The sequence below is a fragment of the Pleurodeles waltl genome, chromosome 7 (assembly GCF_031143425.1).
Source record: "Pleurodeles waltl isolate 20211129_DDA chromosome 7, aPleWal1.hap1.20221129, whole genome shotgun sequence".
In the NCBI taxonomy this organism is placed as follows: Eukaryota; Metazoa; Chordata; class Amphibia; order Caudata; family Salamandridae; genus Pleurodeles; species Pleurodeles waltl.
The window spans coordinates 1,485,623,159-1,486,199,874 of NC_090446.1; the positions used below are offsets into that span (position 1 = coordinate 1,485,623,159).

Consider the following 576,716-nt stretch of genomic DNA (forward strand, 5'->3'; position numbering starts at 1 on the left):
GGGGCAGAATCTGTGTCCACAAGGCCCTGGATACCTAATAATTGAATGTTTGCTGCTTGTGATGCCCCAAGCACAACAGAGCAACACAAAAGGTGTATTGGACCTGGCTTTTTGACAGGGTCATCCCCAAACATTTTGCCTCCTTCCTCCTATTTTTTCTGACCGGTTGTTGTTGGCTTTTGACCTCTGGGCACTTTACCACTGCTAACCAGTGCTAAAGTGCATATGCTCTCTGTGTAAATTGTACTATTGATTGGTTTATCCAAGATTGGCTATTTAATTTACTTGTAAGTCCCTAGTAGAGTGCACTATATGTGCCTAGGGCCTGTAGATTAAATGCTACTAGTGGGCCTGCAGCACTGGTTGTGCCACCCACTTCAGTAGCCTGTTAACCTTGTCTCAGGCCTGCCATTGCAAGGCCTGTGTGTGCAGTTTCACTGCCACTTCAACTTGGCATTTAAAAGTACTTGCCAAGCCTAGAACTCCCCTTTTTCTACATATAAGTCACCCCTAATGTGTGCCCTAGGTAACCCCTAGAGCAGGGTGCTGTGTGGGTAAAAGGCAGGACATGTACCTGTGTAGTGATATGTCCTGGTAGTGTAAAACTCCTAAATTAGTTTTTACACTACTGTGAGGCCTGCTCCCTTCATAGGCTAACATTGGGGCTGCCCCCATACAATGTTGTAGTGGCAGCTGCTGATCTGAAAGGAGCAGGAAGGTCATATTTAGTATGGCCAGAATGGTAATACAAAATCCTGCTGACTGGTGAAGTCGGATTTAATATTACTATTCTGGAAATGCCACTTTTAGAAAGTGAGCATTTCTTTGCACTTAAATCTTTCTGTGCCCTTCAATCCACGTCTGGCTAGGTTTAGTTGACAGCTCCTTGTGCATTCACTCAGACACACCCCAAACACAAGGTACTCAGCCTTACTTGCATACATCTGCATTTTGAATGGGTCTTCCTGGGCTGGGAGGGTGGAGGACCTGCCCTCACACAAAGGACTGCCACACCCCCTACTGGGACCCTGGCAGACAGGATTGAACTGAAAGGGGACCTGGTGCATTTCTTAGACACTCTTTGAATTCACCCCCACTTCAAAGGCACAATTTAGTATAAAACAGGGCCTCTGCCATACCTCATCAGACACTTCTTGGAGAAGAATCCTGAACCAGAAACTACATCCTGCCAAGAAGAACTGCCTGGCTGCTCAAAAGACTCACCTGTCTGCTTTCTCCAAAGGACTGCTGCCTTGCTGTTGGCCTGCTGCCTTGTTGAACTCTTGTCTGGGTGTAAAAGGGCTTGGATAGAGCCTGCCTCCTGTTCCCTAAAGTCTCAGGACCAAAAAGACTTCTCTTTTTCATTTGGACGCTTTGTGCGCCCAAAATTTCGATGCACAGCTTGTTCCGCGGCGTGAAAAACGCTGCACACCAACGCTGATCGACGCGACGCCTTCGGGGCGACCGGAACTTCGACGCGCGGCCTCACAAGGACAACGCCGCCCGACTTCCAGACGGGAAAGTGACGCGGCGCCTGCCGTGAGAGCGAAACTTCGACGAACAGCCCCACGGAACGATGCGCAGCCGGAAAACAAGCAGGAGAATCCACGCACAGACCCGGGACATCTGGTAATCCCCACGACCCACAGAAAGAGACTGTCCACGCACCGGAAAACGATGCACGACTTCCCCGCGTGAAAAATAACGACGCAAGTCTGTGTGTGCTGGGGAGAAATCGACGCACACACCATTTATCCACGTATCTCTTCTTCTGCGGCCCTTTGCTGAGATTTTCCACTCCAAACCAGGTACTTTGTGCTTGAAAGAGACTTTGAGGGTCATTCTGACCCCGGCGGTCATGGACCGCCGGGGCCATGGTTGGCGGGAGCACCGCCAACAAGCTGGCGGTGCCCCGCAGGGCATTCTGACCGCGGCGGTTTTGCCGCGGTCAGAAGTGGAAAACCGGCGGTCTCCCGCCGGTTTTCCACTGCCCTAAAGAATCCGAGCTGCGCCGCCATGGGGATTCTGACACCCCATACCGCCATCCTGTTCCTGGCGGCTCTGCCGCCAGGAACAGGATGGCGGTATGGGGTGTCGTGGGGCCCCTGGGGGCCCCTGCAGTGCCCATGCCAATGGCATGGGCACTGCAGGGGCCCCCGTAAGAGGGCCCCACTTTGTATTTCAGTGTCTGCTTTGCAGACACTGAAATACGCGACGGGTGCCACTGCACCCGTCGCACCTTCCCACTCACCCCCTTTGTTTGCTTTTTAAAGACTTAAGACACTTTGGGGGTGATTCTCACTCCGCCGCCCGCCAGAGTTCCCCCCTCCAAAATACCGCTCCGCGGTCGAAAGACCGCTGAGGGTATTTTGGGTTTTGCACTGGGCTGGCGGGAGACCGCCAAAAGGCCGCCCGCCAGCCCAGTGCAAAACAGCCTTCCCACGAGGACGCCGGCTCAGAATTGAGCCGGCGGAGTGGGAAGGTGCGACGGGTGCAGTGGCACCCGTCGCGTATTTCAGTGTCTGCAAAGCAGACACTGAAATACAAAGTGGGGCCCTCTTACGGGGGCCCCTGCAGTGCCCATGCCATTGGCATGGGCACTGCAGGGGCCCCCAGGGTCCCCACGACACCCCATACCGCCATCCTGTTCCTGGCGCGGTATGGGGTGTCAGAATCCCCATGGCGGCGGAAAACCGGCGGGAGACTGACGGTTTTCCACTTCTGACCGCGGCAAAACCGCCGCGGTCAGAATGCCCTGCGGGGCACCGCCAGCTTGTTGGCGGTGCTCCCGCCAACCCTGGCCCCGGCGGTCCATGACCGCCGGGGTCAGAATGACCCCCTTTATATCACTTTTCAGTGATATCTTTACAAATTCATATTGCATCTTTGATCGTTTTGACCTGCATATACCCAGATAAATATTATATATTTTTCTAAACATTGTGTGGTGTATTTTTGTGGTGCTATATTATGGTATTGTATGATTTATTGCACAAATGCTTTACACATTGCCTTCTAAGTTAAGCCTGACTGCTCGTGCCAAGCGACCAGACGGTGGGCACAGGCTAATTTTGGATTGTGTGTGACTTACCCTGACTAGAGTGAGGGTTCTTGCTTGGACAGAGGGTAACATGACTGCCAACCAAAAACCCCATTTCTAACAAGGTGTATTTAACTTCTTGGTGCCAGGCAAGAGCAGCCTTGAGCCCCTTATAAACACCAGAAAATGCCAGAGAAGTAGCAACACCCTAGGGCATATAGGGTATTGCATTATTGAACCCAGGATACATCTTAGTTGCTTTGAGTCGTTAGGACTGACCTTCAGGATTTCCTTTGGAATGAATGGCACCCCACCAAATTTTAAATCTACAGAGATTGCTTAGCAGCCTGGTTCAGTGGTAGGAATGTGGTTTATAATGGAAATGAGCAATATTTTGCCATGAGTAGTTCTAATACTGTTTTAAATTCAATATGAATTAGGTTTTATACTGCAAGGAGAGATGTGCTCATAATAGTAGTGACATCTAGACACCTTCATGTGTATGGAAGTGGTCATATTGCATTGTAATTGATTTGTGAATGTCCTCCGACAAATCCAGTAAACCTGACTTTTTGTAACTGTGTTCCATGATTGCCAAAGCCTTATATGGGTGTACGGGGCATGCATGCACCTAGTTCCGCTGGAATATAAATGGTCAGATCTATGGCTCAGGAACGCATATAGGGGCATACTTAAGAGCCCCTAGTGACATTCCAATGCCACATTAGCATAATTTGTTTTTACACTAGTGTGGCATTAGAAGGCTAAAAAAGCAGCACCATAGTGCATGCATGGTGCCACTTTGTAACCCTTTGAGCTACATTATGCCTGCACCAGGTATAATGTATGTAAAGGGGGCGTTCCCCCGTTAGGGTGGGCTGAAAAAATGGCGCAAAGAAATTGAAGAGATATATTTGCGTCATTTTTTTTGGCACTTTTTTTTTTTTATAAAGAGATTTTTATTGTTTTAAGGAAATAAAACGTGACATCATGTACAACTGTCAACCAAGCGAAATACAATACTATATAATACAATAGTGTAGGATAAGGTAGGGTAAAATAAAATAAGATAAGGTCAAATAAGATAAAATAAAGTATATGCTCCTTATCAATGAGTGCTGAGTGGCATGTGTTATGGGTGCTTGAGTTATTCTGATGTTGATCGACTTGGTCTAACTGAGGGCCTGGTTCCTGGTATCTATATCTCTCGGTGGCAGGGATGTGGTTGCTTTGAGATCTCAGGCGAGTGCAGGAATGAGGATAGGAAACCGGTTTAGGCAAGGGCCCACCTGCAGGGCGAGTGTTCCCAATGCGTGTAAGCTCTACTTTGCTCTAGTCGCCTGCTGAGGCCTCCCATCTTCCCCAAATCTTATCATATTTACCCAGGATACCTCTGGCCTCATACACCAACCTCTCCTGCTGTGCACACCAGTCCATTCCCTGTCTCCACTTATTTAAGGATGGCGCCACTTTTCTCTTCCATTTAGTCATTATGTCCCTTTTAGCTACCAGGCATGCTATTCCCATAAAGGTCCCTTCTGCTCTTCTTAGGTCTGTATCCCCCATTACCCCTAGTAGGAACGGGAGTGGGTCCAGTGTTAAGTCGGTCTGTAGGGCTGTGGAGATCTGTAATGTAATTGCTCTCCAATATGCCTCTATGACTGGGCAGGACCATGTCATGTGGTAGAAGTCTGCCTCCGGCTGGGGACACCTCGGGCAGTCAGCTGTGGAGCGGAGGCCTGCCTCGTGCAGTCTCTTAGGCATCATGTATGCAGTATGTAGAAAGAAAGACTGCACGAGACGGAGTTTGGTAGATATTGTCAGGGCTCTGGGCGCCATTAGGGCCTCCTCCCATTCTACCTCTTCAATTTTTCCCACCCATCCCTCCCATCTGCGGCGAAGCTTATCCAGGGGGCCGGATGTGTTAGCTATTAACGAGCGGTATATCTGCGAGACTCCTCCTTTGCCGAGGTTACCCATTAGTACTTTTGCTTCCATGGGGGAGTGTTCTGGGACGTGCTCATCAGCTCGCATGTGTGTCGTCACGGCATGGCGGATCTGGAGGTATTTATAAAATTGCACTTTACTCAGTGAGAAGAGTCTTTGGAGATCTTTAGAGGACCTCATGTGGGATCCCTCCAAGACATCCCCCAGCATAGAGATCCCAATATCGTCCCATTTCTGGAACCCCTGCAATCCCGCAACTTCAGCGAGAAGATCACCATGCAACAGTGGGGTTTGTTGGGTAATTCGCTTCCACCATCCTGTGTTTCTCTGGACCTCTCTCCATCCCAGTAGCATCACCCTAGTCACCTCAGGAGTGGATCAGGGGATTGGGCACCCGTAAAGGGCATTGAATACTCCAGAGTAGTTCAGCGTGTGGAGTTCAAGTCGGTAAGCAGAGTCTGACCAACCGCCTCCAACCTAGTCATTGACGACAATCAATTGCATCGCGAGGTGGTAATAGTATAAGTTTGACATCCCCAGCCGTCCATCATTGACGCCTCTTTGGCATGTGGTGAGTGCCAGTCGGGACGGGTGCCCCTCCATAGGAATTGTCGGATCGTTGAATCAAGGTTTTTAAACCACCTCTTGGGGATTGGGTAGGGGAAGTTCTGTAGCAGGTAGAGGAGTCTCAAGAGGGCCATCATTTTGAAGAGCGCAATTCTCCCGAGCAAATTAAGAGGTAGGGTTTGCCAACGCTGGAGGTCGGCTTTGGCTTTGGCTATGAGTGGTGTGACATTAAGCTCCCACACCAACTCCCCCCCACACCATACTTCCACCCAAGAAGCATTTGTCGCCCTAGTGCCCATTTTAACCAATACTACTAACAAGGCTGGCTTTGGAGTGGAGTGGTGGACCCCTCCTGATGAACGGATTTTCTGCAAAACATGTTTGGAAAGTCAATGGAAGTATATCTTGTAATTATTGGGACCCTATTTCACAACAGGCGTTCAGTTTGCACCCGCTGCGTCAGACCCGGGCCCAGGCCATCAGAAATCTGGCAATGTGAAGCAAACCAAATGGCTCTTGTCAACCCAGTGGCGGGGACTGACTCAGTCTGTCATCTTTAGTTTCTTGCGTCGGGTCATTAGCGCTTGGAGCGGCTCCCAATGCCCCCCCAGAGCTGGTCTCTGGATTGCCCCCCTGGCTCTCGCTTGCTAGGTTTACGGGGTCCACCCGGCTCCCACGTCCGGACCTAGCGTGTCGTCAGCTCCTTCACCGCCGGTTCCCTGGGTCCCCTGTGGGGCTTCAGGCCTCTTCAGTCAGCCAGGTCCATGCCTCCTCTGGGGTGTCGAAGAAGTATGTCTTTCCAGCCATGGTTACTTTTAGGTGCGCAGGGAACAGTAGCATGTAGGAGAGCTGCATGGCCCTAAGCTTCTGTTTGACACGCTCGTAGGACCGGCGTCTGGCCTGCACCTCTCGGGTATAGTCAGGGAACACCAGGATTTTGTGATTGTCCCAAAGGAGGTCGGCCGAGCGTCTGGCCTCTCCAAGGACTCTGTCTCTGTCCTTGAAGTTGATGAAGCGAGCGATCATCGGTCTCCGCGGGCCTCCGGGGGGAGGTTGGGGGGCCATCTCTCTGTGTGCTCGTTCGATCGAGAACCAGGGTGACAATATCCGGTCAGGCATCCAGGACTTAATCCGGTAGGAATTCGGACGCTCTGTTCTCCTCCACTCCCTCCGGGAAGCCCATGAATTGCAGATTATTCCACCTAGAGCAATTTTTGGCATCTTCGGCCCGTCGGTGGAGCTCACCGGTCCGGGTTTGCAACTGGGCCACCTTGGTTTTTAGTTCAGCAAGGTCGTCCTCTGTTTGCAAGACTCGAGTCTCAACCGCCGTAATGCGGCCCACTGCATTTCTGAGGTCCTGTCTAATAAGGCCTATGTCCACATGCACTTCTCCTATTTTAGATTCTACTGCCAACTGTGAGGATTGGATAGCCAGGAGAATTGTGTTTACTCCATCTGGTGCAGAGGCTTCTGGTGGTGTGGTGGCATTCCCATGGGAGGTCATAGGGATGGTGTATTTCTCAATTTTCTACTGTGAGGCAGGGGGATGCTTGGCTGCTCTATCTTTTCCCATTGTGCTTCTGGGCCCCCCGGCACATCTCCGTGCCCACTGATTCCGAGAGGACCGTCCTCCGGTACGCCGGGGTTCTAATGTTGCGTCGCCTTGCGGTGGAGGATCAAAGAAAGGGGGGGCAGACTTTCATCTCAGTCTGGTATTCCTGCTCTGGACACACAATACATTGGAGCGTGATTGGTGAGTGTGGACCTGTGGGCCCCCCCAGTAGGGTCAGCGGCAGCCACCCCTCCAACTCCTGGGAGACTTTCCGATGGCTGGGTTTAACGTCCTTAGGTGCCCGTGGGGAGGATGTAGTAGGGCATCTCCGGTGTCCTTGTTTAGGTCACGGCTGTCGCACGGTGGCCCTCCTGGGCTCGCCCCTCCATGGGGCAGGAAACCCCAACAGCTGGTGGACAGACGTCTCCTCCGGCGGCCCACCAGATCGTTTACGCCCCACAGGAAGGGTCAAGAGTGGCGCCCCGGGCCACTAGGGTGGCACAGGCCTGGCTTCCCAATCTATGGCTCTCTCATGGGGGCCCACTGCCCCGGCGGTCCAAGGTGTCCCGCAGGGTCTTTTCGTCGGCCGCACTCGCCGCCTCCTCTCTAGGGTCCCCACGCACAGGCCCCGGGGTCGGTGAATTTCAGGATCAGCCCTCCTCCGGCTGCCGCTCCCACCCTGGCAGGCGGTCCGGTGCAGGGCACGTCGTCCCGGAGGCTTCCAGGTCAGGTTGCGGGGCCTCTCTCAGCCAGGACCTCGGTTCTTCTTCTGCCTCTCGACCTTGTCTTGACCCAGGCCAAGGCGGTGGAGCGGGCCCGAGGCAGGGCTTGTCCTCAAGGCCTTGCGGTCCACAACACTCCGGCCCAGGGCCTCCCAGGCTCAGCCCCGGCCGGGGGGCATCTAGTTAGGGCCAGTCACAGCGGCTCTCTCACGTTCCCGGCTACTCCGGGCTGAGGCCACGCTCCTCGCCGCAGGCATTTACTGCTGCACGGTGCAATGACCGCTCACCTCAGATTTGTCTGGGGAGCGGGTTCTTGCGTCTCAACCGCTCCCCCTTCCTCAAATCTCGTCAGAGCGCTCGCCGGTCCGTCCCGCCTCCCCGCAGGGCTGTGCCAGAGGAGCGCAGATCCCGTCCGCTCCACGGCTCCGGCTCCAGACAGCCTCGGGCCGCTCTTGGAATCAGATTTTCTCCAGCTCTTCGGCCCCAGGGTCTGCAGCGGGAGGAGGTCTCCCTAGGTTTGTTTAATCCGCGTCCCCAAATGCGGTAAGGTTTGGCTTTTCTGGCGGATGACGGAGGGGTCCAGAGCACTCTCAGAGTGCAACGCCATCTTGATGCCCGTAGCCACTCCCCCCCCTTTTTAGCACTTTTAATGCCTGCTCAGAGCAGGCGTGAAAAGGAGGCTTCCATTGCTTACAATGGTCCTCTGGGTGCTTTGCAGGATTAGCGTCAACATTGTGGATACTAATCCTGCAAAGCGCCGGACTAGCATAAAAAATTCATATGCTAGTCCCCTAACTACCACCATGGTGGGCCGTATTATTATAAATACGGCTCACACATGGAGGCATAAGGAAGCACTGAGGGGCACAACGGTGTCCAGCACCACTTTTCTTAAAAATGCCCCTTAGTCTATTAGGGGCATATTTATACTCTGTTTGCGCCGAATGTGCGTCAAAATTTTTGGCGCACATTCGGCGCAAACACTGCCCCATATTTATACTTTGACGTCCGACGCAGCGGGCGTCAAAGTTCCACCATGTGTGCCATTTTTTGGAAGGGGGAACCTGCCTTGCGTTAATTATATGCAAGGTAGGCGTTCCTTTCCAAAAAATGACTTTAAGGCCTGTGCGCCTTATTTATACTGTGACGTCATTTTGACGCACAGGAGGGGGCAGGCCTTAAACAATGGTGCCCAGCCTGATGGGCGCTGTTTTTTAACGCCTGGGTCAGGGCAGGCGTTAAGGGACCTGTGGGCTCAAAAGGAGCCCAGAGGTGCCCTCCCATGCCCCAAGGGACACCCCCTGCCACCCTTGCCCACCCCAGGAGGACACCCAAGGATGGAAGGACCCATCCCAGGGAAAGAAAGGTAAGTTCAGGTAGGTATTTTTTTTCGTATTTTTTTTGTGGCATAGGGGGGCCTGATTTGTGCCCCCCTACATGCCACTATGCCCAATGGCCATGCCCAGGGGACATAAGTTCCCTGGGCATGGCCATTGGGCAAGGGGGCATGACTCCTGTCTTTGTTAAGACAGGAGTCATTTCAATGGGGGTTGGGCGTCGAAAAAAATGGCGCAAATCGGGTTGAGGCCAAAATTTGGCCTCAGACCTGACTTGCCCCATTTTTTGACGCCCAATCTCCATTTTCCCCTACGCCGGCGCTGCCTGGTGTGAGTCATTTTTTTTTTACGCACACCAGTCCGCAGCGCCGGCTAACGTCATTTAATAAATACGGTACCCGCATGGCGCTTTGGAATGGTGTTAGCCGGCGGTAAAAATTTTGACGCACAACTGCGTTGGCGCAGTTGTGCGTCAAAAAGTATAAATATGGGCCTTAGTGTTCTCTCAGACCTTTCTTTTGTGCAGACTACCTGTAATTTGCAAGACACGTATTTTTCCACTTCTCATTTTTTATATACTTATCATTTTGCGCAAATTTAAATGTTTCCTTTTCAGAGAATAAACAGTAAATGGACATTCATTTATTGAGTGTTGTTAGTTTTGCTGCTGTATTCTCAGTTACTAGCCTACTGCACATCCCTTAGTAAGCCCTGAACTCTAACAGTCAAGTGCTTAAAGGGATATTTGGTCCCTAGTTTGAGAGTTTATCACATGGGGAAGTGGGCTAGTTGGACATGAGGTATTAAAACCCCTGTAACCCTTGTTGTCCTAGGACACTTCGAAAAAGTTTTCTCTGATTTATATCCGGTGAGAGATGAAGAGGCAGGTGAGAGGCATGACATACATAACATAGGATGGGTCAGAGGACAGATGGCAGAGAGGAAGGCCAATGGCCTAAAAAAGATTGATTTGCCCATTAGTTTGATAGATATGATCATGCTTGAAAAGACAGCTGTGTGAGGAGCAGAAGTTCACTATTGACCTAACTTGATCATGAGTTTTAAGATGACAGTGTCAGCTGCCTCGGACGAAGCCTGTGTGACATGAGTCAGGTGACCTTAACAAACTAGATCTATTCATTATGTCTAGTTCTGTCATTATTTTTAAAATTGTCAGCTTTTTCTTGCCACTCATCATGAGTACCATGCAGAATCATTTTTTTAAACTTTAATTTTTCAGGTTTTTTTTTATTTACCCTCTGCACCTCCTAACACCTGCCTTCAACCAACTTGAGCACCCCCTTCCTCCAAAGCCTGTTACATGGTCCCCAGCTCATTCACCTCTCCTGCTGCTAGAAGAAAACTCCTGGAGCATGTGCCTCATCTACCATGTACCTTCCCCTGTATGCCACCGTTTCTCACCTGTGACTCTCTGACATGTTCTGGGGAGGAGCAAGTGGGGGAGCGGTGAGAAGCAGAGAGCAACGAACAAAACAAAAGCTTGCAAAGTCTGGAATTATTTAAATCACCTGTAGGGTTCACTGGGCAGGACGGCCAGGAGAGGGAAGGAGCAGGTTTTCCTCCTGAAACTTTCCACAGAATCATTTGCAGCACTCCAGTGAGCAACAGCCATTGGGGAGTTAAACTGAAGGTGAGACCTGGACTACAGAACATGCCTGCAGTGAGTGAGGTGCACTGACATCCCACCAGCTTTGTGTCAGACTGCCACCAGGAGCTGTGTGCCAAGGAGACACTCTGAAAGGATTCTAGGCCTGTGGCCAGCCCACTGCTCTCTTTACATACAGTGGTATACATCCAGGGCACATGAACGACACTTGAACCCACACTTTTTTTGAACCACCCCGATTCCCCGTGTAACCCTATCCTGAGCAGCAGTATCAAGTATATGATTTGTGGATGCTCTATCAGCAGACAACTTTAGCTGGGCTGTTCCTTCTCTGCACAAAATTTCACAGTTCAAGCTGCTAGATTTATGCTTACTTCTACTTTCTTGAAATTAACTAGACTGCTGAAGCACATCCTGTCAGTCTTTGGGTGGTCTTCGCTTAGACTTTTTTTGCCTTCCTCCCTTTAATTTAGCTTATTTCGTTTTTGCTGGCCTTAGGACTCTGCAGACTTTGCCACTGCTAAACAGTGCTAAAATGCATGTGCTCACTCCTTAACATATGGTAACGATGGCGTATCCCAAACTGGCATATTTAGTTTACTTTTAAGACCCTAGTAAAGTGTTTTTATGTATACCCAGGGCCTGTAGATTAAATGCTACTTGTGGGCCTGCGGCACTGATTGTGCCACCCATTTAAGTAGCCCTTTAAACATGTCTCAGGTCTTCCATTGCAGCCTGTGTGTGCAGTTTTAAATTGTCATTTAGACTTGGCAATATAAACGTTTTCCAGGCACAAAACGTTTTATACATATATGTCGCCCCTAAGCTTGGACAACCCAGAGGACAGGTTGGACAACCCAGAGAACAGGGTGCAGAGTATTTGAAAAGTTGTGCATGCACTTCTAAGTTTCAGTTCATGTTTGGTGTCTTTGGAATTATGATGAAAAATCCACGCTTATGGTAAAGTCCGATTTTAAATTACAATTTTGAAAATGCCCCTTTTATAAAGGTGGCATTTTCCTGCCAATCAGAGCCTGTAGCCAGTCTCTGGATCACATGACTGGGTGTAGCTTTGAGTTGGCCTTTAGTCAGTAGTAGTCAATTTTATTAATGCGTAGTTAATTAAAACAGTAGCACAATAGATATACAAGATAAAAGAAAGTAAAAGAAAACAATAAAAATGTCACCATACTACAATACATTGTCACTGAAGCATATAGTTAAGGAGTTTAACTGATTGGGTTGATAGGAGATTAAAATATACTTTAATAACAAGAAATTCGGAACAGATTTTAAACAGAAAAACCAAATGTATTAGTGACCCAAGCCTAAAGAAATGAGGGAGCTCATCACTTAAAGCGCCAAGGGAAACAGAAGACGATTGTGATTGTTCAGAACCAGATCAGAAGGCCCTCCTATGTCTCGGCCAGTTGGGAGAGCATTTTTTTAACATACAAGAGGAACTTAGTAGCTATGGCTGCAAGCTGAGTGTTTTGCCCATCTAAGAGCGCCATCACCGCTGAACGACAAGTTCTAATTTTAGGTGCTTTCGGTGGGGGATGTAGCAGTTTCTTTCTCATTAACAGGACCGCCGGACAAACGCACCAGAAGCGTAAAATACTTTCGGTCAACAAGCCGCAGAGGCAGTAAGAAAGGTCTGCCCAAGATTGCTTCCAGGGTGGGGTCAAGTCCTTGGACGAGAAAATACCCTTATGGATTTGGAGAAGAGAGTGTTGTATGGAGCCGGCTAGATGGGTCATGACGTAAAGCTGGGGGTGCCATGGCAGGGCGGTCCAGCCGTGATAATAGGCTGCTACATCAGCTTTGTCAGTTGTCCAAGAATGAAGGTTGGAAGCCTTGTTGATGTTTTCGTTTGGCAAAGCGAGGGTGAGGTTGGAGTCCCAGGTGGCCTGTAGGTTTAAGTTAGTCAAGGCTTGCCTGAGTGCAGAAAACCAACTTGAGCTATCATCAGGTTGGAGCCCCATTTCCTTCCAGCATAGGGCGGCCAGTGAGTCGGCGGGGACAGCTCTTAGTTTTGAGCACATTTTTACCATTGCCCCCAGTGGATCAGAGCTTGATGGAACAGTCCAAATTCCAACCTCACCTGAGCTTGGGATAAATGCTTTGATAAATGAAAAAGGCGTTTGAACAAGACTGACTGTAGGCAGTTGAGAAGAGGGGCGTTACACCCTTTGGGGAGCTCCAGTCCGTAGGTTAGGGATGGAAGGAATTTTGCTCTGATTAACTGCAAAAGATAGCTCTACAATGTGCTGCCCAGCTTTTTTTGGAGCTGTGTGGAAGTAAAATGTAATTTGTGAGCCACCCTTGTATTTGCAATAAGTGGTCTTTGTAAGATAGAGATGAGTCCAATGTTACACCAAGGTATTTGTAGTGTTTGACCAGCGCTATGTGTTTGCCAGATGCCACCCATTTGAACTTAATATGATTGATGTTATGGGAGTCTGAGAAACAGATCACTTTGATCTTGTTTTGTTTTAGATCGAGACCCCACGTAGTCAGGTATTCCACCAGTTTGGTAATAGAGCGCTGGAGGCGCAACCGAGTCTGGCTGAAGAGGACGATGCCGTCTGCATATTGTATAACGCACACTTGTTCGTTTGCTAATTGTGGGGGGGTCTCTTGCCACTTCTTCTAAACTGGAGTCAAGATCTGCCAAATAGATTTGGAATAGAGCCGGGGTAAGCACACACCATTGTTTTAGACTGTTGTGCGTGGGAATCTTCTGAGTGATTCTGTTGCCATTTACAATTTTAACCTGGACCCAGGTATCTGTGTGTAGGTTTCTGATTTATATCTAGCAGGGTTGGTGGAATACCCAAGCTGGCCATTTTTTACCATAGTTTCTGGCGCAGCACCTTATCAAAGGCAGTCTTTAAGTCAATGAAGCAGGCGTAATGTCGCATGTGTTTTCTTTTGGATTTTCAGCAAAGAGTGAGACCGCTAAAAGATTGATTGTGGTGTTCATTCCTGCCCTGAAACCCGTCTGTGTTTTTGGGATGAGGTTGGAGGTGGAAGTCCATGCTTCCAGGTCCAATAGCTGTTTGGATGCAAAGAGCTTATCTTTCACATCTATCAAGGCAATTAAGCAGTAGTTTGTTGGGTGGGATCTCGAGCCCACTTTGTATATGGGATGCAAAATGCTGCCTCTCCATGGCGGTGGTATTCTGTTGGCAAGAAAAGCCTGATTGAACAGAGGTGTGAGGATCGAAGCCCAGAAGGGTTGGTCTTCCTTGAATAGATGGTTAGATAGTTCATTCAGGCCAGGAGCCCCATCTGATCTCAACTGAGTGAGGGTTAACTGCAATTGTGTCACGGGCAGCCAGTGAGTGTCCGATGGGGATTGAGATTGACAAGTTGAGTAGGTGTGTTTCACACTAGGTGGAGTGGGCGGCGTGTTCCCAACTTCCTGGTCCCTGAGAATGCTGCCTTAATAAAAGTGGACCATTCTGCTTTCGAGATTCCTGCATTATGATGGCTGGTTCTCTCTTTTACAAGGGAATTGATTTCAGCCCAAAAGCTGTGGCTATTCTGCATTTTGCATGTGTGAAGAAGCTTCAGCCAGACTTGGGTCTGGTAAGACGGCTTAGCAGACCAAATATTGTTCTTGTATTGTGATCTTAGGGGAACAATATGTTGTCTGGAATCAAAGCCGATGGATGGGTCTTCTTGCCGCAGTTTCATGATGGCTTTGTTTAGTTTTCTTTTTTCCAGCCGAAGGGCATAGGTAAACCATATAGCTCCCCCCTTGGTGGGTTTGTGATTTCCTGCCCGAGTTGCTGCTAAGCGATTCTGAAGTGTCGTAGTTAAGGACTCCCAGAGGTGTGTCAAATGTGGATTATAAAACGAGCAGTATTGTCATACGAAGTTGAGAATGAAGTGAATTAAAGTCTCAGTATCCGCTCCTTTCCATATCAAACGGCTAAGGTTGTAGGCACTTGGAGTAGTCAGAAGATCGATGGCATGAGGCTCTTTCGGGGGGTTCAACAGAAGTTTGATGTGTTGGCCGAAGTGGTCATTCTACTCTGTCGAGAATACTGTAGTGAGTGATCATTGGAAGTAACTCCAGGTCAACGAAAGTAGAGGTCTTGTTCATGATAAAGGCAGCTGGCTGGTCTTGAGGGAGTCGGCTTTTGAGGGAGAACAGAGCCCTGTGTTCCAAAGCCATGACACATTCTTTCTGAAGAAGGTCATTCTTGTTGTATGATGTTATTACTGGAGGTATTTTATAGATCATGCTCAACAGGGGGGATTGATTATGATTGATGTTACTTCCTAATAGGTGCATGTTGAAATCCCCCATAAGATCAGTCGTTGCGTGAGGGAACATGTGTTGTAGAGATTATACCAGTTCCTATAGAACTTCAAGTTTCCCCTTTTTGCCTTTTTTGTTTGGATGTATATAGACATTGCACAGTAAGAGGCAGGCTTTGTGGTCTAAAAGGGAGGTAGATGGAACAGTGAATTTGACACAGTGGGCCCAAGAGAGGGCTGAATCAATCTGAGCGTGTTGCCTTAATAGATGAGTTCCAACATTCGTTGACATTCCAGCTGCTGCTCTGCCAGCCTTTGTTTGTTTCTTGGCAGCCAGGTGATATTCCTTGAAGCCTGTGATGGGAGTCGGCCATTCCACCCATGTTTCCTGCAATAGCACAATGTCATATTTTGACTAAAGGTTGATCAAGTCTTCCTCTTCCGCCTTATAGCTTAGGCTATTAATATTCCAGGGGCACAGGGTTAATAAGCTGGGGTTGTGGCTGCTTGAGATCCACACCGCCGTCTTGTCCTCTCCCGAGGCACATGGGTGGCTAGCAAAAGACACTTGTCTCATATAACTAGGTGCCCCTGGAACTGTTTTGTTGAATCATAAAATACAGGGGGGGTCCCCTTAGCATGCCAGTGCTCTGGTTGTTACTCCTCATAAATGGGCTCTTTTTGGACACAGGGGGCTCAGATAGGGCTCAGATACAGACCTTATCAGTTCAATGCCCCATCTTAAGAAACTGTCCCTGTTTTGCTATACTAATGTGGCATTCCTGCTATCAGATCAGGTGACCACTGTTGTTTCTCTTCCTGGTGTTACTGAATTGACCTTAAATTGAATGAGCTCTATGTGATCAGATTGTAGGTGGTTGTGGTTGGCGTTGGCCCGGACCAGCTTTAGAATGGCTGCCCTTAATTAGAATGTTGTGCTCTCCTCTGGACTTGTTGTGGGGAATCATCTCAGTACTCAGTGTTTCTGACTCTGAACTAACTCTATAACGTTAATGGTCCTCCTGGAGGCTGAAAGTGGGATGCCCTGTAGGGTTATATGGGTGATAAGGAAGATGTTCCAGGCTGCTGTTAGCTGACAGGTCACGGGATGTTCGGAACTGGCATCCTTGGTTAGATGGCTTGTCGACACTGCATGGCGGAGGGAGTTTGTGAGGTACTGGACATAGCTGAGGTTAGAAAGCTGATCGTTGGCCATAGCAGAAGGCTGAACTATGCTTTGACCTGAGTGAAAATCTGGGGATACTGACATATACTATGGGTTGGCGGTTCTGCGCCTTTGTTTACCAATGGGACTCAGGTGAGTTCATGAGTGACTACTAGGAGGCCTACCATGGCTAAATGGCAAGGGGGCAGGCTGATGTTGAATTTGGTTGAGATTGTGGGTCTGAACAATGGCAGGGCCGAGTGGCTAGGTTATTACTTGAACCTGAACCTGAACCTTAGGGGGCCTACCACAGGATGGGGCCCATTTATTGGTGGCCACAGTCCTTTGAATTGTTATGAAGAGGCACCTTACCCTGATCCTCTGAATTTGCGACCTGGGGTGCTGATGGAACTCTCTGCTGAGCGATCTGTACTGTCTGTAGCTATGTGAGCCAGTTCAGACCTTTCCATTTGAGTGGGCTGTGAGATTGAGGGCTCTGTGGCTTGAGGGGGGTAGTGTGGTACTTTGTGTTGAAAGAGTGGGTAAAGTGGCTGTAACTTTGGCTCCTTTGAATGCTGAGGGCATCCAGGGGGTGAAGGTGTAGAAGCTATTTCTTTATTCTGTTTGGTGGTCCTGGCTTTCCTAAGGCGTTTGCACTCTCTCTTAGCCATAGGGGTTTTTGCTTTTTGGGTGATTCCATCCTGGGACCTCGAAAAGGGAGCTCTGTGGAGGGCTGTAGGCCATAAGATCTTGTGTGGTCACAATGTTTCCTTGCAGAGAGAGCCTGTCTTCTTTGATCCCTGCGTTCGGCACTGCACCGTAGCGGGGACCAAGAGTTAATTCCGAGTCAGATGTATCCAGCACCCTCCCAAGCGAACTTGCTCCATATTTTGCGTGCTTAAGGTACTCACTGTCGAATTTTGTGGCAGGATCTAGTGCCAACGAGGATTTTGGGAGGTTGACGGCGGGCAAGATTCCTGCCAGAATTAATGGCAGGGTTTTTAGATGGTCCAAAAAAGAAGAACATTGGCAAGAATGATAGGCTGTATCGGGGTCTTTCTGCATCCATTTGATGAGGTAATTAAGATCCTGCAATTTTTGGTCGATGCCAACGACATGTGTGGCCAGGGAGTTGAGGGTGCCGACTTGGAGTTCAAGCTTTCTGAATGATAAGAGAGGGCAGAGGAGATCACCTCCATTAAGTTTAACAAAGATACCCATAGAGGCGGTGGTACGAGTGCGTTATGCCCCATGACGTCTGTGGCCCCCTAGTCATTGGGCGACATCCTTGCGTGCTTCAAGGGGGATTGCTGAGGTGCTGAAAGCTGTGCAGGGGTCCCCAACCTGCTGCCAAATTCAAGGAGAGACACATCATTGCTATGGACCTTATGGGGGCATAAGACTGTAATAGGCTCTAGACTACTTTCGATTGGGCAGGTACCTTTGACCATTTGATCTTGATTGGAGAGAGCAGGATGTTGTAATTGTGTTTTGAACCTGAAAGTATAGTCATGTTCCCCTGCACGGTGGGGCCTTCGTGGCTGTCCTCGAATGGGCTCAGTAGGAGCTCTTGCCATAAAGCAGAAGAATCCAGAGATTTTCTTGTGGAGGAGTTTACTTGATGTGATTCACATGAGAGATTAAGGGGACTCTGTGGAGAGGCATTCTGGAGGATGGTGTTGTGTCCTTTGATGATGCTGGAGGAGGAACCCGTCAAGTGCAGGTCTTTGTCAGAAGCCTGCACATCGGTTAGGATCTCCAGTTGCTTTGACCTGTTTTGGATTGAGGGTGCCTTTCCTGGCGATGTAGGGCAAGTCTCAGCCAGCATGCTGACTGATGGGCAGTCGTGGGCAGGGGCAGGGACAGGAGGTCCTATAGAAGTTTTAAGGAAGTCAGTAATCTTCTCCTTCCTCAGTTTTGTAGGCACTGGACTGGAAGTGGCCGATGTGCACTTACTGGGGCCATCAGTAAGTGGGGGGTGACTTTTAGCATTGGCTCACGTTTTTTAGCGGGTTTCAATACACTGCACACCTTGCCAGACCTCATCGCACAGAGGTGCCGACACACCCCACCTACACCTTGGTGGGGGGCAGAAGCGCGCCACAGGTTTTTATTAAGGACGCCGCCTCACCTCACCTTTCATGAAGGTATGAAGTTTTGTGGTTTTGAAGAAGGAAGAAAGAATGAAATAGTGAGCAGGGCACTACAGGGCCCCTACAAGCCGCACCCGAACTAATCAGGCCCGGGCACGCACTCAGCAGTGGTCAGCTACGACCACTGCACTCGCACCAGAGGCACAGAGGCACAATTTGAAACTCCCTGAGGGCAGACAATCGGAGGGGGCAGAGGTGAAAATAGTACAGGGGCTGGGCATAAAGTCTCAGCAACAGAGGGCTGCCAAAAAGGAGAAAGAGTTTGCAGGAAGCTGGGGGCAGGTTGGAGCCTCCCGAGGGACCAGGGACGCCGAGGCTGGCGAGGGGAGACAGCCCTTCTCACCCTTATCACCTCCCCTCTTTGCCCGCTCCCCACACGCAGCGCTCCACCCCCACAGACGTCGCAGATTCTGGCAGTCCGGAGCTTGAGGCAGCTGAGGCCAGGCTGTGGTGGAGACGGAGGGCGGAGTTGCTGCGGGAGTAGGGTAGGAGTAGGGCAGTGCTCTGGTGTTCAGAGAAGGCGGGCGGTGTCCGGTAGTCTGCGAGGGTGCCTCAGTACTCGCACTTCATTGCCCTTCGTTGCCCTCGGAGCTCGCGTTGCCCTCCGGAGCTCGTGAGCGCCTCTCCCGACTGGCCTGCCCAACTTGCTAGATTGAGCAGTGCCTCCTCCTGGCGAGCTTTGGAACAAGATCTGCGTCCTCCCGACGTTCCCTGCGGCTGCGACAACTCCTCCTTCTCCTTGTCAGCGTCAGTGCAGACTGTCATAGGGCGTAGCGGAATTAGATTAATAACGGCAGTTGCGGACCCTGTGTATTCCTATGTATTCCTCCTAACAGCCACATCCCCAAAGGGGGGCTTAGGTTTGCCTGGATTGGTTATTAATGGCAAGATGGAAGGGTGGAGCTGGGCACAGCCCCACCTACACTTGAATAGTCTGTGTCCTGCCTCCACACAGAGGACTGCATACCCCCTGTAGTTAGTCTGGAGCCAGGCCGGGGAAGGCAGGAAACCTGTGCACTTCAAAGAGAATTTCTAAAAGTTCTCCCACCTTCCAGAGCAAGGGAATGAGGTATAGATATTTGACATCTGACACAACCTCTTCAGTACATTTCTGTACATGTGGATATTCAGCAAGGTAGAAGGACTGCTGTGCTGCTGAAAGGATTTCTGGTCTGCTGGTTTGCAACTCTGAAGGAACTACTGCCCTTCTGTGCTGAGCTGCTGCCTTCTGCCCTCCTGCCTGGGTGAGAAGGGCTGGACCTGTCCGTTCTCCGGTTCTAATAATTGGATTTCTGTGGTTTTGGTCTTACTTTATTTATTAGAAATTACACTATTTTTGGGAAATGGTTTGGGATCCCTTTGTGGTGTGTTTTTACTGTGTTACTGTTTGAAGTTTTGCACACATATTTTACACATTGCCTCTGTTAATGCTGACTGATCTGAGCCAAGCTACCAGGGGGTAAAGCACTGGTTAATTGGGTGTTGATTGTATCTTCATCCTGGCAAGGAATGTGGTTTGCGTAACCAGCAACCCAATGTATTACAAGAGGGAAGAGGCCACCTGTGCTTGATAAAATTGAGAGAATATTCTCCCTATGTGCCTGGTCACTTAACAAATGTTCTGCTCCTTGAACCACTATACACTGCTAATGAAGCTCAAAAGAGTTTCATACATTAGGAGTAGAAATTTTCTAATAGCAATTATGCAAAAAAATCACAATTAGATCATCACTATTCCTACTTTGGTACATGCGGCCCTAAGGCCTAAACGTACAAATAGTAATAGCGATATCCAAATAGTGATTTTTTGCATATCACTATTTTGTAATTGCTATTACTAATGTACAAAGGGGTTATTTATCCCCTATTCCTTAAATAGCAATTCCTAGTGGGTCGGAAACGGACCTACCTCATGAATATTAATAAGGTAAGTCACCATTTGTGGCCCACTACGATTCAATGCCATCAGAGGGATGGTGTCCTACTAGGGTCATCTGACCACCATGTCAGTGAATGTTTTTAAATGCAGCAATTTTTTTTCAAATGCAGCTCCTTTTCCTTAAAGATAAACAGGATGTGTTTAAAAAGAAAAAAATACAATATTTACATTTCAATTTCTAAGAGTAGGCAGTGGTCCCTTGGACCACCGTCTGCTCTTAAAGCATCATTTTTCATTCATTCTCAAATGGGAAGGGATCTCTTTGGGATTCCTTCCCATTTCCGAATGGGTTACCGCCAATTTAGTGAAGGTGCTAATGTGCGAATGTTTTGCTATCGCGTTTCGGTCACAAAATATTTGTATATACCAATGCGAATCGGAATTTTGAAGGGACACCCTAAACATATGATTCCCAAATATTGATTCACAAATCAAAATTGTGATTCAGTAACAGGTTACCAAATCGTAATTTGGGCTTGTAGCCTTGGAAATGCCTTTATGTAGCCCTAAGTCCTTTAGAGACAGCGTTGTCAGTGCTTGATACAATTTCATCATTTTTAATTAGTGTATTTCTTTTGTGTTTTTGTAGTGATTATAAATTTTACAAACATAATTTTACTGCTTACCCAGTGTAATTGCATGGAACACTTGACCTGGGTAAGAAGGGCATGCTTTTTTAAAAAGTATCTACAGTGGTTATCACTAGGAGATTAAAATGGGTTAGGATGTAATTATTATGAAGGGTTGCCAAATTGTCATGCTGCGTATGTGTCATATTTCAAGCCTTATGTGTGACTTTATTGAATGTAATCACCGGCCAAAGGAAGGGAATTACCACTAGTAGGCAGCATGAATCTTCCCTGGCAGCATAATCAGTGAACCAATGCATGTCAATTGCCATCATGAGTAGATGAACTCTGGCAATGGGGACACCTATCATCCTGACATGCCATAACAGCACATTCATGGCTATCAAAGTGAAGGCAGGAATGTCAAATAGAAGAGTGCTGGTTTTGTCTTCAGCTGAGAACTCGCTGACCTTAGCTGAGTTCCCTGACAAATATAGATCCCTGCTGGGAATACAGGGCTAGATGTATGAAGCATTTTTGGGATCACAAATGGCCAGATTCACAGAATCAGGCAGTCTGCCGCTGCAAGAAATGCATTTTGGTATATTGAATTGCAATTTGGAATTGTAAACATGTACCCATTGATATTTAGAAGGACCATGTTTAGGGCGTCCCTTTCAAATACAGAATCAGAATGGGATGTAAGAATGTTTGGAACCGAAATGCAGCCGCAAAACATTCACACTTTACCACCAACTCAAAGTTGGAGGTAACCCATTCACAAATGGTAAGGGGTCCCAATGGGCCAGATATAACTTGGATACATTGGTAATGGTGATTACTGTATAGTGATTCGAAAAAATTTGCTCTTCGGTAATCGCTAATACTAATCTTCGTACATCTAGTTCACAGTTATTTATGAAAAACTTTTTAGTCACTCAACAGAACGGAAGCATAACTACCACATTTATATGTCTCCTAACAGTATACTGGGGACTTTACATAGGTTTATGGGTTGACAATATAAGCTTACAGATGTAAATAACTTTTTTATGCCTTACAGAAATTCACAATGACATAGAAGGCATAGATTAATTTACTAATGCAGATTTCTCCTCCTATAGAGTGAAGAAATCGTCAGTAGTAAATCCCTGTTTGGAAAATCCAACAATCTCTCACCTGAAGTCTTGCCTGACTCTGTTCAGCACTGGAAATAGATGGTGATTTACTCCCACCAAGGTCTATAGTAACTTCCCTTTCAGGATGTAAAGTCGAAACCGATCACCTCTCAGATTTGCTGGGGTGGAGAAGAAGAGCTTTTATTATTAAAAAAATTGTTTCCCCACAAAGAAAAACACAAAGGCCCAGTTTTATGAAAAAGTGACAGAGCGCAACACAGCGTCACCCTGCTGTATTGCTTTGAATCACAGGGAAGGGGCAGGAATGTGCTGTATTTAATCAATACACCACATTCCTGTCCTTTCCCCCAGCGCTGGTGCCATTTTGGCAGCCGAGCGCCAACTCAGGCACCCTTCAACCATGGTTCTGCATGCAGGATTGTTTTTGTGCAAGAAGGGGCGCCTTCCTGCACAAAAGCAATCATGAGAGGCTTTTTCCTTTTTCTATGTGTGCTGCAAAATGCAACACACATACAAAGAGGAGAAACAAGCAGAAATAAAGATATTTCTCCTTGTTACACCTCACGTGGAGATGGGTAGGATTTGGAGTGTTGCAATTTTTAGTAAATACAAGGTTTAATAAATCTGGGAATGTGTTAAAAACCATAGGGTTTGCCAGGGGACACCCATGCAACACCCCTGGAACACCTCCCCAGTGCTGAGTAAGGCGACACAGTGATTTGAGCTGCCTTGCCTTACTCTATATTTATGAAGCCATTCAAAGCCGTTTTTGTTGGCTTCATAAATATGACTTAGTGGTTTATATCACACGTATCACGTTGCGTGGTGCAAGCATTGCACATACCCCTCATAAATCTGGTGCTAATTATGCATTTGCACAAGAGGTTCCAGTTACCCCTGTGGAGTTTTAGGCCATGTAGAACTTTGTATAGTGTAGTCACATGAAAATCCTAAACAAATTCCTAGAATGCTAAGCAAAGCGCTGTTCTGGAGGCATACTGGGCCAGATGTATGATGCACTGGTTGCTAAATACTGGTAGCAAATTGCAATTAGTGTCTTAATTTGTGACCCGGCCTATGTAATAAATGGTCAGGTTTGCTAATGGTCAATTCCTGGTGGGTTGTAATTCAACCTACCTCATGAATATTAATGAGGTTAGAAATTGCGACACACTAGGACTCTCAGCCTTTACAGAGATGATGGCTCTCTGACCACCATCTTTGTGATTTTGTTAACTAAAGTGTTTTATTTAAATTTAACTAATTTCCCTTAAAGATAATATGGAAAGCATTAAAAAATATAAAATGTAGGTTTCATTTTTAAAGGTAGACTTTTTTCCGTGGGACCACTGACTACACTTTCAAAATGTTTTGTCAAGACAGGGGAACCGTCACTGTTTGGGAATGGCTTACCACCTCCTTTGAGGATGTGATAAAAGATGAATGCTTTGTGACCGAAATTCGGTTACAAAACATTAATGTATGCCAATGTCAATCAGTATTTGGAAAGGATGCTCTAATCATGTCCCTTCCAAATGGCGAATGGGTATTTGGTCTCAAACCTAAATTGTGATTCAGTAATGTACTGCCAAATCACAATGTGTGATTTTGTAAATGAGAAAAGGCGTTTTGTGGTTGCAAACGGTCCGGTTTGCAAATCGTACACTTTGCAACTACAAAATGATTATGTATATCTGACCCACTATTTAGAATGTTTTTTATTAGCAAAAAAAAGTAAAAGTACCTTCTCACTAACATTTATGTGTTTTTGGTGGATATGGCCCATTGTTCTCACTTTCATTAGAAGTCAGCAAATGTCTGCTGGATTTGTGTTACTAGTGTTCAGTGCAATCAGACTGGTTGCAAAGCCTTGTACAAGAGGAGCTGACATGGCCATTGTGAATCTCACTCGCTGAGCTTAGCGGCTGTTTTGCAATACATAAGACATCATGTTTTAAGTTTAGAAAATAAATCCCCAGCTGCATATTAGTGATCCTCCATGGTGTGGTACAAGACGAAAATAGGTCTGCCTTTCAGTAAAGCTGATCAGTTTTAAATGGTTCATGGTTTTCTAGGTATCACTAAACTGTAAAATCCTGGATGTTATTTCGGATCCCAAAGCAATGCTTAGATGTATTCCGGGCTACTCTGTAGGTGAGACCTACCAACTTCGAGGTGCTGTCTTAAAGTATTATTCTTGCTCTGTATTTGGACCTCATTGCTGGTTCTTCTTTCCCACATTTGATGCCTGTAACTCATTAGCATGATCATACCTGTCCTTCTGTCTTTTCTTCAATAACAAGTCCCTTTAGCACTCTTTTTGGTATGCTGTTGCCACCCTGTAGAGGCAAACAAATAACTATTGGAACCTCTTCTTTTCCAGAGTCCTTCAGTACCTCTTCTTCACAAGGAGTCTCTACAGGCGCCATCATAGGAATAGCGGTTGCCATTACACTGCTTTTCATGCTACTGGCAGGGATGTCTCTTTGTATCACCAGAAAAATCAGAAAGAAGGGCAACTCAGGTAAGAGGCGCTGAGGAGTCAGATTACTGGGGCTCTCTCCATAGCAGGTGTCCAGACTGTGAGTATTAGGGTGCTAGGGAGTAATGCCACAGTGTTTATCAGAGCTGTGAGTGAGCTCCTTGGTACATAGGTGTAGTTGGCAAGAGATTCTTAAGAAATGTATGGGACTAGTCCTTACAAACACAAACACCAATGTGGTTAAGAAAAGTAAAACTTAACAAGACAAATGTTATAAACACGAAAAATAGAATAAAAATAACCCCCTCACTTGCCCTCCATTTGAGATGGCATGGTAAAAATTCTCAAACTGTCAAGATATTGCCCAGGCAATTGACCAGGTACCCTTTGTAGCCACCCTGTGACAGACCATGCAGGGATGCAACATTTTCAATTTGCTTATGCATGACTTTACTAGGTTTGCGTATACGTACATGTGGCATTTGCATGTCTTATGTGTGCTACTTTGAGTGACACTTTATCATGAGCTAAGTGAGGCAATTTGATCTATATTTCTCTGTTAATGCCATAAATAACTGTGTACTGTGAATGCACATATGCCTGCTCACCATGTACCTCAAACAGCACACTGTGTCCTCAAACCTCAGCCCCACCCAGTTCTCACAAAGAACAATACTCGGGTGGATTCTTTGTGGTTCGAACCTTTGAAGGTAGTGAACCCTGTAAAGACATGCAGGACAAAGGTGTTTTTTTTCAGATGCACACCATGTTTTTTTTAATGAACAGTACATAATCAGCTGTGAAGGCTGTTCTATAACACACTGCCCATAAGTCAGCTGCTAGATCAGTGCTGGAGCATTTAATGAAGCAGCAGGGTAGACACCATTGTTATCTCGTGCAAAGGATGATGTACTTTGTCCCCTTCAACCAAACAACCCCATGCCTTGTGAGAACCAAAGCCAGTTCTGTTTTGTTTTTGGCTGCAACACTTTCTATGCTGATATTTTAAGAACATACCGTTGTCAAAGTGAAACCACAAGTCCCACAATGCAATGTGTTGAAAGCTAAAAAGAAAGCAGTACTTGTTGAAAGTGTCTCAAAAGACATGGAGCTACTGGGCAGATATTTATGCAGCAGAAATTAGTCCTTGAAGGACCCTCGGTCTTAATTTCAGTAGTGCCTCATCCTACTACACCATGGGCATTATTAACATAATTTTGTAGTACCTTTTCAGTGTGTAGCCTGGATTCCTGAGTAAGTTTGCTTTATTGACAATCAAAGCACTTCATTCACCGTTGTGGAAGGACATAATAGGCTGCTACACAAAACTCTTCTTGAAAGAGAAATAAAGTAGAATTAAAGTTGTCATGTTTTATTCTATTTCCATATTCATACCCTTTCCAGGCAATTGTAACCTCATGTTGTAGACACCTAGGCAAATGAGTGAACAAGCATGAACTGTGTGGACAGGGTGTCTGCAAGATGAGTTACAGCTGCCGTAAAAGAGTGTAATTATGAATGACAATGAATATGCTCTAAGATAAGGTTTTGTGCAGCAGCCCCCCTTTCACTTCAACAGTGATGAGTGAAATGTGTTGATTATGGCAAGGCATTTTAGGGTTCATTTGCCACAGGGAAGTGTAATAAAGACGGATCCTGATGATGCTGGAAGCAGGTTCTTTAATAGGAGTATCTTAGCCACATACAGGAGAAGGTACAACCAACAGTCAGCTCATCAACAGCTCCCTGAGAATCTCCTCTCTCAACACTCCACTCTGATGTCAAGCATGACATCAGTGCTAGAGATGAGATCCCTCATATTCTAAATGCTACATTCTATTATTACACTCTACCACACACCTTCCCCGTTTTAAAACAATTATAACCCTTGAGAACAAAAGAAACTATGTACAGAAAGGAAACTATAATACGAAAACGAACAGACTGTAATTGTAATAGAATTAGATTACAATTTCTTTGAAACAACCACACGGTTGAGATTCCAGACTCTGCCATCTTTAATTCTCACTGCATTCCTGAAAAGTTTGACGACTTCAAATGGACCCATAAACTTACTTCCCAACTTGCTAAATCTAGGATTTCTAATTAGAATCTTATCACCCACTTTCACCTCAACCTTGCATGTATTTTTCCTCCTATCATAGTCTTCCTTTCTTTTCTCTAAGCACTTTTCCTCTCTCGCCCTTTCCTCCTTATTTCTGTCACACCACGTTACATACTCATCCTTACCCCAACGCACCCAACTGGGTGCCAAACAAGTGTTAGCTTTCCGTCCCCTGAAGACTTCAAATGGTACCTTCCCTGTAGTGACGTGAGGAGAAAATCTATATGCATAGAGAAAATTCTTAAGACCATCCTTCCAATTCCTGCCAGCTGCAGCTTCTAAATGTATACATTCCTTTATGCACTTGTTAAATCTTTCTACTGTCCCATTACCCTCAGGATGATACAAGGAACATTTTTTATGCATGATACCCCTGGATTTACAGTACTCTTGCATCCCATTAGAAACAAATTGGGACCCATTGTCCGTGAGAATGGTGTTCGGCAAACCCTCACGGCTAAATATTTCATTAAAGAAATTAATTACTTTAGTAATCTCCATGCTACCACCTATTGCTATTTCTGCCCACCTCGAAAATTGGTCCACTAAGACTATAATATAGTTACAGCCACCTTTACCAAATACAGGCCCTACTACATCCACCACCACAACATCCCACGGCTTAGTGGGACATTCCCGAGTACACATCGGTGGCACCCTGGTTTTATAAACCTTGTCACTGTTATAACAATCATAACATTCTCTTACCCTCCTTTCAATCAAAAGATCCATTTCCGGCCACCAATAATTGAGACAAATTCTTGCTTTAATCTTACTCATCCCTTGATGACCCTCATGTGCTAGTTCTATAATTTTTTCTCTCAAGGATACAGGGACAACCAATCTAGTTCCTCGCAGCAAAATATGATTCTCCATGGATAATTCCTCTCTCACCTTCCAAAACCCGCCTAACTCTTTATCCCCTTTGACAAATGAACTCCATCCCTTACTATGTTCCACACACACGTTGTAGCACAGCATCCTCCGCAACTGCTCTCAACCACTCATCCCGTTCAACAATACCTCTTGTCACATTACACACTCTAATGACATCTTTATGACTTTCCTCTGAATTGCTTTCTACTTCAGTACCCAATCTCGATAGACAATCAGCAATCTTATTCCTCGGACCTGGGACATAAAACACCTTAAAAGCAAAATCTTGTAAACCAACAATCCACTTACTGATTCTTCCAGAGATCATATCCAGACCCTTCTTCATGAACACTTCCACCATGGGTTTGTGATCAGTGAAAATCTGAAACTCCTTTCCCCACAGGAAATTTTTCAATTTATTGATCGCCCAAAACACACTTAAAGCTTCCTTCTCTATTGTTGAATAATTCACTTCTGCTCCTCGCAGAGTTCTAGAGCAGTAGACCACAAGTCTTAAATCATACTCTCCCAGGTCTTGTAACAGTACCGCTCCTAACCCTTTCACACTCGCATCAGTCATGATCAGACACAATTTCTTGGGATCAAATGAGCTTAAACTTCCAACTGATGTCAATTCTTTCTTTATACTCTCAAATTCCCTTCTGCACTCATCATCCCACACAAATGCTTTCCCCTTTTTTAACAATTTCCTCATGTTTGTGGTTTTGGATGCTAGATTTGGCAAAAACTTTGCTTGAAATTCAATCATTCCCAAGAATGTCAACAGTTCCTCCTTTTTATCAGGTTCACGTAAACCTAAAATGTTCTTAATAAGCTCTTCCTTAGGAAACACCCATTGGGAGTTATTCTATGAGATAAATATTCTACCTCTGGCCTACTAAAAGAACTTTTCTTAATTTTAAGAGTCAAACCATGTTCTCTTAAGATTCCCAAAACTTTCCTGATTATTCTCTCATGTTCCTCTTCAGTCTGAGCATGTATTAAGATTTCATCCTGAAAACATTTAACGCCTGGTTCTGAGCCAAACATATTGTACATCAAACGCTGGAAAACCGCTGCAGCTGACACTAGACCAAAGGGCATCCTTTTAAACCTAAAAGTCCCAAAAGGTGTGACAAAGGTGGTGTAGTCCCTTGAGTCTTCATGTAGCATGACTTGATGGTAGGCTGATGTGACATCCAGTTTACTGAAATACCTGGACCCATGTAGCAAAGTCACCATCTCCGTTATATTGGGTAGAACTGGTCACTTACTACACATTTATTGAGATTCCTCAAATCAACACACAGTCTAATGTCACCAGATTGTTTTCGTGCGACCACAATCGGTGACACCCATTCTTATGACTCCACAGGCTCAATGATTCCATCTTTGCATAGTCTTTGTATTTCTCCTTCTACATCATCTTTCATGGCATTTGAAGTAGGACGTACTTTGGAAATTACTGGAACTGATCCTTCCTTTATTCTAATGCAATGGACATATTTCTTAAGACAACCAAACTTGTCACTAAATACATCCTCATAGTCCTTAATATACTTTGGGCAGACATTTTCTTTGATTTCCTGCTCCGGAAATTCACCACCCTCCTGCACTTTTTTGATGAATTCAGCTCTCAACATTATCAGAGAAGTTGAATTAGGATCTAATATGACTTTCAAGTCTTGTTGGTGCGGCCAACTTAAGACACTGTCCCCTTTTACTGGAACATAAATCTTCCTGAAAATAGTATTTCCTTTGAATGGGATTTCTGATTCAAAATAGCCCCTCAGTTGAATGGTTTGGCCACCATACCCTCCTGGAACGACATCTGTCTCTTTTAGATGGATCATGTGACTTAATTTTTCATCAAAAATCTTATTTGAAATCAGAGTCAACCATGCTCCAGAATCAAATAGCACTTCCACCTCTTCATTTAAAATCAAAACTGTGTCTCTCTGGTGATTTTTCTTTCTGAGTATTAACAGAGATCGACAAAATACAATCTTCCACAACTTTCACTGATGTTACACTTTTGCTTGACTTACAACATTTAGCAAAATGCCCCTTTTTATTACACAACTTACATGTGCTGTTGATTGCTGGACATTTCTTATAGGAAGCAAAGTGACCTGTATTCCCACAGCGGAAACATTTCAAATCCTTAGATCTTAACCATTGACTATGAGTCACTTTGTCATCTGCTATGTCACCCGACACTTCTTTACTATGATCTTCTTTCTTTTCATATACTTTATTTACTGAATTATTCTTTCCTTTTACTAGCTCTTCCACACAAGCTAAATTGTGCTTGACACTCTTTGCTAATACTATGACTTCTTGTAAAGAAGGATCGTCCTTGCTCCACAGTTCCTGAAAAACTTTATCACTCGAGCATCTGAGCATAAATTGATCTCTTATACGTTCTTGATGGTTACTCCAAACTTACAAGTAGATGCAAGTTTCCTCAAAGCTGTGATATAATCTTCAACACTTTCTCCTGGTTGTTGCTCTCTCATGCCAAAGTGATACTGTTCCAAAATAGTACTGACTTTTGGTAAATAATGCAGATCCAATTTTTTCAGACAAATTTCAAATTCATTCAAATCTGTTCCATCATCACCAGTGTCAGGTAAATTCTCAAAAATCTCCTGTCCTTCGCACCCTAGACAATGCATCAGGAGAGCTGTTTTCCTTTCATTGGAAAGATTTGTTCCACACACCCTGGAGTAATGTAGGAAAGTTTTTTTCCATTTTGACCATTTAATAGGAGGTTCTCCTGGTGTTGTCAGGAAAAATGGTGGCGGAGAGATGTTCTGCATACTTTCTTGTTACTTGTTCCAAATCAATTTTAAAGTTGAAATATATACGTTCAATATGCTCTTATCATAAAACTTCCAAAACGGATTTTTTTATTTTTATTTATTTTCCTATTTATCTTGTTGTATGATATCATAAACTAGCAAGTCGTTTTCTAAAGGAATTTGGAGTCAAGCACTTTTCACAGTAAATATATTACAGACGAGGTAGAATCAACTGAAGAAGAGACACAGCACGTTTCCCCATAAAGTATGTAATTTTAAAGTTTATTTTACGATGTCAAACTCCGTTTGCACCTCGAAATGCTGTTTAAAACAAGTAGCGCGCTGTAAGCTGCAAAGAGTTCTTAAAAGAATGATGAGCACGGTCAGGTGCACGTGCAGTTACTGTTGGAGTGCGCGCGTAGCAGAAACTTGAGTAAAAATAAATACGGGCACATTTAACAAGTACATCCATTTTCAGGCAAACATGGAAAGCGTATTGGTGTATAAACCAGACGCGTTGAGAAAGAGTGTTCTCTAATAAACATTACGAGCGCGTGCAGATACAGCTCGTATGCGCGCGTAGAACAGATTCATGTGTAATTGTAGAAGCAATCTAAAAATTAACACAGGCGCATTTAAAAGATAAATGAATTTCCTTGAAAAATTGAAGAGCGCTTTAACCCAGACGCGCTATCCTCCTTGAAAACAGATGTCTCAGCCACTGAAAGTAAACGCGTGTAACATTGTAGATGGAACAACAAAGTGTTTCAAATACTGGGTTTTGCAGGATAAATAATTATTCAGTAGCCCCAACAGGGGTGTTATTCCTCACCGTCTTGAATAATATATCACAACTGCCTCAGGTGTAGAAATCCTCACCTTCTTGAAAGGTTTTGAAAATTCTGAAGCGATGAATTGCCAGATAGAAAAGTCCAGAATATATTGTGTTAAGATACTCCTGTACCCTCGTCGCCAAGTGTAACAAAGACATATCCTAATGATGCTGGAAGCAGGTTCTTTAATAGGAGTATCTTAGCCACATACAGGAGAAGGTACAACCAACAGTCAGCTCATCAACAGCTCCCTGAGAATCTCCGCTCTCAACACTCCACTCTGATGTCAAGCATGACATCAGTGCCAGAGATGAGATCCCTCACATTCTAAATGCTACATTCTATTATTACACTCTACCACAGGAGGCTGCTGGCATCGGTTTATGAAAGCACCCGCTTAGAGGAGGGAAGTGGAATACTTCGGCATAGTGAAACGACCTTTGTGCAACTACCTGTAACTTCTGAATACATGATGTGCACAATGAAAATATATAAGTAAAACAATTCAAAAGAATTGATTGAACTAAAAAGAATCAGTTTCTTACCTCTCCCGCGCTGCATTTTCTGGCTTTTACCTACCTTTCTGTGTGATGCGCAGTTGAGCTCTTCCCTTCTCCTTAACGTTTCCATACTGGACTCCTGGAAAAAGACTTTCCTCCAACCACTAAAACAAGGTACTGTAAAATTACATTTCTTCTACTACCTCTCTCCAGCTTCCGAGCAGCTGCTTCTCGCACTGCCCAAATTCACCAGATGTCTACAATTAAAATATAGCAAGAAAATCTACTTTTGGTAACCCCCTTTGTTCCTCACCTTCCTACGCTCTGGATACTCTCTAGCTCCTTGTTGAGTGAAGGCTCTTGGAGTTCGTCTCTCCTCAGAGATTAATGTAGGACCTCCGGACTCATCCGTGATCCTTGTCAGCATTGTATTCCTCCTTAATTTCTACCATCTAGTACACAGACTCTCACAGTATAATGCTGACAACTCGTGACACGCACACCAGAGCATTTTATTCAGGAAACCTGCATGTCCTGAAGAGCTTTATTCAGTGACACGCACACTATAAAAAAAAAGCCCAGGTTTTCCTCATTTTCATGTATTCATTGCTAATTTAACTACTGCATGCCCTAAAACAGAATTTCCTCATTTAACGTTGTGATAATCTATTTCAAGCTAATCTTTAATGAAAACACATTATATAACGTATAAGTTTGTATTGCCACCTGGTGGCTATTGTTAGTATTTATTTTCCTTATGTCAACAAGTCTAAATACATTATCGATTTGTTGGCCACATGTAAGTATATTAGTTCTGCAGATGTATTAAGGATATAATACACAGAATTCTCCAGTGTAGCAGGAGCTACTGGAACTTTAAGCTAATCTGTATGGGACACTTAAAAAATAGTGTGCAAATTTCTACATTTAATAATTTAGATCTTTCACAAGTACATTCCTATTAATATTCCTATTGTTACTATGGCAGCTGCCAGCATGTCACAGCCCCCACCTTTTTTTAAACAAAGTAGGGGAACCTAATGAAACATGGAATGAGTGGTTAAACATTTTTGAATCTTACCTGATAGCCATTGGAGGAGAGAAATTCAGCCCTATACGGAAACAATATATTTTATGACATAATTTAGGCACACATGGCAGAAAACCTTTCAAAACACTTCGAGAACCTGAGACCACACAAGATGACAATGGGGAAGAAATAGACGAATATGGAATTACTTTAATAAAATAAAAAAATCATTTTGGAGAAAAAACTAACATTGTTCTTGAACACCATAAATTCTTCAGCCGTGTCCAGGGCAAACAGGAAAGCGTAACCAATGTGATAGCAGTATTGCAAGGGTTAAGCAAGTTATGTCAATTTCAAGAATTGAATGATTCTCTAATTAGAGATCAACTGGTGTGATACACAACAATCCAAAAATACAAGAACAATTACTACAAAAGCAGCCTAATTTACAGGAAGCTGTAGAAATAGCTAAGTCAAAATAACACACATGTTTGTGCATGAAGGAAATAAAAACACCTGCTTCAACTGAGCATATATCAGAAATACTGTAAGAAGAAGAACCCAACATATGTAAAGTAAAAGTTAAGAATGACACAAAGAATGAGCACCGTCAAAAAATTTAATATGACAATAACAAACATAAATGTTATCGCTGTGGCAGCAGCAACCGTTTGGCCAGTTACTCCAACTGTTATGCAAGATCCGCCACTTGCAGGAAATTAAACAAAAAACGCCAATTCGCTAGAATATGTAGGGACACAAGTAGAAATAAGAAAAGCAGTGACAGATACACATCTGAAGAAAAAATCACAAGAAATAAAGAAAATAATCCTCCAAGGAAAAGATGAAGGATCTATCAATAAAAAATATCCTGTATGCAGTGTTTATTTAGATGGTAAATCCATAAAAAAATCTGTAGACTCATGTTTCCCTTTTACACTTATCAACATAAAGGGGGTCATTCTGACCCTGGCGATAAAATCCGCCAGGGCCAACGACCGCGGGAGCACCGCCAACAGGCTGGCGGTGCTCCCTTGGGCATTCTGACCGTGGCGGTACAGCCGCGGTCAGAAACGGAAAACCGGCGGTGTACCGCCGGTTTTCCGCTGCCCTTGGGAATCCTCATTGGCGGCGCAGCTTGCTTCGCCGCCATGGGGATTCCGACCCCCATACCGCCATCCTGTTCCCGGTGGTTTTGGCCGCCAGGAACAGGATGGCGGTATGGGGTGTCGTGGGGCCCCTGGGGGCCCCTGCAGTGCCCATGCCAATGGCATGGGCACTGCAGGGCCCCCCGTAACAGGGCCCCACCATGATTTTCAGTGTCTGCCATGCAGACACTGAAAATCGCGACGGGTGCAACTGCACCCGTCGCACCCCTTCCACTCCGCCGGCTCCATTCGGAGCCGGCATCCTCATGGAAGGGTGTTTCCCGCTGGGCTGGCGCGCGGCCTTCTGGCGGTCGCCCGCCAGCCCAGCCCATCGGGAAACCCAGAATACCCGCGGCAGTCTTTTGACCGCTCAGCGGTATTCTGGTGGTCCCAGCCAGGCCGGCGGCTTCCGCCGCCGGCCGGGGTCAGAATGACCCCCAAAGTCTCTGACAAATATTGAAAAAGTACTCCTTCAGACTCCTGAAATATCACATATAGGGGGTCATTCTGACCCCGGCCGGCGGCGGAAGCTGCCGGCCTGGCTGGGACCGCCAGAATACCGCTGCGCCGTCAAAAGACCGCCACGGGTATTCTGGGTTTCCCGCTGGGCTGGCGGGCGACCGCCAGAAGGCCGCCCGCCAGCCCAGCGGGAAACACCCTTCCATGAGGATGCCGGCTCCGAATGGAGCCGGCGGAGTGGAAGGGGTGCGACGGGTGCAGTTGCACCCGTCGCGATTTTCAGTGTCTGCATGGCAGACACTGAAAATCATGGTGGGGCCCTGTTACGGGGGGCCCTGCAGTGCCCATGCCGTTGGCATGGGCACTGCAGGGGCCCCACGACACCCCATACCGCCATCCCGTTCCTGGTGGCCAAAACCGCCAGGAACAGGATGGCGGTATGGGGGTCGGAACCCCCATGGCGGCGCAGCAAGCTGCACCGCCATGGAGGATTCCCAAGGGCAGCGGAAAACCGGCGGTACACCGCCGGTTTTCGTTTCTGACCGCGGCGGTCAGAATGGCCGAGGGAGCACCGCCAGCCTGTTGCCGGTGCTCCCGCGGTCGTTGGCCCTGGCGGATTTTACCGCCTGGGTCAGAATGACCCCCATAGTGTACACTAAAGATCCTATTCCCATCAAGTATATGGTGAAAAAACGCATTACATTAAAAAACCGTTCAACTATTGGCAATGTGTATGTTGTAGAGGAGGTGTCCAACCTTCTTCGATGGCAACACCAAAAAGAGTTAAGGATAAGATTAGATCCCAACAACCCAGAACAGGTATTATATAAATAAATAAATCCATCATGGGAGAAACAAATTGAATGAATTTCTAGAAGTATTTTCAGAAAATCTTGGACTCCTAAAACAATTCCAACATACAATCAAGCTTAAAGAAAATGGAAAACCCGTAGTACACAAAACTAGACCAATACAACACCTAATGTGGGAACCCTTAAAAAAGGAACTTACCAAATTACAGAATTTAGGGGTGATACAACCCATAGATTTCTCAGACTGGTTAGCCCGGGTTGTGATAGTGAAAAGGGTGCATAGTGATGAGATCAGGCTAAGTGTAGATCTACGTGACGTAAAGGACAATATATGAGTTGAAAGACATCCTTTACCCTGCATTGATGAAATGTTAAGCACCATGGGGGAAGGTACTTGTTTTACTGCTCTTGACTTATCCATGGACTATCATCAAGTCAAGTTACACCCAGACTCTAGATGTTTGACTGCTTTTACCACCCCTATAGGCACATACATGTTCTCCAGAATGCCATTTGGCCTGGCGTCAGCAGCAGCTGTGTTCCAAAAAATAATGCAACACATTTTAGCAAGAATCCCTAAAACGTTATGCTTTCAAGATGACATACTCATATATGGTGCTACAGAGGAAAAGCACGGCAAATCATTATGTAGGGTACTCACTAAACTTAGAGATGCAGCTCTGACATTAAAAAAAGATAAATGCCAAATTGGGGTTAGCTCTGTGGACTACCTAGGTCACATGATTTACAAGGAAGGATTTAAACCCAAAATGTGTTTACTAGAAGTGGTAAAGGGAGTTCATGCCCCCGAAAACAAGGAAGAACTCAAATCCTTTTAAGGGCTTGCAGGATATATGGCCAAGTATGTTAAGAATTTCTCTAATCCCGCACATAACTTGAGGGAACTTTTGAAAAACCATGTGCATTACATGGGTCAGAAGAGCATCAAAAATCGTTTGAAAAACTGAAAAAAGCTATTCTATCAGCCCCTTATTTGTACATTTCCAATCCTAACATAAAATCTATACTAACCACTGACACCAGCAACTATGGCATTGGAGCCACACTGTCCCAAATAATTGATAGTAAAGAGAGAATTGTGTCCTTTGCTTCGTGTGCCCTTACAAAGTCGGAAAATAATTACTCTGTAGTTGAAAAGGAAGCTCTAGCATGTTTCTGGTCTGTGAAACACTTCAAATTCTTTTTATGGGGATTGCAATTCAAAATACGTACAGATCACAAACACCTCACATATATTTTTACCCCTAAAGGAGCTTCCAACAGCACAACTCGTATAGCCAAATGGGTATCAGGTTTAGAGAGTTTCTATTTTAATATAGAATATGTCCCTGGAAATTTAAACACAGCTGCAGATTTCCTATTGAGACCCTCTAAAAAAAAAGAAGAAGAATATGAAACACCAGAGTATCCCATTTTGGAAATTAATTCCACAGCCATTACTACCAAAGAATGGGAGGAGTGCACTGAAAAGGGTAAAACACTACAGTATCTCAAAGCATTCATTATTAAAAAAAAAATAAGTAAATGAAGAAATTCAAAAGTTCTAGGAAGTGCCACATGAAATCAACATTAAAAAGCAGTTGATAATGAGAAATGATAAGAGTATAGCCCCAGAAGAACTAGGAAATAAAGCTATTGACTTGGTATACGAAGGACATTTAGTGAGGAGTCTTACCAAGTCTAGACTTAGAGAACATTATTGGTTCCCTAACATGGATTCAGCAGTTGAATCAAAAGTAAAAAACTGCACCATATGCACAAATAGTGATAAATCCAAAACTATTCGAGATACCCCCTTATCACCAGTAACAGTTCCTGACAAACCATGGGAAAAGCTAGCATTAGACATTATTGGTCCCATTACCCATAAAGAACTAATGAAACGTTTTGCATTTGTTTTAGTGGACTATCAATCCCATTGGGTAGTTAAAGATACATCTTTACCACCGAAAGCATACTATCCACAATCATAACTGAGAATGGGGTACAATTGACATCCTTGGCTATGACTGAATTCTTATCCAAGTTAAATATAACACATCAAAAACTGCTTTTTACTGCCCTAGGGCCAATGGTCTTGTTGAGAGAATCAATAAAATGATAAAAGAATGCATTCAACTAGCTTGTACCAACCACATCCAAATAGAAAGAGCCATACAAGACATGCTCTGGGCATATCATACCACTCCTAAGCAAGTTACTGCTATATCACCATTCTCCTCTAAAAAGAGGAAAACCATGTGCCAAGTTTTTCCCCTCTTGGTTGGGGGGGGGGGAGGTTGAATGCAATATACACGTGAGAAGAGAGAAAATGTTGTCACATAAAATAAAAAAAATACAAGGAATATTATGACTATAAACATAGTACCAAATCAAAAAAGTGGGAAGTTGGAGACTGGGCATGTGTTAAAAAAACCTATTAACAGAGACAACCGGGAATCCAAATTTCATAAACTTAGACGCATTGCTGACATAAAACGAAATACGCCCATGATGGACAACAGTCAGAAATGGAGCATGGACAGACTATCGAAACACTATCTGGTGGTGGACAGCACAGATAAAAACAATTGTTACCTACCCAGACACCAACACTCGGACACTAACAAAAGAACAAAAAATCCTCTGGCTTGGCACAAGGATTATATTATGGAAAAAATGACTCACTCTTTTTTAACGCCATAGGGAAATTCTTTAGCAGATTTTGTGGGAGGAGGTGTATTATGATGTACCACTTATATGTATTAAGCACAGTATGTACTCTTATTATTTTCTTAACATCAAAAACATATGAGTTAATATTTTGTTTTATACTGGTTCATTCCCTTTGTGCATTCCCCACCTGTTACCACAAGTGGTACATTCCTTCTTTTGAGGAATGCAGCCTACCTTAGAATGTTGAGTGTGAGGCTGTGAAGAATGCGGACAGGGAGTTGTTGGAAGTGGAAAGTGGAGACTCTGAATATAGACTACTACACTCTACTTCTTCTACCTTTCATCTTTATAACACTCTACATCAGAGTGAAAAGAGTTTAAAAAGAGTAACTGGTACAGACGAACGTAATCAGGGCACGAATCCTAAAAAAAGAAGTGGGGTGACTAACCAAGTTAGACAGTATGCATATGACATCCAGGGGCCTAACAACAGAGTGCTGACATCACATGTGGCTTACACGAAGTGGCATCACAACCCAGGACCTCACAGGACGCGACATTACAAGAAGTGACATCAGATCTTAAGACCTCACATATGTTTAGAGGGTCTTTCATGAGTACATTTAAGCATATTACGAGATTTAACAAGTGAGATTTTGCATCTGTGTTGTGACAAATAAGTGATGCAACCTGGACCCAAAATCTGGGCCTCAGCTTATAGCATTTATTTTTTTTAACTCTGCCACAAAGAAATTGGTAACAATGGCAAACATGGCACTAAATCTGTTCTGTTCAAATGGTTGCAAAGACAGAATTTTTAAAATATCTTATGGGATAAAAGCACCCGCTACAGAGATCTTTGGTTGCCCAGCAAATATGAGGGAATAACAATAATGGTAAAATAACTCAGAAAGTTTACACATTTGCTGAAGAGATCTGTTTTGTCTAGTCCTAGATTTGAATCAAAGTAGCAAAGAGGGTTAATGTGTCTCTTGGTAAAAACATCATGTAACATTCAGATAAAGATTTTTATTTTATGAAGCTAGGTAAGTGGGTTTATGCGTTTAATACAGATACTTTTGTTACTTCATACATTTTGATCTTCAGGCCCATCTGGAATTTACAATTAAAAAGCTCCTTCGTCTGCATGTTGGTGCTTGGAACAAAAGCAGACAACTTGCATAAGCTACTGCATGCATCCCAGTGTACGAAACTTACACCAGGACAAGTTCAGCATATTTCAGTGGAGCCCAACTTCCTGGCAGGGGAGATGGCGCTCATCCCGGGAATTATTGCCTGCATGTATCCCTAACTTGTGCCCTGTGCATTATCAAAAGGTGCCCTGCTTCACAGGTTTGGGGTCTTGGTTCACTGTTTGCATGATGGTGCAGGCACCTTCCAGACATGAAGCAGTGTCACATGTCAGCACTCAGGAGCTAAGTTTAGCTGATCCCTTGCAGTACAGTGAGCCAGTGCTGGGAGTTCAAGCATGAGCTATGACTGCATGAACGTCAATTCACCAAAATGTCAGGAGTAGCGGAAGTGACATTGCACACCCTTTAACCTTCAATTTCACTTCTGCACACAATAGTTACATACACACACATTCATACTTACACACACTCCCTCTTGCGTAAACACACACCGCAAGCCTGCACACAACATACATTTACAAGCATATTTTTCACTTACCTCAGCTGCTCAGCTACAAAGGAGGGTCACATTCCAGCTAATAGAAATATTATTCACTATTAGTATAATAAAAACATTAAGAGAAAACTAAGAAAGTGGAGCCCCCACCGACATCCTTCAGGATGAGCTGCCACTGTGTTCCTGGCACTGATTTTGCTACTCCTGAGGCCAGGAGTTGTAAGGCAGTACTAGGGGTCGCATGAAGTAAGGCATGTGGTACTGCGACTCCTGGTGACCCCTAAATAACATCCATGCATGACAGTTGTCTTGAATATATGAACGTCTGTGTATTTGGCCTTCCCTACTATGGTTGTGTTAAGGACTCATGTAAATGGAAAAGATGGAAACATTTAATTACAAAAACAATGTTACAGTGGTAAGAGTGTTAATTGTTGTTCGATTATTCCTTGTCTGTACATCTTAAAATCCTTGTTCAACCTTATGTCACTGTTGTAAATACCTTGTCAGCAATCTATACACCCTAGAATCACCATCTGAACATTGCTTCATGGCCTGAAGTATCTAGTAAACTCTTCCAGTGCTCATTTGCCAGAAGCGACTTCCAGGCAAAGCCTGGCAGTCCCAGGCACCTCCCAGTGACCATGGTTCCTGTTTTTGTACCTTGCAGCCCATTTGGCCAGCAGTCACATTTTTGCTATGTAGGCTACAGCACCTTTGGTATAAGTTCAGAGTGATACAGCAGGGAACCCTGACGTTTTCAGGTGGGATATCACCACGTAGATGGTGGCGGGCTTCCACTGAGGAACTGGCTTGGCTGAGTCTCTACAAACATTAAATGAGGCCATATGCTATTTGGGTGATAATAAACATTTGACCAAAGGAGGAATAACCACATTTATTTTTGTTAAAGGTAGTGGAACCATAAATGAGGCATCGAATGGCACCACAGTGGATTCTACTTATCAAGTGAGTACTGCTGTTTTGGCGTTTAAAATACACATACTGTGAGAAAGGTGCATTAACAAGGTAGAAAAAATGTGGAATCATGGACTACACAATGAATATTTCAATTATTTTCTTGTTGTTTGTAGTTTATGTTCTAAGCTTTGCATCATTTATCTCTCCAGTGGCAGCCGTACATTATCAAATACATAGCAACAATGTTCAAAAACAAATGAATGTAATACATTCTTAAATAACTGCTTTACATTTCCCTGTAGCAAAACACCATGAGTACTATAGAAGTTCAGAAAATAAAATAATTATTTGAAATTAACCTCAAAACATGATTTTAAATTGAAATTTGCGGAGTGGTGATTGAGAGGCCTGAGCAGTAAGCCTCAGCTAGGATGGCAAATGAATCAACATTCAAAAGTTACAGTGCAACTATTGAAAAATAACACTTTTGAGATGCATACAAAGGGATGAGTTACAGGCGGAAGTCATAAACTTGCCAAACTAGAGCGCATTGATTCTGATAGACTGAAACAAAATGAGAGGAAGGGAGTAGAAGCACACACATGCTTATAAACTATAACTATGAAGAGAAACTATGCAAAAATGAATATTTATTTGAATGGTAGCTGTGGCACAGAGCAAGCAGGCTTAACTTAGAAAACGTGTAAAGCATGTAGACGTGAAAAACTGTTAAAACAATCAAAGACATAGCATAGTAAAATTCCATTCTAATTTATTTATAAAAATAGAGAAAGTTTCATAAGCTAAATGATATTCAAATGAAAAAAAAAATCAATAAGGGGCAATGAAGGTATGAATTTTTAAAGACGTAAGTAAAAATTGCACTAAATGGTGCAAAGTGCAATGGTAGTCAATTGGTAGTGTACACTGGCACCCAGGCATGGTTCGCGACTGAGCACAATGGAGCCTGCATCAAATACACCAAGTGGATTGGTCTCAGTGAAAGTATGGAAATCAGATAGTTTGAAAACGTCCCAATCCAAAAACATCTGTGTTCATGAGAGAAACCAGAAAGTCAATCTGACACCCTGGAACAACAAGTCAGTATGTTTCACATCAATCCCCCTTGAAGCACTGGAGTAAAGTTTTTTAGAAGTTTCTAAACTTTTTTCAGTGTCTCAATAATTAAACAAGTACAGTTCTAAGGGCCCAGTTACCTAATGGAGGGGGCACTGAGAGTCTCTCAGGGTGTCAGCTGGAGGGCACCAGCAAAGTTCAGTCCAAGTTCCACTAGCCACTCCTTAGCTGAATTTCCAGGAGATGGCCTCTTGTAGTTTGTAATGTCCCCATTGCCACAGAGTAGTTCAGCTAACTGATACTTGGAGTCCTATTCTTTCTCCTGGGTGCACGGAGAGCAGGTCAAGTCCGTCAGTGCTCTACTCAGGTGATAGACATCGGATGCAAACCCCTTCTGTTTTTTCACAAATCCAGAAAGTGTTCTGTGGAGATACATTAGGATGCCATATTTTTACCAAGCAGCAGTCAGTAGGTGGGGTGACTCCTGGGCGACTCCAAATCAAAGGAGTACTTGTGTGTGTGGGCAACACTGAACATGGTCTCTGAAGGATGTGGTTGAGTTGGGGAGAGGCCTATAGAAAATATTAGTGTCCACCCACAACTAGCATGCGGTTTGAAGCAGGCCCTATACCCACAAGACAGAGGTTTGATAAGACAAAGCAAAGTCCCTCAGCATTAGGCAGAAAATACAGAAATACAAAAGTATTGTCCTGGAATCCTGTTTGCTCCCTTTCAAGTGCACCAAAGTATTTCAGGTGGCTCCAACAGACCTGTGTGGCAGACTTTGACATATTTGTGTCAACAGGTGGCAGGACTCACCCTTCAGCTGGGCTCAAAGAAGTTATCCCTGTGATCTATTTTGTAGCTCCAGAGCGGAATTTCACACTTTAGTCACATCTCATTCAGGCCATCTACATGTGCGGAGTTGCTGGAGAGTTAATGCACTTTAACTTCCAGGAACCTCAGGCAAGGGAAAAGTGACTTTTTAAAAGGTACTTTTCCATAATATTCATTAAAAAGCTAACTTCACCATGGAATCATACTTCAGCATTAAACTGGATTTTAAGTAACTCTTGAAAATTGTTGTTTCATTTCTTTTCTAGCTGGTCCCATTTCTGAGATACAATATTAGTATTTTAATCAGTACTCCAATTTCCTACATAGGACGGATAGGACTGACAAAGTAAACTATCTTTTCTGGCTTGTCACATGTGGGATATAGTATCATTCATTCTCTATACCATACACCCTACCTTTTGGGCTACAAGGCACACATAAGTGCAACTTACTAATATTTAAAGTGAAGGTGTTTACTGTCAAATAGGGTCATTTTAACTGTCTGCATTGCAGGTTTAAACTGTAGCAGTCAAGCTATAATTGTAGCTTGAAGTCTTGTTCTCCTTGTCACAGTAGTAGATGGCACAATAAAAGCTGCAATCGATAAGTGACATTTAACTTTCCATGCCATGGATGCAGTTTTAGACCATACGCTGTGGCTTATAGAAGAGTTATATAAGCCAGTCAGGAATTTGTACAATTTCTACATTTTAAGGGGTCAAAGCACATACACTGGGCACTGGACCACAGTGCCCTAGTCTTCAGAATATAAAACCAGCAATATAATAAGCAAATAAAGGCATGACCACTTGAAAAGGGGCATTATCTCACAGAAATTTTAAAAATGGTGTACCAAGGCAAAGGAAGTTCACATTGAAGCACTTTGGCTGCATTATCCCACTCATTCATAGCTAGCTGTGTCATTCATATTTTTGATCTCCTCCCAATAGAGATATTGATAATTTTAACCATCAAGCTGGACATGCATAGTGTTTTGATTTGAACCCATTCAGCAATCTCATTAGCAAATATTTTGTACCAGTTTAAATGAGCGAAAAGGGTAAATATGTGAGTTTCTCAGTCATGACCCCCATGTGCACTAGCCCTCCAAGGAGCTGGTGTGTTTGACAAGTAGTGAGAGCAAAGATACCAGCACTGATGATGCTCTCAACAGGCTCCTTAAGAGCAGACACACTTTAATGGCAAAAAGTGTATGGTTCTCACACAGCCCCAGTGTCAGAAACCCACCCCAGTAATTTTAGAGTTGCACTGTACTTTAATCTATGACTTTTGGTTTTATTGTACCTCCTCAGTTTGGGGGAATGCGTCAATAAGCATTCTTCCATCCATAAGTAAGTCGAAGCAAAATCCCAGTAGGAGTTGTCCTGTATTTTAATCTACAATATAAGACCTTCTTAAAAGTTGCCTGTTACTTTATGCAAAGATACCAAAGGAGGAGGAATGATTCTCAGGTACGGTTAAGTATTGATGCTTCAAATAAGAAGCATCATAAGTTATTGCTCAATAATGGGCAATAATATGTGGATCCTGAAAGCAGGTTCTTCTCAGCATGTACTCTTTTCCTTAACAAAATGGCTGTTGTACTCCAAAATTTACTAATCAGTCAATCAATCAATCATTTGTTAAGCGCGCTACCCGATAGGGTCTCAACGCGCCCGGGGTGGGAGGGGGTGATACTGCTCAAACAGCCAGCTCTTGAGACGCTTCCTGAAGGTCAGGAGGTCCTGGGTCAGACATGGGTTGGCGGTGAGGGAGTTCCAGGTTTTGGCGGTGAGGTGGGAAAAGGATCTGCTGCCAGTAGTGGTACAGTGGATGTGGGGGGCGGTGGCGAGGGTGAGGTTGGCAGAACGGAGCACACACTAATAATGTGTTAAATGGTGGTGGATGGAGACCTGGGGTCAGGAAGGATTGGGGGAACTGTACATCAAAGCATTGCAATGCTGGAGGCACCATTAGCTCCTCCCTCAGCAGTGCATCAGGGAGGCAGGTGGGGGTTTACATTGGCAGGTGAAGGAGAGGAAAAATGAGTGAAGGAAGCAAATATACTTTAAAATATATTAGGAAAAAAACAAATTGAACAAAGACTTAGGGCCTGATTACAACTTTGGAGGAGGTGTTAATCCGTCCCAAAAGTGACTGTAAAGTGACGGATTTACCACCAGCCGTATTACAAGTCCATTATATCCTATGGAACTCGTAATACGGCTGGTGGTATATCCGTCACATTTGGGACAGATTAACACCTCCTCCAAAGTTGTAATCAGGCCCTTAGAATCTCACTAATAATAAATACTGTAGAACTCATTAACTCTCCTTTTCCTTACTATGGACCACACAGATTTGGAGAGCAGGAGCTGAATCCAAAGGTAAAGAATGCACACAAATACAGGTAGCTCCTGGACTTTAAGATTCAGACCCAATACCCGATTATTAGCCCAAGCAGTTCCTGCCAATTGTTGTTGGTGGTTGCAAAGAATCAGGTGATGAAACATGCTGCAAAACATGGAATACAAGTTGGAAAAAACCTGCATTGAAACTGTAGATGATCTGTGCACAAGAGTAAAATCATTGGGTCATACAGAAAATGGAAATAGGTCAGAATGCTTTTCATACACTGAAAGAATACCATTATCTTTCCTTTTCCCATTAATATACAATGGACCAATATTTTACACACCAGCTTTCCCTTTCAGACAAATAATTAGACTGATGTTGAGTCTCTCATCTTTTTTCAGGAACTTCAAAGGCGTCAATCTGACATTTACAGTGAACTGAAGAGAGATGGAAAGTGAAGATTTGTGTGATTCCAAACTTCCAAGAGAGCACCGGCCGATAGACATACAGAGGCAGAGAGTCTTATTCATATTTCCAGTCCCGAAAGGAAATGCATCAATGGTTTGTGACCACAATTGCAGTCGCAAACCACTGATAGGTTGGGGTGGGTTGCCGTGGTAACTGAAAGGGGAAAGTTTCCGCACTGGGAATTGTGACTTGTGTCTGCAGCAACGAGGGAGGGAAGTAGGTCCTGTTTTCTAAATGTGAAACTGTTTTAAAAAGCAACACCCATTCTTTTAAGGAACATGAGTGGTTTTAAAAAAGATTATTGTTTGGGAACACAAATACAGTAATAGAGGTCTGTTATTCCTTGCAGACTACCATTCCTGTTTTTCTAGCCAATTGCAGGAATAGCAGAGAAAAAACTGTCTACTTTATGCTCATTCTTCAATTAGCTTGCAAACTTCAACTGGAGATTGTGTGATGATGCTTGCTAGAGATGTATGTGTTGAAGGGGTCAGACTTAGGAGGATCCTAGTAGAACTCCGCAGATGAGGTTGTAGACATCCGAGGTGTTCAGTGCGAGTAGTGCATGTCTTTGGTTTCAAATGTCATGTAGGTGTTGGAGGAGGAGGGGGTGAGAAACTGTATTAACGCTGCTGAGAGGCTTCAGAAAGATGAGAGCTGCCATGTCTCCTCTGTCCAGAGATATGTCAATGACACCTGTGGTGGCAATCAGAGCAGTTTCTATGCGGTTGTTGGGTCTTCATACAAATTGCAAAATCAGAATCAATTTGCCAAAGCCAGTGGTGAATTTGTGACCACTATTTGCCACCTTTCTCTTATACATCTTGTTTCTTGAAAACTATTACAATTGATTATTACTATCTGCAAACCTTACTGGCAATGCTCTGTCTGGAATCTCACAAAATGTCTGAAACATTTCTGTTTTATTTCTGTAGTCATTTCCATGCCACTGGTTTGCAAAACTAGACAAAAGACTGCAATGTAGCACACCATTTCTTCTACGCCTTTTGTAAAATCAGACTTGATATTTTCTATAAATTTACTGCCTTACAGTGCAACTGCTATGGCTGGTTTCCAATATGGACAGCCAGTGCACACGGAACGCCTTGTCTCTGTTTATAATTTGCTATTTAGTCCCATCACTCAAACTTAGACCCAGATTTAAGAGGGCCTAGCGCCTCCTTGCACCACATTAGCATCATTTTTTTATGCTAATGTGGCCCAACGAGCCAAAATCGCTACGCCAGATTTACAAAGTGGTGCAATGCATGTAACCAACCTACAATCAATAGCACATAACCATGTTTTGTTTCAAATAAAATACATTTACTGCAGACCTGGGCCTGTTTTGTGTGAGTGATGAGTATATTATTTGTCACAATGTATGAAATATTCTGTCCAGAAGCCGTAGCCCATCGTTGAATATAACCTCTCTTCTGCTCCTTGGGTATTTCCAAGATCTTGAATTTAAGCACAAGGACATCTACATATCTCACCACTATTCACTTGCCAAGACTCATCTTGTTACCACCAATTCCCCAGCTTTCTTAGCAAATAAGTCAACACATAACAAGCCTGGTTCTTTTCCACATCACAGTCCTTATAGCATGAGGGCAAATCACATCTGATAAACAGGCACCTGCACTTAATAGTAAACTTGTATGGACTCTCCTTGCTATGAGGCATAGCTGCCTCACTTTTGAACTAGAAGTCCGCTGTTGTCTGTTTCCCTGACAGAGACTCTGCAGTGGACACAGAATGCTGCCAGAAGCCTGTCTAACTCCCCTTTCTTTGTTTAATTGTAATATTTTTTTATGGATGTGTCAGTGTCTACCTTGGTTTTTGGTGTCACTGGCTCCCTGTTTTTGTTTTTTCTGTTACTTGAGATAAGTAAGTTTAACAAACTGTGTCTGTGCTTGATCCCTGGCAGCAAGTAGTCCAAATACATTTGCACTTGGTTTAGATGTCTCCCCTCCTGGTCTGTGTGCAAAGTTTGGCCATAATCACTCCTAGATTTTGTAAAAATGAATTAACGAGAAAAGTTTGAATATATTTATTCAATAATGATTCCTCACAGAATGCTGTTAAATTTAACAGTACATGGGGCCTGCACCCGCACACCTACACACACACACACACACACACACACACACACATACACACACACACACACTAACACACACACACACACACACACACACAAAGAAGGACTGGTCAGGCATGATGGAGAAAGTTGATAAATAAACACAACACAGAGATTGCAGTTAGTCAACATATTACAAAAATGTATTCCAGTACATAGTCTTTGAATCAAAGGAGGAGAGCTGCATTTCGTTTAGCTTGTGCATAGTCAGCAGAATTGCTCTTTTCATTGGGTGAGGAAATGTTGATGGAAATATTGCCATTAGATCTTTTACCGTACAATCCCTTGTAAACACCACTCGCATCCTTATTAACTACCTCAGTCGTTCCATCTTGTTCAAACACAGATCCACCCATAGAGGGTTTAATAACCACAATATGTGACTCATTTCACCATTGACAATTAATCATTATCTAGCAAGACTGCTGAGCCTTTAATTTTGTATACCCCCCTGGGTTCACCATATTTACTTATATTAATTATTTTCCTGTGGTAATTCACTCTTAATTGGTCACCACTTTCCACTGACATTTTCTTCACAGAATACCTAGTTGCTATGCATTTTAAATTGCTGTTCAGACACAGTCTTCGGTATTTGGATGTTTGTCTATGGTACATTTACACCTTCCATTTATTTCAATGCTAATGACCTGTAAACTTGCAATTGAGTAATGGCCAGTCTAACCCTAAGTAATTGAAATTGAGTTCTGCCTATGGCGTGGAGGTGGTGCTGTATGACTAAAGTCTTGTTATAAAGGCTGCTTGAATTGCAATATGTCACTTTAACACCATTTGATTGGTTTCTTTGATCAAGCAATTAGCTCTTTCCACCTGGCTACTGCTCTAGGGATGACAGAATGAAGACTTATGTTCTACCTCATTCAGCTTCAATAGATTCACCATCTTTTGAGACACAAACCATACCCCATTATCACCAAACAATCGCCTCAGGAATCCTTCATGGCAGAATAATTCCTTCAAGAGCTTAATTACCTCAGAGGTAGTAGGTTGGGGCACACATTTCACCTCAAACCATTTGCTATAAAAAAGACATTTATACCAATGGCATAGCACATACCAAGGGGCAAGTCATTCATGGGTCCTATGAAGTTGATACAGACTTTTGGCCAAAGACCTTCTGGTAACCCAACAGAAGTCATAGGGCATTTATTTACCAACAAGGTTTTATCAGCACTGCTACAAATGGAGCATTGACTGACATAGACATCAAAATCATGGTCCATTGATTTTTTTTTGTCCAGTCATTCCTACGTGACTCTCAAGAGCCAAAGCTAGCAGTTTTCCTTTCGAAGATGACGGAGCAACTAGAGCATCACCACGTAAAACAACTTCATCTGCCACAGTGAAATCATCCTTTATCATATGACTTCATCTAACACCCCTTCACAATACCCTTAACAATGTGCTCTTTCACCATCATTAAGGTGTTGTCATACCTAACAGTTGTCAACCATTCGTTGCTTGTGATTACACTATTTGAGTCACCAAAGATACTATCATGGTCTTAGGGCTGTCATTTTTGCTGATCTCATTTTAGCTGGCCTAAGGACTTTGTGCACTTTACCACTGCTAACCAGTCCTAAAGTGCTTGAGCCCTCTCCTTAAAATGTGGTGGAACTGGCTTATATCCAATTAGCACATTTAATTTACTTGTAAGTCAGTGGAAGAATGCTACCATTTGTTCCCAGGGCCTGTAAATTAATGCTACTAGTGGGCCTACATTACTAAATGTGCCACTCACTTAAGTAGCCCTTCTCTAATATGTCTCAGGCCTGCCACTGTGGCCTGCATGTGCAGTTTTAGACTGTCATTTTGACTGGGCAAAATAAACCTCTTGCTAGCTCGAAACCTTCCTTTTTAGAACATATAAGCCCCCTAAAGTAGGCCCTACACAGCCTCTGAGGCAGGGTGCAGTGTATTTAAATGTTGGTAATATAGGCCCTCATTATAACTTTGGCAGTAACTGCCACCTACCGCCATGGCGACGGCAGCCACCATAACGCCGCCGTGGCTACCAGCCGTCCACGCTTATTATGACCGTCTACGGTATTCCCCCAGAAGGCTGGCGGAATACCGCCAACGGTCATGGCGGCGGATGGCTGTAAGGTGGAGCTGCTGACAGCACCGCCACGCCAGCAAAACACCGTCGACCGTATCATGAACAATGATACAGCCTGGCGGTGTTTTGCTGGTGGACGCTGCTGCTGCTGACAGCAGCGCTGCGTCCTGTCTCCAGCCGGAGGACCCCCTGCAAGCAGGTAAGTCAGGTTCTCCTACAGGAGAGGGGGGTGGGGGGTGTTGTGTGCGTGTGTGGGGGCATTGTGTGGGGGGGTGTATGTTTTGGTATGCATGCATGCAGGTGTGATTCGCGTTGAATGAGTGTGTGAATGACTAAATGTGGGTGTGTTGTGAATGTGTGTGTGTGACAAAGTATGTTGGTGTGTGTTGCAGTGTGTATGTGTGCATACATGGGGGGACGTGGGTATGCGTGTGTGTGGGTGTGTATATGTGCGGGAGGCAGGAGAGGGAGGGGGTGGTGGGGGATGATTCTGGGGAGGGGGTTGGGGGAGACTCCTATCAGTGCCAGGGAAGGTATTCCCTGGCACTGATAGTGCTTATTGCCATGGTTTTCATGGCGCTATGATTGGCACGAAAACCCTGGTAGTCGGTGTGTTAAAGTGGCTGTCTGTGTTGGCAGTTACCGCCAGGGTCATAATCCCATTTTTTTTTACCGCCGGCCTGTTGGCGGTATTACCGCCACTTTAACACCTCGAAACCTTCCTTTTTAGAACATATAAGCCCCCTAAAGTAGGCCCTACACAGCCTCTGAGGCAGGGTGCAGTGTATTTAAATGTTGGTAATATAGGCCCTCATTATAACTTTGGCCATAGTTTTTTTGATTTATATGTCCTCATAGGGACAAAGCCCTAAATTCATTTTTCACTATGGCAAAGCCTATCTCTCCCATAGGATAACATTGGAGTTACTTATTTACATTTAATAAGTGATAATGTTCAATTGGGAGCAGGTAGACAAATGACTTTGGTGTCTAATGAATTGTAATTAAAGTCTTCTTAAATGGTAAAGTCAGATTTATAATCCTAATTCTAAAAATTCCACTTTTAGGAAGAAGGCATTTTATTGTCCCAATTACTTGGTGACTGCTCTCTATTCTAGGTCACACGACTAGGTGTAGTTAGCAGTCAGTTATTTGTGCATTGCTTCCAGACAGTGCGACAAAGGGAAGCTAGATGTTGGCTTGATGGGACACTCTCAGGAAACAAGGGAAATTAACTGTCACATACCACACCTTCACATCACAAAGGCCCTGCCTGAGCACTCTCACCAGGGGGTCTGACACTAAGCTATTGTGAGCCCAGACAATCAGGGGCTAGGGCAGGAAGGCCGAAAATTACAAGCATTTCTGGGAGGTGGAATCCCCTGGAAGCTTCCCCCACTTCAAAGTGGCCAACACGTACAGGGAGTGCAGAATTATTAGGCAAGTTGTATTTTTGAGGACTAATTTTATTATTGAACAACAACCATGTTCTCAATGAACCCAAAAAACTCATTAATATCAAAACTGAATATTTTTGGAAGTAGTTTTTAGTTTGTTTTTAGTTGTAGCTATGTTAGGGGGATATCTGTGTGTGCAGGTGACTATCACTGTGCATAATTATTAGGCAACTTAACAAAAAAAAATATATACCCATTTCAATTATTTATCATTACCAGTGAAACCAATATAACATCTCAACATTCACAAATATACATTTCTGACATTCAAAAACAAATCAGTGACCAATATAGCCACCTTTCTTTGCAAGGACACTCAAAAGCCTGCCATCCATGGATTCTGTCAGTGTTTTGATCTGTTCACCATCAACATTGCGTGCAGCAGCAACCACAGCCTCCCAGACACTGTTCAGAGAGGTGTACTGTTTTCCCTCCTTGTAAATCTCACATTTGATGATGGACCACAGGTTCTCAATGGGGTTCAGATCAGGTGAACAAGGAGGCCATGTCATTAGATTTCCTTCTTTTATACCATTTCTTGCCAGCCACGCTGTGGAGTACTTGGACGCGTGTGATGGAGCATTGTCCTGCATGAAAATCATGTTTTTCTTGAAGGATGCAGACTTCTTCCTGTACCACTGCTTGAAGAATGTGTCTTCCAGGAACTGGCAGTAGGACTGGGAGTTGAGCTTGACTCCATCCTCAACCCGAAAAGGCCCCACAAGCTCATCTTTGATGATACCAGCCCAAACCAGTACTCCACCTCCACCTTGCTGGTGTCTGAGTCGGACTGGAGCTCTCTGCCCTTTACCAATCCAGCCACGGGCCCATCCATCTGGCCCATCAAGACTCACTCTCATTTCATCAGTCCATAAAACCTTAGAAAAATCAGTCTTGAGATATTTCTTGGCCCAGTCTTGACGTTTCAGCTTGTGTGTCTTGTTCAGTGGTAGTCGTCTTTCAGCCTTTCTTACGTTGGCCATGTCTCTGAGTATTGCACACCTTGTGCTTTTGGGCACTCCAGTGATGTTGCAGCTCTGAAATATGGCCAAACTGGTGGCAAGTGGCATCGTGGCAGCTGCACGCTTGACTTTTCTCAGTTCATGGGCAGTTATTTTGCGCCTTGGTTTTTCCACACGCTTCTTGCGACCCTGTTGACTATTTTGAATGAAACGCTTGATTGTTCGATGATCACGCTTCAGAAGCTTTGCAATTTTAAGAGTGCTGCATCCCTCTGCAAGATATCTCACTATTTTTTACTTTTCTGAGCCTGTCAAGTCCTTCTTTTGACCCATTTTGCCAAAGGAAAGGAAGTTGCCTAATAATTATGCACACCTGATATAGGGTGTTTGTGAGAAACTGGGGCTGATTGCAAGGGCCCCATAACTTTTTGCCCCCATTTTCCACTTTATGCTGGTGTTTTCCTGACTCTGATGGTGCCCTGGGTACTGCTAACCAGTCCCAGGGCCTGTGCTCTGTGTAAAATGGATATGCAAATTAGGCTAATTATAATTGGCTAAGTTAACCTACCTATAAGTCCCTAGTATATGGTAGGGCATGTAGGTTTAGGGACCACAGCATAGGTGGTGCACACCTAGGTGCATTGCTGAGGTGCCCAGTGTCATTTTAAAAGCAAGCCTGCCTTGCTGGCTGCTTTTAAATTAAAGTTATATGCAAATTCGACTTTGGAATTAAAGGTACTTCCAAAGTCTTAAACTACCTTATTTTTACATATAAGTCACCCCTAAGGTGTGCCCTATGTGCCCCTAGGGCTGGGTGCCATGTAACTATAAGCAGGGACTTTATAAAAATAGATTTATAAGCCCTGGTGAGGTAAAAACAGCCAAATTTGTTTTTCCCTCATTGAAGTAAATGGCCTTCATAGGCTAGAATGGGCAGACTTTATTTTAAATTTTAAAGTCTCCTTAAATGTTACATACCAAGAATTTGGTATCAAATTGATTGTTATAATAAATCCCACAACTTCCAGTTGTTGGATTTAATATAACTAGTGCAGGTAAAAAGTTTAGACTTTACCTAAAAAGTTGCCAATTTCAGCTCTGCATTGTTTTTGCTCCTGTGCTCTGATTGGCCAGCCTGCAGCAGCTTCTGCCAGGCTACTTTAATGAGGTGTGAAGTGGCCTGACTTCACACAAAGGAATGTGCTTGGGGGAGAGAATCTCCCCTCAGCAGATGGGGAAGCAGGAAGGGGGAGGGCTGCCAAACTGGTCTTCAAAGGCAGAGAAGGACATCTGGAGCACCCAGCAACACCCCCACATCCTGCAACCCCAGACAGCTAGGTGCCCCCTTGATTAGATTAGGAGAGGGCAGGAGAGGGGTGTGTTTATGATTTTTAGCCACACCAGTGGGTGGGCTCAGCCAGATCTCTCCTCCAAAAATCAGATTCATCCATTTTGGATTTTTAGAGACTATTGCCTTCTGGGATGGATTTTTGCCACACTTCCCAGGAAGTGGTCATCACAGGGGGACGACCCTGTCCCTGATTGGAGGACCAGGGCCCCCCTGCTTTTCACCCAGGAGCAAGGATAAAACTGGCAGACCTGCACCCACGCCTCAGATCCCCACCAAATTTCAAGAAGAAAGAACTACAAGGAGAAGAAGGACTGCCCTGCTGGACCCCTGGCCTGCACCTGGACCCTGCACTCAGAAAGACTGCACCAGCTGCACACTTGGGCTTCACCACAAGAAGGACTTTGCCTGGCTTCCACTGGTTCAAGGAGGGACTCCCTGTTTGCTACAGGTGAAAAATTGCTAACCAGAGTCCCCTGCACCAACTCCTGAAAAAGTGACCAGCTGACCACTGTCCAGTGGCCAAAAAGGAGTTTGCGCCAGGTGCATTCTGGGAGTTGAAGTCCGCACTTCCCAAGGACCATCACAGAACTTCTGGACCCTTGGGGTGAGCTGTGGACCCCAAAAGAACCTTAAAAGAACATCTGGGTGAAGCCCCAGAAGTTTGGAAAAGATTGGAGAAATTTTAGAAAAAAGCTCCATAAAGTGACCGACTCGACGCGGAAATTCTAGCCGGCTTGCCTCAACCGCGACCCGGCCTGACTTCGTGGTTCGTCCCGGTCAAGAAAAACATCCGAAAAAGAGACTAAGTCCGAACGTAAAAAGTTGACCGGGACCTTCCAGCCATCGTATCCGAGAAGGGCTCCACGGACGTCGGATCAAGATCCAGGTTTACCCCGGTCGAAGGATTTTCATCTCGAAAAAACGACTAAGTCCGAAGGTAGAAATCACCACCGAGGAAACCGACTTCGCGTATCCGGACAAGGGCTCCAGGAGGTCGGATCCAACTGGCAGGTTCGTCCCGGTGAAGAAAAACTTCAAAATAAAGACTAAGTCAGAAGGTAACTTTTTAACCGAGGCCTCCCGCGACCTGTAGCCGAGCAGGGCCCCATCGCGGTCGGCCTGAAAGTTTGACTTTGTCCCGGTCCTGGTGCAACCAGATGACCCGATTGGCGCTTTTTGTTTCTATGCGCTAGAAAATAATAATACTTTAAAAATTCATATCTCCGGTTCCCCTGAACCGATTTTAATCGTTTTTGTGTCATTTTAAAGATAAAAATATAAGCTATTTTTATAAATTGGTTTTGGATTTTTAAACTGTTTCCTGTGTTTTATTTAATTACTGTTTTGTGATATTTGAATGCATTACACTTTGTCTCCTAAGTTAAGCCTTGACGCTCGATGCCAAGCTACCAAGGGTAGAGCTGGGATTAATTTACTGAGACCTAACTGTACTTTTGTGGAGGTTTGTGGCTTGTTGCTAGGTGTAGGTACCTACCTGCCCTACCAATAACCCATTTTCCAACAGTGTTGATGTCATTAGACCACACCCCTTCTCATTACAGAGATGCACATCACCTAATATGCTTAATTGGTAGTAGGCTTTCGAGCCTATACAGCTTGGAGTAAGACAACATGCATAAAGAGGATGATGTGGTCAAAATACTAATTTGCCTAATAATTCTGCACTCCCTGTATAAATATTGGACCTCAGACACCAATTCTTCTGTGCGCATCTGGGTCTATGGCCTTTCCCAAGAAGGACTGCTGTTGAGCTGTCCTCCGGTCTGGGTGAGAAGGGCTGGGTCTAAATCTCTAAACCCAGATCCACAAAGTAACTCCAAGGGCTAGTTGGCTGGCTTCCTGATATGAAGCCTCAGGTACATAACATGCTTCCAACTATCTTGAACCCAGCACCTTGATCCTGCCATCTTTACATCCTATATTGCTCAGTGGTGCCACCCCCGTCCTGAAACCTTAGAATTGGGCCTGAAGATTCTCTGCCAGCCGCAGTTGACACTTTGCACTTTTTAGCCCTATATTCACTTACATCTTTAAAATTCAATATCTCCGGTTGGTCTTAAATTATTAATTAAAATGATAATAATTTTTTTGGTATGGTATCTTTCTTGTGTTGTGTTTCAATTTATTGCACAAATACTTTACACATTGCCTTTGAGTTAAGCTTGACTGCTCTGGACCAACCGAAGGTTGAACACAGGTTAATTTAGGGATTGCTTGTGACTTCACCCTGAGAAAATTGTAGTTGCTGCTTGAGAAGGGTTTCACTTCCCTGCAACCAGTAGACCAATTTCTTACACACACCTCTCAACCAGTAACCCCGTTTCTTACAATCCCTATTTTGTTCTTTATCACAAGTGGCTTGCCACATATAATCTGCAAAGACATCAATTCTACTTGAAATATGTTCTCTTTTGAATGATAGTCCTGTAGTTTACATGCCAATTTGGCTATTCCACACTCTAAGATACTAACAAGTTACTCATGGTCAGTTCTGATTACAACTTATTTCCTCAAAGGAAGCCCTTACTGCCCATACACATTCCAGTATCTCATGTTCGATTACTGAGTGCTTGCTTTCTACCCCTCTTAATTTACCTGAGGTGAAAGCAATGGTATTTTCAACCTTATCTGTTTTCTTGACTGATTACTGCTCCCAGTTCTATTGGGCTTGTATCAGTGGTCACAATGACAATGCATTGTAATAGTTTCATCAAATGATTGCAGTGAAGGGTTGTCCGATGGAATATTGATGTTAAGAATATCATGTGGACAGAATATTGTGTAAACAATATTGAGGACCAAAATATCGAGAAGGTAAGTGCATAAATAGTTAAGTAAAGATTTACTATTCTTAACTTCACATCTATATTCCTTGAAGGTATGTGTTGTGAAGGTAAATATATGTGGAATTAAGTATAGTAAAACTTTGCTCATTGTTCATGAACAATTTTGCTATAAATCAACACGTCATCCAGAAAGGCTATTACATCATGCAAGTCTGAAAACAGCTTATTCATGACATCTTGAAAGACAGTAGAAGCTGAACACAATCCAAAAGGTAATCTACAAAATTGGAATGCTGCACTGGAGTGACAAATGCAAAATATTTCATGGATTTTTGTCCAGTTGTGACTGATAAATGGCCTCACTGAACTCCATGGTTGTGAAGATTTTGGCTTGATTCAATCTCTTTGACTTTTCTTCTATTAATGGTAGTGTTTGGTAAAGATCTTTGCTTAAATGGATCAAACTATCTTTCTTTCTCTATATGCTAAATGCTAAATATTTCTTTGCATTGTTCAGGAATGGTATGGACACTGTCTTCCATGATGCTGAACAGATGGGTTTATTTTCGTTCTAATCTTCTGGTGTTCTAGACATTTTATGAGCCATAAGTTCTTGGAATGATTCTGCTGTGCTCCAGTGATGCTCTCTTATCCAGAGTATTATAAGTATCTTTTATGATTATGGTAATTACTGAGCCAGCGTTGACTAAAATGTCAACATTGTTTCCATTCACTTGTACATAACATTTTGTTTGATTATGACCTTCTTCATTGTTGATGATGGCTACTAGTTACACTAAGGGGCATATTTATGATGCCCCTAGCACCACCTTGTGCCATATTTGCATCATTGTTTTACACAAATGTGGCATTAAAATGGCATTTCCCAAGCGCTGTATTTACAAGCATTGCACCACTTTGTAAACCCTTGTGCCACATTATGCCTGAGACAGACATAATGCATTCAAGGGGAGGTGTTCCCATGTAGGGAGGCCCAGAAAATGGTACAGTGAAATTTACTAGATTTAACTGCACCGTTTCTAGTGTCATTATTACCTCCTGTCTAAGGCAGGCATTAGGATGATGCTACTAATAAAATCAATGGGCCTCCCTGTGCTTTGCTGCATTAGAAGCATAATTTATGATGCAAAACCAGCAAAGGTCCACATTAGCACCATAAATTATGATGCTAATATGGACACGACCACCATGGTGCGTTGTAGTGTAAATACGGTGCACAAATGGTGTTGGGGCACTAGAAAAGTGGCACATCATGAATGATGTGCCACTTTTCCACAAATATGCTGCTATGTTTTCCATCAAATCATTTTCATCTTAGTCTTTTTCTGAATCACATTCCTTCACAGCAAATACTCTTTTTGTCATACTTTGTAAAACTGTCCTTTTTTTCCCAACCTTTGCACAACTTACTCAGTGCTGAGCAATTTTGGTAGATGGTAAATTAAAATTTGACCCACAACAGTAACACACCAGTTTATCATTGAGAGGCATGGACTCTTTGGTCTTGTTGATTTTATTTGCCATGTACTTAGGTACTTTCCTTTCTTAATGAATGACATTGACATCAGAGTGATGGCTGTCAGGCCTATGTAGCATCTTAACTCCCTTGGAGAATCTTACTGTACTTTTGATAGTAGAAAATACCTTATCAAAGATTTTTTTCTGTAATATAAGAGTTTCTCTTGTGCCCTCTCACTAATGTGGTATGCATGACCACATGGTCCTGAATCATTGTGTGCATATCCCTAAACGACCATGTTTTGACTAATATCCACCAGGGGGACAACATAAAATTTAGTTGATTCATCTTATACTTGATAGTGTTAATAGAAATGTTATCTTTTTATGATCACACCCAAAGTTGTATTGCGTTCTACTATTTGCTTCTATAAAAGTGTCCCACCTTTCACCCACAAACAATTGTTCATCAAGGCTTGCTTCCTGGCTGATTCATAAATAGTCCTGTGGATTGCCTTTAGTTTTTTTTAAAAACATCTACTTCGCTGGGTCCAGCTGGTGGTCCTGGGATTTCCAAGAAGGTAGAAAGCAAAGCCACCACTTCATTGCTCCTAACATTATGCAGTCTCCACCAATTTAATAAATAAGTTATACCAGTGATACACTTTTGTCAAATCAGCTTGAGAAGAACAGCTAAAGTCAATGCACGGCGAAAATGATGGATGATATGTAAATGGTGTATGCATCATTTATGTCAAAGAAATGACTTCACCTGGTGGTCAAAATGAATAAAGCCTTCCTCTGGTGTCATGAAAATGGCGAATTCTAATCACAGTAAGAGATTCCCTCTAACCCGTTTGGTCTGTGTGCAACCTTTGAAGCAATGTATGTTTATCACAAACAGGACTTACTGGCCACAGGTTAGTTATTTATGCCCTCATTTGATGAAAAGGAGAGGGACTCAAATGTGTTTGTAAATTTTGAAGGGCTAGCTTTGTTATCTGTTTTCAGATATGTTGGCCCAACCATATACTATAAGGACAATGACAACAAAGAGTAGGACTTGCCATAAAAAGAACTATAAATTAGTAATAAGGCAATTGGTAAATGTCAGAAATAATAACTATGTCTGTCCCTGTTTTCATTTCTTGCTGTCTTCTTCTCTGCCTTTCTGCAAATGTATGGTCTCCTACTGTTTACTGGTGAAGCTTGCCAGCAAATGTTCGTTGTCATCATCCCTCACCAATTTTCAATGTGTGTATGTATGTACATATGTATCTATGTGTATGGTATCTGTTAGAAATTGGGGTCCTGTTTGACTGGGGTTCAGGCCCTGGTCAGCAGCACCCTTAATCATAGTAACCATAACCCAAAAACACAAATAATCACATTTAATCCAAATATATCTTTCAATGGAAATAAGTCCAAAGTAGGCAGACCCATACTCTTTACAAAAAAATCTTTCATTTTTTTTTTTTTGTTCTCAGCTTTCACAAAAGTCGTATTACATTGTATTTTAATTTTGTTTATTTAATTTAATTATTACATTGTATCAAACAACATTGTGACATATACAGTATATGTACAATGGTTTCCTTATTTTAAAAAATCTTATACAAAGAAATAATTACAAACAAAACTGTACAGTATCCAGATTGTTAAAATATCTCACCACTGTCACACACTCATACATGCTGACCCATTCATACCCCACCTCACACATACTACAAGACCCCCAGTCCAGCAATACCCGTATACCAATAAAACTGAATCTGTTATTCTACTGCCTTCTGTAGTGGTGTCCCAAAATTGGTTAGTTCATTAAAATTGTCAACACACATTTTGGTGGGTTTTCATGCTTTGGACCACCTTCTTCAGGACCAAGCACACATGTAGATTACTTCTATCCACCTACAAAACCCACAAAACTTTTCACTGTCTGCACAGCAGACAATGAAAAGCGCAACGGGTGCAACTGCACCTGTCGCACGGCCAAAGCACCGCCGCATCCATTTGGAGCCGGCTCCCACGTTGCGGCCGACATCCCCGCTGGGCAAGCGGGCAGCAACTTGGTTTCCGGCTGCCGGCCCACCGGGGATGTCATAATGGCCACCGTGGGAGTGCGGCCACATTGGCGGCCGCACAGGAGTTACAACTTGGTGGTTGTAATGAGGGCCAAAGTCTATTCAGGTGTAAATATGAGGCTGTGCCCAGCTTCTCCCTCCCATAATGACCCATCAAATCACACCTGCGATCCCTTTGTATGTGGCTTTCTAGAGAGAACACACAAAGCATAGATGTCACCCAACCCAGGCATGCACTCAAAGACAGACTGCAGGCTCAAAAGCAGGAAAATGACAACTTTCTAAAAGTGGCATTTTCCAAATTGGTATGATAAATTCAACTTTGTCATTAAATAGAATTTATCATTACAATTCTATAGGTACCTAACATGATCCACCGCCTGTCAATTAGGAATTACAGGTTATTAAAGGTAATAAGGAATCCCAAATGTTATTCTATGAGAGGGTAGGCCTTACAGTAGTGAAAAGAAATATGGGAGTTTGTCACTACCAGGACATGCCAAACTTAAAAGTGCATGTCCTACCTTTTACTTACACAGCACCCTGCCCTATGGACTTCCTATGGCCTACCTTATGGGTGTCATATGTAATTAGAGGGGAGTGAAAGGCTTGGCAAAGGGTTTTAAATGCCAAGTCGACATGGCAGTGTAACACTGCATTCAGGCTGCAATGGCAGGCCTGGGACAAGTTTCAGAGTGCTACTTAGGTGGGTGGCACAACAAGTTCTGCAGGCCCACCGGTAACATATATTTTACATGGCTTGGGTGTGAAATATCACTCTACAAGGGACTTACGAGTAAATTAATTATGAAAATTAGGTATATGTCAATCAAACCATTTTAGAGGAGTGAGCACAAGCACTTTAGCAATGTCTTAAGGCCAACAAAAACAAGGTCAAAAAAGTGAAGCAGAAAGACAAAACGTTTGAGGGTGATCCTTCAGAGAGGGTCATCTTTGAACAGTATTTCTATAGTGCAAAGCTAGCCAAAAGGCAGCGACACTGTACATGGTTAACAATAAGTATGTCCTCAATGAGTAAGAGGAGAGTACGTTTGGTTGTGGATGGTTAATGCATTGTGATGTAGTGTTGTTTAAAGAGGTGATCCTTCAAATTTTTCCTCCAAGTGATTCGGTGGTTCTGATGGATACAGGATGTCTTTCCAGATACTGGATGACCTCTTATTTAATGTTTTAACACTTCTTAGTCTGCAGGATAAGCAAGGGTTCTGGTCATGTAAATGATGCAGCTGGCTTTGAAGATGTGCAGCAGGCCCACAACAGGATCCAACAGAGTTCCATTATGATATAGCCTTGGATGAGCCATGTTGCAGTGTGTATGATGCTCTAAATGGTTCTCTAAATGGTGCCGGGGGTACATGGAGTATGGCATTGCTAACATCCAGATGTAAGAGTATGAAGGTTTGAAAAACTGTTCTGGAAGAAACTATTTGACTTTCTTTAGGAGAGAGAGATAGTACCAGGCCTTTTTACCTTTTTTTGGCAATGTGTTCCTGGAGGGTGAAGTTGGTGTCTAAAGACAATACTAGTGACTTGGCATTCGATGAGAGTTATGGTTCAAATCCATCAAGGCAGGGCTGGCTCCTCCATTCGTCTACCCGTCGCCCAACCGAAATGCCCATAGAGTTGAAAAATAAAATGGTAATGCAGTTAATTCATTACCATTTTTTCCCTCAACCCATCCCGAACCAAGTGTCAGGAGTGGGCGGGGCCTGCTGAGCGGCAGCAGCAGCAAGGAGGAGTGATGAGCTGCTTGTGAACTATTTTAAAGTGTGACAGCTGGATTAGAGAAAGCACAGGCCTCCAGTGCTCTTAAGAGCACTGTGAGAGGCCACTCCCTCCAATCCTAGCGCTGCTTTCATGCTGGTCACCAGCATGAAAGCAGTTCTAGGATTGGTTAGGGGTATTTGCTGGAGCCTGGGAGACAGAGCAGAACACAGACCTGAGCGAGGACGTCTTGCAGCAAGCTAGGTAAGTGGCTATTTCTTTTTTATTTACTGTCTCCACTCACAGGGCATACATGCACCCACCCACCACCCATTTCCTGCTCCACACTCTAAGTACTTGCCAACTGCTGCTGGATCAAGGTTTATGTCATTGAGCCTCATTTGGATTGTATCTTGTTTGTTGCACATGATCCCTGCCTTGGTTGGGCTAAGCTTCAGGTAGTTGCTGGACATCCAGGTCTGGATGATGCGCAACCAGTGTTTGAGGGATTGAGTATCAGAGGAATAGGAACCTTTCAAGTAGTATGTTTCTCACCTTTCTTTTCCTTAAGCTACTGGCTGTGTATCTGTTCTGTTATTGTGCCTCTTTCTTTTATTTTCACCTCAACAGATCTCCTCCAGACATTTGTATGTTGCATTTAGTCATATTACTTTGTCATGTTGTGTGTTTTCTAGCAAAACACAGTCTTGACTAGTCTCTTGCTCAGTAGCCCTATCCACAGCTAGTAATGCAGTCGCTTGACAACACTCTGTTTTGCACAGAACAGTCTCCATTGTGACCCCTGTCTCTGAGTCTCACATTTCTGCTGTCTTACTGGACCCTCAGAAACAGTGGGCTATATTTATTAAGTAACTGTGTTCATATATGCAAAATGCTCAGTGTAGCATCACCAAGTACCCACACCATTTGTTCCATCCACCTTCCACCTGCTAATTTATGCAATTAGGGAATATCTGGGGCAGGCCAGCACAAAAACCTAGGTTTTGGTGCAAAGTCAGAGTTACTAGGATGCTTTCTGCAATCTCATGAATTTTATTTCAGAGAGATGAAGACCTTTAGGGGCATAGTTCTACTCTGTTTGCGCTGAATTAGTATATATTGTTTTTACACTAATTCAGCACAAACTTAACTCCATTTATATTTTGGAGTTAAATACTTTTTTTGCCTGCAGAAAACTGCCTTGCATCAATGAGATGCAAGGTAGGCGTTCCTGGGCAAAAAATTACTCTAAGGCCCTAGTGCCTTATTAATCCTCCTGTACATAAATGGTGCACAGGAGGGAGGTGGGCCTAAATAATGGCTTGCTTAGCACCATTATTTAACACCTGGCTCAGGTCAGGCGTTAGGGGACCTGTGGACATATTTCCATGGTGGAACCACAAATGTGACTGGAAACACTCATCACAATATTGCAGAATGAACTGTGCTTATGTGCGTATGGGAGAAAGTGAATCACATATTGAATAAATCTTAAGAGGCAGGCATTCAAAGAAGCTCATTTTACAAAGTGAATGATAATTTCACCCTATGGACTTTTGGAGGCCCAGAGCCACAGCTGAGTCGTTTGTTACTTTCTCCAGCTCACCAAGTTTAGTCATATTTTTTTGACCTACAGTAGTAACATTTTCCTGTATACTGCTCCTTCAAATAATATGTTCTCTATTGTGTTTTATCCTCCGAACAACCCTACTGAATAAATATGTGTTTAGAAAAGGAAATAGATAATTTATTTCCCTCAAGTTTTGCATGCTGCCATTTTGAATCGATTTGCTATCTCACAAACGCTCATAAAATCCCATGAACATTTTGTAAAAAAACACCTTCATAGTGAAATGTGGCCGTGTCGCTTTTTTATGCACACCTCCTGCACAAACCTCTTGCTTGTGCAGTCTTTCTAATATGTCAATAGAATTTCTTGTGCAAGGTGAGTATTCGGGCGAAAATGTTTAGCAAAATCTTAAAATGTGAAATTTCAAGGATTTTTATGAAATTTGATTAAAATAATGTATTGCAATTTCGTTAATTTCACCAGCATAATTTACTCTTACCTAGAAATTACCTTCCCTCTCCATGTGGCCATAAATACTTCCCCTGGTAGCATGATTTCAAGTGAATCATTAATCAAAAAAACTACTGTGTGAAATTCTGCAAGTTCTGTTTATCAGTAAGCACATGCCCCTACACTGTACATCAAACCATTAGGGAAGTATTTGTGTATGCTCATATAGGGAGTGCCAATACATGACACAGTTCATCACTGTGTCTCCTTTACACCCTTAAAAATAAGTGCAGGCTTTTCCTAGTTCAAAATCTCTCCATTTTGGAGCATCTGAATAACCTCTTTGTCTACTGGCGGTAGAAGGTATTTTATGCTGCACAAAGTGAGTATGTTTCCCACTGTCGTTTAAGGTGACTCTAAGTGGCAGATGATTACTTTCATCCCAATCCAAAACCTCATTAGTTATTGCATATTTTACTATCTCTCAAAGATCCATAAACCTATAGTTGAGTAGCATGGCCTACCCTGGCACCATGAGGCAATGCTAGGGGAGAGCTCCCAGCCGGCTACAAAAATAACGTAAACATGCTCCACGCATTCACCAGCTCACTAACTCCCCAGGGTGAGAAGGGTATCTAGAGGCAGTGCGATCACCTCAACCGATCTGTCACAATAGAAGAGCAAGATTGTCATTGTATCTGTGGCCATCTTGGATCCATGGACTGGGCAGGAGGCACGTGCAAAGCATACAGTGCACTTAATACCTAAATCAACCTACCACAGGGTTGGGGACTAGAGTCTCCCCAGAAGATCGGGAGAATAACTGCTGCCAGCTGAATTTGTCATTCCCCCGATGATGGGACAGGGTGCAAAGAGACACTCAGATAGCAATTGACCAGGAATGTTAGAGCAACCTCGCATCGCCCATTCGATTGATTGGACCTGCCAGCTCAGATGGGTTAGCGCCTTCAGTTCCCTCAGTGGGTGACAATTTCATGTTGGAACAAGTGAAAAGCAAGAGCCACTGATGTGAAGCAGTTCTTGGCCTCTCCCTCTGGGGTGAGTGGAACCCCGACCCAAGGGAGGGGAGCCAGCATCCTAAACGTAAAATGAGCATGGGCATCGCAGCTAGGATATTCAGGTCATCCCTATCAGACTGAGTGAGGACACACTGCCATTGGGTTGCCCACTGGGATTTATTGCAGAAACAACATCCAGAGCAAAGGATGCCCCTTCTAACCATGGAGACACCACCATGAGAGGGGAAGCCAAGCATAGTGAAAGGCAACAGTGATGACCTACTAGAAGGAAGAGCATCCCATGGTGTGATCTTCCAGCATGGGTGAACTGCGAGTGATCCCACATAGTGCACCCATAACCCATGCAGGGTATAAGTGACTTCCACAGAAGGGGGGAACTTGGGCTTATGGATCCACAAGTGACGCCATAGATGGTGAGCAGAATTTGCGGTGCCGCCAAATATTCATAATTTTTTCAAACAAGAAGCAGTTATCTACCTGATGACACATTTAAGAAATCACTGGCGACCAATAGCCAGGGATACCTTAAATTGTTTTTGGTAAGCGATTGCCTCAAACATCCACCCATGATACACTCAATATATGCTTCAGGAGATGACCCCCGGCATGGTGTTATCAAAGAAAAAAACACAGATCAACAAGCTGTTGCCAAAGGAGATCTCCAATCCTGCTTAGCAGAGCACTAGCAGTAACTCACTAAGAACCTATCAGAACAACTCCAAACTGTTAAATCAGAACTGCATGAAACATTGAGTGAACTGGCAAAGGATGCCTAGATAATCGGATCTATAGTGAATGTCATTGAGAACTCCATCTCCTTTCTGCAGGCCGGCACCAGTGAAAATCAGACAACTATTGCCAAACTGTTTGAAGAACTGGGAGCTGTTGAAAGGAAAAGCGAGGATCTAGAGGACAGGTCGCATAGGGATAATGTGAGAAGCTGCATCACTAGCGAACACATGGAGGGATTGGATCCCATAGATTTTTGTCCTAGACATTTCTCCCATATTATAGGTCCCAAGGCCTCAACAAACACTTGAATAGTTAGAGGCCATAGGGTGTTGCACTTGCTGGCAGGACCAAGCCTACCACAAAGGATTTGAATATCAAACTAGTTACATTGGATATGAAGGACCTTATCCTGAGAGCAGGTCAGCAAGATTACTCAATAGAGTTTAAGGAATGTATGATTCAGCTATATCAGGGGATACTTCAAGACACTACAGAGGTGGGGGCCTTCCTTGAAATCACAATGAAACTTCTAAATTAACAAATCAAGTACAGATGGGCCTTCCCCTATGCAATGATTTATGAAATAGGCGGAAAAGCTAGATTAATTAGGTCTTTGGAGGAGTGAGGAGGAATCTTGGAACTGCAGGATCACCAGCAGTTTCAGAGGCATACATCACATCAGGGAACAGTGCAGAATATCCTAGCAATGTTTGGAAAGAACAAGCAAATCCAACAAGCACTGGAGAGAAAAGTATTTGATGAAATGAAAATGCTGTTGGGCAAGCGGGGCAATTCCAATACTCAGGGGAATCACTTGAGGCAAGAAAAGATATCCGAAGAGGATTGAGCAATGGAGGCATCAGCACTGGGTCAGTGGACCCATGGTGCGGTTCCCTGACATACCTCAACTGTGATGCCCACATGTTGTCAGTTATATGGTATATGTTTAGTTTATAGGTTCAAATCAAGAAGGGGTTGCAAGTTCAAAGGGTAGGGAACACTATCCACATGACACACCCAGCAAGCATTGCCTACTCAGAGACAAATGATGCAAGGAGATTGACATGGACCTGGGGTTGTCAGGGGCCTAGCAGGCCTACTAGACTGAGACATGAGTAGACTCATACCATGGAGTGCGCTATGTATCAATACTCCAGTCAGGTGCCAAAAATATGGAGGGCCATCTGAAATGAGTCACCTGCTATTGTATGTCTCCAAGAAACACACTTGCTGTGCAAGGGCACATGGCTCATGGCAAATATGCTCTACCCTATGCAGTTCTTTGCATCCCCAAATACCACATAATCTGGAGGTGTCATGATAGCAATCCACATACCCCCAACCTAAAAAAAAGTCTTCACCGACTCAATAGTCATAGTCACTATGGGGGTCATTCTGACTCCCGCTGGCCGCGGTAACCGCAGGGCCAGCGGGAGCCGCTGAATGACCGCACCGCGTTCAAATGACCGCTGCGGCCATTCTGGCTTGCCCGCTGGGCTGGCGGGCGACCGCCAGAAGGCCGCCCGCCAGCCCAGTGGGAAAGCGCCTTCAACGAGGAAGCCGGCTCCGAATGGAGCCGGCGGAGTTGAAGGCGTGCGACGGGTGCAGTGGCACCCGTCGCGATTTTCAGTGAAAATCTTAGTGGGGCCCTGTTAGGGGGCCCCTGCAGTGCCCATGCCATTGGCATGGGCACTGCAGGCACTGCAGGGGCCACCAGGGGCCCCACGACACCCGTTACCGCCATCCTGATCCTGGCGGTGAAAACCGCCAGGAACAGGATGGCGGTAAGGGGGTCGGAATCCCCATGGCGGCACAGCGCCGCTGTGGAGGATTCCCTGGGGCAGCGGGAAACCGGCGGGACACCGCTTCCTGTACTGCCGCGGTCAGAATGCCCATGGATGCACCGCCAGCCTGTTGGCGGTGCATCCGCGGTCCCCGGCCCTGGCGGTCCATGACCGCCAGTGTCGGAATGACCCCCTATGTCATTATCAAAGGTCTGCTGAGAGGATGGGACATTACAGTGGAAGGCTTGTAAGCCACCATTAGCAATCAGGAAGGCTACATCTCACATACATCAAAAAAGATAATCGTGAGTTAGAAGGGAGAAATAATTTGGGTGGGTGACTTCAACATAGTTTTACACCCTTCCTGTAGCAAGCACCCAACTGATGAATATAAGGAAGGAATGTCATAAGCGCTTTTGGACAGCTTAAACACTTCAGCTGTGTGAGCTATGGAGAGAGCGAGAGACACCCAGGGGAGGGAGAGTACACAGTTTTTCCCTGCAGTCGTAAAACCTTTTCTTGAATTGACTAGATATGGGGTACTATTCTGCTGCTTTTTCAATCTGTCAAGATAGACAAAGGCCTTATAGCTATCAGACCACGCTGTGGTTATGTGTATTTTTGTGCAAAGGGAGTAGACAATAGATTAAGCCTTGGTGGTTAGATGCTAGTGTCCTGAAACAACCCAAAAGAGCTCAAACTGAAGACTACTTCACAATCCACAGGGAGCCCTGATGGCAGTAGTCTGGGATGACTTCAGGGCGGTTATCAGGGAAAAGCTATAGCAATCAGGTATGAACAAAAATTGAGATGTTCATTGAATAAAGGCAAATTAGAACTAGAGTTAAGATAGTGAACCACAATATAATGAATAAAAATGTATCACACTTCTGAAGGAAATGAAAAAATAAGACAGTAGTCACCTGACTGATAATTTTTTTTTAAAAATGTTATTGAACGGAAAATAAAAATTATATGAAAAAGCTAACAAGACAGACAAGCTCTGGCATCCAGACTGCAACTGATGAGTGGCGCAACACACATCAAAATGTCAGAAGAATGAATGAGAATGCGACAGAGACAGAACAAGAAAAGGAAGATGCATTTCTTGGCTTTTATAAGCAACTGTTGCAAGGCCATCCTCAAATAGCAGTGAGCACAGACTTCCTCCAACCCATCCTGTCCTTCCTGGAGCCAGTATGTTAGAACATGAAAATGAGATTACGCTGCAGGAGGTAGGAAGGATTATCAAACACTTATTGTCCCTAATGCCCCAAGCCTGGATGGCCTAAAGTTAATTCATTTGCAGATGACTTGATGCCTTATTTGATTAACTTGTTTAACTTACTGCAGGAAACAGGAGAGGAGATGCGTGCTGTGAAAGATGCAGTCATTACCCTGATACATAAACCTAGCAGGGTCAATGAGCAATTCATGACATACAGACTGATCTCACTTCTTATCTCAGAGTTTACACAAAAATGTGTCCATAAATTGATCAAGTATCTGGAAATTCTCTTGACCCCAGCACTGACCGACATGCCGCTGATCCCAAAAAACAAGCAGCCATAGTGAGGTGGGGATCACTCTTTGTATCTTGAATAGGTTTGGTGGAATGGCTGCATTAAAGATTAGCATACTCCTACACCTTCTCTAAACCAAGCCCTCCCAGTAACCCCTCCAACACAGTTTTGCAGTTTTATTCACCTTGCTCTAAATTGATATGGAAAAATGATAAATTCAGAATAAATAAGAAGGCCATGCAGAGTTCTAAAGAGATCAGGGGACTGGGAGCGCCTGCCTTATTTTATTTCTTTATTGGCATTTATAACTTCTGTAATTAACATACATAAAAGTATGATACATAAGCACTGAAACACGTACAGTGTAATAGGAAAAATAGTAATAATTACAGTCGAGCTTCCCAACCAACTATGAATGAAGCAAAGAATCTTGATGCATTCAGTCACTACAGGCACAAGAGGGTAGTCGTGTGTGGTTAAACAAGCTTGAATTTTAGTCAGGAAGCCTTAGGAGGAGCCTGATAGTACACAATACAATATAGGAAATCAATAAAATAACATTGTGTTAACCAAAAGAACAAGAAAAGAAGAGAGCAGAAAGAAAGAACAAAGCTGTCTGGATAGTGCACACAGTCGCTATGTCTGGGTACCATCAAGAGCCAGTGAGGGGAGGTGAGTGGAAGAGAAGAGGGGCAGCAATGAGATTCCTAGGTGTGGCAGTCACCTTATGGAAAGCAAAATATGTCGTCCCACTCCTTAGGACCCATAGATGGAAAGTGGAGATTACATCAAAGATATATGGCACAGCAGTTTAGGCCAGCGGAATAGTCAATTCAAGCGTAGAGTAGTTTGTCAGGTGTGATCATGTGTCCTGTGCAGGATTCCATTTGTTAAATCTGGGGCAACTGTATAGTGTCCCGGTAAACATTTTACTCAGCTGGAATGGAGTGGGGTAGGCGTGGTGGACATAATCGAACTGTGTATATTTTAGGCGTGCATTGCAAGAAACTTGTTTGATGTGCTCTAGAGCCATTGACCCATTGTTTGGGGGTGACTTGCATATTAAAGCAGTAATTCCAGCAACATTTACTTCAATTTTGGGGGGCCACCCAATCATGCTGCAGTGCCGCATAAAGGTTAGATGCAGCCCTACGGCCCAGACCACATGTGAGGAAGCATTGCAATCCTGGGTGTATTGGTGGTAGTATGGTGCCTGGGGGCCAGATAGCTGCAATCGTTGGTCAAGAGTCACCCCGTGGGGGATTATAATTTTTTTTAATTACTTTTGGCCATTTTCTGCCCCTTGGAGGGCACATCTGCTCTATTTGGAGGCCCACCTGCCTCAGGGGGCAGAAAAGCCCCTAGCACCAGGGATTTCTTCATATTATGTTTCAGTGCAGCACCTTGGTCAAGGTTTGACCCTACAGGGGATTATAATTGTTTTCAATTACTTTTGCCTGTTTTCTACCACCCCCTCTGGGAATATCAGCCCTATTTGGAGGACCATCTGCTCCTGGGGTGGCAGAAAATCCACTAGCACCAGGAATGTCTTTATATTATGTTTGGGGGTAGCCCCTTGGGCAAGGGTCCCCCTATGGGGGATGATATGTTTGAAATTACTTTTGCCAGTTTTCTGCCCCCCTGGGGCAGATCATCTCTATTTGGAGGACCATCTGCCCCTGGCAAGAGGGGGGGGGGGCAGAAAACCCGCTAGCACCAGGGGATTTTTTTATTTTATGTTTGGGGGCAGCCCCTTGGGCAAAGTTTGTCCCTATGGGGCATAATAATATTTGAAATTACTGATGGCTGTTGTCTACCCCCCCGGGGGCAGACTGGCCCCTATTTGGAGGCCTATCTTCTCCCAGAGGGCAGAAACCCCATTAGCACCAGATTTTCTTTATATTATATTTGGGGGTTACCCCTTGGGCAAGGGTCGCCCCTATTTGGCTGCCCATCTGTTCCCAGGGGTAGAAAACCCAGTAACACCAGAGATTTCTTTATATTATGTTTGGGTGCGGCCCATGGGCAAGGGTCGCCCTTATGGCGTATAACAATGTTTGAAATAGCTTTTGGCTGTTTTCTGCCCAGGCTGAGGGCATATCACCCCTATTTGGAGGGCCATCCACCCCAGGTGGGCAGAAAACCTACTAACACCAGGGACTTTTTTGTATTATTTTTGGGGGCAGCCCCTTGGGCAAGGCCAGCCCATATTGCGGATAATAATGTTTAAAATTTCTTTTGCCCATTTTCTGCCCCCCTCAGGGGCAGATTGATCCTATTTGAAGGTCCATCTTCTCCTGGGGTGGTGCAAGAAACCTACTAGCACCAGGGATTTCTTTATATTATGTTTGGGGACTGCGTCTTGGTCAAGGGTCACTCCTGAGGGGAATTATCATTTTTTTAAATTACTTTTGGCCATTTTCTGCCCCCCTTGGGGACATATCAGCCCTATCTGGAGACTCATCTGCCCACAGGGGGGCTGAAAACCTACTAACATCAGGGATATGTATTTATTTATGCTTTGGGCTGGCCCCCTGGGCAAGGGTTGTCCCAATTGGGGGGGCTATGTGATTTTATTTACTGTCCCCCTCGGTGGCATATTGGCCATATTTTTAGGGGACAGAAAACCACTAGACACCAGAGGACGTTTTCGTGTGAGCCTGGAGATTGGCTGGCGGTGTGTGTGTATTATCGCTTGGCTGTCAGTGTGTGTGGACTGGCATTTCAGTAGTGAAATAGCTTTTTATAATAACAACTGTTTTATTTCTTGTCTTTTGCATTTGTGATTGCAATGTTTTAATTATCTGTTTTATTCTAGTGCAAAGCTTTTGATTTCCTTTGCTGTGATTCCTGCTTGTGGGTTTCTCACCTGTAGATCTGCAGTTTGAGTAGTTGCATGTGTTAAGTAAGAAAACGTTTTTTTGTACTGTTTACTCTAAATGAGTATCATTTCCCTACATGAATATGTTTTTGTAAATGATGTAATAATAGCAGCATCTTTAGCTTCTGTTTTATTGTGCGTGAAACTCTCCTTGCATTTGTGCAGGATGTGTATTGTGTTGTCCCGTAAATATTTTTTTTTGTTTTCATTTTTAGTCGGATATCATTGGTGCTTGCAGAGTCTGTGCAGAGTTGGTTCTGGTGAGTCTAGTTGTTTCATGTGAGTGGTATTGTGGTATAGGTGATAAAGCCACACTTTGGCCCATATTTATACTTTTTTAGCACCGCATTTGAGTCATTTTTTGACGTAAAAGCGGTGCAAACTTACAGATACAAGTGTATTTTGTAAGTTTGCGCCGTTTTTGCATCAAAAAGCGGCGCAAATGCAGCGCTTAAAAAGTATAAATATGGGCCTTTGTTTACTACTTTATCAGTAAGGATTATGCCTAGCCGCAAGACGACCACTCAACAGGTTGTTGGTATGCTTTTTGAATCTTGACCATGAATATGAGACTGACTCTACATCAGAGGAAGTGCAAGATTCTGGCAGTGAATTATCTGTCTGAGAGGACTCATCTAAAGTACAGTGTGGACTAAGTGCCTCATTTAAAAGGGGACACTGATGTGCTTAGAAACCTTAAATTCTTTTGTTATATTTAAGGACTGTCCTCCAGAGTTGAAGATGACATTTCAGTTTCTGGAGTCTATGATAGTAGCCTTGTTGTAATGGAACAGGCAAGTGTTCTTAGAGATGGGGTGGTGGAGGATGTGGCTGGAATGACAGATCACCACTTTCCTGATTACATTCCTTCCATGACCAAAAAAGGACTTTCACAGTAGGAGATGTAGAGTCTGTATGCAAAGAGGTGCATGGAAGGAGAGTCCTATGTACTGCCCCAACTGTCTGCGATGTGTGTGCCCACTTGTTTTAGATTGTACTACATGTAAAATAATTTTTGGGAGCTACCATGAGCGTAAAATACAACTACTCCAAATAAGAGATCGAGACCAAACTTATCACAGTTGGACTTATCACGGTCCCGGTACAAGCCTTGACTCACCACCAAGGGGTACCGCTGAATATAGATTTATCCATATATGTGAAAAGCAATTTCTACTGTGAATAATATAAGATGGTTATATTGGAGACTGACCAAGTAATTTACAGTGTATTAATAACCCTTGAAAAAGTCGTTGTAACGACTAAACACATGTCGGCTGTATGTACATGGAACGGTATAGCGATTTCTGTACTCAATGAATACCCAGGAAGAATAAAGGACTAATATTCGGAATGCTTGGATGTGCCGTGGTTCTTTCAACTTTATTCATACATTGTGGACCTTTGGGATCACAATCTACACACCTTGTGGATGGGTGTGGAGCCACTGTGGCACTCCGTATACATTATATGTTGAACTGTCAATAACATTTACTGTTTTGGATTCTAATACCAGCAAAGATGAAAACTATACTTGGAAGTGCGCAGCATCTCAGTACACAGCCACCAACTATCTTTTACTATGAGCGTAAAAGTAAACTGCCTGCTCTATGTTGTTTTATATTTTTCTTCAGTTTCACAGTTGGCATTAGTGTTGTTTAGTTAGAGGTTTGGTGTTTATGGTTATGTGTTTACTTGCAGTTAGTTTTTTTTTTTTTTTTTTATGTGATGGAGTTGTGTTTGGACTAGCGCTTTGCTGACAGTGTGCGTTGACTGGTGCTTGGCTGGTGATGTGCGTGCACTGGCACTTGGCTAGTAGTGTGCATGGGCAGGTGCTTGGTTGGTAATGTGCGTGGACTGGCGCTTGGCAGGAGGTGTGCGTATACTGGTGCTTGGCTGGTGTGTGTGGATGGACGCTTGGCTTGGCTTGGGTGAGCTGGTCCTTGGCTGGCAGTGTGAGTAGTGACTTGCTGCTGGTCACTACACACACTGATAGCCAAATGCAAGTCCACACGCTCTGTCAGCCAGGGTGTTAGGCATGCGGGAGTATGAAAACGATGGGCCCTTGAGCTGCGCTGTCTGTTGCTGTAGGGTGTTGTAATGTCCTGGGGCCATGGCTGGCAGCGTGAATGGTCTTGTGTGTGTCATGTATGAAAGGTGTGTGAATGGACTGTAAAGCAGTTGGACCCTTGACACGACTTTACAGCTCATTTTTTTTGACCTTTCAATTATTTATAGTGCATTTCATTTTTGTGAAATCTCTTGTTAATGAAATTTTATATATTGAACTATCACTCACCCTTGTGTCAAATTCAACCAGGATGTATGTGTGCCAAGAACAGAGGGTAGCCACAAAACCTTTTAAATGCACCTTTCAGAACTTTCATTCACAGAAATGTTTGGACAATCTGTTGTTTTAGTAATCTTTTGAGTTCTGTAAGAGGTTTTGGGTAAATAATTGTGGTGAGAACCATACAAGTCATCCCTAGGATTCACCTAGGTGTCTAAAAATTTACAGGTTCGCTAAGTTCCCCTAGGTGCCCGCTTAGATAGAGCCCAAAATTCACAGCTAGGCACATTGAAAAACACCAGTCATTTTTCAGTGGAAAAACGTGATGTGTCCATGTTGCGTTTTAGGCTGCTTCCTGTCGTGGGCACTAGGCCTATCCACACACGTGAGGTACCATTTTCATCTGGGGGAATGCTAAGAGGAAGGAAGTTTGTGACTCCCCTCAGATTCAAGAACTTTCCATCACATAAATGTGAGGAAATGTGTTGTTTAGACACATTTGGAGGTGTGCAAGGGATTCAGGGTAGACAAATGTGGTAGGAGCCACACAAGTCACCCGATCCTGGATTCCTCCAGGTGTCTAGTTTTCAAAGGAGTACAGGTTTGATAGGTTTCTTAGGTGCGGCTGAGCTAGAGCTCAAAATCCACAGCTAGTCACATTGCATAAAAAGGGTCAGTTTTCAGTGGAAAAATGTGATGACTTGGTCTGCCTATACAAGTTAAATATAATTTTTATTGGGAGACGTGAGGTAACACAGAATAGTAGAAAAAGTGTTACTACCTAATGCCTTTCCCTGCATTTGTGCCTTCCAAATTTAAGACAGTGTGTAAAAAAGAAGTAATTTTGAGAAATACTATCTAATTCACATGCTAGTATGGGTACACACAAATGCAGAGATGTGCAATTAACCAATGATTCAAAACTATATCTTGTGCTCATTTTGGAAATACATAGGTTTCCTTGATTCCTATTTTTCAACCTTTATATTTTACCAAATGAATTGCTGTATACCTGGTACACAATGAAAACTCACTGTAAGGTGTAGTTCAGTTATTGGCTCTGGGTACCTCCAGTTCTTGGTGAACCTACAAGCCCTAGATATCCCTGCAACCAGAAGGATCCAGCAGATGTCACAGTATGTTGCTTTACAAAATCTTCCATGCCTGAAAAACATTACAGATGAAAACGTGGACGGAAATTGCAGGGTTTTTTTTAACTCAATTTTAATATTTTTTTATTTCAACTGTTACTTTCTACAGAAAAACCTTAAAGAATTCAGAATTGTATCTGCTTTTCAGGAAGGTATAGCTTTTTTGGGATTCACCATTGGCTTTACACTCATATCTGTCACTAATTGGTGGTTGAAAGCACAAAAAAAAAAAATAATGGGGTATGTCCCACTAAAATGCCAAAGCTGTGTTAAAAAATGTGGATTTCTGATTCTAGTCTACCTAGTTTTGAAAGCTGGGAATATGGTAATTTTAGCACTGCAAACCCTTCATTGATGCCATTTGCAGGCAAAAAAAACAGATGTTTTCATCTGCAGTACTTTTTTCCCATTCTCCCCCCCCCAAAAAAAAAACCCACCAATTTAGCTGTATGTTAGCTTATTTCTTGGTCTTCTCCTGGTAGAATACTTTTAAAATCCCCCAGACGTTGGACAAAAAGGATGCAAATTTGGCACGGATAGCTGACGTGGAAAAAATGTTATGGGAGCCTAAGTGCAAACTACCCCAAAGAGCCAAAAAAAGGCTTAGCACAGGGGGGGAAAGGCGAAGCAACAAAGTGGTTAATAAGTGATCTATTTCTTCTGATTATTCTGGGAATCTGTGGCAACTGTGTTAAGTCTACTTTTTCTTTAATGCTTGCAATGTCACGTCCCATTTTAGAATACAGAGGTTTGGTAAAGTCTCTTATGTCTTTTTCTTTTATTGGCCAAAAGCCATCTTGTTTTATTTTGTCAGTGCAGCTCTTTGACTGAGACTTCTTGTGCTAAAATAACTCCTACCTTGTTACCATGCTCAGAGTAGAACTGTCCTGCTTTTCTAAGATCTTCATTTTGGCTATATTAGTGTGAAGACTAAATTGCTACAGAATTCCTGTCTTTTTATGTCTGGATCCTATTTTGGATTGTATATTTTCTTGTAATTAAATTTGCATAAGCTTGACTATTTTGTTCTTTCAATTTTGCCTCAGGCTCCAACCTAGCTTTCACTGAGATCACCATTCCTCTAACAACTTTAAAAGAGTCCCACAGTATGTGCAGAGTAGTAACACCTAGTGTACTGCAAACAAAATATTCTGCAATAGCTTGTAAAATCTTGGCCCTATTTACTGGGTCTCTCAGTATTGTGGGACTGCTTTTCCAGGTAGTTTTATCATATGGCTTAGTTCAGGAATTCCACACAATTTCAAAATGAGCATGATTAGAAATTGAAATATGTGGTATTATAGACCAATGCAGACCATGTAGAAACACTTGTACAGTGATTAAAAAAATATCCTGAAATACATTGTGTTTACATGGGAATAGAAGGAGTAATCCTTCACCTATGGTTGGATGTATTTTCAATCATCACAGAAATCCCATTCCTTTTGAGTCCCAGTGGCTGCTGTCCTTGCCCCCCCCCTTTCAATCGAGCTGATCTGTCCCATTATGGGTCCCATGCCATTTAAAGAGTGTAAGGGTGGTGAAGTAACAAAACTAGATTCTCACTATTTCAGAAAAGCTAAAAATTGCATCTTGATACAGAGACTCAGGTCCTTATTAGGAGTTTGGTGGGCGGAAAAGGCCACCCGCCAAACTCCCACAGGATAGGGGACTGCCAGTGCGCCCTCCTTCCCACTAGACCTATTATGTGTTTCCCACAGACCCAGCGGGAAAGGCACAACAACATTGTTGCTGGCTCATAATACAGCTGGCAGCAATGCTGTTGTGCATCAGGTGCACCAGCACCCTTCACGCAAATAACTGTCTGCAAAGTAGACACTGATTTGCACGATGGGGCTGGGTAGGGGACCCCCACTCTGCCCATGCCAAGTGCATGGGCAGTACAGGGGCCCCAAGGGGCCCAGGCACCCTGTCTCTGGCAGCATTCACATGGCAGTGAAACCGTCATGGTAGCGCCGACGGAGAGAGGGGTCGTAATCCCAAGGGCCTTGGCGGATTGGGACTGCTGGCACCACCAGGCCGTCTGGTGGATGAAATGTAGTGGTGCTGGCGGGCAGACCATGGCACTATCTATGCAAATGCCATTGGATTTGGATCATTTATTGTGCTGGATGTGGGGGCTAACATAGCAATGAGAGGATCATTTATTGTGCTGGATGTGGGGGCTAACATAGCAATGAGAGGGACGGACAACACAAAGGGAAGAAGCAATCAGATGATCAGAGCCAGCTACAAAACGTGCTCTCTGTAGAGTGGTTCAACAAAAAGAAGAAAATAGCTCTGAAAATTGTGAGCAGTGTCAGGACACAATTACAAGGCACATGCAAGAAGAGGGAAGTGTTGATGGCAGAGCTGACCAACAGGAAGCAAACAATTGAGAGAGGCTTTGAACCAACGATATGTAGTGGGTGGCACTCAACCCCATTAAGAGTAAACAACATCTCGAAGAAATAGACCTAAAAATAGGCCTCAAAACTGCAAGCAGTGTATGGACACAATTACTTCAGCCATGCTCTAGGGGAGAGACACATGCAAGAAGAGGGAAGTGCCAAACACAGAGCTGGCACACAGAAAGCAAGCCATCAAATGTCATTGAAGCCCACCAACTTTACGCAATGGGAGGCTTCCAAACCCACTAACAGCAAACAAAGGAATATATTTACAAGCCCCTTGCAAGTCCTTGAGCCACATTAGCATAATTTTTATTACGCTTATGTGGTGTTAAGGAGCCATTTTCCCAGCACCATATTTACAAAGTAGTGCAATGCTTTCATTGCACCACTTTCCAACCCCTTGCATCACATTATGCCTGCGTCAGGCATAATGTATGTAAGCGGGGCATTCCGAAGCTGGGACACCCAAAGAAATAGCTCAGTGAAACTTACAAGATTTCACAGCACCATTTCTTCCATCATTTATAATGCCTACTCAGATAGGCGTTAAAATGACACACTTATTTTATTCAAAGGGCCTCTCTGCACTTTGCTGCACAAGAAAAGTGGCACCTCATAGCTGATGCACTGCTTTCTTGGAAAAACACCACAAAATGTCTCAAAGAGACAGCTGATGCACTGTTTATACAAGACCTAAAAAAGTGGTCAGTCTTCTAATAAGTCACCCCCTTCGAAGCCTCCAGCATCCACCCGTCACAGGACCTCTGTGACAAATTTGCCTCCTTTTTCCACCACAAGATCCAGGACATCTACAACAGCTCCTGAAAAATCACCGGAACCTGTGACTGACCCATACCCCCAGAACCCACCCAGACCATCCACATCTGGTCCACACTCACCACAGAGGAAACAGTCAACATCTTGAACAGCACCCACTACAGAACCCCCTTGGACCTCTGCCTGCACCACATATACATCACAGCCAGCTCATCCATTGCCCCAGAACTCCGAAACACAATCAACTGCTCCATCAACACAGGCACCTTCACCGAGGACTGGAAACACAATGAAAACCACCCTCTCCTAAAGAAACCTTCGGCCGACTCATCAGAACTAAAGAATTTCCGTCCCATCTCGCTGCTACCCTACCCTGTCAAAATACTGGAAAGAAATCAATGCACAACTAAAGAATTTAATCGAGGACACCAACTCCCTGGACAGCTCCCAGTCCAGCTTCCACAGCAACCACAGCATGGAGGCAGCCCTCCTAGCAGCCACCGATGATATCAGATTATTCCTAGACTGAGGCCACACCTAGCACTTATCTCCTCGACCTCTCAGCAGCATTTGACACAGTCTCCATACCACTTAACGCACCAGACTCCACGACATAGGAATCCCCAGAAGAACCCTGTAATGGATCCACTCTTTCCTCTCTGGCAGGACGCAGAGGGTCAGACTCCTGTCCTACACTTCCAAACCCACAGGAGTCAACTGCGGAGTCACCCAAGGTTCCTAACTGAGTCCCACACTGTTCATCGAATACATGGCCACTCTCGATGCCGTCATCAGAAGCCACGGTATGAACATCGTGTTATATGCCGATGACACTCAACTCATCATTTCCCTCAACGAAGGGCCGGACATGACTGAAAGGAACTTCAGGAATGGAAGTCGTCGCCACCTGGATGAGAGAAAGCTGCCTCAAGCTCAACTCTGACAAGGCTGAGCATATCATCTTCGGAAACGCCACATCATCTTGGGATGACTCCTGTTGGCCCACATCCCTCAGCGTCCCCCCTGCACCGGCTGAGCACACCCCCAACTTAGGAATCATCCTCGAATCGTCCCTATCCATTACCCGCCAGGTAAACTCTGTTGCCTCCTCCTGCTGACATACACTCCGCATACTTCAGAAGATCTTCAGACGGATTCCAGCAGACTGTCGCAGGACAGTCACCTACACCTTAGTCAATAGCAAGCTTGACTACGTCAACGCCCTCTACGCTGGCACCTCAACGAAGAACATCCAAAAACTACAACTCATCCAGAATGCCACCGCCAGACTCATTCTGGACCTCCCTCGCCGAGAACACATCTCCCAACATCTGAGGACCCTCCACTGGCTGCTGGTCGAGAAGCTAATCACCTTCAAGCTTCGCAACCACACATACAAGGCCATACACAATGCAAGACCAGCCTACCTGAACCACTGTGCCTCCTTCCACACCCCCACCAGATCTCTCCGCTCTGCCCAGATGGCCTTGGCCACTATCCCTGACATCCACAAAACCACCGCCAGAGGACGATCCTTCACCTACACTGCAGCGAAGAGCTGGAACAACCTCCCCCTGCACCTCAGACAAAGCCCATCGCTCACCATCTTCAGGAAGAACCTCAAGATGTGGCTCTTTGGATGAGGTCCCTCCCCACCGCCTTGAGACCCTCATGGGTGAGCCGATTGATTAAGTATGACAGAACTCAGGCCCATATTTATACTTTTTGACGCAAAACTGCGCTAACGCAGTTTTGCGCCAAAAAAATTAGCGCCGGCTAACGCCATTCTGAAGCACCATGCGGGCGCCGTATTTATTGAATGGCGTTAGCCGGCGTTAGTCGACCGGCGCTGCCTGGTGTGCGTGAAAAAAAAAACACGTACACCAGGCAGCGCCGGCGTAGGGAAAAATGGCGTTTGGGCGTCCAAAAATGGGGCAAGTCAGGCTGAGGCAAAAAAATCGTCTTAACCCGATTTGCGCCATTTTTTTTGGGCGCCCAGACGCCATTAACATGACTCCTGTCTTAGCAAAGACAGGAGTCATGCCCTCTTGCCCAATGGCCATGCCCAGGGGACTTCTGTCCCCTGGGCATGGTCATTGGGCATAGTGGCATGTAGGGGGGCACAAATCAGGCCCCCCTATGCCACCAATTTTTTTTTTTTTTTTTAAACTTACCACAACTTACCTTTTCTTCCCTGGGATGGGTCCCTCCAGCCTTGGGTGTCCTCCTGGGGTGGGCAAGGGTGGCAGGGGGTGTCCCTGGGGGCTTGGGAGGGCACCTCTGGGCTCATTCTGAGCCCACAGGTCCCTTAACGCCTGCCCTGACCCAGGCGCTAAAATCCGGCGCAAATGTGGGTTTTTTAGTCCCGCCCACTCCCTGGCGTCATTTTTGCCCGGGAGTATAAATCCGACGCAATAGCATCGGAGTCATTTTTTAAGACGGGAACGCCTACCTTGCATATCATTAACGCAAGGAAGGTGTTCACGCAAAAAAATGATGCTAACTCCATGAACTTTGGCGCTAGACGCGTCTAACGTCAAAGTATAAATATGGAGTTAGTTTTGCGTCGAATTTGCGTCGAAAAAAAATATGCCCCCTAGTGTTTGAAGGGACTGATATGTTTGTAATTTTCAAGAAAACAAGAAACCTATGAGACCATGATACATGTAGTCTGTATGGAAGGAGTAATGGCAGGTGGAGGAGAAGGTCACGTTCCACCTTCGAACTTTGCCAGCAGATTGCACTGCATCTTGGTGTACACTAGAAAATATAGACTGTGGCCCGTGCAGGACAGAATCCTCATGAATGCCTTTGGCATGACTGAGAGAATACAGAAATCATAACCTTTCTCCACCACCTCTAAAAATAAAAACCTACAGTGACATTTGAAAGCCTAAACATGTCTTTAACATACTATAATGTGTTGAATCTTATATTTTTGTCTTGGAATCAGAATTGTTGCAGTTGTTACCTTGGCTATTTTCTACACAGCAAAACAGACCGCAATGAATGGCGATGAACACCACCTACAGCAGAATTTCTACTAATGGATGAAAGGTCCTTGTAAAACTGCTTGATGTGTCCAGTGGTCGAACATACCATACTTTATAGAGATCCCTTGTCAGACTTGTAACTGTTCTGTAAAATTCTGAAAGATTTAAGACTTGGGCATTCAACGTTGCAGGTTGTGGTTGGCATCAGCCATTTCTTGGGAGATGGTAGATAAGAGTTGCAGCTAATTTGTAGACTTTTGAACTCGCAGACCTGTATTGTCTACCCAACTTCTTCAAATTGATCAAGTTGTGTGCTATTGGGCATGCCAAATTTTGTCACTGCATTGTCTCTGCTACTTTGTTTTTTTATCTTTGGAAAACTGAGAATGCCTTAAATAAATAATGCTTCCAGTGTGCCTCATATTTCATTCGTTAAAAAAAAAGCTGTGTAGTTAACATTCGCAAGGTCTGCTCAAGCATTCAGATTTCATTAAAATGCTCTAGACTATCGTGAAAGGAGGAACTGCAAAACTTTGCATATTTCACATTAGCAAAATTGAGAAATGACTCATGCTGGTGTACATTTGTTACTCCCTAGAAAGGCTTAGATAAATGCAACATCAACAGGATTCATTTTTTCTGGTTTAGTGTTGGAGGGATGCTTGACCCAGGGACAGAAAAAATGGCAGTTTCTAGTCTATTGCTCTTATAAAAAGCTATCCATTGATGGGCATTATGTCCAAGCACATTATTTAAAAATGCATTATTATGCTGACACAGTATTTTTGATTGCCATCCTTTCCAGAGGTTCACTGTTTAACACATTGTGCAGCACAAATATATTTGGCTGCTTTGCCCACAGTAGTTTGTATCAAATATTCAATATCCTTATAGACAATTGCAGGAGCTGAGACAATGACTAAACATCTCTCTATCGCTGTGTCACATCCTGAAGCATTTTAATATTTCATTATTTGCCCTTCCTACCTCGTTGTTTGCCACTTTTCTGCACAAAATTGGGCTGTAAAATACAAATGTGACAGCTGCCAATGGCACTGCCAACACAACTACTAACCCATCAGAGTCCTACAAGTGGGAAGATTCAGACCATTCAAGGCTCCCAAAGCTACAAGAATGGCTTGAGTGACAGAAGACTGTAGTCCCCTGGGCATGGCCATTGGGCAGGGGGGGCATGACTCCTGTCATTCCATAAATAAGGCGCCCGGCTGGCGCTGTAGAATGGAGGTAGTCTGCGTTAAACTTTTTGACCAAAATCTGCGCTAGCACAGGTTTGCGCCAAAAAGTGTAAATATGGGCCTGCAAGTGCAAGTGGCTTCCATAATCAATGGCGCTTTAACCTCTGCTTATTGGCCATTAGCAGAACTGGGGAAGCAAAGACAGATTTTTGCTCAGTTCATTTGAGCCATGTCAGTTGCCTCACATTGGCATGACTAACTTCAAGTATTTCAGTGATGCTGAGATATCTAGATTACTAAAGGCCAACATTTTTGGCAATCTGACTGCCCAATTTAAATGGTGGAGGTCGGACCGCCACAAGACCACCGCCAACTCCTGTCCTACCACAGTGGCGGCAGTAGGGAGAGCTGCAGAAAATGGAGGTGGGCCGGCAGTGGCACCGCTGTCCATATATTGACCTGGCTTTCCACTGAACTTTTCATGGTGGGAACACTGCCATGAAAAGGTTGGGATAAAGGCAGGGAAGGGGCCACTGGGGGACCCATGCAGTTGGCACTGCACAGGTGGCCCTGTCAGCACAGCCAGTGTGTAAATGGTGCAATGCAACAGTGCGCCCGACTTGCTGGCTGTGCAGTCAGTGCAACCGGCATTGGTATTGGCAAGTCTTACAGCCGAAGCCAATGCCGGCTGCACTGACTGCGCCGCCAGCCCCGCGGGGATGTCCTACTACTGCAGTTGTGAGGCTCTGACTTGGTGGTGTCCTCCCATTAGCCCCCACGGCAGTCTGGTGGCCCGACTCCCAAAGTCAAAATCAGGGCCTAAATCTAGCACAAGATGCATGTTAGGGCTGCAGAGAGAGAGAGAGTGCCGACTGATAATTATTATCCAGCTGTTGTTTATATTCACTCCCACCACTTCTTACTGGGACAAACCAAATAGGGGGTCATTACAACATTGGCAGTAAAAGCCGCTTACCACCGCGCAGAAGACCGCCAACTCACTGCCGCGGCCACGGTCATTATGACCCACAGCTCGGAATCCGCCAAAATCCAAACACCCACACAAGTCCGCCACACCAAAGGTCAGTGATAAACTGACGATAACAAAACCTCCACCGTCACACCAACAGGAATACGCCCACACTATCACGACCCACGAATCCATGCGGCGGTCTTTCAACCGCGGTATTCCATTGGCGGTTCACACCGCCGCGCTCAAAATACACACGCATTTACAAAACACAACCACATTGGACAATTCTAAATACAGTCACCTGATACACATACACAGACCACTCCCACACACCCAATACAATATAAAACACACACCCACATCACCCACAAACACTTACGACCAAAATTGTGACAGAAGGCCAGAGACAGACACCACCTGAAAGAACAATAGCATCCACAGGCACCCTACACCATCACTCACACAACATCGACGCACCTCACACAACACACCTCTAAATATCACCCCACACATCACAACACACACCACCCCACACATCACCCACACCACCCCATAGCCCCGCAAAGACACCCCAGGTTCTCTGAGGAGGAGCTCAGGGTCATGGTGGAGGAAATCATCCGGGTAGAGCCACAGCTATTCGGATTACAGGTGCAGCACACCACCAAGCTAGGAAGATGGAGCTACGGCGCAGAATCGTTGACACGGTCAACACAGTGGGACAGCACCCAAGAACTAGGGATGACATCAGGAAGAGGTGGAACGACCTATGGGGGAAGGTGCGTTCTGTGGTCTCAAGACACCACATCGCGGTACAGAGGACTGGCGATGGACCTCCACCTCCTCCGCCAGAACTAACAACATGGGAGGAGCAGGTCTTGGCTATACTGCATCCTGAGGGCCTCGCAGGAGTAGCTGGAGGAATGGACTCTGGGAAGTCAAACCTTTCATTACTTCATCCCCCACCCACCTGCATGCCATCACATACCCCCACCCTCGCCCTCACCCCCTCACTCCAACTCCTCATGTATTTTCCAATATCACAAACCACACATCCCAAACCCAAGCCCTGCATGTCACACCAAGGCATGGACATCCATCACCAAAGCATGGCCACTGCACGTACCCATACACCCCCCTAAACCATTATCACACAAGGTCCTACACAGGAAGGCAAGCACTGGGGTACCGGGTCACCCACCCATTGCACACCATGGCACACACCAATGCAATAATTATGCCTTTACACCCCTGCAGGACCCCTAGCCAACGTCACTGGACAGGAGGGTCCAGACATGGCCACTCCACCCACAGAATAGGCCCACAGTCATAACAGCAGCTCTGTCCAACTGGATCTAGATGACGAGCCTGGCCCATCTGGGACCTCCGGACAGTCAGTTCCCCTCACACTGGAACAGGCCAACACAGAGCCTCCCCCCTCTGGAAACACCAGCACAGCACCCACCCAGCGGGCCCATACCTCTGTCCCCAGGACACCTCAAGCAGCAGTGTGTCCACCACTACAGGGAACCCAGGCTAACCCACCACCCCAACAACACCAGGGACCTGGGGGCAGTGGCAGTGGGCACACGGTTCAGGGGACAGAGGCCCAGGGAAACAGGGGAACTGGGAGGGCTGCTGTGCAACAGGGGGAGGACAGGCCCAGGGAATCCACTCTCCACGAGGCCCTCTCCAACATCATGGGAGCCTACCACCATTCCCAGGAGACGATGGCAACGGTACTGGCCAAGTTTCAGGAGACCCAGCGGCTGCAGGAGGAACAGTATTTGGGGTTCAGGGAGGAACTCAAATCCATCAATTCTACCCTGGGCACTATTGTAGGGGTGCTGAAGGAACTCATCAACACCAGGAGGGACACTGTGGCACAACAAGGGGCCCCTGACACTAACCTGGACGATGAACTGCCTACCACCTCCTCCGGCGCTAGTGGACAGGAGGCACCGCCACAGGACCACCACACAAGCACCCCACCCCCTGCAGATGGAGAACCACCCGGCAAGCGGTCCCTGAGATCCAGGACAAAGACAGAGAAGAATGCCAAGACCCCCGCCAAGAAATGAGACCACCCTGATTGTCATCCTTCTGCCCCACTTTGTCACCCTGTCCATACTTAAACTGCCCCAGCTCCACTTCCTATGCCCCTTTGGACAATGCACCTGTGAGACTAATAGACTGGACTCTACCATGGACATTCCTCCACCATCACCCCTGCCCATTTTACAACCCCCTCCACTATTTAGCACTTAAATAAACACCCTTAAATCACAAAACTATCTGGAGTCAGTCTGTGCTTTCGAAAATGTGTAATTGCAATAACTGTGGAAAAATGCTATATCCATTGTATTGTCAACATACCTATGTCACACAGCTCTAGTCCATGAGGAAACAAAGCAGATGTCACACAGTGGGACCCGCATCTGTGAAATCGAAAGGGAAAGTGACAACTCAGGGTCCATAAACTATGTGAAAATGACAGACAGATGAGAGGTAGAAGGATCAAACAGATGTAGCAGGCAGTGTTGTTTTCTTACCTGTGTCTCACTGGAAGTCTTGTTGGATCACTGTGTTCCTATTGTCTATGTCTTCTTCTTCTGCTTCCTAGTCTTCACTGTCCACAGGCTCCACAGCTGCCACAACACCTCCATCTGGACCATCCTCCTGCAGAAAAGGCACCTGTCGTCGCAAAGCCGAGTTGTGAAGCATACAGCAGGCCACGATGATCTGGCACACCTTCTTTGGTGAGTAGAATAGATAACCACCTATGGTATGAAGGCACCTGAACCTGGCCTTCAGGAGGCCGAAGGCCCTCTCTATAATCCTCCTAGTTCGACCATGTGCCTCATTGTAGCGTTCCTCTGCCCTTTTCCTGGGATTCCTCACTGGGGTCAGTAGCCATGACAGGTTGGGGTAACCAGAGTCACCTGCAAATATCGAGGGACAACTGTTAGACACACACTAACTCTTAGGGACATCCCCAGACCCAGACACCTAGTCACACTGTATTGGGTCCATGTCCTCACCTAATAGCCACACACGGTGCCTCTGGAGTTGCCCCATCACATAAGGGATGCTGCTATTCCTCAGAATGTAAGCATCATGCACTGAGCCTGGAAATTTGGCATTCACATGGGAGATGTACTGGTCTGCCAAACACACCATCTGCACATTTATCGAATGGTAACTCGTCACGGTTTCTGTACACCTGTTCACTCCTGCTTGGGGGGACCAAGGCCACATGTGTCCCATCAATGGCACCTATGATGTTGGGGATATGTCCCAGGGCATAGAAGTCAACTTTCACTGCAGGCAAATCCTCCACCTGAGGGAAAACGATGTAGCTCTGCATGTGTTTCAGAAGGGCAGACAACACTCTGGCCAACACGTTGGAAAACATAGGCTGGGACATCCCTGATGCTATGGCCACTGTTGTTTGAAAAGACACACTTTTGCCAGGAAATGGAGTACTGACAGCACCTGCACTAGAGGATTCCTGTGGGATGGCGGATAGCTGTCATCAGGTCTGGCTCCAACTGGGCACACAGTTCCTGGATTGTGGCACGATCAAGTCTGTAGGTGATGATCACATGTCGCTCCTCCATTGTCGACAGGTCCACCAGCGGTCTGCACACCGGAGGATGATGCCATCTTCTCACCTGCCCCAGCGGACGTGCTCTATGGAGGAGAACAGTGAGCAAAGAGTCAACCAACACTGAGGAACGTAAACACAACTTTATATGAAAAAATTTAAAAATCGACATATGGCTGTCTTAGTGTATAATCAAGGCCTATATATGTGTGAGGCATTTTAAATTAATGCCATGAAGCCCCCTGAAATGGCGGCTGCCTGACCTGTAAGGTGGGACAAGGGGATATGAGGTAATTGCGCTGGCGTCGCAGTAGGCGGTTGAAGACCGCGGCACAAACCTGCATTGGTTAACATTGGACCCTATGGGTCCCAGGAGCCAATGACGATGTACGCCGGCGGTGACGGTACACACCGCCGCGGACGTGACCTTCATTTTCTCTCTGTTCAATCACTTGATACCTGATCTTCGACAGGAGAGGACCTACACGGCAAGTGCTGCGTTGACCTCAGTCTGGAAGAGGCAATGGCTCGTGTGTCTGGAGAAAGGGGGAAAGGGCCCCTGCCTTCAGCACGGAGGAAACTAGCGGATGGGGTCCTCCCCGAGTACACAGTACTCTACGGTCCTCCAGACAAACAGGTTAGTACACTCTGAGCATGCTGTATGGGCAATGGCTGTTTGGAGTGGTGTGGATGAAAAATGGAGGGGAGAATGAGGCGTGCTTGAAACGACGATGAGTGTATGTGCGACATGGCAAGGGTAGGGATGCGGGCCAATAACTGTGACGTGCGGGCGCTTATATCTTCTCCTTTTCCCCTGGACTATTTGTGTAGGTCAGCGCCCGCCAGAAGAAGGATATTTGGCGTGCCATCGCCAAGGAAGTCCGGACCCTGGGGGTCTACCACAGACGGAGCACCCACTGCCGGAAAAGATGGGAGGACATTCGCCGCTGGAGCAAGAAGCCAGTGGAGGCCCAGCTGGGGATGGCCTCCCAACGTGGGAGGGGTGCCCGTCGCACCATGACCCCCCTGATGTTCCGGATCCTGGCGGTGGCGTACCCGGAGTTGGATGGGCGCTTGAGGGCATCACAGCAGCCACAAGGGGGTGAGTACACTTTCATTCAGCTGATTCAGGGCGCAGTGGAGGTGGCTGGGTTGGGGAGTTCCCCTAGGCCTGGGTGAGTTTAGTAGGCAGGGTCCCTTCTTAAGGCAGGTCCTGTGGCACCCCACCCCACCTGTGTACAGAGCCAACTACACCTAGTCAGGCTCCTGTGGCATCTATGTGTGCAGCAATCGGGCATAGCCTTGTAAACCATGTCCCTGGGATTGATTAGGGAACTCCAAATGCACGGCGTAGTGTAGGGGGCTTCTGTGTCTGTAGTGTCCGCCAACGGTAGCGGTATTGCATGCACTAAGCATGTCTTTCTTCTGTTTCCCCCCCTTTTTGTGGTCTCCCTGTGCTTGTGTGCATTAGCATCATCAGGCGGAGGAGCAATGGCACGGAGCAGGAGGGAGCTGCATCCCACATGGCCCTGGAGGGCGAGACAACGGAGTCAGAAGCCACCAGTGGGACGGAGGGCGAGGGGAGCTCCACGGCGGGGACAGGAGCGGTGGCGGGCCCCTCTGTGCCTCCCGCATCTACAGGTACAGCTGCCAACCCCCCTACCAGTGCCGCCCTCCCAGCAGCCTCTCAGCGTTTGCCCGTGGCCGCTCACCCAGGATGGTGGGCATCTGCTTTGCCCCAGGCACCTCAGCCCCTGCCCCTGTCAACACTGCTGCCCTCAGTGAGGAGGCCATCGACGTCCTCAGGTCCCCACTGTTGAGCAGTCTACCATTTTGAATGCCATCCAGGGTGTAGAGAGGCAGTTGCAACAAACCAATGCATACCTGGTGGGCATTCATTCTGGTCAGGCAGCACATCAGTGTGCTTTTCAGACTCTGGCCTCTGCACTGATGGCAGCCATTGTCCCTGTCTCTAGCCTCGCCCCTCCAACTTCCTCCACCCAGACCCAAACCCAAACCCCTGTACCTCAGCCTATCCCAAGCACACCCTCAGACCAGCATGCACACACCTCAACACACAAGGGAAGCTCAGGCAAACATAAGCACCACAGGCACTCATGCAAGCATCATACACATGCAGACATACCAACAGCCACTGCCTCCACTGTGTCCCCCTCCTCCTCGTCTCCCTCCTCCCTCCCAGTCTTGTCTCCACTCGCACCTGCACGCACTACATCGTCAGCCACTACCTCCATCACCAGCACACCCACCACCACACCCCGCTCACGTGTAGTCACCACCCCCACTACCATTCACACATCCCCTGTGTCCTCTCCGAGTGTGTCTGTGAGCCCACCTCACAAGGTACACAAACACAGCCACGCACCCACCCAACAGCCATCAACCTCACGACAGCCTCCAGCCCATGCACCTTCACCCAACGTCACCAAACGTACACCTCCTACAACCACAACCTCTTCCTCCACTCCCAAACCCCCTCCATCTACCTGTTCCAGTGTGTCCAAAAATCTTTTCCAGTCCAACCTTGACCTCTTCCCCTCACCTCCCCACCCCTTCAGTCTCGTAGGGCCCGCCTCTCCAGGTCCCAAACCAGCGCCTCAGCCACAACATCAACGGGAGCAGTAGTGCTCATAGTGACCGGCTTCTGGAGTACACCAGGCAGCAGGGCAGCCAGTGTGCCAAGGAGCCAGAGCACGGACAGTCCCCCACCTCAAAAACACCAAAAGTTGGCCAGTGCCCGGCGGAAGAGAGGAAAATAATCTTCAAACAAAGCCTCTCCCAGGGGTACAGGTGGGAGTGTGGATCCAGCTGCGCCACCATCCAGGGTAGGGAAGGGGCACACTAAAACTGGCAAGACTGGGAAAACCTGCATGGCGGACAAGACCGCCACAAGCACTGCTGCCAAGGACACCGCCGCCACCAGCACCGCTGCCAAGGACACCGCTGCCACCAACACCGCTGCCAAGGACACCTCCGCCACCAGCACCGCTGCCAAGGACACCACCAGCACCGCTGAACAGGACACCGCCGCCACCAGCACCGCTAAACAGGACACCGGCACCACCAGCATTGCTGCCAAGGACACCGCCGCCACCAGCACCGCTGCCAAGGACACCGCTGTCACCAGCACCTGTGAACAGGACACCGCCGCCACCAGCACCGCTGAACAGGACACCGCTGCCACCAGCACCGCAGGCCACTGAGCGCCAAAGATTCTGACGCTACTGAGGCCGCCACAAGCAGGGGGCCACAAAGCACCCTCCAGAACCAGTGGAGAACGACATCCACTACCTCTGTCCTTGGCAGGATGAAGCACTCTGGGCACAAAGCCCCCTCCAGAACCAGTGGAGAATGACATCCACTACCTCAGTCCTTGGCAGGATGAAGCACTCTGGGCACAAAGCCCCCTCCAGAACCAGTGGAGAATGACATCCACTACCTCAGTCCTTGGCAGGATGAAGCACTCTGGGTCCAAAGCCCCCTCCAGAACCAGTGGAGAGATACATCCACTACCTCTGTCCTTGGCAGGATGAAGCACTCTGGGCACAAAGTCCCCTCCAGAACCAGTGGGGAATGACATCCACTACCTCAGTCCTTGGCAGGATGAAGCACTCTGGCACAAAGCCCCCTCCAGTACCAGTGGAGAATGTTATCCACTTGACAGACTGTGGCTTTTCACTCCCCAGGATGAAGCAGTGGGCAACCCACCCACTGTAGAGACCTGAGAGACTGTGGCTTTGCACTCCCCAGGATGCAGCAGTGGGCAAACCACCCACTGTAGAGACTTGAATGACTGTGGCTTTGCACTCCCCAGGAGGCAGCAGTGGGCAAACCACCCACTGTAGAGACTTGAGAGACTGTGGCTTTGCACTCCCCAGGATGCAGCAGTGGGCAAACCACATACTGTAGAGACTTGAGAGACTGTGGCTTTGCACTCCCCAGGATAAAGCAGTGGGCAACCCACCCACTGTAGAGACTTGAGAGACTGTGGCTTTGCACTCCCCCTGATACATCAATGGGCATGGAGCCCCCTCGTGGATCTGGCGTTGTGCACTCATCCGGCTGAGGTGCCACCCCTTCCCTTCCCCCTGAGGTGCCTGTTTTATTTCTATCTGATGCCCCAGCAGTGTTCTCTCCGTCTTGTTCGGGTATCTTGTGTGGGCCTCGTCCATGCATTTTGGGCCCAGTGGTCCATGGACTATGATGGTGGAATCCCTTGGACTTGTATTCTTGGTGTATATATTTGTTTATAATGTGAATATCTTTATATATGTATACATTTTTGATTCATGTCTTTGAATATATTACAATAATTCGACTCATTTCCTTTTGTCTTGCATTCTTCTAGGGGGGCTGAGGGGTGAAACTGTAATGTATCATGATGTATTAGTGTGTGTGTTGTAGTGGGTGAGGGTGGGGGTGTTGCGTGTTGCGTGTGAGTGTCACTCTCTTTTCCCTCCCCCCTCCCCTGTGTCGTAGGTGCAGTACTCACTGTGGTCTTCGCCGCCGGCATTTGTGCTCCTGGTAGAGGAGCAGGAAGACAAAGGCAGGGAGAATCTGAAGTTCCGGCTCCATGGCGTCCTGGTTCCTCGTGTGGTGAGTAGAGGTGAGCGTTTTCCCTTCCAAGTCCTGTTTCAGCCGTGTTTTTGTTCGCGGTGAATACGCCCCGGAAAAGGTGGCGAATTGAACTGTTGTAATTCTGTGGGCGATCCATTGTCCTCCGCCTGTTGGCGGTTACTGCCGCGGTGTTTGTTTGTACCTCCTTGGCGGTCGGAGTGTTAAAGTGGCTGTCTATGTTGGCAGTTTCCGCCACGGTCCTGATTCCAATTTTTTTCCGCCGGCCTCTTGGTGGTTTTACCGCCGTTTCAACACCGACCGCCAGGGTTGTAATGACCACCATAGTCTGCCCAGAGACACTCACAGACCGAAGTCAGCTTGATTGATGGAAGAAGCCCCAGCCCACCTTTGAAATAATACTTATCTGTTAAAAAAAAAGAATCCAAAGTCCTGCTCACCCCTTCCTGCCTGTGAGTGAATGTGAGACAATTGTCAGTGGCGCTGGGCAGTGGCTGCAGCTCCACTACTGCCAGGGCAAACACATTTTAGCACACTGGCTGCTTTTGTTAAACGTAGCCTTGCAGGTTGTGCCTTGTCGTACTAGCGTGGTCCCAGACTCTAACATGCCTAGAGTCATTTTCTGATGCTAAGCCATCCATACCACATGACTCCTCTCTTAGCAAAGACAGGAGTCATGCCCACCACCCCAATGGCCAGCACAGGAGACCAGGGCCCCCTGGGCATGGCCATTGCACCCAGTGCCATGTAGGGGGTCGATTTCATTTACCTATACTTAACTTAACCACTTGTCCCTGGGGCCTGGGGAGGGCACCTGTGGGCTTATTTCCATGGTGTCTCACCATGGAAATAGGCCCACAGGTCCTCTAACTCCTGCCTCGACCCAGGCCTTAAAAAAGGGTGCAAAGCTAGCTTTGCACCAATTTTTGACCTCTCCTCCCCCGTGCGTGATTTTTGCACGTGAGGATGAATAAGGCGCTATGGTCTTAAAGTCATTTTTTGCCCGGGAACGCCTATCTTGCATCTCATTGACGCAAGGTAGTTTTCTGAAGGCAAAAAATGACTTTAACTCCATTATTTTGGTGCTAGACGTGCCTAGTGCCAAAATATAAATATGGAGTTAAGTTTGTGTCGGATTTGCATTAAAGAAATTACTCAAATCCAGTGCAAACAGAGTATAAACATGCCCCCATATCTGCCCCTGGCTGATGCTGGAACTGTGACACACAACGATAACCAGGGTTCAGGCAGCCAAGCTTCTGGGCCCTATTGCCACTGCACTTCCTGCACCAATGGAATCTACCCCCTGGCCCACAAGACAATTTTACTTCCAAATTTACCACTCGTCTAGTCCAGGAGAGTTGTGAGGTATCAGTCTTGATCAACTTCAAACACATTAACAATAGTAGTTGTCAATGTATTTGGCCCTAATTGTAGTTGCAAACTAATAAAGTTCCTGTTATTGTCTTAAGGAAATCTGGTCACTTTCCTTTAAGTATGTTTCTGAATAAAATTGTGACCCCATTGGTTTGGTGGTTGATGCCCAATATTGTTATGGGTGAGATTTATGTTTCATTATACAGTGATCTGGTGAGGAAATGTGTGTATGAATATTATGTATGGTTCATTCTGAATTATGTAATGGCATACTTTTCTTCTGTTCTTAGGAGCATTACGCCCTTCAACATTTAATAATAATAACTGGAATAGAAATTGTTAATATTCATGTACAGAGGCTAGTAAACCCCGCACGACTATCAACATAAACTAGAATCCCCTTACACCTTTGACCAACTGGACAACCTGCTAAGATCGCTGCTTACCTTCTGCAGTCACTTGCATTTGCTAAGGATTACTGTAGTAAATCTGCCTTTCTTCAATTGTCAACCCACAGTTTTCACTTTTTTAACCCTAGCTGTGCTGGCCTTATGACTCTGTGACCTTCACCATTACTAAACAGTGATACAGTGCCTGTGTTTCCCCTCAGAAACATGTGCTGTACATTGAAACTCCCTATTCCACCAACTCAACTTCACTCTCCATTGTATATGTTGCCTAAAGTGCCCCTATGGTAAAGAAAGCTAAATGTCAATGTCATATGATGGCTGCAATGTATATTTACAAGACACAAATGACAGAAATATATGGCTACCTGAGTATGACTCTGCTCTGGTTGGGCTGCAGTCTAAATGCACTTACTGATACGTAGCAGGGGAACCTTCCTTTGTCATATAGAAAACATCTATTTTTGCATACTTGTAAGTCACCCTTATAGTGTATCTTGTTAGCCAACCGAGCGGGGCACCAATAAATTAAAAGAGGCCACACTGGGATTGGTGTGCCTTCACAGTGAAACAAAAAACAAAAGCTGGTTCACTGTGTAGACGTTTCTAGGCAATTCCCTACGTAATCCGAAAGAGGATTCAAATCTCAATTCTTCAAAAATACTTACAAATGATTTCAGACCAATGAGTTACACTCATGATGATGTGTTTATTTGAAATTGGACATATGGTACACAAATTGAAACAACACAAAAGGACAATTGAAACTTCAGGTATTGGTATTGCATCATGCAAGTAGACTGAAAAGTTCTCATCTACATATGTGAAAGTTGATACGGTAAGACAGTCCAGGGTAGTGTGCCCCTGCATTGCATAACTCATCAGGAGTCACACAAAGCAGCACACATAGCTTACTTTGCTTACACAGTGTCAGGTAGCCAAAACATGGATAGGGATTGGTTATATATCTCCTGCAAAACATTACTGGCATACATTTCACCAATTTAGCCTCAGGCACATGCACTGACTTAACATATTTTGGGAAACACTCATGCTCTCAGGGTTGCATTGGTCTGTGCACATTTTACATACAACAATGCATTTCAGTATTATGTGTATGCATGCTGTAGTACTAATTTACACAAGAACTTTGTAGCATATAAAGCAGGGACCCTTGCACAGTGCTGCAGGTTGACTATGTTGGTGCCTGCCTTCTAAGTTAGTCCACCAGTATGTAAATTGCTGCATGTGAAGTTTTACATAGTGCAGCAACATTACTGTATACCTAGCATTGAATGAATACCTCCCAGAAATGGAAGACATTCCAATCCATGTGTAGACTAGTGTGCTTGTCCAGCTAGCCACGCCATGCCACTAAGACTGAATGCATACTTTGAGGCCTACCAACACTCCATGAGTTTTATAGAAATTGTAATAGCACAATGTACTTACAAACTACACATTGCACAGAGCTCTGAAGGCTGGCATCTAGTTGAGACCTGCAAAACATTATGACCAAAACCCTGCCATGTGTACATCCACACTCACAACGTGCATCAGTCAGACATCTGGTAATGTTGACCCCAGACTAGCAGACCTACAACCTTACATCCTTCAGTGCATCCTTTTAAATGCCGCTTTGTCACCCCATTTCACATAGTGATAATATGGCTACTCTGAGGGAGGCTCAGGTATTCCTTAGGCTGGATTAAAACAGTCACACCTTGGGTTAGGTTGAGAAATGTATTTTATTTCAATTCGTAGGGTAATGTACTAACACCCTTACAGAAACACATGTTGCAATATTTTTTATTTTCTCTCATGGCTCAGATCCATGATTTAGAAAACCTTACCCCTATCACAACAACATTCACAACATCTACCATAGTCAGATTGATAGATTGTGATGGCTACCCTGCTGACACTGTCTTACATGATTTTTCAATTTAGGTTTTGATTTGACACACAGCTATGCCAACAGGTATGTGTCTACAAACATTTTCAGTGTTCCAAATTAGGTATATTTAGCCACACCTATGGTCGGTCACACTGGAATTAAGTTGCAGGAGAGGTCAAATGAATGCAGCATATATGAGCGTAGTATGCTGCATGATGAAGGAATACATGTGGCATACTGACACACTTTTTTGATACTTTGATTTTGTGATACCTTCCTGTTCAAACTTGGTAACAGTGCCTTTGTATTATTATTACACATCATAAGCACCTGTGTCATACACAAATGTAGACAACCTGCCCAGTCACGCTTATCAACGTTCAATTAAGTATTGAAACATGTTATAATATATTTGTGTCATTTGTGGTATGGCCAAATTTGTGTGTGTTGAACTCCTGCAGATTATGTACCAGATGATGGTTCTTGTGCCAATGTATCAAGACTATAGATATGCTAATGCCCCCACAGATGTAAACATGCTTATATCCTGTGTGCCCACTTACATTGTGCCTACATTCACAATGACATGACTCCTTGTTCATTCCAAATAAACCTGTGGCCAAGTTCTGTTGTGTTGGCTCCCTGATTTTAAATTGCTTATGGGTGATTGATACCTCCCAAAAAAATGTTACAAATCACATATATCACACATGTCACACGTCATCAGACATCAAAAAACTACTTCCATGTACTTATTACGCTTACTGGTTGCACAGGGTTCTCGGAAGCTGTCTACCTCACCCTGGTTTTATGGGAGATGTCCACCTGAAAGACAAAGATTTGGACATTGCATTGTAAATTGTGCAGTGGTACACAATCAAAATTATATATTAAATACTATGTCATCCCAGTATTTCAGATATATTCAATACTCTTGATACACATATGTATACACTGAATTAATATGGGATGCAGCTAGTCAGCTTGCAGGGCTGACTTGGCTGGGTGTTGAAGGTCAGAGGTATCTATCATCACATGCCTGAAGCATGTGATGATAGGCCCCATTGTTCCATGACATATGGGTGACACTATTAGCCCTAGGCCGAAAGAAGTAGTGCTGTGATGTGAAAGGACCGGTATTCACCATATGTGACATTGTAAAAGCCATATCAGAGCTTTAAAGGCACTGGTACACATGGTACTGACTAGCATCAAAACATGTTACCTTGCAACTTGGTGCAAGGTGCATGCCTTTTAAACTTGTTTGTTTTGTGTTGTCCTATAAGGCCCACATTCCTGTACATTTACATTTGTCTTTTAATTAATATATAAATATTAATATGTGTACATGTGCATCACAATGGAGCCCCTTGTGCCAGGGTATGGCAATGAAGCTATTGCCTTTGCATTGCTCTACACTGGCTTAATGTAGCCACACTGAGTCACACAACATGCCCTTCAGTAGCTTAATTTTTTTCAGTCTATTCATTGCAATGCACATGTTGGTCATTGCATGATGCAATATGAAACTACAATTCAAACTGAGTCCCTTAAGTGTTTATGCTTTACATGACTGCAATAGCTACAGTAGTAGATGTAGATGGTACATACGTACAGATCTACTGGATCTCCGATCTCCAGTCCAAGCAGGTCCACAAGATCAGTCTCCTATGCCACCATGTCAGACCAAATATGTTTGATCTGGCTGACAGTGCGATCCAGTCCAAAGTACTTGTTTATATACCAGATGACAAGCTCCCAACTGTCCTTCCTGTCCTTTTGTGGACACCCTTGGCTCAGAGACCTTCATCCTGAGCAGGTAAAGGACAGTGAGCTATAGGAAGCCATGCAACTCTCTCTCTGAAAAAAGTTACCCTTACCCCTTCCAGACATTTCCCTATTCCTCCCTGACATGCAAAACCTCAAAGAAACACCCCTTAAAACTAAACCTACAGTTTTTTATAGAACCCCTAAAAAGATGTTCAGCCAACAATACAAAGACAAATATTTATACAATACAATACTAAAAGATACAAAATGTATACAAAGCACACAAGATAGGCACAGATCAGACATGGACAAGATCAAAATGCTCTCAAAACCACAGGACTCTCCAAAACACCTCCAATACCCTGCACAAACTAACACACTGTACAAGAAGCTGAAACTAACATGTACAATTCCTAGTATGCATCCTGCCACACCCATTGTGTAATTTCCTGAGTGTGTCCTGCACGCTTCTGACAATTACTTTGATTTTTTGCTGTGAAATGGACGGTGGGTGATGGATATACCATGCAGTAGCACTTCTGCAGCACAATTAGTTGCACTTAATGGGGACAATGTGCAGATTCAGACCTGCGCAACATGGACGATGCATGGGTGTGGATCTGTGCAACAGGGAGAATGCACTAAATCTTCAATAGAAGAATGGCTTCCGCTGGACCATACACCTTAGAACTACTTCCATAGTTTCTGGACTGGACAGATGGCTGTGTCCATGTGCTGAAGCAGGGTGGTTTGTAGTCATGTCCCTGACACTTAGGAGCCTATTTATAAGCGAATCAGCACTGTGCTTTGTTAGAAATGGGGTCTTTGGTTGGAAGTCAGGTTACCCCCATCCAAGCAAGGACCCTCACTCTAGTCAGGGTGAAGGAGAATCACCATCAGTTAACCCCCGCTCACCCCCTTGGTAGCTTGGCACAAGCAGGCAGGCTTAACTTCAGGGTCTAGGTGCAAAGTATTTGTACCAACACACACAGTAACTGAGTGAAAACATTACAAAATGACAAAACACAAGTTTTGAAAAATAGAAAATATTTATCGAAACAAAACAAGACCAAAACGATAAAAATTCACCATACACAAGTCAAGTTATTAATTTTAAAAGAAAAAGAGTCTTAAATCCTTTAGTAAACAGTAAAAACACTGTTAGCAATGAAAAGTACATGGGTAGCATCAAAATAACACTCACGGGCGAGTGTGCGTCAAAATAGGTTAGCGATGCATCAATACCCGCAAGCGAGACCGTGTGTCGTTTCTCCTTTTCTGGTCAGGTCGGCGTGCGCTGTTTTTCCCCTCCGCAGGAGAACGATGCGTCGATCCAGGCAAGCACTCAGGTCCGGGCAGGTTTTGCATCGTTTTTACATGCCCAGCAAGGTTTGCATTGAAAATCAACAAAACCGCGCCATGTGGGTTGCGACGTCATCAGCCTCCGTCATCTGGTGTTGAGCATCGTTTCTCCAGATGCCTGCTTCGATCTCCCAGCCGCGATGCCAGGGGATTTCTGCTGTCTATCTGCTCCCAAAGGGAATCTACGCTTTAATCATTTTTAGAGGCAGCCTCCATGTGAACCTAGGAGAGAGACAGGCCTTGCAACACTGAAAACCGAATTTGGCAGTATTTGACTGCTAGGACAGTTAAAAAAAAATGTGATTTGTCCTACCTTAAACATACACTGCACCCTGCCCATGGGGCTACCGAAGGGCCTAACTTAGGGTTGTCTTACATGTAAGAAAAGGGAAGGTTTAGGCCTGGCAAGTATGTACACTTGCCAAGTCGAATTTGTAAATACAATCTACAAACAAACACTGCAGTGGCAAGTCTGAGCCATGTTTACAGGGCTACTAATGTGGGTGGCACAACCACTGCGGCAGGCCCACTAGTAGTATTTGCTTTACAGGCCCTGGGCACCTCTAGTGCACTGTACTAGGGACTTACCAGTAAATCAAATATGCCAATCATGGAAATCCAATTACACATACATTTTACATAGGAGCACTTGCACTTTAGCACTGGATAGCAGTAGTAAAGTGCCCAGAGTAAGAGAAACAGCAAAAACAGAGTCCAGCACACATCAACAATCTGGGAAACAGAGGCAAAAAGTTAGGGGAGACCACGCCAAGGATTCCAAGCCTAACACTCTTGCACCACACAAGGTGGTGCAATACCAATGCAAGACCTATGAAAGATTTATAAAGGCATGCAAGGCCACATTGCAAGGCCTTGAGTGGCGCCATAAATCAGCAGTAAAGCAATACATATAAAATCACAGCACTGACTTACTCTGCCCTGCGGAGGCGTTTCATGGGTGATGCGTAGGTGTTCTTTGGACACATTCCCAGATTTCCCAGAACTGGTAGACCTGGTAACGTGCAGAAACAATGTGCCTTTCCAGGAGAGGCTTAGCAGGGAGCATTGTGCAAGGGTGTCTGGGTTGGTACTAGGCATCTATAACCGCACCTGCACAGGGAAAAAGTGGAATAGACAATATTAATTCAAAAACAGCACATTTATGCCATTGCCTTATCACGCAGTACAGCGCAACAGGGTGACTTGCCCACATTTTAGTTTGACACTACCTTTTAAAGTATGCCACACACAACACAAAGTACCATTAGACATGTGCACACTGTTTAATATTTCTATGTTTGTGTATGTCTTGCAAAGGCACATGCATCCTGCACATGGTTTTGTCATGCTAACAGTTCCTAAACAACCTGCTGTTGTGCAGGGGTAACACACAGTACCAGACATTTTGAGGGAATTGTGATCCAGTAGGCCTCACTGAAGATAACTAGGGTTGAATGCTAATTTACACTACTATTGTTCACTACGCAACATTCGGCCATCCCCACTTTACTCTGGCTAAATCCTGGCAAAGGCAGTAGAGTACATCTGTTATGAGAGCAGGATTTTTTGTCACCATCATGGTCCAAGCAGACTGCAATCCTTAAAACAGGCCTATGTCATGGGACACGAGCAAATTTCCAGAGTTGGTGTGCCAGACAACTATGTAGTTCTACCCTCTGGGCACAGGTGGAATAATCTTAACATGCTGGGGTAATTTCATAACCTACATCTAAATTCCACCATATTAATTGTGGTTGTGTATGTACACGTACATTTGAGCTTAACCTTTGACATGGACGCTTCACAAAAATCTCACTTGTCTTATTTATCTGGTGAATGTCACACCTTGCTAATTCATCTGGTTATTGAGTTCTGGTTCAGGCCTTTGAGTCTGCCTGCATAGCTGTGCAAAGCATGGTAAATGTGTATTTTGTCGACTATGGTCATGTAACGTGTAGTTTTTAGTGGATCTCAAGCCATGCATGTATGACTTCTTTACATATGGAATTCTAACATCCACACCTGGGACTAGGTCTTTGGCCATGACAGATGTCTCCCATTGTCGGTGATGGTGTCCAGTGCAACATGGGTACCAGCACATTACACTCTTTGATACACCAAACACGCCTAGATAGTTGACTTGCTGCATAGATTTGTATATAGCTGAAGATATGGCCTTATGTTTTTATATACAGTTAAGAAATAAAATGGCCACATTTTGAGGCCTGCATCTAGTTAACAAGATGAGTTGACCAAATAGTTGGAGTGACATTCACATGTACACCACACAATGGCTGATTTGATTAGTAAAGGTGGTTTAGAAATGTCAGATATCTTTTTTAATTTGATTCAGTCAAAAATATTGACAACAATTTGGTCTCTTCTCTGGTGACCAGCCATTGTATGTACATTGTCTCTCTCAGAGGCTTCTGCCTGTTCAGCCTCATGTGGGATTGAGCCCTCATGGTCCCATGGGACATTGGTCCATACACAGATATTGTGCAGCATGGCAAAAACTAGAATGATTTTACACACCATGGCAGGTGAATAGAGCAATCGGCCTTCAGATTCGTCAAGGCATCAGAAGCACGACTTCAGTACTCCAAACATGCGCCTTCTTCCAATCTGTACATAGATTTTTGTACGGTCTCATCAGCCATGGCTACCAACCATATCCCTGGTATCCCAAAAATAGACAAAATAAAAACTTAGGCGGTCATTATGACCGCGCCGCTCGCCATGCGGTCACCGCCATATGGCCGCTCCGCGGTCAAAAGACCGCGGAGGCCATTCAGACTTTCCCGCTGGCCCGGCGGGCACCCGCCAAGGGAGCGCCCGCCGGCCCAGCGGGAAAGGCCCTGCAACACAGAAGCCGGCTCCGAATGGAGCCAGCAGTGTTGCAGGGGTGCGACGGGTGCAGTTGCACCCGTCGCAAAATCATGCTGGGGCCCTGTTAGGGGGCCCCTGCACTGCCCATGCCAGTGGCATGGGCAGTGCAGGGGCCCCCAGGGGCCCCACGACACCCGTTCCCGCCATCCTGTTCCTGGCGGTAAAAACCGCTTTACCGCCGCAGTCAGAAGGGCCAAGAAACACCGCCAGCCTGTTGGCGGTGCTTCCGTTGCCCGCGGCAGGTCGGAATGAGGGCCTTAATGTATTCGTTGTACTTTAACATAACTACCTTTGTAACATTTGTCTGCAGGCATTATGATACACATTTTAATTTCATTGATACAGATATTCATATGTTTACGTTACTGTGGTAACTTACTTTACACATGTTTGTTGCTATATTTTAGATACCTTTAACATTTTGCAGAGCATGTAAGGGATACAACACATTAGTATGAGAGTTCATGTGTCTCGATAGAAAATTGGCCAAAAAATCTAATTAGATTATTTGTATCTGCTAAGGGTAAATTATGAACTATGTGTATGAATTGACTACAAATTTAGTAGGAAGTGGCTTGTAACCATTCTGACATCTATTGGATGGAGTAGTGACAGTAAGTTTCCCACTCACTAATTCATTTGTCATGCTTTCAACTATGATGTGCTTGGTTGCCTACATGGTATGTGTTACAAATGGGGTTTTTGGTTGGCAGTCAGGTTGCCCTCTGTCCAAGCAAGAACCCTCACTCTAGTCAGGGTAAGTCACACACAATCCAAAATCAGCCTGTGCCCACCCTCTGGTAGCTTGGCACGAGCAGTCAGGCTTAACTTAGAAGGCAATGTGTAAAGCATTTGTGCAATAAATCATACAATACCATAATATAACACCACAAAAATACACCACACAGTGTTTAGAAAAATATATAATATTTATCTGGGTATTTGCAGGTCAAAACGATCAAAGATGCAATATGAACTTGTAAAGATATCACTGAAAAGTGATATAAAGTGTCTTAAGTCTTTAAAAAGCAAACAAAGTCTCTTTCAAGCACAAAGTACCTGGTTTCTGGTGGGAAATCTCCGCAGAGGGCCGCAGAAGAGGAGATGCGTGGAAAAATGGTGTGTGTGTCGGTTACGCCCCTTCACACACAGACTTGCGTCGTTATTTTTCACGTGGGGAGACGTGCGTCGTTCTACAGGAGGAAAAATGGTGTGTGCGTCGGTTGCGCCCCTTCACACACTGACTTGCGTCGTTATTTTTCACTCGGGGGAAAACGTGCGTCGTTTTCCGGCATGCGGACCGTCTCCTTCTATGGTTCACGGGGATTACCAGATGTCCCGGGTCTGTGCGTGGATTCTCCTGCTTATTTTCCGGCTGCGCGTCGTTCCGCGGGGCTGTGCGTCGAAATTTCGCTCTCACGGCAGGCGGCGCGTCGATTTCTCCTTGGAAGTCGGGCGGCGTTGTCCTTGCGAGGCCGTGCATCGAAGTTCCGGTCGTCCTGAAGGCGTCGAACCGATCAGCATCGGTGTGCAGCGTTTTTCTCGCCGCGGAACAAGCTGTGCGTCGAAAATTTGGCGCACGAAGCGTCCAAGCGAAAGAGAGAAGTCTTTTTGGTCCTAAGACTTCAGTAACAGGAGGCAAGCTCTATCCAAGCCCTTGGAGAGCACTCTTACAGCCAGACAAGAGTTCAGCAAGGCAGCAGGCCAACAGCAAGGCAGCAGTCCTTTGTAGAAAAGCAGACAGGTGAGTCCTTTGAGCAGCCAGGCAGTTCTTCTTGGCAGGATGTAGTTTCTGGTTCAGGTTTCTTCTCCAGCAAGTGTCTGATGAGGTAGGGCAGAGGCCCTGTTTTATACTAAGTTGTGCCTTTGAAGTGGGGGTGACTTCAAAGAGTGTCTAAGAAATGCACCAAGCCCCCTTACAGTTCAATCCTGTCTGCCAGAGTCCCAGTAGGAGGTGCGGCAGTCCTTTGTGTGAGGGCAGGCCCTCCACCCTCCCAGCCCAGGAAGACCCATTCAAAATGCAGATGTATGCAAGTGAGGCTGAGTACCCTGTGTTTTGGGTGTGTCTGAGTGAATGCACAAGGAGCTGTCAACTAAACCTAGCCAGACGTGGATTGAAGGGCACAGAAAGATTTAAGTGCAAAGAAATGCTCACTTTCTAAAAGTGGCATTTCTAAAATAGTAATATTAAATCCGACTTCACCAGTCAGCAGGATTTTGTATTACCATTCTGGCCATACTAAATATGACCTTCCTGACCCTTTCAGATCAGCAGATGCCACTTCAACAATGTATGAGGGCGGCCCCAATGTTAGCCTATGACGGGAGCAGGCCTCACAGTAGTGTAAAAACGAATTTAGGAGTTTTACACTACCAGGACATATAACTACACAGGTACATGTCCTGCCTTTTACCCACACAGCACCCTGCTCTAGGGGTTACCTAGGGCACACATTAGGGGTGACCTATATGTAGAAAAAGGGGAGTTCTAGGCTTGGCAAGTACTTTTAAATGTCAAGTCGAAGTGGCAGTGAAACTGCACACACAGGCCTTGCAATGGCAGGCCTGAGACAAGGTTAAGGGGCTACTGAAGTGGGTGGCACAACCAGTGCTGCAGGCCCACTAGTAGCATTTAATCTACATGCCCTAGGCACATGTAGTGCACTCTACTAGGGACTTAAAAGTAAATTAAATAGCCAATCATGGATAAACCAATCAATAGTACAATTTACACAGAGACCATATGCACTTTAGCACTGGTTAGCAGTGGTAAAGTGCCCAGAGGTCAAAAGCCAACAACAACAGGTCAGAAAAAATAGGAGGAAGGAGGCAAAAAGTTTGGGGATGAGCCTGTCAAAAAGCCAGGTACAACATGACCCCCTACCAGCCTAAAGCCAGGGGAGAACAATCACTATCCTGATGTACTTCCCTGTTTGAGGCGACAGAACAAGGACCCAGGCCCACAACAGCAGGGGCATGCTCCAGTTCTTCGCCTTCCTGACTCCAATTGGATCCCTCTGTCCATACTCTCAGGGCCCACTAAGTCCATCCATGGGGAACCTTTCTCCTTACCTGCGGATCCCATCTGTGCAGCACCTAACCTTACTTTGCTCACAGATGTATCCCAGGAGCAGGATAGTACCACCAGGACTAACACAGTGGTGTTGCCCACTCTAGCCTTTGGGGTGTGACACTTGTCCCCTCCCCAGGGATAACTCTGTCCACCTGGACAGCAAGCCACAGTGGTTACTGACAGCTGCCAGGGATGAGAGCCAGGCCCCAGGCCTCTCAAATCTCTCCCACCACTGTGGTTGTGAAGAGTGGGGGGCGGTAGCCCCAGGTGCTGGGCACCCTTTAACCACTCTCCCTTTCACCAGGTCAGGGATGACAGCCTGAACCTGGTCCTTCCCTCTGGGGCTCTGTACCCTCCCTCCTGGAGCGGTACCCCCAGAGTCTAACATGGTCAGGGTGCTTATAGAAGTCGCCCTGTACCATTCCTCCACCAGTGCAGGGCTGTTAACCTGCAACTGGCCCTCCAACCTGGGGTCTGTACCTTCAGGTTGGACTAGGGCCCGGGGTGAGGCTTCCCTCCCCCTGCCCTCCCTTCTAGTGTCCAGCACCCTCCAACTAGGAGTGGCCTCCTCAGAAGACAACATGGTAGGGGCACTGTTATCAGTAGCCCCTCCCTCCAGGTCCGGGGGGACACCCTGAACCTGGTCTTCCAGCCCAGGGTCTGTACCCTCAGACTGGATCACTGCCTGGCAAACCAGGACTTTCTGGGGGGCACGTCTACCCCCCACCAGGTCAGAGTTTAACCTCTGAACTTGGCCATCCAACTCAGAGTCACCACCCTGAAGTTGAACAATTGCCTGGCACGCCAGGACTTCCTGGAGGGCACACTGACCCTCCACCAGGTCAGAGTTTAACATTTGAACCTGGCCATCCAACCCAGGGTCACCACCCTGAGGTTGAACAATTGCCTGGCATGCCAGGACTTTCTGGGGGGCACACCTACCCCCCACCGGGTCAGAGTTTAACCTCTGAACCTGGTTCTCCAACCCAGGGTCACCACCCTGAGGTTGGGCAATTGCCTGGCACACCAGGACTTTCTGGGAGGCACACCTACCTCTCACCAGGTCAGAGTTTAACCTCTGAACCTGGTTCTCCAATCCAGGGTCACCACCCTGAGGTTGGGCAATTGCCTGGCACACCAGGACTTTCTGGGAGGCACACCTACCTCCCACCAGGTCGGAGTTTAACCTCTGAACCTGGTTCTCCAACCCAGGGTCACCACCCTGAGGTTGGGCAGTTGCCTGGCACACCAGGGCTTTCTGGGGGGCACACCTACCCCCACCAGGTCAAAGTTTAACCTCTGAACCTGGTAAGCCAACCTAGAGTCACCACCCTGAGGTTGAACCATTGCCTGGCATGCCAGGACTTCCTGGGGGGCACTCTCACCCCCCACAAGGGACACACCGTCCCCAAGGGCCACACAAGAGTCTGGTTGGCGCAGGTCTCCCGACCTCTGCCCATCCTGCAGAGTCTGGGTTTCCGCCAAACCAGAAATGGTTTCACCTGGGTCATTCCTGGGGGGCTCTGCTCTCAGAGCTGACCCCTGACTCTCAAGGTCCTCCACTGGGGTCTGCAACCCCCTCTCAACCCTATGTCTGGACTTCTGCACCCCCTCACTAGGAGTGGTACTGCCAGACACCAGAACTGTTGGTATGCTGGCAACAGTCACCCCCCCCAAGTTCTTCTGACACTGCGGGGCTTCCCTCAAAAGGTGGCTCTACGGTACAGGCTAGGCTTCCCTCCTGGTGTTCCCTCATGGAACCCTCTAGGACCTGGGACCTACCTGGGACACTACAATCCTCTCCCACCTCACTTGGTTGGGAACCACCTAGACCACTACCTTCAGGAGCACCCCCAAATGCCTCTTCAGACTCTCTGGTACTCACCCAGAAGTCTGCCTCCATTGTAAGTTCCCTGGGGTCAGAGAACTCACACTCCACCTGGTGTTCGCGTAGCTCTGGAAAATAAGGACCAGACATATGCTCTCCAGCAATTACATCACTCTGCCCTTCACATGTATTAACCACAGTACCCTTCACCCAACCACCCAGTAACTCAGCCTTGGAAAAGCACTCTACATCACCCTCCTGAGACTGGTGAGACAATATCTGCCTGTCCCTGACACTCAACCCATACTCTTCTGGGATGTCTCTACACTCTATATCCAGGACGTCCACCATGGGGGAACCCTTTTCTCTGTCCCTCTCTGCTAGAGTCAGTAAAGTGTCCCTCCCCCCAGTAGGAATATGACTCCCTGTGCCAGTTCCCCAATCCTTCTCAGGGACCCTGTGCATAACGGGAACTACCTCATACCCTTGAACCACCTGGGGTGTGTCCACTCCCTTCTTCAAGTGGGGCACCACATCTCTGGGATTGTGCCCTTCCTCAGCAGTACTGGATGCAAGATTTTTGCTGCCACCATCTGAACTGGACTCAGCCCTTCCGGCCTCCAGTTTCAGCTCTTCACAGCTTAGCTCTTGAGCTGCAGTCCTTTCTTCTTCTAGGGCTAAGAGTCTTGCTGCCTCAGCCGTTTCAAGCTGCTCATCTAGCTCTTCCATCCACCGCTCTTGAGCTAGGAGCCATTCATCTCTCACTGGTTCTCTTTCCTCATCTGAGTAGTCTTCCTCCTCATCTGAGGGGTACTTAGTCATTTGGTTTTTTTCTGCCTCTCTCTCTGCCCATCTTTCTTCCCCCCAGACTATATAGGCATGTAGCATTTCCATCTTAGTAGATCTCCTTGATACAGGAAGGCCCCATTTTCTGCAAAGCCTCCTTAGGTCAGCCTTAGTGAGGTGGTCAGTAGGCACAAAGAGTGAGTAGGTAAGCAATCTCATTGCTGATAAGGTCTTACCCACAAAAAACAAAATCCAAAGTCCAAAATATCAATAGTATATCCAGGAGGTAATCAGAGAACCAAAAGCAAAAAAGATGAAAAATCAAGTTGACCTTCAACTGTGGGTAGGTAGTGAAATACTTAGCTACTGTATGTCAGTGCACAAACACAAGTCCTATCCCACCATTGCCACCAATGTTAGAAATTGGGTTTTTGGTTGGCAGTCAGGTTGCCCTCTGTCCAAGCAAGAACCCTCACTCTAGTCAGGGAAAGTCACACACAATCCAAAATCAGCCCGTGCCCACCCTCTGGTAGCTTGGCACGAGCAGTCAGGCTTAACTTAGAAGGCAATGTGTAAAGCATTTGTGCAATAAATCATACAATGCCATAATATAAAACCACAAAAATACACCACACAGTGTTTAGAAAAATATATAATATTTATCTGGGTATTTGCAGGTCAAAACGATCAAAGATGCAATTTGAATTTGTAAAGATATCACTGAAAAGTGATATAAAGTGTCTTAAGTCTTTAAAAAGCAAACAAAGGCCCTCATTCTGACCTTGGCGGTCTTTTCGCAGGACCGCCGAGTTACCGCCGCGGTGAAGACCGCCGACCGCGGCGGTATGCCGCTGTGCGCATTCTGACCGCTGGGAGCGTTCCGCCGGAAAACCGCCAGCAGCCACACTGGCGGTCGGCGGGAAAGTGGAGACTGGTCAACCTCCACCGCCACGCCAGCAGAACACCGCCTACAGAATTACGACCCACATTTCTGTGTGGCGGTCTTCTGTTGGCGGTCACCTCCCCATGGCTCCTGTCACCTCCCGGAGGACCAACGCACAAGGTAAGTTGATCGTCCGTGAGGGGAGGGGGTGGGGGGGTGTTGTGTGATGTGTGCGTGCATGGGGGTGTGCGTGGGAGTGTGTAGAGGGGGTGTGTGAGTGCGTGCATGCGGGCGGGGAGTGCTGCTGTGCCTATGGGCAATGTGTGTAGTTCGGCGGGTGCGCATGTCGGCATGTATGTGTGCGGGTATGTGTCCCCGTTGTGTATGTGTGTGTGTAGGGGGTGTGTATACAGTATGTGCATGTAGGGGGTGTGTGCATGTCGGGGTGCGTGTATGTGCATGTCGGGGTGGGGGTGGGGAGGGGGTTCGTACCACCTCTGGGGGTGGCAGGGGGGTGGAGGGTGTGGGGGGAGGACTCGGGGGGGCAGTGGGGGGTGGGGGAGACCCCTATCAGTGCCAGGGAAGGAATTCCCTGGCCCCGATAGTGCCTACCGCCATGGTTCGCATGGCGGTTCCCGACCGCCAGAAACCGCGGCGGTAAGCAGGGTCATGATACCGTTGGCGGTCTTGGGTCGACCGCCGGACCGGAGTGCGCAGACTCCAGCCCGTCGGTCATGACCGCCGTGGCTGTCGGAGTGGGGAAGTGGCGGTCGGTCGCGGCGGTGACCGCCGCGGTCAGAATGCCATTTTTAATACCGCCGGTCTGTTCGCGGTCCGACCGCCGTCTCTCCGCCGACCGCCAAGGTCAGAATGAGGGCCAAAGTCTCTTTCAAGCACAAAGTACCTGGTTTCTGGTGGGAAATCACTGCAGAGGGCCGCAGAAGAGGAGATGCGTGGAAAAATGGTGTGTGTGTCGGATACGCCCCTTCACACACGGACTTGCGTCGTTATTTTTCACGCGGGGAGACGTGCGTCGTTCTACAGGAGAAAAGTGGTGTGTGCGTCGGTTGTGCCCCTTCACACACGGACTTGCGTCGTTATTTTTCACTCGGGGAAGACGTGCGTCGTTTTGCGGCACGCGGACAGTCTCCTTCTATGGTTCACGGGGATTACCAGATGTCCCGGGTCTGTGCGTGGATTCTCCTGCTTGTTTTCCGGCTGCGCGTCGTTCCGCGGGGCTGTGCGTCGAAATTTCGCTCTCACGGCAGGCGTTGCGTCGATTTCTCCTTGGAAGTCGGGTGCCGTTGTCCTTGCGAGGCCGTGCGTCGAAGTTCCGGTCGTCCCAAAGGCGTTGCGTCGATCAGCGTCGGTGTGCGGCGTTTTTCTCGCCACGGAACAAGCTGTGCGTCGAAAATTTCGGGGCACGAAGCATCCAAGCGAAAGAGAGAAGTCTTTTTGGTCCTGAGACTTCAGGGAACAGGAGGCAAGCTCTATCCAAGCCCTTGGAGAGCACTCTTACAGCCAGACAAGAGTTCAGCAAGGCAGCAGGCCAACAGCAAGGCAGCAGTCCTTTGTAGAAAAGCAGACAGGTGAGTCCTTTGAGCAGCCAGGCAGTTCTTCTTGGCAGGATGTAGTTTCCGGTTCAGGTTTCTTCTCCAGCAAGTGTCTGATGAGGTAGGGCAGAGGCCCTGTTTTATACTTAGTTGTGCCTTTGAAGTGGGGGTGACTTCAAAGAGTGTCTAAGAAATGCACCAAGCCCCCTTTCAGTTCAATCCTGTCTGCCAGAGTCCCAGTAGGGGGTGTGGCAGTCCTTTGTGTGAGGGCAGGCCCTCCACCCTCCCAGCCCAGGAAGACCCATTCAAAATGCAGATGTATGCAAGTGAGGCTGAGTACCCTGTGTTTTGGGTGTGTCTGAGTGAATGCACAAGGAGCTGTCAACTAAACCTAGCCAGACGTGGATTGAAGGGCACAGAAAGATTTAAGTGCAAAGAAATGCTCACTTTCTAAAAGTGGCATTTCTAGAATAGTAATATTAAATCCGACTTCACCAGTCATCAGGATTTTGTATTACCATTCTGGCCATACTAAATATGACCTTCCTGCTCCTTTCAGGTCAGCAGTTGCCACTTCAACAATGTATGAGGGCAGCCCCAATGTTAGCCTATGACGGGAGCAGGCCTCACAGTAGTGTAAAAACGAATTTAGGAGTTTTAATCTACCAGGACATATAACTACACAGGTACATGTCATGCCTTTTACCCACACAGCACCCTGCTCTAGGGGTTACCTAGGGCACACATTAGGGGTGACTTATATGTAGAAAAAGGGGAGTTCTAGGCTTGGCAAGTAATTTTAAATGCCAAGTCGAAGTGGCAGTGAAACTGCACACACAGGCCTTGCAATGGCAGGCCTGAGACAAGGTTAAGGGGCTACTGAAGTGGGTGGCACAACCAGTGCTGCAGGCCCACTAGTAGCATTTAATCTACATGCCCTAGGCACATGTAGTGCACTCTACTAGGGACTTAAAAGTAAATTAAATAGCCAATCATGGATAAACCAATCAATAGTACAATTTACACAGAGAGCATATGCACTTTAGCACTGGTTAGCAGTGGTAAAGTGCCCAGAGGTCAAAAGCCAACAACAACAGGTCAGAAAAAATAGGAGGAAGGAGGCAAAAGGTTTGGGGATGACCCTGTCAAAAAGCCAGGTACAACAGTATGCCAGGCCCTTACATTGTGTGTTATAAATTTGCATGTGCAGTTGCTTATTACAAGTTACCATTATATGCCATCTGAAATGGGTGGATTAGTTTTAAATGATCATTTTAGACCTGGTATCCTTGGGCATGGTTTCTCCTAACTTTTTGCCTTCTGACCTCCTGTTTTTCTGACTTCATTTTAGCTGGCGTTAGGATTCTGGGCATTTTACCACTGTTGACCAGTGCTAAAGTGATAATTCTCTATACTCTAAACTTGGTAATATTGGCTAAAGCACAATTGGCATATTTAATGTACTTGTAAGTCCCTAGTAAAGTTAATTATAGGTGCCCAGGGCATGTAAATTAAATGCTACTAGTGGGCCTGCAGTGCTGATTGTGCCACCTGCTACATTAGCCCTGTAAACAGGTCTCAGGGCTGCCACTGCAGAGCCTGTGCAGCAGTTGTAAACTGCCATTTCGCCCCCTGACAAGTGCAGACACTTACCAGGACCAAACCTTCTATTTTATTACATAGAAGTCACCCCTAAATTAGGCCCTAGTTAGCCCCAAAGGAAGAGTGCAGTGTATTTAAAAAGTTGGACATGTACTTTTAGGTTTAACATGTCCAGATTGAAAAAAACTATTAAATCTGTTTTCACCATTGCTAGGCCTATCTCTTCCATGGGTCAACATTGGAGTTACCTTAAAAAAAAAATTAAGTGTAGCTTCCAATTGGGAATAGATAGAAATTTGGACGTTGGTGTATCTGGACTCACAACTTAAAATCAAAATCACAACTTATGGTGACAGATTTTAAACTGTGCGTCTGAAAATGCCACTTTTACAAAGTTGGTATTTTCTTAGTTTAACCATTCTGTGCCACTGTCTGTCTCTGAATACACATCTGGGGTGGATAAAAGCTTGGCTTTATGCATTCCCTCTAGACAGTCCCACACAAACGGAGATGGGGTGTGACATTTGCATCCTGATGGCCTATCACCACGCTGATGAGTCTTCCTGGGCTAGATGGGAGGGAGGAGATGACACAGATGAATAGGGTTGTGCCGCTCCTCAAACAAAGGGCTGCATACTGCCCTGGAGAGTGTCTGGACCCAGGGAAGGAAGAGCAGGGACCTTGTGATCTTCAAAGGCCTGTTTGAAGTCTCCTCCACTTTAAAGTTTTTGATTTGAAAGGCACATTTGGGTATAAGTATTGAACCCCAAACCTCATCAAATCTGCCAGAAAGTACTGCTGTGCTGCTAAGAGGGACTACCACTCTGCTAACTGCATTGCTTTTTAGGCCTACTGGTTGTTGTGTACTGTGCTGTAGAACGGACTGCCACTTTGCTACTTGCTTTGCTGTGTTGGCCTGCTGCTTCTTGCCTGGAGTGAGAAGGACTGAACCTGTTCTCTACATCCTTGAACCCAAGATTCTTCAATGGCTTGTTGTCTTGTTCCCTGTTCTCCTGCAGTCTCAGGGACCTAAAAGACTGCTTTCAACTTTTGCTGGTGCTACTGGACTCTGCCATCTGCGAGTCCTACCCCTGCCTGATGTGCCCTTCCCAATCCTAGGCATCAGAAGTGATTACTGCAAAAACCAGCACATAGACCTGACTACGTGAGAAAAATCAGCGCATCACTCCACTGATGCAGACGCAGAGGCTGGTCAGCTTGATTAAAGCATCCAAGACATATGGGAGATAGGCAGCTAATGCTCCCTGTGATATACCTGCCAACTTGTGGCTGTGGTTTGGAATGATCCAGAGGCCGAGACATATAGCACAGTCATCAATTTGACATGTGCAGGAATGGTACGGCTTCTTGTAGCTGCCGTCTGAAGACTTGGTGTTATCTTATGCAGCAAGTCCATGATGAACACCCTCTTCAACCTGTAGAACTGTATTATCTCCTTCTCCCTGAGGTCAATGAGGGATATGCGCTACCTAAACACACATTTCTGCCTCCTTCGCTGTCTACAAGGCGGTCTCCTCACTACTCCTAGATGCAGAATGATGACCTCTATGGTGTAGTTGAGCTTGCCAAAGTGTTTTGTGACGTTCAGGTTTTTAAACCACGGGCACTGTGTCATCTCCTATGTCTGGTTTGCCAATGCACAGCAATTCTGGTGCATTTCAGGCTGTGTGTTGTGCTTCCTGGAGATGTGTGATGCAGTGGTAACCCATAAACACCACTTGTAGGACCTGGCCCTTTTTGCAGGGCTAGCCCCAACCTTTTTGCCCTCCTCCTCCTGTTTTTCTGACCTCTTTATGTTGGCTTTAGGACTCTGGGCAACTTATCCCTGCTGATTAGTGCTAAAGTGCATGTGCTCTCCCCTGTAAACTTGGTATGATTGGCTTACACCTGATTGGTACATTTAATTTACCTGTAAGTCCCTTATACAGTGGTATGCCTTACACCCAGGGCCTGTAAATTAAATGCTACTAGTGGGCTTGCAGTGCAGTTTGTGCCACCCACAGAAGCAGCCTTTCAAACCTGTCTCAGACCTGCCACCACAGGGTCTCTGTGCGCAGTTTACTGCCGCAGTGACTTGGTATTTAAATTTACTTGCCAGGCTTGGAACCCCCCGTATACTACATATAAGTCACCATTAAGGATAGGCTCTAGGTAGCCCTATGGACAGGTTGCTCTTTAGGTAAAAGATAGGACATGTGCCTTATTGGGTTTTCTGTACTAGTAGTGACAAAAAGCCTATTTTCGTTCTCACTGTTGTGAGTGGTGCCTTGCTCATGGAGTTGCATTAGGAATGCCCTTGCATATGGCAAAGTGGTATTTTCTGAACCATGAGGAGCAGCGTGGGCATATTTGGTATGGTTGGAATGGTAGTAAGAAATGCTGCTTCTTTGTGTAAGTGGATTTTTGATTACCATTGTAGAAATGCCACTTCTAGAAAGTGGGCACTTCTCTGTGCTTATTATTCTTGTGCTTTGCAGCCTGACTCCAATCCGCATCTGTGGTAGAGTGACAGCTGGGCTTTGTGCATACTTTCCAGACAGCCCTCACACAGGGACAATGGAGGTGTAATAACATTACATCTTCATATTGAATGGTCTTCCCGGGCTGGTAGAGTTGGAGGCAGGGAGCACTTACCTTTATAAAGGCTATGCCCTGCCCTCACACAAAGGGCTTGTTTACCCCCTACTGATGTCTGGAGCCAGGGCTTAGGTTGAAGGGGGGTGTTGTGCACTTATGGTGTGCCTTTGAAGTGCCCCCCGAGATCAATGAGAAAATGAATATGAGTATAGGGGTTGTTCCCCATGTTGTTAGACACTGCATGGACCTGCCATAGGAGACTGTTATGCTGTTATGAGGAACCGCCATCAGAACTGACCTGCTTGTTGCACTGCCCTGTGGCCTGCTAGGTCATAGGAAGGATTGTTGCTTTGCCCCAAGGACCCTGAAGTGCTGGCCCACTGCTCACCTGAAGTTATTTTTTCCTTTGTCCTTTCCTCAGTGGTCTCCAGGTGCAGGGTGATGTGCTTCCCCTCCCCCTGTCCTGCTAAGACGTGAACTTGCCAGCATGTGCTTCACCCGGTCATCAGTGTGTGATGTGCACTGTGTTCTGCCCAAGAGGGGCTTGGTGGGGGAGCTTTCCTGAAAAAGAAGTCACCAAAAATCCACCTGGGCTAACCTGTGTTTTGGTGCCCAGAGCACAACAGTGTCAAGCGTGGACGAAGCGTGCACTAGTGGGTGCCCCTGGGGCACAGGCAGGAACTTCAGGGGTGTGGAATTTATTAAAATATCTACTTGTCCAGGGGACAGGTTGCTTCTCAAATCTACTTGTCCTGTAAAAAGATCTACTTGTCCCTTTGGTGCCATGTAGTGTGGCGACAAATTATGGCAGCAATTAATAGCCTCTCTGATTATGCCAGGGCTACTACCATAGTAGGGCTTGAATACTTGGAGTTTCAATCCCTACTGTAGCAATTTCCTTATTTTGCCACCTTTCTGCAGATCTGCATACTGGGGCTGAAGGAAGCAGTAAGCAATAGTTTCAGGGCTGGAATGCCTTTGAGTCCGCAAACCTACTAACCTGCATGTTTTAAAGATTTTTACCAGCTTCTCTCTAATATTTTCCCATAATAAGAAAGGTTGGACATTTACTCCTGATAATGGCAGAATTAGAACTTCTTCCAGGGTTGGGAAGAAAGTGGCTGGAGGGAAAATGAACTTGCAAATGCTCAATAGATTTTCACATGAGCAAATCTACACATCGTATTTACCCATGCTAAAATACAGTTCACAAATATTTTATAGGGGTACGACATATACCATGGGTGCACTTTTGTGACTTTCTTTAAGAATTTGGGGCCACATGTAGGTAGGTTCAGATTTGTGACCTGCAAATTGCGAGTCGCAAATCCGAATGTAGGATGGTGTCCTTGACACCATCTGTGATTCGCAAGGGCTTCGCAAATGCCCACCTCATGAATAATCATGAGGTGGGTCGCAATTTGCGACCTCCTCGCGAATGGTGGCCTGCTGGAGACAGCAGACCACCATGTCTGTGACTGCTTTTCAATAAAGCAGTTTTTTTGTTTTGTTTTTGTAATGCAGCCCGTTTTCCTTAAAGGAAAACGAGATGCATAACAAAAACGAAAAATGAAACGTTTTCGTTTCATTTTTTCAGAGCAGGCAGTGGTCCGCAGGACCACTGCCTGCTCTGAAAAAATGTTTACAGTGACATTCACAATGGGGAAGGGGTCCCATGGGGATCCCTTCCCTTTTGCGAAAGTGTTAGCACCCATTTGAAATGGGTGCAAACTGCGATTGGTTTGCGTTCGCGGTCACAAAACAATCCTGCATTGCACTGCGAGTTGCAATTAGGAAGGGAACACCCCTTACTAATTGCGAGTCGCAAACCCGTTTTGTGATTCGGTAACCAGGTTACTGAATCGCAAAACTGGGTTTGTGCATCGCAATGTGCTTTTTGCATGTCGCAAACAGCGAAAGTCGCTGTTTGCGACATGCAAAAAGCTACCTACATGTGGGTCTTGGTCCCTAATTAGGTCTGGTGTTAACAAAGACATTTTGTTTTTATTAAACTTCTATTTCTCTCTCTTTCGGCTGGCTTTACTGTGAGCGATCCCATTCTGCTCTTCCACAAGGAGCATATTGCCACACAAAGTAGTTTTGTTCAGTGTCAGGAAATACAGTGGCAATGAGTGACGTAACGAAACTGGAGGGTGCCCCTTTGCAAAGAACATGGAGGAGACCCCTCTCCAGACTCACTCAGGGCAGGTGCTGTGCTGGAGGGGCACCCCGGAGGGTGGCTGCGGGGCCTTTGTTATGCCGCTGGTGGCAACGTGTGCTTTAAGAGTTCAAAAACGTTTTGGGGGGGTTTTGCCAATGTTTGTTACAATGTTGAGGGCCTGGTAGCTCCCACAACAATAAAGTGTTACAAAAGCCATGTCAAAACAAGACACGCATTGATGAAACTAAAAGACTTATAAAAATATGTCAGATCAGTTGGCTTTGTCAGTGTTTGTTTATTTTCATGCTTCCCATAATCGTGTTGAAAATGGTTACACTGATTTTCCATTAGAAATATTTTTGGGAAATACTAGCATGCATCAACACATTTTACTAAATGACACTTCATTTGCATATAATCAGAGAGCATTCTGGGAGCATTATACTTAGCCTCTTAGCCTAAACTTTTCAAACATGTGTGTACACTTTTTTTTTTTTTTGTACTGGAACCAACGTCACTAGTGAAGTGTGACCTTAAAACATGTATTTACAGCACTCACCCTAATAATGAAGGCTTTCAAATAATGAACCATAAATACAAGTTCGAACAGCATTATCTTTTGGAAACCCATTACCTCAACTGCAGAGAATTCCACTCTCTGTAAACAGGCAGCCAAAAGGGTTTGTAGGTTGGGCCTACTTGTCCCAAGGACAAAGTAAACATAAAAACTTGTTGCCCTTGACCCCAAACAAGATGTCCCGGGCGTCGGGCGATAGGAATTCCACATCCCTGAACTTACTTAGGAAGATTTACCGCCGAGACCAGGGCAAGAGCATCAGAGGAGCTGGCTCCCTGCTCAAGACGCAGGGAGGCTTTCCCTGGCTCAGTGGGCTCCCGAAGAGTAAGGTATCAGTTCAGGTGCCATGGAGGGCTCTGGATTCACTCCTGGGACCCGTGTAAGGTGGAGAGTGAGCATCCTGTGAAAGTCAGCTGCAGTGCGTGTTCCTGGGCAGCTGCACTGGACTGCTACCTACGCTGGGCCCAGGAGAGGCCTCCCCCTCCAACAAGAGAGGTGTGTGGGCTTTCTCTCAGCCCCCCCCCACAGTGGGATTACCTGGGGACGCAGTGGCCCTGTTTGTGTGAAGGATCACCACAGAAGCATATCTGGGGACCCTGGTTTGCCACAGCCTCATGGGGGAAGATCTTAATGGAGGCTTGACCAGGGTTACAAGTTTATATCTAAAAGGCACGCAGCGCCATCTGCTCTCAGATGAGGAGGGCCTTTCAAGATCTGATGACCATATTTTAGCTGTCATAGATATGACCCTAGTGATTACCTAAGGTTCTACCATTCCCTGATATTTCTCATGCCCTCGTAGCCCTGGTATGCTATGTGACCTGGAGCATTTATTGTGCCCTTTTGTGGTGTGGTAATTATGGCCAGTTCAGGGTCTACCAGCCACGGTCCGTCCTTTAGGGCGGAGGGGCCACCCCCCACCCCACCTTTTGCCCCTCGTGAAGAATGCCTGTTAGGCGGAGCAAAGCTCAGCCTGACAGACAATCTTCCTTTTCAGATTCGGCAGCCAGGAGCGAGACATGTGCGATTTGCTCAGACTCCTGGCTGCCTGAGCTGAACTTTGCTGGGCTGAAGAAGTCACAGCTCCTATTGGCGTGACCTCTTCAGCTCAACAAAGGTGACTCGAGGCCCTTCCCCTCGATGACGAGGGGAAGCGTCACCTTATTGACTCCAACCTGGGTGCTTCAGGTTTAAGCCCTGAAGCGTCCAAATCGAGTGTCAATCAGTGACACCTTGTCACAGAGTGGGGTGTGGTCAGCAGTCTCACTGACCCCCATCCCACTCTGTCACGAGTTGGGACTGCTGCCTTCCCTCACTGGCAGCAGTCCCAACCCTCCTGGGATCTCCGAGGCAGAGCTGAAGGTAAGTGTGTGTGTGTGTTTTTAAATTAATGTTTGGTGCATGCGTGTATGTTTGAATATTTGATGAGTGTTGTGAATAGATGTGCGTGTGCGTGTATGTGTGAATGAATGAATGAGTGTGAGTGTGCTTCCCGCCCGCCACTTCCCTCCTAAAATTACCAGCCGCCACTGTGGTCTACAGCACATACACTGGGAGGAAGGATTTTATGATGACAAAGGCAGTGGGAGGGTATAGTTCTGTTTAAGATCAATGCAATATTAAAATGTTTTTCCTGATGTTTGCATTTATATTGATGATGATCTGACCACTGCTTGCTTTGCAGGGTATTACTGATTTATTACGTTTTTGGTTTAATTATGTTTTCTGCAATACAGTTTATTTTTGTATAACTGCCTGTAAAGTTTTCTTTGTGGTGTATTTATTGTGCCACAGGATTGTGTGTGTTGTGCAAACACTTTACACATTGCTTCTGGGAGAATCCTGACCGCTCGTGTCCAGCTACCAAGGGGCTGAGCAGAGGTTATCTTAGGTGTGCGACTGATTGGAGTTGTGATTAATGCCTGGCTGAGGTGCCTACCCTAGCCAACCAGGAACCCCATTTCTAATACCACTGCATTACATTTGCATCAGATTTTGTAGGGAGACGCATGCATTGCATTTATCACATATTGCATGATGCAGCTGCTTTCAGCGCACCTTTTGCCCCACCCAACACACAATGCATTCTTGCAAATGCGTTGTTTCAAAAATATAACTTTAAGCTTGAGCCACCATTGTGTCACAATTCGTGGCAAAATGACGGGACAAGCCTCTCATAAACATGCCCCTCAGTTGTAAAGCTTATATTTGTGCCTTCACCCTGTGGTCCACCTTCTTCTTGTATGTGCTATACATTTGACAGGAATACTTTCAAGTGCTATTCATGGCAGGAAGAAGACTCAAGGATAAAAATAACACATATTTGTTTTTGTTGTTCATCTACACATTTTTGAGAACTGTAGGTACAATATACCAACAAATAAAATCTGAACTCCAGGGAGTAACTGACTAGCAAAAGAAGAAGATGTACCAAGTTCTTCACTATAGCTATCACCATGCATAGTGTTGTCACCAATGATGACATTTCAGATGTAGTCAGTGGTGTTATCAATAAAGTGATAGAGCATTTTATGAATGATGTAATAAGAGAGGTCAGAAGCAGTGAATGCAGGGGTGCAAGCTATAGTTATTTTATTTAACTAACACTGGTGAATTTCTGGGAATTTTAGAATTTTAAAATAAAGTTGTTTTAACTGACATCTAACTATAATTTAACTTTAACCTTTTTCTGTGAATTTCTTATGTTTGTTAATGAGAAGTAAAATATAACGGGGGTGTCATTTGATGTAAGGCAAAGGATGGGCGACACATGGGTGGTGCATGGCCTTTCCCATGCATCCGCACAAGTATTTTGTTGCTCATGTAAACGTACCTTTGTGATCAGGATTTTCAAAGACTTTTAAACCTGGGTTTGAATCAAAATGGTGCGCCTATTTGACAGAGCCGTAACAAGAGACATATCTTCATAGCTCCGTGAAGTATGCTGAACTCTGCAGCAGACATAGAAAGAAGAATATGCCTCTAAGGATTGCTCTTGTGCATTAATTTATCCCTTCATGCACAAAACAATCCTGCCCATCATGATGGCGCCCTTGCAATGTGAGCAAAGGATCCCTCTGTTGGTGCTAGGTAGTACCCACTGTGACAGCCCTAGAAGAGCAGAAGTCCACCATAAAGTGCACCATAAAGTGCACCATATCTTTTATGACAGATTTCCGTTCTCCCCTTTCATGCAACGCGATACAGCAAATTGACGTGCTGCGTTGCCTTGCGTGAAATGACAAACTTAACTTCCGTCATGTGTAGTGTATCCAATATATGGGCTGCTTTTAAGTGATGGTACTTGCTTGCACTAATGATGACATGCTTACTGCATGACTACATATCACTGCATGCATAAGTTTGGAAAATAAGTAAAGTTAATTAATTTTAACTTTTACTTTTTCTCTTCATGAAAAATATGTTCCCTTTCATTCTATTAATTCTATATACATCATATGAACATCAGCCATTTTGATGCCCTATTTAAGCTTTCAGCACCACTTCCAAATGGATACTTCAGAGTAGGATAAATTGAGTCATGGGTATGGCCATTAACAAAACTCGTGGTAGAAAGGACAGCTGCATCGTTTCCTGGGTGTTCAGTTTGTTTCAGGGCAGTTAACTCTCAAGTACTCGACTACAGCGTGGAGAGGCTGCAACCCTTGGTGAAATCTCTGAGTGGTCATATGTGTGCCTGGCATCTACACATGTTGCTCATCTCGATGTGACATCAGAGGAGTATTGAAATACTCAAGGCAGTAACACCCTTCAAATGAAGGCAGGTGAAGGACCAACCCTGCGGTTCTTAACCTTTTGTCTTCTGTGGACCCTCAAGGCACCACTACAGTGAGAAAATCCTCTGTTTTAAATGCAATAAATTGAAATTTTAAATTTAATTGGAAGGTTGTAGCTTTTAAGAAGATTTTATGTATTTCTAAAAGTCAAGGTGATACGCTGACTCAGGCATACAACTGTCTTTGTTGCTCCTAGTGAAGTCTGCCTGTTTATCATCTCACACCAGTGCTTCAGGTAAGGCCGCCCATTATCAATACTAGATCCTGTAGGTTGTACCCGCTGCTCCCACGAACCGAGCTAAGGATTAAAATTAAGTTTTTAGCCTTCACATCCATATTCGTTCATCTTTACAATTTAAAATTTGCAGTTTTGCAAACTTTCTATTTATGCCACACCAATGTACTAATAATATTTATTTTTCTGAAAAGTTGTAGAGGCCCTAAAAATGCATCACAGATTGCTTCTGAGGAATTAGCATAATGCGGAACGGTCTAGTGAGCCGGTTCCACATCAGGATGCAGATGGTCACCTCGTGGTATCGGTGGCAAGAGGAAGCGGTCAACTGTGTTCTCCTCAACAATACTTGTTGAATTTAAGAAAGATGATGGAGGGTGAAGTTGTACATCAAAAGACAGAGGCCATGATTCACATAGGAAAACTTACAGTTGTGTGTAATTTTACAAATTCTTTGCTGCTCACCAAGGGACTTACAAGTAGTACCTTTAGGAGAGTGGAGTCTCCTCACATAAAAAAGAAAGTTCTTTTCATGAGCGCAGACTCCTACTCCTAAAGATGCTACTCCCTTTGTGGATAGCAAACAATCGTAAACTTACACCAAGTTTAAGTTTATCTTTGTGAATCAGGCCCTTCGTTTTCTCAGCAGCGGGTGGAATCTGCCATCGAGTGTTGTGAGATAAAGCTCAAAAAAGGGAAGTTAAAGAGACAGAGTTTTCTATTTTAAGCTACAGGGAGAGTGTAAAGAACTACAGACCTCTTGCTGGTTTCCTGCAGCAATCCGCCATTGCTTCCCTCAGGCTGGGAGCTCCTCTTGCACAGAACCATCGGCAAGTCCTCTGTAACCAAGGCCTGCAGGAGGTAAGTGCATCCATAGTCTACATTTAATTGGTAATATTTGTCCTAACCCAGAGCTGAAATGAACAGGATGCCAGCCCTTCTGCTGCTGCCAGAGAGTCTCTGCCCACGATCCGCACAGTTTCAGTGCCCTCTGTGTGCAGCGCATCAGCATGGTTTCTACTGTGGAGTGACAAGTATCTTTCTGTATTATGAGCACAATAGGATATTGTCGAATGAAAACAAGTGTCTGTTACAAACTTCACGTTACATATAATTGTAACTGCTAGATGTTACTATGGTGAGACACTAGTATTCTTATTACCAGCGTGAAGTATGAATGGCTCGGTAGGGGTGCTGGGAGTTGAGCCACCAAACTGCAGATCTCAGAAAGAAAGCTAAGATTGATGTTCCTGGGCTTCTTTTGAGGTTGCTACCTAAAAACAGCTTTAGTTATCTGTTGTCAAAGACCTAATGAACCCCATTCTCAAGAGGCATTCTGAAGCTCTTGTGGTGCTCCAGAAGTACTACTTCATGTACCACACAATGCAAGTCACAAACCTATGGTCTTGGCCTCTTCTATCTTTTCCTTATGGAGAGCGCCCCCCTGGTGGTGGACGTCTTCAAACGCACAAATATACATTTTGGTTGTCAGTGTGATAGAGATGGAAGAAAGTTGTGGGAAAATGGGCAATAATAATTTCAAAATTGGTGATGTTATTGTGTATTTGAATGAAGTGTTTAGAGAGGGACATGCTAATACAAAACACACATTCACACAAACAAACACACAAACGTGTTACCATCCTTGTGGGGACTATGTGTGGATACCTGCTCTGTGGGTATTAACCTTTCCCACTGCTCTTAAAATCTAATAATTAAAGAAAAATCTGAAGGAATTCAGGATCTCGCTTCAAATATGCAAAAAATGTGTTTATTTGATCACATGTACAGAACCATCCTTATGGGGACTTGAACAGGTGATGCTAACCTTGTGAAGATTTGCTCTAAACTTGTCATTTGTGATTGAATACATCAACCAATGGTTAAATGATATTTTTCAATTGCATATCTAAATTACATAATAGTATAGTGATATATGACTCGTTCCTTGTAACTTAGGAGCACACAGAAATGTATTTTGATGATAATACATTTCCGCAGCAGAAAACTATAGCATACCATGTCCATGGAAAGGGATTCCCAGATAGTCAGCCTATTGCTGAGTGCTCACAACCATTAATGAATAAGGAAACAACACATAGTTGAATAATTTAGAGGCCAAAGATCCTGCAATGTGGTCAGCTGGGAAAAGCCAAGTTTAAATTAACTGGCTCTTTTTCATCTACTTCAACACTAGGAATCATCTTCGTCACATGGCTATACAAAAGTATTGCCCAAAGATATGTCATGTGATTATTTAAATGTTCTATGGCTGACAGAGGATGTGTGATGATAGTCATTTTCGAGTCCCCACAGAAATGGTGTGTGATTATAGTCATATTCAAATGCCTCAAAAGATAGTATCTGATCATAGCCATGCCTAGGTCACCACAGATAAAGTGTTTGGTCATATTCACGTTCAGGTCCCCCAGGGATAGTGTTCAATGATTGGCATGCTGCAGTCCATGCTGAAATAGTGTGTTACTACAGTAACGAGCAGGTCCTCACAGAGATGGTGTGTGATTATAGTAATTTTCAAGTCCCCACAAATATGGTGTGTTATAACAGTCATGTTCAAACCCCCCAAAAGATAGTGTCAGATTATAGCCATGCCCAGGGCACCACAGATAAAGTGTTTGGTTATAGTCATGTTCATGTCCCCGTAAGGGATAGTGTTCAATGGTTGTCAAGCTGCAGCCCATGCAGAAATAGTGTGCTACTTCAGTAACAACCATGTCCTCACAGAGATGGTGTGTGATTATAGTCATTTTCAAGTCCTCTCAGAAATGTTGTGTGATTATAGTCTTGTTCAAATCCCCCAAAATATATTATCTGATTATAGCCATGCCCAGGTCCTCATAGATTTCTTGCTTAGTTATATTCATGTTCAAGTCCTCATAGAGATTGTATATGATGATATTCATGCAGAAATATTGTGTTACAATAATGCCCAGATTCCTACAAATAAAGAGTTTAATTATAGTCACTTTGAAGTCCCCATAGAGGTAATGTGTTATTATGTTCATGTTTAAGTCCCCGCTGAGATAGTCTGTGATTATAGTTATGTTCACTTCCACTCAAGTATAGTGTGTGATTACAATCATGTTCAAGCCCTCACATAAAGTGTTACACATAACACATAAAGGGGGTGATTCTGAGACTGGCGGGCGGCGGAGGCCGCCCGCCAGTCTACCCCCGACAAAATACCGCTCCGCGGTCGCAAGACCGCGGAGGGTATTTCGAGATTTGCCCTGGGCAGGCGGGCGGCCGCCAAAAGGCCGCCTGCCAGCCCAGGGCAAATCTACCTTCCCACGAGGACGCCGGCTCCGAATGGAGCCGGCGTAGTGGGAAGGTGCGACGGGTGCTGTTGCACCCGTCGCGTATTTCAGTGTCTGCTTTGCAGACACTGAAATACTTTGTGGGGCCCTCTTACGGGGGCCCCTGCAGTGCCCATGCCAATGGCATGGGCACTGCAGGGGCCCCCAGGGGCCCCGCGGCACCCCCTACCGCCATCCTGTTCCTGGCGGGAGACCCGCCAGGAACAGGATGGCGGTAGGGGGTGTCAGAATCGTGAGACCGCCGACTTTCCGTTTCTGACCGCGGCTGAACCGCCGCGGTCAGAATGCTCGACGGGGCACCGCCAGCCTGTTGGCGGTGCTCCCGTGGTCGGTGACCCTGGCGGTCACCGGCCGCCAGGGTCAGAATGACCCCCAAAGTGTTGTAATAGTCATGTTCAAGTTCCCAGAGAGATGGCGTATTATAATAGCCATGCTCAGGTACCCACAGAAATAGCAGGTGATCATATTAATGCCCAGGTGTCTGCACAGAATGCTTGATTATAATCATGTTCGAACCTGGTGAGACATTATGCAATAATAGTTAAACCCAGGTCAGCAGGAACATAATGTGTGATAGTAGGGTTGCCCCATCCCCATAGAGAGAGTGATTATATATCTGCAGAGAAAGTGTGTTGACTGTGAAGTTCAAAGACAGTCTTTATGATACACATATTTATTCCCCTGTAGCAGTAGTGTGTGATGATGGTCCTGTTCAATTCCCCACAAAGTTAATATGAACTTATATTAATGCTCATGTCCCCTCCGAAATTGTTTGTGATTATAGACATGCCCAGGTCACCACAGTGAAAGTGTGTGATGACAGACATTTTCAAATCCCTCAAAGAGAGTGTGTGATTGATTATATTGATGTCAGGGTCCCCACATACATAGGGGGTCATTCCAACCCTGGCGGTCGGTGATAAAGCGGCGGCCAACCCGCCAACAGGCTGGCGGTCCACAAAATGGAATTCCGACCCTGGCGGGAACCACCAACAGAGCCCACCACTTTAACACTCCGACCGCCACGGCGGAACAAACAAACAGCGCGGCGGTCACCGCCAACAGACAGGCGGCAGACAATGTACCGCCCACACTATCACGACCCACCAATTCGCCACCTTTTCCGGGGCGGTTGCCCCGCCGATAAAAGCACAGCGGAAACAGACTTTTCGAACGGAAAACGCTCACCTCTACACACTCCACGAGGAATCTGGACAGCATGGAACTGGAACTACACATCCTCCCAGCCATTGTCTTCCTGCTCCTCTACCAGGAGCACGAACGCCGGCGCAGATGACAACGGTGAGTACTGCACCTACGACACAGGGGAGGGGGAGGCAAAAAATGACGGCGACACACATACGCCACACACCCACACCCACCCTCACCCACCACAACACACACATCAATGTAGAGCAACAACTCAGAGTGACACCCCCCAAACCCCCCGGAAGAATGCAAAGACAAAATAAAATGATAATTAAAATTGAAGTATATTATAGCAAATTTTAAGTTAAGTGAAATATGAAATATATTAATAAAATATATTACATCATGAACAATATATACAAAGGTCAAAAGTCCGGCCCATATTGACTATCAGCCATTGTCCGTGGGCCAATGGGCCTAAACACATGGGCAAAGCCCACACACGAGACCCGATTCCATTGGAGAGAACACTGCAGGGGCATCAGATAGTAAATCTACAGGCACCTCAGGGGGAAGGGAAGGGGGGGCACCTCAGCCAGTTGAGTCCACGATGCCAGATCCACGAGGGGCCTCCATGCCCACTGTACCATCCTGGGGAGTGCAAAGCCACAGTCTCTCAAGTCCCTACAGTGGGTGGATTGCCCACTGTTCCATCCTGGGGAGTGCAAAGCCACAGTCTCACAAGTCTCTACACTGGGTGGATTGCCCACTGTTCCATCCTGGGGAGTGCAAAGCCACAGTCTCACAAGTCTCTACAGTGGGTGGATTCCCACTGTTCCATCCTGGGGAGTGCAAAGCCACAGTCTCACAAGTCTCTACAGTGGGTGGATTGCCCACTGTTCCATCCTGGGGAGTGCAAAGCCACAGTCCATCAAGTGGATTACAGACTCCCCTGGTTCTGGAGGAGGCATGTTGCCCAGAGTGCTACGTGAATCCCTGCCCGACACAGATCCGGCCCTGCCAATGGGCCATCAGTGCTTGACAGGAAGGGCCCAGCGGAGCTTGAGATGAAGGGCCCAGAGGAGCGGTGCTTGACAGGAAGGGCCCAGCGGAGCAGTTCAGAGACGGCGGTGCCCAGCGGAGCGGTGCTTGAGATGAAGGGCCCAGCGGAGCGGTGCTTGACAGGAAGGGCCCAGCGGAGCGGTGCTTGAGATGAAGGGCCCAGCGGAGCGGTGCTTGACAGGAAGGGCCCAGCGGAGCAGTTCAGAGACGGCGGTGCCCAGCGGAGCGGTGCTTGAGATGAAGGGCCCAGCGGAGCGGTGCTTGAGATGAAGGGCCCAGCGGAGCGGTGCTTGACAGGAAGGACCCAGCAGAGCGGTGCTTGACAGGAAGGGCCCAGCGGAGCAGTTCAGAGACGGCGGTGCCCAGCGGAGCGGTGCTTGACAGGAAGGGCCCAGCGGAGCGGTGCTTGACAGGAAGGGCCCAGCGGAGCGGTGCTTGAGATGAAGGGCCCAGCGGAGCGGTGCTTGACAGGAAGGGCCCAGCGGAGCGGTGCTTAACAGGAAGGGCCCAGCGGAGCGGTGCTTGTCTTGAAGGGCCCTGTTCAGCGGTGCTTGTCTTGAAGGGCCCTGTTCAGCGGTGCTTGTCACGGCGGGGCCCTGTTCAGCGGTGCTTGTCACGGCGGGGCCCTGTTCAGCGGTGCTTGTCTTGAAGGGACCTGTTCAGCGGTGCTTGTCACGGCGGGGCCCTGTTCAGCGGTGCTTGTCACGACGGGGCCCTGTTCAGCGGTGCTTGTCACGGCGGGGCCCTGTTCAGCGGTGCTTGTCTTGAAGGGCCCTGTTAAGCGGTGCTTGTCACGGCAGGGCCCTGTTCAGCGGTGCTTGTCACGGCGGGGCCCTGTTCAGCGGTGCTTGTCTTGAAGGGCCCTGTTCAGTGGGGCTTGTCACGGCGGGGCCCTGTTCAGCGGTGCTTGTCTTGAAGGGCCCTGTTCAGCGGTGCTTGTCACGGCGGGCCCTGTTCAGCGGTGCTTGTCGCGGCAGGCCCTGTTCAGCGGTGCTTGTCTTGAAGGGCCCTGTTCAGCAGTGCTTGTCACGGCGGGCCCTGTTCAGCGGTGCTTGTCTTGAAGGGCCCTGTTCAGCGGTGCTTGTCACGGCGGGGCCCTGTTCAGCGGTGCTTGTCACGGCGGGGCCCTGTTCAGCGGTGCTTGTCTTGAAGGGCCCTGTTCAGCGCTGCTTGTCACGGCGGGGCCCTGTTCAGCGGTGCTTGTCTTGAAGGTCCCTGTTCAGCGGTACTTGTCACGGCGAGGCCCTGTTCAGCGGTGCTTGTCACGGCAGGGCCCTGTTCAGCGGTGCTTGTCATGGCAGGGCCCTGTTCAGCGGTGCTTGACATGTGTTCCCAGGGAACACGATCAGGCCAATATTTACCGCTCAGTCGCCATCTGACCTTTCACTTGCGGGGCCCTCCTGTGCTGGAGTCCTGGGCCCGTGGGTGTCCTCCCTCACACCCGATATGTGTCTGGTGGGGCCCTCCTGGCAGCTCGCCTGCTGCCGGACTTGTCCGCCCTGCTGCCCTTGCCCTCCTTCGCCGATTCGCTGGGGCCCTTGCCTCCCTTTGTGGATGTGCCAGGTGACGGTGCCAAGGTAGTGTCTTTGGGGGCTGCCTTATCTGGCCTCTCGCGCCGGCCCTTCCCTTTTTTAGTTTTTTTCCCAGGGGGTGGGCTGGCTGTCCCCTTGCTGCTGGCCGATGTTGCTGCCCTAGAAGCTGATGGACTCCAATAGCCCTGCACTATGGTCCTTGTAGGTGCAGGGCTTGTGGTGGCTGAGGTGCTCTTTGGACTCTTACGAGATGGAGGGGGTGGGTCAGGTGATGCAAAGAGGTTAATTTTGGAGAGGAAAAACTTTTTAGGAGCAGTGGGAAGGGTAGGTGCAGTGGGTATGAGAGTGGAGGAAGAGGATGTGGTTGTAGGAGAGTCAAGTGTGCTGTGTTTGGGTGCAGGTGCTTGTGACGGAGGCTGTCGTGAGGTGGATGGCTGTAGGGTGGGTGTCTGCCTGTGTTTGTGTGGTTTGGAAGAGGGGGTGACAGACACACTGGGCGAGGACACAGGGGACGTGTAAATGGCAGTGGGGGTGGTGTCTGCACGTGTGCGGAGTGTTCTGGTGGGTGTGCTGGTGATGGATGTACTGGCTGATGGTGGTGTGCATGCAGGTGTGAGTGGAGATGTCACAGGGAGGGAGGAGGGAGACGACGAGCAGGGGGACACAGAGGAGGCAGTGGCTGTTGGCATGTCTGCATGTGGATGTTGCATGTGTGAATGCTTGTGTGATCTGTGGTGCTTATGTCTGGATGAGCTTGCCTTGGGTGTTTAGGTGTGTGCAGGCTGGTCTGATGGTGTGTCTGGGATAGGCAGAGGAACAGGGGAGTGGGACTGGGTGGAGGGAGTTGGAGGAGGGAGGCTGGAGACAGGGACAATGGCTGCCGTCAGTGCTGAGGAAAGAGCGTTGAACGATCGCTGATGGGCAGCCTGACCCGAATGAATGCCCTCCAGGTATGCATTGCTCCGGTGCACCTCCCTTTCTACACCCTGGATGGCATTCAAAAGGATAGAGTGCCCAACAATGAGCGTCTGGAGGAGGTCAATGATCTCCTCACTGAGGGCAGCAGGGGTAACTGAGGCAGGGCCTGAGGTGCCTGGGGCAAAGGAGATGCCCGCCTTCCTGGCTGAGCTGGCACGGGGCAAACGCTGAGGGGCTGCTGGGAGGGCGGAGCTGGTGCGTTGGGTGGCGGCTGTACCTGTTGTATCGGGGGGCACGGATGTTGCCGCCACCACAAGGGAGCTCCCTTCCGAGGACGTGTCTGTGTCGCTGATGTCTCCACGGGTCCCCGTTGTGGAGCTCCCCTCGCCCTCCGTCTCACTGGTGAACTCGGAGTCGGTTGCATGGCCCTCCGGGGCCATGTGAGATGCAGCTCCCTCGTGCTCCGATGCCACTTCTCCTCCGCCTGATGATGCTAATGCACACATGAACAGGAAGACCACAACAAAAGGGGGGGGAGAAACAAAGACATGTTGAGTGCATGCATTGGCGACACCGTTGGCGGAGAGGACAGACACAGAAGCCCCCTGCACTACGCCGCGCACTCGGTGTACACTACTCAATTATTGTGACTTGGCCTACAAGCCTATGGACGACAAATGCACACATAGGTGACCCAGGGCCATGGATAGCTGTACTTAGCATCCTACAGAGGTGGGGGGTGGGGTCACAGGGCCATGGATAGCTGTACTTAGCACCCTACAGAGGTGGGAGGCGGGGGCACAGGGCCATGCCTTACGGAGGGGCCTAGCCTACAGAAATCGCCCTGGCCTAGAGATACCCACAGCCCTCCTCCCCCACCCAGATACCTCCACTGTGCACTAATATAGCAGAATGTGCTGGTACTCACCCCCTTGTGTCTGCTGTGATGTCCTCACGCGCCCATCCAAATCGGGGTAGGCCACCGCCAGGATCCGGGACATCAGGGGGGTCAATTGTCGACTGGCACCCCTCCTAGGTTGGGAGGCCATCCCCAGCAGTGCCTCCGCGGTCTTTCTGCTCCCGCGGCGGATGTCCTCCCACCTCTTTCGGCAGTGGGTGCCCCGTCTGTTGTGGACCCCCAGGGTCCGGACGTCCTTGGCGATGGCACGCCAAATGTCGATCTTCTGATGGCCGCTGACCTATGTGACATGTACAGGGTGGGAAAATAAATATCATCACTTTTCTGCAGTGCTTGTCATGCTGTCGATGTGAGTGGCCCCCCCTCCCCACCCTTGCCATATGGCTCATGCTCTCATCTGTCGTTTGATGCATGCCTCAATTGCTCCCCTCCCCACCATCTTTCATCCACCCCACTCAACCCAGGCATTGGCCACAAAGCATGCTCCCAGTGGACTTACCTGTTGGTCTGGAGGACCGTAGAGTAGCGCATACTGGGGGAGGACCCCATCCACTAGTTTGTCCAATTCTTCAGAAGTGAAGGCAGGGGCCCTTTCCCCAGTCGCAGCAGCCATTTTCTCTTCCAGACCGAGGTCACAGCAGCAATTGCAGTATAGGTCCTCTCCTCTGGATGATCAGGTATCGAGTGATTAAGCAGATAGAAAATGGCGGTCATGCCCCAGGAGGAGCGTACCGCCGCGGTGCGTACCGCGACCGCCGGCACACATCGTCATTGGCTCCTGAAACCCATAGGGTTCAATGTTAACCAATGCGGCTTTGCGCCACGGTCTTCGACCGCCTACCGTCATGGTGTGCCACGCCAGCGCATTGACCTCACATCCCATTGTCACACTTCACAGGTCAGGCAGCCGCCATTTCAAGGGCCCACATGGCTTAAATTCTACTGCGTCACACAGGCCTAGGCCTTGCATTGCCACTCATACAAGCCATTCAATGCATATAGAATCGTGTACTGTGCAAGCTGTGGGAACGTACCTGTGGGTTGCTTGACTCTGTGCTCCATGTTGTCCTTCCTAGGCACCGTCCGCTGGGACTTGCGAGGAGATGGAGGAATCCTCCCGTGTACAGACCGCTGGTGGACCTGTCGACAATGGAAGAAAGACATGTCATACTGACATACAGACTTGACTGTGCCACTATACAGGAACTGTGTGCCCAGCTGGAGCCAGACCTGATGTCACCCATCCGCCAACCCACAGGGATTCCCCCTCTAGTGCAGGTTCTATCAGTGCTCCATTTTTTGGCAAGTGGGTCATTTCAATCTACAGTGGCCATTTCATCAGGGATGTCCCAGCCTATGTTTTCAAAGGTGTTGTCCAGAGTGTTGTCTGCCCTGATGAAATACATGCGGAGCTACATTGTTTTCCCTGAGGTGGGCGATTTGGCTACAGTGAAGGGTGATTTCTATGCCCTTGGACATATTCTCAACATCATTGGTGCCATTGATGGGACCCATGTGGCTTTGGTACCCCCCAGAGAAAGTGAACAGGTGTACAGGAACCGAAAAAATTATCATTCGATGAATGTCCAGGTGGTCTGTTTGGCTGACCAGTACATCTCCCATGTAAATGCCAAGTTCCCTGGGTCAGTGCATGACGCGTACATCATGCGAAATAGCAGCATCCCTTATGTAATGGAACAGCTACAGAGACACCGTGTGTGGCTAATAGGTGACTCTGGTTGCCCCAACCTGTCCTGCCTACTGACCCCAGTAAGGAATCCCAGGACAAGGGCAGAGGAACTGTACAATGAGGCCCATGGACGTACTAGGAGGGTGATCGAGCGGACCTTCGGCCTCCTGAAGGCCAGGTTTAGGTGCCTGCATATGACAGGTGGATCCCTAATGTACTCACCGAAGAAGGTGTGTCATATCATCGCGGCCTGCTGTATGCTTCACAACCTGGCTTTGCGACGCCAGGTGCCTTTCCTGCAGGAGGATGGTCCAGATGGTGGTATTGTGGCAGCGGTGGAACCTGTGGAGAGTGAAGAGGAGGAAGACGACGGGGACGACACAGACAACAGGGACAGAGTGATACTACAGTATTTTCAATAACACACAGGTAAGATTTAACACCGGCATTTTACAATTACTTACAGTCTCCTGCCTCTCTACTGTCTGGCCTATTCCCCCAATGTATGTTAACTGAGTTGTGACTTTCCCTTCAAATTTCAGAGATGTGGCCCCCACTGCGTGACCTCTACTTTGTTTACCCATGGACTACAGCTGTGTGACAGAGGTATGTTCTCATCACTGTGTAACTGGACATTTTGGCAGCGTTATGTTTAATACTTTTGTTCACAATAAAGGCAGACTCAAGATTGTTTTTGTGCAATAAGTGTTTTTATTAAAGTGCTGAATTTAGGGACATTGATGAAAAATCGGTAATGGGTGATGGTGGAGGAATGTCCATGGCAGAGTCCAGCTTTTCAGTCTCACAGGTGCATTGTCCATATGCCTGTTGAAGGTGGAGCTGGGGCAGTTTCAGGTTGGACAGGGTGACAATGTGGGACAGTGGGATGACATTAGGGGGTATCCTTTGCTGGCGGCTGTCTTGGCATCCTACTCTGTCTTTTTCCGAGATCTCAGGCCCCGCTTGCGGGGTGGTTCTTCTTCTGCAGGGGGTGGGGTTCTGGTGGCCTGTTGTTGTGTGGGGGCCTCCTGTCCACTAGAACCAGCGGAGGTGGTAGCCTGTTCTTGGTCCATGCTAGTGACAGGGGCCCTTTGTGGTGCAACATGGTCCCGCAATGTGGTGACAATCTGGTTGAGTGCCCCGACGATGGTGCCCATTGCGGAACTGATGTTTCAAAGTTCTTCCCTGAACCCCATGTACTGTTGCCATTGTCTCCTGGGAGTGGTGGTATGCTCCCATGATGGAGGAGAGGGCCTCGTGGAGAGTGGGTTCCCTGGGCCTGTCCCCCCCGTCGCACAGCAGCCCTCCCAGTTCCCCTGTTTCCCTGTGCCTCTGTCTCCTGGACAGTGTGCCCACTACCACTGCCCCCAGGTCCCTGTTGTTGTTGGGGTGGTGGGTTAACCTGGGTGCCCTGTAGTGGTGGACACACCGCTGATTGACGTGTCCTGGAGACAGAGGCATGGGCCCGCTGGGTTGGAGCTGTGCTGGTGTTCCTAGAGGGGGTTAGGTCTGCTGTGGCCTGTGGCTGTGTGAGGGGAACCGACTGTCCCGAGGTCCTCGATGGGCCGGGCTGGTCATCTGGGTCCATGGAGACAGAGCTGCTGTCATCACTGGTGGCCTCTTCTGGGGGTGGGATGGACATTTCTAGACCTTCCTCGGCGATGTGGTGGCGTTCGGGTCCTGCAGGGGTATAGAGGTATGGTTATTGCTGTGTGTGTGCCATTTCGTGCAATGGGTGGGTGCCCGTGTACCCCAGGGCTGGCATTCCTGTGTGGGGGCTTTTGTGAGGATGGCTTGTGGGGGAGATGTGTATGTGCAGTGGGCATGCTTTGGTGATGGGTGTCCATGCTTTGTGGACGCATGCAGGGCTAGGTGTTGGGATGGGTGGGTTGTGATGGTGAGACATTTGCAGGGAGCAGGTGGGGGTGAGGGTGGGGGTTTGATTTGGGATGCAGGTGGGGTGGGGGGGGATGAAGTAGTTAAGATTTGACTTACCAGAGTCCATTCCTCCAGCTACTCCTGCGAGGCCATCAGGATGCAGAATGTGCAAGACTTACTCCTCCCATGCTGTAAATTCTGGGGGTGTAGGTGGGGGTCCGCCGCCAGTCTTCTGCACCGGGATGTTGTGCCTTGATACCATGGAACGCACCTTCCCCCGTAGGTCGTTCCACTGCTTCCTTATGTCATCCCGATTTCGTGGATGCTGTCCCACAGCGTTGACCCTGTCCACTATTCGTTGCCATAGCTCCATCTTCCTGGCAATGCTGGTGTGCTGCACCTTTGTCCTGAAGAGCTGGGGCTCTACCCGAACTATTTCCTCCACCATGACCCGGAGTTCGGAGTCTGAAAACCGGGGATGTCTTTGGGGTGCCATGGGGTGGTGTGGATGAGGTGTGGGGTGGTGTATGTGTTGTAGAGTGTGGTTAGTGTGGTGATGTGTGGTGTTTTGTGCGTGGATATTGTGTGGGTGATGGTGTGGTTTGCCTCTGTGTGATGGTGTTCTCTATTCTGTGCTGTATGTCTCTGGCTTTCTGTCGGATTTTTTGGTCGTGAGGGTTTGTGGGTGATGTGGGTGTGTGTTTTATATTTAATTGGGTGTGTGGGAGTGTTGTTTGTATGTGTATCAGGTGTGTGTATTTGGAATTGTCCAATGTGGTTGTGTTTTGTAAGAGTGTGTGTATTTTGACCGCGGCGGTGTGTACCGCCAATGGAATACCGCGGTTAAAAGACCGCTGCGTGGATTCGTGGGTCGTAATGGCATGGGCGTATTTCTGTTGGCGTGACGGTGGAGGTTTGGTCATCGCCAGTTTCCCGCTGACCTTTGGTGTGGCGGACTTTTGTGGATGTCGGGTTTTTGGCGGTTTGCCAGTTGCGGGTCAGAATGACCGTGGCGGTTTACCACGGCCACGGCAGTGTTATGGCGGTCTTCTGACCGGCGGTAAGCGCCTTTTACCGCCGAGGTCAGAATGACCCCCATAGTGTGTAATAATATGGATGTCTGGGTCTCTACAGAGGTGGTGTGGGATTATAGACATGGGCAGGTCCCCACAAAGATAGTGTGTGAGTATAGTCCTATTCAAATCTCCACAGTGATGTGTGCAATTACAGTTATGTTGAAGACCCAAAATAGATAGTGTTCATCTGGTGGCTTAGTAAACTGATGTATCCACTTAAGCAGTGCATGGATATATCCACTTGAAGGCTCTGTGTTTGACCTCCCACTCACATGTTTGATTTATGGTGCTTCTTCTCAGCAGTTAATCCTCCCAAGATTGATAAAATAAGCACCATTGACGTGGTTAACAATAAACCTCTGTTATTCAGCACCAAGATACCCCCAGGACTGAATGTGCACTATATATATATATATGAGATGCTGTGATAATAGTGCACTATATATGTATATATATATATATGAGATGCTGTGATAATAGTGGTATTCAAGGCGCTACTGGAGCTAGACTGGAATTATCCCATTGATCTATTAAACTCACTTCAAATGGAGCATTTACTGATTTAAACTATGGTCATCCAAGAAAGTCCACACTTCCATCACAATCTAAACTCTGTAGAAACCAACTCGATAGCCACACTACATTAACTATAACTTGTGCTTATCCATGCACTGCTTATACTGTTTTATATTATCTCACCTAGATCATGTACTATAATAATTTTTATGACATCGCAAATCACATTTTTTGTGAGAACAGCGTGTATGGTAGAGTGTCGAGATATAGTTAATGTAGTGTGGCTACCAAGTTGAATATACTGTGTCTGAAGTTGCACAAGTTATACAAATTTGAAGGTGGTGCATATATATAAATTAAAGTTTTATGATTTGTAATTTACATTTGTCTGTACTTTAACTTGTGTTTGTAGCTAAAGAATAGATACAGTTATATTAATTTAAAAGTAGTGTGTGAATCATAAATTTACCATATAACTATAACTTAAGAATTTCTAATGTTTGTGTATTTTAAGTTTGATATGGAAAGAAAAAATGCAGTTTTCCTATCTATAACAAAGTTTTAACCTTTGTTTTTTCATTGAATTTCAATAGTTTTTATTTTTAATATTTATTTTTTTAAATTGTAGAGTTTACTGTGGTTGAGTGGAGTGTTAATGATTGGAATGTGGTACCGTAGACTGGAGTTGAGTGTCTTAAAGTGTACTGTCATAGAGTATAGTGTTGTAGAGTGGCATAGAGTGGAGTGAAGAAGAGTGCAATGTGGTACAATAGAGTGGCATACTGTTATGTTATTTTATGTTTTATTGATTTGTATAGCGCACCTGAGGAGGTATCCAGATGCTTGTGGAATAGTGTACAGTGGAGTGACTTACAGTGGACTGTTGTAGAGTGAAGTGGCGTAGAGTATAATAGCATTGAGTGGAGTGTTGTAGAGTGGAGTGGCATACAGTACAATAGTGTACAGTGGAATGGTGAAGTGTAGAGTGGTGTAGTGTGGTAGAGTGTTATAGTGTACAGTGATGTTGTGTAGAATGCAGTGGGGTAGAGTGGAGCAACCTACAGTAGTGAGATATAGTGTAGTGGCATACAGTACAATAGAATAGAGTGGACTTTTATAGAGTGGAGTGGTGGTGTAGGGTAGAATAGCTTATAGTGGAGTATTGTAAAGTGCAGTGTTGTAGAGTGGAGTGGCATAGAGTGGAAAAGCATAGATTGTAGTGGTGAGAGTGGAGTTGCGTACAGTGAAATAGAATAGAGTGGAATAGCATAGAGGGGACTAGTGTAGAGTGCAGTGGCATAGCCCAGAGTGGCATAGAGTGGAGTATTCTAGACTGAAGGGACCTAGAGTGGAGTTGTGTAGAGTAGAGTAGGGTAGAGTGGTGTAGAGTACAGTTCGGTACAGTGGAGTGGCATAGAGTGGAATACCATATATTACAGTAGCGTACAGTAGAGTCACATACAGTGTAGTGGCATATTATGGAATAGCATGGAGTAGAGTGCCGTACAGTGGAACAGTATAAAGTGGCTTGGCATACAGTGTAGTGGTGTATAGTGCAGTGGCATACAGTGGGGTGTGTTAAGAGTGGACTGGCATAGAGTGGAATAGCATAGAGTGCAGTGGCGTTCAGTGTAGTAGTATAGAGTGGAGTGACATAAAGTACGTTGCTTTAGAGTTGACTGGCTTAGAGTGAAGTGAGGTACAGTGTAGTGGCATACAGTGGAATAGCGTAGAGTGTAGTGGAATATAGTGGAGTGGCATACACTGGAGGTGCATACAGTTGAATAGCCTACACTGCAGTGGGGTAGATCGGAGTGGTGTAGAGTAGAGAGGCATAGAGTGTAATAGTGTGGAGCAGAGTGGTGTACAGCAGAGTAGGGCACAGCAGAGTGGCATAGAGTGCAGTGAGGTAAAGTTTAGCGTAGACTGGAGTGTACTAGAGAACAGTGACATACAGTGTAGCAGCATAGAGTGGAATGTTGTGCAGTGGAATACTGTACAGCAGAGTGCTATAGAGTGTAGTTGGGTAGACAGGAGTAGCATGCAGTATAATAGTGTACTACTGGAGTGTTCTAGAATGGCACACAGTGGAATAGCATAGAGTGAAGTAGCATAGAGTGGAGTGGAGTAGAGTGGGATGACATACAGTGGAGTAGTATGCAGTGGGGTGAAGTAGACTGAAAAACCATTGTGTTACTGGCATACAGTTTAGTGACAGAGTGGAGTGGCATTTAGTTGTATAGCATACAGTATAGTGGTGTAGAATGGAGTGTTGTAAAGTGGGGTAGGGTATAGTAAGACAGAGTGGATTGAAATATAGTGGAGTGGCATATAGTGGAGTGGTGAACAATGGGGTGATATGCAGTGAAACAGCATACAGTGCAGTGTTGTAGAGTGAAGTGGTGCTTAGTGGAGTGCTGTACAGTGCAGTGATATAGACTGACGTGGTATAGAGTGGAATGGTGTAGACTGGAGTGGCATAGAGGGGAGTGGAATAGAGTGGAGCGACGTGTACTGCAGTGGTGTACAGTAAAATGGCATAGAGTGGAATAGCATACATTAGAGTGGTGTAGAGCAGAGGGATATACAGGGAGTGCAGAATTATTAGGCAAGTTGTATTTTTGAGGATTAATTTTATTATTGAACAACAACCATGTTCTCAATGAACCCAAAAAACTCATTAATATCAAAGCTGAATATTTTTGGAAGTAGTTTTTAGTTTGTTTTTAGTTTTAGCTATGTTAGGGGGATATCTGTGTGTGCAGGTGACTATTACTGTGCATAATTATTAGGCAACTTAACAAAAAAAAATATATACCCATTTCAATTATTTATTATTACCAGTGAAACCAATATAACATCTCAACATTCACAAATATACATTTCTGACATTCAAAAACAAAACAAAAACAAATCAGTGACCAATATAGCCACCTTTCTTTGCAAGGACACTCAAAAGCCTGCCATCCATGGATTCTGTCAGTGTTTTGATCTGTTCACCATCAACATTGCGTGCAGCAGCAACCACAGCCTCCCAGACACTGTTCAGAGAGGTGTACTGTTTTCCCTCCTTGTAAATCTCACATTTGATGATGGACCACAGGTCCTCAATGGGGTTCAGATCAGGTGAACAAGGAGGCCATGTCATTAGATTTCCTTCTTTTATACCCTTTCTTGCCAGCCACGCTGTGGAGTACTTGGACGCGTGTGATGGAGCATTGTCCTGCATGAAAATCATGTTTTTCTTGAAGGATGCAGACTTCTTCCTGTACCACTGCTTGAAGAAGGTGTCTTCCAGGAACTGGCAGTAGGACTGGGAGTTGAGCTTGACTCCATCCTCAACCCGAAAAGGCCCCACAAGCTCACCTTTGATGATACCAGCCCAAACCAGTACTCCACCTCCACCTTGCTGGCGTCTGAGTCGGACTGGAGCTCTCTGCCCTTTACCAATCCAGCCACGGGCCCATCCATCTGGCCCATCAAGACTCACTCTCATTTCATCAGTCCATAAAACCTTAGAAAAATCAGTCTTGAGATATTTCTTGGCCCAGTCTTGACGTTTCAGCTTGTGTGTCTTGTTCAGTGGTGGTCGTCTTTCAGCCTTTCTTACCTTGGCCATGTCTCTGAGTATTGCACACCTTGTGCTTTTGGGCACTCCAGTGATGTTGCAGCTCTGAAATATGGCCAAACTGGTGGCAAGTGGCATCGTGGCAGCTGCACGCTTGACTTTTCTCAGTTCATGGGCAGTTATTTTGCGCCTTGGTTTTTCCACACGCTTCTTGCGACCCTGTTGACTATTTTGAATGAAACGCTTGATTGTTCGATGATCACGCTTCAGAAGCTTTGCAATTTTAAGAGTGCTGCATCCCTCTGCAAGATATCTCACTATTTTTTACTTTTCTGAGCCTGTCAAGTCCGTCTTTTGACCCATTTTGCCAAAGGAAAGGAAGTTGCCTAATAATTATGCACACCTGATATAGGGTGTTGATGTCATTAGACCACACCCCTTCTCATTACAGAGATGCACATCACCTAATATGCTTAATTGGTAGTAGGCTTTCGAGCCTATACAGCTTGGAGTAAGACAACATGCATAAAGAGGATGATGTGGTCAAAATACTCATTTGCCTAATAATTCTGCACTCCCTGTAGAGTGGAAAAGCATAGAGAGGAATGTCTTACAGTGGAGCTGAGTACAGTGGAATAATGTAGAGCATATTGTCGTAATTGGACTCTGGCTCCCAAGCGAGACTGCTGGTTTAGGGGAGCCAGCACTTTTGTTTGTAGGCAACTAAGCCACTCCTATTACAAGTCACAACTGTTGGCCCAACCCTCCTGGCTCACAAGCAGTACCTCCCCAAAACTCAGAAAGCAAAGGTGATTTCTGCCAGCCCTATGCCTGGACTCTAGATAAGACCTCTCAGGGACGTCGTGGTGAAACAGAAGTTACCTTTTTCTCTCATTGGCAACAAGTCTCAGTCACACACAGGCAATGAAGGAGATGCAGGAGAGTTTTCAATATATTCATTGAAATGACTGTAATCTAAGATAAAATGCATGTGCTGCTTTGATTAGGAAAATAAAAAGTAAAAGAAACATAATTGTGAAGAGGAGAGTTGTGAGTATAAAAATCCCCAACATCTTACAATAAACATGAGATACAAAATTCCTAGCAAAGAGAACATAGGTGGTCATTATGACCCTGGCGGTATTACAACCGCAGGGGCAAAACGACAGGAGCACCGCCAACAGGCTGGCAGTGCCTCCCGGCATATTCTGACCGCGGCGGTAGCGCCGCGGTCGCACTGCCGGGGCCGGCGGTTTTCCGCCACAATGGCCCCGGCGGATGTAATCCGCCAGGGTAGCGTTGCTTGCAGCGCTGCCCAAGGGATTACGAGTCCCCGACCGCCAGCCTTTTTCTGGCGGTCTGAACCGCCAGGAAAAGGCTGGCGGTACGGGGAGTCATGGGGCCCCTGGGGGCCCCTGCACTGCCCATGCCACTGCCGCTAACCAGTGCTAAAGTGCATATGCTCTCTCCCTTTAAACATGGTAACCTTGGATCACACCAAATTGGACTATTTAATTTACTTGTAAGACCCTAGTAGAGTGCACTATATGTGCCCAGGGCCTGTAGGTTAAATGCTACTAGTGGGCCGCAGCACTGGTTGTGCCACCCACTTTAGTAGCCCCTTTTTACCTTGTCTCAGGCCTGCCATTGCAAGGCCTGTGTGTGCAGTTTCACTACCACTTCGACTTGGCATTTAAAAGTACTTGCCAAGCGTAAACCTCCCTTTTCTCTACATATAAGTCACCTCTAATGTGTGTCCTATGTAACCCCTAGAGCAGGGTGCTGTGTGGGTAAAAGGAAGGACATGTACTTGTGTAGTTTACATGTCCTAGTAGTGTAAAACTCCTAAATTTGTTTTTACACTACTGTGAGGCCTGCTCCCTTCATAGGCTAACATTGGGGCTGCCCTCATACATTGTTGAAGTGGCAGCTGCTCATCTGAAAGGAGTAGGAAGGTCATATTTAGTATGGCCAGAATGGTAATACAAAATCCTGCTGACTGGTGAAGTTGGATTTAATATTACTATTCTAGAAATGCCACTTTTAGAAAGTGAGCATTTCTTTGCACTTAAATCTTTCTGTGCCTTACAATCCATGTCTGGCTGGGTTTAGTTGACAGCTCCTTGTGCATTCACTCAGACACATCCCAAACACAGGGTACTCAACCTCACTTGCATACATCTGCATTTTGAATGGTTCTTCCTGGGCTGGAAGGGTGGAGGGCCTGCTCTCACACAAAGGACTGCCACACCCCCTACTGGGACCCTGGCAGACAGGATTGAACTGAAAGGGGACCTGGTGCACTTCTTAGCCACTCTCTGAAGTCTCCCCCACTTCAAAGGCACATTTGGGTATAAAACAGGGCCTCTGCCCTACCTCATCAGACACTTGCTGGAGAAGAAACCTGAACCAGAACCTGCATCCTGCCAAGAAGAACTGCCTGGCTGCCCAAAGGACTCACCTGACTGCTTTCTACAAAGGACTGCTGCCTTGCTGTTGCTCTGCTGCCTTGCTGAACTCTTGTCTGGCTGTAAAAGTGCTCCTCAAGGGCTTGGATAGAGCTTGCCTCCTGTTCCCTGAAGTCTCAGGACCAAAAAGACTTCTCTTTTTCATTTAGACTCTTTGTGCAGTGAAAATTTAAACGCACAGCTTGTTCTGCGGTGAGAAAAACGCCGCACACCGACGCTGAACGACGCAACGCCTTTAGGGCGACCGGAACTTCGACGCATGCCATCGCAAGGACAACGCCGCCCGACTCCTAGAGGGGAAATCGATTTGACGCCTGCCGTGAGAGCAAAACTTCGAAGCACAGCCCTGCGGAACGGCGTGCAGCCGGAAAACAAGCAGGAGAATCCACACACAGACCCGGGGCATCTGGTAGTCCCCGCGACCCACAGAAAGAGACTGTCCGCGCGCTGGAAAACGACACACGACTTCCCAGCGTGAAATATAACGACGCAAGTCTGTGTGTGCTGGGGAGAAATCGACACACACACTTTTTTCCACGTATCTCCTCTTCTGCGGCCCTTTGCAGAGATTTTCCACTCCAAACCAGGTACTTTGTGCTTGAAAGAGACTTTGTTTGCTTTTTAAAGACTTAAGACACTTTATATCACTTTCCAGTGATATCTCTACAATTTCACATTGCATCTTCATTCGTTTTTGACCTACAATTATCCTGATAAATATTATATATTTTTCTAAACACTGTGTGGTGTATTTTTATGGTGCTATATGGTGTTATTGAATGATTTATTGCACAAATACTTTACACATTGCCTTCTAAGTTAAGCCTTACTGCTCGTGCCAAACTACCAGAGGGTGGGCACAGGATAATTTTGGATTGTGTGTGACTTACCCTGACTAGAGTGAGGGTTCTTGCTTGGACAGAGGGTAACCTGAAGGCCAACCAAAAATCCCATTTCTAACATGGGTACACACAAAACAGTTCTTCGCATCCATTGTCTCAACATATTTACTCAGCAAGCGATAGAAAAAGTTAGAGGAAAGTTCCCAATTTGCATTAGTACCCTCATGTAAATATTTCTCATCCCGTTCAAACTTCTGTATAGCTGTTAATGTGGTAGTTGTTTCAAAAGGGGAAGCATTATTAATTTTTCTTTTGTCCATTATTGTCATACCCACAATCAGCACCACAAACAATATCACGCACACAATTGCTAAGCCAAGACTCAAATATCTACAGCATCTATATTTCCTACACTGCCTGCTAACGTTAGTCATGATCTGTAAAGAATCAGAAAGCAGAAGATGGTTAAAAACAACAGAGAATAGTTTCCAAAATTTGCAGCAAAATAAAAAATAAACAAAATCTTCTTTCAGCAGTTATTTACAGCTTTTCATTCTCTCTTCCAGGATCTTTTGTCAAAATTGGTATAGCAGCTTTATCAAAACCGGTTTTAAAAGTCAAATAAGATTATCAAAGCCTCATCCGGATAATTTTCTCAGTCTTTTATTCTTCACTTCAGCTCTTTCTCAGATTGTTTTACCAGTTCAGTTAATTTAGCTTACTTCAAGTGCCAAAATATTGACCTGGGATTTCTCGATCAAGACAGAAAGACAAAAATTCTTGCTGCCAATCACTTACAGTTGCATACGCCCTTTCAGGACCTGCGTTATCTTCGACGTGCTATTCTCTTTCTTTTCAACTTTTGATCTCTATGTAACTCTCCTTCACTCAGATCTTCTGTTCTTGTTGTGTCTGCTTCTTCTTCTATTGTGGTCTCGACAACCACCTCCTTTTTCCTTGCTCATGATTCTGGCCAATTATCTCCTTTCAATGTTTCTTTGGTCTTTGATCTTTTCAATTTCAAGCCTGCGTCCTCTTGCTCTCTGGTGTTTTTGCTTGATGGACCTGCAACCTGTTCAGGAGGACTTAGAACACCTTGACTTTGCTCTACCTCAACTCCTTCACCTTCGGGGTCTAGCAATTGCTCTGTTTGTCTCTCAGAGTCATCTGCTTCTGGGAAAGCCTTCCTCTGACTAGGCTCTCCCGCTGATGCTTCAATTGAGATAGGCTCACCATCACCCCCTTGGATATTTTCTCCTTCGTCTCTCGCAGGAGTGATTGAGCCGTCCTCAATGGGCCCAGATTCAGTATCAGTTTCCCTTCAATCTTTCTCCTGCCCTGAGACTTGTCTGTCAGTTGTTGGTACTTTCAACAACTCTACTTCTTCATCAGCTGGACACGTCACCTTTTTTGAGTGACTGGCATGGATCCAGTTTCGTATTCCAGCACACTTCACAGCTGTGGTAGTCGTCAGTATCACCTGGTATGGTCCTTTCCAACGAGGCTCCAAGCACATCTTCCTTACGTGCTTCCTGACAACAACCCAGTCTCCGGCCTTCAGGTTGTGTCCTGGATCATGGATTTGTGGCAGGGTGGTAGCTTCCACCTGGTGAGAGAAAGAACGGACCACATCAGCCAGACCTTTACAGTAGTCCAACACCATGTCATCTGCTATATTCACAAGAGCATTTGCAGGCACTGCTGGTAGTCTCATGGCTCGACCCATGAGTATCTCATGTGGAGACAGTCCTGTCTTCCTGTCAGGTGTGTTTCTCATTGTCATTAAGACCAAAGGCAATGCGTCAGGCCATTTCAAGTTTGTGGACGCACACATCTTTGCAACTCTCGACTTCAGTGTGCCATTCATTTGTTCCACTAGTCCTGATGCTTCAGTGCGGTAACTACAATGCAGCTTTTGCTCAATGTCCAATGCTGCGCACAGTAATTTTATTACTTCATTGTTGAAGGGACTTCTCCTATCTGATTCTAAAGAGATCGGAAACGCGAAATGTGGTATCAGTTCCCCAAACAGTAATTTCGCTACTGTGAGGCTGTCATTTCTATGTGTAGGGTATGCTTCAATCCAGTGACTAAAAATTCACACAATCACCAACACAAATCTTAAACCTCCACACACAGGCATCTCAATGAAATCCAATTGCATTCTGCTGAATGGACCTCCTGCTCTTCCAATGTGGCTCAAGTTAACCACAGTCCCTTTTCCCGCATTCATTTGGTGGCAAATGAGGCAACAATGGCAAACTGTTTCAGAACTTTGGATTGAACCAATCATGTTTGAACAATCGGATAATGGTATACCTCCCAATGTGTGCTTGTCCGAGATAGAATCTAGCAAATTGAGATAAAAGACTATTTGGCAGAAGCATTTTTCCTTCCTTTGAAACCCACAAGTCATCCTGTCTTTGTACACATTGCATTCTAATCCAAGAACGCTGTTCATCTTTGCTAACGTGACTCTGCAATATCTTTACTTCTCCTAATGTGTCAATCACTCTTAATGCATAACCTGTACATGTCTCATTTTCCCCTTCAAGTAATAATTCCCATTTGTCCTTGAACAATATACAGTTCAATGCGCACAACCTTGCGACTTGATCCGCACATCCATTACCCGTTGAGACGAAGTCCTGCGACTTCAGATGTGCACTGAATTTCACCATGGCATTTTCTTCAGGCAATTGGATAGCATGCAACAATTCCTTAATTATTTCACCATTCTCTACTGGCGAACCTGAAGAGGTCATGTTACCTGTCTGTGACCACAGTTGACCAAAATCATGAACAATTCCAAATCCGTACTGACTATCGGTGTAGACAGTAACTTTCATCTGGGCAGAAACGTGACATGCCCTAGTAAGAGCTACCAGGTCTGCTACTTGTGCAGAAAATACTCCTTGAAGCAAAGACCCTTCCAGAATACCAGAAATTGTGCATACAGTGTATCCTGCTCTTAACACACCTACAGAATCTCTTAAACATGAACCATCAACAAAAACAATTTGGTCATTTTCTTCTAATCGGGTTTCTCTAATGTCAGGTCTCGGTTTTGTACACAATTCAGTCACCTCGAGACAATCATGCTCAATATACTCCAAATTTTAAATTTGAGCATTTTCATTTGGAAGTAAAGTTGCCGGGTTCAACACTGTACACCTTTTTAATGATACATTAGGCGACCCTAAAATGCTTGTCTTTTATCTGGTCAATCTTGCACCAGTCATATGTTGTGTATTAGTTCGGGTCAGGAGAATTTAGTCATGTAACCTGTCTGTGACCACAGTTGACCAAAATCATGAACAATTCCAAATCCGTACAATACTTGACCCTAAAATGTTTGTCTCGTATCTGGTCAATCTTGCACCAGTCATATGTAGTGTCTTAGTACAGGTCAGGAGAATTTAAACTGAGTGAGGGACCATAACTGTTAAAGGATGTCCCATCACGATACCTTCACACTGAGTGAGGCTTTGTCCAACTGCTGCTACTGCACGCAAACAACCTGGTAAGGCTGCTGCAACTCGGTCCAAAGTAGCTGAAAAATATGCTAGTGGTCGGTTCACAACTCCATGGACCTGTGTCAAGACAGACAAAGAACATGCATCACGTTCATGACAAAACAAAGTGAAAGGTTTTGTGTTATCAGGCATACCTAAAGCTGGAGCCCTGCACATACATTCTCTTAATTCAGTAAATGCTCTCATTTCATCTGGTCCTAACAGTATTATCTCTTGGGCCTCTTTGTGTGTCAGTTTCTGCAATGGCTTTGAAATGGTTGAAAAATTTGGAATCCACTGATGGCAGTAACCTACCATCCCTAGAAACATTCTGACATCTCTCCGTGATGTCGGGGGATTCATCTGTATATTTTCCTTATCCCCTTTTCAGTTTGATGACCCAGATATTTTACTTCTTTTTGGCAGTACTGTGTGGACCCTTTATGTCCATGTTTTTCCAAATGATTCAGTAGAGCAATCAAGTCATACTTACACTTGTCCCTTGTTTTGGAAGCAATCAGCAAATCATCAATGTACTGTACCAAGGTCGATTGGAAAGGTAATTCCAACGATTCCAAATTCTTTTTCAAGATCTGGTTGAATATGGAAGGTGATTCCGAAAATCCTTGAGGAATTCGACACCAACAATAAACTCTATCCAATAATTTGAAACAGAAGAGAAACTGGCTATCCTCATGAAGAGGCACAGAAAAGAATGCTTGTGACAAATCTATGACAATGAACCATTCTTCATCGCATGGAATCTGAAACATTACCACAGCTGGTTTTGGCACAATGGGACAACATTTAATCACTATGCCATTTATGTTTCTCAAATCCTGAACTATCTGAACTTTCCCAGAATGCTTTTTCAATCTCATTATTGGTGAATTACACGGGCTGCTCAATACTTCTTTTAAAACTCCTTGATTCACGAAATCTGCAATAATTTGTGCAACCTTCATAAGGACATCTTGTGGCATATTGTACTGTCGAAGTTGAGGGAAAACTGCATTGCGTTTCACACTGACTTTAATTGGCTCAACTCCCTTTATTATTCCTACCTCCTTTCCTGTCAGGTCTCACACTTTCTCTTTAACTGTCCCTTGCAAATCAGAGGGAAGCTCTGTCACCGTGAACATTGGGAAAAAATTAAAGAGAGGATATTCCTCATTTACAGTCTCAAATTCGCTCTCTGCATTTTGCTCTTCTTCATCATCACTATTTGTTTGGATCTCGATTCCGTCATTCGAACAAGTAATCAAGCACCTTGTTTTGCACAACAAGTCCCTTCCCAGTGGGGATAATGGACTGGAATCACAGACCACGAATCAGTGTAATCCCTGGAAATTGCCAATTTCAACCAGGCACTAAATCTGTGATCGGGTTAGCCAGAAATGTGCTACTCCTACAACTTGGACTGTTTTCCCTGAAAGGGGCAAATTAGGGACTTTAGCACTCCTAACTGTTGAATGTGTAGCTCCTGTATCTACCTAGAATGAAACTTTGTGACCCATAACCTTTCCTTCCACATAGGGTTCTCTCTGATCTACCTCTAGAGAAGCTGCAAGCATACACTCCTCTTCTTCTGAACTTTCACTTGCCTAATCATCATTTATTCCACTCTCACTGTGTAATGGGAATTGGCGCACTGTGCTATTTTGATTTACTTTTTGACCTGCGACCTGTTGAGGAAGCATCACCTGCTGCTACTCCATTGGGGCTTGAGGTAATTACATTTGCTGTATAGGTACCATGGGAACCTGCTGTTGTACTGGCTGTGTCTGTGTCATCTGTACATGTGGCATTTTTACCTGTTGCATGGGTTGAAAACCTTGCATCTGATTCACATTATTCTGAAAATTTGGGTTTGGACCTCTCATTCTCGGTCCTCTCATATTCTGAAATTAATTAACATCATTATTTTGCTGAACAGTACCTTCCTGCATCAACATCGGACCGTTTCCAATGTCCGACGGCCCGCAAGCATGACAAGGAAACAACTTCTTCATTCCCTGTATGTCATTTTGAAGTACTATAGTACCTAAATCTGGACCGCGATTCGTAACACCTCCGCTTTCTCTACCTCTCATTTGTGGTTGAAACATCATGTTTCCCTGTGGCTACTGCTGCAAAATCTGCTGTGGAAAGTTTCCCTGAATTCCTGTCTGAGCTCCTTTCATTTGCATTGCCGTCGCCTTCTCTTTCAGCTTTTCCTGATTCAACTCAATCTCATCAGTACAGTATTTTGCACATTGCAACACTTCATCAATCGGCTTTTCTTGCCAGCAAATCAAATGATTCTTTATCACCTGGCTAATCTCGGTTCTCAATCCTTCCGCAGATCTGAACACAAAATCATTCATATCCTTAGCCTCAATAGTTTCAGTGCCACTATAATGCTTGAATGCCTTCAACAACCTCTCATAGTACGCATGTATTGACTCTTTAGTTTAATGGGCTTTCCTATCAATTCTCTGCCAATCGATATTCTTGGGCGAAACTCTCGTCTTCAGAAATTCAATCACCTTATAGTAATATTTCATTACTTCAGGAGACGGTGCACCTGTGCGTTTATCTCTCTCTGGTTCATTCGTTGGCCAGTTTATATCTCTTTTGCATTAATTGCATAAATCAGCAGGAACCACTATTTCAGAGAGAGTGTTCAGGTCTTCCCAAAGGCATTTTGCAAGTTTCACGAACCTGTCTGTCTGCTGATACCATTCTATTGGCTTTTCTCTCAATCTGGGATAGTCATTCGTAAATGACAAAATGTCACCTCTGCTCCAAGGTACATGAACAAAATTCCCTCCTGGGGTTTCCCTCATTAGTAACATCCTTATAGGATTGTTATCTTGTTGCCCTTTATTAATTTGATCTACAGGATCTTCTTTCTTCTTATCTCTTTTCTTTGCCCATCTGCCTTCCCACTTGTCTAATGCTCCCCAAACCTTGGCACTCTGAAGTATCTCTTTAAGGTGGTCTTTCATTCCAGCGGTTCTCATGTGTTCAAAATCTTTTGCTTCGAAATGCAATCTGTAACTTCTCTTCAAATGCTTGGTCCTTTCTATTTCTATGCTGTGTTTATCGGCCAGGTTTGCTAATCTCTGGTGTACTTTGCTCACCTCCCTTGTTATCTTTGGACACAGATATCTCAATTCTGATTCAGTGTATGATTCTAACCTATTCTCGCCAATAGTTCCTTCAATGATCTCACCTGCTTCCATGCCTAATCTGGAGTAATTCTAATAATCCTCTCCTCCAGGAGCGGTCTGTGGGGTATTCAATTTTTCTAACCAATCGGTCAACTGCAGCACAGTCAACCCTTGCAATTAAATGTTATTAGCCTGGGCTGATGGCACCTGCGATGCATCTGCATTCGAGGTCTGCGGTGTTAGCAACTTCGAACTCGATTCCCTCATAGCATTTGGAAGAACCCCAATTGGACTAAAATCTAACAAGGACCTGGACCATTAAAGTTCGGTCCCACAGGAGTCATTCCTTGAACGTTTTCAGTAAAGCCTCCTCTTGTCATATCTTGTGTCATTACACCTTGATCACACACATTAGGTCGTGTCTGTGCATATAGTGGTACGGGTGGACCAACAGTAGTAGGCAAAGATATGGCATCTGGAGTCGGTCTGCTACCTAAACTCCGTGGGAGATTAATTCCCATATTCTGGTTCATCATTGATGATATGTCTGACTGTGTTCCTGTTACCGGGTTATTTCTCAGCATCACTTGCGGCTGCACTTGGGACAGTAAAAGAGGAGTCGGCTCAGTCTGAACCAACATTGGTCTTGGGTAAGTCTGCTATGTTGGCACCATCAGATTGGTGGTGGTCTCTAAAATGGGTGCATCAGGGTAAATTCTCTGAATCTGTGGCCGTTGCATCTGTGTTTGCATCACTTGTGTGGTAGGCACACTAGGAATACACTGCATCGGAACCTGTGTCCGAACGGGATTAACCTGTGCCGAACTCGTGGTTGTCTTATCTTGTATCAAGCCAGAAATATTAGCAATGGTACTTGGAACATCTTCATTTGCCACATATGGTGGTGAACGATCGTTCAATAGCTGTGTAAGGAACTCATCATCGTCTGACTATTCTACCCCTACTGAGGACTTTCTAGCCTCCCTATCTCTGGAAGGGCTTCTGTTTGACTTACGGGTAGCTTTCCTTCCTTCCTTTTCAACTTCTTGTGTTATTGCTGGAAACAGCTTAACTCCTTTCAATGTCTCTCTTCTCCAAACATTCTGTACACAATCCCATCTAGCTTCTGCTAATGTCTTTTCTGCTCTTCTCATTCTCTTCTCAAATTTCTGTTGCTGTTGCTGTCTTGCTATTAGCTCCCAGATCGCTAATGCTTCAAACTGTGCTGGTCTTGGAGGTGGCTTCAGATCAAATAGCACCCTCCGTAAATGCTCTAAAATTCTTAAATTGAAAGTTCCATTGACAGGAAGCGCTAAACTCCCACCTATCTCTGTCACTTTGCACCATTGCTTTAGCCAAAGACATGGCGCAACACCCTTTTCTTCCATTATGATGTAAGCTGGTATACCTTCAGGCAGTGTAACTTCCCCTGTACTCACTGTAATATATGTATCTCCCCTCAAGGCACTCTTTAAAGCCTTGAAAAATGTCAACTTTTTGCCCTTTATTTTGTTCACAAAATCAAATCAGGAAGTGACTTTTATTCCCAGAATTCTCTTCACCTGCCTTCTCAACCAATTGCCTCTCATGGACGGCTGCCAATCCATGCGCAACCCTTCTCACTAACCAACCTATCCCAGCATGGCTCCAATTACGTACTGCCGCTGACAAAGTCTTGCGGCTTGTCTTCCCCAACCCAAATCCACATACTAATGCGATATATTGGGAGCACTAATCAAAAATCAAAACTCCAGTTTGCCGGTTTACTACAGGTAAAGGTATCACAATTGCTTCAGAACTTTACGGAGGTTACACTTAGCCTCAGCAGCTACTCTCTCATTCTCAGATTCCCAGATTCACAAGCAAAATTCGACCCCCAAATTTTTGCTATTTGTCTGTCCTGGTGCACATAGGACTTGCCAAATCTCAGTAAAAATTTTCTTTCACTCACTTTAACTCAGACTTGTCGACCACGCCCGATCAACCTATTAAACTGAACAAATCACAACGTAAACCAAGTGTCTCATACACTTATCAATATATACCGGAGTCTTAGACCACGCAGGGTCCGTACTTCATCAACAACCACGTGGGCAATTTTTTAGCACAAAGAGCCACAATCACATGAAGTTCAACGACTTCCCTACTCTCATATTGCAGAGTACGCACACTCTTTCTAAAACTTCATTTGGAGTACGGAAACTCCCTAAAATCCTCACAAACCTCACAATTCACCTGCAATTTGCAAACGCTGTGCAAGCGCAAAACCTACTTCATTCACACTATCACTAGAACACCGAGAACATACTCAAACAACCATTGGCAAGCTCCGAGATTCCAGGAAAGTCATTTTGTGACTTAGGGACACATCTTCTCTCCAATTTGTATCATTGAAAAATAAAACCAACCTACTCTAAAAGTTTCTGTGAGGGGGCCACTAAGGGCCAAACCATCAAATCTGCTACCAAAACTGATGGTGCGTCGAACCTTAATAAGTATACTTACTAGGAGACACAACGAGGTTGATTAATCTTTTGACCTAAACGTTTGAGGACTTCCCACCACAGAAGCCTTGAACCATCACGAATCGATAATCAATAAACATTGACCAAAAATAATCAATAACATCAGTAATCAATAGGAGTCAGTAATTGAACACACCATGACCTTTCAGTTATGAATAACCACACCAATTTAATTAAAATTAGAACATTTATTTTCCTATATTAACAATGCTAAGATCACGTAGATAATCTCAAAATCAAATGATAAACATACAGAAACAATACTGGCTGTCCAAAGCTTCTAAAGATTCGCAATCTAATCAAAGCTTGGATTACAACGCACTCCGATATTATTATGCAAATTAATAACAAAAGTATCTGTGACAAGGCTATATAGTACATTAGTTCAGCAAAGGAAGATTTCAATCATTAGTTCGGTTTGCGAGTCTTCAGTAGTGAATACCTCAACAAGCATCAGATTAGGACCGGCTTGTTGGGCTTCATGCAAAACAATTTATGAACACAAATTTAGAAAACATCTATCTAAGGCTCTATCAAAACAAGCAGTTGGTGCCTAGAAAGAAATAGCAAATAGACAATACAGTCAACATTTCAGTGAGTTAGCTATCCTCAGTATGGATCAGCAAGCGGAGTCAGTCTTCGTCCTCAGGTCATCAGCTTTGTCAGCATCGGGCAAAGTTCAGGAAAGGGCAAAGTCTACTGCATTTAGAATTAAGCAAATCTAATGGGCAAACGGAAGATGGTTTAAGAGTCTCTAATGAATTGCTCGAAAAGTGGCATAAAATGGCTGGTCAAGAATGGCTTCTTCGAAGTCATGAGCTAATAAGTGAGCATCTTCATCCAGTGCAGTCCGGTTAAGTTAAATCTACTAAACTACTCCCCAAATTCCCTATTGGTCGATCTATCGCATGTTCACACTTTTGTCCAATAATCCGCGGTCACTCCATTAGTGAATTGTAAATTTTCACAGTTCTCATAGTGAGGATTGGTCCAGTTTGTAATGTCATCATCATCCGGCTCTTTAGATAACACATTTTCTGAACTTCGTACTCTGGTCAGTATCTCCATTGTCTTCACCTGGGAAGGTCAGTCTAGTACATTTTACAATTACACTGTTGCATTCAACAGGAACATCGTCTTTTAGTAAACAGTCTTCATGAGAAAGTCTGCAGTCACAAGCACATTATTTCATAGCAATAGTTTTTAGTTCTTTCTGAGTAAGCAATTTAACAAATGCGCTAGAAAATACAGTTCATCATGAGATCAGACAACTAGGCCAAGACCTCTGCTAAGTTAAAGCTTTCAATTAACAAAGCTAACACTAAATGCATAACCCTAAATATGATGTATTACTAAATTTTAAAATTAAGATGCCCAATATGTCATATTATTTATGGCATTAGTTTCACACTTCGTGTACATTGGCAACCACTTCACGTGAGCACATTTCAAATGCGTGCATCAATTTTCTATCTTCTATGTTATTACATTTTCTATGCAAATTCATCACACCGTGTACATTAATTTTCCATTAGTAAATGTTGTTAAACTTCTGCACTAACACTACTGTCTCGGGTTTATCATAAAGTTGTTTAAGATTTGTGCTGCTGGGATAGTCCATTAAGAAAGAGGACAGCTCGATGATAGTGGACACATCCCTCATTTTAATACCAGAGGAGGTCTATCTTCTCTTGCCCCCCTGGACCCTCTTCTGGGGGGGGTCATGCAGGGAGTTAGTCTCACAGGTGCCTTATCCTATTTCAGCAAGGGAGTGGGAAGGCTTGGCGCAAAATCGACACTGTCTGTGGTGGAGTTCCCCCTTAATATTCTAGGGAACTACTCAATAGTTTTAATTTTCAGGTTGCCCCTCAACTTCTCCCTTTGTTTGTCAGCTGTAGATAAGGATAGTTTGACTGGTCCCTCTGATCACCCTCATCTGTATTTCATGGAATTTCTCCTAGGCTCCCACAAATCTCGTCTGAGTGCTCTGAATGGTCTATGTGGCTTCTCATCTCCCAAGCCTTTGATCCCCCCCCCTTTGCTCATTCTTTCTTAATTTGAAATTCCGCTTGTTCCCTTTTGCCATAGCCACTAACCTCCTTTGGACATATATAGTATGGGCGAATTTACAGCTGTTTGCATAGCTGGAACTTAGCTTGGCATACTTGTATGCAGGTTTGCATTTGTGAGCCCCCAGAAACTCTTCTGGGTCACCCACGTATTTCATTGGCCCATCCTGGTGATCGTAGGTGTTGACAGATGAAGGCAGGTTGTTCTACTGGTGGACATGCAAGTAACAGGTGTCAGCCTTTGCAAATGCGGTCACTGGGGCATGTGCACAAGCTGCACCAGCCTCACGCCAGCTGTTTCCATGGAACAAGCGTTGCCTAAGCCTAGTGCATGCAGCCAGGTGTCTGCCACCTCCCACTGCCCCTGCTTGCTCTGCCGTCACTCCCGCTGTAGTCCCTTTCTGCGCTGTCCCTTCTGCACCGTCTACCCCTTTCTACCGCTTCACGGCACTCACTGGCTCATTCTCTGTATCTCTAGCTCATCTACATATCTCTGGCTCCTTTGGCTGCTGTTTATGCTTATGCTTTTGAGTTTCCACACCCCCCACCACTCGCCTTACCTCCTCTTTTAGGCGTAGTGCTGTGTTGCTGGATCTCCTCCTCACACAGCAGTGGGCTTCTTCTCTGACTTCGGCACTTCATGTGGGGGAGCACGGGTCCTGCGAGGCAGTTGTGCGACCTCCAGGAAGGTTAAGTCAGGACAGGGGCTCTTGGGCCCCCTACCCAGGCTGCACGGGCTTCAGGCCTAAACCAGGCCTCACTACGAGCGGCCCCTCAGTCTTCTAGCTTGTGGCATAGCAGGGTCCCTGAACGGTAGCCCAGGGGCAGGCAGCAGAGAGCGGGCATTGACAGGCCATTGAAATGCCAACATTACCCGGACTCCTGCGGTCCAACCAAACAGCCGAACCTTGACACGGAACCCACACATTCACACTAGCACTAGTGTCTGTGTTCTTCGTCACAGATCTCTATTTTCTGCCTCATTTTCCTACTGGAGACTGTATTCTGATTGACAGGCTCTCCATGTGTATGATAGGCTTTGAATACCACAGTCAAATTGTGGCTGATATTTGGTTTTGTCAATCTGTCTGAAGAGAGAACTGTGTCAGCACCACCCATGGGTTTTGAGTCCTACTGCCTCCAGCAAAAACAACCAGGACTTTTTCAGCTAGAAGCTGGGTGCTTGAAACCTCTCATGGAATCCAATACGTTTGAGAAAACTTTCTACAACCTTGAGTCAAGGACCCTGGACATTCAGCCGGTGCCTCTGTACCTCAATCTTATTGGCTATAGCTATCATTCTCTCATTGCAGATAAATGCTCCAGCTACTTTCGGTCCATTACATGAATCACAAGTTAGGTCATTAGTTGATTGCCTCTCATTGTTGGTTTCTTCTTTCTGCAAGGAACCTCTTACAGTTTGAATTTAAGTGAAGATGTCTAAGCAGAAGAAAATAAAAGATTTGTGTGTGTTGTGTGAAGTAACAACATAAAAGAGTATAGGACTGCTAACGTTTCGTTTAAGTCTAATTTTACCTTCTGGAGAGCAGAAGGCTAAACTCAAAGGCATTATCTAATTACACTTCTGCAAGTGCAAGTGAATTTAGCAATTGTGAAGGTACAGAACAAAAAGCAGAAAAAGAGGCAAGAAAAGTATGCTCATGCTGATTGTACAGCATTGATGTATGGTTGCCTAAAGTGTTTTTACTGTACTCTTTTGTCAAAGATTACCTCTCCTGGCAGAAAGAGTGCACCTTACCACTAGAAGGGTCCTGCTCGAAAGGATCAACAAGCACCTGTCATTCTTTCTGTGGGAGCACCAGGTACCCATAATCTTGCTCTCTCTCTTGCTCCCCAACATCCTTTATACATGGTTGGAGCAAATCATCGCTTCTGATACTAAGGATGAACCTCAGAGGGAAGTGTTGGAGCATTCTCTCTCCTGCAGAAGTCCTGGGAATTCAGGTGAGTGGTCCTTGGTGTGACAGTGGCAGGATGGGCTGGATGTGGAGCATTTCATACATATAAGCTCTGCAAGGGCAACTGGGGAGGTTCCAGGAACTTCCTCAACTTGAAAAAGGCAGAGGTGAGGCCTACCCATTCATAGCTTAGAGTAACGGGAGGCCTACAGGTCCGCTTGAGCTTGGCAGAATTCCAGTCACCACTTGGCTACCTGGCATCCTGTGTCGTGGTCACTGCAAAATCCTTCCTTGGATAGTAGCTTGCCTTCTGTGTGACCAAGCTGCATTTCAAATTACTATTCCAGGTCCAGCAGACTTGGGTACAATTTTTTAGCATCAGTTCCTGGTCCCTGGTGCTGCATGACAGTGAGGAGAAACGATCCAGTAATCTAGGTTACCACAACTATCAAGCTTCTTCAGTTGCTGTGTCCCTGTGCTGGGAACAGGCCATTCCATTGATCCTTGGGGTCTCTGGCTCCAGTTGGGCCCAGGATGTAGGAAGCTGGCTCTGTATTTACTATATTAAAATGAGATATAGTGTGCACAGAGTCCAGTGGACCCCCAGAGACTTCACAGAGGCTAAAGTAGATAATACCAATTCTCTCTTTTGTGGTAGTCTGGTCAAGCAGTTAGGCTTATCAGAGGGTAGTTTAAAACATTTGTTGTATACACACAGTCAAGAAATGAGGCACACACTCAACGACTAACTCCAGGCCAATGTATTTATATGGAAAACATACACTTTGCTACTTTACTTTCAGAACCAAAAGGATCTTGTTGCAGGTAAGTACAGTTGCAAGTATGTATCAAGCATATGTATCATTTTTACTTAGCTTAGATTATGCAGGTAAAACAGTTTACAAGTAAGTAACACTTTTCAATTTCAAAACTAGACAGTGCAATTATTTATAGGAAGCAATGCTGTCCTAGGGGAGGAAAAGTGTTAGCACAGTTTACTGGTAAGTACTCTACTTACAGTCCCAGTCTTCGGGATAGGATGTCCACCTGTGGGGCTCCATGTTGACCCAAAAGTGCACCACCAGCAACACAGGGCTGGCCGGGTGCAGAGGTCAAAGTAGGTGCCGGGTTTTCAATGGAATCCTATGGAGACTGGGGGCATTAGGAAACAAACAACTGGCAGGTAAGTACCCATGACTTCAGGGCACAGACCTGGGGGGTTTAGGTCAGCTCCAGGGAGCCACAGGTTGCCAAAAACACACCCTCAGCAGCACAGGGGTATCTGAGTGCAGGGTGCAAGCACAGTGCTGGGCTCTCAATGCTTTCCAGTGGGAGAGCCACAGTGGTCACAAAGATCCTGCAGGCTGGGTCCAGGGGGTCGGTTGTGAAAAACCAAAGGCTGGACATTGCTAGACCATCGGTTGGATTCCCCAAGGCCTGGGGGCTGCAGGTGCAGGGGTACGTTTAGGCGTCAGGAATCTCCGTCGGAGCCGGTCGGGGGGGATCCTCTGGATTTATGCTGCAGGCATCGCCGTGTTGGCCGGGTGGGGTCAACTCAAGGTGTCCCCTCAGCCGGAATAGCATGGGGACATTCTCTGGACTGGTGGGCCACCTGGACACAGGCCAGGGGCATTGGGTACAGAGTGGGCAAGACTCGCTGATCCGGGGAGGCTCTGGAGTCCTGGGTTGTAGCTTCTTCTGGACAGGGCCACTGTCCTCGGGAGATATTCATCCTCTAGTGGGCAGGCAGTCCTTTGGGGGTTTGTAGAGGTCGCCGGTCCTACATGATGCATTGCCTTTGTGTATCAGGAGTCTTGAAGCTGCAGACAGGCTGGTAGGGCTGGGGCCAAGACAGTTGTCATCCGAAGTCTTCACTGCTGGGGGGGTCGGCTCTTCAGTCCTTCTTCTTTGTTCTCTTCTTGAGGTCACCAGGAATATGGAGATCAAGGCTCAGGGGTGCCCCTAAATACTAGATTTAGGGGTGTTACAGGGGTCAGAAGGCAGTAGCCAAATGGCTACTGACACTGAGGGAGGCTATACCCTTCTTGTGCCCCCTTCCTTTGGGGAGGAGGTCACATCCCTATCCCTGTTGGCTACTATCCTCCAAAACAAGATGGACGATTTTGCAAGGAGAGGGTCACTTCAGCTCTGAACACCTTGGGGATGGTCCTAACTGCAGTGTTCACTTCTGCATGTTTTTTCTAATTTTCCAACCAAACCTGCCACCAAAAGTGGGGCTTGGTCCGGGGGGAGGCATCTCCACTATCTGGAGTGACCTGGGGCACTGTAACAGGAGGCATGAGCCATTGAGGTCCACCGCCAAGTGTTGCAGGTCCTGCAGGGGTAAGGTGTGAAGCATCTCCACCCAGAGCAGGCTTTGTTCCTGACCCCAGAGAGCACAAAGGCTCTCACCCCTTGGGGTCAGAAACTTGTCTGTTAGTGGCAAGCTGGCAAAGACTGGTCAGCTTTACACTAAAGGTTTGGGTAAAATACAGGGGGCATCACTAAGATGTCCTTGTGTGCATTTTACAATAAATCCAACACAGGTATCAGTGTGGGTTTATTGTACTGAGAAGTTTGATACCAAACTTCCCAGTCTTCAGTGAAGCCATCATGGAGCTGTGGAGTAAATGACAAACTCCCAGCCCATGTACTTAATATTGCCACACTGCACTTACAGTGTCTAAAAATAGACTTAGACACTGAAGGGGCATGGTGCTCATGCAGCTATGCCTACTCCTGTGGTATAGTGCACCCTTCCTTCGGGCTGTAAGGCCTGCCAGAGGGGTGACTTACCTATGCCACAGGCAGTGGATTGTCGGCATGGCACCCTGGGAAGGATGCCATGCCAACTTCACCTTTTTCTCCTCACTAAAACACACAATCTGTGATGGCAGTGTGCATGTGCTTGGTGAGGGGTCCCTTGGGGTGGCACAATACATTCTGCAGCCCTTAGGGACCCTTCCTGACCACAGAGCCTTTGATACCACAAGTACCTTTTATAAGGGACTTAGCTGTATGCCAGGGGTGTGCCATTTTTTTAAACAATGGTAGAGTTTAGGGAACGAACACTGGTACTGGTACTGGTGCCTGATTAGCAGGATTCCAGCACACACTCAGTCAAGTTAGCATCAACATCAGGCAAATAGTGGGGGGTAACCACTTTACTACGCAAGAAAAAACTTCTCTATGGGCAGAACACAGCAGGCACAGTCCCTTCTCCTTTGATAGCCTCCAGGTGTAGAAGGTACAGCCTCTGTTCCCCCGAAACTTGGTGCAGCGAGGCAGTCCTTCTTCTAGTCCATTCTAAAACCTGGATGCCAGAGTACCATTTTTATGCCCAGAAAATCCCTCAGGGTTGGATGTGGTTGGTAGCCAATGGAATACTTGGTTCAATCCCAATGACCATTTCCCTCAAAGTGTGGCATCTGGTTATCCCAGGATGCACCATTCTGCCCAGTTCCAGCATGGCAGAATCCTCCTCTTAACATCCAGGGCTCCCTAGCCCAACTCAGAGGTGTGGTTACAATGGGAGCTACATGCCCCTGGAAAACCAAATTGACAACTAGCTTCTCTTTCCCTGTCTCTGGTACCAGCTTATTTGCCTAAACAATAGAGCAGCCCCTCTCTCAGGTATTGCCCATTTGCCCTTCAAAGGCGTTTACTCTTTTAAATCTTGTCTTTTGGGCTACACCTGTGTGGCTTCCTGTAAGAGAGAGATAGCACCTCTCTTCATTGCAGGCTCCTTTTGGATCCTTTCCTGGAAGTCATTAGCACGTCTCCCCTGTAGGGCAGAAAGCTTTCTTGGGGCTAGACCTCATGGTTAAGGGCATAGGAGACTAAGGGCCATATTTATACTTTTTGACGCACAACTGCGCCAACGCAGTTGTGCGTCAAAAATTTTAACGCCAGCTAACGCCATTCCAAAGTGCCATGCGGGCGCCTTATTTATGGAATGATGTTAGCCGGCGGAGCTGACTGGTGTGCGTCAAAAAAATGACTTACACCAGGCAGCGCCGGCGTAGGGGAAAATGGAGCTTGGGTGTCAAAAAATGGGGCAAGTCAGGCTGAGGCAAAATTTTGGCCTCAACCCGATTTGCACCATTTTTTTTGACTCCCAACCCCCATTGAAATGACTCCTGTCTTAGCACAGACAGGAGTCATGCCCCCTTGCCCAATGGCCATGCCCAGGGGACTTATGTCCCCTGGGCATGGTAATTGGGCATAGTGGCATGTAGGGGGGCACAAATCAGGCCCCCCATGCCACAAAAAAAAAAATAAATACTTACCTGAACTTACCTTATGTTCCCTGGGATGGGTGCCTCCATCCTTGGGCGTCCTCCTGGGGTGGGCAAGGGTGGCAGGTGGTGTCCCTGGGGGCATGGGAGGGCACCTCTGGGCTCCTTCCGAGCCCACAGGTCCCTTAACGCCTGCCCTGAGCAGGCGTTAAAAAATGACGCAAACGCGGCTGGACGTAATTTTTTTTGACCCGCCCACTCCCGTGAGTCATTTTTGCACGGGAGTTTAAATAAGGCGCACAGGCCTGGGAGTCATTTTTTAGATGGGAACGCCTACCTTGCATATAACTAACGCAAGGTAGGTGTCCACGCTAAAAAATTACGCAAACTCCAAGAACTTTGGCGCTAGATGCGCCTAACGCCAAAGTATAAATATGGAGTTAGCTTTGCGTCGGATTTGGGTAAAAAAAAACGACGCAAATCCGGTGCAAACAGAGTATAAATATGCCCCTAAAGTTGCACACAGCAACACATTACATTAATTTTGACTAGGGTTTCAAGTCAGCTCTAATGTAACGAGGTGTTAGCTACCTTGCAGAAACTATTTTCGTCACACTGTTCCTGAGCTAGCACAGCTGAGGTGTCAGTGTGCAACTCTGCACTTGCCCATTGACTGACCAAACCTTTCCACATTAAAAATGCCAGTTTTGAGATTTTACTGCCAGGCCATGTAAAATACATGTTCTGCCCCTGAAATATCCTAGACCCTGCCTTTGGGCTCAGTCGGCTTGCCAGAGGGATGACTTACACATACTGCGGGGGAGGCTTGGCTTTGCAATTACTTTGAATGGCAAAGTCGGGCTAACAGGTACAACTGCTCCCCAAGCCTGGGTGGCACAACCAGTGCTGGAATCCCTGGGGTGTCTCTCTAACTTACATGCCACGGGTATCCTGGGTATCACATACTAGGGACTAATAGTCAGATTATGCCAATTAGGTGTAGTCTAATCCAATATACATGTCTTAGGGTCAGAGCACTGGCACTGAGGTCTGGATAGCAGGCGCCAGTTCTCTCTCAGAGTCCAAAAACCAGCAGCATCAGTTCAAAAACATGGAGATGACCATACAAAAAGAGGCATTTCCTTACTATAGGAACGTGGATTATGATGTGGTGATGCTGGCTAGGCCTCACCATGTAATACTAGCATAATACCGCAAAGATGGTATGTGGATGCACACTAATAAATCCTTAGCTCAGTCCTAGTAGAGTGGCAAAAAGCAGTAAGGCTTTACTAGAGGCACACGTGTTGAGGGGCATATTTATACTCCGTTTGCGCCGAATTTGCGTCGTTTTTTTCGACGCAAAACTAACTCCATATTTATACTTTGGCGTTAGACGCGTCTAGCGCCAAAGTTCATGGAGTTTGCGTCATTTTTTTGCGTGAACACCTTCCTTGCGTTAATGAGATGCAAGGTAGGCGTTCCCGTCTAAAAAAATGACTCCGATGCATATGCGTCGTATTTATACTCCCGGGCAAAAATGACGCCCGGGAGTGGGCGGGTTAAAAAAACCCGCGTTAGCGCAGGATTTTAACGCCTGGGTCAGGGCAGACGTTAAGGGACCTGTGGGCTCAGAATGAGCCCAGAGGTGCCCTCCCATGCCCCCAGGGACACCCCCTGCCACCCTTGCCCACCCCAGGAGGACACCCAAGGATGGAGGGACGCACCCCAGGGACATTAAGGTAAGTTCAGGTAAGTATTTTGTTATTTTTTTTATTTTTTTGTGGCATAGGGGGCCTGATTTGTGCCCCCCTACATGCCACTATGCCCAATGACCATGCCCAGGGGACATAAGTCCCCTGGGCATGGCCATTGGGCAAGGGGACATGACTCCTGTCTTTGCTAAGACAGGAGTCATTTCAATGGGGGTTGGGCGTCGTAAAAAAATGATGCAAATCGGGTTGAGGCAATAATTTTGCCTCAGCCTGACTTGCCCCATTTTTGGACGCCCAAACGCCATTTTCCCCTACGCCGGCGCTGCCTGGTGTACGTCGTTTTTTTTCACGCACACCAGGCAGTGCCGGCGGCTTACGCCGGCTAACGTCATTGAATAAATACGGCGCCCGCATGGCGCTTCAGAATGGCGTTAGCCGGCGCTAATTTTTTTGACGCAAAACTGCGTTAGTGCAGTTTTGCGTCAAAAAGTATAAATACGGGCCTAAGCGTTTTAGCAGATTGCAGTGGGGCAGATTGTTTTGGATTGGGGCAGATTGGAGTGGGCATATTGTTTTGGATTGAAATGGGGCATATTGTTCTGGATTGGAATGGGACATATTGTTTGGATTGGAGTGGGGCAGACTGTAGTGGGGCAGATTGGAATGGGGCAGATTGTTTTGACTGTAGTGGGCAGATTGCTTTCGAGTGGAGTTTTTGATTAGAGGGGTGAACTGGATTGGGGTAGATTCAATTGGGGTGGTTTGGGAGGACTGAAGTGGGGAGGGTTGGAGTGGACTGGACTGGATTGGGGTGGGGTGGATTCTGTGGGGTAAAGTGGGTTGAATTGGGGTGGATAGTAGTAGGGCAGATTTGAGTGGGGTGTATTGGAGTGTACTGCATGAGTATGTGCTAAAGCATAATTTCAGAGAATACACATAATAAAGAAACACTGTCCCTTTGCAATATTTCGAACAAGTTAATTGTCATCTTTTAAGAAGAGTGCCCATGAGAAAAAAAACAAAAGTAAACATGAGTTGAAAGTGAGAAAAGATGATTTGGCAAAAAAAGAAAGCTAGCTTTAAAAAATAAAACTTTGCAATTTTGTTTGTCCTGCTGGGTATGTTTTTGCCACTCACAAGCCTTGTGTTTGCCGGGCACTAGAAGTTAAAAAGAACAAAATAGTACCTTGATCACATCAGGAGCAGCAGGCAGGCACTAATTAGGTTGAATTAATTAGTGCTTGATTCCTGCTCCACACAGAGGAACTGAAATGATGCCAGGCCTGCCTTTACACATTTCAAGGCTGTAAAGAAGACTGCCATGCAAACCAACAAATGGTGAGCAACAGACGGGCTCCAAGCCCTTTACTGAACACAACAGTCTTGCAAGCAAGACACATGCACTAGCGCATGCACTCGCAAGCAAGACCCTGAAAAATAGTGGTCATTCTTTCTGCAAAAGAAGTGACTTGTCAGATACATTTTCTGAATAATGTTTGTGAACTAATCCGTTAATCAAACTTAAAAGCTCTTATACATTTTTAAAAATAATCAATATGACAATGAATGCTGGAGTTGTTGACACTGAGATTCATAATATTCTATAAAACATGATAATTAAGGTCTACTGTCAGGCTACAAAACCTGTTCAATACAGATACACCCTTAACAGTTTCTTAGGGTAGCACTCAGCAAACTCCAGTAAACGTATGCCTATTGAATTGCGGAGAGTTACAGAACAATGCAGTAACTACAAATCTTCAAAAGCAATTGAACATTTGATATTCTGCAATTTTTTTTATAGGAATTAAATATCCATACACAAATACCAAGACATTGAAGTTTCAAACCCAAGGGATATATCTCAGGGTCTGCACTAGAACAAATCATAGTTCACTGGATTATAACCACAAATCAAATCAAATCAAATCAAGGGATTAAAGAGTATCCCAGATAGTAAAAAAGATGGATGGCAGGGGTCCAGCTAATTCAGCACCTCCAATAAGGAACTTGAAAAAGGCAGAAAATCCAGGAAAGGAAGGACTCACAACTGGGAATACATCTGAACAACCACATTACTGTCACTATTCCCGGCATTTAAGAGGGCCTGATTACGAGTGGTATAGTTAATTCCGGCCTATGTGTAAACCCCTGTTAGCACAGGCCGAATTATGACTTAAAAAGTATTGAAACATATAAAAAATTATCAGATGTGTTAAATACCACAAGCTTTATTACATTTTAGCTTGTCAAACCTGTTAAAATCTAGCAAGGGAAATGTGCATGGTAATGTACGTGTAAGAAAATGTCCTTTTTGCATGGCCACCCCCCACACATTTTCCCCAACGCTAATGACTCTGAAAGTGCACTGGAGCCTGCTGCCTAGGACCCAGTGTCAGCACTCTCTACCTAAACATGATGAAGCAAATTGGTGCACCATGGGTATGATAATGGGACTCCCTGAAAAACTCAGAAGGAGATGGCAAATCCCATTACTCTGTTTCTTGTTTGCCTACAGGGAGGTGCCACAGAAGGGAGTTTGCTTTGAACTTCTATTTGGCCTTCCTGTAAGGGTTCAGTCTAGTGAGAGAAGGCTGGTAGAGACCTCTCAAAGAGCCCAAGGAAAACATAGTGGACTATGTACTTGGCCTGCATTGAGGAATGGCTGAATACATGAACAGGGCAAGCTAAATTCTGGAGGCCAGCCAATAGCTTCTCAAGCTCTGGTATGACTATGGGTGAGTACCAACCAGGTCAGTTGGTGTGGGTGTTGGAGCCCGTGGCTCCCAGGGTGCCCGAGGACAAGTGGACTGGGCCCTACCCTATTTTGGAAAAGAAAGGGTAAATCACTTACTTGGTAGACTTAGGCACCCCTTGGATCCCTCACAGGGTACACTATGTCAATGTCCTAAAACCACACCAAGACAGGGATGACCTGACCATGCTGATGGACACTGCTGGTGGTCAGGAGAATAAAAGTGAGCCCCTCCCTGATTTACTGTCAAACAACCCTCAAGTTGGTTCTGCGGAGGGTGTTTTCTTGTCAGACTCCCTCACTCACCAACAGCAGACTGACTGCAGGCAAGTCCTAAATCAGTTTTCTGAGCTCTTCTGTTAGACCCCTGGATAGGCAACATGCTGTGTACATGATGTGGACCCTGGTGAAAGCCTCCCTGTTAAAACCAAGTAAAGAGTTGCATTAAGGTTGCCTTAAGCAAGGTGCTAGAGCTAGGGGTGATAGAACCTTCTGACAGTCCCTGGACCAGCCCAGTAGTACTGTTCCCTAAACTTCACTCAAAGGGTGAAAAACCAGAGATGAGGTCCGCGTAGATTAAATAGGGTTGAATGCAGCAATTAAAACTGATGCACCCCCCATCTCAAAAGCTGATGATCTCATCAATCGACTGGGTACAGCCAACTTCCTAAGTATTTTTGACTTAACATCAGGGTACTGGCAGATTGGACTCACCCAAGGACCAAAGGAGAGGTGAGCATTTTCGACCCCTGAGGACCACTTTCAGTGTAAAGTGATGACCTTTGTTCTGAAAAATGCGCCTTCCACTTTCCAAAGGTTGGTGAATTGAGTTCTTTCAGGACTGGACAACTTTAGTACAGCATGTTTGGATTATATTGCTGAATATAGTTCCACCTAGGAGGATCACATGGTCCACCTGAGGATAGTTTTACCGGCTGTGCAGCAGTCAGGCCTAACTATCAATTAATCAATCAATCAGGAATTTGTAAATTGCACTACTCACCCGTGAGAGTCTCAAGGCGCTGAGGAGGGGAGGGAGAAGAAGGGTGGAGGAGGTGCTGCTACTGCTCGAACAACCAGGTCTTCAGAAGTTTCCTGACTGCAAGGAGGTCCTTGGTCTGGCACAGGTGCTTGGAAGAGTGTTCTACGTTTTGGCGGCGAGGTATGAGAATGATCTACCGCCGATTGTAGTTATGAGGACGTGTAGAACGGTTGCGAGGGCAAGGTTGGAGGAGCAGAGTTTCCAGGTTGGGGTGTAGAAGGAGAGTCGTCTTTGAGGTATTCTGGCCCGGTGTTGTGCAGTGCTTTTTGAGCATGGGTGAGGAGTTTGAAGGTGATTCTCTTATTGACTGGGAGTCAGTGCAGGTTTTTCAGGTGGTATGTGATGTGGCAGTGGAAGGGGATGTCCAGGATGAGGTGTGCAAAGGTGTTCTGGATGCGTTGCAGTCTCCTCTGAGTTTGGCCGTGGTTCCTGCATAGAGGCCATTGCCGTAGTCCAGTTTGCTGCTTACGAGGGCTTGGGTGACTGTTCTTCTGGTTTCGGTGGGTATCCATTTGTAGAACTTTCAGAGCATGCGGAGGGTTTTGAAGCAGGAGGAGGAGATGGCGTTGACTTGCTGGGTCATGGATAGTGAGGGGTCCAAGATGAATCCTAGGTTGTGTGTGTGGTCGGTGGGAGTTGGAGCGGTTCCAAGAGTGGCAGGCCACCAGGAGTCATCCCATGCGGAGGGGGTGGAGCCGAAGATGAGGACTTCCGTCTTGTTGGAATTGAGTTTGAGGCGCCTGCTCTTCATGCATTTGGCGATGGCCTTCATTCCTTCGTGGAGGTTGGTCTTGGCGGAGTCCTTGGTGAGGGAGCGGATCAGCTGGGTGTCGTTGGCGTATGAGATGATGTTGAGGTTGTTGGATTGGGTGATGTTAGCGAGCTGGCCCATGTAGATGTTGAAGAGGGTCGGTCCGAGGGACAAACCCTCGGGTACGCCGCAGATGATTTCGGTGGCCTCCGAGCGGAATGGGGGAGACGAACTCTGGGTTCTGCCGGTGAGAAAGGAGGTGACCCAGTCCAGGGCTCTGTCTCGGATTCCAGCATTGCAGAGGCGTGAGCGTAGTATGTGGTGGCAGACAGTTTCAAATGCAGCTGAGAGGTCCAGGAGGATGAGGGCCGCGGTTTCGCCGCTGTCCAGTATGGTTCTGATGTCGTCGGTGGCGGCGATGAGGGTTTCGATGCTGTGGTTGCTGCCGAATCCGGATTGGGAAAGGTCCAGGGTGCGGTTCTCCTCAAGGAAGCGGGTTAGTTGTCTGTTGACAGCCTTCTTGATGAGTTTTGCCGGGAAGGGGAGCAGGGACATAGGCCGGAAGTTCTTGCCGTCCTTTGGGGCCGCCTTGAGTTTTCCGAGGAGGGCGTTGATCTTGGCGTGTTTCCAGCTCTCCGAGAAGGTGGCGGACTCGAAGGAGCTGTTGATGATCTTCCGTAGTTGGGGTGCGATGACAGAGCTTGCTTTGTTGAGGATGTGGTGAGGGCAGGGGTCAGATGGCAAGTGGGAGTGGATGGTGCTCATGATTTCTATGGTGTTGTTGTCGTTGACGTGGGTCCAGGAGAGCAGGAGGTTGGTCAGAGGTGAATCTGTGGTGTTGGTGGTTGCCAGGGGGGTCTGGGTGCTGAAGCTGTCATAGATGTCTGCAATCTTGCGGTGGAAGTAAGAGGCTAGGGAGTCGCAGAGGTCTTGCGATAGTGGGATGTCGTTGGCGTTGGAGCTGGGGTTGGAGAGTTCCTTCACGACGTTGAAGAACTCCTTGTGGCTGTGTGCATTGTTGTTGATTCGGTCTTTGAAGTCGGTTCTCTTGGCGGCTCGGATGAGTTGGTGGTGTCTGTGGATGGCATTTTTGAAGGCTGTGAGGTTGTCCAGAGTCTGATCTTGGTGCCACTTTCTTTCGAGTCTTCGGCAGATCTGCTTGGATTCATGGAGGTCAGCGGTAAACCAGAAGGCCTTTCTGTCGGTGCGTCTGTTGGAGGGATTCTTGATTGGGGTGAGAGTATTGGCACAGGTGTTGGCCCATTGCCTGAAGCTGCGGGCAGCTGCATCAGTGTCGATGGTGTCGATGGGTGGGCTCTGGGAGAGAGTCGCGATAAGTTGGTCTTCGGTGACCTTGTTCCAACTGCAGTGGGGAATCTGTTGTGGGTGATGGTGTGTTGTGGGTTTCTTGAAAGAGAAGTGGATGCAGCGGTGGTCTGTCCAGTGGAGTTTCGGTGGTGTGGCTGGAAAAGACGTCATTGATAGCGGAGAAAATAGGGTCGAGTGTGTGTCCTGCGGAATGGGTTGGTGTTGTAACGAGCTGTTTGAGGCCGAAGTTGGAGAGGCTGTTGAGCAGGGTGGCGGTGTTATTGTCATTGGTGTTTTTGAGGTAGAAGTTTAAGTTCCCGAGGAGTATGTAATCAGTGGATGTGAGAGCATTTGTACCGTAATGGAGTCGCTGAACTGCTGTTGTGGGCTGGAGGCCTGTAGACGAGGGTCCCTCGGAGGGTGGTATTTGGGTCAGTGTTGATTTGGAAGTGCAGGTGTTCGGCGGTGCTGAGGGTGTCTTTGGTGTTGGTCATGATTTTGAGGGTGTTCTTGTGGATGATAGCGATTCCTCCTCCTGGTTTGTTGGAGCTGTCCCTGCGGGTGATCTTGTAGCTGTCCGGGATGGCCATGGCGATGTCAGGAGCTGAGGAGGGGTTCATCCAGGTCTAGGTCAGGAAGGCGACGTCTGGGGAGGCTAAGGCGAGTAGATTTCAAAGCTCTACTGCGTACTTGTGGACGAAGCTGGTGTTGAGGAGGATACATCTGAGATGGTTGCGTCCTGCCTTGGTGGGTGGGTCATTGGTGTGGAGGCTGGTGAAGGTGCAGTTCCGGCAAGAGAAGGGTCAGCCAGTGTTGAGGGCACGCAGGGAGGTGGCGTTGTCGTGAAGGCGTACATGGCGGGGGTGGGGAGGACGAGAGCCAGGGTTTCTTGCGCTGGGCACGGTACAGGCACAGATGGGCTTGCCTTTGGCGCGCCTGCTGTGTGCGTCTACTGTGCGGCCACACAGCGGCCACCATTAAGTAGGGAGGTGGGGGGAGGAGAGGACAGATGGGAGGCAGGAGGGGGATGAAAAACAGCTCATAAAAGGGGCAGAGTCTGAAAAGGGGCGGGCCGAAAAGGGGGCGGAGGCATGGGGCAGCAGCGGGAGTGCATGCGGGAGAGAGAGGAGGATGCGGGCCGCAGGGGCAGCAGCAGAGAGAGAGAGGGGGAGAGTGAAAGTGAGAGAGAGAGAGCGGAGTCAGAGAGAAACGAGGAAGAGTGTAGCCCAAAGCAAAAGGAGCACTAAGGGACGCTAGTGAAGCAGAGCAGAGAGCAAAGCAAAAGAAGGAGAGAGGCAGAAGGTAGCCTAGTAGGAAAGCAGAGCTCTCCCACTAGACACCAGGGATGAGGCGCAGGCAGAAGCCTGAGGGTGGAGGAGGGCCTCGAACTCCTGACAGGGGTCAGGAGTTCAGAGGATTCAGGGACAGGGCTCTACTTACAGGGTGGAGCCACAGGAGGCAGAGCAGTGCACTGACCAGGTCAGTGGCATTGCTCCTCATACTCAAGGCCAGTGAGTGCAAGATTCTGTTGTCTACTTGGGCCATCTTGTAAGTAGGGGCCAAGTACAACATCTTCGACCCAAGATCCAGACCATTCTGGAGTGGGAGGCTCCCAACACCCAGACCCAAGTCAGAGCTTTCCTTGGCTTGACTGTGTACTACAAGAGGTTTGTGAAGGGGTATGGTAGAATTGTGGCACCACTCACTGAGATTACCTCCAGAAAGTGGCCTAGGAAGGTCACCTGGATCTCAGGATGCTGAAAAAGCCTTTGAAACACTGAAAAAGGCTATGTGCTCAGCACCTGCCCTGAAGGCATGTGACTGTGGAAGGGAGTTCATTTTCCAAACAGACCTTTTCTGAACATGGGATTGGGGCACTGTTGTCACAAACAAATTATGAGGGCCAGTATCAGCCAGTTGCCTCTATTAACAGGCTATCTCCCTAGAGAGCAGAGTTAGGAGTGACATTGAGAGGGAAGACTCCGCTGTCCTTTTGTCCCTGCAGAAGCTGAGACCCTACCTGTTTGGGACTCACTTCAAGGTTTAAACCCATAGCAGGCCTCTTACTTGGCTGGTAGATGAGAGAAGAGAATCCCAAATTGTTGAGGTGGTCAATCTGCTGCACTCCAATCCAAAACATTCTTCCCCACTCCAATCTGCCCCACTGCAATCCAGAACAATCTGCCTCACTGCAATCCAAAACAATCTGCCCCACCCCAATCCGCAGCACTCTCATCTACCCCACTCAAATCCAAATCAATCTGTCCCACTCAAATCCACCCCACTCCAATCTGCCCCACTCCAATCCAAAACAAGCCGCCCCAATCCAATGTGCCACACTCCAGTCTGCCCCACTACAATCAAAAACAGTCCATCTCACTCCAATCCAAAACATTATGCCCCACTTCAATCTAATCCACCTCACCGAAATCCAATCCATCCCACTCCACCCCAATTCATCCCACTCCAATCCACCCCACTCCCACCCAATCAACCCCACACCAACCTAATTCACCCCACTCCAATCCACCCTGATACAATCTGCCCCACTCTAATCCAAAAAACTCTTTACCACTCGAATCTGACCCATTCCAATCTGTCCCAATCCAATCCAAAACAATCTGCCCCACTCCAATCTGCCCCACTCCAATCCAAAACAATCTGCCTCACTGCAGTCTCCCCACACTCCATTCAAAAGCAAATTGCGTCACTCCAATCTGCCCCACTCCACTAAAAAAACATCTGCCCCAATTTGATCAAAAACAACCTGCCCTACTTCAATCCATTTTATCTTGCCCCACTCCAATCTGTTCCACTTTAATCCAAAACAACCTGCCCCATTTCAACCTGCCCAACTACAATGCCAAACAACCCACTCCAATCCAAAACAATCTGCCCCACTCCAATCCAATCCACCTCACCCCAATCTAACCCACTCCATCCCAATTCACTCCACTCCAATCCACCCCACTACAACCCAGTCCACCCCACACCACTCTACCCCATACCAACCCAATCCTCCCTGATCCAGCCCAGTCCAATCTTCCCTGCTCCAATCCAATCCACCTCTTACCCCAGTCCACCGCACCCCAATCCACTCCAGTCTATCCCAATTCACCTCACTCAATCCAGCCCACTACAACCCAGTCCACTCCACACCAATCCACCTGCGCCAATCCAGTACACCCCAAACCAGCCCAGTCCAATCTACCCCACTCCAATCCAATACACCTCACCCCAATCCAATCCACTCCAGTCCAATAAACCCCACTCCAGTCCAATCCACCCCACTGCAGTCCAACCCACTCTATTCCAGTCCACTCCACCGTAGTCCAATCCACCCCAGCCCACTCCAATCCAACCCACCACACTCAAATCATCCCACCCACTCCAGTCATCCCACTCCACTTCAATATACCGTACTCCAATCCAACCCACCCCACTCAAACCCACCCCACTCCAACCCAATCCACCCAACTCCAATCAAGTTCACCGCTACCCAAACCACCTCACTCCAAAACAATCCACCCCACTCCAATACAATCCACTTTAATTTACCCTACGCAGTCCAATCCAGCCCACATTAATCCACCCTACTCTAAACTACCTTAATCTATCCCACTTCAATCCAGGACACCACTCTCTAATCTATCCACCCCACACCAACCCAATCCACCCCACTCCAATCCAATCCACACCACTCCAGTCCAATCCACCACAATCCACTCCACTCCAATCCACCCCAACCCAACCCAACCCAACCCAATTCAATCCACCCCACCCAAATCCAGAGCTCCTCACCCCCATCCAAACCACCCCAATCCACCAAACTCATTCCAATCCGCCAATCCCACCCTAACCCACCCCATTCTGTCCAATCCACCTAAATCCACTCAACTCTAAACCACCCAAATCATATACCCCGCCACTGCAGTCTACCCGAGTGCAGTCCAATTCACACCATGACAATCCAATCTACCTCACCTCAATGCAATCCACCCAGTCCAATCCATCCCAGTCCAGTCCAGTCCACCCCACACTAATCCAATCCACCCCATCCCAATCCAATCCACCTCCTTCAGTCCTACCCACCCCACCCATTCAATCCACTCCACCCCACTCCGATCCATCTCACTCTACTCCAATCCCCCACACTCTACCCCAGTCCATACCACCCGATCCCAGTTCAGTCTGCCCCACTCCAATCCAATCCATCCAGACTACCCCACTCCAATCCACCCCACTCCAAAAACAATCCTTCCGCCCCAACCCAGTCCAATCCACCCCACCTCTATGCAATCCACCCTACTCCAATCCACTCCAATCCACCCCAATCCAATCCACCACAATCCAATCCAACACACCCCACCCAACCCAATCTCCTACACCCATATCCACCCCACTCATATCCAATTGACCCCACCTCTATCACTCCAATCCAAACCACCCACCCAATCCAGTCTGATCCACTCCACTCTAATCCATTCCAATCTCATCCTCCTCACTTAATTTTAATCCACTCCTACTCAATCCACCCCACACCAATCCACCTCACTATAATTAAGCTACCACAATCCAATTCACCCCAATCATCTTCAATCCTGTTAACTCAATCCACTCCAACCCACTCCACCCTATTCCACCCCACTCTGCTCCAATCTATGAAGCTCTCTGCCACTAAATCCTACTCCCCTCTACTCAACTCTATGACACTCTAATCCTCCTACTCCACTCTACAACATTCAGACAAAGGTACTCGATGACACTCTACTCCCCCACTCCACTCCACTAACCTTTAGCCATGCTGAACAGGAACCCCACTGGTGTACAACATGGAAAAACAAAGCCAATAGGCCTTGCTTATGCGAGACCTATTGGCTTTGCCAATGTTTGTTTAGGGTAGCCTTCTGATGCAGATTGTCCATGCTGGGGCCTGCTATGTGAAGCATGCAAGGTACGTGCAGAAAAATTCAGCAGTGGCCCCCATATTCAGGAAACAATGGACTTGATTCAAGAATGTGTTTATGCAAAACAAAAATATGCATTGACCCTTGGCAAAATGCTCCTTATGTAATCATTTGTTATCTACATTTCTCCTGACTTATCCAGTGCATAAGGAGCTGGACGCCCAATAAGAATCACATTGTACGATATCTGCCTGGTGTAAAAAAATAAATCATCAAATCTATTGTTACGTGTTGGATATATTGCTATGTGTATTATTGTCATCAAGATAATATATCACTAATTAACAATTTTCTAATATTTCTGTCCTCAGATTGACCCTTTAGAATACATTGGATATGCCACAACAGAAACAAGGCGTGTCACTACCCCACTCATAGCAGTTTTGTGCCCTGTAGAAACGCAAGAACCATCTTGGAATTATTACTGTTGAAAATATCTCACTAAAATATGCACTTCCAAATATGGTCTGTGTTAGCCTTCTTGTGATGTCCTTTCTGTGTAATGGTAAGTGTGATGTCTCATGCCAATCTAAAATAAGCTTTAACAGCCTTTCTGAAATAAGCATGTATGACATTTAAACTGATTTAGTAGGTAACGTTTTTGCTGATGTTTTAATGCATAATGGCATTGGCCCATTCTGTGCCAGACACGGGAACACTGCAATTGTTTATTCTCTTTCCACCCACCACATGAATATGTTATTCTATAGCTGAGTGCAGCATCATCTTTTAACTTTTACTTTATTACATGCATCCCGTGGCTTTTGGTACTTATGAATCATTTACACATAGGAATTTGATTCAATATGGAATGTTGTGAAATTATTGCATTGTTGGTGGGCACCTTTTACCACAATTTATCATCTTACCAAGGCATAATAACTCCTGTCAAATATAAACCCAATCAAGGCCCCAAAGCAACCAATAAGTGGTTTAATAGAGAACCTGCTATACAGAAACACACTAACCATAACACAGGGCAGGAGTGGAGCAAGTCAGCAACCTACCACAATAAAGTTTCTCTACAAGACACTCAGGAGTGGTTACCTTGCTAAAGTATCACTAAGGGCACCCAGCTGTACAAAGGAAACCTTGAAGATCTATAAAGAATAGGATACTTACAGTGCTTTAAAAACAATGTACACCCATCTAAATGACACTGCGAAGCCCTACCTTAATTTATTGAATTCAAAGTTCCCAAAATATATGAGTTACCTGTTGCAGACACTAGGCCTATCCACACAAGTGAGGCACCATTTTTATCGGGAGACATGTGGGAATTCAGAATAGTAGAACATTTGAAAAATACCTTCTGAATCACTTCCTTGTATGGGTATCCACAAATTCAGATGTGTACAAATAGCCACTACTCCTTCACTCAGTACCTGGTGTCCATTTGTTTTTAAATACATAGGTTTCCTTGATATCCATGTTTCACTCTTTATATTTTATTAAATGAATTGCTCTAAACTCGATACACAATGAAAAACCATTGTAAGCAGAGTTATTGACGCTGTGTACCTTGGGTTGTTGGACAACCTATAACATATATGCATTCTTGCAACCAGACAAGTCTATCGAACATAATGGTTATATTGCTTTTGTAAATCAGACATCATGACAAGAAGTTACAGATGAAAACGTTGTCACAAATGGACATTTTTTCCTACTCATTTTCACATTTGTTTTTATTTCAATAGTTAGTTTCTATGGAAAAACCTCGCGGGACCTACAGAAATTATCCCTTCCAGGATCACCCATGGTTTTCACACTGGTTTCCACCACAAACTAGAAGTAGGTTGAAGGCACTAAAACTAGGAGAATTAGGCTAACTTTTTGAAAATGCCAAAAGTGTGATAAAAAATTAAATGTTTTTTTTTTAAATTCAGCTCTGCATGTTCCTGCAAGCTGGGTAAATTGTGATGTTAGCACAGCAAACCTTTTGTTGATGCCATTTTTTAAAACAAGTATTGGCAAAGCCAGTAGGTCTCGCTTATACAAGAGCTATTGGCTTTGGCTGTGTGTTTTGCCATGTTGTACACCAGTGTGGCTGCTGTTCAGCATGGCTAAAATTATGTGGCTTTGAGTGTCAGAGTGGGGTGGGGTGAAGAGTGATGTAGAGTGGATTTGCTGGAATGTCGTGGAGTGGAGTAGGAGGAGTAGAGTGTCGTTGAGTAGAGGGGAGTAGAGTTCAGTAGTTCAGTGACAGAGAGTGGAGTGGCGTGGAATAAGGTGGAGAGGGTTGGAGTGGATTGAGGTAGTGAGTTGGAGTGGATTGAGATAGTGGGGCGGATTGGATTGTACCCAAATGGGGTGGATTGAGTGGAGGGGGTTGGGATGAATTAGGGTAGATTGAAATGGGGTGAGGTGTGTGGGGTTGGGGTGGATTCAAATGGGGTGGATTAGATTTGATTGGGGAACGTGGTTTGGATTAGAGTGATAGGGCTGGGGTGTGGTGGACTGGATTGGGGTGGGGTGGATTGGGCTGAAGTGGGGTGGATGAGATTGGACTAGAGTGGAGTGGGGTTGGGTGGACTGAATTACAGTGGGGTGGATTGGGGTGGATTTAATTGGGTTGGGTGGATTGGATTGGGGCATACTGGATGGATTGGAGTAAGGTGGGGTGGACTGAACTGGGATGGGCTGGGGTCGATTGGAGTAGAGTATTGTAGATTGGAGTGAGTGTGGATTGGAGTGGCATGGGATTGATTAAAATGTGGGGTGAATTGGTTTGGGGTGTGGTGGGGTAAAGTGAGGTGGATTGGATTCGGGAGGTGTGGATTAGATTGGGGTGGGGTGTGTTGGATTGGATTGGATTAGATTGGGGTGAATTGGAGTGGGGTGGATTGCATTGAGGTTGGAGTGTGGTGCGGTGGATGGATTGGATTGGAGTGGGTGTGGACTGAATTGATTGGGGCGGGGTGGAATGTAGTGTGGTTGATTGGAATGGAGTGGATTGGATTGGAGTGGGGGGATTGGGGTGGGGTAGGCTGGATGGATTGGATTGGAGTGTGGTGGACTGAACTGGGATGGGGTTGGGTGGAGTAGATTGAGGAAGAGTGGGGTGGGCTGTCAGGGATGCATTGGATTGGGGTGGGTTGGATTGGAGTGAGTTGGGGCTGGATTGACTGAGGTGAGGTGGATTTGATTGGATTGGATTGGCATAGGGTTAATTGGACTGGAGTGCGGTGGATGAGATTGCTGCATATCGGATTGGGGTGGGGTGTAGTTGAGTGGATTAGAGTGCGGTGGATTGGAATTAGTCAGTTGGAATAGATTCAGTGGAGTGGATTAGGGTGGGTGGGGTGTAATATTCTGAGTGTGGTGGATTGGATTGGGGTGGATTGGAGTGGAGTGGGGTGGATTGGATTGATGTGGAGTGGATTGGGTGGGATGTGGGTTTGATTTGACTGAAGATGGCTGTACTTGATTGAGGTGGGGTAGATTGCAATGGTTTGGAGTGGGGTAGATTGGGCTGGATTGTGTGGATTATTTTGGAATGGATTGGGTTGGAGTAAGGTGGAATAAAGTGGATTGTATTGGAGAGGGTGGGGTGGATTGGAGTGGAGTGAGGTGGGATGAAGTGGAGTGAAGTGGCATGGATTGGACTGGGGTGAGATGGATTGGAGTGGAGTGGGGTGGATTAGACTGCAGTGAGGTGGATTCATGTGGACTGGATTGGACTGGAGTGGGGTGAATTAAAGTGGATTGTATTGGAGAGGGGTGGATTGGACTGGAGTGAGCTGGATTGGGTAGCAGTGGACTTGATTGGAGTGGATTGGATTGGATTGAACTGGATTTAGAGTTGGAGGGATTGGACAGGACTGGGATGGGTTAGATTGGAGGAGGGTGGGTTTGATTGGAGTGGGGTGGTTTGGATTTGAGTGGGGTGGAATGGATTGGAGTAGGTTGGGATGGGTTAGACTGGAGTCGGGTGGATTGGACTGGAGTGGATTGGATTTGAGTCAGTGAATTGGACTGGACTGGAGTGGACTGGGGTGGGGTGGGTGGATAGGACTGGAGTGGGGTGTAATGTATTGGAGTGGGGTAGATTGGACTGCACTGGATTGGGGAGGGTTTGATTGGTGTGGGATGGACTGTGTTGGTATGGGATTGAAGTAGGGTGGATAGTGGTGAATTGGAGTGGGGTGAATTGGGATGGAGTGGTTTGGATTGGATTGGGTGAAGTGCATTTGACTGGAGTAGGGCAGATTATTTTGGGTTGCAGTGGGCGGCTTGGGATTGAAGTGGGGCAGGTTGTTTTGGATTAAAGTGGGGCAGATTGGAGTGTGGCAGACTGAAATGGATTGGAGTGAGAAGGTTGTTTTGGATTGAAGTGGGGCAGAGTGGAGTGTGGCAGATTGTTCTGGATTGGAGTAGGGCAGATTGGAGTGAAGCAGATTGTTTTGGACTGGAGTCAGGCACACTGGAGTGGAGCATATTGTCTTAGATTGGAGTGGGGCAGACTGGAGTGGGGCATATTGTATTGGATTGGAGCAGATTGAAATGGGGTGGATTTTTTTAGATTGGAATGGGGCAGATTGGAGTGGGGAGGATTGGAGTATGGCAGATTGTTTTGGATTGGAGTGGGCAGATTGTTTTGGATTGGAGTGAGGCAGATTGTATTAGGGTGAATTGGAGTGGGGTGAATTGGATTGGTGTGGGGTCGATTGGATGGGAGAGGGGTGTATTGGGGTGGGGTGAATTGAGATGGAGTGGGGTAGATTGTATTGGGGTGAGGTGGATTTGATTGGAGTGGGGTGCATTAAAGTGGTACAGATTGTTTTTGATTGGTGTGGGGCAGACTGGAGTTGGTCAGATTGGAGTGGGGCAGATTGTTTTGGATTGAAGTTGGGCAGATTGGAGTGGGGTGAGTGGGACAGATTGTTTTGGATTGAGGTGGGGTAGATGGGAGAGGGGCAGATTGCTTTGGATAAAAGTGGGACAGATTTGCGTGAGGTGAACTGGAGTGGGGCAGATTTTTTGTATTGGAGTACAACAGATTGTTTTGGATTGCAGTGGGGCAGATTGTTGTGGATTGGATTGCAGCAGATTGCAGTGGGGCAGATTGCTTTGGATTGGAGTGGGATAGTGTGAGAAAACAGGGCTGATTGCAGAGGCCCCATAACTTTTTGCCCCCATTTTCCTCTTTTTGCTGGTGTTTTCCTGACTTTGATGGTGCCCTGGGTACTGCTAACCAGTCCCAGGGCCTGTGCTCTGTGTAAAATGGATATGCAAATTAGGCTAATTATAATTGGCTAAGTTAACCTACCTATAAGTCCCTAGTATATGGTAGGGCATGTAGGTTTAGGGACCACAGCATAGGTGGTGCACACCTAGGTGCACTCCTGAGGTGCCCAGTGTCATTTTAAAAGCAAGCCTGCCTTGCTGGCTGCTTTTAAATTAAAGTTATATGCAAATTCGACTTTGGAATTAAAGGTACTTCCAAAGTCTTAAACTACCTTATTTTTACATATAAGTCACCCCTAAGATGTGCCCTATGTGCCCCTAGGGCTGGGTGCCATGTAACTATAAGCAGGGACTTTATAAAAATAGATTTATAAGCCCTGGTGAGGTAAAAACAGCCAAATTCGTTTTTCCCTCATTGAAGTAAATGGCCTTCATAGGCTAGAATGGGCAGACTTTATTTAAAATTTTAAAGTCTCCTTAAATGTTACATACCAAGAATTTGGTATCAAATTGATTGTTATAATAAATCCCACAACTTCCAGTTGTTGGATTTAATATAACTAGTTCAGGTAAAAAGTTTAGACTTTACCTAAAAAGTTGCCAATTTCAGCTCTGCATTGTTTTTGCTGCTGTGCTCTGATTGGCCAGCCTGCAGCAGCTTCTGCCAGGCTACCTTGATGAGGTGTGAAGTGGCCTGACTTCACACAAAGGAATGTGCTTGGGGGAGAGAATCTCCCCTCAGCAGATGGTGAGGCAGGAAGGGGGAGGGCTGCCAAACTGGTCTTCAAAGGCAGAGAAGGACATTTGCAGCACCCAACAACACCCCCACATCCTGCAACCCCAGACAATTAGGTGCCTCCTTGATTAGATTAGGAGAGGGCAGGAGAGGGGTGTGTTTATGATTTTTAGCCACACCAGTGGGTGGGCTCAGCCAGATGTAACCTCCAAAAATCAGATTCATCCATGTTGGATTTTTGGAGACTGTTGCCTTCTGGGATGGATTTTTGCCACACTTCCCAGTGGTCATCACAGGGGGACGACCCTGTACCTGATTGGAGGATCAGGACCCCCCTGCTTTTCACCCAGGAGCAAGGATAAAACTGGCAGACCTGACCCCACACCTCAGATCCCCACCAAATTTCAAGAAGAAAGAACTTAAGGAGAAGAAGGACTGCCCTGCTGGACCCCTGGCCTGCACCTGGAACCTGCACTCAGAAGGACTGCACCAGCTGCACACTTGGGCTTCACCACAAGAAGGACTTTGCCTGGCTTCAACTGGTTCAAGGAGGGACTCCCTGTTTGCTACAGGTGAAAAATTGCTAACCAGAGTCCCCTGCACCAACTCCTGAAGAAAGCGACCCGCTGACCACTGTCCAGTGGCCAAAAAGGAGTTTGCGCCAGGTGCATTCTGGGAGTTGAAGTCCGCACCCCCCAAGGACCATCACAGAACTTCTGGACCCTTGGGGTGAGCTGTGGACCCCAAAAGAACCTTAACAGAACATCTGGGTGAAGCCCCAGAAGTTTGGAAAAGATTTGAGAATTTTTGGAAAAAAGCTCCAGAGAGGGACCGACCCGCCGCGGAAATTCTAGCCGGCTTGCCTCAACCGCGACCCGGCCTGACTTCGTGGTTCGTCCCGGTAAAGAAAAACATCCAAAAAAGAGACTAAGGGCCTGATTACGATTCCGGCGGGCGGCGGAGGCCGCCCGCCAGAATTCCGCCCTCCATAATACCGCTCCGCGGTCAGAAGACCACGGAGGGTATTATGAGTTTTTCCCTGGGCTGGCGGGCGGTCTCCAAAAGACCGCCCACCAGCCCAGGGAAAAACTCCCTTCCCACGAGGATGCCGGCTCGTAATAGAGCCGGCGGAGTGGGAAGGTGCGACGGGTGCTGTTGCACCCGTCGCGTATTTCACTGTCTGCAAGGCAGACAGTGAAATACATTTTGGGGCCCTCTTACGGGGGACCTGCAGTGCCCATGGGCACTGCAGGGGCCCCCAGGGGCCCCGCGACTCCCCCTCCCGCCATCCGGTTCCCGGCGGGAGAACCGCCAGGAACTGGATGGCGGGAGGGGGAGTCGGAATCCCCAAGCCGGCGCAGCAAGCTGCGCCGGCTTGGAGGATTCCTTGGGGGCAGCGGGAAACCGGCGGGAGACCGCCGGTTTCCCTTCTCTGACCGCGGCTAAGCCGCCGCAGTCAGAATGCCCCGCGGGGCACTGCCGGCCTGTCGGCAGTGCCACCGCGTCCCGCGGCCCTGGCGGAAGTAATCCGCCAGGGTCGTAATGACCACCTAAGTCCGAACGTAAAAAGTTGACCGGGACCTCCCAGCCATCGTATCCGAGAAGGGCTCCATGGACGTCGGATCAAGATCCAGGTTTACCCCGGTCGAAGGATTTTCATCTCGTAAAAACGACTAAGTCCGAAGGTAAAAGTCTCCACCGAGGAAACCCACATCGCGTATCCGGACAAGGGCTCCAGGAGGTCGGATTCAACTGGCAGGTTCGTCCCGGTGAAGAAAAACTTCAAAATAAAGACTAAGTCAGAAGGTAACTTTTTAACCGAGGCCTCCCGCGACCTGTAGCCGAGCAGGGCTCCATCGCGGTCGGCCTGAAAGTTTGACTTTGCCCCGGTCGAGGTGCAACCAGATGACCCGATTGGCGCTTTTTGTTTCTAAGCGCTAGAAAAGTAATAATTCTTTACAAATTCATATCTCCGGTTCCCCTGAACCGATTTTAATCGTTTTTGTGTCATTTTAAAGATAAAAATATAAACTATTTTTATAAATTGGTTTTGGATTTTTAAACTGTTTCCTGTGTTTTATTTAATTACTGTTTTGTGATATTTGAATGCTTTACACTTTGTCTCCTAAGTTAAGCCTTGACGCTCGTTGCCAAGCTACCAAGGGTTGAGCTGGGATTAATTTACTGAGACCTAACTGTACCTATGTGGAGGTTAGTGGCTTGTTGCTAGGTGTAGGTACCTACCTGCCCTACCAATAACCCATTTTCCAACATAATTGGAAGCAGCGACGGGATCCTGTACTTGTGTTCAATATCACGTTACAGTTTTAGGTAAAACAAATTTAAAATCCTTTAAATTGTCCTAGTGCAAAAATTGTTTTTAATTTTTAATTTGGATTAATTTCAATTATTGAATTTTTGGAATTTTTCTAAATTCTTGTTTCCAATTTTTGCAAAAAGTTTTTGTTGACACAAAACTAGGGAACCATGGAGCTTGATCTGGCTAGCCTACCCACACTGACAGTAGTCCAGCTTAGGGGGTTGTGTATTGAAAGAGGGTTGCCTGCAACCACTGATCTCAGGAAGCAAATCCTGATCACATCCCTGACAGCATGGGCTGAGGCCCAAGAGGTAGAGTCAGAAGAAGCTCCAGAGGAGGGAGAAAGAAGGGAGGATGCAAGCTCTAACCACTCAGGGGAGGGAAGGCATCTGAGCCTAAGTGAGGATGAGGAAGAACGGTCCTCAGTAAACACAGTCACTAGGGGCAGATCCAAAGCTAGTGGTGGGAAGGGGGTCCTTTCAGGAGGAGAGAACCCATCCATCAGAGAAAGAGAGCTGGAGGCCCAGCTAGCATACATAGCTTTGGAAGCAGAGAAGCTGGCCCTAGAAAAGAAAAAGTGGGCATACAAAGAGAAAAGAGATGGAAGCAGCGATAAAGAAGCTGAGGTGTCCATGGGTGGGGGAGTTTGCCCCAGATTACCCAAGGGGGTAGTTCCTGCTTATGTAGAGGGGGATGACATAGATAAGTGGCTGGGGGCCTTTGAGAGGGCACTCCAAATGAGAAGGGTTAGGCCTCAATACTGGGGTTCCCTTTTGTGGGAGTTGGTCCCCAACTCAGGGAGGGATAGGCTTCTGACCTTAAGGGGGGAGGAGGCAGATTCATACCCTAGTATGAAGAGGTGCTTAGCCAAGAAGTTTGGTCTGACCCCAGAGTAATATAGAATGAAGTTCAGGGACACCCAGAAGGTCAGTACCCAGTCTTGGGTTGACTTTGTGGACATTTCACTAAAGGCACTAGAGGGCTGGATTATTGGTAACAAAGTAAATACTTATGAGGGGTTATACAATCTGATCATGAGAGAGCACATCTTGACCAATTGTACCCAAGAAAGGTTACGCCAGCATCTAGTGGACTCTAAGCAGACCAACCCTAGAGAGCTAGGGGAGGCAGCTGATGAGTGGTTGAGAACCAGGGTGGTTGTCAAGTCCCAGGGGGGAGACTCCAAGAAGGGGGGGACAGGTCCCCGAAAACCTAAGGAGGGAGGTGGTAAGCCCACCACAGAGACTCCCTCTGTACCCCAGAACCCTAAGAAGGAGGAGAGTAAATCCCACTCCCACTCTGACCAGCAGAGACAGTTAGACCCTGGGTTAAAAAAACTCTTGGACAGTAGGGCTTGCTTTGACTGTCAGCAGGCAGGTCACTTCAGAGGAGATGCAGCCTGTCCAAAGAAGGTGGTTAGCATTGGGCTGTCCAGTGTAGCCATGGAGGAGGATTCCTCAGATGATGAAGTCCTCTTAGCATTAAGCTGGGAGACAGGACCAGATGGTAAGCTGGTGATCCCTGAGGGTGGAAGTAGGCACTTCCACCACATTCAAGTGAATGGGATCCCTACCACTGGCCTGAGAGACACCTGTGCCAGTCACACTATAGTGAGTGACCGGTTAGTGACCCCAGACATGTATGTCCCAGGAAAGACAAAGAAAGTCAGGATAGCCACAGGGGAGGTCACCTCCAAACTTGTAGCCATAGTGCCCCTAGAGAGGGAGGGTATCCTTGACTGGATTAGGGTGGTAGTCAGTGCTGACCTTCCCCTAGATTGTATCCTGGGCAATGACCTCCCAGAGGTGAGTCTGGTCACAGATGGGGTGGTCGCCCAGGGCGCCCCCCCAACCCAAAGTCCTGGGGAGTCAGTCCCTACAGTTAGGAGACAGGGGTCCCCAAGAAAAGGAAAGAAGAAAAGGAAGGGTAGGCCACTCTTAAAGAGAGTTCCAGGGAGCCAAGGGCCTTCTGCCCCAGTAGGGGGGGAGCCCAGAGTTGGCACTGGTGAGGCCTCACCTGACCCCAAGGAAGTCCTGAGTAGTCAGGCAGCTGTCCAGATGCAAGGTGTTGCCCCTGCACTGACAGAAGGGAGAGTGGAAGGAGGGTGTCTGCCACAGGAGGTGGTAGCCCCCCACTCTAGACAGCTAGAGGGGTGCCAGGACCCCAAAGATGCCCCTAAAGCAGCTCAGCCACCTGTCAGTGGAGAGCTTAGGGTGTGGTTCTGGGTACTGACAGCTGTCAGTAGCCTCTGCTGGGTGCTAGCCTTCCTGGCAGCACTGTACTTGGCCTGGGAGGCAGACCCCAGGGCCAATAGCAAAGTAGGCCCCCTGACCCTATTGGTCATGGTGGGGTTGCTCAAGTGTTGGGTGACCTCTTTGGGTAAGCTAGGTGTTGCCCTAGCAAAGTTTGGAGTAGGGGAGGTGGGCACCTCACTACCCAAGTTGGCAGAGAGAAAGGAGGAAGACCCCCCTAGAGGGAAGTTTCAGTTTGAGTTGGGTCCTTTTACTGTTGGGATGGCTTCACTACCCATAGGGAGTGACCCTGACAGGAGGATATAAGGCAGAGTAGGCCCTGCAAAGGGACAGCCAGTTTTCTTCACTGTCTTCCTCGCTAACAAGCCAGGAAGACTCTCCCAGGGTTGGGCTGAGTCTCCTGGGCGTGTGGGCTGGGGGGGGTTGTGTGAGAAAACAGGGCTGATTGCAGAGGCCCCATAACTTTTTGCCCCCATTTTCCTCTTTTTGCTGGTGTTTTCCTGACTTTGATGGTGCCCTGGGTACTGCTAACCAGTCCCAGGGCCTGTGCTCTGTGTAAAATGGATATGCAAATTAGGCTAATTATAATTGGCTAAGTTAACCTACCTATAAGTCCCTAGTATATGGTAGGGCATGTAGGTTTAGGGACCACAGCATAGGTGGTGCACACCTAGGTGCACTGCTGAGGTGCCCAGTGTCATTTTAAAAGCAAGCCTGCCTTGCTGGCTGCTTTTAAATTAAAGTTATATGCAAATTCGACTTTGGAATTAAAGGTACTTCCAAAGTCTTAAACTACCTTATTTTTACATATAAGTCACCCCTAAGGTGTGCCCTATGTGCCCCTAGGGCTGGGTGCCATGTAACTATAAGCAGGGACTTTATAAAAATAGATTTATAAGCCCTGGTGAGGTAAAAACAGCCAAATTCGTTTTTCCCTCATTGAAGTAAATGGCCTTCATAGGCTAGAATGGGCAGACTTTATTTTAAATTTTAAAGTCTCCTTAAATGTTACATACCAAGAATTTGGTATCAAATTGATTGTTATAATAAATCCCACAACTTCCAGTTGTTGGATTTAATATAACTAGTTCAGGTAAAAAGTTTAGACTTTACCTAAAAAGTTGCCAATTTCAGCTCTGCATTGTTTTTGCTGCTGTGCTCTGATTGGCCAGCCTGCAGCAGCTTCTGCCAGGCTACCTTGATGAGGTGTGAAGTGGCCTGACTTCACACAAAGGAATGTGCTTGGGGGAGAGAATCTCCCCTCAGCAGATGGTGAGGCAGGAAGGGGGAGGGCTGCCAAACTGGTCTTCAAAGGCAGAGAAGGACATTTGCAGCACCCAACAACACCCCCACATCCTGCAACCCCAGACAATTAGGTGCCCCCTTGATTAGATTAGGAGAGGGCAGGAGAGGGGTGTGTTTATGATTTTTAGCCACACCAGTGGGTGGGCTCAGCCAGATGTAACCTCCAAAAATCAGATTCATCCATGTTGGATTTTTGGAGACTGTTGCCTTCTGGGATGGATTTTTGCCACACTTCCCAGGAAGTGGTCATCACAGGGGGACGACCCTGTACCTGATTGGAGGATCAGGACCCCCCTGCTTTTCACCCAGGAGCAAGGATAAAACTGGCAGACCTGACCCCACACCTCAGATCCCCACCAAATTTCAAGAAGAAAGAACTTAAGGAGAAGAAGGACTGCCCTGCTGGACCCCTGGCCTGCACCTGGAACCTGCACTCAGAAGGACTGCACCAGCTGCACACTTGGGCTTCACCACAAGAAGGACTTTGCCTGGCTTCAACTGGTTCAAGGAGGGACTCCCTGTTTGCTACAGGTGAAAAATTGCTAACCAGAGTCCCCTGCACCAACTCCTGAAGAAAGCGACCCGCTGACCACTGTCCAGTGGCCAAAAAGGAGTTTGCGCCAGGTGCATTCTGGGAGTTGAAGTCCGCACCCCCCAAGGACCATCACAGAACTTCTGGACCCTTGGGGTGAGCTGTGGACCCTAAAAGAACCTTAAAAGAACATCTGGGTGAAGCCCCAGAAGTTTGGAAAAGATTTGAGAATTTTTGGAAAAAAGCTCCAGAGAGGGACCGACCCGCCGCGGAAATTCTAGCCGGCTTGCCTCAACCGCGACCCGGCCTGACTTCGTGGTTCGTCCCGGTAAAGAAAAACATCCAAAAAAGAGACTAAGTCCGAACGTAAAAAGTTGACCGGGACCTCCCAGCCATCGTATCCGAGAAGGGCTCCATGGACGTCGGATCAAGATCCAGGTTTACCCCGGTCGAAGGATTTTCATCTCGAAAAAACGACTAAGTCCGAAGGTAAAAGTCTCCACCGAGGAAACCCACATCGCGTATCCGGACAAGGGCTCCAGGAGGTCGGATTCAACTGGCAGGTTCGTCCCGGTGAAGAAAAACTTCAAAATAAAGACTAAGTCAGAAGGTAACTTTTTAACCGAGGCCTCCCGCGACCTGTAGCCGAGCAGGGCTCCATCGCGGTCGGCCTGAAAGTTTGACTTTGCCCCGGTCGAGGTGCAACCAGATGACCCGATTGGCGCTTTTTGTTTCTAAGCGCTAGAAAAGTAATAATTCTTTAAAAATTCATATCTCCGGTACCCCTGAACCGATTTTAATCGTTTTTGTGTCATTTTAAAGATAAAAATATAAACTATTTTTATAAATTGGTTTTGGATTTTTAAACTGTTTCCTGTGTTTTATTTAATTACTGTTTTGTGATATTTGAATGCTTTACACTTTGTCTCCTAAATTAAGCCTTGACATTCGTTGCCAAGCTACCAAGGGTTGAGCTGGGATTAATTTACTGAGACCTAACTGTACCTATGTGGAGGTTAGTGGCTTGTTGCTAGGTGTAGGTACCTACCTGCCCTACCAATAACCCATTTTCCAACAGATAGTTTGAAGTATGGTAGTTGGGAGTGGGGCAAATTGTTTTGGATTGGAGTGGGGCATATTGTTTTGTATTGGACTGGGGCAGATTGTTTTGGATTGGAGTGGGGTAGATTGTTTTGGTTTGGAGTAGGGCAGATTGTTTTTGATTAGAGTGGGGTGAGTTAGAGTGAGCAGATTAGATTGGGCCGATTGGGAGGATTGGAGTGGTGTGGATTGGAGTGGATTGGATTGGGGTGAGTGGTCTGGAATGGGGTGAGTGGTTTGAATTGGAGTGGGTGGATTGGGGTGTACTGTACGATTATGTGTAAAAGCATCATTTCATAAATTACACATAATAAGGAAACAATGTCGCAAGAACAAGTTGTCATCATTTGAAAAGAACGCCCAGGAGCAAAAGCTGAAGAAAACATGAGTAGAAATTGAGAAGAGACAACTTGGCAAAATAAAAGAAAGTTAGGCTTTAAAAATAAAATGTTTCAAGACTGTCTGCTAGGGACAATTTTGCCAGTCACTTTGCTAGAAGTTAAAAAGAACAAAATAGTCCTCGAAAACATCGGGAGCAGCGGATGGGCACTAATTAGGTGGTATCAATCAGTGCTTGATCCCTGCTCCACTCCGAGAAACGGAAATGATGACAGGCCTAACTTGATTAATTACGAGGCTGGAAAGAAGAATGCCACACTAACCATCAAATGGTGAGCAACAGATGGGTCCCGAGCACTTAACTGTTCACAACAGAGTCTCACAAGTAAGACGCATGCATTAGCGTATGCACTCACAGCCTTGACCCTAAAAAACTAGTCACATTTTTTGTGGAGCATTGTTTTCCTATTCTTTCAAGAAAAAACTCAACATTTTGCTATATTTTGGAAACTTTTCAGTTCCCTCCACAAACCCTGGCTACCTAAAATGGAAAAAACTATATGCAGGCCTAATCAAAAAGTACTCCAAATAGCCAGAAAAGTGCTCAGCACTGGGGTCAAAAAGCCTCAGCAGTTAAGTTGTTAATGGTTGAGTTACCTCATCTTCTATGGCCAGAGATGTCACCTATACATATTTTAAAGGGCTTAAAAATGCACAAATTATGCCCTGTAATTCTTGGGAAGGGTGAACCTATATAGTGAGGGTCAGGCTTGCATGGCACATAATTTAAGTATTTTGACAATCCATTTGCACCCCACAGCTTTCTGGCCTCCATAGCTAAACATAATGCATCAACATTCAACATATGTATGGCTCCATTTTGACAAAGGTTTCTCAGGAACACCCTTTCCAGGGAGCAATTCTGCTCCATCACTTTGCTCCCTCACTGCTTGTGATTCACATTGGGTATGCTCGCCCCATCTAGTTTGAAAACTTAAAGCTTAGAGTGATCATAGTGCCCCTTGTAGAACATTTTTACCTCAATTTAGGTACAAAGAGCATGACTCAATTTTTGCAGTTTCCTCAGGGTAGAGCCCATCCAACTAATTAGATCAATCATGGCTCACATGCTCACTGTCTGAAGTTTGAGTTGGGTATCAAGCCCCACCACTGTTAGACTTCACCAGCTGCTGCTGTTCACAGCTGCACTTTACATCCTTTCCTCCGTTTTGAACGTTTAAGAGTCACAAGGGACCATGGGCCTTTCGGGGAATCCCAACTTCCTCCTCCAAAACAAAAAAAACAGGCCTCTGACACTGAATATGCCTTTGTTTCTTCTTCTTACATTGGAAACTGTTTTCCCTCTAAGGCACCTATAATCGAAAGAAAAATGGCCTGATTTAGAATTTGTCGGACGGGTTAAAACATAGCTGCCAAGTTTCCCAGGTCCATGAGTGATGTGCTGCTCCAGTTCAGGTTTTTTTTCTTTGAATTGTGGGACTTGTAGTCCTGTTTTATAATGCAATAAACACTGGTTACTTTATCTCCAATGTGACGGATATCCCTCCCGCTGTAATATGATTCTCAAAGCTTATAATGGGATCGGTCCGCTTCCCTTTTTTTACAGCTGCGACTATTAGTTTGTGGGAATGTTTTAAAGTTTTCATATGATTAGAGGGTTTTAGACTGACATACAGACAAATGTGTTGAGTCCAATGCAAATTGCATTGTTTCTAGGCACGCTGTGCAACAGGTCATGGAAAGTTTCCATCAGCTGCTGCACAGCATGCATAGAGACTATGCTTTTTGCAGTGAACTCTTGACACATTTTTTGGAAACCACAGTCATGAATAATAGGGAATAAATTTACATTTCTGCTCATGTGAGGGGGAGATGGTAAGATAATGAAGCATTAGAGAGTCAGCCTATGGCTTGGCCGGGTAGTGAAGGAGAGAGGTTTGTTATCATATACAGAGATGCCACCCTCCTTTGAGCAAGGGGGCAAACCTGGCAGCTTTGATGCAGAAATACAACAACCTTTTCAACCCCTTAAAGTTCATGACGTGAGGGGTGGAAAGACAGAGAGCCAGCAAATTACAGTTTTGCTGCAGAACACCTGTGAGCCAAAATTCCAACAAAAAAGTTTCTGGAAAACACTTTGCAGCAGAATCACTAACATTTTACTCTAGATTTGTGTAGCAAAAGTTATGCACACTAGTTCAAAGTGTAGAATTAGAAAAAGTAGCTGTAAGGCAAAGCAGTTCTTAATTTGTGCTTGTTTCCGGTGCAGAGCACCAGCACTTATGTTTCTGTCTTGCGAGCAAAAGACACATGTGGGAAATTAAGGTGACCCTTTCAATGAAAAGGACAAGGCACACGTGCCCGCGGCCAGTTACCAGAACCCAAGTAATGAGTCTGCGTCACCTCATTTAGTAGCATGAGGGCCTAGGGCCACCAACACAACAATGGCAATGAGTGGGTACAACGACCCCACGTGGGCACCAGCAGCTGTTCTGCTGTTGGTCGTGAGGGGAGAGTAGTGCCTAAGGCACGAAGATCACCGGTGCGCCAGGATGGTCACCCGGTGCAGAGACCAGCGTCTCCGTCGAGGTGCTCACCGCGACCCCTGAAAGGATGGAGGCGAACGGGAGCACTATCTGGCATGAGGTGAGCCCGGGGTATGAGGAAAGCCCCCTCTGGCATTGCGTGCCTCCAGAGGATGTGCAGCTCCACACAGTCCGCGGGTACAGAGACTGCCCTGACGAGGGAGCACTAAGGAAGAATCCAGAGAGAAATGCCCAGGGCCGCCCCCACTCAGCAACATGGCCCGCAGCACCAGGGAAGGCTGCAGGCACAACGACAGGCACGCAATGGTGCTGTCATGCACCAAAGAAGAAATGAAGCGCCCAGAGGCAACCCCCCCACCCTACAACTGACTGGACATGTGATTGACCGCAATGTGTCCCATTGAGACTGCTGACCCTCAAAGCAAGTGCCTGCCTCTTCCCACGAGGCTGTGTCTTTTGTTTGAATAAAAAAAAAGAAGAACAGAAGAGAAGAAGACAAAGAGAGGTAAAATGGCGCTTACCTGTAGCTGCGGAGCCCCCACCAGCCTGACGACCTTCTTCCAACCAGCATGGCTCCTCAGCAGCATCTCTTTGGAACATCGTCGGTAGGAGGAAAGGCAGTTTCTGAGCTGAAAAACAGTGCCAAAATGACATCTAGTGGCCAAAGAAAGGTACTGTATCCTTTTTCTGTGTTAAAAAGGAAACAAGCATTGGTGAAGAAAAACTGACAGCAGCACCCCCAGATAGTGACTGTGCAAGAGAAGCACCCGCAGACTGAAATGGCACAGAAGAGAGGAAGTGACATGTGCAACCGCTGCACAGCATAGGAGAAGACTGCAGCTGCCCCAGCTAAGCTGCAAAAAGTAGGAAATGGACGCAAGTACTATGTGAGGCAGTGAGAGAGCATGCAAGGCCTGCGCAGCCCCTAGCGGCTGTCTGCCGCTACCACCGAAAGAGCGTCACATGCCCCCAACAGTGATGGACATCACCGCAAGACAGAAGATGGGCACGCCAGCCGTCAGCAAAGGACACACAGAAGGAAAAGAGACAATGTCAGAGGTGCACAGAGCAGGAGCCCAAGAAGACGGACAGAGTCCCCGAGAGCGTGACGGAACGCCCGGGAGATGAGGCCGTGCCAGCCAGCCACATCACAACACAAGATGGCCACCGTTGGCCCATCATACAGCAGGTCGGGAGAATCGACCACCCTGCAAAGCACAACCAGGCTCAAGCAGGACTTAGTGCCGCAACGGCGCCGCCTTGAGGCGCAAGCACTGCACCCTCAAGTGAAGAAGAGGTGGAAAAGGAAGTGACCCACCTCCCCCACAGTGCCTCAAGACAGAGTCAGCAGTGACTCACAACAGGCAAGAGGAGAGTTGCACACCCTGAGTGGCAAACTGCCACCACCGCAACAGTGAGAAGATGCCTAGCTCTTGGACAGACATGACCTTCGAAAGGTCCACACAAAAGAAGGATAGGTAGCCAGACACCACAGCAAAGGAGAAGAAGGCGTGGCATGACACCACGCCGTGAAGAAGGAAGAGAGGAGACTGTGTGACAACACCTGGCACACTGCAACACCTGACGACCATAGAAGTACAAGAATGGAAGATCACAGGGTGGAAAGAAGGAGGACTAATGCCAAAAGGGAAGAGTGTACCCACAGACAAGACAGCCACCGGGGTGCAGCGACGCACTGGAGACAGGTCAGCAGGAGTACCAAATATAAGATGCCTGCATGCCCAAACCTCGTACTTGCCCCACGCTTCACAGTGTGACTGTCCAGACACCTGTCACCAGATGCTTGAAGCAGATGGCATCACTGCTAGCATCTGCACATGAGGAAAAGAAAGACTGCACTAGCTATGGTGAAGTCCCTCCAGTCACCCTTACTCCAGCAACATCAACACTCGTCATCCAGGTCACCGAATGGCAAGCACCATCATTGCCAGGTGCATCATGGTATCCATCAAAGGAGCAGTCAAGCACCAAGGTGGATCATCACCTCCACAAAACAACACCACCAACAAGACACCATGCTGGCAAAGGGAGAGACAATTTACCTGAGACCATACGAGAGTCCACCTGCACCTGGTCCATGTTGGCAAGCGCACTGACTACAAAATATCCACCCTTGCAGTTGTACGAATGACTTGATCGTGGCTCCTGTCGGAGAGCCTGCAGTGGCCCGGAGATTGCCCAAACACAGCCCAGCACAGTCCACGCCAGTCCCGTGGCAGTCCACTGAAAGGGCCTCAAGGAAGTTACAGAGAGAAGAATCCACAAACGAGAGGTGGTCTGTGTCTCCACCGACAAAGTATCAGGATGTGCCAAGGCTTCATAGAAGGACTTTACACCATCACTGATGCCATCAGTCTTCAAGGGATTGGCCTTCGTGAAACCAGGATATCTCAAGAAGTATATTTGCAGCAGACTCCACCAACGCTCCTGATGCACCCAATTTGAACAACGTGAACTGTATCCACCCACAGCCTCGCCACGAGTGCCGTAGGACTGACACACAGTGCATGAGTGGACACTGAACCAACCATCTGACTATCACAGATTCCAGTCTTCATCCACACAGTGTTCATGCCCAGCTGTACTTGGTTAAATCATGGACTCGTGCGGAGGTGCCCAGGTGCTCCCAGCTGCACTGCAATACTGCGGCCTGCCTTTTCGAGGCCGAGAGACTGATGGTGGTGTTTAGTTATTGTGCTTTCTTTTGACAGGTTAGACTTTGTTTTGTTCTTCAATAAAGTTTGGTAGGAATGTAGTGTCCTGCTGGACACGTTCTAGTGTTTCCACCAGCCGCTCTGTTGAGGGCTGGCTTTAGACACACACCCCACTCCCAACCAACACAGGCGTCACCAGTCAGGTGACCCTTCAAATAAAAAGGCCAGGGTGCACGTGCCTGAGGCCAGTTACCAGAACCCAAGTGATGAGCCTAGGTTCCCCAACACTACAGGAAAGACGGAAGAAGAGAAAAAAGAAAAAGCGTGACAATGGAAGAAAGCAGAAAGCTGCAGGGGTGAGCTGAAGGGACAGAGAGTGGCTTTAAATAGATTGAAGAGGCCCGAAAAGGCTTCAGCATTACGCAGCATTCCATGTTCGCACACTTAATTGCAGCAGCCGTGTGTGTAAGAGGAGGGCTTTGGGCACCGGTACGTTTTTATTTGCAAATTAATCACTGAGGTAAAGTAGAGCTATGCACTACTTTGTACTACTTTACTCCAATCTGCTATACCACGGATGGTACGTGGTGATGTTATGCAACCACACATGGATTTTGATGCAAAGCCCTTACTGCTAACATTTGTAGAACGGGCTTGGCAACAAAAAAATGAGACTTGTTTGAGGGTGTTGTCAATCAGGAGAATGTATTTTATTTCTCCAAACCTTTCAGACTGCGTGTGTGCTGCACTGTACATCACACAGACAAAGTTAGGAAAGTTAAACTATCTGGAAGTATAGTATTCTGTAAAGGGAGGGTACCATTCTGGCATAGAACCTATAGTGAACATCACACGCACATAGTGCATTCCTGAAGTGCCTAGTAGATATAGTGCTGTGCTATACTCTCCCTTACAGATCACAGCACCAAAACTTCGGCAGGTGCATTGGATTGTGTGAACCTTAATAAATCTGTCCCTTCAGTTGCAAGAAAATACTGACACTAAAAGCTGGTTTGTGCAGGATTCCTACTAAGCAACAACAAACTGATCAGCCTTCAATGAGTTTTCATTTTGTAGCTTTTCACTGTAAAATTGTAGTGATCATTGCTAAAAAGCACCCTAATGAGAAGCAGCCATTTTTCATCTTGCCTCACGTGTCCCTATCCTACAACTGGGGCTGCGCACTCTGTTCCCATTAGGTTTCTATATAATAAACCACTTGCAGCTCTCATTCTGTGTTTCTTCCTTCTCCCCTCCCCTTCAGTTCCCACCATTACTTCATATAGCTATAAATCTCTGACCCGCTACTCTTGTCTCCACAGGAGTCCTCTGTGCCCACAAAGCTAAGGATTATTACTATACCGTGACCATGCCTAGTAATGTCACAGCTCAGGAGGGCCTGTGTGTCCTCATTCCCTGCACCTTCACCTACGAGAAGACGCTGGAGGCAGCTGCGAGGCCCCACGGATACTGGTTCATTAAAGGTGACAAACTTCACAACAAGGCTGTGGCTTCCACCAATATGCACATACAGATCTTAGAGGAAGCCAGAGACCGCTTCAAACTGGTGGGAAATCTACTGCAAAGGGACTGTTCTCTGAGCATCAATGACGTCAAGAGCTTGGATGCAAGAAGCTACTTCTTCAGATATGAACACAGTTGGTCCTCAACAATCAAATATTCTTATACAGAGTATCCGCTGCGAGTTATGGTTGTAGGTGAGTCACATCTGACAGTCACACTAGTTCTAAATTGATTTTACTATTGGTGCATGGCGAAGATCAACGTTTGGCATATATGAAGGGCAATGGTCGGCAACATAGCAGCAGGGGCGGCTCTTCCGCAATGGGGGAGGAGCATAGCCCCACTGACTAAGAGCCAGCATGTAAAGGGAGGGGTGGGGCTGGGCCATAGGAGGTGGGATGAGGAATCAAGTGCACCTAAGTGTGCATGTATGTTTGCCTGGCTGTCTCAGGCCGGCCAAACACACATGCACACTTAGGTTTCTACAGCCCGGCTGTGTACACAGACAGGCTGGAGAAACTTCACAAGCCCTAGGGTTGTGTCTGAGCCGCTCAGACCAATCCTGATGCTGCTTTCATGCTAGCTTTAGCATGAAAGCAGCGCCAGGATTGCTGGGGAGCCTGTTCTGGTGTCCCAGTGAATGCTGGGACACCAGAACAGGAAGGGAGGATGAGCAAGGCGGCAGGAGTCAACAGTGATGGCAAACAGTAAGTTTTTTTTTTTACATGTATTTGTCCCCCTCACACCCACCCCATCCCTGTTGTCCCCCTGCCCCTCCCCTTGATTTTTGGTGCAGCCGCCATTGCATAGCAGGTCAAAAATATTGAATGATCTTTTTGTGTCTAATGTAAGTCACAAAGAAAAAGATACTACTGTTGATTAAGCGCTATCAATATATAAAGATGACCTCATTAGGAGTAGAGGTGAGGCACAGTATACTTGTGGGGTAAATGCATGATAATTGTATTACTTCACACTGAAAGTAACATGGCCATCCTACATTATAAACTTGGTGACGACAAATCTCTCCTCCGTCCATTGTGTGTATTAACACAAACCGCAGGTGCTAAATCTGGTCTCCTAAATATGGAGATGTATGCAAACCACTGCTTGCACGTTATCCTGCACCAAAGGATTTATTCTGCGGGAGTAAGCAGAATATTGGATGGAAGATTTACTAACAATTTTTGCTAGGTTTACATCATAAAAGTGATGAAAACTCTTAATTTGGGATTTACTTTCAAGCACCAAACTTCATTTTGTTGGAAAGTAGCACTAGAGTAATGCAATGTTTCTTTGCGTCAAGGTGGGGAGGGGGTATCCCATGGATGTTACATGGGCATTCCTGTGCATCCACTGATGGCTTTTGATGCAAAGCTCTATCAATTATCATTTGGAGATAGCACTTTGCACCAAAAACAACCCCTTTATGAGGCTTAACTCGGGGAAATGTTTTTATTTCTTCAAAACTATATCAGATCTTCCAGACAAACTCTATGGTTGACATCACGCATACACCCTTGCATTATGGTGCAGGGGTATGTGTGCTGGTGCATGACAGCCTAAAGTGCAGTTACACATATTTGGCCTGAAGCCAGGCCCTGCATTCAAACCCTGTGGAACTGCATGGCTGACTCTGTGATGTAACAATAAAAAAGGATACCTACTGACTTTGTCAAAGGGTCAGAACATTAAAATAGAAAACGCTGGTCTATTGGTTTTATCAAGGGATCAGCACATCAACTTATATAAAGATGACCTTTTGTTATTGTTAAAAAGTCAACAATAATTGTCATCAAATGTTATGTTTTAGAAATTCAAACATTTCAATTTATAAAAAAAAAAAAACAGCAACCACAATCCTAGTCAGGGTAAGGGTCAGACAACCCTAAATTAACCTGTGTACACCCGCTGGTATAGTTGCACAGCGCAGTCATGCTTAATGTAGAGGCAGAGTGTAAAGTATTTGTGCAAGACTTTACACAGTTAAACAGTAAAAACACCACACAATAAGAACCCACACCGGTTTAGAAAAATAGAACTTCATTTAATAAATAGAACTACCAAAATGACAAAAATCCAATGAATAGAAGATATGATTTTTTTAAAGAATAAATGTAAACATAGCACTTAGAAGCAGTAAGTGCTTAAATCGGATGTCTGGTTGCAGTGGACCAGGGCAAAGTCAAGAGTTCAGGCTGACCGCGATGAAGCGTGGACTGGATACCGGGACTCAGTGATCTTTGGTTTGCGTCCATGAAGATGTGGGGTCAGCTGAGCAATACGTCGTTGCTCCACATGCAGTTAGGGTGATGCGCCAAAGTTCTCCACGCAACAGGGGTGATGCAAGAGTTCTGAAAGTGATGCACTGTTTCCAAGATGCAGCAGTTCCGAGGGTGATGCACCACATTTCTGCACACCGTAGAGGTGATGCGTCGATCTTCTCCACTCAGTGGGCCAGATGCAATTTTGCATTTCTTAAATAGCAACTTCATAGAAATCGCTATTTAAGAAATGCAAAATGCAATGTACAAAGATACCGATTTCCTAATAGTGATTCCAACAAAGAAGGAATCGCTATTAGGAAATCGCTATTAGGAAATCGCTATTAAGAGATTCCATTGCATTTGAGTCAATGGGACAGTTTTGCATTTCCCAAATAGCAAATCTCTATTTAGGAAATGCAAAACCAAGTATGTGTGTGCTCTTTTACAATTGAAAAATGCACTTTGGTGTGCTTTTTTAAAATTGCGCCTAATTACCACCGACTTAGAGTCGACGGTGATTGCACCTCCTAAATGCCTAAGTCGCATTTAAGAAATGCATGGTACATCAGAATAGGAATCATAAATAGTAAATCCCTATCTGCGATTTCCTTTTCTGGGAATCATAAATTGCAATTTCTACAAGGTAGAAATCACAATTTAAAAAATCCTTAAAGGACTTTGTACATGAGAAAAGCCCATTTTGCATTTCTTATCAGCCTGAAATAGCGATTCGGATAATTAAGAAATGCAAAGTGGCTTTGTACATCTGGCCCAGTGTCGGCTATGCGTTGGTTGTGAAGCAGCAGTTCCAGTGATGATGCACTGGTTCTGAGGGCGATACACTGATCCTGTTCCCGCAATAGCGGCAATGCATCGATTTTGCTCTTGCAGCAGAGGACACGTCGGTTCCGTTGGAGACAACACCTAGGCACACTTCCAAAGGTTCAGGACTGAGGTGACACCACTTGGCAGGGCCAACTCACAGGCAGTAGAGTCCCAGTGTTGGTGCAGGTGGGTTGGAAGAATTTTGTCTCCCTTAGACTTCAGATCAGGATGCAAGCCAGCACTGCCTTGGAATCATTCTGCGTTCAAGTGATGCAGGTCCAGTCCTTCTCACCCAGCCAAGAGAGAGGTGCAGTCAGCAGGGTAACACAGCAAGGTAAGAGTCCAGCAAACAGCACTCCAGCAGAGTGGCAGTCCTTCAGCAGTACAGCAGGTCTTCTTCCTGGCAGAGTGGTCGCAGGTCCACAAGTGTACTGCAGTCATGGTGTCAGAGGTGCGGTACTTATTCTCAGTTATGAATTGCGGTTGTGAAGGTCCAACCTTCATGTTTTTGAGTAAGCTGACAACAGAAAAACCAGAAGCCTACCGCACATTCCTATATTTTAGAGTGTTGTTGGGGTGCTCAAACATTCAAAACATGTCCGTTGTCAAGCATGTGTATTGGAACAAGAAACCTTGTACCAGCAAGTTAGTTCTATTTAAAGAAAGAATGGAGCACACAGATAGTAATGTTATTCTATGAGTGATGTTCAGATGGTTATGGCTCATTGAGTATGTGAAAGAAACATGGTGTTCAATCCCATCAAGGTGGTATCAGTGTGATGAGTATTCATTTAAAAATTGCAGAAGAGAATCATAGTTGAGTAATTGAATAGTTCATAAACATAGGATTTAATGTGGACATAGAAAATTGTCATACAATGATTTCTAAAAAAGTCTCGAACAATATTACTCTAATTCCATAACACAAAGCCTATTTGTAAATGAAATAGATGCACCAACAAAAATAAATGTCACATCAACCATCGGGTGATTATCCCCTAAAAAGAGAACATATACAGTCCCATAGATTGATGAAATGAATGAAATTGTCCACTTGGAAGATTGAAAAACTGAAAGATAATGTCTTCATCCAATTGAGGAAGGATAGTTCAGTTCATCCGAGTTCAGCCAACACGTGTTTCGTCCTCTAAGGGACTTTATCAAGGCTTAAGGTTTCCAATGGTTTTTCAATGTCTTAGTTACCTTCATAATTTGAGGTAGAGAATGTAGGTCAAAGGTTGTTGAGAAATCACTGAGAATCTGTGATAAAATTCTCTTAAGTTGAGAGTCATATGGTAAGGTTTCAAGGTAGTCCCGGCATCCTAGAATGTGGTGCCTCTGAAATTGGTGCGCTGTCCTGCAGTCAGTCCTTCGGTGGCAGTCCAACCTTCATGCCCTGGCTCAAAACGCACTGCACAGGGGTATACAGCCCTTTGTGTTTGTACGTTTTTCAGTTTATTTTGGATATAAAATGCATAAAACCACATTAAAACGAATCATGCATTAGCCAAACAGGCTGAAATAGCAAGCAAGATTAAAAAAAAATATGGTAAATAGAGCATATTTGCACTAAAGCGCTATCAATCACATTGAAAACTGCAAATGCAAATGCTCAGTAAGAGGTACAACAATCAAAATTGCACAAGTCATTTCCAAGCACTAAGGTAAATTCCATATGGAATCTGATCTTTGCTAGGACTCTGGTTGCCTACCACAATTCTGTATGATAAAAATCTTTAAAAGGATATTTACATTTGGATATCATCAATCAAACATAAAAGTGCAGGTGCTCAATTAGAAGGGAGGACTGAACAGTCAATTTTTAGAGCTAGCAATCCAATGGCAATGTGGTGGTTCTCGAAATGTATCCAAAGCAGTAGACAGCATCTAAGAGGTGGCTAGACCCCGCTAAACCACCAGAAAACTGGCCCATTGCTATTAGGATAGAGCCCTTTCAGGGTGCATGGTTACAGTGTATGAAGAGGTCGTAACATAATCAAGGAGTCCTAGTAGGATCCTGACGCTCATTCATTAGGTAAATGGTGTGATTACGAATGAGCCAAGCCACTTAAAAAAAAAGGAAAATGCTTACCTGGACTTACCGTAGATGGGTCCCCCTATCCATGGGTGGCCTCCAGGGGTGGATGGGGGTGTCAGGGGTGTCCCTGGGTGCAGGGAAGGGCACCTGTGGACTGCTTCCATAGTCAGAGACCATGGAAATGAGCCCACAGGTCCCCTAACGCCTGCCCTGACCCAGGCATTAAAAAATGGCGCTAGACATGCTTAGAGCCAATTTTTAAGGCCCGCCTCCTCCCATGTGTCATTTTTGGGCGGGAGGATAAATAAGGCGCAAATGCCTTAGAGTAATTTTTTGCACGGGAACGCCTACCTTGCATCTCATTAACGCAACGTAGGTTTCCACATCCAAAAAATGACACAAACTCCATAACTTTGACGCTAGACGGGTCTAGCTCCAAAGTATAAATATGGAGTTAAGTTTGCGCCAGATTTGCGTAAAAAAAAAAAATGCTAATCTGGTGCAAACAGACTATAAATATGCCCCTTGATGTGACTGCATATTGGCTAAAACCCAGCAGTGTACATACTGACTTGAGCCATTTTTCATGTGTGCAAGCAAAGGCTATGCAGAAGAAAGCAAAGCAACGGAGGGTTTCATCTTCTGAGGTGCAAGAGGGGCACTTGCTTGAGCTGTAATACTTCTCCCTCAGTTTGATTCAGACCCTATTTATAGGCAAAATGCCATGCCTCCATTTTAAATAGAGTTGCTTTGCTAAGCACCCCGGAACAATGTTTGCAATGTTTACAATGTTTGCCCCCTGCTTTATAGAGGTTTAAAACCATGCAATTAATTTTGTAAATGTTTGGTTCAAGATATCTATCACTAGAAAAAATTAAGAAATGATCTACTATCGCCTGCAGACAACACAGAGGCCCTCATTACAACCCTGGCGCTTGGTGTTAAAGCGGCGGTAATACCGCAAAGAGGCCGGCGGAAAAAAATGGAATCATGACCATGGCGGAAACCGCCAACATAGACAGCCACTTTAACACTCCGACCGCCATGGGGGTACAAACAAACAGCGCAGCGGTAACCGCCAACAGACAGGCGGAAGACAATGTACCCCCCACCCTATCACAAGATGCCTATCCGCCACCTTTTCTAGGGCGGAACCAACGCAATCAAAAGCACGGCGGATACAGTACACAGAAGGGAAACCACTCACCTCTCCACACCCCACAAGGAACCAGGACGCCATGGAGCCCGAATTGCAGATACTGCCAATGCTGGTCTTCCTTCTCTTCTATCAGGAGCACCAACGACAGCCGCGAAGACCACAGTGAATAATGCACCTACAACACAGGGTAGGGGGGAGGGAAAAGAGAGTGACACACACGCAACATGCAACACCGCTGCCCACACCCACAACACCATACACACAAATACATGTAGCAACAGTTAACATACACCCCCCACCCCCTGGAAGAACGCAAGGACAAAAGGAATTGATTTGAACAGATGTAATCATGTGAAATCTCATTATCAAAGTTCAAAATCCAGTAAACACAATTATGTACACCAACTACACAAGTCCGGATAGTGCATCAATCATTGTCCATGGACCACTGGGCCCAAAATGCATGGGCCAAGCCCACACATGATTCCTGACTGGAAATGAAGCGAACACTGGAGGGGCATCAGATCGAAATGAAACAGGCACCTCAGGGGGAGTGGGAGGGGGGCACCTCAGCCAGATGAACGCACTACGCCACTGCTGCACGAGGGGGCTCCATGCCCATTGATGTATCCTGGGGAGTGCAAAGCCACAGTCTCTCAAGTCTCTCCAGTGGGTGGTTTGCCCACTGCTTTATCCTGGGGAGTGCAAAGCCACAGTCTCTCAAGTCTCTCCAGTGGGTGGTTTGCCCACTGCTTTATCCTGGGGAGTGCAAAGCTACAGTCTCTCAAGTGGATGTATCTCTCCACTGGTTCTGGAGGGGGGCTGGTGCCCAGAGTGCTTCATCCTGCCAAGGACTGAGGTAGTGGATGTATCTCTCCACTGGTTCTGGAGGGGGCCTGGTGCCCAGAGTGACTCATCCTGCCAAGGACTGAAGTAGTGGATGTGATACTCCACTGGATCTGGAAGGGGCCTGGTACCCAGAGTGCTTCATCCTGCCAAGGACTGAGGTAGTGGATGTATCTCTCCACTGGTTCTGGAGAGGGCCTGGTGCCCAGAGTACTTCATGTGCAGTGTGGCCGGTACAACTCCCTCACCTGGGTGTGTGTGCCACGAGATTGCAGAGGTACAGGTAGCATGATACACCATGGAGGCAGCGACATACCCCTCACTGCTGCGGCTTCGCATTCCAACTGCAGGTGACAAAAGTGATGACAGTAATGCTTCATGGAAGCTGCCCAGGGTCCTGGAACTCACCACCAGCCTCGGAGGACCGACCACTGGGGATGGTAGGCATGTCAGCAGTAGTGCCACTGTCCGAAGATGTCGCGGGCCGCTGCCGGTGCTTGCAGCGGTGTCTGTCGTGGTGGTGCTTGCGACGGTGTCTGTCGTGGCGGTGCTGGCGGCAGTGTCTGTCGTGGCAGTGCTGGCGGCGTGGTCTGTGCCGGCGGTGCTGGCTGCGGGGTCTGTGGCAACGATGCTGACTGTGGGGTCTTTGCCAGCAATGTGGGCGGCGGGGTCTGTGGTGGCGGGGCATGTGTCAGCACCTGCTGAGGGAGAAAGCAGGATGTCTCCTGCAGCCTCTGACAGCTGCCCACCGATGAAGAAGCTGGGGACTGTCGCAGCGGCTGTAGACGTGCAGGAGGCGTTGCAGGTGGTGGTGTTCGCCGCCGTGCAGGTTGGCGTGGACGTGGACAGAAGATGTGACACTGGTCCCTCAGTCTGTGCCACCATGCCCTCTCCTGACCTTCCCTTCTGTTTTTGGCCCTTCCCCAACTTTGATGGTGGAGCAGTTGTCTTGCCACTATCCCCTTTTGTATTCGCTGACCCCTTGGTGGCTGGTGTTTCCAGCTTCTCCCTCTGGGATGTGGGCGCCTTTTTCACCTTGGCAGGTGGCGGAATGTCCTTGCCCTCGCTACACAGGCAGCCCTGATGGTTGGCGCACTCCATGACCCACCCAGTTGCTGGCACCGCTGTGCCTGGGGATGTGGTGGCTGAGGTCCCGAGCTGGGACCTGGAAAGCCTGGCCCTAGGGGAAGGATGGGGGGGGAGGTGAAGGAAAGAGGTCAAGGTTTGCCAGGAAAAGTTTTTTAGACACACTGGGAAGGGTAGATGGAGGTGGTTTGGGAGTGGAGGAAGAGGTAGTGGTTGTAGGAGGTGTACGTCTGCTGAATTTGGGTGAAGGTGCAAGGGCTGGAGGCTGTTGTGAGGTGGATGGCTGTTGGGTGGGTGTGTGCCTGTGTTTGTGTACTTTGGGAGGAGTGCTCACAGACACACTGGTAGAGGACACTGGGGATGTATGAAAGGTAGTGGGGTGGTGAGTGCACCTGAGCAGTGTGTGGTGATGGGCATGCTGGTGATGGAGGTAGTGGCTGAGGATGTAGTGCATGCAGGTGTGAGTGGAAACGAGACTGGGAGGGAGGAGGGAGACGTGGAGGAGGGGGACACAGTGGAGGAAGTGGATGATGGTATGTGTGCATGGGTATGGTGTTTGTGTGAGTGCCTGTGGGATGTGTGGTGCTTATGTTTGCTTGAGCCACTCTTGTGTGTTGATGTGTGTGCATGCTGGTCTGATGGTGTGCTTGGGATAGGCTGAGGCACAGGGGATTGGGTCTGGGTGGAGGAGTTTGGAGGGGGGAGGCTAGACACAGGGACAATGGCTGCTATCAGTGCTGAGGCCAGAGCCTGAAATGCTCTCAGTTGGGCTGCCTGGCCAGAATGAATGCCCTCCAGGTATGCATTTGTTTGTTGCAAATGCCTCTCAACACCCTGGATGGCATTCAGAATGGTAAACTGCCCAACAGTGACGGATCTCAGGAGGTCAATAGCCTCCTCACTGAGGGCAGCAGGGCTGACTCAGGCAGGGCCTGAAGTATCTGGGGAGAAGGAGATGCCCACCCTCCTGGGTGAGCGGGCACGGGACAGACACTGAGGGGCTTCTGGGAGGGCGGTGCTGGTTGGGGGGGTGGCAGCTGTACCTGTTGATGCGGTAGGCACAGAGGGGCCCGCCACCACAAGGGAGCTCCTATTAGAGGAGGAGTCGCTGTCGCTGGTCTCTGCTCCTGTCCCCGCTGTGGAGCTCCCCTCGCCCTCCGTCCCACTGGTTCCTTCAGACTCTGTTGCTTCACCCTTCAGGGCCAAGTGGGATGCAGCTCCCTCCTGCACCTCTGCCTGATGATGCTATTGCACACAAGAACAGGGAGACCACAAAAAGGAGAGGGAAAGACAGAAGAAAGACATGTTCAGTGCAAGCAACACCACTACCGTTGGCGGACACAACAGACAGTGAGCAGCCCCCTGTACTACGCCCTGCACTTATAGTTCCTAGAGTTATCACATGCCCATGGGGTATGAAGCCTAAGCCCAGTTGCTGTACACCTGGAAGTCACAGGATCCTGACTAGGTGTAGATGGCTCTAACCACTAGTGGGGTTGGGGTGCCACATAGCCTGCCTCACAAGGGACTTTGCCTACCAAGATCGCCCTGGCCTAGGGGAACCCACTGCCCAACTCCCCCGCCGAGACTCCTCTTAATGCGCGCAAAGTCATCTGAATGAGAGTGCACTCACCCTTTTGTGGCTGCTGTGATGCCCTCAAGCGCCCATCCAACTCCGTATAGGCCACAGCCAGGATCCGGAACACCCCTCCCACGTTGGGAAGCCATCCCCAGCTGGGCCTCCGCCTTCTTCTCGCTCCAGCGGTGCAGGTCCTCCCATCTTTTACGGCAGTGGGTGCTCCGACTGTGGTAGACCCCCAGGGTCCAGACGTCCTTGGCGATGGCACGTCAAATAGCCTTCTTCTGGTGGGCGCTTACCTAGACGAATGGTACAGGGGGAAAGGACATTACTCACCCGTCCGGACCGTCATACTCATTGCCCACCAGTTCACACTAATGCCAGGACGCACACAAACTCCCCATCCGCACATGTAGGCCTCAGCCCCCCCATGTATCTTCCAGCCACACCACTCAAAGTAGGCATTGCCCATTCAGCATGCTTACAGTGCACTCACCTGTTTGTCTGGAGGACTGTAGAGTTGCGTGTACTGGGGAGGACCCCATCCACTAGTTTCTCCAACTCCTCCGAAGTGAAGGCAGGGGCCCTTGACCCAGACACATGAGCCATTGTCGCTTCCACACACAGGTCACAGCAGCACTTGCAGTGTAGGTCCTCTCTTGTTGAAGGTCAGGTATCAAGTGAGTGAACAGACAGAAAATGGCGGTCACGTCCGCAGCAGTGCGTACCGTCACCTCCGGTGTACATCGTCATTGGCTCCTCGGACCCATAGGGCCCAATGTTAACCAATGCAGAATTGCACCGCGGTCTTTGACCGCCCACCGCGACGGTGTACAACACCAGAGCAGTTACCTCATATCCCCTTGTCACACCTTACAGGTCAGGCAGCCACCATTACAGGGGGGCACATCGCATTAATAATAACTGTGTCACACCTATCTAGGCCTGGAATACACACAGTTACAGGCAAATTGAGGATTTTAAAATTTTCAGCAAATACCTCAGTGTTGGTTGACGCTCTGCTCGCTGTTCTCCTCCATTGGGCACGACTGCTGGGGCAGGTAATGAGATGGCGGAATCCTCCGGTGTACAGACCCCTGGTGGACCTGTCGACAATGGAAGAGAGACACATCCTGGTCACATACAGTCTTGATTGTGCAACAATCCAGGAACTGTGTGCCCAGTTGTAGCCCGACCTGATGTCAGCTATCCGCCATCCCACAGGGATACACCCTCTAGTGCAGGTCCTTGTCGGTACTCCATTTCCTGGCAAGTGGTTCCTTTCAAGCAACAGTGTCCATTGCATCAGTGATGTCCCAGCCAATGTTCTCTAAAGTGTCGTCCACAGTGTTGTCTGCCCTGCTGAAACACATGCGCAGCTACATTATGTTCCCTCAGGTGGAGGATTTGCCCACAGTGAAAGGTTATTTTTATGTCCTGGGACATATCCCCAACATCATTGGTGCCATTAATGGGACACATGTGGCATTAGTACCCCCAGGCAGGAGTGAACAGGTGTACAGAGACCGGAAGAGCTACCATTCGATGAATGTGCAGATGGTGTGTTTGGCAGACTAGTACATCTCCCATGTGAATGTCAAGTTTCCTGGCTCAGTTCATGACGCTTACATTTTGAGGAATAGAGGCATCCCTTATGTGATGGGGCAACTCCAGATGCACCATGTGTGGCTAATAGGTGAGGCCAAGGACCCAAATACAGTGTGAATAGGTGTCTGGGTATGGGGTTGTCCCTAAGGGTTGGAGGATGTATAACTGTTGTCCCTCTATATTTGCAGGTGACTCTGGTTACCCCACCCTTTCATGGCTACTGACCCCAGTGAGGAATCCCTGGACAAAGGCAGAAGAACGCTATAATGAGGCACATGGGCGATCTAGGAGGGTGATTGAACGCACCTTTGGCCTCCTAAAGGCCAGATCCCGGTGTCTCCATATGACAGGTGGTTCCCTCTACTACTCACCAAAGAAGGTCTGCCAGATCATCGTGGCCTACTGTATGCTGCACAACCTGGCTTTGGGACGGCAGGTCCCTTTTCTGCAGGAGGATGGGCCAGATGGTGGTCTTGTGGCAGCTGTGGAGCCTGTGGACAGTGAAGAAGAGGAGGCAGAAGAAAAGGATATCGACAACCGAATCAACATAATCATGCAATACTTCCAGTGAGACACAGGTAAGAAGATGTCACTGCCTCCCACATCTCTTACTATTGTTGGAGCTAGCATAAGTCTGTCATTTTCACTCAGTGTATAGACCCTGACTTTTCACTTTGCCTTTCCATTTCACAGATGTGGGTCCCACTTTGTGCCCTCTGCCATGTTTCCTGCTGGCCTACAATTACATTGGTATATGCACAAGTAAATTGACATTGACATATTCCATGGTTATTGCAATTACACATTTGTGAAAGCACAAACTGACTCCAGATTGTTTTGTGATTGAAGTGTGTTTATTAGCGTGCAAATAAGTGGAGGGGAATGTAAAATGGCCTGGGGTGATGGTGGAGGAATGTCCATGGCAGAGTCCAGTCTATTTTTTTCACAGGTGCATTGTCCAAAGGGCCATAGGAATTGGAGCAATGGCAGTTTAAGGATGGACAGGGTAACAGAGTGGGACAGAAGGGTGACATTCAGGGGGGTCTCATTTCCTGGCGGGGGTCTTGGCAATGTTCTCTGTCTTGTTCCTGGATCTCAGGGTTCTCCATCTGCAGGGGGTGGGGTGCTGGTGTCGTGTTTCTGTGGCAGTGCCTCCTGTCCACTAGTGCTTGGGGAGGTGGTGGGCTGTTCATCGTCCAGGCTAGTATCAGGGGGCCCTTGTTGTGCCACTGTGTCCATCCTGGTGTTGACAAGGTCTTGCAGCACCCCTGCAATGGTGACCAGGGTGTTGTTAATGGACTTCAAGTCCTCCCTGATCCCAAGGTAGTGTTCCTCCTGCAGCCGCTGGGTCTCCTGAAACTTGGCCGTACCGTAGCCATCGTCTCCTGGGAATGATGGTAAGCTCCCATGATTTTGGAGAGGGCCTCGTGAAGAGTGGGTTCCCTGGGCCTGTCCTCCCCCTGTCGCACAGCAGTCCTCCCAGCTTTCCTATTGTCCTGTGCCTCTGTCCCCTGAACCGTGTGCCCACTGCCACTGCCCCAGGTCCCTGATTTTCTTGGGTTGATGGGTTTGCCTGGGTTCCCTGTAGTGGAGGACACACTGCTGATTGACGTGTCCTGGGGACAGAGGGATGGCCCCGCTGGGTGGGGGCTGTGCTGGTGTTTCCTGAGGGGGGTGGCTCTGTGGTGGCTTGTGACAGTGTCAGGGGAACCGACTGTCCCGAGGTCCCAGATGGGCCGGGCTGGTCATCTTGATCCAGTTGTGCAGAGCTGCTGTCATCACTGTGGTCTCTTCTGTGGGGGGACTGGATATGTCTGGCACCTCCTGTCCGGTGACATTGAGTAGGGGTCATGTAGGGGTATAAAAGCATAATTATTATATCTGTGTGTGCCATCTTGTGCAATGGGTGAGTTACCCTCTACTCCTGTGCTTGCATTATTTCCTTGGCCCTTGTGTGATTGGTGATTTTGTGGCATGGGTGAGTTTTTGTACTGGACATGCTTTGGTGATGGGTGTCCATGCATTGGTGTTTCGTGCAGGGCCTTGGCATTGGGATGTGTGGGTTGTGTTGGTGGGGTATCTGTGGGTTGTTGGGGTGATGGGTGTGAGGGTAAGGGTGGGATATGTGATGGCATGCAGGTAGGGTGGGGGATAAAGTAGTAAATATATGTCTTACCAGAGTCCAGTCCTCCTGCTACTCCTGCGAGGCCCTCAGGATGCAGTATTGCCAAGACTTGCTCCTCCCATGTTGTTAGTTGTGGGGGAGGAGGTTGGGGTCCACCGCCAATCCTCTGTATATCAATCTGGCATCTGGAGACCACGGAACGCACCTTCCCCCGTAGGTCATTCCACCTCTTCCTGATGTCATCCTGTGTCCTTGGATGCTGTCCCACTGTGTTGACCCTATCGACAATTCTCCTCCATAGCTCCATCTTCCTTGCAATGGAGGTGTGCTGCACCTGTGATCTGAATAGCTGTGGCTCTACCCGGACGATTTCCTCCACCATGACCCTGACCCTGAGCTCCTCGTCAGAGAACCTGGGATGTCGTTGAGGTGCCATGATGTGGTGTGGGTGATGTGTGGGGTGGTGTGTGTTGTGATGTGTGAGGGGATGTGTTTGTGTGTGTTGTTTGAGGTGCGTGAATGTTGTGTAAGTGGTGGAGTTGTGTGCCTGTGGATGCTGCTGTTGTTTAAGGTGGTGTATCTCTCTGGCCTGCTTTCAATTTCTGGTAGTAAGGGTTTGTGGGTGATGTGGGTGTGTGTTTTATATTGGATTGGGTATGGTGTGTGTATGTGTATCAGGTGTGTATTTCGAATTGTCCAATGTGGTTGTTTTTTGTAAATGTGTGTGTATTTTGAGCGTGGCGGTGTGTACCGCCAATGGATTACCGTGGTTGAAAGACCACCACGTTGATTCGTGAGTCGTGATAGTGTGGGCGTATTCCTGTTTGCGTGACAGTGTCGGTTTTGGTATCGCCAGTTTATCACTGACCTTTGGTGTGGCGGACTGTGTGTGGGTGTCCGTATTGTGGCAGATTCTGAGCTGTGGGTCGCAATACCTGTAGCGGAATTCCACGTCCGCAGTGGTATGTTGGCGGTCTTCTGCACAGCGGTAAGCAGGATTTACCACCAGGGTTGTAATGAGGGCCAGAGTTTTGGAAATTAAACGTGTTTCATCTGCAAAGAGCAGTGTAGAGATTTTGGAGAGACCCAATTTTAGGGCATTATTGCCAGGAAAATCAAGTGCCTTTGCCAAGTCATTAATATAAAGTGTAAACAAGGTTGGTGTCAAGACACACCCCTGGCAAGCACCTATCTTAATCTTAAAAAAGTCAGTGAGCTTTCCTTTGCTTCAATATCTTGCCTTTGCTTTCATATCTTACCTTTGCAGTGTTAATGGCATGCAAATTAATTAGGACTGTCAGAAGATTGTCAGGGACCACCATCTGCTTCAAATGAAGACTTCCCATAATTTTGCCATAGGCTTTGAGTCAAATGCTGATCTTAGATCAACAAAAAACACATACAGGTGGCCTCTATCTAACATTTCTCTTTTTCAATAGATGCTGCAGAAGAGTAGGAATTGGTCTATTATACTAATGTTTTTCCTAAAGCCCACCTGCGATTCTGAAAGTATGGAATTCACATGGAACCACCCCAACGATTCCCCCAAATTGAGATGGCAAAATATTTTCCGGGATGCATCAATTAGAATGATTGGTCTGTTTGAGCTCTTTTTAATTATCGACACAATCTCTGCCAGGATCTGGGTATCAGGCCACTTTCTGGGATAGAATGAAAAAGCAGATAATAATCGGGGGTCCAAACAAGGTTTTATAATAGGAACAAGTCTCCAGGGACAAAGTCAGGGCCAGGTGCGTTTTGGGGTGGAATTGTCTTTATTGTCTCTAGATTACCTTTGAGTGAGAAGGCCAGCAGAGTGACTTCCCTGTCAAGTGAGGCAGACCCTGCTGGTATAGCTCTGAAAGTGAGAACGGTCTTAGGTGTATATACCCTCTTAAAATGTTCCATGCATCTCTCTGGTTTCAGGTGATAGTAGAAAATCATGATGGCTACCATGATGTCTCTTCTCCTGGGTTCTTCTACCAGATCCTCCCACCTACCCATTCCCAGGCAGTTTTGACTCTGTTAAATGTGTCTTTATAGTTATTTCTGGTCCAAGGTATTTCAGTTCTATTTCCTGCTTTACTTAACTTGATGAGGTTGGCCCTGGACAATCTTAGTGGATGTTGACACATAGGCATTGCAGTTGGGATTTGCTGGCCTTGCTGCCACCCTTGCTAACAATGCCTGTAATCTATTAAATAGCTCTTCATGAGAGTTGAGTACAAACACAGGGTCGATCTTTGCCAATGTATTCATGTTCCTACAGACAGACCTGCCTGCCTATTATTCATGAGGGTCAGTTTTCCCAGTACCTTGGAGGTACACACAATTGGTCTCCCAGGTCTGTTAAGGGTCAACTTAAGAGAGATGTGGTCACTGTCATGGCAATTGACAAGCACCATCTCTACAAGCAAGGGCCATATTTGTAACGATAGAAATATATAATCAATACAACTCATTTGTAAGAGCCTCTTAAAAGTATGGGCACCTCTGCGGTCAGATATAGCCCTCCCGTCGCATGCTCTTAGACCCAAGTGAAGGGATAAACTCACCAACTTGTTGGCAACCGATGTAGTCTTTTCATTGATTTCAAGTCTAGCTGTGCGACACGCCACGCTACATCTTACTTTTCTGTTAAGTTGAGAGACAAGGGGCTGAAGGGTTCAAAAGTTACATTGGAGTCACCTGCAGCAGATACCGGGTCATTGGAGGGTAAAGCATCAATAGCTTCCTCAAAGATGGTAAGGAGACTGGATGGCCTATTCATCTTATTAGTCCTGTTACAGACATTATAGATGTAATAATGGGACCCACCCCTAGAAAGAGACAGCCCCATAATATCCAGCAAGTTTCACTTCAGCCTCCTGATTGTACAGGCTACAGTGTACTTTACCCAGCTTATTAACCCACCAGCAAGCCAACCTCTATCTTGTGAGACAGCTGGACAGTAGAAGGTTATGGACCCTGTTCTATATAAGGGCTCCATGAACCAGGTTTCCTGCAGAGAACACAGATCAAATGAATCAATAAAAAAATAACATCTGGGTCATTCAATTTAGATTTAAGGCTGGCAGCATTTCAGGTAAGTACATTACAGACTTCAGATTGCACCCTTGTAGTAGCAGGCACTGAAGATGGGGCCACTGAGGGCGCTGGGAGTTAAATCTCCATTGATTCAGTACCCCTGAGCGGACGTGCTCGGGTCAGCTTCATCCATAACGCTGGGCACATTGAGCTTTAGACAAATGTTTGTTGGCATGCAGCTAGAGAAATGCACCTCCAAAGCAATGACATTGTCAGTAATATTGCGGGAAGCCAGGTTAATTTCAACATAATCTAAATCTCCCCCCCATAAGGATCTGAGTTTCACTCCAACAAAGTCCTGATGGATAACTGATAACATTTCAGGACATTATGCATCCAATGGATCACTTTATTTGATCAATGAGTCTTGGTCTTCACTCACCCCTTTTGGCAGCCTAAAAACATGCATGAAGATGGTACCACCATTCTCGGGCTTTCACTTCCATGAGAAAGAAGGCAAAGGGCTATTACTTGGAGCACCATAAAAGTGAGCAGATGCTAGCTTTGTTATCCCTCTCCCAGTGCACGAGCCATATGTTGAATTTCCAGGCCGTAAGCATTCTGGGTCAGATCTCATATACTGTTGAAAGGCTGGAAGGAAGTTGTTACGAGATTTGCCCACCTTATCCAGATCTTCCATCCTCTGCCCAGGCCTCTGAAAGTTCCTAGGTAGACTATGCTCATGGTATATACAAGTGAATGACCCAGGATATGGCAAAGAGGATGTTCTAACATGGTGAAAGACCTGGCGTGCTGTGCCAAATGGTTGTGGGTTGCCCAATGGCAGATGGGGTGCGGAGTTGTATGTAGATGTATGTAGCTCCATTAAGGAGTTGATACGGGCTCTCAGATCTTTTACCTCGTCCTTAAACTCAGCAACAGACTTTATCAGTAGTTGAATCAGATCTGGCAAGGAACTAGCTCAATTTTCTGCAGCCCCCAGCCCATCAACAAGGGCTAACTCACCATCATCATCAGGCTTCATAAAGTCAGAGAGGCCTCAGGAGCAAGAGCGATGTCCGGGGATTCCACTGCAATATTGCTGTTCCTTGCTCCAATGGGGTCATGGGACTGCGTCCAAGAGGCTTTAACCCTTTTTCCTGCATTTTTTGTGAATATTTCCACAAGTGATTTCCCAGTCCCCTTAGCACCAAGGACTGACATAGGTCGAGGATCAGATGAACATTTCAACAGGGATTTATATTTCAACATTGTTTCCACTTCCTAAATTAGAGTATCAATCTCTACTAAGGTATTTCTGCTAGCTGCCACACTGGTCCTTTTCTCAGATGTGGAGACCTTCATGGAAGTTTTCAACAACTCCCTTTCCCCATATTAAATAACACCAATGGCCAACATCAGGGACAACTGCTATGGTGGAACTTTCTCTATCCAACTTGGCATATGCAATAGAAATAAAGTTTGTACCTTAAGGCCATGCAGCTGTCAGTGGGGTGGGCACAGCCCGAATGCGTCCCCAACCACAGGAGTTGGGGAAGAGCTATGAGTGCAGCGGTGAAGGAGTACAGGCGAGAGCCAATCCACTCTGGGCTGTGCAGTGCTTCCTGGGACAGCAAGTCCCCTTCTGGCCTCCAACAAAGATTAAGAGCACAAAAACAGAATTGGGGTAGTAATGGTGAGAGGTGCCGCACATCTGGAAAGTAAAACACAGTACAGTTGACGAGTGTAAGTACAGTAAGAGTCTGGTGCCAAATGGTCAAGTGCCTTACTATCCAGTAGGCACAAACTAGAGTACCAATGTACACAGTAACAACAATTGCAATGTGACCACAGCACACAGATGTAAATAGTCCAATAACGTAGCAAGGATATATATCCCTGGTAGAACGGTTAAAGTTGGAGAAAGAATACGTGAAGATCCCAAACTTGTTGGAGAAAATGTCTTTAATTAAAGGCACAGTCTGCCTCAAGATTGCGCGTTCTTCAAAATACAGCTAACACGTATTTCGTCACTCAGGTGACTTCATCAAGGCCAGGCCGACCGGCCAGCTAGACAATCTTGGAGAGCCTGCCAGGGAGCAGAGCTCTAGCAAAGTAGAAGGTTAATGTGAGGTAGCAACTTCAGAGCATCGGGTGCTATAGGTCCGAGTGATGACCAAGTAAAATGAGGAAGGCCCTGATAAGCCTAATATCAAGGAACCTAGGGCGAAGAGCCGAAGCAGTTGTGCGTTCGTTGGGTGACAAGTAATCGAGATTAAGGGCATCCTGCACCACAGGAGATGAGGAAGCACTATACGCACGGCAGCGCGGGACTGCATATGAAAGCCCCTACACTCTGGGCTGGGCAGTGCTTCCAAGGACAGGGAGTCCCTCCCTGGCCAACATCTAAGATTAAGGACATTCCCTTTGCATGTGAGCTGGACATAGCCTATTCAGGTATATGTGTGAGGCTGTGCCCAGCTCCTCCCTCCCAAACTCCCAGGATCCATCAAATGACACCTAATTTCCCTTTGTGTGTGGCTGTCTAGAGGAAATACACAAAGTCCAGCTGTCACCCCACTCAGAATGAGCAAAAACAGGCAAATGGCTAAAGTAAGAACGTGGCAACTTTCTAAAAGTGGCATCTTCAGAATTGCACTTTAAAATCCGACTTCACCATAAGTTGTGATTTTAAATTGTGATTGAGTGCCCCCCGCAGCTACAGGGACCACCACCTCCCTGGGGCATTTCTCAAAATATGTGCAGGGGGCCAATTGGCCCTCCCGCAGCCCTGGGGACCCCCACCACCCCAGGGTGTTTCTGTGATTATGTGCAGGGTGGCTGTGCGCCCCCCCTGCAGCCTGAGGACCACCACCTCCCTGTGGCAAATATTATAAAAAGAAAAGGGGGTCTGTTTCAGACACCCGCAGCCCCGGGGACCATCACCTCCCCGTGGCAAATATTAAAAAAAGAAAAGGGGGTCTGTTTCAGACCCCTGCAGACCCAGGGACCACCACCTCCCTGAGGCTCAATAGATTTTTGGAGGGGGCCCCCCCTCTAGGAGCCAATGACGGCCCTGGGAACCGCCACAAACCAGGGCCGGTTTCTGTTATGTCCTGGGGTGCCCACCCCCCAACACACAGCCGTTTGCTGTGGATTGGCTGTAGCTTTACAGCTGCCTCAAAGTTACAGCATGCGCCCCCCCAAAAAATTAATTTTTACACTGGGCCATGGGGGATAGGGTCCCCGGGGCCAAGATCAGCCTGGGGAGGGTGGCCATGCGGGTTGGGTTGTTATAGGGGTGACCAACCCCTGCTGCACAGGGCCGAAAGCCATGCGGAGCGCAGTATTGGATGGTTATAGGGGTTGGCCGCAGGGACTGGCTGCAGGCCAGGCCCCGCAGCCAACGTGCGTTGTGGTGGTTGGATTAACGCATGGTAATGAACATTACTTTACATTAAAAAAAGATCATAGAAATTTACTGAAAAAACTAAAGGTTACAGGGAGGTTAAGCTAGGAAATAGAATTTAAAAAAAACATAGAAATTCACTTAATAAACCAAACGTTATAGGGACATTATGGTTAAACTCACATTTTAAACATACAAAACCATAGAAATTGATCTGTTATAGTTAGAGTAATCTCAAGTAACTATAACTCATGCCGTAAGGTAACTATAACTCGTGCCCTCACAATGCACTGATAATTACTCCAAAAATTACAGCACTCATGACATTTTTGATAACATCATTGATAATATCAATGTAATATTTGTAGTAACATTTTTGATGAAGAAATACTGTGTATGGCGGGGACGCGAGTCCCTGTACCCTTTAGTTTTTTGAGTGAATATATATATATATATATTAATGGGATGATCTCATCAGTGATGTCATTACTGATGTCATTTGAGATGTCACCAGTGATGTCATCAGTGATGTAATTTGAGATGTCATCAGTGATGTCACTGACCATGTCATGACTGATGTAATCTAGGATGTCATAAGCAGTGCATTACGGGGGCGCAAGTTATAGTTAGCTGAGGTAACTATAACTGCTGAATTTCTTAGGTTTGGTACGATTGAGTTGTGAACCTAACTATAATGTTCCGGTAACCTTTGTTTTTTTCCAGTCAATGTTTTCAATTTTTAAAATATTTTTCCTAAATATACTGTTACTATAACCTTTAATTTTTTTTAAAGAATTGAGATTTTTTAAATATTTTTATTTAAAAAGTATCAAACGATCATAACATATGGTTGTATTAGGTGTTTTAAAAATAAAGCCATTTATTTACAGTTAAAATTCTACCAACTATTAAGATTCTATGTAATTAGTTGACAGAATAAAAAGTCCTTAAGTATGTCCAATATATTCTACTTACAATATATTTTTCTATTATATATATATATTTTTTAATAAAACCTTTGCAGTCGTGTACCTCTCGCGAACCTCCGCGATGGGTACTCGACTCAGGCGCAGTCTTAGTAGCATAGAAAAATATACATAGACTGAATGTACACTTTAATTTTTTAATTAAAACCATAAAAATGAGGAATCGCGACTCCACCGCATCAGTTAGCAGCACGTATTTCCGGAATTACAGGGGTACGTGACTCCAGCGCTTTTAAAAAAACAATAAAAATAGTGAAATGCTGACTTCTATAATTTAATTTAAATTAAGAGGCTTATTAATAAACCACAAAAAATCCAATTAAAAAGGAAACTATTGACTTATAAACTCATTTTAATATAGTTTATGGAATCGCAACCCCTACGCGATGAGAAGCATAGCAGTCACACACCCCATGAGATTTGAAAAAGATGCTTCTGATTGGTGGAACATAATTCTATCAAAAATATAGAAAGGTCCCACCTTTTTTTCCCATCATTTTGGGTCTGGCAGCACATGTGCACACTTGTGCTAGAGAAGTTGGAGATTGCTTTTCTGTTCCTTGGTCTCTATTGGGAAAAAATGGCAGGAGCTCAGGAGAATGTTGTTGATGACAACCAGAACATCATGGAAGTACCAGAGGAAATTGAAGAACCACCAAGACAATGGAAAGAAAGTGCTGTATGGGTTAAAGCCCGCAAGGTGACTTACAACATCTGCCAGAAAGTGCTTTCGAGGGGGAGTGAGAAAAAGTACAGCTGCGATACATCTAGCATGTACAAGCACTTAAACACCATGCACTCAACTCGTCTGGCGAGATAAGAGGTGAGACGTTTGGAGATTTACAGTTTGGACAGGTCATATTTTGGTCACTCTTTTTTATTAATTTATCAAAAAACATGCCATTATAATCTGGCAGAGTTAAGTACAAAAATCGCTCAGATGGGATTTCAGTGGTAGGTGAGAAGGAACAATCTTCACACTCATGGTTCCATGTATAACTGAGTCCAAATATATCATAAATAAATATTCACATTTTCTTCTTCTAAAATTCCAAGGATCACCATAATAAACTCCTGTGCATCTTGAGCTTTAGAGTAAATAGAACAGATCCACTAAACTTGTCTACTAGTTCTCAAATTCCTGAAACAGACTGTGTTGCAGTTCTATTACGAGATAAGCGTTGAAGGAAATTATATTGTGCTGTGCACTTTGTTACATGTTTTTTTCTGGATTACATTTACAACATGTGGCAGATGGAAGAGAACATTGAGAACGACATTAGCATAGCAGTTAACACCCCTAGTGTTATCCAACTGGTAACCAACAATATCTCCATCTTTTTCCACTTCTCGTATCTTCACACATTCTTTTTAAACTGTGCATTCTGCCTTTTGTGTAATCTTTTTTGATTGTTTTGTCAATTTCTGCTTAGGACGTAATACTTTTTTTCATAAACAGGATACTGTCCTGAATAAGGAGCATATTTACTTCTTAGTCTGTTGTACTCTCTCGCACAATTTGCACCTGCACTAAGCTTCTTCTCATAAAAATCAATCAGAAACAAAACAGATAGGCCCTCATTACAGCCCTGGCGGTCGGTAGCATAGTGGAGGTATTACCGTCAACAGGCTGGCGGTACCTACCCCCACTTTTATGACATTCTGCAAAGTCATCACACCGACTGCCAGGTCTGTAACGACCGCCGGGCTGGAGACTTCAGTCTCCAGCCCGGCAGCCATCACCAGGCCGCCCATGGTATTACGACCCCACCCACCACCATGGTTTCCGTGGTTTCAGTTCCGCCACGGAAACCATGGCGGTAGGCACTATCAGTGCCAGGGAATTCCTTCCCTGGCACTGATAGGGGTCTCCTCTGCCCCCCTCCCCCTTCCCAGAGTCCTCCTCCACCATCCCCGTCGCTCTCCCACCCCCTGCACATTTACACACCCACACACGCACACATACACACATGCATACTCACAGTCACCCACGCATGCACAAGTATACACACACAACGCAACACACACTAACATACATTTTCGCATTCACGATACACAACACACACATACACTCACATTCACCAATTCATGCACGCATTCCACATGACTCACACTCACACCTGCATGCACGCATACACTTACAGACACCCCCCACACACAACACCCCCACACATGCACACACCACTCCCCACCGCCCTCTACTGTCTGAGAACCCGACTTACCTGCTTGCAGGGGTCCTCCGGCAGGAGACGGGACGCGGCGCTGCTGCCAGCGGCAGCGTCCACCAGCAAAACACTGCAGGCCGTATCATTGCTCATGATACGGTCAGTGGTGTTTTGCTGGCGTGGCCGTGCTGCTGGCAGCAGTGCCACCTTACCGCCGACCGCCGCTATGACCGTCAATGGTATTCCGCCAGATTTCTGGTGGAATTCCGGCTATGGTCATAATGCAGGTAGATGGCTGGTAGCCACGGCAATGGTCTTTTGAGGGCCGTCACGATGGCGGTAGGCGGGATTTACCACCATTATCATAATGAGGGCCTTAATATCTAAAATCATAACACTGCTATATATGACATTCCCTTCCGATATTTATGAATGCAGCATCAACACTTAACCCTTGAGACCTGTGGATCGCTACTGCGAATGCAAGCCAAACTGGAAACTGTTTTCATCACACATACAAATCTTTTACAAGCAAAAAGCATACAACTCATCATACAATTTGCTTCATGTCATCGACCTCATCAAACTCTATAACTAAGAATTCAACCTGATCATGGTTAGGACAATTAATGAATTCAACATCTTTAGCCATGACACCATTTACCAAGCCTTTTTTCATATTAATTCCTCATTAAATGCAGCACACTCTTCAATGGTAGGCATCAAAGAAACTATTTGTTTCCCCGCTGCACAAAAGTTATACATGAACTCTGCTGCTGTCTTTTTTGAGGAAAACAGTTTTTGTATAAGTCGATTTTGAACACAAGTTTTCCCTCTTGTGTGGGTACTACTACTCCAATGTTCTTTAGAATGCTTCCATAACCCATGTCAAAGGCTTGACGCATATTTTTGACAAGTTTTCGGCATTAAAAATATTGCCAAATGTTGACATCACCAATACTTCCCAATGACTTTTGAGTCTCTTCATGTAAAAGAGTTTTGAAAACAGGCTGTTACTGGAGTAAGTTGAAATAGGTCTCCAAAAACAATCAAATGCTTTCCTCCAAAGATGATGTCACATTCAGTTTCTCAAACCTTTTGCATTTGAAGGTAGACAAAGGCAAGCATTAGATATGAAACCATGCATACCTCATCAATAATCAAAAGCATCATTCTCTTCAAAACTTTTGCTACCTCATGACAAGCTTCACCTGATAACTTCTGGTATTCAAGTTTATTGTCATGTTCAACTGGTAGCATTTGTATTCTATGAAAAGTTATTCCTTTGATATTGTGTGCAGCTAATCCAGTAGGTGCTGTTACCACACATGATAAGTTAGAATCTGTATTCTTCTGTAGATAAGTAGAGATAACTTTAATTAAGAAGCTTTTTCCGGTGGCAGCTTACCCACTAATATATAATAATAATATGGGCTTGAAAGATGAGCAATTGCATTCCTTCTTTTCATGTTGTAATCCATGTTCTATTTTAGCTTTTACTTCAATAAAAATCTAATTCTGCTCGTTGTTGAGTTAGTTGGCTAACTAACTGTTCCAGATCTACTGATTTTTGCCTAGTTTGTTCCATTGCAGTTTCCACTTCATTCCTAGCTCAATGGATGCACTCCCTTATGACAGGGATTTTCAATTTTCAATAGCAAGCTTTTGGGCTTTCCCTTAAACCAAGAATAATCTGGAATATGCTGTCACCAGCATCAGACTAACAAGTATGAAACATGCTAACCAACTCACTTTTATACGCTCACTCTCAGTCTCATTCACACTCACTCTCTGTCTCATTCTCTTTCTGTTCACTCTCACATTTTTTCACTTACTGATTCTGATTCACGTTCACTTCACTCACTGTCACACACACAGTATACCCATACACTCACACTCACTCATGCTCACTCTCACACACACTGAGACACACACACACACAAACACACACACAAATTCTTCCACAATCACTGACCCTCACTCACAATTACTGGTGCACAGGGACTCTGGCTTGAAGTACTGTGACACAGGTGCTCTGCTTTAATGAATAGGTCTCAGGAGGTTCCTCAGGCTCTGGTGCAACTGCATCTGCTGCACCATTTATAGTGATATACAGTGGATTGTTTCCATTGGACCAGGATCATGACTGATTTGCATATGACTGGGTCAACACTGAGGAGCAATGGTATATGAAATAACAATGAACTGGGATGTAGATTGAGTAATTACCTATGGTTGAGATTAATTCAAGCATTCTGTCCATTACTCATTTATTCTCATATTATACTGTTTCACTCTCATTGATACTTAAACATGTTATTGCCTCCTGCACTCACACTCAATTTCATTCTCTTTCAATCACTCACAAACACACTGTCACTGACACATGGACAAAGAAACAGCACTGTATTTTTTTTTTACTTAGCTTTCTTATTTTTCTGGTAACTCAAAGTATCCATGCTGCATCACAGCAGGAATCTGATGTTAGACGTTGGAATCAGCAAGCCATGATGCCCAATAAAGAGCAAAACAGAGTAGCAGGGCCAGGATTAAAGGCAGGTCTACCCTAATCCATCTCCTAGCTTCTTGAACATAGCCCTATAAAAAGCTGGGACAGTGCTGAAGCTCCTGCCCCTACTGCTATCTATGACTCCAAAGTGGCCTCACAGATGTACTGATATGGATCCAGCCAGCCCCGTTTTAGCAGATATACTGTGCAGCCTGAGGCGTGCTGTTTGTCTGCTAAATAAAGAGGATTGTGCCTGTATGAGGGTATCATAGTTGAAGTATGCCCCTCACACACACACACACACACAGTACCTTAGTAATATGTGTCCACCTGCACATCACACGACACAATACACGATATACACACCATTATCCATTGCCATTCCAACACTACACAACACATTGCCAAACATCCATGACACTGCACCCACATGACACAATCACAACCAACACAACTACACACTCATCTCCACTAACACACACACATGCAAGCACAACTATACACATCCCAACAATGACCACCACACACAACAACACTCACCTGAATGTTGCACACACCAACACAACACACAACCAAACATACACAACATCAGACCCATATGCAAATTGCACACATAGTGACACAAACACATCATCCACTCCAGCTCCCTCCATCTCAACCAATCAATCGCATCGCACACATATACATGTACTGACTCACATGCACAACTGGAAGCACAACATTACTGGTAAAGGTCCCCTTCTAATGTGCACACATGGACACAGTTGACAAGTGTAATTGTACCATTATTGTGATGCCAGCATTCATTTGGCAATGAATAATGACACCAAAATGACAGTTGTGTCTGTGTGCGATATGTGTCTTGTACCAGTGTGTCTCCATCAATATCTGACCCAATCTTGCTCCCGACAAATGCATGTCACAGTAATTTTAAAAAATTACTGTGACATGTATATGACTGCAGTCGTCCTGAGCTCATATGTGATGACCAAACAAAGTACACAGCCAATGCGGGATCCCTACCTTCGAGTCTGGCGATGGGGGGATCGCGTTTAGTCCGTGGTTCGGTGGCAGCATCGACGGAAGGTCTTGTCCAGTTGAAAACAGAAGCGGATTGGGAGAAAAGTTATGTATTTACCTCATTTCCCCCACCCCCCAATCTGCCAACTCGGGTGTGGAGGTTGGACTGCTATAGTTGGCCTGGTGGTAAGGCACATCCAAAGCTACTTGGTGGTAAAGGTGGCTGGAATCCCACCGCCAGCCACTATTTCCTATGGTGCTGTCGAAGCAGGTGGAGTTTCTTTGCGGAGACTGCAGGACTAATGTGGTCTTTCACCTACGGGACCGTTCACATCTAAATCAGGCGGGCGGACCGCCAAGGCGGCAGTTAGGTCTTCAGTCGGAAAACCAGCGGTGACACCATCACCGCCAAGATCTAAATCAGGCCCTTAGTATTTTGGTCAGAAAAATGAGGAAGGGTATGTAGAAACACCATTAGCATATGCTTTTACACATATTTACTTCATCATTTACCTCCCGTATTTGCAAGTCATACCAATCAATACAGTTGCTAAGTCTTGCCTCAACTGTGCATGCACTGTCTCCTTAAGACATTTTGTAGACACATGGCAGGCATACAGCCCATCCTTAGTTTACCATTGGTAAGCTTCAGCGTCACTCTCATTTGCTTTGTTCTCATTTGTCATGGCATGCCTGCATCATATCCTCTTCTTGTGTTTGGCCCTCCCTTAACGTAGGGACCAAGTACTTGAGTTCTTCTACTGCTCTGTGTTTTCAGGCCATTTCCCTTATTGGCTTCTTAAGCATATGCTTCTTCTACCTCCCAGCTGCCCATGTTGCCTCCCTGCACACTGTCCCTATCCATGTATCTTCTTTTTACCAACTCCCCACTTCATCCATGTTGTTTCTTTTAATGTTCCCCCACCCATGTTGTTTTTTTTTTTTTACTACCACTGCCGCGTCCATGTGGGATCACCCTACCTGCCACCATCTATGTTGCTTCTTTTCCCTCCCTTCCCTTTGTCCCTTCCATTTCTTCTCCCACACCCACATGCCACATCCCTGTTTCAGCTCCCTTACACCTTCCCCAACACTATTTCTTCTCTAACATTCATTTCTTCTTCCTCCTTTCCACAGACAAAAGAAAAAAAGTGCTATGATGTGGTTAGCTCGGGGTTTATCGCTTTTTTTTTTTAAACATCTTGCCCTCTGACCACACCCACCCTCCGTTTCACCACCACCCCCCTCCCATTCACAACCCCTGCCCTCCTGACAAAGACAATAGCTTTCCCATAGGTAGGACCTATTGGCTTTGCCAATGCATGCTTAAAGGGTTGTTGAGGTGGCAAAAGCGTATCATTCAAATGGCTTTTCCATTAAACTTCTGATTTATGCAAAGATGAATATGAACATATATTCTGACTCTGCACACATTCCATCACTCTATTTGAGTTGTAATAAGTTTAATGAAAGTATAGTGAATGTTGGTTTTTCAATTGTGTTAATAGTAATGTGAAACCGGACATAATAAAATGGTGATATAAAAATGAAAGCAATTTTAGCCTTATAACAAATGTAATTTGTCTGTTTATTTTGAGCCTATTTAAACCTTTTTCCAATCTCACTTCATGATTATGAGTCCTATGTTTATCATGCATCTAGGATACTTAAAAACCTGTGTAAATTCTGTTTTTTTATCAGAAATGGCTTAATTTACATCTGTGTTAAAAAAAAGGCTGTCTTGCTAGTGCCTTGTTTCATACCCACCAGCACCCCACCAATGGTGTCAGAGAGGACCTAGCTTGGCTGTTTGGGCTCCATTGGAGCAGGGTCAAGATGGATTTGCATATAGCCGGGTCCAAACTGAGGTGGCATGGTATGCAAAATAATGATAGATTGGTATGCGGTCAGAGTAATTACCAGTGGCTGAGATTAATTCAAGCATTTCATCCATCACTTTTTTTGTTCACTTTGATGTGTCACCCCACATGGGACAGGTATGCCCAGATGTAGATCCAATGGACACTGTGCCACTGGAACCAAGCTGTACCTGGCTTATGTGCCCATAATTAGGTCAAAACTGGTCCTGAGTTGCTTGTGTTCCAGTTCAGGAAGGACCTAGCTTAGATGTTTGGGCTGAAGTGCTCCCATTGGAGCAGGGTCAAGAATGATTTGCATATAGCTTGATCCAAACTGAGGTGGCATTGTGTGCAAAATAACAATGGATTGGGATGCAGTTCTTAGTAATTACCAGTGGTTGAGATTAATTGACCATTCAATCCATCATTTTTGAATGGGAAGTTTTAAACAGCTCACAAGCTGCAACGGCAGGCCTGAGAATTGCCCAAAGGGTTACTTTAAGTGGGTGCCATATTAAGTGCTGCAGGCCCACTAGTTGCATTTAATGTACCAGCCCTGGGCATATGGTACACCATTTTACTAAAGGCTTATAAGCAAATTAAATGCGCTATTCGGAGAGAAATCAATTTTAGAAGGTTTTAGGGAGTGAGCACAAGGACTTTAGTACTGGTTAACAGTGATAACGTGCTGAGTCCTAAGGCCAACAAAAATGAATTCAGCAAAACAGGAGAGGAGCAGGCAAAATGTTTGGGGGTAAGATCACCCTAAGGATAACAGGTCTAACATGGAGGCACGACAAACACTTCCCTCCAAGAGTTTCTCATTTCAGCTAAGAGCATAATGTTTCTTTTACTATCTCAACAAGGTGTCTAAAATTCCTGTATTGGCCTTTGGTTGAAGGCAAAAAATCATTGCAGAGAACAAGAGACTAGACTCGCGGATGGCGGTCTGAGCATCACATTACAACTCTGGCAGTCGAGCTGCCAGGGAACCAACAGCTCCTCCAGGATCAGAGATCCCAGCGGTCTGGAGGTGGTGGCGGTCCTAATCTGCCAGGGCAGAGCTGCCCTGGGGACTACGACCCCCTTCCCAGTCACCGGTTTCATGGCAGTACCACCACCTTGAAAATGCTGGCAGAGAACGGGTGCAGGGGGGCCCCTCCATTGACCATGCACTTGGCATAGGCAGTGTAGGGCCCCCCTGGCCAGCATCATTGCAATGTTCCCTGTCTGCTTTGCAGACAGTGAAAAGTGCAAGGGTGCTGGTGCTTCTCTCTAGGCTATCCCTACTCTGTTATGTTTGCATTATTAGCTGCTTTTGAACCCTTGTCCAATGTATTAATGATATTCCAAAACCATTTTGAGTCAGATGTTTTGGACGCAAATTGTAGTTTGGCCCAAAGGGCCTCCTGCTTGTGTTTTTTAAGGGTCCGTAGATCCCTTTTAAACAGTTTACTTTGCTCTCCCAATGCGGCCAATATTGATCCACTGTCTGGGGATTTATGCAGTTCCCTTAGTAGTTTACCTGCAGCTGCTTTCCTTCTGTGCACTGGTTGTGGTAAATGTGAACACTGGTGATGTTTCAATTGTGCTCCCTTTCTTGTGTTGCCTAAAGAGACTTAGACCCATATTTATACTTTTGTAGCGCCGCATTTACGTCATTTTCTGACGCAGAAACGGCGCAAACCTGCAAAATACAATTGTGTTTTGTAAGTTTGTGCCGCTTTTGCGTCAAAAAACGACGCAAATGCGGTGCAAAAAAAGTATAAATATGGGCCTTTGTTTATAAGATCTGAGGCGAAGTTCTCCCGGACCATTGTCAATTTTTCCCCGCTTGCGGCCAATGATTCTAGCTTTTGTAGAGCCTCTTCTGCTTGGCTTTCAATAGTGTCGGAGGACCATTTGAGTCATTTTAAGTTTTCGGTGCCCATCGCCCCGTTTAAGGCTACCGCTTCCTCTGGCTTATGTGGTGATGAGCAAATCCCAAATACCTGCGGCTTGTGATCACTTTCCGCACAGTCCATAATGCTGAAAGCATTTACTAACGTATATAGAGCAGGGGACACCAATGTTTAGTCCAGGTGGGAGACCATTTTCCCAGAGGATCTTGTCCATGCAGGGGGGATGTCGGGCGATTTCCGCCCATTTAGCACAGAGAGGCCTACCGATTCACAAGTGTGTATAAAACTCTCCCCTAACTTGTCTTTCCTGTGTTTTTTTGGGAGGGTTTGGCTGGGCATCCTTGCCACTGTTTAAATGTGATCTTCACCAGGGTTGTGGAATAGGTAGAGATTGAAGTCACCCAAGATTAGCCAATATGCCGATTTTACTGTGCTTTTTATCTTTATCAGTTGATTTAATAAGTTGTTTGCTTTATTTTTTTTATTTTTTGGATTAATGTATATATTGGCTAAGATCAATGGTTCCTGTATATTTTTTCTCTATTCATCAAGCCTGAGTAGTTGGAAGGGTAGATCTTCCTCTTTGTGCTCTGAGATTTTTACTAAGATACTCGTGCTAACATAGATTGCTAGGCCTCCCTTCGACCTACCAGGCCTATTGGTTTTTGTGGCTGGACTGAGATATTCCGTGAATCCAATTTTTGGGATTGTTTCCATTTCCCAGGATTCCTGTAGACGTAAAATATCAAATGAACTAAAAAAAAATGTTACTGCACGGTCCTCAAACTTTGCCCGTAGGCCACCTACGTTCCATGAACAAATGGTTGATACGCCTTGTGCAGTTGGATCTTTAACTATTCAGCTGTTGCTCATCGGTCCTGGGGGTGATGCCGTTGCTGCCCATTCCGTTTCCGGATGTAGTTGCTGACCCAAAATCACTCTTTTCCTCCATACACACAAGTAAAAGAGGCTTTTCTGGCATAACTTTTCATGGATTTGTATCATTAGACTATTCTGCAGGATGTTGTTTTATTGTAGACTCCCCAACTCATGGTTCACTATCAGATGTTTGAGTTTTACATATTGTGCTACAAAAGTAATTGTTCCCATAATATAGACTACAAAATGATTGTGAAGATGATTATATCTTGGTAATTGTAGGTTTACTCCACATATACGTACCTTGATACTTGACATTATATATATATATATATATATATATATATATATATATATATTCAAGGTACCCAATGTGGAGTTAAGAATAGTAAAGATCAACTGCACTAAAAATATTTACCTTCACAATATTTTGGTAATCAATATTCTAGATGTGATAGTTTTATAACACAATATTTGTGTGCTACATTTATTAACATTCAGCGGCACATCAAGGCTGACTGTCCAAAATTCACATATATGACTTATGAAATGTACTTATTCATGAGAGTATTTGTTAAAGAGTCCATGAATGTGAAAGCAACTATTTTCCCATCATCCTTTTACCCATCCAGCACACCATCCAATTTGGTATTCTTACATCCTGTCTGGCGCTGTCTCATCTGTGCTCTCTTTAATCCACACTATCCCATCTAGTGATTTCATAACCTGTTGACCCCCACTTTGTCCATTTTTCATGCACAAATGACGAGAACGGCATCTATATGAGAAGAGGGGGAGTACTGTGCCCGTTAGTGGTGGGTGACACGTAACTGTATGAGTTCGGGGTGAGCAGTGTGTTGATGTCAGATCATTGGGAATGCAGGATCAGAGGTGTGTCAGTATGAGTGCAAGGGGAGATATGTTCCTCTAGGGCAATGTGAGGTATGTGCCTGTCTGACAGCAGAGTGAGAGTTGTGCCTGTGGGAGGATAGGGAAAAGGTTATAACTGCATGATTGCATGGCAAAAGTTGTGCCCATGATAACAGGTTGACAGGCAGGCATCTGTGAGTGCAGAGTAAGCTATGTTTCTCTGTAGGTGCAGACTCAGAGGAAGTAGTGTGCCTGCATGAGTCGAGGGGATGGGCGTGCCCATATCATTACAGAGTGTGCACTGTTCCTGCCTGAGTATAGGGAGAGAATTGTGCTTTGTGATTGCAAAGGTTGAGAGGTGTGCCCATTTGCAGGTTGAGAACAGTGCTGACGTGAGTGCAGATGAGAGGTGTGTCTGTTTGAGCACAGGGTAAGCAGTATATTCTATATTCTCAGTACAGGTTTGGCAAGGGTCGCTCCCCGGGGGGGGGGGAATATTTTTAGGCCTTTTCTGCCACCCCTGGAGGCAGATTGACCTAATATAATTAGGCGGATCTGCCCCGGGTGGCAGACACCTCTAGACACCAGGGATATATATATTTTTTATTTACTTTATGTTTTTATGTATGGGTAGCGACCCTTTAGACAAGGATCAGCCTATTTTTGTTAGGCACTCTAGACATCATGGATTGGTGTGTGTGTATGTGTGTGTTTTGTTTGGATGGGGAAGCCCCTTGGGAAAGGGTCTCTCCCCATGGGGGCACATTACTGTTGGCCAAAACTGCCCCCCTTGGGGACAGATTGGCCTATTTTGGAAGGAACATCGGTCCCCAAAGGGGGTAGAAAGCCCACCAGAGACCAGGGAACTTTTTTATTTTCAAAATAAGAGGTTGGGGGTATGGCCATACCCCCACCCCAAATAAATGGGGCCAAAGTTGTTCTGCCCACCAGTGGGCAGATTGGGCAATTACCCCCGATCCACACCCCGGGGGGACAGAAAGTCTACTAGATGCCAGGGAATAAAAAAAATAAAAGAAAATAGTGGGGTGGTGGCTACCAACCAGTATTGGCCTGGTTATGCCCCCACCCGAACTGAAGGGGCTTACAGTCTTTCAGCTCTCCCCCGCACACTAAAACATCTTATCCCATGGCAAGCAAAAGGACATTTGATTATTTTCGGGTTTTGTTTTACATTTGGGCCATGAGAGCTTGGTAACTCTCAAAATCGTCCCACTTGGAATGGTGAGGGCTGCACTTTTTTTTTTACTTTGGGATTCTGCCATGTACAAAAATCCACAAGACCTAGGCACAACTGAAAACTAAACATCTAGTTGATTCCAGGGTGGTGTGCTTCACATGCACCAAGCACCATTTCCTTACCCCCAATGCCCTGCAAACCTGCAACTTTGCTGGAAAGCACACATTTTTCCCACATTTTTGTGATGGAACCTTCTGGAATCTGCAGGTATCCACAAAATTCCTACCACCCAGCATTGTCTCATCTATACCATTAAAGCTTCTGCTGCACTTGTCAGCCTAAAAGTGTTTTTTTTTTTTCAAACTGCCCTTTTGGACCCACTTTGGTTCCCCCTCAATTTGGCTCTTCCCTGTCACAAACACTTGCCCCACCTAAACAAGTGAGGTATCATTTTTACCGGGAGACTGAGGGGAACGTTGGGTGGTAGGAAATTTGTCCCGGTGCAGTGATCCCACACAAAAATGTGAGAAACATGTGATGTTTTAGCTAAATTTGAGGTTTGCTGAGGATTCTGGGTAAGAAAATATTGGGGGATCCACGCAAGTCACACCTCGCTTGACTCCCTTGGGTGTCTAGTTTTCAGAAATATCTGTGTTTGGTAGCTTTCCCTAGATGGCTGCTGAGCCAAGGACCAAAAAAAAAGGTTCCCCCGCAAAAACAGGTAGTTTTCTATTTGATCATTTTGATGTGTCCAGATAGTGTTTTGGGGCATTTCCTGTTGCAAGCACAAGGCCTACCCACATAAGTGAGGTACCATTGTTATCGGGAGACTTGGGGGAACACTGTGTGGAAATAAATTTGTGGCTCCTCTCAGATTCCAGAACTTTCTGTCACCAAAATATGAGGAAAAAGTGTTTTTAGCCAAATTTTGAGGTTTGCAAAGGATTCTGGGTAACAGAACCTGGTGAGAGTCCCACAAGTCACCCCGTCTTGGATTCCCCTAGGTCTCTAGTTTTAAAAAATGCATAGGTTTGGTAGGTTTCCCTAGGTGCCGGCAGAGCTAGAGACCTAAATCTACAGGTAGGCACCTTGCAAAAAGCACCTCATTTTTCTTTGAGAAAATGTGGTGTCCACTTTGTGTTTTGGGGTATTTCCTGTCCCGGGCACTAGGCCTACCCACACAAGTGAGGTACCATTTTTATCGGGAGACTTGAGGAAACGCTGGGTGGAAGGAAATTTGTGGCTGCTCTCAGATTCCAAAACTTTCTGTCACCAAAATGTGAGGAAAAAGTGTTTTTTTTAAGCCACATTTTGAGGTTTGTAAAGGATTCTGGGTAACAGAACCTGGTAAGAGCACCACAAGTCACCCGTCTTGGATTCCCCTCAGTCTCTAGTTTTAAAAAATGCACAGGTTTGGTAGGTTTCCCTAGGTGCCGGCAGAGCTAGAGGCCAAAATCCACAGGTAGGCACTTTGTAAAAAACATCTCTGTTTTCTTTGAGAAAATATGAGGTGTCCACTTTGTGTTTTGGGGCATTTCCTGTCCCGGGCACTAGGCCTACCCACACAAGTGAGGTACCATTTTTATAGGGAGACTTGGGGGAACGCTGGGTGGCAGGAAATTTCTGGTTGCTCTCAGATTCCAGAACTTTCTGTCACTGAAATGTGAGGAAAAAGTGTTTTTTTAGCCACATTTTGAGGTTTGCAAAGTATTCTGGGTATTAAAACCTGGTGAGAGCCCCACAACTCACCCCGTCTTGGGTTCCCCTAGGTCTCTTGTTTTCTGAAATGCACAGGTTTGGTAGGTTTCCCTAGGTGCCGGCTGAGCTAGAGGCCAAAATCCACAGATAGGCACTTTGCAAAAAACACCTCTGTTTTCTTTGGGAAAATTTGATGTGTCCACGTTGTGTTTTGGGGCATTTCCTGTCACGGGCACTAGGCATACCCACACAAGTGAGGTACCATTTGTATCGGGAGACTTGGGGGAATATAGAATAGCAAAACAAGTGTTATTGCCCCTTGTCTTTCTCTACATGTTTTCCTTCCAAATATAAGACAGTGTGTAAAAAAGATGTCTATTTGAGAAATGCCCTGTAATTCACATGCTAGTATGGGCACCCCAGAATTCAGAGATGTGCAAATAACCACTGCTCCTCAGCACCTTATCTTGTGCCCATTTTGGAAATACAAAGGTTTTCTTGATACCTATTTTTCACTCTTTATATTTCAGCAAATGAATTGCTGTATACCCGGTAAAGAATGACAAACCACTGCAAGGTGCAGCTCATTTATTGGCTCTGGGTACCTAGGGTTCTTGATGAACCTACAAGCCCAATATATCCCCGCAACCAGAAGAGTCCAGCAGACGTAACGGTATATTGCTTTAAAAAATCTGACATTGTAAGAAAAAGTTACAGAGTAAGAAGTAGAGAAAAATTGCTGTTTTTTTCACCTCAATTTCAATATTTTTTTATTTCAGTTTTTATTTTCTGTAGGAAACTCTTGTATGAGCTACACAAATTACCCATTGCTGAATTCAGAATTTTGTCTAGGTTTCAGAAATGTTTAGGTTTCTGGGATCCATCATTGGTTTCACACCCATTTCTGTCACTGACTGGAAGTAGGCTGAAAGCACAAAAAATCGTAAACAAGGGGTATGTCCCAGTAAAATGCCAAAAGTTTGTTGAAAAATTGGGTTTTATGATTCAAGTCTGCCTGTTCCTGAGAGCTGGGAAGCTGGTGATTTTAGCACCGCAAACCCTTTGTTGATGCCAATTTTAGGGAAAAAACCACAAGCCTTCTTCTGCAGCCCTTTTTTACCATTTTTTTTAAAAACATGACATTTTCACTGTATTTTGGCTAATGTCTTTGTCTCTTTCAGGGAAACCCACAAAGTCTGGGTACCTTTAGAATTCCTAGGATGTTGGAAAAAAAGGATGCAAATTTGGCGTGGGTAGCTTATGTGGACAAAAAGTTATGAGGGCCTAAGCACGCCCTGCCCCAAATAGCCAAAAAAAGGCCAGGCACCTGAGGGGGAAAAGGCCTGGCAGCGAAGGGGTTAAATGTGAATTTGGTTTGAATATTGATATATATTTACGTGATCAATTGGTTTTCAATTGTTATTACAAAAAGATTCAGGAACGAATATCGACATGTAAGAATCCGTCGTTACGTGAAGCCATGGACATAGCGAATAGTATAGAACGCTCTATCATTTCTTCCAAAATTTTAACAGAGAATATTAAGTCTTCTGTTCATGTTATTGGCGTGTCGCAGACAGATGAGTTGGAAATTAGTGCTGTATCCAATAAGGGTAAAACAAGCAAAAATATTGAAAGAAAAAATTCAGGTTACTGTTTTAGATGTGGTTCAAAGACACATATAGGGAATATTCCATCATGGCCAGCTCATGGAAACAGATGTAATTTTTGCAAAAAAGTGGGACGTTTTCAAAGTGTATGCCGTTTAGCTAAGACAAAAACAGATATCTCAAATTGAAGTTGTTGATGATAATCTTTGTGAAACGTTTAACAATGTATTGTTAACAGTATACGTTGATACTATTGATCTTTCTCAAAACAAATGTAAATGTCCTATTTGTTCTGTCAACATAGGCTCTGTCAGTTTGATGGTAATGGCAGATTCTGGTTCCCCTATTACAATATTATCTGATGTAACATTTGAGAAAATCCGGCCCGGAAAATTACTGAAACATACTGATGGTAACCCTAATGCTTTTGGTGAATTTGATGTTACAATAAAGGGTTTCTTTATGGATATATTGGATTTTAAGGTTAGAAGCATAAGTACTAAACTGTATGCTGCTGAACATGGTAGAGATATCTTGAGGTGGCAAGATCAAGCCAAGTTGGCTATAGTGTTGAAACCAGGTCAGAGTGTACCTGTAGTACTAGGAGATCTGCCTGTTCCTACTGTATCAGATGGAAATTTGCAGACTGATTATTGTTCTTAGGAAAGTTTGTTTGAAAGATTTGACAAAGTGTTTAACAGTGATAATGGTCTAGTAAAAGGGTTTGAATATCAAATCAAGTTGAAAAAAGGTGCCAGGCCAGTTACGCAGAAACTTAGACCTGTGACATTTTCTGTTAGACAGGATCTTAAAAAGTTACTTGACAAAATGTGTGAACAGAGTATTATCACATCAGTAGACTCTTCCGAATAGGTTTCTGCTATAGTTCTGGCTAAAAAAAATCTGGTGGTATCCGTTTGTGTGCCGACTTGCATGCACTTAACCGCAACATTCTGGTGGATTCCCATCCTTTGTCAAGGATTAATTATTTGTTAGAGAATTTAGAGAAAAGCAGGCATTTTTCAACTATAGATCAAATTCCCTTTGGAACTTATATGTATTTGCGTATGCCTCTTGAGTTAGCGTCCACAGCTAGCGTCTTTCAAAGATTTATGGCCGCATTGTTCGGTGAAGAACAATGTATTCAAGCTTTTCAAGATGATATTCTTATTCATACAGAAAGCAAAGAAAAACATATTGAGCTGCTATATCTAGTATTTAAAACATTGGAGAAACATGGTGTTACGGGCAACAAAGATAAATGCAAGGTTTTATCAAACCAAGGCAATTATTTAGGACATAACATTTCAGATAAGGGTATCGCACTAAAGTCATCTCTAGTTAAAGCCATCGTACCAAAAGACAAATATTCTCTTAGATCTTTTCTAGGTCTGAGTGAATATTACTCCATGTTTGTTTGTGGCTATGCTATGGTGGTACAACCTTTGTGGGCACTTTTAAAAAAAACATATCAAATTTGTTTGGACTGAGGAAGTGCATCTGTCTTTGGTAAACTGAAAGATTTAATGGTGGATGCCCCTGCTATTAAGCCTTTCACTCTTGGTGTTAAAAGTATCATTACTTTAGTTTTAGGTGCTGCGTTGAGTCAATTTGTAGATGGACTTGAGAATACTGTTGCTTTCACATCAAGAATGTTGAGTTCAGCTGAACAAAAGTATATCACAATTGAACGAGAAGCGCTTGCTTGTTCTTGGGCAGCAGAAAAGTTCAAAATGTATATTTGGGGTACTAAATTTGACTTGTATATGGATCTCAAGCCATTGATATATATGTTGGGTGACAGTTGTTCTAACAAAGCATCTTCCAAATTTGTAAGGTTAATTTCTAAAGCACTTGAATTTAATTTTGATATTAAGTATATCCCAGGCGGTAAGAATATAAGAGCACACTGTCTTTCACGTTTGCCAGTTGTTGAAGATGAGAGCGAACATTATGTTGAGGAAGAGTGTGTGATGACCGTGTCAGATGCTACTTGTGATTTCAAGATATCTGAGGAAGAGTGGAATGAGAGCTGCATTAATGAGGATTGTTTATCCAAGGTTTAAGGAGTATCTCATTTCTGGTTGGCCTTCCGACAGGAACTTGGACAAGGATTCGAAATCCTTTGCTCAAGTAGGACCTGAATTGTCAGTGGTCAATAGTATTGCGATGAGACATAGTATGTTCGTGCCACCTTTAGCTTTAAGATATGGTAATATTTCAATGGCACATCAAGGACATTTGGGCATTTCAGCCACTGTGAAGAATATTAAACAACATTACTGATGGCCTGGAATAGACTCTCAAGTTAAATGTCATGTTGATAAGTGTGCTGAATGTTTATGTTCAGGTAAACATTGAAAAGTGAACACTAATCCTTTGTGTTTTACGGAATGGCCCAATAATGCATGGGAAATTATTGATTTCGATTTTGCTGGACCATTTAACATGTTGAAGAATGAGAACAGATATATGATAGTAGCCATTCATTGTTTTTCCAATTGGTTGTATTTTGCTTTTGTCAAGTCTGCTGATTCCAGTACTGCCACAAAGTGTTTGAAATGTTTGTTTCAAGTTGAGGTCCATCTAAGAAAGTTGTTAGGGATAATGGGACACATTTTGTGTCTGTTGAAATGACAGATTTTCTTTTAAGACATTCTGTGAAACATTATAAAGTACCCCTTTACAGTCCTTCTTTGAATGGACTAGTTGAAAGAGCCAACCGTATGTTGAAAGAAGGACTGCAGACAGCCACTGGTAATAATCTTAATGTTTCTGAGTATTTACAGCAAAATGTTTGGTCTTATAATACCATACCCCATAGTACTACTGGGGTTGCACCTTTTGTCCTGTTAAGGGAAAGAAAATCTGTTACAGCTCTATTGCCCACATGGTTGGATGATATAAGAGGACGTAATGATGATTGTGTTGATTTGGAACAAGTTTGTAAACTTGTGAGGAGCAAACAGGAAAGTTGCAAGAAATATTTTGACAGAATGAAACATGTAAGGGATCTAGAGGTGAAACCTGGTGAATGGGTTTTAGCTAAAAAACCTATGAGAATAAACAAAGGTGAATCAACATTTTCAGAACTTGTCAAAGTTGAGAAGGTTGCCTGTAAGTGAAGCATGTGAGTGTGACTGTGTGAGAGCAGAGTGCAAGGCATGTTTGGTGAGAGGTGTGCTATATGAGTGCAGGATGCAGCACATTCAATTAGACCTAATGGCATTGTCAATGCTTGTTTTTGAGACTGCGTTCTCTGTTCCCTAAAAGCATATTTATAGGTCTATCTAGAAACCACTTTGACTATCTAATTCCTCCAAAATTCGTTATCTATCTGCCCACATCCACATTTAAATATTCACCCATCAACCAAGAATGATTTACACCTAGGATCCTCCACCCACCGAGGCAACTGCAAAAGCCATGCGTTTCTGCACTGCTCACACAGCCATCCTTCCACCTGCATTACTGCTCTTGCATTCACCATCCACAACAGCGAGCATGCATGGCTGTGTGGTGTCTTTTAGGTGCGTTTGCATCTTGTGTGTGACCCGCATGTAGATCTCGCGTCTGATTGTTTGTGAGCTGTCTGTGTGTGCAACAAACAAACCCATATCGTACTGTGACAACACCGGCCATTATACAATAAATCAAACATTTTGTCTTCGTTAGAGCTTCTTTATAAGTCCAGCTACCTAGATTGTGCATTTTATAAAAAATGACGTTATATATTTTTATGCTATTACTTAGGTCTTCACGACGAGCCAGAAATCAATCTCCCTGATCGACTGATCGAGGGTGAACTGGTAACTGTGGAGTGTGCGGCGCCCGGGAGATGCTCAGGCACCGCCCCGAAGATTACATGGAGCCCAAAGTTACACTTTAACTATCCTAAAACATCTTCTGTTTCTCATATTATTGGCACCAAAACCTATAAATCTACTATCACCTTCACTGCCTCGAGGCACCATAACAACACACGTCTGCATTGCACCGCCTACTTCCGAGCCGTGAAGGCATCCAGCTCTAGAAGCGTCTTGTTGAATGTTGAATGTAAGTACAACTTTCATCCAATTTCACAAAATAACACTTTACATGATATGTCCATGTGATACATGTACCAGTAGATTCCTGACGGTTTCAGTCACAGTACGTTGTGCAAACATCGGTGTGATGCAGTTTGAACAGGAGCAACAGATAAGCCCGAGACTTAGATACCTTAGGTACTTTTTATCAACTTCAGGACATGTGCTTTTAAATCTACGTCAATATGAGGAATTTGGCAAACCTTTTAAAAAATAAATAGTAGAAAAATAATGCTGTAAAGTAGGATTTGATAGAAAAACAAAAAAAAACAATTTTATTTAGGAAAATTCCTCGTGCCAATACTCACTAGGGGCCAGATGTAGCAAAACTTGGTTTTGCGACTCTGAAATTGCAACTCCGAGCGACTCGCAATTTACGAGTCTCAAAACCATATGCAGCACGGTGTCTCAGACACCGTCTGCGAGTCGCTATGGGGTCGCAAAGACCCACCTCATTAATATTAATGAGGTGGGTCGCAATTTGCGACCCCATAGCGACTATGGGCACTCGCTAACATGGAGGCCTGCTGTAGTCAGTAGACCTCCATGTCCGTGATTGCTTGTCAATAAAGGAAAACGAGCTGCACTTAAAAAAAAATCCGAAACCTTTAGTTTCGGAATTTTTTCAGGGCAGGTAGTGGTCCTTTGGACCACTACCGCCCTGAAAAAATATTTTGGGGTCCATTCACAAAGGGAAAGGGGTCCCATGGGGACCCCTTCCAATTTGCAAGTGGGTTACCATCCACTTCAAGTGGATGGTAACTGCGACTCCATTTGCGTCCGCGTACGCGGTCGCAAATGGAATTGCATCCCACTGCGAGTCGCAAATAGGAAGGGAACACCCCTTCCTATTTGTGAGTCGGAAATGCATTTTGCGAGTCGGTTCCGACTCGCATAATGCATTTCTGCATTGGAAACTCCGGTTTGCGACTCGCAAACGGCAATTTTTGACGTTTGCGAGTCACAAACTGTTTCCTACATCTGGCCCTAGATGAGGTGTGTTCACTTCCTACTAGACACCACATGTCCTACCAAAGATTTGGCCTTTTGACCATCCTTTGGATTGCCTTACTCGTGTTAGGAAAATATTGTATTTCTTTTTTTTTATGCACTCCATGATAGTGCAGGTGATTTCTTACTGTCTCTTGTGAGCTGCTTACCCCCATCAAATACTGGCCCCTTCCGTTCACCTGCCCCTCACCCACTTCTCTCTTGCTCTCCAATCTTCTGAGATCTTTTGAAAATATACATCTAATTTTACTGTCTTTCCAAAAGCCCAGCAGGTGCATTTTGTTGCTGGCTCTAAGACAACCACCTCTATGTCTCTTGCATCATTGAATACATGATCCCATGAGACCTTTTAATTATTTATAAAGGTCTAGGACCTGGTGTTGTATGCTCTTTTGCTGGAGTGCAGAGACCCCCTGTGGTTGATATTGTGCCTGCATTATATGTTTTGAAAACTCAAACAGGTTTATGGATGTTTTGATTAAGTGCTTTATTTAAAAATTATTTTAGTGAGAATTACTATTGATCATTGTAATGTGTATCTTTATAATGAATGCATTGGATTATGGCTAATGATTCCATTGGTTTCAGTCGTAAATTATGGTATGTGCTGATTTAATAACATAGTGACTGTTTGACAAAGCCAGTAGGTCTGCTTTATATATGTTGATGTGGTGAACCCTTGACAAAGCCGTAGGCCTGCATTTTATATATTGATGTTTGGATCCCTTGACAAAGGCCGTAGGCCTGTCCTATTTCAAATTACAACATTTTGCATTATATTGTTGCATATAATATTAATATTAATAACAATAACAACAATAATAACAACAATAATATTAATAACTTTATTATGCATGATTAATAAAAACCTTTGCATATACAAAACATAGTACATATCCATAAAACTGAGTTAGAAGAAGGGTTAAAATATAGATCAAGACAGGTTACAGACTGTGAGGGCATTGACATAGGGAGTGTAAAGTGCAAACAACGAGCTAATATGTGCACAAAGCCACTGGTGCCCTCAGAGAGTTTTACAGGACTGTGACATTGTGCCATGATGCACAAACACAAAATGGCCTGAGATGTTGGCCAGGTACCCAATTCTTGGGATCAGGGGGCATTAAAGTTGTCAAATTGTGGAAGGAATGCCAAATAAAGTGCATAGTGCAGTTTGTAGCAACCTGTTAAAATAGAAGTATTTTGACAATGTTCATGTTCCTGATCAGTTGAGCCCAAAAAAAGTCATGTTTAGTGCAATTCATACCAGCCCGCTAGGTTAGAAATCTTTTGTCAGTGGGGCCTGCCACTATCCTTTCTTTTTCACCCCTGAAATGATTTCGCAGTGCAGCACATCAGTGAACCACACCACCGAATCACACTGGACAGACCACAGATGCGTCCACTTCACCTTCAGAAAACCCACCACTGCACCCAACAGCTACCATGCCGCTGCTGGGGCAAGGTCACCGAGGACCAACTGACTACCGCCCTCGCCCTGAGACCACCCACCGACCCAGACACCGCCGCGACCAACCTCACACAGTGGATCAACGACTGCTCCAACACCCTTGTCCCTCTCAAGACCTTTACAACCAACCACACCAACAAGAAAGCCGCCTGGTTCACCGAGGACCTCCGGATCTCCAAGCACACCTGTCGGAAGCTGGAGAAGAAATGGCTCCACGACCGAACACCAGACAACCACACAGCCCTCAAGAGCGCCATCCGCAGACATCACCAACTCATCAGGACCGCCAAGAAGACCGCCTTCAAGGACCGCCTAGACAACAACGCACACAACACCAAAGAGCTCTTCAGCATCGTGAAAGAACTCTCCAACCCCAGCTCCATCACCAACGACATCCCACCATCTCAAGACCTGTGCGACTCCCTGGCCACCTTCTTCCACCGCAAGATCACCGACATCCATGACAGCTTCAACCCCGACCCTCCGCACCCACCACCGAGTCCACCACCCCTGCGACTACCACTCGCACCAGTCGCCTGACCGTCTGGTCCAGCGTCAGCGACGAAGACACCATCAAAATCATGAACTCCATCCACTCTCGATCCCCATTGGACCCCTGCCCTCACCACGTCTTCAACAAAGCCAGCGCAGCCATCGCGCCCCACCTCCGGAAAACAATCAACTGTTCCTTCGAGACAGCAACCTTCCCAGAAAGCGGAAGCATGCCGAGATCAACGCCCGTCTGAAGAAGCCTAAGGTGGACCCCAAGGACCTCAAGAACTTCCGGCCCATCTCCCTGCTCCCTTTCCCGGCAAAAGTGACAGAGAAGATTGTCAACAAACAGCTGACCCGCTACCTCGAAGTCAACAACATCCTGGATCCTTCCCAATCTGGTTTTCGCAGTAACCACAGCACCGAGACCGCCCTCATCGTCGCCACTGACGACATCCGGACCCTGATGGACAAAGGAGAAACAGCTGCCCTCATCCTCCTGGACCTATCAGCAGCCTTTGACACGGTCTGCCACCGCACCCTATCAGCACGCTTCCATGACGCCGGTATCCAAGAGAAGGCCCTGGCCTGGACCACATCCTTCCTCTCCGGCAAAACCCAGAGTGTCCGCCTCCCACCCTTCCGCTCTAAAACCACCAAGATCATCTGCGGCGTCCCACAGGGATCCTCCCTCAGCCCAACACTGTTCAATATCCACATGGCCCCCCTCGCCCACGTCACACGACAACACAACCTCAACATCATCTCCTACGCCGACGACACCCAGCTGATCATATCCATCACCGAAGATCCTTACACCGCCAAAGCTAACCTCCACCGAGGAATGAAGGCCGTAGCCGACTGGATGAAGGACAGCAGACTGAAGCTGAACTCAGACAAGACGGAGGTCCTCATTCTCGGACCCACCCCATCAGCCTGGGATGACTCTTGTTGGCCCACGTCACTAGGCACAGCCCCGGAACCCACGGACCACGCACGCATCCTGGGGGTCATCCTCGACTCCACTCTCTCCATGATCAGGCAAGTCAACGCCGTCTCCGTGTCCTGTTTCAACACCCTCTGTATGCTCCGCAGGATCTTCAAATGGATCCCCCTCGACACAAGAAAAACTGTGACCCAGGCCCTCATCACCAACAGACTCGACTAAGGGAACACCCTCTACTCAGGAATTACAAACAAGCTCCTGAGACGACTCCAACGCATCCAGAACGCCTCGGCCCGACTCATCCTCAATGTCCCCCGCCGCAGCCACATCACACTCCACCTGAGAGACCTGCACTGGCTCCCCGTCAACAAAAGGATCACCTTCAAGCTCCTGATCCACGCACACAAAGCACTGCACAACACCGGTCCCACCTACCTCAACAACCGCAACAGTCTCCCGCATCCGAAAAACCACCGCCGGCAGCAGATCCTTCTCCTACCTCGCCACCAAGACCTGGAACACTCTCCCCACCATCCTACGACAGACCCAGGACCTGCTGGCCTTCAGAAGACTCCTCAAGACCTGGCTCTTCGACCAGTAGCACCCCCCTTCCCCAGCGCCTTGAGACCCTCGCGGGTATGTAGCGCGCTTTACAAATGCTGTGATTGATTGATTGATTGATTGGATCTGCCGAGCTAAGACAGGTGATTATTGCGTGTCTGCTGGAGCGAAGGCCCTTTTGGTTTCAAACTGGGAAAACCAAGGATCAATGGAGGCTAAGCGTCCCTTTAAAGATACACAGGACATACATTATGCCCTCTGTTACATGGCCCAACAGCTGCCTGTGCCATCCTTTCTTATCGATGGAGGCAAATGCAAAATTGATGTTAGGAAGCCCAGTTGGTGTTTCCCAAATATGTTTGTTTTTTCAAGGACTTGTAGCTCTTCAGAACCGTCCATGCATGCTGTATTTGGGCTAATCTTACTTCCTCATCCAGTAGTGATTGTTTTTTGTTGTTGTTTTGTTTGCCATTTTTTCTGAAGTCGTAGCTGGCAGAGGAGTCACAGATTTCTTCTAGACTAAAGATGGAGATTTTTGTATTGATATATTTTCTGGTAGGTGGATGTAATCTGTCTTTCATCTCCAGCGATATGTTATAATTTATAATGTTTTTATCAGGCGTTTTGAATTTACAGCAACAGATGGTATTAGCAGCTGTCCTGGCTAGAGTCTGTTTGACTAGGCTGAGTTCTAATCTGATCTGTGCTGGTGATGTGTGACTGGGTGTGAGAAAACAGGGCTGATTGCAGAGGCCCCCTAACTTTTTGCCCCCATTTTTTAAATTTTGCTGGTGTTTTCCTGGTGTTTTCCTGACTCTGAGGGTGGCCTGGGTATTGCTAACCAGTCACAGGGCCTGTGCTCTGTGTAAAATCAGTCTAATTAAAATTGGTTATGTCAACCTACCTATACGTCCCTAGTATATGTTAGGGCATGTAGGTTTAGGGACCCCAGAATAGGTGGTCCACCCGTAGGTGCACTGCTGAGGTACCAAGGGTCATTTTAAAGGCAGGCCTGCCTTGCTGGCCACTAAAAGGACTTTGCCTGTCTTCTACTGCTTCAAGGAGAGTCTTCCTGTTTGCTACAGGAACAAAGGAGCTGCCCAGAGTACCCTGTATCAAGTCCTGCAAGCAAAGTCCAGCTGACCAGTGTCCAATGTCCATTTGAGGATTCTGACCAGGTGCATTCTGGGAATTGTAGTCCCAACTCCCAAGGGGCAACTCAGAGCTTCGGGAACCTTGAATCAAGTTGTGAACCTTTCAAGGAACCAAAAAGGACCTCTGGAAGATGATCCGGAAGTTTAGAGATGTTTGGAGCAACTCCATAAGTTGAAAGGGTGCATTGTGGGAGTTGTAGTCCCAGACCCCAAGAGGCAAACCAGAGCCTCTGAACCTTTGGCTGGTGGAGTGGACCACTTTCCTGAATCAAGAAACACTTCTGAAAGTAAGCGTAATAGTGTTACCGCGTGGGTGGCCTGAACTCTGGACTTTGTCCCTGGCCAGTGTACCCTTTTTTAAACCCTTTGAGTGCGAGTTCCTTCTATGTACTAGAAAACATCACTGCTTTAAAAAAATCATATCTCAGGTTCCCCTTATCTGATTTTAATCATTTTGGTGTCATTTTAAAGATAATAATATAATCTATTGTTATAAATTGGTGTTTGGATTTTTTATTGTGTTTTGTGTTTTACTTATTTAGTGTTTTGTGATTTTTAAATGCTTTATACACTTGTCTCCTAAGTAGAGCCTTTCGTTCGTTGCCAAGCTACCAAAGGTTGAGCTGGGTTTAATTTATTGAGACCTAACTGGACCTATGTGGAGGTTAGAGGCCTGCTGCTAAGTGTAGGTACTTACCAATAATCCACTTTCCAACACTGGGTAACTGTAAAATGTACCTAAAAAAATACTCAGAATACACTCAAAAAGGTATATTAAAAAATCTCACAAAAAATACTAGATTGGCACAATAAAATGTGGCAAACTATACAAGATTCCAACAAGTGAGAGACTAAGCTGATTAGAGTAAAACAATATGCTTTGCCAGAGCAAGACAGTGGGCCGACAACACAGGAAGTGCAAGTGCTTGAAGAGCACTTGATGATCAATGCAGTGGGGCAGTTGGGAGGGAAAAACAGCATGAAACATTGAGGAGAACAGTGGGAAACAAGCAAGGCAGCTGACCTGAGGTGAGGCAGCAGCAGGAGGTAGCACAGGAACCAGTGCAAACACCAATACTACCTGTCAGAAAAAAAGGATGTGATCACACAGAAGAGGGATGTTCACACATGTGCCTTGTCAAAGATAGCCCGACTACCCTTTAAAACTATGAGATGGTCTTAGGATTTCAGTTTGGTGGTGATATTATGAGTATCTGGCTGTTTTGTGAAAGTGTTTGGCTGTTAAAGAATGGGGCTGAGGGTATGGTATGTTTTTACTTCTAGAAGTAAGTGTAAAAGTGTTACATTGCAGACGACTGGAACTCCTGACTGTGTTCCGGTCCAGTGCAACGCTTTTTGTTTCAACCATTTGAGTGCTATTTGCTTCTAAGCAAAACGTCTCCTTTTAATCTTTAAAAAAATCATTTCTCTGGGTCCCTATATTGGATTTTTGTCATGTTTGTGTTGTTTTCAAGACAAAAATGTTTCCTATTTGTATAAATTGGTGGGGGATTTTTATTGTGTATTGTGTCTTATTTACTGCATTGGTGTATTTAAATGCTTTACATACCTGTCTCCTAAGTTAAGCCTGCCTGCTCATTGCCAAGCTACCAGGGGTTGCGCTAGTGGCTGATGTTTTGAGACCCCGACTGGACCTAACATTGGCTTGAGGGCATTATTGCTAGTGATTGGTGTGTACCTATACCTACTAATAACCCGCCTTCCAATATTACTGGCTTTTGTAAAGAAACACAAACATGGCTATTACCGTAATGTTTGGGAGTATTTATTAAAATTATTTGTTACCGGTACAACATAACGGTACTAGTCCCCAACTCCTGCCACATTACATACATTGGTACAGTAGTGAAATGTAACTCACGTCATCAGTACTTAGCCAATATATTTGACATTTCTCATATTGGGTGCAAAAAGGTTAAGCAGCCAACCCGGATCTAGGTTTTAATAAGGCCTCGTGCCACTGCTCCATTCTTGGGATAATTCTATGTTAAAAAACAATTTTTCAGCCGGTCCCATATATCATTTGCACTTTGAGTCAGTGGGAGCATGGCATGAGGGATGTCCAATATGTCATTACAATAGAATAGATCATCTACCCACATTTTCAGGGTTGGCATGGTCACTCCCCCATATTCAGGCCACTGATGCTTTGCCATCAACAGGGTCACTGAGATGAAGCCCCTTACATCTACATGCACCTCCAAGTATGGCCTAGATAAGCCATTTTGGGATATGGGGGCTCCTCTACCATCTCAGAGAGCAAAGTGAAGCCCCCAATCCAGAATCCAACAAAGCGAGACACACAAAGGCGGTCATTCTGACCGCGGCGGGCGGCGGTCGCCGCCCGCCATGCGGTCACCGCCAAATGGCCGCTCCGCGGTCTGATGCCATTCTGGCTTTCCCGCTGGGCTGGCGGGCGACCGCCAAAAGGGTGCCCGCCGGCCCAGCGGGAAAGGCCCTGCAACGAGGAAGCCGGCTCCGAATGGAGCCAGCGGAGTTGCAGGGGTGCGACGGGTGCAGTTGCACTCGTCGCGATTTTCACTGTCTGCAAAGCAGACAGTGAAAATCTTCATGGGGCCCTGTTAGGGGGCCCCACGACACCCGTTCCCGCCATCCTGTTCCTGGCGGTAAGAACCGCCAGAAACAGGGTGGCGGGAAGGGTGTCGGAATCCCCATGGCGGCGCTGCTTGAGGATTCCCTGGGCCAGGGGAAAACTGGCGGGAAACCGCCAGTTCCCCTTTTCTGACCGCGTCTTTACCGCCGCGGTCAGAATGGCCCTGGAAGCACCGCCAGCCTGTTGGCGGTGCTTCCGTGGTCCCCTGCCCTGGCGGTCATGGACCGCCAGGGTCGGAATGACCCCCAAAGTCTGCTACAGAATTGTAGCTTTTTAAGTAAGTTTAATCGTCACATACTGGATCTTGCATACATTACAAAAGGTGAGATAGGATTGGTGTTGGAATTTAAAGTAGATCAAACTCAGGCACCCACCTGGGCGAAGGCAATAAAGTTACTTACAAGAATAACTACATTCCTTATCAGTGATCAAAATCCCCAAGTCAAACTTCCATGCATGTCTACCATTGAAGGCCTTGTAAGGGCATTCAGTTTGTGTCATGCATTAGAGCTTGGAGAGCAGACCATGAGTTTGTTGGAAGTGTTAGTGGGTCAGTGTTCTACAGTGGTTGGGCTCTTTCAGAATTGAGGGGGAATAATGTTTACATAAGGCACTGAGGAAGTAATTTGTAAACATGTCAACTGTGGTAACCTCTCCCTCAGCCATTTGATGTGGGCCCTCCAGAAAGTCCTCTTTTAGGGGAATATCCACAGTTCACTGGATCCCCCATTTTCATAATGTCTGCATGGATAGACTCTCTTTAGTGAGCTCTATTATTGGGTAATGCTTTATCGGGGGAGTAGAGCATTGGGCTTGGAATTTGGGAATCCAATTCCAGGCTAGCTGGGTACTTGAGACTGTGTTTATCAAAGTGTGCTTACGCTTGGGCATCTGTCCGATTATAGCAGGCAGGGAGAATGGGTGAGCGGTATCATACTCCTCTGTTATGTGAGTTATATATGTTGGAGGATCAACCAGTAGTTGGCGAAGTGGTTTGGGCACAATATTAGTAAAGCTTAAATTCTGGAGCTCCCAGTCCTCCTCGATCGTACAGTTATGTCAGTACATCCCACCATACTCTGGACTGTCTCCCCAACCAGCCCAGGGAGACCATGTATGATTTGAGAATCTTAAATAATTCTTTATTTAGTGTTCCTGGACAATTATAGAAAAGGTAGAGGAGTGTGGGCAAGAATATCATTTTCATGAGGGCTAACCTGCACATTAGTGACTAGGGAATGTGGACCAATCTTCACACCGGTTCCTCTATTTTTGCCATAGCTGCTCCATAGTTTTCAGTAATGACCACTTCTCTGTCTCGACATTTTGAACCATTGAAGGGGAAGTCTAGCTCCCTGACAAGTATAAGTGGGAATACTGTAGACTTATTGCAATGAATCCTTATTCCCACCTGCGCTTGAACAAGAAAAATGTGTGCTTGACTGGACTGAAACTTTGAGCCAGACACCAAAGGCATAGAGTGATATCTTTGGCATCAGTTAAGATTATGAGATTCCTTGTGGAAAGGTTTCGTTCCCTTCAGCTGTGTTATTGAAGAATCACACATGCCAGTAGTTTTGTTGCCAAGGCATAGAGCAGTGGTGAAAGAGGGCATCCCTGCCGGGTGCCGATCCCCATTGGGGGGGGGCAGATAGTAGGAAATTAAGATGAGCTCAGGTAGTAGGACCAATATACAGAAATCTGATCCCTTTTACAAAGCTCTCCGGCATATGTATTCTATTCAGCACAGCAAATAGGAAGACTCATTCTAGACGATTGAACACCTTATTGTCATCTAGGAAGACAGCTGCTGCTTCCATGTCCTGGTTTAGTTGGTGAAGAAGAGCAAAGAGTTTATGAGCAGTGGACCTACCACATACAAAGCCTGCTTGGTCTCGAAGGACTAGATTTGGGAGAAAAAGGAGCAATTGATTGGCTAATACTTTAGCCAGTATTCTGGGATTCATGTCAAAGATAGATAAGGGGCAGTACGATTTGCAGTGTTCTGGGGATTTGTCCGGTTTCAAGAGTGTACTGAGTATGGTCTCCCTAAATGAGTGTTTATGGGTCCCGGTATCCATTGCCTTGTTGTATACTTGCAAAAATTTGAGCAGCAATTACCCTGAGTATAACCTAGAAAATTAAGTTTGGAAGACTTTGACCAGGGATCTTGAATGTGGGAATGATATAGATCACCAAGGTAATTCCATCCAGAGTCATGGGTGGCTCTAGAAGCTGTCTGTGAGGTCTGCCCAACCAAGTGTGTGCTATATAGTTATTCTAGGTAATATTTTAATCCATGGGATGAGTATTGGTCTATATAATACGTGACAAACTCAGTGAATATGAACTCCACATCATGCATCCTTTCTCCATCACTTCCTACAACAAGAGTAATGTCTTTTGGTGATTGTGAGGGGTGAATAATGAGGCTAAGATTCTGCCTGGTCTCTATGGCTCCTTATTGCTATGTGCTATAGCATATAAATACATATGTTTTATCTCCTGGTCAGCAGTTTCAATAAATTCAGTAAGCATTGCTCTGATCCTAGCAAGCGAATGCGCCATCTGCTGGCATCTGGGTTTACCTTCAAGCTTCCCCAATTTGCTTTCCAGATTATCTAGTTGTTTTCTCAGAGCTCTGCGACTCTATATTGCCTGGCCGGGCAAATCACCCACATATGAGCCTTGAAGGATTTCCATAGTGTTCCTATGGATGAGACTGATTGTTCATTTACTTGAAAAAAGGATTTAATTTCCACCCTTAACGTCTCACTGAAGACCTCATATAATAAGGCTGATGGGGATAAAAGCCTTGTGGTTACCCTGTGCCTTGGTCCAGTGATCATTGTGGTCAGGCTAATTGGTGAATTATCCAATAGTATATGTGGTAGATGGTTTATCGCAGTGGTCCAGCTACAAATGTCTCATGTGCCAATCCAACAGTTCAAGCGTGCTCAGTTCCCTTGTGCTGTGCAAATGTATATGCCTTCCTTTCTGTCGGGGTATGTATGCCTCCATATATCCACTAGGTTACCATCTCTCATTATGTTTCAGTGCTGAGGCTGCTCCATGGTGTGTGCATGTGTCAGCATTGAAGCAGTCAGTCTGTCTATCCAGTCCAAATTTTAAGTCTTCTACTCACAGTATCATTTGGGAGGACAAGACCATGCATTTGGAACAAAGTGGTTGCAGTAATGCAGGATCATCTATGATAGGGCCATCAGTATTAAATAGGATTAGAGGTTTTCTGCCTATCAAGACTTGCATAATGGTGTATCAGCTTTGTGTGCCATTTGCATCATGGAGGAGGTAGAATGGTACGGCATGGTTACTCAGTGTTGGAAAATGGGTTATTGGTAAGGGCAGAACACAAAACAGTAATTAAATAAAACACAGGAAACAGTTTAAAAATCCAAAATTTATAAAAATAGCTTATATTTTTATCTTTAAAATGACACAAAACGAATAAAATCGGATAAGGGGAACCAGAGATATTAATTTTGAAAGAATTATTGCTTTCTAGTGCATAGAAACAAAAAGCGCCAATCTGGTCATCTGGTCTCACCTCGACAGGGGCAAAGTCAAAGTTTAAGGCCGACCGTGATGGAGCCCGGCTCGGCTACAGCCCGCGGGAGGCCTCGGTCAAAAGTTTACCTTAGGACTTAGTCGTTTTTCTGAAGATTTTCTTCAGCGGGACGAGCCTGCCAGTCCAATATGACCTCCTGGAACTCTTCCTCGGACACGCGTTTAGGGAGACTCAGTGGATATTTTTACCTTCGGACGTAGTCATTTTTTTAGGTGAAAATCCTTCGACCGGGGTAAACCTGGATCTTGATCCGACGTTCTTGGAGCCCTCCTCGGATATGCTGGCTGGCAGGTCCCGGTCAACTTCCTACGTTTGGACTTAGGTGGCCATTACAACCCTGGTGGTCGGTGTAAAAGCGGCGGTAAAACTGCCAACAGGCCGGCGATAAAAAAATGGAATCATGACCGTGGCGGAAACCACCAACATAGACAGCCACTTTAAAACTCCGACCGCCAAGGCGGTAAAAACAAACACAGCAGCAGTTACCGCCAACAGACAGGCGGAGTACAATGTACCGCCCACAGAATTACAACAGTCCAATCCACCACCTGTTCCGGGGCGGATTCACCGCAAACAAAAACACTGCGGAAACAGGACTTGGAAGGGAAAATGCTCACCTCTACACACCCCACGAGGAACCAGGACGCCATGGGACCGGAACTTCAGATACTCTCAGACTTTATCTTCCTGCTCCTCTACAAGGACCACGAACGCTGGCGGCGAAGACCACGGTGAGTACTGCACCTATGACACAGGGGAGGGGGGAGGGAAAAAACAGTGACACATACGCAATACGCAACAACCCCACCTCCACCCTCACCCACTACAACACACACACAAATGCAGCATGATACATTACAGTTACACCCCCAACCCCCCCTGGAAGAATGCAAGGACAAAAGGAAATGAGTCGAATAATTGTAATATATTCAATTACATAAATCAAAAATATTTACATATATATACATTTACACTATAAACAATTATATACACCAAGTCCAAGGGATTCCACCATCATAGTCAGTAGACCACTGGGCCCAAAAGGCATGGGCGAGGCCCACACTCAATACCTGAACAAGACGGAGAGAACACTGCTGGGGCGTCAGATAGAAATAAAACAGGCACCTCAGGGGGAAGGGAAAGGGGGGCACCTCAGCCGGATGAGTGCACGACGCCAGATCCACAAGGGGTTTCCATGCCTACTGTTCAATCTTGGGGAGTGCAAAGCCACAGTCTCTCAAGTCTCTACAGTGGGTGGGTTGCCCACTGTTCAATCCTGGGGAGTGCAAAGCCACAGTCTCTCAAATGGATAACAGTCTCCACTGGTTCTAGAGGGGGCTTGGTGCCCAGAGTGCTTCATCCTGCCAAGGACAGAGGTAGTGGATGCCTTTCTCCACTGGTTCTGGAGGGGGCTTCGTGCCCTGAGTGATAGAACAGCTGTCAGGGCACTCATGAATCAAGGATCAATTCCTTAAAGCTATTTTGAGTTCAAATCTTCAGTATATAGTAACAATAACAACACAATGAATTTCACTATAGGACCGGGATTCATGAAACAAATATGTATAGAGCCAGTGCTTTAAATGGAAAAATAGAAGTGCAGGTACTCTGTACCAGAGTACCTGCTTGTTTCTGAGAAGTGCTGGTACTCTCCAATTAAAAGTGTTACGTTTTTCTTGAGATGTGCCGGTACTCAGCAAAGGTTTTTACAAATGTGGACATTGCGGTATGCGCAGATGGGCTAAATCAGATATCTCTACTTTCACGAGTTCTACCGGAGTACAGTTTAGCATTAACCATAATATCACATGCAACAGTAACTTTGTCATTTATATGATCATTTGCAAATGTGGCCTTTACTATGTAGGCAGTACCATTAGACCACTCAGGGTAAGGGCGAGTGAACATTTTAGAGCCCTAAGACAAGAAGATGAGAGATATCCTATAATAAATCATATGCAACAATGTCCTAAACAAAATAATACATGTGGCTTCGAATTCTTTGGATTTGATCACATAAGCAGGGACCCCAGAGGTGGCAATAGGGAGCTAGCCCTCAGGAAGAGGGGATGCTATTGGATCCTAAAACTCAGAGCGTTGGAGGAGGGACTTAATACCAATTTTGAAATGGAATACATATTTGTTTCATGAATCCCGGTCCTATAGTGAAATTCTTTGTGTCGTTATTGTTACTATATACTCAAGATTTGAACTCAAAATAGCTTTAAGGAATTGATCCTTGATTCATGAGTGCCCTGACAGCTATCACTGTTTAGTTTCCCTGGAAACACTAGAGGAGTAAGGAAGATCCTCTTGCCAGGAGCACCGTGCCAAGATTAGGATTCATATGTTACTATGTGGATTTACTGTGAGCGCTCAAGTCCTATGATTGTCTTCCTGATTGCTAATGTTTTGGTCTTTTTGTGCCCTGAGTGCTTTATCCTGCCAAGGACAGAGGTAGTGGATGTAACTCTCCACTGGTTCTGGAGGGGGCTTGGTGCCCAGAGTGCTTCATCCTGCCCGTGGTGGCCTCAGTAGCGTTGTAATCATTGGCGCTCACTGTCCTGCGGTGGTGCTGGCGGTCTTGTCCTGGGCAGCGGTGCTGCTGGCGGTCTTGTCCTAGGCAGAGATGCTGCTGGTGGCGGTCTTGTCCTGGGCAGCGGTGCTGCTGGTGGCGGGGTCCTGGGCAGCAGGGCTTGTGGCGGTGGGTTCCTGGGCAGAGGTGCTGCTGGCGGTCTTGTCCTGGGCAGCGGTGTTGCTGGCGGTCTTATCCTGGGCAGCGGTGCTGCTGGCGGCGGTCTTGTCCTGGGCAGCGGTGTTGCTGGCGGTCTTGTCCTGGGCAGCAGTGCTGCTGGTGGCTGTCTTGTCCTGGGCAGCGGTGCTGCTGGCGGTGGAGACCTGGGCAGCGGGGCTGGTGGCGGTCTTGTCCTGCCGTGCTGATTTTCCCAGACTTGCCGGTTTTACTGTGCCCCCTCCACACCTTGGATTGTGCACTCCACAATCCGGTGACTACTGGCACCACTGTTCCCGCCGATGTTGTGGCTCAGGTGCTAGGTTGGGACCTGGAGAGTGGGGCCCTAGGAGACTGAAGGGGTGGGGGAGGTGAGGGAAAGAGGTCAAGGTTGGCCAGGAAAAGTTTCTTAGGAACACTAGGATGGGCAGCGGGAGGGGGTTTGGGAATGGAGGAAGAGGTAGTGGTTGTAGGAGGTGTTCGTTTGGTGACTTTGGGTGAAGGTGCGTGGGCTGGAGGCTGTCGTGAGGTGGATGGCTGTTGGGTGGGTGTGTGGCTGCGTTTGTGTACCTTGGGAGTTGGCCTCACAGACACACTGGGAGAGGACACAGGGGACGTGTAAATGGTAGTGGGGGTGGTGACTGCACGTGAGCGGGGTGTGGTGATGGGTGTGCTGGTGATGGCCGTAGTGGCTAAGGATGTAGTGCATGCAGGTGTGAGTGGAAACGAGACAGGGAGGGAGGAGGGAGACACAGTGGAGGCAGTAGATATTGGTATGTCTGCATGTGTCTAATGCATGCGTGATTGCCTTCGGGATGTGTGGTGCTTCTGTTTGCCAGAGCTTCCCTTGTGTGTTGAGATGTGTGCATGCTGGTCTGATGGTGTACTTGGGATAGGCTGAGGTACAGGGGTGTGTGTCTGGGTGGAGGAAGCTGGAGGGGGAGGCTAGAGACAGGGAAAATGGCTGCCATCAGTGCTGAGGCCAGAGTCTGAAAAGTTTGCTGAAGGGCTGCCTGACCAGAGTGAATGCCCTCCAGGTATGCATTGGTTTGTTGCAACTGCCTCTCTACACCCTGGATGGCATTCAAAGTGGTAGACTGCCCAACAGTGAGGGACCTGAGGAGGTCAATGGCCTCCTCAATGAGGGCAGCAGGGGTGACTGGGGCAGGAGCTGAGGTGCCTGGGGCGAAGGTGATGCCAACTCTCCTGGGTGAGCGGGCATGGGGCAAACGCTGAGGGGCTGCTGCTAGGGTGGTGCTGATAGGGGGGGTGGCGGCTGTACCTGTAGATGCGGGGGGCACAGATTGGCCCACCACCGCAAGGGAGCTCCCATCAGAGGACGAGTCCGTATCGCTGGTGTCAGCTCCTGTCCCCGCCATGGAGCTCCCCTCGTCCTCCGTCCCACTGGTGATTTCAGACTCCGTAGTGTCGCCCTCCAGGGCCATGTGGGATGCAGCTCCCTCCTGCTCCGGTGCCACTGCACAGGGAGACCACAAAAAGTGGGGGGAAGACAGAAGAAAAACATGTTGAGTGCATGCAATACCTCTACCACTGGTCGACACGATAGACACAGAAGCTCCCTGCACTACGCCCCGCACTTGGAGTCCACTATTCAATCCCAGGGACATTGGTTACAAGGCTATGCCCGATTTCTGCACACATGGATGTCACAGGAGCCTGACTAGGTGTAGTTGGCACAGTACACAGGTGGGGTGCCACAGGGCCTGCCTTAAGAAGGGTCCTTGCCTACTAAACTCGCCCTGGCCTAGGGGAACCCACAGCCCACCTCCCCCACCCACAGCCCACCTCCCCCACCCACACACCTACAATGCGAGCTGAATCAGCAGAATGAGAGTGTACTCACCCCCTTGTGACTGCTGTGATGCCCTCAAGCGTCCATCCAACTCCGGGTATGCCACCACCAGGATTCTGAACATCAGGGGGGTACTGGTGTGATGGGCACCCCTCCCACGTTGGGAGGCCATCCCCAGCTGGGCCTCCACCGTCTTCTTGCTCCAGCAGTGAATGTCCTCCCATCTTTTCCGGCAGTGGGTGCTCCGTCTGTGGTAGACACCCACAGTCCGGACTTCCTTGGCGATGGCACGACAAATATTTTTTTTTCTGGTGGGCATGAATTGTACAGGGGGAAGAGAAACTTATTACCAACTGCACCGTCACAGTCATTGGCCCCCATCCCTACCCTTGGCATGTGGCACATGCACTCACCGTCCTTTCATGCACGCCTCAATCCCCCCCCATCTTTCATCCATCCCACTCCACACAGGCATAGCCCATACAGCAGTACTTACCTGTTTGTCTGGAGGACCGTAGAGTAGCGTGTACTGGGGAAGGACCCCATCCACAAGTTTATCCAACTCCTCCAATGTGAAGGCAGGGGCCCTTTCCCCAGACACTCGAGCCATTGTCTCTTCCAGACCGAGGTCACAGCAGCACTTGCAGTGTAGGTCCTCTCCTGTCGAAGATCAGGTATCGAGTGATTGAACAGATAGAAAATGGCGGTCACGTCCGCGGCAGTGCGTACCGTCACCGCCGGCGTACATCGTCATTGGTTCTTGGGACCCATAGGGTCCAATGTTAGCCAACCCAGCATTGCGCCACGGTCTTCGACCGTCTACCGCAACGGTGTACAACACCAGCGCAGTTACCTCACATCCCATTGTCCCACTTTACAGGTCAAGCAGCCGCCATTTCAAGGGCCCACGTGGCTTCATTTTCAACTGCGTCACACATACCTAGGCCTAGACTCAGCACACATATAGGCCACTTTTTAGATTATGATTGGTGTTCTGTGTAAGCTGTGTGTACGTACCTCTGCGTTGTTTGATTCTGTGCTCGCTGTTGTCCTTCATAGGTACCGTCCGCTGGGACATGTGAGGAGATGGCAGCATCCTCCGGTGTACCGACCGTTGGTGGACCTGTTGACAATGGAGGAAAGACATGTGATCATCACATACAGGCTTGACAGTGCCACAATCCAGGAACTGTGTACCCAGTTGTAGCCAGACCTGATGTCAGCTATCCGCCATCCCACAGGAATCCCTCCTCAAGTGCAGGTGCTGCCAGTGCTCCATTTCCTTGCAAGTGGGTCATTTCAAACTACAGTGGCCATAGCATCAGGGATGTCCCAGCCTATGTTTTCCAACGTGTTGTCAAGTGTTGTCTGCCCTGCTGAAACACATGCAGAGCTACATCGTTTTCCCTCAGGTGGAGGATTTGCCTACAGTGAAAGGTGATTTCTATGCCCTGGGACATATCCCCAACATCATAGGTGCCATTGATGGGACACCTGTGGCTTTGGTACCCCCCCCAAAGGAGTGAACATGTGTACAGAAACCAGAAGAGTTATCATTCAATGAATATACAGATGGTATGTTTGGCAGACCAGTACATCTCCTATGTGAATGCCAAGTTCCCTTGCTCAGTGCATGACGCTTACATCCTGCGGAATGGCAGCATCCCTTATGTGATGGGTCAACTCCAGAGGTACCGTGTGTGGCTATTAGGTGAGCACCTGGAAGGTAGTCAGTGGGAATGGTTGTCTGGCTCTGGGGAAATCCCTACAGGTTAGTATGTGTGTAACAGTTGTCCCTCGCCATTTGCAGGTGACTCTGGTTACCCCAACCTGTCATGGCTACTGACCCCAGTGAGGAATCCCAGGACAAGGGCAGAGGAACGCTACAATGAGGCCCATGGGCGAACTAGGAGGGTGATCGAGTGGACCTTCGGCCTCCTGAAGGCCAGGTTCAGGTGCCTCCATATGACAGGTGGATCCCTATTCTACTCACCAAAGAAGGTGTGATAGATCATTGTGGCCTGCTGTATGCTTCAAAACTTGGCTTTGCGACGACAGGTGCCTTTTCTGCAGGAGGATGGTCCAGATGGCGATGTTGTTGCAGCTGTGGAGCCTGTGGACAGTGAAGACAAGGAAGCAGAAGAAGAAGACATGGACAACAGGGACTCAGTGATCCAGCAATATTTCCAGTGAAACACAGGTAAGAATACAAACCTGTCCACTACATGTACTTCAACACTACTACCTCTCTACTGTCTGTCGTTTTCACCCAGTGTATGGTCACTGAGTTGTCACTTTCCCTTACGATTTCACAGATGTGGGTCCCACAGTGTGACATCTGCTTTGATTCCTGATGGACTAGAGCTGTGTGACATAAGTATGTTGACATTACAAATGAAAAAGCTTTTTTCCACAGTAATTGCTAATACAGTATTCCGAAATCACAGACTGACTCCAGATTGTTTTGTGCTTTAAGGGTGTTTATTTTAGTGCTCAAAATTGGAGGGGGTAGCACAATGGTGAGGGGTGATGGCGGAGGAATGTCCATGGCAGAGTCCAGTCTATTAGTCTCACAGGTGCATTGCCCAAATGGGCATAGGAAGTGGAGCTGGGGCAGTTTATGGATGGACATGGTGACAAAGTGGGACAATAGGATGACATTCAGGGTGGTCTCATATCTTGGCGGGGGTCTTGGCATTGTTCTCTTTGTCCTGGATCTCAGGGACCGTTTGCGAGGTGGTTCTCCCTCTGCAGGGGGTGGGGTGCTGGTGTGGTGGTCCTGTGGCGGTGCCTCCTGTCCACTAGCGCCGGCAGAGGTGGTGGGCAGTTCATAATCCAGGCTAGTGTCAGGGGCCCCTTGTGGTGCCATAGTGTCCCTCCTGGTGTTGAGTACTGATCTGCTTTCCTGCCCTTATCTCGTAACCGAGCTTACAGAACCTCTCTGGAATGCACTTCTGAGTTTAAAGAATATATTTATTGTTATTAATTTTCTACCACAAGGTTCTTGAGAGACGAAATTAGTAGATTGGAAGCACACGTTCAAAAGTAGTCGCAGCAATGAAAGCAAAATACATCAAAGTACTTCTCAGTTGCAATGTACACAGCAAATAGATGTGATTATATTATAGCATAACTTCAAAGCAAAGCATAAAAGTCAAAATTCATCACCGTATGGGCAAGGCTGTAGGGCCTATATTCAGCTTCATCTTTCTGGGGTCTGCAAGTTTATGACTCCGGTCAACTGCGAGAAAGAGATTTTCTACCCAAACGGGAGACAGGCAACTGACGTCTACCTCCTGTCTGAAGTCAAAGCAGATTCAATCTACCCCTGCTGTAGCCCAGAGTCATCCTTAAAAGCAAACTCAGTGTGAGAACCGAAGAACCCTGGAGAGTAGCCAATTCTCCTGAGCTCCATGTTCTCAGACTGGATTGCGAGGTAAACACAAAATCTACGTGCTCTTATCAGCTAAGGTCTGGTGTGAAGAAAACAGCTTTGTCTACCATGTGGAAAAACACAGCTTGGAAAAACACAGCACATCTGCAATGTCTCAACTGCAAAGTCTAACCCCACGTGAAAGCCAATAGGCAGCTAACCTAAATATCAAATGTGATGTCTAATGTCATGTCAAAGCCAATAGGCAGCTAAACTGAATACAGAATGTAATGGCTAATGCCATGTCAAAGCCAAAAGGCAGCTAAACTGAACAAAACATATAGGCCCTCATTACAACATTGGTGGTAAAAGCCGCTTACCGCCGTGCAGAAGACCGCCAATACACCACAGCGGAAAACCGCTACAGCTATTATGACCCAAAGCACGGAATCCGCCAAAATACAGACACCTACACAAGTCCGCCACACCAAAGGTCAGTGCTAAAATGGCGAAAACAAAACCGACACCATCACGCCAACAGAAATACGCCCACACAATCACGACACACGAATCCATGCGGCGGGCTTTCAACCGCGGTATTCCATTGGCGGTACATACCGCCGTGCTCAAAATACACACACACATACAAAACACATCCACATTGCACAATTCGAAGTACACACACCTGATACACATACACACACCACTCCCACACACCCATTACAATATTAAACACACACCCACATCACCCACAAACCCCCACGACAAAAAAATCCGAAAGAAGGCCAGAGAGAGACACCACCAGCAAGAACAACAGCATCCACAGGCACACAACACCATCACCCACATAACTTCCATGCACCTCACACAACACACCACTACATATCAGCATACTTATCACCACACAATCCACCCCACACATCACCTACACCACCCCATGGCATGGCAAAGACACCCCAGGTTCTCGGAGGAGGAGCTCAGGGTCATGGTGGAGGAAATCGTCCGGGTAGAGCCACAGCTATTCGGATCACAGGTGCAGCACACCTCAATAGCAAGGAAGATGGAGCTATGGCAAAGAATAGTGGACAGGGTCAACGCAGTGGGACAGCACCCAAGAAATCGGGAGGACATCAGGAAGAGGTGGAACGACCTACGGGGGAAGGTGCATTTTGTGGTCTCAAGACACCACCAGGCAGTTCAGCGGACTGGCGGCGGACCCCCACCTCCTCACCCACAACTAACAACATGGGAGGAGCAAGTCTTGGTGATTCTGCATCCTGAGGGCCTCACAGGAGTAGGTGGATGAATGGACTCTGGTAAGTCAAATCTTAACTATTACATCCCCCACCCTACCTGCATGCTATCACATACCCCCACCCTCACCCCCAGCACCCCAACTCCTCACATATGTCACAACATCACAAACCACACATCCCAACACCAAGCACTGCATGCAACTACAAAGCATGGACACCCATCACTAAAGCATTCCCACTGCACATACCCATACAACACCCTAAACCACTATCACACAAGCTCCCACACAGGAATGCAAGCACTGGGGTACCCGGTCACCCACCCATTGCACACCATGCCACATACAGATATAATAACCATCCTTTTATACCCCTGCAGGACCCCTACCCAACGTCACTGGACAGGATGGTCCACACATGTCCACACTACCAACAGAAGAGTCCCACAGTGATGACAGCACCTCTGTCCAACTGGATCTAGATGACCAGCCCGGCCCATTGGGGACCTCGGGACAGTCGGTTCCCCTCACACTGGCACAGGCCATCACAGACCTTTCCCCCTCTGGAAACTTCAGCACAGTACCCAACCAGCGGGCCCATACCTCCGTCCCCAGGACACGTCAATCAGCAGTGTGTCCACCACTACAGGGAACCCAGGATAACCCACCACCCCAAAAACAACAGGGCCCTGGGGGCAGTGGTAGTGGGCACACGGTCCAGGGGACGGAGGCCCAGGAACACAGGGGAACTGGGAGGGCTGCTGTGTGACAGGGGGCGGACAGGCCAAGGGAACCCACTCTCCACGAGGCCCTCTCCTCCATCATGGGAGCCTACCACCACTCCCAGGAGACGATGGCAACGGTACTGGCCAAGTTTCAGGAGACCCAGCGCCTGCAGGAGGAACAGTATATGGGCTTCAGGGAGGAACTCAGAACCATCAGCTACACCCTGGGCACCATTGTAGGGGTGCTGAAGGAACTACTCAACACCAGGAGGGACACTGTGGCACTACAAGGGGCCCCTGACACTAGCATGGACAATGAACTGCCCACCACCTCCGCCTGCGCTAGTGGACAGGACGCCCCGCCACAGGAACACCACACCAGCACCCCACCCCTGCAGAGGGAGAACCACCCCGCAAACGGTCCCTGAGATCCAGGAACAAGACAGAGCACGATGCCAAGACCCCCATCAAGAAATGAGACCACCCTGTGAGACTAATAGACTGGACTCTGCCATGGAAATTCCTCCGCCATCACCCCTCACCATTTCACTACCCCCTCCACTATTGAGAACTTAAATAAACACACGAAAAACACAAAACAATCTGGAGTCTGTCTGTGAATTCAAAATAGTGTATTAGCAATTACAGTGACAAAATGCTCTTTCAATTGTAATGTCAACATACCTATGTCACACAGCTCAAGTCCATGAGGAATCAAAGCAGATGTCACACAGTGGGACCCAGATCTGTGAAATCGTAAGGGAAAGTGACAACTCAGTGACCATACACTGGGTGAAAACGACAGACAGTAAAGAGGTAGTAGTGTTTAAGTACATGTAGTAGGCAGGTACTCTTACCTGTGTCTCACTGGAAATATTGCTGGATCACTGAGTCCCTGTTGTTCATGTCTTCTTCCTCTGCTTCCTCATCTTCACTATCCTCAGGCTCCACAGCTGCAACAACACCGCCATCTGGACCATCCTCCTGCAGAAAAGGCCCCTGTCGTCGCAATGCCAAGGTATGAGGCATACAGCAGGCCACGATGATCTGGCACACCTTCTTTGGTGAGTAGAATAGGGATCCACCTGTCATATGGAGGCACCGGAACCTGGCCTTCAGGAGGCCGAAGGTCCGCTGGATCACCCTCCTAGTTCACCCATGGGCCTCATTGTAGCGTTCCTCTGCCCTTGTCATGGTATTCCTCACTGGGGTCAGTAGACATTACAGGTTGGGGTAACCAGAGTCACCTTCAAATGGCGAGGGACAAGTATTAGACACACACTAACCTGTAGGGTAACCCCAGACCCAGACAACCATTCCCACTGACTTGCCTCCAGGTGCTCACCTAATAGCCACACACGGTGCCTCTGGAGTTTACCCATCACATAAGGGATGCTGCTATTCCGCAGGATGTAGGCGTCATGCACTAAGCCAGGGAAATTGGCATTCACATGGGAGATGTACTGGTCTGCCAAACATACCATCTGTACATTAATAGAATGATAACTCTTCCGGTTCATGTCTTCTTCCTCTGCTTCCTCATCTTCACTATCCACAGGCTCCACAGCTGCAACAACACCGCCATCTGGACCATCCTCCTGCAGAAAAGGCCCCTGTCATCGCAATGCCAAGTTATGAAGCATACAGCAGGCCACGATGATCTGGCACACCTTCTTTGGTGAGTAGAATAGGGATCAACCTGTCATATGGAGGCACCGGAACCTGGCCTTCAGGAGGCCGAAGGTCCGCTCGATCACACTCCTAGTTCACCCATGGGCCTCATTGTAGCGTTCCTCTGCCCTTGTCCTGGGATTCCTCACTGGGGGCAGTAGACATTACAGGTTGGGGTAACCAGAGTCACCTTCAAATGGCGAGGGACAAGTATTAGACACAAACTAACCTGTAGGGTAGCCCCAGACCCAGACAACCATTCCCACTGACTTGCCTCCAGGTGCTCACCTAATAGGCACACACAGTGCCTCTGGAGTTGACCCATCACATAAGGGATGCTGCTACTCTGCAGGATGTAGGCGTCATGCACTGAGCCAGGGAAATTGGCATTCACATGGGAGATGTACTGGTCTGCCAAACATACCATATGTACATTCATAGAATGATAACTCTTCCGGTTTCTGTACACCTGTTCACTCCTGTGGGGGGGGGACCAAAGCCACATGGGTCCCATCAATGGCACCTATGATGTTCGGGATATGTCCTAGGGCATAGAAATCACCTTTCACTGTAGGCAAATCCTCCACCTGAGGGAAAACGATGTAGCTCTGCATGTGTTTCAGAAGGGCAGACAACGCTCTGGACAATACGTTGGAAAACATAGGCTGGGACATCACTGATGCTATGGCCACTGTTGTTTGAAAAGACCCACTTGCAAGGAAATGGAGTACAGACAGCACCTGCACTTGAAGGGGGATTCCTGTGGGATGGCGGATTGCTGACATCAGGTCTGGCTCCAACTGGGTACACAGTTCCTGGATTGTGGCAAGGTCAAGCCTCTATGTGATTATGACATGTCGCTCCTCTATTGTCGACAGGTCCACCAACGGTCGGTACACCGGAGGATGCCGCCATCTCCTCACATGTCCCAGCGGACGGTGCCTTTGAAGGACAACAGCGAGCACAGAGTCAACCAACTCAGAGGTACGTACCCACAGTTTACCCAGAACACTAATCATACACAAAAGGTGGCCTGTATGTGTGTTGAGTCTAGGCCTAGGTATGTGTGACGCAGTTGGAAATGAAGCCATGTGGGCCCCTGAAATGGCGGCTGTCTGACCTCTAAAGTGGGACAATGGGATGTGAGGTAACTGCGCTGGCGTTGTACACCGTCGCGGTAGGCGGTCGAAGACCACGGCGCAATGCTGCATTGGTTAACATGCAGACCCTATGGGTCCCAGGAGCCAATGATGATGTGTGCCGGCGGTGACGGTAGGCACCGCCGCGGACGTGACCGCCATTTTCCATCTGTTCAATCACTCGATACCTGATCTTTGACAGGAGAGGTCCTACACTGCAAGTGCTGCTGTGACCTCGGTCTAGAAAATACAATGGCTCGAGTGTCTGGGGAAAGGGCCCCTGCCTTCAGATCGGAGGAGTTGGAGAAGCTCGTGGATGGGGTCCTCCCCCAGTACACGCTACTCTACGGTCCTCCAGACAAACAGGTATGTACACAGGGAGCATGTTGTATGGGCTATGCCTGTGTGGAGAGGGCTGGTTGTAAGAAGGAAGGGGGGAGAGTACTGCATGCATGAAAGACGGTGAATGCATGTGCCACATGGCAAGGGTAGGGATGGGGGCCAATCACTTTGATGGTGCAGTTTGTAATAACCTCTCTTTTTCCCCTGTACATTTCATACAGGGCAGCGCCCACAAGAAAAAAGATATTTGGAGTGCCATCGCCAAGGATGTCCGGACCCTGGGGGTCTACCACAGACGGAGCACCCACTGCCGTAAAAGATGGGAGGACCTTCGCCGCTGGAGCAAGAAGACGGCGGAGGCTCAGCTGGGGATGGCCTCCCAACGTGGGAGGGGTGCCCGTCGCACCATGACCCCCCTCATGTTCCGGATCCTGGCGGTGGCCTACCCAGAGTTGGATGAGCGCTTGAGGGCATCACAGAAGACACAAGGGGGTGAGTACACTCTCATTCTGCTGACTTTGCGCGCAGTGGAGGTGTCTGGGTGGGGGAGGTGGGCTGTGGGTTTCCCTAGGCCAGGGCGAGTTCCGTAGACAAGGCCCCTCCATAAGGCAGGCCATGTGGCACCCCAGCCCACCTCTGTAGAGTGCCAAGTACACCTAGTCATGCCCCTGTGTCATCTATGTGTGCAGATGTCGTCCATAGCCTTGTAGGCCATTTCCCAGGAATTGAACAGTGGAGCCCAAGAGCGCAGCATAGTGCAGGGTGCTTCTGTGTCTGTCGTGTCCGCCAACGGTAGCGGTAATGCATGCACTCAACATGTCTCTCTTCTGTCTTCCCTCCCCTTTTTGTGGTCTCCCTGTTCTTGTGTGCATTAGCATCATCAGGCAGAGGAGCAGTGGCACCGGAGCACGAGGGAGCTGCATCCCACATGGCCCTGGAGGGCGACACTACGGAGTCTGAATTCACCAGTGGGACGGAGGGCGAGGGGAGCTCCACGGCGGGGACAGGAGCTGACACCAGCGACACAGACTCGTCCTCTGATGGGAGCTCCCTTGTGGTGGCGGCAACATCTGTGCCCCCCGCATCTACAGGTACAGCCGCCACCCCCCTACCAGCACCGCCCTCCCAGCAGCCCCTCAGCATTTGCCCCGTACCCGCTCACCCAGGAGGGTGGGCATCACCTTCGCCCCAGGCACCTCAGGCCCTGCCCCAGTCACCCCTGCTGCCCTCAGTGAGGAGGCCATTGACCTCCTCAGGTCCCTCACTGTAGGGCAGTCCACCATTTTGAATGCCATCCAGGGTGTAGAGGGGCAGTTGCAACAAACTAATGCATTCCTAGAGTGCATTCATTCTGGTCAGGCGGCCCTTCAGCAAGCTTTTCAGACTCTGGCCTCAACACTGATGGCAGCCATTGTCCCTGTGTCTAGCCCCACCTCCAACTTCCTCCACCCCGACCCAATCCCCTCTACCTCAGCGTATCCCAAGCACACCCACAGACCAACATGCACACACGTCAACACCCAAGGGTAGCTCAGGCACACATAAGCACCACACATCCTACAGGCATTCACGCAAGCATCACACACATGCAGACACAGCAACATCCACTGCCTCCACTGTGTCCCCCTCCTCCTCGTCTCCCTCCTCCCTCCCAGTCTTGTCTACACTCACACCTGCATGCACTTCATCTACAGCCACAACGTCCCTCTCCATGACAACCACCACCACACCCCGCTCACGTGCAGTCACCACCCCCACTACCATTCACACGTCCCCTGTGTCCTCTCCCAGTGTGTCTGTGACGCCCCCTCCCAAGATACAAAAACGCAGGCACACACCCACCCAACAGCCATCCACCTCACGACAGCCTCCAGCGCATGCACCTTCACCGAAAGTCACCAAACGTACACCTCCTACAACCACCACCTCTTCCTCCACTCCCAAACCCCCTCCAGCTACCCATCCCAGTGTGTCCCAAAAACTTTTCCTGTCTACCCTTGACCTCTTTCCCACTCCTCCCCCACCCTGTCTATCTCATAGGTCCTGAACTAGCACCTCAGCCACAACATCTCCGGGAACATTGGTGCCTGTAGTCACCGGAATCTGGAGTGCACCGGCCACCAGGGCATCCAGTGTGGCACGGAGCCACAGCACAGGCAGGCCCCCACCTGTGAAGCATCAGAAGTTGGCCAGTGCCCGGCGGGAGAGGGGGAAGACTCCAGCCACCAAAGCCGCTCCCAGGGGTACAGGTGGGAGTGTGGAGTCAGCTGTGACACCTTCCAAGTTGGGAAAGGGCCACACGAAACCTGGCAAGTCTGGGAAGAGCAGCACGGCAGAGAAGACCGCCATCATCCCCGCTGCCCAGGAGGCCACCACCAGCACCAGCCCAGCTGGCCAGGAGGCCACTGCCAGCACCATCCCAGCTGCCAAGGAGGCCACCGCCAGCACCATCCCAGCTGCCCAGGAGGCCACCACCAGCACCAGCCCCGCTTGGCCATGAAGGACCGCCAGCAAAAGCCCCGTTGGGCCATGAAGGACCGCCAGCAAAAGCCACGTTGGGCCATGAAGGACCACCAGCAAAAGCCCCGTTGGGCCATGAAGGACTGCCAGCAGCTGAGACCCTGCAATGGAGACCGCCATTTCAAGCACCGCTGAACAGGGCACTGCCATCTCAAGCACCGCTGAACAGGGCACCGCCATCTCAAGCACCGCTGAACAGGGCACCGCCATCTCAAGCACCACTGGCCTATGAGCGGCAAGGGCACTGACGCAACTGAGTCCGTCACGGGGTGAATGATGCATTCTGGGCACCATGCCCCCTCCAGAACCAGTGGAGAGATACATCCACTTCCTCTGTCCTTAGCAGGATGAAGCACTCTGGGCACAAAGCCCCTTCCAGAACCAGTGGAGAGATACATACACTACCTTTGTCCTTAGCAGGAGGAAGCACTCTGGGCACAAAGCCCCCTCCAGAACCAGTGGAGTAAGGCATCCACTACCTCTGTCCTTATCAGGATGAAGCACTCTGGGCACAAAGCCCCCTCCAGAACCAGTGGAGTAAGGCATCCAATACCTCTGTCCTTAGCAGGATGAAGCACTCTGGGCACAAAGCCCCCTCCAGAACCAGTGGAGTAAGGCATCCACTTGTGAGACTGTGGCTTTGCACTCCCCAGGATTGAACAGTGGGCAAGCCACCCACTGTAGAGACTAGAGAGACTGTGGCTTTGCACTCCCCAGGATTGAACAGTGGGCAACCCACCCACTGTAGAGACTTGTGAGACTGTGGCTTTGCACTCCCCAGGATTGAACAGTGGGCAACCCACCCACTGTAGAGACTTGAGAGACTGTGGCTTTGCACTCCCCAATATGTAACAGTGGGCATGTGGCCCCCTCGTTGATTTGGCGTCGTGCACTCAAGTGGCTGAGGTGCCCACCCTTTCCCTCCCCCTGAGGTGCCTGTTTAGTTGCTCTCTGATGCCCCTGCAATGTTCTCTCCATCATGGTCGGGGATCTTGTGTGGGCCTCGCCCATACCGTGTGGTCCCAGTGTTCCACGGACTTTCTTGGAACACTACCTGGACTACTATGCTTGGTATATATTATGTGCATGGTGTGTATATATATATATTTCTGCCTACTTGCTTTTAATATATTACAATGGTTACACTCATTTTCTATTGTCTTTGCATTCTTCCGGGGGGTTGGGGGATGTAACTATAATGTATAGATATTTATTAGTGTGTGTGTTGTAGTGGGTGAGGGTGGGGGTGTTGCGTGTGTGTCCCTGTTTTTTGCCTCCCCCCTCCCCTGTGTCATAGGTGCAGTACTCACGTGGTCTTCGCCGTCGGCGTTCGTGCTCCTGGTAGAGGGGCAGGAAGACTATTGCAGGTAGAATTTGGAGTTCCGGGTCCATGGCATCCTCGTTCCTCGTGGGGTGTGTAGAGGTGAGAGTTTTCCCTTCGGGATTCCTGTTTCCGCCGTATTGTTATCCAGGGTGAATCCGCCCCGGAAAAGGTGGCGGACTGGCCTGTCATAATAGTGTGGGCGGTACATTGTCTCCCGCTTGTCTGTTGGCGGTGACCTCCGCGCTGTTTGTTTGTACCGCCGTGGCGGTCGGAGTGTTAAAGTGGCTGTCTTTGTTGGCAGTTTCCGCCACGGTCGTGATTCCACCGATTTTTTACCGCCGGCCTGTTGGCGGTCTTACCGCCGCTTTAACACGGACCGACTGGGTTGTAATGACCACCATAATGTGCTACTGGTGAACATTGAGCAACTAATATGCGCAGTGGTGAAACACAAAGTCATTGGTCAAACACTATTAATAGCATCACAAGTACTTCCTTTAGCACCCCTACGATCGTGCCCAGGGTGGAATTGATGGTTTTGAGTTCCTCCCTGAAGCCCAAATACTGTTCCTCCTGCAGGCGTTGGGTCTCCTGAAACTTGGCCAGTGCTGTTGCCATTGTCTCCGGGAGTGGTGGTAGGCTCCCATGATGTTGGAGAGGGCCTCGTGGAGAGTGGGTTCCCTGGGCCTGTCTGCCCCCTGTCGCACAGCAGCCCTCCCTGTTCCCCTGTGTTCCTGGGCCTCCGTCCCCTGGACCGTGTGCCCACTACCACCTGCCCCCAGGTCCCTGTTGTTGTTGGGGTGGTGGGTTAGCCTGGGTTCCCTGTAGTGGTGGACACACTGCTGATTGACGTGTCCTGGGGATGGAGGTATGGGCCCGCTGGGTGGGTACTGTGCTGCTGTTTCCAGAGGGGGGAAGCTCTGTGGTGGCCTGTGACTGGGTGAGGGGAACCGACTGTCCTGAGGTCCCCGATGGGCCGGGCTGGTCATCTAGATCCAGTTGGACAGAGGTGCTGTCATCACTGTGGGCCTCTTCTGTTGGTGGTGTGGACATATGTGGACCATCCTGTCCAGTGACGTTGGGTAGGGGTCCTGCAGGGGTATAAAAGGATGTTTATTACATCTGTGTGTGCCATGGTGTGCAATGGGTGGGTGACCGTGTACCCCAGTGCTTGCATTCCTGTGTGAGACCTTGTGTGATGATGGTTTAGGGGGGTGTATGGGTATGTGCAGTGGCCATGCTTTAGTGATGGGTGTCCATGCTTTGTTGTTGCATGCAGGGCTTGGGGTTAGGATGTGTGGTTTGTGATGTTGGGACATTTGTGAGGAGTTGGAGTGATGGGGGTGAGGGTGGGGGTATGTGCTGGCATGCAGGTAGGGTGGGGCATGTAATAGTTAAGATTTGACTTACCAGAGTCCATTCCTCCACATACTCCTGCGAGGCCCTCAGGAAGCAGAATCGCCAAGCCCTGCTCCTCCCATGCTGTTACTTGTGGGGGAAGGGGTGGGGTTCCGCCGCCAGTCTCCTGAACCGCAAGGTGGTGTCTTGAGACCATGGAACGCACCTTCCCCCATAGGTCATTCCACCTCTTCCTGATGTCCTCCCGATTTCTTGGGTGCTGTCTCACATCGTTGACCCTGTCCACTATTCTTTGCCATAGCTCCATCTTCCTTGCAATTGAGGTGTGCTGCACCTGTGATCCGAATAGCTGTGGCTCTACCTGGAGGATTTCCTCCACCATGACCCTGAGCTCCTCCTCCGAGAACCTGGGGTGTCTTTGCCGTGCCATCGGGTGGTGTAGGTGATGTGTGGTGATAAGTGTGCTGATATGTAGTGGTGTGTAGTGTGAGGTGCATGGAAGTTATGTGGGTGATGGTGTTGTGTGCCTGTGGATGCTAGTATTGTTGATGGTGGTGTCTCTCTCTAGCCTTCGTTAGTGATTTTTGGTCGTGGGGGTTTGTGGGTGATGTGGGTGTGTGTTTTATATTGTGTTGGGTGTGTGGGAGTGGTGTGTGTATGTGTATCAGGTTTGTGTATTTCAAACTGTCCCATGTGGTAGTGTTTTGTATATGTGTGTGTATTTTGAGCGCAGTGGTGTGTACGCCAATGGAATACGGCGGTTGAAAGACCGCTGCGTGGATTCGTGGGTCGTGATAGTGTAGGCGTATTTCTGTTGGCGTGACGGTGGAGGATTTGTTTTCGCCATTTTATCGCTGACCTTTGGTGTGGAGGACTTGTGTGGGTGTCTGAATTTTGGCGGATTCCGTTCTTTGGGTCATAATAGCTGTGGCAGTTTTCCGCGGCGGTGTGTTGGCGGACTTCTGCACGGCGGTATGCGGCTTTTACCACCAATGTTGTAATGACCGCCTGAGTCTGAATGCAGGAAGTTGACCGGGACCTCCCAGCCAGCGTATCCGAGGAGGGCTCCAAGGACGTCGGATCAAGACCCAGGTTTGCCCCGGTCGAAGGATTTTCACCTCGAAAAAACGACTACGTCCGAAATCTCCACTGAGGGCTCCCACAACGCGTATATGGAGAAGAGTTCCAGGACGCCAGATTGGACTGGCAGGTTCGTCCCTCTGAAGAAAATCTTCAGAAAAACGAGTAAGCCCGAAGGTGAACTTTTGACCGAGGCCTCCCGCGGGCTGTAGCCGAGCTGGGCTCCTTCGCGGTCGACCATAAACTTTGACTTTGCCCCGGTCGAGGTGCAACCAGATGACCAGATTGTCGCTTTTTGTTTCAAGGCGCTATAAAACAATAATTGTTTAAAAATATCTCCGGTTCCCCTATTCGATTTTATTCATTTTTGTGTCATTTTAAAGATAAGAATATAATCTATTGTTATAAATTGGTTTCGGATTTTTAAACCGTTTCTTGTGTTTTATTAAATTACTGTTTTATGATATTTGAATGCTTTACAATCTGTCTCCTAAGTTAAGCGTTGTATCTTGTTGCCAAGCTACCAAGGGTTGAGCTGGGTTTAATTTACTGAGACCTAACTGGACCTAAGTGGAGGTTAGTAGCCTATTCCTAAGTGTAGGTATCTACCTGCCCTTACCAATAACCCATTTTCCAACAAATACTATATTTCTATCATACTGTAATGTTTGTGTTCTTGTGACAGTCTCAGTACAGCATCCTGGTCTTTAAAATTGAGTAGCCTATCAATGCTCAGGTGCGCCACCCCAACTGGAGGATGAGGCCCCAGAGACAGGTGTACTCTCTCTACAATCAATAGTGGGGTAGATGTGGTGTGGCCCAGTTAGGGATTTGAGGAGGGTCTCAACATTCTCATTAATGGTGCTGGTATTTGTTGGTTCTGGGATGCTCACCAGATAAAGTTATTGACCTTATATGTAATGAGATAAAATAAGAATAGCTTATATGAATGAAGCTCAAACACTTAGAAACAGACAAAGGGAGGGAAAAATTAAAATATAATAAATAACCTGTTTTCTCCAATATATATTTTAAAATTACTGCATACCATTTAGTACTGACTTATAATTTCAAAAAAGTATAAGAATGTTTTATACTAAAATAGAGAGATTATAAGTAATTACGGAGGCTAGGAAACACTTTTCAAGCATTTCCTTAAAGGTAAGACTAAAAACATTTAAGAAAATCTGTAATCGATGACCACAGTAACATTCTCATATTAAATGTGAGACTAGAGTAAAACATTCTGAGTCCAATCTACTATTATGCCGGAACCATGCATCCCTTAAAAACGCTGTCGGAACCACAACGTTTTTTCCACGCATACCTTTACCACGCATGCCTTCACAACAAATTGAATTGTAAAAGCATGCTTAGTAAAGGCATATGTGGAAACAACTTGCGTGGTTGTGTCATACATCCCCCCTTAACATAAAAAGGTACTCGCCCTGAGTCCCAAAACTACCCCCACCCCTGATAAGTAAACTACCCAGACACCCGCCACTCGCCCTGAGCACTAAAACCTTCCCTATCCCTACAACTAAACTACACCAACCCCCCACCCACCCTAAGCCCTAAAAAAAAAACTATCCCCAACCCCCCACCCCACCGCTAAAACCTCAACTACCCCAACACCCGCCACCCACCCTGAGCCCTAAAACCTTCCCTTATACCTAATAACTAAACTACCCCAACCCCCACCCACCCTAAGCCCTAATAAAAAAAAACTACCCCAACCCCCACCTCTGCCCCTAAAAACTAAACTACCTTGACACCCCCACCTGCCCTGAGCTCTAAAACCTTCCCCACCCCTAATAACTAAACTACCCTGATCCCCCACCCACCGTAAGCCCTAAAATATAAACTACCTCAACTCCTTCCACTCCCACCCCTAATAAATAAACTGTCCCAACCCCTCACCCACCGTAAGCCCTAAATCCACCCCACCACTAAAAACTACCCCCACACACTGCCTTAACCTCACTTACCTCACCGTGCCCTCTCTCCCGATCCTTTCTTCTCTTCTCTCCTCCCACCTCCCACACTTCCTTAAACCTTCCCCACCCCTACAAATTGAACTACCATGCCTCCCCACCCCACCCCTAAACAATAAAATAACCCACCCACCTTAAGCCCTAAAAAATAAACTTCCCTAACCCCCAACCCTGCCCCTAAAAAAAAAACTACTCCAACTCAGAATGGGGTATACGAGACCTTCAAAGTTTGGTGTTGCTTAACAATGGCTTTTGTCCCTGTAACTTCAAAATAAAATACTCAGTAATGTACATGTTGTTATATTGCCAATTATTTTTTGGAGAAAGGTCATCATGTGTCCTCACTTTCTGAGGAATAGCCTGAGGTCATCCACAGCAAGGTATTGGCAACTGTGCTGGGGATGATGAGATTAGATTGTGCCATTGCCATTGCAAAATATATTCTGCTTCTCTAAAAAAGGATTTTAAATTGTACAGGTAAGATTTTATTAGTTTAATGTAATGGAGCACTTATGAAATGATGCATTCCAATATTTAAATGATGTGTTGTAAATGTGTTTCGAGCAAGTTATTTATGACTGAAAAATTACCAGTTTTATTCCATCAAGATTTAAAAGCATAATGAAGATGTCTGAATTATACCATGTAATGTTCTTTTTTAGCCAACGTGTTTCTGTAATCAAAGTATTCTTTTTAGGAAATGATCTGCATGAATTGTATGAATAGTTGTATAATCATGAATCTTGTGAGTTAATTTCTGTAAGATGTTTGTCTGGAAATAATTAAAAATAGATAAATGCTATAAATGCTTTAATAATGCAGCTTAGCATTGCAATGAGGACAATTGTTGCTTCTTTCTGTTTTGAAGGTGGCTCTGATCACCGGATGGTGCTAACTGCATTCAACTACTGGTGGCATCTTTTAATGTTATCTTGTGTTCATGTTATCATCCACGAACAGCATTTAGAGAGTTGTGTTGTGTCAAGAGGATTGCAATCATCCATGTTGTTTTTTACATTATGAACAGCAGGGATCATTCTCAGGGAGCAATCAGGACATTTTTTTGTGTGCACGTTAGGTGCCCTGTTTACAAATACCCTTCTCTGTGTTACTTTCCTGCATATTCATTTCTCATAGATTTATGCTTATGTATTCTGAATGATTAGTGAAGTATTGTTCATTAGAATAAAATATCAACCACGGAGGGACTTTCACATCTTTATTTCAACAGTGATAATTATGTTGTACTATAACTTGGCACAACCTTGACTGCTGAACCAAGCTAACTGTCAAGGATTCTTTGTCTCCCAGTCATCAATCTTGCCTTAAATATTTCTAGGTAATCCTGTGGTCAAGCATTGGTGAAAAAGACTGACGTTTCCACTGTGCTATTTAACCCATAATGGCAGCATCATAAATATCCACTGTCCACATGTTCATGGATAAATCAATCTTCATTTGATTATATATGTATAATCATAAAAGAGCACAAGCCAGATTATTGATTCCCAATAATAACTTATATCACATGATAAGAATTTCTCCAGTAAGGTATAGCAACTTAAAATGAATAACAAATGTCATATGATCAAATCATTACATTGTTTACAGACTCAAAATAACTTTGATGTCTAATGATTAAAAACAAAAGCCCACTCTAAAGCATACCTCTGGACAATTTAAAAGCTGTAATAAGAGCAGTGTTGGTGTCCACCACTTAAAATGTAACTTTTTCAGAAGGGACACAAGGAACTTATGATATCATGGCTTATAAAAGTTACAGAAAAAAAAACTGAAGGAGGGACGGGGCGAAACATCATCACAGGGAGAGCAGCAAATAACCGGAGCTGTAATATTGCCCCAAGGAAAAACATAGCTGCCATCTAACATAACCTAGTCTCAATTCAGTCCAAAGCACACGCTCCTAAGAGTTTGTTACCAGGCCCAGATAGAGCTCAACACCCACGGAAGATTTCATCAGAGCATAATTGCGCATTTATGATGTAGAAAGCTTGGCACATTCTCTAGAGCATTGCCTTGTGTCCTAAAGTTTGCAGTCATCCTTTGCCCAGCTGCTTCCAGAATTTCTTGTGGGGAGAAGAAAAAAGAAATGAATATTCTAGACTTAGTGAGGAATCCCTAATGTATTTAAGCCAGGGAATTGCTCCTCCTTAGTAGAAGGGTAGACAGTTTTCAATAACCTCTTTGTTGAGCTGGGCATGTTCATTATTATGCCATAAGGAGACTCAGAGTAGCAGGGACACATGTTTGATCCAATACTTGACATTCTCCAGGCCCTTTTCCTGGTGTGCGGTGTAGTTGGGACAAGACACCAGGATCCCAAACAGTGAACATGGCTCCTTACTTTAGTATATGTCACTATTAAGAATGTTCTACCAGGTGACTTTGCATTCCCTGCAATGGGAAGAAATTCAAATTGCCATCCTGAAAGAAGCAAATAGTTGGGTGCAGACTTTTGAGCTGGCCTTGTTTAGAGGCAAATGAATTATGGGAATTGACACTGCTGCATGACCTCTTTAAAACATCTATCTCTAAACAAACAAATAAAGAGGATCTCATGGAACAGGGAATAGAAAGATCTTATTAAAAGAAGCCATGAATGGATGATCATTGGTTCTTATAAACAACGCTGTTCACAGTCATACTTAACAGTTTTACTTTTCTTTTAGAAAATCAAGTTCCTCCACCTGTACTTTGGCTTGTGTCGAACTACAGACTGCCTTCCAAAAATGTCTTAGAAGCCTCTTTCCTCCAAGTGCAGACTTTGTCACCAATGTAAGGAAAGTTTGACTCATATTGTATCAACTCGCCCTAAACTTCTAATTGAAAACAAAACCTTTGATGCAAAGGTTTTTTAATTAGAATGGCATCAGAACATGCCGTCATGTGCTACTCTTTTGTTTAAAGGGAGTAAGCCCCTAAGTGATTGCAGATTTTGAAAAATGTATTACAAAACCAGACAGGTTACTGACAGACAAAGATCCTATAACTGCAGCAGCAATGTGATGGAGGTATGAATACATCTCCCACTCTGATGTTGTTCAATTTAATCTTGCATGTTATAGCAAATTTTGCACCTTTACATCTGCACTTTATATTTGGTAACATGTAAGAGGCAACATAAGACATGACGAGAAACAATTCCCTATGTAACCAAAAAGGGAATAAGATGTGATACTATTTCCTATGTAAGGAGAAAGGGAATATGAATTCCATCTACTGCAGAGCATGACTCTATTCACATTGAATAGCTCACTTTTACACAAGCAGAGACCTTTAGGCAATATAAATGTCGTGCAGTCTTATGGCCGGCAGAGCCAGTCCCTCATGACTGTTTGCTCTGTGCACTTTACATGAGAACTTTATATGAACAGTTTGCATCATTTCTTTTGTACTGTTTCAGAGGAAAACCAGGAGTTTTGGGGTGTATGGGCAACAGTACAATAAAATTCAGAAAAGTGGCAATGTCCATTGTCTTAATTTCCCGTGGTTTTTATGTTAATGTTTCGGTTTATAATGAGCCTCTGGTCAATGTAGCCCATCATTTTTTTGATCTCTTTTTTTAGAACGATTTAATATATTGTTCTGTGATGTATAAAGTTATGGTTTTAAGTAACCGAAATAAACATACTTACTTACCAGAATCCCCATAAACCTCCTGCAGACCCTGTTCTCCTCAAGTTGCAGGAGGTCCCTGAAGACTCAGGCTCAAATACCTGCCCCATAAGTCCAAACTGGGCTATATATTTCCTTTTCAGTGGAAGTATTGTTTTTTCCCCAGTTTTGTTGCAGAGTTAAATATGACCCCTACTGCTTGGCAAAATCGAGTTTTCCCATGAGAAATACTGGGGGCCCAGAAACTACAGTTGTCATAGGTGGCCCAACGATATGGAAACTGGCTTACTCTCTGTAGAGTTTTCCCCTTCATATCTAGCCATTGTATTTTCAGGTTTTTTGGGCTTCCAGTCATTAACGTATAACAGAAACAAAATGGAAGCAAGGACACCTCTTAAGAACACCCAGGTTAAGTGAGAAAGAGTCAATAAACTCAACCCCTTCCCTGTGGCAAACAAAGGCAGAAATGTCAAAGTGGAGAGCATGGAGGAAATCCACCAACCTGGCCTCCACACCTATTTGGATATAATATCCCATTGCTTGGACTGATTAACACTATTGAAAGTGCAAGAAAAGTTTATAATCACCAAATAAATACATTTGGCTGCACTTAGCAACAGTGTATTTAGTGACCGGCAAATGCAGATTACAGCACTGGTCCAGAGTGCCCAGCCCAGTCCTTAAACCTTGCTGGACTTCCAAGATAATGGTAGAAGCCTTTCTAGAATGACTTGCCTGAATATATATTACGGTGGAGTCAATTAGGGAAATGGGTCTGTAGCATTTAAGGTTTTGGCAGTTCCCCTTTTTAAAAATTGGCAAATTCACTGCTGACCTCCATGACTTAGGGAGGCCTAACTTGCAAGATACATTAATGGAGTTGGTCAAAAGGGGCCCTCAAAACTTTGTGTTGTGGGGCTTTTAATGAGATGGAAATATTAAGAGGCTAAGTAGGCAACCTAATGATAGGGACCATCCTGGACAGGGAATAGGTCTCCAAGAAATGAGAGACTTAATCATCAGGCCAAATATTGAATCCTACAACCTTTGCTGGCATATTATATAACATATTGGCATTTACTACTTGCCAAAATTCTCTGATGAGCCTTTCCACGGGTTATCAAGACATGTTGTGCTTCTCTCTGTAGGTCTGATCTCCTCTTTTCACAGCCAGTTTGTAATCCCTTCTGCAAGAGGCTACTTCTTCCCTTTCCCCTAGGAAAGTCTACAAGTCACATAAAATCAAGCTCCCTCACTCCTGTTTGAAGCCCTCTCTGGTTTCATTAATAGAGACCTTGTCATCACACTCAAAGACACAAAACGCTAAACAATAGTGGGGAGACAACCATTGTCCATCGAAAGATAGGTGAAAAGAAACTGTATAACACTACTGCTCATGTGCACCTTTCTCCAAACTAGCCTACACCTCTTATTTTTTTGGTTGTTATAGAGGCGTTTGTCACCCTCTGCTTACTGTGACTCCTAAGTGGACTGACAAGCGAGACTTTGAGTGAGTTATGGATGCTGGACACACAACTATTTAAGTGTCAAAAGACAAATAAAATAAACCTAAGTCTCTACCAAAGAAGGGGGCACCATTGTGAAAGGTTTTGCCCTTCCTTCTGCACCTACCCCTGTCCCCCTAAACGCTAAGGCATGGTGCATGACTGAAGGGAACATGTCTGCAGACTACTATTAAGAAGCAAGAAAAATTAAAAGTACCTCTAAACAGTTGATATTGTGTATTTATTAGATTTTTAGCATTTATTGCTGTCTCAGATCATTGGCAGGGCACTATTGCAGGAAAGGGGGAGAGGATGTAAAGGACGCATGATGTCTTTAAATGGATTTGCTAAAAAGCTAACAAACTGTGTCTAACCAGGCCAATGAAGTGGCAATGCAGTACAGAAAACTTTTCATCCCTCTTAGGTATTTTAAATTTCCAGATAATGTTAGAGGAATTTCCAAATTAGAGCCTTGCAAAAATGTGCCTGTATGTATGTATGTATGTGTTTTTCTTATAGCACAAGAGTAGCTGATAGGTGGTGAAGTTCTTTTAAGCATGAAAGATACAGTGAATGAATAAAAGGAGGAGAAGATGGATTTAGACAGAAGTGGACTGTTACACATTGTAGTGTAGTGTTTTTAATGGGTACATCTTTATCTCTAAATTGAAAATTTGATTTATTTTCCTTGGAGTGTAGTCAGCGAAGACCTCTTACCTTGTCTGTCCTTTCAGGACTTTTTTGTGAGCTTATTGTAAAAAGTAATGGTAAGACCTACGATGAACAACAAGATTTACAGGGGCATATTTATACTCCATTTATGCTGAATTTGCATCATTTTGTTTTACGCAAATTTGGTACAAACATTGACATTAGACAAGAATGTCAAAATATTGCAGGAGGAGAAGATGGGTTTAGACAGAAGTGGACTGTTACACATTGTGGTGTAGTGTTTTTAACGGGTACATCTTTATCTCTAATTTGAAAATTTGATTTATTTTCCTTGGAGTGTAGTCAGAGAAGACCTCTTACCTTGTATGTCCTTTCAGGACTTTTTTGTGAGATTATTGTAAAAAGTAATGGTAAAACCTACGATGAACAACAAGATTTACAGGGGCATATTTATACTCCATTTGTGCTGAATTTGCATAATTTTGTTTTACGCAAGTTCGGTGCAAACATTGACATTAGACAAGAACGTCAAAATTTTGCAGTTTGCACCATTTTTTGGATGCAGGAACCTACCTTGCGTCAATGAAATGCAAGGTAGGCGTTCCCATCTAAAAAATGGTGCTATCCACATAGCCCGATATTTATCCCCTTGTGCTAAAATGATGCATGGGTGGGAGGAGGGGCCAAATAATGGGGCAAAGCTTGCTTTGCACTATTATTTAACGCCTGGTTCAGACCAGGCGTTAGGGGACCTCTGGACCCATTTCCATTGGTAAACACCACAGGTGCCCTATCCAAGCCACAGTAACACCCCCACCCACACCAGAGGGTCACCAGAGGATGGGGGACGCCATCCCAGGTAAGTAGGGTAAGTATAGGTGAGTATTTTTGTTAACTTTAAGTGCAGTTGGGGGCCCTGAAATGGGCCGTCCTGCATGGCACAGGGTGCAATAGCCATGCCCTGGGACACTGAGTGGTGGGCATGACTCGTGTCTTTTATTAGAAAAGAGGCATGTGGTGTGGATGGTTTTGCGTCAGGAAATGACTCTAGTCTGTTTAACAGCATTTTTCTTGCCTCCAACCAGCCTAACATCATTTTTCAAGGCAAAACCCACTTTGCCAGTACCCACACCCAGCTAATGTAATTTTTTCTGATGCTAGCCCAACCTTAGCGCCGGCTTGCGGGATTCCATTAATTTGGTGCCCGGCTGGCGCTTTGGAATGACGCAAGCTATACTTTTTGCCGCAAAACTGCTTTTGCGCAGTCTGGTGGCAAAAAGTGCTAAAAAAGTATAAGTATGGGCCACAGTCCTTTGTGCAGTTCTCAGGATTACCTCTTAGGTTGCAGTACCTTTAGCTGAAAATATTGTGGAAGGGTAGCAAAGAAATATTTGCAGAAAAATCTAATAAATATTAGCTTAATTTTGGTTCAAGTCAATGCAATTACTTTTACTACAAGATTCAATTGTATATGAAGATCCCTAGCCCAAGCAGGTTGCTTCCCACTTTCTAATTTTCACAGCAATCATATCAACATACTTTTTGTATTCTGTTTCAGACCCACCTGCTGCACCAGCGATTACCCATTTTGAAACAGAAGGTAAGGTACTGGCTTGACTCTGTGTTTATTGCCCTCTGCATAATACCTATTTGTATTCCTAAATTGAGCAACACTAGTCATAATATCAATTTGCTTTTTAATTGGTAGATCAACAGTTGAAGGTACAATTCTTTTCAGCTGCCTATAGAATATGAAGAGACCCCTTGCACACAATTTTGTGAAGCTAGACAGAATACAAGACATCTGACTCTATGACCTTCATTAACCATGGGCCAGAGGAGGGTGCAATATTTATTGCACTCAAAGAAATCCAACAACACAGGGATTGGACGTCATCAGATGTCATAAGAAGTACCTTTATAAACATTTTACCCCACTAATTGTGGATTATGGTGCATTCCTTATTTCCATGTAATTACTAACCCTTTTTACCTTGTTCAATTCCAGCAGGTTTGACCTGATAGAATTAAAAAAGGTAGAGTATTTTTCGCACCTACTAATTAGTGGGTGGGATAGGTTTGCCAACATTACCTCTATTGTTGAATGATAGGGATTGAATTTTCATTTCTGGTAAATTAATAAGGGCCTAAGACCTGACTTTGTTATCTTCTCAACTTACAAATATATCTGCATTAGCCTATTTATAATACCAGGTATATATTTATAATATGCTATTGATAAACATGAGTACTCTTTTGCAGATATCATTCTACACAATGCATTATTGATTCACTCTTTGTGGGACAAAATTAAGTCACTTTTACTGCATTTTTACACAATCGGTGTGGGGAAGATGACACACCTTGAGGCAAGTTGGTGCTCACATAGATGACGGCCGCCATGCCCCACCCACAACAGACGCCGCAGTCACGGAGCAGCAGCAGCCGGGGTAGACGAAGTGGAAGTATTTCGCGTGCGGCTGGTTATTTTTGGGGGCGGTCTTTTTTCCCCCTTCTTGTTGTAGTGAGGGGCCCCTGGATCGGTGTCCCCCTCCCGCTGCACTTCCCAAGGTCACTGCAGCAAGTATAGAGGGCAGAGAAAGTAGCGCGAGCGCGAGCAGACTGACCGGAGCGTCCTGTTTCATTGGAACGCGGCATGGATTTCGGTCGGCAGTGAATGCAGTGGACGCCGATAGCTTTGGAGTCGCACCACGCGATGTGGCCCCCTCTCTTCTGTCTTAATTCGTAGAGCCTTGCCTGGTTATTAAAAGGACACAGGGAAGCGTGGAGAATCGAGGTGAGGTGCCGTATCTGCCAAAATGTGACATTTCTGCGAGTAGCAAGGCGTTTATTTAACAGATGGTGAATACTTTATGAACATATACAGGTTTTGAACCAGGATAATATTAATTGGACATGTATGGCCAGGCCTTCCTGAAGCTAGTGAACTTTCGTCTCACAAGTACTTTTCGATTGTTTGCATGGAGTGCAGATTTTTGGTTAATGAGATTTGGTGAATTTTGCGACAAATTTCCCAGCAATTTTAGCACAATTATGGCACCAAAAAATAGTCGAAACCTTGGCAAGAAGGGGGAGGGAGCCCGAACAGCACGGATTAAGAAACTTAATGGGGAACTGATCCCCGGAAGTAGACGTCCACCCTCAACATTAGGGAAATTGAGTGGGAAATTCTCATCAGGAGCAATTAAGGATGTCAAGAGCAGCATTCCCCCATCACCTTCCCCAGTGGAAATTAAGACACAACCTACAATTATGTGCTATTTGAAGGGGCCCCACGAGAGAACAATCCTGAGCACATTGTGCCCCTTCTAGTCGACACCCAATTGACACTAAACGGGAAACGTGTCGGACAGTGGGGAGAAGGTGCATCCTGAAGGTACAAGTGAAATAGCCAAGGAAAGGGACTCTCTCGTAACTAGGATGCATACCCCTGAAGTTCCTGAGGTCGAGTTGTTCGAGGGCGGTAAGGATCATCCGGCATCGTTAAAGTATAAGGAAATACATATACCCCTAGGTGAAAATAGGCAACCAGGCTTTGCTGAGCAAGAAACTTCTGATGCCCTTCAAGCCAGCCAAGGCAAAGCCACCAGCCCGCCTGCAGGAGAAGCAGGGAATTCAAGTCATACGGCCCAAACACCTGAGGTAGGAGTTGAAGTGACTGGGACAAAGAAGAAAGTCCCTGACTGGCATAAAGATGGGGGCAATACATTCTATTCTTTGTCTGAGGATTCAGGCTCTACCAACAGTGACCAAAGCTCGAGTAAAACTGGAGCTAGTATATCCTCCGAATCAGGGAGTTTTTCATCACTAGCGGAGTCCACAGTGCGACAGTGACGATGAGAAAGTAAGGGGTTAAAGGCGCGGGCTTGAAGTAATATTGATGCAGGAAACTGGGAAGACAGTAATCCATATTTATTTAAGAATAATTCTCAAGGAAGAAAAGGAAACTCCAGCCACTCCTGCTCTGCTCCTTCACCAACTGTCAGTCCAACATTCCAAGCAGTCCCATTGATGGAGCAGGGGCGGCCGGAAGAAACCATGTAACATGTTACCAGTAAACAAAGATCAAGAACAACAAAATACAATTACACAAATAATATGATACATTTTAAATACATTAAAGTTTTTTTTTTCTTTTTTTTTTCTTACTTATTCTCAACACAATACCACACCACCTTCCTCTTCCAGAAAAGTAAATATGTGCACATTTACATTACTTGACTTTGACAATTCTATTGAGATTCCACACATGACCATCATCTAATTTAACAGCACCACTGTAAACTTCAATAACCTTAAAAACTCTACTTAAGTGAGATTGCCCTCCTGTAATTTTCCCAGGTAACTTGACCTTTACCAAATCACCCACTCCAATATGTAACTCTTTTACAGATTTCCTCAAGTCATACACCTGTTTTCTTTTCTCCTGACAAGACAAATGTTTGCTCCTTGCTGAATCTCTCCTACCTTCATAATTGAGTTGTTCCTTAGTATAAACTTTAACCCACGGAGGATACACCATAGTATGTGGTATACGTTTCTTGAACATGACAAAAGGGGATTGGCCCGTGCTATTGTGTGTCGTGAACCTATATTCCTCAACCTTCTTCTTAATCATGAATTCCCAATCACACCCTAATTGATTTGCCAACTGAATGGTCTCCTTTAATGTCCTGTTGAAGCGTTCCACCATCCCATTTGTCTCAGGATGGTACTACGCACTCTTTCTATGCAGAATCCCTCTTTTACTCAAAAACTCACACATAAGTTTAGAAGTGAACTGAACCCCATTATCAGTCAAAATGGACCTTGGATTACCTTCTTTACTAAAAACGTCTGTGAGAAATTCTACCACAGTCAAAGAGGACACCTCTGAAGAGATCATGATCTCTGGCCACCTAGAAAACTCATCCATAAGAACTACAACAAATTTGGAATGCGACTTATAGTTCAACGGTCCTAAGATATCAATAGATACTGAGTCCCACACTTCGTTAGGAGCTTTTTTGAGTATCATAGGCTGAGTTCTAACTTTCAATGACTTATCTGCAACATTACACTCCACACAATCACGTACTTTTCATTCAATATTTAAGTCCATGCCCGGCCACCAGTATACTCCTCTCAGTCTTTCTTTAGTTTTACAAATCCCATGATGACCACTATGGGCAAGATCCATGATGCGCTCACGCAAGTTACACGGGGGAATTAACCTTTCTCCTCTCAATACTATTCCATTCTGAATGGACAATTCATGCCAAATTTTACTATAATTCTCACTTATTTTCTCATTTTTATTTAAGGACCGTTGTTGGACCTGGCTTTTTGACGGGGACATCCCCAAACTTTTTGCCTCCTTCCTCCTATTTTTTCTGACCTGTTGTTGTTGGCTTTTGACCTCTGGGCACTTTACCACTGCTAACCAGTGCTAAAGTGCATATGCTCTCTGGGTAAATTGTACTACTGATTGGTTTATCCATGATTGACTATTTAATTTACTTGTAAGTCCCTGGTAGAGTGCACTACATGTGCCTAGGGCAGGTAGATTAAATGCTACTAGTGGGCCTGCAGCACTGGTTGTGCCACCCACCTCAGTAGCCCCTTAAACCTGTCTCAGGCCTGCCATTGCAAGGCCTGTGTGTGCAGTTTCACTGCCACTTCGACTTGGCATTTAAAAGTACTTGCCAAGCCTAGAACTCCCCTTTTACTACATATAAGTCATCCCTAATGTGTGCCCTAGGTAACCCCTAGAGCAGGGTGCTGTGTAGGTAAAAGACAGGACATGTACCTGTGTAGTTATATGTCCTGGTAGTGTGAAACTCCTAAATTCGTTTTTACACTACTGTGAGGCCTGCTCCTTTCATAGGCTAACATTGGGGCTGCCCTCATACACTGTTGAAGTGGCAGCTGCTGATCTAAAAGGAGCAGGAAGGTCATACTTAGTATGGCCAGAATGGTAATACAAAATCCTGCTGACTGGTGAAGTCGGATTTAATATTACTATTCTAGAAATGCCACTTTTAGAAAGTGAGCATTCCTTTGCACTAAAAACTTGTTGTGCCCTTCAATCCACGTCTGGCTAGGTTTAGTTGACAGCTCCTTGTGCATTCACTCAGACACACCCCAAACACAGGGTACTCAGCCTCACTTGCATACATCTGCATTTTGAATGGGTCTTCCTGGGCTGGGAGGGTGGAGGGCCTGCCCTCACACAAAGGACTGCCACACCCCCTACTGGGACTCTGGCAGACAGGATTGAGCTGAAAGGGAACTTGGTGCATTTCTTAGAGACTCTTTGAAGTAACCCCCACTTCAAAGGCACAACTTAGTATAAAACAGGGCCTCTGCCCTACCTCATCAGACACTTGCTGGAGAAGAAACCTGAACCAGAAACTACATCCTGCCAAGAAGAACTGCCTGGCTGCTCAAAGAACTCACCTGTCTGCTTTTCTACAAAGGACTGCTGCCTTGCTGTTGGCCTGCTGCCTTGCTGAACTCTTGCCTGGCTGTAAAAGTGCTCTCCAAGGGCTTGGATAGAGCTTGCCTCCTGTTCCCTGAAGTCTCAGGACCAAAAAGACTTCACTCTTCCTCTTGGACGCTCCGTGCGCCGAACTTTTCGACGCACAGCTTGTTCCGCGGCAAGAAAAACGCCGCACACCGACGCTGATCAACGCGACGCCTTCGGGACGACCTAAACTTTGACGCACGGCCTCGCAAGGACAACGCCGCCCGACTTCCCGGGAGAAATCGACGCGACGCCTGCCGTGAGATCAAAACTTTGACGCACGGCCTCGCAAGGACAACGCCGCCCGACTCCGCAGGAGAAATCGACGCGACGCCTGCCGGGCGATCAAAACTTTGACGCACGGCCTCGCAAGGACAACGCCGCCCGACTCCGCAGGAGAAATCGACACGACACCTGCCGTGAGATCAAAACTTTGACGCATGGCCTCGCAAGGACAACGCCGCCCGACTCCGCAGGAGAAATCGACGCGACGCCTGCCGTGAGATCGAAACTTCGACGCGCAGCCCCGCAGAACGACGCGCAGCCGGAAAACAAGCAGGAAAATCCACGCACAGACCCGGGACAACTGGTAATCCCCGCGACCCACAGAAAGAGACTGTCCGCGCGCCGGAAAACGACGCCCGACTTCCCCGCGTGGAAAATAATGACGCAAGTCCGTGTGTGCTGGGGAGAAATCGACGCACACACCCTTTTTCCACGCACCTCTTCCTTTGTGGCCCTCTGAGGAGATTTTCCACCAGAAACCAGGTACTTTGTGTTTGAAAGAGACTCTGTTTACTTTCTAAAGACTTAAGACACTTTATATCACTTTTCAGTGATATCTTTACAAATTCATATTGCATCTTTGATCGTTTTGACCTGAAGATACCCAGATAAATATTATATATTTTTCTAAATACTGTGTGGTGTATTTTTGTGGTGTTATGCTATGGTGTGGTGTTATGCTATGGTGTTGCGAGTGAGGGTTCTTGCTTGGACAGAGGGCAACCTAACTGCCAACCAAAAACCCCATTTCTAACAACCGTCCATCCAAAAGTAAATTTCTGACACGGGAAAGATTAACATCATCCTCCATTCCTTGTAACCATTCATCCTCTGTAACACACCCATCAGTGACAGCACATACCTTAACATTCTCGTCAACCCACCAGGAATCATCAGAGTCATCTCCATCCCAATCAATATTCTTCATTCTTGATAAACAGTCTGCTGCTTTGTTCTCACACCCCGGAACATACTTCACATCAAAATGGTTATCCTGTAATCCAACAATCCACTTACAAATGCGACCCGAAACATTGTCCAACCCCTTCTTCCCAAAGATCTCGCGTAGAGGTTTGTGATCAGTGCATACTTCAAACTTGACTCCCCACAGAAATTGTTTACATTTTCTTACAGCCCAGAAAATTGCTAAAGCTTCTTTTTCGATAGTCGAATATTTACACTCTGCCCCACGTAGACTACGTGACGCGAATGCAATAGTATTAATTTTGTCCTCATTAAACTGTCTTAAGACACAGCCTAATCCTTTCTCAGATGCATCCGTGGTAATTGAGCAAGGTAGACCTGGTTGAAAGCTATTAAGAGATTGAGCCGAAGACAAACCCAACTTTAAGTCTTCAAATTCTCTCTGACACTCAGAGTCCCAGCTAAATTCAGATCGGTTCTTAAGTAAATTCCTAATAGCACAAGACCTTTTAGCCAAATCAGGAATGAAGTTAGCAAAAAATTCTACCATACCCAAGAAGGACTGTACATCGGATTTACTTTCAGGTGCTGCTAGCTTTATAATGGTATGAACTAACTTCTCTTTCGGCTTTACTCCTTCCGCAGAAATCATGTGACCCAGATAGGAGATTTCTGTTCTAAAAAACTTACACTTCTCTTTTTTTAAAGTCATCCCCTTGTTTCGGAAAATATTAAGCACACTCCTGACAGATGTTCTATGTTGTTCAAGAGTATCTGAAAAAACAAGAACATCGTCCTGAAAATTTTTCACAAAAGGCAAATCACCTAGTAACTCATTTATCAGTCTTTGAAAGACGGATGCCGCCGAACATAATCCAAACGGCATCCTGTTGAATTTAAAAACACCAAAAGGAGTGATAAATGAAGTCAACAATTTGGATTCTTTGCACAGTGAAACCTGGTGATAAGCCGAGCTGAGATCCAAAGTAGTGAAGAAACGGGCATTGCCCAAAGAACTTATCATTTCTGTAATGTTAGGTAAGGGAAATCTGTCCTCAACTACTTCTTTATTCAAATTTCGCAAGTCTATGCATAGCCTTATATCTCCATTGGCTTTAGATGCAACTACAATTGGGGCCACCCGTTCTGCAGCTTCCACCTTCTCAATAATATTTTCCGATTCTAATCTCTGAAGTTCCACCTTAACTTTGTCCCTTAAACTAAAAGGTATGTTCCTAACTTTACATGCTATGGGAATAGCATCTTTTTTCAACACAATGCGGTGCTTGTATCCTTTCACACACCCAATCTTATCGGAAAAAATGTCAGGAAAATCATTCATAGGATCATCATCCCCAGTACAGACCTTTTGAACTTGAACTTGTGTACCTGCATTAGGGTTCAATACAATATTAAGTAATTTCTGATGAGGCCAACCCAAAATAGTATTCCCTACTACAGGAATATAAATCTTCCCTTCAATGGTATTCCCTTTGAACATGATCTTAGCTTTAAAATATCATCTCAACTCAATAGGTTTTCCCCCATATCTAAAAGGCAAAACATCTGGAGGTTGAAGAGTAACCTTGTTGGCAAAATGTTTTAAATAGTCTGACTCTGAAATCAGAGTCAATTTTGCACCTGAATCCATCATCATGGAAACCTTGACCCCATTTACATCAACCACATCAATAGGATATTCACATCGTACATTAGTAATACAATTTACATCATTTCAACTTGTAAAATAAATGATCTTTCTTCATCTTCATCATCACTGCACCCATCACCAACTTCATTCACCTTCACCACCCCTTTCTCTCCAGACTTACAACACCTAGCAAAGTGTCCTTTTTTACCACATTTTTTACATAACACCTTAAAAGCTGGGCAATCTTTGCTATTGGCTAAGTGTGATGATGAATTACATCTATAACATAACAGTTTAGTTTTCGACAGTCCAGGGTGTTTTTTTGTTGGCAACTTTGCTTCAACAATTTGAACAGTCTTTAACGTATTCTTGGATTTTCTTAAGTCTCCTATGCAGAGTTCTGAATGTTCAATTTGTTTTGCGAGCATTAAAACCTCTTCCAAATTTGGCGCCTTTGGACCACAAGGCCTCTTTTATCTTGTCGCTTCTGCACTCCAACATAAATTGGTCTCTAATACGTTCCTCCACAGAGTCGCCAAACTTACACTGGGCCGCTAATTTGCGAAGATTTGTTACGAAATCTTCTACTGTCTCAGTTTCACCCTGTTTACATTTTCCAAAGTAAAATCTCTGTAATATAATTGACACTTTTGGTAGAAAGTGCCTATCTAATCTGAGTAATGTTAACTCAAACTCATTCAAGTTTGTGTCCCCTTCTCCACCATCTGACGGATTGATAACAGGTAAATTCTCCAAAATCTCCTGTCCTTCAGCCCCAAGACAGTGTTGAAGAACAGAAGTCTTCTGGTCTGCAGACAAATTACTTCCACAAACACGAATGTACGTCAGAAAAACCTTCTTCCACTTACTCCATGATATAGATGGTTCACCAGGTAAAGGCAAAAAAAATGGAGGTGGTGTAATGTTCTGCATGTTTTCTTCTTCAAACAATAATATAAACTTTATATAAAAAACCTCCAACTCTTTCAAAACATGTCTGCCTCTTTACAAATAGTTCTACTAAAATGTATAAAAAAATATATATATATATATATATTTCGTAGTAGACCAGGGCTTGATTTCTTAAAAATGTTTAAAATGCTTAAATAAACAATTAAGCAAAGAAAAACTGCAGATTATGTAGAAAAATCAATCCTTCAAAACATCACTCGGTAAGGAAACGAAAAGGCTCAATAGTTGCCTAGCAACAGGTTGAAAGACGCTGTGAGCTAAATGTTGGCAAGCAGCCAAACTAAATACACAGGGAAATCCTCTTCTGTGCCGGAGAAACTTTGGCAAGCAGCCAGGAGAAACACAAGCGTTGGCAAGCAGCCAAACTAAATACACTCGGACATCCTCGTTCTGTGCCGGAGAAGCTTTGGCAAGCAGCCAGGAGAAACACAAAGTGTTGCCTAGCAACGTTAGTGTTGACGCTGAGAGTCAAGCGTTGGCAAGCAGCCAAAGCAGGCCTCTATTAGATCTCTTCCTTCAATGCCAGCTGCTTTGGCAGAAGAAAAATCGATTATCCCCACAGGGTTTCCAATTCCTTTTCCTTGCGCAAGCGATTTGCACACACAGAGCATGAATAAAGCCAATAATGCTCAGTGCTGGAGTTTCCGTGTACCGGTAGAAGAAAATCTGGTGCGTGGTCCACCAAAATGAAAGTCTTACCGCTCGTTGCCAAAAATGAAGTAATATTGATGCAGGAAACCGGGAAGACAGTAATCCATATTTATTTAAGAATAATTCTCAAGGAAGAAAAGGAAACTCCAGCCACTCCTGTTCTGCTCCTTCACCACCTGTCAGTCCAACATTCCAAGCAGTCCCATTGATGGAGCAGGGGCGGCCGGAAGAAACCATGTAACATGTTACCAGTAAACAAAGATCAAGAACAGCAAAATACAATTACACAAATAATATGATACATTTTAAATACATGAAAGTTTTTTTTTTTTTTCTTACTTATTCTTAACACAATACCACAGGGCTCCCATGAGAGATGGTGTGGAGCTCTCCGCCCAAAGCAGAAAGACACTTAAATGGGACTACTCAGGAACTAATCTGATGAGTACAGCGGAGGTGCATTTCCCTGAGGCTCAGGCCAAGGCTGAGAAGAGGGCCGATGCACCGGTGTGTAGCTCGGATATTAGTATTGGCACCAGGAATACAGACTCAGAAATGCTACAGTCTATATACGACTCGATTAAGGAGCTGCAAACTGAGACAAGGGCAGAGAGCTGTCGGGCGAAGATGGCCACGAAACGTTTACAAGGAACTGTTCGCAAGGTGTTAAAGTCATGTATAGAAATTGAAGAGAAATTAAGCACAATGGAGGAGAGAACAGTGGCAGTGGAGGCTGACGTTGTGGCTCTGAGAGAACAAACTACAGCACATGATGGACAATTGAGTGATATATTATGTGGAATCTGGAAGATCAGGAGAATAGGCAGAGGAGGAATAATCAACGGTTCTTAGGCATTGGAGAAGGGGCAGAGGGCAATGACATCAGGGCATACATGATTAAAATGCTGCGAGATCCATTTCCAGAGCTTACCAACTGGGACTGGGAGTCTGTGGTCCAAAGGGTGCATAGATTTTCAGCAGTACGACGAGAGGGTCGTATACAGGAGCCTAAACATCCTAGAGCTGTATTAGTTTCTTTTGGTAATTATCTCTTGAGACAGGCCATATTTGAAAAAGCCCATCCTGATGCCCCACGCAGTGGAGAGGGGGTAACCTTTTTTACTCGACCCAACTATTGCCATGTCACTGTAGAGTGAAGATGGCGGCTGCGACAGCTGATCAAATCATTTCAGGACAAAGGTGGAGAGGCTTATTTGCTTGCACCCGCTCGCTTAAAGACAGTGGTCAATGGGAAAGTTACACTGTTTAATTCAGAGGTTCAGTCAAAAGAATATTTATTGGGGCTCAAAGCGGCATAATGAGGGGAGGGGAGGGAAAGGGGGGAAAGGGAAAGTAAAAAGGGTGACAAAAAAAATTGTGGTCTTTGAAGTTTTAAGGGAATATTGACTAATAAAGTTGGGTGTTCTTGAGGGAGAAAAGTCAGGCAGTCTGGGTTGGGTCAGCAGTCTGCACCTGGGTGACACCAATATCCAGGCCAAAGTTGGTCTGATTGCCTCTAAGGGGGGGTTAGGGGGGGGAGGCTTCATCAAGGTGGGGTGGTGAGGGGGTAGGAGGGGGGCCAAGTGGTTGGAGGCGCGGAGGGGGCAGATGAGGATGGGAGGGGTAGATGTGGGTGGAGGTGGGGGGGAGGGGGCAAGTCACCACTTTGGGGAGTAAAAGGAAAAACTTTGTACCTAAAGAAATGCAGTCAAAGATTTGATCAGTATGTACAAACCGCTTTGTTGCTAGGAACTTGTGCTACGAAAATGGAAACAAAGGGGAAGATATGTAGAACCAAGTATTTTCGTATAAATTGCAAGTTGAATATGGATAATGGTGAGTTAATTATGCAAAATCAATTGGAGTTATCTATATGTCGGTTATCCGGATCGCATCTATAAATATATGTGGACTAAATAATCCCCGTAAGACAGTGGTTCCCAATCTGTGCGCCGCGGCTCGCTGGTGCGCCATCAAAACTAGCCAGGGGCGCCGCACACAGTTTGGGAACCACTGAGCTATTTATAGCCCTTGGGCCAGTTCGTACAAAATAAAACTACTCAGTTGTAGCAGCTCTTTTGTAATTTTGTCCTTGAGCGCCCTCTGGTGGTTAAACACAACTAAAGGGATTCTACATTTCACAATATTTAAACAGTTATGTTATAACTACATAAAAATGAGACCTGCCCATTTTACTAGGGTTACCGTCAACCAATATTTTCCCCTTACTAAAAAACCCTATGCATGCTGTAATTAAACTACTGTTACATTTTTATTTTTTACAGTTATATATAGAATTACAATACCTTAATTGGCGTCATCCCAATTCTTTTCAGGGAGAAAAATGGATGTACTCCCTAGGCCAGGCTTACATCCCCCACCCGCCAACAAAAAGTAACATAATGGGGAGCCGCAGCCAGTGGCCAATAGATCAAGGGAGCCGTGGGTCGAAAATGTTTGGGAACCACTGCCGTAAGAGGAAGAAAACTGCAGGTGACCTGAGGATGTTAAAATCAGACTTTTATTGTTTGCAAGAAACGCACATAGAAAAGACAGATAGAAATCTGTTGGAGACCTTGGGCTTGCGTCTGTTAGGGTGTACCGAGCATATGTCTAAAACAAAGGGGGTTGCTATTCTGACAAGTAATACTAAGGGCCATATGTCCGAACACATTTTCCCATAGACACAGAATGGGTAAAACCCTTTGATGAATCTGTCCCTAAGTGTGTTGTTACCCGGAGGAAAGCGGATTTGATTGGGAGATGGGTATTGATTGAGTGTCTAAAGGGCAATGCTAGATTCACGTTATGCTGATTATATGGTTCAGTGGATGACGACCCCTCCTTATTTGATTTCATATCTGCAGAATTAGCAGTATGGCCCGCTCCGTACATCGTATGTGGTGATTTGAATTTTAAAGGGGCATGGGATGGAGCACAGAACTTAAGAGATGTTAGGAAGGAAAGATACCTGGGGCGGAAGCCTAGAGTCTTTCAGGCCATTAAGAATATGTAAAGGGAAATCGGATTGATCAATGTATGGCCAACTTTGGAGAGGTCAAACCCTGGCTATACCTATTTTTCTGCGCCTCATAGGAAATTTGCACGACTAGATTATTTTCTTGTTTCAACTATATTTCTAGATAAATTACCCTCGTTTTATGGCAGATCATAATCCATTAGTACTGGAGGTTATGATAAAAGACTGTCAGAGATTTAGGAAGGGTTGGACATTTGAGAGTGCTTTGCTGAACGACCCTTTGTATGTACAGCATATGAGCATGCGGTTTAAGGAATTTCTGGATTTTAATATGGGAACCGCCCCAATAGAGATAGTTTGGGACACATTAAAGGCAGCTATAAGGGGGGGGAAACCCTTGGATTCAGCGTAAGGTGACAAAAACAAGCAGCACCCCAGTTTCAGGTACTCATGGGGAAATTACAGGTAGCAGATGAGCAACTTATCGGGGTGATCAAAAATGATGTAGGGGTCGAGGACGCTTTGCACCAGGTATCGATAGCTCCGATCCCACGGCCTCAACATCGTCTCCTACGCAGACGACTCTCAACTCATCCTCTCTCTCACGAAGGACACTGCAACCGCTAAGAACAACCTTCACATCGGACTGCACGCCATCGCCAACTGGATGAAAGAAATTTGCCTCAAGCTGAACTCGGAGAAGACTGAGATCATCATCTTCGGCCCCAACAGATCAGCATGGGAGGACTCCTGGTAGCCTGCCACCCTGGGGTCGGCTCCAAATCCCACCACCCATGCATGCAACCTCGGCTTCATACTGTGCTCTTCGCTCTCCAGGACCCAGCAAGTCAACACCATCTCTTCCTTATGCTACAACACCCTTTGCATGCTCCGCAAGACCTTCAGATGGATCCCCGTGAAAATCAGAGGAACGGTCACCCACGCCCTTGTCAGCAGCAGACTGGACTATGGCAATGCTCTCTACGCAGGAACAACGGGCAAGCTCCTGAAGAAACTCCAGCGCATCCGGAACGCCTCAGCATGACTCATCCCCAATCTCCCTCACCACAAACACATCTCAGCTCACCTCAGAGACCTCCACTGGCTCCTCGTCAACAAAAGGATCATCTTCAAGCTCCTGATGCACACTCACAAAGCTCTCCACGACGCCGGACCGGCCTACCTCAACGAGCGTCTCAACTTCCACATCCCTACATGCCAGCTCCGCTCCGCCAACCTCGCCCTCCCAACCATCCCCCTTATTCACCGTACCACATCCGGCGGTAGATCCTTCTCCCACCTTGCCGCCAAAACCTGGAACTCACTCCCCATCAACCTACGTCTGTCCCAGGACCTCCTGACTTTCAGGAAGCACCTCAAGACCTGGCTCTTCGAGCAGCAGCACCCCCACCCCTGCCCCTTGAGACCCTTCCAGGTGAGTAGCATGCTTAACAAATCACTGATTGATTGATTGACTATTAGAGTGGGTGAGGGTCAACATCAAGAAAAATTATTGTTTTTGTTATTGAAGTGAAGCAAGATATAGGCCCTCATTACAACTTTGGCGGGCGGAAACCGCCGCCCACCAAGTTGTAACCGCTGCGCGGCCGCCAATGCAGCCGCACTCCCGCGAGGGCTATTTCAACATCCCACCGGGCCGGCGGGCGGAAATAAAATTATTGCCTGCCAGCCCAGCGGGGATGACAGCTTCAACATGGGAGCCGGCTCCAAATGGAGCCGGCGGTGTTGCCGCTGTGCGACGGGTGCAGTTGCACCCGTCGCACTTTTCACTCTCTGCTATGCAGAGAGTGAAAAGATTCATGGGGCTGTACCAGGGGGCCCCGCGTCTCCACTTTCCGCCATCCTTTCCATGGCTGTTCCTACCGCCATGAAAAGGCTGGTGGGAAGGGGACTCGTAATCCCCTAGGCAGTGCTGCAAACAGCGCTGCCCTGGAGGATTAAATCCTCCAGGACTGCAGCGCTTCCGCCATGGTCGTAATACCCGAGATTGCACTGCCAGCCTGTTGGCGGTGCAACCTCCAAACAGCCCTGCCAGTCTTTGACCACCAGGGTTGTAATGAGGGCCCTAGTGTTATGGGTCCTTGAACCTAGCCCATTGGTATAGCTTGGACTAGTAATACCTTATAGTTATGATTATGCTGCACAAGCATCTCTAGGAAGATAAGCTATTAAAAGTAAAGATTACAATAATGTTCCAGATAATGAAACCAAGCTCCATATTACCAATACAATATGATCAAGACATTTAAAAGAGCATCTAACATTCTAATCTGGAAGAAGAATAATAGATGGGGACTGAAAAATGAATTTCAAACCTGTGTAGGTGAGGAAAATTCAACTATTTATTAGTCCAGCAATGTTTCACAAGGCTGTTTGAAATCTTAGAAATAATCAGGCCCTGATTGAATCATAGCATATATTGGATATAGATCCCTTTCACTGCTACTTTTTGAGCAGATTTACCATCACGTTCTGCTGGGTATGTGTAACTTTCACACAAAGAGTTGTGGTATTTACTTTTCAAACACAATTCAAGATTTTCAGTGGAAAGTTGGCCAAAGAAACACATTTGACACATTTATGCACATATTAAGATTCTGAATTGTACTGCACACTTACAGTGAGAAACATATTAAAGCATAGTGATGGATTGCTATGCGCTATGAGTGTTACCAGTTTGGGCTCCCGAAGGGAGATCCCAAGTGCCCCAAGAGAGCACAGCTCCCCACTGTTGGGCATACCTAAGGGTTGGTCAGTGTAGGGCTTGGGAAGCAGGTTGCCCACATTAGTATGGAGGGCAGCTGAGGTTACCCTAATGTCCCAGGGTAACAAGAAGATGGTTCCCAAAGCCTACAAGCCTTCCAATACTTAAAGGTAGAGTTTGTGGGTATGTGAATGCTATGAGTGACACTGGAACCAGTATGATTACAGTAAGGTGTCATCTGGTGTCCACAGATCAGGTGATACCCAATAAATCAAAAGGGTTGTAGTAGCAGATACTCATTGGAGCCACTACTTAGTAGCTCTGGTTCCCTTTGAATGGTGTGGGGTCCCAGGTTCTTTTAAGGTAGCTGTGAGCCCTGGCATGCATGTGGATTGTTCGGTAGGTATTGGCTTAATGCACACTGCATGGAAGTAAGTGGAGCTCAGGTCACACCCAGAGATGTTGGGATTACCAGAGTGGGTCTGCATTGCCATACTGCCCACGAGGGGAGTCAAGAAAGCCTGGAGCCTGAAAAAATTATCCAGGCAGCTGCCAAGAAGGGTAATGGCAGGGGACATGGGAAACCAGCCTCTAAAACTCTCACAGCAGAGATGGATGGGGCCTGGGAGTACTCCTTACTCCTCCCCATAGCCTACCTGCAAAGACATTGCAACTCTGGGAGGCCTGCCTGAGTTGTTGAATGGAAAATTGTAGATGGGCCCACCAGGGAGAAGTTCTGAAAGGCACAGAAAGAGTTACCAACCATAGTGAGCCTGGTACAGCTGGTGAGACCTCTGAAGATTACCTCAACTGTATGGAGAGCATAAGGTACATATACACAGGGCAATATGTGTGTGTTGGTGGTCCCGTATTGCTACAGAGCCCTCCTACTGAGGCTGGCTCATGATATATCACCGGCTGGACATATGGGGCAGGATAAGACCTTTACAAGGCTTGTCTGCCACTTTGGTTGACCCCAGATGAAGACATCCACAAATACATTAAGTCAGACATATCCCACCTGCTAGAGTAGTGGGAAAATAGTAAAAATACTTAAGGCTTCCCTGAATCCATTACCTGTCACTGACACCCCCTTTAGAATGGTGGGCCTTGGCATTGTTGTACCTTTGACCCCCACAACTGTCCTGGTTTTGGTGGACCACGCCACAAGGTACAGAGAAGGAATGCCTTTGAGGACGGTCACTTCACCTGCAGTGACCAACACCCTGATAGGGATTTTCATCTGAGTGGTGTTGTCCAAGAAAGTGGTATCTGACAGGGGCATGAAATTCATGTCATCCTACGCGAAGTCCATGTGGGAAAAATGTGGGGTATTATAAAGGTTCTCATATAGCAATGGGCTTGTTGAAAGGTTCAACAATACCCTGAAAGGTATGGTTATCAGCATGTCTGAGTCCATGATGTGGAAGTGAGACGTACTCTTATCATGCCTGCTCTTTCTCTACAAGAAGGTACCACAGAAGAGAGTTGAATGTAGCCCATTTGAGCTCCTCTATAGTCACCCTGTTAGAAGACCTCTCAGTTTGGTTGAGGAAGGGTGGTAGCAAGCTCCCAAAAAGCCCCCCAAAGATGTAGTTAGCTAGATGCTATGCTTCAGGAACCAGATAAAAATTTCTGGAAAAAGGCTTCTGAGGACTTGGAAGCCAGACAGGCACATGGATGCCACTCTGATAGAGTTTTAACCTGGCCAGAAAGTGTGGGTGATGGAGCCAGTGGAGCCCAGGGCCACTCAAGACCTCTTGGTGGACCTCAAGACCCCTAGGAACCCATTAAGTGTATTCCATATCAATTGCCTCAAACCACACTATGAGAGGTCTGAGGTCACCATGCTCCTTATGACACATGATGGAGTGAAGGTACAAAATGATCCATTCCCTGACCTCCTATCCTCCAAAGAGAAAGATGCATTAGTGGAACGTGTCAACCCTGGCCACTGAAGAGCCTAACCCCAGAACAGCAGAGGAACTGTTACCAGTTGTTGGGCAGTTTGCTTCTCTCTTCTCCATCACCCTTTGGGTTACAGAACAGTTTACCCATGATATAGACACTGGAGAGAGCCCGCCTACTAAGAACAAAATGTACAGACTGTCGAATAAATTGAGGGCAAGCATTAAGAAGGAAGTCTCCAATATGCTTGAGTTGGGTGTGATTAAGCACTCCTTTAGTCCCTGGTCCAGCCCAGTGGTGCTGGTCTCCAAAGCTGCCCCACTATGCATTGCCCAGAACCCAGGTTCTGTGTGGACTACAGGGGGCTCAACTCAGTCACTAAGACTAATGCACTCCCCATCCCTCATGGTGATGAGCTCATTGACAGGTTGAGGGCTAAAAGGTTTCTGAGCACTTTTTACTTTACTTCAGACTACTCACAGATTACCCTAACTGAGAAGGGGCAAAGAGAGGTCAGTAATCTCTATCCCAAAGGGCCACTTCTAGTTTAGGGTAATTCCCTTTGAACTCAAGAAGGCCTATGTTTCCACCCCGAGGTTGCTGAACAGAGTTCTAGCCGGGATGAAGGCCTTCAGTACTGCTTACTTTGATGACATAACTGCCTATAATACTGGTTGGGAGAACAACCTCTTTCACCTACAGGAAGTACTACAGACCTTACAACAGGCAGGCCCGACTATCAGGGCCAGCAAGTGCCAGATATGACAGGGTTTTGGGTAGGGGGGCAGAACCAACAGAGTTTCACTCTGTAGAATTCTGCGGAGTTACATCAAAACTCTGTAAGATTCTGCAGAGTTCTGCAAAAGGCAAAAATCAGCATGTCACACAGCTCTCTCTCATTTTTAGCGGTAGGAGCTTGTTCTGCGCTGAACAATCATCATGAATGGTACCATGCAGTACGCAAGAGCCAGTTAAAAGAGAGGGATTCCTGGGTATCACTGGATATTACAGGTCGTTTGTTAAGGGCTATGGCACCACTGTTGTTCCCTTAGCTGAGCTGATATCTTAGAAGCAGACCATGAAGGTGATCTGAATGTAGACCTGCCAGAAAACCTTTGACCCCCTCAAGCAGGGCATGTGCACAGCGCCAACACTTAAGGCCCCTGGCTTTTCCCAAGAATTTACTATACAAGCTGATGACTCAGGGAATGGCATAGGGGCTGTGCTATCACAGCTGCATGAGGAGAGCCTAGACCAACCTGTACAGCCTTGAACAGTAGAAGAATACTTCCCAGTAAACAGAGGTGGAGTGCTGTTAAAAGGGAAGTGTTTGCTCTGGTCTGGTCACAGAAGAACTTGAGATCATACCTGTTTGGGACTCACTTCGAGGTTCAGACCGACCACAAGCCACTCAGATGGTTCATGCGAATGAAGGATGAGAATCCCATATTGTGAAGGAGGTCCATCTCCCTATAGGGAGTGGACTTTAAGATGGAAAACCATCCTTATTCAGACCACTTCAGTGCTGATGGTCTATCCAGGTTATTCTGCCTTATTGATGAGACCTCCCAGGCGGTTGAGTAGCTCTCCCCACTTTCAGGTGGGGGACACATGTTCCCCCAGAGTAGACAGAGTAGTACAAGAGGTTCATGATGGTAAAGGGGATGCATGGGGCATTTGATTACCAATAAATGTGATTCTGATGTACCATGTAATGCCTCTCGAATGTGTGTAATAAACTGCGACCTTTTTTAATCCCAGCAATGGCGCACTGGTGATTTGTGGGCTAAAGGCTTGGAAAACATGGTGGTTGTTGGTCGGGCAGGAGTCCTCACACAGATGGGAGGGGTTACAAATTAGCAGCCTTTCAATATAAAGTTTAACAACCTTTCTCCAGCACAAATGCTTCCGCCAAATGAACTGCTGTAGATCTAAGAACGTTTATAACATTGTCTGAGACCTGACAACCCCCTTAAAAAAAAATACCAGAGAAGACTCTGCACCCCAGGAGTGACTGTGTATACAGTCAACAGACTTTAATTTAATCTATATTACATGGCTATACGTGTAAAACTAGATCAGAAGCACTCCCCTCAGGGTGTCCTAGCCAATCACTTTGGCCCTCATTACAACCTCGATGGTCTTCAGAGAGACTGAAGTTCCCCTTACTGCCAGCCTTTCCATGGCGGTGTTTACTGCCATGGCCAGGCTGGTGGTCGGGGACTCATATACCTGGGGATTATGACCACCAGGCAGAAGCCTGGCGGTATAGTGGAGCGGTCGGCGGTATGGCCGTGGCTATAGCACCACGGTCGGAATAGCTGGCAGAACACCACCAGCCTGTTGGTGGTGTTACCGCCAGGTTACCACCGGCTGCAAGGGTCGTAATGAGGCCCTTTGCCTTCCTTGATGTTTATTTCGAATTTTCACCACCAGTTTATTTGGACAAGTTATTCCAGCTTTTAAAGGAAAACATACATAAAGTTAATGAGCTCTAAAGTGGCACGTGCCAAAAGTGCTTGCCTCACTTTTCAGCGCCTCCTCTCTAGTGCCTTTACATTGAGCTGATTTGTAATTAGATAGCTTATGCTGCAGTCACCCAATCATAAAACATCACGTCTCATTACAAGCAACCAGACTACCGCCGAAGTGAAGGATCTCAGAAATGAATCCACAAAGCAAACCATTGCTCCTCCTTAATGCCTGCCTGCGGGGGTCTGTTTCCCTACCTGCCCTTACCTCTCCCTCCCAGCTTCTGCCCCGTGGGTAGAAATAGAGAGACCCTGGTGCCGGCCGGGCATGAGAAAAAAATATATGAGCAGGCAACCAGTGAAATAAATGCAGCCAAAGCAGGCAAGGTTAGCCTCCATCTGCTGGAGCCCGGTGACAATGTACCTGCTGCACCACTGACAGCTATGCCCCTGATTGTGTATCTTCCACTGCTTCTGAGCAGTCCTGATCCTATTGCTGGTGTTGCAGACATCCTCCAGCCCCATGCAGCTCTCTGCTACATCGCCCCTCTCAGATGAGCAGTGCTCTGTGTAGGACGCTCTATGAGGCGGGCCCTATTCACTCTTGCAAGGGCCTGTCAGGCTGCGACTGAAGAGAAACAAATGTGTTATCATTTTGTTTCGCTTCAATTCGGGGCGGTCAGTGCGGTGTCAGCTCAGAACAGGTTGCACAATGCAGCTCCTGAAAGTGGCACACAGCAGTGCACAGACAAGCAGAGCTACCCCGTTCATCTACAGAAAGACTGCCCCACCCCCACACAACGGTGGTCACAGGGTCTCAATTACGCCCTTTTCTTTAGCATGCATGTTTTTTTATTACACAAGTTTGCTTTTTCATTACATATATTTAATATATATAATGCAATTTTGTAAATAGGTTGACCGGGCCTCAAGAGGTCTTTTGGTATGTATCACTATAGTATGATTTAAAAAACACAGTAGTTTAGATGAATGTGCAGTGGAAATTCACATGCGCCTTTTCCACATCTGACATCATAAACCACGAGGTCTAGATTTGTTATAATAATATTAGGAACAGTATTTAAGCCCATGCTGGACATTTTAATGGAGAGAGCATCTCCTGATTCTTGAGAGAGAATCCAGGCTGCAGCCTATTTGCTGCTGAAGGTTAAGCACTGATGATGTTATCTGTATGATTCCAGGCAACAAACTGTGTAACATAGATGCTGTCCTAATCTGCATAGCCAGGTTGCAATAGAAATACGTTGGCTAAGTAATGAGAGAAAGGTATGTGCGTTAACAGGCCAGCTGCTACCTTTGATGCTAATGCCTATATTAACTAGTGAGTATGGAAAAAGGGATTCTATGATACCACCAAAAGCTTGGTTTAATTACTGATTTGATCTGAGGATGACACTTAAAATGTTTTCAATTTTCAGAATACATTTCTGTTTTGCATTTTTCATTTTCACCATTAGTTCTATTTCGACAATAGTTTCATAATCTGCACTTAAGCACTTGTGTTACAGTTAATATAGCATTTAAAAATAACCACTGTGGCACCTGTGGATGTTCTTTTATCGGGCAAAGAGGTCCCTGAACTCATTAGAAAGGGATAATCATTTCCTAATACACATTGGTTCATATTTACAGAGTTGTCATAGGACAGCGCCGCAAGTCTTCTTGACGGGCTGCCCTACGCCATTGTGAAATGGCAGGAATGCACCATATTTATGAAACATGTTGTATTCCTGTCATTTCCTTCTGCCCTGGTGTACAAGTCGCTGTCTAGAGCCAACGGGGGTACCCTTGCACCGTGGCACAAGAGAGACTGCATTGATTGCAGGATTGCTTTTCTGCAGGAAGGGGCACCTTCCTGCACAAAAAATATTCCAAGTGGTGTTTTCCCCCTCCTATATGTGCTGCACACATAGAAAGAGAAAGAAAGTGTGAAGAAATGAAAATATTTCTCTTTGTTCATTTCTCCTCATTTTGCCTGCTATGGGGAGGCGTGACGTTTTGGAGCTGCCCCATGTTTACATGATTAAGTAAATCTGGGGCAGCGTCAAAGTCCACGCATGTTGTGTTTGAAAACCCACCACAACGCCCAAGTAGTGCCTTCCTGGTGCAGAGTAAGACGATACAGTGACTTTCACTCCTTTGTCTTACTCAATATCTATGAGGCCCTGCAAAGCCACACAAAGTGGCTTCATGCTGAGTCATACATGTGTTAATAGGCTTGCTCCGTCACAGCATCAAAAAAGTGACGCTCTGGTGGAGCAAGCCTCCCCTAAATATGCCCCACAGGGTAAAAAAACAAAGACGACCTGGTTTCAGTTCTCTGCTAAAGAAAGTGAAACTATTTCTCACAGAAAACGACTTCAGACCTCCTGTTCAAGCCCTCAAACTCTTACATTTGGTTGGTGGCAATGTCCTGCTCCACGACCTCCCAGACTCCACACTGGCAGAATTTAAGAGCATCCTACATGCTCAGAACTCATGCTCCAGAGCTCATGCAAGAACTTTAGAAATATCATCCCATCACTCCAAGCCTGATGGCACACTATTGACTCTCCTTACCAGCCTGCACCATCTCAAAACTAGATGCATCATTAAGAAAATACATCACAACCAACACTCACAGGCAAGCTCACCATCTCTGGTAATTCTCTGCACACCTACAGTCAGGACAGCAAAAGACTGCAGACTAAGGTGTAAAAAAAAAAAGACAAGATGACAGGTCTTTCCCATTTATGCTCCCAAGATCTAGTGAAACATCGCCATACCCATAAGGACTCCTATAACACAGCTTCAATTTATGAAACAGTTAAAGACATACCTCTTTAAAGGACACTAAATCACAATTGCTTCACCATCCATAAACCAGCTACCTCTTCAATCACTTGTCGACTTTATGCTTCTCTTTCACTCTGTACAAGTTCTGCTGCCTTTTGGCTAGGTTTGAGTTACAGAAATATACATACATACAAATATACATCAAACATATAGATTTGCACCATACTTCAAAATAACCTTTTGAAATGTTATCAGACATATATTGAATTCATTTATACTATGTAAAGATAGTAAATAGAAACATAAACCCAGTGCATTATGTTGTTACATGTTTTACAGATGGAACACAAACACCTATTGTGTCTCTTATGGTAATGCAAGAAGGCTTTGATTATACTCTGTACTGCACTGTGGACAGTAACCCCTTTTCCAGTTTCACCTGGAAGAAGAGTGAGAACATCCTGAAGAAATCTGCTGACTCTTCTCGTACTCTACAACTGACTCTCCTTAATGTAACTTCCAGTGATGATGGTGACTACTATTGTGTGGCAAGAAATATCCATGGATCTAACAGTAGCTTGGTCAATGTCCTTGTGGAGTGTAAGTATGAATCATTTCCAAATAACACATTCAATGCCAGGTTTTCTAGTGAGCATGTCCTTTCATGAATGTTCTACACTGTTTGTTATACCATGATAATGTAGTATTATTTTATTAGTGGGTATTGTCAAACTTGACTGTGGAGTCTGGACATATCACTCTCTTTTGCTGCTTCCCGTGGTATCTATATTGGTCTTTAGCATGGAGCACATGTGTGGGGTGATGACAGGCCTCCCCAAGTCAAAAATGAAGATCTTCCTGGAGTCATTTTCAAGTCATCTGATGACTTCAGCTCGGCTATTCCTGTCATTATCATGTGAAGTCGTCCAAAGAACATCCTGAAGTATGCCTCAAGGGCAAAATATTTAAACAAGATGACTACCAGTCATCACAGTAACTACTTCAGGATGGCAATCCGATTACTTCCTTGAAAAATGTGTGTTTATCTTTAAAGACTACGGGATGATTCCATGACAGCTAGGGGATGAGTGCAGATTACTTCACGATGACTCCATGACAACTAGGGGATGACGGCAGATTACTTAAAGATGGCTCAATGACAGCTAGGGGATGACTGCAGATTACTTCATGATGACTCCATGACAACTAGGGGAAGAGTGCAGATTAATTTATGATGATTGCCTGACACCTAGGAATGGGGTTGGATTCATGATTACTTCAGGATTTCTTTGTATTACTTCACAATGACTTTATGACCACTTCTGTATGTCACTGTATTACCTTACTATAGCACCGCCAACGCTTCTGAATAGGTTACTATGACATGATTCCATGAAGATTGAGTCACCGTCACTTTCTGTGATTGATAGGTCTCCTTCCCTTGGTAGTTCCTGTAGACTTGAATAACACTGGAGTGTACTATTAAGCAAAAAGGGGCCCTCAATTAGTGAACATCAAACATCTTCCAGACACAATTGTGTGGTAATACCACAATTCTGGTAATTGTTTACAGCAACTACTACCTGTGATACTATACATTTGGAATTAAATAGGGAATAACACATAAAGGTGACATTTTCATACATCATTCCCAATTTAAAGATACTTGCAGCAGCGTTCAGTTATGCATAGTATCATTTTTTTCTCTAAATTGAAACTATCATGTTAATTTTACAGATGCGTAGAGCAGCAGTGAGGAGCTATGGGTGAGACAGAGTTGCTAAGTATTGTGTGTGGACTTCATGTGAGTTCCGAGTCAGGTGAGTGGGCAATATACTCAGTGCAGTAGGGTGACTGCTGAGAGTTTTATTGTGAATGACTTTGGTGGGTATGGGCTTGCACTTTTATGATGTTGTGTGGGTGAATGGTACACAGTGAGTGGTGAGTGGGAGTGAGCAGCTGAGGAAAATGATGGTATTTACAATGGCTGTTTGGTGTGAAGGGTGATACGTTGTTATGGATAATGAGGTTTGAATAAGTGACATAAATTGTAGAGTACAGGGTGTACCACACCAACCCCAGTGCGGTACGACCACTGAACACAGAGGTAGCCACCTACAGGCAGGCGGAAGACATGGAACCGTCCACTATATTATGAGATAGCACACCAGCAGGATTTCCGGGGCTGTAGCAATGACATCAAAAGCCTGGCGGAAACACATGATATAAAAGGAGACACTCACCTCCAGGGACACAGAGGAGTCCGTGGCCGCCATGGAACCAGAACTGCAAGTCTTCTCGATGCTGTACCACGCAATGGCCATCCTGGAGCACCAACGGTGATGAAGATGACAACGGTGAGTACAGCCGCCTAGCTCACAAAGGAGGGAGAAGGGGGGAGAGTTACACAGACACTCACAACACACGCCATACACACACACCACACACCCAGAACCAGCTGCAGAGTAAATTGACAGTAACAGGACCCACGAGCAAAGAAGGCTAGGACACATACCTTGGTTCCAACCACTGTAATCATGTTGGATGAAAAATCAAATTCAAAGAACATACAACTGCATATATACATGCAGGCCCAAAGGCCAGTTCAAAGTCACAAATACCCACAGGGCAAAGCCCAAGCCCCAACTTGACTCCTGACAATATCGGGACTCCACTGTTCAGGGGCATCATGCTGGAATTGGGCAGGCACCTCAGGGGTTGGGGGTGGGGGAGTGGGGTGGGTGCGGGGTTGCAACTCATTGTGAGGGGGCTCTTACTCCACTGGTTCTGGAGGGGCTCCTTGCCCACTAGATACTGAGGGGACTCCTAGCCCACTAGTTCTGGAGGGGACCCTTGCCCACTGGTTACTGAGGGCTGTCCTTGGCCACTGTTTCATGACGACTGTCCTTGGCCACTGGATCATAAGGGGTGTCCTTAGCCACTGGTTCTTAAGGGGTGTCCTTGGCCACAAGTTCATGAGGGTTGTCCTTGCCCACTGGATCTTGAAGGCTGTCCTTGGCCACTGGTTCTGGAGGGCTGTCCTTGGCCACTGGTTCTTTAGGGGTGTACTTAGCCACTGGTTCTAGAGGGATGTCCTTGGCCACTGGTTCTGGAGGGCAGTCCTTGGCCACTGGTTCATGAGGGCTGTCCTTGGCCACTGGTTCTTGAGGGCTATCCTTGGCCACTAGTTCTGGAGGGATGTCCTTGGCCACTGGTTCTGGAGGGACTTCCTTGGGCTTTGTCTTTGTTGGGGCCTCCTTGAGCTTTGTCTTTGTTGGGGTCTCCTTGGGCTTTGTCTTCGTTGGTGCCTCCTTGGGCTTTGTTTTAGTTGGGGCCTCCTTGGGCTTTGTTTTTGTTGGGGGCCTCCTTGCCCTTGATCTTGGGAGGTGTCTTCTTGGCCCTAGGTTTTGGAGATGGCTCCATGCTCTTGATGTCTGTTTGGGAGGTGACGGCACTTTAGCTCTCCATTTTGTGAGTGGAGGAGTGTCCTTGGTGCGGGGCGCCGGCGTCGCACTCATGTGCCCCTTTCTGGCTGCTGGAGACTTTGGGGGTGGCACAATGTCAGACTGTGTGCTTGAGGTACTGTCCTGGGAGTTGGGACCTTCCTCTTATGGGCAGGATATGGGGAGGGGGAGGGAAGAGGTCAAGGCAGGCAAGGAAAAGCTTCTTAGGGTCAATGGGGCAGGATGTGGGAGGATGGATGGGAGTGGAGGTGGAGGGAGTGGTTGGAGGAGGAGGAGGAGTGCTGGACTTGGGTGCAGGTGCATGGACAGTGTGCATGTGTGAGCTGGATGGCTATTGGGGGTCTGAGTCTGAGTGTTTGTGTGTCTTTGAAGGGGGCAGACAGAGTGGGGGAGGACAAACAGGATGTGTGGATGGGTGTTGTGGTGGTGTCTGCGAGTGAGGTGGGTGTGCTGCATGATGTGGAGATGGTTGTGGTGGTCACTGTGCATGTCGTCTGCGGGTCTGCTGTTGTGGTGACTGTGGGCAAGGCTGTCTAGGTGGCAGGTTCAGGGACTGTTGATGCAGTGCATGCAGGTGAGGGAGTGCAGATGTGACTGTGAGGGAGGAGGAGGAGGGGGAGATAGTGGAGGCAGTGGAGGCAGTGGGTGATGTGTGTGCATCTGTCGGTTGGCTGTGTGAGTGCATGTGGACTGAAGTGTGCTGCCTGTGTTTGTCTGTGCGAGTCTTGTGTGATGTTCTGTGTGCATGCTAGTCTGAATGTGTGCATGGGATGGGTTGGGGGTGAGGAGAATGGGACTTGGAAGTGGTAGTTGGAGGCGGGACAGAAGAAACAGGGACTCCGGCTGCCATCAGTGAAGAGGCCAGAGCCTGAAAGGATCTCTGTAGGGCCACCAAGACACAATGAATGCCCTCCAGGAAGGCATTGCATTGCTGCATCTGGGATATACCAGCCCCTGGATGGCATTCACTATGGTTGACTGCCCTACAGAGATGGATCTCAGGAGGTCAATCGCCCCCTCACTGAGGGCAGCAGGGCTGACTGGGGCAGGGCCTGAGGTGCCTGGGGTGAAGGAGATGCCCACCTTCCTGGGTGAGCGGGCACGGGTGACTCAGTGGGGGGCTACTGGGAGACGGTGCTGGTATGTGGTGGCGGTAGAACCTGTAGCTGAGGTAGTCCAAGAGGGGTACATCACCACCGGGGAGCTCCCATTGGAGGAGGAATCAGAGTCAGTGGTATCATCTCCTGTCCTCGCCGTGGTGCTACCCTCGCCCTCTGTCCCACTGGTCCCCTTGGTGTCAGTGGATTCTGCCTCTGGGGTCCCGTGTGCTGCAGCTCCCTCACTCACCAGTGCCCCTGCTCCTTTGACAGATTATGCTAATGCACACATGGACAGGATGGCAAAAGGAGAAGGGGGGGAGAAATACAGGGAGCATAGGGTCAATCACAGCACCAACAGCACACACTGTCACACACTGAAACTGAGAATGGGCAGTATGGACCACATTGACTTTCTATTGGCTAAGTACCACAGCAGGTAGGAGCCAAACACTGCCAGCTACACACCCACTGGGTCCAACTAAGCCCTGTCTGACATGGAAAGCCATCTACCTAGCTATCAATAACATGCATATTACCCTATTGACCTAAGCTGGACCACGCAGCAATGTCTAAACTGGCATATTGGGGCATCCACTGACTAGACCCCTGCATCCAAATCCCTTGCCAGGCAACAGAGATGGTTTTCAAACATACTGTACTCACCCCCTTGTGGCTGCTGTAATGCCCTCAGGCCCATCCAACTCAGGATTCGCCCCTGGCAGTATGAGGGCCATCAGGGGGGGTCAGGTTCCATTGGGAGGCCGTCCCCAGCTGGGCCTCTGCGGTCTTCCAGGCTTAGCATCTCAGGTCCTCCCACTGTTTCCTGCAGTGGGTGTTCTGCCTGCTTTAGACCCCCAGGGTCCGCACTTCCTTGGCGATGGCACGCCACAACCATACTGCTGATGGACGCTGACCTGCAGAAGAAACACACAGTGGGACACCATAAACAAGACAATCCACCCTGTTGGTCTGCAAACTGCATTAGCCCCTCATCAGGCACACACATGACCCGTGCCACTGTATTAACACTGCCACCAGGCATACCCCCCCCAATGACACACTGCTGGCACTTACATCTCCATGCATCCATGTCGCATTCACCGTACCCATGATGAACTCACCTGTTGGTCTGGAGGCCCATACACCTGCCCATACAGGGGTAGGACCCAATCCACGAGCCTCTCCAACTCTTCTGACGTGAAGGCTGGGGCCCTTTCCCCTGTCGCATGTGCCATGGCAGGTTCCAGACACAGGTCACAGCAGCACACGCAGTGGAGATGTTGTCTTGTGGAAAGTTAGGAATCAAGTGAAGTGGTAGAAAGAAAATGGCGGTCACGTCTGCGGCAGTGAACACCATCACCGCTAGCATTGATCATCACTGGTTCCCATACTCCATAGAGGGTCATGTTAGCCAATGAGGAATTGCACGGCGGTGCAGACCGCCTCCATCCATGAGGCGAACGCTGGCGGAGTGAGGTCACTTGCACCTGTCCCTGCATACAGGACAGGCGGATGCCATTTTCTTATGCTAGTACACATGTACAGATTTAAACGTGCGTCATTTTAGTCTAATGTATTCACCTATTCAATTTCAGTGTCCAACATACAAGCATGCTCTGTATACACTGCTGTAGTGAGTTCATGGTTCCTGTTGTCACTCCCTTCTTACTTTTGGGTCCCTTAGGTACCAACCACTGAGAGGACTAGGATGAGGAGGCAAGCACCCGTGTACAGACCCCTTGTGGACTTGGCTACACAGGGAGGACTATGGAGCCTGATATGCAACCTGCTATCCGTTGCACCACAGTAATACCCCCTCTTGTGCAGGAACTGTCAGTGCTCCATTTCCTGGCAACTGGCTCTTTCCGGGTGACAGTGGGCTTGGCTGCAGGAATGTCACAGCCAATGTTCTCAATTGCGCTTGCAAGGGTTTTGTCTGCCATGCTCAAACACATGTGCAGCTACATCTCATTCCCCCAGGTAGATGATTTACCAACTGTGAAGGCTCGATTCTATGTGATGGGATATATACCACATGCAACTGGGGCCATTGACGGGACCCATATTGCCATAGGGCCAATGAACAGGTGTAAAGGAATCAGAAGAATTTCTACTCACTCAATGTCCAGATGGTGTGCCTTGCTGACTAGTACATCTCCTATGTCACTGCCAAGAATCCTGGGGTGGTGCATGATACCTTTGTCCTGAGGAATAGCAGCGTCCCACAGCTGATGGCACAACTACAAAGGCACAGAGTGTGGTGTATAGGTGGCCCTAAGGGCCCACTTAATGTATGTCAGTGTATGCTTTCTGGAGTCATACCCCATGCCATTGTGCAGGACTAATGTGTATCCCTTGTGGGATTGTTAGTTCTCCATGCTGTGCATGCATTGGTGGTGGGTGTACATGCAGGGCTGTAAGGGATGTGCATGCAGTGGGTATTGCATGCAGGGATTGGCATTTAGGTTTGTTAATTGTGGTGGTGCACTGTGTGGGATGGGGTGGGGTGAAGGGAGTCAGGGTGAGGGGTCGAGATGGCGTGCGTGCATGGGTGGGTGATAGGTTGTAAATGTTGACTCACCAGTGTCCCGTCCTCTGGCTACTCCAGTGAGTTCCTAATGATTCATGATTGCCAAGACTTGATCCTCCCATGCTGTCAGCTGTGGGGGAGGAGGTAGGGGTCCACTGCCAGTCCTCTGGATGACGAGCTGGTGCCTTACTGCAATGGAACGCACCTTTTCCTGTAGGTCGTTCCACCTCTTTCTTATGTCGTCCCTTGTGCGTGGATGTAGTCCCACAGCGTTCACCCTGTCCACGATCTTCCGACATAGCTCCATCTTTCTGGCAGTGGATATCTGGTGGGCCTGCGCGCCAAACAGCTGTGGCTCTACCCTGACTATTTCCTCAACCATGACCCGCAGTTCCTCATCAGTGAAACGGGGGTGTCTTTGTGGGGACATTGGTGTTGTGTGGTGTGTGTAGGTTGTGCAGAGGGTGATATGTGACGTGGTTTAGTGTGTGGTGTGTGGTGCATGTGGGATGAATAGGTAGTTGTGATATGTGTGTGCAGCTCTGTTTTTTGTTAGCGTCACTAAGTCTATCCGTCTTGTTGTGTTAGCAAAAGATTGTGGGTGATCTGGGTGTGTGTTTTATAGTGCTGTTGGTTGGTGTGTGGGGTGTGTGTATTAGTGTCAGGTCTGGGTTTTTTATTCTGGTCAATGTTGTCTTGGTTTGTATTTGGGTGGCCTTCTTCACCTTTGTGGTGATCACAGCAATGGTTTCCCACCGTCGAATGTCATCTGTGGTGATTCGTGGGTCATTATTTGGAGGGCGTATAATTGGTAGCGTAACGGTATGGGTGGTAGTTCCGACAGTTTATCACGTTCAGTGTGTCTGGTGGATTTGTGATTGTGGCTGTTTTCTGTCGGTTTTGCCTGTATGTATCATATTCTGTTGGATAGATGTTTGCCTCCGCTGCGGTATGTTGGCAGCAGTCACCGTGGCGGTATTCGTTATTTACCGCCAATGTCATAATGAGGGCCTATGTAGATAGCAGAGGCTAACTGTGGAGAGGAGATATTAACATTTAGTGGGGGGAAAAGCATGGGACTGTAGGCATGTAAGTGTCATGTTAAGGCCAAATATGTCTAGAGTTCAGTCCTGTTTAAGGATTGTAGAACAGTGCAGCACAGGACCGAACAGTAAGGATAGATTTGGATAGGAGATGTGAAGAGTTCTTGTACAGAACCCAGCGCATAGTGGATGTTGAGAGTGGATATGAAGCATAACTGAAGGATCGATCTGAAGTGGGGGGGTAGCAGTTGTACAGCAGTTTCAAGAGATAATTAGAGAGTGATTTTGGAAGCTATAGATGAGCAGAAGTGGAGTGTCAATGGGAGTTTAGTGGCGATGGAAAGCTGATATTGTGGGAAAGAGTGAATGTAGAAGATGCATTTGAAGGCTAGAAAGTTCACAAAGAGGAAACTAAAATGGTATCACTAGCAGTTGTAAAGGGGACACTGAATGAAAATGGCTGGGAGTCGGTGAGTGTAGTATTTAGCAGATAAGGTGGTGAAGAGGTGGATGTAGTGCATAGAGAGGAGAAGTGGTTTTTGAAGTGGTTCTTTGAGAACAGATGTACAGGGTTCAAAGAGGATATGAAACTTGGACAGTGGATGCAGAAGGCTTAGATCAGACATGTGAGGTGAACAACAGATGTACGTAGTGGATACACTGGGTGAACAATGTATATAAACTAGCAGTGCAATTGCTGGGTAGAATACACATGTGGATAGTTGAGATTAAGCATGCAAACAAAGAGTAAGTGTGCATGTACATAGTGTAGCATGCATGTGGAGGAGAGATATGTGGAGATATCGGATGGAGAGTGGATGATCAGGTATACCTGATGGAGAGTGAATGAGAGGTATGAAAGCTGAAAGCTCTAATACAGTGTTCAATAAGGTAGTCTGATGTGCAGATATGAATAGTGGCAGTGGAACATAGATGGCTGATATAGATTGAAGGGTGTGACTCATGGACGGTACAGGAGGAGGGTGAAGAGAGAACTATTGGGTTGCAAGAATGTAAATGGTGAAGATAGCAACTAATGGCTGGAAAGAGAACAAGGAGAGTAGAAGACTTATTTGGAAGGTAAAGAGTATGTACAGGGCAGGGAGTGGATATACAGGGCAGAGTGGTTGTACACAGCAGGGAGCAAAAATTTAAAAGAGAGCAAATATGAATCTGAGGAATGTGGTGGCCATATACAAAGGTAGGCATGCAGATACTGGAGGGAAGAGTACAGAATGTGGAGGGCAGAGCACAAGTACTGGATGATGAGCACTCTGAGAGGGCAAATACAGAGGCTGAGGACCAGACGTGACAGTAAAAGTGTATATATGGATGGGCAATCCAATGTAAGAAGCAACTGTATAGAGTGGAGATTTAATGTAGTGCATGAGGAGAGGAAGGATTGGATGAAGATAGGGGCAGTGCATGGAGAGTTGAGGTGGGACTTGGAGAGTGGATGCAGAGGGCTTTGAAAGGATGTAAAGGTTGGAGAACAGATTTAAAGATCAGACAATCAATGTATTGTTGAAAGTACATGCAAAGTGAAAGTTTGGAAAGTAGATATTCAGCATAGTGAGCATAAGTATAGGGCTGACACCAAGGGTACAAGGTGAAACAGATAATGAGAATAAAAACAGCTATATAACCTGATGAGATGGTTAGGAGAGTGGATGCGCAATGTAGAGAAAGGATGTGGACCACTGAGAGTGGATGTACAGGGTAGTCCCTGCACTGCATTTGTTGTGTGGGGTTTGAAGAATACAAGAGTGTGGATAATAGAAAATGAAAATACAGAGTGGAGAGTGGATACACAGGGTGTGCATGGATAGGGTGGAGAGTGCATCTTGCGGATGGAGAGTACACAAAGGGTGGACAATTTATGTCAAACTCAGGGAGTGTATGTATATTTTGAAGAGTGGATGTGGAGGACATACGTACAGGGTAGAGAGTGGATGCACACAGTGGACAGCAAGTGTGAACAGTGTAGTGCATATGTAGCTATCGTCCTTCCATACAAATTTAATGCACTCCCCTGTTTTGCTTCCACCTCGATCCCCCTGTGTTCCTCAGCTCCGGTGTTGCTTCCTCCCCCCAATTAAGCTCCCCACCCTAACTCTGCCTTCTACTCCTCCTTTCTCCATTGCTTTGGTTCCCCCATTGGTTGTCCTTTCCCTTCCCAATACTTAAAAAAACATGTTTGATTGATTTTGTCTTTTTAATAATGCAACACAGACCAGTAACTAAAAAGAAAAAAAGTGGCTGAGTTATTTTGTTGGTGCACACACGCATGGCTCACCTGCCTACAAAATGATGCAGTTGATACAAAGTTCCTTTGAAGTCTTTTATATGAACTTTACCACAGCTTTCAAGCTATACATTTTACTGGTGCCTGGTCTCTTAAAGTAATACTACGTAGATGCTTATGGAGCTAATTATTATGGGGGTCGGTTGATATCTAGATCATGCAAAAAATAAATGAAAGTAATGCATGCAGTGGTGGTTCACTTCTGCAAACAGGCCCTTTCCTGTGCACATCTAGCATGAGAGTAGAGCCCTTGACCTCCACTTTCTTACCTCCATACTCTGGTGCTGCACCACACAGAGTTCACTAAAGTCGGCTGTGTTTAGAAGCATAACATGCAGGCACGACACAAACTCATACTCTGCATCACCCCAATACCGATCCCAGCTGCATCAATTTATATGAGGCAAGGAGATTAATATTTCAATTGGGGTTTAATATCTTCATGTCTCAAGATCCTCCAGTGATCACCCTGCCTCTCCTTGCTGTTTTTTTACAGTACATTTCCACTGTTTCTCCCTGCCACTATTTCTCTCTCCATGCCTCCTGTGCCTCCCTGGCACACCTGTACCCACCATACCTCCAGCTCACCACTATGCAATGGACGTTGATTCACCAAAATGCCAGGGGTAATGGAAGCAGTATTCAACATCTTTTTGATCTCAGTGACATCACAGAAAAATATGTTATGACCTTTTACCCTGATCCTGCCAGGCAGTGAATTCATAATGCCATAACCCTTTTTTCGTCACAATAACTGACTTTGCTGAAGTTCCAGAGAACTGCATTGTTATTAAAACAACACAACACAAATAAATGCTGATTGTGTATATTACCAATGCTGAGTTTATATATTACCAATCAGGGTGCTGACATGATACACCAAGGGAACATCACTCACATCTCTTTGTCTTCAATGAAAAATGATGTGTTCCCTTAAAGAGGATAGAATGCTACTGGGAACCTAAATTATTACCAAATAACTGGCATAATGTAATGGTTCCTCAAGTGTCAACGAGAAATGCATTGATAAATCATAAAGAGTTGAAAACAAATTGAAAAAAAAATAAAAATCATTAACAGTTATGTCCAGCTGCAGAAGTGGCTACATCAAATGGACTAAGCTGCAGTACATAAACCTGATGGCCTGAGTGAAAACGGGTGGTTTCAATTCTGTTATGCAGTTGGTAGGAGCTGCCAGCTCTCACCTGTGTTATTTGTCATAGAACTATGACCACGGGCCGATGTCCTGGGTCAGTGCGCCCACTGTTACGAGCTTGTGATTAATGGCACTGCCCCCACCTATTACTATATGATGCTATAGATGAGATTCATGACGGAAGATGTGCAGGTGGCTTTTAGAGCTTTGGAGCAGTTTAGTGCAGTCTCAGGTCCACTGGTCACTGGAGGAAGTCCCTGTGTGTATCCTGTCACTATAGAGGTGGCCAAACCTGTTGCATTAGGGCACTCACTGCATCGTGAATTGGTCACAATTAAGGGCCAGATGTAGGAAAAAAACAAATTGCGACTTGCAATTTGCGAGTCCGTGCGAGACCTTCTGCAACTCGCAATGGGGTTGCAAAGACCCACTTCATTAATATTAATGAGTTGGGTCGCAGTTTGCGACCCCATTGCGAGTATGGGCACTCACGGGGATGGTGGCCTGCTGGAGTCAGCAGACCACCATGTCCGTGACTGCTTTTTAATAAAGCAGTTTTTTGTTTCCATCTGCAGCCCGTTTTCCTTAAAGGAAAATGAGCTGCATTTGGAAAAAAAAAACGAAACCTTTAGTTTCGTTTTTTTGGGAATGGGTCCCATGGGGACCCCTTCCCATTTGGGACTGGGTTACCATCCACTTCAAGTGGATGGTAACTGCGATTTCATTTGCGACCGCTTTTGCGGTCGCAAATTAAATTGAAAAGCATTGCGAGTCGCAAATAGGAAGGGAACACCCCGACTCGCAAAATGCATTTCTGCATAGCAGAGGGGCATTTGCGCCTGGCAAATGGCGTTCTTCGCCGTTTGCGACACGCAAACACTTTGCTACATCTGGCCCTAAGTACTTAGAGGTCCGCATTTAGCGAACAGAAGAATTACTATTAGACAGTACCTGTCAGGATCCACGGCAGGACGAAGACTCGAAGCCCAGGAGGAAGAAGAAGGAGGAGCTAAACACTACAAAGCAATGAAACAAAAATGATGTGGTAGCCAGCCAATGGTAATTAAAGGTAAGTTATAGGCGGGCTCTAACCTTTTTTCTTTACATACAAGAGATTTAACGAGCAGAGAGGTAGCACTGTGCAGGTGAAAACATGACTACAATTTCTCACAATTCAAAACAATTGCCTCACATAGATGTGAAAAACGTAGAGCACTGCTGATACATGGTGCATTCAGTAGGCCAGAACAACTGTGATCATCCACTTTCTACTGTTACCATTTTCATCGATAAACACTATGGAAGGTGACCATGAAATGTTTGTGATTTGCTACAAGTAATATTTGCCTTGCCATTTCTCCCTCTTATCCTTTTATTATCACCTGTCCAAGATGTGCTATAAAAACACCATTCACAAATCTTTTCTGTGCCATTATTCCAGCGCTAGACAGGAGTTTTCAGTGCTGAAATAGTTAACGTGTATGCTAGCACAGGATAAAAATGTATGTAATCTGAACTGCAAACTTTATGGAATTTAAGAGCAAGGCTGGAGACAACAGCTTGGTGGATGTATGTAGCTGACTTGGAAGTGTGGATTTTGTGTCTATTCAATGCTGAAGGGAAGTGTACAGACGTTTGGGACACAGTTGTGCATGTGTGAGAGTTTGTACTTATGTCAATATGTGTGTTCTACTGCTGTTGATAATAGAAAACAGTACATACAGTGTCAGAAGTTTCATGGGCTTATCTATTCATGTGAGCCTGTACATTTCAAAACATACTATTCCCTGGGCCACTGGAATTATGTGGCAGGAAGTACAAAATTATGCGACAAGAAAATTCAAGTTATGCTGCATAATGCAGCACATTTTGTAATATTGTTATCTCATTATTTTGTCACTTTATAAATGGTAGCACTATCTGAGCAAAGGTTTCAGCGTATTAGTACTAATCTGTTGTCAAATGCAGCAATCAGCAGCAGAAAAGTGAACGTTAGTCTTTGCATAGGGTTTTTCATTATGTGGCAACAGAACTGACTATGTTCTTAGTAACATTTGAACCGTTCAAACTAGAAGAACGTTTTTTGTTAAAAATCTACAAACCGTGCGAAAGATGATGGATTATGTGGCAAATCCATAATTATGCAGCAAACAAAGTAGTAGGGAAATAAATTACTAAATTCCAGTGACCTCAACTATATCTTTAAAACAAGTTGCTTAAGAGACATGAACAGAAAGCACAATCCAAATGTGAAGATGTGGAACAGCAAGTTGAGACCCCACAGGTGGAAAGGATCTATAAACTGTGTACAAGTCTAAAAATATTGCAACACTTTTTTTTAAACCACTGGAACATTCACGTAAATGTTTAACTGAAGGTATTTTGGCACACATCTGCATTTTAAATACTTCATGGCAGAGATGAGGAGGTACAAACAGCTGTCCGGTTTATTTTGTGAAAACGGATCAGGGGATGCGGCAAGAGCCAGGATCTGGTAACTGGCGCCTCACCCACCCTACCGGCCCCGGCAAGACTGAAAAATAGCATGTTTTTGAGATAAAGGTCTCAAGTATGGAGCAAGGTCCTAAATCCTTTCTGTAATTTATTACATCTGTTCGATAAAAGGGCTGCAAGCAGCTCACTAAACATTGAGATAGCAGCATAAACCGAATGAATGGAAAATCCTATACTGTTTTGCCACCATTGCTCACCAGATTAATTTGTTGTTTGTAATGCTGAGACCACAATCCAGGAGTAGGAGCTTTGCTGAGGGCACAGCAGGTGCCAGTTGAGAAACAGGCCGCTACTAAAAGGTTGTGCTGCAAATAAGCGACTGCAAGACAGGACCTGGGAAAAGCCAGATCACTCCATTCCGAAGATCATTTGTGCGGGGAAGTACATTGCTGCCTATTAAACTGGTAGCAAGGGCAATCAATCAATCAGGAATGTGTAAAGCGCACTACTCACCCGTGAAGGTCTCAAGGCGCTGAGTTTGCCCTATGTAAGCACTGCTACTTACCACACAATCTCCTTTGGACAACTGTTTTCAGAAAATAAAGGTCGAAAAAGTGAAGGATGCACAATACTTTGTTAACCATGGACAAATACGGACACCAGTCAACAGTTGTTCAAGAGTTTGTAATAGCCAGATGTTATGAATCGTGGGCGACCAAGTAATTATGAACCGCTCAAGCTTTAATGGGTCCTTTTTTAAAGACCAACTGCACCACCCGACTTTTCAGGAAGTTAACCATTTATTGAGCTTGTAAAAGTATGTTCCCAAGCTAGGCTCTAATTACTTTGTAAACAATATTAAACCACGCACGAGAATGCTTTAGGTTTTAAACAGTATTTTGCAACTAGAACGCAATCCCAAAAACAAAGAAATCTACAGTGCCCCACAAACACATTACCGGATATGCTCAACGAGAAAACAATTTGGCGCTTATGATTTTACCTCGCAGAAACTCACACAACAAGCACTGATGAGACTAGAGGGGTCATTACAACCCTGGCGGACGGTGTTAAAGGTGCGGTAATACCGCAAACAGGCCGGCGGACAAAAAAAGGGAATTATGACCGTGGCGGAAACCGCCAACAAAGACAGCCACTTTAACACTCCGACCGCCACGGCGGTACAGACAAGCAGCGCGGCGGTCACCGCCAACAGACAGGCGGAAGAAAATGTACCGCCCATAGTATCACAACCCGCCAATCCGCCACCTTTTCCGGGGCGGATTCACCGTGGATAAAAACACGGCAGAAACAGTTTCTGCAATGGGAAAACGCTCACCTTAACACATCCCACGAGGAAGGAGGACACCATGGAGCCGGACTTACAAATCCTACCTGCCCTTCTCTTCCTACTCATCTACGAAGACCAGCGCCGGCGGCGGTGAAGACAACGGTACTGCACCTACGACATAGGGGAGGCAAAAGTCAGGGGGACACACACGCAACACCCCCACCCCCACCCCCACCCTCGCATATTACAACACACACACCAATGCATTTACAAACATCACAGTAACAACCCCCAGGCCCCCCGGAAGAATGCAAAGACAAAACTAAATCAGTTCAAACATTGCAATGTATCAATATACATGTGTCAGTTATATACAGATATATATAAACTCATACAAAGGTATATACAGTACGAGAAGTAGTGCAGATATGCACATCTCAATCACAAGTCTCTACAGTGGGTGGTTTGCCCGCTGTTCCATCCTGGGGAGTGCAAAGCCACAGTCTCACAAGTCTCTACAGTGGGTGGGTTGCCCACTGTTCCATCCTGGGGAGTGCAAAGCCACAGTCTCACAAGTACATAACAGCCTCCACTGGTTCTGGAGGGGGACTGGTGCCGAGAGTGCTTCATCCTGTGAAGGACTGAGGTAGTGGATGGATCTCTCCACTGGTTCTGGAGAGGGACTGGTGCCCAGAGTGTTTCATCCTGTGAAGGACAGAGGGTAGTGGATGGATCTCTCCACTGGTTCTGGAGGGGGAATGGTGCCCAGACTGGATTAGTCTCCCTGTGACAGTTCCTGTCCCGTCGCAGTCCTAGCTGCACATGTGATAACGATGCTTGATGTGGTGGTCTTTTCCTTCTTCTGCAGTGCATGCCCTGTTCAGCGGTGCACGCCGTGTTCAGCGGTGCTTTGCCATGGCGGTCTCTGGACTGTTCAGCGGTGCTTTGCCATGGCGGGCTCTGGACTGGGCATTGGTGTGTGGCATGACGGTCCCTCATTGCCCAGCGGGCTGTGGCTGCCGTGGCCCTCCTGGGCAATGCCTATGGCGGTGGTCTCATGACCAGTGACGATACTTGTGCCCTCCTGGGCAATGCCTATGGCGGTGGTCTCCTGACCAGTGACGATACTTGGGCCCTCCTGGGCAATGCCTATGGCAGTGGTCTCCTAACCAGTGATGATACTTGTGCCCTCCTGGGCAATGACTCTGGTGGTGGTCTACTGACCAGTGACAATACTTGTGCCCTCCTGGACAATGCCTATGGCGGTGGTCTCCTGACCAGTGACGATACTTGGGCCCTCCTGGGCAATGCCTATGGCGGTGGTCTCCTGACCAGTGACGATACTTGTGCCCTCCTGGGCAATGACTCTGGCGGTGGTCTCCTGACCAGTGACGATACTTGCTCCCTCCTGGGCAATGACTCTGGCAGTGGTCTCCTGACCAGTGACGATACTTGGGCCCTCCTGGGCAATGCCTATGGCAGTGGTCTCCTGACCAGTCAGGACGGTGCTGGCGGTGGCGTCCCGGCCGTCGGGAAGGATGCCTTCCTTCTCCGCCGTGATGCTCACACCAGGCTGTGCAGACTTCTTCTTGCCCTTCCCCACCTTTGGAAGAGTCACAGCTGACTCTGCAATCCCCCTGGGACCCCTGTGAGTTGTTTTGCCTCCAGGAGTCTTCAGCCGGTCCCGTCGGCCACTTTCCAACTTCAGAGCCTTTACAGGGGGTGGACTGGCAGTGCCTTGGCTCTGTGTCACACTGCCTGCCCTGGTGGCCGGTGCACTCCACACACCTTGAATACGCACCACTGGTACTGGAGGCTTTTTGGATGAGGTGCTATGACGGGACTGATGAATTGGAGGGGTGAGGGTGGGGGCAAAAAGGTCAACTTTGCAGAGGGACAGTTTCTGACGAACACTGGGATGGGTAGCTGGAGGGGATCTGGGAGTAGAGGAAGAGGAGGTGGTTGTAGGAGGTGTCACTTTAGGTGTTTTGGGTGCAGGTACTGGAGGCTGTCGTGAAGTGGATGGATGTTGGGTGTGTGGGTGCCCGCGTTTGTGTACTTTGGGAGGGGGCATCACAGACACACTGGGAGAGGACACAGGGGACGTGTAAATGGGAGTGGAGGTGGTGAGTGCAGGTGAGTGGGGTGTGGAGCTGGGTGTTCTGGTGTGAGTCCTAGTGCCTGTAGATGTAGTGCATGCAGGTGAGAGTGTAGACGACACTGGGAGGGAGGAGGGAGACGATGAGGAGGGGGACACAGTGGAGGCAGTGGATGTTGCTGTGTCTGTATGTGGGTGATGCTTGTGTGAGTGCCTGTGGGTTGTGTGGTGCCTATGTTTGCCTGAGCTACTTTTGTGTGTTGAGGTGTGTGCATGCTGGTATGATGGTGTTCTTGGAATGGGCTGGGGTACAGGGGATTGGGTCTGGGTGGAGGAAGTTGGAGGGGGAGGCTAGACACAGGGACAATGGCTGCCATCAGTGCTGAGGCCAGAGATTGCAGGGTTCGCTGAAGGGCAGCCTGACCAGAATGAATGCCCTCCAGGAATGCATTACCGTGTTGCAACTACCTTTCTACACCCTGGATGGCATTCAGAATGGTAGAGTGCCCAACACTGAGTGACCTGAGGAGCTCAATGGCCTCCTCACTGAGGGCAGCAGGGGTGACTGAGGCAGCGCCTGAGGTGCCTGGGGCGAAGGTGATGTCCACCCTCCTGGGTGAGCGGGCAAGGCGCGAACGCTGAGGGGCTGCTGGGAGGGCGGTGCTGGTAGGGGAGGTGGCGGCTGTACCTGTAGAAGTGGGGGGCACAGATGGTGCCGCCACCACAAGGGAGCTCCCATCGGCGGACGAGTCTGTGTCGCTGGTTGGTGATCCGGTGGCCGACGTGAAGCTCCCCTCGCCCTCCGTCCCACTGGTGCATTCTGAGTCCGTGGTGTGGCCCTCCATGGCCATGTGGGATGCAGCACCCTCGTGCTCCGGTGCCACTATACCTCCGCCTGATGATGCTGATGCACTAAAGAACAGGGAGAGCACAAAAAGGGGGGGGGGACGACAGACGAAAGACAGGTTGAGTACATGGCATACCACTACCGTTGGCGGACAATACAGACACAGCAGCCCCCTGCACTACGCCATGCTCCTGGCCTCTACAGATGCAATTCCTGGGATCTGGCCTACATGGCTATGGTGGACATCTGCACACATGGATGCCACAGGGGCATGTATACCTGTACTTGGCACTCTACTGCGGTGGGGTGGAGTGCCACATGGCCTGCATTACGGCATAGCCTATGGAAGTCGCCATGGCCTAGGGAAACCCACAGCCCTCCTCCCACACCTAGACCCCTCAACTCCGCGCAAAGTCCCCAGAATGATAGTGTACTCACCCCCTTGTGTCTGCTGTGATGCCCTCAAGCGCCCATCCAACTCAGGGTAGGCCACCGCCAGGATCCGGAACATCAGGGGGGTCATAGTGCGACAGGCACCCCTCCCACGTTGGGAGGCCATCCCCAGCTGAGCCTCCGCCGTCTTTTTGCTACAGCGGCGAATGTCCTCCCATCTTTTCCGGCAGTGGGTTCCCCGTCTCTGGTGGGCCCCCAGGGTCCGGACTTCCTTGGCAATGGCACGCCAAATGTCCTTCTTCTGGTGGGCGCTGACCTACATGACATGCACAAGGGAAGAAGAGAAGTCATTACCAACTGCACCGTCAATGTAAGTGTCCCCCCTCCCTACCCTTGCCATGTGACACATGCATTCACATGCATTCATGTTCCCTGAACACTGCCCCCTTCCCTCTTACAACCAGCCCTCTCCACCCAGGCCTAGCCCATACAACGTGCTCCCTGTGTACTCACCTGTTGGTCTGGAGGACCGTAGAGTAGCGTGTACTGGGGGAGGACCCCGTCTACTAGTTTCTCCAACTCGTGAGCAGTGAAGGCAGGGGCCCTTTCCCCAGACGCAGCAGCCATCGTCGCTTCCAGACCGAGGTCACAGCAGCACTTGCAGTGTAGGTCCTCTCCTGTCGAAGGTCAAGTATCGAGTGATTGAATAGATAGAAAATGGCGGTGACATCCGCGGTGGTGCGTATCATCAACACCGGCGCACTTGTTCATTGGCTCCTGGGACCCATAGGGTCCAATGTTAACCAATGCTGCATTGTTCCGCAGTCTACCACCGCCTACCGCAACGGTGTGCAACGTCAGCGCAGTTACCTCAGAATACCATTGTCCCAGTTTAGAGGTCAGGCAGCCGCCATTTCAGGGGCCCACATGGCTTCATTTACTTCTGCATCACACATAGCTAGGCCTACACTCAACACACATACAGGAATGGTTTTGTGTTTGGTGTCATGTTCTGTGTATCTGTGGGTACATACCTGGAAATTTGTTGACTCTGTGGTCGCTGTCGTCCTTCCTAGGCACCGTCAGCTGGGACAATTGATAAGATGGCGGAATCCTCCGGTGTACCGACCGCTGGTGGACCTGTTGACAATGGAGGATTAACATTTAATCATCACCTACATTGTGACCGTGCCACAATCCAGGAACTATGTACCCAGTTGGAGCCAGAACTGATGTCACCAATCCGTCATCCCACTGGAATCCCCCCTGACGTTCAGGTGCTGTCAGTGCTCCATTTCCTTGCAAGTGGGTCTTTTCAGACAACAGTGGCCATGGCATCATGGATGTCACAGCCTATGTTTTCCAATGTGTTGTCCAGAGTGTTGGCTGCCCTGCTGAAGCACATAAGGTGATACATCATTTTCCCTGAGGTGGAGGATTTGGCTACAGTGAAAGGTGACTTCTATGCCCTTGGACATATCCCCAACATCATAGGTGCTATTGATGGGACCCATGTAGCTCTGGTCCCCCCACCCCACAGGAGTGAACAGGTATACAGGAACCGGAAGAGTTATCATTCCTTGAATGTACAGATGGTATGTTTGGCAGACCAGTACATCTCCCAGGTAAATCCTATGTTCCCTGGCTCAGTGCATGACGCCTACATCCTGCGGAATAGCAGCGTCCCTTATATGATGGGTCAACTCCAGAGGCACCGTGTGTGGCTATTAGGGGACTCTGGTTACCCCAACCTGTCCTGGCTACTGACCCCAGTGAGGAATCCCAGGAACAGGGCAGAGGAACGCTACAATGAGGACCATGGGTGGACTAGGAGGGTGATCGAACGCACTTTCGCCCTCCAGAAGGCCAGGTTCAGGTGCCTCCATATGACAGGTGGTTCCCTATTCTACTCACCGAAGAAGGTGTGCCAGATCATCATCGCCTGCTCGATGCTTCACAATTTTGCTTTGCGATGCCAGGTGCTTTTTCTGCAGGAGGATGGTCCAGATGACGGTTTGTAGCAGCTGTGGAGCCTGTGGACAGTGATGAAGAGGATTTTTACCATTACATTCACTGTCACACGTCTTCCTCTATCCTGTGTGTAATTTCATAGCATTATTTGGTAACTGAGTTGTACCTTTCCATTACGGTTTCACAGGTGTGGTTACCAACGTGTGTTATCTGCTTGCATCTTTCAAGGACTTGTGATGTGTGACATAGGTATGTTGGCTTTACAACTAGAAACGCATTTTGACACTGTCATTGATAATACATTTTACCAAATCACAGACTGACTCCAGATTTTTTTGTGGTTCAAGGGTGTTTATTGAAGTGCTCAAAAATGGAGGGGGGTTGTACTATGGTGATGGGGGACGGTGGAGGAATGTCCATGGCAGAGTCCAATCCATTGGTCACACAGGTGCACTGGCCATATGGGCAAAGGAAGTGGAGCTGCGGCAGTTAAAGTATGGACAGGGTAACGAAGTGGGACAGTGGGAGGACAATCAGGGTGGTCTCATTTCCTGGCGGGGTTCTTGCCATCTTGCTCTGTCCTGTTCCTGGATCTCAGGGACCGCTTGCGTGGTGGTTGTCCGTCTGCAGGTGGTGGGGTGCTGGTGTGGTGGTCCTGTGGCGGGGCGTCCTGTCCACTAGCGCTGGCGGAGGTGGTGGGCAGTTCATCGTCCTGGCTAGTGTCAGGGGCCCCTTGGAGTGCCACGGTGTCCCTCAAGGTCTGTTGTACGTCCTTCAGCACCCCTACGATGGTGCCCAGGGCGGAGCTGATGGTCCTGAGCTCCTCCCTGAACCCCAAATACTGTTCTTCCTGCAGGCGCTGGGTCTCCTTCAACTTGGCCAGGTCCGTCTCCATCTTCTCCTGGGAGTGGTGGTATGGTCCCATGATGGAAGATAGGGCCTCGTGGAGAGTGGGTTCCCTTGGCCTGTCCGCCCCCTTTCGCACAGCAGCCCTCCCAGTTCCCCTGTGTTCCTGTGCCTCCGTCCCCTGGACCGTGTGCCCACTACCACTGCCCCCAGGTCCCTGTTGTTGGGGTGGTGGGTTATCCTGGGTTCCCTATAGTGGTGGACACACCGCTGATTGACGTGTCCTGGGTAGGGAGGTATGGGCCCGCTGGGTGGGTGCTGTGCTGGTGTTACCAGAGGGTGGAAGGTCAGTGTTGGGCTGTGTCTGTGCAAGGGGAACCGACTGTCCCGAGGCCCACGATGGTCCGGGCTGGTCATCAGGATCCAGTAGGGCAGAGCTGCTATCGTAACTGTGGGCCTCTTCTGTGGATGGAGTGGAGTTGTCTGGACCCTCCGGTGTGGTGACAGTCCTTCGTGATCCTGCAGGGGCATAAGTGCATGATTTCATGGTGTGCAAATGGGTGGCTCACCGTGTACACCAGTGCAAGCATTCCTGTGGGGGGGCTTGTGTGATGATGGTTGGGGGGGTGTTCTGGGTATGTGCAGTGAGCATGCTTTGGTGAGGGGTGACCATGCTTAGTTGTGTCATTGAGGGCTTGGTGTTGGGATGTGTGGTTTGTGTTATTAGTACATTAGTGAGGAGTTGGAGTGATAGGGGCGGGTGTGAGGGTGTGAGGGTGGGGGTGTGTGATAGCATGCAGGTAGGGTGGGGGATATGATAGTTAAGATTTGACTTACCAGTGTCCATTCCTCCACCGACTCCTCCGAGGCCCTCTGGATGCATGATGGTCAAGACTTGCTCCTCCCATGTTGTTAGTTGTGGGGGAGGAGGTGGGGGTCCGCCGCCAGTCCGCTGAACCGCGACGTTGTGGCTGGAGACCGCTGAACGCACCTTCCGCTGTAGGTCGTTCCACCTCTTCCTGATGTCCTCCCGATTTCTTGGATGCTGTCCCACAGCGTTGACCCTGTCCACGATTCTGCGCCATAGCTCCATCTTTCTGGCTATGGATGTGTGCTGCACCTGTGAGCCAAATAGCTGTGGCTCTACCCGTAGGATTTCCTCCACCATGACCCTGAGCTCCTCCTCGGAAAACCGGGGGTGTCTTTGGCGTGACATGGGGTGGTGTAGGTGATGTGTCGGTGGTGTATGTGTTGATGAGTGTGGTGATGTGTAGTGGTGTGTGGTGTTTTGCGCGTGGATGTTGTGTGGGTGAAGGTGTTGTGTGCCTCTGTGTGGTGGGGTTGTCTATTCTGTGCTCTCTCTCTGGCCTTTGTCTCACATTTTTGGTCGTAGGGGTTTGTGGGTGATGTGGGTGTGTGTTTTATATTGTGTTGGGTGTGTTTGAGTGTTGTTTGTATGTGTATCAGGTGTGTGTATTTCGAATTTTCCAATGTGGTGGTGTTTTGGAGATGTGTGTGTATGTTGAGTGCGGCGGTGTGTACCGCCAATAGAATCCCACGGCTGAAAGACCGCCACTTTGATTCGTGGGTCGTAATAGCATGGGCGTGTTTCTGTTGCCGTGGAGGTGGAGGTTTTGTTTTCGCCAGTTTAACACTGACCTTTCTTGTGGCGGACTTGTGTGGGTGTCTGAATTTCGGCGGATTCCGAGATGTGGGTCATAATAGCTGTGGCGGGATTCCACGGTCGCAGCAGTGTATTGGCGGTCTTCTGCACGGCGGTAAGTGCCTTTTACCGCCAATGTTGTAATGACCCCCTAGATCTTGAAGTAGTTTGGAAGCTGTAACTGAAAGTGTAAATTAATGCCAGTATTCTCCTTGTCATGGTCTTCATTCATTTCCTGTACTCTAGCATGTTCCCACAAACGTTGGCCGGCACAAACAGGTGACGTCACTTCCGGCACCTCTGGAAGTGCGTTCAAAGGGCTTTAAAAGCATGCTTTAAAGGCATTGTGTTTCACTTGTGCTGCAGTGCAACTTCTAGTATGCTGCATTTGTTGTAGAGGATGTATGATGGAACAACGTATGCACTTACAATGCATGCCTGTACAATGCAGTAAGTACAATGCATGGTCATTACCACGCATGCACTTACCACAAAATATTTTTTGCACGCATATGATTTTACCACGCATGTCTTTTACCACAATTATTTAGTAGTAAAGGCATAGTTGGAAAAAGCATATGCATGGTAAAAAGTAGAGGTAAGTATAACATACATTTTACATATATTTATTTCTATATATATGTGTGTGCGTGTATATATGAGAAGATATATATATGATATATATATTTATATGTATAAATAAATATATATATATAAACAAACACACCTTTCCACCCAAAATCCCATACCCACCCTAAAACCTAAAAATTACCTTATCACCCTGATACCCATACCCACCCTAAAACCTAAACACCCCCTACCACCACAAATCCCATACTCACCCTAAAACCTAAAAATTACCATACCACCCCAGTACCCATACCAACCCTAAAACCTAAACACCCCATACCACCCCAAATCCCATACCCACCCTAAAACCTATAAATGCCCTTACCACCCCAAAACCCATGCCCACCCTAAAACCTAAAAATGCCCTTACTACCCCAAAACCCATACCCACCCTAAAACTTAAAAATGCCCTTAACACCCAAAAAGCCATACCCACCCTAAAACCTAAAAATGCCCTCACCACCCCAATCCCATACCCACCCTAAAACTTAAAAATGCATTTATCACCAACACCAGTTACCCACCCTAATCATAGATAAATATATATATATATATATATATATATATATATATATATATATATATATATATATATCACTCAACCCACTTAATACTTACCTATATTTACCTTTAAAACCTTTACCACGCTTACACATTCACCAATCATGCCTTTCCAACTAAATTTGTTGTAAAGGCATGTGTGGTAAAGGTACATTCGAGGTAAAGGCATGCGTGGTAAAGCCATGCATGGTAAACGCATATGCGCTGTAAAGGCATTGTGGTGAATGCATCTTATTGCATTTACTGCATTCTAAGTGATTTTTCCTGTTGTAGGTGCAGGTGAGCACATGCAAAGACGGAGCAGCTGAAATCACAGACTGCAAAGTTAACACAGAGCACCGGACCAAAGTCATCACCTCTGACCATAATGCCATATTCTCTAAAACACCCTTATTTTTCGTGTTCCATTTAAAACATCCATCGTTATAGCGGGTTAAGATGCTAGTTCAATTTTCTCACTTGTTTTTTGTAAATGTAAACATGATTTCCATTGTGTTGTGTTGTGTTGTGTTGTGTCGTGCATGAGTTACACAGGAATAAACAGGAAATCTGAGTAAATAGAGTGCAACGCGGAAATATGATGTGATACGTGTCGTGTCTGATATTTTACCTATGACATATTGTATTCTGTTATGGACTCAAACCCCCAGACCGCAACAAGCATTCAGCATGCCTTGAATGGGGAAGATTAAGTCTGAAAAATATCACCATTTTCTCATTGAGACCTTAAATAAACTTTGCTGTTGTTTAGTTCGCCACATACATCATAGTGCATACTGCATATTGTGCAGGGGCTGCTGAGCCAACTAAAACTGAATGCAAGGAGGGAGAGACTCATGTCTAAACCACATTCCAATTTAATGATCCACAGTAATCAGATACTCATTTTCAAATAATCCTCAAATCATCAGAAATAGTCTAGTTAAATCAAGTTATCAGATACTCACTGCAAAATCATCCTGAAACCATCAGGAACATCACAGTTTCTAAAATAATCAGATGGCAATTTTCAAGTCATCCTCAGATCATCAGCCTCAAGTTTCTAAACTCTGTTGATGGCTTAAAGACCTTGGTGATGTCAAATGATGAGAAAATGATTTCTACAGTAGTTGGATGATCATCCAATGACTCTGGGATGGCTTCTAAAGTAACCTTATTTGACGTGGGTCTGAAGGTTAAGCCACACATGAGATGTAGGTCAATCATTTGCCCACCCTGAGTGGCCATGTCAATATGAGATATTGGTAGAGACTATCCTGTTCTTAAGCACCAAGCTTACTTTTTCAAGACGATGGTTGAGGATTTGATGTTACATCCAGAACTGCTGTCTTAGGAACTCGAGAAACAGGTTTGAGTCTTGGCGTCAGCTCACTATTCTGTGATTCTGAGCAAGTGAACTTTTCCTTTTGTAATGTAACTGGTGCTCATGTAAAGAGCTCCAATATTTTCGCCTCCCCCCCAAAAAAAAACCTTGTGATGCTTGACTTACTCTGAGACATCTTTTTACAAATCTTCCAGTAGGAACCTGATCCAGTTACTGATTGCTAGGAACACTCATGAAATGTCTTTGCTTTCTGAATGACATGTATGTGAAAGCTTTAATGCGTACATGATTTGGTAGTGGAGAAAATGCGTCCCCATGTCTGAATTTAGAATTGTTTTTTCCACGGTATAGAAACACATTCTCCCACGCTCTGACCAATTTTGAAAGTGTTTCTTTTGCATTCTCACTCTGGAAAAGCATTCTCTGCTGCCACAGGCAGGAATACATCAGCAAGTTTTTGCATGATAGGAAGGTATTTGGGGCAGATTTGTAGGTCTTCCCTGCCCGAGAACATCCACTTAAGTGGGCTGGTGGCAGCTCCACTCATATATAATATTACCAATGGGATAATATTGTACATGAATAATTCAACATTTGTGACTTGAATTTGTACCTGCAAATTACTTGTTGAATGTAGCCTGTAGTGTTTTATTACTCCAAATCACATTTATATTGTTGTTGTTACAGGAACTACCTCAAAGTGGTTTTCTGATTCCAAAAATAAATTCATAATGTGTAGTCCATTAAGTAAACTGACTAGACTAAAGTTAAAAAATGTTAACTTTATTGGGAATTCTGTAAACTGCGACATAGGCTACACCTAGTTAGCAATGAATGTGTCTGCCACAAGACAGTTGTAAGATGGAAACTAGTCCTACAAAATGTCTGGATACAACACTGTGTGCGTCAGAAAACACTTGTGTGTTCTTGATGTACATATTTGGCCAAGGACCACAATAGAAAAAGTGAGCACTGACAGTCCATATTTATTGTACTTTAGGTCTGACTAGTGTCTTAAACAGTCAGACCTAATTATCAGTATTTTACCACCTTATACAGTGATAAACAATTGCTGCTAAAGCTTTAAAGAAGTAAATTACTTTTGGCTGCCAATGGTGTAAAATGCGTTAAAATCTCTAAAGTAAACAACAGAGTACAGCACAATGACATAACACAAATATAAATAACAACAAAAGAATAAAGGAGAATGTAATGCAACAACCACAGTACAACACACCAACACATTACCTTTGCAAAATACACCTGATCAAATGAGCACAAACGTTCTGAACAAACATTACCACCTCCTCAAATCTCCTTTAATAATGGATACCATCCAGGGTGAGTTGTGCACTATATAAATACAAATAATATGACATAATTTAACATAACATAAACAACATAGCATAGCATAACATAACATAACATAGCATAGCGTAGCAGAACATAACATAACATAAAATAACAAAACATAACATAACTACCGGATTGTATGATGTTTTTTCATATGGGTCATTAGGCCTCCAGTGCGATAGTATGAACTAGGCTAACCTTAAAGAATACTAGTGTGGCAAATGGAGCGTATTGCAAGGTTATCCTCTTGCTTGCTAATCGTACAGAAGTCCCAAACTTAGTATGAAAAGTTTCTTAGTGTGCCACTGCCAATTGCTAAAGAAGAACTGGAGGTGGTATGTGTGTCATTGATTACCTCTTTGTAGTACATGCTTCGACTGAGGTAGATGGGATACAGGTCTCAGCTGGCACCTTACATATACTGAAGCTGACAGTGATGGCAATGGAACCAGTGCCGCATCCCTCAGTGCAGGTTGAATGGGAGGGGTAATGATGATGTCCTCTGAGCCAGCTTCCATGACAATGACTAGCTCATCCTCCCCATTCCCTTCCATATTTCTAAGGCTTTCAGGAACTTTCCTTTTCTCTTGTCTTTAGTGGCAGGTCTCAGACTCAGCCGGGGTCCAATCTGTGTCCAGATCATTAGAAGGAGGGCTTGGAGAAGATGGTTGCGTACCCTTTTCCTTGCTAGAGATCCGGAAGCCAATGGTTCATGAAGAAGTACATTTTGCTCAGCAGAAAGATCAGCAGGAAGCTCAATCTCCTGTTTTGCTCCTACTTCAGGAAGCTTTATTGTTGTCTGTGGCTCCTGTTGCAACTTTGCTCAGTTTCCTGTGATGTTGGGGTGCTAGTTTGAGGCTAAGCCTATTCCAATTAATCACCCTGATTGCAGTGGCTGCCTCACTGAGAGACATGGCCTTACTCTTAGGTTGGGGTGGTGCCATTGATGCAGGAGTGCTGCTCTCAGGCTCCTGAGCCTCCTGGCCAGAGGGCGGTGTGGCAGGCACACCACATCTCCCAAAAAATGGTGAGGAGTGGCATGCCAGTGGTGACACTGGCAATCTGCATTTTCTTCTCCTTCTTATGGGCCCTTTTTTTGGCAGCACCTTTCTTTGGGGCCATCCTAAAGCTCTGTCAGTTAGCACTTAGCTGCAGAAGCGGAAGAGGGAAGAACTCACGTGTTGTGGCCATGCCACTTTGTGCCGACCTTATGTCCAGCAGTATTGTAGGGGATGTCTGTTATGCACCTAAAAGACATTATAATTAGGTGAGATTATCGCAATAATTAACAACATAGGGGGTCACCGACCACGGGAGCACCGCCAACAGGCTGGCGGTGCTCCCGAGGGCATTCTGACCGCGGCGGTTCAGCCGCGGTCAGAAAGGGTAAACCGGCGGTCTGGCATGGGCACTGCAGGGGCCCCCGTAAGACGGCCCCGCAAAGTATTTCAGTGTCTGCAAAGCAGACACTGAAATACGCGACGGGTGCAACTGCACCCGTCGCACCCCTGCAACTACGCCGGCTCAATTCTGAGCCGGCGTCCTCGTTGCAGGGGCATTTCCTCTGGGCCGGCGGGCGCTCTTTTGGAGAGCGCCCGCCGGCCCAGAGGAAATGTCTGAATGGCCGCCGCGGTCTTCTGACCGCGGTGCGGTCATTTGGTGGCGGTACCTTGGCGGACGGCCTCCGCCGTCCGCCAAGGTCATAATCAGGGCCATAGTGTTTTCATTAGAAAGTCAAAGCACATCATTATAATATAATATTTCAATCAGGATAACAGCGTACAGATGTAATTGTTTGCTTTATGTATATCTAAGTGGAGATACCTGTGAATGGCGGGGGTGCAGGGGAAAATGCAATAATACTTAAAAAAATAATGCTGGTGTGCGCCTATGGCAGGCAGGGGGTTCAGGGGAAAATGTGTAATGGGGCAGAGGGAAAATGTTAAAAAAATAATAACATTAATTCAAAAAGAAATAATTAAAATCATTACTTGCTGGTCTGCTAGGAGACTGTGAAAAATCCATTGGGAGGCATAGAGGTACAGGGGGTAAATGGAATAAATGCATTTAATATTGATTAAACACTGTTCATATACATCTGCTATAATTATTGTCAAGCACATTAAACTGATTTCAGGGAAAAAAGCTTAAAAAAATGAACAAAAGCAGAACAGCATAGTCCTCTTCTAGCAATCTCCCTATAACATGGTTTTGAAAACTAGAAAAAAAGGATTTAACATACTAGCTGGCAGCACAAAATGGCTGTAGGCCAAAGGGTCAAACAGCAACAACAAGCAGGGAGGCATGGACAACAAAGAGCACATGTAGGCTTAGGACAAAAGCACCCTGACTGGCTACACAAAATGGCCACCAGTCACATAGTCAAGCAACAACTAAAATCAAGGAGGCATGGTGGATACAACATAGAACAAATGCAGGCCTATGGCAAAAGTACACTGACTTGCTAAACAAAATGGCCACCGGCTACGTGGTCAAACAACAATGACAAGCAAGGAGGCTTGGTGGACACAACAAAGAGCACATGCAGGCCTGTGGGAAATGCACACTGGCTGGCTACACAAAATGTCTGCTCCACACGGTCAAACAACTATTACAACCAAGGAGACATGGACAACAAGGACCACATGGAGGCCTATAGCAAAAGCACACTGACTGGCTACACAAAATGGCCACTGGCCACATGGTTAAACAACAACTACAAACAAGAAGGCATGGTCGACACAACAAGAAAACATGTGGCTCGATGGGAAAAGAACACTGGCTGGCAACATAAATTGGCCACTGGCCACATGGTCAAACCACAACTACAAGTGAGACGGCATCCACAACAAAGAACACATGCAAGCCTATAGCAAAATCACAATGGCTGGCTCTAAAAAATGGCCACCGGCCACATGATCAAACAACAACTACAAGCAAGGAGACATGGACAACAAAGAACACATGCAGGCTTATGGCTAAAGCACACTGACTGGCTACACAAACTGGCCATCAGCTACATGGTCAAACAAAAACTACAAGCAAGGAAGCATGGTGGACACAACACAGAGCATGTGCAAGCTCATTGCAAAAGCTAACTCGCTGACTACACAAAATGGCCGCTCCGCATGGCCAAACAAGTAATACAAGCAGGGAGGCATGGACAACATGCAGGCCTGTGGACACTGAATACACAAAATGGCCCCCGGCCACATGTCTTGGAGAACAAAGACAAATGGTGGCCTATGGAAAACACACACTGGCCAGACAAAGGGGGCATGGTAAACAATGAAGAAAACACTACTATTAATTCAGCAATGCCAAAAATGAAAATTAAATGAGATATACAACCTTAACAACAAAACACATGCTTCCAAGGCATCAAATATAATTACCCCTCCAAAATTCACTTTTTGCAGAAGTCAATACAAAAAAAAGTAAAAGTAAAACACATATTTTTTATGTAAACCAGTGCCAACCCTAGACAAAATGATGCTTCACAATGTATACTGCCGAAACAGTTGTTTCATGTGCCCAATGACTAGTATTGGCTGGATGTCCCATGGGCAGACTAGCCCACACAGAAAAAATAAATGAATAGTGCAAATTTATCAAACATGGAGAAAATGTAATGAACTGTGCAAACGTTTTCCCGCACAAAAGATACAAATATAAATGCCAAAAATTACTAGGCCCCTACTGCAACTCCAGGACGCCCACCACAATCAAATTCAACAAATTGAATAAAAGTACAAATAAGTACTGGTACACACCCTCTATCAAGCAAACAATACCTATATATAAAAGTTTTTGAACTTTTGAAATCACAAAAAGTCCTTAAAACTGCAATTGTACATATACAGCGGGAATTGCATACCACCTAAAAATCCAAATGAAAAGTGACCAAGAGACTCAAAAAGCTGGACAGAAGTGGAAGTTGCAGTCTCTGGGGAACTTCTTGTTGAAGTCAAATAGTCACTCAAAAATGTATTTTCAAGTTGATTTAGCTGCTTCTTGAGTAGAAAATCTGTATCCACTTGTGCTTTCCAGTGTCACAAAATGGCACCGGAAGGCTCTGTGGTGAACAGAAGCCATGCTAGTGGTTGGCAAATCTTGCATGTGCTTGCTAGCGGCTGGCAAATCTCATCATGCTTGCCTGAACGCACAACCACAAGTCTTGCATGCACTAAAGGGATTATAATTCTGCCACACACTAGAAAGTAGCAGGAACTCCACATTACATGCGCAAAACAGAGTTATTGAATTTCGCCAATTCCAAGAACTGAATTATAATCCTGTCAAGGCCTAAACAAAACATAACATAATGTTGGGAATTGGGGTATTAGTTATGTGGCCAGCACAATTAACAGTTTCTCAGTTATCCTCAGTGGGAACTAAACACCTCATTGTAGTGCGTGACTCTCACAGGGTAGCAAGCAGTAGTAGCAGAGCAGTCTAAGGTCTATTCAAGGAAGACAGTGTGAGCTAATAGTCACCAATCACTGGCACAGAGTAATAATACTCAATAAATTATTGTCGAGTCAGTACCCCATTAAGGGGGGGGGTGCACAGTCCTACCCGGGAACCCCAGAGCTTGCCATCATTGGAGGGCGGCACAGGCAGCCCTTCCCCAGCTGCCCTCTCTGGCTCCCGATGATGGCAGCACGTCCACATGCTCCAGCGGGAACCATCAGTCCTCCTGTGTGTCCGCCCACTCCAGCGGACAGATGGGTGATGCCTTCCGAGACGTTACAGTGCTTCCTAGTAATTACAAGTACACAAGGGTCAGGTATGAGGTCCCTGCACATCCATTGAGAGTCCGCCCAGGAGAGGGGGTCCCCTGGTGAGCTAGGAACACAGTGAGTGGGGGCCCATGCACACTTTTTACCCCAATAAAATTGATCTAGCTTTCTTGCACCGTCCCCTGAGCCCTGGCCCACCTCTGGGGAATTTACCAGACCTGCGGCAGAACCCCATGCGCTCGATGGCAGAGAAGGTTTCCAAAGTTCAAAATGCCATAACTCAGACCCTGTTGGGCTGATTACACAATGCCAGGCTAATTTTACTCTTAGTGGAGAGCTAAATCCACCAGGGGCAGTTGCAGCAACCCTACTCACCTCCATAGTGGTGCAGTGGTCCTAAAGCTGGTCCTCCTGGCTCGCTGCAGCAGTTCTCCTTTGTGGCTTTGTTGGTGGGCACAGAAAAGTCCAGGGCATTCCCCAACTGGTCCTTGAGAGAGCAAGGGGGGCAGCTTCACGGGCCCTGGGGTAAACTGGACAGAGCCCTGGGTCCTAAGTGAGGTTCAGCGCGATCCTCCTTCAAGTTCTCCATAGCAGACCCAGGATCCAGCTGTGCAGTAGTTAGACAATCCATAGTCCAGAGAGAGCCTCCCCCTTGTACAAGAGTTTATGGAGGGAAAGGTTCCAGAAGACAGGCAGCCCTTACTAATTGTGGCATGCCACATCACCGCCCCGTTCTAACCCACCTGCACAATCCAAAATGACATCATCAAGGAGCCACTGGTCACATCAGCTCTTGGGGATCCCAGCTCCAAACCTCCCTGACATCACTGCCAGGGACTTGGACACTAGAATTTCAAAGGCAGCCCCCCCAGTGATTTTGGCTCCAGTTGTCTGGGCACTCTCCTTTGTTCAGTGGGCTTGCACAGGCATTGTGACAGCTGGGTGATTGATACAGAGAATTCCCCCACTCTCTTTCCTCCAAGGAGAAGTAGTGCTAATTTCTCCTTTCATGTGGGGTGGCCTTTGTTCATGCAGCTGGAAATAATGTAATTACTGGACACTAGAGGGTGACAACAGTCCTGGGCTCCACTTCTGAGCTGAGCCAGGAAATATGAAAACTCTGAATGACCCAAAAGATGTACAGTTATCATTTTGGAAGTTGCATATTTGGTTTTCTCACACAGGTTACCCTCTAATCAAGATGTCAATGATCTCTGTAGGCCAAGGGCAAGGAAAGATAGACTCTAATGCAGTTCCCTCCCTTTGTATGTAATGAAGTATCACTATAGTTAAAACAGTAAACCACACCCTCATGAGGCCTATCCCTGGTGAATAACTAGTCCTGCAGAGTCCACATTGTAACAAGCTACCTGTGTGCTGTTAACAGGCTGTGCATGACATTAGTCTCCTTCATGCAGCCCGCACATATGGGCACACACTTGTGTTCATGTGTAAACAGACAAGTGTCCCTTACCCTTGCTGTATCGCAGTGACCTTATCTTATGAGGCTAACACTGGCTATAAACAAGTGCAGTGTGTTTACAAGTGCTTACCGTGGGTGAGACACCGTGGCGAGGCTCACCTACAGTAAAAAGTCTTAAAACCGGGTGATCAAAAAGAAAAAAATCTGAGGCGTGTTGTTGGTGTGGAACCCAGTGCAACACATAACATACCTTGACATGATATTGTGGATCAAGCTGTTTGCACCACACAGTGCCATACTTACTAGGACAGGTACTAGTGTCCGTCAAAAAGATTCTAAGTGTACAGATGTACCCACACCATATTTTAGCTGCCAAACATAAGTCAGTTGAAGGTACTGTTCCAACTTAAGTGGGGGTGAAAAGCGAGTGTAGAACTATAAAAGTCACCATAAAGTCAAATATATCTGCATCTTGTGCCGTGCCATCTCCTATCATCAAGACATACTATAGCTTCTCAAAACAAGGAAAGGAACACAATAGTGGACACCCAATTATTAGAAAAAGAAAGGCCTATCAACTTTCTGGCCAAAACCAAAATTGCCTCTATTAAAGTAGATGTTTTTTAAAAATTATTTTTTACAGAAGATGTTCATGTCTACCTATGTGGCTGCGTTGTACAGTAGATGTCTTCAATAAACATGTCAAGAAAGCTTGCCAGACCTGAGCCTCTACCATTGGTACTAAGACAGTATGAAACTAATAGCCCCAATATGTCAGGGGCTGCATGTTAGAAATAGAAGGAAGAGTGTAAGAAGTCTGTTGATTTCCAAGAAACATTTCTAACCAACAAGAAAATACGTTTTTTTCAAGTGCACAGTAGACATGAATAAGCAGACCATGTACATAATGTAATTACTGTCAGCATAAGGGAATATTTTGTATTGTTGCTGAACCTCTAAAGAACTCCAGAGCCAGTTGAAATAAAAACAAAAAAGCAGGTTGTGAGAATTTGATGGTAAACGTGTGAAACCACAAAATGGGGACATGCTAATGACCACCCATTGATGTCAATCCCCTTGTGTGGACCAGACACTGTACCATAAATGGGTTGCCTGGTTGTGGAAGGAACAGAAATATGTGCAGGGGTGAAGAAAGTGTCTTGTGGCATTTCCTGTATCCCCATGTTCATCACTAGCCAGAATACATCTCATGTTGCCCGAGTGAATCACTTGTACCCAGGAAAAAGCAGTGGACTTCAAGTGTCAGTTAGCTGACTTCCTGTTTGGCTACAAGGGCACAATAAGCTACAAGAGGCATTTCCATCAACTGTCCAGCTGACCAGTACCAATTGGACCTGACCTGTACCCTAATGGTGGCCTCTGCTGACGTGATTCTTGAACCCTGAGTTCTATTCCTGAGGATTTGTCATACCTGAATGTGCCTAACAGGACTTCTCATTTCACCTCTGAGACCTCTGTGTCTTAAAAATCTTTTGAGCTCCAAGACCTCCAGAGGGCCAGGAAAAAAACTGCCAAGCCAATTCGCCCAAGGTATGACCCCACTCGGTTGAAAAAACAGATTCTCTCACTTAGAGCATTTGTTCAGCAGCAAATCTGCTTCAGCAGGACCTTGGCAAGAAGATACCCTGCATTATGGAACCTTTGTGAGACACTGCCCACAGCTTTGCTCTGCTGGAGGATTCCAAGCTCTGAAAGAAAGCTTAAGTCTGAAAGTAAGAATCTTAACTAGGCAAAGGCACCAAAAGTATCTGCCTGACGAGAACTACCTGGAGTGTGTAATTCGACTTTTCTGTCCTATAGCTTTTCCACCAAAACCAGTGGCTTCAGCGATCCTCGTCCAACACCAATCTGGCGTTATGGAGTTCTTTTTGGCTACAGCCTGCTGCCTTACACAACTGTAGGGTTTTTATGAGAAAGTAGATTCATATTTGGGGCTGATGAAAGTCCACCACAAGTGAAAATATCAGGACCCGTCTTAAGTCCAGTAAAGTCTTCTGTAATTTAAAACTGACTTCAACCAAACTCCCAGTGAATTTGTTGACATTTAGCTGGAAACTTCAAGTGGGGGAAATTCAAACTTCACACAGAAGGAAAGTCCCTCACTGGCTGCATACTTTTTGTGCCTTCGCCCGTGAAGGTTTATACCTTTGGACGTAGCCACTTTTTTTTAAAGGTCAGATTCCTCCACAAGGGGCAAGGCTTCAGGTTGTAGCCAAACAGAGCTCCATGAGGCCAGATACCTTCTCTGTGATGCATTGCTGAAAAATATTTGCTGCTGCGGAAAAGCTTTGGGTGGGTGCAACCTGAGTCTTTGGCCCAGCAGTAATACACCAACTTCAGATTGACTTTCTTCTCCTTGGTTGTCCAGGCAAAAGTCCTCGAAAACATTTCTAAATCTCAGGTTTAATGGTTAGGCAGGAAGAGTACATGCTGGCACTTATCTACGGACCCCACGACCGTGGATACACCACATAGAGGTCAGAACTCCTTCCAGTAGAAGCCTTTAGCAGGGTCCAGGGCAGGTCCAGTTATAGTTATCTCAGGAAAATGGGCTACTGATAGCTTTTGTGTCCCTGACGCTTAAGAGGAGGTAAACCAACTGACCCTTGAAATCCACTTCTCATTTCTGGGTACGAGTGAGAACAGATCCAGCCCTCAGAGTTCTCCTCAAAGACCACAGCAGCAGGTGCAGTTCTTATTCTGTCTTCTATAGGTAAAGATATGTTCTGAAGACAGTCCTGAGGGGCAACTTTTATGCCCAGTCCCAGTCTGTGAATTGTGGAAACTCCTGGTTGCTCCCTAACAGATGGTGTAGAAATTCTCTGGGGTGACCCTACCTACTTTTGCAGCACATCCTTTATGTTTTACAATAAATTATCCACAGTGCCCCTAAACCAACACAGCAGAAATTTAATCCCCTGTGCAGAGCTACTTATGCCCACCCAGAGGTCAAGTCACACCAAATCTCGGGTAGGCTCCCTTTCCCACTGGTTGTGAGACAGGCTGGCTATGAAGACAAAGGGGAGGTGGGTGTAGGTGCAAGCTACATCTGCCAGTGACAGGGTAAGCATGTTTCAAAGATAATCAAGTTCCTGGGCACAAAATATATGGCCATCATGTCAGGGGGAAGTCAACACCTCTCTCTGTGTGTCACATCTTTGAGATGCACTCCACACCTAATTAAGGAGCCATTCAGCTCCTGGGTGACAGTGAACACTGGCAGAAAGGCACTCTTGTCTCAGCCGGAAAAAATGTCAACTTTCTAAAATTGTCATTTTCAAAATAGTTATATGAAATCTGACTTGACCATTATGCTGATGTGAGTAATTGTGTTTTGGGTTCAGGGGAGGTTGAACCCTTCTGAGGCAACAACTACAATCCTTGTAAGGGTGAACCACAATAGTCTCTAAAGCCAACTATGCTGAACCCTCTGATAGATTGGCACAAAAGCAGCTGGGCTTAACTTAGAGGCAATGTGTAAAATATTTATGCAACACACAAACAGTAATAAGGTGAAATCACAACACAAGAAAAATCCCACACCAATTTAGAAAAATAAAGTAAAATGCACTACATTTTTTGAGACCAAAACAACAAAAATCTAATCAGTATGACCGGAGATATTCAATTTTAAAGACTTAAGTGAACACAGCATCAAAAACACAAAGCTCCTACTGTATTTCTCTGGTTGCACCAGACTGGGACAAAGTCACAAGGACCACTTTAGTCTCACAGAGAATTTAACTTTATGCCCTTGATGAGAGACACTGGGTTGTGCTGCATGGGTTCTGATGAGGTCCTGCAAAGGCCTCCGATGTGAGGTCTTGTGTCGAGTTGTGTCACGCTTCACTGGTTCCAATGAGGAGCTTCTAGGCTGTGATTCTAGGTCCTGCATCGAGTTGCATCGCACTGTGTTAGTTCTGATAGAGAAACTACGATGCAAAGTCTTGCATTGGGTTGCATTGCACTGTGTTGTTTCAGATGAGGCCACCAGTCAGGAATTGCAATGGGTGCAATTTGAGGTCCTGCATCACATTGTTACACACTTTGTTGGTTGGTTAGTTTGATGGAACCCAAAATTAGGCAGGGGGGGAGTACACTTTGAGGCCAGCCAAGGGTTCTGGACCTGGGAATCAGGGACTCACTCCAGCAGAGGCCAGCAGAGCTCAGGTCGGTCCAGTTGCAGGTTCAGGCAGGTCTAGTGCAGCAGGTTAGCTGGATAGTTGCAGGGAGGCCTCTGGAGCTTATGTCTCTGTAGCTTACAACAGGAGCTGTGAAAAACATCACCTACCCCTGCACCCCCATTCTGCCAACACCCCTACTGTGTGGCTGTTTTAGAGGAATAAACAAAGGCCATCTACAACTTGTCTTGTCACCCAGAAGAAGGTCTGTAGGCACCAAATTGTTAGGGCAAGAAAATGGCAACTTTTTACAAATGTAATTTTCAGAACTGAGATTTAAAATCCAACTTTACCATTAAAGAGGATTTAAAATTTCAATTCCCTGGACACCAAACTTGCCATTTCTTCCTGCTTCGAAACAAACCTTTGCACTTCCTAAATGTAATAAGGTAATCCATTGTTATTGTGCGGGAGAGGTAGGCCTTACAGTAGTGAGTAGGAGTTTTCAGTGCCAGGCCATGTAAACTTAAAACTATGGCACTCATTATGACCCTGGTGGTCCAAAGACCGCCAGAGTAAAGGTTGCGGTATCACCGCCGACGGCTTGGCGGTGAAGATCGTGACATCTTCACTTGCATCTCCGACCCAGCGGTCCACGGAATACTGCCAGCAGTACTAGGAGCCAGCTTTCCATCATGGTTTCCGCGGCAGTAGCACTGCCACAAATACCATGGCAGAAAAGCTACCAGTGACAGAGAATTTCTACCCTGTCACCAGTAGAAGGCTTTTCCCCCAGACCCCTCCTCCCCCAACCTTCACCCCCCTTTAGCCACATTGTTCCTCTCCCCTACCCTCTCCCCCCTTCAGCCACATTGTTCCTTTCCTCCAACCCCTCCCCTCTTTCAGCCACATCGTTCCTCTTCCCCCAATCCCACCACACCTCCCCGCAAACATACACACATTCACAACAACATCCATACACGCATTCACAACTCCATTCATACATGTATTCACAACTCCATTCATACCCGCATTCATGCACGCATACTCACACCCGTTTAAACACGCATAGTCACACGCATACACACTTACATGCATACACCCACTCACTTCAACATTCATACATGCATACAACCACGCATTCACACATTCATGCACACATGCAGTCACCACACACTCACGCATGCAGACACAACACCCACCACCCTCCCACCCCATCAGACAATCACCTTACCTGTTCCTGGCAGAAGGTCATCTGTCAGGGAAAGGGAAGGGGTGATTCCACTGCCGGCAGCGCCCCGCCAGCCGGACACCGCCAGGCCATATTATGGGTTTAATATGGCAGGCAGTGTCCTACTGGCGGAGCGGTGCAGGTGGTGAAACCTCCAGAGGGCCTCCGCCCACCAGCACGACTACTGCCAGATTTCCACCCAAAGTGTGGCCAACATTCGGTATTACCCGTGATTTACTGGTCTCCTGGCGCCTGTGGCTATGGCATTCTTCATAGAAGACTGCCAAAGTCATAATGAGGGCCTGTATGGCCAACATTTTAGATATACTGCACCCTGCCCTATGGGCTGTTTAGCAACTACCCTAGGGGTGATGTGTATTAAAAAGGATAGTTAAGGCCTTGCAAGAGGTTTAATTTGCCAGGTCAAAATGGCATTTTAAAACTGCTCACAGGCTGCAAATGGACAAGTTGGAAAGGGGTACTTTAGCAAATGGAACAATGAGTGCTGCAGGCCCACAATTTACAGTCCTTGGGTATAGGCATTGCTACTTTACTGGTGACTTAAATCGATCAATTGGGTGTAAGTCAATTGTACCATGTTTAAAGGAGAGAGCACAAGCATTTTGGCACTGGTTAGCAGTGGTAAAGTGCATAGGGTCCTAAAAGTCAACAAAAAAGGGGTTCAGAAAACAGGAAAGGTGTAGGCAAAAAGTTTGAAAGTGACCCTGCAAAGAGAGTCAAGTTCATTAGTTGGAGTTTAAATTACTTTAATAATGGCTACTTGAGTTATTTTTCTAGGTATTCCCAAACTAAAGTTAACCATTGACTCTGGAGATTTTTCTCTGCTAGGGCAGGTAAAACATAAAAGATGCATGCCCTACAGTTTAAATACCATGCACCCTGCCCTATGGGCATTTAGGGCCTACCTTTAGGGTGACTTAGGTATTAGAAGGGACAATTTGGGTCTACCAAGAGGTTTTGTTTGCCAGGTCAAATTGGCAGTCTTATAACTATACACCCATGCTGCAGGGGCAGGCCTGTAGACATGCTTTGGAGTGTCACTTTAGGTATGGCACAATATGTGCTGCAGTCCAATAGTGACATTTAACTTAAAGGCGCATATTCACAATGGTACTATATACTGGATTCTTACAGGTAAGTTGAATAAGGCAATTAGGGGTATAGCCAAATTCACCTTTTTTTAGGGGCCAGACAACATGCACTGGGCACTGGGCAGCAGTGACCTAGAATGTAGAGTCCAAAAACGAGCAATCGAATCTAGCAAGGTGTGTGGGTGACCTCCGAAATAGGGGCAAATACAGGCATTTTTCTACAATTTTGACTTTTATTTCAGGTAAGATCTCAGACCAGGTCGAACCTGATTGGTGTATCCAAACTGTGCTCCATCACAGCTGCACCAAAATGGCACCTAGGACCCAGACTAGTGCAACCATAGACTATGATTGGTGGTTTGTGCTTTTAGGAATTATTTTTGCTAAACCTTTCTAAAATTCATACTTCCTTTTTTCTTTTATTGAATTTCTGTTGGTTTGGTGACATTTTGTTCATTATTTTCACAAATAGAGTGGGATTTTCATCATGTTGTGTTTTTGACCTTTTAACTGTTTTGGTTCTTCTAAATTCTTCCTCTAAGTAAAGCCTATCTGTTCTGTGTCATAGCTACCAGGGGCTGTTTACAGGTCCAAATTACTGAAACCTTTAGCTGGACCTAACTGGACCCAACAAGATAGTCACCTTATTACCTGTGGTGTACTACCATGGACCTCTATATATAGTTCACGTTTGACTATTGTCAACATTTTTAAGCATGGACAGTGATATCAAATTAACATTACAGAATATTGATAGGTCTGGTTTGTCAGCGTTACTGTCCACAGACATTATGCAAGTAACCTAAAAAAGACTTTAAGAAGCAGTCCCAGGATCAGTGCTTTGGCTTCGTCCACATGTTGGTTGTCAGGAGTTTATGTTTTGATTGGGCAGAAGTTGTGTGCTTGCACAAAGAAGTGCACCTCGACGCAGCTGTGATCACTTTTTTTATATAGCTGCCTGAGCTTGAACTTTTAGGGGCAAATGCATGGTATTAAAGCATTTTCGATAACTAAATGATTTACGGTGTTTGATTTTCTCTGGCAGCAGCACAGATGGGCAGAGGGTATTCATTATCTTTAGACTGCCGAGTGCAGTTTCACATTTGAAAGCCAAGGACTATGCTAATGTACATGGATTCTTAGGTATGATTTGACAGTGCAACTTTTTGTGACCTTACGTGAATACCAAAAAAGAGCTTTCAGTATTACTGAGGGTCAGGCTTCACCCACTTGCTGGTTTCTCAAAGTATAGGATTTGATTGGGCTAAATTTGTGTTCTCCCATTAAAAAAAGATTGCTTGTATTGCACTTTTTGGGTTGTGGCAAAGTTTATACAGCAGGACTGTGGCAAGCCAATGATCATGGCTATGGGCCTAATCCATTTTATATAAAATAGTATGAAAAAGGCATTAGGCCTGAAATATTTCAATCATGTTTAAGTCAATAGACATTTAGGTGTGGATTGCTATTACACTATATTAAAGCCTACAGATAGGTATTTTGTTACACAGTACTGTACTAGGCAATGGTCTTGGGGTTGGTCTCCCATTGTGACAAACTCTGGATATAGAAGGTTTGCTTTGTGAAAATCCTTTTTATGTCATCTTAGGAGGGAGAGCATATTAACTTTAAGTTTGTTTACCTTTCTAGTTTTATGTGTAAAGTGATTGACTTGGATGTAAGCCCACGCACAAATCTGTTGGTATAAATTAGTAGTGGTGATACGTTTATATGCCTGTTTGGTGTACTGGAAACATTATGTCCAGTGCTGCAGGCCTTGTCTACTTAGTATGAAACATTATGACTGTTAGAAATAAGGGGCTAGGTTCAACAATGACAAAGTCATCTGGTCTAGCTAATTAATTGTGAAAATCATATGATGAAGCCAGTAAGCCTTTAATAGTTGGTTGTTATTACATTGTGTTATGCGCAATAGACAGGTTTGTTTATATGTAAACTCACAGATTACCATAGTAGGCAAGGGTTTTGGTGATAGCTGCCCCCTCCGGCAAACTCTGTAGGTTTTCACTGTGATGATTCTTCATGTGTCCTGTTGAGATCGGCTGTATATTATTTTTCAAGCTGTATTTTTCTACATACTTCAAGTTTCACAACTGTATGCATGATGGTTGTCAGACTATGGGCCTCATTACGAACCTGGTGGGCACTAGCGGGCCAGGTTTGTGGGTGGCAGTCGGACTGCTGCCAATGCGGTGGTCCGAGTGCCACATTTGAACCCCGGCAGTCGGGCCGCCATAGAGCCACCAGCTGAGCCAGGGTCGGAGATGATGGCGGTCTGGAGGTGGTGGCAGTCCTAATCCACCAGGGCAGCACTGCGACCCCCTTCTCTGCCAGCGGTTTCATGACGGTACTACCACCATGAAAATGCTGGCAATGAACTTAGGTTTCCGCCCGCTGACCTAGTGGGAAATATTTATAAACTCCGGCAGGGAGGTCGCCACATAGGCAGCGGCCACCCTGTTGGGAGTTTGGTGAACAGAGTTTTCTGTCCGTCAAACTCGAAATCGGGCCCTATGTGTGTTTGAATAGGCTGGTGTTGGGTAAAGTGTAAAGCCATGGTTAATGGGTAAAGGTTTCCTCGGTTCATTGGGAAAGATCATACCAGATTTCATAGGTTGGATCTTATTTTTTTATGAAATGTTATAACAAAGCCAGCAGGCGGATCTACGTATTGTGAGAAGTATACATTAAGGAAAATAGGCCTTTGAGGATGAATTGTTATCACACTGTGCTAACGTCTGTAGGCAAAGCATGTCACAAGGGAATTTCAGAGATTACTTTAACAGGCAAAGATTCTGTTGTTAGTGATGCAGCCGAGCAAACCGTGGTTATAGGAGATTTGCTCAATAATAATCTCTGTTAGGCTCTCTTAGGAGAGATGGTATTGTGCTTTGCCAATTACATTTTAATATATATTTTTCCTTTAATGGCTGTTTTCAGATGGTTCACTCATGAAAAGCTTACGCTCAATACAATTGCCTTGTGTTGGTTATGGTGACATGCCGAAGATAAAGACTAAGGGTGGTGGTGAAGACCACCACATTAGGATTGTGGCAGGTTGGCAGAGGCCAACCTGCCACATCTCCACTCATACTACCATGGCGGTCAGAACTGCTGGGCCGGAGATGATCATCTCCGACCCGGCGGTCCACAGATGACTGCCAGCAGTATTAGGAGCTGGGTTTCCACCATGGTTTCCGAGCTGGTAGCACTGCCACTAAAACCATGGTGGAAAGGCTACCGGTGATAGGGAATTTTTTCCCTGTCACCGGTGGACGGCTTCCCCCACCCCCGCAGCGAGCACTAGACCCCCCTCAGCCACATCTTCCTCCTCCCCCTCCCCACATACATGCACCATTCACAACAACATGCATACACACATTCATGCAGACACCACTCACTTCAGCATACAGACACGCATAAAACCACACACACACACATTCATGCACACCCGCATCCTCCCACCCCCTCCCCTGTCAGACGATTACTGTTCCTGTTCCAGGCAGAAGGTCGCTCAGCAGGGAACAGAAAGGGGTGCTTCCACCGCAGGCAGCACCCCGCCATCAGGACAACGGCAGGCCATATTATAGGCCATAATATGGCGGGGAGTGTCCTACTGGTGGAGCAGTGCAGGTGCTGGAACCGCCAGGGCTGAAATCTGGGAGTACCCCTGATATAGTGGTCTCCTGGTGCCTGTGGCTTTGGCAGTCTTCATCGAAGACTGCCAAAGTCATAATGAGGGCCTATATGGCCAATATTTTAGATATACTGCACGCTGCCCTTTGGGCTGTTTAGCAACTACTCTAGGGGTGACATGTGTATCACGGTAATATGGCGGCCGGTGTCCTACTGGCGGGGTGGGCTGGAGGTGGAACCGCCGGAGCGCATCTCCCCGCCAGCACGACTACTGCTGGATTTCTGCCAAAAGTGTGGCAGAAATTTGGCAGTATCCCTAATATGGTGGGCAGGAGACCACCAGCACTGGCGGTCTCCTGGCACCCGCAGTTTTGGCAGTCTTCATAGAAGACCACCAAAGTCATAATGAGGGCCTATATGTTTGATTGTTTATTTTGAATAATTAAGATAAAGGGAGCAGGTCTGACATTGAGTGTTAAAAAAATATGTTAAAATCAAGTGTCATTTAATCATGGATTGCCATTACTCTGAATTAAAGTATTTTTGCAACATAGAATTGCATTGAATATCTTACTATAGTGGCCAAGGATTTTGGTGTTGGTGACCCACCCAAACAAATAGTGGGAATAGAAGATATGCACTATAATATTCTTTGTTAAGTTCTGTTAGGAGAGATAGTAGGTTGGATTGTCAACTGTCATTTTGTAGACATTTACAATTCTATGGCTGTATTAATGATGGTTGCCTTTTTGGAATGTTTACATTCAGTACAGTAAGTTTGAGTTGGCTATGGTGACATGCCAGTGATAAAAGTTGTAGGCTTGATTGGTATGCAAGGATATATGTATACCCCCCTGCAATAGTTCTGGCCTGTTTTTTTTAAAAAGTGAATACAAAGGCAGTAGGCCTGACTAATTTAATATTAATTATTAATCTCACAGGTTACCATTGCAGGCAAGTGTTTTGGTGTTAGCCACCCACGTTGACAAACCAGGGGAGTATAATTTCACTGTGATGATTCTTGTTAGGTCACACTAAGTGGAGTTGCTTATGTTTTGTCAACTGACATTTTGCACATTTCTCTAATTTCATAAATGTATGCCAAATAGTTGCCAATTTATCTGCACTCCACTAGGACTGTGTTATATATAATGTCAAAACCATTGTAATGTGGCAGGTTTGTATCAATTCACTAGAAAAGGTATGTCCGATTTATTTTGTGCTCTTCTTTTATGATGAAACATAATGACTTATTGAGAAAAGGTATTAAAGGCAACATACTGGAAATTGAGATTACAATGGGCAAGTATTGCGTAATATGGAATCTCAAACAATACTGTTGTAGGGAAGAGTTTTGGTGCTGGTGACTCATCTGAACAAACCATAGGGCTGGACAATTTGCACTATGGAAATCTTTATTAGATTCTATTAGCAGGGATTTTATATTGTTTTGATAACTGTCATTTGTACATATTTGTGTTTTTGTCATGGAATAACTAATGGGTGCCTCCGTTGCTTATGAACCAACAGAGTAAGTGTGAGATGGATATGGTGCTAAGCCAACTTTAAAGGTTATAGGCCTGACTGTGTATAACAAAATGTTATGATAACGGCAATAGGCCTGACATATTGCTTGTCAAAAGCATATATTAAAGTCAATAAGCATGATGTAAGGGAAGATTATTTCACTCAGAATTAAAGCCTGCAGATTGGCATTTTGTTACATGGAATCTCACAGATTACTATATCTGGCGAGAGCTATTGTGCTGTTTACCACCTCTGACAAGTTGTGAGTATAGATGATTTGTACTGTCAGAATCCTTTTTAGACCCTCTTGGAAGAGAAAGTATTTTACGCTGCCAAATGAAATTGTGTATACTATGTGTTTCTATGACTGTATGCATCATGGTTGACTTGTGGGGAAGCTTATCTTTACAGGAGGCCTCAGTTAGATGTGGTGATAAGTCAGTGATATCAGCTACAGGCCTGAATGTTTCACTAAGAAAAATATTTCTGTGCCATTGTTCTGTTCTGCTTATTTTGAAAAGGCACGATAAATTAATTCTGCCTGGCATATTGATTATGTGCATATGTTAAAATCAACACACATTTATGGGTATATTTGTATTTCTCTGTTTTAAAGCCAACTGACACATATCTTCTTACATGAAATGTCACAGATTACTTTTTTAGGGAATGATTTTACTGTTGGTTACTACCTCTGTCAAACAATAGAGTGAGAAGATTTGTACTGTGCAAATTCTTGCTAGAATCTCTTCTTAGCTGCCTGCCACTTCTTGTAATAAATATACCAATAAACAATACATTCAGTGTGCCTCTCCTCTTACTTTTCACGTATTCCCTGTATTGCTGTTATCACGCTGGGCAGCAATTGTAAAATCAAGTGGACTATCAAGTAATGGATACCTAATGCACATAAGAATATTTATATGGTGAACTGGAGTGCCTGTGACGCTATTGCAGCTATATGGAAATTAAACGCTCCAGCTCAGGATGTTATCTATATGGAACTGTGCATTATGGGAGTTGGAGATTGGTTATTGAAGTTACATGACTGTGTATTTGAAAAGCACTGGCTCACTCACACCTGCTCTTACTTACCTGTGAACAAGGCATGCTGTTGCCGAAACGCGTCAGGATTTTTTGTCTTGCTGCTCAGAAATGCTATTAAATGCTTGGATTTTAACGTGGACTGGCTCCTGGGCTTTTCGTGTTTGGGAGATATTTTCTGTGGGATGCTTCGTCCCAGTAACCCAGGCAACCCTGCAGGGTCTGTGGCCCCTTACGGAGCAGGAGGTGACAATGATATATATATATATAGATGTAGATACATATATGTTCTTTGGGCTAACCCTTTTTTTGCGATTGGTCAGTTACATTTTGTTTCTGTGCATGAAAGTGAACTGCAAAGGGTAATGTTTCAGTCCACATCAATCATTGGCTCTCGTGCCCTCTGAATCATGGCATTTTCTGTTCACATTTGTACATCCACCTGAACAACTACTGCACTTCAGTGTTGGGGTTGGTCGGAGAACCCTATAGTTTTGTATTTTCTCTTTTTATAGTTCCCCTTTAATTTATTTGATGCTACTCTTTTTATTTAAATGTTTCCATGTTCTTATGGATGATCTGTTTGTGAAAGTGGCCGGCTGACTAGCTATCAAAGCATTGAAGCTAAATCCTCTCTCCAGCTTGATGAACATTTCTTGGACGTAGCTGGTATTGCTTTTAGTGCTTCCATAATTTAGAGCTGGGTGCTTGCAGCTTGCTGCTGGATAGCATAAAACTGCTGATGAATTTTGTTTGCTCAAGGAGTCCAGAGAAATAGCAAAAACAGCTAAAGGTTAGGCCTGGGAGAAATATTAATTGCACAGGAGTGATTTTAGTTTGATGCTTTGCTCCTGTGATGCAAAATTGCTGAAATTTTGTGATTATGACAGTTTGAGTAGTTTTGGGCAAAATTCCTGCCACAAGAGGACAGGAACAACAAATTCTGGACCATATTTTAAAGCGGCCTGTTCCGCTGATGCGTCACTTTTTTGACACATCGGCGGCACAGGCTGCTGACCCATATCTACAAGGCCACGCACAGCCACTTTTTGCATGACTTTACACGGCCTTATAGATACGGAGTAAGGCAATGCAGTGCAAGTAACTGCATTGCCTGACTTTGCATTGGGGAGGCGTTTCCATGGGTTTTGCATGGGTGTTCCTATGCAACACCCATGGATTTTGATGCATTCCCAGATTTACAGAAGTTTGAAAACTTGGGAATGTGCCAAAACCCTAAGCCACCCCACGGGTGGCGCAGAAGTGATGCAGTGGCAAGAAATATCTTTATTTCTCCCTATCTTTTCCCCTTTCTATGTGTGCTGAGTTTTTCAGCAAACATAGATAGAGAGAAACTCCTCTTGGGATCATTTTTGTGAAGAAAGGTACCCTTTTCTGCCCAAAAACAATCATCCCTGCAATGCAGACACTCTTGCCCAATGGAGCAAGGGTGTCTGCTTTGGCACACAGCAGCAATTTGTGCGCCAGCATAGGGGAAATGGACAGGACTTCCTGCGGTTTGTTTTGCCACAGGACAGTGCAACAAGAAGGCTTGTGGCACTGCTTTGTGCTAAAACATTGTAAGTATGCATCTAAGAGAGACTGAGCGACCGCTGGCTAATGCTCTTCTTGTTCCATAGCAGTTAGTGTTACTTTTGTAATATGCAATGTACTCTTGGTCCCATTTTGGATGCAAAGGTGCATTTTGCACTTAGAAAATAGTGCTAAATTCTGAACTAGACTTCTCACATAATTACTAGTAATCACAAGTAATGTTTCTGTAATTTAAAGTAATTAAACTAAACAGAATGATACCACTTATGCCCACCCCTACTTAAACGTTGTGTTTGCCCTTACAAAAGCCTGCAAAGATTTGCCTCAAGACTCAGGAAACTGTTGTTACAAGTGCATATGAGTTGAGCAATGGCTGCCCAGTCAATGCAGTCTCGTTCTGGCTGATGGTTATTAAAGTGTTCTTCATTACCTCGGTTGCTCTGATGAAAAGCCAGCAGTCTGTTAACCAGTACTATCTCCGTCAAGAGTGCATTGTCCACTTCAAGGCCTTTGTGGGATTAATCAAGGTATCTTCAACCAATTGATGTTGGTGCTCTCAGGCACCTTCAGAGCAGCGTGTGACCCTGAGTTATTCTTTAAATAAGCATAAGGTCACATTTTTTTTCTTCGAAGGTTGTGTTTATTTTTCATTATTATCAGGTTGCAGTTTGAAGGGCTTGATAATGAGCCCTGCTAAGGCGCATTTATGACCCAGGCTGCATCTGGGACAGAGAGGTAAAAAATGGAAGCACTGAAGTATTTAACTCTTAAACAAAAGTCCTTGTCAACTCAATTTTGGAGGGTGAGAACAAAATGTTTCTAAATGCTGTTAAATGAGAGAAAATGAAAATGAAAAGTTACCTTAATGATTAAGTAAGCTCTTCATTTGCATTTTCTGCCATTTCAAAGTGTCACATTTACAAACAGCAGCCCTCTTGCTTCCAGTGGCCAGTAGACACTTCCCCAAAGTATAACTGCAAAGTACAGTATTTTGTGAAATGGGAGAACTTTATTGTTTAATTCTCTTTATTAAAGGTTTACACATACATGCCTACAACCACTGGCCAGCAGGGAAATGGCATTTATTGCTCATATGGGTGCTTAGTCCATAACAAAACTAGCCCCCCATCTCCTCCCCTTCCTTTCCCAACCCAAACCGGGTATCCAGCTCCTGCAGACAGTGTGTTACAGATACAAAAGGCAAGAGAACATGTTATCATATGAAATGTGACGTGATTCGGAGTCTGTAAGGCGATGGAGTCTCAAGTATTTCATACAAGATGATTCACGCAATTCGAAGGACAGCAATAAGACGAGGGGGGGCCACAGTTCCTAAAAAGAGGCTGGAGACACCCTGAGGGACAATGTAAGTTTCTTCATGCCCAAAATATGCCACAACCGGTCAACCCACATCCTGGTTGTTGGAGGTCTGTCAGTCCCTCGCTGAGAAAGGATCGCTTGGTGTGCGGCTCCTAGTGTGATACTTATTCTGCGACCCCTGTGAGTTCGGAGGGGATAATTAAGAGGGTTAAGTAAGACCAATAGGGTATAGGTCAGAAATCTGGGGAGAGTTATGTTCACGAAAGTGTTGATATCTATCAAGACCGAGTTCTAAAAGGCATGTAATTTGGGGTAGTCCCGGAGAATGTGCAACAGGGTCTGTGACTGTCCATAATGTCACCCAGCATTCGTGGCTACGCCTGGGGTTCCACCTGTGTCATCTGGATGGTATAAGATACCAATATGTTGTGATTTTTGTGGCTGTTTCTATACTAGCAGTGCTGGTGTCTGTGCATCTTGCACGGTAGTAGATAGGTCCCATTCCTCATGCTTAAGCGTTCTACCCAGCTCCCTTTCCCACCGTTTCTAACTGGGAGCTTTAGTGGGTGGTGGAAGTGGAGAGAGTAAAGTATATATTTTGGCCACTAATTTGCGGTCGTCTTTTTTAAGTATGAGAAATATTTAAAATTCAGTCAAGGGGAGTCCTGCTCCTTGTTTGACCGTGCTTTAGGAGACCCAATGTCTAATTTGAAGATAGCGAAGTCTCTTAGGGCCAGATGTAGCAAGTGTTTAGCGAGTCGCAAACGGCGAAAATCGCCGTTTGCGAGTTGCTAAAGCCACTTTGCTATGTAGAAATGCATTTTGCGAGTCGGAACCGACTCGGAAAATGCATTTCCGACTCGCAAGTAGGAAGGGGTGTTCCCTTCCTATTTGCGGCTCGCAATGCTATGCATTTTCATTTCGATTGCGGTCGCAAATGAAAGCGCAGTTACCATCCACTTGAAGTGGATGGTAACGCAGGCGCAAACAGGAAGGGGTCCCCATGGGACCCCTTTCCCTTTGTGTCTGGAATAAAAAATTATTTTTCAGAGCAGGCAGTGGTCCAAGGGACCACTACCTGCCCTGAAAAATACCGAAACGAAAGGTTTCGTTTTTTTTTTCAAAGTGCAGCTCGTTTTCCTTTAAGGAAAACGGGCTACACTTTGAAAAAAAAAGACTGCTTTATTAAAAAGCAGTCACGGACATGGTGGTCTGCTGTCTCCAGCAGGCCACCATCCCCGTGAGTGCCCCTACTCGCAATTGCGACCCACCTCATTAATATTAATGAGGTGGGTCTTTGCGACCCCATTGCGAGTTGCAGAAGATGTCTGAGACACCTTTCTGCATTCCAAATTGCGACTTGCAATTTGCGAGTCGCAGGGACTCGCAAATTGCAAGTCGCAATTTGGAATCTTCCTACATCTGGCCCCTAGTCTCTACCCAGCCTAAATGTTATGTTAGTTGTTCAAAAGTCCTAAGTCCCTCAAAAAGGTGGCTGACCGAGCGGCGGTCAGCACCCAGCCAATGGTGGAATGCTGCGTCATTCAGCCCTGGGGGGAAGTCTGGTTTCCTGCAGATGGGAGTTAAGGGGGGTAGGAAGGATGGCAGACCCTTGCCGGTACAAACCATCTCCCAAACCTTCATTATCACAAGCATAAGGGGGGAGGAATAAAGTCCCCATGCCCAATGCCATTGGGGAAGAAAGGATATTTTCCAGAGTTGGGTACCTGCAATGGCACGGTCCATAAAAAGCGTGTTTCTTCGACTCTGGTTGGAGCCATTCAACCAGATAGCAAAGTTGTGCTGCCTGGTAGTATCATTTGGAGGTGTGGGATCCCCAAGCCTCCTCCCTGCAGTGGGCAATAGCACTAGTCCCTGCTCATATGAGGGCATTTCCCCACCCAGATAAATCCATGTATGTTGTTCTGGAGGATGGCAATCCTGAGAGGTGGTGTGTTAAGAGGAAGAGCGATCCTTCCCAGCAAAGAGAGATGGTTCGAATACCAGGTATTGAGGGTTGCAATAGTTTACTTGAGTAAAGTGTTGCAGTTACAGACCGCTGTGGACTCTGCTGTTCTGGCCAGCTATATACCCAAGTCTGAGATTGAATTGCTCTGCCACTGAAGAGAAAAGCGTTGGGCCAGGGTGGCCATCTCTCCCTTTGGGACTGTGTGGTTGAGGGCCTGAGATTTGTTGGCATTCACCAGGAAGCCTAAGGCCTCCCCAAAGTATCCTAGCCCCCTGAGGAAGGCTGGGAGGGCCATAACAGGGCTATAGAGAGTGACAACCACATCATTGGCATAAAGGCAAATTGTGTATTCCTCCCCGCCGAAATTAACCCCAGTGATGTCTGTATTGTCCTGTACTCTCTACGCAAAAGGCTCCATGTAGAGGGCAAAGAGTAGAGGTTTCAGTGGGCAACCCTAACGTGTCACCCTACTAATGGTAAAGGGGGTAGATGTTACCCCATTCACATGGATTGAGGATTTGGGGAAGCTATAATTACTTAGCACCCTAGTTACAAAAGCGTTCCCCAAACCCAAAGTGTTTCAAGGTAGACTCCAGGTATAACCAATGTGCCCTATCAAATGCCTTCTCAGCCTCAAATGAAAAAAGCGCAATAGGTCTGGAGGAGCGATGGGCCTTATCTAGGATGTGTAACAACCTTTTGGTGTTGTCACTACACTGTCAATGGGGGATGAAACCAGATTGGGAGGGAGAGATAAGCCCTGGCATCAGAGGATTAAGACGTGACGCCAAAATGCTCGTAAAAAGTTTTAAATCACTGTTCAAGAGGTATATTGGTCTGTAAGACCCACATTGTTTTGGATCCCTCCCTGGTTTAGGAATAACAATAATAATGCCAGCTAGCATGGACTGGGAGACAGAACCGGGACCATCAAAGGAATTGAACAGCCTGGTGAGTAGAGGAGCAAGTGATTCTCAAAAGGCTTTATAAAAGGAGGTCAGTAACCTATCCGGCCTGGGAGAGCAGCGCAATTTCTGCCTGCCTATGGGTGCTATAACCTCCTCCATACAGATGGGCCTTTCATGATCATTCGCTTGCTTGGGTGTTAGGCTAGTGATAGTGTCCCTTTCCAGGTAGTGTCCTATGTTGATGTGCAAAAGCATCTGAGCAGTGTAAAGCTATGCATAATAGTCTCAGAAACCCTCTGCTATCTGGGAAACCTCAGCAACCTCAGACCCGTCCCCTTGGGCTATAGTCACAATTCTGGCTTTCTGGCGCTGGGCACGCAGTTTGTTCATAAAAAAACGGCCAGCTCTGCCACCTCCTGTGTAAAATTTATGTTTTAGACGCAACAATGTGTTGAGCTCTATCAATGTCTAGTCCTGCTAGCGATTTTCACGCAGCTTCTAGCTGCCGCCAGACCCTAGCTGCCCCGGTGTGGTGGTGTATACACTCTGGTGGTGCAGTTCTCGAGCTTGTGCCTGGAGAGAGGAACATTGTTCCTTCCTTGCTTTATTCCCGCCACTGCTATGGCAATTAATTCCCTTTACAGAACAGATTCCACAGTATCCCAGAGGAGGGAAATGGGGGCCTCAGGACAGTCATTGTCGGCCAAAATGTTTTGGAGAGTTATATGGACCTGTTTCAGGACTTCAGGTTTGCTGAGGAGAGGGCCTCAGAGACTCCATGGCTGATATGCATGAGGAAGGAGAGGGAGAGGGATCTCTGCTGTTATAGCAGCGTGATCAGACAGGGATCTCGCCACTATGCCACAGGTCGGGGACAGATGGTGGAGTTCTTCAGGGCCCAGAAAATATGCCTTGTGAGCATGGGAATTGAATGTATAATTGTGAGTGGTCAAATGTCGCTCTCTCCATAGGTCTCAGAAGCCTTGATCTGAAGCTAGCCTTGGCATGCTGCAGAGAGTTTCCCAGTCCCCCACGTCTTAGACATAGCGGTCGAGAGCATTATGAAATACTATTTTCAAGTCTCATCAGATCAATCTGTGCCTATGCGGAGCTGCAAGGACTTCCATCATGGAGCTGCGGAAAAAAGATTACAGACCCTTGTTGGGATAGTAAATGGTGCCCAGAGCAGAAGCATATTCCTATATGTGAATGGTATGGACCAACAGGCTCCCTTTTAATTTGACTAGCTTGTCCCCAATGGCCCCTCTAAATGTGCGGGCTTCAACAATTGTTACTCCTGAAGTATTCATAGGCACGGAGGAGAAAAGTTGATTTGGAAATGGCCTGGACCTAGCATGTCCTAATCTCTATGCAATAAATGGGTCTCCTGCAGAAGGCAAATGTCTGCATCGACTTCTCTAATTGGAGAGTATTGCTCTCCATTTGACAGGGTTATTGAGACCTTTGGTGTTTAGCGAGAGTATGTGCAAGGTGGACATGATGGTATTATTGTGTGTAGATGTAGCAGGTCTCCCATGTCCTTGGTAGCAAGCCGTTGCCACTTCAGTTCGAAAGCAACCCTCAAGGTATGTGTGTCTCTGTGTTGGGTACTACTGTAACCATTCAACATAAACCCAACTCCCAACCAAAACAGAAACCAACCAAACAAGAGTCCCTGGGAGAAGTAACCAGGTTAGCCTCCCATAGGTAAGTATCTTGGTCTGTACCATTGTTCGTAGTTGTCTACCCACTGGGGCTCCTCCGGTGAGCTCCCCACCCTCTCATATTTGATCCCTCCCGATTCAAGGTTATAGGTGCATCTGTACCAGTGGCTTCCAAAAGTCAGCATTCCGAATCCACTTGTAGCGATGCCAGAACTGCCCTGCGCTCCTGAGCCATGGTGTCAGGGTCTTGGTCTACATCTCTGACTGCTGGTGTGGGGGGCCTCATTCAGGGCTCTTTCTTGCCTTTAGATATACAGGTCCCAGGCAGAGGCAACTTAGTAGTGGCTGGGTCAGGACCCAGTAGCTCACAGGCTGCCTTAAGTGATCTGATCTGGTGCAGCGAGCCCCCCCGTGGAAAATCAGTCAGAATGGGTGTCCCCAGGAGTAGGAGACATCATGTTTCTGGAGAAAGGCAGTCACAGGGCGAAATTCCTTATGTTTCTGCAGTGTCAGCACAGATAAGCCTTGGTACAAAGTGACTGAGGGCCCACAGAATTTGAAAGGAAGTTGTTCTCTGTCTTTGAAGAGAATCAGTTCCTTAAGGGGCAACTCATGCACACACGCGAGGATGTCTATAGATCGTGACAGGCCAAGCCAGAGCCCACTCTGTAAACTCTAACATTCTGAACCAGTGTTGGTTCTGAGGCCTGTTATATCTGAGTGAAGAGAGCCTGTACACAGGACTCCACATCTTCCTCCTCTGCACCATGGGGGATCCCAGAATCCTAATGTTGTTGCACCTGGACCGATTTTCCAGGTCTTCGGCATGTGCCAATCTTTTTATCTCTCTGGGTCTCCCTGTCTTCAAATGCAGCCACTCTGTCTCCCAGTTCCGACACCTCCGTGCTGAGTACCTTCAGGTCTTGTGAGAGCTCCTTCTTAACCGAATGTAGGTCTTCTCTGAGGGATGTAAACAGTGCCTCTAAAAACGAGCTGGTTACTAGGGCCTCCAGCTCTTAGCCCTTCGCCAGAGAACCGGTAGCAGCAGTGGCAGCAGGGCGGTCCTCTTGTTCCCGAGCAGTACTACATCATGGCTGTGTTCTTTCTGCATTCCTGTGAGGGCCGATGTGTGCAGCCACCCACCTGAACAGCTACAGTGGCATCCTGTCCGCCATTACGTCTGAGGGGAAAGGACAACAGTGTATCAGGGAGAGACACAACATTCCAATATGGGTCAGAGACCAGAACCATCACAGGACACGGCGAAGACCCCAAAGTATCTCATTCTCAGTGTCATCTGGTAGGCGTACGTCATCAAGGACAGGGTCAGTAGACAATCCTCTGGAGAGAGGGCGCCCCAATCACACCTTAGTCCAGGGGCCCAGACAGAGGTGTTGTATCGGAGTGCTGTTGCTGTGGCTTGTAGACCCTAGGGCTCTCAATGCCCCAACACTGATGAGACCGGGGACCGCCATTGGTGCCATGCTCCCCAGGGCACCGGAGAGTCCTCTGGGTCATCCTTCACTGGTCCAGTGCCTCCCGGAGCAGAAGGCTCACCACCCTGGGCCACCCCTGGATCTACAGGCACTGCATCCTGGTCTCAAATGCCGGGTCCCAGATGTCCCGGGTGCAGAGGGACAGGCCCAGTACACAGGAAAGAAGTGGTGTCAGGAAAGAAGTGGTATCAGCAATATTCAGCAGGGAGGAGGAGAGTCAGGCCTCACCTGTCACTGTGAGTGACTTGCAGCTGGCAGCAGTCAGGGCGCTCCTCTTGCTGGATTCCGCAAGGCTGGGAAGGCCTCCGCCTCCAATTGCCCCCTCCGCTCCATTAGATGCACATCGAGCCCTCTGTGCATGATGGCTGTAAGGGACTGCCCAGCTTCCAACACAGGCCTCATGGCCCAGGCATTCAGCAACATCAGGGTCAGCACTCCCAGCAGCAATATGAAGCAGGGGGATCGTCAGGCCCCACCTGTCACCACAGCCAATTTGTAGCTTGCGGTGGTCAGGGCACTCCTCCCGCCAGGTCTCATGAGTCCAGGAAGACCACCACCTCCACACGCTCCCTACGCCTCGTCAGGTGCAGCGTGCTCCCTTCCGTGCATGCAAGCGGCGAGGGAATGCCCCGTGTCCGGTGTGGGCCGTTCGGCCCAGGCACACCGCAGCACCAGGGCCACCACCAGCAGTGTCACTCTGTGCCATGTGCCACAGGGGGCACAAAACTCAGCGTCAATGTGCCCGGGCCACCTTCAGTCAACTGACAGGTCAGGAAATGTAACCCTAGGTGCAGCTATGAATTCTCTGCTGAGTCTCTGCCCCTCCACTGCCAGGATGCCATCTTGCCTCTGGCAAGCGGATGCCACTCAGAGGAGATCTGCAAACTCCATGATAGGTCAAGGGAGAGGCACCGAAGTGCGACTTACTCCCTCGCCATCTTGGCCACGCCCTCCTGGGAGAACTTTAAAGTGCAGAAAAATGTTTAATATGTTTAACATTTTTGCACAACTTTTTCCTGCATTTTAAATTTCTCCATTTAAAAAAATGGTTGTATGTTTGTGATAAACATGTAGCGGTGCAACATAGGGTGAAAGGTATGTCCTGTGGTACAAGTACATATAATACATGCTCTCAGTCACCCATACACATATATCCCATTCATATGCACACATGTTCGTACAACTTCTAAAGACCACACTTTCACTGATACATATGGCGGCCCTCTAATAGTGCCACTAGATAAAGTATTTTGTTCAAAACATTATATCTCACTCTATGGACATTAGGCTTAAAGTTAATGAAGCTGGCTGTGGAAGTGTCTGATAACAATGCACAATATGTTTAGCCTTCAGTAGCTCACCATGATTTTTACTGATCAGAAGTAGCTCTCAGTACTGAAAAAAGTTGGATTGAACACTTTTATTGTTGGCGAGACTGAGGAATGATGATATGATAAAAGGACAAGCAATGTCACATTACGTTGATCTTTCACATTTGCACACAGTAGATGAAATCCTCTAGAAAACCTTATGACTGACAGTTCTACATTCTGTTGTTAAAGACTCGTCAATATGCATCTACATATATGAAATTATGCATCGTACACTGTGATTAAGGTGATTTTCTACCTCAATTCCAAAGCTGCACAGAAGAAAATGTGTTTCTTTTCAAGCATATCTATCTTGCAAAAGAACTTTAATCTGTATTTTGGGCGAGTGTGCAACGAGGACCTATACTGCTACATATCTCTCCAGCTCCTTGTGACTTTTAAATGATGATCTAAGAATATAGCAAATGTGAAGAAATAAATGTAACAAACTATTTTCAAGAGTGTGCTCTGGTTTTTTGTTACAGATCCTCCCAGGACCCCAAAAATAAATGCTGAAGATGTCACCACACCAGGTATTAATCTGGTCGTCACCACACCAGGTATTATTCTGATCGTTGTGTTATAGACATTTTCACAAGTGTCAGTCATCCTCATCAGCCAGAACATTAACGTGAAGACATAAATAATATTTGCGGTACCCTGTTCGAGTTTACATCAAAATGTAAGGTTCTGTCTTTTGGCTACAGTATACTGAACTATGGCCTCCAATACTTGGTTGGAAGCCCCTGGGGTGTGGGCTAACCTCATATCATTCAGAAAGTTGTTAAGAAAATTACCAGAAATAGGTACTTGAAAAACGATTAGCAGTGGCAAAGCTAGCTGGGAAGCCAGGCTGGTGGGTGCCCCCTCTTACTTACCCTTAAGGTCCCCCAAGTTCCAAGGTCTATTTATTTTAATACATTTACTGAAGCCAATGATGCACCGATGCAGCTCGAAGGCAAGACGTACTATGAGGCCAATATGTTGTCAATCACTGTGCACATGAATGCAGCACTGGACTTTCCTTTAGGATCCACACTATGAAAATAGAACCCTGTCGAGGACAAGGAGGGGGTGAAATGGGCTCAATCAGGATTAGAGCAGAGACAGACAGCTTCATAAGAAAGGAAAAGTCCATTTGGATTGCAGCTTTAGGGTGGTTGTGGTGTGCTTGCATGCATGTATAAATGTCAGCGTATGTTCTGTATCTGAAAAAGATAGAGAGTACATGTATGTGTGCATACCTTTCTGTATACTGTGGCCCAGGTTTATGGGGATTTGAGGCAGGGCAACGCAGCAAGTCACCTTAGGCTGCCCTGCAACAAAGTGAAAGGGCAGGAATGCACCGTATGGGTGGCAAATGACACATTCCTGTCCTTTTTTCCGAGCGCTGGCAGAGTTTCGTCAGCCTATCGCCAATGCAGGCACCCTTGCACCATAGTGCAAGAGTGCCTGTGTTGCATGCAGGACACAACACAATCCTGAGAGGCTTTTTCCTCTCTCTCTGTGCTGCAGAATGCGCCCACATGTTTTCATGTGAACACCCATGCAACACCCATGGAACGTTTCCCTGGGACAGAGTAATGTAACACAGCGATTTGCACTTCAATGCTTTACTTGAGATTTATGAAGCAACTCAGGGCCATGTAAGGTGGCCTCGTTTGGCTTCATAAATTTCATTTTGTGCTTGCACCGCTCTTGAACCACATTGGGTGGTGCAAGAGCAATGCAACTAGGCTCGTAAATATGTCCCTCGGTGACTAGCACCCCCCTTTGGTAGTAGGAGCACTGGTGCACCAGCATTGAGAACCACATCAAGGGTCAGAGCACTCCTACTACTTGCACTAGCACTCACATCCAGGTTTAGAGCACCCTTAGCGCAAAGAGCACTATTGCACTGTAACTGAGCACCCGCATACATATTTGGAGCAAACATTCTACTGGGAGCACTAGTGCACCACCACTGAGTACCTACATCCATGTTTAGAGTACTCTTACTACTACGAGCACAAGTGCACTGGATGACTTATTTTGGTTAAACAGTGGGCCTCTAGATAGTAATACATTTTAATTTCTGACATGGTTTAATGGAGGAATATTCATGGTTATACAAAAAGCTAGTGCCAGCGGGAAGTATGTTGTTCAGGCAACAAATAACAAATGGATTGAATAAATGCCTTAAATAACCAAATCCACTGGCCACCGAACAGGGTTGCATTCCATTCCAGTCCATTGCTTTTCCCCAATGTGCCACTCTAGCCAGAGACACATCTTATGCAAATGAGTATCGATCCTGCTCCAATACGAACATTCCAGCGGGACTGCCAGGTCAGGTACCCCCCACATGGAAAACAAGCATTTGCAATGCAACAGGTCTCGCATTTCCTTGAGTTGGAGACATTGGCTTTTTTGACACATGAATAGGTAAACCCTGCCTCAGAATTTCATCTTTTCTTGTCATATTATTCCAGTGGCCCTGCATATAATTAAAGCACTTCTATTTACCTTCTTCCTCTATCAGCAAAAATGAAAATGGTGCCATTTAGCATCCTAATTTAAATCTGCCACGCTAGTTCCAGTAAAATACCACTTTCACCACCCCACCATCAGAGTTGCTGGCTGGCTAACACAATTCCCCCAAAAAGAGACACAAGATAGCCACAGAGGAGATATCAACTAGAAGGGTCACCTAAACATATCAAGAGTTCCATAGGATATAATGGACTCGTAATACGGCTGGTGGTAAATCCGTCACTTTTCCGTCACTTTTGGGACGGATTAACACCTCCTCCAAAGTTGTAATAACCCCCAAAATGTAGTGCTTTATTTATGTAAATTTAAAGTTGCTTAAGAAGACCAGAAACTCTCCCCCACCAGCCCTTGTCTTTTGTGCGAATGACCACAATTTAAACTCACAATCTACTAACAAAGTACACTGACAGGGTAGTTTCTTACTCACATCTTACTGTTAATTTCTACGAGTCCTCAGTAAAGGTATGACACATTCCACAAGTGTCTGAATACAATACAATGTTGGTTTAGGACTTCCGATACCAGCTCTGGATCCTGTGAAACATTCATTAGACAGCTAGTTTAGCAACTTTAAATTACAAAATAACATGGCTAGATTGGAACGAGGTTATTGCATGGAAGCAGCCCGGAAGATAGGGAGCGGGATAAGAAGTGGAACCAGTTTTTGGGACGCTATTACAGTGTGGCAGTGGGATCAGTATTTGGAAGCAGGGTTAGAGAGTGCACCAGGGTCAAGGGATGGCATCAGGTTTCATTCATACATGGTGGGATAGGTAAGATGGTCTGAGCAGGGCAGTAAAAAGGCCTATACAAGTCCCCAATCATTTAGTGGTGTAGAAAAGCTGTTGAAAATATAGACACCCAGTGAACAGTAGACAGTTTTGCTAAAAGTAGCAGAAATCCCGATGGAAGCATTTAGAAGTTGCCCTCTGAATCTGACACAACACCAACACTCTTCCCAACAGGACTCAGCAAATCCCCGCTGTCAGCCACGCATAAATGACCCATAACGTCTGGCGTTAGAGGCCAACTATTTGGGACCATATGTAGCTTGATAGGTGCTGCCTCTGGCATAACTCCGTTATTATATGGATTCACTGACTTTTCTTGCCCATCTCTGAGATAATGCTGCCAATGGCATACTGGTGGCATGGATGTAACTTAATACTGGCATAATGATGGTAATGGCTGGTATGTTAGAGAGTCATGGCATGACAGTGACTACTACCTTGCATAGTTTGGGATGTTTTGGGTGTCCCTGTGATGACTGATCCTACAGTGATAAATATTGTGGAAAGAGGATGCAATAGTGATGAATTTTCTTGTAAGGAGGAATCATGCTTTACCAATATATCAACCTAGGGATGAGAGCAGGAGGACCACGAGGCTACTCAAGCTCTTCTTCCTATCATTTTGGACAAGAGCCATGGTGGGGGCTCCAATCAAAGAGATTTTGATGCCCGGATAATGGGCAAAGTCAGGTACTTGACAGGGGCTTGAGTGATGGGCTCCAAGCCACATAGGTTCAAGGCCACTTCTCATAGATGTGGCCGGAGAGTGTTTTATTATACAACAGTGACAGCCGGGAGGTCAGAGACAGTTAATGAAACCTTCTATTATTTTGTGACTGGGAAGGCGAGGGAGTTGGGGGATCTGCCAGTCGGAGCCTGATGGGCCTGCAACTGAGGCTGTCACCTTTTAACTCGCACAAGGAGGCTTTGTTATAACTCACAAACAGCTTTACTCTGTGTTGTGGCCTCTTGCTATCTTATACATTCTCCCCACTACTTTAATGTTCCCTGCTTCTCTGTCAGTGAGAGAGGTCATTGTATGGTTGGAATGTTGGCAGTGTTTGTGCTTGGATGAGTGGACAGTTAGAGTGAGAAGGGCTGAGTGGCAGGATGCCGCTCCTGGTGGGGCCTTATCTGTAACCTACAACTAAACTAATAAACCTACCTCTTTTATAACCCATAAGTAACCATCATTCATTGCAACACTCAGCTTCTTCACCTCATGCTACTATTAAAGAAGGGGATCTGCATAATTTTGTGCAAGGTTTACACAAAAGGCCTCTCTGTGTGAAATATGTCAAAGTTCCTCTTAAGGTTGTTAGTCCTCATGATACCTCCACTGGGCACTGGAATTGAGATGAGGTCTACTCAGGGCAGCAGTTTTGACTCCAGAATAGCCAGCTTACCTGGATATCTCTTGTGGGCTTAATATTTTAGTTGGAGACCTAAATTATAGAAAATTGGACCCAATGCTCTCTACATTCTCTGGGTTAATTTCATTACTGAATGAGGAAATAGCTCAGTAAATATAAATGAAAAAATTAGTTGGCTAAAATATATCACTTTCTTTATGTTTGCAGGTTGGTCTGTAAAAGAAGAAAAGGTCTCAAATAAAACTGTAATGGCAGGGCAAAGTCTCAGCATACACTGCTTAGTGGACAGCTCTCCGCTTGCCAGCCTCACCTGGACAAAAGAAGGCGAAACAAAACTAGAAAAAGCAGACATTCGAATTCTAACCCTGAAGCTCTCAAATGTAACATTCAAGAACGGAGGACAGTACTGGTGCGTTGCAAAGAACAAACATGGCGTGGCAAACTCTTCCATATTCATCAGCGTGCAGGGTGAGTATATGGTCCTCTGGAAGCATGTTTGAGATGGGAACAAATGATTAAATGGACACATTTATGGCTATGGCAATCTTTTCTGGCAACCCACACTGAACAACTCCTCCACGGATGCCCTCACTACCACCCTCCAACAGTGTCCCTCATCTCTCCATGGCTCCTCTCTCACATACATTTCATTTGCGGTTTTATAGCGCTACTCATACCTGTATAGAGCGTCAGAGCACTTTACATCACACACTCATAATACAGAGACAATTAATCATACGTGTGTAAATCAGTTTATAGAAAATGTTACATGAAACAATGAGGATTACAAGTTGTAGGACTCACATGTCATTCACACTAATTAGCAGCATATTTTAAGTGTTTGGTCAGGAGATGCACAAAATCCCAGGATTTACAATGCACCACAGTGGTTGACTTTACTAATGAGAATGCTTTTCAACCCAAATGAACTCTTTTTAGCAACATTAGGGTAAAGAAAGGTTCGGAAAAAAGCATAACGTTCTAACCTATGCCGTACAGTTTGAATGCAGCTCCTTGATGACAATACCTAGGTTGCTATGCTATAGTAGGACTGTAACTTATGAACTGAAAACAACAAAAGGATCTCTTTGACAATAACCCTCTGAGCTTTCTATATAAAGTATAGTTCTGTGATGGTCTAGATGCCATAGATATGGCACATTCCTGTACTTCCCTTTGATGCAGGGCAGCAAGGTGACTTGCTGCGCTGCCCTGCACCAAAATCTCATAAATCTGGTACTTAATCTCTGAAGTGGAAGTAAAAATTCTTCAGTGGGGCAAGGTAACAAGCTGCAGCTGAGGTGGGGTCCACAATGGTTTACAACTGTTGGATGAGGTCCCAGTGAAGCTGTTGACTTTTGGCAGAAAAGCTCAGAGAGGGAGAAATTTGAATTCCTCTCCCCAGAGAAGGTTCCTTGCTGGCTGAACAGTTTTGGCACCTTCTCCAGGTAAATATTTCTATGCTCTGACTTAGTCCCTATCCAGAGTTTGCATTCTTCCAGCAGGGCAAGAAGTCACCTCTTGGTTACAATTGACTGTGCATCCAGTGCTTCAGGGCTCTTTACATATCACAGACAGTAGATTCAGTCCTCTTCTGATTCTTTCACAAGTCCAGTAGTATTCTGAAGAGGGCATTGTGGATACTGCACTGAGCCCTGGCCCCAGCTTGTTGTTATCGACAAGTCCTGACTACTGCCTATGCAATGGGGTAAACATTACACAGGCTTAAAAATGGCCACTTTTGCAGTATCACCCATGTGCCCAAATGTGAATAATCTCACAATGCCCCCTCTACCCAAAACCAAGAAGGAAGAATCATTCTTCCAGTGTGGAGCTCCTCTGCTAACCACTGAGGAGTAGTCATGGAAATAAGATGCCCCTTCTCTTTGGTCACTGTAACCAGGTTCTCTAGGGCACTTCCATTCCCCTGGGATTGGTGCCTGCCTTACTGGCAAAACAAAGGAAGAGGCCTGCCCAGGTGATAGCTACATCTAAACGTGTGTGAGGCCTCTTTTGAGTTAGTCACGTTCCTGCATTCAGGCCATGGGCCCCCTTGTCAAGGGAGCAACAACACCTCCCACGCTCAAGGCTTTTGTTCTTGCTTAAGGAGCAGTTTTCACATCTAATCAACAGACTATTCAGATGTCAGATGACAGTTGGACCTCATGTAAATGGGCCTCCAGAGGATTTAGGCAGATAAAAGGGAACTTTTTTCTCTAATAGTTATTAGAAATTGAATTTCACCATTAAATTGGGTTTTGAATAACTAATAAAACAAGTCTTTGAATTAGATTTCTAGCTGGTCCCTAACCGGAGATGGCATTGTTAAATGGAATATTGTAATTAGATGCTTTCCTATGGAGCAGCAGGCCTTGCAACAGAGAAAATAGGAGTTGAAGTTTGTTCACTGCACAGACATGTATAACATTAAAACTTCACATGCCCTACTTTTGAATGCCATACACCCTGCCCTGCCTTATGTTGGACATCAGTAGATGTTAGGTAGCCTCTGGTTTCTGGGGAACCTACAAGGTGGATGGTAGGGACAAAGGAGAGAGATGATGCTGTGATGTGCAGGCTACAGCAGAAGCAGTAGTGAGTCACTCAGAGCAAGCACAAGGAAGGAGGAGTTTTAGTCTTGGAAGGGCGGAAAAGCTTTAGGAGTCAAACGAGGAACCAGTAGGATTGGGTGAAAGTGGTGTCATTTATATGGCACTCGGGTCACTATCTACTTACCCATTGTGGTGTGCTGTTAAATAATAATGATAATAACATATAACAATATCTCAACAGGCACCAATCAAAAGAAACTAACAACAATTAGGTGTTCTTACACAGATGCTCCCTTGATTTTAGAGGTATTCACATTTTCCCTGTGAATGTAATTGGCTGATATTATGTGTACTTCCCTGAGAGTGCACTCCTGATTTTGACCGTTTGATCTAAATAAAATTTGGAATTGTATGGTCATTGTCACCGTATTGGATTGGGAATAATAACTACCTTGGTTTAACTAGGGATTGGGGCCGTCATGTTCTCCAATGTGAACCATTGTATGCATTGCGCTACTTTGGAAACCCTTGCGCCACATTATGCCTGCGCCAGGCACAATGTATGTAAGGGGGGCGTTCCCCCTTTCGGGGAGGTCAAAAAAATGGCACAAAGAAATATAAGAAATTTTCTTGCGTCATTTTTATCAGCTCTTTTAATGCCTGCTCAGAGCAGGCGTTAAAAGGGGGCACACTATTATTTATAATGGGCCGATGTACTCTGCAGGAGTAGCACCAATATTTTGGCGCTACACCTGCACATCAATAGCATGAAAAGAAATGACGCTATTGCCCCTTACCCTGCGTCATGGTGTGCCATACATACAGCGCACAATTGGTGGAGGTAGGAGGGCTCTAAGGGGTGCAATGAAAGTAGTGCTGCACTGAGTGCAACTCCACTTTCCTTACATCTGCCCCTTGCAATCGTGTCTTTGTTTAATTGATGAGTTGTGACAGCACCTGCTAATGCTTGATTTTAGGAGTCTGGATAATTGAGAAAAATCTGGTATTCCTGCTGCTTTGAAAGTTGGGAACTTGTACACTTCATATGTGTCAGGAATTGCAAAAAAACATTTACATTTGTATGTTTTGTTATTTATAATTTAGGTTTATGTTTTACAGTAACTAAGAACAAGCCGTGGGCTATTAAAGTTCACTGGATATCAAATGGATCCTGTCCACTGTATATGATTGTGCTATGCAAAATGTCTAAAAGAAAAAAGTGAAAAATATTCATGTATGGATACTGTGGTCATGCTAAATAAATGTTGTGATCACAAGCTAATAATTTATTGTGGTGCCAAAATATCTTCAGACAATGCACATTTCTAAAACTGCCAAAATAACTTCAGATAAGGTACATTTCTAAAACTGGAATTCTCAAAATTGTAATTTAAAATCTGACATTGCCATTAAACAATTTTTTTATTACAATTTCATAGATACCAAACATGAAAAGCTTATCTTTCCTCAATCAAAAGTCAGCATTTTCTAAATGTAATAAGGCAACCCAATGCTATCCCATGGGACAGCTAGGTCTCATGATAGTGAAAAAACAAATCTAAATGTTAAGTGTTTTTCACTAGCAGGACATGTAAAACTTAATTGCACATGCCAACCCCTTTGATTACAATGCACCCAGCTCTATGGACTACCTATGGCTTACCGTAGGGATCACATATATGCAGAAAAGTGGGAGTTTAAGGCTTGACAAGGGGTTATATTTCCAAGTTGATTTCTCAGTTTTAAACAACATTCAGGCAGGTGCAATGGCAGACTTGGGACATGTTTTCAGGGAATACTTAAATGAGTGCCATAATATGTGCTGCAGGCATACTAGTAGCAACTAGTATAAACCAATTTAACCATGTTTAGGGGAGTGAGCACAAGCACTGTAGCATGGGGCAGCAGTGGTAAACTGCACAGAGTTCTAAGGCCAACAAAAATGATCTTCAGCAAATAAATGGAGGTAAGTAGACAAACAGGTAAATTACACACCAAAGATAAGCTATGCTCAGCCCCCTGGGTCAGGCTTATCCCCAGAGGTCATGTGTAAAGCTTTTGTACAACACATGTACACCTGTGACGCAATAAATGCACCACAAAAAGAGACTCCACACAGGATTTAATAAAAAATTGGTTTCTATTGAACATATATCCCAAGACCAAAAATATTATAGGACATAAATATTGTGCATATTGTGTATGGACTAACATAATATTCATCATACTGATAAAGCAAGAACTGAACTGGTATACATTATGCAACACCTTAATACTAATCATAAATACAGTGCAAATTAGGCAACTACTGAAGCAGGATTTGTGATCCTAGACATTAGAGGAGCCAGAATGACATGCATGCTAAAAACATTGCCCATTATATATGAGCAGCCCTTACTTTGCAACATCAGGTGTGAATTTCAAATAATTTTCATGCAACATCCTTACTGTGGGTGTACCCGTTATCCTGGGCAAAATAAGACATAAACAGCAGATATAAGAGAGAAGCACCTGTGGGCCATTTTTCTGTGGCACAGCAGTTTCCTCCATTACTGGATGTGACCCTTGGTATCCTCTATGGGAAATGGAGCAACATGTACCACTAACTGTGCAGAACACAGTTATGTGAAGCAGTCACTACTAGGTTCTGACCTTGGCCACCAGAATGCCTGATCTTTTGTGCGTGCAGCCCCAGGACAGGGCACGCCACACCTCGGGCCGGGGAATACTTGGCAAGAAAGGTACCTCAGTCAGAGAAAAGCTGGAAACCCTTGCTACCTTCAGACATGCAGCCCAGCCACAAAAGACCTTGCGGGTCAATGTGCTTCTCTTTGGAATGCTGCCAGCTAGGTCTGGCGGGCAGTGACTCCCCAGAGTGTGAATCGGGTCCTGGCATAGGCTGGTTGTCACTACTAGGATATGTAAAACAAAAAATACATGTCCTACTGTTTATATACACAGGATTTAGCCGATAGGGCTATCCAGGGCGTGCCTTAGGGGGGACTTAGGTGTAGTAAAAATGAAGTCTAAGCTTGGCAAATAGTTTGAAATACCAAGTCAATGTGGCAGTAAACTATGCAAGCAGGCCCCGCAGTGGCAGGCCTGAGACAGGTTTGAAAGGCAACTGCTGTGGGTGGCACAATTAGTGCTGCAGGCCTACTAGTACCATTTGATTTACAGGCCCTGGGTACATGGTATACCACCTTACAGGGAATTAGAAGTAAATTAATATGCCAAACAGGTGTAAGCCAAACATACCATGTTTTAGAGGAGAGAGCATATGCATTTTAACACTAGTTAGGATTGGTATTTAGAGTCCTAAATCAGCAAAAAGATCAGAACAATAGGAGGAGAAAGACAAAAGGTTTGGGGATAACCCTGCAAAAACAGCCATTTCCAACAACTACCCTAAAGCTGGCATGTCTAAAACACAGTGTGGGGACATTTTTAAAGGATTGTTAGGGCAAGTTTTGTGCTGACTTGAGAGGTTTTCTACAGTGTGTAATTTGAAAAAAAATGTGTCTAAGCCCTTGTCAGGAGGCCCCTGCAGCTTGCAACATACTTTGCCCCTGACAGTGCTACCAATGCCAATATCAACACATTTACAAACCTTGACTCTTGTGTTAAGATACAGACTATTCCAGGCTTCCAAATCTATAAGACAGGGTTGCACAGTGGATAATAGCAATATTAATGTGTACTTAATAAAAACAAAAACTACTGTGCTCATCCCTAAAGTGGACAGACAGCAGCACCATTTGGCAAACTGACACAAGCCAAGGAAACCACTGGCCTAAATTAGGCACTGGTTTTATAAGCCACTTTTATTTTGAGTAATTTGGAGGCCAATAATGCAGTCCTCCAGGCTGTCAAGAAATGTGTACCAAGGCAGTGGGATATCACATTTCAAATTGACAGTGCTTAGTAGTGCCTAAGATAAACTCACTAAAAGGCACAATGAGGTTGGATACATAAAGTGTGAACAAAGTCACTGAAATACTGCAATTTTAACTTTTGTAGGACTGCTTAAAAACACATAAGCCATGTAATTAGAAAATACATTTTGAAATCAACTCATAAATAATTTACTTTAGGTATAAACTTGTAAAACTATTACAAAATACAGTAGTTCCCCACTAATTCCAAATTTTGGCCCAGAATTTCACTCAAAGCTTTCATCAAGGTGCAAGGATGCCTGTGCTGGAGGAAGGATTGTTTTTGTGCAGGAATGGATGCTTCCTACACACAAACAACCTTTAGAGATTTTTTCTCTTTCTATGAGTGATGCATAATGCAGCACATATGGAAATGGGAAACCAATGAGGAGTAACACACATATTTCTCCTTGTTACTCCTCCCCTGGGAAGGCGTAGCATTTTGATGCACCCCCAGGTCTACTATTACTTGTAAATCTGGAAATGTGCCAAAATCCGTGGCCAAATGCATAGGAACACCCGCACACCACCCATGGAACCACTCACTGCCTTGCGTTACTACACATTCAATAAGCCATGTTGCGTGGCTTGCTAAATGCCATTCAGGTCTTTGCATTACCCTTGCGTCCTCTTGCGTGTCGGCATAACCATGGTCAATAAGCCTGTAAATGTTTACGTATAAAGTGAAAGACTGGCCATCGATTGGTTGCCAGGGTGTAACTTATCCATAAGGAATACTGAGGGCTGACAACATTCAATATTTGAGTTAAAGGATGAGGAAGGCAAGATAGGAAGCGTTAACAATATTCCATGGGATAAACATAACAGTCAATGCAAGCACTTGTTAGTGGAAGCTCTAGAGTGGAATAAGCAGGCTGAAGGCTTGATTTAGAGTTGAGTTGTAAGGCAAAAAAAAATTTTATTTATGGAGGAAGCAGTGAAATGTGAAGAGAAACGATTGGTAGTATTTTACCCACCAGATGAATGCACTATGGAGGAATCTTCAAAGGATTTAGAACCTCCTTCAGGATTCTGAGGATTTTCCAATAAGACTGAACAACGAGTCAGGTCCTTTAGTATTTAACACAATTAAAAAAACGTCCATGCAGAACTTGATTTGTTTTTAAGAAATCGTGAGGGAGAAACATAGGGCTGTATTACAGAAGCATCCAAAAGGCACAGTAGGAAATTGCACCATTGGACCTTTCTCTGTTATAGAAGGGGATGAGAGTGCTTGTGCTCTGATCGAGCAAGTACACATTCACAATGTGGCATTCCATCATGAGAGGATGCTTTCATCTTTTGACAGTCGTATTATTGACATGGGCGCTGGGGCAAGTAGGCTGTTGGGAAGTGCACCGACTGTACACAACATAGAAAGTGCACAGTTAGTTCAACCCCAGGTCACCTTTGAGTGGGAGTGCTGGAGCCCTGATGACATCCAGGAGTGTCATGGCCACTGGGTATGATAACACAGATCACCATGATGTGGGAATTGCCCTTCCCCTCTGTTTAAACGCTGCCAATCTGCACCTGCAGAGGCATGCAGAGGAAAAGTTAGAAGCAAAGACAAGTTTTTGCCATGCAATTACAGATCTACCTAAGAAAGCGTAGAGATCTCTCTCAATTCTTTCTCCCTTTAATACTATCTCTTATACCATCCTTCTGACACCTGATCATGCTAGTGTATTCCCTTGTTATTCTATTAGATTTCGAACTATGTTGCCATGATTTAAGCCAACCTCACTCACCCTATTTCAGTTTTAGGAAGAAGACCCTTGTTTGTGTCATGCTTAACATTAAAGAGGATGCTGGCTTTGTGGGTGCAATGCACTGGAAATAGCATGTATATAGGAACATGGACTAAATAGATATCTTTCTTTCTCTTTTCAGAAATGGAATCTCCAAACCTGCCCCTTGTGTCCCTCATTGGGGGAGTAATTGCGGGTGCTGTTGTCCTGGTTGGCGTGTGCTTGTTGGCATTGCTGATGTGTGGCACTGTCAGAAGGTAAGATCCACTTTTTCCAATTTGGTCAAAAGGTTTTCCCAAATCCACATGTATATTCCATAATCTTGTGAGTAAATCAGTGAAACTGAGAACCGTCCTTTCCCAATGGACAGTTTCCAATCTCTGTCTGGGACAATTATGTAGGACTCTCCTATTTCAAAGTGTTGTGTGTGTACATACTTTCATTACGTGTATTCAATCCCTCTTTCACCCACACGCGATCCTATGGAAGTCCTCATACTAGTGAAAACCCAAACCCTCATGTGCGTTCATGCCCCAGTGTCCTTAGCCAGGCACTATCACACAAGCATGAATGTGCATCCAGCGCTTATGCATGTTCCTATGAACTGTCACACATGTGAATTTACACACTCTTTCTTCTGTAGTGCCGCATGAGCTTACAAACCCCCATGGTTGTACAAAGTTTGCTTACTAGTCTGCCAACAAACTCTCAAGAATTTGCATTTTTATTATGAAATTCCATAGACATGTATATATATATATATATATATATATATATATATATATATATATATATATATATATATATATATATCTTCTTGTGAATATGCAATCATGCTACATATCCTTACAAACATGCGTTCATGTTTATTTAATCTGCTTCACATGCTTAAAAACGTATATGCATGAGCATTAAACATCCATATATGTGCATTCAAATTACTGAATGTGTAATAAAATCGTCATGCATGTATCTGCCGAAACATCATTTATTGTACACTAAGCAACCCATTTTCAGACCTCAGGTAATTTTTCATCTAAAGAGACATAGATTAAAACATTCATTACATCCAGTTGTGCCAGGCGTTTGTCTTTGAAGAGGCTTTCTCAAGGCTTCAAATAACATATAAAAAGGAAATATCAAGTAAATCCACCATTCCAATTCTTTTTTAATTTTTTTGAGACACTGATGTATCACATTGAGAAAGACAATTAGTAATCATTCATGTAGAATGAACTCAAATTAATCTAAGCTAATAAGCAACTTGGGGAGTGGACAGATTCATGTTCAGTTTTTTTATTTCTTCATAGTTCCTTATCAATGGATAGGGTCAAACTAAACGTAATCCTCTAACAGTACAACTCAATGTTATATTATATAGGCCCTCATTACAACATTGGCGGTAAAAGCCACTTACCGCCGTGCAGAAGAGCGCCAACACTCCGCTGCGGCCGCGGAATTCCGCCACAGCTATTATGACCCACATTTCGGAATCCGCCAAAATTCAGACACCCACACAAGTCCGCCACACCAAAGGTCAGTGATAAACTGGCGAAAACAAATCATCCACCGTGACGCCAACAGAAAAACGCCCACACTATCACGACACACAAATCCACGCGGCGGTCTTTCAACTGCGGTATTCCATTGGCGGTACACACCGCTGCGCTCAAATTACACACACTCTTACAAAACACAGCCACATTGGACAATTTGAAATAAACACACCTGATACACATACACACTCCACTCCCACACACACAATACAATATAAAACACACACCCACATAACCCACAAACCCCTATGACAAAAAACTCCTAAAGAAGGCCAGAGAGAGACAGCACCAGCAAGAACAACAGCATCCACAGGCACACACCACCATCACCCACAGAACTTCCACGCACCTAACACAACACACCACTACAGATCAGCACACTTATCACCACACACTCCACCCCACACATCACCTACACCACCCCATGGCACGGCAAAGACACCCCACGTTCTCAGAGGAGGAGCTCAGGGTCTTGGTGAGGAAATCATCCTGATAGAGCCACAGCTATGCGGATCACAGGTGCAGCACACCTCAATTGCAAGGAAGATGGAGCTATGGCGAAGAATAATGGACAGGGTCAACGCAGTGGGACAGCACCCAAGAAATCGGGAGGACATCAGGAAGAGGTGGAACGACCTACGGGGGAAGGTGTGTTCCGTGGTTTCAAGACACCACCTGGCGGTTCAGCGGACTGGCGGCGGACCCCCACCTCCTCCCCCACAACTAACAACATGAGAGGAGCAGGTCTTGTTGATTCTGCATCCTGAGGGCCTCACAGGAGTAGGTGGAGGAATGGACTCTGGTAAGACAAATCTTAACTATTACATTCCCCACCCTACCTGCATGCCATCACATACCCTCACCCTCACCCCCAGCACTCAAACTCCTCACATATGTCCCAACATCATAAACCACACATCCTAACACCAAGCCCTGCATGCAACAACAAAGCATAGACACCCATCACTAAAACATGTCCACTGCACATACCCATACATCCCCCTAAACCATCATCACACAAGGTCCCACACAGGAATGCAAACACTGGAGTACACGGTCACCCACCCATTGCACACCATGCCACACAAAGATGTAATAACCATCCTTTTATACCCCTGCAGGACCCCTACCCAACGTCACTGGACAGGAGGGTCCACAAATGTCCACACCACCAACAGAAGAGGCCCACAGTGATGACAGCAGCTCTGTCCAACTGGATCTAGATGACCAGCCCGGCCCATCGGGGACCTCGGGACAGTCGGTTCCCCTCACCCAGTCACAGGCCACCACAGACCTTCCCCACTCTGGAAACACCAGCACAGCACCCACCCACCGGGCCCATACCTCTGTCTACAGGACACGTAAATCAGCAGTGTGTCCACCACTACAGGGAACCCAGGCTATCCCACCACCCCAACAACAGGGACCTGGGGGCAGTGGGCACACGGTCCAGGGGACAGAGGCCCAGGAACACAGGGGAACTGGGTGGGCTGCTGTGCGACAGGGGGCGGACAGGCCAAGGGAACCCACTCTCCACGAGGCCCTCTCCTTCATCATGGGAGCCTACCGCCACTCCCAGGAGACGATGGCAACGGTACGGGCCAAGTTTCAGGAGACCCAGCACCTGCAGGAGGAACAGTAGTTGGGCTTCATGGAGGAACTCAGAACCATCAGCTCCACCCTGGGCACCATTGTAGGGGTGCTGAAGGAACTTGTGAACACCAGGAGGGACGCTGTGGCACAACAAGGGGCCCCTGACACTAGCCTGGACGATGAACTTCCCACCACCTCCGCCGGCGCTAGTGGACAGGACGCCCCGCCACAGGACCACCACACCAGCACCCCACCCCCTGCAGAGGGAGTACCACCCCGCAAACGGTCCCTGAGATCCAGGAACAAGATAGAGCATGATGCCAAGACCCCCGCAAAGAAATGAGACCACCCTGATTGTCATCCTACTGTCCCACTTTGTCACCCTGTCCATACTTAAACTGCCCCAGCTCTACTTCCTATGCCCATATGGGCAATGCACCTTTGACACCAATAGACTGGACTCTGCAATGGAAATTCCTCCACCATCACCCCTCACCATTTCACTACCCCCTCCAATATTGAGCACTTAAATAAACACACTTAAAGCACAAAACAATCTGGAGTCTGTCTGTGATTTCGAAATAGTGTATTAGCAATTACAGTGACAAAATGCTCTTTCAATTGTAATGTCAACATACCTATGTCACACAGCTCTAGTCCATGATGAATCTAAGCAGATGTCACACAGTGGGACCCACATCTGTGAAATCGTAAGGAAAAGTGACAACTCAGTGACCATACACTGGGTGAAAACGACAGACAGAAGAGAGGTAGCAGTGTTAAAGTACATGTAGTAGGCAGGTCTGTACTCTTACCTGTGTCTCACTGGAAATATTGCTGGATCACTGAGTCCCTGTTGTCCATGTCTTCTTCCTCTGCTTCCTCGTCTTCACTGTCCACAGGCTCCACAGCTGCCACAACACCGCCATCTGGGCCATCCTCCTGCAGAAAAGGCACCTGTTGACGCAAAGCCAAGTTGTGAAGCTTACAGCAGGCCATGATGATCTGGCACACCTTCTTTGGTGAGTAGAATAGGGATCCACCTGTCATATGGAGGCACCAGGACCTGGCCTTCAGGAGGCCGAAGGTCCGCTCGATCACCCTCCTCGTTCGCCCATGGGCCTCATTGTGGCGTTCCTCTGCCCTTGTCCTGGGATTCCTCACTGGGGTCAGTAGCCATGACAGGTTGGGGTAACCAGAGTCACCTGCAAATAGCGAGGGACAACTATTAGACACACACTAACCTGGAGGGATATCCCCAGACCCAGACAACCATTCCCACTGTCTCGCTCCCAGGTGCTCACCTAATAGCCACACACGGTGCCTCTGGAGTTGACCCATCACATAAGGGATGATGCTATTCCGCAGGATGTAGGCGTCATGCACTGAGCCGGGGAACATGGCATTCACATGGGAGATGAACTGCTCTGCCAAACATACCATCTGTACATTCACCGAATTATAACTCTTCCGGTTTCTGTACACCTGTTCACTCCTGTGGGGGGGGACCAAAGCCACATGTGTCCCATCAATGGCACCTATGATGTTGGGGATGTGTCCCAGGGCATAGAAATCACCTTTCCCTGTAGGCAAATCCTCCACCTGAGGAAAAACGATGTAGCTCCGCATGTGTTTCAGAAGGGCAGACAACGCTCTGGACAATACTTTGGAAAAAATAGGCTGGGACATCCCAGATGCAATGGCCACTGTTGTTTGAAAAGACCCACTTGCAAGGAAATGGAGCACTGACACCACCTGCACTTGAGGAGGGATTCCTGTGGGATGGCGGATAGCTGACATCAGGTCTGGCTCCAACTGGGTACACATTTCCTGGATTGTGGCACGGTCAAGCCTGTATGTGATAATCACATGTCGCTCCTCCATTGTCGACAGGTCCACCAACGGTCAGTACACCGGAGGATGCCACCATCTCCTCACATGTCCCAGCGGACGGTGCCTATGAAGGACAACCGTGAGCACAGAGTCAAACAATTTAGAGGTACGTACCCATAGTTTACACAGAACGCCATTCATACACAAAAGGTGGCATGTATGTGTGTTGAGTCTAGGCCTAGGTATGTGTGACGCAGTTGAAAATGAAGCCATGTGGGCCCATGAAATGGCAGCTGTCTGACCTCTAAAGTGGGACAATGGGATCTGAGGTAACTGCGCTGGTGTTGTACACCGTCGCGGTAGGCGGTCGAAGAACGCGACGCAATGCTGCATTGGTTAACATTGAACCCTATGGGTCCCAGGAGCCAACGACGATGTACGCCGGCGGTGACGGTACGCACCGCCGCGGACGTGACCGCCATTTTCTATCTGTTCAATCACTCGATACCTGATCTTCGACAGGAGAGGACGTACACTGCAAGTGCTGTTGTGACCTCGGTCTAGAAGAGACAATGGCTCGAATGTCTGGGGAAAGGGCCCCTGCCTTCACACTGGAGGAGTTGGAGAAACTTGTGGATGGGGTCCTCTACTCTACGGTCCTCCAGACAAACAGGTAAGTACACAGGGAGAATGTTGTATGGGCTATGCCTGTGTGGAGAGGGCTGGATGTAAGAAGGAAGGGGGGAGAGTGCTGCGTGCATGAAAGACGGTGAATGCATGTGCCACATGGCAAGGGTAGGGATGGAGGCCAATCAGTTTGACGGTGCAGTTGGTAATTACTTACTCTTCCCCCAGTACATTTCATGTAGGTCAGCGCCCACCAGAAAAAACATATTTGGCGTGCCATCGCCAAGGACGTCCGGATCCTGAGGGTCTACCACAGACGGAGCACCCACTGCCGGAAAAGATGGGAGGACATTCGCTGCTGGAGCAAGAAGACGGCAGAGGCTCAGCTGGGGATGGCCTCCCAACGTGGGAGGGGTGCCCGTCGCACCATGACCCCCCTGATGTTCAGGATCCTGGCGGTGGCCTACCTGGAGTTGGATGGGCGCTTGAGGGCATCACAGCAGCCACAAGTGGGTGAGTACACTCTCATAATGCTGACTTTGCGCGCAGTGGAAAGTCTGGGTGGGGGAGGTGGGCTGTGGGTTTCCCTAGGCCAGGGTGAGTTCCGTAGGCAAGGCCCCTCCGTAAGGCAGGCCATGTGGCACCCCATCCCACCTCTGTAGAGTGCCAAGTACACCTAGTCAGGCTCCTGTGTCATCTATGTGTGCAGATGTCGTCCATAGCCTTGTAGGCCATTTCCCAGGAATTGAACAGTGGAGCCCAAGAGCGCGGTGTAGTGCAGGGGGCTTCTGTGTCTGTCGTGTCCGCCAACGGTAGCAGTAATGCATGCACTCAACATGTCTTTCTTCTGTCGCACCCCCCCCCCCTTTTTGTGGTCTCCCTGTTCTTGTGTGCATTAGCATCATCAGGCGGAGGAGCAGTGGCACCGGAGCACCAGGGGGCTGCATCCCACATGGCCATGGGGGGCCACACTACGGACTCGGACTTCACCAGTGGGACGGCGGGCGAGGGGAGCTCCACGGTGGGGACAGGAGCTGAGACAAGTGACACGGACTCGTCCTCTGATGGGTGCTCCCTTGTGGTGGTGGCAACATCTCGGCCACCCCCATCTACAGGTACAGCCGTCACCCCCCTTCCAGCACCGCCCTCCCAGCAGCCCCTCAGCCTTCGCCCCGTGCCCGCTCACCCGGGAGGGTGGGCATCACCTTTGCCCTAGGCACCTCAGGCCCTGCCCCAGTCACCCCTGCTGCCCTCAGTGAGGAGGCCATTGACCTCCTCAGGTCCCTCACTGTTGGGCAGTCCACCATTTTGAATGCCATCCAGGGTGTAGAACGGCAGTTGCAACAGACAAATGCATTCCTGCAGGGCATTCATTCTGGTCCGGCGGCCCTTCAGCGAGCTTTTCAGACTCTGGCCTCAGCACTGATGGCAGCCATTGTCCCTGTGTCTAGCCTCCCCCCTCCAACTTCCTCCACCCCGACCCAATCCCCTCTACCTCAGCCTATCCCAAGCACACCTACAGACCAGCATGCACACACCTCAACACACAAGGGAAGCTCAGGCAAACATAAGCACCACACATCCCACAGGCACTCACGCAAGCATCACACACATGCAGACACACCAACATCCACTGCCTCCACTGTGTCCCCCTCCTCCTTGTCTCCCTCCTCCCTCCCAGTCTCGTCTACACTCACACCTGCGTGCATTACCTATACAGCCACTACGTCCCTCTCCAGCACACCCACCCACCCACCACCACACCCCGCTCACATGCAGTCACCACCCCCACTACCATTCACACGTCCCCTGTGTCCTCTCCCAGTGTGTCTGTGATGCCCCCTCCCAAGATACGCAAACGCAGGCACACACCCACCCAACAGCCATCCGCCACACGACAGCCTCCAGCGCATGCACTTTCACCCAAAGTCAGCAAACGTACACCTCCTACAACCACCACCTCTTCCTCCACTCCCAAACCCCCTCCAGCTACCCGTCCCAGTGTGTCCCAAAAACTTTTCCTGTCCAACCTAGACCTCTTTCCTACACCTCCCCCACCCCATCTGTCTCATAGGTCCTGAACTAGCACCTTAGCCACAACATCTCCGGGACCAGTGGTGCCTGTAGTCACCGGAATCTGGAGTGCACCGACCACCAGGGCAGCCAGTGTGGCACGGAGCCACAGCACAGACAGTCCCCCGCCTGTGAAGCATCAGAAGTTGGCCAGTGCCCAGCAGGAGATGGGGAAGACTCCAGCCACCAAAGCCGCTCCCAGGGGTCCCGGTGGGAGTGTGGAGTCAGCTGTGACACCTTCCAAGGTGGGGAAGGGCCACAAGAAACCCGGCAAGTCTGGGAAGAGCAGCACGGCAGAGAAGACCGCCATCATTCCCGCTGCCCAGGAGACCACCTCCAGCAAAAGCCCAGCTGCCCAGGACAGGACCGCCAGCACAAGCACAGCTGCCCAGGAGGGGCCTGCCAGCACCAGCCCACCTGCCCAGGAGGCCACTGCCAGCACAAGTCCCGATGGGCCATGAAGGACCGCCAGCAAAAGCCCCGCCATGAGGGACCGCCAGCAGCTCAGTCCCTGCAATGGAGACCGCCGTCTCAAGCACCGCTGAATAGGGCACTGCCATCTCAAGCACCGCTGAACAGGGCACAGCGATCTCAAGCACCGCTGAACAGGGCACCGCCGTCTCAAGCACCGCTGAACGGGGCAACACCGTCTCAAGCACCGCTGAACAGAAGCACCGCTGAACAGGGCACCGCCATCTCAAGCACCGCTGACCAGGGCACCGCCGCCTCAAGCACCGCTGAACAGGGCACCGCTGTCTCAAGCACCGCTGGCCCATGAGCGGCAAGGGCACTGACGCAACTGAGTCCGTCACGGGGTGAATGATGCACTCTGGGCACAAAGCCCCCTCCAGAACCAGTGGAGACTGTCCCTAGCAGGATCAAGCACTCTCGGCACAAAGCCCCCTCCAGAACCAGTGGAGACTGTCATCCACTACCTCTGTCCTTAGCAGGATGAATCACTCTGGGCACCATGCCCCCTCCAGAACCATTGGAGACTGCCATCCACTACCTCTGTCCTTAGCAGGATGAAGCACTCTGGGCACAAAGCCCCCTCCAGAACCAGTGGAGACTGTCATCCACTTGAGAGACTGTGGCTTTGCACTCCCCAGGATATGGCAGTGGGCAAACCACCCACTGTAGACACTTGAGAGACTGTGGCTTTGCACTCCCCAGGATGGAACAGTGGGCAACCCACCCACTATAGAGACTTGTGAGACTGTGGCTTTGCACTCCCAAGGATTGATCAGTGGCCAACCCACCCACTGTAGAGACTTGAGAGACTGTGGCTTTGCACTCCCCAGGATTGAACAGTGGGCAACCCACCCACTGTAGAGACTTGTGAGACTGTGGCTTTGCACTCCCCAAGATGGAACAGTGGGCATGTGGCCCCCTTGTGGATTTGGCATTGTGCACTCAAGCGGTTGAGGTGCCCCCCCTTTCCCTCCCCCTGAGGTGCCTGTTTAGTTGCTCTCTGATGCCCCTGCAGTGTTCTCTCCGTCATGGTCGGGGATCTTATGTGGGCCTCGCCCATACCATTTGGTCCCAGTGTTCCACGGACTTTCTTAGAGCACTACCTGGACTACTATGCTTGGTATCTATTTTGTAGATGGTATTTCTGCCTACTTGCTTTTAATATATTGCAATGGTTACACTAATTTTCTATTGTCTTTGCATTCTTCCGGGGGGTTTAGTGGGTGTAACTGTGATGTATTGATATGCATTAGTGTGTGTGTTGTAGTGGGTGAGGGTGGGGGTGTTGCGTGTGTATGTCCCTGTTTTTTCCCTCCACCCTCCCCTGTGTCGTAGGTGCAGTACTCACCGTCGTCTTCGCCGCCGGCGTTCGTGCTCCTGGTAGAGGAGCAGGAAGACTATTGCAGGTAGAATTTGGAGTTCCGGATCCATGGCGTCCTCGTTCTTCGTGAGTGTGTAGAGGTGAGCGTTTTTCCTTCGGGATTCCTGTTTCCGCTGTGTTTTTATCCGCGGTGAATCCGCCCCAGAAAAGGTGGCGGATTGGCCTGTCATAATAGTGTGGGCGGTACATTGTCTCTCGCCTGTCTGTTGGCGGTGACCGCCACGCTGTTTGTTTGTACCGCTGTGGAGGTCGGAGTGTTAAAGTGGCTGTCTTTGTTGGCGGTTTCCGCCACGGTTGTAATTGCAATTTTTTAACCGCCAGCCTGTTGGCGGTCTTACCGCCGCTTTAACACCGACCGCCAGGGTTGTAATGACCACCATAGTCCTTATGAGGACTATTGAAATGATACAAGTATATATGGAGCCTCCCACATATAGTTACTAAGCGTGTTGAATGTAAATGTGTTAAAAGCTTCACTTGGTTTACATTTTAATCAGTCATTATATGTAGATATTCAAAAGGCACATTATTGAAGCAGTTAACAAATAAAAGGTAACATTTCATTAAACGAAAGAATAGAAAACCATGCATATCTGTTTCACATGCTGAATTAACATAATGACAAAAATATAACTAATCACTTTTGTTGGAAGTATGTACGACAAATATTTAGACTGATATGGCAGCCATGGTGTAATCCCTATTAGTGAGGCACTGACATAGAGCCCAACACATGACATTTAACAGAAATGTATACAAAGGTCAAAATAATGGTTGCTGGTGATCAACACATGTCTTTTAAATCAGTCTATTATTAGAAATGGGGTTTTTGGTTGGCAGTTAGGTTGCCCTCTGTCCAAGCAAGAACCCTCACTCTAGTCAGGGTAAGTCACACACAATCCAAAATCAGCCTGTGCTCACCCTCCGGTAGCTTGGCACGAGCAGTCAGGCTTAACTTAGAAGGCAATGTGTAAAGCATTTGTGCAATAAATCATACAACACCATAGTATAACACCACAAAAATACACCACACAGTGTTTAGAAAAATATAGAATATTTATCTGGGTACTTGTAGGTCAAAACGATCAAAGTTGCAATACGAATTTGTGAAGATATCACTGAAAAGTGATATTAAGTGTCTTTAAGTCTTTTTAAAAAGCAATAAAGTGTCTTTCAAGCACAGAGTACCTGGTTTCTGGTGGGAAATCTCCTCAGAGGGCCACAGGAGAAGAGATGCGTGGAAAAAGGGGTGTGTGCGTCGATTTCTCCTCAGCACACACAGACTTGCGTCGTTCTTTTCCACGCGGGGAAGTCGGGCGTCGTTTTCCGGCGCGCAGACAGTCTCTTTTTGTGGATCGCGGGGATTACCAGATGTCCCGGGTCTGTGCGTGGATTCTCCTGCTTGTTTTCCGGCTGCGCGTCGTTCTGCGGGGCTGCGCGTCGAAGTTTCGATCTCACGGTAGGCGTCGCGTCGATTTCTCCTTGGAAGTCGGGCGGCGTTGTCCTTGCGAGGCCGTGCGTCGAAATTTTGGTCTCACGGCAGGCGTCGCGTCGATTTCTCCTTGGAAGTCGGGCGGCGTTGTCCTTGCGAGGCCGTGCGTCAAAGTTTCGCACTCACGGTAGGCGTCGCGTCGATTTCTCCTTGGAAGTCGGGCGGCTTTGTCCTTGCGAGGTTGTGCGTCGAAGTCTCGATCGTCCCGAGGGCGTCGCGTTGATCAGTGTCGGTGTGCGGCGTTTTTCTCGCCGCGAAACAAGCTGTGCGTCGAAATTTTTCGGCGCACGGAGCGTCCACGTGAAAGGCAGAAGTCTTTTTGGTCCTGAGACTTCAAGGAACAGGAGGCAAGCTCTATCCAAGCCCTTGGAGAGCACTTTCACAGCCAGACCAGAGTTCAGCAAGGCAGCAGGGCAACAGCAAGACAGCAGTCCTTTGGAGAAAGCAGACAGGTGAGTCCTTTGAGCAGCCAGGCAGTTCTTCTTGGCAGGATGTAGTTTCTGGTTCCGGTTTCTTCTCCAGCAAGTGTCTGATGAGGTAGGGCAGAGGCCCTGTTTTATACTAAGTTGTGCCTTTGAAGTGGGGGTGATTTCAAAGAGTCTCTAAGAAATGCACCAAGTTCCCTTTCAGCTCAATCCTGTCTGCCAGAGTCCCAGTAGGGGGTGTGGCAGTCCTTTGTGTGAGGGCAGGCCCTCCACCCTCCCAGCCCAGGAAGACCCATTCAAAATGCAGATGTATGCAAGTGAGGCTGAGTACCCTGTGTTTGGGGTGTGTCTGAGTGAATGCACAAGGAGCTGTCAACTAAACCTAGCCAGACGTGGATTGAAGGGCACAACAAGATTTTAGTGCAAAGAAATGCTCACTTTCTAAAAGTGGCATTTCTAGAATAGTAATATTAAATCCGACTTCACCAGTCAGCAGGATTTTGTATTACCATTCTGGCCATACTAAATATGACCTTCCTGCTCCTTTTAGATCAGCAGCTGCCACTTCAACAGTGTACGAGGGCAGCCCCAATGTTAGCCTATGAAGGGAGCAGGCCTCACAGTAGTGTAAAAACGAATTTAGGAGTTTTACACTACCAGGACATATAACTACACAGGTACATGTCCTGCCTTTTACCTACACAGCACCCTGCTCTAGGGGTTACCTAGGGCACACATTAGGGATGACTTATATGTAGAAAAAAAAGGGGAGTTCTAGGCTTGGCAAGTACTTTTAAATGCCAAGTCGAAGTGGCAGTGAAACTGCACACACAGGCCTTGCAATGGCAGGCCTGAGACAAGGTTAAGGGGCTACTGAGGTGGGTGGCACAACCAGTGCTGCAGGCCCACTAGTAGCATTTAATCTACATGCCCCAGGCACATGTAGTGCACTCTACTAGGGACTTACAGGTAAATTAAATAGTCAATCATGGATAAACCAATCAATAGTACAATTTACACAGAGAGCATATGCACTTTAGCACTGGTTAGCAGTGGTAAAGTGCTCAGAGGTCAAAAGCCAACAACAACAGGTCAGAAAAAAATAGGAGGGAGGAGGCAAAAAGTTTGGGGATGTCCCTGTCAAAAAGCCAGGTCCAACATGACCCCCCACCAGCCTAAAGCCAGGGGAGAACAATCACTATCCTGATGTACTTCCCTGTTTGAGGCGACAGAACAAGGACCCAGGCCCACAACAGCAGGGGCATGCTCCAGTTCTTCGCCTTCCTGACTCCCATTGGATCCCTCTGTCCATACTCTCAGGGCCCACTAAGCCCATCCATGGGGAACCTTTCTCCTTTCCTGCGGATCCCATCTGTGTAGCACCTAACCTTACTTTGCTCACAGATGTATCCCAGGAGCAGGATAGTACCACCATGACCAACATAGTGGTGTTGCCCACTCTACCCCTGGGGTGTGACACTTGTCCCCTCCCCAGGGATAACTCTGTCCACCCGGACAGCAAGCCACAGTGATTACTGACAGCTGCCAGGGATGAGAGCCAGGCCCCAGGCCTCTCAAAGCTCTCCAACCACTGTGGCTGTGGAGAGTGGGGGGCGGTAGCCCCAGGTGCTGGGCACCCTTTAACCACTCTCCCTTCCACCAGGTCAGGGATGACAGCCTGAACCTGGTCCTCCCCTCTGGGGCTTTGTACCCTCCCTCCTGGAGCGGTACCCCCAGGGTCCAACATGGTCAGGGTGCTTACAGAAGTCACCCTGTACCATTCCTCCACCAGTGCAGGGCTGTTAACCTGCCACTGGCCCTCCAACCTGGGGCCTGTACCTTCAGGTTGGACTAGGGCCCGGGGTGAGGCTTCCCTCCCCCTGCCCTCCCTTCTGGGGTCCAGCACCCTCCAACTAGGAGTGGCCTCCTCAGAAGACAACATGGTAGGGGCACTGTTATCAGTAGCCCCTCCCTCCAGGTCCGGGGGGACACCCTGAACCTGGTCTTCCAGCCCAGGGTCTGTACCCTCAGACTGGATCACTGCCTGGCAAACCAGGACTTCCTGGGAGGCACACCTACCCCCCACCAGGTCAGAGTTTAACCTCTGCACCTGCCCATTCAACTCAGAGTCACCACCCTGAAGTTGAACAATTGCCTGGCACGCCAGGACTTCCTGGAGGGCACCCTGACCCTCCACCAGGTCAGAGTTTAACCTCTGCACCTGACCATTCAACTCAGAGTCACCACCCTGAAGTTGAACAATTGCCTGGCACACCAGGACTTCCTGGAGGGCACACTGACCCTCCACCAGGTCAGAGTTTAACCTCTGCACCTGACCATTCAACTCAGAGTCACCACCCTGAAGTTGAACAATTGCCTGGCGCACCAGGACTTTCTGGGAGGCACACCTACCTCCCACCAGGTCAGAGTTTAACCTCTGAGCCTGGTTCCCCAACCCAGGGTCACCACCCTGAGGTTGGGCAATTGCCTGGCACGCCAGGACTTTCTGGGGGGCACACCTACCCCCCACCAGGTCAGAGTTTAACCTCTGAACCTGGTCATCCAACCCAGAATCAACACCCTGAGGATGGACAATTGCCTGGCACAGCAGGGCTTCTTGGGAGGCACACCTACCTCCCACCAGGTCAGAGTTTAACCTCTGAACCTGGGTATCCAACCCAGAGTCACCGCCCTGAGGTTGAACAATTGCCTGGCACGCCAGGACTTTCTGGGGGGCACACCTACCCCCCACCAGGTCAGAGTTTAACCTCTGAACCCGGTTATCCAACCCAGAGTCAGCACTCTGAGGTTGAACAATTGCCTGGCACGCCAGGACTTTCTGGAGGGCACACTGACCCTCCACCAGGTCAGAGTTTAACCTCTGAACTGGGCCATTCAACTCAGAGTCACCACCCTGAAGTTGAACAATCGCCTGGCATGCCAGGACTTCCTGGAGGGCACACTGACCCTCCACCAGGTCAGAGTTTAACCTCTGAACCTGGTTCTCCAACCTAGGGTCACCATCCTGAGGTTGGACAACTGCCTGGTACACCAGGGCTTTCTGGGGGGCACACCTACCCCCCACCAGGTCAGAGGTTAACCTCTGAACCGGGATATCCAACCCAGAGTCACCACCCTGAGGTTGAACCATTGCCTGGCAGGCCAGGACTTTCAGGGAGGCACACCTACCTCCCACCAGGTCAGAGTTTAACCTCTGAGCCTGGTTCTCCAACCCAGGGTCACCACCCTGAGGTTGAACCATTGCCTGGTATACCAGGACTTTCTGGGGGGCACACCTACCCCCCACCAGGTCAGAGTTTGACCTCTGAACCTGGTTAGCCAACCCAGAGTCACCACCCTGAGGTTGGGCAATTGCCTGGCACCCCAGGACTTTCTGGGAGGCACACCTACCTCCCACCAGGTCAGAGTTTAACCTCTGAACCTGGCCATCCAACCCAGAGTCAACACCCTGAGGTTGGACAATTGCCTGGCACACCAGGACTTCTTGGGAGGCACACCTACCTCCCACCCGGTCAGAGTTTGACCTCTTCACCTGGTAAGCCAACCCAGAGTCACCACCCTGAGGTTGAACCATTGCCTGGCATTCCAGGACTTTCTGGGGGGCACATCTACCCCCCACCAGGTCAAAGTTTAACCTCTGAACCCGGTTATCCAACCCAGAGTCACCACCCTGAGGTTGAATCTTTGCCTGGCATGCCAGGACTTCCTGGGGGGCACTCTCACCCCCCACAAGGGACACGCCGTCCCCAAGGGCCACACAAGAGTCTGGTTGGCGCAGGTCTCCCGACCTCTGCCCCTCCGGCAGAGTCTGGGTTTCCCCCAAACCAGAAACGGTTTCACCTGGGTCATTCCTGGGGGGCTCTGCTCTCAGAGCTGACCCCTGACTTTCAAGATCCTCCACTGGGGTCGGCCACCCCCTCTCAACCCTATGTCTGGACTTCTGCACCCCCTCACTAGGAGTGGTACTGCCAGACACCAGAACTGTTGGGATGCTGTCTACAGTCATCCCCCCCAGTTCTTCTGACACTGCGGGGCTTCCCTCAAAAGGTAGCCCTACGGTACAGGTTAGGCTCTGAGACCTACCTGGGACACTACAATCCTCTCCCACCTCACTTGGTCGGGAACCACCTAGACCACTCCCTTCAGGAGCACCCCCAAATGCCTCTTCAGACTCTCTGGTACTCACCCAAAAGTCTGCCTCCACTGTAAGTTCCCTGGGGTCAGAGAACTCACACTCCACCTGGTGTTGGCGTAGCTCTGGAAAATAAGGACCAGACATATGCTCTCCAGCAATTACATCACTCTGCCCTTCACATGTATTAACCACAGTACCCTTCACCCAACCACCCAGTAACTCAACCTTGGAAAAGCACTCTACTTCACCCTCCTGAGACTGGTGAGACAGTATCTGTCTGTCCCTGACACTCAACCCAAACTCTTCTGGGATGTCTCTACACTCTATATCCAGGACGTCCACCAGGGGGGAACCCTTTTCTCTGTCACTCTCTGCTAGAGTCAGTAAAGTGTCCCTCCCCCCAGTAGGAATATGACTCCCTGTGCCAGTTCCCCAATCCTTCTCAGGGACCCTGTGCATAACGGGAACTACCTCATACCCTTGAACCGCCTGGGGTGTGTCAACTCTCTTCTTCAAGTTGGGTACCACATCTCTGGGCTTGTGCCCTTCTTCAGCAGTACTAGATGCAAGATTTTTGCTGCCACCATCTGAACTGGACTCAGCCCTTCCGGCCTCCAGTTTCAGCTCTTTACAGCTCAGCTCTTGAGCTGCAATCTTTTCTTCTTCCAGGGCTAAGAGACTTGCTGCCTCAGCCCTTTCAATAAACTCATCTAGCTCTTCCATCCACCGTGCTTGAGCCATGAGCCATTCTTTTTTCACTGGGTCTCTTTCCTCATCTGAGTCGTCCTCCTCCTCCTCTGAGGGGTACTTAGTCATTTGGTTTCTTGCTGCCTCTCTCTCTGCCCATCTGTCTTCCTCCCAGACTATGTAGGCATGTAGCATCTCTGCTTTAGTAGATCTCTTTGCTACAGGAAGGCCACATTCTCTGCAAAGCTTCCTTAGGTCAGCCTTAGTGAGGTGGTCAGTAGGCAAAAAGAATAAGTAGGTAAGCGATCCCATTCTGATAGGATCTTACCAGCAAAAACCAAAATCCAAAGTCCAAAATATCAATAGTATATCCAGGAGGACATCAGAGACCAAAAGTCAAAAAAGAGATAAAAAATCAAGTTGACCTTCAACTGTGGGTAGGTAGTGAAATACTTAGCTACTGTATGTCACTGCACAAACACAAGTCCTATCCTCACCGCTGATCACCAATGTTAGAAATGGGGTTTTTGGTTGGCAGTTAGGTTGCCCTCTGTCCAAGCAAGAACCTATTAAGTGTCTTTAAGTCTTTTTAAAAAGCAATAAAGTGTCTTTCAAGCACAGAGTACCTGGTTTCTGGTGGGAAATCTCCTCAGAGGGCCACAGGAGAAGAGATGCGTGGAAAAAGGGGTGTGTGCGTCGATTTCTCCTCAGCACACACAGACTTGCGTCGTTCTTTTCCACGCGGGGAAGTCGGGCGTCGTTTTCCGGCGCGCAGACAGTCTCTTTTTGTGGATCGCGGGGATTACCAGATGTCCCGGGTCTGTGCGTGGATTCTCCTGCTTGTTTTCCGGCTGCGCGTCGTTCTGCGGGGCTGCGCGTCGAAGTTTCGATCTCACGGTAGGCGTCGCGTCGATTTCTCCTTGGAAGTCGGGCGGCGTTGTCCTTGCGAGGCCGTGCGTCGAAATTTTGGTCTCACGGCAGGCGTCGCGTCGATTTCTCCTTGGAAGTCGGGCGGCGTTGTCCTTGCGAGGCCGTGCGTCAAAGTTTCGCACTCACGGTAGGCGTCGCGTCGATTTCTCCTTGGAAGTCGGGCGGCTTTGTCCTTGCGAGGTTGTGCGTCGAAGTCTCGATCGTCCCGAGGGCATCGCGTTGATCAGCGTCGGTGTGCGGCGTTTTTCTCGCCGCGAAACAAGCTGTGCGTCGAAATTTTTCGGCGCACGGAGCGTCCACGTGAAAGGCAGAAGTCTTTTTGGTCCTGAGACTTCAAGGAACAGGAGGCAAGCTCTATCCAAGCCCTTGGAGAGCACTTTCACAGCCAGACCAGAGTTCAGCAAGGCAGCAGGGCAACAGCAAGACAGCAGTCCTTTGGAGAAAGCAGACAGGTGAGTCCTTTGAGCAGCCAGGCAGTTCTTCTTGGCAGGATGTAGTTTCTGGTTCCGGTTTCTTCTCCAGCAAGTGTCTGATGAGGTAGGGCAGAGGCCCTGTTTTATACTAAGTTGTGCCTTTGAAGTGGGGGTGATTTCAAAGAGTCTCTAAGAAATGCACCAAGTTCCCTTTCAGCTCAATCCTGTCTGCCAGAGTCCCAGTAGGGGGTGTGGCAGTCCTTTGTGTGAGGGCAGGCCCTCCACCCTCCCAGCCCAGGAAGACCCATTCAAAATGCAGATGTATGCAAGTGAGGCTGAGTACCCTGTGTTTGGGGTGTGTCTGAGTGAATGCACAAGGAGCTGTCAACTAAACCTAGCCAGACGTGGATTGAAGGGCACAACAAGATTTTAGTGCAAAGAAATGCTCACTTTCTAAAAGTGGCATTTCTAGAATAGTAATATTAAATCCGACTTCACCAGTCAGCAGGATTTTGTATTACCATTCTGGCCATACTAAATATGACCTTCCTGCTCCTTTTAGATCAGCAGCTGCCACTTCAACAGTGTACGAGGGCAGCCCCAATGTTAGCCTATGAAGGGAGCAGGCCTCACAGTAGTGTAAAAACGAATTTAGGAGTTTTACACTACCAGGACATATAACTACACAGGTACATGTCCTGCCTTTTACCTACACAGCACCCTGCTCTAGGGGTTACCTAGGGCACACATTAGGGATGACTTATATGTAGAAAAAAAAGGGGAGTTCTAGGCTTGGCAAGTACTTTTAAATGCCAAGTCGAAGTGGCAGTGAAACTGCACACACAGGCCTTGCAATGGCAGGCCTGAGACAAGGTTAAGGGGCTACTGAGGTGGGTGGCACAACCAGTGCTGCAGGCCCACTAGTAGCATTTAATCTACATGCCCCAGGCACATGTAGTGCACTCTACTAGGGACTTACAGGTAAATTAAATAGTCAATCATGGATAAACCAATCAATAGTACAATTTACACAGAGAGCATATGCACTTTAGCACTGGTTAGCAGTGGTAAAGTGCTCAGAGGTCAAAAGCCAACAACAACAGGTCAGAAAAAAATAGGAGGGAGGAGGCAAAAAGTTTGGGGATGTCCCTGTCAAAAAGCCAGGTCCAACAAGGTGCTTATACAAAATATGGTCAGTGTATTTGTCCAGGGGTCTCATAAAGTACTTCTAAAGATTAGAGCAGTTCAATACACAATCCTCTCAAATCCAACAGTGTGGAGACCATATAAAGATAAGGTACATTGGACAGAAACGTCCCTAGTCAGAAGCGAAAATACAACCTTAAGTGCTGATAGCTGACAATCCGGATCAATCAGAGTCAGTGTTAAAAGGTTTTGAAGATTATATGGCAATGTCACTCGAGTGATTAATATGCATCAACTTCAGTAAACTGTTAAAAAGCCAGATAACACAGATTAGTCACAGGGTCAAAACTGTTTAACAAGAATAGTGGTGGCTATATTGCTATAGGCAGTGGAAGGTGCAACTTGAATGATAGCAAGAAGATCAAAACTGAAAATGAGATAAAAATGATTGTGGCAATTGAAATTCTAAAACAGGACAGTACCAACATGCTTAAAAAATCCTAATAGGTAAATTAAGTGTTTGCTAGCAATTGTTTACAGTTGCTAACAAACCCGCTATCTCAGCTGCAATCAAAGGCCTCGTATACTATATCAAGGCTAAACTTATAGGCTTGCCGGTTGTCATTTTGAATTGCACAGGATCTACTCATTACATTTATACAAAATAACGTCACAATTTGTTTGCTTTTGAATATATTATTTGAGCAAATTGCATGGCCTAAAGAGAAGAACCACCTTCTGGCTAACTACATTCTGTTCAACAAAGAATAATTCCAAGTAACAGGCAATGTATTTAAACACAAACTGGTAACCATCAATAAGGCAGGCCAAAAGCAAAATTCTTACAAAATGATTGAAGTATTTTAAATAATAAAGTAAAAAAAAAGCCTCAAAACATTACAGAGGTATTGTTCTATACATCTAGAGGAAAAGCACTTTTAATGCATTTGATGCCATTAGTTACATGTGGATAGCTGAAGAGCAAAAATAATAATTCTGAGCTCCATTTGTGGTGTGTTCTTATGCATGCTACTGGACTGGGGAGGATGCAAAAACTAGTGACAAATAGGAGATATGTGCTCTAAAGAAACAGAAGTGCTATTCCTGAGAGTTTACGAGAAACTGCAAACTGTTTGTTCATGCCATGTATGATCAAGCTGAAACGAGGCAAGCTGCTGTTGGCACATGTTGAGTGCAGGAGACGGTCCAGCCTGCAAGCCTCGTGGAGAAGTTGAAGGCCTGTTATGGGAGCACCGTTGGAGAAGCCTGTGAAGACTTGCCCCTCCACGCTGGGAAAAAGAAAAGTGTGCCACTACATGGAGCCACCGATCTTACAAGAAAATGCTAAAGGCAGTGACAACAAGGTACAAAATCAAAGGCAGCGGCAATCAGAAATAATGCTAGAAGTTAGTGAAAACTAGGTACAATGTCAAAGGCTGTGACAACCAGATATCATTCTAGATAGTAATCACAACCTGGTACAAAATGTGAAATCACTCACCAATAATATGACCTCTAGATCGAGTGAGGTGACTCGACAGCGAACACAGGGGCTCTGCTCACAAGGCTGTTGGTACCTGAAGAAGCCACCAAAGACTAAGAAAGACTGCAGCCAATGTCTTTCAGTACAAATCAAAAAGTCTTCACGACAGGGAAGGCTCCTGGTAGCTGCTGCAAGAGACACAGAGTATGGGGCTGTCGCTTATCTAAAACCCCTGCCACCATTCACTACCATCAAATGATGGAATATTGGTGACAGGTGGACCACATGGATTGAGACTTTTGAAGATTTGATAGGTGCTCTGGAAGCAGCAAATGTAAGCATTAAATACTTAAAGAATTTTGCTGGGGAAGACGTGAAAGAAGTGATAAAGAAACTGTCACAGACTGAGACAACGTGTTACATTCAAATCAAAGAAGCGTTAGGACCCAAGTTCAATACAATGCCAAACATCGACTTTGAAAGGTACATTTTCAATCAAGCAAGACAGCAAATTGGTGAAAAGATGGATGAGTTTGTTGAAAGACTTGGCATGCTCATCAAACACTGCAAATTCAGTGAAGTTGTTGATGAAGACGCCATGCGCCACAGAGTCATTGATGGTTGTTTGGTGAACTTGTTCAGAAGATGCATGTTGCGAGAGACTTTCAGCCTAGAAAAGGTATTGATGGTTGCTAGAGCTGAGGAATGAGCTGACATGAGAGCAGGAACAGGCGAGAGGTTAATTGGCAATGGTCATGAAGAGTGGACACTAGCGCCAAGCAGTTGCTGTTGTGGATTTGAATTTCCACACAAGTATAACTGGCCTGCCATCAGACAAATGTGCAAAGGATGCAGAAAAGAGAACCACTTTATAACCATTTGTAAGGTGAAGAAAAACTCAAGTGCATCGTGGTAGGAGGAGAAGATGGATGCCAGAATGTTCCAGATGCAGTCTTGCCACATCCACAAAGATAAAAAAGCAACCTCAACTGCAACAGGTCAAAACTATTTAAGTAAATTATAGTGCTGTGATTTCACTGGTCGCATCCACTACCATATGTGCTCCTGTCATGAAGGGTATTTTAGTTCATCCCTGTGGTGTTTCTCCCCTTTGGTGTGACCCCGTGGTCACATGGTTAATTTTAATAAAGGTAGCTCAGCCAGCATGGTCAGTTGGTCCACCCACGAGAGAAGACCCCCTGACGTGCCAAGTGCTGTAAAACACAACCTCTGTATGTGAGTGGGTATTTAAAAGGTGCCGCCCTGTCTAAACACCACATCAATCGCCATCAAGTTCATCCTGAAAGAGTTCTTTGATGTCACCATCAAGCGACAGTGAAGAGGGTGAATGTGTGATGATCATAGATAAAGGAGAATAACATGCATGAGTAGACATTGCTGCTTGCAAGAAAGATTAAATAAGGACAGAAAAAAGTGAGTTGAGAAAGCAAACAAACTCACATAGACATTGCCTCAAAATCAATCAAACTGAAATTCATTGATTTCCCAGAAACATTTGTAATCAACAATGGTGCATCGATCAACATCCTGATAGATGAATGGTTTCAAAGTCTGTTACCTGTACCACGATTCAAAGCATCAAGTACGAAGGTTTACGCTTGTGCTGCTTAACAACAGTTGCAAAGTCAAGAATCATTTATAGTGACACTGTGACACAAGAAGAAGTCTGATCAGGCTTCAATCCAAGTTCTTTGAGGTACTCCATCCAGTGCATGCCTACATAGCTTTAAGACTGATGTTGACATGGGGCCAATATCCATCAATTACAATCTACCCATGAGTCAGTTCCTGTCACTGTTTCATGGTCTAGGAAGGCTCAAAACGATGAAGGTGCAACTTCACATTAATGAAGACATCAAGGTTGTTGCACAGCGAAAAGCAGGATAGCATTTCACATTCAAGAAGCAGTTGAGAAGAAGCTAAAAGCTTTGCTGAAATATGGCATGATTGAGCGTTCTACTGTTCTACACAATGGATGTCACTCATTTTGGTAGTGCTGAAAAAGGACAGTAGAAGTGCATTGCTCATCTGCTTGGATATGTACCAAGCCAACAAAGTGATCGAGAGAGAGAGTCATCCTCGTCTGCACATTGTGGATATGATCATCTAGTTAAATGTAGCCAAAGAATTCTCCCCTCTTGACCTGAACAAGGGCTACTATCAGCTTGAATTAGAGGAGAAGTGGAGGTACATTGCCACTTTTTAAACTCAATTTTTTATTTTTAGACAACATTAATACACAACATTAAGCTTTGGAGTGTCTTCTGCAGCAGGAACATTCCAAGATGTTGTATATGGAATATTTAGCCTGTTACGTGTCCCTTCAATTACAGTGATAGCAAAACGTGTGATTCCATTAATCCAAAATGTAATCCCAAATTATATTCCAATCTTCCTCTGTAGTTCAAAACAATACTCGGAGGCAACGTGATTCCACATTTTAAACTTTGGATTCTGACTCTGATGCGCAGCAGCACATCTGGTGCTTTCAATATGTTTATTCTCGTGCTGGGGGACAAAGCACATTTTTTTAGCCTGTACGCCAAGTTTTGTGCTTTTGAGCTCTGCTTTGAAATAATGTTGGCATGGGATAATCCAGGAGTGCATTCGATCATATGTATATTTATACTTCTCCTGGAGACTACTTGCGACTGTTGGAATATGGAATCAGCGAGAGTCATCTGTACATTTTTGCAATGTTAAACATTCACAGTGACAGCATGTTTGTGTTGATGACTAATTTTAGACACATTTGAGTAATGGGTGATTGAAACACCATGAGTAATGTTATTTTGTACATTATTTTGATTATATCACCATAATGTTTATCATAAGGTAGTGCAATCATGTAATTCAGTATTGACAAGCATAGGCAGTAATAAAACTGAGTTACACCTAGTGGTTGGATTCACTTCCAAGGTCACATGTTCTGATAAAATGTTCCCGAATGATTACTTTAATGGGGTGCAACGGGGCATTATTGGTGGGTTGATTATTGCTTACCAGGGTTTGAACACAAGTACGGTTGGTTGAGAAGAGGACAGACATAGCGTTTTTTTGGCCAAACAGAATTGAGAAACATGAACATTTTCGGGTATACTGTATAATTTGTGACATAGTGAGTTTGTTTTTTAATTTATTTTTTCATTTATTTGAAGAAGGGGTATTGTGTTATTCGAGGAAAGGGTTCATTAAGCAATGGGTTTGTTTTTTGAATATTTTATGTGTTACAGAGTGTGGAATAGTTGAGGGTTGGGTATTTGGTACACAAATATTAAACAATATGAAGTTTATTTAATTTAGATACGGTCATGTTCACGTGAAATAAATCATGGTTGCTGATGGGTCTCTTTTAATACCACAGTTATCCCTCAGGAAGCGCTGAGAGCTCAAAAAGCACTGGATTAATATGTGTCTGGCAATCCAAGATGAAATGCGTTTTCAGAAGCGCTGCAGAATCAATCAATCAATCAATCAATCAATCAGAGAATTTGTAAAGCGCACTATGTACCCGTCAGGGTTTCGAGGCGCTGAAGGGGGGGAGGGGGTGGGGGGAGGGAGATGTTAGCGGTCGAAGAGCCAGGTCTTGAGGAGTCTCCTGAAGGTGAGGAGGTCCTGGGTCTGGCGTAGTCAGGTGGGGAGAGAGTTCCAGGTTTTGGCGGCGAGGAAGGAGAAGGATCTGCCGCCGGAGGTCTTGCGCTGGATTCTGGGGACGATGGCGAGGGCGAGATTGGCAGAGCGGAGTTGACGTGTGGGGGCGTAAAAATTGAGTCTGGAGTTGAGGTAGGCAGGTCCGGTGTTGTGCAGAGCCTTGTGAGCGTGGGTGAGGAGTTTAGAATAGAGCCTGGATGTGCGCGTCTTCAGCTTAATAATGTAGAATCACGTTGCCTCCGGTTATTGTTTTGAACCAGGGAAGATGACTGGAAAAATATTTGGGATTAAACTTTGGATTAAATGGATGAATGGTTTATAGAATGTTTATGGAAGTGAGGCTTGACTCTGATGAGCAACAGTGCATCTGGTGGTTTCAATTATAGTGATGACATACTGGTATTTAGTGCAACATGGAAAGAGCATGATAAAGCCTCAAACAAGTGTGTCAATTACTTACGGGTCCTGAAAATTGAGAATTTCACAAAACAAAGCTCAAGTTCTTTGGACATATATTTTCTGATGGAGGCATGACCCCTGATCTTGACAAAGTACGAGCACTACCAGCCACCAGCCCTCCACCTGTGACATGAGAAGTGTGGTCTTTTTTCTTGGGCTTGGCCAGTTATTATTCAAGATACATTTGCGACTTTACCACAGTGAGAGCCCCTTTTCCAGATCTAACAAAGTGAAATATTAAGTTCTGATGGTCCACTGAATGCTTGGAGACACATTGCGGCATACACAAGTCAAAGATTGACTGACTTATTCTCAGCTGGAAAAGGAGAGTCTGGCTGTGTTATGGGCCTGTGAACATTTTCATTTGTTTTAGTATTGATGGCAATTCATGATCATTACTAATCACCAGGCGTTGCTCACCATTTTGGGTATTCGTAAAGCTAAGATACCTCCTTGCATCGAGAGGTGGGGGTTACATGTCCAAGAGTACAACTATACAATTGTGCACAAGCCACGCAAAATTCAAAACCCTGCTGATTATTTATCACAAGCACCTTTACAGCGGCATAGTTCAACGTTGAAAATTCCTGAGGATTACATCAACTTCATTGTAAAGTCCAGCACACCATCAGCTCTGTCCATTGAGCAAATCATTGCCACTACCTATGCTGATAAGGACATGTGTGCCCTCAAATACATTATTGCAACCCATTCCTGGAGACAGAGTGTTCGACCCATAAGTGGCAATGATGAATTTCACAAATACTGCAATGTCCAAGATGAATGTCTGTTACTAAAGAAGGGACTGTGCTAAGGGTAACCTGGATTGTCGTAGCTGTACATTTGATGCAGTAAGTGATTTAACGCGCCCATGAAGGCCATCATGGCATTCTGGCCACCAAGAGGGAAACTGAGAGATTGTGTGTGGGTCCCTCACTTGGATGAGAAAGTGTAGAAGGAATTACAGGAGTGTCATTTATTCAGCTGCCTGTCTCCAAATGTGACCCTGCATCTCCTAACAATTTCCAATCTCCCTGCACATGCACTGGAAAAAATTGTTGTTGACTTCTTTGGGCCTCTGGCCAATGGCCATCACATTATGATGATCACTGATGAACATTCCTGGTCTCTTGTGGTGGAAGACATGCCATTCTTAGCCCACAACAAAGTAATTGAGCAGCTGGTTACATCTTTGCAGTGCGAGGCATAATAGACATTCTCAAGTCTGACAATGGTCCGCTGTTCAACAGCAAGGAGTTCAGAGAGTTTCTAGCCAATCTTAACATCAGAAAAATGCACCTTTGTTGCCATAAGCCAACAGTGTTATGGAATGATTAATGGAGACCCTAAAACAGGTGATTCAATGTGCATCAATAGAGGGACTGGATCTGAGTAAGGCATTATGCCAAGCTATCAGTGCTTATCGGTCAACCGTTCGTTCCACTACAGGTGAGAGTCCTGCATTTCTAATGTTCAGGAGAGCCATGAAAACCAGATTACCACAGTGGACACTTGTATCAAACTTTAATGATAACGTGACGTGTGCTACTGACCATGCTCAGAAGCATCGGATGAAGATGTATGCTGTTCGACGTCATCAACTTCAATGTTGCGTTCAATGAGGGTGATTTGGTTCTAGTGAAGCAAATGGAAAAGAGAAAGAAAGATCCACCGTTTGACGTTTATCCTTTAAAAGTTGTGACACAAAGGGACATATCATAACGTTGCATTGTCCCTGCAAATCCATTACAAGGGACTCCTTTCACTTCAGACATCTGTCTTGTTGATCATCAGACCCTGTTTCGGAGGAAACTGTCCCCCACTTGAAGACTCTGGCTATACATTCAAGCCTGTACCCCTGGGGTCCATCCCGGGTAAAGCTCAACTACTGCGTCCATGTGATCTGGCCAAACTGTGCCACCACCTAGAAGGCTGATCACAGTAATATGATGCTGCTGTTTGTTCATGTCTTTTGGTTGTATCTTTTTATTTAAAGAGGGGGAAGATGTAGGGGCATATTTAATAGCCACTAGCGCCATTCTAACCCAACACTAGCATAATGTTTTTTATGCTAATTTGGCATTAGACGGCCAAAAACACCATGTCATATTTACAAAGTGGTGCAATGCATGCATTGTGCCACTTTGTAACCCTTTGTGCTACATTGTGCCTTTGCCAGGCATAATGTATGCAAATGGGCATTCCCCCATTGGGGAGGGGGGTGAAAATATAGTGCAAGATCTAGGAGATTTCTTTGTGTTATTTTTCTCTGCACTTTTAATGGCTGCTCAGAGCAGGAGTTAAGAGGGGGCATACTGTTGAATACAATGGGCCCCTATGTACTCTGCAGGAGTAGCACCACAGAGTACATCAGTAGCATAATAAAAGAAATTACCCTATTGTCCCTACCCTGCGCCATGGTGGGCCGTATTTTAAATATGGCACACACGTGGTGGCATTAGGGGGGTGCTAAGGGGCACAAGAAAAGTGGTGCTGCACTGTGTGCAACACCACTTTTCTTAAATATGCCCGTAGTGTCTTATAACTGCACGTTTTAGCACCTCATACTTAGGGGTGGACTTACGAAGGACATTATGTAATCGATTTGGGAGGTGTCAGGGTGTAGTCCTAACAGTTATTGGAATATCATGAGTTAGTTATAAGTAGTACGCTGAAGAGTAAAGACAATAATTCTGAGCTCTTTGTGTGGTTTGTTCTTACACATGCTACTGGGCTGGTGAGGATCATATACTAGATTCCTTACTTGAAATTAATTGGCTAGAATGTGAGCTTAGTAGATGCTAAATGTGTTATAGAGGGTCCATTTACTAGAGACTAAAATCCTAATATTTGATATATTATTTGTAGGTATTGTGTTCACATCGTTTGATCTACCACTAGAAAGCATTGGCCCATCACGCAGGAATCAAATTGGGTGGTCTTTGACGTTTTACCATAATGTGTGTGTCATCATCATGGTTGCAGAGTTGAGGTTGGAAGATCAGCTCTGTTAGTGGTCTACTTCTTATGGTAAAGAAAAGGGGGAGACAGTAGAACCTTGAAAGTACTCCTGCAGTTGAGAAAATTGTGGAGCAGCTGAATAGAGAAAGGTGAGAATGAGGTATAGTTTAGCCAAGAAAGAAGCAATAAAAAAAGGGTGGTGCCTACCTTAACTGTAGATTCAAGTCTGGCAAGTAGGAATAGTTACTCTGTCAAAGATGAAAGAGAGATCTAATACCACAAATGCTTTTACGCAATTAGATACCACCGTAGGCTTGATGTAGTCACTATTTGCAGATGTTGTGCTTCGACCACTGAGAAAGTTGGACAGAAGATTATTCTCTCCTCTGTAAACTGATCTGCATGTGTAGGCAGCCTACAGTTTTGCCAATTGGTACAAGAGAACATTGGGTTGGTTTCTGTTTTTTAAAGAGTGGTGTAGAGTTGAGTTCTTTTGGGGTTAGGCCACGTTTCAAGGAGTGGTTGATGATAGCTCTGGCCGGAATGTCATCTGAGCTGGTCATTGAAACGTGTACGCATGTGCGTGCAAACATTCGTGCCAATAATACTTTTCCAAACTCAAACGTCCATGTTGCACGTACAAACCCCTACACATGTGCTTTTGACCCTGATGTATGTTCACACCAGAGTTGATCGAACTTCAGTCCAACATAAATGCCAGCGCATACAATTGCTCATGCGTGTAGAGTTAGATCATGTTTTATGTTTGTTCATCATTCATCTCGATTGATTCATGTTGTCTTGTAAGAGCACACTGATGCAGATACTTTTTAGAAGTCCCACTCCAACAGTTGTAGATTATTTGAAGTGGTACTGATATTGCATATAAATATTTTTTAATGCAGGTCAAGGGATGCCAATAATGAACCCAGTGATAAAATGGAAACAGTGGATGACGGTCTTGTGATTTACAGTGCGATTAACAGGTCTCCAAAGGTATGTGTTGTGTTCAAGGTACAGTCCCTAGGACTACTCTGAGCTAATAGATACAGAGAAGATGTTTTGGGCCTATCCATTGAACATTCTGCTCAAACAATTATTTTATGTTTGTGTTCTTTATTTTAAACTCTATTGTATTGACAATGAAAGTTCTCATAACCTATTATTGAACAACACATCTAAAAATCTTTATATAAGTTAAAAATGAACAATTGTAAATTAATATGGCAAGGAAATGCAACCAACCTTCACAGAGGAAAGGAGAAAATAATTTAATATAGTGATGTTAAGGTTAAAAATACAAACTGTCCTTCAGTAAGGTGGCCGGGCTCCCACATTATGCTTCTAGAAAAGTAATTTTATATTGAGAGAAAATCAGAACATTGGTATATATGTTGTCATTACTATCAGAATTCTTTCAGCACTGAGCGAGCTGGAGATGCCTTTTTTAATTATTCTGGGTGACTAGATGAACCAGAGTTCTGATAAAATATGTATCCCGCTCTATATGAGAGGCAGTGCACAGTGTGATGCGCTGGACTAAAATACCACTGCACAGCACATCAAGCCCAATGGGACGTGCTTTCCATTGTTTACTTGAAGTGCTTGGCTAGCAACACTATCAGTCACCAATGGTAAACTAGTACTTTGCATTTTGACTTGACTTTCTGGCCTCTTTTAGTGATCCCATTTTACTGACCCAAATTATTCCTGTCCTCTATAAACTCAATAAGCAGGACCTCTGGACACACTGATCCTAATGTAACCTACATGACCCATCTGCACACCTCTTGGTCTGCATAAACCTTGTAAAAAGCCTCCCATCAGGCTGCACAGATCTCGCAACCCTCCCCTTCGACTCCAAGGACCCCTTGCGGCTATAATGTCCTTTCAGCCTGGAATATGTCTACATGAACCTCTTGCTAGGTACGCATAACCTCATGCAACACTGGTCTAGACCTGCAAAAAACTAATAGCACTCCATAACAGCCCACTCTGGCCTTATACCACAAATTCACTCAAACCTGAGTCTGCTAGGATCAGGGTAGTCCACTATTATATCATAGCATTATATAACACAGCCCTCTTCTCTGGAAAGCTATTCACAAATTAATTTGATGTAGCACCTCTGTTGGTCTGCACAGACCTTCTAAGGCTCCATATAGCCTTATTTAATGGTACTGTGTTTTATAAATATTGCATTATATCACATTCCTGCTTTTTATAAGGTGTGTAAGTAACAGGAGTTACTTTTACCCAACCTTACAAGTGTACCCTTGTTGTATCCGGTAACTCAGTTCCCCAGAATTAACCAATATCAAAGGCATTCGGTAAACATCAGAGTGTGGGAGGGTTGTTGATGGGGATTATATATAGGAACTCGAGGGCCCATGCATAATGAGAAACTACCAGTAATTCTTGTCTTTATTTCTGTGGTTATTACTCATTTAGTCCTTCCCCAAGTGTGCATAGAGCTATGCACATGTAGGTCTACTCAGTGGTGTAACAAAACTTGAGGTGCCCCCCCTGCAGATTACATGGAGTGGTCCCCCTCCATACTTATTCAGAAACTCCCAGGTCAGGGTACTGTGCTGAGGGGGGCCTCTAGAGGTCAGCTCTACCCCCCTCACCGCCGGGGTGGCGAGGGCCTTTGTTACACCACTGGGTCTACTATTAAGGTACAAAGGGTGCTTGACAATGGGGTAGATTTACTACAGAGTGGCTATTTCTTCCAGCCCATGTCGGGCATTGTAGATTTTTCTTGCCATTATTGTTTCCACGCCTTGATGGTGCTGGTGAACAGGAAATAAAGAGTATCAGAAGGCCAGTTGTGAAAAGGGCTTCCTGTTGCAAAGATGGCTAATTGTTTCAGCTGTCCCTAAAAGGGGTGTCAAGTCAGAAGTCTAACTGCCCTCATTTCAGAGGAGCACCCCTTTTAATTGCCTAGTAGAGGATGTTTTTTTAACTGGAAGAACAGTGGACAGGCAGTTGCCAAATGCTAAGGAAAGCCCTGCTGGGCTAATAGTTGGCAGAAACCACAACTTTTTTTAATGGCCTCATCAATCTTTTCCTTTGTTAGACCAGAGGTGAATGTTACAGGGTTTTCTTTCTGGCCATAGTGTTATATTCTAATGTGAAGGAAAGGGGATTTCAGGAAGGACAGTTGGGATGGCTGCGCCGGAGTATGGAAGTCATTGATTTGTATCTCTTCAGAAACTTTTTTTGATCACAATCTTGTGGTGTCATCATGCAAAAGTGATGACTAAGATGAGATGCCGATTGAGGATGACAAGACAACAACCCTGCTCCATGTTTATAGACTGGGAAACCGCCGCAGTTAGGAGTGACGCATATAAAAAGTAAAGAAGTGAATCCAGGACAGCCCAGCCACGCAACTTACTGTTGGGTGCCAGCAATGGTAAACGTTTGGTGTATGGAAGTTCATTTTGATCGATAAAAATTTACTTTACATGCAAGCACAATGGCTGCTACACTAAGGAGGCTTGTGTGGCACTGCGGGCATGAGTCAGCAGAGAGAGAATGCGGTTCCCCTGAGGTTCCTTTGGTCAGCCAGGTGAGCACTGCTACTGAGACTCTGAAGAGAAGAGCACTGCGGTCTGGCATGTATGTATGAATTTAAGTACTTGGGATTTGTAAAGCACATTATACCCGAGGGCGTCAAGGCAATAAAAAGAATATACAGCACTGTAATGCAAAAAAGACACCAAGCACCCATCACAGAACAGAAAAAAGCCAGGTTTTAAGTTTGTTGCGAAAAATGGTTTAGGAAGCAATATTCGCAATACAGAGGGGTGACGTATTCCACAACTTGGCATCAGCTACTGAAAAAGACCACCCAGCCCATGTGGCTTACCAAAAACTAGAGATATTCACATTCTTAAGAATGGATGATCTAGGTAGTCTTCTTGGTGAGCCGTTCTCAAAGCATCTGCTGCATACACATAGAAAGGAGAATTTAGGAGTTGCCATTACCCTGAGGTGTATTTGGATGAATGTACGCCACAGGATTCATTCCATCCTGAGAGGTCTCGGACGAAGTGGCAGAACATTTTTGTTTTTCCTAGGGAGCATAAACGTAGAAAAAAGATTGGTGTCCTCACACAGTAAAAGAGGGCCAACAAGCTTGAGGAAACTATAACATGTATCTGGCGTTTGGTTGCATTTTGTGCTGGCAAAGACTTTAATAGATGGAAGTCCAAGAGAGAGAGCAATGCTTAGACAACAGTGATACAATGAGTAGGCAACAGTGACCACTTTATTTAAGTTTGTTTTTTAGCAGCTGTGACTATTTGTTATTGAGCTTGGATTGCTGTTTTTTTAACATGCCATGTTGACTCAACATATATCTGCTCCTCCTACATTCCTACAAGATTGGCTCTCCCATTATGGCATGGGAGGATGAAACTTATCTTAAGGCCATTGGTGGGAACATATTTGTAGCAAGCAGAGAATCCGCATTATTAAAGCATTGTCTGGGAGTAGAAGGTAGGAATGTTTTGAAAACTTTACCCATGTATGAAACAGAAGAGGAGGGCAAAGATGGATCAGATGCTTATGATTCTATGTCTGATGAATATGTAAGGTCTATGAAAGCTTTGGAGGAAACTTTGGGGAAGAAAGTAAGTGTGGTGGTGGAAAGGCAAATGTTTTTCACATGCCCAATTACTGAGAGAGACTATTAAACAATATGTAGCGGTGCTAGGAACATTAGCCATTACGTGCATGTTTAAAGAGTTACAAGAGGAAATAGTTAGGGATCAGATAATATTTAGAACAAAAGAACTCTTGAGACTGAAGAATCCGTCATTAGAAAAGTCGACTAGGATAGCGTGACATATGGAGAACATATCCTGCTATGTTAAAGAATTGAGAAAGATTAAAATGGAGCATAAGGAAGAGCATGATGAGGCTTGTGTAGTCACCAAATACATTTAGATCAAGTAGAAAACAGGCATATCTACATGCTGATGGGAGTGAAAAAAACGTGTTACCGATGCAGAAGTGTGAGGCATCTAGCAAGTCAAATATATGCCCAGCTACTTGAGCTAGATATTTTAAGTGCGAAAAACTGGGTCATTTTTAAAGGGTATGCAGAATGGAAACTGGAGGGAACGTAAAAGCAGTATGAATGTGGTTGATTCTTAAAGGAAAATGGTTCATGAACCAAAATCCGACTGTAACGTGGATGATATGAAGGTGATGGTTGTCTGTGAAGTGAACATGAATGAAGGTAAAAACAAAAATGAGAAGAATATCTATTGTCCTCTGAAGTTTGTGTTGAGGGTGAACGAATGAGATGTGAACATGTGGGTAGATTTTGGCTTGCTATTTACTTTAGTAACCCATTAGGAGAATGTGCGCTGACTCCTTCTACAGTAGAAACAGTGGGATACTGTGGAGAAAAACTTCCTTTTATGGGGCATTTCAGGGCAGAATTGAAATATCATGGCAAGCCAGCCATTGGCTGAGTATATGTGGCAGAGAATAGGAGGAGGATTTTGGGTTAGAAGGAGCAACTTTCTTTGGGAATTATTCTTGATCCCAGTCATCCGCATCAAGAACTAGTTATAGGGGATGGTGGGGTCGGGAAGAGGAGCATGACATTTCTCAAGCTGTTTGTCGACAAGTTAGGTTGTCTGCATAATTATGTGCATCACTTGGTCTTGAAAAATTGAGCTGTGCCCAAGGTACGGAATGTGCCAGTAGCCTTGTGTGAACAGCTAAAGGAGGAGTTAAATATATTGTGTGAGGCAGGGGTGATTGAACCCATTAAATCATCTCAATGGCTCAGTCCCATTGTATTGGCTTAGAAACCCAGTGGCAAAATGCGAATGTGTGTAGAACTCTGAGACCTCGACAACAGTATTTGGGTTGACAGAAATACGTAGCGTATTGATGAAATGCTAATGACTGTGAAGGGGGCCAGATATTTCACCAAACTAAGGCCCTGATTTATACTTTTTGGTGCAAAACTGCACTAACGCAGATTTGCACCAAAAGGTTTAGCACCGGCTTGCACCATTTCTGTGCACCAGCCAGGCACCATATCTATGGAATTGTGCAAGCCGTTGCAAAGGGTAGGCTACCAAAAACAAAAAAGGACGTTAGTCAGGTGGGGATGGCGGTATGGAAGAAGGGGATTTTGCACCAAAAAATGACATTATGCAGCTCAGAGTGAAGAAAAAAAAATGACTCTAACCTGCCTAGATTCATTTTCTGATGCAAAACCATCCATACCACATGACTCCTGTCTTAGAAAACACAGGAGTCATGCCCACCACCCCAATGGCCAGCACAGGGGACCAGGGTCACCTGGGCATGGCCATTGCACCCAGTGCCTTGAAGGGGGGCCATTTCAGGGCCCCCAATGGCACTTAAAAAACAAATACTTACCTGTACTCACCTATACTTACCTGGGATGGGGTCCCCATCCTCCGCTGTCCCTCTGGTGTGGGTGTCCCTGGGGCCTGTGGAGGGCACTGGTGGGCTTATTCCATGGTGTTCCACCATGTAAATAGGCCCACAGGTCCCCTAATGCCTGTCCTGACCCAGGGGCTAAACAATGGTGCAAGCAGGCTTTGCACCATTTTTTGACCCCTCCTGTGATTTTAGCACGGGGAATAAATAAGGCGCTAAGGCCATAGAGTCATTTTTTGCATGGGAATGCCTACTTTTCATCTCATTGATGCAAAATGAGTTCCCACGTCCCAAAAATTACTTTAACTCCATAAATTTGGCTCTAGACGGGTCTAGAGCCAAAGTATAAATATGGAGTTAGTTTTGCACCAAATTTGCGTTAAAAAAAATGACACAAATTTGGCGCAAAAAAAGTATAAATATGCCCCTAGATCTGTCAAGTGCATATCACCAGGTTCAGTTGCATAATCTATTGAAACATCTGTCATCTATCAAAACTCCTGAAGGCTCATTTCAATTTGCCTGCATGCCTTTCAGACTAGCATCAGCAACAGCAGTTTGCCATAGAGTTATGCAAGGGATTTTCAAGTGGATGGACAGTGTCTTATTTTTCCAGGATGATGTGTTACTTTGGGGTATAGATGTGGAACAGCATGATGTTGAGCAAGGTAGAAAGTGCAGGGTTGATGATTAGCCTGGAAAAATGTAAATTTAAAGTGTGTGAGGCAGAATAGTGAGGGTGTGAAACCAAAATTAAAATTGGTGGAAGTGATAGAAAAGGCTCATCCACCAATGAATAAAAATAAATTATGATCATTTTAAGGCCTTGCAGAATAGTACTCCAAGTTTGTGGAGTGTTTTGAAGAGAGAGTGTATACTTTGCATCTGTTGATGAAGAATGAAGTTGAAAATCAATGGAAGGATGCATGACAGAGAGCATTTAATGATGGGAAATTGGCTGTCAGTAAAGTAATTGCCTTGAAACCTTTTGACTCAAAAGAGAAACTTATCATCGTAACATATGCTGGTGAATATGAGCTTGGAGCCGCGTTGATGTAGTCAAAAAAGGGGCATGCGAGAGTGGTGCTTTTTGCCTCATGTACACTCAAGGAAAATACTTAAGCCCTGATTGAAGTATAACGCCAGCTAGCGCCATCCCAAGATGCCGGCCAGGCGTCATTTTTATGGTATGACGTTAGCCGGCGGAAAGGCCTGGTTAGCGTCGGGGAGGTGTAGGGAAAAGTGGACGTTGGGCGTGAAAGAATGGCGCTAGTCAGGTTAGAGTCAAGAAAATGACTCTAACCTGATTAGCGTCATATTTTGGCACACAACCCCCATCGACATGACTCCTGTCTAGGTAAAGACTGGAGTCAAGTCACCCAGCCCAATTGCCATGCCCAGGGGACTAATGTCCTTTTTATTTTAATATACTCACCTCTACTTACCTCTGCTTACCTGGGATGGGGTCCCCTGATCCTTAGGTGTCTTCCTGGTCTGGGTGGGGGTGTCCCTGGGGCCAGGGAAGGACACCTGTGGGCTCTTTCCATGGTCTCTGACCATGGAAATAAGCCCACAGGTCCCCTAACGCCTGCCCATACCCAGGTGTTAAATAATGTCACTAAGCAAGCTTAGTACCATTATTAAAGGCCCCCATCACCCTGTGCATGATTTTAGCACGGGGGATCAGTATGGCGCAAGGGCCACAGCTTTGTTTTCTGCATGGGAACGCCTACCTTGCATCTCATTGACGCAAGGTAGGTTTCCACATCCAGAAAATGATGTTAAGTCCATCCATACCTTTGACTCTGGTGTCTAGCGCCAAAGTAAAAATATGGAGTTAGGTTTGCGCTGAATTAGCGTAAAAAAAAATATGATGCTAATTTGGTGCAAACTGAGTATAAATATGCTGCTTACTCTACCATTGAGAAAGAGGGTTTAGAGTGCTGGTGGAGTGTACCTCGTTTTAAAACCTTTGAATGTGGAAAGCATTTTTAATTGTGGTCAGATCGCAAGCAGTTGTTTGATTTGTTATCCACAACAGGCACAGGAAAAGCAACTCGACACTTTGCCAAGTGGCTCTATCAGTAGCAAAATTTAAATTTTTCCTTTAAATATGTACATGATTGTCTTTCATGATCAGCCCTTTATATAGATGATTATGAAGAATAAGGTGAATGAATGGTGGCTGACATAAGAGAAACAAGGAAAAGAGCGCTGTTGGAAGATCAAACATTACAATTGTTGATAAACACCCTATCTATGAAAGTCAATGTTAAATGCGGAATGAGTGAGGAATTAGGAGATTTCAAAAATGTCTGGGAAGAATTATCTATTGTTAATGGATTTGTAAGACACAATGGAAGATTGGAAGGTCTGAGTACGGTTACTGAGTTTGTTGCATGAAGGACAAAGTGCCATTTCTGGCATGAAAAGAAAAGCACATGTGGACTTTTGGTGATCAGGCATGGGTGAGTATAAGGAGAGGTATGTAAGAAATTGTGTAGCATGCACATGTAGTGGAAAAAGTCCCATAAGTCCATGGAAGTAACCATTGAACCTGTGGAATTTCGCAAGAGGCCATGGGAAAAGGTGGGCATAGATATATGTGGTCCATATAAAGGTTTGGGGATCACAACGGGGACCCGAATAGGAGTACAGCAGTCCCAAGACTGCCATATCAACTTGGGCGGTGCAACCTAAGTGGTCGGATCACCACAAGACCGCTGCCACCACCAAGTTCTGTTCCACTACAGAGGTTGGGATAGCTGTGGAAAATGGAGTCTGTGCCAGCAGTGGCACCACCATCCGTATTCCGACCTGCTTTTGCACCAACCTTTTCATGGCGAGGACTTCGCCATGCAAAGGTCGACGGAAAGCAACAAAGTGGCCCCGGGGGGGGGGCAGGACAACAGTTGCCCTTGTTGACATTGCACAGGTCCCCTGCCAGCATAGTCGATGTGTGCACTGTCTGCATGCACAACATGGTGCATGGCAACTGTGCACCAAACTTGCTGGCTGCACAGTCAGTGCATCCGGCATTTGTGTTGACATGCTCTGACAGCAGGAGCCTATGCCTGTGGCTGCAATGACTGTGCTGTCAGCTTTGCCAGCCCAGTGTGAATGTTGTGGTATGGCGGTAAGGAGGCCGCTGGCTTGTCAGCGTCCTTCCTACTGCCCCTTACCAGTCTGGCAGTCTGACCGCCAATAAAAGCCTCTTGTATCATTACGTTTTGTAAGTAGGTTTTCATGAGGGAAAGTTGCCCTGCTGAAATTGTTACAGACAACGGTCCACAGTTTATATCTGGGAGCTTACTGCTTTCCCTAAAAAAGAGGATATCAAACATCATAGATCTGCAGTTTATCATGCTCGTGAAAACACCATGGTGGAACATTTCAGTGGGGTAGTAGGAGAAAGTTTTGAACTGGAAGAATGAGATACAAAACATGTTGTGGAGTTATTACACCATACTGGACACAGTCACTGGTGAAACTCCATGTCATTTGCTAAACTGTAGAGTATCTTGCACAGTGATTGTTCCAGCTTGGATGGAAAGGATGACACATTCCAAGTTCAGCAAATATGGAATGAGGGAAAGGGTAAACAAGTACCAAAAGAAATATGCACAAAGGCTAAATGAAAAATATTGCAAGGAATTAAAAGAGACCAAATTGTGGTGATTGGGCTCAAGTGAAATCCAGTTTTTGGACATGTATCTGCAGGTGATGGATGTGTGGGTTGAAACATAAACTGAGACTGATTGAGGTGTGAACTGAATGGATCAGTGACTATGGGCTCGATTTCGAGTTTGGCGGACAAATTCCAACAGGGTGGCCGCCGCCTAAGTGGCAACCCCCCTGCCGGAGTTAAGATGAGATTTCCGCTAGGTCAGTGGACAGAAACCTAATATTCTGCCCTCTGGCCTAGCAGGAAACGGGCTACAGCATTGTCTCCGGGTCGTAATCGAGCCGGTGGCAATACAGTAGCCTCCAGGGTGCAAAGCAAGCAGTGAACATTGCGATGGTGCTGGTCCGGGGGTGGGGCCTGCACTGTCCATGCAAAGTGCGGTTGGACCACCATGAAACTGTTGGCGGAGAAGGGGGTTATACTCCCCAGGGCAGCGCTGCCCTGGCGGATTAGGAACACCACCACCTCCCGGATCTCTGATTCTGGTGGAGCTGGCGGTTCCCTGGCATCCCGACCGTCAGGGTTGAAATGTGGCATTCGGACCGCTACATTGGCAGCGGTACGACTGCCAACCGAAAACCTGGCGGTCTAGTAAATGCCAGGTTCATAATGAGGCCCATAGTGTGCTAGTTTTCTTTATAGTAATTTGTTTCTTCCAAAATTGTACATATGAAATAATTTATATTGGGTAGTGTGTATTTTCATGCACCAAGAGTCTTACATATCCTTTTATAAGATTGTGCATTTTTCTTCTATCTATATTTCGTGTATATCTTACTTTCTAGTTTAAATTTAATGAAAAACTTTATTTTAAATATTATGCTTTGATTTATAGGGAGGAATGTATGCTGCTGTGTTTTCTTTCTGGCCATTGTATTATTTTCTAATCTGATGTAAGGGGATTCCATGGGATTCCAGGATAAAAGGTTGCGGCATCTGAGCTGGAGTCTGGCAGTCGCTCATCTGTATCTCTAATAAACGTCTCTTGATGAAAATCTGGTTGTGTCACCATGCAAAAGTGATGATTAAGAGAGATTAGTCCAGGCAGTTGAGACAGCGTGTTTGTTAGCAACTGTGATTTCAAATCGAACCAAGACATGATCAATAGGTTCCCATAGAACACCCCACAAAGAGCAAACAGGTCTTCCTGTTTCACTGGTTTCATTGAGCAGGAAACTCTTCCACGCAATAAACAAAACATGAAGGTCTGATTCAACGTGTAGGGCCAAACATTAACACAAACATGCGTGAAGTGCTGCTTTGCATTACTATGCATCAAGGTTGCATCCATAAGTGGTGCATGAGAGTCTGTGTGTAACCACCCATGGTTTGTGATGCAAACTCTTATCTACTAAAAATGGTAGACATGGTTTTGCACCAAAAATTAAAACCACTTTAAAGCAGGTGTTAAAAAAGCTAAATGCTTTAATTTCTCCTACCTTTTGCCACTTTGCATGTGTGTAGGACTGTACAGCACACATGCAAAGTGGGAAAGAGTTTAAAGTTAGTCTAAGTAAGTTATTTCTTACTGGAAGGGTATGCTGCAAAGGTGTGTGCATGGAGGTCAGGAGCCTGATTGTGCGCCAGCTCTGGGCAGTGAGCTGTACCATATCTCTGTAGATTTGACATTGCCTTGCTCTCTCCCTATCCCGCAATGCAGCACAGCAACTTTGGGTGCTGCACTGCATTAGGAGACAGGTTCATAAAACTGGACTTTTAAATTTACCAGTCCTAGTTTTTGGCCAGAAGTAACTAACTTATTTCTCAAGTGGAGGACCTGGAGGTGGATGTCAATTGCAACTGGAGTGAGGAGAATGGACAGGCCCTTCAGTAGTTCTGTATTGTTTTTACTGGAATTGGTTATTTGCTTTGTGTGGTAATATGTAAGCCTGGTAGCTCTCTCTTCAAAGTAAATCCTCACTGTTGTATATGTTCCTCCTCGCCTTGAACCTCTTATGCATGAGTCGCCCTGGTTTAATACTGGACCTTTAGAGTTGTTTACTATGAGAGGACAAAACCCACTTCTTTTTGCAGAAGTAAGATGCATCTTGTGCCGTTTGGGTGTAGTTTGAGCCCCATAATCCCATGAAGAAGGCGGTTGATGAGGAGAAAGTGCTCTGGAATAGCATGTGTTCTGTAGGACGAGGTACAAGTGAGATTACTAACCTGTGCAATAATATAAAACCTGGGAAAATTAATAAAGTCACATCATAACTGCAGTATAATTGCATAGAAATTAAATTTACAATATATTTACAAGGTGTGGTATGCTGTTTTGCATGTATAAAAGCTTTTGAAAAACTAAAGACTTGGGAGAACCTCCGAGCTCTGGAGCTTTTTTTCCCTACCAGTTTTGTACATCTATGTTCCCAAAATTAACTTACTTGTCTTCCCCTTCTCTGCATTGTTTGTAGGGTCCCAGGACTGAAAACAATTCATGCTCTAGTTCCAGTGCAATGGACTTCAAAGACAATATTTATGAGAACTTCAGAAAGGAAAGCCTTCAGTATACATCAATCCACTTCTCCAGAGCCAAGCCCGCAAGAAAACCCAGCCCACTTCCAGAAGAGACTCTTTATTCAGAGGTCAAAGTGCACTAGCTGATGGGTGTACCATTGTTCTTGGTCCATGAAACTGTAGGTTGCTATCAGTAGTGGCTGCTGTACTGGGCGTGGGGGCAGCGTGCGGAGCAGGGGACCCAGGGGGAGGGGGTAATAAAAAAAAACGTACCTTCCACCTTAATATTTTGACACTCCAGCCACCTCTATTCTTCTTCCTCCTTCCCCACCCAATCCAATTGGGATTGACCTGAGTGAGCAGAAATGCCCCTCAGGGAGAGAGTGGGATACTGCACTGGGTATCCAACCTGCTGTGCAACTCATCCAGGTAGAAAGTTTTAATTGTGCATGTCAGTTCGGCTGGCCTTAGGCGGTCGGCCAACCTGACATGCGCACTTAGAAGCGCTCTACTAGTCCTCCTCCACTTGTTGACATGGGGGATGCTGGCCCCGCCCGCCCGACAAAAACGGGAAAATAAGGGGATAATAAAATACTTTTTTTATCCCTTTATTTTTCAGATTTCAGCAGTGGGGCGACACTCCTCAACCATAGTGGATGGGTCTCCTCTGGTTGCTGTGCTTTCAGTGAAATAAGAATAATTTCCTATACATATACCTGCATGGCGGTTTAGGCCGATGTTGGTTGAGAAGTAGTAGCAAGAGTCTATTTCTCCACTGACGATGCATTCTGTGCTGCTATTGATAGTGATAATAGGTTAAATGACATGAATTATGATGCATAGACTCTCTTTGGCTTTAACAATGATGGGCTTCATTGCTTAAACTGTCATTAAGCTTGCTCACTGATAAACTGCTGTGCTCTTTTTTTGCATCTGGAGTTCCTCAGCCATGCATCCAATGGATAACAGTATCTCAGCTGGACATGGGAGTTTGAAGACGTCTAAAAAAGTTACAATTCTTTTATGTCAGCAAATATTGCAGACTGAGGCCTTTTGAGACTGAGTGCTGAAGAGGACACTGAATTACTAAAGAATCAACCTGGAAGTAAACTTTTTTGGGCAACCTTTTTGTGAGGAGTTTTCAGACTCAACGATCAGCAGCAGCCATGATTCGTTTTGAAAGTGATGATCTGTTCTTGCAGGATGTTGTTCTGTGTTTACAAGCGACTACACCATAGTTATTTCTGGCAATTGAACAATAAAATGTTGCTGTCATAAAAAAAAACTAATGCCACATTACAACCTTGGTGGTCGGGCCGGCTGGGAACCACCAGCTCTGCCAGGATCAAAGATCCCAGAGGTCTGGAGGTGGCGGCAATCCAAATCCACCAGGCCAGCGCTGGAAGCAGTGCTGCCCTGGGTATCATGACCCTCTTCTCTGGCAGCAGTTTCATGGCAGTACCACTGCCATTAATATGTTGCCAGAAAATAAGCAATAAGCAATAGCATGGGCAGTGTAGGGCCCCCTCTGACCAGCACCATCACAGCATTTTTGCAGACAGTGAACACTGCGAGAGTGGCAGTACACCCTGTGCTCTACAGCATTGCCACTGGCTTGATTATGAGCCACAGACAGTGCTGTAGGCTGTTTCCCACTAGGACAGCCGGCAGAAACTCAGGTTTCTACCCACTGACCTTGCGGGAAACTCTTTGTGGGGCTGGTGGGGAGGTAGCCAGCATGGCAACCTCCCCGTCAGAAGTTCAGCGGATGGTAAAAAACCATCTGCCGAACTCATAATCAGCCCATTGTCTTGAATTCAAATGCCATGGAGGCAAACAAGTGGAGTGGAGTGATGTACAGTACCTGAAACAGCCATCAAATGAAGAGTCATGAGGGTGGCAATAGCATTCAGGTCTGCCTGAATCATCCCATGTTTAAGGAACAAAAAGAAGGCTCACTTCAGATGTTCAGGGGGACATATAATTAATTAATTACATTTTATTTGAGAATGCTAGGTGACAGATTTAAATAGCAATCAGTTTTTTTTAAAGGAATCCTCTTTTTGACCACAGATCAGTGGCGTTTTGATAGGATGGGCTTAGTCAATGCAAAGCGCTAATGCTACTAACGTAACAATTTGATTGTGGATACCTTCAAGTCTGTGGGTTTATTGTGTAGAGATACCTAAGTAGGGGGCAACACAATAATTAAGATTAGATCCAAAAGTGGACTATTGCAGTTCTTCTACCATCTTCAAAGGGAACAGGGAGTATAGGTTGCAAATAAATGTGAAGAAACAACAGAAAGTACCTGAATATCTATTTTAAGTTTGGAAGCAAACTAAACCACCATACATTCTATGTGTGATTTGGGTTGAGGCAAAAGACTAAGAAAGGTGTTCAGATAACAGATGTCCACTATTGGGGCCATTCCCCAATACCTGGATGTAAGACCTGTCAGTCTTACAGTGGTCTTCCCCAGTTTTGCCTTCATCCTCCCATTTTTGCTGATCTCATTTTTGTTGGCCTTAGGACTATGTGCTCTTTACCATTGCTGACCAGTGCTAAAGTGCTTGTGCTACCTCCTTAAAACATGGTAGGCAGAAACTTCCAGGCACCTCTGACAATCTCATATTGTCAATTAAGTTGCGTCTGATGTTCCAGATATTACTGCACTGCCGCTAGTATGCTTTGGCAACACATATTTTACAGTGAACTCACTAACTAGACTGATGTTCTCATTCTATTAAGACTAAGAATAAACAATTTCTTGTCTAGAGCAAATGCCTTGTCTACAAAACTCTCTACATACTGTTTCTGCCTATGTCCAGCAAGTCTCCTCTTTATGTGCTTCATTGTCCTCAAATGTTTTCTTTTAATTTTCTGCTTCTTGCAGAAGACGCCTTATATCTACGGTTCAACGTATTCTTGCATTCTCATAACCTATCCTAACTGATTACGACTTTGGCAGTGTTTCAGCCATTTTGCCACGGCGGCGGTCACAATAACACAGTGGATTCAACGATATTTCACCCGCCGTATTTAGGTGCCATTCCTGGCCCAACAGCCGTGTTTATGATGGCAGGGGACTGACCCTGGACATGATCAGCAATTCAAGAAAACATTTTTATATGTGTTGATGCATTTTGACTAAAGAAGTGTAAAATGTACACATATTCATGAGATATGTGAAAACTACCTTGTACGAGTACTTTTCCATTGCTGGAGTCCAAACAGCAGAACCCTTGTCTATACTGCCCTCTGGCAGCTGCTTTTCTTCATGCCACTGTCGAGGTGGTCGTGAATGGCTGAATGAGTCAGCAGGACTCCAGCCGTCTCTCGTTCAGAAACCGGCCAACATTGTAATTCAGCGGGTAGACCGCCAAGTTAGCGTCTGGGAAATCCAATGTGCTTTGATGGTGATACCCTTTCTGCCAAACTCAGGGCCTCAGTTCTCTTGTAAGAATTTTTGCTGATGTTGAAAACGTGCAGAGTATATATGATATAACAGAGGAAAATATAGTATTGTAAAGTAAATTATTCACGGATTAAAAGGGAACTCACATTATCAGCAACTTCCTATATTATAAGTAATTTTAGTAGCTGACAATTTTCTCAGGTCTCAAAAGAATTATAGTATTGGCAGGTGTTAGAAATGGGGTCTTTGGCTGGCAGTCAGGTTACCCCCTGTCCAAGCAAGGACCCTCACTCTAGTCAGGGTAAGTCACACACAATCCAAATTCTCCTGTGCCCACCCTCTGGTAGCTTGGCACTGAGAAGTCAGGCTTAACTTAGAAGGCAGTGTGTAAAGTATTTGTGCAATAAATCATGCAATAACACAGTGTAACACCACAAAAATACACCACAGTGTTTAGAAAAATATGTAATATTTATCTGGTTAATGCAAGTCGAAACGATCAAGATTCAATAAGTATATGTTGAAATATCACTTAGAAAATGCTATAAAAGAGTCTCTAGTTCTTAAAAAGCAACAAGTGTCTCTTGCAAGCACAAAGTACCTAGTTTGCGTTCAAATTCTCCACAACGGATCGCAGAGGAGGAGATGCGTGGAAAACGGGGAGGTGTTCCTCGGTTTCTCTGGCCGCACACAGATGATGCGTCGATAATTTTCTACACAGGGAAGGCTTTGCATCGATTTCCGGCGCGCTGACTTGGATCCTATTCGGGTTGTGGGATTTTCGGACATCCCGGGGACGATGCGGTGAAATCCTGGGCATGCAGGATGAAGTCACAGGAGCTGCATCGATCCGGTGGGCGATGTGTGGAAATTTCGGTCGCATGGCAGGCGCTGCGTCGATTCTTCTCAGGAAGTTGGGTTGTGTCGTTTCAGCTCAGCTATGCGTCGATTCAGTGGCCCGTGCGTCAAAGTTTCGGTCGCAACGCTGGCACTGCGTCAATCTCCTACTCGGGGAGCTGGGCTGCGTCGATCCGGTTTGGCGTGCAGTGATTTGCTCACATGAGGCGGGATGAGTGTTGTTTCTGGCAGGCTGTGCATCAAATTTTCGCCGCACAAACAGTTCTTTGGAGAGATTAAGGGGGTCATTACAAGCTTGGCGGGCGGCAGTAGCGGTAACCGCTGTGCGGCCGCCAATGCGGACGCACTCCCGCGGACCCCATTATGACATCCCCGCTGGGCTGCGGGCGCAAACCTAGTTTGCTATGCAGACAGTGAGAAGCTGCCCGGGGCCCTGTTAGGGGGCCCAGGACCCCCCCTACCGCCAGCCTCTTCCTGGCGGTGCAAACCGCCAGAAACAGGCTTGCGGTAGGGGAGTCATAATCCCCAGGGCAGCACTGCTTGCAGCGCTGCCCTGGCGGATTATCACCGCCGGGGCTAAAACGGCAGAAAACCGCCAGCCCCGGCAGTGCGACCGTGGCGCTACCGCCGCGGTCGTAATAAGGGTCTCAGTACCGCCAGCCTGTTGGCGGTACAGACGCCACATTACACCTGGCGGTCTCTGACCGCCAGGGTCGTAATTACCCCCTAAGTCTTTTTGGTCCTGAGACTTTAAGGAACAGGAGGGAAGCTCTATCCAAGCTCTTGGAGACCACTTCTCACCAGAACCAGCAGGCAGCAAGGCAGCAGGGCAACAGCAGGGCAGCAATCTTTGGCAGAAAAGCATTCAGGTGTGTCCTTTTGGGAGCCAGGCAGTTCCTCCTTGCAGGTTGCAGGTTCTGGTTCAGAATTTCTTCACCAGTGGTATCTTGTCCAGAATTGTGCCTTTGAAGAGGGGGAGACTTCAAAGAGTAGCTTAGAAGTGCACATGGTCCCCTTTTAGTTCCATCCTGTCTGCCAGGGTCCCAGTAGAGGGTGTGGCAGTCCACTGTGTGAGGTCAGGCCACTGTCCTTTGACATGTAAGTGTCAGGCCCTCCACCCTCCCAGCCCTGGAAAACCCATTCAGTAGGCAGGTGTGTGCAAGTGTGACTGAGCATCCTGTGTTTGGGGTTGTCTGAGTGAATGCACAAGGGAACTGTCAACTAATCCTAGCCAGACGTGGGTTGTAAGGCACAGAAGGATTTAAGTGCAGAGAAATGCTCACTTTCTAAAAGTGGCATGCCTAAAATAGTAATATTAAATTGAACTTCAAGAGTCAGCAGGATTTTGTATTATCATTCTGGCCATATTAAATATGACCTTGTTACTCCTTCCAGATCAGAAGATACCACTCAAACAGTATATCATGGTAGCCCTAATGCTAGCCTATGAAAGGAGCGGGACTAACAGCAGTGTAAAACGAATTTAGGAGTTTTACACTACCAGGACATGTAAACTGCACAGGTACATGTCCTGCTTTTTGTCTACACAGCACCCTGCCCTATGGGTTACCTAGGGCATACCTTAAGGGTGACATATGTAGAAAAAGGGGAGCTTTAGGCTTGGCAAGTACTTTTAAATGGCAAGTCAAATTGGCAGTGAAACTGCACACACAGACCTTGAAATGGCAGGGCTGAGACATGGTTAAGGGGCTACTTAAGTGGGTGGCACAATTAGTGCTGCAGGCCCACTAGTAGCATTTAATCTACAGTCCCTGGGCACATATAGTGCAGTTTACTAGGGACTTATAAGTAAATTAAATAAGCCAATTGGTTATGATCCAATGTCACCATGTTTTACGGGAGAGAGAGCATATGCACTTTAGCACTGGTTAGCAGTGGTAAAGTGTGCAGAGTCCTATAACCAGCAAAAACAGTGTCCAAAAGTGGAGGGAGGCAGGCAAAAAGTTAGGGGTGATCACCCTAAGGCTGTCAGGTCTAACAGCATCGGTTTGATTTATGCACCTATAAGCTCCAAACGCTCGTTCTTCCTCCAAATCAATTGCCTACTCACCGAGATTAGAGCATCCCGCTACATCATAAGGGGGATTGTAATTTAGCTTGCGACGCAGTACTCGACGCTACTGGCCCCAGAGATGTCGGCAACAAGCAGGACAGGGCAATACTAAAGTATGTGTCCTCAGATCATTAACAGCTTCTTCCAGTCTGCCACCTTCCCGGAGAGCTGGAAACACGCTGAGATCAACACCCTCCTAAAAAAAAACAAGCCAAACCCAAATTACCTCAAGAACTTTCGGCCTATCTCCCTGCTCCCCTTCCTGGCAGAAGTAATTGAGAAGGCTGTCAACAGACAACTAACCCGCCTCCTTGAAGAGAACCGCACCCTGAACCCTTCCCAATCTGGATTCTGACGCAACCGCAGCACTGAAACCGCCCTCATTGTCGCCACTGATGACATCAGAACCATACTGAACAGTGGCAAAACCGCGACCCTCATCCTCCTGGACACCCTACGCTCACGTCTCAACAATGCTGGAATCCGCAATAGAGCCCTGGAATGGGTCACCTCCTTTCTCACCGGCAGGACCCAGAGAGTCCGCCTTCCCCCATTCTGTTCGGAGGCCACCAAAATCATCTGTGGTGTACTCCAGGGTTCGTCCCTCAGCCCGACCCTCTTTAACGTCTACATGGCCCCACTCGCTAATATCGCCCGGTCCCACAAACTCAACATCATCTCATACGCAAACGACACCCAGCTGATCCTCTCCCTCACCAAGGACTCCACCAAGACCTACCTCCACGAAGGAAGGAAGGCCATCGCCGAATGGATGAAGACCAGCTACCTCAAACACAAATCTGACAAGACAGAAGTTCTCATCTTCGGCTCCACCCCCTCCGCATGGGATGACTCCTGGTGGCCTGCCACTCTCGGAACCACTCCGACTCCCACCGACCACACACCCAACCTTGGATTCATCTTGGACCCCTCACTTTCCATGACCCAGCAAGTTAACTCCATCTCTTCCTCCTGCTTCAACACCCTCCACATGCTCCGAAAGATCTACAAACCAGAAGAACAGTCACCCAAGCCCTCGTAAGCAGCAAGATGGACTACGGCAATGCCCTCTATGCAGGAACCACAGGCAAACTCCAGAAGAGGCTGCAACACATCCAGAATGCCTCTGCATGCCTCATCCTAGACATCCCCCGCCACTGCCACATCACAAACCACCTGAGAAACCTGCACTGGCTCCCAGTCAACAAGAGAATTATCTTCAAACTCCTCACTCACGCTCGCAAAGCACTGCACAACACTGTACCAGAATACCTCAACAGACGATTCTCCTTCTACACCCCGACCCAGCATCTCCCCGCCCGCCGACCTCACTCTCGCAACCGTCCCACGCGTCCGCAGAACTACATCTGGCGGTAGATCATTCTCGCACCTCGCCACCAAAATGTGGAACACTCGTCCCACCCACTTGCGCCACACCAAAGACCTCCTTACCTTCAGGAAACTTCTCAAGACCTGGCTGTTCGAGCAGTAGCAGCACCTACCCCACCTTGCTTCCCCCTTCCCCTCCTTAGTGCCTTGAGACCCTTACGGGTGAGTAGTGCGCTTTACAAATTCCAGATTGATTGATTGATTGATCACGGGCTACTGGATCATTGGAGGCTTACACACCCGGCAGACAGGGAATACACATTCCTCTCACCAGCTCATGGAACATAGTCGTGATTGGACTATTTTCTGGTGACACAAAACATAGTGGTCGAGGGCCGCAACTCCTGTATTCTGGAGTGTGCCCTCTTGGGTCACTCCTGACCCTGTTGACTATTGATACAGGGCTGGTCTCTCCGGGCCGTAAACCTCAACCGCACATCGCAGGCTAAAGTACAATTGCGGTCACATGTCTGGAAAAACATGCGTGATAATAAGGGTACAGTCTCGTCCCCAAGAGTATAATGGGCGGCCGCACAGGCAACCTTTCGTGGGCAAATGATGCGAGATGGTGAGCAGTCCAATAAGCGAATGATGGCCCGCCAGATAGAACTGGAGGGTAACATTGCACGCCTCACCCAACAACATACAGCGCAACCCTCATTATCCACACACCAGAGCCTAGAGCAAGCCTGAGTGCCCATTAATGAGTTGTACATATCTTGGGATTAATATGCACTGCAAGGCCTGCAGGGTCGTCACTATGAAAAGGGAGAAAAAGCTGGTAGGCTCTTAGCAGCCCAGCTTCAGCAGAGGGAAGCAGCGCAGGCCATCCCTGCCATCTTGTTCTCCAGCAGCGAACTGCTGACTCAAGCGCTGGGCATCATCAATGAGTTTGCAGCATTCTACTGTTTTTTATTTACCCCGGAACTAATGGCAAGCCCTGCTCAGATGGAGGCCTTTCTAGAAGGAGTCCACTTTCCACATCTGATGACGAGGGTCGAGCCCTACTGGATGGGAAAATTAGCAAGAATGAAATAACACAGGCCATAGCTGCTCTCCCGTATCATAAATCACTGTGAGAGGATGACTTCCCTGTTGAATTCTATAAATGGGCAGGTTTTGAAGCAGTAGACTGCCTATACAACGGCTTCTGTGAAGCTGACCAAGAAGGAAGTGGGTCCCTTCTCAAACAGAGCAGTGATTGTGGTTCTGCCCAAACTAGTGCAGGACCCCCTTCACTGTGGTAGGTATTACCCTATCTCTCTTCTGAATGGGGATATCAAATTACTCGCCAGTCTTCTGGCGACCTGACTACGTAAGGTCATTGCATCCTAATACACCATACTCAGGTGGGGTTCGTCCCAAGTCGCTCCTCTAGAAACCACATCCGCACCCTTTCACACTCCATATGGGAGGCCAGGAAAATGCCAGGGGAAGCCCTAGCGCTCTTCCTCGACGCTGAAAAACCATTTGACCATATTGCATGGGACTACCCATTCGTGACCATGCGCAAATTCGGCTTGTGCGGCAAATTTATTGCAAAAGTACGGTTGCTGTACGATAGCCCCATGGCACAGGTCAATTGTGGTGGTTTCATATCAGATCCCTTTCTGATACGCAGAGGGACGGGACAAGGCTGCCCCCTCTCACCCCCTCCATTTTTACTGGCCATGGAACTGCTGGCGGCCACAATTTGACAATCTCCTCCGCTAACTGGTATATTCTTGAGGGGGTGGTGGGTGTGTCCAAACTCTACCTCTAGGCAGATGACATACTGCTCACTGTGACGAACCTGGTACATGCCCTTCCAGCCCTATTGGAGATTATTGATGGCTTTGCAATACTTTCTGGGTACCAGGTGAATTGGAATAACAGCAAAGTGCTGTCCCTTTCCAACCAACTACACCATGCCGGTGGCAATCCACGACTTCCCCTTCCACTGGACACCGCTCCACCTCATACCTGGGGATCCTCATTAACCGAGGACAGGAGCACATGGTAGCAGAAACTTAGATCCCCCTCCTCACCAGCATGGCTGCAGACTTCGACAAATGGTCTCAACTGGGTATCTCCATGTGGGAGAGTGGGGAGGGCACAGGCGGTGAGGATGTTTACGTTGCCACGCTATACCTATGTGCTAGGTATGCTACCTCTACGGGTGCCCCTCTCAACCCTTAGACAGATCAATAAGGCAATCAAAGGCTTTGTGTGGGGCTCCTCCCTCCTCCGCTTATTGTCAGCCAAATGAATGGTGTGCTGCTCCCATACTCTGTTATAGCCCGACAAATCTCTCAGTTAGTGTATTTGCTACCCGAAGTAATGGATCAACAACAATGGGTCAGTACAGAATGTATGTTGCTGTCCAGTAGAGGTGGACTTAGCGTCTTGTACAAAACTCAGCCAGGTTCTAGTAACCCAGTGCTGAGGGCAATGAATGCGGCCTGTCGTAGGGCACATCGCCTCTTAGCAACCCATCCTTTTCTCCACTCGCGGGCCCCTATATGGGATAATAACTGTCTACGGATAGGAGGGACCTCCCTTCACTGGGAGCCCTGGAGCTTGGTAGCTATGAATATTTGGACCAATTGCTTGAAAAATTGTGAAATTAAATCATTGACAAGCCTAAGCGATGAGTATCGCCTCCACCCCCATCCAGAGTGGCGTTACTTGCAACTCACACACTGTATCCGACATAGCTTGTAAACCGGACCATGGTCTTTGCAGGTATCTACCTATCCTGTCTTACCTTAAGACGTGAGGCAGCCTCAGGGGCGTGATGGTTGGCCTATATGGGATTCTTACGCATCACCTTAATTCACAGCCCCTCTTAGACAACCTACGCTCTAAATTTCAGACACGCCTATAGGCAGAGTTTGAGGCGGAGGATTGGATTAGTATGCTGGAGGCATTGGACAGAGGAGTCCGAGAAGCACGCCTGAAGTTTTGTATTTTTAAAGTGATTCCTGACTGGTACCGGACTCCTGCAAAACTCCACAGAATGGGCCTCTTATCCCACGCCTTCTGCTGGCGCTGCCTGGAGACCTGCTGTGACCTCATCCACGTCCTATGTGAATGCCCATTGATCCGGCCTTTTTGGGAGGTTGTGGGTTCCACCCTTAGCGCTTCCATGACACTCTGGATACTGCTCTCTTCTTCCTTCATACTCTTACATGACGTCAGAGATATCCCTGAGCTAGCCTGGCCGCAGTTGCGCTTACTACATATGGCCCTTGTGATGGCCAAGATCTTTAGCCTCCGTCACTGAAGGTACCTTGCCCCCCCACGTTGGAAGAGTGGATGGTGGCAATGATCCAAACTTCTGCACATGAACGCGTTATATACCTAATGAAAAAACAAACTACCCAGTATGAGCAAACATGGGCACCCTTTCTCAGAGACAACTCGCTCAATCATAATAACCCTAAATGACTATACCCCTTCCCTCCTCTCCCTAGACGGATGTCCTCAACACCCTCCTCCCTCTGCTTTCTGCCACCTCCCTTTCCCCCCACCCACTCAGCAACCCTCCCCTGCTTGCAACCCTCCACCCCTAACCCCTTTGAAATGCACCGGATGCTGCCCCCCCACCTCCTATATCTTCCCCCATCCTCTTTCGTGCTAAATCTATCTTATGTCTCATCCTCCCCTCCTTATGTTGCCATATTTCCTTCCCCTCTAAACACCCCTCTCTTTATTTTATTTTATTCCGCTATACTGAATTTTGCCTGTCCTCACTCATCTCACCTCAATTTGACCTTGTCCCTCTCTAACCCATCCTACCGTATCCAAGCACACATTGGCGCCTCATCTTACCTCCCAGCTCGTTACACTACACCCTCACACAGGCTGCTTCCCACACCCTCGCTCCCGCAGCTTCCTTCACCATTCCATGGCATGGACACTGCTATCAAACGTAACAGCCCATAGTCTAGACCTTCTGGACGAGGCACTTCTCTGTACCCATCCCTCTCTTGGCCTCACTACCAAACCCTTCTCTCCCAATCCTAGTCCCTCTGCAGCAGGAAGTTCAGATCAACTGATGGTCAGTTTTACCCCCCGGGCGCCCCATGAGCACTGAGCCTAAATCTGGAACTGTGTCAGGGCACGGGATCCTCCAATCCCTAGGTCAATATGCACCCGGCCTGAACCAACATCCTAGTGGCCCAGCAATGACCTGTCCCTTGGCAGATAGCAGCAGCCTTGCAAAGGGGATCATTTCCACCATTGCGTCCTGCCTTCACTGTTTATGCGATGGTCAATTGTGTTCTGTGTTATTCTATGTATTGACCCATGGCAGGTTCCACTGTGTATCTGTATACAGTTTTGTTATACTAATAACAAATTACAACACAAAAAAACAAATACAAATGCAAAGTTCAGTAATTATCTACACCAACCTGTGAAGCTGTTTCCTTCTCATTGGAGCTTACACCTCAACTCGCAATACACAGTGATTTGATTTACCACCCTCCAGGATATGCAGGCACTTGGTGTACATTGGTGCACAATCTGCTGGCTCCCCTTATGCTTACATTTGGCAATTTTTTACTTGTAAGGGACTTTAATATCCACCTAGAGGACAGTATCTGTAGTCTTGGCCAGACCTTCTTGGAAGACCTTAGAGCCCTGAAGTTGAATCTTATTAATTCCACTCCAACTCACAAAGCAATCCACCTCCTGGATCCTATCTTCTCTAATTTTAAAAACCTTGCTACTGCTCCTACTGTGCCACTCTTGTGGTTGGATCACCATGCTATACCTTACTCTGCCTAGACTGGCCCGGTTCCTTGTAGAGAGAAGGACAGCTCACAGCAAAAAAAACAAGGTTGGTTGAGGCTGGACATTTCAGCCCTCAATCATGAACTGAGGAATACAGTGACCAATTTAGCACAAGTGGCTGAGCATGATCAGCCATGGATTGGTATTTGGCTGCAGGATTCTTTAGATACTGTCCTGCCTACCAAAGCCACCTGTTCAGTTAGGATTATTTCTCCTGCCCCATGGTGTAGTGACGCACTTCGGGCAGGGAACCCAGGTGTAAGGGCCTAAAGAGAGCCTGGAGGTGCATCTATGATGAAGACATTATACACAAATATAAAAGGGCATTGAATAATTACCATGGGCTATGTAGAGCCACTCAAGCCTCTTTTTTACTCACACCAGATTAGTGCAGCTCAGAAATGTCCCAAAACGCTGTTTAGGGTAGTGCAAGAACTCCCGACCCTAATAATGTTGTTCCTTCCCCATTGCTGTTGAGAGAGAAAACATTTCATTGATATATTAGTGGCAGAGATGTTAGCATATGGCGACAAATTAATCTACATGTGAAAGCCTAACAGAGGAAATAACATGAGTTGTAAAATGTGCATGTTTGAATTATGGTGAACCATGTGGCTGCCATAAGGCACCATGTTTAACATGAGATATTTAGCATTTATATTAAATGAAGTACTAATGTGAATTATTGTTGATTGTTTTTATTAAGATGTAGAATATTAGAATTGAAAGTATTAAATAAATCTGAATTAAGTGCAGTCATATTGAATTAATACATTTTATTAACGAGTTAAATGTGTGCAAAAAAAAATGCACGTTTAAATTTGCTCTAACATGTTATAAATAATGTTTGCAATTACATATTTTGCTTTGCAAATTTGATATGAATTGTAAAGTGTGCAATAGGTTTATTCATGTATTAATGTGTATTAAGGCTTTTTAGCTTGACTACGCTGTTAATGTGATATTAAATGTTCTATTGGATTGAAAGCAAGAAACATGTTTCAGAATTAATAATGTTGTATTATTTGTTCTAGTTGTCGAACAAGACAGGAAGCTCATGATTCCTATTTGAAACAGGGTTGGTTTTGTGAGAGAAAACTCTTAAATAACAAATAATTAGAGAATGTAATATTTTGTCGGAACTCTGTGAAACCATTGAATGAGAATGCACTTTAGCTGATAAGATTTTGAATAGTTACAAATTTGATGGTGCCATCGAAAGCCATTGGATGTGGAATCAAATGTACAAAGGGCACCCACCTGAAGATACAATCAAGAGGATTGTGGTTACTTTCATTAGTGAAGAGACTTTGAAACTTAAAGTTAGTCTGTCTTCTGCCTCAAAGCTGTTCACAACTCTGCCAGAGCCCATCTGTTCTTGTTTAAGTTTGCTGTCGCATTCTGATTCTTTAAGTCCCCTGATGATTTTCTTATCCTAGTCTTAACTGCCCTATTATGTTATATGGTTCAGCATTAAAATGACCAATTAATTCTGAAATGCTGATCTGCACTATGTGCAGTTTGTGTTCAGCACTGTCCTGATGCTGCTGTCAACTGACGTCAGAAGAAGTGACCCCTCTTGCTGATGAAACACTATTGTCTGCTGTCCTAGGAGTGGAGGTATTACTAAATTTGGTTTCTTGTTTCCTTTTGAGTTATGTACTTACACCAGCATATTTTTATAGTGAGTTGCCCTAGTTAGATTTTTTTAAATTATTTTGTCATTTTTATTTTTCCTTGTGCCTGCATGTGTTAGCCAGCCCTAACACATGCAAGTCCAAATTTGTGTTAGTGATAGTAATGGCCCAGCCCTGAAGCCTGAAATCTTAAATTGATTGTGGAAACAGTAATTTGAAGATTTACTGATGTTACCATAGTCTGCTTTGAATTCTAACAATAATGTGCATATTGTGTTTTTGTTAATTTACATTATTCTTTTGGAATGTTTAACAGTGTTGATGTTTAGTAGGTTAAATCTTTTCGGATGTTACAGCCAGCCTATGGTTTTCATGTACGTTTATAATTTAGCTTTGCCCACCATATATGTGACATTGATTTTTGGTTTGTAATACAGCTTTGAAACGTCATCCAGTTTGGAGTTTGATTTAGGGTCCCAATACGAGTGTGGCGGTCCGACCACCAGGGAACCGCCAGAACCACCAGGATCCATGATCCCTGGCAGAGATCGTAATCCACCAGGGTAGCTCTGCCCTGCGGATTATGACCTCATTCTCCCCCAGCCTTTTATGGCTGTATCACCGCCATGAAAAGGCTGGTGGAGAACAGGTGCAGGGGGGCCCCCTGCCCAGCACCTACTCTGCAGATAGTGAACATTGCGAGGGTGATGGTGCATCTTGCGGGCTACAGCATTGCCCCCTGGCTCGCTCATGATTAACCTCGGTTTACGCCTGCCGACCCACCTGGAAACTCCAATAACTCCAGTGGAGTGGTCACCACGAAGGCACATGCCACCCTGTCAGGAAAGCCCAAAATGAGGCCCTTAGTGTTAAATTGTTCATGGTGTCTAGAATTGAATATGATATAAAGTTATTGATTTGTGATTGATTCTGACTACTACACTCTTCACCACATCCAAAGATTCAGTCAACCGCTGTAGGTGAAAATAGTGATGGTGTCTCACCTGCACTTTTGTGGTTATTGAACCCGGAGTGGGGAGAAAATCTTCCCAGCAAAATGCTCCAACACTGTCCTGGTGTCAATGTGAGGAATTGGCACTTTTCTTTGTAAAAAAAGGTGCAGGACATTAAACATTTGCTAAAGGTGGGTGGGAAAGGGGTGTCTCAGTTTTGCATTAATTCACTGCCTCTCACTTCTGACACTCCCACAACCTGAGTGACTTCCTCGCCCTTTTGCTTAACACCTTAGTGACCACTCCTGTTTTTCCAAAACTTAACTCACTACACATAATGGACCTATCTCTATTTATGTCGCTGGCACAATCCATAAGATTGGGCGCCCCCACAGATCCTCTTCCCCCAGCTTCCCCTTGGACCTCGACGTCCTGCAACTTCTGGAGGCACTCCTCAATTCTTCCCTACAGGCAAGATACATTCCTTGGCCATGGAAGCATGCTATGGTCTTGCCCCCCCTGAACAAACCTAATTTAGGTCCATCCAACTGGTCTAATTGCCGGACAATCTCCAAGCTCCCCATCCTTGTCAAAATTATGGAAAAACATGTAAACAGACAGCTCTCTGTTTTTGCGGAGTCCCAAATTGTGCTACATTCCACACAATCAGGGTTCAGGTGGGGCTACACTACTGAGTCCCCCTTCTAGGAGTCACTGAACATTTTAGGCGACTCCCAGATAAAGGAGAGATGGCGCAGTTGATCTTACTCAACCTCAGGCCTGCTTTCTATAAAGTGTTGCACTCCACGCTGTTGGAGAGACTAGCCACCGTAGGCCTTCAAGGTACGGCCTTATCCTGAATGACATCCTTCTTGAAATATTGTACTTTTCACGTCACTTCAGCCAATTTCTCCTCCACATGACATGTCCTCATCTCAGGAGTTCCCCAGGTTCAGCCTTAAGTCAAGCTTTATTCAATATCTATATCTGCCCTTGACTGACCTAGTTGAAAACTCCAGCCTGACCTTATTCTCTTACGTGGAAGATACTCAAATCATCTTCCACTCTGGACCACAACCCTGAGGCCCTGAAGCCCTGTCTTAGTCAAGTAGCTTTGTGGATGAATATGAGCTCTCTTAAACTCAAAGGAGATAAGACTGAGGTACTGTGAGGCCCAAAGCACTGGCCTGAAAACCTGGGCATTCTGCCTGCTTCCGCCCAAAAGGTGAAGACCCTCGGTTTCCTGCTGGACAAAGAGCTGTCCATGAAGGCCCAGGTTGCGAAAGTAGCTGATACTTGTATTGCCGTCTGGAAATGGCCGTGAAAAATCTTATGGATTCTTCCATTCTCAGACCAAAGGGCAATTATCCAGGCATCATTCTGTCTAGACTGGATTATGTCAATGTACTCTACTTGGTATCTGATATAGGGGCTGATTGAGAGTTTGGTGGATGGAAACACCCGTCTGCCAAACTCCCGACGGGGTGATTGCCACCATGCGGTCAACCTCGCATTACAACTTTCCCAAAGGGATGGCCGGTGGAATCCAAGGTTTCCGCGGTCAGTCCAGCGGGGGAGGGGTAGCAGCATTGTTGCTGGCTCATAATAGAGCCGGTGGTAATACAGCCACATGCAGGGGGCACCAGCACCCTCAAAATGCACACTGCCTGCACAGTAGACACTATGCATTTCAGGAGTGCTAGGCAGAGGGACTTCTGCACTGCCGATGCCAAGGGCAGGGACAGTGCAGGGGTCCCCTTGTTGCCCCCTGCACTTGTTCCCTGCCAGCCTTTTCATGGCAGTGGAAATACCATGAAAAGACTGGTGGAGAACAAGGTTGTAATCAGCAGGGCAGCATTGATTTCAGCGCTTCCCTGGCTGATTGCAACTTGCACTGTCATAGGCTCATCAAGATCTGAGATCCTAGCGGAGATGGCGGGAGGTTGGTGCGTCTGCCTGCCAACCTCATAATGTGACAGAAGGACCGACACAGCTGCGGTTGTCCGACAACCACCGCAAGGCTGGCAGTCTTTGGACCACCAGCCTTGTAATCTGGCCCAAAGTCTTTATGAGAAGGTTGCAAGTGGTCCAAAACTCAGCGGCCAGGTGTTCAAATTCTCCGCAATGGACCACAGAGGAGGGGATGCGTGGAAAACAGTGAGGTGTGCATCGCTTTTTCTGGCGCACACAGACGATGCATCATTGAGTTTTTATGCAGGGCAGGCTTTGTGTCGATTTCTGGCGCGCAGACTGGGATCCTCGTCGAGTTGCGGGGTTTTCGGATGCCCTGGGGATGATGCGTCGAAATCCTAGATGTGCAGGTTGAAGTCACAGGGGCTGCGTCAATCCGGTGGGCGAAGCGTGGAACTTTCTGCTGCACGGCAGGTGCTGTGTCGATTCCTCTCAGGAAGTCAGGCTGCATCGTTCCAGCTCGGCTGTGCATCGATCCAGTGAGCCGTGCGTCAAATTTCCGGTTGCAATGCTGGCGCTGCGTTGAACTTCTTCTTGCTAAGTCACTCTGAGTCATTCCGGTTTGCGTGCAGTGATTTTCTCTGCAGGCTGTGTGTCGGTTCTTGCAGGCTGTGCGACGAATTTCACCGCACAAGGAGTTCTTTTGCAGTAATGGAGTCTTTTTGGTCCTGAGACTTCAAGGAACAGGGGGCAAGCTCTATCCAAGTCCTTGGAGAGTATTTCTCAGCACAGCCACAGAGCAACAAGGCAGCAGGGCAACAGCAAGGCAGCAGTCCTTCTCAGAAAAGCAGTCCAGAAGAGTCCTTTGGGCAGCTAGGCAGTTCTTCTTGGCATGTTGCAGGTTCTGGTTTAGGGTTTCTTCTCCAGGAAGTGTCTAAGTTGGTAGGGTCAGAGACCCTGCTTACATACCAAACTGTGCCTTTGAGGTGGGGGAGACTTCAAAGAGTGGCTTTGATGTGCACAACGTCCCCTTTCAGTTCCATCCTGTGTGCCAGGGTCTCAGTAGGGGGTGTGGCAGTCCTTTGTGTGAGGGCAGGCTACTGTCCTTTGACATGTAAGTTTCAGGCCCTCCACCCTCCCAGCCCAGGAAGACCCATTCAATATGCAGATGTATGCAAGTGTGACTGAGCATCCTGTGTTTGGGGATGTCTGAGCGAATGCACAAGGGAGCTGTCAACGAAACCTAGTCAGACAGGGATTGGAAGGCACAGAAGGATTTAAGTGTAGAGAAATGCTCACTTTCTAAAAGTAGCATTTCTAAAATAGTAATATAAACTCCAACTTCACCATTAAGCAGGATTTTGTATCACCATTCTGGTCATACTAAATATGGCTTGGCTACAACTTTCAGATCAGGATCTACCTCTCAAACAGTACATGAGGGTAGCCCTAGTGCTATCCTATGACAGCAGTGTAAAAACGAATTTAGGAGTTTTACACTACCAGGACATATAGAACACACATGTTCATGTCCTGCCTTTTGTCTACACAGCACCCTGCCCTATGGGTTACCTAGGGCCTACCTTAGAGGTGACCTATATGTAGAAAAAGGGGAGTTTAAGGCTTGGCAAGTACTTTTAAATGCCAAGTCGAAGTGGCAGTGAAACTGCCCCCACAGGCACTGCTGTGGCAGGCCTAAGACATGGTTAGGGGTCTACTTATGTGGGTGGTACAACCAGTGCTGCAGCCCACTAGTAGCTTTTAATTTACAGGCCCTGGGTGCATGTAGTGCACTTGACTAGGGACTTACAAGTAAATTAAATAAGCCAATTGGGTATGAGTCAATGTCACCATGTTTTAAGGAGAGAGCACATGCACTTTACCACTGATAGCAGTGGTAAAGTGAGCAGAGTCGTAAAGCCAGCAAAAATGAGGTCAGACAAAGAGGAGGAGGAAGGCAAAAAGTTAGGGGTGACCCTGCAGAAAGGCGATTTCCAACAATATGTTAAATAAATTGATTCATTTGACTGTATACTAGAAGAAAAAACATTTTATTATAATATGTTACTTTGAATGTTTTATTTAGGTTTATATATAGATGTTACTTTGCTTCACTGTTGCAACTGGAAAAATAGAATATTTAAAATATTGTGTATTGTTAAATTATTTAAATATATATGTGTGTGATAGAATGATAGATGGATTGTTAGATAGATAGATATGCATACAACTACTAAAATACACCTGAAATTACTTGAAAAAAAAAAAAATATATATATATATATATATATATTAGATTTAAAGACTGAAATGTTTAAAATAGACTACTTTTATGCTGATATTTTTGACACAATAGTTTTATGATCTGATACATTTTAAACTTTTTGAACTGTTTTGATATTCCTGAAGAAGATGATTCTCAATAGGTGCTTTCTTCATCTAGAAAAGAGAGTGATGTATGGACATTTTTTACCGTAACAAGTGGGGGAAAAAGTCAGTGGAGAATTGTGAAATGCAATCTCTGTGAAAAATACAGCCACGGAACGTCGAGTATGTGGAAATCTATGTGTACATATATATATATATATATATATATATATATATATATATATATATATATATATATTCACTTAAAAAAACAAAGATTACAGGGACGTTATAATTAGGCCCACATTTTAAACATACAAAACCATAGAAATTCACCTGCTAGTTATCTCAAGTAACTATTACTTGTGCCCTAAGGTAACTATAACTCGCACCCCGCCATGCACAGTTTTTTCATCAAATATTTTACTGCAAACATGACATTGATATTATCAATGATGTTATCAAAGATGTCTTGAATGGCAAGGGCACGAAGTTATAGTTAATTAAGGGCACGAGTTACTGTTACTTGAGATAACTCTAATTATAACTGGTAAAATTCTATGGTTTTGTATGTTTAAAATGTGAGCCTGACCATAACATCCCAGTAACCTTTGTTTTTTAAATGAATTTCTATGTTTTAAAAAAAATTCTATTCCCTAATTATAATGTCCCTGTAACCTTTGTTTTTTTCAGTGATTATTTTTTTTTTATTTTTTTTTTTACGTATAGGCCCTCATTACAACCCTGACGGTCAGTGTTAAACCGGCATTAATACCGCCAACAGACCGGCAGTAAAAAAAAAAGAGATTTTGGCCCTCGCGGTAACCGACATCAAAGACCGCCACTTTAACACACCGACTGCCAGGGTGGTAACGGCCGCTGGCTGGAGACTTCGGTCTCCAGCCTGGCGGCCATCATAATCCCACCCTCGGGATTACGACCTGGGCTATCGCCATGGTTTTCGTGCCAAACTTACTGCCACAAAAACCATGACGTTAGGCACTATCAGTGCCAGGGAATCCCTTACCTGGTAATGATAGGGGTCTCCCCCACCCCCCTCCCTCTGCCCAGAGTCCTCCCCCACCCTCTCGCTCCCTCTCCTGCCCCTGCACATATACACACCTGCACGCACACCCATATAAACACACCACAACACTCCAACATACCTTGTCACATACATGCATTCACAACACACAACACTCACAATCACTCATTCATGCACGCATTCGACTCACACCCGCATGCACGCATTCCAAAACATACACACCCACCCCACATACACACAACACCCCCCAACACCCTCTCCTGTTGGAGAACCCGACTTACCTGCTTGCAGGGGGTCCTCCGGCTCGAGATGGTCCGCGGCGCTGCTGTCAGCAGCAGCATCTGCCAGCACCACAACGCCAGGCCTTATCATTGGTCATGATACGGTCTGCGGTGTTTTGCTGGCATGACGGTGCTGCTGTCAGCAGCGCTGCCTTACCGCCGTCCACCGCCATGACCACTGGCAGTGTTCCGCCAGCATTCTGGCGGTATACCGTTGGTGGTCATGATACACATAGACAGCTGGTAGCCATGACGGCGGTATGTTGGCGGCGGTCGCCGTGGCGGTAGGCGGTAGTTACCGCCAATGTTGTAATGAGGGCCATAGTAATTTTCATTACTATACAATAATCCAACCACAGCTGTGTACGGCTGAGGCAAACCCCCTATAAGCACCCAACCTTGCACCATGCATGGCCTTCACTCATGCATAAGGGAGATTGCCTGCAAGACCTGGCATGTAGCTGAATGAGTTGGCCAACCCCCCTTAACTACCCAACCATGAGGGTCTGAATGACTGGGGCTGTAAGTGGGAGCACAAGGGGCCGTGTGGGTCTGTGAGTGGGTGCATAAGTGTCTGAATGGGTCTATGAGTGGGTGCGGAAGTGTCTGAGTTTGTGTGTAAGTGGGAGAAAGATTGAAAGAGATAAAGAGAGAGAGAGAGAAGGAGAGAGAGAGAGAGGGACAGAGATTGAGAGGGACAGAATTATAGACATGTTTAGGATTTGATATATGACATAGTTAGAATGAGATATTTCTGTTAAGGCCTCCCCCGCAGTGCCATTGCTTCAGCAAGCATGGAGCTCCTTTAAAAGCAGCTCTGTGCTTGCTGAAGCATTTCCTCTCTGTTTCCTGCAAGCATGCAGGGTGCATAGATGAAAGCTTCAGTTTTTGACAGCGAGACTTGTTTGACAGGACCCACTGTCAACTATTGAAGTGCTTGCTGTGGCTTAGGTGCAGCTGCAAAGCTGCAAAGCTGCAGCCAAAACAAAGCAAACAGTTATCTCCAGGGGTGGGCACCCCGGGGCATAGCAGGAGCTGGCCCTAAGGTGTGGTGGCATTTTACCCACTTTGCTGGTGTGTTTTAGTTAGCCTTTCTCAGCATGCAATCAGTACATTCTGCCCAAGACTAGGAACACAGAACAAGATATCTTAGTTCTTGTGTTGCCAGTTCAGAGACAGCTTCTAACACTTGGACATAATATTGTATCAGAGTTGTGACTCTAGCACATGCTTGCTTTGAATATATAAACCATGCACTGACCCAGAAGGGACACTCTAGCCGCAAACATCCTGGGACAAATGGTGTGTCCAACATGCACCTCTGCTGGCACTAACTTTCCAGGTTCCCAAAAGGATTGCCATTCATACTACAGGCTTAATCCTTATGCAGTTTCAGGTATGGGAAATAGGGCTAATCCCTTAGATCGAGCAAAGGTAAACCCAAATTATATAAGAAAACATGTCCCATGGTTGATTTGTTCATTTTCTTCACCATGTTCAAAATGCTTGCGACGTTGCTTTGTTCCATCTGGCTAACTATTACAGTTCTTTCTCGCTATACAAGACTACGATTGTTTGCGTAAATGTATTGAAAATGTATCTCATATCTCTCTTGTATATTTGCTGGTACATGCATTAGTAATACAATAAAAGGGGGATGTCTGTTTCTACAACTTTCTTGGGATCCAGAGTGTCATGGTTAGGTTGCCACAATCACCTCACACCATGATAAGGTTAGCGGTTTGGGTGAGGCACTGTGAGCTAGCCATGAATTGTTGAATCCAGTTAATGTTCCTGCTAACTGCAGGCATGCTGCTATAGCACTTTTAAAACTGCATGAGCTACGTAATGGGTGTGTAGATATTACCTTCATAGTTGAGGCTCATGATGGGTACAAAATTGAAGTATTTTACTCACAGGTCTTCTTTCCTGAAATTGATGCTAATACAAACACAGTTCATACATGCACAGCAGCCCCAGTACAAGGCTGATACAGACCATATCATATCTTAGAACTACCATTTACATTGCCGGAACATCAAAATTGGTTCCAAGGCACCCTACCACATCTTTTAAAAAACGTTAGATTGGATCCCCTCAGCAATGACAGGGCCACATGGCTAGTTCTAGCCAGTTAGACATCATGCCGATTTAGCTGTTGCCAATTTGTGCCCTTTATTTAATAGTTTAGGCTCTGCAAATGTTTAACACAGTTTGTTATGCGTACATTAACAGGTGCTTCAGCAAGAGCCACTCATGATGTGTAACCACAGTTGGCTATGCCTGGAATAAACCCAGTAACTATCAATGCTATCATAGGTAGCCACCAGAAGGAAGGAAATTCTGTTCTAGATTGCTCAAAAAGCAAACCAGTTTGAAGCAATGTTTCCCCATACAGGACCCCAAGATAACCATAGAATTCTCACCATGTGCTTACCACGTGGGATGGTACCCTCCATAGATGACTGTGCCTCATGTGGTATAGTTTGTGCTGCAATATATACCATAACTAATGGTGCAATTTGAGGTCCAGACCAAATAAACCCTAGTTTAAAGGTAGTTCTGAAAAGGACAATACCAATCAAGCAGCAGAGTCTTCTAAGAATTATGTGTATACTGATACACACACTTTTCCTTGCTTTCAGGACTCACCTGACAAATGTTCTGATAGAGAGTGCGGTCAGAGCACAGAGAAGAATGGTATGTGAACAGAAAAAGAACTCACAGCACTCATCTGACATCATCATAAAAAATTAAGAGAAACATCAACTAACAAAAACCCAATAAAAAAAAAGAAGGTTGCAGGTACTTCGGAACAGGACGTGGGCAACAACTCTACTAGACAGAGCAGCAGAGGTCACAATAGTTTGCCAGAATATTACAAAGTTTCTGGATGTGAAAGCAATTAACGCCTATATAGAAGTCGAAACCCAAGATCAGTGGGTTGCCCCTCCTGACAGATTGTACAAATTAAATATACAGATTGAGGGGAAATAATGTGCACAACTAAAGTAATATTCAGGAAAAAGTTAACACTTAGCTCTGACATTCCCTTGCTTGAAAGGAATTGGTCATCAGAGTATTTTAGAACCCTCCCACAAGGCAAAGATGCAATATTATCATGTTTATCTGTCTTTGTTCTTGAAGAAATAAAACAAGCATATGCTGCAGAATGGGCCCTTGCACAAGCCCCTGAAATGAACTATAGTCATGTAGGCTGGGATGAGAACTTGCATTATGAGCTAATACTCATAAGGTCCAGACCACAAGTCCAACCCCAATATCCAATTAAACATGAAGCAAAAGCCCTTGTGAGGGGAATTCTCTCACATCTCAAATACCAGGAAGTAATTGAATCCTGTGTATCTCCTACGAATAACCGTTTGTTTCCAGTAGCAATGCCAGATCATGACTACAAAATAGCCTTAGATTGAAGACAATTAAACAGTCACACATGCACATTTGCAATACAAAATTCACACAGCACAACTTTAATGAATAATATTGTCCTTAAAAACTACAACACAACCTGGATATTTCCAATGTTTTTTTTCTGCCAAAACATAGCACCTGAAATCAGGGATCTAACCGCTTTTTCCATACACTGCCACTAAAACTGTTTTTGTCTGCTCCCTCAAGGGTATTAGAACTGTCCAGGACTATTTGCGGCATATGTAACATCAATATTACATGATTTTGATCCAGAAGCATTGTCCTATGTTTGATGACATATATCTCAAGGATGATTACTTAAACACTCAACTAGCCAGAGTAGATCGCATTGTTTTGGGTTTTGCTGAACATGGCCACAAATTTAATTTTAATTTTTTTTTTTTTTCTCAGTGTCCTTTTTTGGGGATTCAACTTGTCAAATGAGGGAAAGAGCCTGGCACCACATTTCCTAGAGAAGTATTACAACCACCAAACACTGTTAAATAACTGAAATCCTTGTTAAGATTTTTCAATTTTGGCAGAACATGTATTCCAGACTATGCCCGTCGTATAAAACCTTTGTACTGTTTGATTCACCCAGACTTTTCCAGTAAATAGTAGACACCAGAACATGCACAAATTCTCAGATCATTACCGACTGACATACTTGAAGCACAACATTTACATACACATACAAATATATCAAATTTAGTCATCCGTATAATAGAAGTTGCCATTTGTTTCACCTATGTCACATTTAATGAGGTGACACAGCACTGATTGCATATGAATCACATCTATATTCCGGTATGCAGAAATGCATTTTGCATCTACTGAAAAATAACTGACTGCAATTCAGATGCCTGTCATAAATGAAGGACCACTGGCTCAATGGAAATGCATAATCGTTGTTACTCTCATCTCAGCCTTAGAGGCTGTCACAAAGGTCAATGTCCCGAATGGGAAAGCCTTACAGCCTAGATGGATACAATGCATCACTTCCCTGACATCCACTGATGTAAACTATGGCCCTGAATACAACTTTGGCAGAAGGGAACTCCCGTCTGCCAAACTTCCGACAGGTTGGCAGCCACTATGACTTTCCTGCTGGGCTAATGGGTGGAAACCAAGGTTTCTGACAGTCAGCCCTGTGGGAATGTTGCGGCAGCATTGTCACCGGCTCATAATCGACCAATACTGCCGCCCTCAGGGGGCACCAGGGCACAGCAGACAGTGCGGATTACAAGGGGTTTAGGCAGGGGGACCTCTGCACTGGCCATGCCTAGGCATAGGCAGTGGAGAGGCCCCCATGTGGCCCCCTGCACCTGTTCTTTTCATGATGGTGCAGCACTGCCCTGGCTGATCACAACCTCTTCCCGCCATCAGCCCCTCGGGATCAGTGATCTGGAGGAAGACGGTGGTACCCTGGCTGTCGGGCCGCCAGTGTCGTAATGTGGCAGACGGACTGCCACAGCAGCAGCGGTCCAAACTGCGAGTCTGGCAGTTTACTGACCGTCAGACTCATAATTAGGCCCTATGTCTTTGATCCTACACTACAAATTCAGGAATTTCTTTAGTGTTAGACATAGCCTTAGGGTGCTCATCCCCCAACTTTTTGCCTGCCTCCCTCCACTTTTTGGACACTGTTTTTGCTGGTTTTAGGACTCTGTGCACTTTATCACTTCTAACCAGTGCTAAAGTGCATATACTCTCTCCCTTAAAACATGGTGACATTGTTTCATACCCAATTGGCCTATTTAATCTACCTATTTAATCTACCTATAAGCGCCCAGTAAAGTGCACTACATGTTCCAGGCCCTGTAGATTAAATGCTACTAGTGGGCCTGCAGCACTAATTGTGCCACCCACATAAGTAGCCCCTTAACCATGCCTCAGGCCTGCTATTGCAAGGCCTGTGTGTGCAGGTTCCCTGCCACTTCGACTTGGCATTAAAAAGTACTTGCCCAGTACTCCCCTTTTTTTACATATAAGTCAACCATAAGGTAGGCCCTAGTTCACCCATAGGACAGGGTTCTATGCAGGTAAAAGGCAGGACATGTACCTGTTTAGTTTATATGTCCTGGTGGTGTAAAATACCTAAATTCTGTCTGGCTGACATTGGTAAATGGATGAATCTGTCTAAACTGAAACTCAATGATGGGAAATCTGAGGTGATGATCGTAGGCAACGGCTCCCCCTTCAATCTCTTGGCACTATACCCAGATGCCTCTAGCAATTTCCACCCCCCACCCCCCAAAGACCACATAAGGAGCCTTGGTTTTTGGCTGGACTGTCACTTAACGATGGAACAACAAGCCAAAAGATCTCTTCCTCCTGTTTCGGCCTCCTTAGAACCCTAAGGAAAATTTTCAAGCTGTTACCTCCTCTGGCCAGAAGACTTCTTATTCAGGCCATGATTCTCTCGCAACTTGATTACGGCAATTCCCTTTTCCTTAGCTCTCCCGACTATGTAGCGAAGAAACTCCAGGTCGTTCAGAAGCTGCTGCAAGACTGCTTATGAATTTGCCGAGACATCATTCAGCCTTAGCCGTGCTTCATTGGTTGCCCATAAAACAGCGCATTCATTTCAAAGCCTTATGCATGATACATAAAGTCTTGCATGGCAAGGGACCCCACTACCTTAGGAAAATTATTCTTCCATATGCCTCTACCAGATATCTTAGATCTTTCACCACCCACCTAGTACACATAGCACGCTTCAAGAGGTCCTCATGGGGAGGCAAATCTTTCTCAATCAAGGAAGCACACCTTTAGAATTCCCATCGCCTAGAACTCCGTCAAGAACCTCTAGAATTATCTTTCAGGAAAAAAATAAAAACTGTTCTCTATCTGACCTAACTTTCTTTCCCTAGTTATCTTTTTTCTTGCATTTGATGCAGTTACTTTCCTTCTTAGCGCTGGGAGGCCTTTGGGTAGCCATGCGCTTTATAAATTCCCTAATCTAAACTAAAAAAAACTAAACTAAACTAAATTCATTTTACACTGCTGTGAGGCCTGCTCCTTTCATCGGGCATTAGGGATACCCTCATATATTGTTTGAGTGGTAGATTCTGATCTGAAAAGAGTATCAAGGTCATAATTAGTATGGCCAGAATGGTAATACAAAATCCATCTGGCTGGTGAAGTTGGATTTAATATTACTACTTTAGAAATGCCACTTTTAGAAAGTGAGCATTTCTCTGCACTTAAATCTTTCTGGGCCTTACAATCCACGTCTGGCTAGGTTTAGTTTGTACATTCACTCAGACAACCCCAAACACAGGATGCTCAGTCACACTTGCACACATCTGCATACTGAATGGGTCTTCCTGGGCTGGGAGGGTGGAGGGCCTGACACAGGACAGTGGCCTGCCCTCACACAATGGACTGCCGTACCCCCTACTGAGACCCTGGCAGACAGGATGGAACTGAAAGGGGACCTTGTGCACTTCTAAGACACTCTTTGAAGTCTCCCACTCTTCAAAAGCACATTTGGGTATTCAAACTCTGACACTACCAACTCAGACACTTCGGGACCCGAGCCTGTAACGTGTCAAGAGGAACTGCCTGGCTGCCCAAAGGACTCACCTGACTGCTTTTCTGCAAATTACTGCTGCCCTGCTGTTGCCCTGCAGCCTTGCTGCCCTCTAACTCTGCTGAAGAAGTGCTCTTCACGGGCTTGGATAGCGATTGCATCATGTTCCTTGAAGTCGCAGGGCCAAAAATACTTCATCTCTGTAAAGAACACCTTGTGCAGCGAAAATACGATGCACAGCCTGCCAGAAACGACGCACAGCCTGCATCGCGGTGAGAAAAACACCGCACACCAAACCAGAATGACGCAGCTCGGCTCCCCGAGAGAAGATCAAGGCAGTGCCAGTGTTGCAACTTCGATGCACGGCACACTGAATTGACGGATAGCTGAGCCGGAACGCAGCGCCTGCTGTGCAACAGAAATTTCCCTGCATCGCCCACTGGATCAACGCAGCTCCTGTGACTTCGTCTTGCATGCCCAGGATTACTCCGCATCGTCCTGGGGCGTACGAATACCCCCCAACCTGAGAAAAATCCAAGTCAGCACGCCGGAAATCAATACAAACCTTCCCTGCATGGAAAATTATCAACGCATCATTTGTGTGCGCCCGGAGAAACCGATGCACACATCCCTGTTTTCCACGCATCTCCTCCTCTGTGGTCCCTTGAGGATAAGTTGAACGCAAACCAGGTACTTTGTGCTTTCTAAAGTGATATTTCGATATGTACTTATTGAATCTTGATCGTTTTGACCTGCATTTAACCAGATAAATATTTTATATTTTTCTAAACACTGTGTGGTGTATTTTTGTGGTGTTATACTGTGTTATTGCATGATTTATTGCACAAATACATTACACATTGCCTTCTAAGTTACGCCTGACTGCTCAGTGCCAAGCTACCAGAGGGTGGGCACAGGATAATTTGGAATATGTGTGGCTTACCCTGTTTAGAGTGAGGGTCCTTGCTTGGACATGGGGTAACCTGACTGCTACCCAAAGACCCCATTTCTAACAGTGCCTATCTTCACATACAGTACATGGTAGCTGATTGAGGACTCACTAATTACCTCTGTCATAGTGGTAGGCTGATACTGATGGCAATGCCCTGACACCTCAGGTGTACAAATGTTGATGGTAGGAGCTGGGCTCTTAAACTTTGTTGTGGGTGATCACACAAATCCCAAATTGGAAGTAAATGCCCTTATAAGTAACGGTTTGCATGGTATGGGCACACATCTTTGGTACCAATCCTGTCAGTGTGGCTGATACCCATAGTCGACATGCATCTACCAATGACCTATGCTACATCTTCCCACTAGTAGTCAACCCAGAGCCATGCAAGCATTACATTATCGAGGTGTGAGTGTATACTTAGCCACTTGTGGCTGCCCTCAAGCGCCACCCACTTCAGGGTAGGCCAACGCCAAAATGCAGGCCATTAGGGGGGACATGGTCCGACGGGCACCCCTCCCTCATTGGGAGGACGTCCCTAGCTGGGCCTCTGCGATCTTGCGTGCCCAGCATCTCAGGTCCTTCCACCGTTTTCTGCAGTGGGTGCCCCACCAGCTATGGACCCCCAGGGTCCACACTTGGTTGGCAATGGCACACCAAATCCCCTTTTGATGATGGGTGCTGGCCTGCATGGGTGACACAGACAGAAGGACAAAGTCATATAGAGTGGCATCACAGGGACAGCAGTGGATATCACACCACTAATGCTCAGACTCCTCACCCATCTCCATGCTTCCAGTCTGTCTACCTCGTCACACCGCCTTTCATCTTCACACACATCACTATTAGACAGGACAGTGACATAAGACTCACCTGCTGCTCTGGTGCCCCATAAAACTGTCCATACAGGGGTAGAACCCCATCCACAAGCTTCTTGAGCTCCTCCTGGGAAAGGCTGGGGCCTGTCTCCTGCAGGACTTGGCATATTGGCTTCCAGAGTCAGACCAAAGCAGGACACTGAGTGGAGGTCTTGCTTGCACAAGTGTCTGGAGTCAAGTGAGCTATGCCACAGTAAATGGCGGTCACACCCACCAATTACATGACCGTCACTGCCGGTGGTGATCACCATTGGCCCCAGTCTCCCATAGGCAACAATGTTATCCAATGAGGAGTTGCACGACGGTTGAGACCGCATACCGCCATGACGACTAGCACTGGTGGAATTAGGTCACTTCCATCTGTCCTGTGCATGCAGGACAGGCAGCTGCCATTTTACATGTAATTAGTGATTAGTAGTTGAATTTTAGGTGCATCATGGATGAAATATAGTGACTACTGCATAGATCAACTATGTCCACCCATTGAACACATCAACTTTTGACCTCTCCTCTCTCCTATTCCCATATACGGTGCAATGGTGATAATGAGACATGCCCCTGTGTACTGGCCCTTAGTTGACCTTGCTACCCAGGAAGAAAGACACGTCATACAGACGTATCGTCTGAACCATCAGACTCTCATGTAGCTGTGTACCCAGTCTGAGCTGGATCTGTTGCCTGCCATATGTCACCCCTATGCCATCCCTCCCACAGTACAGGTGTTATCAGTTCTCCACTTCCTTGCCTCAGGGTTGTTTTGGATTATAGTGGGCTTGGCAGCAGGGATGTCACAGCCGATGTTCAATAATCTGTTGAAGGATGTACTGTGTACTTTGCTCAAACATCTGCCCTGCTAAATCAGTTTCCCCCAACATGCAGATTTGGCCACTGTTAAAGCTGTCTTCCACGATTTGGCACATGTCCCTCATGTTATAGAGGCCATAGTTGGCACCCATATAGCCCAGGTTCCCCCCAGGATAATTGAACTAGTGTACAGGTACCAGAAAAACTTTTATTCCATTAATGTCCACGAGATGTGTCTCATTGACCAATATATCTCCCAGGTTATGACCAAGTTCCCTGGTTCTGTGCATGACTCATTCATTCTTCGGAACAGCAATGTCCCACACGTGATGACATAACTACAGAGGGACCAGGCCTGGCACATCGGTATGTATCCAATGGTATGTGTGCCCCTTCAATCTCACCTCTGTTCATAATCTGCCCTGTGTCTCTGTCGTTATTGAGATAGGCCCAACCTTTATGCACACAGGTGACTCTAGCTACCCTAACCTTCCCTGGCTGCTGACACCTGTGAGATATCCGACTATAGATCATGAAAACCGTTTCAATGAAGCCCATGGCAAGACAAGTTGTGTCCTCGAGAGGACCGTTGGGCTACTGAACGCCAGGTTCCTGTGTCTACATGTCTCCGGAGGTGCCAGATCGTTGTTGCCTACTGCATGCTATACAATCTGGCCCTGAGACGTCACATCCTGTTGCTGGATGTAGAGGAGGTGGCAGCTGGACCAGAGGTTGATGAAGGGGACATAGTGAGTGATGAGGAGGAAGATGATAAGGATGCAGCTGACTCTAGAGCAGAGTTGATTCAAAAATACTTCCAATGAGAAACAGGTATGTGTCAACTGTTTTGTATGTGACCTGTACTCCTGTCTGCCTTGTGACATCGCTCCTCCTGGTGTCTGTCATCAGTGGAGGTGTTGAGTGCAGCTCTCCCTCTGGGTAGCATATTGTCCATCAGAGGAGGTGTTACTGCTCAAATATCAGTGCTATTTTCACTCTTCTGTTGTGTTGCATCACTTATGTGATTTATTGTCCATGTTCTATGTTCCCTGTACTGCTATGTCAACTGCAATTGCAGTGCCAAACATAGTGGTGTCATCAGTATTGCTACTTATCCTCACAGTACACAATGGGAGAATATGTAACCTAACTGTTACTGACTGTGGAATATGCCTTTAGTTGAGTTTTGTCAGCTGTGAGGGAAGGACCATTGGGTATGGATGTCTAGGAAATGTGGATCTGACATGGGCATTTGGTTTGAGATTCCACCTGCCAAATCACACTAGAGATTTCAACATTGTACTGCATGTGTGTTGAGTAGCCAAAATGGACTCCTATCATGATAGTTGTCCCTGTCTTGGACTATTTGCAGGGCATTCATGTGGTGCACCTCTGGTTCCTGCTCTGCCTGGTGGCTCCCTTGACACATGTATCCAGCATAGGTCTGCTCTACAATCATCCTTGCAGCATATTTCTCCCCCTTCTGTCTAACTCACAGATATTTGCAGGCAAATGGGTTGACTGTATTGAAATGTTATACAACAGAAACTTTGACTTATTACAATCTAGACATGTAGGTAGTAGCTGTACTCAAAGGTCTTTAATGTGATTCACAGGTGCCATGGGTGGTGAGTGGGGTCATGGTGGGTAAAATCATCAGAGTACTTGGCCCAGCTGTATGTAGTCCAGTCCCAGTATCCAAGGTACCATGGTGAAATGGAGACATGAAAGTGGACAGTCAACAGGGTGTGTCAGTTTCAGACAAGGAAGAATGTTCAGGAGAGTGTCACTTCCTGGCAGTGGCCTTTGTCTTTGCATCAGGCCCTGAAGGATGTCTGGATGGACATCCTCGCTTACGTGGGGGTTCCTCAGCGGTAGGGTGAGGGGTGCTGATGGTCTGCGGGTTCTATGTGAGAGCCTCCATTCTACTAGCTGACACAGAAGTGGAGGGCTCAGTTGGAATGTGGCTAGTGGAAGGGGCCTGTCGAGACCTGAAAAGCAGAATGTCTGCAGGGGCTATGGTATACCCCAATCCTCCTGGAACACCTCTCAGCACTTCCTGGTGGACACAGAAACCATGGAAGGTATCCCAAAAGGAAAGGGGGAGTAGAAGAGAAAGAGACAAAACACTGCCACGTCTTGCCGGTCAATCCAGGCACCATGTTGACAGAGTGATAGTAGAGTTAGTGCACTCACCTTCCTTGAAACTGAATCTCTCTTTCTGATATGGGCATGGGAGTGTAGAAGAACACTGGGATGCACAATTACTAACACTGCATTACCAAAAAACCCAAACTGAGTACCATAACAATAAGCACTGCAACACTAGGGCTGGCTTCACAGAGATTCACTGTTGCACACTACAATTAGACTGCGGTTGCACTTATCATGCACAAGGAAGACAAACCAGGGCATTAATGATATCACATATAACTTTCCTGCATGCATAGGGTTAAACTAAAAGGAACAAAAACAATCCAAGAAATACAAATGTCCACTCTGGGTACAAACAGCTAGGGTGGCACAGTTTGGTGTGGTTTCACTGTGTGTGTGAAAAACCCTTCAAAAAGCAGATTCCTCAAACCTGAAAAACAGGCATGAATGACAATTTAAATCCAAGAGTTATGCTATTAGAGAAAGAAAAGTCACGTAAATGCTCTTTTAAAATTGCACTGTCACTTTTTGTAGTACTTGAGCTCAAGCAGATTTCCTCAAGCACATTTAGGCAAGTAACTACAGTAATAATGTAGAATGTTCAGAAATGCATTTGTCTCTTCAATATAAGCACTCTGCCAAAATACGAGGTCTGAAATACACCGGAACAAACTCCATGGAGAATACTAGTCACTTAGCTGCAGTCTTTTCCGGAGTGCTGGAGGAATGCCTGGTGTCAGCTGGTTCAGGAATGAAGAAAAGAATTGCCTGAAAAGTCCTGAATATTAGGATGACAGCAGGGGCTGGACTGCAAAGTCAGATGCTGAGATCAGGAAGCAAAACAAAGCCAAACAGGGAGGCATGCTTCACTCTGCTATTTATAGCCAATCAGGAAAGTAGTTGAGTTTCCAGGTGTGGATGAGTCACCACACCCAATTAGAAGCACATGTCTACACATGCTCACATTAGCAAACAAGCATTGGTAAAACAAGCATTGATAAAACCAATTGTGTAACACAGCACATTATGTTTACTTAGAAGCATGAAGGTTTAACTAAGAAAAGAGATATGATTTAACCCTAATCCCTGGGGAAGAACAGAGATATGATTTAACCCTAATCCCTGGGGATGCTGACAGATAAAGCAGGAGGCACCTTGGGGATTCCTGACAAGGCCTGCTGGTGGGTGTAGGACACACGCAGAATGATGGTCAGTTCCTTCAGCACCCCTGCGATGGAGGCAATGGTGGCATTACGGGTCTGCCACTGCTGCATGGCTTCCTGGTGGTATGCTCCTAGGACTTGGGAGATGGCCTCCTGACCAGTTGTTTGGTGTGGGTGCACCATCCCTTTACCATAGGTGCCCTCCCACTGCCCTGGGCCCCCTCTGCCTGTGCGCCGTTGGCTAAGTGTGCCCACTCCCAGTTGCACCAGGATGTTCATCATCTTGGGTGTGTAGCCTTGACCCTGGTCCCTGTACTGTGGGGCACACTGCTGATTGACTCTGTTCCCTGTACTGTGGGGCACATTTCTGATTAAACTGTCCTTGGGACACAAGTTTGGGGATGAAGGATTGACTGTGCTGTAGTAGCCACATGGGTGGGGAGGTCCAATGTGTCCAGGGTGAGTTTAGTGGTGGTCGGGACTCACCAGTTGTCCCAGATGGGCCAGGCAAGTCGTCAGTATCCAGCCATCCACTTTGGCCTTCATCCTGGGGAGGGCTGTCTGTCTCTGGCATTCACTGCCGGGTGGCAGTGGCAGCGGGACCTGTGGATGGGAAGGGAGAGAGTTACATTGTGGAGATGTACTTGGTCATATCATCGTCTGTTGCATGGAGTGGCTTGACTTGCTTCCCAGTGATGGCAATGACAGATACATCACAGCAGACATTGTTTGTGGGTGATGGATTGTGCCACTGTCAAGTCCTCCGATGATTCCAGTCAGGCCTTCAGGATGTATGATATCCAAGACCTTCTCCTCCCACAATGCGAACTCAGGGTGAGGTGGTGGGGGCCCAGTACCAGTCTTGTTGATGACAATATGGTGACGTGATGCCATGGAACGAACCTTCCCACGTGGGTCTTTTCACCTCTTCCTGATATCCTCCCTTTTGCATGGATGGGTGCCCATTGAGTTGACCCTGTCAGCGGTCCTCCGCCATAACTCCATTTTCCTGGCTATTGAGGTTTGCTGGACTTGAGCTCCAAACAGTTGTGGCTCTACCCTGATGCTTTCATCTACTATGACCCTCAACTCATCATCTGTGAAATGTGGGTGCCTCTGACAGGACATGGTTGTTGTGTTGAGGGTGGGAGTGTGTGTTATGCATGTAGGGTGCAGTGTAGGGTGCTTGGTGGGCTGGGGTGTTTGTGTGTGCTGGTGGTATTTGGTGTTTGTGTGCAGTGGTGATGTGTGTATTGTGTGGCTGGTGCAGTTGTGTGGTGTGTGATGCATGGGAAGTGTGTTGGTGCCTTTGGTATTGAGGTGCAGTGTCCTCCGTTGGTATGCTCTTCTAAGTCTTTGTTAGTAGTTGTAGTTGCAAAGGATTGTGGGGGTGTGAGGGTGGGTTAAATAGTGCAGTGAGCAGCTGTGTGTGGTGTGTGCATGTGTCTCATATGTGGTGTATTAAGACTGTCCAATGTAGTGTCAGGATCTGGTGGAGGTGATTTTTAGACCACGGCAATTCACACCGCCGAAAGGTTCTCCGCGTGGCAGTGCTTGTGGTGGGACCGTCTCTCTCCCACCCTCGGTCGGCACGGCGGTTTAGGATTTGTGGCTATATTTGGGCAGTTTTCAGTTTGTGACTCGTAATACGGCGTTTACTGTACCACATCCACTGGCGGTCTTTTGGCAGCCACCAGCGTGGCGGTCTTGCCAAAAGACTGCCAAACTTGTAATGAGGGCCTGAGTCACCAAGATGTTGGAATACATGTTGTAGGGATTTTACTGGATGATGAAGCAGCCAAGCCTGCTGTTAAGACTGCTACAGTAGCTGCAATTACTCATTCTCATGAGAGAGTAGAGTAAGAAATCATGGCTGCAGTTAATGATTCAGGCAAGGGAACCTCTTTCTCATAAGCATATCCAGCAAAATACTTCTACTACTTAAGTGGCCAAACATTCCTTCTGCTACCATTCCAGAGGTAGATGATTAAGTGATGTGCAACCAAGACCACAGGCTTTAATTAATTTAGCTGCACATGCGGGGGTAGCTTCTGCCCATGAGGGTGTAGTGGCCACAGTCCCCTTGTTAAGAAAACAAGGGGAATGTGGTGTCAATTGTCTATACAAGCAGACAAAGCAGTATACCTTTAGTTGTGACATTTGCAAACAAATTAAAAGCTTCACTATTAAATATCCACCTCAGACAACCCTATCAAACAAACCATTGCAGTGTTTATATCCAGACCACTCTGGCCCCCTAAATTCAGATGGCGCATTTAAATTAATTCTACTATTTGCCTCTTGGACTTAGGGAAGGTGATAAAGGCACCAACAGTGTACCTGGCTTTCAAAACCGGCCTCCAGTTGTTCCAGCCCATAGGGAAAATGTTTGGTAGAATAACATACCATCCCGGCAATGGTAAGCACTTACTAGTGACCATCTCACTGACTGAATGGCTTTAGTTAATACAAGTAAGATCCACATATAGAGGTGTTATCAAGGAATAGAACAGCATATTCAAAGGACAGGGAAGCAATAGAGACAATGGTTATTTTGATCTATGAACTGTGCACATATTGGCAATATTTTTTTTAAATCAATGAGATATTTGAAAAAGAGAAAATATTTATTTTTTCAATTTTTTACATCGATTCAGAAAGTGTAAACAAAAAGAACCAGGCCTCACAGTAACACAGCTGTCAATTCTACTGGCTCTGATCATGCAAAGCCCAACATGAGCAGATTGCTTTGCTACATGGTTTCCATCTCTCTCAAAGTCAGTGCTTGAGGCACTGTTTAGGCATGCTTGCTGTGTAGCCTTGTCAAGTACAACACATAAGGGGATAGACTAAGCAGTTTTAGTGCTGATTTTTGCATCACCACACATGGGGCCTGATGTAAAAAGCTCTTTGCACGTCGCAAACATTGCATTTTGCTGTTTTCGATGTGCAAAAAGCACATCGTAATGCACAAACCTCATTTTGCGATTCGGTAACCTGGTTACCGAATCGCAAAGCGGGTTTGCGAGTCGCAATTAGGAAGGGGTGTTCCCTTCCTAATTGCGAGTCGCAGTGCAATGCATGATTGGTTTGTGACCGCTAACGCGGTCGCAAACCAATCACAATTTGCACCCTTTTCAAATGGGTGGTAACCCATTCGCAATAGGGAAGGTGGGCATTTGCTAACCCCTTGCGAATCGCAGATGGTGTCAGGGACACCATCCAACATTCAGAATTGCGACTCGCAAATTGCGGGTCACTCTGACTCGCAATTTGCGAGTCGTAATTCTAAATGTTGCTACATCTGGCCCTAAATTACTAATGTCATGCATCGTCTAACCCTAATGCATGGCTAGGCACTGCAGATAGCTCTGTGGGGTATGCAAATGAGCAAAACAGCCAGTACACTAGCAGTGCACAAAATCTATTGGCTCTGCAATGTTTTTTACATGTTGCACAGAAGGTGAGCTACTGTAAAACTTGGGTCAAAGTAAAATATAAAAAAACCTTATGACATGACCAGCATTGACAGCTTCATAGTGCCCTTTTTTGTGAGCCTGGCTGGTAACAGCTGTGCCAAGTACAGAGTGTCAACACCACGTATACAGTGCCTCTTGTTCTTCAGTGTGCTACATAACACTTTTGTGGAAGGCACCCCCTTTAATAAACTGTTGACTTAATGCCCACTAATATTCCTCAGTCTTTGTCTGGTTGTTGTAGTCAGTAAGTGGAAGCGGAAGAAAGGTGCCGGAGTTGCCTCTGCTGCAGGAGCTGCAGTGAGAGTCAGGAGTCAGGAACCGTTGGAGGCAAGAAGACAGACACGGACACACAGACATCGAGGTGAGCGGAGGCAAGAGGGCAGCAGTCAGCAACGGTAATCGCAGCAACTGTGACCGCCTGCCCACCTGCTATCTCTACCTGCCGTACTTGTGCCTCTGCCGGCGGTGCACTCACCCTGGCCCTGACCCTTGCCTACTCATGGCCTAGATACTCCTCCACTACCATATCCACCGGGCTGAGTGCCTAGAGCTGCTGGGACGCTCCCCTGCTTCCCTTGACTCCCGTGCCCCCTGCTTCTTTGCTTTCCCCATCAGCAGCCTGATGTCTGCTTGGCTGTCCACTTGGCATGGGCTGTGCAGGGCGTACACATAAGGGAGAGCAAGGGGAGGTGCGGCAGCAGGGAGCGGGGAGTCCGTGGGGCTTGCAGTTGCACTCTAGGTCAGCCTGATCAGGCCTTTGGTGAGGGAGGCAGGGGAGCGGGGGTCGTCAGAGGCTGGGGGCAGGTGGAGCTGGGCTAAGCAGGGCCAGGCTTGGCTGGGTTAAGACATCTGTGCCAGGTGGCCAGAGGCAGGGGACCAGTAAGTACTGCAAGAACTGGTAAAAGACTGGCAAAGGCTGATTAACTGAAAGTCAAGGAAAGAAGCTGCCCAGAAATTCATCAAAACTTACTATGCATCAGACATTACCGCTACAATCTGCTACAATCTGCCATAAGCTATATGGCCAACCAGCTAACCTCCCGCTGCAGCAATATAGCTCCTCCTGCCACTCCTGAGATTCCTGCTACTCCTGCTACCTCCGACCCACAATCACCCTCCAATTGTCCTGCAACTGTTCTGGAACCTAGGTCCTGACGAGTATGGCAGCTTCAGAAGCTGCTGCGAGCACACACCCCAGCACCCTGCGGAAGCGGCTTGGGAAGCACTGAGTGCGGCTTGCAGCCCCACTCGCCTAGGCCCATCTCTCTACCTAGCAAGTTGAATCCGCATGAACACCAGCAACCCAAGAATTACAGCAGACGAGCAGGCGCCAAAGGCAATGAGGTCAGGGAGGCTGAGGAAATCCCCGGTGTAGCCCAGTAAGAAAAAGAAGGCATGCTACAGTGATTCCCCCCGGTGGACATCCAGCCAACGGGTGCCCGAACGGGTCAGTGGGTCCTGGAGCAGGGGGAGCAGCGTTCACTGGCCAACCCAAAATAACAACAAAATTCCAGTTTCTGAATGATAGAGTAGCTGCCATCTACTAATCTACCCCCTGAGCACTGGTCTTGCTGTCCCACTAACACCTCTGGTGATAATCGGTGCCAAGCAGCAATCCCTATCTCCGATTACCAATGCCAATCTCAGTACTCCGCAGTGCGTGGCCCCCATGGCACTACAGGATCCTGAGGTAACATCCAGCAGCTTAATAATTGGCACCACAACTACAACTGGCTCCTCCTTATATAAAGCCAGTTGTAAAGTCACTTCAGGAAGGACCAACAGAAGTGGCACAAGTAATTTTCAAACAACTGTGCAAGGAAAAAAGACCACAGATATGGGCAATGAAGCAGGGGCGGTGATGAAAGGAGACATACTGGAAAGATCTGGCCTGTCAGGAGCGCAGAACAACTGGGATGAACCCAATCAGCCTAACTCACTTCTTCAGGCAGGGGGACCAAGCCCAGCCTACCAACACACCAGTCCAGGAGAGATAGAACACAAGCAGAATAAGATAAGCACAGAAAGATCTCATCGCATCAAAAGAACAAACAAATTGGAGTACAACTGGCACTTTCAAAAAACAGGTGTGACATAGAGTCCAACAAGACGGGGAACTGCCAGGCCGAAGTCGAACCCAACACAGGGGTTGACTTCAACAACCTAACAGGAAGAATGGAATGATCTCCTTGCTTCGATTCATCGGAAAAAGGAAATGAGTGCCTCACTGCACACTGGGAACCCTGCACTCCAGCCCACCACCTCAACCTTGGTGGACCCCTCTTCGGACAGCAGCAGAGGATCCCCCAGGTGGGCAGAAGACAGCGCCTGGCCAGCACTGCTCAGGACCATCCAGTCAATGGCCGATGCGCTCAGCTATCGCTCAGCTAAGATGGATGTGCAAGTGCAGATTCTGAGCTCAGTCGCTACCTACATGGCTGGTATAGATAAGTGCATTGTCAATCTCAATGACCTTGCTCCAAGATGCTGCTGTTCTGAATCTCTAGACAAATTAACTCAGCTCCCAAGTGTAATAGGGAGTGTAATAAAAGAGCTGTAAGACAAGAAGGGCGCACATACTACCTCCACGCAATCACTTGGAGGCTGTAACAGTGTATACGGTGACAAATATGATAGTACGCCCAAAATCAAGGGAACGCCACCTGGAGAAGTGACCTCAAATGGCCAGGACCCCTCCTCTCCAAGGGAAACCTCAAAAATCGTCAGGGAGGGGATAAGAACAAATCAGATAGTCCATGGATGCAACACCGGGGACAATGCCTCATTAACCAGCAACAAGCAGCCCCGAGGTGACTCACCTCATAGAGCATGAAACTGAGCCACCTACAGTAAACCACACGAAGACCAAGCAACTAAAGGGGAAGACCTGCAGCCCCAAGGAGGCCCGGGAGACAAGGAAAGGCCACCCTCCACACCAGCTCCAAGGGGGCTCAACACTCGAAACTAAGTGGCAGGACATCCCAGCTCAAGGAGTCTGCTTAACTGGGCAGTGGACAGCCAATGACTTCCAAAAGGTGACGAGAAAGCAAGGTCATACGCCTCAGAGAGGCGGCAAATGGAAACTCACTAATCGATTTCACCTGGGACTCCCTATCACTGATGCAATTAATCTCTTATTTAAACTGAGCCTAAGTTCCGAAAGCAATCACCTTTTACAGGAAGTGGTCTTCACTCTGACCCCAGCAGTACAGAAGATCAATACAGAACCTGCTTGCTCTGAACACCTGTGCCAGCTGAAAAGAATCAAATGGACAGCCACTTCTCTAACTTCCTTGCCTGAGGAAGCGGACAAGGTTTTAAAAACCTCCCAAAGAACAGAAGGGTCAGCCAAGGACAAATGGGAGGCGTTCATTTACTCATACACCCAGCAATGCACCAGAAATGATACAGCTACCAGGAGCTCAATCCCACAAGTCACAAAGAAGTCCTACACCTCGCACATTTTGAAACAGCTAAAGAAGAAAGTTAATCAAGCACTCTGACTGGTCCGTCGGTTTGCGGGAAATCAGTAGGCTACATACGGAGACATTTTGGGCCAAACTCATCTGGGACATTAAACACAAAAATGCCTGCATATTCTGGAGTATGGTAAATGCCCTAAAAAAAAACACAAGGTCAAGTACTGGACTCAAACATCTCGGAGGCTGATTGGGCGTTCTTTTTGAAACACCGTTTTCAGTAAACCAAAGGCAAAGAGGAGCATGCTATCACAAGAGCTCTAAATAGGCCCACCAAGCTCGATAGCCCAGGCTCCTGTAACGTCAGTAATGCAGACAGTGAACTCGCCATATCCCAGACAGGAATCCAATGGATAATAGTCAGAGGGAGAAAGACGGGTGCCCCCGCCCAAATGGTGTTCCTCAGGACATTTATAAACTAGACCCACCTAAGTGGGCCGAAGCCGTGGCCCCCCTTTTCAATCATGCCCTGGCCAGAGAAACAATCCCAGAATCCTGAGGGGATCCATAATATCTCCAATATACAAAGGCATTGATCCCAGAAATTTCTGACTGATTGCACTCATCGATAATTAAGCAAAGTACTTCACTGGACCTCTCATTGAACACCTGGTCGACTGAGACAGTCCAGAATCAATAATCCCCTTTAACCAAACGGGGTTTACCAGTAACTCAGGCACAGATACTAAATTATAGCTCTATCTCTCATAGTAGTTTTCTCAACAGCCCAAATCTCCCACTCTACCTCTGCTTTATTGACTTCAAGGCAGCCTTTGATAGCATCACTCAAAGCAGGCTCTGAGGGAAACTTAATACCTGCAAATCCCACAGCAACTCCTGAAAGCCATTGAGACCATGTACACCAGCACATGGGTTAGAATCAAACTGGGCAACGGATCAAACCTATCCAAGAAGATCCTAACGACAAAAGGCCAAAAATAGGACTGTGTTCTGGCCCCACGTTATTCAATCTTTTCATGGCTGACTTTTCAACAGTGTTTTCTTCAATTACCTCTCATGCACCACGACTGGTGAAGAAGCAACTGGTGAACCTCCCTTATGCAGATGACATTATGCTACTTAGCAAAACAAGGGTAGGCATGCAACATCTCTTGAAAGCCACAGAAGACTACTCCCTTGAGATTGGGCTGCAAATCAATCACAAAGAAAACAAAATCATGATTATAGGCAGGAGATCCCTGAAGGGGGTTACAACCTGGGGGCTATGTGGGTGCATGCTTAAAGAAACAGCAACTTACAAATATCTGGGTCTCCTGTTTGACTGTCATGGTTCCTTTCTTAAACATAAAGAAGAAATAAGACAGAAGGGGGCCGCTCTCTCTATGGGGCTATGGACATTGTCAACCAAACTGAACAAGTACACAGTCAGCCCACTAGTAGAAGTGGCAAGAGCTAAGGTGGTAGCCAAGTTAGCTTATGGAAGTACTGCACTTCACAGTAGAGACGCAAAGGTCTTGGGTGACACCGTAGTGAGTACCTACCGGCAAATGTTCAAGCTCCCAAGGTATACATCACCAGCACAGTTAAGGCTGAAGTTCGGCTTACTCAAACAGCCTTTAGCAAGGCGCACAGCTTTTATCAACTTTTTTCATAAAACAAGGACTGAGGCCATAAATACCATAAACTACAACATATGGGAAGAAACAACGATGAAGCCCTGCTCATCAGCACAAAAATACCTTGACACCTCAATAAAGCAGATATTGTCATTGAGAGATCATGGTCATCGAAGCTCAACCACAAACGTTTCAAAACCTTAACCAAAAAAGCTTTTTTCCCTCACTGAAGACAAGACAACCCTCAAGAAAAGATACATGCCTGGCTAATTTTAAACTGCTATGAGACCCTATATCCCCAGCCATGTCTGGGAGAAGTCTTAACTTACAGCATGAAGAGGAAGTACTTGCTCTATCACTTGGGGTCCTCCTAGTAGGCATCCATGAGAGTCCATGGTGACGGCCCATCAAAGACAAACTCTGCCGTCTCTGCGGGTCAACAATCGAAACTGTGTCCCATATGTTCTGCTTTTGCTCCAGGACCCTGAAGGAGCGCTGCAGACTTCTGAGACCGCTGTCGGTTCATCTAGGGGTCCGCACATGTAGACCTGCGGCGTAAGCTACCTTAATTCTGCCAACCAAAAACCAATTGCCTACATGGTGAGATGCCTGGAGGATGTGGAGCGCGCCCTGGCTGACGCAATCACAGCAGACTATAAGACATAGTAATAAGCCTTCTGCCAATGTGCAATAATAATAATGTTTCTGTATCAAACAATACTCATCTATTGAATGTGATACAAGTGTAACAGCTTTACTTTATGGGTTTTATTTTATACACGAGTAATGGTTTGCTTTTATGTGTTTTACTGTATATAAGTGCAATGGTTTTCATTAACTAGTTGCACTGATATTATATTTGATTTGATTTGATTTTGACTTAATGCTCACTGTGATGTATGTGCCCAACCACTGCTTTGGTGGCTACAAAACCGTACTCTGCGCATAGACATTATTAAAAAACCTGCTTCTGGGTTGGGATACCATTTCACAGGAACACTTATTAATGCGGACTCCAGAGTTTTCCTTTTCATAAACATACAGGATGCTTTTGAGTTCTGTATACTGTAAGGTGCTGTGGCAAGTGCACATTTCGTATGAATGAGCCAGCCAGAGTAGGGCCATGTTAGTTATGTAAACTCAGCAAACCTGCTGCATTTGGAATGTACTGAATCATAAAAATGCAAAGATTCACACATAGGTATGATGTACTCCTGTCCTTCCAAAACCAGACCATTCTCTACTTCTTTCAAAAAAATGTGTTGCTTGTGTTTTCTTGCACTGGGAGGTTGATAAAAAAAAGAAAATCGGCAAGCAGTGGTGAATGTGAGGGTATGTAGAGACATAAGTGCATGTAGAAATGTGAAAAAGAGTAGGTAAAGGAACCTGCAGTTGAAACAACATGGACCACTGGACGCAGTACTTCATCCTGGCTCCACAGAACAATGAAAACTCAAAGCCCTGGAGGAAGATGAGTGACGAGGACGAGGTGCTGACCAGAAGGAAACAAGGAAAGAAGAGTGATGCGTGAGCCAGCTGGGAGCCAGCCAATAATAAGTAAAGTGATGTGGGAGCTGACAATATTGACATGAGAGCCAGCCAAAGGTAAGTAAATGAAAGTAATGGCCGAGCTCTAAGCCCATTTTCAGATTATTTTTTAAAAGCAAGAAATTTCAAAAGCAAACCACAAGAGAAACCTGAAAATGCAGCTGTCATCTCTTAGCATAGGTGAAGCACAGAAAACTGTTGCAGCACCATAAAAACAGGGCAAGCATCCACTTCAACACGTAGTTATGAACACCTCCTGGTGGATCCCAGCCAGGCCCGCAGATGCTGTGGCTCAGTGTGGCAGGCACTTTGGGTGCACTGAATGGGGAACAGGAGTCAAGACTGATTTGCATATGGCTGGGTCCTAACTGGGGTGGCATGGTGAGCAAAAGAATTGATGGATTAAACCCAGATCTGTGACTGGGGTGAATGTTTGATTGGTTCCGCATTCTATTCATCATTTGATTTTTTTTGCTTTTGTCGTTATAAGTGCTCCAGGTATGCCCAGACGTGGGTCCCGGGCTCACTGTGCCACTGTATTCAAGCTAAACCGGGTTGATGACGGGTGATACCCTGAAACTGGTCTGAGGATACTTGTTTTCGGTCCAGGGAGGACATGGCTTGGCAGTTCGGGCTGGACTGTTCCCATGGGGAACAGTGTCAAGACTGATTTGCATGTGGCTGGGTCCAAACTGGGGTGGCACGGTGAGCAAAAGAATTGATGGATTAAACCCAGATCTGTGACTGGGGGTGAATGTTTGATTGGTTCCGCTCTTGCCCATCCTGCATCCTGAGGGCTTGACATGAATACTTGGGGGAGTGGAGACTGGTAATTAACAACACTGAAAATGCCACCAAATTGTTATGTCATGCATGCTCATAGCTCACCTTTTACCTCATTTACTGTTACTCAGCTCCCCAGCCCAGTGTCCACCTGTACAAAGACATTTATTGTGTAACTCACATTTGAAGTGTACTCACTTGCAGATATAACATTTGTATAGCGTGTGTAATACAGGGACTAACATAACTCCAAACCCCAGCAGCTACTGTTCTAGAACTCCAAACACAGACATTGGTAGGTTCTCCAAATACCCCAGTTTTGGACCTGGGCCTTTTACAGGGTCATTCCCCAAACCTTTTGCCTTTTTCCTCCTTACTTTGCTGACCCTTGTTGGCTGACATTGTGACTTAGCACTTTTTCACTGCTAATCAGTGCTAAAGTGTATGTCTTCTCCCTTGTAAACTTGGTATGATTGGCTTATACCTAATTGGCATATTTAATTTACCTATAAGTCCCTTGTAAAGTGGTATCCCTATACCCAGAGCCTGTAAATTAAATGCTACTAGTGGGCCTGCAGCGCTACTTGCGCCACCCACTGAAGTAGCCTTTCAAACCAGTCTCAAGCCTGCTAGCACAGGGCCTGTGTGTGCAGTTTTCTGCCACAGGGACCTGGCATCTACATTTCCTTGCCAGGCCCAGAACTCCCCTTTTACTACATGTAAGTCACCCCTAAGGTACTCCCTAGCTAGCCCTATGGGCAGGGTGCCATGTATGTAGATGGCAGTACATGTGCCTAGTAATGTGGCCTGTCCTGGTAGTGACAAACTGCCTATTTGGTTTCCAATAAACCCTGTGCCTCAACTCTCTATTGAAGTGTACTCACTTGTGAGGATGATATTTGCATAGTGTGTGCAGTACAGGGACTGTCATGACAGCAACTCCCTGCAGGCCCTGTTTCAGCAGCTCCAACCACCAGCCCAGTTTTTTCTTGTCCGAAGACCACTGTTTGTCAATTCACAAATGAAGTTTACTCACCTGGGGCAATAACATTTGTCAAGTATTGGGAGTAGAGGGAGGGACATGACTGCAAATGCTAGAAAGCCTTGTTAATGTTATTGCAAACACCAGCACAGTGGTCACTTGTCCAAAGACACCTGTGTCTCAACTCTGTACTGAAATGTACTCACCTTGGAGAACGATATTTGTATAGGGTGTGTAGTACAGGAACGTATATGACTTCAACTCCCAGGAGGCTTGGTTACTGTCACTCCAGCCACCAGTCCAGTGTCCTGTACTCTGAAGACTCCTGTTTGGTAATTCACACATAAAGTGTACTCACCTGGGAGGATGCCATTTATCAAGTAGATGGAGTGACATGACTACTAGGGCTAGCAGGCTCTGTCTTTCGGACTCCAAGCACAAGCCCAGTGTTTTCATGCCCAAATACTCCTGTGACTTAACTCTCAAATGAAGTTCACACATCAGGGAGGATAACGTGTGTATGGCAGTGGGAAGTAGAGGGAGTGACCACAATGCAAAGCCCAATAGGCCCTGTGTCTCTAACCACAAACACAAAAACAATGTTCAATTGCTCAAATATATCTATTTATGAACTCTCAATTGTTGTTTACTCACCTGGGAGGATAACATTTGTCAAGTGTGTGCAGTATGGAGAGTGACATGACTGCTACTACCAGGAGGCACATCTTCAGTAATTCCAAACACAAGGAGAGTGGTCACTTGTCCAAATGCCCTTGCCTGCTAACTCTCAATTTAAGTTTACTCACCTGGAAGGGACCAAAATACAGAAGATGCTCAGCTCAGAGATGTGTGTGGCTTCCTAGCACTATGTTGACCAGCTAAGCTAAGATCTATTGAGGACAGGAAGGACAGTATGTAAAACAATGATCCCAAAAGGTCTCATGATGCATCACAAGAATGGTATTGGCAGCAGACACATTCACAATGCACTGACCACATGACAACTCCAGTCACATACACAAGAAACTCCTGAGTCTGCCTGCATAAAAATCAAATAGGCCTCAAAATGGCCAAAGACATGTTGTGCCAAGCCACTGTTACCTTGCACTGGTGGCAAGATGGCATTCTCAGGCTATCCTCTAAAGGGCTAATGATCTGCAAATTTTAGCACCTTTTTGACTTAGATGGAATTGGCATGCTTCACAAATGTCAGGTCAGTGCAACCAATATCATGTCTACTTGTCACTATGAGATTAACTGCAAAATGACTTTGTACAAGGTCTATGCTTAATGTAACACTAAATTGTTGGACGTAGATGTCACAATAAAACCAGTAGCATTGCATCTTCCACATTAACAGGTTGAGCTGCCACTGGGTACACAGAGGCCACAGAAGAGACTGCCACTACCCTCCTAGATGAACCCTCAGTGAAAAAGGCACTCCTGAATTTCTGGACCTGGATCACTGTTCTGGCCCATCTGGGCAACCTGGTCAGACACCAACAGTGAGACTCACTGAGGCCACATAAATACATCCCAGCCCGGTTGCCTCAACATCACGGGCAACCACCCCCCCCAACCTGTGTACCGAGCACACAGGTCTCCATCTTGTGCCCTCCCAGCCCAGGCCTGTGGGGTTAGGGTGCATGGGGGAGATGCTGTTGGCCAGGGGGGAGTTCACTGGAGCTGCTCGTGGTCAGCACACCATCAACCACATTTTAGGGGTCTATCAGGAGTCCCAAGGCATGATGGGCCAGGTAGTAACCGAACTCTGGGAAAAAAAGCAGCTACAGAGGGACCTGAACAGGGAAATGCATATAAAGTGGGAGGCGTACAATACCAACAAGGTCACCCTAACTGAAGTGATGAGGAGCAGGGCTCTACAATACCACTCTACTCCTTCCTTTGGTGCATCAACACTGGGCCCTTCTTCATCGCTGCCAGGCACTGGAAGGGAGGCACTGCCAGAGGAAGAAGCCCCAGACACCCCTGTCTCTGTAGCAGCAGATCTCCCCTACCATGCAAGTGGGGGATGTCTGGCGAAGAATATAGGAGGTGCGAATGGGAAGTCATCATTACAAATTGCTCATCCTTCACTATTTGCAACGTTCTAGGTACCCTTAATTGATCCTAGGAGCTGCACATTTCTGTATAGGCCTGGTGAACATTTCTATATTTGTCTAGTGAACATTTATATTTTGTGTAGACTCTATACAAATATACTTTTTTCATGTATATTGTAATCCAGGAGTGTACAATGTTTTTACTTCAATGTGTGCTTTTTTATATGTCTTCAATATGCAATTTATGACTCATCTCCTTGCACATTGCCTGCTCCCAGCACCTGAGAGAGAAAGATGACTCATTCCCCGGCTCCCAGAACCTGAGGGAGAACAATGACTCATTCCCCCAGCTCCTCATGTCAAGCCATGAGAGAGGCCCGAGGTGCTTCTCATTGCTTGGCTTCAAGATCGGTACCTGTGAGGTTTCAGCTCCTGATTGGTCTTCAGTCTCCGCTCCTATTTCTTGGTTCCCACAGCCTTCCTTTGGACCAAGTCCTCCTGCATTAGAATTCCTACAAAAGAAAAAGGGAAAGATGAAAGAAGCATGTTACAGTAAGGGCCAGATGTAGCAAAACCAAAAATTGCGACTCGCATTTTGCGAGTTGATGCGACTCGCAAAATGCGAGTCGCAAATTGGAATGCAGGGAAAAAAAAAACGTGCCGAAATAGCGACTCGCACCCGGACTCGCAACGCAGTGTGCGAGTCCGCAGATTGCGAGGTCGCTTTTTGCGAGTGTGCAAAAAACGAACTCGCAATTAGCGAGTAGATGTCGCAAATTGCGATTACCTTGAAAATTGATTACAGGTGCAGCAGAACACTCCAGAAACCACTCCAGAACACTCTGGAAACACTTCCTGGCACATGATGATGACATCACAGTCAGGAAGTTTACTAATACACCTGGGAGGAGGCAGGACCACACCCTTTTATAACTGCCGAATTTCACACAGGACAAACAGCAGCTGCCATGGAGGGAACACCAAGGAAGAGGAAGCTGAAATTCTCAGAGAGGGAGCTGGAGATCAGCCCTCAATGTTCCTGAAGCCACCAAGAAACAGCTGTGGCAGGACATACAGGACAAAATTAATTCCCTGGGGGTGAGCCATAGGACCATCGACGACATCAAGAAAAGGTGGTATGACCTCCGCTCCCGGACCAAGGAGAGGGTGGCTGAAAGGCTCCGGGAGATGAGAGGCACAGGAGGGGGACCATCGTCTGTGCCACCACCCACACCCCTGGAAGAAAGGGTGGAGGAAACCTTGGAGCAGGAGGCAGTGTCTGGATTTGGGGACCTGGACACCTCAGAGCCCAGCACATCAACCGGTGAGTACCATGTGATATGCCTGTACCCCTATCAATGCCATACCCCCACCCACCATGTACACAGGGGCATGCACAACCAAGATAGCTCCATTTCAGGGTAGCAAATGCCAGAATGATGCATTATGGGAAATGTAGTCAAGTAGGCAGTTCATAGGCAAATGTTTATTATGAAGTGTGCAATAGATAGTAGACACTGACAGTCTGTTCCCCATGTCCCACAGGTCTCCAACAAGACACCACCAACACTCCAAGCAGCCAGGCCCATGAGGACACCTCAGGACCCGCCAGCACCCCCACCTGCACGGTCAGCAGCATCCCTACAGTAGCCACACCTGCTGCAACAATTCCACAAGAGGCTGCCCCAGCAACAGGCAGGGATGAGACAGGTGGAAGCACAGGGCAGCCACCGCTGCGCAGGCGTCGCAGGTCCATACCATCAGGGCTGCAGTCTGCATCCGGGCTACTTCCTCCCAGCACCAGTGAGGCACATCTGCTGCGTGGTCAGCGACTACAAAATAGAATTTTGGGGAGGATTAGTGGTGTGCTGCACCGCTTCGTGCGCAACAACCATGCCAGCATGCAGCACCTCAACACAAGGATGGACATGATTTGCAATAACACTGGGGACCTTGCCCTTGCCATGAGGGAACTGGCGGGAGGACTACTGGCCCAGGCCGAGGGTGGGCGGCGCAGGGATTGTCAGCTCATGCACAGACTGGACAGGATGGCCACATCCATCGGCAGGCTCGCCATGAACACCACAGGCCTGTCGAGGAGGACAGTTGGGCTGCAAGTGGAGATGGGCCATTTCGCTGGGGATGTGGCTAGGGGCCTGGGACGTCTGACCCACATTATAGAAATGATGGAGACACGGGAAATGTCGAGGTCCACAGGGGAAACACCCCAGGACAGTGAGGAGGGCTCGACAGTGAGCAGTGTCTCTGTCACTGACAGCAGGGTGCTCAGGACTGGCAGGCAGAGCACCACGGAAGCACCAGGGACCAGCCAGGCAGGCAGGAGGGGCAGAAGGTCTTAGAGATCACACTGGACCATAAAATGTGGCACATGACGTGAATGTGCCACATGCCTGGTTAGCATTTTCATGCCCATGGACAATCAGTACTTGTGAATAGTTTCATTAATGCACTAATAAAACAGTTATTTTTGTTCCACTTAACAAATGGAGTTTTTGGTTAATAGGTGAGTATGGTGGGAGTTGACACGTACCGTCCAAAATATTGTGTTGCAATGTGTTCCCGTCTCAGTCTGCCTTGATTAGCTATACTCCTATCCCCATGATGGCGATGTGGTTGTTCTTGCTCTTCATCATCAGGATGTGGGTCTGCAGGGGTGAGAGGTAGCCCACGTCGGGTGGCTATGTTGTGGTGGATGGCGCATGCGACCACAATTTTGAATGTGGTAATGGGGGTGTATTGGAGGGCACCTCCACTGCGGTGGAGGCATCTGAATCTTGCCTTCAGGAGTCCGAAGGTGCGCTCGATGAGGTTCCTGGTCCTCTTATGTGCACTGTTGTATTGCTTCTCTGAATCATTGCTGGGTGTTAAAAACGGAGTCATGATCCAAGGCCTGAGAGCATATGCACTGTCACCTGTTGGGCACAAAAAGTACACTGTTAGGAAGTCCAGATTGTCGTGCACAGTGACCTGTGTGTATGTCTGCAAGTGTCTGTGGCTCTTCCTAGGAGGTAACCGTCTCCGAATTCCCCACGTTCCAGGCGTTGATGTATCCCACTATGCCTAAAAATGTATGAGTCAAGGGTACTGCCTGGAAACTTAGCTACAATGTCAGTGATGACATAATGGGCGTCACAAACAACCTGAATATTGAGTGAGTGGGTAGACTTTCTGTTGCGGAAAAGGTGTTCTAGATTAGCAGGGGGGCATATTTGAATGTGTGTCCCATCTACACACCCTATGACATGGGGAAAGTGGGCAATGCGGTAAAAGTCCAGCTTGGTGCTGTTTATTTCTGCCTCATTCCTTGGTAAGTATGAAGTGGGACATGTGCGTGACTAAGGCATCTAGGAAGGCCCTGAGGAACCTTGACACTGCACTTTGGGATACCCCACCTGCCACAGCAATGACCCCCTGATAGCTCCCTGAGGCCAAGAGGTGCAGTGAGCATAGCACTTGCACATGCGTAGGGATGGCGCAGCCACGCAGAGTCTGGTGTTCTAGCTGTGGTTTCAGTAAATCTATTAATTCTAGTATGGCTGCGCTGCTAAGGCGGTATTTGTCATAGATCTCTTCCTCAGTTTGCTGAAAAAGAGTCTGCCTTGTTCTATATATCTTCTCCTGTCTGGGGCCCCTCCTCCTCCTCTGCTGGGCTGCGTGGACTCTCCTTCTCACTGCTATCAGGTATATCTCCGCCATCTTGTGTAGCCCAGATGCCTTCTGGGTCTCCTTTTATACTTTGGTAATGGTTACCACCTGCTCTGAGTTAGTGGTAAATGGGACATGCAAACTGGGCGTTTTGCGACTAGTCGCAATTTGCAAGTTGCAATTGCATGAGGTTTGCGACTCGCAAATTGCGACTTGGTATTTGCGGGTCGCAAAATGGGGTCGCAACGGATGCGACTCGCAAACGGGTCCCATTGCTTTTTGCAAGTCGGAAATGGGCTTTTTGCATCCCATTTCCGATTTTGCACTGTCGCAAATAGCGATTCGGCCCGTTTGCGACTCGCAAACCTTTGCTACATCTGGCCCTAAGAGTATTACCGCATCCCCACACCCCCACACCCCTGGCATTTAAAGGTTAGTGATCATTACATTACTGAAAAAACAGTGAAAGACTGGTTGTACTATACACAAGCCTTCTCGTTTCATTGAAGAAAGGCTCAACAGAGATACAAAATTAAAAGTTTCCTAAATTTTGTTGGGTCAATTCTAAAAAGATCAACAACGCCAAACTTTGGGAACTAATTTAGTAAGGCGGTGTGGTGAAAACTTAAAACAAGGACATTGTTTACCTAAAATTGATTGCAATCCAGAATATTATCTTGTTTGAAACACTGACATTTTACTCCCAAGAGACATCTATGCTGAAGTAGGTGTTTAAAAACATTTCTAAATACTGATACTTAACCGGTTAAGGAACTTTGAATCCATTTAGTATTCTGCATACCGTGGTATAGGATAATTGGGATAATATGAAACAAGAACATTGTATGAGAAGTTTTGTGTGACTTGAACACTGTTGCTTCGTGTGCTGAAAGATTTAGAGCAAGATATTATTTTTGTGTATTTTGTCAATGGTTAATCGCCTAAACATATATTAAGAAAATATACTAAGAAAGGTAGTAGGGGGAATTAATGCTCGAGGTATATACTATTTCTGTCTTTTGCCCAGGGTCCTTTATTTACAAGACAGAAACCATCCCACTAGCAAGTACTGCAGAATCGAGGCGTTTCAGAACCTGTTGTCTTATACCCTCTCTTCCCATCTACCTACTCCCTCCTCCCTCTGGACTCTACACTCACTGCTTGTAACCTCAGCAGTGAAGGTCTTCCACAGGGGTGCACCAGTGTGGACATGAGAAAAAAAAAGGAGCCACTCTGCCCTTCTGGTTGCCACATACACCACATGCCAAATTGTTGTTGGCTACTTGATGTTCTGTCATGCATGGAAGTGATGGGAATGGAGTGGCATGTAGGTTCTGTCAGCTCAGCCTGCAGAGACCAGGGCCTGTCACTTGTATCTCCCGGTATGAGACCTAGTCTAGGCTGTGGGAGAGTCACTGTGGCTATTAAACTGTGGCACTGTGCCCACTCCCTGTACACCACATGTCATGTGGCCAAGATGAGGCTTTGGTGGCAAAACCTGCCCTGAATGCCTCATTCTTTGACTAGATGAGGAATGGGTACAGAGAGAAATCATTAATCTAGTCCATATGTGCTTTTAACATCATTGTCAATGTGTGTCTTAGGCTCATGGCTCATACCTTACTCCCAAAGCTCTGTTGTCACCTTCACACAGGTCATATTTGTACTCTACAGGTGTATTGCATAACAGACAGACCCACAGTGCACACAGTCTGTGGATTTCTGGGAGGCTATGATATGTGACTCAGTAGCTAGGTCACATAACAGAAAGTGTACAATGTGTGCCTTTGTTTGCAGGATGCCATTTCTGTAGTATCAACACATATGTTCAAATGAGTGTTCTTTGTAGAGGGACATAGCAAAGAACCCCACCCATTGAAGTGGCATGAGTCTGCATTTGGTAGGCCACATACCCACACAGGGGCAAGGAAGAGAGTTGCTGTACCCACCATGCAAACCCGTTCATTGTTACTCGTGTAATGTTGGAGTTTGTACTTTGGCACTTGCCTGTAGGGTCTGTATGCAGTGAGTCATTCTCACAGTGTGTGAACATGTTGGTCCATTCATGCCTCAGGAGTTTACCCTTCAGAAGCCACATGGGTATGTAGTGTTTCATAGTAGCTCACATCACAGTACAGGTTGCTAGAGCATGGGCCCTGATGTCAGTAAGCGTTATTAGTCATTGCAGGCCATAAGGAGGGTAGGGAGTGTTTGTCTGCAGATGGAAATATATCTGCCTGTAGTCATGTCCCTGTACTTATTGGTTTGTGTGTTGGGAGTATTGACAAATAGTAAAGTCCTAGCTTGATGTTACTGGTGTATGTGACTCAACAATTTGTGATAAACTCTTCATTTGTCTTTTGCATCCATGCAGATCGCCGCCCATCAAAAGCCGGCACTATCAAGAGCCACCGTCAAGAAGTTGAGGACCCTAGGGGTCCACAGCTGGTGGAGCGCCCAGTGCAGGAAAACGTGGGAGGACCTGAGATTGTGGGCTCGGAAAATCAGAGAACCAGCTGGGCCTATCCTCCCAACGTGGGTGGGGTGCCCAGTAAACCATGACCTCCACTAATGGCCTGCATTCTGACGGTGGCCTACCCAGACCTTGATGGGTATTTGAGGACAGCATAGCGGCCACCTGCCTGTCACATTGCCAAGTGAATGTGTTCTGAGAGCTCCCCTTGACAACTGGGGATAAGCCGTGTGTCACACAGTAGATGAGTAATTGTTTGTGTAGAAATGTCATGCATTGTATACTGATGTGCCTTGCCTATTGTTCCAGGGACCTAGGGCACAACTGTGAACAATCCGCAAACCACTTTCTCTCCAGGTGTCGTAGTTCAACTCTTGCTCTAGGCAAGACTGATGGTTTAACAATGACAGTACTTATGTTTGTAGATGACTATACCGGTCCTACAACAAGTCACAACTGTCATCCCAACCCTCCCGGCTAACAAGCAGCACAGCACCAAAAACCCAAACCGTAATAGGTGATTTGTGGCAACCTTTACACATGGACTCAAGAGTGTGACATCTCAGGGAGTGTCATGGTTAAATGGAAACTTCAATAGGTTTTATTTAACAAAACTGCAAACTACGACAAGTTGCATGGGCTGTAATGGTAAGGATAAGGAATAATGCAAGAAACAGAATTGTGAAACAGAATTGTGAACACAAGAGTCATTAATACAAAGACCCCCATCATATTGCAATAACATGAAATGACATGAGATGTGAAATATGCCCTAATACCCTAGCATGATGAACCTAATCTCTAACCTAAAGAGAGCTAGGTATGTTAAACCTAATCTGCCAATGCCATGTCCATGAGAAGAGCCCCCCAACCCTTGTTACCTTGGGATGAGGTCTCTAGCTCTGACTTCGTAGGGACACAAAGACTGGGTCAGCGTCAAGGCGAAGTGCAGCCTCGATACAGCAATGGCGTCTGGTCAGAATCCCTCTGACTATCTGTCTAACTGAGGTGCATTTATACAAATCTACTCGGACCCCTGACGTAGGTCTGTTCCCAAACAACAGATAACAAAACATGCTTGGGTTGGCAATTTATGTAAACAATTCCCTCGAAGGTGTGAAGAGGGAAAGTACCTAATCTGAATACCTACAGTTTGTTTATCTTTGTCACTTGATAGTGACGCCTTAGTGCGGTGGCCCTGATAACGCGAAACTAAAACATTGGCCTAACTAGACACAATCCAGCCATCTTGGAAACATATAATTAAGTAATTGTGCTAAAACATAGCAAACTAAGTAAGGTGAAAGTCACTAGGTGATGGGGGCACAGGTCTGCAGGCCAGAAGGCTAAACTAGGATAGGATTCAGTACACCCTCCCCATTGCCGTAACAGTGTGACGCCATCGCATGACGCCACCAAAGGTGAAGGAATCCAAGGTAAAAGTACTCTTCACTAAAATAAGCTAAAATCATAAAAACTAGCTAAAAATTCAACTTACAAACATGAAAAAAAAACTGTTAAAACATACAAAGAGGTATAATGTTGACCATGACAAGCACAGCAGGCCAAAGTAAGGGCAATAACTGCAAACGTTGAATTTGATAAGACAAGCCAATCATCAAATCCTTCTAACAGTAGTCATGATCTTGAAGAGCATCTTTGAATCCATTGAATGGAAGGGACCTCAGGAAAGAGGCCACATCGTGAGATGTTAAATCAATGACAGGATAGGCAGACAGATCCACGGAGCAGTAGTGCGTAGAAATCTCTTTTGCAGGTGCACCTGCAGGAGTAGCACTCTCCACAGTGCAAAAAAGAGCCAGATTGTTCACTAAAGGCGGCTCATAAGTGGCCTCATGAATCAGCCTCAGTCTCAAGGGGCACGACTGTGAAAGAACCCTCATTGTGGACATCAGCCGTTATTGGTCCACAGGAGGCACTGGTGAAACAGCAAGACACACTGTAGGCAAGTGTTTGTAGAGGCACCATACACAGCAAAAGACTGGCTGCACGCACCAAAGGATTGATCAGAATAACAATGACCAATCACGCTCCAGCTCTTCCAGCAACGGTGCATTAAAGAACTGAACCATGCATTCACGGCACAGGTGAGCTGGTGGTAGTGGCTCCATCACTCCGCTTAGCTGGAAAGGCACAACCACTGTGAATCAGAAGTACCAGCAGTAGTATACTATTAATGCCAAAATTACAGAAAAGCCGCCAAACACACTTGAAAAGAGTGAATGGATGGCTGAAGGAATGAATCCTAAGACAGTTTGGAAGATGGACACGAAACCAGACCCAACAGCCTTAAAGAAATGGACAATCCCACTAGTGCTCAAAGTGCTGCAAATTCTGGATACCAGCTCTCCAAAGTGCTTTGGGAAGTTGGTATTTAATAGGGATTGTATCTCAGCTGATGATCTTGCTATCTGGAGAGCATACATCTCTCTAGCTGATGTCAACCAGACTTGTTCTTGGAACACTAGCGCCTTTAGTCTGCCCAGCTTGTCATAATTTACATTAGCAGTATCAATGTGAGGCCATATTTCTGATACTTTTATCTCTTGTGTAGTGGGGAATAAAACATGTCTGCAACACATAATGACCTTAGAGACTGAAATTGCGTAGGCAATTCCTGGTCGCATACCGCAATAGCTTTGGTAGCTAAGCACCACATAACTTCCATTCAAAAGTACATGAAATGCTGGTTGAATCAAAGGGACAGGAGTGTCCTTCAGAAAACAGACCGCCACATTGCAAAGGCTGTGAAGGGACACCTGCTTGCAAATCTCTGTTTCGCCATTCAGACACTTGGACTGATTCAAAGGGCAACTCCTACTCTTCTGTAATATAGCTATTGCCTTCCCACTCATACCTGCCCATGGCAAAATGTTCAGGCATTTCGAAAAACGAAAGTAGAAAGGGGCAGATTTATAATGCCATGTAGGATCTTACTGTTGACGGACTTTCTGCAACAGTAAAAGGCAACTTCTCTACCTTTTCTATGTGAAGCATGGTGAAACTAGCTTCCCTTTTAGCCACTGTCTGTTGTTTCTTGGACAAAATAAAAGCATCAAATAAGTCGCTACTGTTAATGTACTTCCATGGAACAGGGCAGTTTTTCAGAGTCTGTAATGTCCAGCCTAAATTCATGATGGAACGCAGCTGACTTTGCCCATGATATAAAAGGTACATGTCTGTCTAAGTAATATAAATTTCAGATGACACTACACTGGTCATTTGGACATTGGCGGTGACTGTTAAAGTGGCTGTAATGCCACCAACAGGCTGGCGGTAATTACTGCCAAATTATGACCATGGTGGGGATAACTTCCATAGACAGCCAATGTACCACACCATCCTCCCGGGCATTAAAAATACTCACCACTGCGGCAGCCATCAACAGCCAGGCAGAAGACCAGGTACTGCCCACCATATCATGACATTGCAAACCGCCACGATTTCCAACACCAACACTATCAAAAGCCTGGCAGAAACAGAACACAGAACACAGAAGACAAAAGACTCACCAACAGAGACACAGAGAAGATCAATGCCGCAATGGAACCGGAACTTCAAGTCTTCCCAATGCTCTTCTATGCCATGTTCTACCTGGAACACCAACACCAATGGAGATGACGATGTAAAGTATAGCCACCTAGCACATAAGGGAGGGAGGGAGGGAGGAAAAGGAGAGTGACACACACACACAACACACACCATTCACACACACACCATACACACAACCAGCTGCAGAGGAAAAACAATGTCACAGGACACACATCATAATAATGCAAGGACGACAGTTAGGCATTACTGACATTGAAATTTTATGCCAGCAGCCACCATATGTTCCAATGTGATCAAAAATATTTATGAACAAATGTCCAGAAAGGACCAATGTCCAGTCCAAATTACAAAAGGCCCACATGGCCACAGGGCACAATCCAAGCCCCAAATAGTTCCTGACAATGTCCGCACTGAACTGTGGAAGTGGACAGGCACCTCAGGGGGAAGGGAGGTAGGAGGCACCTCAGCTGAAGGGGAAACTTACCCACTGGTTCTGAAGGGGGCTCCATGCCCATTTCACAATGCTACGGAGTGCAAGGTCACAGTCTCTGAGGTGGGGAAGAGGTCAAGCGGGCGTTGGGGTGGGATGTGGTCAGAGGGATGGGAGTGGAGTTTGAGGGAGTTGTTGTTGGAGGTGAAATTCTGCTGGACTTGGGTGCAGGTGCATGGACAGTGTGCATGTGTGAGGTGGATGGCTGTTGGGAGGCTGAGTGCGTACATTTGTGTCCCTTAGGATGGGGGGAACAGACAGGGTGGGAGAGGACACAGGGGACACGTGGATGGATGTTGTGGAGGTGTCTGCTATTGAGGTATATATGCTGCTTGGTGTGGTGATGGTGGTGGTGGCTGTTGAAGCAGTGCATGTAGATGTGAGTAAGGATGTGACTATGGGGGAGGAGGGGGAGACAGTGAAGGCAGTGGATGTGGTTTTGTATGCAACTGTTTGGTGTTTGTGTGAGCGCTTGTGGCCTTAAGTGTGCTGCCTATGTTTGTCTGTGCCACTCTTGTGTGATGTTTTGTGTGCATGCTTGTCAGTATGTGTGCATTGGATGGGTTGGGATTGAGGAGACTGGGACTGAGAAGTGGTAGTTGGAGGGGGGACGGTAGGAACAGAGATGCTGGCTGCAATCAGAGAGGAGGCCGAGCCTGAAATGATCTCTGTTGGGCCTCAAATCCACTGTGGATGCCTTCCAGGAATGCATTGCATTGCTGCATCTGGGATGCCAGCCCCTGGATGACATTCACAATGGTTGACTGTCCTACAGAAATGGACCTCAGGAGGTCAACATCCTCCTCACTAAGGACAGCAGGGTTGACTGGGGCAGGGCCTGAGGTGCCTGGGGCAAAGGAGAAGCCCACCCTCCTGGGTGAGCAGGCACGGGTAACTCGGTGAGGGGCTAATGGGAGGGCAGTGCTGGAATGGGGGTGGTGGCTGTACCTGTAGATCGGATGGTCCCAGAGGTGTCCGCCACCACCACAGAGCTTCCATTGGAGGAGGAATTATAGTCTGCGTTGTCACTTCCTGTCTCCGCTGTGGTGCTCCCTTTCCCTCTGTCCCACAGGTTTCCTCTGCATCGGAGTACTCTTTCTCCTGGGTCCTGTGGGGTGCTGCTCCCTCTGTCGTCAGTGCCCTGCTTCTCCACCAGATGATGCTAATGCACACATGCACAGGATGACAGAAGAAAAAAGGGGGAGAGAGAGAAAGGGAGCAGTGGGTCAATTACAGCACCAACAACACAGTTGGCATACACATTACCATCACACACAGGGATCAGGATTGGACACTATACACCACAGTGGCATTCAATTGGCTAAGTGCCAACCTCCGCCAACTGCACCCCTCCTGGGATCCATTAAGCCCTGTCGGACATGGAATACAACCTAGCTAGGTTACCTGATTTTGCTATACACCCATTATCCTTGAGCTGGATCACTCTTAAAATTCTGACCTGGCATTAAGGGGAACCCACTAACTCACACCCACCACCCAGATCCCATACCACCTACCACTTATTGTAGTAACGCCCACTGAACTCACCTCCTTGTGGCTGCTGTGACACCCTCAAGCACCCATCCAGCTCTAGGTAGGCCACTCCCAGTATGCCGGCCATCGGCGGGGTCAGGTTCTGACAGGCACCCCTTCCTCATTGGTAGGCCATCCCCAGCTGGGTCTCTGTGGTCTTCCATGCCCGTGTCTCAGGTCCTCCCACCTTTTCCTACAGTGGGTGCTCTGTCTGCTGTAGACCCCCAGGGTCCGCACATCCTTGGCGATGGCACGCCACAATCCCTTCTTCTGATGGGAGCTGACCTGCAGAGGTAATACAGACAGGAGGCCACGATTACACATACACTCCAGCCTGTCACACATATGGCCCACAAATCCCATTTCCATCTCCTTTGGCACACACATCGCCCGGCGCCCACCCTGTACACTATCACCAGACATACCACCACCCCCAAGTGACATGATGTTTGCACACACATCTCCATGCAACCTTGCCACATACATCTCCGTGCAACGCCGGCGGAGTTACCTCACTCCCACCTGTCCCTAGATACAGGACAGGCGGTCATCAATTTAATGGACAACATTCAGATAATCCATAACTGTGTCATTGCTCCAATTTGCACATACATTGCCATTCCCACAATCCCATCACATCAATGCTCAGTGTCCACTGAGGTGGTGGTTCCAGTGTTCAAATTGTGACAGCCTACTCACTCTTGTGTCCCTTAGATACCTACCACTGCAGATGAATAGGACGAGGAGACAAGCCCCCGTGTACAGACCCCTTGTGGACTTGGCTACACTGCAAGACTCGACATGGCCACAATCACAGAGATGTGTGTCCAATTGGAGCCTGATCTAATATCAGCTATCTGTCATCCCACTGGGATCCTCCCTCTTGTGCAGGTTCTATCAGTGCTCAATTTCCTGGCAACTCGTTCTTTTTAAGTGGCAGTGGACTTGGCAGCAGGAATCTCACAGCCAATGTTCTCAATCGTGCTGGCAAGGGGTTTGTCTGCCTTGGTCAGACACAGGTGCAGCTACATTGCTTTCCCCAGGTGGAAGATTTGACCATTGTGAAGGCAGGATTCTATGCAATGGAACATATACCCAATTTTATTGGGGCGATTGGCGGTACACATATTGCATGTGTCCCCCCCCCTCCAGAATGAACAGGTGTTCAGGAATTCGAAGAGTTTCTACTCACTCAATGTGCAAATGGTGTGCCTGGAGGACCAGTACATCTCCCACGTCACTGCTAAGTATCCTGGGTCAGTACATGATGCCTTTGTCCTGAGCAATAGCAACATCCCAAATGTGATGCTCAACTACAGAGGTACAGGGTGTGGCTAATAGGTGAGCCTGAGTGCTCACCCAATGTATGTCAGTATATGCCTTCAGGTGTTAACCCCATACCATTGTGTAAGGCCAATGTTTGTCCCTCAATACTTGCAGGTGACCCTGGCTACCCAAACCTATTGTGGCTCCTGATCCCTGTGAGGAATGCCAGGACAGGGGCAGAGATTCATAATAATAATGCACATGGGCGAACCAGGAGAGTTATTGAAAGGAACTTTGGCATCTTGAGGGCCAGATTTAGATGCCTCCATCTGACAGGTGGATCCCTGTGCTACTCACCTGAGAAGGTCTATCAGATTGTAGTTGCATGCTGCATGTTGCACAACCTGGACCTCAGACGGCATGTGCCTTATCTGCAGGAGGAGGAGACTGGAAATGTCCCTGGGGCAGCAGTGGACCCTGAGGACAGTGAGGATGAGGAGGCAGAGGATGAGGATGTGGACAACAGAACATCAGTTATACATCAATACTTCCAATGTCACACAGGTGAGACAGTGGAACTGACCATACCTCTGAATATTGATGTTTTCTGTGTGGCTGTAGCAGGATGGCATTCACTTCCTTTGCATCTCAACTTACTGTCACCTATGGCTTCTCATTCTGCAGATGTTGGTGATATAACAACAGTGTACTTATGTGATGACTACATATAGCTACAGGTCATTAATTGTATGCTATCACCGTGTTCAGATCGTTTGCACAAGATGTGACTGTTTTCATAAATGCACATTTTCATCACATAAAACATTATCACTCAAGTTGTGTTCAAGGTCTGTATTGTAGTGCAAATAATTGACAGAAAAGTACAATGGAATAGGGTAATTGTAGAGGAAAGTCCAGGGTATTGTTCCAGTCTGTTTGTAGCAATGGTCCAGTGCCCAAGGGGCCATAGGAAGGGGAGCAAAGGCAGTTCCAAGTGGACAAGGTGACAAGATGGGACACAAGTGGGACATTCAGGAGGGTCTCATTTCCTGGTGGTGGCCTTGGTCTTGGCAAGTGTATCTGGCTTCTGCCTGGGTCACAGGGAACGTTTGCGGGGTGCTTCACCTTCTACAATGGGAGGGGTGCTGATGGCCTGTGGGTCCTGTGGCAGGGCCTCCTATCCATTAGCTACAGTAGAAGTGGAGGGCTTGTCAGTAGACTCGCTAGTGGTAGGGGCCCACTGGTGGGCTGCCCATCCCTCATGATGTTTGCCATATCTACCAGCACCCCTGCTATGGAGACCATGGTGGTGTTGAGGGCCTGCAAATCCTCCCTGATCTCCTGTTGGTGTCCCTCCTGCAGCCCCTTGTTCTCCTGCATGTTGGTAAGGATCTGGCCCATCTTTTCCTGGGATTGTTGGTAAGCCCCCAGGACATTATTGAGTGCCTCCTGGAGAGTCGGTTCCCTGGCCCTGTTCTCCCCTGGGGCACAGTGATCCTCCCAGTGTCCTTGTTCCTCTGGGCCTCTGTCCCCTGAACGGTGTGCCCACTGCCATTGACATGGGGGTGAGGTGTGGAATGAGGTCCCTATACAGGTGGGCACACTGCTGATTGACGTTTCCTGGGGACAGAGGTGTGGGAGCGTTGGGTGGGTGCTGTGGTGTTGGATACTGATGGGGGAGGCTCTGTAGTGGACTGTGAGTGAGCTGGGGTGGCCGACTGACCAGTGGTCCCTGATGGGCCAGGTAGTTCTTCCAGTTCTTCCAGATCCTGAAGTCCAGAGTTACTGTCATCACTGGGTCATCTTCTGTTAGGGGACTGGATAGTCATGGCACCTCTTCACCGCTGACATTGGCTGGGGCACCTGTGGGGATGTAGGTAATGCATTATGCTTCATGTCTGTGACCTATTGTACATCCCTAGCTTCCCCTTTATTGTTGATGTTGCTCTGCCACCTTTGTTTGTGTATGGCAATGTATTGTGGGACTGTTAATTCTCCATGCTGTGCATGCTTTTGTGATGGGTGTATGTGCAGGCCTGTGAGGGCTGTCCATGCATTGGTACAGCATGCAGGCCTTGGCATTGGGGTTAGTCAGATGTGTAGGGGCAGTGTGTGGGATGGAGTAGAGTGATGGGAGTGAGGGTAAAGGGGTGTTATGACATGCAGGTATTGGGGGTGATAAGTAGTAAATATTGACTCACCAGTGTCCAGTCCTCCGGCAACTCCAGTGAGTCCCTCAGGATGCAGAATTGCCAAGATTTGCGAGTTGGTCCATGCTGCCACGGAACGTACCTTCTCCAGTAGGTCGTGCCACCTCTTCCTGATGTCGTCCCTTGTTCTTGGATGCTGTCCCACGACGTTCACCCTGTCCACGATTCCCCACCATAGCTCTATCTTCCTGGTAATGGATATTTGCTGTACCTGTGCTCAAAACAGCTGTGGCTCTACCCTGACTATTTCCTCCACCATGACCCGTAACTCTTCATCACTGAAACGGGGGTGTCTTAGTGGGGACATGGGTGTTGTGTGTTGTGCAGAGGGTGTTGAGTAACGTGGTGGGGTGTGGGATGTGCGGTGCGTGATGAATGAATGGGTGTTTGTTGTGTGTGTGTGTATAGTTGTCTCAGTGGTCTTCATGTCAGTGTTGCGGCAATTATTGGTGTTCGTAAAGGGTTGTGGGTAATGTGGGTGTGTGTTTTATAGTGCAGTGGTTGAGTGGGTGTGGTGTGTGTATCAGTGTCAGTTGTGTGATTTTCATTTAGGCCAATGTTGTGTTGTTTTGTATTTGGGTGGCCATTCTGAGCACGCGGTATTTAACGCCAATGTTTTAGTGCCATTGGATGTCCGCCATTGTGATTCGTGGGTCATAATGTGGTAGGCGTTGTATTGTTGGCATAACAGTATGGGTGTTCGTACCAACACTTTAACACTGACCTTTGGGCTGGCAGGTTTGTGTATGTGGCAGTATGCTGTTGGTTTGGTGTGTGTGTGTCATAATATGGTGAACATATATTCGCCACTGCGACGGTATGTTGGCGCCCATCACCGCGGCGGTAAGTGGGATTTACCACCAGTGTCATGATGAGCGCCAATGTTTGTTAGGGAATTAATCCTGTTGGACAGAGTGTTCATGCCGTCGTCGACAACAGCTAAAGCCTTTTCTAAGTTTTCCTTATCTATCTGCCTTTAGCGCTCACCAGCTTCTATCTGAGAAAGTTTCCCGATATCATTATTATACATGGCATAGATTAATCTTTTAGAGCATGACTCTATATGACCTAAGAAGAATCCTGCAAGTCTATATCTTCGGAAAGAGTGTTCAGATGTTCCTTAACTGTGGCTAATGTGTTAGTCTGTACCAACTTTTGGCACAGTTTACCCACACTGTATGTTGTAATTATACCTGTGTTGACCCGAGACAAAGCGAGGGTCTGGCCGGCTAATCTTGAAACCCCCTGAGGAATTCACAAAACATGCCTGACACCCATTTGTGTCCATTGGCCACAGTAGGCACCCACTGGGACTGGAAAGTGAAGAGTTTAGGTACCAGCATGAACCTTTGCATCTAGTTTTTCCTCTGTGACATTGAGGAAGAATTGCCAATTATTCAACTTTGTCGGTGTGGGGATACTGGGCGTATTCATTTGTTTCATTTTTGCTAACCGCAGAGAGGATGTCTGCTGAATGGTGTCATTTAAAAAGATCATTTGCACAGGAATAAGGTACGTTCTAAATAAAGCTTCCCTACCCTATATTTGCCAATCTTGTGTTCCCCATACACTCTTTATTTACATCAATAGTGTTCTTTCAGTGTTCATAACCTTCAACTGCGAGACGGGACAAACAAAGGAATCTGAATAGATCAGTTTTGTGTCAGTTAGCAAAATTTTCCTAATTTTTGAAGGAGGTAACATGAAATAATATGACTCTGCATTTTTTGTGTCATGGCCAGAAAAATAAGTAAATTTTTCTGAATAATGTTTTGGACTCCCCACAGGGGGTGTTGAACAGTTTTTCCACTGGTCAAATACTGGTCTATGTCTGGTTACACTGTGCAGGGAGTAATGTCCCCAGTTATTATAGCAGAAAATGGCCCCATAATTCTTTGTATTGGTGTATACATCATCACATTCAAATACTGAATAGTCCTTCATTTCAGTTAACATAAAATCAACTGTCTAGACATCCCAATCCTCTGATACAACACCAGCTGCAATTACATCACTCATAGAAATTTTGAAGACATATGGACTTTGAATGACGTCAGTAGGCCCGTATATATCAAATGAAGCTTTGTCCCACACAGTCCCATCAGGAATTGGTGCAGCTGAAATGCTCACAAGGGACAAGTCTCTTCAGACCTTATGTGAGGAACGATATGGAGTTAAACCTTCATCCACAGGCTCAACAGAGGAGCGTTCCGGAAGGTAATGACCATTTATAAGCAAGAAGAAAACAGTCACAAAACCAATCCAGAGAAACAATGCAAAAAGTGTCAAACAGAACCATAAATAGTTCCATGGGTGAATTAAATAGTTAGTTTTGAGCCATAGATGCAGCTTACTTGTCTTTGAAACATTTTCAATCGCAGAAGTGGATGAATCTGAAGAAAAGCCATCAATATCGATGAAGTAACCAGAAGCAGTTTCTGCAAACACAGGGGCTTGTGCATCACTGGTGGATGCTTCCACTTCACGTGGAGCCTCGTGGTAGATGATGTTGTCAGTTTGTGTTGTGCTGGTGTAGAAGACAGCCAAATCTTGGACAGGTGTTGTGGTTGAAGTAGTAACTGGAATTAGGAAGAGTTCCTTTTCCACCCTCCCCATGGCCGAGGAGGGATTTGTAGCTTTCCAGTTGCACCTGGACACTCATTGTCTTGAGTGTGTCCCCTTGACTCTGGCCCCTGTACTATGGGGCACACTTCTAATTGACCCGTCCCTGGGGCACTGGTGTGTGGGTGTAAGGCTGGCTGTGGTGTAGATGCCACATAGGAGGGGGAGTCTGGTGTGTCCAGGGTGGGACTGCTGGGTATGGACTGACCAGTCATCCCTGATGGGCCAGGCATGTCATGACTGTCCAGACATCCACTGGGGCCTTTATCCTGGGGAGGGCTGTCTGACCCTGGCATCTGCTGGCAGTTAGCAGTGGCAGCGTGACCTGTGAATGGAAAGGGAGTGAGTACCATTTTGGAGTTGTACCTGTTGGCCACATCGTGTGATGCATGGTGTAGCCTGACTTGCTTCCCAGTGATGTCAATGACAGCTACAGTGATGCAGACATTGTTTGGGGGATGCGGATTGTGACCTTGTTTCAATGTGCCTGTGAGGGCTGTAGACAGTGGGTGACATTGCTGTCATTGCCATGTGTTGGAACACAGTCGAGGTTGCCAGTTGGTGTGGTATTCCATGCAGGTGTTCTACTGTGTTGTGGGACTGATTCCAGTCAGGCCCTCAGGATGCATGATGTCCAAGACCTTCTCCTCCCAGGATGTTAAGGGGTTAAGGTGGGGGCCCACTTCCAGTCTTGTTCAGGGCGATCTGAAGCATGGATGCCATGGAACACATCTTCCCCCTGAGGTAGTTCTACCTCTTCCTGATGTCTTCCCTTGTGCGTGGGTGTGTGCCCACTGATTTGGCCCTATCAATGATCCTCCGCCATATCTCAGTTTTCCTTGCCAACAATGTGTGCTGGACCTTGACTCTGAAACTGAGGATTTCATGTACCATGACCCTCAACTCATTGTTAGTGAAACGTGGGTGCTTTTGACATGGCATGGTGGGGAGTAGGGTGCGTAGGGTGCAGTGTGGGGTGGTTGGTGGGGAGGGGATGTTTGGATGTGGGTGCAGGTGGGTTGTGGTGTTGGTGTGTGAGTGTGATATGTGCCTAGTACAAAATGTTCGGTTGTGTGGTTTGAGCTGAGTGTGCGGTGTGAAGGTGCCTATGGTGTATGGGATCTGTCAGTATGGGCTGTCGCTATGTGTACTGTTCATAGGATTTGCAAGGGATTGTGGGTATGTGTTGGGGGTTGTTTTATGGTTCCCTGAGCAGATGTGTGTGGTTTGTGTATGTGTCTCAGGTGTGGGGTAGTCAAGCTATCCAATGTGGTGTTGTCTACTATTGTCTGTACCTTTTCGAACCGCAGCAGTGCGTACTGCCAATCGTGTTCCGCCATGCATGGACTGCTAGGCATGAAACTGACACGTAATGGGGCGGATGGTATGGTGTCGGCGTGGCTGGTGGTCGGACAGTCATTCTTTCGCCATCGGTCAGCCTGGCGGTGTTGCATTGTGGCTGTATTTGGGTGGTTTCCACCTTGGGACTCGTAATACAGCGGTCACTGTGCAGCGCCACTTTCCATAAATCTGTTCCCTAGTTTTCATCTGGTGTCATTCTGGCTTAATTCCTTACAGCCATTCAGTGCTTTTGTATGTGAGGCTTGTGTGGGGAAAACTCCACCCTGCTCCCATAACCTTCAAAAATTCCAATGGCCCTGGGGGACCAACAATGTACTGTTACTATGCTACTGTATAGAATCAGGTGTATGGTCTGACAATCATTTACAATTTGTCTTTTTGTATTTGTTTTTTTCCTTCTTGATATAGCTACTCCTGCTGGTCCACCATCTCAGCAGGAGATAGCAGACTGTCAGCGGTGGCAACAGATTGAGGCCATCCAGACTGATCATCGCCGTTTTTTGGCTCTAGAGGAGGCAGCTGCCATTGACCATGGCCCAGGACCTCCAGCCAGATGTGAGCACCTTCATCCAGGCAGTAAACTCACCAGCACCGCCGCCAAACCACCACTGCTGTCCCCTCTTAATCAGACCACTTCCTACACCATCTGCTTTAAAAGCTAGTGCTTCTATACTGTGCTGTGGCAAGCCTTCGCTGGGAGGTGAGAAGCCTCCAGTCCTGCATCTAAGCCCCCTGATGCCCTTTTTTTATTTTTTTTATTTGGTGGGATGGACTTTGTGTGGCATCACAAGTCTGTCTCCAGTTACAAACAAAAATACCCCCAGACCACAACTACACAAAAGGAGTTTCACATTTGAGCTAGCACACACACTCACCAGCATTTCCCAAATCAAGACACCTCTCTCCATTCCACAGAGCTGAATCGGCCTCAGAGTCATCATCGTTGTGGTTTCCATTTCAAATCCATAACTTTGTTCTTCTGGCGGTTGAGGTAGTCCCACCCTGACTCCTTCCATCCTAATCCTGACTCTGAATAACAAATCAGTCCTACACCAGCCTGACCTGAGTGAGATAGACCTTTAGTACACTGCTGTTGAAAATCAAGGAGAAAAACAGAATTTGAGTATTTTGTGTAGAATTTCTTTTGTTAACTAAAGTGACTGGTGTGATGTCTGAAGAAAATTCCTGAAGAACATTCAACTAAGTGTGAAAGGCCCAAACACCTTAAAAAAAAGATCACCCATCAGACCCCAAACATTACAAATCATCGAAACCAAGCAAATTAGTTGAACACCCACCCTCACTGTCTTCCCCACATCAATCATCACTCACAATTGCTCAATAATATATCATTGCACATTGGTCCAATAATTTCCTTTTCCAAATCCAAGTACGGTGGTAGGTACACAATTAATTCAAGAAACAAATTGGAATTTGGCAGTCTTGTAGATCAAATGATCATCTTGGGCAGCCCACCTAGGGGATGAAAAAAGGATAGGCATGAGAGGGAGGCAGGCATTTGTCTCTAATGCCCTGTGGGGAATTGGGAGGCTTCTTCACTACACACTGTTCCCACTTCAATCCAGCCAAACATGTGGCAAATTTTTTTGGGGTTGCACAAGTCAGAAACATATATAACGCTCTATTAGCTATATCACTTTTTATTGTCTTGGCATAGCAGTTCAGAGATGAATAATTAACAAGTTCTATGGTGGCCTACTCAGTCAACGAAGTAGAGTTTGCCCTCAAACTCAGGTGGTTCACGTAGAAGTTGGTCAGCTAACACACTTGAGTCTGACCATTTACCCTCCTCCTCCTCCTACTGTGGTATTTCAGGAACAATGTAATAGTGTGATATGAAATGTTGCTTCATTTTGATCATGGTCAATCTCTCCATGCTTTGAGGTGAGAGACTGGATCTTCCCACTCTGACAACTGCACCAGCTGCACTGAACACATGCTCAGCAGATGCTGGCCACCAGACAAGCCAGATACTTTATTGCCATCCTGCTATGCTCTGGCCATTGGCGCATTTTCCAATACCAATACACCAATGGGTTTTGATCTACATAAACCTCTTTTGGACCATCCAGATACTCCTGTAACCTCCTCTGAAGGGTCAGCAGTACTGCCACTTGCTTGATCTCTTTTGCCTTTCCCTCTGCACTGTATTTAAGATCTACCACTTGAAACCAAACCAATACAGAAGTTGGGGCTGATTCTTTTGTTCCTGTTGTTGCCAGTTCTCTTGTTGCTGGTGTTGGCTGCTATGAGACAACAGGACATCCATCTCAGGAAGTTGGAGGCAATACCTCAGAACTTCTGCCCAGGAGTGGGAATTTCCAGCAGTTATTTTTCCAGGTCTCTGGCTTGCTCAACAATCCATGTCTTGAATTGGGAAACATCCTCTTCTGAAAAAAGAACACAAGTGTCCAGCCTTTTTTTTCCAGTGGACCAAGTGTTGTGGCACAGATGTACTCTTTGGACAACCAAATGTCTCTTTGCAGTCTTATATTAACATTCAAGTGAAGGACTAAATCCTCAATCCAGGTATGCGCTTCAGCATTTTCGTTCATACCTCCACATTTTTGCAAGACCTTTTTCAAATGGTCTTGTAGCAGATGCAATAACGGGATAGCCTGGCCCATTGTACTGTCCTCCTTGCTGAATTCCCATGTGAAAACCTCAAAAGGAAGTATAATCTATGTCAGGCATTTGACTAGGCCCCATTTGTCTGGATCCATGGTCATACTTTTCCCAATTGCTTCCCCTCCTCTTTGAATGAACTATTCATTTATCGATCTGTACTGCTTAACAGATATTGCAACATATAGTAGATAGAGTTCCAACATGTTGGCACCTTTGTGTGAGGGCTTTAACTGGTACTGTATTAGAACATTGATTGATCCTCAAAGGCTTCTAGGCTTTAAATGAATGACTGAAATGAATGCAGGGTCTTTGGCAGGTGGTCAGTGTGATGCTGACTATGTCTTCTTTTTTTATAAAGTCCTGTACAACCAGATTGATGCAATGCACCAAACAGAACCCTGACATGGCCACCATCTGCCACAGCTTTAACTATATTACTGCCATTGTGGCAATAATTCCTATTCTGAGACCTCTGGGCTATTCAAACACCTTGCTGTTAAAGTCTTCCTAGATGTTTGCAGCTGTATGGGACTTCTCCATGGCAAACATGGCTGCTGTTCGATGCCACCAAATGCCCTTAAAGTGTCCTCAGCTCTGAGACCTGTAGATAGCTCGTGCCAAACCCCCGCAAAATAGATCCATTGTGCAGTACTACACAGGTAATCAGTTGGTTGGCAATTGGTCCACATGTTGGTTGTCAGGTGGATACTGTCAACAGAATTATGCTACAAAGCTTGTCCAACCAATTGCAGCACATTGTGATGCAGCATTGGAACAGCACCTCTGGCAAAATAGGTCCAACTGGGAACCTTCCATTTTAGAAAGATGACCACCACAAATTCTAAAAATCCCACTCCTTCCACAAAAGAAAAAGGGAGGAGGTTCATTGCTAACATTTAAGCCAGCTTCTCATTGTACAAAAGTGCCATTGGGTGGTTGTGTTTGTAGCCCCCCCTGCCTAAACATGACCATAATTGTAGCCTGGATGTTTTCCTTTTCTGGTGCTACTGACGCAGGTGCCTACTGAGAAGTGTGAGGCAGATTACTCAACGTGCGTCTTGGGGCAGTAAATGTATTCAGTGGTGTCCCCATCTGACTCTTGTGGCATTTAGAGGGTTCTGAGGCAGGTGGTACTGGTGTGTTGCTGGGGACAGGGCTGCTTTGCATAAAGATGTCACCCTCTTTTTCCTCATCACCCTTACCTTCCACTATGATTAGAACTGATTCCCCACTCTCCTCACCTTCACCACCACCACCTGCACCAATGTTTTTTAAGGAGCTCCTACCAATTGATTGTGTGATGTTTTTTCATATGGGTTATTTGGCCTCTGGTACCATAGTGTGAACCTAGTTTACCTGGATGAACATGTGCATGGCAAATGGAGCATAATGCAATGCTATGCTCCTGCTTGCTAACTGTAAAGAAGTCCCAAATCAGAGAGTAGAATTTTCTTAGTGTGCCTGTGCCAATGCCTGAAGAACTGGAGGTAGGTGGCTGTGTTGATGAATGCCTTTCTGCAGTGCATTTTTCTACTGAGGTGGGGATTATGTAGGTCTCAGTGGGGGCATTACAAATATGGGAGCTGGCACTGGCAGGGGTGGTGGTGCCAGTTCCACATCCCTCGGAGCAGGTGAAATAGGAGGGGTAATGTCGGTCTCCTCAGGGCCAGCTTCATGACAATGACTGGCTCACCAGCCTCCTCATTCCCTTCCAAAATTCTAAGGCTTTCAGGAACTTTCCTCTTCTGGCACGTCTCAGACTCAGCTAGGGTTGAATCCATGCCCAGATCATGAAAACGGAGGGCTTGGAGAAGATGGTGGAGTACTCTTTTTTTTCTGAAGATCTTGAAATCAATGGTTCTAAAAGAGTTGGTTCTTGCTCAGCAGAATGCTCAACCTCTTGTTTTGCTTCCACTTCAGGAGGGTCTTCTACTGCTGCCTTGCCCAGTATCCTACAAAGATTGGGTACTACTTCAGTTCCAATTCAAATTCACCGCTCATTGGTGTCACGATAATTGCAATGGCTGTCTCGCTGATAGACATGGGCTTGGGCTTGAGTTGTGGTGGTGCCATTGATGAAGGAGTGATGCTCCTGGGTTTCTCCCTGGAGGGTGGTGCAGCAGGCACAACTTTCCGGAAAAAGGTTTTAGTCAGCACGCCGGTAGTGTAAAGCTGCTCCTTCTCACTGGCCATTTTCTAAGCAACACCTCTCTTTGGGGCCATCTTGAAGAGGTCAATTGACAGTGGCACTTAGCTGCACAAGCAAAAGAGATTTGGATGACCCACGTCACGTGTTGTGTGGTCATATCATTTTGTATCAAGTGGTACATACCTGGGCGGATCCTCCGGTCAGCTGACCTGAAGTTTGCTTACGCTTCTAGGACTAAGAAAGTAAAATGGGGGGACCGATCTTTTTCTGCAGCTGCTGTTAAAGTATGGCACTCCCTCCCTTTGAGAATTAGGAATATCCCCTTTCTTCCGCTTTTTCGCAAACAAATTAAAACCTGCCAATTTCAGTCTGAATTAAGAGCGATCGCAGAATATTGTTTTATTTTTTTCCCTTCATAGCGCTTTGGTACTTCTGGTCGAAATGCACTTTATTAAATACTTTATACATTACATTACTGGCCTCTGGCAGTACTGTGGGTGATGTTGCTTGTGCACCTAAAAGCAAACAAGCAAGAAAAACATTTAGTAAAACGTGGCATTATTGCAGTTTGAATTAGTACAGACAAAGACAATATGATTTAGCTGTGGCGTGTTACTTAAATTATTATCCTAAATTATCTAATAAAACAGTGTATCCATTTCAAAGTCAAAACACAAGACTGTAACATAATATTTCATTTCCAATCAAGATACAGATGTAACTGTTTGCTGCATATGCATCTTTTCAGAGGGAGACACCTGTAGCAGTCAGGGAGGGGCATGGGAAAATGGAATAATACTTAAAAATGGAAGGCTCATGTGCACCTCTGGAAGGCAACGGGGGTCCATGGGAAAGTGAAACAGCCCTTAAAATTGAATGATGCTGGTTTGTGTGCACCTGCTACAGCAGACAGGGGGTCCAAGAGAAAATACTTATAAAAGTAATGCTGTTGTGTGCTTATGGTAGTTGGGGTGGATGGATGGAGGCCAAATGCAGAATAAATAAATAAACAAAAATGTAAAAAATTAAAATACATTTAAAAAAATAAAATAAAACACAAATTGTTTTTTAAAACAAAATAAAATAAATAAACACAAATTAATTGCTGGTGCGCTAAGGGACTATGAGAAGCCCATTGGGAGGGAATGAGGTGCAGGTGAAAAATGCAAAGAAATGCCTAGAACACAAAAACACTTTTCATCGTAATAACACTGAAAAGAAACAATGGTTAGAGGGATATTATAGTTAGGCTCACAATTCAAGCGTACAAAACCAAAGAAATTCAGCAGTTATAGTTACTTTAGACTGCCTGGACTGCCTTTGACTACTTATGACCTCACAGATTACATAACTCATGACATGGTCAGTGACATCACAGATGTCATCACTGATGACATCTCAAATGACATCAGTGATGTCATCATCCATGCACTGACACACCAACTCATTCACATAGAAACTCTTCCATGTCCACGCACACTCAACTACGCACATATTTCTTCACACACAGATAAAACTAGTGATATACAGACATTCATTCACTTAATAAGTCACTGACAGAACCACTTAGTCATCCATACAGTACGAACTCACATATTAAGAGAATTGTACAACTAGTTACACATCCACTCAGACACCTATAAGCCATGAACCCTTTTGCTGCCAGCCTTTTCCCCCTCATGTCCCAAGCCCTTTTGTTGGCTTTTTGGGGTAGTTTGCACTTAGGCCATCATAACTTTTTGTTCACACAAGCTATTTATCTCAAATTTGTGTCCTTTTTTCCAACATCATAGGGATTCCAAAGTTACCCAGAGTTTGTGGGTTCCCCTGGAGGAGACCAAGAAATTAGCCAAAATACAGCTAAAATTTCATTTTTTTCAGAAAAATTGGAAAAAGGGCTCCAGAAGAAAGTGTGTTTTTCCCCTGTAAATAGCATCAACAAAGGGTTTAATGTGTTAAAATCATCATCTTTCCAGCTTTTAGGAACAGGCAGACTTGAATCAGAAAACCACATTTTCAACACAATTTTGGCATTTTACTGGGACATACCCCATTTTTACTATTTTGTGTGTTTATAGCCTCCTTCCAGTTAGTGACAGAAATGGGTGTGAAACCAATGCTTGATCCTGGACAGTTAAACATTTCTGAAAAGTAGATACAATTCAGAATTCAGCAAGGGTCATTTAGGTAGATCCTGCAAGGTTTTCCTACAGAAAATAACATGTGAAAAGAGAAATATTGAAATTGAGCTGAAAAAACAGCCATTTCTGTCCATGTTTTCTTCTGTAACTTTTTCCTGCTATGGCAGATTTTGGAAAGCAATATACTGTTACGTCTACTGGTCTTTTCAGGTTGCGGGTATATATAGGGCTTATAGGTTCATCAAGAACCCTAGGTACCCAGAGCCAATAAATGAGCTGCTACTTGCAATGGATTTTCATTGTATGCCAGGTATACATCAATTTATTTGGTAAAATATAAAGAGTAACAAATAATATCAAGGAAAGCTTTGTATTTCCAAAATAGCCACAAGATGAGGTGTTGAGAAGCAGTGGTTATTTGCACATCTCTGAATTCGGGGGACCCCATACTAGCATGTGAATTACAGGACATTTCTCAAATATACTTCTTTCTTACACTCTGCCTTACATCTGGAAGGTCAAAATGTAGAGAAAGATAGGGAACAATAACACTTGTTCTTCTGTTCTGTGTTTCCTCAAGTCTCCCAATAAAAATAGTACCTCACTTGTGTGGGTGGTCCTAGTGCCCAGGAGAGGAAATGCCCCCCAAAAAAACATGGACACATCACAATTTTACACTGGAATCTGACGTGTTTTTTTTGGAAAGCTGTGTATTTTGTCCTCTAGCTCAGGTGGCACTTAGGGAAACCTAGAGAACCTGGGCCTTCCTGAAAACTAGGCACATAGGGGAATGCAGGATGGGGTAACTTGTGACGCTCTCACCAGGTTCTACCCAGCATCATTGCAAACCTCCCAAACTTGGGAAAAACACTTTTTCCTCCCATTTGGGTGCTGCAAAGTTCTGGAATTTGAGGGTAACCACAAACTTCCTTCTAGCCAGCATTCCCCCAAGTCTCCAGATAAAAATGGTACCTCACTTGTGTGGGTATGCCTATTGCCCGCAAGAGGAAACCAAAACACAACATGGACACATTACATTTTCCCATGGAAAACGGACCTGTTTTTTTGCAAAGTGCCTAGCTGTGGATTTTGGCCTCTAGCTCAGCCTGCACCTAGGGAAAACTAGCAAACCTATACATTTTTAAAAACTAGACTCCTAGGGGTATTCAGAATGGGGTGACTTGTGGCACTGCAACCAGGTTCTGTTACCCATATTCATTTGCAAACCTCAAAATTTGGCAAAAAAACACTTTTCGGACCCATTTCGATGCTTCAAAGTTCTGGAATCTGAGGGGAGCCACAAACGTCCTTCTACACAGCATTCCCCCCGCTCCATCTCCTGATAAAAATGGTACCTCACTTGTGTGGGTAGGCCTAATGCGTATGGGGGTGATTTTAACCTTGGCGGACGGCGGAGGCCGTCCGCCAAGGTACCGCCGTGAAATGACCGCACCGCGGTCAAAAGACCGCGGCGGCCATTTAAAAATTTCCGCTGGCCCAGCAGAAATGCCCCTGCAACGAGGACGCCGGCTCAGAATTGAGCCGGCGTAGTTGCAGGGGTGCGACGGGTGCAGTTGCACCCGTCGCGTATTTCAGTGTCTGCAAAGCAGACACTGAAATACTTTGCGGGGCCCACTTACGGGGGCCCCTGCAGTGCCCATGCCATTGGCATGGGCACTGCAGGGGCCCCCAGGGGCCCCGTGGCACCCCCTACCGCCATCCTGTTCATGGCGGGTTTCCCGCCATGAACAGGATGGCGGTAGGGGGTGTCTGAATCCCCATGGCGGCGGAGCGCGCTCCACCGCCATGGAGGATTCAATGGGGCAGCGGTAAACCGGCGGGAGACCGCCGGTTTACCCTTTCTGACCGCGGCTGAACCGCCGCGGTCAGAATGCCCTCGGGAGCACCGCCAGCCTGTTGGCGGTGCTCCCGTGGTCGGTGACCCTGGCGGTCACCGGCCGCCAGGGTCAGAATGACCCCCTATATCTTTGGTGCTGCTTGACGAATCTTCACAAAGCTTTCCAAACAAATTTGCCAGTCGAATCAGCTGCTTCCTGGAAAGTTTAGGGGTGATCCGTCCGGGGGAGTAGGGTCTTGAGGGGGGTTTTGGGGGAGATAAAAAATGGGGTTCCCAAAACATGTTATCGCCATTCATTTTTCCATTGGGATTTCGAAAAGCAATAGGGCAAAAACTACTGGACGGAATTACACCAAATTTGACAGGAAGATAGGTCCTGGTTTAAAAGGAGTGTTTCTTTTGTTTTAGTGTAATTCTGTTCAGTAGTTTTAGAGAAATTAAGTGAAAAACAAATTTGAAAATGTAAGTACGTGAAGGATTCACAGCCCCTAATGATCTTCTGCTAAGATCTGATTGGCTGATAACACTTCAACAACAGAAATGTTGTCAGCCATCTAATTTTAATAAAAATATTAAGAAATACAAAAGGATCCAGGGTACAAACACCCTGACGCCAGTCCTAAAAAGCATTTTTTTTTTTTACTTTTATGATCCAGCACCCTCACCAACAACCCTCCACCCGACGCAACCGACCCAAACACAGCCGCCATCAACCTCCATCAATGGATCCTCGACTGCGCAAACACCCTCGCCCCCCTAAAGAAACGCACCGCCATCCTAGGAAAGAAAAAACCTGCCTGGTTCACAGATGACCTTACAACCTCCAAAAGCATCTGCCAGAAGCTCAAAAAGAAATGGATCCAAGATCGCACACCCGACAACCTCGCCACCCTCAAAAACGCCAACCGTGAACACCACCAACGGATCCGCGTCGCCAAGCGCACCCACTTCACCGAACGCATCAACAACAACGCCCACGACTGCAAAGAACTCTTCGGGATCGTGAAGGAACTCTCAAATCCTAAAGCCAACTCCAACGACATCCCGCACTCCCAGAAACTCTGCGACGACCTCTCCACCTTCTTCCACCAGAAAATCGCTACCATCCACGACAGCTTCAACTCCAGCCCACCGCCAGACCCCACCCCCGGCGTCTCCTCCCACGACTGCCGCCTCACCGCCTGGACCCACGTGGACGATACAGAAACCATAACAACCATGAACACCATCCACTCAGGCTCCCCTACGGACCCCTGCCCCCATCATGTTTTCAACTCAGCCAACGCCACCATCGCCCCCGAACTCCGCAAGATCATCAACCTCTCCTTCTCCTCCGCCACCTTCCCTGACAGCTGGAAACACGCAGAAATCCAACCCCTTCTCAAGAAACCCAAGGCTGACCCCAACGACCTCAAAAACTTCCGACCGATCTCTCTCCTCCCTTTTCCAGCCAAAGTCATCGAGAAGATCGCCAACTCTCAGCTCACCCACTTCCTCGAAGACAACTCAATCCTGGACCCCTCACAATCCGGATTCAGACGAAACCACAGCACAGAGACTGCTCTCCTCGCCGCCACAGATGACATCAGACTTCAAATGGACAAGGGCCAAACCTCAGCCCTCATCCTCCTCGACCTATCCGCCGCCTTTGACACAGTCTGCCACCGCACCCTACTGACCCGCCTCCAGGAAGCTGGGATCCAAGACAAAGCCCTCCACTGGATCTCTTCCTTCCTCTCCGACAGAACTCAGAGAGTCCGTCTCTCCCCGTTCCGCTCCAAAGCCACCAACCTCATCTGCGGCGTCCCCCAAGGATCCTCCCTCAGCCCTACGTTGTTCAACGTCTACATGGCCCCCCTCGCCAAACTGGCCCGCCAACATCATCTCAACATCATCTCCTACGCCGACGACACCCAGCTCGTCCTCTCCCTGACCAATGATCCGCTCACCGCCAAAACCAACCTCCACGAGGGACTTAAATCCATCGCCAACTGGATGAGCATCAGCCGCCTGAAGCTCAACTCCGACAAGACGGAAGTCCTCATCCTCGGGCGCACTCCCTCGGCTTGGAACGACTCTTGGTGGCCCTCCGCCCTTGGTCCCCCACCCACCCCCGCCAGCCACGCAAGAAACCTCGGCTTCATTTTGGACTCCGCCCTCACCATGTCCAAACAGGTCAGCGCCGTCTCCTCCTCCTGCTTCAACACCCTTCGCATGCTCCGCAGAATCTTCAAGTGGATTCCAACAGACACCAGAAAGACGGTGACCCAGGCCCTCGTCAGCAGCAGACTTGACTACGGCAACGCACTCTACACAGGCATCCCTACCAAAGACATCAAACGACTCCAACGGATCCAAAATGCCTCCGCCCGACTGATCCTCGACATACCACGCCGCTGCCACATCTCCCCACACCTGAGGGAACTCCACTGGCTCCCGGTAGACAAGAGGATCACCTTTAAACTCCTTACCCACGCTCACAAGGCGCTTCACAACACCGGACCCTCCTACCTCAACACCAGACTCAACTTCTACACCCCAACACGCCAACTCCGATCCGCCAACCTCGCCCTCGCCATCGTACCCCGAATCCAGCGCAAGACCTCCGGCGGCAGATCCTTCTCTTTCCTCGCCGCCAAAACCTGGAACTCTCTCCCCACTCCGCTACGCCAGACCCAGGACCTCCTCGCATTCAGAAGGCTCCTCAAGACCTGGCTCTTCGACCACTAAACAGCCTCTCAACCCCCCCCCCCTCCTCAGCGCCTCGAAACCCTAACGGGTACATAGCGCGCTCTACAAATACGTTGATTGATTGATTGATTGATATGATCCATTCCACGGATGCACCGTAAAATTCAAAATAAGAAATGAAGAGACGGCTCCAGCGCTTCGTTATCATGAAGTCCCCGGGTGGACCATGTCCCAAGGGTATTTCTTTAGAAATGCTGGGGAGGGCTTTTGGCCCCCTCCCTCTGCCCCAGGGACCACCTCCTCCCTGGGGTGTTTAACAAATGAAATGCGGGGAGGCCTGCGCCCCCCCTTGTGCCCCGGGGACCACCACCCCTGGTGCAAATCTTTAAAAAAAGAAAAGGGGTCCCTGTGGCACCTCAATTAGCCCCTGAGACCACCACCCCCTTCTGGTGCTTCACTGAATTTTGAGCGGGAGAGCCAGGTGGTCCCCGCACACCCTACGGACCAGCAAAAGCCCGGGCAATTGTTTTTTTTTTAAAAGGGCGGTGTCACTATGTGACTTTCAAGCCCCGGGGTCCACCACCCCCCAGGGCTTCCATATAGTTATTTTCAGGGGGGCTGTGGCCCCCCGTACCCCAGGACCACCAAACCCCAGGTGTAGGAGGCTGGCCTGGTTTGTAGTGGGTACCTATGGTACTTACACCTTATACCAGGTCCAGTTATCCCATATTAGTGAAATGTAGGCAGTGTCTAGAAGCCATGTTCTCTGGAGGTAGCTGTAGCAGCCAAGGCTTATCTAGGAGACATGCAAAGCTCATGCAATACTACTGTAGTCACACAGTACTCACACACATGAAAGAAAATACTTGGTGTTTCATCAATAAAGGTAATTTATTTTGGTGACACAAATGCCAAAAATACCATAGAGACTACACTCCCTTAGGAGGTAAGTAATACACAAATTATATACTCTAGTATGCAAAAACAAGTGTAAAAACAGTTCGAAAACAGTGCAAATAGTGAAAATCACAATATTTAGAAATGGGGCTGGGGGAACACAAACCATATACTAAGAAAGTAGAATACGAAGGTTGGTTTCCCACCTAGGCAACTGTAGTGTGTAGAGGGTCACTGGGAGCACTAGAAAACACCAAAGGTAAGTACTAGGACCCACCCCAGAGCCCAGGAATGTAGGAGTAAAATGCAGTAACTTTCCCAGAACACACAGAAACACGAGAAAGAGAATTATGCAAGAACCAGAAGAGACTGCAAGACACCAACAGTGGATTACCGGACCTGAAGACCAGTGGGAGAAGGGGACCAAGTGCAAGAAGCACAGAAGAGTCCTGGGAGAACAGGAGCCCCTGCATACCTGGATAAAGGTGCAAAAGAAGAACCATTGGTGAAGAAGAACAGTCAGTACTGCACCCAAGAAGATGGATGCGGGTTCCTGGTTGGTGCAGATGATGTCCCACGCCGGATGGAGGATTACAGTCTGGTTTGTATCACTGGAGTCTGCCAACAAGCCTTGGCACATGCAAATCTCACGGTTAGCGGAAAATGGCACTGCCCAGGACCAGGTGGACTCTACCCAGGAGGGGGAGTCAGAGTCAGCTCTCAGCTACTCAGAGATCCCACAAAAGACCAGGCAGCACACACAGGAGTCCCACAGCATGGGGACAAAGGAGGTGCAAAAGGAGGCCCATGCAGCACTACGACGAAGGCTCCCACGCCGCTGGAGAACCACTCAAGAAGATGTGTGTCACAGGATAGAGTGCTGGGGGCCAGAGCTGCATGGCGCACAAAGAACTTCATGGAAGAATGCCAACAAGCCTTGGCAACTTCAAAACACATGGTGTATGGGGGTACTGTCTTGCGTGGGGAGGCAAGCTCTTACCTCCACCAAAGTTAGGCAGTAGGACATAGGACCGTCCGGACCACTTCAGTCCACCACCCCTGATGGAGGATCCAAGCAGCTCATCAGGAAAGGGGATCCATGCAGCCGATCATCAATGCAGTGAGGTACCTGCTGAAGCAGGGGAGTGACCCCTTCACTCCAAGGAGATACATTCACTCTTCTGGAGCAGGCTGAAGAGAGGCTTTCCTAGAGGATGCACAACTGAGAAAAAGTTGCAGTTGCTGGCAGGAGCAAAAGATACAATGTTGCAGAAGTCGACGTTGCTTCTTAGTTGCAGTTTGTAGAGTCCCTGGAAGGTCCAGATGCAGTTTCTTTGGTGAGAAGGTGAAGTAGAGGATGAAGAGGACTCCTGCTGGAGTCTTGAATTCTGAATCTGAATAACCCCTCAAAGGAGAGACCCTAAATAGCCCTGGAAGGGGGATTGTCAACTAAACAGGTAAGCACTTATCAGGGGAGGGCTCTGACATAACCTGCTTACACCAGCCACTCAGATGCTCCCAGAGTTCCCTGCCAATTTGGAATCCAAGATGGCAAAACCCAGAGACCTTCTGGAGGAGCTCTGAGCACCACCCCTGGTGTGGTGATGGGCAGGGGAGTGGTCACTCCCCTTCCCTTTGTCCAGTTTTGTGCCAGAGCAGGGCTTGGGGGTCCCTTAAGCGGTGAAGACTGGATTCTGCAAGGAGGGCACCAAATGTGCATTCAAAGCATTTCCAGTGGCATGGGGAGACTACCCCTCACAAGCCTATAACACCTATTTCCAAAGGGAGAGGGTGTAACACCCCTCTCCCAAAGGAAATCCATTGTTCTGCCTTCCTGGGCTTGAGCTTCTATAGCAACAGGAGGGCAGAAACCTGTCTGAGAGGTGGCAGCAGCTAAGTCTGCCTGGAAAACTCCAGAAGGCTGCATGGCAATACTGGGGGTCCTCTAAAGAGTCCCCAGAGTGCATGGAATCATACAACCAATGCTTCCAAAAGCCTTGGGGTATGATTCCAACATGTTTGATACCAAACTTGCCTGTGTTTGGAGTTACCAATATGTAGCTGGACATAGGTAGTGACCTATGTACAGTACATGTGTAAAATGGCGTCCCCCCACTCACGAAGTCTAGGGAAATGGTCCTGGAGGTCATGGGAGCAGCTCTGCTAGTGCAGGGGTGCCCTCACACAGGTACTCCGCACTCTGCCCTCAGAGCTGGAGGGCATGCTACAGGGCTGACTTATAATTGACCTGATTCAGTGTAAATGGCAGTGATAGGGTGTATGCACCTTTTCACGCAGGCTGCAATGGTAGTCCTGCAGAAGCCTTTGCACGGGCTCTCTATGGGTGGCAAAATATATGCTACAGCCCATAGGGATCCCCTGGAACCCTAATGCCCTGGGTACCTAAGTACCATGTGCTAGAGACTTATAAGTGGGCACCAGTATGCCAATTGTGAGTGAAATACTGGGTTACCAGTATGCAAAAACCAAATTTAATGGAAGGAGCAGAACTATTGGGGTCCTGATTAGCAGGATCCCAATAGACACAGCAGAGGACGAGTCCTGTTTGTCCAGTGTCCAAGGTGTATTAGTGGCTACATTGGTGACTGGGTGTATCAGTGCCTTTGCATGTCAGTCAGTGGGTGTGTGAATGGTTTTATAATTGAGTGATTATGGGTGTTATTGATTGTATCAAGAACTGAGTGGATATGTTAGCGACTGAATGGATGAGTGCTGGATTCGTTACTGGTTGTGCAGTTGATTCACTGAATGTGTCAATATATGAGTAATGTAATAATCGTTTTTTTTATACTTTGCATGGGTGTATCAGTGGGATTGTTAATCCCTTCCGCACCATGGACAAGCTGGACTCTACCTCTGCTGCAGTGCTGCTGCACCAATGGCGAGACCAGCTCGTCCTGCACCTAGTCCATGGGGGAGCGCTAACGTTCCCCCAATGAGCCGCCCACCCCTCCTCCCCTGGACAGGGATGGCAGCCTATTTTAATTAGGCCTATCTGCCCCCAAGCAGAGGGCAGAAGCTACTAGGCACCAAGGATATTTTTATTTTTTACAAGTGGGGAGTGACCCCTTAGGCAAGGGTCATTCCCCTGGGGGGCAAATTTATTTTAGGCCATTTCTGCTTCCTTTGGGGGCAGATCGGCTTACTTTTATTAGGCCAATCTGTCCCCAAGGGGGACAGAAACCACTAGTAACAAGGGATTTTTTTAACGCTAATTTCAGGCAAATGGAGGAACCCCTTAGTTTAGGGTCGGTCCCTTGTGGGCAAATAACTTTAGGCCATTTCGGCCCCCCTTGGGGACAGATCTGCCTACTTCTATTAGGCCCATCTGCCCCAAGGGGGACAGAAACCACTAGACACAAGGGATGTTTTTAACACTAATTTCAGGCAAATGGAGAAACCCCTTAGTTTAGGGTCGCTCCCCTGTGGGCAAATCATTTTAGGCCATTTCTGCCCCCCTTGGGGACAGATCTGCCTACTTATATTAGGCCCATCTGCCCCAAGGGGGACAGAAACCACTAGACACAAGGGATTTTTTTAACCCTAATTTCAGGCAAATGGAGGAACCCCTTAGTTTAGGGTCGCTCCCCTGTGGGCAAATAATTTTAGGCCATTTCTGCCCCCCTTGGGGACAGATCTGCCTACTTATATTAGGCCCATCTGCCCTCAAGGGGGGTAGAAATCACTTAGGCACCAGGGATTGGTGTGTGTGTGTTTTGTTTGAGGGGGCAGCCCCAAGGGGAGCAGAAAGCCCACTAGTCACCATGGAAGTTTTTTTTTTTTTTTAAATAGAGTGGACTTATGGCAATACCCTCACCCCAAATAAATGGGAACAAAGTTGTTCTGCCCACTGGTGGGCAGATGGGGCAATTACCCCCGATCCACTCCTCAGGGGGGCAGAAAACCTACTAGATGCCAGGGAATTGAAAAATAAATAGTGGAGTGGTGGCTACCGACCAGTATTGGCATGGTTATGTCCCCACCCCAACTGAAGGGGGTAACAGTCTTTCAGCTCTCCCCACACACACTGAAAGATCTTATCCCAAAGGCAAGCAAGAGGACATTTGATTATTTTGATTTTACACTTGGGCCTCAAGAGCTTGGCTAACTCTCAAAATCGTCCCACTTGGAATGATGTGGACTGCACTTTTTGGGCTTTGGAACGTTGCCACCTGGAAAAATCTATGAGACCTAGACACATTTGAAAACTAAAAATCTGGGTGAGTCCAGAGTGGTGTGCTTCACATGCAACCCCCAACATTTTCTTACCCACAATGCCCTGCAAACCTCCAACTTTGCTTGAAATCATACATTTTCCCCTTGTTTTTGTGATGGAACCTTCAGGACTCTGCAGGAATCCACAAAATTCCTACCACCCAGCATTGTCACATCTGTACCAATAAAAATGCTGCCCCACTTGCCAGCCTACAGACATTTTTTTCCAAACTGCCCTTTTGGACCCGCTTTGGTTCTCCCTCAATTTCGACAGGTTTTTGGCTCTTCCCTGTCACAGGCACTTGGCCCACCTACACAAGTGAGGAATTAGTTTTATCGGGAGATGAGGTAGTATGTTGGGTAGTAGGAGATTTGTGCCGCTGCTGTGATCCCACCCAGAAATGTGGGGAAAATGAGACTTTTTTAGCGAAATTTGAGGTTTGCTGAGGATTCTAGGTATGAAAACACTGGGGGAGCCATGCAAGTCACACCTCCCTGGATTCCCTTGGGTGTCTAGTTTCAGAGAGATCTGGGTTTGGTACGTTTCACTAGATCGATAAGTTTGATGTGTCCAGGTAGTGTTTTGGGGCATTTCCTGTTGTGGGGTTCTGGGTAACAGAACCTGGTGAGAGTGTCACAAGTTACCCCATCCTGGGTTGCCTTAGGTGTATAGTTTTCAGAAGTGCCCAGGTTTGCTACGTTTCCATGAGTTTTAAAAAGTATACAGGTTTGGTAGGTTTTCCTAAGTGCCGGCTGAGCTAGAGGCAAAAATCCACAGCTAGGCACTTTCCAAAAAACACATCAATGTGAACATTTGTTGTGTCCATGTTACGTTTTGGGGCCTTTCGGTCACAAGCAAGTAAAAATGATTTTTATATAAAAACTAGGTTGCAACTATAACTGTGTAGTGGCGTCTATGACTAGGTAATTTGTACATATATATGTTATTAAACTAATATCAGGGAAACGCAAAACAATGAACAAAATCAAACCATCTCCTATAAATCTCCCTAGAAAATGGCTTTGAAAACTAGAATAAAGGGTGGCTGCACAAAATGGCCCCCAGCCACATGGTCAAGCAACAGCAGCAAGCCAGGAAGATAGGAGAACCAAGAACACATGCAAGCCTAGGGCAAAAGCAAGCTAACTGCCCACACAAAATGGCCACCGGCCATATGACCAATCAACAATAGCAAGCAAATTTTGCAACAACACACATCCTCCCAAGGCATCACATATTACCCCACCTATACACTTTTTTGCAGAAAAAAAGTGAAATGCAAAAAATAAGTAACATTTTTAATTTAATCCAATGCCATCCCTTCCCTAAATTATGTTTTAATGAAAACAACGCATAACACAGAAACAGTTCTTTCATACACCGATGACTAGTACTGGGCCTACTGGCTGGATGGCCCGCTGTCAGTCTAGGCCACATAGTAAAATAAATGAATATTGCAACAAACGTGGAGAAAATGTACTGAACAGTTGTGTTGCACTACTTTAAACTAAGAGGACACAATGCCAAATAATGCAGCACTCTTAGTCTTAGTAATTAATTTATTAAGACACTGTCAGACATCAAATAAAATCACACGAAAATATGAACATAAGCATTTAACTTGAATACAGTGAAACACATGCATATGCCAAAATACTCACAGCAGTTAAACAATGATGGGCAGAAAATGAGCAATACATCAAAAGTGAATATATGCAGTGAAAATATATATATATATATAGTCAAGCTAAATAATTAAGAAATAAAATGCATCACCATAGGGGTTGAATCCTTAGTGCTTGCCAGCATCAAGCTGAGGAACTCGGAATGACTGAGACAGGAGGTCGTCCCCAAAATGGGATTTTCCCTGGACAGGCAAGCTCCTTCCTCAGTGCCAAGTTTACCCACCTTATATACCTTAAACTAACTCAAGAGGAAGATTCTAGTAACCCCCTCCCTTTGGTTATGAAATTCCAGCGCTAGCTGTACTCAAAACACTCAAAAGTATGGGCCCTGCCCCATTGCGAATTCCAGAGATAGAGCTGTACTTTTCCTTGATGAAAACAATCCTAGCCTGAGACTTTCTTATGAAGCCTTCTTTCCACCCCCCCCCCCCCCCCATTTTATATTCCAGCCCTGTGTAACCCTGTGCTGGTGAGTAAAGTGCAAACATGTTCTGTGTGGAAAACAAGCTCTGTGTGGAAAACACCTGTGCCGCCACTGTGACGGCACATGAAAGTAGGCACAAAATGGAGTCAGTGGCCAAGATGGGGTCAGTTGTCAAGTATACATAGCATTGCAACTGTGCAACATTTTTCCTTTCTAAAAAATGAACAATAAAATGCAAACAAATAAATATGCCCCTACTGAAATGCCTGCACACCACAATCACAATCAAATTTGAAAATCAAATACAAGTACAAAGAAACACTAGTGCATGCTCTCTATCAAACAAACAACACCTTTCTAGAATCGTTTTTGAACTTATTTGTGATATCACAAAAACAAAGTCCAAATTGTATATATGTAGCAGACAAAGAGAGCGATCCTTTCACCTTGAAATCCAAGTGCAAAGTGACCAGGAGATGGACAACCACTGGGAGTAGCCAGCTGGAAAGGAACAGGAAGTTGTATTCTCTAAGGCACTTCATTCCTGTTGAAAAAAAAGTAAACTAAAAAAAGGTATCTCACACTAAAAATTAACTTTAATGGTTTGCTGGAGAAGAATATCGCATTGGAAATGTTTTTTCAAGTTTATTTAGCTGTTTCTTGAATATAGAATCTGCTTGAGGTGCAGCTGCGGTCATTTGCACTCACCACCATCATGAAAAAGGCAACGGAAGGCATTCAAAATGGTAGACTGCCCAACAGTGAGTGACCTGGGGCAGGGCCTGAGGTGCCTGAGGCGAAGGTGATTCCCACCCTCCTGGGTGAGCGGGCACGGGGCGAAGGCTGAGGGGCTGCTGGGAGGGCGGTGCTGGTAGGGGGGGTGGCGGATGTACCTGTAGATGCGGGGGGCACAGTTGCTGCCGCCACCACAAGGGAGCTCCCATCAGAGGACGAGTCCGTGTCGCTGGTGTCAGCTCCTGTCCCCGCCGTGGTGCTCCCCTCGCTCTCGGTCCCACTGGTGAATTCTGAGTCCGTAGTGTGGCCCTCCATGGCCATGTGGGATGCAGCTCCCTTGTGATCCGGTGCCACTGCTCCTCCGCCTGATGATGCTAATGCATACAAGAACAGGGAAACCACAAAAAGGGGGGGGGGAACAGAATAAAGACATGTTGAGTGCATGGATTACCGCTACCGTTGGCGGACAAGACAGACACAGAAGCCCCCTGCACTATGCCGCGCTCTTGGGATCTACAGTGCAATTCCTGGGAAATGGCCTACAAGGCTATGGAGGACATCTGCACACATAGATGACACAGGGGCAAGAATAGCTGTACTTGGCACTCTACAGAGGTGGGGTGGGGGCCCACAGGGCCATGCCTTATGGAGGGGCCTAGCCTACGGAACTCGCCCTGGCCTAGGGAATCCCACAGCCCTCCTCCCCCACCCAGACAACTCTACTGCGTGCAAAGTCAGCTGAATGAGAGTGCACTCACCCCCTTGTGTCTGCTGTAATGTCCTCAAGCGCCCAACCAACTCCGGGTAGGCCACCGCCAGGATCCTGAATATCAGGGGGGTCATGGTCCGACGGGCACCCCTCCCACGTTGGGAGGCCATCCCCAGCTGAGCCTCCGCCGTCTTCTTGCTCCAGCGGCGAATGTCCTCCCATCTTTTCCGGCAGTGGGTGCTCCATCTGTGGTAGACCCCCAGGGTCCGGACGTCCTTGGCGATGGCACGCCAAATATCCTTCTTCTGGTGGGTGCTGACCTACATGAAATGTACAGGGGAAGAAAAGTCAATACCAACTGCACCGTCAAAGTGAGTGGCCTCCATCCCTACCCTTGCCATGTGGCACATGCACCCACCATCTTTCATGCACGCACAACTCCGCCCCCTTCCTTCTTACATCCAGCCCTCTCCACACAGCCATAGCCTATACAACATGCTCCATGTGTACTTACCTGTTTGTCTGGAGGACCGTAGAGTAGCGTGTACTGGGGGAGGACCCCATCAACGAGCTTCTCCAACTCCCCCGATGTGAAGGCAGGGGCCCTTTCCCCAGACGCACGAGCCATTGTCTCTTCCAGACCGAGGTCACAGCAGCACTTGCAGTGTAGGTCCTCTCCTGTCGAAGATCAGGTATCGAGTGATAGAACAGATAGAAAATGGCGGTCACATCCGTGGCGATCACGTCCGCGGTGGTGCGTACCATCACCGCCGGCGTACATCGTCATTGGCTCCTGGGACCCATAGGGTCCAGTGTTAACCAATGCAGCATTGCGCTGCGGTCTCCGACCGCCTACCGCGACGGTGTACAATGCCAGGGCAGTTACCTCATATCCCAATGTCCCACTTTAGAGGTCAGGCAGCTGCCATTTCAGGGGCCCACATGGCCTCATTTACAACTGTGTCACACATAACTAGGCCTAGTCTCAACACACATACAGGCCACCTATTATGTATGATTGGTGTTCTGGGTAAACTGTGGGTACGTACCTCTGAGTTGTTTGACTCTGTGGCCACTGTTGTCCTTCATAGGCACCGTCCGCTGGGACATGTGAGGAGATGGCGGAATGGCTGGTGGACCTGTCGACAATGGAGGAAAGAAATTTGATCATCACCTACAGGTTTGACCGTGCCACAATCCAGGAACTGTGTACCCAGTTGGAGCCAGACCTGATGTCAGCAATCCGCCATCCCACAGGAATCCCCCCTCAAGTGCAGGTGCTATCAGTGCTCCATTTCCTTGCAAGTGGGTCTTTTCAAACAACTTTGGCCATGGCATCAGGGATGTCCCAGCCTATGTTTTCCAACGTACTGTCCAGAGTGTTGTCTGCCCTGCTGAAACACATGCGGAGTTACATCGTTTTCCCTCAGGTGGAGGATTTGCGTACAGTGAAAGGTGACTTCTATGCCCTTGGACATATCCCCAACATCATAGGTGCCATTGATGGGACCCATGTGGCGTTGGTCCCCCCCCACAGGAGTAAACAGGTGTACAGAAACCGGAAGAGTTATCATTCCATGAATGTACAGATGTTATGTTTGGCAGACCAGTACATCTCCCATGTGAATGCCATGTTCCCTGGCTCAGTGCATGACGCCTACATCCTGCGGAATAGCAGCATCCCTTATGTGATGGGCCAACTCCAGAGGCACCATGTGTGGCTATTAGGTGAGCCCCTGGAAGCAAGACAGTGGGAATGGTTGTCTGGTGTTATCCCTACAGGTTAGTGTGTGTCTAACAGTTGTCCCTTGCCATTTGCAGGTGACTCCGGTTATCCCAACCTGTCATGGCTACTGACCCCAGTGAGGAATCCCAGGACCAGGGCAGAGGAACGCTACAATGAGGCCCATGGGCGAACTAGGAGGGTGATCCAGAGGACCTTCGGCCTCCTGAAGGCCAGGTTCAGGTGCCTGCATATGACAGGTGGATCCCTATTCTACACACCAAAGAAGGTGTTCCAGATCATCGTGGCCTGCTGTATGCTTCACAATTTAGCTTTGCGATGACAGGTGCCTTTTCTGCTGGAGGATGGTCCAGATTGAGGTGTTGTGGCAGCTGTGGAACCTGTGGACAGTGATGAGGATGAAGCTGAGGAAGAAGACATGCAGAACAGGGACTCAGTGATCCAGCAATATTTCCAGTGAAACACAGGTGAGAATACATTCCTGCCTACTACATGTACTTTTACAGTACTACCTCTCTACTGTCTGTCGTTTTCACCCAGTGTATGGTCACTGAGTTGTCACTTTCCCTCACGGTTTCACAGATGTGGATCCCAACGTGTGTCATCTGCTTAGATTCCTCATGGACTAGAGCTGTGTGACATAGGTATGTTGACATTACTATTTCAAGAACATTTTGTCACTGTAATTGCAAATACACTATTTCGAAATCACAGACAGACTCCAGATCATTTTGTGCTTTAGGTGTGTCTATTTAAATGCTAAATTTTGAAGTTAAATGGTGAGGGGTGATGGCGGAGGAGTGTCCATGGCAGAGTCCAGTCTATTAGTCTTACAGGTGCATTGCCCATATGGGCATAGGAAGTGGAGCTGAAGCAGTTTTATTATGGACAGGGTGACAAAGTGGGACAGTGGGGTGACAATCAGGGTGGTCTCATTTCTTGGCGGGGGTCTTGGCATCATGCTCTGTCTTGTTCCTGGATCTCAGGGACCGTTTGCGGGGTGATTCTCCCTCTGCAAGGGGTGGGGTGCGGGTGTGGTGGTCCTGTGGCGGGGCGTCCTGTCCACTAGCGTCGGCGGAGGTGGTGGGCAGTTCATCATCCATGCTAGTGTCAGGGGCCCCTTGGAGTGCCACAGTGTCCCTCCTGGTGTTGAGGACTTCCTTCAGCACCCCTACGATGGTGCCCAGGGTGGAGCAGATGGTTCTGAGTTCCTCCCTGAAGCCCATATACTGTTCCTCCTGCAGGCGCTGGGTCTCCTGAAACTTGCCATCGTCTCCTGGGAGTGGTGGTAGGCTCCCATGATGGAGGAGAGGGCCTGGTGGAGAGTGGGTTCCCTGGGCCTGTCCGCCCCCTGTCGCACAGCAGCCCTCCCAGTTCCCCTGTGTTCCTGGGCCTCCGTCCCCTGGACTGTGTGCCCACTGCCACTGCCCCAGGTCCCTGTTGTTGTTGGGGTGGTTGGTTAGCCTGGGTTCCCTGTAGTGGTGGACACACAGCTGATTGATGTGTCCTGGGGACGGAGGTATGGGCCCGCTGGGTGGGTGCTGTGCTGGTGTTTCCAGAGGGGGGAAGGTCTGTGGTGGCCTGTGACTGGGTGAGGGGAACCGACTGTCCTGAGGCTCCCGATGGTCTGGGCTGGTCATCTAGATCCAGTTGGACAGAGCTGCTGTCGTCACTGTGGGCCTCTTCTGTGGGTGGAGTGGACATGTCTGTACCCTCCTGTCTGGTGACGTTGGGTAGTGGTCCTGCAGGGGTGTAAAGGCATGATTATTGCATCTGTGTGTGGCATGGTGTGCAATGGGTGTGTGACCGTGTACCACAGTGCTGGCATTCCTGTGTGGGAGCTTGTGTGATGATGGTTTAGGGGGGTGAATGGGTATGTGCAGTGGGCATGCTTTAGTGATGGATGTCCATGCTTTGTTGTTGCATGCAGAGCTTGGTGTTGGGATGTGTGGTTTGTGATATTGGTAAATTTGTGAGGAGTTGGAGTGATAGGGGTGAGGGCGAGGGTGGGGGTATGTGATAGCATGCAGGTAGGGTGGGGGATGTTATAGTTAAGATTTGACTTACCAGAGTCCATTCCACCACCAACTCCTGCGAGGCCCTCAGGATGCAGAATTGCCAAGACCTGCTCCTCCCATGTTGTTAGTTGTGGGTGAGGAGGTGGGGGTACGCCGCCAGTCCGCTGAACCGCTTGGTGGTGTCTTGAGACCACGGAACGCACCTTCCCCCGTAGGTCGTTCCACCTTTTCCTAATGTCCTCCTGATTTCTTGGGTGTTGTCCCACTGCGTTGACCCTGTCCACTATTCTTCGCCATAGCTCCATCTTCCTTGCAATGGAGGTGTGCTGCACCTGTGATCCAAATAGCTGTGGCTCTACCTGGACGATTTCCTCCACCATGACCCTGAGCTCCTCCTCCGAGAACCTGGGCTGTCTTTGCCGTGCCATGGGGTGGTGTAGGTGATGTGTGGGGTGGTGTGTGTGGTGATAAGTGTGGTGATATGTAGTGGTGTGTTGTGTGAGGTGCGTGGAAGTTGTGTGAGTGATGGTGTATGTGCCTGTGGATGCTGTTGTACTTGCTGGTGGTGTCTCTCTCTGTGCTTCGTTCTCAATTTTTGGTCGTGGGGGTTTGTGGGTGATGTGGGTGTGTGTTTTATATTGTATTGGGTGTGTGGGAGTGGTGTGTGTATGTGTATCCGGTGTGTGTATTTCAAATTGTCCAATGTGGCTTTGTTTTGTAGATGTGTGTGTATTTTGAGCGCGGCGGTGTGTGTTGAAAGACCGCTGCGTGGATTCGTGTGTCGTGATAGTGTGGGCGTATTTCTGTTGGCGTGATGGTGGAGGTTTTGTTTTCGCCAGTTTATCACTGACCTTTGGTGTGGCGGACTTGTGTGGGTGTCTGAATTTTGGCGGATTCCGAGATGTGGGTCATAATAGTTGTGGCGGAATTCCGCGGCCGCGGCGGTGTGTTGCCGGTCTTCTTCACGGCGGTAAGCGGCTTTTACCGCCAATGTTGTAATGACCACCTATATGTCTTACCTTAAGCATACACTGCACCCTGCCTTTGGGGCTACCTAGGGCCTACCTTAGGGGTGTCTGACATGTAAGAAAAGGGAAGGTTTACGCCTGGCAAGTGGGTACACTTGCCAAGTCGAATTTACAGTTAAAACTGCACTCACAGACACTGCAATGGCAGGTATGAGACATGATTACAGAGCTACCTATGTGGGTGGCACAACCAGCACTGCAGGCCCACTAGTAGCATTTGATTTACAGGCCTTGCCACCTCTATTGCACTTTACTAAGGACTTACCCGTAAATCAAATATGCCAATCATGGATAAACCAATGACATTACAATTTACACAGGGAGCATATGCACTCTAGCACTGGTTAGCAGTGGTAAAGTAACTAGAGTTCAAATGCCAACAGCAACAGGTCAGAAAATATAGGAGGCAGGAGGCAAAAAGATTGGGGATGACCCGGCATAAGCAAAAAAGTCCAACACTATGGCACAAAGCAGACAGGATTAATTTAAGAAAAATGTGTGTAGAATTTAAAAGTACCAAAACAATTACAAAGTCAAAAACACAACACAATAAAAACCCAACTCCAGTTTATAAACATAAAAAAAACTTAAATGACAAAATGACACCAAAATGACAAAATCGAATAAGGAAACCTGGAGATGTGATTGTTTAAGGTGTTAAATATAAATAGTGCCTAAAAACATGAAGTGTCAAATGCAAACTGGTCATGCTAGAAAGGGGCTACAGGACGTTTTCAGGCCGGATGTAATAGAGTACAGTTCACAATCAGTTACAATGACCTGGTTCCTCCCTGTGGAACAGTTACCTCCCAAAAGAGAGGAGGGGCTCAACCATGACAATTTCCATTGTCAAAATGGAGCCTAAGCAAAGTGCCTGGTTTATGCAGAGCCCTGGGGACGTCTGCATCATTCGGGTTTCCTTCAATGGCTGCACTGATGAAGCTGGGGTTGTGAATTGAGGAGGGCTTGGCTTAGATGGATTCCACTGTCAACAGGAGAATGTAGCATGAGCCTTGGTAAGTCAGACTCACCAGCGATGCACCCTCAGTGGATGGGCTGGCAGGGTAGCCCTGGTCCCTCAATGGTTCTCTAGGCAAAAAGTTAGGCAAGAAGTTTCCAAGTCCCATCTTTTAGTGCTAAGGTTGAGAAGTGCACACTGACAAATGCCAAGAGTCCCAGGACCTCAGGGACAACACTAGGGGGTCAGGTCTCACTCCACAGGAGCCACCAGGAAGGTCCATGGCAGGTCACTTTGAAACTGGTCAGCCTGGGTCTTCCAGGATAGTGGGGATCTTGCAGCTTTTGTGCCCCTGTAGCTTAACAGGCGGTCAGTCGACTGACTCACATGTCCAGATGTTTTTCCTGGGTACACGTGGGAGCAAGCCAAGCCCTTAGTGTTCTTACAGGCCTCAATAGCAGGTGCAGTATTCCTTCTATCTTTCACAGGTCCAGTAGTTTTCTCAAGAGGGTTGCTCAAGGTGCCACATTTTTGCCTGGCACTAGCCTGTCGGTGGGGTGACTCTTGGCTCTTCCTGAACAAATAGAGGAAAGGTTCCCGGGGGTAACCCTACCTATGTTTACAGTGGTGTCTGCGTGCCCTTCTGCAAACACTTCCACAATGCTCCTCACTTCTAAACACCAGCATGGCAGCACCTGTGCAGAGTCTCTATGCCCACCCTAGAAGTGGGGAGAGGGTAGAAAATCCTCCTCTGTGGTCACTGAAAACCAGTTCTGGGGCAGTTACTCTCCCACATGCTTTGGTGCATGGCTGACTAGAGGAACAACACAAGCTGCAGACCCAGGGGTGTTTGCTAAATCTGCCGGTGACAGGTAGACCTCTTTGAGCTTAATTGAGTTCCTATGCACTGCCCAGGTTGTCATCTTGTCAAAGAAACAATTCACCCCCCAAAGGGAAGGACAGCCAAGGACTTTGTCTCAGCCCTAGGAACAAATATACGCCTCATTAAAGAGACTAGCTCCAGGGTGAAATTTGGAAGATCACACAAAGGGGCTTCCAGAAGCTTTAGGCAGGTAAAAGGTGACTTTTTAAAAGTATTTTTTGGACAATAGTTAAACATATGTAATAATTCACAACTCCAACTTATCTAATTATTTGGTTTTGTAATACATTTTTTTTTAAATCTAAGAATTAACTTTTCAGCTGGTACCTAGACAAACATAACTTAATTAACTTTAATAGTGTTGATCAATGCTTTCCTGTGAAATCATTAACTATGCTACAGAGAAAATAGTTTTTCGGGCCTTGTCACTATAGCTTTTTCAACATTAACCTTTTTCATGCCCCCCTTTTAATTATAATTTTTCTCTGCCCTATGGGCATTTAAGGCCTACTTACCTACACTACACACACTGGTGCCTAGTAAGCAGAGTCACAGTGGGCAAACAGCTAGCAGCATCAGTCAAAAAATTGGGTGATCATGCAAAAACAGGCATTTAAGTGCAGGGTGTAAGCAGTAACAAAACCAGCAGGTTTTACTTTTGTGTGATTCATATACACAAACAATCCACACATTCATTGACATAGATGGCACATACATGCAAATATACAGACATGGCAGAAGACCTACAGACTCCCCTGCAAAATGATCAGCAGATAGACATATACTTATGTATATAGGCCTACAGGCACTGATACACATAAACCACTTGACACACAATCATCCACACACACAGACCACAAGATGTGTTATGTTGTGTTTTATATAGCATTTTGTGCTGTGGGAAGGCCATTTACAAGTGCTAGAAATGAAACAAGAGCAGATTGGAAGGAAGAAGAGCAAGGGATTGAGAAGGTGCCTATTGAATGGGATGATCTTACCCAAAATGAAAATGAGCAGTAGTTGATAAGCAAAAGAATGGGTCAGCCTCTCAAGAGAAAGGATGAAGGAAAGGAAAAAATAAGCTGCAGGTGAGAGAGGGAGTAAGGTATGGTTGGAGAAATAAATCAATGCAGAGAGGGCTGTTCAAGGAATCACGGGTCAACGTATGTTCAGAAATGGTAGACTTTTAGATGCCAAGGCAAGCCAGGTACCTATGCCCACTAACCAAGACAATAAAGCAAAGATGGAGTAAATAAACATATGTACACTCATAAACTGTCCCACGCAACAAAGGACCATTTAATCATTAGATTCTTTGCTGATAAAATCAAATTTGAAGTTGAGGAAAGATTTATGGTATTCTCTAATCAATTCTCTGCCTTTTCTTCTTTTAGGTGATGAAATATATGAGTCGTCATGTCCAGTCTTTTGTTTCTCTTTTTGAAATAATCACCTGTTGTAACAGTGTACGTTTGTGGGGATTATATAGACCAAACTGCTGGGAAACAGTGGAGCACTGGCCAGAAGGGCAAGAGCCAATGCACATTGTTGGAAAGAAAATAATGACAGGAAAGCAGATAAAAAGGTGCGTTGGCTGCGGTGATGCGATAGTCTTTTATGAAGAGATGATTTGCAATGAGAGTACCTAGTGGAATTTCTTGGAAGAGATGCATCTTCAGTTCCTTCCTGAATTGCAGGAGGATGGGAATGCTTAGGCTGCTAATGCAAATGAGTGCATAGATTCAGATGGATTGCATTCTGGTCCTATCTGGTATATTTGTATTCCATTACCTTGTTTTAGGTTTGGAATTACCTTTGCCGTTAGTGTGGCATTGTCCTTCAAGATGGCTATCTTCTCTAGTAGGTACCCCAAGAGTTTTTTATTCTGTTGGATGTTTAGATGGTGTACCAGGTTCTTGGAGATATTTTAGCTTTCTGGGGGGAAGGTCATCACTCAAAGCTAACAGACCTGTCCAGAAAGTCTCAAGTGCATCCTGTGAATTGTAGTACTGTTCACATTGTATTCAAGTGTAGAGAAAGCTGGTACCCATTGGCATTCGTGTTTCATATTGCTGTACTTCTCAGAAAGACAAGGGGCCAGATGTCTCAAAGTTTTTGCATTTGCAAACGGTGCAAATCGCAAAATTTTCCCATTTGCGAATGCAAAAACGTGATCTGCGATACATGAAAGGCATTCGCAGACCAAAAATAGGAAATCCCAAAAATTGCGATTCTTTGCGTTGCGACTTGGTTTCGCGAGTCGCATTTTGCGTCTCGCAATTTGCGACATGAAATACTGAATCGCAAATAGTGATTCGGTATTTCAAGTAGGAATTTGCGAGACGCAAAATGCGACTCGCAAAACCAAGTCGCAATTCGATGCACCAAAAAATCGCAAATTGCGATTTTTCGCTGAATGGCATTTTTGCACATGCAAAATGCCACTAAGTGAAACCAGGTGGTAACCAGGTGCAACCTATATAAAGAGGCCCAGAATGCCTCAGACTCTTTTCCACAATGGCTGCACTCTACGTCATGGAGAGGAGAATGAGGATCTTGGCAGGTTTGAGGAGTGGGAGGAGGAGACAGGAGCGCATTTTCAGAGTGCGCATTACACTTTTTGACCAGACTGAGGAGGAAATATTTGAGAAGTACAGGTTGAGCTCAGCCATACTTGACCTGATAGCTGAGCTACAACCCATATTGCAGTGCACAACACATAGGACTCATAGCAGGTATTGTACCTCTGTACACTGGTGCATTGATGGTGTGCTGAGGTCAGATGGCTCAGTTACTCATTATACCCTCTGTTCCTTCCAGGAGACAGTGCCTACGCAGTGCGCACCTACATGATGATGCCTTACCTAAATCCTACAACACCTGCTGAACGGAGATACAATGCAGCACACAGGGCAACCCGCAACGTGGTGGTAAGTACATTTATTACCTTAATGTCAGGTAATATCAGTTCCACTAGTACCAACAAAAGTAATTGAAACAATAAACAAAAGCAGTTAACAGATATTCACTATTCCTTCATAGTTTCCTTATGGCACAAAAATGTACAGTCCCCTGTGGCAAATTCACTCATTTCCTTCAGCCATGCAAGCCACTATTTTCTGCCTCAGTGACAGTGCTGTGCCTGGCACTGCGATGTGTGGCATCTCTTGTGGGCACAAATAAGCTGCTGAGGCTCGATGTGTCCTCCGTGTCCCCCAGTCCCAGTTCACTTGGTGTGGCTGACCGGTTACCCATAATATTGTCTATCACATTTGTGATCTGCACCAGTCCTTGTGCCACATCCCTACTGCTGTGCGCTGCCTCTACCTGTGCGGCCACAGCACGCTGCAATATGAGGGCTGTTGAATTTGCCAGCCTATTGACAGAGCGACAAAAACCACCAAACATACCCATGAAACGTCTCTCCTGCCTGCAGGGGCTTTCCCTGTTGTGGCGCAGCTCATGATACAGTTCCCTCACAGCACTAGTCAGCTCCCTCGTATTCTCCGATGCTTGGATCTGTCCCTCATGCAGCTGTTTGATGTTCACATTGAGACACTCCAGCTGTCGATGCAGCCCCTCTATCTTTGTACTGTGTGCCTGCATATGCCTTTGTAATGCAGAGATTTTTTTGTTGTGCAGGCGCTGCTGCTTTAACATAGCCGATTCCAAGCCACCGAACACTGATGGTCCCTCACCTGCCTCAAAAGCATGTGCGACTGCACACATAGGCATCCTGTGGGGTGTTGTGCTACGCTATGGATGGGGCTCCTGCATCCCAGTGCATCTGCCACTTGGGGAAGGTGTGTGTGAGTCATCCTGCTGCTCATCAGAGTCCTGGCCCAATTCTGGTAGTGGCACTGCCCTAGGCCTGCGTCGGATGGGTGCTATGTTCTGTGACTCGCTGGTATTAGAGTCAGAAGCAGGTTGGGTGTCTGTTTCCCCTGCATTGGCACATGCTGTAGCTGTTGGGGCTGGGCCACCTGCAACGACAATATGCAGCATGTCAGTTATGTATGTAGCAAGAAAGGTCACACAATGGTAATAAACGTACAGTTACTTCTCATCACAATGTTGTGGGTGTTGTGGTCTTCTGTGTGTCGCTCTGCCTATTACATTGTATGTGCTACTTTCAGCTCTGGGTTGTGGACTACCACTCCCATAAGGCATTGTTGTGCTGCTTCTAAGATGTGGAATGGACCACTTCTCACAATGCTTTGCCCTACTTGCTAATTCCTAAGGGGCTTTTGTGCATACACATATGGGGTTACATTTCAATATTGCACCTACCTTTACTTGTAATTGGTGTGCCGGATGTGTCAATGTCAGTGACCCCACTGACTGCTTCTGGGAGGAGTGTGGACTCCACTAGGTCTTCCATTGGGGTGGAGGGTGTCTCTGTGGGTGGTCCGCCTCCTGTGCTCCTGGCCTCCTGCAGTCGTCTTGCCTCCCTCTCCTTGGCACGGGACCGCAGGTCATACCACCTCTTCTTTATTTCCTCCGCAGAGCGCTGCGCTACTCCAACAGCGCAGATTTTGGTCTGGATATCTGCTGAGAGTCTGCGCTTTTTACTCTCAGGCACCTGGAGTGAGCTTTTGCCGAACCTCCTATGTGAGCACCTCCAGCTCTTGCTCACTAAACTTTAGTTGGTGCTTCCTTTCTCCCTTCTCCTTTCCCTGTGCAGAGGTGTCCATGGGGGTTCTGCAGTGCTGCCTTCTTCAGAGACTTGCTCACTGTGGCTGGGCTGACTCTCTCTGAGTGCTAGTTTGGGTGTGGCACCTGCAAACTGCCTGGGATGACTCACTTCCTGCTTGTGATGTCATCAGGCTCCTCCAGGTATGCGTTCTCGCAATTTGCGATTTTCAATTACCGAATCGCAATTTGCGAGAACGCAAATTGCAATTCGGTATTTGGGCCTCGCAAACCACAAATAGCGAATTTTAAGAAATCGCTAATTTCGATTCGCAATAGTGATACATGGCCTATTGCGACTCGGAAATAGCGATTTCTTAAAAAGAAAGGCCATTTCATGATACATCTGGCCCAAAGTCTTTTAAAATGATGTGGGCTCGAATAGGAATCAGTGAGGCTCCTTTTGTGTTCAAGCAATGGCTTTGAGTTTGATCAGGTCCCCAATATGTAGGATGCCTTTCAGATATGTCTGAACAGAACATTGCTTTAATTCAGATGGGAGTCGAAGAGGACCACTTCCTGCACTGATGATTTGACGTCAGCTTTGGGGAGGACATTTTATCTTTTTTATATGGTATGCCCACAGCAAGAAACGTATTACTTCATTTAGTGCACTGTATTTATGTCTGTTGAACTATACTGATTGAGGGTATGGTGTATCCTTGATTACATGATAACAGTCTATTGTAGTAAATTGTCAACCTTTTCTTTATATTATTAACTCTGATGGTGCAATATTTTCATAAACAATTCTAGGACAATATATTTTAAACCAATGTTATTTGGGCCATGATATTCTGATATTATTAACTCACTGCCCTATTCACCCAGCTAATGCCATTTGCTTTTTTTCTTTCTGAGGGCCATGCCCCCCCTAAGCAAATATTTCTGACTATGGCCCTGCACATACAGGGAATACAGAGAACACTGCAGCAGGTACAAGAGCAACAGAATGAAGTGCACTGCCAACTGAGGTCCAAGCTTCACTTCACAAATACAGCAGGAAGAGTGCATGCATATGCAGCTTTAGCTTTCTCGCTGCACATTCACAAATTATGCACAAAAGGCTAGTAAACTCTTAAAGAAACTAGGCACCACACTGGTAACAGAAGGGCAACATTGACCCATTGACAGAAAATTGTTCTGGTGTCTGTTGTTCTGGTGTCTGTAATGCAAGCTTCACTCTGGATAGGCACCACAAAAGCATCAGTGCAAGCTTCACCTCACATCCGGACAAAAAGGATGACACTGGAAGTAAAAATGCAACTTTCGCTCACAGATCAGGTTCTGCAATAGCAGGGATCTCTCTCTCCTTTTTGTCTCTCTCTTTTTTAGGTCGAGCCTCGGCAGTGTATGTGCAATCTCTTCAAGTCATTCTGTAGTCAGTATGTCGGTTGACACTCCGCCCATTGCTTTTGATTGATAACTTCAACTGTCTTTAAAAACTCTTCCTTTGTAGTGGCTAATCTGTGTTTTAGTCCCTCCTTTTTAGTTGTTTGGTAATGCCCAGAGAGCAGTGCCTAACTACCAATAACTTTCCACTGGTGAGGTTAAGTGTTTAGTATTGGAACTATTTTTTTGTTGTTTCTGGAGGCGGCATGGGAAAGCTCTCTAGTTGCACAGCTGCTTCCCCAGCCATTCACTTTCAAGCTGCATTGAAAACAGGTCTGTAAATAGTGTGATTGAAAACAAACCTGTAACTCTTGTTTTTTTTGTTGTTGGCGAATAGGTCCTAAAAGGTTTGGAGTGCTTTACATGGTCTTTAGTTACTTTACAAAAAGGCGTAAGACATAATAACTTACAAAACACTTAGTTAATATTTCAGACTACATGTACCTAGCTATCCTGTAGGACATTTACAATAAGCCTCAGGGTAGGAGTTCCCATCATGCTCCGCGGTTAAGCCATCAATGCTGAGAGAGGATGTGCGCGCCCTTTTTATCAGATTTAGAATAGGGTCCCTCCCTTTGTGCTCTTTAACTTACAAATGGCCTAATTCTATTAATGGGTCCAAGTTACGTCCGATGGGATGCAAGAATGAAGAGTTGTCTCACATGTTTTTTTCCAATGTCGTGCATATGACAATCAGAGGGCTTCTTGGGTCAATCCCCTATGTAAACAATTAGGTTTTAGGAGCTGTTTACATGCTGAGAGAATTTTCAAATCCGATCCATCTGTTTACATAGCCTATCCAGTGGCACAATTCCTTGAATCAATTTGGCGCATTAGACTAGTGACCTTAAAGAATAAGACTGGGTAGCGGTCCTTCAGACCTAGATCTTTTTATGTACATTTATTGCACTCTGGTGTATGATATTAATTGACATCTTGTGGTACTAGAGGTGCTGATTTTTTATCATCAGTCATGATTGGTTTTTGGGATTTGTTCATTTGCTGAGAGAACTTCCCCATACTTGATTTACTAGTCTATATAGCTCATTTTGTGGGAAAATGTATTTGGGATCAATGATGGCACTTTAGTGATTCTAAGAATAAGATTGGATGGCTGTCTTTTAGTCTCAGACCTCCTCAAGTATATTTATTGTACCCTGGTGTATGACATATGCTGACACTTTATGGGCTTAGAGGTGTTGTCTTTTATATTATCGGAGTAAGAAACATTTTATATCTATACTGTCATAGTTTTAACTTAAAAAAAAAAAAAATATTTAGTTTATTGTGTCTCTCTTTATATTCTCTTTTATATGTATTGCACTTTTATGGTATGTTTCCTTACCGAAATAAAGTAAATGATGATGATGATGAGAGAGGATGCACGTTAGGAGCCGGATGCACTATGGCCGTGGCTCAATTGATCAGGAAAACTGCTGAAACTGCCGAAACTGCTGAGGGGAGTGCCTGGTCTCACTAGCTTCACCGCGACACATTTGGTTCTGGCTGGAACCTGACCCTCACCGTCCGAAACAGAACTGACTCAGCACGAGTAACGTCTTGTGGGCTGCTCGGTCAGGCCCCAGCGAAGAAGCTCAACCGTTTCACTACAAGGAGAAGGGAGGTAAGGCAGGGGTTTGGGTACAGTCAGCTGACTTTAAGTGGGAAAAGGTGCTCTCTCCCACGACAAATGTTATTTGGAAGGTAACTAACAGGGGGCAGGAAGGAGAGGGGAAAAACAAAAAAGGGAAATAAAGACTAGAATCTTCGGTTTTGGCAGAACTCTGGCTGAACTTTCAATTTTTTTTATTGATGGACATTAAGCCATTGTCAGTACCCAGTACTCAGTACTAAGTCATTGCTCATAAACCTTAATCTCTTCTCAAAGGGGCACTAACCCACGCTAGACTTCCTGGTAACATCATTTAAACTGCTGCAGTGGCAGTCTGTTCATCTATGGGCGCAGTTCTCCCTCTGATAACCCTACAAACATGGAATTAACCTCAAGCACTGCCCCTCCGTCAGCTACTGACTCAACCCTTAGCCTCATCCTGCCTCATAGCACATCACCTTCCATGATCAATGCAGCAGGCTTTCGCTCTGGCTCAATATTTGAGGAGGCCACATCGGGGGCCAGTGGAGAGCCGGACCCAGACCTGTACTCTAATAAAGCTAGCTCATTTTTTAATCAATCAGCATCAAGCTCTAACTGTGAAGTTAACTGTGGTAAAACCCAGGTTACCGGTTTGGCATTTATGCAGCTATAGCCTCTATTTAGTGGTGGGGCTGGTAGGGGGCCAAAAGATGTTATTTCTGGGTTGATGAATGCCTCCATCCCCACCCCCCGGCAGACAGTTCCCTCTCGGCCACGCACTGTGATTCAACCCGTATTTCTGGGGGAGACACTACAACAGGGTCTCTTGCAAATGTAATCATAAATGGGTTCCCTCAGCTGGTTCAAGACCAGGTGAGACTACAACCAGACTGTTGGACATTTTTCCTTACGCAGGGTCATCCCCATTCTTTTTGCCTCCTTCCTCCTGGTTTTTCTGACCTATCGCTGTTGGTTCTAGGACTCTGAGCACTCTATCACTGCTGACCAGTGCTAAAGTGCAGGTGCTCTCCCACCTAAAGTTGGTATGATTGGCTTATACCTAATTGGCATACTTAATTTACCTACAAGACCCTTGTACAGTGGTATCTCTATACCCAGGGCCTGAAAATTAAATACTACTAGTGGGCCTGCAGCGCTGCTTGCGCCACCCACTAAAGTAGACTTTCAAACCTGTCTCAGGCTTGTTAGCGCAGGGCCTGTGTACGCAGTTTTCTGCCACAGGGACCTGGCATCTAAATTTACTTGCCAGGCCCAGAACTCCCCTCTTACTACATGTAAGTCACCCCTAAGGTATGCCCTAGGTAGCCCTTTGGGCAGGGTGCCATGTATGTAGAAGGCAGGACATGTGCCAGGTTGTGTGGCCCCTCCTGGTAGTGGCAAACAGCCTTATTTGGTGTCTCACTGCTGTGAGGGTTGCCTTCTCATAGGATTGCATTAGAAATGCCCTGCCTTCAATGTAGGGGTATTGTCTGATTTATGAGGGGTAGCGTAGGCATGTTTGGTATGGTTGTGATGGCATGTTTGGTATGGTTGATAAATGCTGCTTACTGGTGTAGGTGTATTTTTTATTACTATTACAGAAATGCCACTTCTAGAAAGTGCGCATGTATCTGTGCTTATGACTCTGGTGTTTTGCAGCTTGACTCCAATGCACGTCTGGGCAGAGTGACAGTTGGGGCTTTGTGCATACTTTTCAGACAGCCTGAACACAGAGAGGGTGGAGGTGTCACAGAAGTGCATCTGCATACTAAATGGTCTTCCTGGACTGAGAGAAGTGAGAGGTGGGGCACACCTACATTTGTAAAGGCTGTGCCCTGGCCTCACACAATAGGGTTGTTAATCCCCACTGATGTTTAGGGCCTGTGCTGAAAGATAAAGGGGGCCCTCCCAGAACCAGTTGTAACTGGCTGGAACCTCCTCTCCCTGCCATTGCAAAACATTGTAAGGACTGAGTATAAGTACAGGGAAAATTTCCCCACAATTTGGAGACGCTTGAAACATCCTGAAACTGGACACAGAAACGCTGGAAGGACTCACCAGGGACTGCCATGGACTACTGCTGCTATGCTGACCTGTGACCTGCTGGTCACAGTGAAGGACTTGCCACTTGCTGCATTTTCTTTGTGCTGGCATGTTGCTGGGCCCCTCCACCTGTGGGCCTTTTCTTTGGACTCTGTCCTTCAGGAGCAGGGTGCTGTGCCCCCTGACCCCTGTCGCCGTGTGAAGCACGAAGGAGTGCTTCAACACTTGCCTAAACTAGCACTTGGGAAAGCGATGCAACTTTAAAATCTGACTTTGGTCCCTGTCTCCTTCTCAACTGACGGGCGGTCCGCCGCAAACAGCTGGAAGCCGGGCGGAGGGAAGGAAACCTCATCGGAGGTTCCCTCCGTCCCCAACAAGGCCGTCCTGCTTCCCCTGTTTGATGATTGATATATTGCCTCCTGTTTGATGATATTTTTACATATGTGTGCAAATGTTCCTTTTATGGACATGACTTGCTGATATGTATTTTTATGACTTGCCATAGGTTTTCTAATGTTCCTACTATGGGAGTTTTATGATATTCTTATGACAAGTGCTTTGGTGTAATAACGTGTTTCCTGACTACTGCTTATGTTGCAGAAAACTGAGTAACCTGTGTGTTATGTGTTACTACTGCTAGTTTGCAGAGTAGCTAATGTGCAACTTTCTGACAACTGCTAAGGTAGCAGGATAGTACTGATATGTGATGTTTGGTCTATTAATTGCGTTGTGTACAATGCAGTATATTTTCATATAATCTGGTGTTGTGTTTCCTTTGTGGTGGGGATAGTGCATCACGTGTGTTGTGTGTGTTGTGCAAACGCTTTACACATTGCCTCTGGGATAGGCCTGACTGATCGTGCCAAGCTACCAAGGGGTGAGCAGGGTTTATCTTGGACGTGTAACTCCTTTGCCCTGGCTAGAGTGGGTAGGATCTGCCTGGCTGAGGTGCATACCCTAGCCAACCAGAAACCCCATTTCTAACACCGACCCTCCTGCTTCAGGAGCTGGCGCTGGGATCCTCTCAGAAACTTTGCTCTTCCAGATTCTAAGTGAACTGAAAACTCTGAAAATCTTGCAAGAAGAAGCAAATCAGAGAACGGAATCACAGTTAAATTTAATTTGTAGCAATATACAGCAACTCAATTCTCACATTAAGGAGGTAGAGCAGCGAGTTTCTGATCTGGAGGATGTTCGCTCTTTCTTAAAGCCATCAGTTGTAAAATGTCAAGCAGATCTTTTAGACTTGCAGATCCGGTTAGACGATGCTGAGACGATGCTGAGAACCGTTCACTCAAATCTAATCTGAGACTTACGGGGCTCCCTGAAGGATGTGAAAATGGGCAGACTGTCACAGACTTAATCACTGATCTTATCACACGACATGTTCTCGCAGAGCCAATGGATAAACATCTAGATCTCTCTATTATGCGGGCCCATCGGGTCCCTGAAGTACAGTCTCCTAATGCAAAATACCCTCAAACTATTATAGTAAACTTCGGTGACTTTCGCATCAAGGAACGAACCCTGCATCAGGCGATCAAGAGTAAAATACATCAGATCCCCGGTGACTTGGCTTCTAAGACTTTCTCAGATGTGTATGCTGCTGCTGCTCTCCGGCGGAGAGAATTGAAGGGGATGATCCCTGCATTTTAAAAAGCCAGTGCTCAGGGTCACTCAAATATAGTTCATACAGTTGATGCTGCTAAGACTCTTCTGCGTTCAATTCAAAATGCAGATCGGAAAGGGTGAAAAAAAAAAAGGGAGCGGCACACAGTGTACCCAGATGGGTGACTTCTATAGGAATGGTTGTTTGTTCTAGGTATAACATAACGCACCACTTTGGCACTTATATCCCAATCCCTTTGTAGTCTTTGGCGAATAGGGGGCCATGTCAAGACACCTGTTTAGGGAAGAGGGGGCTGGAGGGTGAGTGGTGGTCCCAGATTGTCCAGATGGGAGGGCCCCATGTGTCGGCCACCAAGGGGGGTGTGGCTTAGGGGGCGGGGTGGTGGGGGCAGTAAGGGGTACAAGATCCTTTTATACCACACAAAAAATTAGTTATGTACAGGAGTGGCTAAATTTATAATGCAGACAATAGCACCTAATGCAGACCAAAGCCAAAGCTCACTGGCTAGTCTAGTCCATCTATTTTTCAGGCAATCTATAACAAGAATCCAATGGCAGGGTTGAACCCTTCACAAAGAATTGTCTCTTTGAATGTCAATGGGTTAAATAACAGGAGGAAGAAGGGTGCAACCGAAGAGCAGATAAATACATTAAACACCTCTGTAATTCTATTACAAGAAATCCATTTTCTGCTTAAAAAAAAACACAGGCTTTATTATGTTTAAAAGAGCTGTAGATTTTAAGGTGGTTGCCGCAGCCCCAGCTGCTCACAGAGGTGCTGCAGTTTTTCTAGCCAGAGATCTCGGGGCCCGGGGTCTTGATTTTCTCAGTGATCCTGATGTATGGTGGTGCTAGGCTCACTGTCAAGTTTCTAAGGAAAGATTTACCTTTGTGAGCTTTTATGCCCCCTTGACGGATGATCATGGTCCATATGTGGAACTGTTTCAATTCCTTTTACAGCTTTCAGGCAAAGTTATCATTGGTTGGGATTTTAACTTTCTTCAGGATCCATATATGGATACTTCTGTAAAGGGTAAAATACAACATAAACCTAAAGTTGCCAAAATCTACGTCAAGGTTTTGTTGCTATGTGACCCTTGGAGAGTAAATGCCCCAAATAAGACAGAGTATACGTGATTTCTTTTTTATATCTAAAACAATGTGCTTTAAGAGCCAATCTATATTGCATCCAGGTCTCTCCACCCATGGAATGTTGCACGTTTCAACCTAGGAGGTTGATGTTCAATCAACAACTCCTCCAAAAGGAGGAGTGGGTGGGTGCAGGCTTCTAGAGTTGAAATTAGGGAATTTTTCAAATGTAATCAGGGTTCTTCAACTCCATCTATGGTTTGGGACACTTTTAAGGCCTTTTTTAGGGGTGTGGTAATCACCAAACTCGGTGAGAAACAACAAGGTCAGGATCTGGAAGAAGCAATTCAGAGGAGTTTAGATATTTATCTCCGCTCTCCTATGGATAATAATAGAAAATCCTTTGAGCACGCTAAACAGGCAGTCTCCGATGGTTTTGTGAAGAGGGACAATATAGGATACAAGACCCATAGACAGAAGGTATATGAGGAGAGCAACTTTACAGGCAGATTCCTGCCCTGGCAAATTCGTGACCAAGTTGCAAGTAACATGATACATGCACTGAGGTGCCCTATCACGGGGGAAAGATGTACTGAGCCTAGCGCAGTGGGTAAAGTCATGTTAGAACATTACTGTTAGACTTTTCATCGTTGGCGTGGTCTACCTTAACTTTTTGCCTCTGTTTCACAGGTTGTTGATGTGCTGGACTCCTATACAAAATGTGTATGTAATTGGTTCATCCATGATTGGCATATTTAATTTACTGGTAAGTCCCTAGTACAGTGCACTAGTGGTGCCCAGGGCCTGTACATCAAATGCTACTAGTCGGCCTGCAGCACTGGTTGTGCCACTCACCATAGTAGCTCTGTAAACATGGCTCAGACCTGCCATTGTGGTGTCCGTGTGTGCAGTTTTAAACTGCCAATTCAACTTGGCAAGTGTACCCACTTGCCAGGCCTAAACCTTCACTTTTCTTACATGTGAGGTACGCCCTAGGTAGCCCCATGGGCAGGGCACAGTGTATGTTTAAAGTAGAACATATACTAATGTGTTTTATATGTCCTAACAGTGAAATACTGCTAAATTAGGTTTTCACTGTTGCAAGGCCTATCCCTCTCATGGGATAACATAGGGGCTGCCTTTAAATATGATTAAAGCAGAGATTCCATTTGGGAGCGGATAGCCATGTGGAGTTTGGGGTCTCTGAGCTCACAATTTAAAAATACATCTTTTAGTAAAGTTGATTTTGAGATTGTGTGCTTGAAAATGCCACTTTTACAAAGTGAGCATTTTCTGGCTTAAACCATTCTGTGACTCTGCCTGCTTGTGGATTCCCTGTCTGGGTCAGTTTGGCAGTTGGGCTGGTTGCACCTCTCTCTAGACAGTGACACAAAGGGAGCTGGGATGTAGCCTGCATATCCTGATGAGCCATCTGTGCTGTGCCTGCCCTCATACAAAAATCAGTCTCCAACCCCCTGGTGTATGTCTGGGGCCTGGCCTGGGCAAGGCAAAATTTCACAAACAAGAGAGACTTTTATTTTAAATAAGCCTACTTCAAGGGTCAAAATGGGTTTAAGAACGGCACCCAAGACCACAGACTTTAGATCACTTCTGGAAACCAAGAGGAACCTCTGTCTGGAGAAGAGCTGAAGAGCTGAGAAAGAAGAGCCTGTACTTTGTGGAGTTATCCTGCAGTTGCTGATTCTGCCTGTGTAAGAGGACAAAGACTGGACTTTGTGTGCCTTCCTTCTTGTGAAGAACTCTCCAAGGGCTTGAAATTGAGTTTGCCTCCTGTTGTTGAAGTCTCAGGGACAGCAGAGACTTCTCTCTGCCAGTACCTGGAGCCTCTGCTGAGACTCCTATTCTGCCAAGTGATGCCATCCAGTTTCTGGGACCCTGAAAGGAGAAGCTGGCAGAACAAGAGTAAGTAATCCACGCACAGACCGCTGTGTGGGGAAAAGATCAATGCAACTTCGAGACGCGGGTGAAAAATCAACGCACCGACGGCTTCGAAGCTGAAATCGATGCTCACCTGCAGCGCAGCTGAAAGATCGACGCACGCGTCTGGAGAAATGACACGCACCATCGCTGACGGAGGCTGGTGTGATTGCAACCCATGCTGCGTGGTTTTCTGATCATCATGCGGCAGGATTTCTGACACAAACATCGCTGGGCGTGTAAAAACGATGCAACGCCTGCCCGGACCCAAAAGGGCTGTTCAGATTGACGCATCGCTCTCCTGCGGAGAGAAGAAAGGACGCACACTGACCCGACTGAAGGAGAAATGACGCACGGTCTTGCTCGTGAGTGATATCGATGCATCGCAAGACACTTTTGATGCACACTCACCCGTGCAGGGTTATTTTTGTTGCGCCCAGGTACATTCCCACGCTAACAGCATTAGCGTTGTTTTAAAAATTACATGAAGACTCTTTTTGGTTTTTAATAAATAACTTGACTTGTGTATGGTGTATTTTTGTCGTTTTGGTCCTGTTTTGTTTAGATAAATATTCTCTATTTTTCTAAACTTGCAGTTGCTGCTTCTGCCTGTGTAAGAGGACAAAGACTGGACTTTGTGTGCCTTCCTTCTTGTGAAAAACTCTCCAAGGGCTTGAAATAGAGTTTGCTTCCTGTTGTTGAAGTCTCAGGAACAGCAAAGACTTCTCTCTGCCAGCACATGGAGCCTCTGCTGAGGCTCCTATTCTGCCAAGTGGTGCCCATCCAGTTTCTGGGACCATGAAAGGAGAAGCTGGCAGAACAAGAGTAAGAAATCCACGCACAGACCACCGTGTGGGGTAAAGATCAATGCAACTCCGAGGTGCGGGGGAAAAAATCAACGCACCGACAGCTTCGAAGCTGAAATTGATGCTCACCTGCAGCGCGGCTGAAAGATCGACGCACGCGGCTGGAAAAATGACACGCACCATCGCTGACGGAGGCTGGTGTGATTGCAACCCATGCTGCGTGGTTTTCTGATCATTGTGCAGCAGGATTTCTGACACAAACATCAGTTGGGCGTGTAAAAACGATGCAAGGCTTGCCCAGACCCAAAAGGTCTGTTCAGATCGACGCATCGCTCTCCTGCGGAGAGAAGAAAGGACGCACACTGACCCGACTGAAGGAGAAATGACGCACAGTCTTGCTTGTGAGTGATATCGACGCATCGCAAGCCCCTTTTGACTCACACTCGCCCGTGCAGGGTTATTTTTGTCGCGACCAGGTACATTTCCACGCTAACAGAATTAGCGTTGTTTTTAAAATGACATGAAGACTCTTTTTGGTTTTTAATTGATAACTTGACTTGTGTATGGTGTCGTTTTGTCGTTTTGGTCATGTTTTGTTTAGATAAATATTCTCTATTTTTCTAAACCTGTGTTATGTCATTTTGTAATGTTTTCAATAAGTTACTGTGTGTGTTGTTACAAATTCTTTACACCTAGCACTCAGAAGTTAAGCCTGCCTGCTCGTGCCAATCTACCAAGGGGGTGAGCGGGGATTAGCTGAGGGTGATTCTCTTTTACTCTTTTACTAGGACTAGAGTCAGGGTCCTTGCTTGGACAGGGGGTAACCTGACTGCCAACCAAAGACCCCATTTCTAACAATTACAGGCAAATGTATAGCCAAACCCAGGATATTGATTTTAAGGCTAATAGGGATTTTTAGGGGATGTTAGATATCCCTACACCCTCAAAAGAAGACGGTGATGCTCTTTCTCAGTCATTTACGAAGTCAGTACTTCTCAAGGTGGTCAAAAACCTCCCCATTAGGGAAGCGTGCGGCCCCAGTGGTTTCCCGGCTGACTTTTATAAAATCTATACTAATGTATTGTAAACAATTTTTGGTCTCTAATTAACGGTTTGTTAAAGGGTGGACGGATCCCTAATTCTTGGCATTTGGGGAATGTTGTCAGCTTTCCAAAAAAAACTAAAGGATGAAGAGGACCCTAATGCATATTGCCCAATTTCACTTCTAAATAAGGACTATAAAATTATTTTGTAACTCCTGGCCAATCAGCTTAATGGGGTTGTCGCTAATTTGGTGCACCCTGATCAAAATGAGTTTATTGCCGGTTGACAACTTGCAACTAACACACATTTTTTAGCTGAAGCTTTGGACTAATTTGCTGCTAATAAAATCCCCACCATCATTCTCTTAGTTGATGCAGAAAAAGCTTTTGATCTAGTTGTTTGGGATACACTGTTTGTAATATTATCTAGATTCAGGGCGCCCCCCAGGTTTCTGCATTAATTCAAAGGTTGTATAAAAATTCTGAAGCTAATATATTTAATTAATTCTGTGAGCGTTGGTCAGCTCCAAGTTCGGCGTGGGACCCGTCAAGGGTGCCCCCTCTCCCCTATTCTCTTTACTTTCTTTATTGAACCGTTAGCTATTACAATTAGGCAGAACAACCAGATTCATCCCCCCCTTGAAGTCAATGGGGAAGATGAAACTCTACACAGATGATATTATTGTGCTTTTGGATTAGGAGCAGGGCTCCTAGGAGGAGGCTTTTAAGGTTTTTTTCCGAATTCAAACAAATCGGTGGTTATAAGGTTAACAGGAGTAAAACCGATAAAATTCTCTATGGCACTACTTCCAATAGATTGCTTCCTGAATTATTGCTGTGCTTGAATACTAGGCCTAGGAGATACCTTGGGATACATTTTTCATCTGATATAGGAGATCTGTATGATCTCAACTACGCTCCCTTGCTCTTGAAAACCCAGGCGTTGCTTGCATGCTGGGGATCATTACCCCTCTCTATTCTTGATAGAATTGCACTGTTCAAAATGTCTATATTATCATTATAAACATTTTTGGTCTCTGCCACTCCTTCTGTATTAACGTCCTTATTTTTCAAGAGACTAGATTCTATGTTTGGCTCATTCATTAGGTGCAACCAGAAGGCACGTATTGCATTAAGTATGGTAAACGTTGATAGAGAAAAGGGTGGGTTGACACTACCAAACTTGAAAGATTATTACTTTGCTTTTTTTGCGTATTACTTGACCAATTTAAAAGCCATACAGCCCATAGACTGCCTATTTACTCAGGATTTTCGAGAATTAATTTGCCAGGAGCATGAAATAAGGAATCCTGCACTTTTAGTGAAATGTCCTTAAATGGCTTTTCAGAAAGAAGTATGATATCGAAAGAAGATATTCAGGGGCATATTTATACTCCGTTTGCGCCGAATGTGCGTCAAAAATTTTGACGCACTTTCAGCGCAAACGTTGCCCCATATTTAAACCCTGACGCCCGATCCGGCGCACCAGGAAAATGGCGCAATGTGCGCCAGTTTTTGGAAGCGGCACCCCGCCCTGCGTTAATGACATGCAGGGTAGGCGTTCCCGTCCAAAATTTATGCTTCCGGGCAAAAATCACTCCCGCGCGGCAGGCGGCGCAAAAAAATCACACAAAGCACGAATATCGTGAAATTTTAACGCCTGGGTCAGGGCAGGCGTTAAAATGGGGCAAACACACCTGTACTTAATCAGAACACACAGAACAAACAACAGAGCAGCAGAGCAGCAGAGCAGCAGAGCAGCAACAGGGAGACATGGAGGTGCTTTTTCTTCAGCGTGCACGTAGACGCAGAGCCCTGCAGCAACAACAGCAGCCACAACAACAACAGCAGGGACCCCAAAGACAGCGCAGAAGGCAGGAGAGGATATTCCGCCCAAGAACAACCCTGCATGGCCTCAGGGAACGAGACATCATCCAGAGGTACCGGTTGAACAGGCAGGCCATTCAGCAGCTGCTGACAAATATTGAACAGCAATTGGCCCCCACTTTAGTGACTCCATGTACTATCCCAACAGAAACAAAGCTGCTTGCCGTACTTCACATGCTGGCAAGTGGCTCCTTTCAGACAACTGGTGCCCTGGTTGGTGGAATCTCACAACCATCTTTCTCCGCATTCCTGCCTAAAGTACTGGATGCCATCATTCGCCTGACACCCGCCACATCTGCTTCCCTAACACACTGCAGAAGCAGCAGGAAACTAAACAGGGGTTCTACGCCATCAGTGGCTTTCCGCACGTCCTTGGTGCAATCGACTGCACACACGTACGCCTTGTGCCACCTGCTGCGAGTGAACACCTCTACCGCAACAGGAAGCACACACATTCCATCAACGTGCAGGCCATAGTCGATCACCAAGGACTGATCAGCAACATTGTGGCTAAATATCCTGGGAGTGTACATGACGCATTCATCTTCCGTCACTGCACCATCAACCAACACTTCCAGGATGGACGGTATGGCAATGGACTACTTGTTGGTAAGGACACAAATCTACTTATATACTCACTGCACAGAAACCCTCTAGGATAAACAACCCATACACCACAATAGCAACACCTAGACAGGAACACACTGAGGTACTCACATCACTAGTCATGTTTCACAAGTCACCATTGAACCTCTCACACATTGGAATTTACTCTACAGCTTAGTGTGAAGACATTCATGACTGTGGTTGCCTAAATGTCACCTTGCAAATTGGAAGTCTCACAATAACCTGTACACTAATACAATGCATAAGTTTGAAGGGATGGGATGGCCTGGGTATGTTCAATTGAACGTTTCTAATACACTTTCATGTTTCAACTCTGCATGGAACTATCATCACACCCCCAGTGAGGACACACGGACACCTGTGTCACAAGTCACAATGCAAGGGAGGGCACACTGTACTTGAGAAACCAATACATCCTGCTGACAAACAGTTAGCCAACAAACACTTGCTCAGCCAAGGAAAAAAAACAATGCCAAAGTTTCCACCAACAACCATAGGTTGTCACATTAGTACACAAAATAGTCACAGACAACACAACACAACTACTTCCATCAAAGATACGTACAACAGTGCCTCCTACATCTAATTGATACCATTCTGTGTTTCTCTTTCAGCTGATCAGGGGTATGGCATCCAGCCTTGGATAATGACACCATATGGGAACCCAAATACTGCTGCTGAGCGGGCATACAATGACGCCCACAAGAGGACACGCAGCATTGTGGAGCGGACCTTTGGGATCCTAAAGTCAAGGTTCCGCTGCCTTGACATTACTGGCGGTAGCCTACTATACTCCCCAGAGATGGTCTGTAAGATCATACTCACTTGTGCCATATTACACAATATTTGTGTAAAAAGGAACATTCCCCTCCTTGAACCGGACCCAGACATGCCTGAGGATGATGATGAGGAGGATGCTGGCCTGCAACAGGAGGGGGAACAACCTAACACGGCAGCAGGAGTGCGTAAGCGCCAACAGCTTGTGAACAATTTTTTTACTTAAGTTAGTATAATCACTTGTATTCCACACTTGTAAATAAACACAGATAACAAACACCACATCATGCTTTGGCCTATTCATTTCTGACCACCTTTAGTTTGAAATAGCTGAAGATGAATGTCGTCTCATTGATCAAGAATGCCATTAAAATTCATCACACCAAAAATAAACATCACAACTGTATGCACAGAGGGTAGGATGTGACATGATACATTACCATACACAGAGCCCAACAAGAGTACAAATGTGACAATTACACATGCCGGATCAAAACAACTGAAACAGTCTCTCATCCAGCCCAAAATTGGAGATCATTTGAAAGTCACATTACACGTGTTCAGAGACTGGGTGGGACCATCCATGTGTACGTGAACATGTCATCAATGGCTTCTCTCAAGTGTATGATGTGAGCAATACACAATTGCAACAACATCAGCTGCCACTAACTCAGGAGGAGACCTTGAAGTTACAGTGACAACATACACACAGACAGGTCATACTGGATCCACATTACCACACACATGTACACATATGTCATACAACCAACCTAATATTTGAAAGTAGACCATCACAGTTGTGTCCCAGTTTGAACCTAGCAGGAAGATTGTAACATGACACTAAACCAGTTTATGCAGAAAGGGACACAGACAACCAAAATATTCTTCTCATTATCACATCGGGAACGCTGAGAGTCTTGCAAACATAGTCATAGGAAAAAGGTATGCAAGTTAGCTCCAATTCATCATTACTGCAAACGTCAAATGGGCTAATGAGATCAATGAATGGTCAACAGTCATTCATACCATATGGCCTTACATTAGCCCGCTGCTGCAGGTTTGCCATGATATAATAAATATACTCCATGGATACAGTAGCTATTCTGGATGGTCAAATCCTAGGGTGCTGGGGGCCTAAGTCCACCTCTACCGCCCCCAAAACATACAAGAATCATGTACTTGTGAACTCAACACATGCATAAGGCACATGTGTGGCCTCCATGTCACAAGTCCAACACAAATCTGAAACACAAAATCATAATGGGACATGCTCAGCCCCATAAAAACTGAAAGTGACTCTCCCACTCCCTGTTAGGACTACAGATAAAAGCATCACCATCCTAAATGTGGACACATTTTGGAGACGGAATACATAATGGTATCCCATCCATCATTTCAAAATAGCCATCAGCAATTACACCAAATATGTCGTCAAATATGGTCAATACATTAGTTAACGTATCCCAAACATTACAGTGTGAATGCCTTCTATACATAAAACAATGGACATGTGTCATATACAAACACAAATGTGTATCACATCGCACCGTTTGACCATGACAAATCACCTTTCCAAAGCTAAAAACATGAAGACATAAGGATAAATTTGCTCCATATTCTACGCATACAGCATGGCCGTCATAATGTGTTCACGTACATGAGTGCACACAATGCAGAGTCAAATACAAATGTATCCAAAAGTGTCTTAATATTTCGCCTTCAAAGTATAATTTACATCATCAATAATTTTGACTCTGCATCATGTGCACTACTGTACGTGTAAAAAAAATGACTCCCATGCTGTATGCGTGTTAAAATTGACGCTACATGGACAATATGTTGGTCATCTCATGTACATTATAAATTGTTAATATTCATATCATATTTTTCCACTCCCCATCATGTGCACTACTGTACGTGTAAAAAAAATGACGCCCATGCTGCATGCGTGGTAAAATTGACGCTACATGGACAATATGTTGGTCATCTCATGTACATTATAAATTATTAATATTCATATCATATTTTTCCACTCCGCATCATGTGCACTACTGTACGTGTAAAAAAAATGACGCCCATGCTGTAAGCGTGTTAAAATTGACGCTACATGGACAATATGTTGGTCATCTCATGTACATTATAAATTATTAATATTCATACCATATTTTTCCACTCCGCATCATGTGCACTACTGTACGTGTAAAAAAAATGACGCCCATGCTGTATGCGTGTTAAAATTGACGCTACATGGACAATATGTTGGTCATCTCATGTACATTATAAATTATTAATATTCATATCATATTTTTTCACTCCGCATCATGTGCACTACTGTACGTGTAAAAAAAATGATGCCCATGCTGTATGCGTGGTAAAATTGACGCTACCTGGACAATATTTTGGTAATCTCATGTACATTATAAATTATTAATATTCATATCATATTTTTCCACTCCGCATCATGTGCACTACCGTACGTGTAAAAAAAATGACGCCCATGCTGTATGCGTGTTAAAATTGACGCTACATGGACAATATGTTGGTCATCTCATGTACATTATAAATTATTAATATTCATATCATATTTTTTCACTCCGCATCATGTGCACTGTAATGCGTCAACAAAAAATGACGCACAACTGTGTATGCGTGAAAATATGACGCATAACGGGAAAATAAAAACGGCGGCCATTTTCAGCAGGAAGTGATGTAATAGGATATCCTGTTTACAAAATCTGTACTGGGAGTTAACTTTCACTTTCACTTTGCAGTCTCAGATTTATCTAGACTGTGTGGTTGTGTGAAAGGTGTTGTCCTGTGTTTTACTGCTTTTGTGTCCTGTGTGCCTTGTATTTTGTCTTAGTTTCAATCTATTATTGTTGTATAACATTGTCTCAGTCTGTTTAGTGTTATTTTGTCTATACCTGTGATAGTTTGTATTGTCAGTGGGAGTCTGTTGTGGGTAGCATAGTTTGGGGGGTTAGTTGGGCTATTTTTCTCCTTCTTCTTTTTCTTTCACACCTCTACCTTTCCCCATTTCCCACTTTTACTTTCATATTTTTTTTGTCCATTATTAGTCCTCTCAATATGTCAGGTAGGCCTCGCCTGTCCAGGATGGGTGAAGACGAATTGGGGGGGTTCATATGGCTAGTAAGCCATTTCCTCCCACTAATGCTGGAAGCTGGGGGCCGTGTGATACAGGGGTATCACACGGAGGCGAGGAAAATCCGGTGGGAGAAGGTGCGCCATCACCTGGTCCGGGTCTACGGGAGTCAGAGAAATGTACACCAACTCAAGCACCGCTGGGCAGATCTGATCACCAGGGAACAGGACCTGCTGGACCACCTGGGACTCCGGATTGGTGGCCATGTTGGTGAGTAAAAATCAATTAAATGGGAATGATAGAAATCTGTGTGTGAACATGTGATGATTGTTAGCCAATCTGCAAAATAAGTAGCTGACTGTGTGTAATGCTAGGGAAACCTAGGCCCATGGTTATACACATAAATCCCCATATTTTGCAACACATGTACACGCAATAACAGCATTAAAATCCAACATCTATTTGTATTTTGCTAAGTCGCCCCCTCTCTGCGTCACAAAATGTTGCAAATGCTGCGCTACAAAGGTATACATATGTGTCCTAATGTGTATTTGTTGCAGAATGTGTATGAAGACCTATGCTACCAGTCCGATGGATCATTTTTGCAACACATACCAGATGCCTGTAGCTGCATGTAATGTAGTGTTGCATTTGTGTCAGAAAAGCAACACGTGAACTGCTCTATTTGTACTCCACTGGTCATAATGGCCAGTGAGTACGTCATGTAGAAACAACATACCTACATATGCAGACGCCATAGCTAGATAGAAAATTGGAAACACATGATGATGCTATACATGTGTGTTGCCTTCACGTCACATGAAGTTAGTCATGTTGTTCACACATATGTCACATGTGTGTCTGGGTGCTGTGTGTTGAACCTGTCCACATAGCCTGTTTGATTGTGAGTGGTCATGCAGTCCTCATGGAACCGGTTTTGGAATGTCTCTCTGGGATGCACATGCTGAGATGTATGGTTAACATTATTGTTGGGGCATACTAATGGAGGATTAACTTGGACGACACATGACTGTCCTGGCCACTGCATGAGTGTAGTAGGGTGTGACACTGGAGCAGGAGACTCATCCAATGATAATGTTGAATACAAAGTCATCCATGCAGGATGAGCATGTGTGAAAGTCTATCATTACCATGTCATATTCACACAGTGTCATTGTAACAGAAATTATTTGTCCGTTCACCCAGTCTGAGTATAATCTTTGTTTCATGCTTTACAGGTGGACCAGCCCGTACACCGTGGGAGAGGTGGCCCATTTTGACGACCCCGATACCTACAGTGAGTGTCGCCTGAGTGCTATTTACATTGTTTGGTAATGAAGCATGATGGATTACTGTGTGTTCAACAGAATTCATGATTTGATGTGCTGGCCGTTCATTGGCTTTGTTGTTTTAGTGTGATATCAAATTTGAATAATGTTTCTGTAAAGCAATACCTAGTCATCTCTCAGATTGAGGGGTTGTAGCCCATTCAATTAGGGCGGCAATTGGGAATGGTATGACTCATTTGGAATACACTGGTCAATGTTAGACTTGGTCAGGGACTTGCCATCAACTGAGTCTTCATATCAGACTGACAGTCTCCCAGATAGCTTAGGCACATGGCTTTGATGACAAGTGTTTCTTCCTAGTTGAGGATGGACTGTGTACACTGTAGGTCGGATCTTCCGGGGCCATGTACTTCCACAAGGTGAACTCGAAGTGTATGTGACTTGAGTGCAATGGCCTAGGTGTTCAGTTGAATCATGTGAATGGGTGTTCTACCTCCTCTGTGTGTGTTGTTAAACATGCCTCACTAATAGTATGTTATGTTGGGCTAAGTCTTATCATTTTGACATGTGTGGACCTGGGATGTGACAAGGTTGGGCTGACTACAACGTGTTGCTAGCCCTTCATAGGTGTTGTGTGTGAAGGCACATACTTGTTGAACTTTCTGTACACTCCTGGGTGTGCATTGAACATGGGATTGTTGGTTGTTCTTCCCACACCACCCACAAAGACTGGGATGTTACTGTGAAACAGGGTACCAAGGACTGTAGCAACCAGTATGTTACACGTACTTAACACCTTTTGTGACTTGAGTTAGTACCTAGGGCCAGAGTGAGAAAAATGTCTACACGTTGCAAATGGCATCAATATATGTTTGTGATTTGCAAACGTCTGTTTCCTATTCCAAAATGTATTTGGTGGTCATGTACATATTAGGAAAATGCTTTTCAAAATGGAAATGATAAAGGGGTTTACCAGACCTACTTGCAAATCACAGTGGTAGGCAATCCCATTTGCAACCGAGTACGTGGTTGCAAAGTGAGTAGCTGTTATCATCCACTTGAAGTGGATGGTAACCAACTTGCTGACTGGAAGGGGTCCTCATTGTAAACCTTCACCTTTGTGAGTGGACCAAAATAATCCTGCACAAAACAGCCAGTGGTCTAAGGGACCAATAATTACCTTGAAAATTTCCAAGTTGAATTGTGTTTTTAAACTAATTGCAGCTCATTTTCCTTTCAGGTAAACGGCCTACACTTGGGGAAAAATTACTTGCTTCATTTAAAAGCAGTCACGTCTATGGATTTCTGCTGGTCCCAGCAGGCCTCCATCCCCGTGAGTGCCCATAGTCGCTACGGTGGGGCAACTTGGAACCCACATCATTGATCTTCATGAGGTGGGCTTTCGGGACCCCATAGCGACTCGCAGACGGTGTCAGAGACACCGTTCTGCTTTGCATAATTGCTAGTTGTTATTTAAAGAGTCCTACATCTGACCCCTAGTGTGGACATATGATTCTGGGCCAGGGGTTCAATCTTAGCACACAACTAATTCCAAATGCCATTGAGTGAGGAGTGTGATTGTTATCACATAGAATGACATATGTAGTGAAGTCAGTATGCGGAAGAGCTGGTGCCATAATGTCTCATGCCTTAGGTATGATTTGGTTGAGTAGTTTAGGGTGATGTCATCCATCATGTAGAGACATGTATATGCTAGGTGTGATATGCCCTTAGGTATGCAGGATTCACATGTACTTCCTCTGAGCCTTTCCGTGAACTATGTTGTAACAATTGCTGCAAAAAATACATTTCTAGTAATGGACAAATGACCCATGGTGGTATTCAACCCACTGTAAATTCAATGCTCAATATTTCCCTTTTCTCTTCACAGCTGCAAACCTGAGTGCCGCAGAGCGCAATCATTTCGAGCGCCGTGCAATGAGGTACAGGCACATCCTGCAGGTGCAGTGCGGGTATCGGAGGATGGCCCGCAGATATAATTCGGATCGGGCCTCCGGGCGTGGTATGCCACACCACAGGCTCCCCCAACGGTGCCACCAACAACCACCGCCACTACATCCACCAGGTCTGCCCAAGGGGACACAGCAACGGACCAGGCATCTTCATCCAGACCTGGACCCAGCCGTGTGTTGGGAGCAGGGCTGTCCCGTGGCCACTCCACTCCAGCAACAACCTCCACCTCCAGCGGCACCCAGACCAGCACTGACCCTCCTATTGACCCTGCAGCCTTCCAGGCATTGTCCAGAAAATTGGACAGGTTGATCCGCAAGGTTGACAACCTTGCGGAGGACATGAATGAGGTGAAGAAGAGGGTGCGCTCCATCCGGCGCACACTACAGAGGGCAAATCTGTAGTCATTTTGCCCTCCTGAACTTTTACCCCTCCCCTCTCACCTCTTTCCTTTTTCATACTGTTAGTTGGGTTTGGGGGGTTAGTTATAGGATAAGTATAGGAAATTAGCTTAGTTAGTGTTAGGTAAGAGGGTGGGGGGTCCTTATTCTTTCTATCTAATATTTTTCTGTGGGTAGGTGGGTGGGGGGCAATGTTGGGATTCCTGTTTAATTAAAAAATGTTTAGGATAGTATAGTATGTGTGTAGGTTAGTAAGTGTTGTCCTGCATGTGTCTTGTCTCTTAATGGTGGGTGGGGGTTGATGTTTAGATCGTTTCGTTACATGTGTAGAGTAAGTTTAGCTTAGGTTAGTTAGGGACAGTTGTGGGTTAGTAGTAGTCAGGTTAGATTAGTGTAGGTTTACCTTTCCCTTAGTTTCCTCTTTTATTACTACTTTGAAATAAAAAAATTGTTAACCCTTTACCTGATGCGTTAGTTGCTACCTTTTCATAGCCTTGACATCAGTGTAGCAGAAAGTTTTAGTATCACATTTGTGTTCCATGCTCGCTATCCCCAGGCTAATGAGGTTTAACATGCCAGCTACCCGTGTGCTAACTTGGTAAGTATCCACCATGTGGGAGAGCCAACATTGGTAGTGTGCATTGATCATCAAGGTTTGGGGTTGGTATGTATCCTACTTCACAAAGAGTGCTTCCCGACTTGTTATTGTAGGTAAATAGATAGGTCGGACAGCATTGTGAAGTTCAGGGAGAGCTTTGTAGATGAGGATTTGTTCCCACTCTTGTCTTGTTGCTGTCATTGCTGACCTACATCATGTGTGTACTGATTCAGCATGACTTTCCTTCATGGAAGTATACGCCGTAAGGGTGATTGATGCAGTGTAATTTGTTTATCATTCCTTTCATTTTACAGCATAATTTCCAATTTTAGTATCGCATGGTGCCTACATTTCTCAGCCACCATTAGTTGTCTAGAATAGCTGTAGATGGTGCATCATTCTGTCCAACACAGCATGATTGTGTGTGCTTAGTCTCTTCATCAGTTATTTTCCTCAGTATAGTAAAGCTATGATGCAATCCTGGCCACTGCACAGATGTTTCAGTATACATGAAATCAGGACAGTAGTATAGAGAATCGACATGGTTGCCACACAGGCACTTTGGAGTTATCTACTGCACAGTTGAAGTGTGAAATGACACAGAGACACAATAGGTGTGCAAGTGATATTTATTTGTAGGTGGTATAATGCAAAATGTCCATTCACAATGTTAGCTGAGTCCGTTCTGGTGCATTCTTACATGGTGATCCTACAGACGGGGTGTGGATGATGCTCCTGACATGCTGGGGTGAGGTCACAGACGGTGCAGAGGAACATGAATTGCCAAATGGTAGGAGAGAAACATTCACTGCCAATGGGGACAAGTCATACAGTGGATTGCCGAACAGTCATTGAGGGTAGTTGTAGTGAGACTGGCATGTGTCAAAACGTAGGACCTTGGTCAGAGTAGGCCATGGTGCAGGGACTAGGGCTTCCGGGTACTCTTGCGTGTGAATGTTATCTGTTCCATGTCTTCTTCTTCTGATGTGTGTGTTGCCTGGTGTATCCTTGTTGTTGTTGGTTGTGAAGGGGCAACACACACCTCAGTGTTAGAAGACATGGAGGCAGACATCCCGGGGGCTGATCCCTGTCGAGTAATGAAGGGCAGTACTGCAGCAAGGAGGGCCTGGTGGTTTTTCAGAATGGCAGCCACATCCCGATGGTAGGCAGCCAGGTCGGCCCTGAGGGGTTCTATGTTGCATTCGTGCACACGTTGACTGGCTTGCAGTTGGAGTTGTTGTGTCAACTGGATGACAGCTGTGCAGATTTCCTTCTGTGTTTTTAAAAGTTCCTCCAAGAGCGATGTTCTGGCTTGCATTGCAGCTGCCTGATCAGCAGTTGACAACATGCACGAACGCACCCCCTCAAGGCTGGCTGCCATAGTTTGCATCCCCACCCGCACCTCCTTGGCCAGCTCCCGCTGGACCCCAACGACAGTTCTTTCGAAGCTGGTGCCAGTGTCGTCAGAGTCCTCAGCTGTGTTGGAGCTGGCAGGTCTTACAATTGGGGTGGCGGGTGGTTCTACTGTGGTGGCTGCTTCTTCTGTGCTCCTCCTTGTGACTGAAGGTGGGGTTTGGAGGCTTGCAAGGACCATGTCAAGGGTCTCTTGTGGGAGGTTGATGGTCTCGTCATCCATGTCATCAGGGAACTCATGGACAGGCAGATCGGCAGGAGATCCGTGTTCCTCTGCAATGAAACACGGTACAATTAGTGTGTCTGTGTTGTGACAATTTTGCTTTAAGATACAAGCCTTTGGATGCCTTAACTTTGTACTCTGTGTTTGTCTTGGTATCTGCTGTCCATCATAGGGCATTGTTGTAGGCCTATGGCCCACCTGTGTGTCACATGTATGATATGGATCTTTCAGACATGTCTGCCAGGTCGCCTCTAGGTCTTGCTTTGTAATTATTTAGAAATAGGCGTTTTTTTGTCCTACTCCTCACTCGGTGTTTCACTATTGTTATGGAGGGACATTTTGTTGGGTGGGCTCTCATTATCCTACATGTGATTCTTGGCTTTCGAGGCAGCAGGATAGCTAATGGTGTGGGGGACTAAGTTTGACCCACTTGTATATAACTCTGTCACCCAGATATTCAATTTAGCTCAGACTAACTAGCAGTGCCTCTGGTCTCCCACATCAAAGGAATGTTTAGACATCCGAGCGCATGACATCTTTGGAACTTCGCAGGGAAGTGGTGGTCACTCAGGTCCTACACATTTCTATCTTTTCCGGTATGTTCCCATACACAAATGACAAAGACAGTATTTGTTTGATATGAAGTTTCATTGTACTACTGACTTGTAGGAATTTAGGTGTGAGCCCCAATAACCCAAACAATACAGACTGTTAGAATTGAAATAGTCCGCAGGAGACTAATACATTAGTACACAACTATCATGGTGCCTAACAGTTTCTACTCTCCCTGTGCTTGTTCTATGTATAGCACAGCATGTTAAGTTTGGAGCTTGCCTGTCTGAATCACAGGGGAGACATCATCCCTCATATCAGAGGAATGGGCTGGGATCTGGTTGTGCATCAGCAGCAAGGCAGGCAGCATCTAGTTGTGAATTTCTGTTTGGAAACTCCCCCATGCGTGTCTTGGGACGAGGAAGTGAATTTAAAAGACATATGTCATGGTGATGACAAGGTTTCCCTACGCAGGAATGCCAAACCTTCAACCCTACCACATCTATCAGCAACGTACCAGACGGTATCCTTGACTGGGGCACAGAGTGAATATGTTCTGGCAAACTCCAGTGCAGAAGTAGGCAAAACAGGATGATTTGACTAATTAACAACACCCTAGGACTGACTATTTGCTACATTAACTGATAGGAAGGGCAATGAGAATCATTTAGTGCAAAGTGCTCTGAGGCTCTTAGATGTGAGCAAATGAGTATTAGTACATTCAGGGTAAGATGCACAAAGGCCTCCAGCCTGAGGCTAATGCGCAAAGTATACGGTTCACTTGCCACACTACACTTTGACTGACTGTGGGTGTTGTGACTGCCCTGCCAGCACACTTGCCTCTCAGGCCCTGCCCCATACACGTTTTATTCACATTGCATGAACTGTACATGTTACGTGGCATTACCTATGCATGTCAATGTTAGGATGTGGTATGGATGTAAACATTGTTGATGTTTGTATATGATGGGGTATAATGTGTGTCTTACTGGATTGGCCTGTTTATCGTATGTATGTCCTATTTTTTTGTAAGACTGTGCAGATGTGTCTCAGTGACCAGTTGCCTGTGTCCCCTCCTCAATGTTGTTGTCTGAGCAGTATGACATTAGTGATGTAGCCTTGTTAGCCAGGCACGTGAGGGACCCTGACGTATGCAGCATGTGTGTGTCGTTAGTGCTGTGTAGCTCCTATTGCTGTTTACTTAGGGTTATGTATGTGTCAGGTATGGACATTCGGCATTTGAGTGTACTGGTACCTTTGTCTTATTCCTAGGAGTAATTGCAGATGTCATCCTCACCCCCTATTTTAGGTATGTATGTTCCAGGGTGGGGTTCCTGCCATTTGGTACTATAGCTGCACAGAGATGAGAGGTGTTTTTGTCAACTGTGGTGGCAGTTAAGTTGCAGTTGTTTTATTTGCTACAGCATTACAGGTAGGGACCTAGTTGATGGGGAATAGATTTTGCAAGACATGTGCCTGGATGTGGATTTGAGGTAGTGTCCTTCCCACCTGTCACTGCTTTCCCTTGGCTCTCTTGTTGTAATTACAGGATGTCCCCGTGGGACTGTTGTTGTTGCTGTATTTTGTTGTGCCCCAGCTTCGGTCAGTACTGGGCATGCCCCCCTGCCGTGCCCCTTTCCCCATGCCACTTCATATATGTGCTGACTTACATGCATTGTGTAGTAGGTATCCCCCCCCTGCTTACAATCCTCATTATTGCATTTGAATTCCCCATGCGACTTACCCTGCATGTGCGTTGTGTCGTGGTAGTCTGCGCTGTCCAGTCCTTGAATCCCTGTGACGATCTCCTCCGGGATGACGGCTGCGACCATCTCCTCCATGTGGTCCAGGGCCTCCTGTTGTGCTGGACTCCCCCCTCCAGTCTGCATTGCTGCCTTCCTGTTCCTGGCCATTTTCTCTTTGGTCCTACGTTTGCAGTCATGCCAGCGTTTCTTACACTCGGTGACTGTCCGGCGTTCTTCAGCCACACTGTTAATCTTGTCCACAATTTGTTTCCAGATGGCCTCTCTCCTACTGAGTGGCAATTTTGAGGAGATGAAAAGTTGGTGCTGGTGTTCCGTCACCTCTTTCACCAGGATTTCCTGCTCCTCTGCACTGAAGCGACACTTTCTTTTTTTTTTTTAAATGTCCTGGTTCCTGTGTGCTTCCTCCTGGCTGGTTCCTGGTCTGCTCTCATCCTCCTGGGGTCTGTTGGGGCATCTAGGATCCATTTTGGGTCTCCTCTCCTGAAAGGGCAGTTTTCGCGCAAAAATGTAACGCAATAGCGTGAAAAAAAACGGCGTTTTCACGATTGCGCTGTCGTAAATCGACCCACAGTGATGTGCGTCGCATTTACGTTGGTTTCCTTTAAGACAGACCAACGCTGTGTGCGTCACGAAATAATGACTCCCACCTGTTGGTTGCGCAGCCGTACGTCAAAGTATAAATTTGACGCCCGCATGGCGCTTCCAAATGGCGTTAGACGGCGCAATTTTTTTTGACGCAAAACTGCGTTGGCGCAGTTTTGCGGCAAAAAGTATAAATATGGGCCTCAGTCCCTTACTTGAATCTTCTTACCCCTCTTACACAGCTTACGCTGCAGTCTGGTTCCCAGCTTGACTCAGGGATAGCGAGGAAATTAACATATGCCGGATTCAGGAAAATTGGTGACTTTCGTGTCAATGATAGCTGGGAAACGCACTCAAACATTCAGACAGTGGTCCAAAATGATTTTTTGTTGATGGGATCATACAGTATCATGCTCCATAGTGTCAGTGACCTGGTCACTGATATAATCTATGATACACAGACACGAGTTACAGAACTGGCAGACCGCTCTGGGGCAAGACGAGCTGGTGTGTGGAGAAGGTTACTCACGGAGGGGCAAAAACTGACCTCTGGTTAAAAGCGGCGAGAAAATGGGATCAGCGAGAGGGTCTGGAATTGACAAGGTAGTGCTGGGAGAAAGTTATTCAATTAAATTTCAGAGTACTCAGAGGCGCGAATTGGCATTGTATGATATTTTTCAGTAAATGGTTATTATGTCACACCCTCAAGCCTTGTCCCGGATTATCTCCAGTTACCCCGATGTCTGTTTTCGCTGTCAAGCAGAAGGCGCAGCAAACTGGACGCATGTGATTGGCACATGCCGGCCTATCCAGGATAACTGCGACAGGGTATTTAAGTTATTAACAATCACCATCCAGATTTCCATAATTCCCAGTATTTGGCTTTTGGGGGAAACACCCGGAACAACGGCTCATAAACCACAAAGTCGTGAAAAACAAAAGTGAAACAACGGTTTCGTTTTCCACGACTTCCTGGTTTTCGTACCTTAACCACGCATGTCTGAACCACATACATGCGTGGTTAAGGTACAGAAGAAAGGAGTCGGAGTCGATGCGGTGAAGGAGGAGGTAATTTGGGCTTGGACTGGGGCTGGTTGTTTTGGGGGGGTGGGGTGGGTGCTCGGGTGATTAGGGTTTGGGGGGGTTGGTTTTAGGTTTAAGGGGTGGGTTGGGGTGTTTAGGTTTTAGGGGTGAGGGTGGGTACTCAGGGTATTTTTTGTTTTTGGGGTGGGTTGGGGGCTGGGGTGATTAGGGTTTAGAGGGGTGGGTGGTCAGGGTTTAAGTTTAAGGGGTGGGTTGGGGGTTGGGGTGCTTAGGTTTTAGGGGCGGGGTGGGGACTTGGGGTATTTTTAGTTTTTGGAGGGGTTTGGGGCTGGGGGTGATTAGGGTTTGGGGGGGAAGTATGCTGGAACTGTGCATGCTGATCATTAATGCCTTTACCAGGAATGCGTTTACAACGGAAAATCGTTGTAAACGCATTTGTGGTAAAGTCATTAGTGATAAGAAGGAGGTTGTTGTTCCGACCTCATTGTTGAGCCTTGGGTGCTTGAAGTACTTGTGGGTCCGACATATAACCGGCTTTTGGCCTTGGGCTATGATCCCGCCGCAAGGCTTTCACCTAGGTGGGAAAAACTATTTTTTATGGCTGAATAAAATGGTGTTGGTCAGAAATCAGGAAATGAGGTACGCAAAGAGAGTGGGTGGTGTCTAGAAGTTTTCCCAAATCTGGGGTGAATTTTTTCCAGACTCCCACTCGTAACTACATTAAGGTCTAATAATAAAATTTGTGTTGTTATCTAGATTGATTGCACTAAAAGGGTGCTATTGTTTTGGAAATGTTGAATATGATAAAGTATGTACTTGAAATTGTTTTTGTTATTCTACTAGATCCTGGTAAAACTAATCAAAAATAATTTGAAAACAAATAAGCCTCAGGGTTGTATTTGGGCTACTTCTTTTATATAAGATGTGCTCACGGCGCAAGCTGCTCTTTCCTCTCATCTATCTCACTCAGATGTATGTTTCTCTGTTTGTAAAGCATATCTTTCATACAACAACATGAACATTAAAAAACATGTCCTCATTTTAATAAAGAGTTTGGGTGCCTTTGACACATAGCTTACTAGTAATCAAGACTGCACAGGAATGCCGCTTACTTTTTACTTAAGGAAAACCTCCATTGTTATGTTTGGAAAAAATAATCAGAGTGTATTATAGTAGCAGTGGCAATTACCTGCATTTACTATTTTTTGCTGTATTAACAAAACTTTTGAAAGACCATTTCAGCCTGATTTTGTATTTTATTTTTATATACTGTAAACTCAGCCAAAATGCTTTGGAGTACTTTTCATAATCAACATTTACTTGCCACATAAGGTCACCTTTTTTGGGGTTTCTATAGCAAAGCGGGATTAAGGGCCTCATTACAAGTTTGGCGGTCATGAGACTGTGAAACTCATGGTGGCAGTCGGACTGCCGCACTCCTGGCCATCCGACCACCAAATTATGACCCTGGGGGTCAGACCACCAGGAGACCACTGCCATCACCAGGCTCACGGATCCCTACAGGTTGGCGGCGGTCAAAGTTGCGGTCAACCACAGCGGCGCTGACTTCAGCACCTCCATGCTGATCACAACTTCCCTTTCCACCAACCCTTTCATGGTGGAATACCTGCCATGAAAAGGCTGGCAGAAAGGCAGTGCAGAGTGCAAAAGGTGGGGGGTGCTGCACTGCCCATGATCATGTTGTGGGAAGTGCAGGCCCCCCCCTGCCCATCACACTCGGAACGCACACAGACTGCTACAGTAGATAGTGCTCTTTCCGAGTAGCTGGTGGCACCCTCTGTTCAACAGCATTGGTGTCGGCTCACTGAGATGTCGAGGCCCAATGCCGCTGCACTGTTTCCACTGGGTTTACTGGTGAAAACCTCCTACTATGCCCGGAGGAAACATTTTAATAGGGCCGGGGAGACCCCCAGTTTCACGGCAGTCTCCTTCCCACTGGTCTGGCCGACTGACGGTCAGCTATCCAAAACTCATAATGAGGTCCAAAGTTATTAACACTCCATTTGTGAACCTGTTATGTAAGCAAAAAGGTATCCCTTACTAAGGAATCTGCAATGTTAAAAAAATGAATACCAAAACATATGGGTAAAAGACATTAGTGCTGTTTATGACATTGGCAGTAATTACCTAACGCCACTGTGACGGACTCCAGCAGACCACCACGGTGGCGACCATCCCTCTGTCAGGCTTCCGACAGGGGAGGAGTGTTGGAGGGTGGACGGTGTTGTGTGTGTGTGTGTCTGAGTGTGTGAGTGCGTGAGTGAATGCGTCTGTGTGTGTTGTGTTGATGCGTGGTTGTATGCGTGTGGTTGAATGCGTGTAAGAATGGTGAAGTGAATGCTTGTCTACATGTCAGTGTGCATGTGTGTAAGAATGTGTGTGAGTATGTCTGGACAAATGCATCTATGCAAGAGAATGAGTGAATGGATGTATGCCAGTGTACGTGAAAGGGTGTATGCAAGGTTCGTGTGGGTGTCTGTATGCTTGAATGCGAGGGGTGGGGTCAGGGGAGCTGTGACTGTAGTGAAGGGGGAGGGGGGTGCTGTGTGTGTTTGTGGGGGATGGGGCAGGTGTGTGGTGGTTGTTTGTCTGCGTGTGTGTGCGTTTAGGGGGGTGGGAGGGTAAATGTGTGTATCAAAGGGGGTGGGGGTGTTTGAATCAGCGGTGGGGATGGGTGTTTGGATGGAGGAGGAGTGGGGGGTGAAGGTGTGTGTTAGGGGTGGGTGGGGGAAACGGCTACCAGTGACAGGGAAGGAACTTCCTGTCACGAGTAGAGACTACCGACATGGTTTTCGTGGAGTTGATAACGCCATGGAAACCATGGCGGTAGGCTGGCTCATAATGCTGCCAGTGGTATTCTGTGGGCCGCAGGGTCGGAGATTGATATCTCCAGCACAGCGGCTCATACCGCCATGGCTGTAAGAGTGCAGAAGTGGCGGGTGATATGCGTTTCTCCCTCTCCCCCTCCCCCTCTTTCTCTCTAGTTTCCACGCAAACCCTCTCTGGAGGAGGCAAAAAGCATGCTTTGCCAGCCCCGCAAGGAAACATCTTAAAGCTTTGATTTTTAAATAAGTGATGGACTCAGTCCTAAATAATTCAGTGTAAGTTGCAGTGGCCACCAATGTGGTTAAATATCACCAAATGATGCTTCGCCACTGCTTTGGACTGCTGCCCCTGCTAGTGTTTTACCTCACTGGGCATCTTGAAATGGTACAGCAATAAGAAATTATTCAAACAGAACTTAAAAATTGCATAGCAAGCAACTGCGACCTTCCAAGGGGGAGTCAATCATTTTTTAGTGGTTTACTAACTTCAGACAGCGTGTTAAGAAGAATTGCTTCCGCTAATTGGCGAATGGAAAAGATAGCCGCTCTGGTTTCGGTAAGCATTGACACGACCAACAGCTCAGCCATGTGTTAGAACTGAAGGCCACACCGATTAGGTTTGCCAATGCTTGCGTCCCGTGAAGTCAAAATGTAAACACTAAAAGATGACCCCGCCCTGCTAACAACAACGGGAAAGGTAGTGCACTCTTTAAGCACCATAACTTCTGTGATGGACCAGCTGCTTTCCGATGAAGGGACCATCGAACTTTATCACGAATACACTGGCCTAACTGTGCGAGCCTCTCATGAAAGAAAAACGTGAAAGGGAAACCATAGGAAAATATAACAGAAGTATCACAAAGACACGCGCATAAACTCAGCTTTGCAAGGAATATTCTCTTCTGTAATCATATTTGAGACTAGGAAATGAGGTACAAAATGACTGGAACACAGGAAAAGATGATATAACAGGTCTTGTGCAACTGGCTTCTTCATTTAAAATGTTCAGTTCCAGTACACTTAAGAAAGCAACCATATTAATGTGGTTTTAAGTAATATTCATGCCTCAGAGAGGCGGAGGCGGCTGCTGGTAGAAACGGAAGAGCTTCAGAGAATGGTCACCGCAAGGAAATTGACTCTGCCCTGCTGCTGACCCAATGTTCACACCTCCACGGATTCCACAGGACACAGACACGACAGCCTCAGCTCCACCTGAAGTAAGTTCACATAGCTGCTTCTAAACTGCGTGTCAGTCAGCCAGTTACCCTGGCCTCAGCCTTCTTTCAGGAACAGATTTTCAGGTCCACACTGGGGTGGAAGTTAGTCCATTCAGGCCTTATGTTAGGATGGGACAACTGTCTTCAGAAGGAGGCCGCAGCTCGAAACCGGGCAATATATATTGCTATGAGGAGGCCTGGCAAAGTGACATTTTAGGGCCTGATTTGTCGAAATTTCATGCAGAGCGCGGTAGCAAGACATCTTGCTGTGCTTTGCTGTGTGAAAGAGGGTGGCAGGCAGGTGCCATATCTATCAAGATATGGCGCATTCCTGTCCTCTCCCTGCACTGGAGCACAATCATATTTTTCCTTGTCACACCCCCTCCCCCTGGGAAGGTGTAGAATCTTGACGCATTCATAGATCTACCACTAATGGTAAATATGAGAATGTGCCAAATACATGGGTGGGTGCATGGGAACATCCATACTGTAGATATGTAGCACCTCCCTGTGTCTGAGAAAACCAAGGCAGCACTGCCTTGCGTTGCTTTAGATTTATCAATCCTTCCAGCACCACACAAGGTGCCTTGTGTGGGTTCAATCTAACTTAGGTTTGGCACTACCTTTGCGCCTCATTGCTTGCTGCAAGGGCAACACAACACCTTAATAAATCTGGCCCTTTGCATCAACAAGAGATTTAGTGATGGAATTATTATTATTATTTATTTTTGCACAATGTCTGCTCATTCCATGTTTTTCTACTATGCAATGCAAAACAAGTATTGATAAAGGCAAGAGATCCGGCTTAGTTGATCAGTATGTTTGATTTGCTTTATTGTAATAGAAATGTATTGCTTTGTTATGTTTGGTTGTATACCTAGATAAATCCACATACAGATAAGGACACAAAAAATATTCACGGGCATATATGCACCCGCACACACACACACAGGCTTTAGTACTGATGGCGCCTGTGCGACAGTCTTTTTTGGTGCCCCCACAGCATGACTACCTCCTCGTCTTCCCTGGCAACCACCTGGCGAAAGTGCCATTCATCTGTCCATAGCCCCCCCCTTTCACATACATTAATTTGTGTTAAAGAGCTTGTAAAGGCTGGCTTTACAAATCGTCCCACCTATCCACATAAAATAGAATTCTGTCCTTTGCAGCACGCATATTAACACTCTACGCTACTTTATGGCGAGTAAAAGCGGCCGCTAGACAAAACTCCGATCTTTCTCTCTCGCAAGAACATTAACCACAAGAGGTATCTTGGCATTTTAATTGCTTCCTGACGGCTGGCCGCACAATGAACGTTTCAGGAGGTGCTTTTAAATCGCAAGTTTCATAAGTTATTGCTAAACACAGAGCCCCCTTTAGGTCAGTGCCCCCAATCCAGATCCAAACCGCTCTACTGCCAGCCCTGGACAACACACATACCCACACTTTCAGTCTGGCAACACAAATGAGTGAGCATACACACAACAAAGATTATGGAAGTGTTTATTTAGTAATGGATGTTTCAGTGTATTCTTTTGTAGTTCCATTTATATAGAGGCTACATCGTGATGAGGTGCCATAACATATTTGAAGCCGGGTAGGGACTAATCCATGAGAGTGGTTAGATGGTAGAATGGGGCTCTCATGACGTATATAGTTAGGTCCATATTTATACTTTTTGACACAAAACTGTGCAAACGCAGTTTTGGGTCAAAAAGTATAGCGCCAGCTTGCGTCATTCCAGAACGCCAGCGGGGCGACAAATTTATGAAATCCCGCAAGCCAGCACACAGGTTGGGCTAGCATCTGAGAAAATGACGAGAGCTGGGAGGGGGTAGGGGTATGGGGAAAGGGGGTTTTGCCTCAAAAAATTATGCTAGGCTGGTTAGAGGCAAAAAAAATGCCTTTAACCAGCCTAGCGTCATTTCCTGACACAAAACCACCTATACCACATGACTCCAGTCTTATAGAAGACAGGAGTCATGCCCAGCACCCCAATCACAGGGGACAAAGTTCCCCTGGGCATGGCCATCGCACCCAGTGCCATGTAGGGGGCCCATTTCAGAAACCTCCAGTGGCACTTACATTTTTAAATACTTACCTCTACTTATCTGGGATGGGGTCCCCCATCCTTTGGTGTCCCTCTGGTGTGTGTGTTCCTGGAGCTTGGGGTGGGCCCCTGTGGTCTCTTTCCATGGTGTTTGACCATGGAAATGGGTCCACAGGACCCCTGACTCCTGCCCTGACCCAGGCGTTAAATGATGGTGCTAAGCAGGCTTAGCTCCATTATTTAGGCCCGCCTCCCCTCGTGCACCATTTTTGCACGGGAGGATAAATAAGGTGCTAGGGTCTTAGAGTTATTTTTTGGACGGGAACGCCTACCGTGCATCTCATTGATGCAAGGAGGTTTCATGCATCCCAAAAAATTACGTTAACTCCAATATTTTGAAGCTAGATGGGTCTAGCATCGAAATATAAATATGGAGTTAAGTTTGCACTGAATTTGCATTAAACAAATTATGCAAATTTGGCACAAATATAGTATAAATATGCTTTTATATTAATTTTTGGGTTTCTGTCGTGGTTTGACTTGTAGTGCAGTGAAAAAACATGAGAGATCAGGTGCTGCAAGACATGGACGGCTAGAAAGTGTGATAACATTGACAGAACATGACAAACTAGGATTACCGTTACTCTGGTCACAGCTGGAAAAGAGAAGAGTGTTAAATTCGATGCAAGTCTTTACCTAATGTGTGCATGACGGTTGTAAATTCACTACCTGGAAATGTATTCAATTCGTTCTTGGTGCGCGTCGCTGCCGAGAGCCTGCTGCCAAAACATCGACTGCTCTTTTTTGAAAATGAGGATGAACACACACACTCAAGGAGCATAAACAAGGGCAACAGCACCACTTGAGGTGCTTGAGGTTGGTATTCCAGGGTTTTACAAAGCAAGGCCATAGGTGTTGTAATCTATAAAATCGTACTGTCATCTCCAGTGCATGCAATTATACATTAACATTATACATATACATCAATCTGTATATCTCAACAACAAATGTATTATGTCAAAAGTTAGTTTTATTCTACTGTTATAGAGTGTATATATGTTAACCTAAAAATGAATTGTATGTTCCCGTGGTGTAACCTCTAAGTGCTGGGAAATGGAATGGTCAGGAGCTGGACTTATAATGTTCGAGAGATGTGAGAAGCAGTGGCGGCCTGTCCTTTAGGGCAGAGGAGCCACGCCCCCTAACCCTTTGCCCCTCATGAAGAGTGTCTGTCAGGCTGAACAAAGGCCAGCCAGACAGACACTCTTCATTTTCAGGTCAGGCAGCCAAGAGTGAGCCATGCGCAATTTGCGCAGACTTCTGCCTACCTTAGCTGAACTTTGGTGGGCTGAGGAGGTCACAGCTCCTATGGGCGTGTCCTCCTCGGCTCCACAAAGGTGCCTCAAGGCCCTCCCCTGGGTGACGAGGAAAGCGTCACCAATTGACACTCGCCCTGGGTGCTTCAGGTTTAAGCCCTGAAGCGCCTAGGGCGAGTGTCAATCAGTGACACTTCGTCACAGAGTGGGGTGGGGTCAGCACTCTCACTGACCCCATCCCACTCTGTGACGAGGCTGGGACACGCCCGCCTTCCCTCATTGGCTGAATGAGGGAAGGCAGCAGTCCCAACCATCCTGGGACCTGGAGGCTGAAGGTAAGTGTGTGTGTGTGTTTGTGATGTTTTAAATTGAATGTTTGGTGCGCGCGTGCATGTTTGAGTGTTATGAGTGTTGTTAATGGATGTGCGTGTGTGTGTGATCTTTCAAAATGAATGTTTGGTGCGTGCGTGCATGTTTGAATGTCATGAGTGTTAATGGTTGTGCGTGGGTGCGTGTGTGAAAGAATGAGTGTGTGTGATGTTTTTAAATGAATGGTGCGTACCTGCAAGTTTGAATGGTGTGAGAGTTGTTGATGGATGTGCGTGCGTGTCTTTGTGTGAAAGAATGAGTGTGTGTGTGTCTGTGCTTCCCGCCCGCCCCCCCCCCCTGTTAAAGCTGCCGTCCGCCACTGGTGAGAAGGCTGCTGAGGAGTCTGATCTAGATTAATAAATTGGCTTCCTCGTACTCCTGTGTGGTTACTACACATTGAAAATGAGGATGAACACACGGACTCTTGGGGCACAAACAAGCGCAACAGCACCAATTGAGGTGCTTGACCTTGGTACTTCGGGGTTTTACAAAGAAAGGCCATAGACAAGAGGCTTACTTTAAATATAATATTTGACAGGAAGGATGTGCTTGATTCTCAACTACCTAATTTTTTGAACTAGCTGTAGCTCGATAGCAAAAACGTATCTAAATCTAGCAGCTTTGGTGGCTTGTATTTTTTTATATAATCTAAGATTCAAGCAGGTCAGTTTCGCCGCAAACACAATAATCAATCACCTCAATTCAAAGAAGAAAGTGCACATAATCAAATATATGTGAACAGGAGAGTAGCTACCAGTGGTTCAGACTGCGCAATGCACTGGGGCCCAGAGGTGAGAGGGAACCCAACATCAGCCCCTTGAGTCCTTGGCTGGCACCCAAATAACCATGCTGGCGTTCCGAAGGTGAATGAGCATTAATAATTACTTTAACTTTCCTTTTTATCTTGCCATATTTGCTGTAAGTTTAAAGACACAGGACAAGTGTCAGTCTACTATTTGTAAAGAAAGTGTTGCATATTCTTTTAATGTGGAGACCGTTGTTTACTTTTCTTTTGTCTATAGAAGTGCGAGAACTGTCCGCGTGATACCTGTTTTGCATGTAAGGATATCTTAGTTTGTACTGCTGATGACCATCGTGTACCAGTATATTGTGTGTGGGGAACTTACATTGCTGCCAAATGCTGCAAAGTGTATGTGTGTTTACACATCGCCTTGAACTGCTGCTGTAGATGATATCCATATTCTGTGCATACAGCAGATGTTTTCTTCATTTCTGAGCAGATCGGTAAGTGTTCTTTAGGTGTTAGGGAAGCATGTACTGTGCAGATATAGGTTTGCATTCTTGCACCCAAGGATTGTTCCTTACAATTGTACCAAATCTGAAATACTGCTTGTTCGGTGTATCTAAAACAGTCATTAAGGGCCAGATGTAAGAAGGTTCCCTTTTGCGAGTTGCAAATTGCGAGTCCCAGCGACTCGCAATTTGCAACTCGCAAAAGGGAATGCAGAAAGGTGTCTCAGACCCCATAGCGAGTCTAGGCACTCACAGGGATGGTGGCTTGCTGGAGACAGCAGACCACCATGTCCGTGACTGCTTTTCAATAATAAAGGAAAACGAGCTGCAAATAGAAAAAATACCAAAACCTTTTTGTTTCGGTTTTTTTCAGAGTAGGCAGTGGTCCATAGGACCACTGCCTGCTGTGAAAAAATAATTTTGTGAGCATGGGGACCCCTTCCCGTTTGCGAATGAGTTACCATCCACTTCAAGATGGTAACTGCGGGTTGATTTGCGACTGCTTTCGCGGTCACAAATCAACTCTACATCGCGGTGCGACTCGCAAATAGGAAAGGAACACCCCTTCCTATTTGCGAGTCTGAAACACATTTTGCGAGTCGGTACCGACTCGCAAAATGTGTTTCTGCATCGCGTGAGGCCTTTTGCGCCTCGCAAACGGCGTTTTTCGACATCTGGCCCTAAATGATACTGCCCTGTGCCAAACTTGTTCCTTGCTTTTGAAGTAATCTAGCCTTAGTCCTGCATTACGACAGTTGTTCCATGTCTTAGAAGGAATCTTGCACTGGCTGGCCATGAGGTACTACATGTGTTTCATGTCTTTGAAGCAGGTGTGCACTGGCCGAGCAGGGCAACACTTCTTCCATGTCTTTGAGTGCAGCTTGCACTGACCCTGCAGTACCATATTTGTTCCATGTCTTTGAAAGAAGCTTGCACAGATTGACCTTCCTGTAGCATACTTGTTCCATGTCTTTGAAGGAAGGCCCATATTTGTACTCTGTTTGCGCCAGATTTGCGTCACTTTTTTTTACCCAAATCCGACACAAACTTAACTCCGTATTTATATTTTGCCGCTAGACATGTCTAGTGCCAAAATCTTGGACTTAACAACATTTTTTGTCTGCGGGAACCTATCTTGCGTCAATGAGATGCAAGGTAGGCTTTCACGGGCAAAAAATGCCTTTAAGGCCCTAGCGTCTTATTTATCCTCCCGTGCAAAAATCACGCACTGGAGGAGGAGGGCCTTAAATAATGGCGCTAAGCCCTCCTAGCGCCATTATTTAATGCTTCAGTCTGGGCAGTCGTAAGGGGACCTGTAGGCAGATTTCCATGGTCAGAGACCATGGAAATTGCTCACAGATGCCCTTCCCTGTCCCCAGGGACACCCCCACCCACACCTACCCACACCAGGAGGTCACCCACAGACGGGGTCCCATCTGCAGGTAAGTCCTGGTGAGTATTTTTTTTTTTGTCCAACGCCGCTCGGGGGCCCTGACTTGGGGCATGGCCATTGGGGTGGTGGGCATGGCTCCTGTCTATACGAAGACAGGAGCCATTCCTTTGGGGCTTGTGTGCCAGAAAATGGCGCTACACTGCTTAGAGGCAATTGTTTTGCAGCAGGTCCTAATTCCATTGATGTTTAAGATGTTTCTGAGGTAAATTTTATGGCAAAGAAGCAGAGTAGGGCAAATGCAAAGGACATGTGGAAAGTTCTACCAGGAGTATGCACAAAGCCTGCATCCCTCACAGTTTGAGGGTAAAACCCATTTTGGAGCTGCATCGAGTGAAGGGAGCAGGCCAAGTTTATTAAGGAGCACTTTTATTTTTAAGAGCTTTTTTTATAAGGCAACCATGTACGGCTGAGCTGCTGGCACCTTGTAATTGTTGATAGTCATCCATGCATGAGAGCGTATGCTGAACTTAACTTGTTGATTCAGGAGAGCTGCATAATTTGTTTGTTCAATAATCGCTCCAAGGAATTATGTGGTAAGGTTTTTTGCCAAAGATGCTCAGCCTGCAGATTCTTGACTGTCGTTACAATTTTCTCTGATTACGTAATTAGATTCTGGGGCATATTAAGACCCATTTCTTTCAATATCAGGGCCTACAGTGAGTTTGGCATTGCCTGCCTTAAAAGTGAAGCATATTTGAGAAAGCCCCCCTTTTGTACCAGTTCTTGGTCCTGGAGTCCAAATTCCAGCCTGATTTGCACTGGAAAGGTACTGTGTGACAATAGAAAGATGAGGTAGAAGGCTTTGATTTGAGGAAGTTAGCAAACTTGCTGGGAACATTTTCCAAAACATACGACAATGTAGGAAGAAACTTTGCCGTATTCACATTGAGCAGTGGACTCCAATTTGGACTTTGCAATTTGATTGAGAGGACTTGCAAGGATGCAATTTGAGATGCCATCCTTGCCATCAGGGTGTTTACATGCAGGGTGAGACCAGCAATCCTGTAGCCAGACACCAAGGTATTTATAACTGCCACTTCTGCCCACTGGCCATTGCTTTTTCTTGGGAAACGCCCTAAACAATGCATCCTGAATGACGCAGATGCTTTCAACACAAGCATAACCACGCTTGCTTGAACAACGTATGGCTTTTTCTGTGCCTTAACCACGCATGTGTTGAACTATGCATATGCTTGGTTTATGCACATAAAAAGCCATGCGATGTTCGGGAGAGGACACGGTGAGGTAAGTGGGGCTGGGGCAGGGATTGGGGTGGGGTTTGGGTATATTTTTTAAGAGACTAGGGTGAGGGTGTCGGGGATTTTTTTTTTTTTTAGGGGCGAGGATGGGGGGGTTTGGTTATTTTTTTTATTTAGGGCTTAGGATGGGGGCAGGGTAGTTTATTTTTAAAGGGGTGGGGGAAGGTTTAGGTGAGGTAAGTGGGGCTGGGGGAGGGTTTGGGGTGGGTAGGGTGTAGGGGTGGGCTATGTTGATTTTATAATGGACTGGGTGGGGGATTTGGGTATTTCTTAGGGTGGGGACAGGGTATTTTATTTTTAAAGGGGTGGGGGAAGGTTTAGGTGAGGTAAGTGGAGTTGGGCAGAGTTGGGGTAGATGGGGGTCAGGCCAGGCTATTTGTTTTTGTTAGTTTTTAAGCGGCAGATGTGGGGGTTATGGGTTATTTTTTTACAGGATTAGAGTGGGGGGGGTTGGGGTAGATTTTCTTTAGGACTCAGGGCAGTTGGGGTTGTTGGGGTAGTTTTGTTTTATTGGACAAGGGTGGGTTGTCAGGGTAGGTCTTTTTTTTAGAGTTCAAGGCGGGAGGGGTTTCGTGGTACTTTAGTTTGTAAGGAAGGGGGTAGGAGTTAGGAAAGTATTTTTTTTAGGGCTTAGGGCGGGTGGGGGGTCGGGGTGGTTTAGATATTAGGGGTTTGGGTAGTTTTGGGGTCAGGGCAGGTGAGGGGTTGTATGATAGAACAAAGCATGCTTTTTCCCCTGCCGTTTCCACACATGCCTTTACTCGGCATGCTTTTATAACACTATTTATTGTAAAGGCATGCGTGGAAAATTCATGCAAGGAAACAATGTGGTCGTGGTTCCGACTGCGTTGTTAAGGCATGTGTTGTTCCAGCATTTGTCGTTCCATCATACAACCCTTTTTCTTAATTACTCACTTTCCAAAGATGACTACCTTAGTTTTCTCTAGGTTCACAGATAGCTCATTTAACTTGCAGGATTGAGGGAAGGAATTTAGCAAGTTCATCAGGCCAGTGCCTGACAGATTCAATATAACAATGTTGTCTGCATATAATAGTGCTGTTTTAGCTGTTGGCCCAGCTTAGAAGGATGGGAGCTGGTAGCGTCCAATTCCATGCACAGGTCTGCCAAGTATAAATTGAATAAAGTCAGGGCCAGCACCCTGCCTTGTTTTATGCCTCTGTCTATGCAAATTTTGGAAGTTACTCTCCTATTGCCGCCAATTGTGACCCTGGCCCAGTTTTCTGGATATAAGAGCTGTATTCCTTTTAGCAGATTTGACAATATATTCCAATCCTCTAACTTTCTCCCAACTGGAGCCTATCAACCAAATCAAATGCTTTGAATATGTTCACAAAGCAAGTGTACAGAGATAGTTTCTTCCTTGTAAATCTTTTGGCTAGGATAGCCAGAGCTGTACGGTTGTCAGAGGTGCTCAATGAAGGACAGTAGTTAGTTTGATTTGAGGTATTAAGTTTATATTTGTAGCCCAGGTGTCCAAGTCCTCTAGCAGAAGGCCCGCAAATATTTTTGCATCAATATCAAGCAAAGCACTCATACGGTAACTGTCTGGGTTCCTGTTGGGGCCCTTCTTGTAGATAGTGTGTTTCCCTTTTCCATGAGTCTGGTATCTTGTTTTCTGTAAGGCAGGTGTTAAACATTTTGCATAACGAGCTTCTCTAGAAAACTTGATTGCTTTTGCAGGGAGGGCATTTGGACCATGGGCCCACTGCTTCTGCAGGAGCTGTAGTCTCCCTTCTATTTCCGCCTCCTCAAAGTATTAAGGGGGCATTCTCGCTGCGTGTGTTTGACGGTAATTCTACTGCCTTCTGATCATAGTATAGTTTAGGGATGTGGTCTATTGAGTGTTCCTCTGACACGGTGTTGCTTAAGACTCCAATAAACCCTTGCTCTAGTTGATTAATGATGAACCAAAGCAGCTTGCTGGTCTTTCCTTTACAAGCCTCCACTATTTTAATCCACTCCTGGTCTGTACAGGCCTACTTAGCTTCCCATAACGCCTTCTTATATTTCTTTCTTAGTTCCAGAAAAGAGCTAAGATGGGTGCTTTCCGCTTGCTGGAGCTTTAGGAGTCTGTCTGCTTTGTTATATTGCTGACTTAGTTGCTTTAGGGCCTGTGAGAACCATCGTTATTTATCAGTTCTTGGCATGCGGTCTCCTGTTGTTGAGGACCCAGCAGTTTCCTTAGTGATGTCATCATGGCCTCCCAGTTGGTGATTGCTTCCGCTTGTACGCCTAAAACTGTTTGTAGCTATCTTTCCATGTCTCATACTTTTTCATGGATATATTCGACCACCTTATTCATTGCAAAAGGCTCCCTGGATCCTGCTTTCCAAGTGTTTTCATATAGTCCACATGCTGGTTCCATATAGTCCGCATGCTGGTTACATCAAAACACATTTACAGCATGCATTGCGTCACGTTTTAAATTTGCAGTGACGATTTTGGCCTCATTGGGCGAATGTGGTGCAAGGAGGCACTGTGGGCTTTTAAATCAGCCCCTTAGTGTTTAAAGCACCAAAATCCACATGATACCGGAATTGCACTATGTTTTTCTCCCGCTAAATTTCAGCAGGTATGACCTGCCAAAATGTACAGATGTGTGAGTCATTAAATATCAGATGCATTAAATACCTTCAAGCTTGTAAGTCCTACCCATGCAAAAAAACAGGGGTTTAAACAAGGGTCAGAATACAAAGAGCAACTCATGATCAGGACGTATATAGAGCAAATAACACATCCTTCTATTTTTGACAGACGGCACCTGTGCAACTTTGGTGGTTACTAAAGAATGTTGGGCTGGCTGAGGAGTCTGCCCTCATACTTCTCTTACTTGCTCCTTCTGTTAATCTTTATTACCTTCACTTTTTTACTTTCGTCCATCTGCCCTCATTGTTCTTGTCTCTCCTCTTGTGCAGCACATCAGCGTTCTTTTCTCCATCTCTTTCAGGCCCGTAGCTAATATTACTACAGTAATTACATAGTCTGTTCAAAACAGCTGTTTTGTTGGTCACTTGTACTCTCATTATGTTGGGTTTAAGATAACTTGCAGTACAGTTGGCTATGTTTGAGAAATGTAACCTGCTAATTCCCATGCCATACTTACAGTATTTTGTAAGTGAGGGAAGCTTGTCTTTTTGGCCTGGTTTATGTGTCGCTGGTTTGCACATGCACTTCATTTAGAGGTATTGGAATATTTTCTGTATGAGGAAGCTTGTGTGCAAATATTTGTCCACTGACTATCTTCAAATGTGGTACTTATACCAGAAAAGTAAGCATTGTAATTACCACCAAACTATCATTATTCTAACATGTTACACTGGAACAGACCCTATACACACACCCATAACCCATGTGTGACTGGTAGCAACTACTCCTTTCCATTTTCTGGCCCTGGGTTTCATTTCCCATTTGCCAATAATTCTGCAGTATTATTTGAGCTAGTGATCGTGAAATGCATAAACAACTCCTTAATAGCGGACTTGAACTTGAAGAAGCACTACCCCGAAGAAGAAACAGGATAATTTCTATTTTCTCATTTTGTGACAAGGATGTTGTCGGAGCTTTGCCACATCATGTATGAAAGCATTTGCCTACTACCTCCAGCCAGGTACTTTTCTACAATGGGATAAGGTATACTATTCAATATCTATTCCTATCTTGCACTTTAAAGGCTCACGCAAATAATATACATGTGAAAGAATAATGGCCAAATGACAAAGTGAGCATAATAATTTGAGCCTATTTACTCAATGCATTGACGATGATTTAATTATCTCTCCTAATAAAGTTAGTTAATCCCAAGCACTTTTACCATTGTTTCTTTTTCCCAGTTTACCCACCAGTGCAAAACTACTTAAATTGTTGTGTGAAGAAAGAGTTCCCTATGAAGTAACAACTTTTGGAAAATTGTCAATCTGTGAAACCTCTGCCTCGTCACTAATGGATTTCTTTAAAGTGTTTGCACTGCCCGTGATGTGGCAAGGTAAGTATGGTGCATCGATAAAAAAGACATGAAATACATCATGTTTTGTCACATTTGGTTTGTTTGCATGGGACTGTTCTCTCTTTCAAGTGCTCTCCTAACTGAAGTTGTTGCATAACAAAATTGAAATACAAAAGCACAAACAAAGCACATTAATTCTGGCATGTGATAGAAGCAAAGGTTTTACTAGGATTAAAGCAAATCAATACACTTGTTGATGGTCTAATAAAGTATTTGATAAAACATGTTTTTCACACATTATTGTTTGTACGCTATATTGTTTCATGAGCAAAACTGTATGGCTGTGCAAATTTAGTGGGCATTTCAATACAAATTATGCTGTGTATAAATTATAGTGTGCTACAACACCTTCAGTGTGCTAAACAATGCACCACTAGCTAGTTTCATCTTTACCACTCTCCTGCTGAATACATTACACATGTTTTTTAATCTGAGAAAGTTTTACAATGATGGTGACCTAACTTCACACCTACTCTGAGAATTGTTTCAGCGCCACTTTGTATGACTATGACTTAGATCCGCATTGCACACCACAAAGCTACATGTGAAATGCTTGTGCTAGATATCGCTTGAACAAAAACAAAAAATGATAGGTGCAATGCTTGAAACAGCACGAGTCAGTGGAAAAGACTCTGGCCCTCATTCTGACCTTGGCGGTCGGCGGAGAGGCGGCGGTCGGACCGCGAACAGACCGGCGGTAAAAAAAATGGCATTCTGACCGGGGCGGTCACCGCCGCGATCGACCGCCACTTCCCCACTCCGACAGCCACGGCGGTCATGACCGACGGGCTGGAGTCTGCGCACTCCGGTCCGGCGGTCGACCCAAGACCGCCAACGGTATCATGACCCTGCTTACCGCCGCGGTTTCTGGCGGTCGGGAACCGCCATGCGAACCATGGCGGTAGGCACTATCGGGGCCAGGGAATTCCTTCCCTGGCACTGATAGGGGTCTCCCCCACCCCCCACTGCCCCTCCGAGTCCTCCCCCCACACCCTCCACCCCCCTGTCACCCCCCAGAGGTGGTACGAACCCCCTCCCCACCCCCACCCCGACATGCACATACACGCACCCCGACATGCACACACCCCAACATGCACATATACACACCCCCTACACACACACATACACAACGGGGAAACATACCCGCACACATACATGCCGACATGCGCACCCGCCGAACTACACACATTGCCCATAGGCACAGCAGCACTCCCCGCCCGCATGCACGCACTCACACACCCCCTCTACACACTCACACGCACACCCCCATGCACGCACACATCACACAACACCCCCCCACCCCCTCCCCTCACGGACGATCAACTTACCTTGTGCGTTGGTCCTCCGGGAGGCGACAGGAGCCATGGGGAGGTGACCGCCAACAGAAGACCGCCAACAGAAGACCGCCACACAGAAATGTGGGTCGTAATTCTGTGGGCGGTGTTCTGCTGGCGTGGCGGTGGAGGTTGACCAGTCTCCACTTTCCCGCCGACCGCCAGTGTGGCTGCTGGCGGTTTTCCGGCGGAACGCTCCCAGCGGTCAGAATGCGCACAGCGGCATACCGCCGCGGTCGGCGGTCTTCACCGCGGCGGTAACTCGGCGGTCTTGCGAAAAGACCGCCAAGGTCAGAATGACCCCCTCTGTCTGTTATTAGGTATAATCGCTGAGCAGTCATGTGGCACAGTGAGCATGATGCCTACATCTGGGCAAATCTATTGTACACAGGGTGCTTTACGGAGAAAAACTAAACCACAGTTAATGGTGGAATGCTTGAATTAAGACTGAAATTTCTTTTAAAATCTGTAGGTTGGTAAAGGTATATCCATCAAAGAAGGTGCAAGTCTTGTTTGCGCTCCTTTTTGCCAGATCATTATGAGTGCAGGGAAATACACAATCAATGGTGCCACTGACAGAAGCACAACACTGTTTAAGAAAATCAGGCACTGCATTAACCTTCTGTCAGATCCACCTATTCTGCACTCCACAGTAAAGTGAAAAGCCATCAACCTCTTCTTGTTTGACAAAATAAGGGATATCAGACAGCACATCAGTGGCACCAAGCCTGCTTCAATTTTCAAATCCACCCCTACACAGAATTTTACAAGGGTCAGCCTTCTGATCCTTATCTCTCCCAGACCTCGCTCACATATGTAACTCCCTGCAAGCCACTTCTTAGGAAGATGATGTCTTACCATCGTCCTTCATCAAAGCTCTTTCTGGAGATGCCCTCTTACCCGTACTTACCATTGTTAATGCCTCCCACACTTATGGCATCTTCCCAGAAGCTCTGAGAATGGAGCAAATCCTTCTACTCCTAAAGAAACTACACTGGCTACTGATGATCTCTCCAGCTACAGGTCCATCATTCACCTACCATTCATCTGCAAGATCATTGAAAAAGCCGTGTATATTCTACTCCAAGACCACATCAATGCTAACCATCTCTGCCTTGACTACCAGTCTAGCTTTAGATCATGCTGCGGCAAATAAATCATTACCTTACACATCATAGCCAATGGCTTCTTGACTCCTGGTGAAGATGACTCATGCCTCCTGATACTGCTGGACCTCTCAGCTGCCTTCAACACAGTTAAAACATTTCACACTCATATGCATCCTGGAGTCTTGAATAGGATTCACTGGCAATGTTCTTCACAGGTTCTCCTTCTATGTTTGCAACTGATGCCTGTTCTGTGCTCAAGTGCATGTCCAGACCACAAAATATTCTTATCACTTGTAGAGTACCTCGGGGCTCCATACTGTCTCATCTTCAACCTACACCTGGAGCCGCTTGGGGATCTACTTATAGGAAACTGCATCAGGGTTCATTAATATGTTGATGATTCATAACTCTATTTGAAAGTCTCCTATGCTTTGACATCTAAAGCCTCAAATACTACTTGCACATCACCAAGACCCTGATGCCAAGCACCTACCTGTCAACCCAAACAAAACAGAAAACATGTCATTTACCAAGAACAAAACACCGAATACAATACGAACCCAGCTGAATGACAAGAACCTTGCTCACTCCCAAGGAACACATTGTCAAAAACCAAAGACAGACTATGTAGGAAAATGCCTTGTTTTGCAAAATCACCTACACTTTTATGGAATGATGCTGCTAGTTATTTGATGCTGTGCACTGGCACTCTGTTAACCATGTGCCAGTGTCTGTGCTTTACCCTTCAAACATGTTAAACTGGCTATACTCCTAATTAGCAAAATTAGCTTAGGTATAAGTCCCTAATATATGATAAAAAGTATACTCAGGTCCAACAAGTTGAATGCCATTAGCGGACTGCAGAATTCATTGTGCCACTCACTACAGAGACACTGCAACCATGACTATTTTAAAAATAGCTTTTGGGTTCTTTTCAATTTGAGGATGTGCTTAACAGTAAGCCTTTACATGGCCCACCTTTACATATCAACCCTCATGCCTTAGGTGTGACTTAATAATATTTAGAAAGATTGTTATCTTTGGCTATGTAAAATAAACAGTTATTGCACTTTTTTAATTTTATTACAAGTCTGAATGCACTGAATGTTATCTTTGGCTATGTAAAATAAATAGTTCTTGCACTTTTTTAATTTTATTACAAGTCTGAATTCACTGAATGAGTCAGATTTGCAAAATATATTTTGGAAAAGTACTTTTGGAAAATAGATTGTTTGAAAGCAGAAACACAGTACATCAATAAAATGAAACAGAAAAAGAAAAATATAAGATCTGAGTACTCAACAAAATATCAGAAAATGTCCAGTCCCATACTAAAAGCGATACCATGTGATTTTTTGTTTTGTTTTACTCAGCTAACCCTTCTCAAGGGTAATACCTCTCTTAAATTTAAACCACTGCAAAGGTAGTAAGAAGACCATTTAACAGTAATAGATTCACCAATGCTACTCTAAGGATGTGAACCACATAAAAGATGAAAAAGAAAATAGGGTCCATACTTAAAAAGGTAGCAAGTGCCAACTTAATACACAGTCTCTGCTATGGGTTTGGGATTACTGGTATTCTAAATAGTTGAAGAGGAGGAACAGAACTATTTTGTCACCTTAGACAGTTGGAAATTGTTACTTGTCAAGTTAACTTTAAAGGCATGTGCAAGTTTTGGTGGGAATTATAGCAGCTGATAAAGCATGTTATATGCTCTACAAGGCTGATGAACCTTTGGATCCATACAAAGGGTACATGCTAGGGAATCAGGTAACATTAAATCAACATTAATTAAACAGTGTAACCATTTGGCTACACAATGAACATTCAGATCAGAAGTACAATTAAATTGCAGTCAGTATTACAAATTAACACTCAGGTTAATATAAATTCTCAAAAACATTCTGTAAAGAAACAGAATGATAATAGGATCACCAAATCTCGGAGAGAAATTTAAACAAGTTAGCATAAGCAAACAAGAAATTCTGATACAGCAATACAAAACATTAAAAAGATGATCTGGTGGTTGAAGAACTAGCACTGGTTAAAGCTTTTACGCATTTGTGCAAACTAAGGTGGTCATTACAAACCTGGTGGTCGGTGTTAAACCGGCGGTAAGACCGCCAACAGGCCGGCGGAAAAAAAATGGAATCATGACCGTGGCGAAAACCGCCAACAAAGACAGCCACTTTAACACTCCGACCGCCACAGCGATACAAACAAACAGCATGGCGGTCACTGCCAACAGACAGGCGGAGGACAATGTACCACCCACAGTATCACAACCTACCAATCCACCACCTTTTCTGGGGCGGATTCCCCTCGAACAAAAACACGGCGGAAACTGGACTTCGAAGGTAAAACGCTCACCTCTACACACCCCACGAGGAACCTGGACGCCATGGAACCAGAGCTGCACATTCTCCCTGACCTTATCTTCTTGCTCCTCTACCAGGAGCACGAATGCCGGCGGCGAAGACCACGGTGAGTACTGCACCTACGACACAGGGGAGGGGGAGGGAAAAAACAGGGACACACACATGCAACACGCAACAACCCCACCCCCACCCTCACCCACTACAACACACACACTAATACAGCATGAAACATTACAGTTACACCCTCCCAACCCCCTGGAAGAATGCAAAGACAAAAGGAAATGAGTGTAACCATTGTAATATAATAAAATCCAGTACGCAAAAATATGTATCCACTATTCACAAATATACTGTATACACCAAGAATAGTAGTCCAGGTATTGCTCTATTGAAGTCCGTGGAACACTGGGCCCACATGGCATGGGCGAGGCCCACACTCAATACCCGAACATGACGGAGAACATGATGGAGAGAACACTGCAGGGGCATCAGATAGCAATAAAACAGGCACCTCAGGGGGAAGGGAAAGGGGGGGCACCTCAGCCGGTTGAGTGCACAACGCCAAATCCATGAGGGGGCCACATGCCTACTGTTCAATCCTGGGAAGTGCAAAGCCACAGTCTCTCAAGTCTCTACAGTGGGTGGGTTGCCCACTGCCATATCCTGGGGAGTGCAAAGCCACAGTCGCTCAAGTCTCTACGGTGGGTGGGTTGCCCACTGCCATATCCTGGGGAGTGCAAAGCCACAGTCTCTCAAGTCTCTACAGTGGGTGGCTTGCCCACTGCTATGTCCTGGGGAGTGCAAAGCCACAGTCTCTCAAGTGGATAACAGTGGGTGGTTTACCCACTGCTCTATCCTGGGGAGTGCAAAGCCACAGTCTCTCAAGTCTCTACAGTGGATGGGTTGCCCACTGTTCAATCCTTTGGAGTGCAAAAACACAGTCGCTTGAGTCTCTACAGTGGGTGGGTTGCCCACTATTCAATCCTGGGGAGTGCAAAGTCACAGTCTCTCAAGTCTCCACAGTGGGTGGGATGCCCACTGTTCAATCCTTGGGAGTGCAAAGCCACAGTCTCTTAAGCGGATAACAGTCTCCACTGGTTCTGGAGGGGGCTTTGTGCCCAGAGTGCTTCATCCTGCCAAGGACTGAGGTAGTGGAAGCCTTTCTCCACTGGTTCTGGAGGGTGCTTTGTGTCCAGAGTGCTTAATCCTGCCAAGAACTGTGGTAGTGGATGCCTTTCTCCACAGGTTCAGGAGAGGGCTTTGTGCCCAGAGTGCTTCATCCTGCCAAGGACAGAGGTAGTGGATGCCTTTCTCCACTGGTTCTGGAGGGGGCTTTGTGCCCAGAGTGCTTCATCCTGCCAAGGACTGTGTGAGTGGATGTATCTCTCCACTGGTTCTGGAGGGGGCTTTGTGCTCAGAGTGCTTCATCCTGCTAAGGACAGAGGTAGTGGATGCCTTTCTCCACTGGTTCTGGAGGGGGATTTGTGCCCAGAGTGCTTCATCCTGCCAAGGACAGAGGTAGTGGATGCCTTTCTCCACTGGTTCTGGAGGGGGCTTTGTGCCCAGAGTGCTTCATCCTGCTCGTGTTGGACACAGTAGCGTCAGTGCCCTTGCCGCTCATGGGCCAGCGGTGCTTGTGGCAGTGGTGTCCTGTTCAGCGGTACTTGTGGCGGCGGTGTCCTGTTCAGTGGTGTTTGTTGCAGCGGGGTCCTTGGCAGTGACTCAGCTGCTTGCAGTGCTGTCTGGCCCAGCGACTCAGCTGCTGGCAGTCCTTTGTGGCCCAGGGGGGCTGGTGCTGGCGGTCCTTTCTAGCCCAGCGGGGCTGGTGCTGGCGGTCCTTTCTGGCCCAGCGGGGCTGGTGCTGGCAGTCCTGTCTGGCCCAGCAACTCAGCTGCTGGCGGTCCTTTCTGACCCAGCGGGGTTGGTGCTGGTGGTCCTTTTTGGCCCAGCGGGATGGTGCTGGCGGTCCTTTCTGGCCCAGCGACTCAGCTGCTGGCGGTCCTTTGTGGCCCAGGGGGGCTGGTGCTGGCGGTCCTTTCTAGCCCAGCGGGGCTGGTGCTGGCGGTCCTTTCTGGCCCAGCGGGGCTGGTGCTGGTGGTCCTGTCTGGCCCAGCGGGGCTGGTGCTGGCGGTCCTGTCTGGCCCAGCAGGGATGGTGCTGGCGGTCCTTTCTGGCCCAGCGGGGCTGGTGCTGGCGGTCCTGTCTGGCCCAGCGACTCAGCTGCTGGCGGTCCTTTCTGACCCAGCGGGGTTGGTGCTGGTGGTCCTTTTTGGCCCAGCGGGATGGTGCTGGTGGTCCTTTCTGGCCCAGCGGGGCTGGTGCTGGCGGTCCTTTCTGGCCCAGCGGGGCTAGTGCTGGCGGTCCTGTCTGGCCCAGCGGGGCTGGTGCTGGCGGTCCTGTCTGGCCCAGCAGGGATGGTGCTGGCGGTCCTTTCTGGCCCAGCGGGGCTGGTGCTGGCGGTCCTTTCTGGCCCAGCGGGGCTAGTGCTGGCGGTCCTGTCTGGCCCAGCGGGGCTGGTGCTGGCGGTCCTGTCTGGCACAGCAGGGCTGGTGCTGGCAGTCCTTTCTGGCCCAGCGGGGCTGATGCTGGCAGTCCTGTCTGGCCCAGCTGGGATGATGGCAGTGGCCTCCTGGGCAGCGGGGATGATGGCGGTGGCCTCCTGGGTAGCGGGGATGATGGCGGTCTTCTCCGCCGTGCTGCCCTTCCCAGACTTGCTGAGTTTCTTGTGCCCCTTCCCCACCTTGGAAGGTGTTGCAGCTGACTCCACACTCCCACCTGTACCCCTGGGAGCGGCTTTGGTGGCTGGAGTCTTCCCCCTCTCCCCCCGGGCACTGGCCAACTTTTGATGCTTGACAGCTGGGGGACTGTCCGTGCTGTGGCTCCTTGCCACACTGGCTGCCCTGCTGCCTGGTGCACTCCAGAATCCGGTGACTACTGGCACCACTGGTCCCGGAGATGTTGTGGCTGAGGTGCTAGGTTGGGACCTGGAGAGTCGGGCCCTGGGAGACTGACAGGGAGGGGTAGGTGAGGGAAAGAGGTCAAGGAAAGTTTCTTGGGAACACTAGGATGGGTAGCTGGAGGGGGTTTGGGAGTGGAGGAAGAGGATGTGGCTGTAGGAGGTGCACGTTTGGTGACATTGGGTGAAGGTGCATGTGTTGGAGGCTGTCGTGAGGTGGATGGCTGTTGGGTGGGTGTGTGCCTGCATTTGTGTATCTTGGGAGGTGGCGTCAGACACACTGGGAGAGGACACAGGGGACGTGTGAATGGTAGTGGAGGTGGTGACTGCACGTGAGCGGGGTGTGGTGGTGTGTGTGCTGATGATGAAAGTAGTGGCTGTAGATGTAGTGCATGGAGTGGAGACGAGACTGGGAGGGAGGAGGGAGACGAGGAGGAGGGGGACACAGTGGAGGCAGTGGATGTTGGTGTGTCTGCATGTGTGTGATGCTTGCGTGAGTGCCTGTAGGATGTGTGGTGCTTATTTTTGCCAGAGCTCCCCTTGTGTGTTGAGGTGTGTGCATGCTGGTCTGATGGTGTGCTTGGGATAGGCTGAGGTTCGGGGGTGTGGGTCTGGGTGGAGGTAGTCGGAGGCTAGAGACAGGGACAATAGCTGCCATCAGGGCTGAGGCCAGAGTCTGAAAAGCTTGCTGAAGGGCTGCCTGACCAGAATGAATGCCCTCCAGGAATGCATTTGTTTGTTGCAACTGCCTATGTAAACAGTGAGGGACCTGAGTAGGTTAATGGCCTCCTCACTGAGGGCAGCAGGGGTGAGTGGGGCAGGGGCTGAGGTGCCTGGGGCGAAGGTGATGCCCACCCTCCTGGATGAGCAGGCACGGGGCAAAGGCTGAGGGGCTGCTGAGAGGGTGGTGCTGGTAGGAGGGGCGGCGGCTGTACCTGTAGATGTGGGGGGCACAGATGTGGCCGCCACCAGAAGGGAGCTCCCATCAGAGGACGAGTCCGTATCACTGATCTCAGCTCCTGTCCCCGCCGTGGAGCTCCCCTCGCCCTCCGTCCCACTGGTGAATTCCGAGTCTGTTGTCTCGCCCTCCAGGGCCATGTGGGATGCAGCTCCCTCCTGCTCCGCTGCCACTTCTCCTCCACCTGATGCTGCTAATGCACACAAGAACAGGGAGACCACACGGAGACAGAAGAAAGACATGTTGAGTGCACGCAATACTGCTACCGTTGGCGGACACGACAGACACAGAAGCCCCCTGCCCTACGCGCGCACTTGGGGTCCACTCTTTAATCCCTGGAACATGGCCTACAAGGCTGTGGCCGACATCTGCCCACATGGATGTCACAGGAGCCAGACTAGGTGTAGTTAGCACTGTACACAGGTGGGGTAGGGTACCACAGGGTCTGCCAGAAGAAGGGGACCTAACTAGCACACTCGCCCTGGACTAGGGAAACCCACATCCCACCTCCCCCACCCAGACACCTCCACTGCGTGCTGAATCAGCTGAATGAGAGTATACTCACCCCCTTGTGGCTGCTGTGATGCCCTCAAGCGCCCATCCAACTCCGGGTACGCCACCGCCAGGATCCTGAACATCAGGGGGTTCATGGTGCGAAGGGCACCCCTCCCACGTTGGGAGGCCATCCCCAGCTGGGCCTTCGCCGTCTTCTTGCTCCAGCGGCGAATGGCCTCCCATCTCTTATGGCAGTGGGTGCTCCGTCTGTGATAGACCCCCAGGGGCCAGACGTCCTTGGCGATGGCACGCCAAATCTCCTTCTTCTGGTGGGTGCTGGCCTACATGATTTGTACAGGGTAAAAAGAAAAGTTATTACCAACTGCACCATCACAGTCATTGGCCCCCATCCCTACCCTTGCCATGTGGCACATGCACTCACCGTCGTTACCTGCACGCCTCAATCTCCCCCCCCATCTTTCCTCCACCCCACTCAACACAGGCATAGCCCATACAGCATGCTCCCAGTGTACTTACCTGTATGTCTGGAGGACCGTAGAGTAGCGTGTACTGGGGGAGGACCCCATCCACTAGTTTCTCCAACTCCTCCGATGTGAAGGCAGGGGCCCTTTCCACAGATGCACAAGCCATTGTCTCTTCCAGACTGAGGTCACAGCAGCACTTGCAGTGTAGTTCCTCTCCTGTCGAAGATCAGGTATCGAGTGAATGAACAGATAGAAAATGGCAGTCATGTCCGCGGCGGTGCGTACCGTCACCGCCGGCGTACATCTTCATTGGCTCCTGGGACCCACAGGGTCCAATGTTAACCAATGCAGAACTGCGCCGCGTTCTTCGACCGCCTACCGCGACGGTGTGCAATGCCAGCGCAGCTACCTCATATCCCATTGTCCCACTTTACAGGTCAGGCTGCCACCATTTCAGGGGCCCACATGGCTTAATTGTTTACTGCGTCACACATACCTAGGCCTTGCCTCAACACTCATACATGCTTATTTCGGATTATGAATCGTGTACTGTGTAAGCTGTGGCTACGTACCTCTGAGTTGGTTGACTCTGTGCTCTCTGTTGTCCTTCGTAGGCACATCCGCTTGGACATGTGAGGAGATGGCGGCATCTTCCGGTGTACAGACCACTGGTGGACCTGTCGACAATGGAGGAAAGACATGTGATCATCTCCTACAGGCTTGATCGTGCCACAATCCTGGAACTGTGTGCCCAGTTGGAGCCAGACCTGGTGTCAGCTATTCGTCATCCCACAGGAATCCCCCCTCAAGTGCAGGTGATGTCAGTACTCCATTTCCTTGCAAGTGGGTCATTTCAAACAACAGTGGCGATAGCATCAGGGATGTCCTAGCCTATGTTTTCCAACGTGTTGTCCAGAGTGTTGTCTACCCTGCTGAAACACATGCGCAGCTACATCGTTTTCCCTCAGGTGGAGGATTTTCCTACAGTGAAAGGTGATTTATATGCCCTGGGACATATCCCCAACATCATAGGTGCCATTGATGGGACACATGTGGCCTTGGTCCCCCCGCAGGTGTACAGAAACCTAAAGAGATATCATTTGATGAATGTGTAGATGGTGTGTTTGGCCGACCAGTACATCTCCTATGTTAATGGCAAATTCCCTGGCTCAGTGCATGACGCTTACATTTTGAGGAATAGCAGCATCCCTTATGTGATGGGGCAACTCCAGAGGCACCGTGTGTGGTTATTAGGTGAGCACCTGGAAGCAAGTCAGTGGGAATGGTTCTCTGGGTCTGGGGATATCCCTACAGGTTAGTGTGTGTCTAACAGTTGTCCCTCGCCATTTGCAGGTGACTCTGGTTACCCCAACCTGTCATGACTCCTGACCCCAGTGAGGAATCCCAGGGCAAGGGCAGAGGAACGCTACAATGAGGCCCATGGGCGAACTCTGAGGATTATAGAGCGGACCTTCGGCCTCTTGAAGGCCAGGTTCCGGTGCCTCCATATGACAGTTGGATCCCTATTCTACTCACCAAAGAAGGTGTGCCAGATCATTGTGACTTGCTGTATGCTTCACAACTTGGCTTTGCGACGACAGGTGCCTTTTCTGCAGGAGGATGGTCCAGATGGAGGTGTTGTGGCTGCTGTGGAGCCTGTGGACAGTGAAGACGAGGAAGCAGAAAAAGAGGACATCGACAACCGGAACTCTGTGATCCAGCAATACTTCCAGTGAGACACAGGTAAGAATACAAACCTGCCTACTACATGTACTTTGACACTACTACCTCTCTACTGTCTGTCGTTTTCACCCAGTGTATGGTCACTGAGTTTTCACTTTCCCTTACGATTTCACAGATGTGGGTCCCAGTGTGTGACATCTGCTTTGTTTCCTCATGGACTACAGCTGCGTGACATAGGTATGTTGGCATTACAATTGAAAGAGCTTTTTGTCACTGTAATTGCTAATACACTATTTCGAAATCACAGACAGACTTCAGATTGTTTTGTGCTTTAGGGTGTTTATTTAAGTGCTCAATATTGGAGGGTGCTGTAAAATGGTGAGGGGTGATGGTGGAGGACTGTTCATGGCAGAGTCCAGTCTATTAGTCTCACAGGTTCATTGCCCAAATGGGCATAGGAAGTGGAGCTGGGGAAGTTTGAGGATGGACAGGGTGACAAGGTGGGACAGAAGGATGACAATCAGGGCGGTCTCATTTCTTGGCGGGGGTCTTGGCATCGTTCTCTGTCTTTGTCCTGGATCTCAGGGACCGTTTGTGGGGTGGTTCTCCCTCTGCAGGGGGTGGGGTGCTGGTGTGGTGGTCCTGTGGCGGTGCCTCCGGTCCACTAGCGTCAGCGGAGGTGGTGGGCAGTTCATCGTCCAAGCTAGTGTCAGGAACCCCTTGTTGTGCCACAGTATCCCTCCTGGTGTTGAGGACTTCCTTCAGCACCCCTACGATGGTGCCCAGGGGGAATTGATGGATCTGAGTTCCTCCCTGAAGCCCAAATACTGTTCTTTCTGCAGCCGCTGGGTCTCCTGAAACTTGGCCAGTACCGTTGCCATCGTCTCCTGGGAATGGTGGTATGCTCCCATGATGTTGGAGAGAGCCTCGTGGTGAGTGGGTTCCCTGGGCCTGTCCTCCCCCTGTCGAACAGCAGCCCTCCCAGTTCCCCTGTGTTCCTGGGCCTCTGTCCCCTGGACCGTGTGCCCACTACCACTGCCTCCAGGTCCCTGTTGTTGTTGTGGTGGTGGGTTAGCCTGGGTTCCCTGTAGTGGTGGACACACTGCTGATTGACGTGTCCTGGGGACAGAGGTATGGGCCCGCTGGGTGGGTGATGTGCTGGTGTTTCCAGAGGGGGAAAGCTCTGTGGTGGCCTGTGACTTTGTGAGGGGAATCGACTGTCCCGAGGTCCCAGATGGGCCGGGCTGGTCATCTAGATCCAGTTCGACACCTGTGATCCGAATAGCTGTGGGTCTATCCAGACAATTTCCTCCCACATGACCCTGAGCTCCTCCTCAGACAACCTGTGGCATGGGGTGGTGTAGGTAATGTGTGGGGTGGTGTGTGTTGTGATGTGTGGGGTGATATTTAGTGGTGTGTTGTGTGAGGTGCGTGGAAGTTATGTGGGTGATGGTATTGTGTGCCTGTGGATGCTTGGTAGTAGATTGTAGTGTCTCTCTCTGGCCTTCTTTCTGTATTTTGGTCGTAGGGGTTTGTGGGTGATGTGGGTGTGTGTTTTATATTGTATTGAGTGTGTGGGAGTGGTGTGTATGTGTATCAGGTATGTGTATTTTGATTTGTCCAATGTGGCAGTGTTTTGTAAATGTGTGTGTATTTTGAGCGTGGCTGTGAGTACCGCCAATGGAATACCGCTGTTGAAAGACCGTCGCGTGGATTCGTGGGTTGTGATAGTGTGGGCGTATATCTGTTGCCTTGACAGTGGAGGTTTTGTTTTCGCCAGTTTATCACTGACCTTTGGTGTGGCGGACTTGTGTGGGTGTCTGAATTTTGGCGGTTTCCGAGCTGAGGGTCGTAATGGCTGTGGCGGAATTCCGCGGTGTTAGACTTTTCATCCTTGGCGTGGTCTCCCTTAACTTTTTGCCTCTGTTCCCCAGGTTGTTGATGTGTGCTGGACTCTGATTTTACTGTTTTTGTTACTCTGGGCACTTTACCACTGCTAACCAGTGCTAAAGTGTAAGTGCTCCTGTTTAAAATGTGTACGTAATTGGTTCTCCATGATTGGCATATTTGCTTTACTGTTAAGTCCCTAGTAAAGTGCACTAGAGGTGCCCAGGGCCTGTAAATCAAATGTTACTAGTGGGCCTGCAGCACTGGTTGTGCCACCCACACAAGTAACCCTGTAATCATGTCTCAGACCTGCCACTGCAAAGTCTCTAAGTGTATATTTACACTATAAATTCGACTTGGCAAGTGTACCCACTTGCCAGGCCTAAACCTTCCCTTTTCTTACATGCAAGGCACCCCTAAGAAAGGCCCTAGGTAGCCCCAAGGGCAGGGTGCAGTGTATGGATAAGGTACGACATATAGTAATGTGGTTTATATGTCCTGACAGTGAAATACTGCCAATTTCATTTTTCACTGTTGCAAGGCCTGTCTCTCTCATAGGATAACATGGGGGCTACCTTTAAATATGATTAAAGTGTAGGTTCCCCTAGAGAGGAGATGGACATGTGGAGTTTGGGATCCCTGAACTCACAATTAAAAAATACATCTTTTAGTAAAGTTGATTTTAAGATTGTGCGTTTGAAAATGCCACTTTTAGAAAGTGAGCATTTTCTTGCTTAAACCATTCTGTGACTCTGCCTTGTTTGTATATTCCCTGTCTGGGTCACTTTGACAGTTGGGTTGTTTTTCACCTCACACTAGACAGTGACACAAAGGGGGCTGGGGTGTAACCTGCATTTCCTGATTAGCCATCTCTGCTAGGAGGGAGGGGTGGAGTGGTCACTCTCATCTGAAAGGACTGTGCCTGCCTCTGACAATGCCGGCTCCAACCCCCTGCTGTGTGTCTGATGCCTTGCCTGGGCAAGGCAGGATTTCACAAGTAGGTGTGAGTCCCCTTTGAAGAAAGGTGACATCAAAGACTAAAATGGGTATAAGAAGGGCACCCAAATCCACAGACTTTAGAAACACTTCTGGAACCAAGAGGAACCTCTGCCTGGAGAAGAGCTGATACCTGAGGAAGAAGTGCTGCCCTACCTGGGACTGTGCTTTGTGGAGCTTTCCTGCAGTGCTGCTTCTGCCAGAGTAAGAGGGCAAAGACTGGACTTTGTGTGCCTTCCATCTTGTGAAGAAATCTCCAAGGGCTTGATTCAGAACTTGCCTCCTGTTGTTTGAAGTCTCAGGGACAGCAAAGACTTCTCTCTGCCAGCACCTGGAGTCTCTGGAGAGACTCCTGCTCTGACAAGTGGTGCCCTATCCAGTCCCCGGGCCCTTGAAAGGAAAGCTGGTGGAATCCAAGGAAATCGACTTCGGACGACTTCGGACCGACGCCGCTGCTGAATCCGGTAACGCCACCTGCACCTGACGCCGTGACCTTCGCTGGAACGCGACGCTCTTCGCAGGCCCGACGCCGCAGCAGCCCCGCTGAAGTCCACGACTCCGTGGAAGTCGCCGCACCACTTCGTGACCGACACCGCTCAAAGTGCACGGATTCAACGTTTCGCACAGACGCCGCGATTCCCGACTTCGCGCATCAGCTTGTTTTCACTCTTCACCAAAGGTACTGTACTTGGGGGTCTACACAACTCCATGTCCGGCGCCGCTGGTGTCGGCTTGTTGGGAACGACTCCGTCACAACGCTGTGTTAGCATCTCATCGAAGCATTTTTGTTTCTAAGCGGTATTTTTGAGTTTAATCTTTAAAAATTCATAACTTGACTTGTGTATGTCGGATTTTTGTCGTTTTGGTCTTGTTTTGTTTAGATAAATATTTCCTATTGTTCTAAACTGGTGTTGTGTCATTTTGTAGTGTTTTCATTAAGTTACTGTGTGTGTTGATACAAATACTTTACACCTAGCGCTCTGAAGTTAAGCCTACTGCTCTGCCAAGCTACCAAGGGGGTAAGCAGGGGTTAGCTGAGGGTGATTCTCTTTTACCCTGACTAGAGTGAGGGTCCTTGCTTGAACAGGGGGTAACCTGACTGTCAACCAAAGACCCCATTTCTAACACGCGGCCACAGCGGTATGTTGGCGGTCTTCTGCATGGCGGTAAGCGGCTTTTACCGCCAATGTTGTAATGAAGGCCTAAGTCATCTAACTTAATGAACCATGTCAATTTGGAACTCTCTCTAGAGTCTGAATCTAACAAAGTTCGGAATCCAATTAAAGGACAACAGCAAAAGGTGAATATCAAAATTAACATTAATATGATTTAAAAAATAAGACAGGAAAGTGAAAAAGAAAGCCAGAGTGTCAGCATTTTAGAAGCTCAGTCAAGAATCTTCTTTAGAGAGTTAAGTGTAAGCCTAAGCCGCACTCAGCAAAGCATGGGGGCTAAGGGGAATGTCATAGGTCCATACCTCCCAAAGTCCAAGGGAATCTGTCTTGCCATCAATCAATGTATAAACTAGTTACTGCAGCAAAATAGGTTAGGAAATTTCTTTTTCCAGCACACCACTTCAAGCTTCGTCCTCTGCCCTCTCATGGTGTAACTTTCAATGGCAGCATTAGCTCACAGAGTAGTTCTGGGAACATCACAGAACTCAGCCTCCTGCACAACAACATTTGCAACATATGTCACACCAATGTATAACTTTTATGTTTGCTTTCTCAGAAGTGTCATGAATAAGACAATAGCACATCTATTTCCAAACAAACATTCTATGTGAAGACACCTGCAATTAAATGACACGTTAGCCGAAAATGGAAAACAATTTCTCACCTGAAAGAAGAATCAGGCCTAGTCAAGTTAAGGTAGCCTTAAGCTAATGCACATTTGATTTCTTAATATATTATACACATTTTAATTTCAAAATTGAGGAAACATTACTTCAATTAGATTCAAGTTACAGTTAATATAAATGAAATAAAATTGCTAACACAAGTAGTTAAATACAATAGGGAACTGCATTTATCAACGTTAACAACATTAGTGCACATGTTACCTTAACTGTTATTGTTTTAAAGGGAAACACTCTCAAATAACATGAGGATTGTTGTAAAATCATAATAAATGATTATTTTTCAATTAATAAGGTTTCAACACACAATACATTTTCCTCTAACACTACAGTGAATGCACTTCATTATTGAAGTCAAGTGCACCACTTGACAGTCCGCTATTAGTTCCATATTATGCTTTTCAATATGGTCATATAAAGATTGATATTGTGATATCAGGGGTGACAGCAAATCTACGCTATTCCACAGCATTTGTTGACACCACTAAAGTAAAGAGGAAACCAAATAAGATAACATTACAACACTATTAAAATGTCACAAAACAACACATCATTCTTAACAACACATCATTCTTAACAAAATGCAAAACATAAACCACACTGAAAAAAAACTAATGCAATAATGTAGCACAAAACCAAAGCAGCACAGAAAAAGACAAACATCACCAAAACAACACAATGCCACCCAACAAATATTGGGTATACCAAGGCAAGCTCATCTGCACCTGTCGGCACCTGGATCATGCCCATTAAATAACTCACTCATTTATCCATTCAACCATTCACTTATAGAACCACAAACTCATTCTATCATCCATCCATTCATTCTGGTATGCACTTACCCATTCATCTACCCATGCAGTCATTTATTCATTCTTGCCCTAACTCACTCATTCATCATTCAATAATGTGATTCACTCTCCTCTCATACATGCTTGGGCATCCACTCAACCAATTGTTATTTCTCAGTAATGTAACACAGCCTACTAGTTATTCTACTCTGCTTAATGTACTTCCTATTCACTCCACATTTCTACCCCCAACTCTGATACTTCATAGATCCACTCACAAATGGAAACATTGTGTAACTCAAGGTGCTAGTATTCAGATTTAAGCACTAATTTCTAATTGATAGTTTTCTACCAGGCCAGTTGTCCAAGCATATTCAAATTTAAATGTTAATGGTCTGAGATGTACCATGAACAGCAGAACAGCATTGTCCATTGACTGAGCGACCAGCTCAGAGTTCTGTATTGTCCCACTTTTCATTTATGTTCTGTTAAAGAGGCATGCCAATGATTTAGATGGTAGAATGACACAGATTTGGAGAAGCTTGTTTTAATGAAGCTCTACTTTACTTCTATATCTCCCTTTCTCCAATTTAAATGTCATTGACATTTGATTTATTACCAGTCTGTCACCTTTTCTCTTTGCTTTAAACAAATGTTCCATTGGACTCTTCAGTAAAAGCAAAGAATGTCTAGTCAGGTTTCCAGCTTGACTTTTGCAAAGGGCTGAGGGCAGTGCTTAAACCTATATCTCCTGGTCGGTAAATATGACACACAAGAAATTAGTTCATTTGGCATTCATAGAGCCTTTGATAATTTTTGAACAAATTGGTCCAATCTGGAGAAACATGGAGGTGAACTGAGGTTGTAGTTTGCTAATCAGCATCCAGTCATCGTTGCCGAACATTGTCAGGTTTTGACACAGTACTGATTGCACTCCAATGTTTAGCTCATCTAAAAATGTACACCATTGAAAGTGCCCTGGTACTGGTCCTTTTCACTCTAAATATCAGTAGTATGGTAAATTATATGGGTTTTATTAGGGGTGAGAACAAAAATTCTCTCAGCTTACAGAGTTGGTGGAATTCGTGAACTCTGCGCTACGCTTATAAAGCACAGAGTTCCTGCTAAATTCCGCGGTCCATTGCATGCCGGAATTCTTTTTCATTTGCCGCATGTAAGACTTGTTTTGGTGTTTGCTGGCGAGCACAGCAATACTTTTCATCTGCTTGTGAGTGCGCATGAGATTTCATGCCAGCTAGCATGGCTTCTGATGCCTTTTTCATGATGTTGGGAGTGTGAGTGACCGTGGCTGCACCTGAAGCAGATTTACTACTCGAAAAGCAGCTACATCTCATTGAAACTGAATTTTTGAGTGGATATTTAACTCCATCAGACTGTTATTTTAATTTTTGAAATCAACAAGAAGAAAGTGCCCCAGAGACTCCAACTTCCTGTGCCTGTCCAGTATACTCAGATGAGTGTTTTTTCCAGCTTCTGGTGACTTTTCACTTAGATTTTGAGGAAGAAGAATCACTCTCTTTGTTTGCTGCATCTATGCCATTGGAATTAAGGACTTTGGGCCTGATTTAATGTTTGGTGAAGGAGGTTACTCTGTCACAAACGTGACAGTTTTCCTGTCTACGGAGTTATGCTCCCATTATAGCCTATGGAAATCGTAATACGCCAGATGGGATATATGTCACATTTGTGTCTGAGTAACCCCTCAGCTAAGCTCTAAATTAGGCCCTTTGTTTTTATAATATCACAATGTACTTTATTTGTTTTTTAAATTTGATTGTTGTGGGTAGCCTGGAGTTTCAGTAGGGGTCTAGTTATTTTTTTGCATTTAATTGCTCATCTTTTGTAAAGGAAAAATGTTCCACAGTTCAGTACATTTTAGAAGGCCCAGTTTCAGACATCAGTGAATGAAAGAACTGTTTCTGGGGTACATGTTGTTTCAAATATAAAGTAATTTAGGGCAGGGGTGACATTGGATTAAATTAAAATGGTGGGTCATTTTTTGTATTTCATGTTTTTTTCCTGCAAAAAATGTAAAGATGCCTTGAGAGGATGTGTATAGTTTTTTTTTATAAGCTCAGTTATTTTTTGTTTTTGGCACAGCTGAATTAATGATAGTGTTTTCTTCAGTGTTAGTTGCTAAGCCTCCTTTGTCTGGCCAGTGTGAGTGTAGGTGTATTTTCCTAAGGCTCCTATTTGTCTTCTTTCTCCATGCCATGTGGCCAAGGGCCATTTTGTGTAGTCAGTGTCTATAGGTCTCAAAGTGTGCTTTGTTTTTCATGCCTCCTTGCTTGTTTGTTGACCATGTGGCTGGTGGATACTTTGTGTAACCACCCAGTGTATTTCTGCCATAGGCCTGTATGTGCTCTTTTTTGAGGCCATGCCTCCTTGCTTTTTGTGGTTGCTTGACCATGTGGCCAACGATCACATTGTGCAGCCAGTCAGCCAGTCAGTGTGCTTTTGTCATAGACTTGCATGTGTTCTTTGTTCTCCAGGCCTCCTTCCTATGCTGTTGTTGTTAGACCATTTGGCCGGTGGCCATTTTGTTAAGCCAGTCAATGTGCTTTAGCCATAGGGCTGCAAGTGTTCTTTTTGTTCTCAGTGCCTCCAGGCTTGCTGTTGTTGTTTGACCATGTGGTTAGCAGCAACTTTGTGCCAACAGGCGGTGTGCTGTTGCCATAGGCTTACTTGTATTCTTTGTTCTCCATGCCTCCTTGCTTGCTGTTGTTGTTTTTCGCCATAGGCCTGCATGTGTTTTTTTTTTGTCCATGCCTCCTTGCTTGCTGTTATTTTTTGACCATATTGCCAGCAGCCGTTTTGTGCTGCCAGTCAGTGTGCTCTAACCATAAGCTTGCATGAGTTCTTTGTTCTCCTCTCCATACTTCCTTGCTTGCTGTTGTTGTTTGACCATGTAGTCGGTGGCCATTTTGTGCTGGAAGTCAGTGTGCTCTAACCATAGGCCTGCATGGGTTCCTTGTTCTCCTCTCCACACTTCCTTGCTTGCTGTTGTTGTTTGACCATGTGGCCGGTGGAAATTATGTGCAGTTAGTCAATATGCCTTGGCCATAGGCTTGCATGTGTTCTTTGTTTTTCATGCCTCCTTGCTTATTGTTTTGGTTGACCATGTGGCTGGTGACAATGTTGTGTAGCCACCCTTTATTCCAGTTTTTGTTTTTGTTTTTGTTCATTTTTTCCCTTTTCCCTGATATCAGATTCATAATATGCTTGAAGATCATTGTAGAGCATTTGCATCTCCTTGCCTCCCAAAATTAGTTTCTCATAGTTCCGTAGTACACCAGCAATTCTTTTTTCTTTAGTTATTTATGACTTTTCAATTATTATTTTTTCACTTGTATTTTTGTTTTTTTATGTTTTATTTATTTTAATTTTAAATTTCACATATATTTTTTTACATTTATTTTATTTTTCAATCTTTTTTTGCATTTTTCTTCCATCCATCAGTCCTCTGCCTGTCATAGACACACAGCTGCCCAACAGCATTCATTTTTAAGTATTATTATTCAATTTTTTCAGACACTGGCACACTTAGATAGTTCTCCCTAGTTTGAGACTTTTTTGCGGTAAGCAAGCAGGAGGATAACATTGTGATATACTTGCATAGGTGCACTCTACCCTCCATTTTTTAAGGATTCATCTTGGATGACTTTAACAGCAAAGTGTTTGTATGGCTGTGACTGAGAGGTCTCAGAATTGGATTTGTTGCCACAGACAATGGCAGTAATATAGTCTGGGCAATGACAGATGGTGGCTATTTCAGGGTCCTGTGTTTGCCGCATTGCATCAATCTGAATGTGCAGGACTTTATAAAAAAATAAGACATAGAAAGCAACATACTGACCATCTGTAGAAGAATCTGCACACATTTCAGCCATTCTTTTCAATTCTGGAAGCAGTTGAGGATCATTCAGCGTGCTTATAGTGTACCACTTAAAGCCCTCATGTAGGAGGTGCCAACAGGTAGGACCTAAACTTACATGCTGAGTAGTACAGACAGATCAATTTCTGTCATTTAGCGAGGAGAAGATGCAATTGTGCAATGAATGAGCATGAATGTGTACAAATGGGCCTAGTCAAATGCCTGACACAGATGCTACTTCCTTTTGAGGTTTTCAGGAGAACAATGTTGTGGGAATCAGCAAGCGGAGTCCATAGCATCCAACTCCTGTGTGACCCCTTCCCTTGACACCATTGTGTTTCTGCGGTTCCCAGACCGTACTCATTGCTGGTAGTTGCGTGTTATTCTGGAGTTTGGCAGGGTGCAGCTTGTCCAATGCTCCAGTGGTGTGCTAGTGACCGTGATCTCAGATGTGAGGACAGAGCGAAAGAGAGCAGGCGTCCCGGCTCACGCAGCTGGCAACAAAAGCAGTGCCATGGTCTGTGTCTCTGCCGAGAAGGAGCCCTGGTTGGGCGGAGGGATCAGGGTGTGGAGGAGCTGTGAATAGCTGACAGAAGCGGTGCAGTGGTGGTTTTTACCCTCCCTTGAGGACTTTCGAGTGACTAAACAGCTCCCCCTCTAAGTCCTGAGGTAAGTGGGCATTGGTCACAGGGAGTCACAGCGCAGGGTTCCAGCCAAGGGATTATGAGGGACATTCAACCGGCACATATCAGGGATGTTTGGCTGCTGCAGCACGCAAAAACATAGGCCAGAAGGACTCCCTCGAGATATCAGGAAAACACCCAATTCTTAGGGCAACGACTAATCAAGGTCAATCAGACCAGATAGTTTAGTCTGAGACCAACACCACATCAAGCTTCTCATCTGTAAGTTCATCCCTTGCAACCCATCTTAATGGTGGGCAGAGAGACAGACAGAACGATGCATGTCCTGGATCAGACCAGACAAGTGAAGATGGGGTGCACGGCCTCCAGTTCAGATCCCATAGTAAAAGTCAAAGAACACCTGTTTTTTTATAAAATGGCAACTGGTCAGCCCGACAGAGGAAAGCAAACGAAGTTGCACTATAAGGAGGTAAACAAGCTCAATGAGGTGACTGTTGATCAGGGATGATGGGGAGATGGCAAACCCAGAGAACAGAAGCAATCTAGCCTGTAACACTGTCTGGTGAAGTAATTATGGGTACAAAAAATATTGCAGATAATAGAGGCCAAGGAATTGTTTTGCCCTTAAGTGTGGCTAGGCCCACAGAGACTGTGAATGGCAGTAATGTAGGCAATGACTGGGCCTCTACATCGCAGCTCGAGTTTCTAAAACTGTTTGAGACAATATTAAGCGAAATAAGGGATCTTGAGCAGCAGCAGATCCATGAGATTAAATGTTAAATCAAAGACTGAATAAGATAGAGCAAAGCCTTGAACTAAATCTGCAAAGACTTGAAGAGGCAGAAAACAAGGGGGAGAGGATCACAGGGCAACCCTAAAGTTACAAGGTAGTGTTCCAGACACTACCACCGAGCATGATACCACTGCTTGTTCACTGCGTTCCACCTATATTTTGAGTGTGTGCTGATTGGATTGAACTACAATTGATACCATATATATCCTTTTTTGTATGTTTCCTCACAGGTTGATCCTTACACTAGACTAGCCTGACGTGCAGCCTTTTTTGAAAGTGACTAGAGTTTAATGTGACTGTCAGTTTTGGAAACATTGTGCCCTTGAGTTGTAATCTGTAGGAGAAGTATTTAGTTGTGCTTTTTGGTCCTGATTAAGTGTTGGTGGATCCTTTCGGACCATCTAGACACTAAAGATGTTGACCTCATCTCTAGGGTTTAAGACAGATCCTTATCCCCTATTTTGAGGTTTATTGTGAGAGTACTTTGAGCATTATCTCATTTCTCACTCTCCTTTCTGTTTTTATTACCTTGGCCATCACCCTTTCTTGTTCGTGAAAATTTGATGTCCCATTTGGGTTTTGAGTCAATTTTATCTCTTTTTCTCTCTCTCATTACTTTTGTAGTGCCTGTAAACGGGCATTATTCACTTTACCCTTTTTCATTATGGCACAGTGCTACTGAGAAAAGATCTCCGGCAAAGAGCCCCCTTATAGGGGTGCCCGTCAGACATTGCAGCGCCAGTCCGATGAGGAGATTGCCTGATGATTAAGCATGACATCCGATTGGGTGTGTGAGGGCACTTGCTTCTAACTTTAGGGTTGCCCTGTGATCCTCTCCCCCTTGTTTTCTTCTCTTGGGAACAGTGCACTTGCGTTTATATTGAGTAGGTTTGGGAGGCCGTACACTGGACCATTAATCTCCCTCTCCCTCATTTTTGTTTATCCTCGTGAATCTTACCTTCTATCCTTCTTGACTCTACAATGTCATTTCTGTTCACAGTCCTCATGCCTTCTCTTCTCCTGCACATAAAGAAAAAGCTCAGCCCTCCTACCTTACTGGATCAGCCAGGATCTGGCACTCAAGAGTGACGGACATTCTGAGAAGAATCCAGATGCACTGCCCAATTTGGTAATTGTAGGAAAGTACCATCCTGCCTGGCATGTTACCCCCATATTTCACTGTATATATATTGTTTTAGTTATATGTGTCACTGGGACCCTGCCAGCCAGGGCCCCAGTGCTCATAAGTGTGCCCTGTATGTGTTACCTGTGTTATGACTAACTGTCTCACTGAGGCTCTGCTATTCAGAACCTCAGTGTTTATGCTCTCTCATTTCTTTCCAAATTGTCACTAACAGGCTAGTGACCAATTTCACCAATTTACATTGGCATACTGGAACACCCTTATAATTCCCTAGTATATGGTACTGAGGTACCCAGGGTATTGGGGTTCCAGGAGATCCCTATGGGCTGCAGCATTTCTTGTGCCACCCATAGGGAGATCTGACAATTCTTACACAGGCCTGCCAGTGCAGCCTGAGTGAAATAACGTCTACGTTATTTCACAGCCATTTACCACTGCACTTAAGTAACTTATAAGTCACCTATATGTCTAACCTTTACCTGGTAAAGGTTGGGTGCTAAATGACTTAGTGTGTGGGCACCCTGGCACTAGCCAAGGTGCTCCCACATTGTTCAGGGCACATTCCCCGGACTTTGTGAGAGCGGGGACACCATTACACGTGTGCCCTATACATATGTCACAACATATGTATAGCGTCACAATGGTAACTCCGAACATGGCCATGTAACATGTCTAGGATCATGGAATTGTCACCCCAATGCCATCCTGGCATTGGGGAGACAATTCCATGATCCCCCGAGTCTCTAGCTCAGACCCGGGTACTGCCAAACTACCTTTTCCGGGGTTTCACTGCAGCTGCTGCTGCTGCCAACCCCTCAGACAGGTTTCTGCCCTCCTGGGGTCCAGCCAGGCATGGCCCAGGAAGGCAGAACAAAGGACTTCCTCAGAGAGAGGGTGTTACACCCTCTCCCTTTGCAAAAAGGTGTCAGGGCTGAGGAGGAGTAGCCTCCCCCAGCCTCTGGAAATGCTTTGATGGGCACAGATGGTGCCCATCTCTGCATAAGCCAGTCTGCACCGGTTCAGGGATCCCTCAGCCCTGCTCTGGCGTGAAACTGGACAAAGGAAAGGGGAGTGACCACTCCCCTGACCTGCACCTCCCCTGGGAGGTGCCCAGAGCTCCTCCAGTGTGCTCCAGACCTCTGCCATCTTGGAAACAGAGGTGTGCTGGCACACTGGACTGCTCTGAGTGACCAGTGCCAGCAGGTGACGTCAGAAACTCCTTCTGATAGGCTCCTTCAGGTGTTGCTAGCCTATCCTCTCTACTAAGTAGCCAAACCTCCTTTTCTGGCTATTTAGGGTCTCTGCTTTGGGGAATTCCTTAGATAACGAATGCAAGAGCTCATCAGAGTTCCTCTGCATCTCTCTCTTCACCTTCTGCCAAGGAATCGACTGCTGACCGCGCTGGAAGCCTGCAAAACTGCAACAAAGTAGCAAAGACGACTACTGCGACCTTGTAACGCTGATCCTGCCGCCTTCTCGACTGTCTTCCTGGTGGTGCATGCTGTGGGGGTAGTCTGCCTCCTCTCTGCACTAGAAGCTCAGAAGAAAACTCCTGTGGGTCGACAGAATCTTCCCCCTGCAACTGCAGGCACCAAAGAACTGCATCACCGGTCCTCTGGGTCTCCTCTCATCACGATGAGCGAGGTCCCTTGAACTCAGCAACTCTGTCCAAGTGACTGCCACAGTCCAGTGACTCTTCAGTCCAAGTTTGGTGGAGGTAAGTCCTTGCCTCCCCACACCAGACTGCATTGCTGGGAACCGCGTGTTTTGCAGCTACTCCGGCTCCTGTGCACTCTTCGAGGATTTCCTTTGTGCACAGCCAAGCCTGGGTACCCAGCACTCTAACCTGCATTGCACAACCTCCTGAGTTGTCCTCCGGCGTCGTGGGACTCTCTTGTGCAACTTCGGGTGAGCACTGATTCACTCCAATTTGTAGTGCTTGTTCTGGCACTTCTGCAGGTGCTGCTTGCTTATGAGTGGGCTCTTTGTCTTGCTGGACACCCCCTCTGTTTCCTCACGCAATTGGCGACATCCTGGTCCCTCCTGGGCCACAGCAGCATCCAAAAACCCTACCCACGAGCTTTGCAGCTAGCAAGGCTTGTTTGCAGTCTTTCTTCAGGAAAACACTTCTGCACGACTCTTCACGACGTGGGACATCCATCTTCCAAAGGGGAAGTTTCTAGTCCTTGTCGTTCTTGCAGAATCCATAGCTTCTACCATCCGGTGGCAGCTTCTTTGCACCCACAGCTGGCATTTCCTGGGCATCTGCCCACTCCCGACTTGATCGTGACTTTTGGACATGGTCCCCTTGTTCCACAGGTACTCTCGTCTTGAAATCCATCGTTGTTGCATTGCTGGTGTTGGTCTTTCCTGCAGAATTCCCCTATCACGACTTCTGTGCTCTTTGGGGAACTTAGGTGCACTTTGCACCCACTTTTCAGGGTCTTGGGGTGGGGTATTTTTCTAACCCTCACTGTTTTCTTACAGTCCCAGTGACCCTCTACAAGGTCACATAGGTTTGGGGTCCATCCGTGGTTCGCATTCCACTTCTAGAGTATATGGTTTGTGTTGCCCCTATCCCTATGTGCCCCCATTGCATTATATTGTGACTATACATTGTTTGCACTGTTTTCTATTGCTATTACTGCATATTTTGGTATTGTTTACATATATCTTATGTATATTTGCTATCCTCATACTGAGGGTACTCACTGAGATACTTTGGCATATTGACATAAAAATAAAGTACCTTTATTTTTAGTATATCTGTGGATTGTCTTTTCTTATGATATTGTGCATGTGACACTAGTGGTACTGTAGGAGCTTCACTCGTCTCCTAGTTCAGCCTAAGCTGCTCTGCTAAGCTACCTTTTCTATCAGCCTAAGCTGCTAGACACCCCACTACACTAATAAGGGATACATGGGCCTGGTGCAAGGTGTAAGTACCCCTTTGTACTTACTCCAAGCCAGTCCAGCCTCCTACAGTAATAAAGTAGCATTTTTCTTTTACCAATCATAAATCTCAGAACTGGGAGGGTTCACTTCACTCCTCCATAATTTGAAGTTTTCCAACCTAGATCACAGAACATTTAGAATATCTAAAAATAACTTGGGTCTCTGGGGCTAAGGGACTGTTTGCAATACATTAAACAGAACTGTGTCACACTCATTCCTTCCTTTACTTTTACAAGAGAGTGAAGGTGATGTGCTACTCATCAGTCTGATAAATATTGTTGTTGTGTTGTGTAGTGTCTGTCTTTGTCACACCTTTCCCTAAATCCCCTTTCCCATCTATTCATCAAAACCCTAACCCTCTTTCCCCGGGCTGCGTGATTTATTGAGGTGTGACTTAATTTACACCATAAAGGGATCACACACTTGGTGGGGTGAATGTGGTTGAATGTGACAGGAACTCACTGCAGGATGTTCTGTTACCTGAGCAGTAGCCCACACCAGCCTGACTTACCCATCCATGTATAAAAGGAATTTAGATACAGAACATTACTTGTCAACATCATCATTCAGGCCTTGCATTGTGTAAACGCTTAACCACGTCGACTCCACTACTGACTGTAAGTCCACTTCTCCTGACTCGAGGATTTTGTAACTTTAGTGTTAAATAAATAGTTCCCCATCACTCAGCAGAAGTTAATGTTGCTAGTTTTTGTTATAAAATCAGGTAATATTTTCTTTGTCGTGTCATGATGCTAGTAGTCTGGTCTCAGTCTATGTAAAGGTATGATATAAATATATCACCCACCCCAATTTAGTTGCCTGTGATGGATAAGCTTTTTGTTAATCCTACAGTTGGAGCTCTCCTAGGTGGCAGTGGGACCTTGCTCGTTGTGATGCCTTCCCTATTAGCATACTAGCCGTAGCACTGAAAATTGCCATCTGAGCTGGGGGCAGCAGTGGTGGTTGGATGGATGGCTGCAGGAGCAGGAGGTGCTAGCAGCTGGCTAGAGGAACTGGGGCATGGTGAAAAGGCAGCCAACCGCCATTGATATCATACAAAGATGGCCTCCAATCTTTGCCACCATAGCTGGGCTGCTATCTCCTGGCATGTAGGTGTACCAGCAGGAGTAGTTATATCAAGAAATAAAAAAAAAATAAAAAAAACACAAACAGTGCTCTGTGCAAACACCTGTTTTAAATTATACTGACACAGTAGCAGTACATTGCTGATCCCCTGTGACCATTGGAATTTGATGTGATTATGAGTCACAGGGCCATTTGATACCCACACATGCCTCATATACAAGCAATGAAGGCCTGAAAGGATTTAAGGCAGAATAACAGCGCACATGTTTTTTTTGCTATTAAAGGATTTCCTAGTTAAAAGCTAAACAGACACTTTGGTGGTCATTACAGCCCTGGCTGTCGATGTTAAAGCGGCGGTAAAACCGCCAACAGGCCGGGGGTAAAAAAAATGGAATTAGACCGTGGCGGAAACCGCCAACATAGACAGCCACTTTAACACTCCGACCGCCATGGCGGTAAAAACAAACACTGCAGCGCTAACCGCCAACAGACAGGCGGAAGACAATGTACCGCCCACAGAATTACAAGCCACCAATACACCACCTTTTCCGTGGCGGATTCACTGCGAACAAAAACACGGCAGAAACAGGACTTGGAAGGGAAAACGCTCACCTCTACACACCACACAAGGAACCGGGACGCCATGGAACAGGATCTTCAGATACTCTCAGCCTTTATCTTCCTGCTCCTCTACCAGGAGCATGAAAGCCGGCGGCGAAGATCATGATGAGTACTGCACCTACGACACAGGGTAGGGGGGAGGGAAAAAACAGTGACACACACACGCAATACCCCCACCCTCACCCACGACAACACACACACCAATACATATTGATACATCACAGTTACACCCCCCGGAAGAATGCAAGGACAAAAGGAAATGAGTCGAATGATTGCAATATATTAAAATACAGTAATCAAAAATATTTACATATATACACATTTACACTATGAAGAATTATATACACCAAGAACACAAGTCCAAGGGATTCCACCATCATAGTCTGTGGACCACTGGGCCCAAAAGGCATGGGCGAGGCCCACACTCAATACCCAAACAAGACGGAGAGAACACTGCAGGGGCATCAGATAGAAATAAAACAGGCACCTCAGGGGGAAGGGAAGGGAGGGCACCTCAGCCGGATGAGTGCACGATGCCAGATCCACGAGGGGGCTCCATGCCCATTGATGTATCCTGGGGAGTGCAAAGCCACAGTCTCTCAAGTCTCTCAAGTGAGTGGGTTTCCCACTGTTCAATCCTGGGGAGTGCAAACCCACAGTTTCTCATGTCGATCACAGTGGGTGGGTTGCCCACTGTTCAATCCTTGGGAGTACAAAGCCACAGTCTCTCAAGTCGATAACAGTGGCTGGGTTGCCCACTCGTCAATCCTAGGGAGTGCAAAGCCACAGTCTCTCAAGTCGATAACAGTGGGCGGGTTGCCCACTGTTCAATCCTGGGGAGTGCAAAGCCACAGTCTCTCAAGTCTCTACAGTTGGTGGGTTGCCCACTCGCCAATCCTGGGGAGTGCAAAGCCACAGTCTCTCAAGTCGATAGCAGTGGGCGGGTTGCCCACTGTTCAATCCTGGGGAGTGCAAAGCCACAGTCTCTCAAGTCTCTACTGTGGGTGGGTTGCCCACTGTTTAATCCTAGGGAGTGCAAAGCCACAGTCCCTCAAGTGGATAACAGTCTCCACTGGTTCTGGAGGGGGCTTGGTGCCCAGAGTGCTTCATCCTGCCCGTGGTGGCCTCAGTAGCGTAGTAATCAATGGCACTCACTGTCCTGCGGTAGTGCTGGCGGTATGGTCCTGGGCAGCGGGGCTGCTGCTGGCGGTCCTGTCTTGGGCAGCGGGGCTGCTGCTGGCAGTCTTGTCTTAGGCAGCGGGGCGTCTTGTCTGCCGTGCTGATCTTCCCAGACTTGCCTGTTTTAATGTGCCCCTTCCCCAGCTTGGATGGTGTCACAGCTGTCTCCACACTCCCAACTGTACCCCTGGGAGCGGCTTTGTTGGCTGATTTCTTTCCCCTCTCCCGACGGGCACTGGCCAGCTTTTACTGCTTGACAGGTGGAGGACTGTCCGTACTCTGGCTCCTTGCAACACTGGCTGCCCTGCTGCCTGGTGCACTCCATAATCCGGTGACTACTGGCACCACTGGTCCCGCCGATGTTGTGGCTGAGGTGCTAGGTTGGGACCTGGAGAGTCAGGCCCTAGGAGACTGAAGGGGTGGGGGAGGTGAGGGAAAGAGGTCAAGGTTGGCAAGGAAAAGATTCTTTGGAACACTGGGACGGATAGCTGGAGGGGGTTTGGGAGTGGAGGAAGAGGTAGTGGTTGTAGGAGGTGTACGTTTGCTGACTTTGGGTGAAGGTGCATGGGCTGGAGGCCGTCGTGAGGTGGATGGCTGTTGGGTGGGTGTGTGGCTGCGTTTGTGTACCTTGGGAGGTGGCCTCACAGACACACTGGGATAGGACACAGGGGACGTGTGAATGGTAGTGGGGGTGGTGACTGCACGTGAGCGGGGTGTGGTGGTGGGTGTGCTGGTGATGGACGTAGTGGCTGAGGAAGTAGTGTATGCAGGTGTGAGTGGAGACGAGACAGGGAGGGAGGAGGGAGACGAGGAGTAGGAGGACACAGTGGAGGCAGTGGATGTTGGTGTGTCTGCATGGGTCTGATGCCTGTGTGAGTGCCTGTGGGATGTGTGGTGCCTATGTTTGCCTGAGCTTCCCTTGTGTGTTGAGGTGTGTGCATGCTGGTCTGATGGTGTGCTTGGGATAGGCTGAGGTACAGGGGTGTGGGTCTGGGTGGAGGAAGTTGGAGGGGGGAGGCTAGAGACAGGGACAATGGCTGCCATCAGTGCTGAGGCCAGAGTCTGAAATGCTTGCTGAAGGGCTGCCTGACCAGAGTGAATGCCCTCTAGGTATGAATTGGTTTGTTGCAACTGCCTCTCTACACCCTTGATGGCATTCAAAATGGTAGACTGCCCAACAGTGAGGGACCTGAGGAGGTCAATGGCCTCCTCACTGAGGGCAGCAAGGGTGACTGGGGCAGGGTCTGAGGTGCCTGGGGCGAAGGTGATGCCCACCCTCCTGGGTGAGCGGACATGGGGCAAAAGCTGAGGGGCTGCTGGGAGGGCAGTGCTGGTGGGGGGGGTGGCGGCTGTACCTGTAGATGCGGGGGGCACAGATGGCCCTGCCACCGCAATGGAACTCTCATCAGAGTAGGACTCCGTATCGCTGGTCCAGGCTCCTGTCCCCGCCGTGGAGCTCCCCTTGCCCTCCGTCCCACTGGTGAATTCAGACTCCGTAGTTTTGCCTTCCAGGGACATGTGGGATGCAGCTCCCTCCTGCTCCGGTGCCACTGCTCCTCCGCCTGATGATGCTAATGCCAGA

General features: G+C 46.4%; 1 protein-coding gene across 1 annotated transcript; it reads left to right on the top strand.

The window, feature by feature from the left end:
* The first annotated feature begins 120,692 nt into the window (after positions 1–120,692).
* On the top strand, positions 120,693–406,875 carry LOC138246551 (sialic acid-binding Ig-like lectin 13). Its single transcript, XM_069201221.1, has 11 exons — positions 120,693–120,800; positions 171,166–171,359; positions 191,194–191,589; positions 231,813–232,115; positions 272,704–272,745; positions 295,374–295,634; positions 351,708–351,782; positions 356,126–356,386; positions 364,299–364,413; positions 392,420–392,510; positions 404,052–406,875. The coding sequence occupies exons 2-11, from the start codon at positions 171,317–171,319 to the stop codon at positions 404,235–404,237; spliced, it is 1,773 nt and encodes a 590-aa protein (XP_069057322.1). The 5' UTR covers positions 120,693–120,800; positions 171,166–171,316; the 3' UTR covers positions 404,238–406,875.
* Positions 406,876–576,716: the final 169,841 nt, after the last annotated feature.

What these genes read in the sequence shown, in the direction of transcription:
- LOC138246551 (XM_069201221.1), top strand. Translation starts at nt 171,317, where the DNA reads ATGGTCTGTGTTAGCCTTCTTGTGATGTCCTTTCTGTGTAATG. An exon ending in CGTCTTGTTGAATGTTGAAT is followed by an intron (nt 232,116 to 272,703) that starts GTAAGTACAACT and finishes ATTCTGTTTCAG; the next exon opens with ACCCACCTGCTGCACCAGCG. An exon ending in CATATTCATCAGCGTGCAGG is followed by an intron (nt 356,387 to 364,298) that starts GTGAGTATATGG and finishes TTCTCTTTTCAG; the next exon opens with AAATGGAATCTCCAAACCTG.